General features: G+C 41.7%; 3 protein-coding genes and 1 non-coding gene across 21 annotated transcripts; 3 read left to right on the top strand and 1 right to left on the bottom strand.

Annotated features, from left to right (window-relative positions):
• Positions 1 to 16,942: 16,942 nt before the first annotated feature.
• On the bottom strand, positions 16,943 to 17,884 carry LOC120498373. The gene has a single exon (XM_039701021.1). The coding sequence runs from the start codon at positions 17,835 to 17,837 to the stop codon at positions 17,154 to 17,156; it is 684 nt and encodes a 227-aa protein (XP_039556955.1). The 5' UTR covers positions 17,838 to 17,884; the 3' UTR covers positions 16,943 to 17,153.
• A 3,186-nt stretch (positions 17,885 to 21,070) lies between these two features.
• Positions 21,071 to 115,936, top strand: IARS1 (isoleucyl-tRNA synthetase 1). Of its 3 annotated transcripts, XM_039700990.1 has the most exons (35): positions 21,071 to 21,138; positions 22,757 to 22,846; positions 25,454 to 25,573; positions 26,174 to 26,330; positions 26,763 to 26,882; positions 29,772 to 29,854; positions 37,526 to 37,643; positions 40,175 to 40,322; positions 41,499 to 41,586; positions 45,348 to 45,408; positions 46,969 to 47,064; positions 51,459 to 51,581; positions 53,042 to 53,133; positions 58,174 to 58,272; positions 68,924 to 69,050; positions 73,797 to 73,870; positions 74,739 to 74,933; positions 79,757 to 79,843; positions 80,518 to 80,601; positions 83,939 to 84,086; positions 86,788 to 86,908; positions 90,731 to 90,822; positions 91,159 to 91,236; positions 91,622 to 91,743; positions 94,336 to 94,438; positions 94,556 to 94,639; positions 98,450 to 98,624; positions 99,542 to 99,645; positions 99,923 to 100,018; positions 100,805 to 100,981; positions 104,502 to 104,613; positions 105,543 to 105,668; positions 110,145 to 110,288; positions 111,211 to 111,363; positions 115,341 to 115,936. In XM_039700990.1, the coding sequence occupies exons 3-35, from the start codon at positions 25,455 to 25,457 to the stop codon at positions 115,421 to 115,423; spliced, it is 3,789 nt and encodes a 1,262-aa protein (XP_039556924.1). In that variant the 5' UTR covers positions 21,071 to 21,138; positions 22,757 to 22,846; position 25,454; the 3' UTR covers positions 115,424 to 115,936. The 3 variants fall into 3 exon arrangements, with proteins under 3 accessions (XP_039556924.1, XP_039556922.1, XP_039556923.1); XM_039700988.1 differs by lacking the exon at positions 115,341 to 115,936 and having other exon boundaries at positions 111,211 to 115,294; XM_039700989.1 differs by lacking the exons at positions 21,071 to 21,138; positions 115,341 to 115,936 and having other exon boundaries at positions 25,438 to 25,573; positions 111,211 to 111,515.
• On the top strand, positions 23,392 to 23,524 carry LOC120498377. Its single transcript, XR_005626671.1, has one exon. It is a non-coding gene; the product is annotated as a small nucleolar RNA SNORA84 (small nucleolar RNA).
• A 17,929-nt stretch (positions 115,937 to 133,865) lies between the features above and the next one.
• ATP2B2 (ATPase plasma membrane Ca2+ transporting 2) lies at positions 133,866 to 530,203 on the top strand. Of its 16 annotated transcripts, none has more exons than XM_039700999.1 (25): positions 133,866 to 133,990; positions 235,557 to 235,608; positions 271,624 to 271,723; positions 362,496 to 362,980; positions 414,386 to 414,583; positions 436,616 to 436,873; positions 437,876 to 438,001; positions 439,292 to 439,417; positions 442,885 to 442,977; positions 448,743 to 448,784; positions 450,415 to 450,579; positions 452,722 to 452,936; positions 454,443 to 454,685; positions 476,383 to 476,624; positions 477,579 to 477,813; positions 483,524 to 483,703; positions 484,671 to 484,758; positions 491,138 to 491,244; positions 491,861 to 492,052; positions 500,928 to 501,141; positions 504,274 to 504,485; positions 506,025 to 506,132; positions 509,791 to 509,973; positions 516,151 to 516,237; positions 526,718 to 527,029. In XM_039700999.1, the coding sequence occupies exons 4-25, from the start codon at positions 362,782 to 362,784 to the stop codon at positions 527,027 to 527,029; spliced, it is 3,825 nt and encodes a 1,274-aa protein (XP_039556933.1). In that variant the 5' UTR covers positions 133,866 to 133,990; positions 235,557 to 235,608; positions 271,624 to 271,723; positions 362,496 to 362,781. The 16 variants fall into 16 exon arrangements, with proteins under 16 accessions (XP_039556933.1, XP_039556925.1, XP_039556936.1 ...); XM_039700991.1 differs by having other exon boundaries at positions 442,882 to 442,977; XM_039701002.1 differs by lacking the exon at positions 442,885 to 442,977 and having other exon boundaries at positions 133,867 to 133,990.
• Positions 530,204 to 576,716: the final 46,513 nt, after the last annotated feature.

Genomic DNA, 576,716 nt, shown 5'->3' with positions numbered 1-576,716 from the left:
ATTGAACATTTTATGCTTCTTTCCTTTAATAAATACAAATCCAACGCTGAAAATTGGGCTGATTGAGTCAGTGGTTGCTATGGAAATGTTCATTTGATACATAAAGCTGGAATTGGATGTTTGTTTCCCCCTGACTTGCAGCTTCTCCTAATCCTCTGCCCATCGGTAACAGCTGCCTTTTGCAAGGCATCCAGAGGGGTGATGTGTGCCCTGCTCTGGGCAAAGTGAGCCAGAGCAGCTTTGTGACTCCAGTTGGTGATCTGAGCTGACCTGGGTGGGTCTTTGAGTGATGAGATAGGGCTCTTCTGCTGCCTCTGAGGTGAGGGTGGCAGGGCCTGGCTGAGAGGCAGGGGGCAAGTTCAAGTGGTTGATGTTGTTTTCTAATTCAGCTTCACTTTGTACAAGATTTAGATCTACTTGTCCCAGTGTTTTTAGGACAAGGGCTATTCTTACATTTTGTGTTACAGCAGATTTATCAGCAGACCATGCTAAAGCTTGTTTTATAGCAGTGCTACTACATTCTTACCCATGCTTGTTTAACCACTGATTGTCCTCTGTTCTTTAGAGGAGATGGGGTAGGACAGGACATATTTTGGGGTTGGAGAAGAACTGCACTTCTGGGAACATGCATGTTTTCATTTTGATGACTGGGACAGCAGGAGCTCCAATTCAGGATATATCGGAATGTTTTCTACTTGTTTTATCCCAGCACAAATTGCTGGTCTCTTTCCTCGTCATCAGATGAATGATTTTTCTTCCTTTTCCTTTAAGGAAGAAGAACTGTACCTGAATTGCAGTTTTCAGGTTGAGGTTTTACAGCACAAGGAAATATCCTTGCCTCTTCTCCCTCAGTAGTGAATGAAGCAAGAGCCCAGGTGCTTATTTATTCACTGACTACATGTCCAGTGCATGTACTGGGGAGACAGCATTTTCTAAAAATAGAGATATGTCTTTAGAAAAAGAAAATCAGCTGATATAATTAGAAAAACACACCAATGTCTGCTCAGATCCACCTCCCTCACCCCTTCCACTCTTAAACAAAATCAATGTACTTCAGCCTGGAGAACAGAAGCTTCAGGGTGACTGAACTGTGGCCTTCCAGCACCTGAAAGGAGCCCACAAGGAAGATGGAGAGAGACTTTTTACGAGAGCCTGGAGTTACAGGACAGGGGGAAATTACTTAAGACTGAGAGAGAACCCAGTCTGGTTTTACATTATAATTATATATAATTATATAATTATATAATTATATAATTATATAAAATATATAATATATAATATATAATATATAATATATAATATATAATATATAATATATAATATATAATATATAATATATAATATATAATATATAATATATAATAATAAAAAATGGTTTTACATTATATATTAGAAAAAAAATCTTCCCTCTGAGGGTGGTGAGGCCCTGGCACACCACCCAGAGAAGCTGGGAGTGGGAACACTCCATGCCTGGGAATGTTCAAGGCCAGGTTGGACAGGGCTTGGAGCAACCTGGGATAGTGGAAGGTGTCCCTGACCCTGGCAGGGGGTGGCACTGGGGGTGGCACTGGGGGTGGCACTGGATGGTATTTAAGGTCCTTCCCAACCCAGCCCCTTCTATGATTCTGTGTTACTTAAAAGTTAAGTAATAGTTGAGATCAAATCCAAGTTGAGCTCATTTTATTTAGATGTACACCAGTCAGACTATCTCAGGCAGGTAGATGAGGCTGGCAAGAAAGGTGCATATTTTAATACAGTGTAGAGGTGTTTGCCATAAACCTCCTAATTTAAAATTTCCAGCTGAGTTTGAGTTTCATCATTCCTGCTGAAATGTGTTTGGAGGATTATGTGCTGATCTGGGTGAAGGGGAGGGGTTCAAGAGGGGGTTTGTGTTCTTGGGGGAAGGGTGAAGTTGGCATGTAGGGCACCTGGTCTGTGCCCTGCACTGCACTGGAAACCTGCTGTGTTCCAAACACGAGGAACTGGAAGGAAACATGTGGTTGCACAAGTTAAAAGGTGTGGAAAGGAACTCTGCAGAGAAGTTCTCTTGGTGTCCTGAATACCAGGGATTAGATTAGGTGTGGGGGGAAGCAGTGTCTTCACCTGGATTTAGGAACCAAGGTTGCATCTCTGTGGTGAAGACAGACCAAAGGACATTCTGGACCATCTGAACCACCACCATATTTTCAGTGCCATCTGGTTTTAAGGATCCTGATCCTTCTCCTATCAAAGTTTTCTCCTGCTTCATAACTATTGAGATAAAAATCCAAGGCTTTATTTTTGTTGATTGTGAGTAAAATCTGCTGCATCCCTATTCAATATTTAACATATATTATTTACTAATGTCAAATTCATGCCAAACCTGCTGTGGAGTAGTTCTCTTTGTACAAGTCCAAATAAGCAGGAATGCTAAGTCATAGGAGGCACTTCATTGCTGAAAAAATAAACAGGAGTTTTGTATTAACTGGGATGTGTCTTTTGGAAAGAAGTTAGTGTCATCGTTATCTTATAGGCTCTTTGGCTAATTGGCATGATTTTTTATTAATTGCTGTCTTAACTGACACAGCTGGAAGTTCTTGCATTAAATAGAATTTATAACTTTGATAATGTTTGAAAAACCTAAAGCTAATCCACACTGAAATAATTTTACAGTCCCAGAGAATGAAAAGTCTAATTCTATTTTGTAACACTCAATAATCCTGTTTATAGTCTGAAGAAGTAATGTGTGTCATGTAGCCTTGAAGGCTGGTACTTACCAGCTGTTACTCCTTCTGAGTATTAAAATTGGGTTCCAAGTCAGCAGCTCATTAAAATACCCCTCTCTCCAAGCTGATGGCTTCCAACTGGAAACTTAAATAAGTCTGTGATAAGGGAGAGCCAATGCAGACATTGTGAGCAGCCTGTCATGTGCCCTGAGGTGTTTGTTTTAGAAGTGCAGTAATCATGAGAACTGTCAAAATCCACTGGAGTTAAAACACTTGTTCTACTTTACCTTGCTGAAATGGCAGACTTTCCTGATAAGAACATTTAGATACCAAATCCATGATATAACTGAATTGCAGCCACCAGCTGGCCTCCTGAGACACTCTGTGTAACTCTGGCTGTCCTAAATACGTCCCTAAATTTGAGATTGTCATTTCCTAAAAGCTAATTCTGCCTGTAATGCTAAGTGTTTACCTGCTGGCATGTCCTTCGTGCCCTGAAAGGCAATTTTCAATGTAAATCACTAGTCATAAACCACAGCAAACAGGCTGTGGTGCACACATTGGAAAGCACAGAAACCACTGACGTGGAGTTACTGAGGAGGTTCTTCTACATTATTTGTAATTGTTTAAAAAGGTGCAAGTCTGAAGTAGCTTGGAGTTGGAGGAGGGAAAGGTTGTCTGGGTAGGAAAACTTGGCATGGGAAATGGCCTGTCAGCACAGGAGCTGGAACAGTCAGGAACACTGACATGGACACGTGGGCACTTGTAGAGAGTTTGCCCTTTTGCACAATTAAATTATTTTTTTCTGCTGGGAAAATTCCATTTTTCTGTGGGTCTCATATTAGTGGATTTTGGCCCCGTTTGCTGAGGCAGGACTGACACTGGCTCTTCCAAAGAATTGGGTAAATGAGTTCTGTCTGTCCCCACTGGAATGGAAGCCAGGAAGACAAAATACACCAGAACTCTTGTTGTCATCCTCAGCTCTGTGTGTGGGTGCTGGATAATGTAGCAGAGTGCTGAACTCTTATTCCTTAAGCCTTTAAAGATTTAAGTGGTATCATTTGCTGTAGTAAAGTTGTGGTAAAGCCCTTTGCCATGTAGCTCTCCAAAGAAATGTTATTCTTTTACTCACTGGTAGTCTAATACATTTTACCAGCTCTGAAGAATGGAAGAAAATATTTGGAATATACTTTTGAAAATTATGAGAAACTACAGGAGGAAAAAAATAAGAGGTCTAAGAAACTTTGAGAGGTTTTTCCTTTAGAGAGCTCCAGGATTTTCTGTACTGGGTGGAGGTTATGCAGCTGTTTTATCCTAATGTTAATATATTAGGTTACAGGAATCTTTCCACTTAATTGAACAAACACAGGAGAGTATTTACATAACTGAAGATCTGCAACTGCCAGCAGAATTAATTAGGAGAGGAATAATTAGACAAATAGTAGTGTCCAAATGGTCCCAATAGAAAAATGTACTGCAATCCCAATAGAAATCTCATTAATGTTGTTGTTTCTGATGAGCTGTGCCTTTTGCAGTATCATAAAGGGAGGCAAATGTGGAAGGATCTCAGTGGGGTGTCAGCTTGGGTATAAGGCAGAAACAATATCAAGGTTTTAAACTGTCTGGTCTCATTATTGTCACTTAGTCATGGCTGCAGCTCCACTATCTGCTTAAAGGCCTCCTGTGACTGAATGAGCCGCTTGAAGGTGAAATAGGTACAGAAGAGAACGTTTCAGGTTAGTATTTGCTATTGAACTGTTGCTTCATGCATGGGAAACTTATGCTGAGCAGATAACCCAGGAAAAAATGAGACAAGTGGAGCTTGTTTCAAGTACTTCTGCTTGAATGATTCAGTTTACTGCTTCAAAGAATGGAAAAGTTAATGAGCACATTATCTTAGACTTTCCACTGTAATGTCACTCAGGCAGAGGAATTAAAAAAAAAAAGGTTAATTAATGTGATGTCATATTTATAGTGGCTGTTCTAGGAAGCAGGTTGCTGGTCTGCAGTAAAAAGGTCTGTCCTGTGATCAGTGAGGGAAAATGCCTTAGAAATAGTCCTCCAGCAGGGAAGTTCTGTTTTCCCTATTTCCCCCTTCTTTTGTCACCTGAGAATCTCCTTTAGCTCTGTTACAAATTACTGTATAGTAATCATGAGTGCATTTTTCAAACTTGTTTCATAGGTGCATTGGAATGGACTAAAAAGTATTGTACTGTGAGAATAGCTTTAATCAAAACCTATTAAAAAAAAAAAAAAAAAGGCTTGCACAAATAATCATTTAGAGATCCCAGCTTGGAACAAATGTTGCTTCCTCAGAAATAACCCCCTCCATGCCTTCCAGCTGGGGCCTGGGGAGGTTAAGGGAGATGTTTAAGGGTCACAAATACCATCTGAGGCAACACTGGTAATATAAATTGTCTCTACAAAACTGCAGTTTCTAACCAAGCTGGAATTCTGGCTTTTGTTATGCTACCAGGGAGCTACAGAGCCCTCCTGAATTGATCTGTTAACAGGGTTTTGTTAACAGTTTGATTAAACTACTAACAGCTGAGTAAATTAATTTGATTTTTAGTGATGGTAAATTCATGCACATTGAAATGTTCTAGGCTGCCAATGTGGGCTGGATAAGTAGTGCTTGTCTTTGTCACAGTGAATGTTTGCAACAATAGTTGTGTACATTTTGTATTTATCTGTTCTCCTTCCCCTGTTAGCTGAAGTTGCTGATGTTTTTCATTAACTTGGTTTCCTATTATGGCAGCAGCTCTAAATAAATATCCATTAGTCTGGCCTCTGATTTAAAATGTGACTATAATATATTCATTAATTCTAGATTCCAGGGGCCATGTTCAGACATGTACATCTCCTCCTTCATGAAGAGAGAGAGACACTCAAGGGAGATTTTTATGACCTTTACTGTAGACCCAACATTTGAACACAGGATGCAGAGATGGAAACAACTGACTGCCAGTCTCTGAATACTTCATCCTTTGCTGCCCCGTCCAGAACACCTGGAAATATGGGATTCTGACTTCTTACAATGCACTGAATTTGATGCCACCTGTTACCTAATCAGTTGTGGGGTTAATGACAAAATCTTTCTTCTGCTGCTTTCTGAACACAGCCCTTTTGTCCTGCAGCCCTGAATTTCCAGGAGGGTGAGCAGAGGAGCTGTGTGAGGCAGGAGCAGCAGGCTGGTGCCTCCAGAAGAGCTGGCTGTGCTGCCCATCCCGGAGCAGGAATGCCACAAGTGCAGCCATGCCCTCCAGGAACACCCAGCACCTGCGTCAGGGACACCGCAGAGGTGACAGATGTGCAGCAGCCCTGGTGCCTGTAAAAATACTATAAAAATACCAGCTGCTGTGCAAACACTGTGCGGCCAAAGAAGGGCTGCTTCTCTCTGTAAGTGTTCTTGAACAAAACCCTTCCCTTGGGTGTGCTCCCTGTGGGAGCGTGGCCGAGGCCAGGACTTCCAGAACTGGAGAGATTCCCTGGCATGAAGGATCTCTTCACAGCCAGCACAGAAATGGAAAATCCTAGAATGGCCTGGGTTGGAAGGGACCTTAAAGTCCATCTCATTCCCACCCTCCTGCCATGGGCAGGAACACCTTCCACTATCCCAGGTTGTTCCAAGCCCCATCCAGCCTGGCCTTGGGCACTTCCCAGGATCCAGAGGCAGCCACAGCCTCTCTGTGCCAGGGCCTGACCACCCTCACAGGGAGTATTTCTTCCCAATATCTAATCTAAACCTACCTTCTGTCACTCTGAAACCATTGCCCCTTGTTCTGTCTCTCCAGGACCCTGTAAAAAGTTTCTTTCCATCTTTCTTGTGGGCTCCTTGCAGGTACTGGAAGGTCAAAATGGACTTTCTGTGCACCTAAGACAGATTTGGACAGAGCTGTACTACTGAGCCCTCTAGGGCTATTGGAATCCTGGGAAAATGGGAGAAGTAGAAAATAAACTTTAAACCAGAGAAACAAGCAGAAAGCTCATTTCTTTGTGTGCTTTTTTTTCCCACTAGAAATAAAATACTTCCTGAAGCTTTTAAACATTTGCTCTGCCTAAATTTTAACCCTTTTTTCCATGCCATTTTTTTTTCTGATATCCGAAAGTATTTTTTCAAAGTAGAATCCAGTCTAATGCAAGGAGCAGAACTGTAGATTATTGAATAATGGGGAAGTCAAAATAATCTCCACAAGGTGAGAAATAAACAGGCAATAGAAATGTGCTGGAGACCACATCTCTGTACCTCAGGAAGGTTAAACAACTCAGGTCTCCGTAAGTGTAACTTTCTTCTGTTGTGTGGCAGCTGATAGCATCCTCCTTCTGGCCCTACTCAGTCTATGTCCTGCCTTGCCTTTTTCAACAGAAATGCCTAAGTCATTTCTGTTGTAAACCTCTCATGCACTGGCTTTCATGTCCTCACGAAACCACAGAAGGAAAAAATAAGAAAAAGAAACCAAAACCAGAAGAACAACCCAGTGCAGAGGCTAATGACTTAAAAATCAAAAAAGGGAAAATGGAATGAAGATGTGAGAGTGAGAAACACAGAGTTACTTAGGGAGGAGAGGGTGAAGGCAGGTGTTGAAAGGGTAACACTGCTCAGCAGCAACAGGAGTTATTTCTAGAGAAAATACCCTCCAAACATTAACAGATCTGGTCACACTGGTGTGAGGGCAGAGGCAGCGAGTCAGGAGGTGAAATGGTGTACAGCACCGAGCTCTGTTGCATTCCGTGTGTGAGACAGGGACTCCTGGCAGGAATCCCTGTGGTAGGATTTCAACTCCACTGGAGCAGCAGGAGCAGCCTTTCCCAAGCCCTGGTGCTGCTCTGCCCAGTGCCAAGGGTCCCGACCCTGTATCTGCAGCTGAACTGCACTGGGGTCATGTCTGCAGGGCTTAAATGGCTGCACTTGACCTCAGAGGTCCCTCCCAACCTCAGTGGTTCTGCCAATCCGCAATGCAGAGCCCTTTGGGACCTGTCAACGTGTGGTCTTTATGTTCTCACAAAATGCCATCCCGGGAGCTTTGGCAAAGTCGAGGGCTCTCTACAGGCTCCCCAGGCCCCCTCTTACAGCACAGCCAATCCCTTCACAATTGCACAAGTCAAATAAATTAGTGATTAAAGCCGTAACGGCTTGAAAATGTGCCTCTGCCTGTGGCAGTGAGGATTGCTGGGGGCACTGCCAGCTCGCCGTGTCCCCCAGCCATGGAAATAAAGGTGCTGGCTGCTAAAGAGGGGTGCTGGGAGCCACCCTGGGGCTGCTGAGGGCACCCCTGAGGCAGCCAGGCTGGGGCAGAAAGCTTCCCCATAGCCTGGATTTACTTCTCATTCAAAATCACTGAAAGCCAAGCTCCTCCTCCTGATCAGAAGCCAATTTTTTTTTTTTTCCCAATGTGAACTTAACTGTTTCTTGCTTGTGCTTAACTAGGTTTTAAAGCTCTATTTTAACGTACGTTAAAGCACTGTGGATATTTCCCCCCTTTTTCCCAGCTGGAGGATGTGGGTCAGCATGGAGGGCAGAGATGCAGCTCTTGGGGGAGCAGATCGCCCCTTCCCGCTCTCAGCTCTGCCGGGTCCTGCTGCCATCTGTGCCATCTCACTTCAGTGTCCCTAAAAACTCCTCAAAACAAACATCCAGCACCTCAGGAAGCACTGGCCCAGCTCATAAAAAGCAGGTCACCTCCCCGGAGCGCGTGCAGGCCCCGTGCAAGCCACCTTCCAAAATTAGAGGCCGTGTTGTTCTTTTGTTTGTGTTACAGACGGGCTGTTTCCAGAAGAAGGAGCGGATTCTGACCCGAGACCGAGCTCGTAGCACATGCGGTGCCCGCTGAGCGGGGACGGGATTTGCTTTGTGTGCAAGTGGACAAACCCGGCGCCCGGTGAGGGCTGCTGGCGGTGTCACGGCCTCAGCCCCCGGCGCTGTCACGGCCTCGGCCACCGCCGGTGTCACGGCCTCAGCCCCCGGCACTGTCACGGCCTCAGCCCCCGGCGCTGTCACGGCCCTGGCCCCCGGCACTGTCACGGCCTCGGCCACCGGCGCTGTCACGGCCTCAGCCCCCGGCGGTGTCACGGCCTCGCCCGCCGGCAGCACCCGGCAGACCTGGAAGGGGAAATGGCGGTGCAGCCTCCGCTCCGCTCTGCCCTCGGTGTCCCGGGGCACGCACGCTGCTCTGCGTCCCAGGTGCAGTCTGCCGAGGTTCTGTTGTGACGCGCGAAACATTTAGCTTGGCCACTTTGTTTATGGAGGAAAAGCAGAGCAGTAGTTCAGAGATAAACAGAATTCGAGGTGGCTCCAGAAATTGACTTGCCTAGATCTCTTCTGTAATTCTAATATTACTAGATAGGCCACCATCAGCTGTCTAGAATACACTCATCTGTTACCAAGGAAGAAAGTCGTTTGTGCAAGGAGTTTGGTTTAAAGAAGTTTTTCAGAGAAGCTGAAATTGCTTAAATGTAGACTTCTAACTTTTTTCCTTTCCTCCTATACTACTGCACAATTAAGCTCTTACTTTTGTTAGTTTTTCTATTTCTTGACAATACAAAATATGTTGAAGTAGAACCCAAGGTATTGGGAATGTAATGCAAGTATGGATTTATTTCTAAAAAGAGGGAAAAAAAAGTCTAGCAGAAGTTAGTTGAGTAGAGCTCTGCAGTGGTGTTTGTTTCACAGGCTGTGGCTGACAGATGCAGGGACAAGGTCCCAGCTCCTGGTCAAAACCAGCCCAAACCCCAGGGAATTTCAGAGAACTCTGCAGAGGCTGGAGAGCTGTAGGAATGCAGGGCCAGGCTCTGTCCTGACAAGTGCAGACACAGCTCCTGCTGCCTCTGCCTCGCTGGGGCCGAGCTGAATGAGGTCCAAAGGGTTGGTGTGAGGCTGCCGTGGCACCAGTGCAGACCTGCCTTGAACAGCGCTATGCTGCAAGACTGCTAAAGCTTTTCTGGCCTAAGGAACTGAGCGAAAATGGGTGATACTTAAGCAGCTTTAGAATAGTTCCATGTTTTTGATAGTTGTTGAATGTTTCTAGTGTTTCCTCTATGAAATATCAGGTGTGTTAAATCACAAAACAGCAGAACACAGTAGGGGCTTAAATTTAGACTAGTTCTGAGAAAGTAATGTACACAAAGAGCCCAGGAAGAGAGGTGGGGACAGATTGCATCAGTTGGCCTAATCAAGGATGAGCCACATTTGTGATGACAGATCCATAAACTAATGGGAACCTTTAGCATAACAATGTGCGTGTTGGGGGATATGAGGAAGCAGAAGTGTGCTTTCCTCCTGGAGTCAGACACCAGCTGGAAGGAGCCCTGCTCTCACCAGTAATGTGCATCTAGCTTAAACTTGGCTGGCTTGTGATTATTTTTGATCCTCACATCCAAACAGTGGGAAGGGGAAGCTGTTTCTTGTTCTGATGATCACCCTCTCTTACAGTCCCACTGAGAGAAGGGTTTAGTGTGTAGGAGCTGTATGGAGGACAAGACAATGAGAGATGTGGAGGAAAGAGGAGAAATGGGGCCTTTAGGAACAGAAGGGAAGGGAGAAGGCTGGAGCAGGAGGATGCTAAAGCAAATGGAGTAATGTGAACACAAGAAATGATTTCCAGAAAACAGAGATGTGAGGAATCCCTTCTGATCACTAGTGAAAAGGCTTGCTTCAGCTTTTGAAGGCTGGATTTGTACCCCTACAGTGGCACACGTTTAGGCAGTTATTCCTCAAGAGAACCCTGGAAGGGGGGGAATTTACTTATAAGCTTCCTCTTCAAGTGCACCCCAAAACAGTCAATGAGTGTAAAATCAGCACTAAAAGGAAGTATTTTGATTTTGTTAGTGCCCAGCTCTGGTTTTATTGTAATAATAGAATTTTTATTGACGTGCTGAATCCTGGCCTACAAAGGGATTGGAACACAGCAACACTTGCATTGTGTGAATGGCAAAGGTAGAGTAAATCTCTGGCTTTACTTTCCCAAGCCCTTTAGGACCAACTTTCCTCGTGTAAGTGTTAGCAAAGAAATAATCCATGCATGCTTATGGATTCTTTCATGCTTGCATGATTTTCATGATAATTAAGTAGTGCATGTCTGAGATCCAAAGGCAAACCAGAGTCAAGTGTGCCTGAGTCATTTCTCCTCTCTGAGCAAAAATGGGAAACATCAAACCTCTGTGTGAAGCTGTCTGGTGTTCTGGTAGCTTTACCCTGCTCTCTCATGTAGATATCTGATACTTGATGAATTTTGTAGTAATTGGTTACAGGAGGGGAAAAAAAATGTGTTCTCTTGTGCAGAGAGAGAATTTCTTGACGGTCTGAAATGTGCAACTGGGCTTTTCTTATCTCCAAAATTGATTGAAGCAGGTCTGGAAATATAATTTGTCTTTTCTCATGTGTCAATGAAATAGGGGTGCAGGAAAACTGATGTAAACAGCATAAAAGCATCTCTTTTAATCCAGCATTTCCTTGGTATTTGTGACACCCACTCTGAATGTTTCTTTACTCCTGCATGTGGTGTCCCTGTGCGCATGCAGCTGCTCTGGTACTGAGTGCTGAACACTGGAAGTACTTTAACACAAGCTACAGGATAATAACACTTGTGCAGATGTTTTGAAATACGTATTATTGATTATTTTTCTTTCCTAGCTTTGTCTCTTAGGGATCATGCTGCTTCATGTGTCCTTTCATCTGTCCCTTATAATAATTTATGGAGCCAAGTGTGGAGATCTCAAAGGTAGGACACATCAGTCATTTTTCTGTCCAGGGAAATGCACAGACTGGTGCTGCATTAAAGAATGCAGTATGAGCTCAACTTGTGCATCAAAGAGCCCACAAAAGAAAGCCCCAGATTTAGCTTTCAGTTAAAGTTTCTCCTCTCTGTCAGTTTCCAGACAGTCATCAGAGAGGGATGAACTTGTGATGCAGAATTGTGATAAAAACATTGAAAATAATTCAGTCAACAACCAGGCATGAGCCTGCTAGAAAGCAGGCTTCAATGGTTGCTGTTTCCAGGGGTGGATTGTAGCTGGAACTCTGGTCAGCACTGCACTTCTTCCAGCAGCTGAGGCTGGGGTGATGTGACTGGGACTGTAGTGTGACAGGGAAGTGTTGCCCTCCTTTCCCCATTCCCCCTCTGGCTTCTCAAATCAGATAAATGGGGTTTCTGTTTGTATTGGGTATTGATGAGAGTTGGGTATATATATATTGGGTACCTGAGAGTTGTGATCTTATTTTTCTTCCTGGTTTTTTTTTTTCCTATTTGGAAGCAAGTCCTTTTTGCTTGTTAACAAACTGCTGGATCCAGTTTTATGCTGTAACATAGAAGATGGTAAATCCAACTGAGCACCTACATTCGGTTAACCACAAGAAGTTTTTCACCTGGCAAGCATGCAACATTTGAAATAGTCCTTCCTTCCCAATACTGAACTAAAATTCTCTCTATTTAGAATTGCACTTAGTTGCATTTTCTTGGAGGCAGTTAAAAAAAGGGAAACATTTATTCATTGGAATTGATCTATGGTAAAACTAATTTACCAACCACGTAACTTTTGGTTGTAATAAAGTGATCTCAATTATGAAAGATGACCTTCCTAGGAGCAAGACATTTTCAGGTGCAAGTCACTGTAATTTTACAAGCCAAAACACAAAGATTGCATTTGTAGATAATGAGTGTTTAGATGGCATCGGTGACTCAGAGAGAAACTGATTAGAGAGTCTGCAGGAGGAGATGCAACCCTTGCAACAATTCTCTGTGGATCCCAGGGCTGATCAGTGTGAGAAAGAGATGATTATTCCAGAAGCCTTCAGTTCAGAGAAGAGACAACTTGGAATGCAGGAGAGGTTGTAAAACCATTGGAGAGATGAGATAAAGACTAGGTGCTCAGCAGCTCCTCTAACACAAGAGCTCTGGAGGCATTGCACAAGCCTGATGGAGCAGTGTGTGGGGAAATCCAGGGTGAACTTGGGGAGCTTATTCCCAAAGGATATCAAAGTCTCCTTGCTTTGAGGGAGTGAGGTGTTAGAGGGAACAGAAACGTGCTGATTTGGAGCATGGTTTTGTTGGTTTTGCTGTGCAGAAAGACTGCTGGGCATTTGAACTGCAGTAAACACAGTGAGACTTCAAGTAGGTGCCACATAGCTGGGGAGTGCTCATCCATCTTCCTGCTCCACTGACAGATTCCATGAGCAAGGGTGGGCACTGCGGACAGGCCCAGGGTGACAAGGATGGTTTCACTGTGCCTGGCAGGGGAACAGCAGAATCTTTCACTGCTCTGGTAAATGAGCTCAACTGACAGCCCTGCTCCATTCAAAGCTGTGCTGAGGATCCTGTGGCAGCAAGCTGTGCAAACACAGGAGGCAGAGGATGTTCTCTGTGATCCCCAGGTGGGCAGCAGGCACACCTCGATGCAGATGGCCCAAGGGGCACTCCGGGAGCAGGCCTGGGGCTGGGAGCGGCACACACTGCCTGCAGGATTCCTGCTTTGGGGCTGATAAGGACAGGAACTGCATGACAGAGTTCATTGGTAGAGGGAAAAGGGGTGGAGCAGGGCAATTGGGAAATGCTGGCCTGGACAAGTGTCTGTGGTAGCAGCCAGGAGGAAACTATACTGTGCCCTGCTCCTGACAGCAGCACTGCTGCCCTTGTGAGGATCTGGCACATTTTTTACCCCTGGCTTAACTCCTGCAAGAACCCCGGAAACAGCACAATTAGCACATTTCCTTGATATTCTGGGGCCTTGGACACTTACTGAAGCAAAGATCAGTGACTCAGTTTCCAGCTGGGCCGGGCTCTCGAGGGATGTTGGTGGGACAGAGATCCTGTAGCACTTCCCTCTTTGAGCCTCCTCACCCTGCCTGAAGTGCTCAGGCATGCCAGAAGGAAGCTCGTCTTTTTCTTGGCAGAAGTTGCTGGTTATATTGAAAGGAACTATTCTGGAGCTTGGAATTTTAATTATTTTGAATCAATTTTTGATTAAATTGTTGCTACTAAATAAAGGATTAATCATCTGGAAAAGACCTTTAACTGGCTGGGAATAACTGCTAGACAGTGTGTTTATTTATTTCAGTTTCAATCTGCTGCTGTTAGACTTTGGGTTTCTTTTCCTGAAGAAACACGAGGAGGAGTGGCACATAAATCAAATTTTTATTCTGAACTCATTGCCTTGTTCTGAATTGCATAAAACATTTGATCTTTTTTCACTGTAAAATTTCAGGATAGAAGGATGATTAACATTAAAGAAAATATGAAATGCCAGTGTTTGTTGACAGGAGATGGAAGCTTCTCTTTATATGATACTTTATTTTTCTTGTTTCCCAGCTAAAACTGGCTTGTTGTGGCTGGCTGTGATGTAGCAGCACTACAGCCAGAGTGGGGGTGAGCTGCACCCAGTTCGATTGAAGGGGTTTTTTTTCTGTATGGTGAAAAAGGGTATCCTCACCCAGCAAAAATAAATTACACCTCCTGTGAATTTTATTAGTCATCAGTTTTTGCCTGGAAGAGAATACAAGAGATAAGAAAAATTAACCAGAGACATTTGAATATAATTCAAACATATGACAGCAAAATGGTTACTGCTTTTACAGCAGACAGTTAATTTTTTTTTTTTTATCACCCCATGTTGAATTGAACATCCTCAGATCCATGACAAATGCACAGTTGGAAATGAGGGGTGGCAGTCTGACCATTTTCTTCCACTCATGGTTACTTTTCTTGTAGGAATGTGGCTGAAGACATTTCAGGAACTGTGCAGCATCACTGTTCCTCAGCAAAAATCAGCATTTCTGCCATGCTGGGGACTTCCAACAGCCCCACAAACTGGTAATGCACCTGCTCAGCGAGTGCTGAAATGGCAATAATGAATAATAAATGCTGCTCCCTCCTTCAGAACATTACCAAACCCTTCTTTTCTCCAGGAAAGTTTACAAAATCCTAAATCATCCTGTGCCCAGACTGGCCATAAAAATACCTTACACAGGTTACAACAGAACCCTTTGTGTTGTAACAAAGGCCTTAACTTTTCTTCCTGTTTGCCTTAGACTTCCAGTCATTTGTATTTATTTATAAGTGATTTCCAGCTGGACCCCTAACAAAAATGTAAAGGCTTGATATATAAGGTTCTGGTCACCACATTTGCTTACATTTGTAAAGCTCATCTGTATGAGAAGTGTGTCTATACAGGAAAAATCCTAGGAACATATAAAACTTGTTTTTGTAAAGTTTGAGTTGAGCAGGTTTGTTGGCCACTGGGTTGATAGGTGATCTTCTGGAGCAACAGCTTTTGGTTTCTTTTCCCAGTCTTGATGTTGAAGAACTTGGTTAGATTTGGAATTTCAGCTTTGTTAAGTACTTTCAAACTTAATAGTAAGGTGTTATTTGTGTCTGCAGCCATTACAAGGCCATTACTTTCTAAACACTCAGGAAATTCCTAATTCAAGTGAGAAAGGAAGGAAACAGTGACAAAAAATTACACTTAAGCCAGAGCTGAGCAACACAAGTAACACACCAAGGAAAGGTTTGTAAGAGAATTCCCTCTGGGAGGGGAGCAAGGAGGAACTTCCAGGGCTTGAACACAAATGGATCATTCGTGGCAAGTCTCTGTCTGGTGAGAGAACACAGAGCTCCCTTCCCCAGTGGAAAATCTCTGTAATTCTGTCAGGCTCTGTGTGACCTGTAATTATGGCCCTGTGCTCTTTTGTTAATTTACACTCCTGCTTTACTTTGCTTGTTGTGTCCAAGCGCATCCACATTATGATGCAAATTCACCAGCAGCATGAAGGCCAAGTTCCAAGTAAGTGCTCCTGAGGGGATTTTTGTCGTACTTGTTCAAATCACAAGTCAGGGGGAAAAAAAAGAAAACATGCATCCAAGCCATTAATTTAACATGCTAGTGCAGATCTGGGTTCATTAATAAAATATAAACTTGCTGATGACCAAACTGGTGCAAACTTAGGTTTCATTTACCCATGTGAGAGGTTTATTTCTCCCTGTGCCTCTCCTGGAAGTTCCCATGGAGTGAAATTCCCAGAATAAGCATGTATAGACCACTTGGCTAATTCCAAAGAAAATAAACATGATGTTGGTCTTAATGTGTTCAGCAGTGTTGTTTCTTAAGGGTGAAGAAAATGGTGTCTTTGGACATTTCTTTTCATAGGATTGCAACTGAGGTACTACAAATTTCGAGTATTTTGTCTTAAAATAGTTTCCTTTGTAAGGGTAACAGTTAACTCCTGTTTCCGTCTCTGTAATTGCAAGAAACATCCCACAGAACCCCAGAATGTTTTGGGTTGGAAGGGTCCCTAAAGATCATCCAGTTCCAGCCCCCTGCCATGGGCAGGGACACCTTTAGCTGCAAATTTTTCTTCAATTTGTCCTTCTGGCACGCTCTGATCTCACCGTGTCTGCACACGGGGGAAAGCACAAGGTCCGTGACAGGGAGCCGAGCGAGCAGGAGGCACCTCGAGAAATGATGGCCCCGCATCTCCTGTTTCAGACAATATAAAACAATGTCCCTCTCTTCTCCCCTGGCAACAAGTGCCAGGAATGTGCTACCTGCTCTAATTTTTAACCATTTCTAGCTGGAATTGATGCCTCCTCGCTCCCTTCTCAGGAGGTTGGTGAGTTTAATGTGGATCAGATCTGCTCCCTGCACGGTACTTAAACATAATTCTAACTGGCTCTGGAGAAGTTGTTTCAGCTGGTGGCCCTTTAAACCTCGTTCTAGACATTTCTCCCTCTGCTGTAGTTGGTAAAATAGAAATAAACCTGCTCTCAGGAGCACGGGGCAGCCATGGAAGCTCCGGCCAAAGCGCCCCCAACATTTCCCAGCGAGGGAGGGTCAATAAAAACCTGCAGGGCCGATCAATGGCTTTGGTGTTTCCCTTCCCCGCTGTGCCCGCACCGAGCCGAGCCGAGCGGAGCCGGGAGGGCCGGGCAGGCTCCCTCCCGGAGCTGCAGAGTGCCGAGCTGCTGCGGCTCTCCGCTCCTGCCGCTCCCCGTGCCCGCGTGTCAAGGGCCGCTGCCTCGGCCGCCCTCCGCGATCGTTAAACGACTTCGCCGTCGTAAACCAGAATCGGGGCGAGCGCCAGAGAGGCGTGAAACTTTTCCGCCGCGACTTTGGCCGTCACCGCCCCCCTGCCCGGTCACTGCCCGTCCCCTCCCTCCCTCCCTCCTGGTCTCTTCACTGCCCCCGACGGCGGCTCTGCCTGTCCCTGCGGCCCCCCCGCTCCCCCCCAAAACCCAAAAAGCGCGATCCGCTTTGATGTCTCCTTCAGAAAAGTTCACTTTATTTACAAGGGGAGCTCCGGGGGCTCCCCCCTGTTTACACACGCACATTTGTAAAATTAGCCAGCCCCCCTGACAAAAACGCAAAGGAATGGCTGAGAAATAAATAAACTTCTCCCCCCGCCCCCCTCCGAAGCGGAAAGGCTCCAAGTCAGCGGGGTTCCGCTCCTCCGCGGCCCGGGGCTCAGGCGATCCTGCTGCAGAACTCGTCGAAGTCCCTCTCCATGAAGAGCTCGCTCTCGATCACATCGTCCTCCGAGGGGAAGTACTGCTGGCTCTCCTCCTGCGGGGAACCCGCGGCTGCCTCGGCCCCGGCCCGGGCGGGCGGGGAGCGGGCGGCGGGTCCGGGCTCCCCCGCGCACTCCATCAGCGCTCCGCGGGCGTTCTCCAGCACCCCCAGGTACGAGTCCATGTCCAGCGGGTCCATCTCGCAGTCCGACCCACCGCTCTCGGTGCCCACCGAGTCCGAGCGCAGGTGCATGAGCTGGTACTTCTCCCGCATCAGGAACTGGTTGGTGTTGCGGGGCGCCCGCATGCCCGGCGCCCGCCGGCCCAGCACATTGACGGGCCGCAGGGAGAGCAGCACCCGCGGCCGCGCCGGGCGGTGGCAGCGGCGGAAGGCGCGGCAGTGCTGCTGCTGCAGCTGCTGGTGCTGGTAGTGCTGGAAGTGGCTGTGCGTGCGGCTGCCCAGCAGCTTCCGCGCCCCGCCGGGGACCCTCCCGCGCCGCCCGGGCGGCCAACGGGAGCGGCTGCCGCCCCGCCGGGGCTCGCCGCCCTTCAGCGGCGTCGGGGAGGCGCCCCCCGGCACCCCCTCGCCGCGGGCGGGCTCCCAGGGCGGGCACACGATGAACTCCGCGCGTCGCAGCATCGCGGCCCCCCGGCCTCTCACATGCTCCGAGCCGCCGGGACGCCCCCGCCGCGCTGCTCCTGCGCCGTCGCCTCTCCGGCGCGTCCTCCGCTTCTCTCCGGGCTGAGCGGCCGCTTCCCAAGAGCCCTGCGGGGGCCTCTGCGGGCGCCTCTACCTTTTCACGATCCGCTCTGTTTTTTTCTTGAGCGGAGCCCGTTGGCAGCGCATAGCCTGGCTGAACGGCTGCGGGCTGCGGGGCAGCTTGACGGGTTCCAAGCCGCCTCTTCGGAGATGGTCTCGCCTACTCCCCGGCCGGGCGCTGCCGGGCTGTCAGCGCTGCGCCGGGCACGGCGGGCCGGGGCAGGGCCCGGGAGCGAAGCGAGCGAGGGGAGGGGAGGGGAAGGCGCCGAGGCTCAGGGACCGCACAGGGAGCGCGCGCACCGCCCGCCGCCCCGCGCCCACTGCCGACGCGCTCCGGCGCAACCCCTACTTATGACCTCCGGCGCAGTCCAAGTGCCGCCGCGCCGCGGGGGAGGGTCGGGGCAGCACAGCCGCTCCTCAGCCGGCCTGTCCCCGCCAAACTTGGCCCTCCGCGCCCGAGGAGCGCGGAGTCGTCGCGTCACCGCAGCCCGCGCCTTCGAATCTCCCGTGTTATCCCGGGTTATTCCGGGATCTCTACCCCCTTGGGCGCGCTTTGGCTTGGCTCAGAGCTGCGAGCGCATTTTGTTCATGCCCTATTCACGAAGGGCCTTTACGCTCAGCTCCCCGCGCAAGCACCGTTGCCCGCCCGCCCCTTGCAGCGGCGCCACGCAAACCTCGTACGGACCCCATTCCTTGCAGCGGCGCAACGCAAACCGCGTAGGACGCCCGTTCATTGCAGCGGCGCAACGCAAACCGCGTAGGACGCCCGTTCATTGCAGCGGCTGTACGCAAACCGCTACGCAAGCCGCGCACGCCGCCCGTGAGGGGCGCTGGTTGGGAATGGGGGGGGGGGGTGGTGGTGAAATGGCCGCGGGGCCAGCGGGAAGGGAGAAGAGGCGGCCTGAGGCCGGCACCGGGCGCTGGAGAAGCCGCGGCGCTCAGTGCCAGTGCCCGCGGCCGCCCTTCCTCTGCAGCTCCATGCTGCGGCCGGCGCCACCGGGCAGCGGTGACCTTCCCGCGGGTCCCACAAAATGGTGCCCGTGCCTTCCCGCTCAGACGCTTCATGGCAGGGGAGTCCCCTCCTGAGGCTTCACGGTGGCTTTGGTGGTTTTCCCCCTTTAACCTCTCCAGCTGAATCGGTGCTTTTTCATCAGTCTAGAGTGAAAAATGAGAGCAGAGGCATTCATTCTTGTAGTTTGGGGAATGTCCCAGTTACTTGTGCTGGGCCTTGGTCCCTCTGCTACAAATTTCCCCTGATTTTCCAATCTGTTTTGGGTGGCGTTTTTCTGCCTCTGTGTAACTAATGTGACAGTGACTTCCGTGTTCACCCCCTCCCCACTGCCTCCCAACTTGTTAATGGAAAACAAGTTCAGTGTTGCCCAAATGCTCCCAAGTAAAGGCTGTTCATGAACAAGAGTAGCAACTCCCATGCAGGTAACATTTTATTTACAATATAACAGTGAAGGGCAAAGAAGTACAAAATATACACGGGGAGACAAGGTAAAGGTCTGGATTTCGGCCGAGTACGGAGTCTACGTTGCCAAAAACAAACTGCCCACATTTGTCTGTTTCACTGCTTTAGAGTGTGTATTTCTAAGCAGTGTTTGTTTCAAATTCCATTCTGGAATTATATGGAATTCCATTTAAACTCAGCTGGCGTTGTCACCTGTGTGTTTTACAAACCAAAGGCCAAAATGGAAGGGGTTGGCACTGGAGCCAGCAGCAGCTGTCTAAAATCTGAGATCTGAGGGCATGTGAGAGCAGGGGGAGGCTGCAGCGCTTTCAGAGTTCATGAGGATGTTTGTAAAGAAATGCCACATCATGTGGCAGAATCCACATCCCGAGCTGTCACAGGCTTTTTCACAGATGTATTAGGCAGCAGCGTGGCTTGAATAAACTTCTGGCGCTCCAAACTTCCCTCCTGGATACAGAACATCCCAGAACTCTGTGTTTGTATGAGGGACTCTCCCCTGGCAACCACACGCACGCAGTCTCTCCTGCCTGGCTGGTCAGCCCAGCTCAGGCTGGCCTCAGTTCTCATTTTCTCTTCTGTTTCTGTGAGTTTGGTGCAGATTGAGTCTGCATTCCTTTTAGCTGTTCTAGAAGGATGTAGGAAATTTTGTGTAGAAAGGAGTCTTGTGCTACTTTGTGCAGGAAAGAATTCCAGTTAATGTGCCTCCCTTCACATCTGGATTGTCTCTAATCCACCCACTGACACTGTCCTGCACAGAGCAGTGAATTCATCCTCTACCCAGTCCTGCAAATTAACAACCAAAGCTTTTATTGAAACCTTCATTGGTACCTACATCTCTATGAGTAAAAAGGTTTTAGAGCAGTTTGAAATCATTACTTGGAGGCAGCTGAGCTGTTTGTGCATTGTTGACCTGGACTTCATTCCCCACACTCTGTTCTGGGCAGGGTTCAGGTGTGCAGGCTGGGAAATCTCCTTCCCTCACCTTTCTGCCTCACTTCTATTTTTCCCTGTCGAGAGCCTTTTCACAGCTGTTTTCTGCACTAGAAAAGTGAAGGAAATGCTTTTTAATGTATCATGAAATGTTTTGTAATTTCTCAGTGGCTGCCAGCCAGCAATAATATTTTTTCAAACCCTTAAGTTTCTTTTGACATGGAAGAACCCATCTACAAGTTTGGTTTTAAAAAATGTTTTAAATATTTTTTTAGCAGCAGAGGAGGGGTTTCTGTTGTAGTTACAGCCTTAAGAATTGGTATATATATTTTTATTTTTAAATTTATTTTTAAAAATTTTAAAATATGCCCTTTAAGGGAGGTAAGGTAGGGCTCCGGAGAGGAGCTCGGCAGAGGCCCTTGGCATGCAGTTACTGGGAGAAACCCAGCGTGCCGGTCCCGCAGGGTTCGAGCCGGCTGGGGCTGTGCAGGGCACGCAGCACAGCTGCTGCCCGGCCTTGTGCCGGGGCCCGCGGCTGAAGGGTCCCGGGGCCATGGCTCGGGTTCGCTTCACCGAGCCCGTGAGGGGAACGCCCGCTTTCCCGAGCTGCCCCGCGCCGCCGTGACGCCCCGCACCGGGGGAGCTCGCGCCCAATGGGCGGCCGCCTTGCAAAGCTCCTCCGCGCGGCCGCTGAGAGCCGCGCGCCGATTGGCCGCGGCGGCGGCGGCGCTTCCGGCCATGCTGCGCCGGGCGCGATTGCATCATGGCGGGACGGAGGTGAGCGGGGGCCCGGCGCGGGCGGACCCTGGCGCCTCACGGCCCGCCCGGGCTCCGCTCGTGCGGCTCCGAGGCGCGAGGGCGGGCCGGCTGCAGCAGCGGAGCCGGTGCTGGGCGCGGCACCTTCAGGGTGTGGCGGGAGAGCGGCGGCTCGTGGCCCGGCAGCGGCGGTGCTGTCCCCGCGGGAGCGGGTCCGGCCGGGCTGGCCGCTCCCCCGCCGCCTTGGGCGTTGCTAGCTCGTTTTCTGTGTGTACAGCGGCACGCTCGTGTGCGTGTTTTGCTGCCTGGGTGCTGTGGGGATTCTTTGCTTTTACGGCAGTTTAGGGATTACCTGTAGGAGGTACTCATTAAAGGTTAGCCAGATGCCTTATTGCAGGGATTGATACTTAGCAGCTCTTGGTTTTATTACTTATTTGTATTTCAGTTCTTAATGCTTTGCAATTCTTGGTTTCATTAGTTATTTGTACAAAGAAGGTCCCTTAAAACGTGTAGTATGTCTTAAGCATTCCCTTCAGCATCTTTTTAGTAGGGGGCTTTGATGAATGCACCCTTTTTGTTGCTGCAGCTGCGGTGACTTTGATATCTGCAGCAGTCCTTGGCTTCCACACCCCGGGAGCCTTTTGGAAGCTTTAATTCGGTTTGGTGGTGACATGCTTAGAAAGCAGCTGTCAGGTAATAGAATTCAGTTGTCACATAAAAGCAGTGTTCAGTAACTCAGCTGACAGTGGTTTCTGAGTTGTTATTAAAAAGACTTAGTTCAAAGTTATTTCAAGATAACCTAGATTTCTTTTTTTGTAGCATGATGGTGACAAACATTTCTTAAGCCATCGCAAGATACAGTGTAAAACTGGGCTCTTGCATAGCATGAAGCTTTTGTATCTAAAGACAGCATTAACTGATGAGTGTGCTTCTTGCTTTAGCAATGTTTTAATTGGCCTTTCAGTGTTAAAGGAAATCCTTGCGGGGGACAGCTGGGCCAGTGTTGCAGTTTTATTCCCTTTATAAGACACTTGCACAGGATTTTCAGAAGCAGCATTTGTTCTGTAGCTCAGCACTCTGTTCCCATCCTCCCTTCCTTTTGTTTTAAACTTGGTTGTTTTCACCCCTTCTAGAAATGGAGAATTTTGACTATCAGGTGAATGGTTTAGAGTGGTGTTACACCAGAACTGTACCTAAAAAGGCAGAAATGTGGGGCCAGGTGTGTATGGAAAATAGAGCATTGTTTAATTCTGGAGAAAGCAGCTGTAGGTGGAGAAAGGAAGCTACTTGTCTTTGGAGGGAGCTTTGGTCTCTCTTACAAAATAGTTTGTGAGAGAAGGTGACTGGAACAAGAGACTGATCATAGACCCCTGAAAATCAGAAACCTTTTGTACCCCTTTAGTTCATCCTGTGTTTTTATACTTACTATTTCTCAGTCAACAAAATGATTAATGTCATGAAGTCCACTTTGTTTTAATCTTATATCTGCTTATGGAAAGTACAACAATATTTCTCAAATGTGGGTTCACTTCATAATTGGTGTTTTAATTGAATTTTTATTGTTTTTTAAAAATTAATATTTAAAAAAAAGTACATGGGAACTTCCTTTTATGGTTTTAATGCTTTTTTTTTCTTGTAGATAAGAAGCCCAGGTTAAGTCTCAGACTGCTGTAGTACAATCTCCAAACTTTGACACCTCTGCTAGTGAATGTTGTTATCCTCTAGAAAAGTGAGTGTACTTAATAAAAACTTGCTTAATGGTGCATTGTCTTAAACTTTGACACTTCTTAGCAGCAGAAAATGCACAGAGAACCCTTCCTGTGTTTATTGAGCTCTGTAGATGTGAAGTGTCATCTGAAAATTGGATTTTATTAGATGTGTTTGTATAATTTCTGTAATATGGTTTGTGATGTTTTTGCTCAGTCTGTGTTCAAAGTAATGAAGTTGTCCTTCATTATTTTGTGATTGAAAATACCCAGATTGTTTATAAAGAGCTTTCTTTCTGTGCTGTAGAGATATGCATACCTCTGTCTACAAAATTATTGTTAGCTCTTGGCTTTTTTTCTCAGCTGAGGTTGAGCCATGGCAAGATTTTCAAAGTGCTTTTACCTTTTAAGTCAGTCTGTTTAAAATTCTAAATTTCCATAAAATTCAGGTTTGTAACTTGGAGAAAATACCCAGTAGCGGTGGTTGCACGTTAATTCCCCACAGTATTTATTCCCCCCTGCTTCTGATGCAATAAGCCCGTGCTGTTGCTGAGGGTGGGTGCTTTGTGCCCTGTGGTTGCTGGACACTGCTGTGCCCGTGCAGTGCTTCAGTTGGGAGATGGGCCCACAGTGACTCTGTGACCTACGCAGGGAGGCTGTGAGCCGTGAGCAGCCTCCTCAGCCCTGCCACAGGCACACCCAGCCCAGCCTGCCTCTGCTGTCCTCAGGCCTGGCAGCTGCCCAGGCTCCAAGCCCCGTGCAGTGACACTGAGGGGGAGGGCTGAGCTGGAGCTGAGCCTTGAACCTCAGTGTCCATGTGTTCGGGGTCCCAGGATGAGGGAAGAGATGAACCTGACTCCATATTTCTTAGTAGGCTGATTTATTATATTATTATATGTTAAAAAAGTGCTATACTAAAGGATAGAAAGAAAATAATACATGAGAAGGCTAGGAAATGATTGAATAATAAAAACCCGTGGCAGACTCAGAGTTTGATACAGCTGGCTGTGATTGGTCATTAAGTAAAAGCAATTCACATGAGACTAATCAAAGATGCAGCTGTTGGTAAACAACCTCCAGACCACATTCCAAAGCAATCAGGTAGTTGTTGTTTACATTTCTTTGCTGAGGCTTCTCAGGAGAAAAATCCTGGCGAAGGGATTTTTTCATAAAAATATGGTGACACCTCAGGTCAGCTGGCTTGTGGGAGATAAAAGCTCTAAGGCTGAATTCTTTTATCATTTCCACTGTCTCTGTGATCAAGTCACTGAGAAAGCACTGATTGGAGGCAGAATGATGAAAACTCTCTTACAGGTTCTGTGTAGAGTAACTCACTGCTCAGGCTGGTTATTACCTTTTAAAATACATCCAGGCCATGTCCATGTGTTCCTTGTCAGCCCCTGATTTCTCCTCCAAATGCTGTGCTGCCTGTGCACCAGGTTGTGGGATTCTCAATTATAATAATATGATAAAGCATAAGTTGGGTTTATTAGTGGAGAGAATGATTTGTCATGAATACAAAAGTGGTGGAGTTGATCTGGAGCATCGCATCACAGGGGTTCAAGCCTTGAGCTGGCAATTTTTGTGGTGTTCTGGGTTTTATTTAAGCAAATGTTTTGGAGCTTCAGCTGTAACTGAAAGAATTGTCTTCATGCATTTGCCTTCGTTGCTGCTTTATGGTTAAATCCCAAGACTCAGCCTTGTGCTGTTACTTGTAATTCTCTAATGCTGAGTGAAGCTCAAAGCTGTAGTAGCTCCTTCTGCTGTAAGTGTGCTCAGGAGCAGCAGCGCTGAATTGAGAGGTGGAAGAAAGCTTTTATTCTCTAGCATCATCTGTTACAACCTTCATAACCAATTTTCTCCTGTTAGGGAGCTGCTGTCTCAGAACACCCTTATTTCTCAGAGCTTTGTTTAGTTTTGCCATGGCATTTTATTGAAATCTGACCCCTTTCCATCTCATAGCAGGTCTGGAACCAGGCAACTGCTGTGTGTTCCTAATTATGTTGAGAATTCCTCTTCCCTGTGTTGCTCACACAGCATGGAAGTGGCCTGTTGAGGCTCAGTTTTAATATACTTATAAAACTCATGTTCATCTTTGCAGTTTTTCAACTGTGCTCTGTGCAGTCTGGCTGCTTTTAGGGGCATCTGAGATTGCTGGCACAGCCTGATGGAAAATGCTCTTTTAAACATGTAAACAGTTTGTGAATAGATGTAGAGTGAAAAGGAGCCCCTTCTTCAGTAGTTTAAAGTGAAACTCTCTGATACAAACTGGTGCTGAAGGTTCAGTTTGAACTTGGAAGCTTTTCCTGAAGAAAAAAATCCAAACCTGTAACCAAAACATAATTTGCCCTTTGACTGTTTTCTCTGGGAAACAGAAATAAAAACATGATAAAAAAGGGACCAATCATAGTTGAATGAATGGAGAATCCTTTTCCTGTTCCAAAACTTTGGTGTGAGTCAGTCGAAATTAGGCTTTTTTTAGAAGGGTTTTTTTGCTTCCATGCCTGCAATGAATCAAGCTCTTTGGATTGATGATATGGATTTGAAAGATATAAGTTATATATGTGGAGTTATTTTTTCTCACTTCTGTTCAAAATGTATTTTTCTCTTATTGATCCTTGTTGGGAAAGAATGGTTCAACAAGTTCCAGAAAACATAAATTTTCCAAATGAGGAAGAGAAAATATTGACGCTCTGGAAAAATCTTAATTGTTTCAAGGAATGCCTGAAGCAATCAAAGAACAGACCTAGGTAAGAATCTGTTTAAAGCTGTAGCAATTGTGTGTGGCAGTGCAGGGTTGGCTTGGCTGTAATTACTCTTTGTTTTTCCTTAGTTCTGTAAACAGCAGCTGCAGCCTTTGCCAGCAACAGGCCTGGCTCATGCTGCTGTCCCTTTATATTTCACTTGATGAAGAATCAGCAGTGTTCAAACAGTTGTAATAAACCTGTAATTTCCTGCCTGGTGGGTTTGTAAGAGAAATGGGGAGGTAAGCAAAGAGTTCTTCCCACTGTGGAGCAGCGTGCTGGCATGGGAATCCTGGTAGGAGCTGAACAGGCTGGAATGTTCCCTTCAGTCCCACTGCCAGCGTGGCACCTGTGCTGCCTGATGATGGAAGAGGAAGGAATGGACATTTTCCAAGTGAAACACAAGTAGTATAAGCATGGAGTCACCCTGTCTGAAGCTTGCTGCTCAGTTCTTGCTTTAATGAGGAACGTTTTGTGTTGTTGATGATGGAAGAGGAAGGAATGGACATTTTCCAAGTGAAACACAAGTAGTATAAGCATGGAGTCACCCTGTCTGAAGGCTTGCTGCTCAGTTCTTGCTTTAGTGAGGAATGTTTTGTGTTGCAGGTTTAACTTCTACGATGGCCCCCCGTTTGCCACAGGGCTGCCCCACTACGGCCACATTCTTGCAGGGACCATCAAAGACATCGTGACCAGATTTGCTCATCAGAGTGGTTTTCATGTTGACAGAAGGTTTGGCTGGGATTGCCACGGCTTGCCTGTGGTATGTGTCATGAGTTTATCTGCACATATTTCTGTAGGTTCCTCTTTCCCTGTTGTTCCCTGCTTATCACTCATGTTTCTGTTGCTTTCCTACCTGACATTGTTGCTAAAAGAGAAATGGAAGTTCCTTGTCCAGTGTGTTTCTCTGGCTTTTGAGTCTGGTGAGTTCAGGAGCTGGTCATTGCTATGAACCTGTATTTATTTGGTTCACAGTTCTGAAACTGGTGTTTTGTTTATTTTTCTGAAGAGACTAAAGAAACAGTCACGCCAGGGTGAGCCTTTGAAATCCCTGCCTAGTTCAGCTCCCATGAAATCCCAAAAGGTTAAAGGAGGCCCCTGAGCCTCATTAGAATGTATAGGACACATAAAGTATCCAGGGGAATCCTGAAAGCTTTTGATAACAGCTTGTTTTGTTTGTTTTCCATGCTCCCAGGAATATGAGATTGACAAGACTTTAGGCATTAAAGGGCCAGAAGATGTGGCAAAGATGGGGATTGAAGCTTACAACAAAGAGTGCAGAGGGATTGTGATGAGATATGCCAAGGAGTGGGAGGTGAGTGGAGGCTCAGTCCACGTTCTGCTGAGCATTTCTAAATGTTTTTGTGCAGCAGTGTTTCAGGTGGGGGAACTTCATCCTTTTGTCTGATTTTGTGCATAAATCCCATGTCTTTAAGCTCCTGTTTCTCCCCTGTGATCCTGAAAGGGGAACAAAAAGAGCACCTTTGTGGCTTGGAGCACACTGCTGTGCTGTCAAGAGAAGGTTTCCTGGAGCTCAAAGTGTCTAATGAACTACACTGAACAAATAACAGATACATTGAATAGTGTCTCTTTTTGTGTCTTCTCTTATATAGGAAATTGAAAGATCTGACTTTGGTTTTCTAATGGAGCCATTAAAGAAAATTAACATTAACCTCACTGCTTTTCTGCTCCTCCTTCCCCACAGTCTTTTCATTGGACAGTGCAGGGCAGCAGCTTGTATTTTTGGAAGAACAGAAATTCTCACAGAAATACCCACAAGAGGTGTGGGTAAACTCTCAGTCTTCCCAGAGAATATTTATGTCAGCTTTTCATCCCAGGAATACAGGGAGAGTGTTGCTGTCTGCAAGTTTGAAGAATGGTAGTTCTCTAAAGTTATTTCCAATAAAGCTTTATCTTAACCATAATTTATTTTTCCTAGGCAGAACAGTCCTAATTATTTTAATTTTTTCCTCCTGCAAAGGCTCTTCTACTTCATCACACTCCTCTACATGTTTCTAGTCCCGCTGTATTTCTTTTCATGGAAATAGGAGTTTCTTACTTGAGTATCACTTGCCTCTTGCCCTTGGGACCATTTTGAATTTATGGCCAGTGTCTGAAGAAACCAGAGGTGCCTTGGGCAGAGAAACTGTGGCCTAAACCTCAGTGAGTGGCTGGACGAAAAGCAGACAGTTTATTTTTTTTCAAATTACACTCTGAAATGTTGTATTTCAAACCCATTATTGATTATTATTTGTTGCTTATAGAAATAAAAAAAGCAAGATTCATTCTGGTTTGTTGTGGTGGTTTAACCCCAGCTGGCAGCCAAGTACCAATGAGTGGACATACAAACAGTTTAATTGAAGCAAAATAAAATATTATAATGATGCTAATGATAATAAAAATAGTAAAAAGAGGACAGAGGGAGGAATAAAAGCCAGAAAAAACAAGTGATGCCCTGTCTGGCTGCTGAGTGATGCCCAGCCTGTCTTTGCCCAGTGATTCACAGCTCCTGGCCCAGTCCCCCCAGTTGTCTGCTGGGCACAATGTCCTGTCCTATGGAGTGTCCCTTTGGCCACGTGGGATCAGCTGTCCTGGCTCTTCTCCCACCCAGCTCCTTGTGCAGCTCCTGGCTGGCACAGCCTGGGAAACTTGAGAACTCCTTGCTTAGGGCAAGCACGACTCAGCAGCACCTAAGCCAGCAATGGGTTAACAACATTATTCCCATCCTAAATCCAGAACCCAGCACTGTACCTGCTGTGAAGAAGAAAGTTAACTCTATCCCAGCCACACCTGGAACATTTGTGGTTCATTTTCCATACCTTTCAACTTGCTATGCTTCAGCAGCTGGTGTTTTTACAGTGCTGGTTAGTCCACTTGATTTTTTTGGGTGGTGAATGGATTTTGTGTTTTGTTTTGTACATAAACTTGTGCATGTATGTGTGTATTTTAGATGATAAATAAAAATAATGAACTTTTTAAAAATATCTTTTGACTTGTAATAAATTCAAATATTTTGGATTAGTGCTGGGAGAGGAATTACCAGCATTCCTATTAGATAGTGTTTATTTTCTGCCTGGAGTGGTTAGCAAATATTTGAACCTTATGAAAAAATAGAAAAGGTTCCTTGGCTGTCTGAGATCTTACAATTCTGAGACCAAATATAATGCTCCAACTTTGTGGATCCTTGTGCTAATCAGTCCTAGCCTATGGATCTTATTAGTGGAGTGTCAAGAGGCTTAAAGGTCAGGATGGAAACTGATCCATGTCAGGAGCTCAGGTGTTGTAAGAAAGTGTGGAGATGAGGGAATGAGTGTGTTTTGTGTTCACTTTGCTGGTTTGACATTCCCTGTGGGCTCTGTGTAAGTGTCAGGACAGGTGTCCTTGTTGTAAGAAAGTGTGGAGATGAGGGAATGAGTGTGTTTTGTGTTCACTTTGCTGGTTTCACATTCCGTGTGGGCTCTGTGTAACAGTGTCAGGACAGGTGTCCCTGCCTTGGCTCTGCAGAGCTGGGGGGTTTGGATGGCTGTGAAATCCCACTTGTCCCAGTGAATCCTACAGCTGGCTCATTCCTCATTGGTGGCTGAATGTGACCATGACCTGTCCTGTGCCAGGGGCTGGCACCTGTCACTGCTGTGGCTTTGGCAGCCCTCTCGTGGCTCTGGGAAGTCCTAAAAGGCAGCTGGCCCTGGAAGAGTTTGATAACTTGTCATGTATCAATTTCTTTCAGCATTGCTTTGTCTTCAAGTTACATCATGTTTTCATGGAACTGAAAGCTGATAGACTTCTGGGTTTTCACTGTCACTGCAACAAGTAGTCTTAAAAATAGAAGTGAGACCACTGTAATGAAAAGCAATTTTCAGGCATTTGAACCTTGGCTGAACCTTGAGTGATGCACCATTTCTATCTGATGAATGATCCAAGTGATCTACTGTTTTTGCTGTGTTGAACACATTTGCCTGTTTTGTGACCTTGGTTCTAAATAACTCTGCTCATGGTTTCATTCCTTCCTTATTTCTGCCTGTATGAATACACTGTTTGGAGCTATTGTCAGGCTAAAATACTTTATAGATGTATTTCATTGAGATGGGACAAACACTGCACTTCAAACCCAGCTAATTTTTATTTTACAGAATAAATATTGGTAATGCATTGTGACAATGCATTGTTAAGATGCCTTTCAATCTCTGTTTTTGTGTTTTAACAGTTCAGTGTTACCAGATTAGGACGCTGGATTGACTTTGAAAATGACTATAAAACTCTTTACCCTGAGTTCATGGAGTCTGTGTGGTAAGTGAACACACATTGCTTTGGGGATTTGAAATGTGAGAAAGGCTTCACTGCAAACATGTGTTGGTCCATGTATCACTAGAACTGTTCAGAAAATGCCAAGTGCAGATAAAACATCAGGCAGAGGAATTGAAGTGATGTGAAATCTCTTGATGTTCAAGTGATGGAATGAATTGTCCCATTTTTTCCTTCTCCAGGATAGCAGGGCTTTGCAAAATAAGGTGCACCAACACTGCCTTTAATAGGCCCTGAAATCTCACTGCTCCATGCCAACTTACAAGCAGTTCTGAAGATCTATTAATATGGTCCTTGGTTGGTTTAGGAAATTACATTCTAGCTCTGCATTCTTGATGTTCTTCATACTGTCAGCTGTAAATGGCAAACTGTCCAAGCTCAGTTTAGCTCCAAACCTCTTCTTCAAGGCTGATTTTAGAGGCTGTGAATCTGCTGTTATCTTTTTCTTGGCAGCACAGTTTGACAACTGTCTTGGACTCCTGGTGCAGAGCTTAATAAAGTTGGGGTATTTTGGCAATGTATTCAGGGTGCCTGTTGGGATTTCAAAAGACAAGACAACCTTACAGGTTAAGGATGATCAGGTTGGTTTAACACAGTGAAGAAATGGCAGCTGTGAGTCCTTTGGGTGATAGAATGACAAGGTGAACTGCAGGGAGAGGTTTAGCAGAATATATGCTGACAAAAAGCTATTGAAAAGCAAATTATGTGCATAATAAAGTATTATGGAATATTTGGTAATATTAGCATTACTAATCAGCTTTAATTGTATGGTTAATTTCATAAAGTTATGATACTGGAGTGACAGACCTTTTAGGTGTCCCTGAAGCCACTGCAGAGGGCTGAAGTGCCAGTGAGATTTCAGTGAGCTTTGGAAGGATGGTGGGAAGGCAGCAGATGTTTAACTCGCTCAGCTGAAGAAACCCTGCATAATAATAAAGCCCAAACTGACAAGAAACCTTCATTTTGTAAATTACAAAAATACTTAGTGCCACCTCAAATGCCGTTTAACTGGCATCTTAAAAACCAAACCTGCCTTGAGCTAGTTGCAGGGTCTCTCTCAGCAGCCCAAGCCTTTTTTTGGTGGTTTGTTTCTCCCACCACCTCTTTAAAAGGCAGTTTCTGGTCTTTGACCTGTGTTACAGAGATCACCTCCTCTAATGCCTGCTTTGATGCAAACTCTAAATTGGATCTGAAAACTCAGTGAGATTTCAGGAAGTATGTAGGCAGACAGCCTCTTAATTTTGTACTTTTTTTGCTTCCTGATACTGTTAAGTTTCTGTTAAATCTTGTAATGAAACATATTTTCTGTTTTTAAAAATTGGGGTTATTTTGGAAAGTCTCCTAGGACTGTCTCGGGCCTGAAGGAGATAAAGTGAGCTCTGTTACTGCACTTAGAGTGCTGCTTTTGTCAGGGTAATGTACAGTTCCCTAAAAATTAAATAACTTGGATGGTTACCCAAGCAATCATCAGACCCACAAGGTGTTACTGAAGTTACTTTGCCTGTCCATCAGGAGTGTTAATTTGAGCTCTAGGTTCTAGCATGCTTCTCTCACAGTTGATTCAATTTTTCCTGAGCTCCTTTTGAAATTCTTTAAAAAAGTTTTAAAATTTAGTGTCCAGCTATGTACAAAAGAGAAACTGCAGCTTAATTTCTGCATTGACTGCCCTGGAGACCATATTGCCTGCCCAATGGTTTTACCTTGTTGTTTTTCTGTCTGTGGGAGTACAATGCTGATTTTAGGCCCAGGAAAAAACAACTTATTATGAAAATGGTAGTGGGCATGGCAGCTGTAGGTTTTGTGGTTAAAATATGGTGAGCAGTTTGTCTTTAGTCATATAATCAGCTAAACCAGTCTGTTTAGGTTGTTTCTTTTCTGGTCTGTAGCTTTTCCTGCAGCTCTGGAGTGGCCTCAACTGGAATTTCTTTGTGACATGTGGTGTTTTCTTCCTTGTTTCTGTTGAGTTCAGTGAGATAATCTAATACTTGTGATAAGTGTTGTTTTCAGTGGGGGCTGATTTGATCCAAATAATTTAGATTTGAAGTATTTAGGACTCAGACACCAAATACATCTGTTGTACAGTACCTCTACAAAACAATATTAATAAGCTCAGAATGCTAGAGAGCATTTCTTTTTCATCTTTATAATTGGTCTGATGGAAATGACTACTTTGTTGGCATTTTGATGCTGTGTCATATGATGACTGACTAAACTGAATTTTTAACCTGCTAAATTTTGACTTGCAACAAAACATTTGTTGGTAGAATTGTGGTATCCTGGCAGAATTTTTCAGGGGAGGATTGAAAGTTGGTGTCAGTGAGAGGTGAAACTGGTTTTGTATGTTAAGATCCAGTCAACAGTGCACATATTGAATAACTTAAATAGAACTTTTAAGTTCTAATTCTGTACAGTTTGTCCTGCAGCCAGGACAATTTGAATTAAGAAGTGCCCTTCACTGGAACAGTGCAGTGAGTGATGTTCTTGAGCTGGCGTGGCACAAACATGAAATTTGTTCTTGCCTTTTTTTTGTACAGTCACAAAACACATCCAGTGAAATGGAGAGGAGTTTGATGGGACCTTAAACTTCTTACTGAGGTGGTCTGAAAGAAACCCTGGGGAGTTGGGATAACTATAACTGATTGTCCTCAGTGCTGGGCTGTTGCACAGGTGTGTGCTGGCTGTGAGTTCTCCCTGGGAACCAGCCGGTGGGATGAGGGGATGCTCTGCTGTTCCCAGGGTGATGCCAGGGCTTGGCCTCTCCTCCTGCTCCTCTGAAGGGTGGCTTGAGCAGATTCCTGTCACCATCTAGTGCCCAAATGAGCAACTGCGGGCTGAGCCTGTTAGAGATGGTGACAGAGCTCTGGAGGAGGTGCCAGGGAGAGCTGGGCTCACACCCAGCCTGCCCTGAGACAGGCCCAGCACTCACCACCAAACCAGAATGCCTCAGAACAACAGATCTCTGAACAGAAATTTTCCCAATAGATTTCTAGAAAAAGATTTCTCCTAATAGAAATCACTGTTGTATTCTGTGTGTTCCATGAGTAATGATTCTCTAGAGAGATACTGGTGATAAGAAATGTGGTTTGTCCGTTTTCTATGAGCTACCTGTGTTTTTTTCCTCATTCTTGTATTTCTTTTGTGCATTCAGTTCTCTAGTCCCCTTGTTGTTACCTTCTCACCGTTCCAGTGTTACTGTATCTCCTTACCTGAATTTTGGAGAAGGAAAACACTGCAGTCCTATGGCTGATCTTTGGGATAAGTCTAGCATCAGTTTTAGATATTCAAATTTACTGTTATGCAGGTATTTTGCATTTCTGGCTTGATCCAGAATCTCTCAACAAACACACAGTTCTGAAGATTGGAGGGGAGACCTGGAACAGGATGATCTCTCTATGCCAGGATTTTAAAGCTTTCAGTGGTAGTTTCACACAGTATATGACAGCTTCTGTACTCAACAATTCCTAGGCCCTGGAACAAAGAAATACTTTTCCTCACTTTATTCAGGAACTGTTTTTCCAAGATGCTATTCTAAAGATAGGTTGTGTTTGTTATTGGAATTCATGTTCCACTTAGGCTTATGATTTTTGATTCACATCCAGTATTTTTTGAGTACTTTTTTTTTGTCCCTAAGCATCTGTTTCTGCATGTTGCTTTCATTTTAATTTTCTCTTGTTTTTCAAGTGTTGTCCATGAGTTACAGGAAAACCTTTCCCTCAGGAGCTCTGCTTCCCATGGTGCTGTTAGGAGGCAGTGTTTGCTTTAAAATGACAGGGCTTCTTACACAGCATGGTGTTTGTGCCTGGATTTGTTTGGTAGGTCTACAGAGGCTATAAAATTGTCCTTTTATCTTGATGTGAACTGATGGGAGGTCACACAGCAATAATTTTGTCCGTTTACCTAAGTACCATGGATATGTTGAAATCATAGACCTCTAGATCCTGCTGTCCTAATGGCCACAGAACTGTTTACAGTTCCTGCTGTTTTTTCTTTAAAGACAAAAAAGGAAGAAAAGCACTTTATATGTGTTTGAAAATAAATCTCAGTGTTAGTTATGAGGTAGTTCTCTGGAAAGATTGACTCAAACCCTTAGAAAACTTTAGATACTGATCATTGCAAAGAGAGCCCCTTGATCCCTCAAAGGAATGGCATTAAGGACTTGGGAAGCTCCAAGATGAAATCCTTCTCTTTGATGTGAGCTGGATGTAGGTGTTTGAGAAGTGCAGCTTGCTTTAGGGTAGGGAGAGATGTGGATGCTGTGTGGGATGCCAGGGGTGCTTGCAGTGCTGCATTGACTGATTTAGTATCTTTTGGAAGCAAAAGCTCCCTTTGCAGGAGTTTGGTTATATCTGTGTGGTGTTTGTGTGCTGTGTGTGTGACTTGGATGAACAAATTCTGCAGGAAGGTTCTGGTTTTGTGGGAATTCTGGGGAGAGCAAGGCTTTGTTACTGACTGGGCTCAAACCTCATGACACTTCAGGAACAACAAACTCTTACCACTTTCAAAGTTAAGCATTCCTTGCACCTTTAGGGACTGGATTCTCACTTAACAAGAAGCTGAAATATGCATTGAATTTCACCTTTTCCCAAACTGCATTTTTCTTCAGTAAAGGTCTGAGTGCTGCTCCCACAGCCAAGAGGATGCAACTAAATTTATTTGTGTGAGGAGAAATGTAGCAGAATTAGAGGAACAGGATTTGATTTCTCACTTCTTTGAGTAAATTTTTTTTTTTTTTCCTCATTAGAAAGGAGCTCTGTGGTTTCCTTAGTTTGGTTGTGTGGGTTTTTTTTTTTTTTTTTTTTTTTTTTTTTTTTTTTTTTTTTTTTTTTTTTTTTAAGGTTTTTTTTTTTTTTTTTTTTTTTCTCATTAGAAAGGAGCTCTGTGGTTTCCTTAGTTTGGTTGTTTTTTTTTTTTTTTTCCTAGAAGGCACTGCATTTTCAATTTTGGCTTACAAACCTGGGGCCCCTTTCTTGCAAAGTATCAACATTTTTCAAACATAAGGTTTAAACCATGTTTTGTGAGGTTATTGTCTGAAATATTGGGATGACTTTTTAATCAAAATGTGATCCCCACCTGTAAGTGACTCTTAGTGTTAGAACCATCTCATCTTTGGCAGGTGTTGTGTTTCAGGTGGGCTCTGCTGCAGGGAGCTCTTTGGGAATCATCTCTGCAGCTCTTTTGGTCACAAACAGTCAGCTTTTTTTGTTCAGGAAACCATTTTAGGTGCTTCTTAAGATAACAAAAGAGCTTGTGTAGTGGTAATGAGGGCTATGGCATCCAACAGCAGTCTTGACTAAACTATAATTCTGTTTATTCTGCTGGAATGGCTGTGTGAGGGGATAGGCTGTGACAAACTCCAAAGAGTGAGCAGCTCAGGGCAGGGCTGGTGGTGCTCAGGGCAGGGATGGTGTGCTCAGGGCAGGGAATGGTGGTACTGAGGGCAGGGCTGTGCTCTGAAGCCCATCCCTGCTCTGAGTGCACAGCTGGAGCCCGGGCTGTGCAGTGGGGTGGGATTACCACAGGAGGGAGATGCTGGCCTGCATTGGGAGCTTGGCAGCTCCACTAGTGCTCACCTTTCCTGAGCAGCTCCCTGAGTTTACAGTTATATTTACAGCTGAATTAAATATTCAGTGTTTCTCTGAGTAGTTTTTGTGTGCTGTTAGTAGGCAGTGTTCTATAGAAAGTAAAGTGGAGCCTTTTTCTATAGGTGTTTCAGTTACTGTTTTTGAAAGGCAAATAGAACACCTTCAGCAGGAATGCTGTCACTTGTCACAGGCTGCATTAATTATGCTCTGAGGGGGTAAGCATACATTTAAAGTTACTTTAACTCCCACAAAAACTTGTGCAGTTAGCCAGCTTAAATTTATATGCTGAAAGCTGGTGAAACTATATTCAGGGATCATTTTTATAAAAGACTGATCTAGATTTATACAAGTCTAAGTTGATAAACTTAAATTCTCCACTGTAAAGTAGTCACTCACTGCTATGTTTCAGATTTGGGTTGGGGATCAGGCAGCCACATCTTGCCTGTTGGTGACATTTTTGGTTGAACAAGGTTTCTTTGGAGTTGTGTGTAAGGTAAGGCACCTTTGTAGAAGTGCTCAGCTCTGAGACTCCTGGGTTTGGCTCCTCTCTGGCAGAACTTGATGCTGCTGACGGTCTCAGAAGCTTTTTCCACCTCAGACTTTGGATCATATAATTTTTCTGAGGTTAGTGACCACTCATAGGAGAGTTTAGAACTTCTGCTGGAGGCCCGTGGATGAATCTGATTGGACTGCACATCTGTGTGACATTCTGTATTTTCTCTAGCTGCCTAATCTGCAGTGTAATAATTATTCTGATTAAGGCTTTACAGGACTTCCATGTCAGCAAGCCAGGGCATGTCTCTTGATTTTCTTATTTTGGGCCACATATAAAATCAGTGCAATGGTCTACTTGTGTCTTTTGTTGAAAATGAGAATTTCAAGCACAGAAGACAAGACACTGACTGAAATGCAGGTCCAGATTCTCTAGCACAAAATGACAGCCTGCAGAAAGAAGTGCTGCTTGCCAGGATTGGGTTGGTTGCTTAGCAATGAGCTATTTATCTGCAAAGGGACCCAGAAAAGGGATCAGGATGGTTTGAAAACATAGTTTGAATAAAGGAGCTTTTAAAGTCAGCAGAGTTTAACAGTTTTGCTGTGAAATTCAAAATGAGGAGGCTGTGCAGCAGCTCTGATTTGTGAGTTGAAGTTGGCAGGATTATTTAAGGCTTGGCCTCTCCTGCCTTACAGCCTGCAGGCTGTGGCACTGAGTGTGCAAGTCAGCGAGACGTGAGAAGCTGATGAATGTTGATGATCCTTGAGGAAACCCTGGAGCATTCAGGGTTTGTCCATCACATGGACACCTTGAGTTGTGTGAAGAGTTTCTCTTCCAGATTCCATTCACCTTGAGCATTGACTCAATTTGTCACTTGCAATATTAGGTGCTGACTTGATTGTTTCAAGAAAAGATAAGGATCCAGCTATGCTCCAGGCTGAACTGATGATTTCCTAAGCAGAGTTAGACCTTAGTGTGAGACTATGTCTTGGTGAGGATCTGAGTTCAAAGTAGAACATTAAATTGCAGCACCAGAAAACTGAGTTCATGGTTACCTGTGGCCTCCTGTGGAAAATGCTCTGAGATGATCAGGATTTACTTGGGGTGGGTTGCGGGTGACCGATTTGTATCTGTATCTCTGCTGTGGCACTGGTTGCTGCAGCAGAAACTTAAGATCATGTGAGAGATGAGCAGCCATGTCACTACTACTAAGAGCTCTTCTCTAAGTTATTACTAATTAGCCTTGCTAATTGTTCAAATTTCAGGTGATCTTTGTATTCAGGAAATCTGAGAAGTGATTTAGATGCAGCACAAATCCATATTGCTGGTTAATCTCTATGCAGCCAGTGCATGGAATACCAAGCTGCTGGTATCAGCCAAAGCTAAAAATCTGCCAGAAATGCAGTTGCAATCAATTATCTCTGCCTTTTGATTTGAAAATATTGTCTTTAGTTTATAGTGGATTATATTAAAAAAGGTGTCATTTAGAAAGAACTTCCAGCTAGAGCAGAAACCCCATTTTGCAGTTTATTTACTAAATGTGAAACACCAAGTCATTCTGTGTTCCTTGTGTACTTCCAGGTGGGTTTTCAAGCAGCTCTATGACAAAGGCCTGGTGTATAGAGGGGTTAAGGTCATGCCTTTTTCAACTGCATGTAACACCCCCCTGTCCAACTTTGAGTCCCATCAGAACTACAAGGTAAGTTGCAATCAGATTTCTCTTCTGTTTGAACTTGAAAAGCTTTAGCACTTTTTGCTTGGTGGTACCTAAACATGTCATTATACTCCAAATTGATGGTAAAAATCTAGATAAAGGGGTTAATTTTGATAATATTTCTCTGTATTTGTTTGAATCACTTGATCTTAGAGTTCTTTCTTGGTTACTACTTAAACTACACACTTTTTTTGTTGTGGTAAACTCTTCCCTCTCTGTGCTCTCAAGGCTTTATTGCAGTGGTAAATTTTCGTGCTGAATTTTCAGAGAAGAGCTGCAGCTGTCCCTGTCTGAAAAGAATGGAGTCTTTGGCAGGGTTTGAGTTTTCTGAGAGGAGATTTGTAAGGATTGTCAAAGACTCTGTAGCTGTAGGATAATGATTCTTCTAAGAATCATCAATTTACATTGGGAAACACCAGGAAATGTTCTACCTAATATAATGCAGGGTTTACAAAATGTTCCTTTAAAAATGAGTGACAAGATGAAGCAAGTGCAGCTTCTCACTTGCAACAAACTCATTTTCATGTATGTGAAGGCAGAACTTGTGTCCCAATTTTCCAAATTCCACATCAGTTTGTAGATAGAGGTTTTGTATCCCTTCCAATCCTGACCCAGGCCTCCATATCCTTCTATTGTAAATCTTCCACTTGCATTGTGAGAGCAGAGAGCTAGCACAGATTGTACATCTGGTCTCTATATCTTGCCTAAAAAAGGCCAGTTTTCTGGCCAAAAATAGTGTTTTTAAAACAAATGTTTAAATAGACTTGGAGTACAATGCAGCCCACAGATACCAGAGAGATACCAGAGCTTTCAGTGTTCCTGAGGGGTATTTATACTGCAGAAAAAAATGGTTTGTGATGTATGAAAGAGAGATTTGCAAAGATATCTTGATATTTGTGCCTGTCTGACAACTGAAATAATTACATTTCTTGCCCTTATTGGCTGGCATTTCGCACAGGCTCAGATAAAAGAGCTTTCTTTACAACAAAGACTTTTTTGGAGGGTTTGTGTGTATGTATATCTATCTTCTCTTTTTCCATAAAGCTTGAAGCTCTTTTCTTGAATCTTAATGAAATATTTAGATGCTGTTTCTTACTCTAGAGCCAGAGGTGTGTGTGGGTGGGGTGCTGCTCTGCCACTCCATGCAAAAATTACCTTTCTCATCTGCCAGAAATGGTGTTTGGAAGTTGTGGGTCTGTGAGCTGACAGGATTTATTGTTGGTGAGCACAGTAATTTCTGGGCGTGAGGCAGCTGTTGCCTGTCTCACAGTGGAAAGCAGCCTTTGGCTACTGTTTATTGATCCTCTGAGAGCTGGGACACAGATCAGAAGCACAAGAAGCATGTTCAGAACCAGAGCTGGGTGTCCAAGGCATGCCTGAGTTATCAATGCCAGCAGCTGGTATTGCATTAAACTGAAGAAGCGTTGTCTGCAGGTGGAATTCTAACAGCTAAAACACTACACAACACCATTACCTGTCAACCTGGATGGTATTTTTTATGCTTTGCCAGTTGTTTTTGTCTCCTTGGTGAGCTCAGTGCTTCAGAAAGCAAAGTGAGGAGCCTGCAGTGCTGCCTCACGCTCGGTACCGCCAGAACCCAGAGCTCCATCTCTGCCTGGTATTGAGCCTGGGCCATGGGTTATGTAATATTTATGTTTTACTGTTGACTGCACCAGATGTTCACAGAAAATTCCCTCTGGAGCAGCCCTCAGCTCAGACATAAATAGCTGCCTGTCCCATGATGCCATTAACTGTTCCATGATGCTGGATGGAAACCAGAGCGCCTCGCACGAGACGTGCCGAGGCCACAGGACCTGTTTCTGGGCTTAGGGTCGGTGTGCATGGCACCCTCCGAGCTGGCATGTGGAATTTCATAGGGAAAATTTCACATTTGCAGGGCTAGACTTGCTTTTACAAGCAGCTTTTCATCATATGTGAAATGTGAAGTGACTGAATAGGGTTGTAGCTTGCTGAAAGAAAAACTTCTTTTTAGGGGATTTTTAGGATTCATTTGAAGGTGAAGTTTTATAGAGTAGCTGACAAAGGTCTCCTTCCCTGAGGTTTTTTAACTCTTAAACATTGACATATTTTTGTTTTTAAGTACCCCAAATGTTTTTTCCCCCTTGTTAACAACAGCTTCTTAATTAGAGATTAATTGCTTTATGTGATGGCTGTTCTTCCTAATCCCTGGCTGCAGAAGAAAATGTGGAAAAGGCTTTATTTAGCAGTATCTGAGAAACTGCTGATTTTCCTGACTCTTGAGATTGGTTCTAAACTTTGAAAATGGGGTTGTAAGAGGTGCCTATAGGATCTGCACTTGTCCTTCTTCAGTGTTTCGGCAGCAAATCCCCCAAATCTCCCTGCTAATGGGAGATTTTGACCCTGTGGCCTTGTTGGACTGGCAGACTGCACTGATGTAATGAGGAATTCAGTGACTGGTGCTCTATTCTGACTCTAATGCTGCCACTTCACCTTTTACATCACAGATGAACATGGCATGTTAAATTGTTTTGCAGGATGTTCAGGATCCTTCAGTGACCGTGAGCTTCCCACTGGAAGAAGATCCAAGTGTTTCTCTTGTTGCCTGGACCACGACTCCCTGGACCTTGCCCAGCAATCTGGCCCTTTGTGTTAACCCAGAGCTGCAATATGTAAAACTGAGAGGCAAGTGTTGAGCACCTCTTCCTTCAGTGCCTGTGGATATGTACTTATATTTTGTATTTTAGACTGCTTTATGTTAAATTTACAGAACTTTTCTGGGGCTGAACCAGTGATAGTTTGAAGGATAAGATCCATTTTGGATGTGGCTGATGATTTCCAGTTGCTCTGCTCTTATTATTTAACATGAATTGAGAGGACTATTCCTTACAAAATACTGATAGATGAAATAAAGAATAATAAAAAGTTGTGTGTGTTTGTAGTCTTTAATTATACCTTCACCTACAAACACCTCTCCCCCTTTTTTTTTATAAAGTAAAATAATGAGTAGGAATTTCCAGTTTCAGCATAACCACATGAATCTGTTGTGTGTTAAACATGAGGTTGTCCAGGTCTTTGCAGTGAACTCCATGTGTTTGGGTTTTCTTTCTTTGAAGAGAACTAAGTATGTTTCAGTTTTCAAAATTTTAACATAAATTTGGTCATCTTAAAAAGAAATACTAGGTATTTTCAGAAATAACCTCACTTTCCTGAGATGCTGAGTTGGGTTTGGATGTCTCTGGCTCAGTGCTGTGGGACAGTGGCCTTGAGTTGGCAGGGTAGCAACCTGAATAAAACTTGTCATTGAACTTAGCAAATCAGGGTGGTTTGGGATGGAAAATGAGTTTTCTTCATAACATTTCACTAATTTTTGATGTTAACTTCCTTTGTTGGTATATACTTCTTCTATAAAGAAATGCAAGCATGTAATTGAAATAGCAAATCTCAGGAAGGCTGCATGAAGTGCAATCATTATCTTACAACTTAATAATATTGATTTTATGCAGTCATTGTCCATCTTCCAATAATTTCCCTCTGTTTCGGTTACAATTTACTGAAACTTCTTAATTGCTTTTTTATTTGACTCAGCATTAATAGACAAGGATTTCTACCTCTGCAACAACAAAACACACTCAAAATCAGTGGCAGCCTGGGTTTTATCCTGTGGTTTCTGTTTAAACTTAGCCTTTGGAAAGTGCTCCTTAACTGGCTGTGTGGGGAAGAAGTAGCTGGGAAGTAGTAAAAAACTTCTGGGCAGTTTTATTGTTACAATATCCTGCATATATTGAAAAGTTTAATAATGGTGCAAATGAGGGGATTAAACTGAGATTTGTGAAACTCCTGTTTTATTTCATATTCTAGATAAAGCCACAGGGAAGATTTACATTTTGATGGAGTCCAGGCTGGTGGCACTGTACAAATCTGACACTGAATATCAGATACTTGACAGGCAAGTACATGAATTATTACACTTGCTAGCTTTCAGTGTTTTTCTAGATCAGAAGTTAAATGTTGTTAAGAAGATGGATTTCCCTGCATCTGTGTTTATATTGCAGAAATCTATAAAAGGAATTGAAATTTGCTGGAACAAATTGGTCTTGTATGTGAAGCTACAAAGAGAAAATGTTTCATTGGGTCCTTGTCTTGTGGTGGGGAAAAAAGGTTCCATAGTCCACCCATCTCCTTTGTGTTTACATTAAGGTGAAAGTTTGAGAAAATGCTGGAGGTGTGGTCCAGATGCCTTCTTCTACACATTATGTAAAGATTTAAAGGGAAATGGGAAAAACAATCCCATTGTTTTTAGCAAATAAATATTACTTCTCTAATTAGTGACAGTCATTGCTTTCTTCAGGGTGCTTATTCATCTTGATTAGGTGGAAAAAGAGGAATTATTTAAGAAGTCAGATTGGGCAGGGGGTGCAGGTATTGAATTCTGTAGCTCTTTCAGACAAAATGTCCGTCTTGACATCTCTTAAATTTTGTATAAACCAGCAGCCTGTTAAAGAGGTCAAATACAACAAATGTTTGATTGCTCACTTCATTCAAACAAACAAACCAGAAAACCCTACAAAACCCCACATAACCACAATAAAAAATAAAGACTAGAAATGCTTTTGAGAATAACCCCTTCTTCACTGGCATCAGTTATTTCTATTTTTGTCTTTTTATCAAGCAGTTGAAAGCTTTAAATTGAAAAAATAGAGGATATTTCAGCTAAGCACTTGCATGTAATCATTAAATTAGGGAAATACAGAGCTGGAATATTTAAGATGTTTCCTGTTGTGATGGCTCATACTGTGACAGTTGAATAATTTTATATTTCTGCATTGATTTCTGCCCTTCCCCCCTCTATGAGAATGCTCTTAATCTGTCACTTGGTCTGTACCAATTTAAGCTGGTGTTCAGTTTCTGAAGATGATGTTCAGTGCTCTCATTCTTCAGGCTTGGCTGAACTTCTGATCTCTGGAGTTTTTTCCTCCCCTCTGAGTCATCAGTGGAACCGCTGAACAGTGTCAGTGTCACTGCCAGGGCCCCACTGGGAATTTTCTTTTGGTCTGATACTGAATTAACAACAACTTTCTCTTGAAGTGGTGGTGTATCCTCCAGTTCCAGTATTTGTGTATATTGGAATGATAAAGTGTCAAAGCTCTCACTAACATTAAGCTGCTTGCTTGTTATCTAAGCTGGCAAGTCTGCCTCGAAAATTTTGGCTTTCTTTGGCTTGTTCTTGACAAATTCACATGGTATTAAAGACTTACTAAAGTCTCTCCATCACCTGAAGTTGAATCAGGTTGTTAGACCTGTCTCAGTGGTTTTTAGGTCCAGCAGTGCTTCAGTTCTCTTGGGAAATACAGATACTCTGTTCCTTTTTGGTCTTTTGAAACCTGTTCAGAGTGTCTAAAAACATCTATCAAAACCATTTTATGTTCTTAAGTATTTTTCAATACATTTGCTTTGGGCTTAAAAAAGAAGCAAGTTAGTTCATATATTAAATTTGTTGATCTGTTGTCTTTTGTTTCCAAATTCTTTTAATGCAATACTACAAATTTAACTTCAGTGTGACTGCAGTCATTCTATACCAGGAATGCACAGAAAATTTTGGCTTTCTTATGATGTGGTGCCTTCATCAGAAATTTGAAGAGTCTGCTCTTTAAGGCAGTCATACACATTTCAGGTGTTGTATTTATGTCCGTGACTAATGGTATTTCTAACACCACCACTCACCCCCTCCAATATCTGATTATTTTTTAAAATTTCCCTTTTTTTTAACCTCTGTCCATCTAAAAGGGTTCTAGCAAATCTCTTTGCAGAGCAGTATATTTTAATTCTTTTTGTATTAGTGCTGTGGTCTCTTTTCAAGCTGATTTCTGGTTTTGGTCATGCTCCAGTTTTTCTGTTATGTAATAATTAATTTTCTCAAATGTGAAATGTGAGACAATTAAAAGGTAGCTGGCAGTTGAATGGATCTGTGAAAGATTTAGATCTACGAGTATCTAAGCTCATGGAAATGAACTTCACCACTTCTGCTCTTAACCTTTTTCTTCCTTTAGCTCACTTTTAAATTCTCAAGCAGTCAGGCCCTTGAGGGAGAAATTGATGCAACTTAATCTGTAGCAGGCATCAGGCTGAGGTCAGGGAATGGTCTGAGGAAAATGTTCAGTGTCTGAAGTCCCCTGAACTGGCTGCTGGGCACTCATGAGTTGAGCTGGATGTATTACCCCAATTTTGGCCATTGAGTGGCTTCTTGTTTTATTTAGCAGAGGTAGGATGTGATTGTTGAGCATTTTCTTCCTCTTGTGTTAGATTTCAGTCCTTTGGCATGTTAAGTGTTTAATTTCTTCACACTGTTTTCCCTTGTCTTTTTTTGGATTCTAAAGAATCCAAACCAGAGATTTCTGATCTCTTGAGAGTGTAGGATTACTGAAGTGATTTTAAACCAATGTTTCTGCTATATCTTAGGTCACAAGAAGGCACCATTGTATACGTTTCCAACCTGAAGTTCAGGACTTTGACAAACAAAGTATTTCAGATCCCAAAATGAAAATCAGGAATGTGGTCCACAACCTTTACCTTTCTCTCACTTACGTTAAATAAGAATATAACTACTTTTTTTTTAAGCCAATTCTGGTGCTTCACATTCTGTATATGAGCATTCCCACATCTGTGTGGCTGAGCACTGGGATGCTTTTCTCTCATCTGATCCTGATTAAGCACTTCAAGCATTCCTAAGGCTGTTTGTAATATAAAAACATATAAACCATCTGTAAAGCTGAGGTTTAAAATAGAAATCTCCCCTATTCCTAGAGGATATTGTGTGTGCTGAGCTGAGGAGTTGTGCTCTTGAACTTGGCAGGAAATGCTTCTGCAGGTCCTTCCTGAGCAGTGAACAGCTTTGCAAAGTCCCCCACTTTGAAGGAGTCAAGTGTTTTATGGTTTGGCCGTTGTTTGGAAGTTGTAGGTCAAGGACAGAGTAGGGAGAGACCACAGCTGGGACAGAGTCAGAGAGCCAGTCCATCTATTACATTACATTATGTTTTAGTGGATTTTTCCCTGAAGTTGGATGATTTAAGCACTTTCAGGGGAGTTCTGAGCTGCAAATCCCAACCTAATCACTGCCTTTGTCAGCTGCTGTCAGGGCCTGAAGGGAGCCAGGCTCCATCTCTGCCTCCCATGCCTTGTCTGGCTCAGCTGGGTCTCAGCCAGTCCTGTCTGTGCTGGATCATCCCCTGAGATGCCTGTGGAGAGTTTGGATGCCCAGTTTAGAATAAGGAATGAGGCATCTCTGCTTCACAGGCTGCAATTCCCTGTGCCACTGTCTTCTGTACATAAAACTTCAGGTGTTTTGGATCATTGTTTAGTGCTCTTGGACATGAGCTTTAGGGCTTTCTTGTTATGATTACTGTGTTTTATCCAGAAGATTCTTGCCCAGCTTTACCATAAGGAGCTTGTCATTAATGCTTAATTCCTTTATTAATTTACATTGATTATTTGACTGAAGTCCATCAGGTACAAGTTTTGACTGGTAGCAGAGATGCATAAAAGACATTGTTTTTTCTTCAAGTCCAAGTTACTACAGAGGTGGGAAGTAAACTTAAGGAAATTATTTTCATCTTCTGAAATCAAATTCTGTCAGGGAGATGAAGAAGCAAATAGGAAAAAAAACAGTTTTTCAAGTTGTTAATTTATGTTCTTGTAAATCTTTCTCCTCAGGTTTCCTGGTATTGTTCTTAAAGGCAAGAAATACAAACCACTCTTTGAATATTTTATTCAGGTAAGATGAACCAGTTTGGTGTTTGATACAGGATAGAAAGACAAAAATAAAACCCATTCTGAGTATTCCTTATTTATATTATAAAAAGATCTTAGGTTCTAATAACAAACTCTAGATTGTCTTAAAGTACTTAAAATTCTAGTGAAAGTTTGAAAAACAGTGTTAACTTTTTTTCTTTAATTTTTTTCCTTTAAGTTTTAAATATACTCAGAGTAAACACTGGATGATAAATAGAAGTTTAATTTCAGATTGCAGAGAAACTTCAATACATCTTAACAAGTACATATTAACCAATATTCTCTTATTTTCTCATCTGGTGTGTGTTGTCTACTGCCTAAGTCCAGCTTTGTCTTCATAAGGGAATGACTTGGGTAACAGACAGTTTCCCACTGAAGAGTTAAAAGCCTTTGCTAAAAACCTACTGATGTATCAGATTTATCTGGGTGCAGCTTTTAAGCACTGCATTAGGTCTGGCTGAGATGATAAAAGAATATGTAGCAATAGGAGAGTGCCTAGAGAATTTTTCTAATTTTTAAAAAAATCTGATTAAAAGCTGATTACATTTTTCAAAGAGGAGAGGTGCAGCACTGCTGGCCAGGCAGCTGGGAACTCCTGTAAGGGATTTGGTCATTTGAGACACTTCCTGTTCTGAAAGATGTGCAGGAGTCAGCAAAGGTGGGGAAACCTCTGTAGGGAGTAAGCTCTGATATTTCTAGAGGAAAGTCAAACACAGCTGAATCTGGAATATTGGACTGTGGATCTGAGGGTTGGAATGGATAAATGTTGTGAGTCCTGCTGTACTTGTAAGGAGCAGATGGGGGCATCTACAATTTTTTCTTTAGAATGGAGATCTTATCTCAAAATAGCTCCCTTCAGAACAAGCCAAACCTAATATTTTGTAACATATTTGGTTCAGCTGTGACTCCAGAATTTTTATTTTTACTATTTTTATTTTAAGGAATAGTAAATAACCCTTTATTTTTCATTATCTGTATACTGAACACACTGAAAATTGTCATGTGTTTTCTTAGCAAATTTTTTTCTGGATTTTCTCTCTGTTCTTAGTTGGTATTTACCATGCCCTTATTCTCTGGAGGAAATAAGGAAAATGTGTGACTATAAAAGCAAACTTTTTATTTAATTCAGAGGTATAGGGGACATAAAAAAATGCAGGGAAACTTCTGTACCTTTCTGGTTGTGTCCTCACATTCAGGAGTGTATTGATTTGCAGTCTGTTAAGCACAGAACTGTGTGAAGATCTGTGGCTTGAAGAGTAATTGACTTGGAGGCCTTCTGGAGAAGTGTGAGATTTAATCACACTTGACACTCTTCAAATGAAGTACACAGGTGCCTGGGCTATGGGAAGTCATTAAGTCATGTTAGGGATGTCACATTTTACTGTGTCACTGATTTTTGATGCAGTTCTTTCCTCTTTTGTGTGGCTTGTGGCTCTGCCAGGTTCTGAGCTACTCTGTTTTGCTGTGTGTGTAAATATGTCTATAAAAATACAAATATCTATATAAATACATATCTATATAAAATGGTATTTTTGTGTTCCAGTGCAAAGAGAGAGGTGCCTTTACTGTGGTAGTGGATGGTTATGTGAAGGAGGAGGAAGGCACAGGAGTTGTCCATCAGGCTCCCTACTTTGGTGCTGTAAGTATCAACTACACTGTAGTATATCTGTAACGTTAATTTTGGCCAGCACACATTGCTTGGCTTTCCAGCTCCTGGGGACTCTCTCAGGGTGATTGTTCAACAATCTGCTTAAAAATGTAAGAATATCATGTAGCTTTGTATTCTCATGAGCTCTTCCACTTGGGGCCTGTGCTAGGCTGGAGATTTTCATGTTGAACTCTGGGGTTTGTGTTGTGTGTGAGCTGAACTCACCACTGGGTCTTTTGGGTGTCACTGAGCTCAGCTTTTCTCAGAGTCTGAAGTTGGAGCTTTGGGAAGGGTTGATCTGTAGCACTGGTAGTGAAAACTGGCTTTGCTAAGTGGTGATTTTGGTTGGGAACAGCAGTTCTGCTCAGCACACTGCCCCCCTTCAGTGTTTCATTTTCATTACTCACTGGGCTTTTGGAGAATGAGAAAATGCTTTCACTGCTTTTGTCCTGAGACTTCATCCCTTGGTGTGAAAGGATTTTGTTGCACTCGATTCTTTTTTTTCCTGTCATTATTGTCCCTTCCCTCAGTCTGTTCTTTTTTAAGGCTAAGAGGAATAATTTGTCATGGATTTAATTATTTCAGTTTTTAGACACTTGAATTAAATGCACTAGTTTAGGCTCATTGTCCTTTTTGGAGAGTGTCCTGTCTTCAGCCATTATCCAAAGATGCCCTCAAAAAACTTGCAGTGCCTAGCAATTAGCAATCCCTGGACCATGAGCTCTGTCATAATTTCCAGAGAAACTTGGCATTAGCAACAGGCCTCTTTGTATTCATGTGAAATAGCCCATCCTCTTCCATCCTTTTTCCCCTGCATTTTGCTGAAGGGAACATCCATTGTGGTGGTGTTTCCCTTGTCAGGATGATGGTTGATATGAAAAGATGTTCCAGCTTAATATAGCTCTGAATAAAGAAAATTAAAGTGGGTTGTGTTAGCAGTTAATAAAGAAAATGGTGGTGGCTGGTCAAGTGTCCTCAGGAGGGTAAATCCTGCCCCGCTTCTGCTCCTCAGACTCTCCCCTGGAGCTGAATCTTGGATGTTCCAGAGGGGTGAGAGTTGATTTAGAGTCAGGAGCTCTTGCTGTGGGAGATGGAGGGAAGGAGAGGAAAAGGCTGCCAGCAGGGAAGGAGCTCTGGAAGAAGCTTTCCCTGGGCTGCCCTAAGAGTGGTTTGTGTATTTGCACAGTCCAGTTAAACTTATTGGAAACAGCTTGTTGGAAAGCTTGACTGGCCTCTTAGAGCAAGGATTATCTGCCCTCTTTTATTTGATTTTTGTAATAAGCCCATTGAGTTTTGTAAACACAGAGGAAAAAATATTTTTCTCTCTCTCTCCCCTGGGAAATCAGCAATTACTTGTAAAACATTTTTTTTAGGAAAAAACCAGAGAGTAACAGTTAAATGCTTCAAGAAGCATTTAAATGCATAAAACATCATGTGAGGAAAAAGTGCACAGACATCACAAAGAAAACCTTGCAGTCAGCTAAGGAGAGGTTTGAGTAGATAACTTTTGGTGCAGAGGGCCTGAGTCAATGGCCTGTGCTGCCTTCACAAGGAAAGTGCACAGTGTATGTTGCACTTAAAGCTGCTGCCTTCTTTTTGGGGTGCATGTAATTCAGTTTCGACAGCCCCTGGATCATTTCTGTTCAGAAAAGCTCCCAGAGGTGCTGGTGTAAGCTCAGGATTTCATTATTACACAGGAGGCTCTGTGTAGAGTACTGCTGGTATTGCTTGTAGGCCTTCAGACAGGCTCAGCTGAAAGAAGGGAGATGGTTCATGGTAGCAGACAGGGTTGTGTTCCTGGTTAATTGGCTCCTCTGCACCTTCCTGTTGGGGTGAAGGTGAATAGAAAAGGAATAACTGCACCAGGGTGGTCAGAGGTGAAGAAATAAAGCACAGTCCTTCACAGCAAGCCTCAAGTCTTGTCTCTAGTCCTTCCCATCAATATAAGTAAGTCCCTTTGATAAATAAAGTTGGAAAGTCAGGGTTTTATTTACTTATTTATTTAAAATCCTACTTACTGATACATGTTCTGTATTGCTGATAGCTCAGCAATGTATCCTTCTCCAAAACAATTGAAAGTAAAAATTCACTTTATTTAGTTCCAGATGTAGTTTCATTGTCTTGTGTGATGCCTTTGCCAAATGCAAGCTGCCACACCATATCAGAGCACTCTATTATTTCAGTTCAAAAGACATCAAAATTAAAGCTCACAGAACAAGACAAACCTGTACTAAAAACACTGTAAACTCATTGTACCTCCAGATTAACATGACACTAAAATTCAGCTGCTCAGGCATTTCACCATATGTAGATGTACCTGCAGTCAACTTAAAAAGATTTAGTAACACTTGAATTTGCATAGAAATTTTTAATTTGCAATACTGCTAGTGCCTGCTCATGCTGTGACACAAGTTTCATAGATCTGTTACTGATGCACTTTTTTTTCAGTACCTGACACTTTTGGTGAAAGTGATACTGGTTTTTGCGAAGAAGTGCTGAAAGTGAACATTTGACTTTGTGTTTCTGTGGTTTTGTTAAAATTTCACATAAAAAAGCTTTTGATTTCTCACAAATGAGCTGTACTTATCAATTTTGTGTATTACAACTTCTGTGTGTAATCTTTTGAGGGATTTTGACATACAGGAGTGACTACTGTCACTCCTAGAAGAAACTGATGTTGATCTTAGCTTCTACTTCATCTTAGCACTTGTGGATTCCTTATATGTGCCTGAATATATTCTTTCCTGGTGGTTACTGAGGGAAATCTTCATGAAGTCAAATGGCAGCTCATTCTGGAGAGCTTCCATTGGAGTTCAGTTGTTCAGGAGCAGGGAGCTGGTGCAGACAGGCAGAGCAGCAGAGCCCTCTGTGTGCCCTTGGCTGCAGCAGGGCTGCACATGGAGCTGAAGCACCTCTTGAGCCAGGTGCTGCCCAGGGCAGGGTTTGCTGTGCTGCCTTGCCTAGCAGGGCTCTGGCTGTGCCAGGCCTTGTGGTCTGTGCTGGCTGCTGCTTCAAAGCCTTGAGCAGCTCACTGCCAAAGCAGGGCTGACATCAGCTCTGTCATCTGGCCTGTGTTTTAAACCCCTCAGCTCTCTGTGCCTCTGAGGGAAGGCCAGCAGATCTCAGCCATGTCCTGACTGCAGGAGCTGGGTGACAAGGACAGGGGGAATAATTGTGTGCTGCTTTCTGCAGCTGCTGGACAGGGCTGTGCTCTGGTGGGAGTGCTGGAGCTGCAGGGATTTGTTGTTTCTATGTGTAAAGCTTTGGTCCATGAAGCAGCCAACTTCGCCATCTGTGGATGAATTTCATCCTTGTAAAACACAGCAGGTCTGGCTTGGGGGAGCTGGGAGCCTCAGGGATAGTGGGGAGAGCTGGAGGGACAGGATGAGAACACCCAGGACATGGGAGCCCTGCCCTGGCACTCCAGAGCTGACTCACCTGTGTTGGAGAGGGCCAGGGGAGGAGAGCTCAGGGAGCTGTGGAGCACTGGCCTGTGAAATGTGTATTTACACCCTGTCCTTGGGCAGCCTCAGAGGGTGCTTTAGGTGCAGCTCCTGTGAAACAGCTGCTGTGAATCCTGTCAGCCATTGCTGTGACTGGGTAAGATACAGATTTACTGTCATTCAGACTGGCAGGTAAAATCTGAACTCTTTTATCCCCCTACTTATTTTAATCTTTTCTCTGATGCCATTTTTGTTCAGTCATGTTCAGGAAAGTCTGAAGCAACTTTTTTTTTTTTTTTTTTCCTTACTGCTACAGGAAATTAAAAATTTAAATGGAGACTGGCCAGGAAAAAAACTATGATGTTGTCCATGTGTGGTTCTTGGTCAGTAGCATTGCCTATGGGCCAAAAAAGATTGAGAAATACAGGTTTAGAGGCTTTGGATTGTTGAGACATTCAGAAAATGGGACTGCTTATGTGAAATGCCAGAATTAGATTGATTAAAACAACCTGCTTTCTGAAACAGCCCTGTTGGCTGGAGAGCTGGGCAGATCCAGGCTCTGGCTGGGACAGGAGCAGGATGGAGTGGCTCCAGTTCCTTTGCCATGCAATGGTTGCCTGAAGCTGTTCACTCTGTGTGTGTGTGTACTCAGACACATGAAGTACATGTGTGTGTATATGCACTGATGTGCATAGAAACACATGCACATATCCCCTGTACTAGGTGACAGTCTGAAGAAATCATAATTTTCTGCATGAATAAAACTACAATCCTATAAAAGAGGACTTCCTCATAAGTATTTGGGATTAGTGAAGGCTGAGTATTTTGCTATTCTTGTTCAGTCATCACATTTTCTGTTCAATATTTCATTTCAGTTTCAGGGCATGGATATCTTACCCAGTATTTTGTATTCTTACAGCTTGGTGCTTGTCTCTTTTGCAGGATGATTACAGAGTCTGCATGGATTTTAATATCATTCAGAAGGACTCTGTGCCTGTATGCCCTGTTGATGCATCAGGCTGCTTCACAGCAGAAGTGGCTGACTTTGCTGGGCAGTATGTGAAGGTCAGTGGGCCTGAGACAGTAAATTACTACTTTAATCAAGATACATTTTATATATGGCAGAAGCTTTCTTTACTTTCCCTGTGTGGGCTTGTTTTCAATGTGTGACTGGTATCTGGATAAATGAAAATGTGTTTTAACATTTGCAACAAGGTTGGAATTGTTTATTAAGCAGCTGAGAAAAAAGTTGAAGTGCAAATAATGTTGTCTATCTGTAGTGAGAGGGCAGAGGAGTATCCTGTTTGCAGCTGCTCCAGGGAGACTCTCACTCACTCTGAGCTTTTTCCTGACAGAAATGTCATGTCCAGAGTCTCCAGGCACATGTGCAGGGCCTCCCTCACCTCTGGATGACTCTGAATTTCCAGGTGCCATCATTAAGTTTCTCCCAGCCAGTTAATGTAACGTGACCCACTAGGAGGGAGAAATTCAGTCATTGCCCCACTTGTGGGCTGTGTTGCAGTGGGAATTTACTTGCCAGCAGATGCAGGAGAATCCCTGGGGAAAAAACAAAAAACACAGGAACTCCACATTGCTCCAGATGCAAATCCCTAGCAGGGAGTGCCTCTTAAATTCAGTGTCCTGAGAAAACAAATTGCTTTTAGCCCTGCTGCTCCAGTTTGATATAAAGCATGTCCCGTAAACAAATGCAATACAAGATTTTACAGTCTTTTCCAATTAAGCTGAGGATTCAATCAACTATCTTTCCTTCCTGCTTTATGCATTAACACAAATAAGAGGACACTGGAGGCTCCATGTTTAGCTTCTTGCTGGTAAAAATCTGAATTTAAGGCTCTTGGAAAATTTTCCTGTGATACTGAATTTTTCACTCATAGATACTTGTATATTTTTTTCCTTAATGTTCTATTGACACTTGTATGTTCAGTAGATTGTCTTAAATTATCAATATGCAGCTTTCCCTTCACTTCCACTTTACATTTTAGCATGTAAATCCCAGTTAGTGAGGTACTGTGAAATATGTTTCAAATTCTGAAATTCAGTCACTTCAGAGGAATGTGGTATCAGGAAGTTTAAATACTAGGTAAAAAGCACAATATGATTTCCTGCCACAAAATTAGAAGACTCAGTCATTAAGATATTAAATAATGTTTCTGACTTGTATTGGTGCTTCAGAAAATTTGAATTTTACACACAGTTGTATGTATGTGTAAAGAGAGTTAAGGGTATAAAAGGACTGATGCTTTAATGTATAAATTTTAATTTTTCCATATAGCAGAGACAAATTGAAAACACTGTAAGTAAACAGGGTTTGAAGAGCAAATGACTTTGCAAATTTAGTGTTTTACAGTGCCCCTGCAGGAAATGTATAAACTTGATAGCAATTTTATGTGTGTGTGTAAATGCTGGGTTATGCATAGCTTTTTAAAAAATTAATTTGAGTATCTGAGACAAATCCTGTAGTAGCTTAGTGAAATGTGTATTCCAAAGGAAATGTGTGTTTTTAGGATGCAGATAAGCACATCATCAAATGGCTGAAGGAGAAGGGCCGGCTGATCCACAGCACCACCTTCCAGCACAGCTACCCCTTCTGCTGGAGGTAAGCACACACCTGCACCTGCCTTGAGCTGCTTTCTAACTGAGAAATTCTTCAGCTTTCTCCCATATTTTTCCCCTCCCTTACTTAATTTTCCTGACAAAACTAAAAGTAACACAAACTGAGATTATTAATTCAGGAGAGCTCCAGCTTTGGTTTAGTCGTCAAGGAATTTTTCTCTTTTTTTGGTCATAAAACTGATGAATTTAGGTGTAGTGCTGAAATTTAGTTTCTATTTAATGATTTTAAATGTGTGTTTTTGTAGTTTGTGTTGCTCATTTCTCAGTGTAGAACTCCTAACTAACCACCTCTTGTAAAAAGGTTATTTTTTGAAGCAGCTGAGTGGTGGGAAAGGATTTTTTTGATGCCCTTTGACTTGTATACAAATAAGCATATCACAGAAGGTCTTTAGATGTTTGTGTTAAAGCTTTGTATGTTTTGAATAAAATGGCTAAAATATAGCTCTTTTGAACCTTGTAAGATGACTTGTTTCTTTGAAAGAATCCCAGTTGCTTAAAATGTGGAAGCATCTCCCTAGGTGGATGTCTCTGGGGGAAGTCTCCATGTGGAATTCTCCATGGGCCTTCAGTATCAGTGAACAAACAAGTTTTGGTTCTGAGGAATACAAGCTAGACAGATTTAATCATGAAATGAAGCTTGTTTTTATTAGTGTGCTCCCTGGTTTGAAATTTCCATGGTTGATGTTGTAAAAAATCACCAAACAATATCAAATTAAAGAATCTTCAGTAACCTTTTAGTAAAGTATTAAATTCTTGTTATGAGCAAAGACACACTTAAATTAAAATATCTAATTTAATGATATGAAATGGCTTGAAGATTTTAAGTCCTATCTGATGTATACAGCACCTGTATTGAAATAGCTGTGATAAAAGCTCATCTCTCTGTCTGGCTCTGACTCTGCCAGGTGAAGTGTTCTAGCAGGTACATTTATCTTTAATTTATAGCAAAAATAACCTCTGCTTGCTCTTGAACAGCAGGATTGGTTTGTTTCTAGCAGCTGCCTGGAGGAGGAAGGGAAATTGCCCTTCAAGTGTTACGTCCTTGGTGATTTGGGACAGTTTTTGAAAAATGGCAGGCCCAAAATCAAGCAATGCTTGTGTTTTCCTTGTGCAACAACTCAAATATCCAGTCATGGCCTTCTGAGACAAAAGCAGGGATGCAGAAATGCTGATTCTGTAGAAGATCCTTAATTCTGCCACTCTGTTGACATTTTTGTTGATGGATGATAAGTTGCAGGCAGCACCTAGCAGCAAATTATCCAGTGGGAAGAACTGAACAATGGATTCTACTTGCAAAGCTCATTTCACTGCCATCACAAATCAAACCATAATTGGAATATGCTAAAAGTAGAAGAGTAGTTCTTAACTTTGAACATAGTTATAAGTTACTTTGATTAATGGAAGAAAACTTTGCAATCAGACTCTTCTTAATGTACTGCTGCTCTTCCCTGAAACCAAGCAGTTGTTGAATCCTTGGGATGTTGAGAAATTTGGCTTCTTTTTTTACGTAACATTAAATCAGGGTCCTTCTCTGTGTAGTAACTTTCTGTCAACTAAACTTCAAAATATGAAAAACACAACAGCTAGGTAAGGACACAACAGTTTTCAGTTAAATTTGTTTTTATTGCTGGAAATGTAGGACTTGGTCAAAACTGCTCTCTGCACGTGTGAGATCTTGGGAGTCTTTGTCTGGGTCTGGGCAGCAGTCCAGCAGCTGTTGGACATGACAGCTGGGGTGTCCCTCACAGCTCCTGCCTGCCATTCCTTTAGAAACAGTGTTGGGAAGATGGCAGATGTGGAGCTTTGACTTTTCCAAGCCAGAGAAGGCAAAGCCAAGAAGCATCTTTCTAGCACAGGCTCAATTATTGATAATTTCATTGCTAAATTACAAGAAAACGGAATAGGATCACAATTAATGTGATTTGATTCTTCTCATGTGTTTCTAAATGATCTGTCTGTAAGGAGAACAAAACTTAGTTCAGCTGGGATAGAGAGGAATGGTTAGGGAGGAACTTTGTCAGCATCAGACTTTGACTTAAGGTCTGTCTGGGTGGTTTTCTCCTTGTGTTGATGGAAAACAAAACCCACCAATGAGTATTTCTCATTTAATTCTACAGTAAAATCCAGTTGAATCTGGATTCCTCCACCTTAGTTGTTGAATCCTTGGGATGTTGAGAAATTTGACTTCTTTTTTTACGTAACATTAAATCAGGGTCCTTCTCTGTGTAGTAACTTTCTGTCAACTAAACTTCAAAATATGAAAAACACAACAGCTAGGTAAGGACACAACAGTTTTCAGTTAAATTTGTTTTTATTGCTGGAAATGTAGGACTTGGTCAAAACTGCTCTCTGCACGTGTGAGATCTTGGGAGTCTTTGTCTGGGTCTGGGCAGCAGTCCAGCAGCTGTTGGACATAGCTGGGGTGTCCCTCACAGCCTCCTGCCTGCCATTCCTTTAGGAACAGTGTTGGGAAGGTGGCAGATGTGGAGCTTTGACTTTTCCAAGCCAGAGAAGGCAAAGCCAAGAAGCATCTTTCTAGCACAGGCTCAATTATTGATAATTTCATTGCTAAATTACAAGAAAACGGAATAGGATCACAATTAATGTGATTTGATTCTTCTCGTTTCTAAATGATCTGTCTGTAAGGAGAACAAAACTTAGTTCAGCTGGGATAGAGAGGAATGGTTAGGCAGGAACTTTGTGAGCATCAGACTTTGACTTAAGGTCTGTCTGGGTGGTTTTCTCCTTGTGTTGATGGAAAACAAAACCCACCAATGAGTATTTCTCATTTAATTCTACAGTAAAATCCAGTTGAATCTGGATTCCTCCACCTTCTCACCAGTTGTGAGGAGCAGAAACGTGGGAGGTGTCACTGCTTGGGCAGATTTTATTGTTTTGTTCTCTCCAGTCTCCTGCTGAGGCACTGCTTGGTAGTACAGCCAGAAAGAAAATATTCAGGGAAACTTTGCCCTCTCCCCTTTACTGTTACCTTCATGTAGGAGGAACAGAGCCCTGTGGGTGCTTGGAGTGGTTATCAGGTGTTATAACCTTGGTGTTGGGTGGAAAGCCTGGGGAATGGTTCCCCTGCTGGGCCTTTGTCATGGATCTCCCTGTCTGAAGCCACTCTGTTCCTGCACCAGCCAGCCCCACCTGCTGCTCTCCTCACAGAGCTGGGCTGCCACCATTGTCCCAACCTTCCTTTCCCAAAACGCTATGACCATGTGAGAATTTTTTTAATATCAATTTTTAATATCAATTTTTTTATTCTCCTTGTTTCCAGTTCCTCAAGATCTTGTGATGGCAATTTATCACTTTTCAGCACCTCTGAAACAAGATACTTGGTGAAATCAGAACACCTTGTAGCTTGGGGAATGCTTTCTTTTTTACTGGGATCTTGCTGCTGTGTGAGCAGTGAACTCAACTGTTCCCATTTTTTAGTTGTTAGGACTTAAATTTGTGTAGCAAACCATCAGTAGGTTTGCATTTAATAGCTAGGACACAACTACATTATTATTACTTTGAGCTTTCACCATTTCCTTTAAGGTTATAGGTACTTTAACACTTAAGCACATGGAAACATACAGGTTATAGTTAAAATGAAAAGTCTTTTGAAACGTAGTGTTAAAAGAAACAATGTACTTTTTCTTATTGGGCTTTGTGCACTGTGAGTTCAGCTTTTAAGGTCTGAACAACCTTTGCTGTGGGTTTTCTTTCTTTTGTGGGTCAGGCAGGTGCACCTTCAGCAAATGCTGGCACAGTAGCAATTTTAATTTACATCATAATCTGCAGTAGTTGGTGGATTTCAAATGTGTTGTTGCTGTGGATATAAGTAAAATGAATTAAGCTTTGGCTGTTTGTAGTGTGGACTGCACATGGGAGATAACAGGAGTCTCTCAGAGTCTTTGCAGGTGAATTTTTGTGTATTGCCAAGCTCTGAACCAAGGTGACTTAAACAAAAGTAATATTTTTCAGAAACGTTTTGTGGGGTGGATTGATGCTAGAGGAGAATGAGCTTATCTCAGTGGTGTTTGCTTCTCTGTACCCACAGACAGATCCTATCCCCTAGGGCTCTTCTTCCTCCTCATCATGGAATAATGGGATGGATGTGAAGGATTAGAAATGTCTGAGCTCCTGCTAGAGACCTGTGCCCACTGTTGGATCCAAGGATCCGTTTGAAGGATGTGTTGCCTGAACAATTATTCAAGATCTTAAGCAGTTATTATGGAACTGATAAATCAGAGATTTAGGTTGGGGTTGGGCACTGCAGTCAGATACTTGGAGATACTGATTTTCCCGAGTAATGAAGGAAATTGCTCTATCTGTGCTCTGGCCAATTGTGTCTCCATTTCTAAGCAATCCCAAGTTGTGAAACTACTCTCCTCCCATAAGGATGTTCTTGTATTGCTTATTGAAGTATGGAATATGTTAAGATATATTTAAAACTTCTTTTATATGCTTATTTCTTGCTTTCCCTCTCCTCCTGGAATGGAATTTCCTTCTGGTTAACCCTAGGTGCTGTTACTTCTTTATGATTTGTGATTATTATTTTAAATGCAAGTAGTAAATGCACAGCATAATGTTCCCTGGCTTTTCAGGCTCATGAACACATAAAAAGTGATGCAGAATGAGCTCATGTGGAAGACTGAAATATGACTCATTTTAATAGTTACTGAAGTTCATAATGTTGTACTATGTAGGAGCACAAATTTCAAATTCAAGTATCGTTTGCACAATCTCATGATTGCTCTTGCTATACAAATTCCTTGAATTACTGGGTTTGAAGGCCGTAAAGTTTTTTTTTCAGGACTGGATTTCAAAACAGTAGCTCACATAAGTGTAACAGTTTATGTAATTTAACAAACCAAACAAACCCCAACCTTTAACTGTGATAATATTTCAGCAGCAGTGAACTCAGTCTGTGAAAAGGAGACTGTCATGTGCAAAAATAAATATTAAAGAGCACTTTGTAAATAATGTAGCATTTAGAAGTGTTTTTGTTTGTTTTATTCCCTTCCCTGCGCAGGTCAGATACTCCGCTGATCTACAAGGCTGTGCCCAGCTGGTTTGTCAGGGTGGAGCACATGGTGGAGAAGCTGCTGGAGAATAATGCCCAGTGCTACTGGTAATGTGTCCTGCAGAAATCTGATTTATTCCTTTCCTTGGAGTTGGAGGGTAGGGGGGTGTGTGCTGGAGCTCTCCAAAGCTATTCCCCTGTTCCTATGCTCACTGCTTCATATTTCCCCTCTTGTTCAGACAGTGCTACTGGGACCGGTTCTAAACAGTGTTTTATCTCAGTTCTATCAAGGTTGAATATTTCCTAGTAATTTACAGGGAAATACACTACAGGGTCATTAAAAGTGTCCTCCAATCATGGTATGCAAACCTAAACAATTCAACATGAGAGAAACTGCAGAGGAGAATCATCCTGCAGGAGCAAGGATGTGCTTCCTGAAAGGTTCCACCTGAGACAGTAATAGAGGCAGCTTAGTTCTGTGTATACATTGTTCCAAATTAAACTAATTTTTAGACAAGTTGTGGGTTTTTTCATCTAGTTATTACAGATAAGGTTGACTACTTCATCATAGGTGCATTTGAAAAAAAAAATCCACGCCCACTCTCCCCCCAAAAAGTGACAAAAAGCTCAACCCAGCTGCCCTAATTGTTGTAGGTAAACTGTTACACAGATTTAAAGAAAAAAATTCTATTAGTGGCAAAAATGAAATCTTGACATGTATATAGGGAGTGTGAAAAATACTTGTGAGATGTGTGTAGAAAACAGTAGATGAGCTTTAGATAACAAATGCATTATTAAGTGCAGTACAAGGGAATGGTTGCTGCAGGTGGCCTTTTAGGGAGTCACAGCTGGGTTTGTGGTGTGTTAGTAACAAAAAGACTTTATCTTCTGCACTTTCATAAGCTGCATTTTTATTTCTTTTCCTGTCATCCATCACTTGTGCCTGGGAAGCTGAGACCTCCCAGTGCGTGAGGAAAACTTGGAGATTACAACCTTATTTAGTCTTTCCTTATGAGGGCTGCAGGGAGAGCTGGGATTCCACCCCTCTCCCACCTCATTTGCCTCTTGTAAAGAAGGTGACTCAACCTTCAGTCAGCAATTACAGCTTGTGCTGCCTTTTTTTCTTGGACAGTAGCTGGCAATTAAATTCTCTATGAGCAGCTTTTGCATAACTGCTGACGTGGTGCAGGCAGTGTAAATCCTGGGATCTGGGGAAAAGTCAGTGATCCAGAATGGAGCCTGCCCAGCAATGCTGCAGCCTGGCTTTGCCAAGCAGCACATGCCCAGTCTGCCTGTGTCAGGAGAGTTTAGAGATTAGCAAGTGCTGTTTTCTGTTTTCCACAGCAGAACATACTGTGATCCTCCTTTGGGGCAAAAATAAGCTGGAGAGGGGGTGAAAGTGTTTGTTCTTAGCTTTAATTAGCTTCCTCAAGATGCTTTCACTGTTGGGATGACAGTAGACCTGCATATCTAATTTTCACATGAACAGAAGAAAAAATATAATGATCCTGTTAAGAAGTGCTTGAATGGATGGGTTTTGCTTTTCCAGAAGCAGAGCTTCAGGAAGGAGCTGCTGAGTGACCTCCATTCATCCAAGAGACACTAATTAATAAGAATTACTGATCAGTTTGAGCCCTGCCTCGTGCACATATTTGGGGTTTCAGTGGTGCTTTTTGGAAGTGCTGAGTAGTAGGGATACAAGTGGAAGCAAATGTTGGAGCTGCTGTTGCAAAAGTTGAGTGAGAAGAGCAGGCAATGACATCATTTGGCAATTTTCAAAAGGCTTGGAATTACAGGAACCATTTGTCCCTTAGGCAGTTCCTGAGTCTGAACACAATTCCATAACTGAACATGAAACTGATTCCTCAGGACTCCTCTTAAAACCATGTGGTCTTAGGGATTTTGGGAAATGTTTGTGAGATGTATGATCACAGAATTATTAATAAATAATATGTATTTCCAGTATGTGATTTCATAGTAATTTGAATACTGGGTAATCTTGAAGTTGGCTTTTAAAATCCAGCTTTTATAAAAAATAAGGGAGTGTTTTTGAGGTTTTCTTCATGTGTTCTCCATTGATGCCAGTTTCGCTTGGGCATTGAAACTGCTGGCCTTCTGCAGCATTCATTTATTTAAATTTTGGGAACTCCTTCCTTCCCAAAACCTACTTTTTCTGCTTTTGAAGAGACTTGATCTCTGAAAGTGTCACAGCAATAATATGTAGCTTTTTAAAAAATTTATTTTTGGACTCTCTGGGGCTTCAGCATGTCCTGAAAATGAGAAAATTTGGGATAAATGCTTTTCAGAGTATATTAACCTTTACAAAATGGGTTTGACTGCATTGCTTTTTTTATTCCTGTAAATGACTGATAGGTGTATTGTCCCTTAAGAATAGCTGCCCTCTTGAAAGATATCCTTTCTGATGAAATAGATTAAACATACTTGGACAAACTTTGCAACCTGATTGCATTTCTAATTAGTTTTTTAGTGAATTACCCAACTTATAAGGCCACAGTCATTCAAAATTTATTAAAACCAGTAACTCTATTTTCATTTTTCAAAATGAATTTAACTATCACTTCCAATAATGGTTGCATGAATAATGTGTCAGCATTTTTGTAAAACCAGAAGCCAAGAAACACTCTCTGCTCTGTTGCATCCTTATTTCAGTCAGACTGGGAATTAGGTTGTGTTGGATGTTGATGAAAATGCACAATTGGAACAGTATTTAGGGGGCTGTGCTCAGCCTTTAATTGAAGTTTCCCTTACTGAATGTTCTTTGCTGTGTAACTGAGATCTTATTTAAAGAAAATTTAAATTAAAAAAGGTTATCTTCTGTTTGGCATTCAGGCACCCACTACTGCTGTATTTGAGATGAAGAGAGGCAAATTTGGCTGCTGTAAAATCCAGATTTTGTCAGATCTTGGCTCTCTATTCTCTTGATAAGGAGAGTTGGATGCAGCACCAAGGTGCTGTCTGGATTTCAGCCTTAATTGTTGTCACCATCATTTTCTCAAATGGTTTGTTGAAAGGGCATTTTTTATGTACCCACAGACTAAACCAGGCCACCTTCGATTATAATTACAATATAGGACTAATTCCTGTCATCAGTGTTCAAAGTTGGTGTAAATTGAAAATTTATAAGTTACTGTAAGCAATAAATCCGTGCAACTTCTAATGAGAATTCCAAACTGTTGTAGCTCATCCTTCTGGCAGTGGATGTTTTATTTCCATTATTGCAGACTGATAGAAAAGACTCTGTAGTTTGTATTTAAATAACAGCTTTGAACTCTTTTTTTTTCTCTCTTTTAAACCTCTCTCACTTAAAGTTCTCCTTCAGTAACTCCTGAAACATTGACCTGTAACTGTTGCCAAGTTTTTAATGTTAAAGACATTGTGCAGTTCTGACATTGTTTGCATAAGATGTGCAGCACTTGGAGGAGTGGAAAAATGAGCATCAGTGGAAGGAAAGCAGTGATGGGAGACAGGGACTTTAAAGAAGCCAAACCTTTTGTTCTGGCATCTTCTCACCACTGAAGAACTCGGGTGCTGTAATAAAGAGCTTGATGTATGGTTGAAGGTATTGTTTTCCTGACTTCCATCACTTAAGCTGTTAGTTCTTGCTGGAAGTGCCACCCAGAGCAGATTTCTGTGAGTGAAGTTGAAGTGAGAGTTTTGCACTCGCTCCCTGCACTCACTCCTGGGTGAGCCCAGGTGTCTTCTTATGTGTCCATCGAACACATCAAGCTTTGGAGAAGCTTTTGATCCTGGTCATTTTAATCTTTGACCACAAAACTGTCTCCCACCTGTGGAAAGGTGAGATGTGATCAGGAATGAAGCCTGTTTGTGCCAGAAACCCCAAGGCTTTGCAGTGTGGGCTAAGGAGCCCATCCACAATAGAAAGCAAATGTTTATCGTACTGAACGTGTCATTTTTAAAGAAGCCAAACCTTTTGTTCTGGCATCTTCTCACCACTGAAGAACTCGGGTGCTGTAATAAAGAGCTTGATGTATGGTTGAAGGTATTGTTTTCCTGACTTCCATCACTTAAGCTGTTAGTTCTTGCTGGAAGTGCCACCCACAGCAGATTTCTGTGAGTGAAGTTGAAGTGAGAGTTTTGCACTCACTCCCTGCACTCACTCCTGGGTGAGCCCAGGTGTCTTCTTATGTGTCCATCGAGCACATCAAGCTTAGGAGAAGCTTTTGATCCTGGTCATTTTAATCTTTGACCACAAAACTGTCTCCCACCTGTGGAAAGGTGAGATGTGATCAGGAATGAAGCCTGTTTGTGCCAGAAACCCCGAGGCTGTGCAGTGTGGGCTAAGGAGCCCATCCACAGTATAAAGCAAATGTTTATTGTACTGAACTTGTCATTTTTGCTCAGATGAGGAATCTGAGTCTGTAGCAGGGCAACAGAATTTTAAATAATGACAGGATTGTAGAGCAATGGAAGAAAATCAGTGAGTCCTTTTTCCTTCTTTTGCTGCTTATTTTTGTTTTAGAGGAAGTCTCAGGACATTTTCTTTCTTAGTTTGTTAATATTAATGCATTTCATCTGAACAGTTTTAAAGGTATGGTGCGTGTAGATTTTTTTAATTTTTTGTTTTTAGTATCACCATGCAGTTGTAACTCTTCTTTTTGAGTCATCAGTCACACTTTTCTTACTGGGGAATTGTGACTACAAATGAGATCCTCCCTCTAGTAGCAATTGTGATGTGTACAGCAACATGGAGTCACTAGATGGCAACATTTCCCGAGGAAAAATCCAGATTAGTGCCATTGCCTACAGCAAGAGGTGGAAAAAATTGCTGCAGGGTTAGCCTTGTGTTTGTCTAATTTAGAGAAGGTTTTATTACTGTCTGTTATCAGACGTGGCTGAGGATTAAAAGTCATTTGGAGGCTTGTTCACTGGATTTTGATGGTTTGTGTTCTGCTGTGCCTTAATTTTGCTGTTCCCTCTCTGAGCCTCTTGTGCAGAGAGGTTGCTGCTGATGATGCCGTGAATGCAGAGGTACCTCTCCAGTCCCACTGAAGGCTCACCAAAAGCTTGTTTTTTCCTTCAAGGAAAAGCATATGAAATAAAACCCCCAAATGCCAGTTCACTAAGCAACTCCAGCACGGTTTTCTTGGGCATCTGATAAATCTGTGACACCAGCAGTGTGTTGAATGTCTGCCACTGTCACAGGAATGCAAATGTATTGATATATGTGGATTGAAATGGATTCTGAGTGCTGATGCCCTACAAAAGTACTTTGTGCCAATAAGTGTTAGAATATTCCCAAGGAAACTGCAGAGAGAAGGAAAGTGGAAGCTTCCCTTCTCCCTGGCTTCGGGCTGCGGGGTTGTTGATAAGATAAGGAGTTTGAGCAGCAATTAGCAGGGTGCCTGGGAGGTGGGAGGGAGATGCAGCAGGGTTGTTGGTGGGGTGTGTGCCAGCGTTGGAGGTCAGGGCTGCGTCCAGGAGCGGCGGTGACGCTGCCGGGGCTGCGTCTGCAGCAGCATTGCAGTCACACCACAACGTGGGGGTTGCCATGGGAACCAGGAGAAAAGAGGCAAGAGAAACATTGGGAGATCAAAATGATTGAAAGCACAGCTTATCTAGCCCCTGTAAGCTGCACCAGAAGCAGAAAATGCAGCGGTGCAGGCAGCCCAGGCTCATCTGGGGTGTGTGGGGTTGCACCATTGCAGCAGCTCTCCCAGGCTGAGGAGCAAAGCTGCTGCAGTGGAAATTCTGCCTGGCACACACTGACCTTTCCTCCCTTCCCCTCTCCTCCCCCCATGTTTAATTAGGTCCATGATATAGATTGGCGCTAATTAAAGTGTCAAAAGGGCATGAATAGTTGCTTATTTTATCTCTTTGAATTAAAAACCATTAAAAATCAATTTGAGGGCATGTTGAAGGAGGCTTGTTATTAGAGTAAATTAACATAATGGAATTTAAGCCTTTGTCTTCTAAGAATTGGTTAATGTTTAAAAAGAAAGCCAAATTCTACACCTAAAATAAACCCCCCAGTTGGTATGCTAGGAATTTAAATAAATCTGTACATATTTAGTTAGATGGCATAGAATAACTACTTCATCCCCTTTGGTGTTGCTTATACAACTCAGCTATCTTCTGGAAGAGTAACTTTCTCTTTTCCAGTCTTAAAACTGATTCCTGACTTCAGGTGGCACTTAAAAAGTCACCAGCTTGCCAAAGGACAAGACAGATCTGGGACCATCCTCTCAGAACCAAAGCTGTATTAGAGTTCTTAATCTGGTATTAGGTCCCCTAATTCCCCCTGCTTAAGGTAGTATTTTGTTTATCAACTTTACAGTCTTAACTCCTTTAATTAGCAATTATGAAGTAAATCTTACCCAATACATAAAAGTGCTGTGGTTTTGCAGAGAATATCATGAATAAAATTAGCTGGTGAGAAGAACAATGAAGAGTGAGAAAGGATTAGCCTATTTTTATGTGATATCTGAAACAGCTTTTCATGTTGAGCTGATGATGAAACACGAGGCTTGTGCAGGGGCAGTGTTTTATTTTGGCAGTGCTGTTTGTGTTTACAGAAAAGAGGAATGGTGCTGCTTTGAGGCAGTTGCTGCATCCTGTGACTGGGGCACAGTGAGCCAGCTCAGAGTGGATCTGAGCTCTCAGATGGAATAAGGAGCTCAGTTCAGTACTTGCAATTGTGTTATGAGCACAAGAAATAATGCTTCAAAATATATCTACAGAAAAGGAGCAGATGTCGTCATCCTTTTAATAAGTTTCCTTCTGGATTATGTAATTTAGAATATTTTTTAATTTCCATCCTGTACATTTTTCCTCTGGAGACAAGAGTCAGAAAGCAAATTTCTTTCTTTTAATTGATGCTGTTCCCTGAGTGTTTATTAGTGCTGAGAACCCACTGGCTCAGCCTGTGGTAGTTCACTGTCAGCAGACTCAGTTCTCTGCTCTGGGATTGAAGGTGGTCAATATTTGCTCTTTTCAAATCCATGCCCACATTGCTTGTGTGACTTGGATGCTGAGTGATGTGTAGACTGAGAAGGCAAAGAAGATGGTTCCTTTTGTAATAAGTTAATAAATGTTGTTAAAAGACTGGGTTTTGCTTTGCTCTTCATGAGGTTTTTTGGCTTGTCAAATTGAATTTTTATTTTAGATGTGAAGAAAATGAGTATCTACCAAGAAAGGATGTGGGAGTTGACTGTGCAGAGGACTTAGCAATGCATGAATTAAGCAAAACCCCACATCTGCTTCAAAAATAGGAACAAACAGTCAAAAATGGACACAGAAATTTGCAGCAAACGAATAATTTTCATTATCTCTAACTTGTACAATAGAGTTTTGATGTTGGGAAAGTAAGACAGACATGAGCATTCAAACAGGTTGGAACTGATGTACTTTGACTCAGAATCTTTTTAGTTTATGATTTGGCAAAACAATATTTATTCCTTTGTGTTGTGGAGTTCAGTTCCCTGAACTTTCCAACTGCTGCAGTGTCTGCATGCTGAAGTTTATTTAGTGCCCTGTCCTGGGTGCCAAGAGGAGAAATTGCCATTGCTCCACACTGTTCCACACCCATGAATCAAGAGCTCCCTGACCTGCTGAGGCAGCAATCTCCTTAACCCTGCTAAATGTCAGAGAAAGAAGCATGAAATCCTATCTGTGTCATTTTGCAGAGAAATTTGAAGGTCAAACAAATTGTAGGCCAGTTGGGAAATAAAAAAACCCTGTTTGTCGCAGCTCAGTTTGAGGAGCTGCAGCACAATGGCTTGGGGAGAGATGGGGCTGCTTTGATTTTTCACTTGCAGCCTCATGGAGCTGTTGGGTGCTGGGGCTTGATCCTCTCTGAGGTGTGAAGGTGTCCAGTGCCAGTTCAGAGGATCTGAACAGGCACAACTTGGCACCCTCTGGTCACACCCAAACCCAGTGGTCACCAGCAGGAACCTGAGGTTTGTGCTGCCAGCCTGAAGGGGGTTTGTGATGGGTGTGGGGTTAAACATGAAAACTGTGTGCATTGGCACATGGGAGAGGGCTTTTCATTTATCTTCCAGCTCCTTTGTGTAGATGGAAGAGTAAAAAACATTCCCTCGACTAATACATGCCTGTGGCAGGATGGTGTCTTTATGAAAATTTAGCAGGAGAAATATACCAAGAAAATACCTAAGAGTAGGATGAAAGGAAACTGAAAAACTCTATAAGAACACTGACCTTCTTTAAATAAAAGATCAGGTGTTAATAACAACATCATTGAGAATACTTTTTTTTTTTCCCAGCCTAATCAAATATTTAAGTAGATGGTGCCTCTGATTTTATTTTTTCCCTTGTGATAGGTAGGTAAGTGTTAAGCTGAGCTATCTGGAGCTAAATCTATTGGGAATAAGTAAAATACATGGGCTCCAGACTGGAAGGGCTGTGCCTGGCATGGCTGTTCCTGCTGCAGATCCCTCTTCCAGCTTGATCCCAGCTGGAGGCTGTGTCTGCCCTTGGGCAGCACCCATGGGCAGCATCTCTGCAGAGGCAAAACCCAACTGCTTTAAGTAACACTTCTTTGAGTGATGGACTCAGAATGGGTGTGAGATGCAGGCTCTTTTTATTTGACTTGATGGCTGTGCCACTGTTATTCCTGCCTTGTACCTCTAAAGAGCCACAGATCATTGTTGCAAATGTGGTTCATAGGAGATGAAGTGGTTTGTGTTTTATGTTCCACTGAAAACTGGCAGCAGGGTCAGACAATTTTACCAGAAGAGGTAAATTATATGCTTTCATAGCTCAGAGAGAGAGATCACACCACATACATTTTTGTGGTTAATGTCCACTTTGGGGATAAAATTAATTTTTCAGGCGTGTTTTGAGGAGGCAGAGTTGAAACTCTTAGCATTTTAATGTCATTGGGGGATTGTCTCAGCCTCTAGCTATGTTAAATGGGACTAATAATTTCAGCTAATCAGTGTCTAACAACTTCTGAAAAATGGAAACTAGTTTAGGAGTGATGTAAAGAGAAGTTTTCCACATTAGTGGAACGTTGGGCAAATGCTAATGAACTTTGCACAGTTTCCACTTGTGTTTGGAGAGAGGGTCTCCTAAGGTCAGCACAGCAAGTTAATAGTAATGATCCCACGCTGAACCAAATTGGGAAAGCCTGTATACGTTCTACATTTCAAAGCAGGGCTACAGATGTCATGTGAAACATGAGTCACTGAGTTTGTTTAAAATTTTTTTATATTAGATTTTTGTTCGAGAAGTGTTACAGAAGACAACTCTGCAGCTGAAAGTAACTCCAGAAATAGCAAGGGAAGCTGTGGAACCTGAGGCTGATATTTAGTGAGGCTTTTAAGGGTACTTTTTATCCACTTGAGACAACACTGGCATCAAGAAGCCTTTAGATCTCCACATGGCATCATCATGGATAAAACTTTTAAAAGAGAATGGCTTTTTTTTTTTTGTTCACACTTACTTCGTAAATCTGCTACTGGGCCTAATCCTACCCCAGTGTGTCATATGAATCCATTCTTCTAATTTTTCCTCTAAAGGAGCCTTTCATCTTTGTTACTCTTGGGACTTATCTGTGATTAAAAATGGTCTTTAAAAAGAAATACTTGACAAGAGGACCAAGAGCTTCAGAAAGGAAAGGTGGAAGAGACCCTGTGTGCTTTGTCGCTTGGTTGCTCCCCCTTTGGAAACCATGGCTCTCCTAATCCAGCTCAGACTTTGGGAAGGGCCTTTCTAGTTAGACTGGAAAAACAAACCCAGCAAAACCTGCCATGGGTTGCTAAAAGCTCAGTTCCAGAGCTACTTTATTGTTGTGAGCTGCTCATTCACAGCTTCTGTCTGTCTGACACTGTCTTAACGTTGCTCTTTCTGTGAGATTCATTTGAATTTGGTATTTTGAAATGCACCTTTAGGCATGAGGGGAGCATATTGTTGACTATGAAACCCATTGCTTTCCTTCATCTGCATATAATCATTGGGTAAATAGTTATTTGTTTGTTTACATCCTGGGAAAAAGAGGTTTTAATGATTCTAATCAAGCCACCAGGCCACTTAGCACAACCAGGAACCTCGATGGTTTTGGTGTTAACCTTTGAGCTCCAAGACACTTTCATACAATGAAAATTTGTCTTTAACATCCCTCAATGCCCATTAATGCTCAAAATGAGGTTTTAGCAAGCATTGATAGGGTTCTGTGGTTGGGGGGTGTGTTTTGTTTCTTAATCAGGTAATTCAAAGTGAGATGATAAATAGCTTGGAAAGGATTTTTTGTGTGATCTATCAGCCTGATTAATGTGCTTGTACCTGGATACCCACACATAATCCAAGGTGCCTTTTGATGCTATTGCTCCAGGCTTTTTGATCATGGGAATTTCATTCAACCTCAAAATCTTTTTCTGCATGTAATTTAAGCAGTAGTGTTGTGATCACCCTTAGCCATAATCCTCCAGTGTTGGACTGTCCTGAGGACTTTGGCCATTGTTTCATTCCTAACGAATCTATTGTATGTTGCCATGTTTTCCTGAGTTACTTTTTGGTAAAATGAATCTGGTGTTTTTCACTTCTGCAGCTTACCTGAGATCAGAAGAAGGCAGTGTTGTGTTTTTTGGCAGCACCTCCACAGGCCTTGCGGCAGCCAGAGCTGTAACATGAACGTGCTCCAAGTCAATCAGTGCTGAAATGAACTTCTTTGGTGGATAAAATGAAATATAACCATCTCTTACCAGCTTTCTTTTCAGTGGAACCTAGTGATATATGAATACTGCTGTTTTTTTTGGCACAGGGTTCCAGATTTCGTGAGGGAGAAGCGCTTTGGGAACTGGCTGAAGGACGCTCGAGACTGGGCCATCTCTCGGAACCGCTACTGGGGCACCCCCATCCCTCTGTGGGTCAGCGAGGATTTGGAAGAGGTGAGGGAGGAACATGAAAGCTTCCAGCTGGCAAAAACCCTGCCTGTACTTGTTGTTTGCTTATTTTGGTGTCTCTTTGGCTGCTGCAGCCTGCAGTCCTGTTTACATGTTTTAACAGCATATCTGTATAACCTATCTGTATCTGTGTAATAGGTGATAGATCTGTGCATATTTATGGGTGCATTTGTGTGCCTGTACAGGTATTCTTTGTTTTTGCTTGAGAACTGCAAGCTATTTCTCTTGGTTTTTACATTAAAATTAATCTTGTCTTTCCCACAAGAATTTGCAGTGATGGCAAATCTAAAGGAAATAATAAATGCAGTGAGAAAATGGCAAGGAGGAGCTTTTTTTTTTTTTTTTGTAACTCCTTTAAGTCTGCTTTTGATATTCTGGTGGTTGGTTACTTCAAGCCAAATGAGTTGCTGAAAGCATAAAAGCAAGTCCACCACAGCAGAACAGTGAATTCATATTTGTAGTGCCACAAATGTGAATGTAGCAGACTGTAAAAACATGAATCTAGTGGAATGATGAAAATGTGTGATAGTAATGCTAGAAATGAGCTTTGTCAAGTTGTACCCTGCATCATTGGTAGCATAATGCAGAGGGCATGAGTGAACACTTAACACAATTTTGATGGGTTTAAAATTATTTCTAAAAGTAGAGTGGGTTTAGGTTTTTCGTGTGTTTTTTTGTTTTGTTTTGGTTTTTTTTTTTTTGGTTTTTTTTTTTTTATTTTTGCATTGGGTTAGTTCCATTAGACACATAAAAAGCCTCCCTCATGCTAGAAGTAAGAAATGGTAATCAGTGTCAGGGTGTGCAGGGAAGGGAAATACTGGTGGCAGCATCCCAAGCCTTTATTTTTCTCTCTCTTGATTTGAAAAGGTTTTACTCTTCATTTCAGACCTGAAAGACCTCGAGTAGGAAAACATCTGCTAGAGAAGTATTTTATGATCTTTAACTTGTCATTGCTTAGATGTGCACCATAAAGCATTTTTTATTTTCTCTTCACTGGGAATCTTGGTAGGCAGGGAGATACTGGGAGAGGGAGGGAGCTACTCCTGCAATTAGGATTTAAGTATCTAAGAATGCCTTAGCATTTGGATTCTACTTGTGCTGTGAGTGTTTGTAAATTACTGTCAAACCAAGTGCTTCTGTCTCTCATATAACAGTTCAAGTTTAGTTTGAGGACTGACAATTTATACACACTTTTTTTCACATTCATCCAACATTGCTAAGTCCCTTGTTTGATATAACAATTTCTTTCAGGTAATAAAAAGGCTTTCAGTGTTGTGGCTGAGTATTTCATTCTACAGCTGAAAAAGATTGTGTAAAGGTTTCATTACTTCCACTCCTTGCTTCTAATAATATTTCATTTTCCATCCAGTCTCCCCATATCTGTATTCCTGTGTGTACTGATTTTTTTGCTTTTCTAGGTTGATTTGTTAGTTTTTAATAACAAAATGATGTCTAACTTGGAAGATTGACCTTTCCTTTGAAACGAGCTGCAAATATTCCTCAGGGCTCGGTGTTCTGAATAATGATGGAAATACCAGCAGGTCTATTATTTCTATCCATAGTTGTTACACATTTCTCTTTGCTCCAGAGTCTGAATACTGTGCTTTAACAGCTGAGTACAACTTCTGAACGGAGCTAAATTTCAAGTTAAGGGGTTTTTTAAAAAATTTTGTGTGTGTGAGGTATGGCTTGAAAAACAAATAGGGCTGGAACTGATATGGAACTTAAAGCCTAGGTGACATCTGCTTTCTCAGTAATGATATTCCCTCAGAATTCCCTGACTCCAGTGTTGCTGCAGCCTGGTGTGGGATTGCACAGCAGCCTCTTCATGTCTTGCTCTCAGAAGAACACTTTGTTGCATGCAATTATGCTTTGCATATTAAATCCTGGAGAAGTAATAACAGTTCCTTATTTAATATACAGTAAGGTGAATTAATTGGTATTAAAGTGAATTTTATTACAGATCAATAACTGGTTTTGCACAGTTTTATTTTAGTTTTGTTTTAGCATAATTATCAGGTAGAGACACATAATGGAAGTCAAATTCTGAAGCTTGTGTTTATTGCCACATTTTTGCAGACAGTTTATCATTTTAAGCTTTCAAATCCCAACGATTTCCTCAGTGGAGGAGCACATCTCATTTGGATTAGATAATGAAATTTTTTAATATAACACCCAAGTTGGTAAAGCAGATATGGGCTCATTTGACAGGACTTGCATACAAATTACAGTTTACTATTCAGTGATGTTGTGGAAGTTCCCTGATTATTTCCTGGCTTGCCAGGTGACCCTGCCCTGGGCTGGGTGCCCTAAGGCTGGCGCAGCAGAAGGAGAGGGCTCTGGCTCTGCTCTCCTGAGGGTGAGGGAACCTCTCCAGGTGCATTTCTGGGCCACTTCTGGCTGACTGTAGCAATCATTTCTTCTCCTGTTCGGTATTCATGAGATGCTTTCTGGAGATCCCAGACATCTCTCTGACACACTGGGCGGGCTTCTTCCTTTCTGTGGGCACTCCTTCCTCCTCAGCTGTGGTCCAGAGCAGAGCTGAAATGGCAAACCCACAAAAACAAACATTTTTGTCTAGCAGGGACTGCAGGGCTGTGCCACAGGAACACTGAGATCCATGGCTGCTGCTGGATGGATTTGTGCTCCTATGGACATGGATAATCCTGGATGTAATATTCATTTTGTTGGCAGGGGTTAACCTTGACCTGTGGGATCACGGTAGGTCTTGGAGGTGCTGACAGCCCATCTGCTGCAGTCTGAGGTGCTGCTGATGTTGGTAGAGCTGCTTTTGTAGCTGATGTGAGCCATAACATGGAGGAGGAGCAAATGCCTGGTAGGTAGAGGAGAGGTCCAGGCTGTTGGGGCAGCCATGACTCCTAAGGGATGGATCCAGAGCAGGAGCTTTAATTGGGGAGTATCCAGCCTGTGTGTGCTCCGTGCAGAAACCAAGGGGTGCGGCCTAATGAAGGATGGAATTTGATTAGCATCTGTTTGCTGCTTTCTCCTCTTGCCTTTCAGTCTCTAATGAGCTCCCCTTGGGACAGAGGAGCTCCTTCCTTCTGCCTTGGACAGAGGCAGTCTTGCTCAGTGGGGGAGATCTGTGTTACTCTGGGGCTTGGTGAATTTTTCATGTGAACTTGGGTTTATTTCTTCCATGAGTGATTTCTGGCTGCAGTTCTGCATCAATATTCAAAATTTTGCTTTAGTATTGACATACTTGTTCAGAAAGCACCAAATAATGAGGAGCTTTTCTCCCAGAGCTTAGTGTGAAAGTATATTCAAATACAAAGGTTAGTGAAGTAATTGGTGTATCCAAGGGCATTTTTTTACCCATTTCTCTATTAATACCTTTTCTTCCTCCAGCAGTGCTGAACTAAGCACCTGCTGCTGCTCACTTGAGCCTGTGTGTTTACTTATGGGGCTACATGAATGAAGAACAGATCTGGGTTAAAAATAGTTAGTTGATGAAGATGTATTTTTACCTGGAATCAATCCCCTTGTGTAGTTTGTGTGCATTCTGCAGGCTGTTGTACCTGGCTAGTGGAATCATTGTCCTGCCTCATTTCCTACAGAATAAAAAAGACAGATAAGTAATGAAAACATCACATTTCCAAAGTACTTTAACAATAGCAAATGGTGATTAGTAATGCAGATCAGCACTTGAATCAGACTGAGAAAATCGTGTCTTAAAACCCAAATCAGGCTGAGTTTCTGCCTTCTCTGTAATTCATGACAATTTTTTGGAATTAAATACACCAAAACCTTTCAGTTAGTCACAATTTCCATGTGTATACATATGCATATGTTTAAGACTAGCTAAAGGAATTGAGCAGTGCTCTGATTTTTTGTACCTTAAGAGCAACTTCCAAAGTTATTTCATGTGAAAAACGTCTGGCCTATTTACAGCTTCTTTATGGTGCTACATTTAACTCCTTCCCTGTCAGATCTGTCAGACCCTGGGGTTTTTCTGTTACAATTCTAAAAGGCAAGGATGGCATGTGGGACAGCATGTCCAAAATCCAGGCCTGTACTGCAGCTTGTGGCTCGTGAGTCCTGCCAAATGAGAGAGGCCACAGGGCACTGGGACGGCTCCATTTCTGTAAAACCTAAAGTAAAACCTTTAAAAGTAAAATCTTGCTTTTCTGCTTTCTCATACAGTTTTTCAGAATCCTGGTTTCATGATGTCAGTGCAAGTCTGATGTGGAAATTGGCATTATTAATAGCATGTTGGTGCAACAAAACCAAGAAAAGTCTTCCTTAGCAATCCCTCTGGTAGCTGTGATGCTTTCTTCGCTTTAAATAAAAAGCTTTACCATGTACAGTTTAGTCTACCTGGGATGGAACCCTTAAGGATAATGAGCTGCTTACTTTAGGGGAGGAACCTGGGATCTCAAACTCCTGTTTGTGTAAAAGTCAGTCATTGAATTTTCAGAGGTTTTTGGTTGTGTCTGGTTTGGAGAAGCCCCCCATCAAATCCCACATTTTTTGATGACCTGCCAAGATGCTGCTGCTTCCAAGTCTCCAGTTCTTGTAACATGAATTGCATTAAATCAGGGCAGTGGTCTTTAACATCATTTGAGGAAGGAGACCCTTGTGAAAAATTTTGTATTGGTTTTTTTCAGCTCTATCGACTACTACAAGAGAGATTGCAAGTCTCCTGTCTGATATTAAAAAAAAATAGCTGCTATGTACAAATAACAGGCTAAATTTCTTGAATTTCTCCTACAGGTGGTTTGTGTTGGATCAATGGCAGAACTGGAGGAGCTGTCTGGAGTGAAAGTGACGGATCTACATCGAGAAAGGTGCGTCACAGAGACTCTCCACTGGGAATTAGATATAGATAAGTAGACATAAAACAAACCTTGGGGTTTTTTTTGCCCAAACCCTGGGAAACAGATTTAGGGAATAAAAAATTTGTAACAGGACTTATGACTAACACATATAAATTTTCTTTTTTTCTGTTGAAAAACACTTATGGAACACTGTTAATACAAAAAATTACAGAGATTATAAAAGGAAATGCTTTGAAGAACCTTTTTAAAGGGTCATTAAAATGAAAGCTACAACTGCTGTCATCCTAATATACCAGCATGACATGAACTTCTAACTTGGTTTTGTTGGGGGTCGCTGGGTGTTGTAGATGGACAGTGAGATGATTGGCTCTTGCAATTAAGGGGTGAATATTAAGAGAGGCTTTATTTATGTATAGTTATGTTATTGTAATTTAAGACGTTCTCTGTTCTCCCCATAGTTCCCTTTTCCCTCTCCTGTATTGCTGCCATCAGACAGCCTGGGTTGTCTGGGACAGGTAGAAAGAAGACATGCGCATGTGTCCCTTGCATGGGGCACTTGGGAATAGAAAAGCTTGTAGCTGGGGGGCTGTGACCACTGAATTGTCAAGAAAGCAATAATCTCCAGCAATAAATGGCACAGAAGAGCTGACTGGCAGACTTCGGGAGGGGCCAGGGTTGGCTGATACAACCCCCAAGGGTATAAAAGGAGAAGCATCCATCTTGCAGACGAGCCAGCCGTGTGGTAGGCAGCCACGAGGGCAGCACCCAAGCCTGCTTTTCCTTACTTAGTGCTTTTGTTGTATTTTTGTTAAGGTTTGATAAGCCTTACAGATTTGTAAAGCGGTGGTTTCTCCCCCCGGGGGTGTTTGTCATGCAGCATTGACCATCTGAGCATCCCGTCGCGCTGCGGGAAGGGTGCGCTGCGCCGCGTGCCCGAGGTGTTCGACTGCTGGTTCGAGAGCGGCAGCATGCCCTACGCCCAGGTGCACTACCCCTTCCAGAACAGGAGGGAGCTCGAGGACGCCTTCCCCGCCGACTTCATCGCCGAGGGCATCGACCAGACGCGAGGATGGTAATTTCCTGCCACTTGCTGTGTCAGGTGGCTTGGTTTGAAAAGACAGGTGGCTGTTAAGGAAGGCAGGAGACTCCCCTGAAATGGAAAACGTGAACCCCCTTCCTCTGAATTATTATAATTTTTAAATTAAGGGGCTCTCAGGCAAAGATATGGGAATAGAAATAACAGTTCTTTATAAGGAAAATTAAAATAAAATGTAGTAATACAAAAAAACACTGCCAGTGTCAGAGCAGGACGTGACGCCCTGTGGGTCAGGGTGGTGGCACAGTCCCATTCCATGGTGGCTCAGCCCTCCTTGCAGTGCCAGCTGTGGTTCTGTTGGAACAGGGATCCTGCAGAAGGGAGGAGTTTTCCTCTGAAGGTCCAGTGTTGAGTGCCAGCCGTGGTTCTGTTGGAGCAGGGATCCTGCAGAAGGGTGGAGTTTTCCTCTGAAGGTCCAGTGCTAGTATAGATGGCCCTGCCATTCCTCTGGGAATGCAGTGGAGAAGAAAGCTGCTCCTCTGGAAGTGTAGTGGGAAAAGGCTGCTGTGGTGTCCCAAAATCTCCAATTCTGTCCAGGTAGGAATGCTTGGCTCCTCCCCTGGGCAGAGCATCTCCCAGTGGGATGATGTAATTTGATCAGCCATGCAGTGACACTCACTGGCCCGTGAACAGAAGAGATCTCCTGGAGGGAGGATTGGTTGTGGAAGAGATAAAGAAAACTGTCCAATTAGCAGAGGGTAACTGCCCCATCTCTAACAGATGGTAATTGAATACACACTCAGCTAAACCTGAGACATGAGGTTGTCGCCCTGTGTGTAAGACTTCAGTGCTTTATTACCTACTTTAATAATGAATACATTTATTTAACAGCATTTTATAATGCATTTACTTCAGTACTTTCACATCTTTAATGCTGTACAGATAATTTGACTGTTTCTGTACAGGTAAGTGTATAATTTGTTTTTTAAACTAAAACACAAGGTAGTTTAAAGCTTGATGACAAAAAAATTGTTGTAGAAATACAATATTAGCAAGAAAACTTCCCAGCTTTTATGGAAGACATGATTAGGTAATAGGGCACATCTTTGGCCTGGTAAGGAAAAATCTCAGCAGCTGAATGATCAGAGAACTTGAGTTATCTGCTGGAGACAGAGCTGCAGTTGAGTCACTTGAAATGGAAGTCAGTGTGTTGAGGATTTCAAGCCAATGTATATAGCCTGGTAATTTTTACCCCAAGATTAAACTTGAATTTTTGAGTTTTGGGTGAGTGCAGAAAAAAATTAAATCAAACCTTATGTTGTTAAGTTTATATATTTTGCAAAAAAGTAAAAGTTTTTAGCTGTAAACAACATCTGCTTCTTTCACTCTAGATAAATCCTTTTCAATCATCAGTGAAAAATTTTGTCTGCTTTTCTGTGGTTAATGTTCTCATACATACTTGTATGCCTACATACAGCTTAAGTTCTAGCATTGCAAAGTGTTTAGTCCATGTCTGAAGTTTGAGGTTGACTGTGAAAATTGACAGATGAAGATGAATTTTTGTGTTTTCTGGATTAGTGAGTTTGACTGTGTCCAAGCAGAACTTTTCCATCCAGTAACTTGAGGTATTAGAGCTAAATAAATTCCTCTGGAATACAGTTGGCACTTCCCCATGCCCATTCCTCTATCCCCACAACAAATCAAAGCAACCAAAGCAGGCAGGATGCCAAATACAACTAAATTTCGTGACTGTAGGGAAATGTCTTCATTTTTCAGCCCCTTAATTGTGATGCAAAAGATTGTCTAATACCTCAGTATACAGTCAAATACTGTTGGGTAGCAAAAGGAGAATGAAAAACTTAATTTTTCCTCTTTATTCTTTTTATCTGGAAAAAATTAGAAAACAGTGGCTTTTTTTTTGGGTTTTTTTTTTTTTAATGGAGGAACTTCAGGATGAAGACCTTTGGTGTGAGCCCTCAGACTTGTGTGCCATAGTCAGGGTGCAAGAGGAGGCTTTGCCTTTTCAGTCTGGGGCAGATTGCTGTTTGTTCTTAGCATGAGTTTAAGAGTTCCTGGGAGTCTTACCCAGAGCCAGGTGTGTTTCACCTGTTTGTGGTGGGAAATAAAACACTGCCTCAATTCCTACTGCTCCCACCTCTCCCAGGTTTTCAATGAGCTGGGGCTTTGCTACCAGCAAGTGTTGGATGATTTATAGTAGAGCACTTCTGATTTGTGAGAGGCAAGAGGAATTATGATGTGAGGTCTAAGAGAACAAGGAGCAGGTGAGTTCTGAAGTGCTGGGAACACAGGATGGGATTTGTATTTGGCACATCCTGTACAGAGTGTGAAGCTTGAGAATGGAGATTGGTTTTGTGTCAGGTCAGAGACTGCAGCTGCTGTGAAGTAAGGACAGGGAGGTGGGGAAGGGCTCAGGAGGTGCAGGTCTGGTGCCTTCTGGTTCATTCCACAGAAGAGGAGAAAAAATCAAGGGAGACAAGGGGAAAATTAATGTGACAAAGGTGATTGTCCAGGAAAGTTATATTTTTGATGACTTTCTGCATGGATAGAGGTACAGCTGAATTACATTTGTTAAAGCCACAGGACAAAATCTTACAGTAGTTGGGTTGCAAGGCTGGCAGTTCAGGCAGAGTGGTAGGAAAGGCTCTGCCTCTGTATAGAGAAATGCAGCAAGATTTGTGCTCGTGATCTGAATGTGGTGGCCCACAGGGAGTTCATAGCTGGAAGGTCTGGCATGAACCACAGGATCATGAATTTACCCACAGCTGTTCAAGAATAAAAGGAGAAAAGATTCCCTCCCTGTTTTCTCCTTGCTGGAAAGTAGAGCAAAGGAGTGAAGTTCTGTCCCTGTTATGGCTTTTTCACTGTTCTTGAGTGACAGTTATTTATCTGCAGGGACATACCTAGGAACAGTCTGAGATTTGGTGAATGGAAGGGGAATGAGCAGAGAAATTGAGGAAGTTTTCAGGAAACAAATGTGTCTGTGGACAAGATACTTCAAAAATAAGGTGCGGAAAGACACTGCTTTAAAATATTCAGAGTGAATGAGGTGAATTCTAAAAGCACAACCTGAGGAAGAATCAGAAGAGTTCCATCAGAATATGTGGATCACAGGTTTTCAGAGACAGTCTTGTAGCTGTCATCAACTAAGCCACCTCATGCTGAGACTCTTTGGTTTTTTCAACTTGAACATAAAATTTGTGATGTATCCTTGGATGCATTTTTTCAGTGCCCACAGTCTGCCTGTACAACTTTCCTCATACAAGGAATTAGGAATTCCTAAAGAACATTGAAATCTCTCCTAGCTGGTTCTGCTTTATGCTTTTTACCTGCAAATTCAGGTGCTCTAATAGGAGAATTTGTGACCAGTTTGCAGAAAGTGCTGGGAGTTTGTCAGTGAGGAACTTTTTAGTAAGTACAGAGGAAAAACTGTTGTGTTTGTAATGAACTTTCATCTCTGTAGGCTTGAGGTGCCAGTCACCTGAGTGAATAGTCAGATATTTGTGTTTGGGGTTTTCTTAAGAAAGTTTAAAATCAAGACAGGGATTTTGAATGCAAATGTTTGTGTGCAGGTAGAGGAGTATTGGTTAAAATTAATGAAATTAAACTGCAGTTTAATAAAGAGATTTTTCATCCTGCAGTGTGGATTGAGGTGATTTTGAGAGTTAGGGACCTGTCTGAGATAGGCATCAGAGTTGTCATGGAAGTCATTAATAAATGCACACAGCAACCTCTGCAGAGGACCCTCAAGTGTCAGCATAATGCTTTTGCAATTATAGGCTGCTTTTTGATAAAAAACAACTTTGGAACATACAGATGGATTTTTTCTCCCCCATGAAGTGTTTCTCCCCTAAATCTTCATGCAAATACATAGTTCTGAGACATAACCTCCTGTGCCTTATTATAGCTTTTTTATAATCACCTTCTCTTTGAAGGTTGCTAAGCAGTTGTCAGTGTGATGCCTGTTTTGAACCAGGAAAGCTGTGGCCCACCCTCCAGTTACTTTCTTAAAAGTAATTACCAACAGTGCAGTTCCAGCAGCTCACACAGCCCTCCTTTGGTGAAGGCTCTGGATACTGAGTGTGAAATTATCACATCATCCTGCACTTCCACTTAATTTCCCAGATATAATCATATATCAGCCTGTGAACAATAGGTGCCTGTGCTTGCTCCAGCACTGATTTCCAGAGTGTCCAAGTTTACAGAGTGATTGTAAACACATCAAATAGAATGGGGAAGAACCACTGCTGCCCTTTATTGGGGAAACATTCTCTTATTTTGTGGTGGTGGCTGATTTACGCAGGCAACCACAACCTCCTTCCAGTCAAACCTTTGGCAGGGCTGGAAGGAGGCTTCTCCCTTGGTAACTTGCTTTTATACTTTTGTACTATATTCCATTGTCTGGTAAGCTGAAGAACACACAATGAACACACAAACACACAAAAGTGTGCTGGTCCTGATCAATGCTCTGTTTAGTCCTGACTGGTCACAGGTTTGCAGTAAGCAAATAGGAAACTTGTTCAGGGGCAGAATTCCTTTTTTTCTGCTAAAGAGGGAAAATGCTGCAGTTTTCTTCCTCATGATCTTCCTAATGCTTCCTATTAGAATTTTTCTGCCTTCCTGGACTAGTAGATCCCAGCAAACAGCATGATATGCTTCAAATAGGAAGATCTACTTTCCATAAGCTCCTCTTCTGACTCTGCCACATAAATGTTCCCCAACTTTAAATTTATCTTTGCCAGAGGAAAGCAGCATAATGAAGCATTTATTTTGTAATGAAGACATGCAGGCTTCAGCTTGGTGTATTTATAAAGTCACATTTGTTTTGTCTCTTGTTTCAGGTTCTACACTTTGCTGGTGCTGTCCACTGCTCTTTTTGGGAGGCCTCCTTTCAAGAATGTCATTGTGAACGGCCTTGTCCTTGCCAGGTTGGTGTCAATCAGCTCCTTCCTGAGCAGGTTTTTAGTCAAAGAATTTTTCAGATAAGACCCGCAAATTGTAAATGGAATGTGAAATGGACTTGGGAGCTGTTAAGACTTGCCAGGGTGATATCTGTGCTGCAGGAGATAAGAGGCATCTGAGAGTGAGAGGCTCACACATCCCAGCATCTGCTGCACTGGGTTCTTTCCAGCAGGGCTAGTCCTGCCTGGAGAGAGAAAATGGATGACAAGAATAGGAAAGAAATTGTACCTGTTAGGTGAAGTAAAAGGGATGATAAATGTAGTTTTAGATGTAATTTAAAGTTAATTATATTTATTTCCCTTTATTTTCAAACGAAATTTAAAAAAAAAATAAATCAGTGGGCTGGAGGGATTGCTTCAAAACAAGTGCATCTTTCCTCTGCTTGGGTAGGAAGGACAGATTTCCTGCCTAGATTTGTATCTTAGGAGCCTCCTGGGTTGGCTTTTGGTTTTTTCAGTTATTTTTGTAGGTTCAACAGTCCTACAGAAACGATGTGCTCATATATATATATATATAATTGTGCCACCAGGAGCATACCAGGACAGAAAAATTGAGCTTGATTTGAAGGGCCTTTCTTCTTTATCCATATAAATAAGTGTTAAAAGCTGGGAATTGATGTCTACATTCTCCTATTTTCTAGTGATGGCCAGAAAATGAGCAAAAGGAAGAAGAATTATCCCGATCCGATGCACATTGTGAACAGCTACGGAGCTGATGCACTCAGGTGGGATTTCTCTGGTGGATGTTCTGTGGGATGTGTGGGCTCCCTGCTCATGGCAGATCCACACCAAGAGGCTGCTTGGGGGAGTTTGACAATTACAGCAGGAAGAAAGTTAATTTTAGAAGCTTCTAGACCACTGGGACAGAAGTAGCTGCAAGAGTGGATGACTCCAAAGAACTGGCAATGGATGCAGTGCATGTTTCCCTCCCTAAAGCCCAGGGGATCTGCTTCTTCCAGCACTGATAATCTGAGCTGAGCCAGTGAAAATGGGAATAAAATATTTGATAACAACATTACAAGGTCACTGTTAAATCATTGGCTTAGAGGATGGTCTGTGCATTATCCACAAAACATTTATTTCCTGTTTGCACTGTACATTTTTTAGAGAGAAAGTGCTTTGTGTTTGTGGATGTAAGTGCATCATTTGCACCTAATAGTAGTGGCACCACAAGAGCAGAAGGGGAGCAGTCTGATGTGTGTAGATAAATTGTCCTGGTCAAACAGAGATTAAACCCAGTTCAAGTGGTTCATTAAAATTACAGGAACACATGGAGTAATTACGCAGTCACTTGGTACTCTGACTTGGTGCACTGACTGCATGCATCAGGTGGTACCTCTTTCTCTAGAGCCCTGTAATTCTTGTGCATGTAACAAACCCTTCAACTCACACATTGTGTGTTACAGCTACACACAGAACTGATGGGCTGAATGGAAGCTGTTTGTTTGGGGAAGATGGTTGTTGCTTCTAGATAATTTAACAGAATCAATGTGAAGTTCTAATTACTTCAGGCTTTAGCATTTAAAAGACTTAGTACATGTTTACAATGGAGAGTTGCTCTTTACAAATAAACAAGGTGTGGTAGCAGGGTAGCGCTGAGCTGGTAGCTGCAATAATAAGAGTGAGAAGGGTTGGAGTTACTCATACTGGAGATTTTTAAATCACAGGTGATGTTTCTGTTGAAAAAAAAACAAACCAACCCTGCCTTTTTTATAAACAAACGAAAAAAATATCAAACACCAGAAGTTACACTTCTATTATTCATGGGGTTTTTTTTGAAATTTCTAAGAAGCTAATTCATTTTTCTGCCAGTGTACTCATTCTTTAATGTCACATTTATTTATACCTACACCCACACAGAGAGTAAAAAAGCATTGCAGCCTGGGCTCATTTCTGGAAGGAGCTCTGCAATTCAGTTCTCTGCCTTTTCTGAGGTGCTTGATGTTCTCTGTTTATAGCAAAAGCTACAAGTGAGGTTTTTTCCTTGGCACTGTTTCCCTGCAGAGTTACTTTAGGTTTTGCAGTACACAAATATATATGTATATTTTATCTCCAGCTTTGAAGTATTCTCAGCAGTAGCTTAATAAATAGATCAGTGGAAAATATAGATATAAGTTGGTGAAATGAATATGGAATTGAGCAGAAAGGTCAAACAGCAGAAATAACACCACAGTAAATTTTACAATCCAACTTGAGGCTTCATGAAATTTGAATCCTGAGTGAAATATGTTACAAGGGCCAAAACAGTTACATTTCAATATTGCTGAGACCTGGGCTGGTGACCTGTCCAAGCTGAGCTACGTCAGAAAGAATTTGCTGGTCCTGGGATTTCCAGCCTTTGATTTCCTCTGTCCTGGGGTGAGGATTGCTGTTAGAAGGGAGGAGTTGCATCCTCCTCTCAACCTGGTCTTCAAATGCAGGAGAAATAATGCAACAAGCTGCTGGTTTAGAGAGATGAAGAGGAGATAATTCACTTTTTTCTCGTGCATTGTCAGCAAACTCAGTAACACTGGCTTGATCTGAGGAAGGTTTTCTTTTCTGCCCAGTGGGTAACTGAATGGCTGTAACTAAACTGATGGAACTCTGGTTTTCTTGTGGCCCTTATTTTTCTGTTCATACAATAAAAGTGTCTTTGAATTGGAGTATTTGAGGGAATTGCTCTTCTTGTAACATTTACATATTATAAGACAGAGTAGGGCTGCTTTATTAAAACAAACAAAACCCCCCCAAAAAACAATAATACCAGCAAACTATGGCACATAAATAATTGTGGTAGAAGGAAAGTGCGGTTTAAGGATAGACCTAAATTCTAGTTTCATTTAAGGACTTACTAGTTCATTGCCATTAATTGTTCTGTGCCAGTTTGTAATTTGAATTCAGGTATGAATTCACTTGGGTGATCTTTGGGGTCCATTCCCACCCAAGCCATTCTATGAATCTGTGCTTAAAATTTGTGGTTAGGGTTGGGTTTTTTTTTTTTGTTTTGTTTTTTGGTGGTTTTTTTTTTTAATCCAGTGCTGTAAAAGCCCATTTCTGTCTTGCATTACTGTCTGTTTATTCTGGCAGCTCTATTTTTATTTATTGGTTTTAATGCAAGAAGCCCTCCCTCCTGAAGAATTTATGCTCTCGTATTCTTGAATGTGCTGTGTCAAATATCATTAAGATTTTAAAGCCTCTTAAAGGAAGTGCCTGTAAAGTTATATTAGTTTAGAGTCATGATTTTAAAAGTTTAAAAATGTGAGAAAATGGATTAATAAATTTGGATTGAAAAATGCCATAATCTTTAAAATGAAAAAATGTTTGGTTTGGTTTTCATATTTGGAAAATTAAATGAAGTGTATCTAAATCAAGTTTGTATTCAAGTGTTTTTGACACCTGAGTAAGGCCTGGTTTCTCTTTGAGTTAACTTGATAAATTCCAGTTTATTTCTGAAGACAGAATGTTTATTTGGGGAAGAAGGTGGGATTTTTTTTTTAACACAGAGACAGCAAAGAAGCTGAGGGACATTTCTGTCCCTTGTATAAGTAGTTGGTGTCACCTGGATCCTCTGCTTTGGTCCCTCCAAGCTGCCTCTGGATGCAATACATTTTGTATTGTAGGAGGTACATCCTTTGTTCCCTTCTGGGGCTGTCTTTCTTGAAAATGCTGATTTCTGCTCTTTCCCTTGGATTTGCCTGGTTTGTTTTGCTCCTTAGTTTTGCCAAGGCTTTTTATAATTGAGGAGGTGAACAAGATTGAGTAGAAAGATACTGGGTAGTGGTTAAGGAATTAAAAATATTGCCAAAACAACAGGTACAATCCTAAAGATGAACCAAGCAACCTCTGCTTGTTTTACACCGTGATGGCATCTGAGCATGTGTTAGCACAGAGAGTGAAAAAGAAAATTTCAATCCAAATTCTGTGTGCAGCACCTTAGAAAAACTCCTGGAGCAGTTACTAGTGAATGGTTTTATGTTCAGTTTGTTACATGCCTACAGTACAGTTGTCTTTTCAGTTTTTCGTGTGAAACCCTATCAGTGTGTGCAGTTTTAACCTTTGAAGTATTGCGCTCTTATTTTGCAGGTTGTACCTGATCAATTCTCCCGTGGTAAGAGCAGAAAACCTGAGGTTTAAGGAGGAGGGGGTGAGGGATATCCTGAAGGATGTGTTCCTGCCCTGGTACAACGCCTATCGCTTCCTGGTGCAGAATGTTCAGATCCTGCAGCACAAGGTACAGCTCTGGGGGGCCCAGGGCAGGGGACTCTGCTCCTTCAGGGTTCCAGGGAATCACCTTGTAGGGAAATTCAGTTTGGAAGGGAGGTCTGGACTCTGGAGGTCATCTGGTCTTTGCTCCTTGGTCTAAGTTAGATAAGGCTGTATATTATACTTGCTCTTAATTTATTTGCTGCTTGTACTATGCTTTGTAAAGTTGTAATCATCTGCATCTTTCTCTTCTTGACCAAAATCAAATTGAAAGGGGGAGAGGAAGGTGAGGGACTGCCAAGACATGACAGCTTTCATTTCTCAGATTAGAGTGCAGTTGAGTCCCTTTTATTTCACATCTGTGGGATGCTGCTGCTGCTTTCAGACGTGTGAAATTGGAGTTCCAGACCTGGTGTTTGTGGGGTCAGGACACACAGAGCAATTACCTGCTGCTCCTCACCCCCTGGGAACACCAGTTAAAGCCACGTGTGCTGGTGGGGATCCTTCTGAGATGTCCCTGCTGAACCTGGCTGGGTTTTCCTGGTGGTGTTTCCAGAGCAGCTGGAGGCAGCAGTTCCCACTGATCCTGCTTTAGTGCTGCTGCTTCTTCCTTGCTGTTCCTCTGTGTGGTGTGGCCAGCACAGCCCCTCTCCAGGAGGATCTGTCATTTGGGCTGCAAGTTCCTCTGCACTGAGAGCAGTGCTCAGCACCACACACACAGCAGAACTGCAAATCAGTCAGCAAAGTTATTTGCAGTAGTGGCTGCTGTGACAGTTTCTTGAGCTAACTCATTTACAGGAACTTTAATTATGAATCTGCATTAAAATGCTTAACTTGGGAATACTCAGTCCTGAATACATTAGCCACAGCAAGGAGATTGTCTTCTGTAACATGACAGTAATTTTTAAAAAAGTTATATTTAAATGCAACTTAGAAAAAAGATTCAGAAATGGAATGGGAAGAAAGGCAAATCACAAAAGCAATAATACTTTAGACTTGTAGATTACATTTGAAGTCTGCTAAAAATGCTAGATGAGTGACAGGAGTTTCTACACTTTCAGTGTGAAAGCAATATTAAAATTTCTTTCTTATAGTAGTTTTTCATTAAAATTGAAGATTTGATGTGTATTTTGTATAATTTTTATTGAAACCAATTTTAATCTTTCAGCTGAAATTATTGACAGCAGGTTTAGTGCAGACTTTTATGGGAGAGTGGGAGCTAAATGAGAAGTTCAAACCTTGTGCTACAAGTGCAGTTGTAGTGGCAGCCTGGTCACTGTGGAGAGCTGTCATTTGACTCAATAATGGCAGCTGAATTCAGAAATCAGTACAGTAAACAGCTGACTTAAACAATTGACTTTATCTGTTTTAGCAACCTCTTTGGGGAAGAAAGTTTGCTGACTCCAGATCCTAATATCCAACAAATCTTATTTTTAGGACCCCTAGACAGCATTCATCAGACAAACTTAGGTGTTACCCCCCAAAATACACTTGTTTATCCTGGGTGACCTTTGAATTGTCTAAAGTGAACTTTATAGCTTTTTGCTGTGATCCCATTAAATCTTGCAGTGTCAGCTCAAGTGGGGATGGAAGACCCCAGTGGAAAATCCAGGTGGTTGAGGAGATAGGTTTGGTAATTCAGTAGATGAATTTTTTCTTTCTAAATAGTGAAATCCTTCCTGTGCACCATATTAGGCAAAAGAATGTGCTATTGGATGTGATAAAGCTTAAATCAGATTTCATGCCCAGGTTAAGCAACTTCTTCATTGTGTTCTGCTTCCTGCAAGAGTGCAAGTAAAATCCCAGTGTCCTGGATCAGGTATAATAATGATTTAATGCTTATTGTAATTCTCCCTTTAATTGTAGTTGGTTAATGACTGCTGACCTCACACAGGGATTGTTCCTCATCTGCATTTCTTTCCTATGAATCTTCTTCTTTGTACTGTGAAAGTGGATCTGTAGTGTCTGGGTTTAATAATCCAAACAGATTTTCATTTGGACTCTTAGGGAAGGGAAAATCTAAAGGCTTTTAAAACCAGCTATTAAATACTGTTTGTAAACTTAAAAAAACAAACAAACAAACAAAAAACCCAACAAAAACACCAAAACCTGTTACCAGCCTGTTGTAAGAATGTGGGAAAGAGTCAGACATGGTCTTGCAAGGCCCTGCAGAACCAGCAAAGTGTTGCCATTTCTCAGATGGCTGCAAACATCAGTGCTCTGGAAAGCAGCAGATATGCACTGTGTGCATGTTGGATGCTAAAAATTCCACCTGCTTTTTCAGGTTAATTCATCTTTGTTTCAATGTGTTGAGATTGTCCCATGTTCTTAAAGTAATGGTCTTGTTTCTAGGCCTGCTCTTCAGCTAGAATCCATCTGCACAGTGAATGCCTTAGAAATGCCTCAGACCCTCCTGGATGAAGGAGCTGTGTAAATTCCAGCTTGTGTCTGGAGGCTGGGGAAGGGATTGGTGCTGCTTTTTATCTGCTTTAACAGGCCCAAATCAGCAGCCTCCTTTGCAGTTAAAGGTGGTGGAGAGGCAGCAGTGAGACAGGTTTTCCACAGCTCCTTCTCTTACATACCTGTGTTTGGAATTTCATGTTTGCTGCTGGGAAACCAGTGCTGCTCAGGGAAGATGCCAAAATAGTGGTAGCTGACAGGTAATTGGATACAGAAGTTTGATTATATACCCTGATGACTTGGAAATCTGCTTTGTGTTTTGATGATAGGATGAGGGAAGAGAATTCCTTTACAATGAGAACACAGTTAAGGAGAGCAATAACATCATGGATAAATGGATTCTTTCTTTCACCCAGTCCCTCATCCAGTTCTTCAAAGCTGAAATGGCAGGTATGCATTTTTGCTCAGGGGGTCTGGGGGTGTTTCATGTTTGATTGCAGAACTTGCCTTTCCATACAGAGATTCCCAAATTCTGTGAGAGACTTTGATAAAAGGAAGGAAATCTTTAACCAGCTACCATAATCCATGGAATGCTTCTTTCATGGGTGTTAAGTCAGATTTTGCTATGCTTGTTCATGAGGTTTCAAAAAGTGATGAGGCTTTTTTTGTCACAGCTAATCCTGTGAGCTCAGTGATGGAGCTTGTTGCTGTAACAACGTCTGCAGTGCTTGGAGCAATTAATAATATTATAATAGTCACTGAAAGACAGCAGTGAAAAGGAAGCCAAATAGAATTTGGAGGAGCTGTAAAAAAGGGATAAAATGGGCAGTGCTCAAGTCAGCTAAATAAAATAATTTTGATGGATACATGAGCACTGGCAATAAATTTTTCCCTGGTTTAGTTCCATGGAGAGGGATTTTCTGGAATCATGCTATGGGAGTGTGTGCAGCAGAGTGGATGATATTAGGATAGCTGTAAGAAGATACTGTCCAGGTTTTTCTCCTGCATGATTCTTTTTCATCATTCCATAACCTCTTCATACTTAGATTACATTGGAGCACTTAATTGCAAAGAAGAGATGCTGCAAGAACCCCCTTAAGTAGTTGATAAACTTGCAGATGGGATTTGAAGAGGTTTTGGTGCATTTGAGGGCTCTAGAAGCCCAGATATTGGAAAGAAGGTGGCTTTGACCATTGTCACTCCTGTTCATGAATAAACAAATAACCCCCCTCCATGCCTGTGATCTTAAGTTGCCCCCAGAAGAATTTTCAGCAGCCTTGGGCTTGGGAAGGAAGGTGACAAGTGGGATAGCAGGTAATAAGGAAATAGCTGAATGGCAGATGTCGGTGCAGCAGAACACAGGACAATCCTGCACTGCATTCCTCTCTTGCTTTCCCCCCTGACTGGTGTGATGGTCACTCTCACCAAGAGCAGGGAGTTAGTTTGTCTGGCTCTGACAGGTGGACCAGGTCATTTGGCACCAGCAGAATTCACTGAGCTCGTCTAAGAACATTTCATTAAAGGAAGAAGGAATCCTCAAGCTACCCAACCTAGCAATATGATAAAAGCTGGCTCTCATTGATGAAAATGTGGCTTCTTCCTGCAAGTTGTTGTCCTTGAAATTTGATGGTGGTTTGTGTTGAGTTTCATGTGTTGCCAAGCAGAAATAAGCAGAGCCTAGGCAAGTTTATGTGCTGCTTGTGAAGAGGAAAATACTCTGAAGGACAGCAGAAAATTAATTTGCGAGTTTGTGAACCTGGGATCTTGGATTAGTGCATGGTTTAAACAGAAATATTTGTAGGAAGGTGAATATGGGAGTAGAAACTTGAATTATCTGCTCTGGACTTCTGAGAGGAAGATGAAGCTGACAAAAGGGGATGTGTCAGTGACCATCTTTACAAACTAAGAAGATCCTTCCAAGCAGGAGAAGAGAGTTCCTGTTGGAAAATGACAATGCAAAGACTTGCAAGGCAGTAGTGTTGGTGGGAAATACTGTTGTCTTGTGTTAGATGAAGATAACATCATGTGCTCATCGAATGAGTGGCAGTCTCATGTGGAAGGGATTAATAAACAGAATTTTTCAATTTATTTTTCTGCATAAACTCTGGATTCAGTCAGGCGGATCTTAATGAGATGAAGTGAATTTGTGTACTGTGACATGATACTCTAATCTCTTTTGCAAACTTATTTTGGGATTTTTTTTTTTGGAAAATATTTTCTACTTTGTTTCACTTCAAGTAGGAAAAATGTTAGGAAGAGACAAGGGAAGATTATAATGGTGACTGATACTATCAAATACTCAATAAAGGAGATAAATAAAATTATAAATTCCTGCAGCTGGAGGTCATGGGGTGTAAGAACACACGGGTTTGAAACTGGCAGTGCTGAGGAGACCCCAGTGACCAGGGAAATGCTGCAGCTGGCTCTGCTTCTTCCATTTCATCCAGTGTCTTTTAGAGTGGAGCTGAACTTTACACCCAGCTCCTGCCTCTGGAAAAATGTTTCCATTAAGCCCAAGTTATGGTAATTCTGCCCCAGTTTCTGCTGGCACTTGGAGAGGTGGCAGTGTCAGCCCAGGTGGGGTCAGTGTGGGATTGACCTCACTGCATGGGCTGAGGGGCAGGGAAGGGGTTCAGCTTCTGCCCCCTCCAACTCTGGGGTGCTTGGGGGAGCCTGGAAAAACTCCAGAGAGGGGGAAGAGCTCTCTGCTACTCCTGCATGGGGAGAGTTTTGCCTTCCAGGAGTGGGTGCAGCTGGAGAAGAGGAAGCCCAGCCCCATTCTAAATATTCCTGGAAAATGGCACAAGTTATATTGTGTTGAAACCTGATGTGTTTCAGGGATGTTAAAATTCTGTATTAAAAAGCTGGAGAAGAGGAGGCCCATCCCCATTCCCAGTATTCAAGGAAAATGCCACAGGTTACATTGTGTAGAAACCTGATGTTTCAGGGGTGTTAAAGTTCTGTATTAAAAATCAATAAGCCTTATTAGGCTTTTATTTTCTACTAAAGTTCCCAATACAAGCACTTATTTTGGTAAAACATCTTTTCTCCTAATGACTGAAATGAAAAGAAGTGTGTAGTGTCTCCATGTACGTCCATGGCCTTTTCCTGAGTCACAAAAAAGCAGATTTCACAATTTAGTCACAGCTGTTGAGAACAGAAATGCATTTTTCCAGGCTAATACTGTATTTGTTGTTAAAGATACACTGTCCCTGAAGGGTGGGTTTTTTGATTATTTAAAATTTTGTTTATAACAGGTCTCCCAACTAAATAATGCATAGCTAGAGGAAAGGTTAGGATTTTTTAGAAATACAAGTTCTCCTATAAATAATGTCTTCCCCACCATGGTGTGAATCTTCTGGGCATTTCCTTTTTAGGTTTAAATCCCCATTCTTTGCCTTTAAAAACACTTCTGCTCTACAAAACACAGTGAAAAGTGTGGTGGAGCTTTTAAAGCCAAGATCCATTCTACTCAGTAGCTGGTTGATTAATGAAACTTCTTCAGAATGGAGCTCAAGAAGCTCTTGGCTTTTAGGGAAGTTAAATACAAGTTTTTGTTTAGCAAATTGAGTCCTGTGTAAGGTCTGTCCCCCTTATCCCCCAGTTTTCTCAGGAACAGCTGAAATTTGTTTCTCTGTTGCATAGTGATGTTGGGAATGACCTTGGTACTGGCAGCTTTCCATGATTTCACTTACACAGAACTTGAAAATACTGTTTATCTCTTACTTCATCAGTCTTGCTGCTACTTCACATTTTAGCTTACCCTGTTGCTTAGAAAACTAGTGAATAACTGTAATTAATTCAGGGAGACTTGGTTGAAGTAGGTGTCTCATTTTAAATCTGCTGAGCAAAAGGAGGAAGCATTGGCAGTAATTAAGAAAATTTCTTTTTTTGGTTCTGCAATAATTTCTATTCAAGTTGCAGTGCCTTGGCTGTGTTTGCAGCATGTGCAAATGGAGGATTTGCCCAATCCCTTGCCATTAATAGTCTCTTATCCACTATCCTCTTTACCAGTCAGATAAAAGCATAAGGCTCCCATAATGTCTGTTTGTGTGGGATTAGGGAAGCAGTTTGGGAGGGGGAATGTGTTTGTCTTGAGCATGAGAGCGATGCTGTGCATATTCAAAATACAGCTGTAAAATGATCAATATTTAGTCACTTTTTGGAGCTTTCTGCTGTGTTTAACACCAGGGCTGTGAAGGATGATGTGGTTTCTAAGTGAGGAGCTTGCAGAGGGCAGATTTGACATGCAGGACCCATTTTCCCTTGCAGCTTACAGGCTGTACACGGTGGTGCCCCGGCTGGTGAAGTTTGTGGATGTTCTGACCAACTGGTACGTCAGAATGAACCGCAGGAGGCTCAAGGTAGGGATCAGCTGCTGCACTCCTGCCCTGGCAGCAAAGTCCTGGCAGTCCCTGGCAATGGCATTCATGGCAGCTCCACACAACATCTTGGCTTTAAATGCTGTCACTTTCTGCCTGAGAGTGGCACAAAAATTAAATGTTCTCTCCCCTCTCTGCTTGGTGGGGAAAACCAACCAAAATGCCCAATAATTCTTTTGCGCTTTGCTGAGTGGAATTGACCAAAGGTCATAAAGTTTGGAAAACAAGTGTCTTGTATTATGGTAAACTTTTGAAGCCTGTTGAAGAGCATTTCCTGATCCTAAACTGGCTCTTTTTCCTGGTGAATTCTTCATTTAGGGCGAGAATGGGACTGAGGACTGCATTATGGCCTTGGAAACTTTGTTTAGTGTCTTATTCTCCATGTGCAGACTCATGGTAAGGGAATTACGCCCCACCCTCAATAACACTAAAGCAGTTAATACAAAATCATCTTTGTGTAGCACAGTCCATTTTCCATCTTTCCCTTTGATTTGCTTATCTGGCCCATGGTAGTAAACAGAAGGCCTGTATCACTTTATTGATAAGGACACTTCATAATTTCTTCCCTGATGCCCAAAAATAACATTTAAATATCAGGCAGGAGGTGAATAAGTAGTCTGAATTCCATTATTTATTTCAGTCTGCATTTTGAATAACATCCCAGTTGCAGACACTGTGTAAGCATTGTTTTTGCTGAACTGCCCTTATGTAATTCATGGTATTACTGATTGATAATGTCCAAGCAATAAAGGAAAGCTGGTGATTGAATGCAACATTACAGGCACCATATACTCCATTTATCACTGAGCTGATGTACCAGAATCTGAAAACACTCATTGATCCAGCCTCGGTCCAGGAGAAGAACACTGAGAGCATTCACTACCTCATGCTCCCCCAAGTCAGGTAAGAGGCAGCTCTTAAGGGCAAAATTGGGGTTTGGTTGTTTATTGGGGGATTTTTGTTCATTTTTGGTTTTTGTTTTTGTTTTTTTTTTATTTTTAATTTCACTTGTGTTTAAAACTGCATAACAAGAAACCAGACTGCTTTAATAATGTAAATATTCCTTTGTCTCTGAAAATCTTTAGGATGCTAGTGAACGTGTTCTTTTCTATGAGCACAGAATGTTTATATTTTGATTAAGAACTGATCAATTTTAGTCTCTTTGCTGTAGAACATTTCCCTTGCAGTACACTTCACACTCCACCCTCAATTTTAGCTGAGAATTTTCCCTCCATATTTAGGCAGTAGATTTGTGTTAGCTTAAAGGACTGGAGATAGGAAGGAAAGCAATTAGGAGGAATGCATGTTCCCAATTCATAATATTTTCTTATGGTGGGCAGTAATATCCTTTTTTACTTCTCAGAGTGTTTGTTGGCTTAAAGCTGTAGTGCCTAACTGTGAAAGGCCCTGAAGGATCAGAGAGATCACTGGTATTGCAGTGGATTTAGTTCCTGCAGCGCTGTCTGCTCTGGGTATCCAAAAATAAGAGAAAAAACTTCCCTTCAGTGTTGCGGCTCAGTGTGAAAACCCTCAAGGACAGGAGACCTGACCTTGATACTTTACAGTTTAAAAATTTAAGCCTTCTCTAATGGTGTATCTTTTTATGGCTGCTGCATGCTTTGAGGAGGGTGTATGGTCTTTGTGAGAGCTTTAATAGTGAGAGTTATTGCAACAGGGAGCTGGAGATTGACATAATGATGGTGCTGATTTTCTGTTCCCTGGGCAAGTGCTGTGAAGAATATGTAATCAAGGAATGCCACCCTCATCACGGAGCTGCCAGGATTAGGTTTGGGCTCCCGTGGAAGGGAGTCAGGGAAGGATGGGGAGCTGTTTGCAAGGGCTCAGTTCAGGCATGGGCGTAGCACGAGCATTTAAAAGTGGCTTAGTCACTCTTCACTGCAGTTAATGCTGACTTGCTGCTGCATCATGCAAATGTGGGATGTATTTGAGGCTTGCACCACTTTTCTCTGTATTGCATTTTGTTTGGGTTTTGGTCTGTTACTAGTCTGTGGAATTTATTGGATCCCTGTATATCAGTTGTTCCTTTGTACCATAGAAAAAAGCCTTTTCAAATCCAGAGTATTGTTGGAGTTTCACCTGGAGTTGCAAAGCACTTCACTGCATTTACTTTGAAAGTTTTCTGACACAGCATAAGGACAATATTGTCAATTAATAGGAAGAGAGATTTTTGGATGCAGTTAGAGAAAATACCACTTTCCCAGTATGGGGAGTGCAGATAAGGCTGAAGGACTTGGCCACTTCCACAGCTGAGCTTGACTCAACACCTGTGTTAAGACCCCACTGAGGTCATGCTTGGTTGCTCAGTGTCTGAACACAGATGGGTTGCGTTAAATTTTGTGGATTTGCATTCAGTCTTTGAAAAATACTCTCTGTATTTTTAACAAAATGTTGTGGCTCTGCAATCTTGTTCAGTGATACTGAAACAGTGTCACATAATCCTGTAAGAAGCTTTCTGGGAACAAAATATTCCATCTTGTAATTTCCACGTTTCCAAGTTGTTGGAGGATCATCCTCAAGGACTGGCTTTTGGAAGAACAAAAGCTTCAAAAGAGGTAGAACCAACTCAAAGCCTTAATGTTGCAATGGGCATATTTCAGCTTTAAGTTTTGCTTCACCAGCTCTGTTTTTCTGGCCAGTCCTTACTGGAATTGTGCTTTTCATCCCAGTACTTCTGCTCCTTAGATTACAGCAAGTATCTGTGTTCATTTAATTTTATTCATATCTGTCTTTTTAACCAATACCTCTGTTCTTGCTTTGATACCTGAGTGGTTTTAAAGGAGCTGCCCAATTAGTGCATCTACTCAACAAATCAGGAGAAACACATTTTCAGAACATTTCACTGCTTGTACATTTGAATCAGGATGTAAATGTCAATTGCCACCCAAAAAAGGCCAAAAATTCAACCCCAATCCTCTTTCCACCCCACCCCCCAAAAAAACCCCTAAAAGGCAAAAAAAACCCCAACCCTGCCTAGCCTCAAAATGGAAGGATGTTAAAATTATTGAGCCCAGAAAGATATTAAAACTCTAAAACATGAATCTCAAATATCTGCAGTTTCTGGAAGAGGGGATAAATTGAGATCCAGTGGATTGTTGTTACAGGGAATTCATTGTTGCTATAAGTACCCTATTTATAATATCTTTCTGCATCTTCTTATGATATTATTAATGTAAATTGTATTTTTTATTGGCTATTACTAGAATAGGTTGTATGACTCAATCCTCTGCACCTTGTGAGAGGTGCTAACAAAAGAGGTAAAAATAGCTCTGCTATTTGTTTTCAGCAAGTTATTTCCTCCTCATCTTCTCCACAAATAGAGAGGAAAAGCCTGTTTGTTCATTTTTCAAATTGCCCCAACCAGGGCATAATTGAGCCTGTTGCAGGAAATGTCAGAAAAGGGGGTAAAATGTTTTCCATCTGCTCAAAGAGATGTGATGAAAATGCAGCAATTATAATGTTTCCTTTCTAATCTAGGGAGGATCTCATCGACAAAAAAATTGAAAGTGCCGTTTCTTGTTTGCAGTCTGTGATTGAGCTGGGGCGAGTGATCAGAGACAGAAAAACCATCCCAGTCAAGGTTAGAACTCCTCACATCTCCTGTCATGCCTTGGGAATGTGTAACAGCTTTGTAACTCTGGGATGAACCTGGGGAAACTGAATAGTTAAGTTTCTGTTTTTTTTTTTTTCCCCCCAGTACCCTTTGAAAGAAGTAGTAGTTATCCACCAGGATCCAGAGGCTCTGGAAAACATCAGGTCTTTAGAGAAGTATGTACTCGAGGTAAGAACATCATGTTTAAGGGGATTGTGTCTGTTGGTTCCCTGAACAACCTCCCCTGTTGACCATATTGACAACTCAAAGGTGAAATGAATTTCCAGGAGAGCTGCAATGAAAGGGGTGTCAGTGGGTCATGTTCCAAAGGCAGTTTAGTGTTGAGAAACACTTAATCCTACAAACTGACCACACTGGACTGAGAGGCTGTTAGAATCTGACCTGTTTGCATTCTCTAAAGCCATGAAATCCATCTTCAAGGATCAGTGGCACCAAATTAGTGTTCTGTTCCCACTGAGCACTGGCAGTACAGGATCTGAGGGGGTTTTCCCTTGTGCAGAAATGGTGTGTCCATTTCTGTGCCTGTTCATTATCCTGTGCCTGTTCTTGGCAGCTTAAGGATCCCTTCTTCCCTTCAGTGAAGCATCTGTAGCAGCACATTTGCTCATGTGCCTAAAATATGCCATCCTGTTATGGTTGAAGTTGCCATTGTCAAGGTCAGCTGCTTTACCTTGGCAAAGAGAAGAAAAATGTGCATCTTCCCGAAGAGGATCAGCTCATCTCACTTGTCTTGCTGAGGGCAGCCATGTCAGTCAGGGAATTCAGGAGATGAAGCACAGGAGGGACTCTGAAACTTGTGGTACATGTAATTCCAGCAATTTAACCTTTCCCAAGCCTAAATACACATCTGTGAAAATATCTAAAAATTCTGCTGGGGGAATGAGCACTGGCTCAGGAAGTCACAGCTCAGTGCACAGGACGTCTACATCAGTGCTGTATCTGCTTGCTTTTAGTTACTGTGGGAGTTAAATGCCTAAGAATTATTCACTAGAGGAATTTTAATTTAAAAAATAGTAATTGATTTGCAAGTGGGACTGTAAAGCTTTTCTGTCATGTTAACTAATTGATTATTGCTCTTAGACTTGGCAGTTATGATCCCTCGCTTCAGAATTGCTGTTATTATTAATTATAATAATTTCAATATCTGAGTCTCTTCAACAGCAGAATTCTGTGAAATTTAGGCTAATGTCTGTCCTATTTTTTGGATCTGAAAAATGGATTTTAAATTTTAGAGAATCCAGTTTTAAGGAAGATGAGGTTTGCTTCCTCAAATTACTTCCAAAAGAGTAGTTGCAAGAATTTGTTGTCAGTTTCTACAGCTAATGAAAGGTAACAAAAGAAGCTAACAATTTTTAAATTATTACATAATTGGATTGTACATTAGTATGTTTTGATTTGTATTCCTTTGCTACTGCAGACAAAAGTGTCTCTTCTGGAGAGATGAGTTAAAACAAACTCAGATGCCTTTGTGGAAGCACAGACACAAAGTACTGTCTATTGTCCTGGTTTTATTATGTGTCTTAAAATTCAACAAGCTGCTGCTGGAGCTTAGTGTGTGTTTTATTGTACTGCATGGCAATCAATCCTGTTGTTTACTGGATGGTGCAGAGCTAAAGAGGTCAGTGATTACAGCCAGGCTGGGCAGCATTGCTTGGGCTGCATTTGCAGCTTTGTTCATCAACCTCCTGCCTATTCAGAGCTTTAGAACCTTCAGTGATTGCCAGGAGTAAATTTGCAGATGCCAGAGGTAATGGGTAAGGAGAATTACACCATTTAATTTCGTGTAGTTGCTGACAAAAGAATGGGAAAAATATACTTGTCAATTCCTCAGAAATTTCATTCATCGCTTTTGCAGAAGGAGCTGTAGTCTTTGATCTGCAGTGCTCCTCTCTCATCTTCAGAACACAGCAAGTCATTTAAATAAATGGATTTTAATATTAGAACTTGCCAGATTATAGAGTTGTCATGCAAAAATAGCCAAGCTCACAAAATGAAATAAACCCAGAAGGCTTTTAGCAACTGGACACAGTTGCATTTTATTCATTTCTATTTGAGGCCTTTTGCAAGCCTGGGTCAGGACTTTTCTTCCCAGCTGCTTCCAGGGAAAGATTTTCTTTGTGTAAATTTGACTCTGTGCGCAGTCAGAATCTTGTTTCCATCCAACCTTTGTATTTCCTCCAACCCCCAGCCCTGTGCAGGGCTGCTGTAAAACAGAAAATTGACTTCTCCATCAAACCCAGGCACCGAGCCTGTGACAGGGCTGAATTATCTGACAGGAGCTGTGGCTGGGGGGCCCAGCAGTTTTTCATTTCTTATACTGTTACATAATGACTACTTATTTTTCTTTTTAGGCTGCCTGCTTAGAGAGCCCAGCCCAGCTGAAGCACAGCATTTCTGACATTTCTGTCTCTGTTCTGAGGACTGGGCATAGCTGGGGTACATGGCACCAGCTAAAGGCTCTTGTATGTTCAGGCATTCCATGTTCAGCTCTTCAGCTGGTCATGGGAAGGGCTGGTTGCCTCAGTCTGTCCCCACGAGACTTGAAAGATGTGTTAAGGAGCTAATTTTGAGTAATTAGGAAGATAAAATTAAGAATTATTTTAAGTCAGAGCTCGGAGACTGGTGTAAACAGACCTAAGATACAGATTTGCCTGTTTTTCTAAGACTCATTCTGGGTTTTTAAATGGATAATGTGTACGAAAGAATGATTTCCTAATCTAATTAGTACAGAAAACTTGTCCTGATGGGGTTGGCTTCTCTGATTTATCTAATCAGACCCAAAGTAATTTTTCAATTTGTGCTATTTTTTGGATTATTATTTCTTTTCCCCCACGAGGTTGTCATTTACAACACATGGGCTCATTTCCAGCAGCACCCCATTGAAACTGAATTTCTGAAGTGCGTAATTTTCATTAGATTTCCTAAAAGATGTATTAAATAAAATTAGATTCAGTTGTGTTCTTGGCTCCTCATGTCAGTAGGACTTCCTAGGGAATTAGGCTGCAGCTCAGAGGTTGTATTTAAGCATTATTTCTCAATCCAAATGTTTGGCTACTTGCTAGTCTGTCATGCTGATGCTGCCATTTACTTCTGCTTCCTAAATGCCTTGGAGCAGCTTGTTTGCCAAGTGCACCTGGTGATGCTGTAGGATGGTGATAGGAGCTCTCACCACCATCCAGTGGGCATTAAACACCAAATGCTCCAAGTATTGGACAGCCTGGCAGACAGAACCTGCAGTGAAATGTACGTGCAGGTCTGTGCCTCATGTTTTCCAACCCCAGCCATATTCCCCTTCAGCTCTCTTTTCTCCAAAGAGTTCCAGCCTTGTCTTCCCTCATATGAAAACAACGTGTCCTCTCAATCAGTTGTGTAAAACTTCCCACAGCATCACTATGTTCCCTTTAGATATGGGAACAAAATCCACATGTGCAACTCAGAAAAATGGGCACACACCTTCCTGCAGTGTCTGGGGCCCCTCCTAAGGTCCATGCAGGTTTTAGAAAGCTGTGTTGGCTGCAGGACACAGCCAGAAGCTGTGGTTTTCTGTGCAGTGAGGAGCTGGCATGAAAAGGTAAGAGGGACACAAAATGAGGCCATTTTGTACAACCTCAGCTGCAAAATGGTTGGTTATGATTTCCTGGCTCTGTGTGTTCTGAAAGGACTGTTCCAGTAGAATTTTCTTGCCTGAGCTCTGCCAGGCTGTTGGCTCCACCACTGCACACAGAGGGAAGGGGTTTAGGTCTTGGGCAGCTGTGAGGGGGAAATCAAAAGGGCTGATTTGAGGGGAGAGCTGCCTGCTAATAACAAAGAACACCCTGGAGGCTGAGGGTGGGCATGGGCTCTGCTGCTGAAGGTGGGCTCAGGGCTGGGTTTGTTTGCTCTCCCAGTGACTTGGTCCACAAACAAAGAGAGACAAACCTTGCACCTTGACGCGTGCCACGTCCTGCCGCTGAGCTGCTGTGCTGTGTGTCCCTGCAGGAGCTGAACGTGCGGGCGCTGACGCTGTCGGCAGACAAGGGCAGGTACGGCGTGCGGCTGCGGGCCGAGCCCGAGCACACCGTGCTGGGCCGCCGCCTCAAGGGCGCCTTCAAGCCCCTCATGGCTGCCATCAAGGAGCTCAGCAGCGAGCAGCTGGAGAGGTTCCAGGAGACAGGTCTGTAGTGGGACAGACCCCTCAAGGGTGGCAGGGTGTCCTTCTGTGGGCTCAGGGGAGCTTAAGGCCTGCTTGCCTCTTCTTATCCCTCTTCAGCTGTTACAGGAAGGAAATTTGAGTTTATTATTTCTGGGGTTTTTTGGCAAGAAAAGTTTAGAAATGGTCATGGACACTGAGTTTGAACTGTTCTGTTAAACTGTTCCTTCCTGTCAGAGGAGGTTTAGGGTTGATAATAGGAAAAAGTTCTTCCCCAGAGCACTGTCCGTACTACCTAGGTTCCTCAGGGAATGGTCACATCCCTGGGGCTGCCAGAGCTCCAGGAGAGTTTGGACAGCGCTGCCAGGGATGCACAGGGTGGGATTGTAGGAGTGTCTGTGAAGGATTTGGACCCATTGATCCCTGTGAGTTCCTTCCAGCTCAGGATGTTCTCTGATTTTAAGTGCTACTGTAAAGCCAAGATGAAGCAGAGAATAAGCTTTCTGTGAGACTGAATCAGATTGGAACTGAGTATTTGGGCAGTAGCTTTTATTCTAAAAGCATTCCTTTGATTCTGCACTTACAAGTGGGTGTGAATTTTGCAGCTATATATGTTTAGCAAACTGCTTAAATAGAAATTTGGAGTTGGTGGAGTATACAGGTTATTTTTAAGTTTTATTCCATTCAGATGGTTCCACACAAACAGTTGCTGAAGTGCCTGTGTTTTAGTGAGCTCTGCTGCCTGGAGAAGTTCTTGTGTGAAAAACAGAAATGTGGGATAATTCACTGCTGTATACCAGTGGTTAACTGCTGTTTGACTGCATTGCCAATATATGCATTGCACGTGTTTGAAGACTGATACTTGGTTAAAGCTTTCTGAATTTAAAATTGGGGGTTTCACTTGGATGGTAAGAGATGCTCTCAATCTGCCAACCCTGCAGGCAGCATTGTTGTGGAAGGACATGAACTCCATGGGGAAGATCTCCGTCTCATGTATCAGATGACAGAGGGATCTTCTCAGTTTGAGGCACACTCTGATGCTCAGGTATTTTATTGGTTGTTTCCTCTTTCTTTTTTTTGATTAAGGGGGTAGTTCCTCAGGAAGCAGTCAGAAAATGTTGAGGTAAAAGCTGTCTTGGGTTTGTTAGTTCAGGTAGTTCAGCACATTGCAGGAGCGTGTCAATCCTGGAGGTGTTCAATGCTCTCTCCATTGTATTTTGTATGTGAGGAGCTCTCTAAAGGCATCCTGAGCTCCTGACTGTGTTACTTCCACCTTGTTTCCAGTTTGTCACTGTTCATCATTGTTTTGTGCATTTGCTCAGGTTTTGGTGCTGCTGGATGTGACCCCAGACCAGTCCATGGTGGATGAAGGAGTGGCCCGGGAAGTGATCAATCGCATCCAGAAGCTTCGCAAGAAGGTGGGCAGTCAGTGGGGTGGGACAGGGCATTTCCATTCCCTTTCCAGTACTCTGGGCAATGTGCAGAGACTGCATTTTTAATTAAACAGGAAGCCCTGTGTCATTTACTCCTCATGTATGGCTTTCTGATTGGATTGCCTTGCAAGAGCTGTAAAGGACGTGTAGAGAAAATTTTCATGGGACGTGTTATTTTGGAAAAGATCAGTGCAGTTAAGGCTGCATAAATCACAGACTCATAGAAAAGTGTGGGTTGGAAAGGACCTTTCTTCAGCATAAGACTGAAAAACTGCAAATTTTTACCAAAACGGATATTTTTTACATATATGTATTAAAAAAAAAAATCTGTGTAGATTTTACACACATATATATATATCCACATACACACCTATGTAGTGTTTTTTAGAATATATATACATATCCACACCTATGTAGCTTTATATATTTTAATGGTTTTTACATATATAAAACTTTATTTCTGTATAAAATATAACCAGGAAGGATTGTGGCCATGAAAACTCTCCCATGTGTTACTGGATTTAAATTCAGTTCTGTAATGACATAAAGCCATGATTTATTTTCACTATAATGAATATCAATATACTTAGTCTTGACTGAACTCCCATGTTTTAAGGTTCTTGGTGTTTTTGTAGAAGGATTGTTTTCTTCTAAGTCTTTTGTGGAAGCTTTTAACAACTGCTTAATAATTACCTTTTTTTTTAAATTGGCAAGTATTGCTCTCTTGGTGTGTGGTTTTGCTGTCAGTAATGGTGTCTGTGTGTCCTGCAGAGGAACCTGGTGCCCACAGATGAGATCACAGTGTACTACAGGGCCCTGCCAGAGGGGGAATACCTGGACACTGTCATCCAGCAGCACGCTGAGTTCATTTTTGCCACAATAAAGGCAGACCTGAAGCCTTACCCGGTGCCTACCTCAAAGGAAGTTCTCATCCAGGAAACAACCCAAGTAAGGAGGAAAAGCATTGCTTGCGTAGTTCATATTATTTGCTTTTAACCCAACAAGCTGCTCCAATTAAAGAATAATGGTGTCAATATTTATTTGTGGCATAGATCAGATATTATTTTCTATTTATAACTTTCTGTATTAGTCTTTCTTGGTTTATAAAAGAAAGGAGTTGGGTTCTGTATGCATGGTGATTTTGAAAATCAAGCTGCTTGGATACCAAAGTAAATAACTGAGGCAGTTGTTTGTCTGAGCTTAATACACAGTTATTTGTACTTGGATTAGTGTGTTGTTTGAACAGCCAAAAAGTTGTTGCTCTGATTTTCTTAGATTAATAGACTTTTGTACTAGAACTACTCCTTCGAGGCTAAATTTGGCTTAAAACCAACTGTTTAATATTTAAGGATGTTTTTTCCTGTACCCTGTGTTGCTGAAGTTTTCTATTGTAAAAGTGTAGTTTCATATTTCAAATCAGCAGCAATTTCTGTTGTTTTCTTTGATTGCTGCTTCTGACATATTTGATGATAGTTTTACCATGGTTTTACTGAAACTTACTCTATTCAAAAGACATTCCTAGCAGAACTGTGAATGAACTGTTCTTCAATATAAATGTCCTGCTGGACCACAAAGATTAATTCACACAAGAGTGTAGGATCTATCAGACTTGAAATTTGATTTACAGAATGGCTGGAAAGGCAGGGAATAGCTGAAAGGAAAGGGCATATCTCATCCATCTTAATAGTGTGTGTAAAGGAAATGTTTTATAGTTATTAATGGCACTTCTGAAGTTGTACAGATTTGAAACAAAGCCCTGTTTGGCCTTTTTTCAAAACTATTAGTTTCATCTAGTGGCAGGGGGAAAACACTAAGTAAATACTGTGGTTGAGAAATCACTGAAAATCTTTAAGTTTCTTCTAAGTACTCATTTGATACTTCTGATGGACAACATCAATCTGAATTGGAATGTAAAAGCAGCTGGAAATACAGTGCTGGAAATCACCTGTCTGCCTGCCTGAAATCACCTGAACCTGAGCTTTAGTGCTGGTCACTGTTGCTTTCCATGAAAACTTAAATGCCTGTGCAGTTATGGTTACCCCCATATTATTTTATTTATTTTACTCTTACTTTACTTATTTTACTCTTACCTAAATCTAATTTAGTATAATTTAGTGAAGAAAGCCATTGTGGAAAGATGAGTGTATTGGTTTAGTCATAAATAATGCTCTGTGTGTAGAGATGAAATCCTGCCCTGACAGCAGGCACCTGACCTGGTTTTTATGGCTAGAACTGATGGCTGTCATCTGCATGTCAGCAAAAACCAGGCAGTCCTTTCAGTTGTGGAGATGATGAGCTAGTGTGTGACCCTGGAAGAGGTTTGTAGGTCAGGCCATGCATTTGCACAAATGTTGAATTTCAGACAGAGAAAATCTACAGAAATCTTCACTAAATAGCACTGTTCTGCCAGCCAGATCTGTGGGGTGTTGATAGCTCAGTTTAGAGAAATTCAGTTGTCTCATTGTGGGCGTCCAGCTGAGAGGGCCTCCTGCCACCTTGAAACTTTGGCAGGGAGAATGTTTCAGACAAACCCTGAGCAGGGAATTGGGCTTGTTCTTCTCTCTGGAGGAGAGAAGGCTCCAGGGAGAGCTCAGAGCCCCTTCCAGTGCCTAAAGGGGCTACAGGAGAGCTGGAGAGGGAGTGGGGACAAGGGATGGAGGGACAGGATACAGGGAAAGGCTTCCACTGCCAGAGGGCAGGGCTAGATGGGATATTGGGATGGAATTGTTCCCTGTGAGGGTGGGGAGGCCCTGGCACAGGGTGCCCAGAGCAGCTGTGGCTGCCCCTGGATCCCTGGAAGTGTCCAAGGCCAGGGTGGTCAGGGCTTGGAGCAGCCTGGGACAGTGGGAGGTGTCCCTGCCCATGGCAGGAAGAGTGGGATGAGATGGTCAACAAGGTAAAGCACTTTCCAACCCAGGCCACCCTAGAATTCTATAAAATGCTGCCAGTCCTGAGTGCTGAGGGGGTGCAGTTGGTGTGTGGGAAATGGAGGCACAGAACAACAGAAGTCATGCACTTATTCATCATTATTTTATTTTAATGAGTCTCAGTTACAGGATCACAGAATGGATTGGGTTTGAGAGGGAACCTTGAAGATCATGTAGTTCCACTCTCTACCATGGACAGGGACAGTCACCCCAGAGAAGCTCCTTGTGGAGGAGCTCTGTGCCTGTTGCAGCCTTTTCTGTGCCTATGGGCTGGCTGTGCACTGAACTGTTTGTCACACACTTAGCTTTCAAAATAGATGTTGCAGGGGGAAGCAGATGACTGAGATGCCAGTGCCATTGTCAAGTGCTCCTTGGGAGTTTCTGTTGCTGGGTCTGCAGAGATGGATTGCTTAGGGCAGGTGCTTGACTCTGTTCTGCTGCAGCTCCTTTGTCACATGGAGAGCAGTGACATGAGAAAGCCCTTCCTGAGAAATCCTTCATGTGAGTGTGTAAGTTAAGTCACCTGTGGCAGGATCATTGCAAATTTCTGGAAGTTATTCAGAGGAGTAACAGGAGTCTGCTTGATGTTGAATATATGTGAGGACTGGAACAAAAATGAAATGCACTCTGTTCTTTTTACATTTATTGTGATTACATTCAAATCATTACCTCTGGGAAATTTTCCTGGATCAATTTTTGATACAAGCTTTAATTCTGAGCTCTTTTCCCAAAGACTTGCTCCAAGCCACAAAAACAACAACAACAACAAAAAAAGGCAGGTTCTCAGAAACTATTGGGGCAGAAAAGCCGGCACTTGAAAAATGAATTTTGAGTTGTTGGTAGAATGGATAAACACAGAATGGCATGTGTTGCTGCATAAGTGTTTTTCCCTACTTTGTAATAGGACTTCAGTAAAGAATGACACTTCCAAATTTGTCTATGACCCTTTGGACTGTGTCTCTTGCTAAAGACCATCTCTAAATTTACAAAACAAAATGGCTTAAATGCTCTTTTAGTACCGGTTGTTCATATGGGTGATTTCTGGATCTCTTTTGGAAGATCCATGTTGGATTTCCTGGAGTGCCTCCAGGTCTGACAGGATCCCTGGTACCTCTTGGGGAGATACTCAAAGGCTGGTGGTACCAAGGCAGCTGTGACCCAGGGGGTTCTCAGTGGTCCCCCAGGGATAGTGGAGGTTTCTCCAGGCAGTGACTGAGAGCAGGGCCCTGGTCAGTACTCTGAATTTCTCTGCAAGAGTGTTCCTCTCAGGCAGGTTTGCTTTGGGATTGTATTTTGGGAGGGTGTCATCACTGCTTGTGATAACTTGTGAAAATCAGGCTGTTTATTCCCTCCTTTCCTGACATCTGGTACAGGCAGATTCATGTCTGAAGCAATGTCACTGTAGAACAATCCCTGTTTTATAGTAAATCACATTTAGTATAACAAAGCAAGATCTTAGTGTTGTTTATTGAAGGAAAATATTGTGCCGTGTTTGTTTAATAAGCAATATTGAAATAATGCTAATTTCTGTCTTTCCCCAGCTGAAGGGATCAGAGCTGGAAATCACACTGGTCAGAGGGGGGGTGTGCCAGCCTGTTGGCCCAGCCTGTGCCTACGTCAACCTCAAAGTTTGTGTCAATGGGACAGAGCAAGGTAGGAATGAACATCCCAGCTTGGCTTTTCAAGGCTGCTGGAAGGGAGAGTTTGGGAATGGTGTGGTGAATGCTGGAGCCTGAATTCATTTGAAAGATGGTACAGCCTCCCCTCCAATAGGAGCTTAAATAATCATTGAAAATAAGTTTATTCAAAGCAAAACCACACCTGTCCATGATTTCTTCTGAGGGAAAAGCTCCCATGTGCACAGAGTCATTACTCCTGCTCCAGGGAGAATTTGTGTGTTAGTATCTTTGTGAGGAGTGCACTCTCTGGATTTGAGGCTGTGCTTGAGAATTTGTAATCCCTGCTGTAGCACTGTGCAGGAGGTGAGGCCTGGATGTGGAGGAGATGGTTTGAAAAGCTCAGATATGAAGTACAGAGATGAAAATCGTACTTAAAACTAGGTAATGGCCTGACTGTATCTTGAGCAGTGGATGTGGATGCAGTGATGTTGTTACTAGGGTGAGTTATATATTAAGAAGGGAGAAAACTAAATGCACTTGGGGAGGTTTTTTCTTGCATGTACTGCCAGTTCATGTGTGGAAATAAGTGTTCCTTGTTGGACCTGGTCACAGAGCTGCTCCCAGGGAGAAGGAATCCAGCTGGAAAAGCTGGTGACCATCTCAGAGGGCACAGTCTCAGCTTTTAACCAATATAATACTGGGTTGGACCTTAGTAACACACAAATGGGACTGCCTTGTTAATAAAAGCAGATATAACTTATACACCATAAATCTGAAGTACACATCAGTCTGTTTCTCTGTTTTCTTTCCCCTTTCCTACTAAAAAAAAATCTGGAAAGATGCAGTGTTGCCAGTTTTAAATTGGCTTAGAAACTCACTGGAAGTAATTAGCATCATTAGAAAATCATTAGAACTTGAATATTGCTTCCAAACTGCATTTTAATTTCTTAATTTTTGTTTTAGATGGTGTGTTGCTCCTGGAAAATCCAAAAGGAGATAATACCTTGAACTTCACTGGACTTGTAGATGCTGTCTCCTGCATTTTTGGTCTTAAAAATTCCAAACTGACAGTTTTTAATGGAAACACAGGTAAATGGAGTATGACAAGGAAAATTGAAAGTCTTTCTAGCACCAGCTAGGAGTCATTTACTGTATAATTATTTACTGTGTAATTTATATCTATCTAGCTAGCTATATCAAATTGACAAGAAAATGGGTAAGGAAATATTCCATTTTATAGTACTTAGCTTATGAGACTGTGTTTATACTCACATCAACATGTTTCCAAAAGCTGCTGCTAAATGGTGCTCATCTGTTATCGTGCTTCCATTGCAGTTCTCATCAGGACAAAATGTGATTTATTTCAGTTTTTCCACTGGGCCCAGGCTATGTGATGGCGAGCTGCCATCAGCCTTTCCATGCTTTCCCTAATGGCTCAGTAGGCAGGGTGAGAACTTAAGCTGAATGCAAACTGTGATCTGTAGAAGAAAAATGTTGCCTTTCCACCCTGGAGAACCTTGAGGAGCTCTGCATTTCTTCTTTTCTTAGAAAAACCTATTGAATATTTTTGCAGACTGAACTTTGTTAAGGCAAAAGAATGTAAGAAAAACCCAGAACACTAGAAAAATGCTAATTGGATGGCTACAAAACCTTTTATTAGTAGCTTTTTCATGGAAATATTACTGAAGCACATCAGAGGGGGAGGTACTTGAGTTGGCTGATTTGGGCTGCCCTCAGGGCTGCTGAGGATCACCAGCTCATGTCCACCAGTGACATCCATAAAGAAATAGTGTTTGTGTCACTGTTGCCATCTCAGTCCTCAGTTTCCTTATTGTCCTGTCCTGAGAATATTTCTGTGAGGATTTTGGGGGTTTCCCATCTGGTGTCATCCATCAGCTTCCTGTGATAAATCTTTCAGGTCGTGCTCAGCTCAGCTGAACAGTCCTGTCATACAAAAGGATTAATCTTTGCTTTCAGTCAGAGGGGATTTAGAGAAAATCCTTCAGTATCTTCCTCAAGTTCCAGTTGTGTTTTGAAGAAGGAAATGGTTTTCCTTGAAATCCTTTTCCAAGTAGGAGGGATAGCAGTGTGGTCTCTGCTTGCAGAGGAGGGTCTGTACCTGTATTGATCATTGGCACCACAGGCAGTAAGAGATGACCTTCAAAAGGCCCAGAAAAATGGTTTTCCTTGAAATCCTTTTCCAAGTAGGAGGGATAGCATGTGGTCTCTGCCTGCAGAGGAGGGTCTGTACCTGTATTGCTCATTGGCACCACAGACAGTAAAAGATGACCTGCAAAAGGCCCAGAAGGCTCATTGGCACCACAGACAGTAAAAGATGACCTGCGAAAGGCCCAGAAGAGTTGGGAAACTCCCATCTCATTAAGTCTAGAATACTTTGACTCCAAATTCGGAGTTTTTCTGCCATTTATAGCACATAAAGATGCAGCACAAATCCATTAATGCTGAAGTTCTAAGGGGAAGTGGTGGAGAAAGTTGAGACCTTCCCTCTTCCTCTGCTGTAGTAACAAAAGCTTTATTCCTTTCCTTTCCATGCCACTTTTGCTCCTTAGGAATCATTTTGGGGTCTTCCATCTTGGCATGCTGATTTTCACCTTTCAGTATGTGTCAGTGGTCTGGGCAGAGCAGGGTATTTTCTCTGCCTACTTGTTAACCATATGGAAATTCCCTTGGAAAGATCAGATCATCAAATTGGTTTTTGTTGCAGTTTGACACAAAACTTGTTTGATCTCAAACAAGTATTGGTCAGAACATGTGGCTCCCTGAGGAGTCACAGCTCAAGGCATGTGCCAGGAAAACAGTCCTGAAAGGTGTCAGAGAACTGAACCAGAATTCAGTGTTTGCTTTGCATACAATCCATCTGCTTTGGTGTGGTAACCTCAGGGGAGGTCTCATGGTGACTCCAGGGCCTCTGTAGGTGAGCAGGGCTTGGAATCAGCTGCTGTGTCCAAAGCAATTGCAAAGAAAGGTTGTGCACTCCAGACAAGTAATTTCTGAATAGTTCCTACATTGTTTAATAAAATTGGGACCCAGTAAAACCATGTTTCTGGCTCCTCATTCCCTTCCTGTGGTTTCTAGGGCTGTCCACTGTACTTGCAGTAATTTATTATCTTCTTCTCTAATTGTAATGAAGGTTTCCTTAGGGCTGTGCTGTGGCACAGGATCAGGCAGTTCTTGTATTAAGGGAGCTCAAATGGGTCCTGTCCCTGCTTTTCAGTGCAGCATTGGAAGGATGGGATAAACATTTCCTCCCCAACAGTGTGTCAAGGTGTTTTGAGGAACTGCACCCCCTAAACAAGGCTCTGGGACTTGTACTGACCTTCACAACCTGAAAATAGAATTTGTCTCTTTCTACATAAAAAAAAATAAAATTCAAAGGGAAGAAGCTGGGCTCAAGTCAGATGGTAAAAATAAAAGTTGTTTCTGACTTTTTTTTTCCTCTAAACTGCTGAAAACTCTCTAAGCTTCTTGTTTGGGAAACTTGTAGACTTGCACTCAGCTTTCATTGAGGTAGCCCATAATGAAAAAGATTTAAAACACTTTCAGTATATTTATGGGAAGAAATGCATCTGTAGATCATGTAGGGCTTAAAAAAAAAAAAAAAGGGGGGGGCAAGGAAGGTGGGGCAAAAATCCCCCTACAAACTTTATGATCCATGCCTTATTTCATCTTTATGATTTTCAGATGGCTGATTTTTTTAATCTTCAGTTTTTAAAAGGCTGTGAGGCTGTAAGGTACCTTAGGGGCGAGCATTAGCACTTAAACCCCAGCTGCAGGGAGAACTGACTTTTAAAGTGATTTTGATGAACACTTGTAATACCTGCTTGCCTTTAAGTCTATTGACATCTAGGAAAAATGATCCATTTTTTCTTGCTCTTGTGAGAGGGCTCTGTGAACAGACTCCTCTGACAGCCCTGTGCCTGAGCTCTTCCTGGGAAATGTCAGTGCTCCTGGAATGCCAAATGCTCATTTGTTAATTGGGCAAACCCCCATTACTGCAGCTCGTGCCTCCTTGCCCTGCATCGATCCACAGGGATGCTGCCAGCTGTGGAATGGCAAACTGGGAGTTCCTGGGGCCAACTGTTCCCAGCTCTGTCACCCCCTGTGCTCTCTTCCTGTGGCCTGAAATGGTGCTGGTTCAGGAAAAACCTGCCCCTGGCTCCCTTCCACTGGATGGAATCTTGGTAATTCCTCTCCACTTGTTAATTCAGTTGTTTTCTTGCTTTCCTGAAAATAAAACCAAAAGCAAATCCCCTTCCTGTGCTTGAGACAGGCCAGAGCAGTGCTTGGCTTTTGGTTTCTTTTTTCTTTAAACTGTTAAAAATTTATATACAAATATATAAAAGTTGATATTTAAAAGACACATTTTAGAATCTTAGGTGCAGCCTGAGGGTTTTTTGCTTCCTTGAGCAATCTTGTAAATGCTCCCAGTGCTTCTTACTCTGTTCTGTGGCACTTGACAGAATTTTGAGAGCTTGTAGCTTGTGATTGCTGTTCATCTTTTTGTGGGGTTAGGTTTTTTGAGGGTTTGGGGCTTTTTTGGGGAGCTAGGTGGTCGGTTTAGGGTTTTTTAATTTATAAGTTTATAAACCTACAAAAAGTATACATGTATAAATTATTCCCCTTGAGATTTTCAGGTGAACTATAGAAAATGAGCTTTGTACAGCTTAGGCTCCCTGACATGTGAATAAGGCTGCTGTGGAATGAAAACCTGTTGGCTGGAGCTGACAGGTGTGCCTGTTCCATATGTACAGGAACACACGGTTCTGACAAGAAATTAAATGCATCAGCTCTCCCTGGATTTGATTTCTGGAGCTCTTTGCAGCACAGAGTGATGTTATTCCTGTGTATCTTTAATCTCATGCCCATCAGTGGCTCTGTTTGACCTCAAGGCTCAGGCAGTGTTGCAGGATTCATTTTTGTCACAGAAACCTCATCAGCTTCTCCTCCCAGCACTTCCAGGGATTGCTTCTGATGTCCTTGGAGGGCTGCTGGTTTGGGTCTGGCCTTGCCCCATTCTCTCCATCTGCCTGGCTGGAGGCATGAGCTGTGCTGGTATTGCACACAGATACTTGTGTACGGGGCTTTATTCATGAGCCATGGCTTGAATTTTTTTTGTTTGTTTTTTCTGGAGTTTAATATATTTAATATTAATAAATATCCTGATGTTGCATAGTAACACATTCCCAGTGCTGCCTTGGCCAGGGGAGTCTGGGTGCAAGCAAAGATCACAGCTTTTCATGTAATGAGATAGGAATGGTTGGCTTGGCTGAATAATTTCTTGCTTGTTTGAAGTTAGCTAACTATTTTTATTGCATAAGTCACTATGTGCATAAGAAATGTTATATAGGAGCTAATTTCCACAGCAAATGAGGCACCCCCTTTGTGTTATTATGAAAACCAAATATTTCTGCACAAATTCCATTTTCCAACAGAGAAGCTCTTTCTGGAGGACAGGATGGTGAAAGAGGAGACAGTGAGGCCGGGGTGAGACAGCCTCCTTGTCAGCTCCTGGGCTGGCCTGACTGGTGTCACTCTCTGTTGCAGAGCTGATAAAGCAGACAGACCTGCTGGGCCTCAGTGGGAAGACTCTGCACGTGACAGCAGGGCCAGCCCCTGCCCTGCCCAGCTCCCCCAGTGCCCTGCTCTGCCAGTACATCAACTTGCAGCTGATCAATGCAAAGCCACAAGGTACGTGGGCTGCTGGGCTGCTCCTTCACAGCCTGGCCTTGCTGTCATGCAGGTTCTGCTGCACAGGGGTAGGTTTTCATTGCTACATGCTGGTTTTGTTTCTTTTTTTTTCCCTAGTGTGTACTTTCTGATAAAAACAACGTTCATACTTAGCTTTTATCCCTCTTCTCCTAAGAGAAAAAGGAGAGCCAGTTTGAGATAAGGGGCAGCAGTTAAACATGAGCCCCTGGGCATTGTTTCCCTGTTTCTGACCATCAGCTCACTGTGCAGCTTATTGTAAAAGGCTGAGTCTAAAACAGACCAAGTTTGAATGAAGAGCCAGCTCTTTACCAGGACATTGGGAACAGCCTGTGAAACATTTCTTAGTGCTATTTAAAAGCCAAGTGAATTGTATTATTCATCTGGTCTGGGGTATAAATATATGTGTGTGTAATTCTGTTTCCCACCTGCTAATCTGGCACTCTGAAAGCTCATGTGGGAGCAGCTGAGTTGTTTCAGTAACTTGCTCTTACCCTGTGCCCTGGTATGTGCCCTTTCTGACACTACTGAGAGCTTGCAGGAGCCAAAAATGTGGATTTTTACAGGGGGTTTGATAATCAGGATGTGCTTGGTGAGCTTCTGCACGCAGTAGTTTCTATGTCCTGTTGAAATATTTCATGTTTCCCAGACTCTGGGTTGTCCTGTTGACCCATGTAAAGAAGTTTTCTTCTGTTGGTCAAGATGTCAGTCATCACTTACATTTCTGGCTCTATAATTCATGAACTTAGTGAATATCTTTAGGTTAGTATTGCTAATTTGTCTCTCAGTATCATGAAGAAATAGAGATGAAATGGAAGAAGAAATCCTAAGTTTCAATTTACCCAGATAAATGAAGAAATTTCATTTCCCACCAATAGTGACTCAGATGTTTTATCTTGTCCAGAATGCCAGAAAGGAACAGTGGGAACTCTCCTAATGGAAAACCCTGTTGGTCAGAATGGATTAACCTACCAAGCTCTTCTGCATGAGACAGCAAAAGTTTTTGGGCTGAGAAGCAGGAGGCTAAAGTTGTTCCTGGATGAAGCACTAACTCATGGTAAGCACAAACCTTTGGTTTGCTCATCTGAGGATCTTTGGAATTTGATGTTGAGGAGCAGCTCATGTAAGCTGAAATCCAGTTTAATTACTAAATCCACACTATTCACACACTGGTTTGTAATTTTGCCCAGTAATTCAATATTAGCATAACAAAATCCTTTAAGCAAACATACAGCTGTAGAAGTTCTAAGCTGTAATGCCTTCCCTTCATGAAGTGGCCAAGGCAGGTTGTTGTGAAAGCTTTTTCCTTCTGCAGTAAAGGTCAGTCAGCAGTGGGAATGGCAGTGCCCTGCTGAGTGGCTGGACAGGGAATCTCCTCCTGGAAGTGAGTCTACCCTAGGAATATTTTAAGAATCTGTTCAAACTTGTGACATTCATATTGTTGCATTGTCATGGAGGATTGGAGTGGGTGGAAAAGAGTGTTGGATCTCTGTTAGAGCAGTGTGGGTAGGTTAGACTCAGTAGGGCACAGCCATTTGGGGTACCTGGGAGCAGGAAGCTTCAGTACACGCTCACAGATCTGAAATGCTAAAGAACCCCCCAAAACCACTGACAGATGGGAAACAAAAATCTCTGATTCATGAGGAAGGTGTGACTGAAGCTTGAGCCACCTGTCGTGCTGAAAAATTGGACCAGAGTGATTTGGGACTTGACAGAGAGAATGGATTGCAAACTACATGGTAAAAACCCAACCAACTCCAAACAGGGATTCCTGTGTTCAGGACAATTCAGCTCTCTGAATGAAATGATGGGTTCTGTTAAGGGCTCTGTCTGCAGTGTCACAGTGATGTGGTTTACAGGCTGTTTGGGAGGGATCCATGACATTTATTGGCTTAGCACACATTACCTGTCCAGAAGTTGGACATCCTGCTCAAACTGCCCATCTCAGGGTGCCTGAGCTTCCTCAGAAGGTGCTGTCAGTGGGGAGGGCAGGCAGGGGCAGCTTTGGTGCAACTGGGGTCACTCAGCTGCCGTGAGGATTCAGGTGGGATATGCAAGCAAGAGGTGGTGGTGGTGGCTTTTTGTGGATTTTTGGCTATTTGTTTTTGGGGTTTTTTTTTAAATTTTTGCTTCTTATGACCTGGAATGTATTTATTCAAAAGCCATTTTTGTAATTCAAATGGCTCTCAGATGCCAATGAAACTTTCTAGTGGTAGTTTGAGCCAATGCCAAAAATAATGTGCTGAGTGGTGTTAGCAGAGAGCTGGAGCCTGGAGTGTTTCAGCACAAGGTGTGAAAACCAAGAAGATGAACCACGCTTGGTTTGCATAAACTGAAAGGTATTGTTGTGTGCAGCTTTGCCCACCTGGGGATTCAGGGATTCAGGCACTCAGGAACAAGGGATGTTAGGCACAGTTCCTCTTTGGTTCAGCACTGGATGATTCTGTTCAGACACTGAAATAACCACTATAGGAAAACTGAAATAACCACTGTAGGAAACTGCAGAGCTTTGAAAGAGGCAAGGAGCTGACAGGACAGGAAAATGTACAGACAGGCAAAACAGCTTTTAAGGCTCAGTTGAAGTGGGGATTTTTAAAATGCCTTCACCTGAAAGGGAAATGGGTTAAATCACTGCAACATTTGTAGCATGGATTCTCTAGAAGTGTTTAAACTTTAATTAAAGTGTATGAAGTGACAGTTCACAGTGATGTGAAAGATCAGATTTGATAACTCCTCCAAGGCCAGAACAACAGATTTGGTCTCTTTTAAACTCAGAACAGAGAGCTTGGTCCCCTAATGCCTTGTAGCCACTTCTGCTAGCTCAGATTTAATTCTCAGCATTCACCTCCTTGAATACCATTTTTTAAGTTTAAACACTGGCATAGCTGTATTTTATCTTCACATCTCTTTGTATGACAAAGGAGTGCTGCATACAAAACACTTTGATGCCTCTAGAAAACATCAGGTCAATTAATGTTTATCTATATTGTTGCAGCTTTTTAATCTCCCATTCATCTTCTGATCAATCTGTTCAAGGTCTTACCTTCGGAACAACAAAGTTCAGTCTCTTGAGCAGGTTTTCTGTGGTTTATTCTAAAAATGAAAATGTATTTGCTATTAACAGTTTGAAACATTTGATGAAAATAACCCACGAACTGGAAGGTTGGTGCCTGTTCAATAAAAAGGAAAAAAATCACTTGGTGGAAAATGAGTTATTGGTTTTGAAGAGATTATTTTTATAAATGTGGTCAGTCCAGGCAGTTGGGCATCTGCTGTCTATTGCACAGAAACTCACCAGCTTTTCAGAAACAAACGTGGTTTTCACTGCCCCTTTGTAATGTTGGAAAACATTCAAAAAATAAATGTCCAAGTGGTGAGTGTTGCTTATTCCTGAGCTGGAGAGACAGAAGTTCCAGGTACCTGATTGCTCCACACTGGGGATGGTGGGGACACTTCGTGTGCTCCCTGCAAAGCCCTTCCCTGGAGCCATTGGCACAGAAAGGAAGGTGTCCCTACAGTCTGTTGATAAATCAAATTTCCAGTTTTTAAAACTAATTGTTGTGAGAAATATTGTTAGAAATAGGTTCATGTAAGTTCCTCATTTTTCAGGATCTTATAAATAAATGTGTAATAAGAGACTTGGAGACCCAAGTTTACAATTGGTTTGGCTGCTTCTGCAGACCAGACTCTTTCACATCCTGATGAAACATGTTCCTGGGGAGGAAGGTTAGTGAGGGAATAAAGCCCTAATTGCTGAATTGGATTATAGCTCTGTGGATGGATATTCAACTGCTTGAAAGGTAGTATTACAATGGAAGAGAACTCCTGAAAACACAGTGATCCATCAGGACTTCTCAGTTCTCTAATTAACAGATGGTTTTAAAATCAGTGCAGATTCTGTGTGTTTAGTCTAAAAATGAAACATTTTTCAAAGCAGGATGGGGCAGGACACTGCAAAGGGTTCCTCCTGAAAACCCCCAGCCAGTCTGGGTGTTACTAATGTGTCCTTTGTGCTAACACTGGTGCCAGATCTTTACAATATCTTGTGTTTGCTGGGGTTGTCTCCAGGGGTTCCAGGGTGAGAGTGACCCCAGTCAGTCCTTGTTCATCTGGGTTTCACCAGTGTTCTGTGTTTGTACCTGCCAAGGTTCTTATCACTCTGAGCTTTTCTAGTGCAGCGGCCTCGGGGGTGTTTGATTTGGGGTGACTTTTGTTCCAATGCTGTAGCTCCCAGTATTCCAAACACTCTGCTCTCAGTAGGGCAGCTAATGGCTGAAGCAAAGTCAGCAAGCACCAGGCTTCTTGAGGAAAAAAAATTCACATTTCACAATGTAATAGTGAAAGATTTCCAGCTCCTGCAGGCTTTGCAGGTGACTTTCCCTAGACACAAGTGGGATTACTCTGTGTTTGTGTTTCTTGAGTAATTACAACCCCTGAGTCAGCCTGTTGGAAGCATGCTCTGTCCTTCAGAGGTTTGTTGGGACTTTATCCTGTTCCTGTCCCAAACTCTGGGCATGTAGCTGTGAGAAGACTTAGGGAGTTATCCTGTATGGTAAGAAAGTTGTCAGGCACACTCAACAAGATTCCAGCAGTAGTTCTTTAGCAGGTGCTGGTACAATCCTTGCTTTGCATATAAACTGTTTATGAGGGACTCTGGCTTTCTGTGCCTTGTGTTCTACTGTTCATATTGACTTCATATCATGCTGTTAGAGTTTTCTGAACTAGGTGCTGCTCTGTCAGGACGTGAAGGTGAGAGCTGTGGGCTGTTGTAACCTTTCAGAAAGTTCTACTTTGGAGCATAAAACAGGCTCTCCTGCTCTTGCAGAGACACTCCTGTCATGTGGTGACCCTTTCTTTCATGCCCTGGGCTTTAACAGGAAGGAATTTTCAGCTGAGCAGTTTCTGTCCCAGTCCCACTGTGGTGAAACCATCAAAAATGTCTGAATAAAGCAAATTAAAAAAAAAATAAATCATAGTTCTCCTGATAAGCAAGAGCACTAACTCTGTTGTTTCTCTCTTCTTTCCTTCATTCAGAGATCACAAAGGATGTTTCTATGAAGAACCTGAACATGAAGACCCTCTATGTTCATGTCATACCCACCACAGCTGAATGTTGAGAATTCCAGATTTTATGACCATGTAGACTTTTTTCCACAAAAAAATGAAGTCAAAGGAAATTATTATGCTTTTAGATGAACATCCAAGTTGTGTAGGGTACTTTTAACATCTCTGGTGGCACACAGGATGTTTTCTACCAGTGCATGTCTAATATGCTGCTCTTTGGTTTCAAATACAATGTATTTTCATTATGTTATCTTAATATGCTGTAAAAGCTGTTCAGAAACCTTAGATATCTATGCAGTAATTTGCCTGAGAGAAATGGGACTTGTACCTCAGTGATGCTGTTCTCTGCCTGTCCTTTGTGCAGAGGGCATCTTTTCTAAACCATGGCTTACCTACAAGGCTCTCTGATATATACCCACCCTCCCACAAACAGCTTTGTAACTTATTTAAGGGTTATCTGGATTTGTTCATTCGTACTCGCTGGGTTTTCATCATATGTGTGGCTGTTGATTTCAAATACTCCCTGATTTCAACACTTGGAACAATAAATTTGCTTCATCTCCTGACTCTTGCTTCCCTGAGTTCCGAGTACTTTGCTTCCTCAGGATTTCTGAAGGAGACACCTCTGAGAGCTCCATATGGATCAGGAGCAGCCAGAGACACCTGAGATGTGACAGTGCTGAGCACCAGTGGCTGTTTGCATTGTGGTGCTGACAGGTTTGGGGGGTTGGGGGAGAGCTGTTCTCAAGCAGAAGCAGTTTCAGACTGAAAACAGTTGGGGTTTTAGTTTCTGTGATACCCAGTACAGCTTGTCAGTGTTCACTTGTGTCCCTGCTGGCAGGGGAAGGAAGAGCCCACCTTTGGCAGTGCTGGGCTGTTTCTGCCTGCTTCAGCTGCAGGTTTGAGCACACCTGGGGGTTCTGCACCTCCCTGGGGGCAGGCAGGGTGAGCCTTGGCTGTCCTGGCCCTGTGCTGGGCAGGAGCTGCTGCCTGCAGTGCTGAGAGCAGCAGGACACACACTGCAAACTGGAGTAACAGCCTGCCAGGGCAGACACTCCTGAGCACGATTTTTTCCATTGCTCTGTGTGCTTCATCTTTGCCCCAGGAACAAAACCCAAAGCTGGTTCATGATAACTCCCTATTAGTTGGAATAACTATAAATAGCTGTTCTGTGTAACTCCTGTGCACTAGTGGACTGTACCAAAATGGTAAGGACTCCTTTGAAGTGAACCAACTTCCTGGCACTCAGATTACAGAAAATTATTTTATCAGTATTAAAAATGGCTGTGCCTCCTGAATCACTGGCCTGTTCAGGTTAATGAATACTGGATGTCGCCCTCTACTTTTACCTGGAAGTCAGCTGGTTTTTAGTGACATAGTGACATGGAAATCCTGTTTGTATTGGTTTGTGGGGTTTCTTTGTCACATCAAAAATGTCCAGGTTTCATCTTCTGTGAAAGCAAGATTGCTGTTCCTAAAGTAATTTTGCTTTATTATTGATGGAGAATAAAGGGAGATGGTAAATGATTGCAACCTAATCTCATTCTTAATGATCCAGTCTAAGGTCACAACACTGCTTGCATTTTTAAAGACTTATTTGGGATTTAGCATTTTGTCCTATTTCATCTGACTCTCCTTTCTTCACTGCACACACTTCACCACTTCACTCTTCCTTTTTCTCCTTTCTTTGCTTTTTTTTTTGTGTGTATGTGTGGTTGTTTTATTTGTTTTGTTTTGGTTTTAGGTTTTTTTTTTTTACGTGGTTGCTTTTCATCTCTCAGCTTTCTCTCCACATCAGCACAGTCCTCATGGGTTGTGATGACAGGAACAGAAACCCAGGTGTGCTCCAGCCTTCTCACATCACAAGGATGGAAATGCCCATAGATGCTCTTTCTGTCTGGTAGGATCAGTGGAAACTGGCAGAGAGGAAAATTCAATATACTTAGGACATGTAATGGAGGAACAAGACCGGAGTGGATCAGAGGACACTGCTGGAAATGCTTCTGGATCCATTAACTTTACATCAACATAAGTAGCATGTAATTTAAAAAAAATAATTTGGTGCAGAATTGGGGTTTAATTCTCCTTTCAGGTGCCACTGTTAGATGGCTGTGGTCTCTTACCTCCACAGCCATGAACATTAGGAACAGGCTGTGACCCATTTGGGTGAACTTGTGCTGTCTCTACCTTCCTTCTCCACATCCATTTTTAGGATTCCTTTTTTTATTATTCTGGATAATATCTAATCATTGCATGAGAGAATTTATCTCTTGGGATCTTTTGAAGTGGGGAATGTTTCCTAGTAATTTTTTTATTGAGGTTTCTTAATGCACTTCTATAACATTATCTAGGTTGGGCTAATAATAGTTTCTTGGCTTGATGTGATATTCTTCAGGATTTATGTACCTCAATTAGCTTTCCTCTTAAATGGCTTGTTACACAAATGAGGTCCCAGACCTGCTGCCTACAGAAGCCATGACCAGGGCACTCCCAGAGCTGTGTCACAGCATTTGCTGTACCTGGAGGAGTTTGGATCCTTGAATCCTGATGTTGCCTCTCACCTGCTGGCATTCCAGCTCTCCTCCTGCCTGGAACGTGAGCAGCCTCCAGGAGCTGGGCTGCTGAGCCAGCTTTGTGCTGCTGGGGAGCAGGAGCTACTGACACAATCCAGATCCACTGTTATATCCAAAAATCAGTGCTGGAGCTCAGCAAAATGTGGACATCCCCCACCACACGTGCAGAGAGTTGTGTCCCTCCCCACTGAATCTCTGGGAGCTGGTTTGAGCTCCAAGGGGTTTGCTCTGCCCCAATTCCACCAGGCTGGCATTCTGATCCCAGCTGGCACCTTGGCAAGGGGAGGGCACTGAGCAAGGCTGAGGACAGAGGAAATCCTCAGGCTTGGCTGAGCTGAGCCAGCAAAGTTCTGTGACAGGAGAGCAGCAGGAACTGCTCCCTGGCAGTGCAGTCCCTGTCGTTCCTCAGGACTCGTCACTGAGCAGGGGCCAGGCTGGCTCTAGCCCAGAGTCACCTCCTGCCTCCCCAGGGTGGGGTACAACAGGCAGAGCTGCATTTCTGCCCTGCCCAGGTGCAGGGAAAGGCAGTGACTGCAGGTGTCCTTCTGCAGGTAACTTCCAGAGAGAAGAATGGTTTTAAGGAGAGAAAAAATAAGCAGGTTTCTCCTCATCCTGCAATGAGTTGAGTGGCAGCTGATCAACCTTCCAGCCCTTTTGCAGCTCAGAATATTTCTGATTTCTGCCAGCAGCAGTGGAGTTCAGTGTCCTCATCATTACTGGTTAAGCACAAAGCAATTATTCAATCTGTTAAATAATTTCTTGCTCTTTATCTGATTTCTTACAAGCTGGACTCTTAACACTGATTAAACAGATTGAAAATACACGGTCTGCAGCTGCATTACAAAGGGTGGCCTGCAAAATAGCCTCAGATAATTTCCTTTCACATCTTTCTTCCCCAGCACGAGCAGCACAGCACCATCCACTCACAGGAACAGCTTTGCAGTGGGAACACAACTTTGCTGAGTTAATTTTACTCTTGCTGTGCTGTGAGTGGTGGGCAACTGGGGTTGAAGGGAGGGACTGTCATCAATTATCTAATGTTTTCCCCAGTTAAAATGTTTATGTAACAAATATAATTACAGCTTTTATGTAATTGACGGGGAAAAAAAGCTTCCTATTTCAGTATGTCTGGATATTTCAGTTAATTTCCAGTCTGTCTGCACAAAGTTCTAATTAGGGGGTCGCAAAGCTCCTCAGAAGACTTCTGAAGTTCCCTGTAGATGGAATTAAAATTGTTCCTAAAGATATTTAATTTTTAAGACTTTCTTGGGAGTTCTGTAAACACTGTCCTAATTCTGCAATTTGTTCTAGTTGTGTTTAGTGTTCAAAACAGTGAAAACAGCTGAAACCTCTCAGACGAGCAAAATGTACCCTGGCGCTTAATGTTTGCTGTGTTTGCTCACATGTGACAGCTGTGCAGAGGGTGCTGCCATCGGATATCACTTGTGGTCTGCCAGAAGGGGACAAATATCCTTTAGCTTCCAAGTCAGCAGGTTTGCAAAGGTGAAGACTACCAAAATGTAGACCTGGGACGTGTGTTCTGTGATTAATGTGCTGGCACCCCCCAAAATCATGGGATCTTTGGGACTGCATTGCTTATGGCTGTCGTGTGCCAGGCAGTGAAGTGGGAGGAGATGAGGCAATGTGGAAAAATTGACATCTTAGACTGCAAATCTTGCTGGTGATACAATCTAAACAAGGATGAAGGAGCCTGAATATTCCTGAAGACAGTGCTTGTAAGATGAAAAAGAGAAGTTGCTCACTGTGTCAGCTGAATGAGCCAAAAGCCAAGCTCAGGCTCTTGGAAACCAAGAGCTTTACAGCAGAGGGAGTTGCCACGGATTAGTAATTAAACAAGGACCAATAATTCCATATTCTTGCCAAAGAACATAAGTACCAAAAAAAGCAAGTGCTGTGCTGCATAAACAGGATTGTCTGGGAGATGGTGAAGTAATCTTTCCACTCAGTTACTGATAAGGCTCCTCCTGCAGCCCTGTGTCCAATTTTGGGAGCCCTGCCATGAGGAGGATGTTGACAATTTGGAGGGAGGCCCGTGAGGAGAATCAGGAATAAGGTCTGGCAAAGATGTCTTGGGAAAGACTGAAAGAGTTGGCATGTTTATTCTACAGCAGGGAAGTCTGAGGGTGAGATGTGAGGAGTCTTCCAATAAATAAATACTAATTGCAAAGAGAGTAGTAATGATCAAGTTTTCAAGAGGCTTGCAGTGAAATGGAATGGGAATTTAGGCCACACATGAAGGGAAGCTGCCTAAGAATTAATCTGTCCCTAGCATGGGTGATCTAGGAAAGTGACAGGGTTTTTCTGACTCACTTTTAAATTTTTTTTTCCTTAAAATGATGGATTTGCATTAAAAAATTCCTGACAAATTTCAGCCTGACATCAGCTCACCCATAAAAATTACTGGATACAAGGAAAGAAACTAGTTGTTAGTTCTAAAATGTGGTTTTGTTTGGATATCTACAATAATGTGTTAATCACACTGATCTGTGGCACCTTGTGGCATCCTCATCATCCTACTGGACGTGCAAGCCAGATGCAAAAATGGATTTTGCTGGCAATGTTTGGGTACCTTCAAGATTCTGTCATTCACTTGGTGTTAAACACCATGTAACTTAGAGCAGCTCTGTAAAAGGAATCAAAGTAACAGAAATAAAGAACAGAAAAGGGATTAAAACCCCAGAACAACACAGGTTATATTTATTTCTCTGTGTGATGATTGCTTGCCCCAAAGGGCAGTGGAGGGGACAAACCCAAACTGGAACATTTACCTTATGCTGCAAATCCCTGGATGATTAGTTTGTGGACTTGGCAGGAGCTTACTCCTGCTCTTAATTCTGCAAATTAATTAGAAAAGTGTCTCAGGTTCCCCCTTTTTAATGCTCTTTGTAAAATTGCCTTTCTCTGCTGCTTTGCCCTCGTCTCAGGGACATAAACTCACAGTTCAATACTAACGGAGGAGATGAGCTGGTAAACAGCCACAGGTGTTTCTATTTCCTCCACCTAAAATTAAATTAAGGAGTAATTGAGTATCTCTTTGAGGAAAAAAGTCCCAAAGCAGCTGTGTAGTGTGTCTGCCACAGCGGTGGTGGGGGCTGTAAGCACTGGTGCCATGGTACCAGCACATCTCCATTGACTTGTTCCAGCTCTATTGATGGGCTGCACTTGGATTCTTGTTTCACCTCTGTTTGCTGCTCCACTGCCTGAGTTTTACAATACAGAGCTCTGAATCTCAGTTCTACAGAATGCCTTGAACCTCTTCCCCTCCCTGGCTGAGCCACTGCCCTGTGCTTTTGCTTTGATGCTTTTTTGGGACTACCTAACACATTATTCCTCCAAATGCACCTCTTTGTATCATGCTCTCTATTTTTGTCATGTCTGAATTAAGGGAATAAAAGAGGCCAGACAGAATTAAGGGAATGAAAAGCAGTTCTATTTATTGAAGGGCCTTCAGGTACATTTAGGGCAGATGAAATCCCCCGGGACTACACCCAAAATGGACCACAGCTCACGGGTTTTCACACTTTTATAAGTTTGGTCCATTTGCACACTGGGGGTGAATCTGCCCATTCCAGCCCCAGGTAATGAAGTCATTGACCCCAGGTTTGCTCCCCCAAGTCCCTTTTGTTCCCATCTCTGGGGCCTGAGGCAGTGAGGTGTCCTTGATTGCCAGGCCTGGAGAGGAATTGTTGTGTCTGCCCAAAATGGGAAAGCTGCAGCTGACCCTGTGTGTGGGGTTTGGAGTTCTACACTAAAGAGCTGCAGGAGTACAAATGTATGAAAAATAGACAAGCTAAAATGCTAGGGCATCAGCTTTTAGCACTTGTGTATATTAGCCAAAAAACACTGGCTGTTTCAGGCTGTACATATTCCAAAGAGATGCCTTCCTCCCCCTGAGGAAAAGAGCAAAGAACCAGTAACATCCATCATTTTAAAATGGAAAAACCTACAAAAAGATACTGCAAATAGAGATTTAATGGTCTGTTTCCAAATCCCATTTTGCTGTTGGTACCATCACGTACGAGACAAGGACGGCTCGCTGGGAAGAGCAAGAGCAAGAGCAGTGTCAGCCAAACAGAGCTGCACAAGATTGTCAAATATTTAGTTTGACTTGGATTATTGTGTGAAACTCTACTTTCAGCTGCTCTCCTGGTGGATGCACAGGCCTGTCTTGGGTAGCTCTGATAGATGTGCTAACCTGGGGTTGCACAGCACAGCCCTGAGGGTCCCAAAGTGGTTTCCCTGCTCCCTGTTTCTCTGGCTGCACGTGGGAATGTTGTTCTTTGAGCTGCTTCTGGCACACTGGATTTTCATTCCTGCCTTTCCATTCCAATTTCTTGTGTGTGGACTCCAGGGATTCTCTCTCAAAGCTTCATTTGCCAAGCAGGACTTGTCTGTGCTGACACAGAGAGGCACAAACATTGTCACTGCTGCCAGAGGGTCCAGCCTTAACACCTTGTTTTTTCTTCTCCCCACCATCAGTGACACACCTGGAACTTCTTCAGGTTGGTACTTATTTTACTCTGCTGTTTGCCAGAAAGGCATGCTGGAGCTGACAGTTCAATAATGTGTGTTTAGATTTTTAAACATGTCTCCTTGAAGACCAGGCTCTTGGTCTGTCCCAAGGCAATTCCCACTTTCAGATTTCTTTTTTTGCAGAAAGAAAAGTTGATAAACTTATTAATTACATCCTGCATAAACAGTGAACTCATTGAGGGGGAAAAAAATCCAAACCCAGGATTTCTTTTAAGGCAAAGAAATATGCTGATTATTTTGTAGGTTTGCACTTTTAGAAGTGAGCACAGGAACTTGAAGCCTGTGAGACTTGTCCTGTTTTTCCTTAGCTCAGTGGCAGAGTGCAAGCTCTGGCTGCTGGATTCTCCCAGAGCTGCCATTCAGAGCCTGTACTCAAATTAATCTTTGTTAGATGATGTAAAAACAGCAACAGAGAAACTGACCCAGGAGTCAGTGGCAGCAGGTTAATTCTTGAATAATTTCCATCACAATGGGAGAGGGAAGGGAAAAGGAATGAAGTGGTGGCAAAGTGAAAGATTTTCATGCAAGTGTATGTAATAAAGAGAAAGGGAAGATAAGGGCACCAAACACTGAGTGCATGGAGTCTCTTTATTGCTCCTTTTTTAAAGTATTAAGAGTTGCAAGAGGCCAAAGTAATTTATAAGGGGCAATAATATCAAACAGGTTTTATACACCTTTGTAATAACATGCCTAAAGTATTGCCAGTTTAAAGCCTTTTCTTGCTGGAATAATCACTTTGAAAAAATGTATTATTCCCCAGCAGTAAAACCACGGAAAAGCTGCAATGTGTTATATTAATTCAGACATGACAAAAATAGAGCACATCATAAAAAGAGGTGCATTTGGAGGAATAATTTTTTATAACTGTTGGTCAGACCTACATGAATTAACCCGGAGTTTATGCTTTGGAAATCAGGAGCTCTGTAATAATGCAACACAACACAGTAATGTGTACAAAAAAAAAAAAAAAAGAATCTACAGGTGAGGAGACATTAAGTCAAGGAAAATTAAAAGTTCAGTAAGCTAAAAATATTTTAAAATTAGTGATTAAAGGTGAAGGACTTGAGAGCTGTGGTTTCTGGTACATGTGCACTTGTCTGAGTGTCATAGTTGGTTTTCTGTTCCATAGTCTGTTTTCCCCAATATAAGAATGGTATTAAAAATAATTTTTCCCACAGCTTACCTGAATTTACCGTTTTGGGAGACAGCCATCTTGCATCCCTCATCCTCTGGTTGTTTGCATCAATTTGTAAGGAAAACTTAAACCTGCTCTGCTTCTGTCAGCTGAGGGTGAAACATTGTCCAGGAGTTCTTAGCAGAGCACAGTTACTGAAACAACTTTTTAATATCAGAAACACAGCATTTTTTCAGGTATTACTAAAGAAGAATGTGATTTTTTTTTCAACTCCTTAAACTATTGCCTCTTTCAGAAATGGATAAACAGGAGCAGCTCTTACCTTGGTGTTCCTTGTGGGCATGGAGGGTTGGTCCATGGTATGTCAGATCTTGCACTGTCACATTCTCCATTGCTACACAAGGACAGGGAATGAAGAATGGAATAAAACATTCTCTTTGTGGTGCTGGGATGGGCATTTATTCTATCCTTGGTATCTCTATTCACTTACTTTTTGCTTTGCCCTGTTAAAATGAGATGTAACAAATGGTGGAAAGGCAAAGTGAGCTGGAGAACACTCAGGTTTGTGTGCAAGCCTTCAACCTGAAAAGGGTCAGAGGGTTGGGGTTTTCCTTCCCCTTTTTCCACCTCCTTCTCACCTGTCCCTCCCATTTTCTCAGCTATAAAATGCTGCAATATTTCACAATCATTATGACAAAAATTGGTATCTGGGAACCTTTGCAGAGATTTGCTCCTCCCAGTGCAGACCAGGATTTGTTGGAGGCTGCAGCCTGGCAAGGAGCATCTGAACACACGAGCCCCACTTTGCCACGAGGAAGGAGAGTTTACTTGTCTTTGCACACTTCAAAGTTGAGTCATGTCCTATAAATACACTGCACATAACGAGGATTTAGGCATGAAACACTCTGTACTAGTGTTTTAAGAAGCAATTCTGTGTTTTTCATACACTTGAAATCCATGCCAGGCTAATCTTAGAGCCTGTTCAAGCTTAGCAAGGTCATGTAAGTGCTTTGTGCAATCACACATGTGAGTTGTATGTAACTTTTTATTAACTTCTCAGTCTGCTAAAACCATGCATAATTCATTTCCCTGCTGTTTTTATCCAACCATATGATAAATGAAAAGGAGAGGGGGGGGGAAAGATGAGAGACTGGGGAAGCTTTGTCATGTATGCCTAGCACTGAGAAACCACCAGCCCTGCCAACTCACAGATCCCCGTAAGTTACATAATTAAAGGAATATTAATCTGTGCTAAGTACATCTACCTCAACACCCCCTCAGAACTGGGATAATGACTGCTTTAGCAGAGACTCTCTGATTAATATATGTCAGTGCAGCCCATTAAAAGTAAGTAACATGTATGGAGTCTAAGAGATGTTTTAGGGAGTAGATGAAGATCTCCTGTTGTGTTTTGGTTTTTTTTTTTTTATTTTTTTATTTTTGTTTTTTTTTGGTTTTTTGGGTTTTTTTTGCTTGTTTGTTTAATAGTTTTTTGGTTTTTTGTTTTTTTTTTTTCTTTTCCTGGACCATAGAAGGTGCTTGAACCATATGATAAATGAAAAGGAGAGGGGGGAAAGATGAGAGACTGGGGAAGCTTTGTCATGTATGCCTAGCACTGAGAAACCACCAGCCCTGCCAACTCACAGATCCCCGTAAGTTACATAATTAAAGGAATATTAATCTGTGCTAAGTACATCTACCTCAACACCCCCTCAGAACTGGGATAATGACTGCTTTAGCAGAGACTCTCTGATTAATATATGTCAGTGCAGCCCATTAAAAGTAAGTAACATGTATGGAGTCTAAGAGATGTTTTAGGGAGTAGATGAAGATCTCCTGTTGTGTTTTGTTTTTTTGGATTTTTTTTGTTTTGTTTTTCTTGTTTGTTTAATGGGTTTTTTTCTTTTTCTTTTTTTTTTTTTCTTTTCCTGGACCATAGAAGGTGTTTGTTTTCTAATATGGGTTTACTCCTGTATAATAAAACAACCTTTTAAAAAATGTATCTTCATACCTGGGTTTGCTTTCTTTGACCTGAAATAACTGAATTTGCCCTTAAGCCTGTCCTCTGTGCATATAGGGAGGTTGCAGGATTGTTGTAACCTCTGGGCAGGTGCTGCTCTGCACCCTGTGAGTTGATTTGCTGTCTCATGTAAACCTTGAACATTTGCCTTAGTGCAGAAATTCCTGGATTTTCCCTACTGAAGCTCCCCTAACGCTGAGTCAAATGTGTATTTTCAATTTTGCCAATTGCTGGAGACTAAATGCAGACACAACTAATGAGCATTGGTTTAACCAAGAAATAAACCAGAGACAGGAGAGAACTGAAAGAGGAAACAGAGATAACTTAATTTCCAGGACCAAGGCCTGGCTGCGTCCTTCCTCTGGGAACAGCACAGTCCATCTTTGGGACCTCCCTCTGTGCAAAGAGCTCACTCCCTTCTTCCTCACAAAGAAAAGGAAAAGTCTGGAGAAACCAGAGCTGCTGGGAAGAAAGGGATGGTGCTTATCCCAGCCTGTTCATTCCAGGCAAAACCAAATGATGGAGCTGCAAAGGGGAGGATTTCTGAAAGACCCAGGGACTTTTTAGCCTGAGCACACCCCAGATCTGTTCTGCTGAGTGGTCATGGGAGGACTGGCAGCCCACCCACCACGAGCTTCCCCAGTGTTGTTCCAGCTTTTGTTTTCCAGCAGATCCCAGCTCAGTGCTCTGCTCAGCTCCAGGCTTGCTGTGCCTAGCTGGGACAGCTGGCTGTGCACAGCAGCATTTGTGCTTCCCACCTTCAGGAAAGCCGGGACATTAGGTTCATTTCTTTGTTTTTAAATTCTCCTACTCAATCAAAAATTGTTTATTTTGGTGAGATAATATGATACATAAAAGTGATATTTTACTTGCCTCGTTAGGAAGTGTTTGTGAGTGAGGACAGAGTGTGCATCAGCCTGGGAGTGAGAGCAGCCCAGCAGGACAAGACCTGAACCATTCCCATATCTATCTATCTATCTATCTATCTATCTTTAAATTCTCCTACTCAATCAAAAATTGTTTATTTTGGTGAGATAATATGATACATAAAAGTGATATTTTACTTGCCTCGTTAGGAAGTGTTTGTGAGTGAGGACAGAGTGTGCATCAGCCTGGGAGTGAGAGCAGCCCAGCAGGACAAGACCATTCTCATATCTATCTATCTATCTATCTATCTATCTATCTATCTATCTATCTATCTATCTATCTATCTCTATTTCTCTATATCTATCGATATCTCTCTATCTATATATCTATCTATCTATCTATCTATCTATCTATCTATCTATCTATCTAATCTATCATCTATATCTATCTGTCTATCTATATCTATTTCTCTATATCTATCGATATCTATCTATTTATATATGTGTATAAATATGTATATATAGAATGTATATCTATTAAAATATATAGAAATGTATACATGCATATATGTATGTGTATATATGAGTAATGTGTGTGTGTATATACACACACACATATATATGTATATATTGATGTGTATATATATATACACACATATATATATACAATGGGATTATACATATATATATACATATATATGTGTGTATATATATGTGTGTGTATATATATATACATGTAATCCCATTGTAAGAGAATAGCACTTCTCCCAATAACTTGTTTGTCTGGGATTTCACTTACATATAACAAAAAGTTTAATCCATCTCTAAGAGGTAATTAAATCTTAAAACTTCAGGGCCTGGGGGAATGTATTTGTACAATCCATTGGCATTCCGTGTCAAACACTATTCCCGAGGTAATTTTGATCCAATTGTCACTGGGACACACTAAAAATAAGGGAGTATTTTCAAGATCAAGAAGTTTGCAGAAATTCAGACCACTCCAGAATAGTGTTTTAAAATAAAATTCATCCCAAAGTTTATCCATGGTTAATTAAAAGTTGCGTAGGAAGTTATACTGAGAGAAGTGCTGTGGTTGGGATGCACTTTGTCAGTATATTGCTGTTGAAAAGTTCAGGTTTAAAGCTGTAAATGACAATTTTAATATTTACAGGAATAAGAAAAAATCAGAATTTACTGGCTGAGAAAAAAAAGCAAGTAATTTTTAACTGGGAGTAGTTTTTTTGTCTAAAAATTCTACATCAATTTAAATCAGTATGTTGCTGAAATGCTATAATTCAGAAGGTGGAATGAAAAATAAGAGAAGGTTTGTAACTCATCCATGTGTAATCCACATGCACACTTTTGCCTTTCTGCTGTTTGCACTCATCACTATAATTTATGCCCAGGATCATTAGACAGATATATGGATTTAATTATAAAACAATATCAGAGGTTAATTCTTAATTAATCCTTAAGTGCATAATTTAAGTGTGTAGGCACCTTAAATTCTCTCTCCAGATAATGGAGAGCTGCAAGGGGGGTTACTGAAGGAGATCTGGAATTGCCATCTGGGTGTGCTTATTTCCCTTTTCCTTGTTTTATGTCTGTGAGTAAATATAAATAAATATAAATATAAATATAAATATAAATATAAATATAAATATAAATATAAATATATCCCACTCTTTTCAGAGCTGAAGGCTGCAGGTGAGGCCACACAAATGCCAGGTGTGCCCCTGCTGAGCCATGCAGGGTCTCTCTGCTGCGGTTTAACACGAGTTAAACCTCATCAAGCCCTGGCACAGCTCAGCCCATCAGGGTTTGGGTAATTCTGGGGTTAATTTGGGAGTGCTGGGTGACTGTGGGGTTAATTTGGGGATGTTTTGCAGGGTGGCACCTGAGTCTGATGTGTTCAGATCCCCTCAGGGCTGGCTTGCAGTGACTGTGAGGAGATCCAAGGCGATTTTTTATAAAATGCAGTGAGAAATAAGCACTGGGTTCATTAGCAGGAGTTTTGGCCAGAAGCTGGAGAAGTGAAAAAGCAGATTTCACTGCTGATAGATTGCAGAGCAGCCTAACAGCATTGTTAACTTCCTTTTGCAGTGGCATGGGTCTCCTGAGCGCATCCAAGGCTTCCTGATTGTTTTTCCTGGCATCTAGAACTTAAAGCAATCACCAAAAATTCATGCTGGCAGATTTGCCTTGCCCTGGTGCTGGTGTTAATTAAGACTTGAAGTGTAAAAGGGAAGGGGGCTTCCTAAAAAAGTAGCAGGATTGTAATTTTCAGCCTTCAGTCCAAAGGAGATACTGTGAAATGTTGTTATTCTCCAAGCAAGTGAATTATTCTTACCCAAACAGCAGCAAGTTAAATCTGGGATTTATGAAATGACCACTGGGACCACACCTAGGGTGGTTTGTCTTGCTGTTAATTTTATTTGTAACATCAATTTTATGTTATGGATAAATATTTTAGGTATTTTTGTGTAGTATTTTTCTGGGAACTTCTGCTGCAACCATTGATGACTAGTATTTAAATAAATTATTCTGCTTCCCATTGGGAAGCTGCTGTAGAAAGCAAGGACTGACTTTTAAATTTATAGGAATGTTGAGACAAATTTGCCAATTCTCAGCTGGTTTTCCAGTACTGACCTTTAGCTGCTGCTTTGTTTTCACTGCTTTCTTTTTTTTAAAATTTGATTTTACTCTTGTTTCTGAAATGCCCTACGTCCCATGTCCAAGGATTTAATGCTCTGCCACTTTCAGCATCTTTGGTACTTGCATTAATTTTGGAAATTGGTGCCTATTTCAATCCATCAGGATTTTTCTTGGAAAACAAAGTAAAAAAATTAGTTGAAAAATCAAAAGGAGAGGACCATGTTTGAGATTGTGATTATTATCAAAAACTTGATAACAAGACAACTTGAAGTGTTTTTTTCTGTTCTCAACTGTAAAATAACAGTGCTATGACTCAACTTTTGCTAATTCACCATCTTTTGGCTTTCTGTGTTTTCAGAGTTTTTAATCCAACGCTGGGTCCACTTGAGCATTTTCCTTCATGTACTTCCTTTTTAATAAATAAATAAAACAAAATATCTAAGTTGTTCTCAAAGCAATGTCATCATTACTAAAGCTTTTACTTTTGCCAACTGATTTCTCACAATAATCTGTGGGATGGGTGGTATATAAATGTTGGGATTTTTTTACAGCAGTCTTGCTGCATCACTGAAGAGGATTGTCCAGGTGTGTTGCAAAAAGGTTTGGATATTGCGAAAATCTCTTTTGCACAATTTACACTGTGTATATAAAAGAACTATGTGACTGCTAAGGAGTGCAGGGATCAAAAAAGTTATCCTGCCCCCTTTTATATACATATAATTAGCAGATTATGACAAACCAAGTCAGATTATGCATCTGGCAAAACTAACTTGTGACCCTTTCTGAAAATATATCATTTTAATATCATGTTGTCACCATATTGACTGGTCACGGTTTTAAACTTAATTTTTAATTTTTTTTTATTTTTTTTTTAATTAAGGTGCTGTGGACACCTCCATCCATTGAGTTCTGGACGTGGGAGAAAATGGCCTTTTATGCTGTTCCTGCTTTTGGTTGCAAGATCATCAACTTTATGTCATGTTTAACAAATTACAGCTTGAGAATTGCCTCTGCCAGGGAAGCACCAGATTTGTTTTGATATTTGTTACCATTGATAGAGAAATCAATTGGTAATTTTAGTCAATCTTATTTCTGGGCAGGGTCAGCAGTACCAGCAGCATGGGAACTCTGTGTCTCACCTGAAGAATTGCTGAAGCCCAGGTGGAAGTGCCTCTACTTTTGTGTGGCTGGAGCTGGGCCACAGCAAGGTCATTTCATATCAGTGCAAACAAAATGTGCCCTTTGCACTTGACTCTTTTTGCTTTAATACTGAATTGCAACAGAAAAATGATGATTCCAGAATATCCCAATACACCTAATAATCTTCTGGTCAACCTGTATTTTTTCCAAACAAAGCAAAGGGCAGGTCTTTGTTATCTTCTCCTGTAGTGCATGTGATGTTGAAACATTAAATGCAAAAATCAGTTTCCTCATGCTGGTTGCTGTAAGACATCATGGCAGTATCACAAAGTGTTTTACTGACACAGCCTTTGTCTGGCATTACTTTTGCTCTTAAACCAGCAGATATTTAGGGCTGCTTGGCTTTTCACTGGCAGGCAGGTGTGAGGGTGTGAAATTACTGCAGGAGATCTCACTGGCGATTCACAGGGATACATTTTCTACTCTATCAGATGCTGGACTTGTGCCATGCTTTGGGGGCATTTGATACCTTGGGAGTTTTTCCTCAACAGAAGCCACGGCTGAGCCTGAACATTCTGGTAATGAAATGTCCCAATTTGTTGGAAAATCCCCAGTTTGGTGGCTGGGAATCCAGCGTGGGCACCCCAAATATCCTCCCTGCTGCTTGTGTTTCCCACAGGGTTGGGTGACCCCTCCTGGTAGCACCTCTGTGCCTGAAGGATGAGAACAGCTTTTGGGACTGCACTTTGCTCTCCTGATGCACAAACTGCTGCGGTTTTGGCAGGTTCAGTGTCCTCCCCTTTCACTCTCAGTGTCGCCTCTTGGCACCAGCAGCAGCTCAAAGATAAACTCTGTGAGTGCAGGAGGGCTCAGGGGGTGGAAGATGTTCTGTTCATATGTGGTATCCAGACATTGTAGTTGTGTTTCTTTCACACACACATCTAGTTTTAGAAATTTCCTGAAGGAGGCTGAAATACCAATAGCTGCTCCATTCTAACGTAATACAGCCAAAATCCTGGCTGCTGAACTGGCATCCATTGTCACTTCCTTTCTGAAATTTCCTTGAAAATCCTCTCCTGTTTTGTTGGTGTGGAAATTAAGCTCCAGGCTGTGAAAATGATGTGAATCTAAAACCTGAGAAGAACAGTCTGAGAAGGACAAGTCACTGTTAGGTTATTCCAGCTTGAGGCAAGCATAGTGCCAGAGGTAGGGATGACATGATCTCTGCTCCTTTACATTCTTTTGGTGAAGGAGATGACCCCCACTCTGCACATATTCCCCCTCTAACCAGGAAAATGAGAAGAATTTAAAGGAATCTCTAAGTGTCACCTTAGGTGAGAGGAGGTGCAATGAATTTAGGAAAAAACATAACACAAACAGTCCTAATCTGTACAATATAATAAGAAGTGTTAAATGTAGTCATTAGTTGATGTTGTTACTGTTAACATCACACTTTAAGCGTTTTAAAAACCTGTATGCAAGAGGTTGAGTTCCTAGAAATGCTGTAGTAACAGAAAAGATGTGCTGAGACCCCTGTCATGTACTCTACAAAAACATGGGGACAGCTTCTAAAGTTGGCAAAAATGTACAAAATTCTACTTCACTGTCTGCATGGGGAGAGATTTTCATAGGCAGGAGATCTTAAACTGAAGAAATCTGCTCTGTCATTCATTGCTTATCACAAGTGATAAACAGCCAGACACTTCTGCTATTTCACCATGATTGACAAAATCAGCTGTAGGGGCTAAACATCTCAAGATGGAGAGGAAGCCAGGAAAGCAATCATTTGTTTGTGCTGCTCTGGTGTTATTAATTCCAGCTGCAGTGGCTGACCCTCTGAGGATGCTCTGATGTGAGAATCACATGATGGACACTGTCCTTCTGTGTGAGATTCAAACCCTGAGCTCTGCACTGTCAGCCTGGGTATTTAACAGGTGTGGAATTCTGTGTTTCTGTGAAAACAGTCTGGGGATGTAATGTTTTTTGTGCAGCACAGAATTACCAGTGAAATGCGTTTGCAGGCAGCTAGTAAGGATGCACATCTAATGCTCTTCAAATGGCACTCCAATCATCTGCTTTAAATGATTAATAAGCACGAGCTGAAAATAGCACCGCATTTACCTCATGTTTGCAGGATTATTTTTGTAAACTTTTCATTCAGGCTTTCTCTGCCATCTTTCTAAGCATTGTCAAAACAAAAAAATGCTGCTGTTCTTGATTAGTTTTCCTCAGTTGGTTTGATCTTCCTCATGACCCAGGGAAATGTAACAGGGGAAAGCACCCTTGTTCACTCTCACTTGACAGTAGACATGTGGTTTAAGATCAGATGAGAAAACCAATCCAGATATTTGCAGAAAACTTACAGGTTTCTGATTTTCTTCCAAATCTGGAAACTGAACTTGGTGAGACCTGCAAGTCTGGATTTTGTTAACAAGCTTGTCTGAAAGCTCTACAAATACACCGTAACATCTTCTCCTGGCTTTCAGTAAGTTAGAAAGAGTTTTAAAAGATGCAGAGGGATTTGTGCTTTCATGTTGCCTGTCCTACTTTTTCCTTTAGTCCTTGCTGAGATAAGGTTAAAACTGGAATTTAAATGGTGTTAAGGAAGAAGCCAAGATAGTAATCAGAATATAATTAACAGTGTATCGTCTGTCAAACAGCCAGGGCTGGGCAGTGCTGCTATTCACCAATAGAAAGTGGTGGAATACTTCCAGTTTTCCAAGTAAAACGCTGGTGTTGTTTGCTGTAGCAGTCTGCAGGTGCTGTGGGATGTGTGTGCATCCCTCACACACACGGCCCCCACCCCACATACCAAATACACTTTTCTGCTCTTCAAAATCCCCTCTGTGTCCGTTCAGCTTCGGGGACATTTGGTAACTGGTTTTAACTCCCAGGGTGAACAGATTAGGTGGCACAAGAGAACTGTTATGAAATCTAACTCAAGCCCATGTGTAAAACCAGAACGTGTTGGTTAAACACCCGGCATTACTACTCTGGCAACATTTCAAATATGCCATCCTCTTTGCGAACAAAAGTAGTATCTTCAAATCTAAGACACGGGGTGGGGTTTTATTACTAATTTTCTAAATCTGGAGTGCTGATGCTCAGTCTATGTAATGCACATCACCCGTACATCATAATTCCATTTTTTGTACTTCCCCAGGTGCTGTCCCCCAGGGTGGCGGGACTCTCCAGCTCTCAGAATCCGTGCCAGGAGACTCTGTAAAAATCTCAGGTCCCCTTGAGATTTCTGCGGAATTCTGTCAGAAAACCGCCGCGCGTTGAGGAAAAACAAAAGCACAAGGACGGTGGTGGTGTTAAACGCCCGGTGCCGAACAGGCGCGGCCGGTCCCCGTCTGGCCGAGGCGCCCGGAGCCCCCGCGCGGTGCCGGCCGCGCCCGGCATCCCGCGGGAGCCGCGCGGAGCCGAGCGGGGCGCGGCGCAGCCTCTCCCCGCTGAGGGGAGCCCCAGCCCCGCCGGGGGAGCCTGGGCTCGGCTCCGGCACCTCGCGGGGTGGGGAGAGGCGCTGCCCGCCCCCCCGGGGCTTCCCCGCTAAGTCTGACGGAGCCGCCGCCTCCCGGCGCAGCGCAGCGGCCCCGGCGCAGGAGGAGGCGCCGAGCGCGGCCCGAGGCCCCGGTGCGGGGACAGCGGCGGCTCCGCTCCGCTCGCCGGCTCAGGTAGGAGCGGCAGCGGCGACCCCCGGGGCCGCGGTGACCTTGAGGGGGGCGGGAGCGCTGCCGGGGCCGAGCCCGTCCCGGGGGCAGCGGGATGCGGCCGGAGGATGCGCTGGGGCGGGGGATGGAGGCGGCTCCGCGGGGCGGCTGCGGGAAGCCCCTGGTGTCAGTGCGGCTCCAGCCCGGAGGGCTCGCAGAGACGGGAACGGGTCGGGAGGCGGCGGCGGCCGCGCTCTGCCCCGGCATTTCTCGCTCCTCCGAGAAATGTTCATTTGAGACAGCCACAAGGAGGGAACGCCGCTCCTCCGAGAAATGTTCATTTGAGACAGCCACAAGGAGGTGGCTGCCCGCAGCCCCGCTCCCTCGGCGGGGCTGATGGAAGGAGAAGCCCTCCCGGGAGCGCCGCCGTGTCCCCGGCGCTCGCCCAGCTCCTGCGGTGCTGCTGCGGCCGGGCTGGGGCTTTTTGGGGTTTTTTTCCTTCTTTTCCACGGTGTTTTACAAGCGGTAGTTTGCAAAGCCTCGCAGTAGTCCGGTTTGGAGCGGCTGAAAGCCCGAGCAGAATGCGGCGGGAGGTAACTTTGCGGGTCACGCAGTGCACCAGCCCGGGATGCCCGCTGCGGTGCCGCTGTAGTGCCGGCCGCCACCACCTTGGCATGGATGCCGTCAAGATGTGCTTTCCTACCGTCACCGGACAGAACGGGTTCTTCTGCTGAAATCTTGGTTCGGAGACTGCACTAGAAACGTGAAAGGAGGGGCACTGTCTTCCCTTCTGCATCTTTGAAAGGCCTCCTGTATTGTAGGCGGAGGAAACCTCTCGTTTGCTGAATTAAACTGTCCAAAAGTTCATTTCTTTCTGTGTATTTCTTGCTGATTCTTTTGCTTGTGGTTTTTTTTTTCCATCTTATTGTGCAGTTTTATCGCATTACACCAACCCGATTCTGTGCTAATACTTTCTTTACTTTCTTTTTAATTAAAGCGTATTTTGTAGTAAAGTGCTATTTGAGAAGCATGGGTACCAAGATAAGGTGCTGGGAAGATAGGCAAGCTGAAAGCAATGTAGAGTAGGACTTAAACTGCTCCCAAAATAAGCTAAAATGTAAGTTTTTAAACAGTGTGAAAGTTGATAGTGCTGTAACTCAACTCCCAAAGAGTAAAAGGGAATCTTTTAAGGAATACTGTGTGTGGCTGGTAGACACTGCGAGCCCTGATTACGTAAGCAGTCCTTTGAGTGGCTCTGCACGCACACTGTCATGTTCTCAGCAGCACTTGGTGTCTGATCCTGTCCCCTCACCTACACGTGACCAATTTTCATATGCTGACTCAAACGGGATTCAGCATTTTCATTGTGGAGAAGTGGTTTGTCTGTGGTATCTCGCTAAGAAACCAGCTCAGTATTCTCTGCAATGACTTCATCTGACGTTAAGCTCCGTTTGCAAAGTGAACATTGCTGCAAGCTCTTCCCAAAGCGAAAGAATATGGATGAAATGTTCAGTTTAGTGCCAATATTAACATAGTCACTTTAACACTTAATGGAATGAATGCAGAGTATTCTGCTACCTTGAATTCCTATTTGATACCATTACCAGCCCTGTCCTTTGCTCACATGCTGTAAATCCAGGACCACAGCCTCTTGCTTACCCAGGCTATTGAGTGTCATATTGAGCCAAATGTCTGGCACATCCCTCTGTCCTGTAGGCACACAGTTTGGGGTGATTGGAGTGGGGCTGTGCCCAGTCTTGTCCCCAGTGGGCACAGCTGTGAGCAGCACTGACAGCAATGAGCCATGGAGTGCCCAGGGGCACTGACCAACCTCCAAAGGGAGCAGAGGGCACACAGGAGCAATGCATCAATGTGAGAGGTATGAAAGGTTGGGCTGAAGAACAAGAGGAGCAGATGCTTGCAGCCTTCTGAAGTGGTCTGGTGTTACTGTGCACGGCTTGAAGCTTTCTGAAATTGTCTGGGGCTACTCTGTTTATTGTGGCCATCTCTGCTGCAACAGTATCCCAACCATACCTTTTAACCATTCAGTTGTCTGTTTCCTGATCATGCTAAGTACATTTGTATTGTTTTTGACAAGCTCCATGGGATGATCACTGGGATATTTATATGGTGTCCTGTGCTGCTGTCACCTGATGGGTTTGGGTTTGGAGGGGAGAAGTGCAGGAGGAGGCTGAATGGAGCAGTGTCCTGGCCAGTGGGTTGGGCTGGGTTTGGTTTCCCCAAAGAGATGTTTGGTGTTATTGGAGATGCCTCAGGGTTCCTCTCCTGGCCTTTGTCACTGTTTCAGAGGGCTGTGAGTCTCCACTGTGTCCCATGTCACACACCAGGCACCATGGGGCACCTCTGACAGCGTTTGCTGCCTTTTGGGGCTGGCTGAGTCAAACCTGGTGCATTTGTGTGGCTCCTTTTCCTTGGTGAGCCAAGAATAAAGCACCTGAGGTCATTTCCCACAGAAACTTCAGTGATGTGACTGGGAAGCTGGACTGTTTGTCTGAGTATTGATAATCCTCTAAGTGCTTGGAGTTCATCTGCATCAACAAAACCTGCACATTCTGGTTATTGTAGGCAGTTTAAAGGGTAGCACATGAGGTTCAAAAGGAAATTCTGATACTCAAAACACTCTAAAATTTGGATTGTAACTTAAGGATAAGTTCAGGACTGCAGCTGGGGAAAAGTCATCTGCATTGACCAGAGGAAAAGGCAGAATAATTGTATGAGAGATAAGTGATTGTTTTAGTGGCAGCCTGATGGGAGATGACAGCAGAGGAGATAATTGGGAACAGAGCGAATGTTTAGAGTTAAATAAAATTGTGTGGCTGCTGAAATCTTTTAAAGCAAACATCTGAACAAAGTTCAAACTTCTGGTGACGCTTATCCTTGGAATGTGTGTGTCAGATGTAAGAATTCTGTTTCCAAACAGCTTTACATTTAATGTACATTGTGCAGTAAATGGTTGCAATTTGCAAAGTTCAGAGTGAAACTTTAGCTGTCCTTTGAAATAAGTTTGTAAAAAGTAAGTTAAATAAAAATTTTATGAAGAGAAGTGGCAAATGCAAAAGGATAAATCATTTTAATTATCTGAAAAGAAAAATATAAAATATTTGAGAAAGGAAAAGTGAGAATGAACAAGAAATATTTGTGTGTAATGAGATGACAGAGATGACAGCAATGAGTGTCACAGTCACTGAGATCCAGGCTGGTCTCAGTATATTCATGCTACAAAATTATCACTTAAATCAGAATGGCTTATTTATTGCCAAAGCCTACTTTGAAAAAAAGTTTCATCTTCATAAATGGAGTCATTTAGTAGTGAAATATTTCAGACTTCCATTTCATGGGTGTGACCAGTTTTTCACATCTACATGATCTAAGACAGCATTTCCCAAGGGATGTGTGACTCCCATATTGCTGATGACCCCAGATCCAGCAGCATGGGCTTGTATCTAAGGGTCATTATGTAAAAGGCTGTGTTTTCACCTATTTTGGAAGTTATGTTCAGAATTCTTGAATATTTTGTAACATCTAAATAAAACAACTGGCGTGCTGCAGGGGCGCCCTCCACACACTGGAATGTAAACCAAAAAAGCTTTAAATATTTCTAGGAGGCAGAGGTAGCTGCATCTTTAATTAGTGCTATAGGAAGCGTGTTTTGGAGAGTTTGGAACACCTTTAATTGTGCAGAAAAGGCATTTCTGAAGAGCCTGCTCAGGTCAGTGCCCTCAGTGCCCTCAGTGCCTCAAAAGCAATTCTTTTGTCAATGCTTATTTATCTGCTTCCAGCCTTTCTCTCCCCTGATCCAAAGGCTTGCACTGCTGGGTTTTACAGTCCCTCCATCACTCCCATTCCTATTCACATCCCAAGAACTGCTCAGCTTCTGAGGCTGCCACGTTTGGGGTGCCAAAGGCTTGGGAAGGCAAGGCTGTGGTGCCAGAGCTGAGAGCAGCAGCAGTGGGGCTGTGTGTTGGGTTTGTGTGTTGGGCTGCCCAGTTGCCATAATACAGGAACCTCTGTTTTCAGTGTGTTTATTCCCTGGGTGGTGGAATGCCTTTAAAAAGTCTCAGCAGTGGGGTTTTCAGAGCCAGACCTGCCTGATTTCATTGGTGCTCCGAGGTATTTCTGCCTTCTGTAGCTGTGGGATTGTGTATTCACTGTGTGTAAACACAGGAACTGTCACAGGGGCTTGCATGTTCATCAAGGATTGATGTTAATTGTTGAAGGGATGGGATTTGGAGATGCAAGACTGAATCACATTTCCCCCCTCACACTCCACAGCAGAGTGACCTTGGATGCACATTTCAAATTTTGAAAACGTTTTGTGTGTTGTGAAGCCAGAATAATGCAGCTGTCTCTGTTCAGTGTTTCTATTTCTCAGATTGATAAATCATTAATTCCACAGTGTTTGGGGAATTGCCTTTAGCCTGAGTTATTTATTAAAAAGGCTCAAATAGCTTGTATTGAACTTATGAAAATTATACGTACTTTAAAATCAGCCATCAGGGATGAAGATTGCTCCAAGGTAATGCAGCTGCTGTCCACTCCAGATGCATCTCTTCATGGAATGCTTTAGGATTCAGGAGTTTTCTGGTGAACGGGATTTCTCCTGATGGTTTATCAGTGAGCCTAATGCCCAGCACATTCCTTTTGTTATCTCATTATGAGCAGGAGATTCCAAGCCTCTGGATAGCTTTCCTGTGCAGAAAAAAGTCACCTTGAAAGTATTTGCTGATCCTATATATTCTGCCCTGCTTATTGAACAGCCATTCTTCATCAGGGGCAGTATTCCCACTGATGGGAAATCTTCCATCCTGGAAGGTGTGATTGCATTCAGCACAGAACAGACAAAATGGGGCCACATTTTAGATGATCCAGCATTCCATTTTTTGTGACTCAGGTAATTTGTTGGTATTTTAAACTTTTTTTGTACTGTTGTTATTATTTAAAGAGGTTGATACTGTTTAAGGGGATAGAAATAATAGGAATTGTGTTTTCAGGGAATCTTTTCTGTAACCCATACTGAAAACTTCCAATAGGTTGATGATGGGGTCCTAGAAAGTATCCCAATAGGCATTTCAGAATATTTTAAAGCAGAAGTATGAATGAGGAGATTTATGATAATCAAGACATGTCATCATCAGATTTCTTTGCAATTGCTGAAGCTTAAAGTAATTACTCTAGAACAATTAAGATTTACATTCCTTGCCATTGAGAAAATGGATATGTGCATTTTTAGGTGGCCTACAGTTACAGGAAAAGCACAATGGAAGTTTTGAGAAGAAATTGCATTATTTAAAATGAATTGGTGGCATTATTAGGTGTATTTACAACTGCTTTGCTGCATTCAACTTGTGGCCTTAGGTTCAAATGCAGTGTTAATGCATTGCTTTAGTCTACAAAGTCTGCATGTCCACCAGAATTTTTCTCATGTGTGAAGTATTTTACAAGCTTTAAATCAGTTTATGTGAAGTAAAAATAGAAGGCTGGCATGAGTTTTGGCCTATAGACAGTAGAAAGTAATTACATGAAGACAAAATGGTAAAATTTTACCTGGAAGAGATCTATTCCACATCACTGGGTTTTTCTTAATTACAGGAAGTGTCCAAAAGCCCTGACAAGAACTAGGCCCATTTTTTAGTTAAGCTTCAAAATGTCACGAGAATCAATCTGGAAGATGTAGAATGATTCTTCTGGAAAGGTTAAATACTCTGAAAAATTAATGTGTTATATACAGCAGCCCTGGTGGTTCTATGTCAAGTGCTGAAGGATTCGAGAGCAGTAGGAACACGAAAATGCCATTATGGCCTGTGAAGGTTGGTGTTAATGGGTGTGTTCCCTCCAAAGATACACTATTACACTGCTTTCTGTGCGACCCAGCACTGCTCCCCTCATATTTCCCCTTGGCACTGCTGACATTTATTGCTCCCCAGCTAAATAGGATGACAAGACAGAGTTGCATTTACTGTGAATTTTCTTGTGATTTTTTTTTCCCCCACTCATGTTCTGCAAGTTTCTGGACAGTGGAGAAAAATGGAAAGGTTACTGTCTGAGTGGCAGTCCTGTTAGACATCCTGGCATGAAATATGCCTTTTTAAAAATACCATTATACTATTTTTTATTTATAGTGGCTTTTAGAACCCTTCCAATGGAACCCAGCTGATCTCTATTTAGTGTTTTTCTTGATGTATAGATTTGCACTTGTTCTGCTTACACTTCACTTTTCAACAAGTTCTTCAATGCTTCAAGTTCTAGTTTGAATTTTGATCTTGTTTGCTTGTGAGCTGGAGGTGATATGAACCCTGCCTGTTTCCTTCACACACATTTTTCTCTCCTGGCATTTCCTAATGTGTGCAGCAAGTTGTGAGATTAATTCCATTGCCAGTGAGTTTTAGTAATCACTTTTAATTTGGGTGGTTTTTTTGGTTTTTGATTTTTTTTTTAAGAAACCACACCCTCTGCACTGCAATTTCCTATCAGCTCTTCCACCCCATGAAAATATCACATTGGCAGTCACAGAAAGCCTTACTGCAGCCAGTTTAACCTGCCTGGTACTGGGGTTTCCTTCTGAGTAGCCCTGTTCCCATATCAAAAAGGAAATTTCATTGCTTTGACATTCTGATTATTTTCAGGCACTTAATCCTTGAGGTACCCACATGGTGATTTATCTTGTTTCAGTGTCCTCTGTGGTGTAACAGGGAGGTGGTTGGGTTTGCAGTTTCTTCAGTTTAGCCTTGCTTCTCCTTTTGAAGCTGCACACTGTTTTTGCATCTCCACTGTCCTTTGGGAACTCTACCCTCCCTTTGTGCATTATTGAATATAATAGCTAATGTTTGGGGATGGCTTTAGGTAATTCCTTAAGTACTCTGTGGTGAACTTCATCATTCTCTAGCAGACTGAGAATGCCTGGCCTCTTTTGATACATTTTAGCCTATTCTTTCTTTTCTTCAGGCCTCTAGTCCTGTCTTCTCCGTGAAAATCACTTTAGAAACATTTTTGCTTTTCATTATCCTTTAGATGGAAACATAAAAGAATATGAAGGAAGTACTGAATGCTTCAGCTTTCTCTTTGCCATCTGTTATTTTCTCTCCTTTCCCATTAAATACAAGAACCTCTGCTTATCTCTTTCTCCCACTTACTTCTGTTGTATTTATAGATCCTTTTCCTATTGCCTTTTTATGTCCCTCATTAGTTGTTGATCCTTTTGTGTGTTGGCTCATCTGGATCAGAACTGAGCAGTTTGTGCCGTTCTAATTCTTGTTCTTTGTTAAATGTTCTTGTTTCACCTTTTGTACAATCTCTTCTGCTAGTCAAAGCCTTTGAAGATTCTGGGTGTAACAGTCTCTTCCAGTGCTTCCTATATTCCCCCTGCACTGAGATAATCTCTTGCACTATTTTATACACTTTTCATTGGTAATTGTCACTTTTCCTGAATTCCTTGATGCTCTCTTTAAGAGATAATACAAATCATTTGTCTGAGTTCGCTGAAGTTGCTGCCCTGAATTCCACTTCTTTCTTGTGCTTCCTTCACATCTTCCTTTCAATGTGTCACTGGTCAGTTCTCTTGGCTTGTGATAATGCTTACTTGAAATGTATTGCTGCCCTTAAGATCCCAGCCAATGCCTTCCTGTTAATCAGAATAAAATACAGCTGCAGCCTTGGCAATGCTGCCATGCCATGCTCATGCCTTTATCCTGTTAGCACAGCTCCAGCTCAATGATATCCCGTGTTTCCTCCTCAAGGAAAGACTGAAAAAATGCAGATGTGTGAGGGCTGTGGCATGGGATGGGAGAACAAATTGTGTGTGTCACCTGCTTAGTTAGGGGACATTTTGTGCCTCCATGCTCTTTGCTTGTCCTTGTGGGCTGTTGCTTCAGGTTTACAATTCCGCTGTTTCAGAGTGCACGTAACCTGCCTGCTTCAAGGGTTAATTAATCACTGCTGGCAAAGCTGCTGGGAATTTTGGGTAGAAAATGCTGCTGTAAGCACAAAGCTCTGTTTGTATGTGCAAGATATTTGTAATGTTATTCAATAAGAGCATTAAAGCCATTTACTCATGTAGAAGTGAAGTGTGAGATGTTGTACATATACGCAACCAACCAAGTCTATTCTATACATGAAAATATTGGGTGTTTTTGCTGCTGTTCTTGAGGACACCTTTCTGAGAACCTTTGCATTTCAAGTAGAGGAACCTGCCCAGAACTGAATGCCCTGCAGTTAAGATTTCATCCAGCCCTACAGAGAGAATTTGTAGACTTAGCACCAAGGGTTGTGTTCTTGTCAAGTAACATTTATGGCCTGATTGTCCAATAAGTTATAGATAATGTAGTCAGAGAGTTTAATGTATTAAGGACAGGATTTTTAAAAAGGGGAAGAATGGAAGCCAAATGGAATTTTAAGTCCTGTTGGCTTGTCAGTGGGATTTGTGCATCCCTAAGTTGGATGTTTTTGAAAATAACACTGTAAATTGGTGACTAATAGAGATCTTTCCATGATAATGGCTTACAAGTTGCCATTAATAATTCAGCTAGAGGTTATTGCAGTCCAATTCAGTACCTCCTGAAAAGCTTCTCTCTGTGATTTTAGTGGCTTTGGGTTATTGGGCACTCTGATGGAATAATGTGCTTTTGAGGGATGATTTTGCCCCTTTCAATACATCTTGGCAGTCAGAACTGAAAGTCATGAATTACAGGAGAAATGGATGCTGGAGCCTTCTTTAGTGCTGTTCACGTGCCAGTATTTTCAGGGATTTGCAAGATCCTTCCCCCTGAGCGCGGGAGGAATTGGGCAAAGTGAGTTCCTTGGTGGAAGAGTTCCACAGGCAGAGCTGGGCGGTGGATTTCCTTGGGAAGTGGGAAGTGGCTGTTCCTGCTGTGCAGCACGGGTTCTGCATTGCACGGCCCTGTAATTTCTGCCCTCCCTGCATCCCCTCCTCTTCCTGCATCCATCTCTTTCCATACCATCCTTGCATCCCCGTTCTGTCCCCGCAACCTCACCCCATCCCGCATCCCCCATCCCATCCCCACATCCTCCATCCCATCCCATTCCTGCATCCCCCATCCTATCCCATCCCCACCTCTCCCATCCCATCCCATCCCATCCCATCCCATCCCATCCCCGCAGCCCCTCCCCGGCGCTGCCGCAGCCACCGCTGCCTCGCACCGCTCCTTCTCCGTCCTTCCTCTCCTCTCTCCCTCCGTTCCCCACAAACATGGGCCCAGTCCTTTCCCTGTAAAGCATTCCCGCTCCCCAGCACCTGGCGTTCGCGGTCGCTCCGGCTGGGATCGCGCCGTTCCCGGCGGCTCTGCGGGAGCGCTGCCAGCCGGAGCGGCCGGGTCTCTCCAGCCGGGCTTTCGGGAATCCCCGGAGCACGGCGCTGTCTTTGGGCAATCTGTGCGCACAGACAGAAAACAGAAGACCCGTGTGCGTTTTTATGGGGAGCATAAAATCTGTGACACAACAACAACAGTATTTTTAAAAAAGCAGATGGAATATTGTGGGATTTCTGAGGAGATGTGGATTTTTTGTTGTTATACCAATATCTGTGAAAAGACATTAATTAATCAAAACGAGGATTGGTGAAAACATATTCATTAACACTGAAAGATGAGCTGATAGGTCCAGATGCCTCTGCAGTAGAGAGATTTATTTTTCTAAGTGAAAACACGGAGGTGCTAGTGTTGAACTGGATACAGAAATACTTCCAAATACATTTGGAAGTATTTCTGTATCCTCACAACAGCACTCAGTGCCTGCTAGCAGTCAGTGCCTCTGCAGCAGCAAGGGCTCTTCAGCACTGATGGCTTCTCAAGCTCAATAAAATCGTGCTTCAGATGTGACTGCCTGAATTTCTCTGTGGAACCCAGGATTGCACAGCAAAGGACACTTGGGGAAGCTGGAATGAACACTTGTGGGTGCACACATTAGTGTTTGGTTCCTCTGTGAGTGCTTCAGTGCTGGGGGTGGGGTGGGATGGGATTTTTCATCCTGTTATTACATACAACTTTTGGCTTCATGACTTTCCTACCATTCAGCCTAAGGTGGTGTTGTGGTTTTTTTTTTTAATTTCTGTGTAAATATGATGTAAAAAAATTATGTAATTGTGGAGGAGCTTATAATATCCATTCTGCTTTTAAACCTGTGACTTCTGGAAGGAGACTGCAGCCCTAGAAGGTTTGCTGTGTGAGGGGAGGGCATACAGCAGGAAAAGCCATAGGATGGCTTTAAGTGTTGAACAATAAAACCGGAACAAAAAGCTTGCTATAAATAGTAGCCTGGTCCCAGCTCAGTGAAGTACTTAAGCACATGCCTAAATCCCTCCTTGTTCAACAAAGCACTTACATGTGCACTTGAATTCTGCTGGAATAAAGCGTTACACAGCAGGCCTGAGTGCTGGGTGGGATTAGGGGCTGTGGGGACAGACAGACCCCAGAGAAGGGTGGCTTCCTCCACAGCCCCTGGAGTGCTGGGAGCCTTTTACAGGACATTTCTTACCCCAGAGAAGGGTGATTTCCCCCACACCCCCTGGTGTGCTGGGAGCCTTTGTGGGGCAGTGCTTTATAGGAAATTTCTGACACTGCACTGACCAATTAACTTGGGGAACTGCTGGGCATGGAGGTGCTGCAGAGCAACACCTGATATAAATGTTCTGATATTCCAGCAATTGTGTTCTTGTGCTGTTTGCCACTTGATCAGAGTTAATGATAACTGCTGCTTTGGTGATAGCAGGACCTGTATTATCCACTGAAGTGAATTTCCAGTTTCTTTGTGAAACTGATGCAGTGAGGATTTTCCTCCTGGCATCAGTGAGGGAGCTGCACTCAGGAGTTCAGAGCATGGGCTTCTCCATCCAGGTATCCCAGTTAACACTCCCAAGGAGTCTTCAGGTACATCTAAAAACCATTTGGATCTCAGTTTTAGAGTTACCTACATTAAATCTCTTACAAAGGGCTAATTTCTCAGAAAATACCATCTGTTTTCTTATAAGGAAATTTAGTTTACCATTTCAGTTTTTCAAAGTATTGCCCACTATTCTACAGGGATCCTGACTATTGGCAGCTATTTTTAGTCATCTTATCTCTGGAAAGGCTCCACATAAATTCCACAGTGGTTGTTGTGGCTGGCTGGATCCATCAGAAAGTGAGAATTAAAAACTCTATCTCAATCAGGTGAAAATAATGAAAATACAATATATGCTTTTTTTTTTTTTTACAGCATGGACATATACAGCAAAACAGATTTTTTTTTTTTCATTTGTAGGAATGTGAAGGTTGTAAAACTTACATTTCCACTGAGATGGAAACTTCAGTGTGTCAGTGCCTCATCAGGGATTCCGAGGTACAGATTGGCTTTTGAGGAACCTGCCCTGAGTCCCTGCTCTGACTGACAGTGCAGCTTTCACATCTCAGATCACTCAAAGTTAATCAGCCCAAGATTTCCCAAATGCATCTCAGAATATTGGTTATCTTTCATCTTCACAGCTGGGATAATTCTTAAAACTTTTCTTTCCAATGGAAATCTGGTTGAACTAATGAGTGGTTGGGCTTTCGATAAAGCAAAGGCTTGGCCAAAAAATGTTCTGATGTCTTGATGAAATAGAGTAACAATGATGATTTAGTGGATATATATTTTTATATATATATATATATACACACACACACACAAACACACACATACCTGTCAAATGGATCTAGAAGACCACTTTCAAAAATATTCTTTGAAGAATTGTGGCTGTTTAAAAAGTCTGTATAGCCCAAATCATGCCTGGTGCTAGTTGTCAGACACAGTGCTGGGGCTTTGTTTACTTCACTGTTTCTCTGTTGAGCAAATCTGTGTACCTGTTTTGTGGGGGTGCTCTAAATCTCTACCAGGAAAAGCACACTGTAAGAATGGTTAATTCAAATGTTATACATTTGAGCTGATTAAAGAAATTCTAATCTGGATCCTTATGTAGGAAGTCATAAAAGGCTTTCATAATTTAAACCAGATCAAGTCTATAAAGTCATAATAAGCTCATGTAAATCTCCCCAGTGTAATAGTTGAAATTTTTCAATTCTATAATTAAAAACACCCCTCTAAATATTTCAGTGAAAGTCCCTTGTTGCTTTGCATTCTGTTTGATTAGGGCAGACAGGGCATTGGGGAAGGGCCATTTCGGGATGACACAAATCCTGGCCAGTGTCAGGGTGGGCTCTGGCTCCATGGGCTGCACTTGGCACTTTGACTTACACAAAATGGGCTTCATCTCTGTGAGCTTCAAAGTGTGTGAGTGGCACTTTCTGTACCAAGGATCAAAATTTCTGTTAGAAACAGGATCAAAACACCAAAATCAGGCTGTAGAATGACACATAACTTCTGTTAAAATTGATGGAGTTTCACTGTGGGATGTAATTAAGCAGGCTGGTGGACAAGAAACTAATGAGCTGGTCTTTGTGAAATATGCAGAGAGAGTAACTTCCAGTGGGATATTGCCAGGGAAATGACAGATTAGAATGGAAATAAACTGATGAAGTATTTGATGGTCTGATGTTGAAATGTGCATGCAATGAAGCAAAGGAGTTCTGCAAAGCATAACTCTCTGTCAGGCTTCCTCTTTGCTGAAAAGAACTGCAGCATTTTTAATTAAATCTTCCGGAGCTGTTTTGTTAAAGCTGCATGGCAAATAAATTCTTTCATTATTTGGTCAATGGTGCTGTCAGAGGCCTTCAAGTCTTGCCTCCAGGAGAAGGGAAAATATTTTAAGCTACATATAAAGTACCATTACTAATTTTCAATACAAAAATGTTCATAATTTTTATCAAGAAAAATGATCCAAGAAATGGAATTGCCTTCTGTTCCTATTAGGAAAAAAAATTCACATTTTCAAAGACAGAATTTTGTATGTGTTAGGGGGTTTTGTTAACGAAGTTGAACAAAATGGTCATGCTTATTTAGTTAACAAAAATATTTAATACAGGAAAAAGCATCAGGGAAACATGATCAGTCATTACTTCCTTTGCAGTGCCTTCTGTGCATTTTTTTCTGCAGAAAGCTTTCAGCAGACTTTAACCTAAGCAGGGCTTCATCACCTGGATCCATTCTCCTCCCTCCCTTCCTCCAGCTCCTGGGGAAATTGAAATCAAATTGCATTGTGCAGCAGATTAGGGGTGGGTTCAGTAATCAGCTTGCAAGCAGTGGTGACCTGGGAGCTTGGTTGTGAGTGCTCCCTCGCCCAAATCCAGGGCCGTGGCTTCTCCCTCCATCCTTCCCTTCTGTCCCTGCAAGGGAATCTGGAAATGCACACACAGGGCTGAGCATGGGGGCAGCAGGCAAAGAGAGTTCTGAGGGAGGAAAAATGGATCTGTCAGCTCAGGGCAATTTATTAGCTCATCCCCAGTTCCTCCTGAATGTGGAAGGCAGGTTTGCTTTGGCCACACTCACGTTCCAGCTCCCGTGTGCCTGTGCTGGGCTCGTGCTTTTGGATTTAGATTGATGGCAGCTGTTTGTACTCACTTTTCTCATCCTCACCCAGCAGCTTTGTAGATGTTGAAAGTTCAGTGACAGTGATCGAAATAGCTTTGGTCTGAGAAACTCAGTGTATTTTCAAGTTGTTTTTTTTTTCTCTCTCTCTGTAATTGTTTTTTTTCCCCGTTTTGTTGTCCAAGATGCTCTTTTAGCACCACCAGGGTTGGTAGGAATTGAAGTTCTTCACAGATTAGTCCAGCTGTGGAAATCTTTGCTAGATTCATAGAAATAACACAGCACTGTTGTTGTTAAATAACTATTCATATAAATAACATTTGTTATTTATATGAATAGTTGTGCGAGATCACTATAAGGTCATGACTTATATTTAAATACATAATATATTAAATATATACTTCCTAAGACGCTTATTAATATGCATAATAATGTCTTGGCTTTCTGAGGGCAAATAAGTTTTTGTGTGTGTTGAAGCAGGAATTACAAGGAACTTCCTGATAGAAGTGAAGCACTTCCTATCTATAAATATTTGTGAAACCCTGTCCAGCTATAAATAGGAAGGCAGGCTGGAGATGTGATCTTAGAAGACACCAGATTCAGTGAGGATGGTGCTGGAGTTCTGGAGCCAATGAGGCACCAAAGAGGTGCTTTTTATAGATGCGCATTTGGCCCTGATGACACACACAGATTACTAAATTGATTAATTTTCTGTTTCTGGCACAAGATTTTCTCTGCATCATCTCCATCATATGTGATGTTTTCCTGTAAGTTGTAGTTCCTGGAATCAGATAATACTGCAAAAACACTTTTTTTTTTCTTTGACTTTCCTTTTAAAAAATCCTTTGTAATTGTGTAGAAAAATATTTTGAAATGCCTCAGATGTTGACTTAAAATGAAACAAACCATCAATTTTTCCTCCTTCCTTCTCATTTTTATAAGGAATGACCAGATTAGGATTTTTTTTCCAATTTCTTGGTAATAATGTCTTTACAAGATAATTCTGGGGCTGCTTTGGAAGCCAGTTCTCTGCTACAGTAGTCAGCATTAATACAGCTGCATGAAATTCCTAGAGTGTATCATTGCCCTTTTAACGTTCAATTGAGAGTGAAAAATAGCATTTAAACTCACTGGGGCAGGAAGTGCAGGAAGGTGGAGTATTCAGTTGCCAGCAGGTTTACAGACACAGAATCATTTAATGAACTTGAGAAAAGTAGCTGAAAATGAAGAAACTGCAAGGATTCAGTTGAATCCTCGGTGTGATCTTTGGTGCTGTTGTACTGGAGCAGATTACAGAAATCAAGTAGGGGCATTCAGTATTTTCCTGTATTTAAAAAGAAAAAAAGAGATTTCTATTTTCTATAGAAATTAAATCCCAAGTTCTGTTAGATAATCTCAAACTTGGTATTGAAACCCCATGAATAAACCATTCTTATCAGCTGTGTTACAGGGAATTTCAGTGTGAATATGACAAGCAGAAACTGGTGTTGGAATAAATCCTCCAAACAGTAACTCTAATTGCAGGCTTAAACTTTCAGAGGATTCACCTTTTAAAAATAACATTTTCTATATTCAAAATACTTTTTAAGGAGCAGTAAGGGTATAAATTAGATAGTCCCTATAGTGTCTGTCTTCTGAGCAGCCTCGAGGGTGGCAGGATCCCAGCTGAGCTGGTTTTGCAGCACAGCCTGGATGATTTCTGTCTGTGCTTGTGCTACAAGCACCACAAGGATCTCTGCAGACAGCAGAGCTCAGTGCATTGGGGGTCTTTGCACTGGGAGAAGTTTCAGCTCTGATGGCTGTGTGAAGTGGATGAAGGCACACAAAATGAGCTGTGCTCCCAGGGCTCTTCCAGAGGAGCGTGCAGGGAAATCCTTGGCTGAGCCTGCAGCTCCTCCCAGGTGTGGAAGAGTACATCCAGTGTCTGCATCCCTCAGCATCCAGCTTCACTGCCCCTGACTTGCAGCACTGGAAACTGGAAAAAAAATCACTATTTAGAAAGCTGGATTAGGGAATAGGCCACAGGAGCTGAGTATTTACCTGAAGCAACCAGCCAGGGCAAGTGGAGATGCACTGACCAGGAGAAAGTTGGTGGTGTAAGATGGGTGGAAAATGTTTTTAGTTGTTGTTGGATTTTTCAAATCTCAGCTCAATAGAAAATAGCCCAATTACTCCAAGAACTGGTTAAAAAGAAAATAAGGTCATAGATGTTGAGAACCTTTTGAAAATGTCTTTATTGAATTGTTGACATGCGTAAATTCTGAGGAGAATAGGAGGAAGAGGCAGCTGATGAGGCAAAGCCTTCATTGTCCATCATGCTTAAAACTCCACAAAAAACCCTCACAGAAGCAGAGGGGAGTGGCAGAGGTTTATCTGCAGCTATTTTTGTGCTGGGTTTTCTTTTTCCCATGTAACTGAAGATGGGCAACTGCTTAAGAGACTTTTGTGGGGAGAGTGACAAACAGAGCTGAAATGTGTGCATTGCAGCTGCTCTCCTCTCTGCGTGTCCAGACTCACTCCAGGTATGGTTTTTACATTTCTTCAGGGTTCTGGGGACTGCAGGCAAAATGCAGATAAAGGCATGTTCCTATGTGCCTTTCAATTGGGTGGGCATGCTTGATATCTCCTCAATGTTTATGTGCTCTGGTGTTTCTGATAAATCAGTGCTTTTCTTCAGCAGAAGTGTTTTCTAATCTGGTAGTTTATAAAGTCATCAGAAGGTCAGTATGGAGCATATATCTAACAATTAACATTACTGCCATGTTATTGCATTAGAGAAATTAAAAGTAATTTGAATAAATGTTATCTTTGACAAATAGTATATAAAGTATACAATATACAAAATACTTACCTGAAAAATAAACACTGTTACCAAGAACATTGATACTGTTAGGCAGAGACATTAGTAGTGTGTGTGAAAATCACATCTTAATTACAAATGGTTTTTAGGAAACTTCAGTATGTTGTTCTTCTTTTGCCCACCCTCCTGATGATGTGATCTTGTGTAGTTCTCACAAGGAAGCAGAGAAGAAAACAGTTGTTCAACAGCAGTAGGGTGGGAACTTGGCAATTAGGGCTGAATGCAATTCCAAGCTATTGAATACGTAAACAGGATTTTCTTTACATCTTATTTCTAATGGTGACCCAATCACTGAGTCTGTACAGATGGACAGCCTGTTTCTCCTTCCTTAACAGTTCTTGCAAAAAAAAAAACCAAAAAAAAAACCCAAAAACTTTCCTTTCAATTTCTGCTGTTTAGTGTGCATTAAGTACCTTTAATTTCCAGTATAGTTCCTCTTTATGTAGCTGTTTTGCAAGATGAGCTATAAACATTTATAAAATGTAATTATAGAGACGTTTAATTGCTGTATAAATAAATGGGTTTGAAGACAGACACAAGAATTCTCCATGGAGTCACTCGATGGTGTGTGTTGACTCTCAAATTGATTTTCTGGGTAGGAGTAACTGGCTCAGAAGTGCAACCAGTCCCAGCACAGCAAAGCTTTAGGGCTTGCTGTAAATCTGTCAGTGCCTTTTAGCAAAGTTTGTAACCTTAGTTTGGTTTAGTGCTGCTCCAGTCCCGTTGTTAACCCCACGTCAGTAATTCAAAATGTTTCACAGCATCGCAGGCAAATTTAGAAATGCCAAATTTTCAAGGAAATGATGTGAATGGGAAGAATTATGGCTTGTATGAGCAGAGGGGATAAACCTCTGTGGAAGTGTTCAAATGACTCAAAGGCCTTATGAATTACAGTTGCCAAGGCAGGGTTGTGCTGTTTGAAGAGTTACCAAGTATTAATTGCAAACTTTTCAACCATGACAGATTTAGGAAGGCCTAAAACCTGGTGCATTTGGTCTTGCTCTTAGCTGATTTTCCTGTCTGTTTGAGCTGGTTTTCAGGGCTCTTTGATTTGGCCAAGATAAGTGTGTGTGCACGGAAACACAAAATCATTTAATTACCATTTGGGGTAAATGGTGAATGTGAACATGCACATAAACACACACATGCTGTCCTCAGTACCATCTAATTACTACCCAGAGCAAATAATCTTCCTGTTTTCTGTGCCCTGGGGCACAAAAGGAATGTTTTCTTCTTTTGGTTTGTTTTGGGGGCAGTAGGCTAAGTGTTTTTCTGGAAGATGTCATTTCATGTCTGAGCATAGAAACATAGTGGAAGTGACTGTGAAAATTAGCAACACATTACATTTTCTTGGCATTTAAATATTTTGTTTTGTATGAGATTGATTTGTGTGTCTCCCTTGCATCTTGCTAAATGTTTGGCATTTATATATACAGCACCATGATTAAAAATGTTATCTTGCCTAGACACTATAGAAATATTGTGCATATTTATTGTTTGCACGGGGGCATAGACTTTTGTATATGTGTATCTAGATTTCTGTTTTGGGTTTTCACATTTTTGTTTCAAGGCTATTAACAGAAAGACTAAATATAATATACCTCTTACGAAATGCAAAGTTTGGCCCATTCCGTGGGTAAAGGGACCTTGGCCAGTTTACCTGTAAAGAGATGTTTAAAGCAGAGAACTAAAAATACGATAAGAAAGTGATCACTAATGGGCATCCTGTAGGCTGAGCAAGAGACTGCTGAGACAAAAATAATATTTATGTGGTGCATGAGTACCACTGCAATAAAAATGAATAATGACTGAGCTGCTTTCTCATCCTTGGAAGGGGCCCTTCCCCTCCTGGGCTGGAGGGCTCTTTGTGTAACTCCTGCCCTCCCTCTGGGGACTGCCCCTGCTCTAGGTAAGTAGGAGACTGCAGCCTGTACAACCTTTTAGCCTTGCTGAAATATTAATTCTCTTCAGCATTCCAGACTATGCACAAAGGAATCAAAATACAAATGCTAATTGTTGAGGAAGGAGGAGGCTGTGAGAGAAGAGCTCTGAACCCACTATACCAAACTATAGCAAACCTACAGCAATGTTGGCTATTTTCTTGTCCCTCCTTTAGCTGTTTCTTTGGCCCTTCCTTCCTCTGGACTCCTACTAAGAGCTTAGAGGCAGAAGCCTTTATATTTTGCCCTTTCAATACTATAACTAATTAGGAATGGCTGTTCTTAATAATGAAAGTCCTTGCCTTAGTTATCCCTGCTGAAGCTTTGGGTTTGAGAAGGTGAATGCTCATGAGTCCTGGAATATACTTTTACCTGTCTACCTGTTGATATTCTTGTTGATATGCCTGTTGATATTCCTATTGATATTGCTGTTGAGATTGCTGTTGATATTCCTGCCAGCCCAGGTACCAGCTACTGACCGTGCTCCTGTGCTAACTGAATGGGCCCTGCAGGATCTCAGTGGGTGATTTTACCCAGCTCTGAGGAGCAGGCTTGCATTCCACACTGGACTAAAATCCCTGTGAATTATCCCTCAGACAAAGTTGGTAAATTTTGTCTGCTTTCATATTCGTAGTGATTGAAACAAAAATTTTGAAAGAAACAAAACCAGAATTGAATTGAAACGACAATTACAGGACTGTTGGCAAAACACTGCAAAAGGATTTGCTTTTCAGCCTAAAATACTTACCAGCTCAATTAAGACTAAACGTTTTTCAGATTTCCTTGAATGTAGGTGAATTTTGTAATGGAAATTGAACAGTATAGAAGATTTTAGCATTAAATATTAAACTGTCAAAAAAGAAGCATTTTGCTCGGATTTCAAAATGAGATCTTTTACATTCTGCAACTTTTGCTCTCACATTTTTTCCAGTTTAGCCTCTTGGTCAAATACGACTTAAACTGGAATTAGTTTTAGTCATGACCTCTGTCTGTCTCCTGCTCCTGCTCTCCCAAGACAGCCCTAATTTTTCCTGCTGGCTGTATTATCACTGATCCCACTGACTTCTGCAAAATGTTCCTGTGCTAAGTGAATGCCATTTGGAGGAGCGGCATGCTCTTTACTCAGGTTCTCAGTCGGCTGCAGTTGGGCTTCTCAAGAAAACTCAGCCCATTTGCTTCCAGCATGCTGCTTGATAAGTGATATGGACAGCCCCTTCCAGAAGCAGTGAAAGGAGGAAAATCGAAGATGTCTGTATTTGTTTGTTCATATTCTAATTCTCTAAATGGATTTAAAGTCTAAAGTGTGTATTATTTTTAGGTTCATCAAGAAAAGCACACATCCATAATTCAGATTAGAGCAGACCTGTGCTCTGTGGCAGGGGCTTTCATCTGAAATAAATGCAGCTATTTCTTCATCCAGGACATATCCCACCAACTGGTTATTGCAGTAGCTGTATGTGCTATTTATGATGTGTATAGGAAAAGCAACATATGTGCTTTTATCTGATAAGTAGTCTAAAAGCTTTTTTTTTGTTTATTTGCTTTACAGTAGTTAGAAATTCTGCCGTTGCAGATTTGAATTAACATTGCTTAATTTTGGAAGAAATACTTTATGAAGTGTGGCTGGAATTCAATTTCTGGTGGCAGAGGATGAGAAGAGGTGCATGTACAGAGCTTCAGCCTCCTCTTGTGCACCAGTGACCAGGGTGCTCAGTGGCATTTCTGTCATTGGCTCTGGAGACTTCTGTGCATGTTAATGCTCATCTGTTAATGTTAATCACCATTCCTGGTTTTAAATGCAAAATTTTCCTGCTTTGATCTCCAGGCTCTCCCACAGCCCTGCCTAACATTGCTCTTAAGCAGGCTTTTCATGGGCCAGATACTATTTGTCAAAAAATCAAGAGAAAATGTCTGCCCACAAGTTTCTCATTTGCATATTCATCTGGGCATATTCCTGGCTCAGCCTGGGCTTCTCGTTCTTTTCCTTTCATTAAAATCTTCTGCTGTGCAATGAGCTCATCACAGCACTTTTCCTCTCCCCGTTCCTTCTGGAGAAGAATTGCCTGTGTAAATCACTGAAATGGCATCACTGATTGCCACAGTCTTGTAATGTAGCTGCAACTCTAAGAATGATTCATCCTTGGATCTGCTCAAGGTCTCCAAATATGAAAGAAAGGAGAAATAGTTTGAATTATATAGAGGAAGTTCTGCTGAGAATTCTCCACACCCCTTGAAGCCCACTGACTGACTCCTGCAGATGATCAATATTGTCTATCAGGGTTTTTTCACCCAGCCATCCAATTAACTTTGCCTCCCAGTGATACATGGGAGAAATGAGACCAGAGTTTTGCTGATGCCTTCAGACTCTGCAGGTATGTTTTATACCAAGATCCAAAAGAAAAAGGGTTTTTACTTTTTCATATTTGAACTATCACAGGAACAGCCAAGGATAAATGACTTATCTAGAAGATTGAATTAGAATTTACTTCAGGAAATATTTCCCAGACACCTCTAGGCCTAACAGAGAGCAGGAATGACTACCAGCTCTGTCAGATAACCCAGAAAATGCTATGGCAAAATGCTGCTGGCATTGCCTCTGTGTTGGAAGGTAATTACAAAGAACGGAACAACAGGATTGTAAGGGAAGTGTAGGGGAGTTGTACATTCTTCCCAAACCTCCCAAACAGTGGAAGTGGAAGCTGTCAGAAAAAATCCCTGGCACAAGTGTGTGGTGGGCAGTGAATGCTTGCTCTAGTAAATGCTGATACACTTCTTTTTCATGAGTATTGGAAATAACCCTCCTCTAATGTGCCACACTGCTGGAAGTGCCTCATCTCCAAAACACAACACCTACAGAGACAGATTTAAAAACCTAAAATTCTCATAAGAACTTTAACCAATGTCCTTTACTTATTCTCCAAAAGTTCTTGAAAAATGTAAATGCATTTCCCCATATTCCTCTGCCTGCAAACTGAAAAGAATCCAAAATTTCACTGCCAATAAAGGAGAGAGCGGAGAACTGGATTTGAGGGAAAAAAAAAAAAAAAAGTTTTGGTGAAATAGGATTAGTTCTTAAATCTCAAAAAAGCTTGTGGAATCATGCAAAACAGAAAAGAGAGGTTTAGCCTGCATAGAAACAGAATCACATGAGTGCAATATCATTCAGACTTTCACTCATGTGACGTTTGGTTGTTGTTGGAGACAAATCTTTGAGAAAAGAAGTACAGTAGTTTTTATAGATAAGGAGCTCAATTTCCTTAGGTTCTTGCAGTACGTGAAATACAATTATTGCAAGAGGGCTGGAGTGGGAATATGGAAAATACTCTCCTAATTTGGCTGCACGTGTGTTTTCTTTAAACAGTGAGTTGTTATTTTCTTATTTAGGGGAATGTGTGTTGATTTGTGGGCTCTAACACCAGGTGCAGCATGTGCCACTGCTGGAGCTTCATAAGGGAGTGACAAAGCACAGGGAAAATTAAGAGCTGCCACAGTGAAGATGAGTTTAAAAAGTCTGATCCTGGGGAGAGTGGCTGGAGAGAATGAGATTTATTTGTTTGTATATGGGAACTGCACAGCGCCTTCTGTCATTTTCTTGCAGACCTCTTTGAATAATTGTCCCCACGCACAGAATGTGCGGAGGGTTGGATCTCCATGGCCAGCAGCACCTGCAGAGTGCTCTGTGTCTGCTGGGCTGTGCACGAGGAGGAATGAAGGATACAGTGCATTTCCTGGGGCTCAGCTCCTCCATTCTCCAAACGAGTGCTCTGTGCCTTTGGACTGCAGGAGTGGTTTGTGTTAACAGGCTGCTCGTTAGTTTTTCTTGGTGTTTTTATAAACCTGGAGCTTGCCTGGAATAAAGTTTACTGCTTCAGCTTATTCAAAGGAGGCATAAACCCCCCACATTCTGTTTCCTGGGGTGATGCTGCGCCTCAGATTGCTCAGTGTGGATTGTCAGTCCTGTTGGAACTGGTCTGGATAATGCAGTCAGGTACAGCAGAACTCTGAGGGAGTTCAAGTGGCAAATTTCTCATGAAAAGGTTTTTTCAGAAAGCAAATTCTCCCAGTGCTGCCTACACTGCCTGAGTGCTGAGGCTTGTGGCAGCTGTTGAAGGCACTTGTTATGCACAGGGTCAGAGCTGGGGTGGAACATGGGGTCAGTGTTACAGGTGCCAGAACAGGCATTTTGTTCCCTTCTCTGCTCTTGGATTTTCTCCAGCGTAACCTGTGCTGCCTGTGTAGGGTTTGTGTGCTGACTCCTTCCCCTCCTCAGAACCCTTCTGAGAAGAAAGGAATCAATGGCAGCACTTCCAGATGCTGTGGTTGAAAAGGTTCTGCAGTGAGACTGATCCTCACTCTTGTCTCTGAAACTGAGAGACAGCTGAGCTGTTCTGCTGTGTTAGTGACCCTGGCTCACACTGTGAGTGACCAAAGAGCATTCTGGTCAAACTTGTCTCAGACTGGGTTCAGAAGAAACAGGAGAAAATGCAGGACTCACTGTCCCATAAGGCAAGTTCTGTTTTAACCCCTCGATGGAAAATGGTGATCCCAGCACTGAATTCCTCCCAGCTACTCTCCCCTCAGAGCCTGGAGTCCTCTGGCAAGCAGGAACACGAGTCGTAACCATTCCTCACAGCTTGTATTGGCCTTTTGGGCCACTTCCAATGTGACAAAAGTCCACGTTACAAAAAACACTCCCTGCATGCCTTTTCCTGCCCCCAAATTCAATTTTCACTTGCACTACTAAGGATTCAACTTGGAAGCTTTTTATCCACGCTCATTAATGTGAAAGAAAGAATATTCTGATGGAATGTGATTTTTTTCCTGGTGTATTGTACCATGCTCTCCTAAACTCTATGAAACTCCTGTGCACAGCTTCTTGCTGTTTTCTAGTTATTCATAATAATCTGAATAATCTGTTGTCTTGCCTTGTCTCTGGTGCTAAGGTAACACCACAGCAGATGGAAGATAATGTCTTCTGAAACCTACTCTCAGAGGCAGTGAAAGTTAATGTTCCTCTTGAGTTCTTCTCCTATCATTACCTGATCACTGGTATTTTGCTGAACAATATTTTTTCTATAGGAAAATTTCTATTTTTCTACAATTTTAGTCTATAGGAGATTTTTTTTTTCCCACCAGAAACAAAATACAAATAAAAAAAAGTGGATTGAGGCAGTATGGTTGAAGGGGGAAAAATGTTGTCTCTGGTTAGTAATTCTTACAGAAAAGTAAGTTCAGCTTGAAAGAATCACTGCTGGGATATTAAATGAGTGTTTTATTTAAATGAAGTAATGCCACCAGCTATAAATCACTTGGTGGCTCTGCCTTGAATATTTTTCTCTTTGGGTAGATATGACTGATTTCGAGAGGCAGGAAAGGTTTATTTGCATTGATCCCACAGTGCTGACCTCAGTGCCATCAGCTGTGAGTTTAATCACATTTATTCAGATGGATTTCACACGATCAATGTAAAACTTTTTCAAACCCTGCAAGTATTGAAGTTTTCCTTACTCTTCCTACAAAGAACAAATAGGACTGCAGTATTTTTATAAGGGTGACAGCTAGAAGTTCCAGTTAAATGCCTTTTATTTTGTAGTGGAGAAGTAATGCTGAACTTGTAATTCTTACAGAAAAGTAAGTTCAGCTTGAAAGAATCACTGCTGGGATATTAAATGAGTGTTTTATTTAAATGAAGTAATGCCACCAGCTATAAATCACTTGGTGGCTCTGCCTTGAATATTTTTCTCTTTGGGTAGATATGACTGATTTCGAGAGGCAGGAAAGGTTTATTTGCATTGATCCCACAGTGCTGACCTCAGTGCCATCAGCTGTGAGTTTAATCACATCTATTCAGATGGATTTCACACGATCAATGTAAAACTTTTTCAAACCCTACAAGTATTGAAGTTTTCCTTACTCTTCCTACAAAGAACAAATAGGACTTATAAAAATACAAATAGTATTTTTATAAGGGTGACAGCTAGAAGTTCCAGTTAAATGCCTTTTATTTTGTAGTGGAGAAGTAATGCTGAACTTGAGAGACACAGGTGGGGGTGTTTGAGAGTTCAGACCTGAGAGTCCTCACTGCTCTGCAGGGAAGGCAGAGTCAAATTAGGTTTAATTTGTCTCTCAGGCCAACAGCAGGGCCATGCTGTGCTCTCAACTGACCCTATTATTTGAAAACTGAGGATGCGAAAGAAAAAAAGGAACAGTAATTAAGATACTGTAAATTAACAGGTTTTCTGTGCAGCAGATTGAAAGTGAAGCCTGGCCAGCAATGTGGGCAGAGGGGAGAGAGCTGCAGGTAGAGCAGAAATGCAGTACTCGGTACTCAACTGAAAATGCTCCCTGGGATGTCCTGCCAGAGAGCAAACAGGGAGTGCTGAGAGAGCAGCAACATTTCCAGCCCCACACAGATGTCAGCCAGGGCACTAAAGCAGAGAGTATCTGTGTCTGGGGAGGTTTTGCCTTTAATTCCCTAGAACAGGAATTTTAGTCATCATGGTGAGCAGAAACCAGCCTGGTGAGCTTCTGGGGTCTGTGGGAGGAGTAATTACTCAGAACATGGAAAAATAACCTTTGAAAAACCAGGGCAAAGCCACGGAGACAGTATTTGGCAGGCCATGTGTTTAATGGTGAGAGCTCACTCCACTGACACACAAACAAGCACTTGCTACCAGTTGTTCATATCTGGCTTCTGAGGCAAGGAATTGTCATGAAAAATCAAAGCACTCCGAAGTTCTTGAAATCTAGATGGTAAAATATTTTATTTCATTGAGAGATCTAGAACAGGAAATCAGGCTTGTTGCTTTTGCTCGTTAGTGATTTAAATCAATCAGAGCTGAGTTGAATTGGCTCAGAATTTCACCCAGGCTGCTTTTCCCTCTCCCACTGGTTCCCTTTCTCCTGTTTCTGGTGGATCTCAGTGAGTGCTGGTAAAGGAAAGGCTTTTGGCACCCAGCAGGGGCAGAACCTGGGCAGCAGCCTTTGTGCTGAGCTCAAACAGAGACATTCACAGCCAGTAGAATCTGGAGGCAATAGTGGCCATTTCAAAACAGTTGGCAAAACTTGGAGGTGCTTGAGTGTGAAGAAGATGAAAGAAGGATGTGCAGAAGATGCCATGTTCCATTTCCCAAGGGATGGGAGGACCTTGGGAGGTGACCAAGAAGAGCTAAAATTCTTGAGACTCACCTTTTGTTCTCATTTTGGTCCAGTCCCTGCTGTTCCTGTCCAGCTCTCTGCTCACACAATGTTTTATGGGGCTGCCATTGTTTTCCTGGGCAGCTTAGGTTGTAATTTCAGACTGTTCCCACAGTATATTCAATATGTTTCCAGTCAGTGGATTTCAGTTAAGGAGATTAGTTGCTCTTATAGAATGCTACTGGACAACATTAATACTTGAGAATTATTGTGTAAAATAAGGTTTAGGCTCCCTGGGTTGAGGGTGGTAAGCTGTAAAGTTTTTTTTCTTAAGTGCTTAATTTTTCTTGTTTGCTCCAGATGGATGGTTTCAATTGATTTCAGGCAAAGGTGTTTCTACTGGCCACACATAATGCAGGAGCTTTGTCTGGAAAAAAGTAAACATTTTTTACTTTGCATGGTTATGGATGTCTCAAACCCCTCTAAGCTAGGACTGCTGCAGGTATTTTCAGGAACTTTTATTTATGTGAAATAATTTCAATGGGTACTGTAGATGACAAAAGTAGTGGGTTGTTATTTTATGCTGCCTTTTACTGCATCATTGTAAATCAGTTTAACCAAATATTTGCTTGAAAATCCTAAAATAGCACATTTTATTTCACTTTTGGTGTAAATGGGCATAATTTCATTTGACTTTATAGCATGTCCTCCGTCCTAAAGTTAGCCCACATTTCACATGCTCCAAATTGCCTGTTGGTGTAATTTTGGGAAAGCAGAATGGATACTCCAGGAGTCTTCCTTGGAACACAGAAATACAGAGTAAAGCTTTTTTCTATCTTGAGTCCTTTCTCCTCCTCTTTTGTCTCTTTTCCCCACATGTGGAATTTCAGGGTGTCTGTGCTGACCTCCAGGAAGGCTGTGGGAAAAGGCTGGCCTTGAACTGCTTTTACATCTAGATGTGAACATCACAAATATCTTACTTTAACACTTCAGCTTCCTGTACAATACCCTTAAAACTCTGTCAAGAGCACAGTGACTTTTCTGCCCAAACATCTGAGTCTGGGCAGCAGCTCCAGCAGCCTTTCCTGGGGCACACAGGTTTGTGGCTGCAGGAGCTGCTGGCTCTGAGGTGTCTCTGAAATCTGCTCGTGGGGCAGCAACCACACACGTGCGTGGGCAAAGCTTCCCCTGCCAGGCTTACAGCACCTCCTGGCTTTGTTCTGCTCCTGGAACACTCCAAATTACCTTTTCTGTGCTCTCTGTGGACTCCAGGGCGTGCCAGAAACCTGAGAGCATCAATCCCTGTATTGATGGGAACTGCAATGGCTGGAGGTTCAGGAGCAGCAAGATCTGTCAGGAGAAGGATTAAATTTTATGGAAGCAGTTGGTATCACTGGAACTTCTAAATTTTAAAGTGTTGTGTGTGAGTGGGAAGGCAAAACTAAATAGAGCATACAGTTTGCCTTAAAAAAAAACCCCAAAACCAACAAGAAACCAGAGCAAAATTTAACTCTCAGGAGTATAGTCTATGAAACACTTCATGCTTAGAATATTTTTTTCTCATAGAAGCAGACTAGAGCAAGAAAGAAGATTAAAAACCTCATTTCTGTAGCTTTGAAAGATCTTTAAATGCTTCTTCTTGACTTTTAGCTAAATGTCTTTCTTAAATTTCTGTTTTGGACCAAAAATTATTAGTTACAGTGCATTTTGTCTTCTCTTAGAATAAAACCCAAAAAAGTGGCAGTTAAAAAGGACCAAAGTATCATTTGTATGAGCTTCCAGTTCTTTGGTGCCAGCCTGATACACATGACTAGTCAGAATTTTGCTGGATTTTGCTCAGTAGTGATAGTGTACCAACTTTGCCAACTTTGTGTAATTTGAGCCTTCCCCCCTCAGTGTTCTTCCTAACATGGGAAATTCTAACACTTGTGCTGCCACATATCAAAGCACTGAATTTTCTACTTTTCCAGTGTTTTTATGATGCCTACAAAGGTACCAGGTGAGCAGGAGGCGTTGGACAGGCAAGTTTACACCAAACACTCCCTAGGATATAAATGACATTCAGCTCTTTCTGTGAAGAGTTAATGGGATTTTATTGTTATATTTGCACATCAGTACTTCTGTCAACCATCGTTGCCTGTCTCTCTGTGCACATAAACCAAAAGGTGTTTGAAGAGGTAAAATTTGTCTTGATCTCCAACCCCTCGGCACCAGTGACTGTTTATAAGTAATCAAACCCCCTCTTTGCTGAGCTGGGATGTTGATTTCTGTGCAGCTGTTAGTACAGAAAAGTCACCCGTGGTGGGAGAAAGCAGAACCAGCTGCTGTCATGGCATGCACCAAAGAAGTTTTTTACACTCACATGCACAGAGCTATGCCACCAAACTTGTTTTCGTATTTGAGAGTGACAGATCCCCTGGACATTGACCTTCTTAGGCAGAGACTGTGCCCAGCTGTGACCCTTGGAGCTGGCACTGCTGGCTGGAGTGCTGGGCTGGCTCTGCTCCATGGCTTTAGCCTGTCCTGCCCCAGCCAGCACCCAAAAATCCCTGGATGTGTGTCTGGACAAACATAAGCTCGCTCTGCTCGTGCTGACGTAAGATGCAAAGACTGAGGCACCAGGAGCCAGCTGAGATTATCAGATCTGTGCTGAACTGTGCAGCTCCAATTTGTGTTGCAGCACAGGCAGTTTCAACATTCGTTTGAATACAAATTGTTATTTAGAGATGCTCAAAGTTATTTGAAAATTTCTCCCTTTACAAGGAAAAAAACCCACCCCGAGTGAGAGACTGGTGCCACCCCACCCAGTGCTTACTTTGGCTCAGTCCATCAACACTGTCTGGTTTGTTTCCATGCTGGTGTTTTCTGAGAGACTGAAGACATCCTCTTTCTGCAGCGGGAAACTAATACAGAAACTTGGACTGCTTTTTTTTTTGGGTGGGGGGGGGTGGCTTCAAGAAATTGAATGTCTTGTCCAAACAGAGGCTCCAAATCCCTGTTAGTGATACTCCAGTCTTGGTGTTCCTGTGCTCACCATCACTGGTCAATGGCCAATGAGTACGTGTGCACTGGGTGATCACACTTTTAGTTGTCAGTGAGTGTTTGTCATTCCTTTGACCTGGGGTTAAAGAAACAGATTAGAAACAGGTTTGTCCCTGAGCTCGATGGCCAGGTTTTCTGAGATGTTGAACTCCATTCAGCCAAGTATGTATGTTATGTATATCTGTATGTGTGAGCGCTAATAAATGTCTCAGTCCCCTTTCTCCATTTAATGGCATTTTTCTCAAGCGAGTCCTTGTGTTGTGGTAGGGCACTCGCAGGGGAGGCACTGAACACTTCCCTCATCCTTTGCCTTATCTTTGGGTCTGAATTACCTTTTATTGAAAACTGTATTCAAACTTCAGCTATTGAGTTGACATCTATTTAAGAAAGGAGGAATATGTCTTTTGAGTTGTTATTGTTAAAAAGGGAGTTTTAAGATCCAGGACAAAAGACTGGATGTTAAACCTCCCTCTCTTGCAGAGAATTCATTCAGCAGATAATGCGATCTGCTCGGGATAAATGAAGATAAGACATCCAGGTTCTGTCAGCAGCCTCAGTTCCCTGTACTGTTTGCTGTGGAGATGTAGTTTTTCCGTTTTAAATGCTGCTGGGGCTCGCAGTGTCTATTGGATGTGGTTCCTCTGAGGGATGCAGCAGCTGTGGCCTCATTGCTCACTGCGCTGGAGCCGACAGTGCTTGAGATACTGACAGCGGAGCAAACCCCAGCTCTTCTGCTGATGGGTTCGGGGCAGTGCGGGGGGACCCCAGCAGCTCTCGGTGGTTGGATGGGGAGCTCCTTTCCCGTCTCCTCCCGGGGATGCTCCGGGAGCCCGGGCGGGGGCTGCGCCGGCCGCGGCCGCCAGGGGGCGGGGGCAGAGGAGACCCCGACCCCGACCTCGGTCCTGACCCCGGTCCTGACCCCGGCCCCGACCCCGATCCTGACCCCGGCCCCGCTCCCGGCCCCTTTGGCTGCTGCCCCATCCTCCGGGTACTGGCGTGGCGTGGCCGCTCCGTCCTCCCGGTGCTGCGGGGCCGTTCGCGTCCCGGCTTTGTCCCCCGTGCACAGCCGCATTCTCTGCTTTTCCCGCTCCCTTCTCTCTCTCTCAGTTTCCCGCTCTGTTCTCTGTGCGTTTCCCACTCCCAGTCTTTCCGTTTCCCTCTTGCCTCTCTCTCTCTGTTTCCCGCTGTTCTCCCTCTCTCTCCGTTTCCCACTCCCATTTTCCCACTCCCGTTTCCCCGTTCCCCGCTCCATTCTCTCTCTCTCTCTCCTTTTCCCACTCCTGTTTTCCCAATCCTCTTTTCCCTCTCCCGTTTCCTCTTTTCCCTCTCCTGTTTCCCTCTCCATTCTCTCTCTCTGTTTCCCACTCCGTTTTCCCTCTCCCATTTCCCACTCTGTTCTTTTTCTCTCTCTCCGTTTCACTCTCCCGTTTCCCACTCCATTTCCCGCTCCATTTTCCCGCTCCGTTTCCCACTCTGTTTTCCTCTTCCATTTCCTGCTCTGTTTCCTACTCCATTTCTCCCGTTTCCTGCTCTGTTTTCCCGCTCCGTTTCCCACTCCATTTCCCTCTCCCGTTTTCCCGCTACGCTTCCCTCTCCTGTTTCCCTCTCCCATTTCCCGCTCCGTTTTCCCACTCCATTTCCCTCTCCCATTTCCCTCTCCCATTTCCCTCTCGGTTTCCCGCTGACTGTGGTCTCTGCCCCTCTGCGGATTGGGGTCCCCCTGCAGCACAAGCGAACCCCGAGCTCGGGTGGCAGAGCTGTGACCCCAAGTCCAGGGGTTTGGGTGCCTGGAGGAAGGGAAGATTTCCGTGGAAGCAGAATGGAAGGAGGTGTTTCAAGGTCTCTCCTGCCCCGTTTATAAATCTTTCTGGTATCACTTCAATGGTGTTTTGTGTCAGTGACCTCCCAATTTCCCAGTCACCCGCTTTTCCTGGTGTGTAATAAAGCCCTCAGTGCCCAGCAAAGAGCTTCTGCCTCTTTTAGAATGCAAGCCCCAGAATTCTGTCCCAATGTTGTGTTGAAACCCCAAATTTGCACTGCCCAGCGTTGCCATTGATTTATTGCCATAGGGAAGAAAGAAATGGGATCTTTCTGATTGCTACATGGTCTCCTTGAAGTGATTAGGTGACTAAGTAAATACAGAACATTTCTGCTCTATAATCTGTTTTGTAGCCTAAAACTACAAGTGAAACCAGCTGATCATATTCAATCCAATTACAACTTAATAGCTTTATATGGAGTCTTCTTTGCATTTCTTAAAAAAGTTCCACATTCAGGACACATCCTTGATGGCAGTGTAACACCTGTGCTCTTTGTAATATTGTTCTTGTTGTCAAACTTAAAGCCAATCTTTGAAATGTATTTTTTCCCCAAATGTTATCAATCAGGGTCCATCACTGCATTATTAATTCCTAACTAAAATGGGTGAAAACCAACCAGAACTAATTTTAAATTTTTAAAATCTGAAATAACTATTATATGTCATAAAACTGTAGTTCTGAAATGAAGCATCCTGTTGGGATGAAACAGTGAGTGTGTTCCTTGTGGTGAGGGAGAGGAGAATGGATTTGCTCTCAGCTTGCTCTGTTTCTGTCCTCACTGCTGCTGGCCTGGCTGGAAACATCTCGAATGTGAAATGTGTAACAGAGGATGTGTAACATTCTGCTACCCAGAATTTCTGCCATCCACTGCAGGTGACCTGATTGTATATTGATGAACATAGACATTTTTTGATAAGTGAGGCACCTTCCTGCTGTATCCAGCATTATGGTGTAAACAAACAGGTGGGTGGCCAGAAAAAGGTGGAATTACCTTTATTTTTTTTTTTAAGTTGTAGCCAACTCTTTCTAAAGAGTTTTTAGCTTTTGGACAGATATTGTTTTCCAAGATTTGCAGAGTTTATATGAGGTTTTTGAGAGCTCTGCTCAGAGTACTTTTTAGAGGAGACTGTTCAAAATTTTCTCTGGCTCTGGGAAGCATCTGTGACTGGACATTCAAAACCCAGACAGGGATCCCAGCCTAGTTCAGAATTAGAATATGACTGTTCCTTCCAGTTTAGCTGTGATGCATCTGCTCAGCATGCTTAAATTGCTGCCTCATTATGTGACAATTAATAGTTTTGTTGATGTTTATATACATATGTTAATATTTTCCTCAAGACTGTCAACCCCCTATGCATATCGATGAAATGAGATTTCACCCCATTTAACATTTTTAATGTGGCATAAACAGAGCTGTTTGTTTAAGTTTAGGCACACTCTGCTTCCATCAGTACAGCTCCTGGTTTCACCAAAGCCTTTATCAGTAAAAATGAGATGGGAAGCTGCCTCCAATGTGAGTTACATAACAGGTAGAAACCCTCTTTGGCTATAAAATATTTATTCAGTATTATGTAAGAAAATGGAAAAGCTTGGAGGTGGAGAAAAAAGAGGAAAAAAATCTAATATAAGATTTGAGTGGGAAACTGAAGCAGATAAAATCTGAGAAAGTGAGCCTGGTGATGGTGGAAAACAGAGTCTATTTAAGGTTTCCTTCATGACTTCACCATTAATTCCCAAAGTTTCCAGGCTGAGGAGAGAAAAGGAGTGTACAGGTTCTGATCTTTCTGGTGCAGAGCTCTCATGTGTTCTCAGACACCAGGCAGAGGAAGAGATGCCTTTTATTTGCTCCATCAAGCTTTTGTCATGTGGTGTGAGGATCCAGTGGCAGCTTTTTCCAGGGAAGTGTGACAGAAAGCTCCCTGCACCCACTGCTGCCAGGGGCACAGGGATGCTAGAACACCTGCAGCGTTCCTTCTCCATGCCAAGGAACTCTGCCAGGAAAGCACAAGGTGTGATGTGAACACTTTCACAGCAAGTGAAAGTTGCTGTGCAGCCTTGTGCTGCTTTCTGCTTCCTGACACTGGGCAGAGGTTTCCCTGCTGGATGTTTCTGGGTGCCTTGGAGCAGGAAGCAGCTCCTGAGTTTGCTTTCTCTTGAGGCAGAGGATTTGTACCTAGGTCTGTCTCTCAGTGTATGTACATGGGTTTCTTTGTGTTCTGCAGATAGGTAAAGAATATTGGCTTCAGGATTTTAAGTTTTTTTTTTTTAAATTTTGTTTTAAAATGAGAGGTTCATCTTATTTATCCCCAATTTTAAAGCCTTGATGGTTTTATGCTCTCTTTTAATTTAAATCTATAGTGCAGAGGTAGTAAAAACCTTTAGTTGTTTTATTAATGTTTCTCCTCAATGGTTTCATTTCCTCCTGCAAAAATTACATTGGAAAGCATGGATAACATATGTACTGTTAACTTAGTAAATGATTGATTTCAAATATTTGGCCAGAAAAGTAGGGATGAATTCAAGTGGATGATATTCCCTGGTTCCAATTAATGTAGGAGCAAAGGATTCTCACTGGAGAAAGGCTTTGATTCCCTTATCTTGCTGTCAAAGCACATGATGAGGAAAATGAAATTAACTTGTCAGAAGCAAAGTTTGGTGAGAACTCATCTGCGTGCAGAATAATTCCTGTAAGCATGACATCTTAATTTCAAGATGTTTCTGACACTGCACAGAGAATTTGTCATGCAAATGAGATCCTCATTAGGAAGTAATATTTTTAGAATGCTTTAAGCAAGAAGTGTGTTCTTCTAAAGGCTTTTTGTACATACATAGAACAACCCTTCAGAAAGGAAGGTCAGACTGGACACGGCTGTGTTAACGAGACAAGCCTTGTCCCAGATGATCACCTTAGGAAATCTGAATCTGGGGTTCTTACATGATCTACTTTTCACAAAATGTTATGCTTTAAAGGCCTAGGCTTTAATGTCCAAAATTCAGCCTACCAGTGTAAGCTACCAGGGGTGGTTGCTTTGCTGCAGTGCACCACTGGATCTCCTTCCCATCCATTTCATTTAATTCAAGAAGGAATGGGTTTGTTTCTCCTGCTTTTGAGCCTGAAGGCTTGGCTAGACTGAGAGAAGCTTTGCATTCACCTCAGCTGTGTTTCTGCTAGCGTTGTTTTGTAACACAGGTACTTCTGCAGGTAATTTCCAGCCCATTCCAGAAGCTGGGGAAGTTTTCTGTGTGTCAGCAGGAGGAGGCTTGACTTTGCTGATGGCAGAAAATCCATGGGCTCTGTGCAGTCCCCTGAGTGTGAGCAGCAGAGAGCAGGAGATGATAAGAGGTTTTGCTCAGTGAACTGTCCTGAACCAGCTACAAGAACCAGAGGAATCCTCTGCCTGGTGCAGCATTCCAGCAGTGTGAAGGACAGAAATGATGAAGGTGTATGGGAAGAGTGGTGATAGAAATCAGGAGCTCAGCTCACTCCATGGTGGGAGTGACAAAGAGGAAATTAATTACTACTCACATCACAACATTTGCTACTCTGGCTCCCTTGTTGATATGACCAGATAGGTATTGTTAAGGAGGAGCAGTTTGTGTGAATTTCTTATGCTGTAAATAGGAGCAAGTGATGAAAATGAATGTTCAGTTTGGTGTCAGTCTCCTGTGGAACTGATAAAGTACCAGGAGCTGGGATGATCTCTGGTATCTGTCAGCCTGAATATTGAAATAATAAAGTGTGTGAGCTCTTCTTCTCTGTGTGCTTAGGAAATGTTTAATTGATTAATGTGGGCACTTCTCCTCAAGTGAAGTGATCAGAACTTTTGTCAGGTGGGTTTGGGTTCTCCTGTTCACCTGGAGAGCGTTACAGACAAAGTCTGGAGGGTGCTGGTCCTGGCCAGAATGCCAGTGAGCATGTAAAGTACCAACTCCACTGTGCATTCCTACCTCTGCTGAGATGCAGTGCTCTTATTTCCTTCTAATATAGATCCTGAAATTAATTAGTGGGTAGTTTTTTTTATGATAGTCATCTAAAAAAACCCAACTGTGAAACTTCTACCTTCAGTAACAAAATAGTTTCTGAATATTTTTTATATTCAGTTTTGTATGGTTTTGGGTTTGATATAATGTATCTTATAGAGGTTTGGGGATGAGTGTGTGCTTTCACTAAGTGAAGCAATGCTTCTTGCAGCCAGTGAAATGGCAGGGAAACAAATGCAGTTACTGCTCAAGAGTGTGATGTTGGCTTTGAAATATGCCCTGAGTCTGGGCTGCCTTCATGAATTGCACTCCCTCCTTGTCTGAGCAGGATGCTGATGTCAAAGCTGGGAGCTGGGCTTGGGTGAGGCTCTGTGTGCAGGGAGGGAAGCAGAAAGCACACTGGGAGATCTGGATGGGGAGAAAGGAGCAGAGAATGGCATGGAACAGACCCTGCTCTGTCCACAGAGGAGATTTCCCCTGGCGGGCTTTTGGTTTTGTTCAGGGAAATGGAGTTTATCTCTGTGCTTTAAATAACTTTTTTTTTTCTTCTGTGTTTTATTTTTTCTTTTGTTCTGTGCTTTTATTTTAAGGAAATCCATAATTAAAAATGAAACAAGAAAACAATTAAAACAAAGTCAATCCCCTCAACCCCAAATAACAACCCCCCAAAACTCTAAACCAAACAAAAAAATCCCAACCAACCAACCAACCAACCAAACAACCAACAAACCAAAAAAAAACCCCAAAAACCTCAAAACCAAAAAAGCCACAAAAAACCTCAACAACATCAACAGAAAACTCCAAACAATCAATTCAATGAAAAAACCCCAGCGCTCCCTGAATCTGGGTAACTGCAGGCGCAATAAAATAATGGTGATTTTATTTAGTGGCAAATAAAAATGGAAGTTTTGTCATTATGATAGCAGTTCCTAGAGAACATTGTTGAATTGAGTGTGCATATAATGTATCTGTATTTGAGAATCTACAGGTAAATAGCATATATATGAACACAGTTGTGATATGCACTCAGCCAAATCAAAGCATTATTATTTTATAATAAAAGGCATACTTTATTATAAAAGGTAAGGAGATATTTTCTATTTTCTATTTTCTATTTTCTATTTTCTATTTTCTATTTATTTTCTATTTTCTATTTTCTGTTTTCTATTTTCTATTTTCTATTTATGTATTTGATAGTCAATATTTTTATATTTTCATATATTTATATTTATATATTTATATATTTATATATTTATATTTTTATATTTTATTATAAAAGGTAAGGAAATGGGAACAGAAATGGGATAGAAAGGGTAGATAGAAACCCTAATAATGAAGGAAATAAGAGATGGAGGCAGGTATTTGTGTGTGTCTGTGAGAATCTGAGCCCACATATCCTTGAGTGCTGCTGCAGAGTCTCACGCTGCTCAATGAATGTACTTTACAAGAAGAGTTATTGACTTTTGGGGGCCAACCTGTGTCTCTGAGAATGTGATGGACGAGGTACAGAGCAGCTGGGACCATGGGTGCTGCATTCCAGGCTGCATTCCAGCTGGCAGGCACCTGGCACCCACACTTCACCTGCCTGCAGTGTTGACAAAGATAATTGCAGCATTTCTGGAGAGAAAAAAATCCATTCTTATGGCAGTCAGCTCCAGGGGGATTCCTTCCCGAGGCACTCAGGGCAGGTGGGGGCCTGGGACAGAGCTGTGTGACAGAGCTTGGCATTGTCACCAGGGGCTGCTCAGCTCCTGCAGCAGGGACAGAGTGGGTGATTGAAGGTGCAGCAGGGAACAGAAAGATTCTGCTTGACAGAAATGCAGAGGTTTCCTTACTGCCCTTCTCGTGGCGTGGGACATGAGGGCCAGCAGAGCAGGTGCTGATGTCACCTCTGCTCTTTTCAATGAATGGTTTTTGTCTGGAGCTCTGGTCAGTCTGGCAGGCTGTGCAAGGGCTGGCACAAAGCTGCCTCCAGAAGTGGTCAGCCTGTGGCTGGGGTGCCTTGGGGAACATGGCACTCTGTGGATTTACTGCTGAGATTTAGATCCTGATTGATTTCCTGAAAGGATCCACCCCAAAAGCAGACATTTATCACAGGGAAATTTAAGAACGAGCATGATTCTTCAGTAAGGTGCTGATTCTTCGAGGGTAATCCAGAGTTCTGAGGTGTAGATGGCTCAGGTCTGATGGCATTTCTGTGCACTCTGCTGGAGTCAGAAGCCCTGGCTGTGCAGCTGGAGCTGTGTTGAGGGCACAGAGCTTGTCCCTGCAGTGTGGTACCAGAGTGGCCAGAGCTGCCTCTGGCACGGGCAGAGCAGCAGGGTGAGTGCCTGGGCACACAGGAGCACAGCCTGAGCTGAGCCAGGATCATTTCCCCAGGGTCAGAGGCTGTCCTGGGCTCAGGCTTGGTGCTGTGGGGCTTTGTTTGTCCTGCTGTACTCTGCTGATGCAGTGCTCAGAACAAAGAGTGTTTTAAACTGTGGAGCACAAGTGACAGAAGATGAATTTTGTCATGCAAGCACCAAACAGAGCAATAAGTACGGGGAGAAGGCATCCTCTTGCCATCAGGGTTTTATTTTTTAGGGATAAGAAGTGCTGCTAGATACCATCAATTCACTAGTATGTACAGCAGACTTTGACATATGGGGTATTTAACAAAAGTTTAGTGATTAGTTTTATTAGTCTAATAAAGTAATTTTATAGATTTTTCCTTGTCAAATATAATCATTCAAATAATATCCTAATCATGCAGTAATTACCCATGATCACAGACTCCAGTCTATAAACACTAGAGATGCTTGTGCTTTTGTATACTCTGGGTTACCACAATAATTAGTCCTGGGTGTTCCAGCAATTACAATTGTCTTTGTGCTCTCTGCTTAATGACTGACAGAAAGTACAAACCATTTTGAACAGGGACACTCAGGTGTATTTGATGAGAATTTAAACTTTCCCATAGCTGTTCATTCTTTGAATTCCCATACCAAAACTAATCTGGGAAGCTGTATTTTTTTGTGTTTCAGGACAGATTTCCCACGACCCTGACTATAAATAAAACAAGATTATTATTTCTGGAGGCTGATTCTTTCTGCAGGAGGCCGAGCAGTTTTCAAGGATGCTTTTTTAAAATTAAGACAAACAAAAAAATAATGAAACCATTTTTTTTCCTGTTATCACCCATCCATTGTCTTTCTGTGAATTGAATCTTAACCCTCCAACTGAGGCTGTGCTGACACAGCAAAGTGGTTTGTTCTTGGCTGTTCACTCTTTGGAAAAGTTGATGGTAAATATGAGGAAGGTTAAGACTTGCAAAGTCAGAAATGAAGATGTATGCAACCATTTTGCATTCAAGTTCCAAGGTTGGCTCTGTGCTTTATATATGAGTTTTCAATTCCCATTTATCAGCAAAAAAGCTGAACTGTGGCCTGTGTGTTCATGGCTGGACACTCTGCTAAGCTGGCCACGTTAAATTTGGACAAGGTTAAAGGCAGATAAAATGTAGTCTTGATGACATATGCTTTATGTCATCCATCCTTGATGAATTTTCAGGGAAAAGGTTAGATTCTGATTTCCAGCAAGATACTGGAAAAAGAGCTTCCTGGACTTGCTCAGAAATGATTTATACTTATGGTGTTGGTCTGTAGATAAAAACCTACAAGACAGATCTGCAGGAGATGTATTTCTGTCCCTGCTGGCTGCTGGGAGAACGAAAAGATCTCGTGCTCTGAATTTACTGACTCCTTAATGGAAAAAGGTAATACAGCATGATTAGAATATTGCATAGGCTTATGAGTAATATGAATTCTTTAATGAAAATTTAAAATTGGAGAATGCTAACTGCAGCAATATTACTGATGCTGTGATCCCCTTGAGCAAAGGACTTGGCTATTCAAAGGTAAATAAGGCAACCAAGTGGGGAGATTTGACAGTTTGCAAAAGCTGGTGGCCTCGCTTTATGTCATCCATCCTTGATGAATTTTCAGGGAAAAGGTTAGATTCTGATTTCCAGCAAGATACTGGAAAAAGAGCTTCCTGGACTTGCTCAGAAATGATTTATACTTATGGTGTTGGTCTGTAGATAAAAACTTACAAGACAGATCTGCAGGAGATGTATTTCTGTCCCTGCTGGCTGCTGGGAGAACGAAAAGATCTCGTGCTCTGAATTTACTGACTCCTTAATGGAAAAAGGTAATACAGCATGATTAGAATATTGCATAGGCTTATGAGTAATATGAATTCTTTAATGAAAATTTAAAATTGGAGAATGCTAACTGCAGCAATATTACTGATGCTGTGATCCCCTTGAGCAAAGGACTTGGCTCTATTTTTTATTGCTATTCAAAGGTAAATAAGGCAACCAGTGGGGAGATTTGACAATTTGCAAAAGCTGGTGGCCTCACTTGAAAGCTGCTCTAGCTGGCCTTGCCTTGGCAGGAGGGTTGGACTAGATCATCACCTTCTAGATGGTGATCACCTGACTAGAGGTCCCTTCCAGCCCTGATTGCTCTGTGGTTCTCTGAAAGCATTGAACTGAAGGTTTTAAAGGAAAAAGTTTTAAATCCTCCAAATAAGAGTCATTGCTGTAGGTTAAGACAAACAAGACCTGAATCCTGCTGGAAGGGAACATGAGTGGCACATGCACGTGGGAGAAGAGTTCCAAACCATACAGAATTGTCTGTTGTGGTTTGAGAATGGGGTTTGTGATAGCTGAACAGTTATTTTTGTAAGCAAAGCAAATCACAGCTGGGCTTTATTCATGTCCTTGGTGCCTTCCAGGCTGGGACATGCCATTAAAATTCCACTCTGTTAATGATGGAGATGGTGGTACCATGGATAGGGCAGACAAAGTGACCACAGAGTCCTTGACATTCTGCCCTGATGTGATGGGTTGGCCCCAGCTAAGAGCACAGTAAAATGCTAAGAACAAAGCACTCGCACAGCTTTTTGCTCACACCTTCCCCACAGTGGGATGAGGCAGAAAACAGGAGGAACTGGAGTCAGAAATCTCATTGTTCAAAATGAAGACAGGGAAATCACTCACCAGGGACTGCTCTGGGCAGAATGGACTGAACTCAGGGAATCAAACTTGATTTTACACATTTGATTACTGATTGGAAAAGAGATGACAACCACTGAAACACTGTAGGAAGACACCTTTCATCCCCTTTGCGGGCTCAAGTTCAGCACAGAACACCCCTGTCCTCCCCTTGCTGTGGCTGGGATCAGTTCCGGCTGCTCCTTGTTCCTCACTCTGCCCCTGCTCCTCCCTGCTCAGTCATTTCCTGGGCTCTGCTGAGCACCCACAGGCTGCACCCCTCCAGGTGTGCCACCAGCTCTGTGCTGTCACTGCTCCATGCTCCAGTTACTGCCATTGCATAAATGTTCTCTCATGGGAGCAGCTCAGGCTCCTCTGAGTGTTCCAGGGCACCCCAGACTCCTCCTTGGGCTCATGGAGGGTCTGGGATGGCTGGCACAGGGCAACCCCAGCCCCCTCCCACTGAGCCCCTGCAGCCCCCTCGCTGCCAGGCCTGGGAATTGGTGCCAATTCACCTGGATAAAAACCCTTCCAGGCTCCAGGCTGGCTGCTGGGCTGGCCCCACGTCGGGAGGGGAGTGCTGAGCCTGGGTGCTCGGGTTTCCTGCTGTTGGGATGACCCAGAGAGTCCCTTTTTCCCAGCCCAATGGTCAAAGAAAGAGTTGGAATTCTTCGGCTCTGGTTCACAAGGTTGTTTGTTGTCTCTTATCTAAAACATTCTTTTTCAAACCCACAGAGGTCTGATCTGCAGGTCTGTCATGGGCACGCTGCCTGCCCCTGGGCTGGTGTCTACATTTTATACTATGAATTACATGTACTTTATTTATCATTATTTTCCAATACCTATCACCTCTGTTAGACTGTCTACTTCTAGTCTAAACCAATCCAAATGTGCCACCATCACCAAGAAGATGGAGGCTAGGAAGAAGAAGGAAGAAGGACAGGACAACACCCAGATCCCTCCATCTTGCCTCCTAGACCCCCTAGAGTAAAATCCCCAAAATTCCACTTTTCACCCTGTGATTAATTCATTATCACTCTACTTAAACTTCTGTGACTTGTGATTCTTCATACAACTTTGGTAATTTGGTCTATGGGTTAAGATCAAAATGCCAAGTGTCTCTGGCTTCCTGCCAGGACTCCCCAGCCCCCTGCCAGGGGCTTGGGCCATCCAGGGCACCCAGAGGTGTGTCCTGGGTTCCAACACTGGCTGATGGGCACAGCCTGGGCCCTTGGTTCTCAGCTGCCCCTGCAGGAAGCAATCCTCAAGGGATGGCAGCTCCTGGGGGTGCCTTTTGCGTGGCACGGGGTGCAGTGTTCAGATCCAGCAAGGTCAGTGGGTCCCAGCTGGCACTTGAGGACAGCCCCTCTCTGCCTGGTGTGGCTCTGCTGGAGCAGCTCTCTCTGGAACTGCTGGAACCCTCTGCAAACACAGCTGTGCCAAGGCGGGGTGGGGGAAGGACTGGAGTGAGAGTAACCAGAGCCTTGGTTCCTTCTTGGCAGCAGCCCCAAGAAGATGCTGCAGGAGGATGAGGAAGCAGCTTTGTGGCTGGGACCTGTTTATTTCCAGCTGCAGAGGGGCAGCCTGTCAGCTGAGAGCACACAGGGATGGGGCCAGGGCCTTTGAGCCTGCAGGAGCACCAGAACAAGCAGAGCAGCTTCTTCACCCCCTCACTGTCCTGCTGGTACCCAAGGGGCGGTGAAGGGGGAGAGCTGAAGGATTCCTTCCTCTCCCTCCTGCTGGCTGCAGGCAGGGCAGGAGAGCTCAGGATGGCTCCCGGGGCTGCAGGAGGGACCAGGGCAGCTGGGGCACAGCCTGCAGAGCCCTGCCTGCCTTCCAGAGCTGGGTGAGAGGATTTCAGGGGGAAAGCACAGGCTGTCTGCACAGCACGGGTTGGGTACTCTTGTCCTGCACTGAGGAGCTGTTGGAGGTTTGCTGGAAAAGCATTTTTCTGGTTGTTTCCCAGCCTGTCCCCTGCTCTGTCTGTGTTTGATGGCACTGGCTGCTTTCAGCTTGCAGATTTTGTCAGTGGTTTTCTGGCAGGTGCATTGACCTGGGGGTAAGAACAGGTAGGGAAGGGACATTCCTCTCCTGGGCTTTGCATTCCTTTTGAGCTCCACCTGTTGAAGTTGGAGGGAGGAAACTACTTTCAAATGTGATTCTCTCCATGGATTTTGTGTCTCTAGGTGGTCACCAGATATATTTTCAACTCCACATTTGAAGGAATAATAGTAAGAATTTTCTTTATTAAACATATTTCTCCCACCTCGAATAAGTCCAATAGTATTTCAAAAGCTTTTTTGTGTTGTTATGTTTTCCAGTAAAAAACCTGTGCTTGGACTTAGGCTAGAACTGCTCTGCTAATGAAAACTGTGTGGCAAACAAAACACTTTCTTCTCTCCTGTTTTCCTGAGCACCTTGAAGCTTGTGCCCAAGCCAGAGGGAAGGGGCATCCTCCCTTGTCCCATGGGTGCTGGAGGAGATGTGAAACTGTGGAATCCAGCTCGGCAGCTCAGTCTGAGGTCAGAGCTCATCCTGCTGAGAGGGGCAGTGGCTGGCAGTGCTCCTGGCACTGGGAGTCCCAACACAATAATGCAGGAGGAATCGTGAGAGATGAAAAGTTTTCCCTTTAAAAAGGCAGTAAGGGCTGTAAAAAGAGAAACAAGCAGAAAAGTGCAAACCTGGGAGTAGTCAGTGGGTATAAACCAGGGCAAAAGGAAAAGCTCAATTTGCTGGCATAGACACATTATGATTCCTATGTGCAGGTAAAGAACAAAAGGAAAGAATGTAGGAATTTCTATTTAATGTTGTTTCTATAATTCAGATACATTTCTATAATTTAATTCCATGGTTTCTGCTGCCCACTTTAATAAGGTTTTCTGTGTTTGATTGCAGATGTTTGTATTTCAAGGTCAGAAAGTTTGAGGTGCCTCAGCCTTGTAGGTTCTAGAGGAAAATAACTTGCAGCAAAACTGTACATGACCTCAGAGGCAAACACAAAATAAAATATTCCCTGGGATCTGCAGACTTAATTTAGAATTCAGAACATTTCCCAAGCAGCGTTTTACTGTTTTGCTGGAATGATGGAGCATATTGTTAATGTCTTAAAATTTTTAAGAGCATTTAAAGATTTATTTTTGTAACCATTATTTTACTTGGTTATTCTGAGATTGGGTTGAGTTTGTTTTATGGCTGTCATGTTGTTTGTTTTTTTTAAAATTGCTTATCAGGTCAGAGGTATTTGATACACATCTCATTAGGCTTGCTTTTAATTCATGGTTATTTTTAATAGTATTTTCTATGATACCCATTTGCAACAAAGGTAACAACTAATTATGGAAATAATGTTGTGTGTTTGTTATATCATCTCTTTCCTGCAACGTTTATGGTTTTGTTTTCTTTTTCCTTTCATTGTTACCTTTTCTCCAGAAGAAAAGTGTTCAAAGTTTAATTCTAAACCACAATTTTCACATAAAAATACACATCCTGTTAAATACGAAGTTATATAGGATTTATGCAAATTCTGTAAGCGGTGTTGTATCACAATTTTTTGATTTTTTTTTTTTCCTGAGGAGGTTTTTCCATTAATAAAATGTAATTGTTTTTTTCTCACTTTATTTTTCTGATTGTCAAGCTGGTTCTCATGTTTTACAAATATGTTCATTTGGAAAATACGAAGTTATATAGGATTTATGCAAACTCTGTAAGCGGTGTTGTGTCACAATTTTTTGATTTTTTTTTTCCTGAGGAGGTTTTTCCATTAATAAAATGTAATTGTTTTTTTCTCACTTTATTTTTCTGATTGTCAAGTTGGTTCTCATGTTTTACAAATATGTTCATTTGGAAAAGCTAGTAGTTATTAAAACCTTATAAGAGAAGCTGATTTTGGCAGTTAAGTTGCTTTTTTTAGCGATTTGTTTTCTAACATTTCGTTTTCCTTTGCCTTGGGCTAGAGAATTAATTTTGTTATGTTGGGGTGAGGAGTCATTTGCTTAGGCTGTTTTTCTATCAGAAGAGGTTATGAAGCCATGAAAGACAGTTAATTTGGAGAAGAAAATAAAAAACTGTGCTGTATTTGGGAGCACCTTCCTTGTAAAGTGTTGTAATGTGTTGTATCTATAAAATGGGATTAAACACTGGCAGTCTGAGGCAAGTTTAATGGAAAAAAGCACCCCCAGCCCGTTTTGCTGAAGGGAGTGTGGAGAGCTGTGATCTTGTGGCATTATTTAGTGACACTGAGAAGTGGTCAGGGCTGGGACACTGAGATGTGTCTGTGTGGGAGGCACTGGGGTGTCTGTCCCCAGCAGGATGAGCACAGCAACGCTGCTGCTGTCCAAGTGCTGGGGTCACAGCCCTTGTTCTGCTTGGCCTCAGTGCCACAGGCTGGCCTGGCTGGAAGGGACCTTAAACCCCATCCCAATCCACCCCTGCCCTGGGCAGAGACCCTTGCCACTGTCCCAGGCTGCTCCAGGCCCCAATGTCCAGCCTGGCCTTGGGCACTGCCAGGGGTCCAGGGGCAGCCACAGCTGCTCTGGGAATTCCAACCCAGCCAGGAATTCCTAATTCCCAATCTCCCATCCATCCCTGCCCTCTGGCAGTGGGAGCCTTTCCCTGTGTCCTGTCCCTCCATCCTTGTCCCCAGTCCCTCTCCAGCTCTCCTGGAGCCCCTTCAGGCCCTGGCAGGGCTCTGAGCTCTCCCTGGAGCCTTCTCCTCTCCAGGTGAGCACCCCCAGCTCTCCCAGCCTGTCAACATCCATCACAAAGTCCTTGATTTCATTTTTAGTGCCAAGAGTGGCTGAGACAAACAAATGTCTGTCAGGGAAGCCTGTCCCTGTGGACAGACAGAGCTCCTGCTGGTTCTGCAGCAGGAGCTGACGCCAGCAGTCCCTGCATGAGGAGTTCTGCTGCTGTGCTGCAGCATGGCAGTTCTGTTGTTGGAGTTGTAGGACACCAATGGACATTTCCAGCAGTTCTTTTGTAACACCCACTTTTGTAATACCCGCTTATTGAGGCTTTGGATTTTATCCACCCTTTTCTGAATGTGCCTTTTTTCCAAATTATTTAGGTTTTTTTTTCCATTTAATCTTGGTGTTTAAAAATAGATATTTTTCAGACATCATTAAAACTTCTGTCTCCATGAAATTTTAACAGATGTGACACTTGAGAGGCTCTGTAGTGGGCAGCGATCCTTTATCAGGCAATGCTTTTTAAGACCTGCATTATTATTCAGTGATTAAAAATTCACAGGAGTGAAAGGATACCTTTGTAAATATTTTATTCTTTCTTTATTTGTTGCTATTTTGTTTTTTTCCCTATTTAGTTTTTAAGATGCTAATACCTGCTATGAAAGTCTGCTAGCAACTGAGGGATGATTTTCTGTGGACAATTCTGGTGCTGAGGTAGGCAGTGGGAAATGAGAATTTAAGGGAAGGGCTCAGCATGTTGAATTGTTTCACAGACTGCACCTGGCCTTGTTCTTTTGAGAATGAGCAAAGAAATACTTGTAGTAATGTGCATATTTTTCTTGTGGTGTTTGGTTGAGATACTGGGAAAGCTGTGACATTGAGTGGAGTTAGGAACTTCTAGAAGAAAATGCATATTAACATAAAATATAATAGATGCTGCTAACTCATTTTGGAGAGGTAATTGGCTGAAGCCTGTGCATTGTTTAACTAATTTCTGCTTCTTTATTGCTTCTCTTTCCATCACGGAATCATGAATATTCTTGGGGTTTTGGACATTTGAATAGAAATGTTCACCTTTTCCTTATGTTCCCCTGCCAAGATTTAAGTTTTTTTGTGTGAATTGTTAAAAAGCTGTTTTGACAACGGCTCTTTTGGGAGGGCAAATCTTTGTGCCTCTCCTTTTGTGTTTGGTAACTGTTTAGGCACAGTGTTGTCAATGGGATGAAAATGCCAAAGTCAGCTGTGGTGGGAACTCCTCAGGTTCCAAACCACCAGGCAGTAAATTTCCAGCTGCTTTACACGTGAAGTGTTCTGTCACTGGAGAGGTTGGATCACCTTTCTTGTTTAGAGTTTTGCTATTTCTGGCTGTAACATCAGCATTTTGTTTTGACCAGCTCCGAGTAATCGCTATTGGAATAAAAAGCTCAAAATATTTTATTTTCTGACCTCATGTCTTAGAGTTCGACTGAGTCACCTGCTTTTACTATTTCATGTAGGATAAAACCCCATTTCTTCAAAATCCCTTGTAGAAAGGAATGCCATGTATAGAAAATCTCTAAAAGTGTGCATGAAGTATGACAAGGCAATTGTTTAAAATCTTTCTTTGTAAAGGTCACTTGTAAAAAAAACATTGAGAATAGAAAAGATTTCTTATGAATGGAGAAGACTAGAGAGGAGTGGACATGTGTGTTGGATCAATAGATGTGCCATCTCATCCCTTGTCAAAATCTACTTTTTTTATAAAGCACAGTGGAAGTTAAAAAATGAATGTGGGTGAATAATGCTCTGTCAAATGTCTCTAACAAATGGTATTTCCAACAGTGGAGTGCAGTCAGGACTAGTGACATGGGACAGAGCTCATAGTCATGGAACTAGATGCAGGAATTCCAGCAACATTTTAAGGATGAGCTTTGAGCTTATTTATTTCCTGTTCCCCTAGGAAAATAAAAAACCTCCTGCAGCAGTGGAGCAGTGAAAGATTGAATTGAACTGGCATCTTCCCAGAGCAGAGAACTTGTTTTATTGACAGTGTATATATTTCAGCTGAACAATTTTAGTTAAGCAGTTTCCTTCCTGGAAATGTCAAGTTTCAGTAGTAGTACATTTTGGGGATGGTAATTGATATTTAAGATAATTGTGCTGCATGGATGCTGCTTTTTTTTTTTTTTTCCTCAGTGAGCACAGATAAATCCTTGAAGGAGACTTAAAGACAGACACCTTGGATTAGTGCAGGCTTAGCTGGGTCCTGTGTTTTACTGAATATTGTATTTGAGCTCCTCTCTGGCCTGAAGTGTGAGAATGGCAGATGAACATGAGGAAGGTTTGTTATGCTGGGAGTTGTGTTTTAATTTTAGAAGCAATTTTCTGGTTGTAGAGCAGGAGAGAAGCACTGCTGGTGAATGGTTAGCAAAGCTCTGTCTGCCATTTCCACTTCCATGTGTTCCCTGAGCTCTGGCTCCATCTCTCACTGCACACAGTGCTCCAGGTGTCACAAAATTGTCACTGCCCATTTCTGGGATGAACATTAACACACCAAATATTGTTTAAAATGTGCTCACTTCAGTCGCCCAAAGATTCCGAGTGGCAAGAGATCGTCTGAATGCCTTTGATGCTGTTCAAAGCTCTCCCTGTTCCCTTGGATCAGAGCGATGCAAACCCAAGTGTTTGCTTTTCCCTTGCAGTTTAGGTCTGTGGAGATTGGATCTTTGATATTCTGGGTTTCCTGCTCAGATGGAATAGCAAGGCTCTATTTCAAGGGCACTGCGGGGAACGTGTGATACTCACAGAGCTCTTCTTGAGTAAGGAGGGGAATTATTTTAGCAGGTTGTTGAGGAAGACTGGTAGGATTAAACTGGCACACACCATATAAAGGAAAGCTGGTCAATCAAGGCAGAAAATACCTTTAAAAATGGAGGATTTTTTTTATTATTTAGATATAATGCCCTAGTCAAAGACTAGTTTTTCCCTCTTGCATTCTTGAATAAATGAGTGGCAGCAGAATGCAAAATACAATTGACATGTTTATAATGTTCTTGTGAATTTTGGCCTGGTACTTCCTTCCCTGTTAATCCCTCAAAGACTTCTAATAAACAAATTTAATGGTACCAGTTGTGCAGTATTTTTTAAATTGAGAAGTTCTTTTCCCTGCTTTTGTTGGATCCATCTCAGCCAGAAAAGCAAATGCCTGCTGTTTTATGGGATTGTTGTTTTAAACTGTGTGTGCTGACAGAATAAATATTCAGGAGACATCATCATTTTGTGTGTATATATATATATATAGGCAATTGTTTTTTTGGTATTTTCTTTTTTCTTTTCAGCTGATTTCTTGCTGGAGGAATAATTGTGGTTACTGGTGTGGGCTGGGGAGGTGTCTGCAGTGAGGGCTCCTCCTCGACCTCTGCTCTGGTGGATGTAGAAAGCAATGTTTGCTCTGACAATGCATTTGTGTCCCTATGAAAAAGGTGCTGAATCGTCCCCATTGTGCTGCTGTTCCTCTGAACCCATTCATGTTTCAAACAATAAAAAAAGGCATTGTGAGAGCCAAACACTTTTATGCCAACATAACAATATTTGAAGAAGATAATCAAAGCTGTTTGTTCTGCTTTGCTGCTTTTGCTTTGTCTGCAATTCAGGTCTTCATTATGAAGCAAGATGGTGTCTGAAACATTGTCTGTGAAAGAGGTTAAAAAAAACCCCAAACCAGAATAGATCTGGGGCGAAACCACCAAGAGAATGGGTATTGGCTTTCTGGAACATTCCTGGCTGTGTATTCTGTGTGTTTATGGCCTGGTGTGTGCCAGGCTCCTCCAGGTGTGGCTTTGGAAAGAAACATTCAGAAACCTTGTCATAGGAACGTGCCTTTATATATATGGACAGAAATAAATAGATAAAAATTTGTTTTATTTGGACTTACACTTAATAGAAAACCATAGCTGTTTTTGTCTTTCTTATGATAGGGCTTTCATATAAAATAATGATATTTCTGCTTTGTTGTAGAGGCAGAATTGTTATTTAAGCAGTGCTATAACAATGATTGGTGAAGGCTTCAGCAGAGCAGAACCCTGGAATTGTTTATATGTAGAATAGAAGAAACAGTGAAGTACCAAGAGAGAGCCTTTGCTAACAGCACAGGAGTAATTTTTTCCCCCCCTTTGTTTTGTGGGTTTGTTTTTTTTTGCTGTTGTTGGTCCTTCAGCCTTTTGCTTAGCTGTCAGAATAATAGGTCATATGGAAATTGGAAATATTAATAGAGAATAGCCAGAGCATTTGCATGCAGAAGGCAGCAAGGAAGCCCTGCATATAGCACAGGCTTCTGCATCCTGACTTGAAAGTTGTCTTGGTTTCTGATGGGCTATGGAGAGATGTATATATAGAGAGAGGTGGGCTGCTCTGCTGAGCTTTTCTCAGCCTTGAGATGGTAATTTTCCCAGGAAATTTAATGCAGTAGGAGAGCTTTCCAAATAAGTACCTGTAGCCACTGACACTTTGAATAAACTTGTACTGAAATAGATTTGGCTTTTTTTTTTAATTTGAGTTGAGAGATGCGTCTTACTGGCTGTGTGGAATTGGGAATTATTCTCAGGGGGGGAAAAATAACCACAAAAACCCCTAAATCAAACCACTTAATAGCCACTCAAAACCTGCCTGTGTATCACAAAGCTTTGCCATTCCTGAACCTGTGTTTGGAAGAAATAATTATGATAATAATATCAGATTTCTAAATGTTTTTCATTTTGAAATCAATTGCTTAATTATTCCTGGAAATTAAAAAGTAGGCACTAAAAATATATATTTATGGAAGTGCCCTGCACGATTCCAAATGCTCCACCCAGGAGCTGAAGTCATGCTTAGCAATAGATTGTCTCATACAATTAAATGCTTTGTTGGATTAGAGCCAAACTGTTTGCCTTTGGCCTGGCACAAATATATGAGTATTTTGTGCTCATTTGTATTTTGTGCATTTTTTGCCCCCAATCTGCTAATGCTCAAGTCTTTGGGGGTTTTGTGGTAGATCACAGAAACTCTCTGGCAAGCTGGACAAATAATTTGTGATGTGTTAGTAAATGGCAGTTAATATTTGTGCTGTTGACCCCTGTTCCATTAATGTCTGATCTCCAGTTCTCTTGGAAAGGTGTGGCTGAGTTTGGTTCTTCCCTTTGGATGAGGTTGATGTTCACATGTGAATGGCTGAAGGCCACAGAATGATTTCACTTAACAGGCTCAGAGTATTGGAAATGTAAGGGGGAAAAAAGACAACATTTTAAGACTTCCCACAGTAGTTTCTTTGATCCAAACCAGTAGTATTTTAGTGAAATAAAACTGGAGATTAGGGATGGGGAGGGATTTCTTTATTTGCTTTATTTTGTCAAACTTTCTGTAGAAAGAAAGATGAGACATGAGGCAGCAGAAAAGTATTGGAGATTCAAAGAGGGGGATTGATGGTACTGGAATATCTGCTGGACAGCAACCAAAGGCCATATACAGCTATTTCCAAATGTGGTAATAAATTCCAACACAGTAGTTTATTTCCAATAGCCAACAATTAATTATTTCAGTTTTCACAAAACTAAATGTCAGCCTAAGTATATTGTTTAAAATTTGACATGAAATGTCTGTTGAAAAGCCTGAGATGGCAGGAAGACAAGGAAAAAGAATAAAAATTAAAGGGGGGGTGGTAATGTTTTTGTTACTCTGAAAATGACTTTGCATTTTGCCACTAATTTTCCTGACTTCAGCTGCAATATTCTAACTGCGATATCAAATACTTAATTTGTTTGTGCTTTCATTACAACTGAAACGTGTAAAACAATTTTTAGTTTGATGCGGAATTTTGCCAGGGGAGACCTCCACACCACTTGTTTAGTCTGCTGAGAGAGTTTACTTTGTCATGGTGTATATATTAAATCTTTCCCCAAAAGCCCAGAGGACGTGCTGGGATGTGCCTGCTGCCCTCTCCAGTTCTCCTGCCCAGGGATCTCCTGCAGCCACTGAACTCCAGTGGTTTTGTGCCCTCTCCTGTTCTTGTTTTGGGTGTGTGCATTTTCTGGGACGTTATGCTGGGTATGGAAAATGAGGATGGAATCTGGGAGCTGCAGCTCCTGTTGGTGTTTCAGGGAGTGCAGCAAGTGGGACTTGAGCACAACTGGTCCAATGGAATATTTACCCAGCTTATGAGGAGATGAAGGGTTGTTTGAGCTGAACTTTGTCCCTGTGCTCCCAAGTTTCATAAAGCACTTAATGATGACTGAGCTGGCCATTAAATCCAGATGATTTCAGTCCTGGGAAGGGAATGCTTTCCAATAACTTTATTTAGGCTGATTTCAGCCCAGAAGGTAGAATGGTGCTGGGGGTGTAACAATATCCTTTTTCCAGATTTCATGCAATACACCTTCATGTTTATTCAGTGAGCAATGTCTGGTTGGTGCTCTGGAGCAGCAGCTGCTCTGAGGGACCTTGGTGGTTCCTTGGCTTTGGAGGGCAGGTGTGTCACCTGGCCAGGCTGCAGTGCCCAGGGAGTGCAGGTGTGTCACCTGGATTGCCCAGGGTGTGCAGTGTGTCACCTGGAGTGCCCAGGGAGTGCAGTGTGTCACCTGGAGTGCCCAGGGAGTGCAGGTGTCACCTGGAGTGCCCAGGGTGTGCAGTGTGTCACCTGCAGTGCCCAGGGTGTGCAGGTGTGTCACCTGGCCAGGCTGCAGTGCCCAGGGAGTGCAGGTGTGTCATCTGGAGTGCCCAGGGAGTGCAGTGTGTCACCTGGAGTGCCCAGGGAGTGCAGGTGTCACCTGGAGTGCCCAGGGAGTGCAGTGTGTCACCTGGAGTGCCCAGGGAGTGCAGGTGTCACCTGGAGTGCCCAGGGGGTGCAGTGTGTCACCTGGAGTGCCCAGGGAGTGCAGGTGTCACCTGGAGTGCCCAGGGCGTGCAGTGTGTGACCTGGAGTGCCCAGGGAGTGCAGGTGTCACCTGGAGTGCCCAGGGAGTGCAGTGTGTCACCTGGAGTGCCCAGGGAGTGCAGGTGTCACCTGGAGTGCCCAGGGTGTGCAGTGTGTCACCTGCAGTGCCCAGGGTGTGCAGGTGTGTCACCTGGCCAGGCTGCAGTGCCCAGGGAGTGCAGGTGTGTCACCTGGAGTGCCCAGGGTGTGCAGTGTGTCACCTGGAGTGCCCAGAGCGTGCAGGTGTGTCACCTGGAGTTCCCAGGGAGTGCAGGTGTCACCTCCTGGCCAGGCTGCAGTGCCCAGGGTGTTCCACACCTGTACAAGCCCAGCCAATTTATTTTAACCTTGACCCTGCAGGAAGCTGGAGTGCTCTGCAGCTGTGGCACAGCAGCTCTGCTGCAGGGCTGTAACTGAGACAATTCCATGTGGCAAAGGGGAAGAAGGACCAGAGATAGGACATTTGGGGAATAAAAATCATATTCACTGTTGCACACTGCTCGATGTAATCACGCTGCTGACAGGAGGAATTTTATGAGGATGGTTTGACACTCCTGTCCAGAACTCATCCTTATGTAGGTCAGAAATCAATTTTCTCTCTAGCCCCAAATGAACCAATTTATTCATGTCGAGATCTAGACTTGAAATTTTATTTTACTTAGGATATTTTCCTCTTGTTCTAATTACTTCTAAAAAGAAAGAAAAGTAGGTGTAATTTGGAATTTAATTGCTGAAACACTCACTGGAAGAACAGGGAGATTTGAGCAGGTAGTTATGATGTACTACAAGAATAAATGTTAAACTAAACTTTGATTTTTAGCTGCCTGGTGCTAAATAATTTATCTGCTCCTGAAAGAGTTGGAGACAATAGGTTTAATGAAATGATCAACTGCACCTTAAAAAAATGAAGAGATTTTCCCCACATGCTTCTGAAATAAGTCTGAAAAGCAAAATGTTTAGTATGGAATGGGGGTCAGAGATAAGCAAGATCACAAGGATAATTTTTGTATATTTGGATTGATTAAGAAGGTGTTGCTGAGCACTTCTGTTTGCTTTCTGCTTGTTTTCCTGCAGAATTTACCCTGTGATATAGGCTAAGCTCCAGAGAACAGCCCCTCTTCCCATTTTATTTTCTTTCCAAATTTTATGGTTCTTTCAGCCATTGCTGGTTCTCACAATTGTACGAGGTGAGGACTTGACCTTTCCAGAGTAAACACTTGTTTATATCAGTCAGATCATGTGTCTGTTTTCTTTTCCACATTAGTCTAAGTCACCATATTTCTGACAAACCAGTAGGACTAGATTTTTTTTAAAGCACTTTTCATTGTTTGTGCTGGTTTGAAATACTGAGTTAATCAGCACCATGTGATTGACAGTGGGAATACAGATTATTTCTGGTGATAGATGAAATACTGTCACACTTTACTCCCCCCCACCTCACAAAGGAAAACTAGATGGTAATTTGGAAAGTGTTTAACTTGCTGTGGAAATCTAGGCTCCTTCTGGTGGTGTTTGTTCAGCCACTTGTAGCTCCTCTGGTTGGGTTCTAGGCCACTTGTACAGTGATTTTAATAAGCTGAGTTCTGTCTTCCTCCCAGGAAGGAGGTCTCTACATTCCTGGAGAATCTGATTCCTTTCAAGGTATTTTAATTTTTCTTAAAATGACTTTGGAAAGCTGTGAGTTCCTGTGTGTTCTCAGAGGTTTTCAACTCATGCTATTTTGAGCAATGCCATGTGATTATCTAAGAATGTATTAAAAACCCCACCACCTTCTTTTATGTTCCTCTTTTTCTGCTGGATAATCACAAACACGAAGGGTGAGTTTTGAGCTCATTTTGGGCTGATGCAATTATTTTATTTATCCTAAATCATTAAGCTTTTTGGAAAAAAAAATAGTCATTGTTTGTTCCAGAAAATGAAGACAACGTTAATTTTAGGTGGAAACCTAAGGCAGAACTGTTGAGAATGAGGGTTCTGAAATGATCACTCCCAGAGGTGTTTGTGCAGATTTTGGGGCTCTAGAAGAGGTGGGAAGGTTGGAGGTCTCAGTCACACTGCTCCCTGCCTGCAGGGATGAATTAACTTGCATCTCTTGTGCACTGAAAAAGAGGATTGTGTTTCAAGAACTACTCAGCTGTGGAGTAGATAATGAACTGAGCTATTGTAAAATAAAGAACTAAAACCCAAACCCATTTAATTCTGATGAACCTGCAGTTTGTGTTGTCAGGCAATGATTGCACTCCTACTGTAACTGCACAGAATTGTGGAGTGGTTTGGTTTGGAAGGGACCAGAATAGATCACCTGGTTCCAACCCCCTGCCACGGGCAGGAACACCTTCCAGTAATACTTGAACAAAAAATAAAAAAGGTCCTTGCTTTCAAGAGCTGCATTGGCCAGAGAGGAACAAGGAGTCTGTTTAGTGCTTCTGGATTAATTCTGAGGTTTTGCTTGTTGTAATAACAATGGGGACAACCCCCTTTCATTCTGGTTCATAAAAGAAAGAATATTTTTGTTGGCAAGGTTTCAGCCTTTCAGATACCTGGAGCTGAGTTAGTTTGAGCAGCAAGAGCTGATAAGCAGCTCTGAAGGTGTGCCAGGAAAAGATCTCCAACACCTCTCCCCCCTCTTCCTTCTGCTGTTCCAGCACTATCTCTGTGCTAGATAAAGGCCTTCCCCCACAGACTGATTATCTTTGTCCCTGGAGAGAAGCAGCCAAATCCATTAATTATTCCCATTTCCTTTGCCACGGAAAGCAAGTGCAGTAGTCAGAAGAGCCATCTATTTTAAAATTTATTTCTAATAAATTCATCTATCTTATTATTTTAAGAGGTTATTTACTTAATGTTCTGTTTATTTCTGACTGACCTCTGCACTGTTTAGCTTCTTTAAAAACATTCATCAGAATGCACAGCACTATTAAATGGATTTAATTCTTCCTTACCCTGCACTTGTGCTCCCAGACCTGTGTCTGACATTAATGAACATTGCTGGGATCACGCTGCCACACTGGTAGGGATTTACAGAGACAATTATTAGGTGGTCAGGCAATCTTTTTACTTTTTTCTCCTGTTTATTTCTGAAATGGGAATTATTCATCAAGGTCAAGCATTACATAGAGAGGATTATGGTTGGTTGCTTTGTTTTGTTGTTTTAAATATGGATGAAATAAAAAAAGATTCATTTTTCTTTAAAGCTTTTAGATGTTTTATGATATTTTCCTTAGAAAAACCTGTTCCTTTACTCCTGCATTTTGACATCTTGAGTCTTCCTGATATGCCTGAGCCCTTGGTGGATGCAAGTAAAGAATGCAGAACATGATAAGTTGCCATAGCTGAATCTGAGATGTGAGGCAAGATTTGTGTTTATTTCTGTCGAGAGGGAGAAATGTGGCTGTAGCTGTTGTAATATGGTAATGCTGCCCTTTCACTGACCGTTGGATCCAACTTCTTTTCATGATCAAAATCAAAGCAAGCTTTGCAGCGACAGAATCTGCTGCTTTAGCTGAGAACCTTTAGCCTGCTGCCAACACTGCAGTTGAGGTGGAGGAGGTTGCAGGGCTGTGCAGTTGATATATCTATCCAGAGCTATTTTCTCAGCAGGAAAAAATAACTTTTTTATGATATATTTTTCCCCCTTTAACAGATATGCTTGATTTATTCTGTCATAATTAAACTTGTCTTTGGGTGGACCATGCTAGCCCAAAGATTGTACTCTGAGGCTTGACAGATGGCTGTGTGCAAGCAGTGCCTGTATACTGCAATAAGTTAGGAGGAGAAGAATTTGTGTTTCTTGTATTTCTTCTTGTTTTATTTACTTAATTTAATAGTGCTTTTAATACTTAGTTCAAAATAAGGCAAGAATTTGATTTGTTCAGCCTGGAAAAGAGAAGTTTAGGGGTGGCAGAATTGTGGCCTGAAGGAGCAAACAAGAAAGAAAGAGAGGGACTCTTTACAAGAGCCTGGAGTGGCAGGACAAGGGGAACAGCTTCACACTGGCAGGGAATAGGTTTGGACTGGATATTGGGAAGAAATCCTTCCCTGGGAGCGTGGGGGAACCCTGGCACAGGGTGCCCAGAGCAGCTGTGGCTGCCCCTGGATCCCTGGAATGTCCAAGCCCAGCTTGGACAGGGCTTGGAGCACCTTGGGATAGTGCAAGACATCCCTGCCCATGGCAGGAGCTGGAACAAGCTGATTTTTGAGGTCTTTTCCAACCCAAATCATTCCATGAGTCTATGATGAAATCAGTTTGACCAACAAAAGTTGCCCAATGAGATTCTCTGTTTCTTGCTCAGTATTTAGAGTTGCTTAACTTTCCCTCATGAGACACCATCCATTCCTGTCCCTTCTCCTGTGGTAGATGCTTCAAAGAGCCAGCAGCTGTAACCCTCCACAAAATCCAGAGAAAGCTGAATATTAAACCCTAAATGGCAATATGGAGCTCCCAGAAGCAGTGACCAGTGATGGCACTGCCACTTGCCAGCTCACCTGGGAGTGTTCTGACCCAGCCCCAGAGCTGCTGGCAAAGCTACCAAGAAGGTCTGGCTTGAGCAAAAGTACCTGTAGGCCATTGCCTTGGCCCTAGATGGTGTCCTGCAGCACTTCTCACTGACTTTGCATCACTGGGTTTTGGGGAGATGAAACTGTAGCTAAAATACCTGAGAAACAGGATGGGGTCAACCCAGCTTCCAAGGTGTGCTGGTGGTTCACCTCCTAACAGGTTGCATACTTATAAAAATTTGCATTAATTCTGCATCCTTAAAAAAATTATTCAAGTTATGTGGTGGCTTTCACACCTTGCCATGCAAAGTACAACTGGGAATTACTCAGGCCTGCTGTTACTGCCATTGCAGAGAGAATTGTCCTGGAATTAAGATTGATTCAGCCTCGCAGTGCTCATGTTTGGGGTGGCATTAGGTGGTGTTGGAGCTCCCTGCTAGTCTGGGAGCTATTTGTAGCAGTGATGCCAAGAGGGGAGTGTGTGTGCTGCCCGTGTTCTGTGTGTCACCCTCAGCAGTGTCACACTGAGGTCACACAGCCTGGCCGGGCTCAGCGGCTCCCAGCCTGCTGCTGGGTGGGATTTTGGTGTTTCCTGAAGGTTCAGTGTGACTGAACATTGCTTTTCTTGCAGTCCTTCCTCCCTTGAGGGGTATCCTGATGCTGTGTCCCTTTGTGGCAGTGGAGGGGACATTGTGCTGCCTCCTGTGCTCAGCTCTGCTCCCCTGCCCACGCAGCCATTCATTTTAATTAACAGGCAGCCACTCGCTGCCTGCTGCATGATTTGTATAAATGACTGACTTTAATTTGACCTCCTGGAGTGTGAAGGGATTTCAGCCTTCAGTTAAATGTTATAAGTTGCTGTCTCTGCTGGAGTGGGCAGGGAGTGGGGACTGATGAACCATTGCCACTGGAGAAACACCTGTTTGAGCTCGGGCACGGAGCTGGGTGTGACAGGGCTGAGCTCCTTCTCCATTACAGGCTAAAATGACAGTAATGGCAGATTTATTGTGGTTATAAGGAGCTATCTGGCATGAAGGCTGCCATTTATTACACCTATTTTAATTCTAAGCCTGAGCTTTCAATGTAATTTTAGCAGAATAGTCTCCTACTCAGATCCTCAGGATGTGCTCTTTGGAGACTTGGAGAGCGTCATTATTTAATGCTTTCTCAGCTCCTGCTTCCATTGTGCCAACCCCATGGAGATATTTTCCTGACTGATCCCATGGAAAGTGTCCTTAGGGGTAGGAGAGAAGGGCTGAAGTGCAGTGCCAGCTCTGCAAAGGCCACAGGAGGAACTTCAGTGTAACTGGGACATTGCAGACATTGACAATTCCTTCAGGCATTCCCGTCTGCTGCTCTCCCTGAGCTGGGATAGCCAGAGAACTTTGTTTGTTGAGGATCACAGAGGAATTCAGTGAGCCAGGTGAGCTGGACATTTTCTGGTGAAGGGGCAGAGGTCACAAGGAGTCCCACCTCCTGAGTTACACATGGACATGCTCAGGAACACATGGAAGTGTAGAAGAGATTTGTCACTGCTGGTTGCTAAAAGGAGAAGGACACCAAGATTTAAACCACAATTCCCTTTCTCTAGTAAAATATGGAATAGCTCATAAAGCTTGGAAAATGAGAGCTAAAGGTTCATCCCTGTGTGAACAGCCAGCATCTTGTATTTAATGATGATTCTGTTGGCATGTTGAGATGGTCCTGCCTGTGTCAGAAGGCAGGCTGAAATCCCAAGCTGATTTCCATTTTAAAAGGAGAGATCGAGGGCATGGAAACCAAGCTGAGCTCTTGGGAGCTCACTGAAGGCAAAGAATTGAAAACCTGATTCCAGAATGAATAAGAAGTTGTGACCTCAGTCACTTAGAAACCAACCTGGTAGAAAAACACCAGAAGGAATCCTTTTTCCTCATAGACAAGATACTTATAAGCCCAAAACCCCAAACCAGATACATTTTATTGTCTTACTAGCTATAAAGGTTTGGTAAAATTTTTTATTTATTTTCTTAAAAAAAATATTATTTCCTTTCCAAGTTTGGTTAGTGAGGGGGAAAAATTGAAATTTTTGGTAAATAGTGGGTCTTGTTGTTCTGGGGACTGTACAAACATGGGAACTTGTTCCCCTGCTGGGCATTAAACCCAGCCCTGTGCCATCCCTCCTGATTTCTCAGAGGCCAAAACACAAAGTTCACTAACATGAAGACATTGATGGTTTTTAATTGTCTTAATTGTTATTTAATGGTCTCCCCTGATGTCCTGTGGGATTGGAATTCTGGGGAGCTGGAAGGGAACCTGTGGTTTTACACAGTGCCTGTGGCACAGTGGGCAGTGTTTAGTTTCAGTGTTCACTGGGTGGGTGTACATGGAGAATATTGCTGACAAATTTCCCATCTGAAAATATTTTTCAAATATAATTTGAGTCTTTAATTTTAAAGCAGTAAGAAATAGATGCAGTATGTTCTTCCAAATCCCTCTAATACTCTTTGGTTTAATCAGGTAGCATTTTTTTGTCTTTTAGGGATATTCATATTCTGGGCTCTTTTTTTTTCTTTTCTTTTTTTTTTTTTTTCTTCTCTTGGAGTGCTCTAGATTCAATGAGAAATAATGTTTAGAACAGTACAGAGGAATGTGACTTTTGTGAACATTTGGGTTTTCCTCTGGGTTTGTGCCTTGCACCTGAAATCCGATTGGCCACCTTCAGTCTGAAGAATTTGCCTTGCTGAGAATTCTTCAATTTATCTTCCTTGACTGTTTAAGAACTAGTTGCATAAATATTTTTTTATTAATTAAGAGCATACAAACCAAATATCTGCAAAACATGCTCCGTCAGATAAACCTAATTTCACCAATCTTCTCTTAAAGGATTGTAAAATAGTATTTAAAAAAAAAAATTTTTTCCTGTCTGGTTTTGCCCCACATTCTTACATTGTAAGATATTTTAAAGACCTGGCATTTTTCCCAGGTATTTTATTTAAAACTCAATAAAGGAGGTTTAAATTCCTTTCCCCAGAACGTTTTAATTCTGTGTTACAATTCAGATGAGGGTTTTTTTAGATATGGAGGATGCTGCAACCTCCTCTTCAGCAATATGAAAGGAAGTTTTCCTCCCTTTGCAGATGAAAATGCATTTTGTGTGCTGGCTTTACTTAGGTATGAAGTGTTAATTGGAGGTTCTAATTTGATGTACATATTTCTGATAGGCATTTAGGCACCGTGGTGTGGTGAATACTAAACAGGAAACAGGGCATGATGTGAAGGCTCTTGATGCTGTTCTCTGTCCCATTTTTTCCCCATTGTCTTTTGGAAATGATTTCTCATTCCACAGAGCATCAGTGACTTGCCATTATTCCATAATTCTTGGAAGGAGCCTGGTGTTTCTGGAATGCTGGGGGAATATTCCCTTGGATTTGACAGAATGAGCAGTGACAGGGGTACAGGTGGTGCTGGTGATTTTCCTTCTGTGAACAATGGGGAATGATGCCTCTGACTAGAGAGGTGCTGACAAGCACATAATTGTATCTTTGCTTGTATTTCCAGTTACACTGAAGGAAAAAAGAGCCTTTTCACCCAGACTGTGCTTTAGGATCCATCTCTTTAATGTGTGTTAGTTCAATAATTCTGTAAAATTCAGCTTGTGACGTGAGAGTTTCCCACCATTTTAGTGGGACTGAAATGGGGATGGTGCTGAAGAGAAGGTGTCTGGAATTCTGTTTGGTTCATCAAAATCAGCTGTTTTGGGAGGTGTTTTTCCTGGGCTTCTGAAAAATCTCCTATCATTTAATGAACTCTAATGCTTGGCACTGTATTTTGCTAAGATTTCCATAGTGCTGTCTTACCTTTTGTGCATTAACAAATTCCCTTAAGAAATGGTGAGAAAAATGCCTGTAATCTTCCTTACCCTTCCCAAATGTGTGTTTAGTACTTAATCCATGTGGGAATTCATAACCCAACTCAAGCACTTGTGTCTTTGTCCGTGGATGTTATAGCTGGTCTTACCCCCACAATCAAGAGACAACAGGAAACTTCTCTACTTTGAGTTCTGCTTGGCTCAATTCTTTTCAAGCACTGAATTAATGTAAAGGCACCTCGTGCTCCTTCCCCCTCTTGCTTTGGCCAGAACCATCACAAGCTCAAGTTGCTGCATGCTGGGACAAACAGACTGTGGGCTTTGAAAATGTTTGGAATTAGGTGGTGCTGAGCTGAAATATTTCAGGGTAAAAGGCCAGAAATATTTTATCTGGGAAATCATGAATGTAGAATTTTTTGCCAGCCTCTGGCAAGGATTAGGGTTACAGGATGTAAATTGTGGCAACCATTTCTGCCTACAGTAATTGAAATAGTGCTTTTCCTTCCTTTATTATCAATGAAATTAGAGGGGCTTTGCTACATTTGGTTCAGATACTTTTCTGTTTCACAGGCTGTCATTTCAAATTGTCAAATATTTACTTGCCTCGTGTTTGACTGCAGTGCCAGGCTCTGTGTGTAATTTGTGTTTGTGTAGGTTTGCACCTGATGCTTTGAGGCTGTCAGGATGTGTGTAATGTGGTCCCTGGCTTCCCCTGCTCCTGCCTCACCCTTTAACTGCTCATCATCTGCTGCCACTCACTTGGCTTCGCTGGCAGCGGCGGGAGCACTGGGAATTCATCCCAAAGACTATGGGATGTCTGTGCTCTCTGTGTCCTCTACCTGAAGAAAACTAATCCAGCCTGAACTTGGCCGGTTCAGGAGAAAAAAAAACCATTTACTTTGTAGTAAAATAAGTGTTTAGCTTTTTCTTAATCAGATTTTAAGATTCTTTTTGCTAACAATATCCAAATTTATCTTCGAGTTTTACCACATTATGGTGAAGTGAAATGTGCTCTGTGAAGTCAGTTTGCTACTGAATGAACAACTTGAACTGCCTAGCTTGGTTTCTTCTGGATGTCTGTGACTGGATTTTTGGGAGCAGGGTTTGGTTTTCAAGTCCTTATATATGGCAAAATTAGATTTTGTGTGTTCCCTTTTTTTGGGAACTGTAGCTTCAAATCTCTCTCTGATGCTCAGCTATTAAATGACCGAGGGTGTGAATATTGGGATTCCTGTCCTTGGGTACCAAATCCTTTGTTCAGGCACTAAAAGGGGAACCCATTTTTCTCAAGTTTTCTGTATCAGATTTCACTGATCTCTTTATATGCTTAAAATGGGAAAAAGTTGTGGCTTGCAATGACTTTGTATTTGTATTTGAACATAGATGGAGGTGTTAAAGGACCTTCTGACCCAAGTCCTAAACAAATTTAATGATTCATAGTTTGACACAGCTCTGGCTCCCTAAAGTTGTGGCTTGCAATGACTTTGTATTTGTATTTGAACATAGATGGAGGTGTTAAAGGACCTTCTGACCCGAGTCCTAAACAAATCTAATGATTCACAGTTTGACACAGCACTGGCTCCCCTTGGAGATAGTTCCATACCTGCAAGTTTATTACTTTTTGTTGTCCATTTAAAATCACTTGCAATCATCATCAGAAGGTTTATTAATGAAAGGTTTATTTTTGGAGGAGCTGAGGGAGCTGAGTTTTCTGTGTCTGTGCTTGTTTCAATACAGCTCAGAAATATTAAGTGTTTTGGGTGTGTCAGGGTTAAACTGAAGTGAAGTTTACACCTGGCAGGGCTGTGTACAAACTGCTTACAGGATCAGGCCAGGATCCCTCCCCACCTCTCTCCTGTCTCTTTTTTTCCTGCTCCAGCTTAGATTTGGTAAGAGCAGTGTTTTCAGTGTTTTTCTATTCTTTGCAAGACATTAAAAGAATCAGCAGAATCACAGTCTGCAGATTTTCACCAAAGATGACCGTGAGGCTTTGCTGTCAGACTGGGTGTTCTCAATGATTTTCTTCATTGTTTTTGATCTTCTTCATTGATTTTGTCCCGTGTTTCTGTGTGTTGAACCACTTCTCTCATGTGCTTCCTCATTTCCAGAGGATTTCTGTTCAAAAGGAATGCCCATTTCTTGAGGCTCCCATTGAAACCATAAGATCTATTTTCTGTTTGCTCTGTGTTTTCCTTTTGCAGTTTATCTCAGGATTCAGGAGGCTTATCCTGTAAGTTATAAACTGCACACCAAACTGATAACCACACACACAGAATCTTGCAGACAACCTGGGGTTGTCGTGGCTGCTCAACCCTCAAGGCCAGAGGAAGAAATTCTGTCCCCACTGAGGGGTGGTTATTGAGTAATGAAATCCCTCGGAGCAGGGGTGGGAGGATGGCACAGCCTGGATTTGTGTTTCCAACCCTTGCAGCTGCATTCACTGTGAGGTTCCAACCCAGTGAAGTTCAAAAGGAAACAGCATTATCATAGCTCCTGCTGGGAAGCTGTAGGGGAAGATCATAAAGTATTATAGTTTGTAGTCAATCATGTATTTGATGGTTTTTATCCTGAAAATCTGTTTAGAGGCATTTCTCTTTCCTCCTCTTGTTTCTGACAGTCTGGAAGAGAGAGTCCTAAAATATTTTATGTGCTTCTGGGGATTTCATGCAGCTGGAAGTAAACATTGATGGAAAGGAGCAAAGCTGTGAGAAGCACAATTTCATTGTGCCTGCCCCATGTCCTCAGGCTCGCCGAGCTGATCCCTCTCCCTGGGTTTGCCTGTGGTGACAAAGGCTTGGGTTTCTATTTTCATCCTCTGTAGTGTCACAGGGTGGAATTGTGGATTTCCCCACTGGGTTTTCACTTCTGACCCTGGAGAGAATCCACTGCTAGCACAGGACACCCCTCTGTCCCCTGTGCAGAAGGGACCAGGGGCACGGGGAGCTCGAGCTCAGCAGCAGCTGCCGCAACACCTGCACATCACTGAGTGCTCTGTGTTGGTACAAATCTCTTGAGGAGGCAGAAACTAAAACTCCTGAGGGCTTCCATGGCAGCATCCCTACCAATATATGGCATTTTAAAATTCCATAGTCCGGAATATGAAACTTAAGCAAATGGATTTTTCTCTGTGAGGCTCCTGCCAGTTATTGGTTAAAACCAGCTCCTTTATCCACCCAGAAGGGACCAGAAAAGGCACATGGAACATGAATTAATCTATGGATTATTCCTTTATGTACTCTAGATAAATACTCTCTTTTAAAACCATTTTACATTGGGAGGAATTTAATGTAATTCAAATTATTATATTATAATCTAACTTGCTAATAAATAATGACTTTCTTTCTCCATAGAAATCCAGCTGCACAGACTAAAATGCTCTAAGAGATTTATAATGCTTTTGAAAAGAGATTTTCTTGTCTGACTAAATGCTAAGTGTGACTCTGATTCCAAATTTGAAGTTGTCCTCTTAAAAAGTCTGCTGAGGTTGGACATCACTTTTTGCTGTGCAGGGAATGCATTATTAGTGCACAGAAGTTGGAATGAATGCTGGAACAAATGAAAAAAATGCTGGCAAGGTTGGGTTTTTAAAAATGTTTTTTTTGATTGTACATTTTAAAAGACCCTGTTGTTACAGTGATGTGGTACATTCAGTGCAGACAAACTGAGGATAGTTACTGTAGCTCAGTTTCATTCCTTAGCAAAGAAGCCAGCAAAAAATAGCTGAGTGGATATTCAAACCACATTAAGACAGGGTACCAAACTTGGCATAAAGAATAAATACTATTTATTTTAATAAATTTCCCAAAACTGGGTGCACCCTGGTATTTTAAATATTTAGCAGCATGGAAGAGGCACTTGAGCTCCAATCCTTTGGAACTAAATTAATGTTGTAGTAGAGGATGAGGCCTGAGAGAGGAGCTGACACTGCACTGCCAGTGCTAGAGCAGTTTGCCTTAGATTGACTGATAATTTTAAAATAATGGTCTGAATTGTCTGCTTTTCATGAAAATAGATGAATTTCCAGCTCCATGCACAGCAACAGTTCTGCTGGTTCTGGTTTTGCTGAGAATGAGACTCCAGCCTTCCTCACACTGGGGAGGACCTGAGAGACTTGAGATAAAGTTAATTTGTCAGGATTTAAAACTATTCTGTAGTATTTAGGAAATGATTTGTAACTGAAGTACAAGTGATAGAGGGCTCCAGGCTGTAAATTCAGAAGTCAGATGCAACAGGCAGGCAGGAAACAGACATGATTTTTGTCTCTGATAAGAAATTGTTTGAAGTGCCAAACATTGCTTAAATTGCTGCAGCTCCATCCCACTGCTGGGAAAGTTCAGAGCTCCCTGATAGCTCCACTTAGAGATGCTTTTCTAAATGAATTAACTGTGTTGCAACGGTGCTCTTGCCTGGAATTTCTGTCTGTTGGGCAGTTTGTCTGAGCAAAGAATAGGTTCTATGGTATTAAAAGAATCTGCATTATTTTAAAGTTTTGTCTGTGTTTTTGTGTATTTTTTTTCAACAGAGTAGTTATATGAGCAGGTAAAAACAGATTATAAATTATTCTGACCTATCACTCTGAATAATTACACACCTTCCTGAACTTTGACAACATTAACTTTATTAATAATTTCAATACACAGGTCCTTGAATTTTCAGCTTGTAAGAATTTCAGGAAAAATAAATTCTCTGTTGCTGTTGGCCATTAATAACTTGTGTTAATCATGAAATTTCTGTCTTGGCTTTAGAAATTCCAGATACACCTGAGAAAGGAAATTTAAGAAATATTTAAGAAATAATAATATTTAAGAATATTAACATTATTAAAAATTAATAATATTTATAGTTAAGAAATATGTGAATAAGGATGTTTTTCACACAGGTTGCTGGAGACCATTTGCATTAGGACCTGATGGGAGATTACTTTAAGATCCTCAAGAAAATAAATCAGATATTTCCAGAAACTCTGTGTGTATTAGCTTGTCAGAAGGAGAAAGTGAAATCTCATTCAGTCAATGTAGTGTAAATAGCTGCAGACAATGTTTGCCAAAAGGCAAAATTAACATATTAGAGGCACTTAACTGACAGTGTGTTGTTCTGAGTTATAGTGATCTGCTTCAAAATTAGGTTCAACAGTTTTGGTTCCCTACAAGCTGTTAATTAACTTGAGAAAACTGTGCTCCAATTAAAAAGACTGGAGAGGCTAATTGGGATTTTTAACATGGGCACTGTCTGGTCAAACCAGAGTGATTGCTATCTTTAGGCCCACGGAGAAGGAGGTGTCTCTTTCTGCCAGTGAGTGTAAGAAAAGAGCAGATAATTTGGACAAAGCTGAAGCATGGAATATCTATTTCCTTAACCAATCTAGAAAAGATTATCTAGAATCAGATGCTTTATGCAATTTCAAAATAGTACTGCATGCCTGAAGGTAAGAAGATGCTGGAAAATATTTGGGTGATTTAGATGAATTCCACTTGGTCAGGCACAGTGAGAACACGTTCTGTGCTATTTAAGGAATTCTTTAAAGTAATGTATGATTTACTGCCATTTGACACAGAGAATTTGTTAGGAGGAAGCATTCCCAGAGAGCTGGATGCTGTGGGTGGGTGGCAAGCAATATTACTTTGCTTTGTAGGAGGGTAAAGAGGGCCTAACTGGGTATTTGGGAAGATTCAGAATAGGTTTTTAAAAAGTGAGTTTGCAGGACAGAGGACAGATTTCATTAGAGAGTGGTCAGGTTTTACTGAGAACCCACCTCGTGTATGGCTCTGCAAGGGATACCAAAAGAGGGGAAACACACAAATGTGGCTTCAGGAGAGCATTTGACATGGTCTGTTAGGACATTTTCAGAAGAAAAAAATCCTTTTAGGCAAAATGACTGCAAAACAATTAAGGCAGTTTAGAAGAATATTCAGAGTTCCCAGTTATTCATTCCCTCCTTGGAATGGGTCACTCAAGAATATCTTCAGGGCCTGATTCTTATGTGTAATTTTTTTATTAACAGGTTGGCACTAGAATAGAAAAACATGTGCAAAGTTTAGTGCTTTCAGATAAATGCATTTCAGAAGCATTTTGCAGGGCAGTAGTGGAATTAAAACTGATATTTACAAAAAGGTGTGGAATTAATCAAAACCATTGAAGAACAAATAAAAAGGGAAATGCATTATTTACTATTACAAGTAAAAACCTAAAATAAGAGATAATTTAGTAGGTGGAAGGAATTGGAGTTAGAGTAGGGTGTAGGATCATAGCAGACTTTGAACATGACAGGACTGTGTTGTACAGATTTTTAAATCTGGGATGCTTGGGGTTACCTTTGTAATGTGCACCAACTCTGAACTCACCCTCAGAGCTCATGGAGGTCCACTTAGCTTCTAATTTGAGCACTCAAAAAAATGTCAAAGAGAAGTTAAAGCAAAGGAGAAATTGTGGTGAGTAGGGTGGATAAGGGGAAAAAAAGAATTTTTTTTATTTTAAAAAAAATTAAATATTTTGAGAAAGTGCTCTGTGTGGAAGAAAACCCTGAGAGAATTGGAAAACCATCAGCTGGGAACATGATGCTTTAAATAAAGGATTCTGAAAAGAGGATGGGGATCAGTGGTTCCCTGTGCTCCCAGAAGCAGAACAGGAAAAGTCATCCCCAGTGAAGTTTGTAAGGGGGATTTCAGTGGGGTGGTGCTGGGGGGAGAGGTGAGAGTGGAGCTGCACTTGGAAATCTGGGCAGGGCAGGGCTGGGGCTGGGAGCAGGACACAGCTCCAGCCACTCCAAAGCCTGGGGAAGGACTCAGGGTCTCCCAGCCTGGTTTTCCAGGTGAGCAAACCTCACCTGGCACGTCCTGCATGGCCCCTTTAGCTGCCAGCATTCTGGGGGAGGGTTTGAGGAAAGGAAGGGAATGTTTCCTGGGAAGGGGAGCTTCTATTCCCTGTGCCCAAAGACAGATCTGGGCACCGTGTTCCTTCCTGTAAAGGCTCTGCATGGGCACAGTGGGCAACCCTCAGGCATGCTCTGGGTTTTACCCAGTTCTGGAACGTTCTTTGCAGATTTGAGAAGTGCTGCTGCATCCAACAGTTGTATTATTTCACTTTCAAAACTCAGGATGAGCCAACATGATGAGACAGCAAATCCACGTGAAGTTTCTCTGAGTCTGTTCACACTGCTGGGGCTCTGCTGCCGCACTGAAAGGTCAGAGGATGGAGTGCTGATATTGCCTTAGATTTAAGTGGATTGTCTCCAGATATTGGAGTAACCAAAGGTGGCTCTGACACTCTCCTCAGATCTTCAGAGCTTGGGAGTTAAGCACTAAATAACACTCAGACCCCTTCTGTCATCTGAAAGCTTAACAGCTTCACATGACTTCTAACCCATCTGCCTCACCTGCATATTTTGAAGCTGAATTGTTTGAAGCTGTCAGGAGATGGTGAATTTATGATCTCTGCTGGGGGAAGGGGAGGAATATAATTATGTACCACTTAACAGAAAGGAGCAGCATTACACAGCATCAAAGCAAACTGCAATGCCTTTCGGTGATGAAAATTAGTCTGAGTAAAAAAAAAAGGTTATGTACTTAAAAAAAGGAGCAAGCTGAGGAATTATTTTTAATGCAAGTCTTTTCAAATGAGGTCTGTTAACAGCTTATAGCAAATTCACAATCTTGGTTGGACTCACCACGTTCCATTTGCTGCTCTCCCTCATGCAAAGCAGCCAAGCCAGGTTTTTCTGCAGCATATTTCAGAAAGCCACACAGTTCTCGTGATCCGAGCATTTTTTTTTATTTAAATCATTCAGGAATGTTTAATCTAAATAAATATGCCATTCTTTCCATTAGCCTACACTCATATATTTGTATGATCTGTGTTTAAGCAGCTGCTTAAATGGCTGCTTGCTGCTATATACTAATAATGTCAAACAAAAATTAATTAGACAGCTTAACGACTCAAAGTAAACTATTTATTTCAAGTTACCCTTATGTTTACTACCTTCACATTTAAAATCTCTCATGTGACTGAGACTTGGCCTTTTGCCTTTGCATGTTGTGCTTTAGGACAAAGTGAAAAATCTGTTTTCAGAGACCTTGTTAAATTAAGCATAATCCTGCTCGCGTGCTGCATCTAAAGGAAAGGGACTCGTGGAGAAAGAGAGGCACAGGAAGGAGGAGAGAGCAACCAAGTGCCCGATATTTGGAGCTATTCCTGGGGATTTCAGTGTGGAGCGACTACAAAGGCGACGATTGGCAAAATGTTAACAAATAGAAAATTCTTATTTCGTGCTCAGCAAATTATTTTAAAGACAAACTTAGGAACGTGAAGAAAACACATCAGCTCGGTGGAAATGTGCCCTTGGTGTTAGGAGGGTGGACAGGTGGGACAGCCTGATTGTAGCTCTCAATATCTCTACATTCCTGAGAAGGAGCAGCACGGTGAGAGCTGCCTGGCGGCCTTTTGCTCCCGAGGCTTTTGTGAAACCCAAAATAGTTCCCAGCAGATTCTTGTACAAGTCCTGCAGACAATGGCTTCTCGAGTGCTGTGCTTGATCTTCACCCGTGGAGAATACTAACAGTGAGAAGACCAATGCTTGAAACGTGGAGGACTCAATTTCAGCTCTATTTGTGTTTTTTATTCAATGCTAAGAGTTGAGAGTTCAACCTACATTAAATAAAATGTGCAACTTTCCCTTTGCAGTAGTTAAAAATATATATGAAAAATGCTTTTCTCTGAGTGGATTGCCTTTGTCCTTTGGAATTCTCTGAGGCAGCAATCTTGAACTGGTTTATATTTATAGGGGTTTTATCCCATTTGGAATTTTCAGTGCTTTCCCTCCAATTTTCTGAGGGAGCTCAGGAAATATTCAGCATTTAGTGTCTGTCAAGGGCGGAGGGTAACAGTTTGAGGAAAAAAACACCAACCAATGAATCAAATGAAGAAAAATTAAAAATAAAATCAGTGTTCTGGGTTTGCTGTGGACACAAGTAGGAATTGCCAGCAATTTTGGAGCTATTTAAATGTACCTTATGCCAACATGTATCAGAAAGGAATAAATCCTTTCCATATATTTGATGTATATCAGTCCTGTGTATGGCAGAAATGTTTTAATGTGTCCATGTGTTCTGGGAGAAGGCATTTTCCCCAGTAATAATAAAGGTGTTATGTGATTTTTCAGGCTAAATTATATTTTGGGGTAGGTTCACCATATAAGTTACCACCTGTTTCTGTTAGTGTCACATTCCTCCTAAAGACGTTGTCAGAAATAAATTGCCAAGAGTGCTGATGGAAGAGGGAAAGAAAGATAATTGATAAACAGTGATAGATCACCAGTAAGCAGATTTATAGCTGGTTTTGAGTGTTTATCCATAATTTTATATAAATAATATCCATTGCTCCTTATCACCTGCATTCTCTGAGGGAACAAGGAAGCTTTTCCAAGGTGCTTCTGGAGCAAGGCAGACCCAGGCAGTGTCTCCTTGCTTTACACAACCTTTCATTTCTCTGTGAAGAAAGATCAGGGATCTGCTGCTCAGCTAAAGGGCATTGGAATTTTATGATTCCTTTGGTTTTCACCTCGCAGGGATGTCACTATAAGAACTGTAAAAATTATCTACTCTGTCAAAATATTTTATATGTGTATGTGAGCTGTATTTACTCTTAGTTAATTATGTTAATATTTCTTAACTATAATTGTTATTGAAAAAAATTAGTATTGAAAAAAGCCCAGGGCTTGTTGTGTGTGGTCAACATTATTCAAAATGAAGGTTCTCAAGCATTTTCTGTCCCATAACATTTCCCATTTGAACGTGTCCTAATTGGTCTACAAATCACATACAAAACTCCCTGTTTTGGTTAAAACTAATAATAGTGGAAGCAGCTATTCTGGGTATTTCTTTTCAAAATTTTCTGATCTTCTTGGGAATATTGAAAGACTTCACTGTTCTTCCTTGTTCTGAAAGCACTTGCAATGATTGTCTTAATGTTTAGAGTTTTCTTTCATCCAGCCCAGGACTAATTTCAGTGTGACTTTCCTAACTAGAATATAAAATTTTTAAAAAGGAATTTTTGGGAATGGTTTAACAAAATATGCAGTTGAATGGCTATTGCACTTTTATTTTTCAATTCATCCTTTCTGAGACAAAACTTTTACTTTCTTTCCTGAAGCTTTGGTTATCATTGTTCGTGGGTGCTTGTGTACACATGGTCTGAATATCTTGTATGTGTATATACATGTAGATTATTTTCCTTTACTCACAGCAAATTATTTATGGCTGTTCTTAAACTCTCTTTGTTTGGAGATGCTCCTCTGATCCCACAATTCCCAAAATCTCTTTTGCAAAGAAGTCAATATTGGCCCCAAAAACTTCCTGGTACTTCCTCTGTTCCAGTGTCTGAGACCTATAAACATCAGACACCAAAACTCATAAAAATGTAAAACTGCCCTCTTATCTGCAGATAAAATTTTGCCTAGAAATAAAATATAACATTAAAAAAAAAAACCATTTCCCAACAGGGCTATTTTAATAATGGTATTTCAGAGATTTTGCAATATATTTGTTGGTTATGTTAAGTAAAAATTCATCTCAACTTTCAGGTTAGACAAGTTTTGTTTAATCCAGACTCTGTACCATGCTATATTCAAAACCAAGATTTTGCAGTTGTCTGAATTAAAAACAAACAAACAAACAAAAACAAAACCAAAAAACAAAAAAATCCCCCAAAACCCCAAAATAAAACAAAACAAAAAACAACCCCAACCCCCCCCCCCCAAAAAAAAAAAAAATCCCCCAAAACCCCAAAATAAAACAAAACAAAAAACAACCCCAACCCCCCCCCCCCAAAAAAAAAACAACTCAAAACCAAACCAAACCAAAACCAAACCAAAAAAGCCAAAAAACCCCCCACAAAACAGCTTAGGCTGCAATATAAGTGATATTTCCTCAAGACTTACACCATCTTTTTATTGATTCCTTGTAATTTCCTACTTGGGCTTTTTTTTTTTTTTTCCCTTACTAGAACATAATGCACACAAATTTAGTAGTCTTATTTGTTGGATTTGGGGTGAAAATGTACTTTTAATTACAGGTGTGCTTGGAGGGTCCTGTTGGCTCAGACCTGCAAGTTTTAATGTGCATTACTGGCAGGAATGGGGCTGGTTTTCACTTGGGTAATTGAGAAGGGTTTGTGTCTGAGACCCTTTGAGGCAGGATTTGATCGTGGTGGTGTTCCCCAAACTGTGCATTTGGAGAATTGAACTCTTCTCAATTTGTAGAGTTCAATTAGAAATTGGTATTTAGACGTGGTTAATTTTGTTCTGGTCAATGTGTTGTATGAGCCACAGAGGCAGCAGAAATTGTTGCTTTTTCTGCATTGCCTGTTTTCCCCACACTCCCAGGTACATTTTGCACATTAGCCTCGTTCCTTGGCTCACTGCAGGGAGATGGAAACAGTCTGTCCCAACCTAAATAATTGTAAATCTACAGGGCACTTCTGTGCAGTCAGAGAAACCTGGTCTGACTGGGAGCATTCAGAAGTCATTAATAACATTTTTTCACTTCCAGTGAATGTGTGAAAGAGAATGGGAAGGGGAAAGGATCTTTAGAAAGGGGAAGGGTTTGTGGATAAAATGTGAACTTGTATCATCTTGCTTAACAAGCTAAGAGAATTGAGTCAAGACTGGAAGCTTGAGTGTTCCCTCATACTTTACTTTTTCTTGTGTCTTGGCCTGTGAGTTGAGATCAAGAATCCGAGGAAAAAACACCACAGACTGACCTAAAGGGACAGGCAGAGATTTGTGCCACCCTTGCTGTGAAAGCTGTGATATGAGTGTTGTACCTATGGATGAGGCCCTGCTGAACTATTTTACTATTTGCAGATTTTACAAATATAACAAATGCACTCCTCAAGCTTGGATAATGATAGGAAAGCAGCTCCACCTCTGCTCAACAGCATTAATTACTGGCTTTTCATAAAGTACTACCAGTGATGTTCATTCCTGAGCACGGATTTGCAGGTCTGGGGTAGAATCCTTGGGTCAGGAGGGGTTCCCTGCCTGCTGGGCTGCTGCTCTGCCTGCAGGATGGCAGCCCTGAAGGCCTTTCAGTGCTACCTGTATTTTCACTGCTTACTGCTTGCATGTTTTTGTTCTCTTTAGGGCAGAATTTTTTTCCTTATAAGCAACATTTTGAAGCACCAGTAAGGATTATGGTCTGATCTTCTCAAATGCTATTTTTGTGTGCAATGCCATTGATGAGTATTATGTTGAATATTGCTTAAAATTAGTCTTAATCAAGTACCCTTTCTGTTCTGCATTTACTATAGAGTCCCTCAAATTTAACCTGTAGGATTTGACAATGGTAAGCATAGTTGCTGCTACTTCTGATTTTTTCATTATTATCTTGCAAAACCATGATTGTGTAAAGATAATAAAGCTGATTTTTCAGTGATGGCAGTGGGACTATGATGTGAAATTACTGCTTTCTTGAGTAGCTCTGAAAGTCACTTTTGGTTTAAATTGATTTCTTCCTCACGATGGTGTTACCAAGTTCAACCCCCACTGTCCAGTGAAGGGTTTATTTGAAGGAATTGTGCTTGCCTGCCTTTGGTTGTGTCAGCATTTCCAGGGGAAGGTGATGCTGCACTGAAACCTTGAGACAGTTGGAGCTGTGCTGAGAGACAGCACTGAAGGATTTCCAGAAGGTGAAACTTTGCTTTATTTCATTAACACAGGGGACAAGAGCAGGAAATCACAAAGAGGTAAGGAGATCTAGAAGTCAAAGAGAGAGAAGTTAGTGTTGTTGTAATTCTAGTAATGTTAATGAATGCAGCTGAAATATTTTATAGGTAGAATTCAAATTTCATATTTAAAAAAAGATGGTGAACAACATCCTGTAATAGAGGGGAGGATGAATAATTATGTTGTTGTTATCCTTGGAAGGCAGAAAGCAAATATCGGTAGTAAATACTAATTCTCTCTATTCAGTGATGGAATAGCAAAACTGTCCCTGCCAAGTAAGAAGTGGAATTGCAGCAGCAATCATCCTGCAAGGAGGGACAGGGGTTTGTGCTGTGCTTGTGCCCTGTCTCAGCCACAGCTGCAGTCACAATTCTGTCTGATCTGATTCCTCCCGGGGTGGGAAAGTTATGGGGACAGTGAGGACAAAGGTTTTGCGTTCTTGATTTGAGAGTGTTGTTCTAAGGCCTAATCACAGATGGGTTCTCTGTTCCTGTGATGGAATATTCCTCAGAAGTTCTGCAGTGAGCATGGATTAATGAGTGCACCACAGCTTAGCAAAGTGTGTGCCCCCAGGAGGAAGGGGGGAAGTGGTACTTGCATATGTTGTGAAAAACATATGCAACTAAATTTAGCTCCTACTAGCAGATTCTACTTATTTTGAAGATTGTGGGATACTTCCAACCTTGGATGAAAAAGGGCATGGGAAGATATTTTTTTTAAAATTTCTATTTGGGCTCTTGCATCTTTTTCTCCTTTTTCCCTCCCCCAAGGAAAAAAAGGCTCTGAACAGAAGACAAATTATTTCTCTGCCTACACTTGTGTCTTAGTGGTCTGATTTTAGCACTATGTCGTCATGCTGCAAGATTAATTGGCATATGCTGGTTTTTGTTTTTAGCCTTCTCCAGTTTTGTACAGTAGCTAATGCTTCTCCCACAAATCTTAGATTTAACTGTGAAGGCTTAGCTTATTGTCCAAAACAATTTCTTCCCTGTTCGTTTAAAATGCAAGAACATTGGAAACTGCTGTTCATTGTGGGTAATATATATATTTTGTGTATTTGTTATTAATATTGCTAGATAAAACACTGGATGGCTTAACATTTGTCTGCTAGCACTTTAGAACTGTTATTAACCCTTTTTAGGAGGTGTGCTGGGCTGGGAGTGCTCTGAGTGCAGTACACAGAAGTATGGTGTCAAATTGATCTCTTCAGTTCTCTTTTCATAAATTCTGTTTCCCTCCCTGTCTCTTACTGGGGAAGTTAAACGCTAACATTGGAAATACCATGAACCTTGCTTTGGTCTGCTTGGAAAACCATTGATTGCTTTCCCCTCTGAGGGAAAAAAAAAATCCCCACTGATATTATAATTGCATGTCTCATCAGTAACTGATAGAAAAAAATACTTGTGCCCCTATATTCCAAAGTATATAATTTCTTCTCACTAAAGATTCTTCCTCTCCCTGCACATCCTGCTTTGCATGTGGTGTGCTGCTGCCTTTCTGTCTCAAGCTAAACAAATACTAGTTAGTTGGAATAGATTTTAAGGATTCTAATTGTTTATAATCTTCTTATGGAGTCAGTGACCATAATATATTCAAATTCAGGGACTGTACCTTGGATCTTCAAGCAGTGAAATAAGGTTGTTTACTCGCTGCTCTGAAGCTTTAGGAGATATTCAGAGAATTCCCTTTTAACACTGCACTTCATAAAGCTGTTGGTATTTCTTCCTTGACAGCAGGTACCCTTAGGTGTTGAATCCAAAGATTTTTGGCATCCAGAGGCAAAAGGATTTATCAGACAAGTCTAAGAAGGTCAGTTATGAATGCTGAGTTGCTGTTTTTAGAGGTGACTGTCTCAGCTGCTTTTAAAGCTTGTCCTTTGTCTTTGGAGGACCTCATTTTACAACAGAACTGCTGAAGGTTGAGTCAAGTTTGTTCAGTGCTGTTTCCCCTGGAAACATATTGGCAGGCATGATTTAGCAGTGCTTGTGTTAATCCTGTGCATTCCTGGCTGTGGCAGGGCTGAACATTCTCTAAGCTTTTCTGCCACGCCGTCCTTTGAGCGTTTAAAGTGTGCGATGCCAAAGGCATCAAAAAGATGATCCAAAAAATGAGCTTTTTTTCTTTTTCTGTATTGTAGGTATAAACATCAAAAGTCTCAAAAAGGGGCCATTACATAATATGGAACTATAGTTTTTGAAGTTACTTCAGAATCAGCCTGAAATGTGAAAAATGTGACACAACTCTTTTCGGCACCACTGGGTCCTAGAAGTGTTTGGGGCAGTTCATGCCAACAGTCCAAGTACATAAAATGGATGTGCAGATAATTTTGATAATTTGACTGCTTCATTTAGGTAAAAAGCCTCTTCATAACCATCATTTTTGCATAAAGGCAAGCTTCTGGAAAAATTAAAAAACTTCCAAAAGAATGGTTATTCAGTAGGTCTGGGGAGATGAAGAGAACACTTGTGTTTTAAAACCCACACAAAAAGCAATGTCCTCAGGCAGACTTGCTGGCAGGAGGCACTCAAATGGTTCTGACTTCTGGCAATGTGAAAATGAGTAGAATATGTTTGTTGAAGGTTTAATTGTTGCTTTTAAAACAAGAGCATTGTATCTGGCTTCTGACTGAGAAGAAGGCCTGGGTTTCATTGAGGTTAGGCCTGGTCCACAATGGATGTGAATTTGTCTCCAGCTCAATCCGTCCCTTTCAGGAAGCTGGACCATGTGTGTCAATAAATTAGAGAAAATTTCCTACAGTGGAGTTCTGCAGAAAACTGAAACGAATTCCTTAGGGAATTCTCCAGAACAGAGCTGGATCCTTTGGGACATCCTGGAGTGTGCTGGCACTCTGTTGTATTTTGTGCTATTTGCACCAGAATTTATGGGACTCCCATCGTATTGTGACATCTCGTCTCAATAGCTCTGAGAAATAGGGAATCACTCCTGTCTACAAAGACAAAATGAGTCACTCAATCACTGAAAAACTGGAAGATCTTGTGGAGCAGGGCAGAGTTGTTCCCTGGGCCATGGGTTTGTGGGCCAGGGGTGCTGCAGCACTGTGGGGGACACAGCAGCATGAGCATCACAACACAGCCTAGCTGCATTCACAGCCCTATTTCTGCTGTCTTTTAGTCCATAGTCTTGTTTTCTTTCTCATTAAAAAAAAAAAAAAAGGTTAAATAAAATTATTATTGTATTGTCTAAAATCTGAGTTGGTGAAAGGAAATATTCCAAACAGTGTACTCTTCCTGAGACAGAATCTGTAATTTCACCATTGGGATGAAGTGAGCAGAGGGAGAGTTGCTGTTTCTAACCCATCTAAAATGTCATTGAAGGTAGTGGGTTTTGATTATTTATTTCCCTTAATTACCAACATTTTATTAAATGAATAAAAGTAAAAATAGCTCTATTGTTACTCCCCTCATGGAAAAACATCCTGATTGAGTACCACCCCCTTCTTCATTTCTTCCTTATGGCAATGCTGGCTTTGGAAAGCAGGGCCAGAAAGGAAGCAGGGAGCCCAGCTTGCTGGGGAATGAGCAGTCACAATAGGATCTGTGTAAAATCCAGTTGCTAATGTTACCCAGCACTCCCCCCAGATACTGCAGTCCAGAATGAAACCCTCACATCTTCCCTGCTTGCTCAAAAGTGAAAACATTCTCCAAAGGATGTTTTGTTACAGAAAATGTGGGTTCCTGCTCATGAAAAATGGATTTCTTAGAGTTTCTGAGAGAAATTTTCATTTTTTAAAAACTGTTTTCCTTGGTGTTTCAGACCTCCTTAGTTTGGGAATAAGAAGAGGTTGAGAGGTCTTTTGAGGGTAGGAACCCCTTTGTTGCAAAAGTTGTGATAGAGCATCAGGGAGGAGCTGCTGGTTTGTGAGCAGAATCTTGAGCAGGAATTGGAGCAGGGATTGAGCCCTTCTGCACAATCCTCAGCCACTGGCTGTGGTCTTTTAGTCTCAGACCCTTCCAAAGAGCTGCAGTTACATCAAAATGCAATGACCTATTCCAAGGGAGGAGCCAAATGCTCTGTCCATGATCCCCAGCTGGATTTGGAACCTAGAGATCCCGGACACCACACTGATATATTTTTGATTATTACTGTTATAGGCAAGTTTGTCTATTATTATACCTGTATGTAAATTAGAGTGAAAGTAGACTCAATATCTGAAAATCTCTGTAAAATTCTATTTTCTATATGGGGACATTCTCCTGAAAGGAAGCATCATTATTAATTTAAAACCAAAGGAATACACTAAAAAATTACATTATGGAGTGTCAAGGATGGCAACATTAGTTTTGTTCTCTGTTAGTGCAGATAAGTAAAATGCAGTTATATTTCTGTTTTATTGTTGCTTTTAGTTTTCTTATTGGAATGCCAATATTATGTATAAGGTGAAAGCATAAATGCTACTCCAAATATTAAATGCTTTTATAAAATCATATTTGCTTCAAGTAGGAGATCCATTTAACCCCTGCAAAGAGAGAAAGGATCTTTGTTTTGAAATGTGTTGCAGTTTTGTGCATCAGCTGTAGTTTCCAGGTGAGGTTAGCACTCCTGGAACAGTTTGGATTGAAAGGGAACCTAAAGTTCATCTCCTTCCACCCCCTGCCATGGGCAGGGACACCTTCCACTGTCCCAGGCTGCTCCAAACCCCAATGTCCAGCCTGGCCTTGGGCACTGCCAGGGATCCAGAGGCAGCCACAGCTGCTCTGGGCACCCTGTGCCAGGACCTCACCACCTTCATACCAGGAATTCCTTCCCAATATCCCATCCATGGCAGTAGGAAGCCATTCCCTGTGTCCTGTTCCTCCATGCCTTTCCCCCGATCCCTCTCCAGCTCTCCTGGAGCCCCTTCAGGCCCTGGAAGGGCTCTGAGCTCTCCCTGGAGCCTTCACTCCAAGTGAGCACCCCCAGCTCTCCCAGCCTGGCTCCAGAGGGGCTCCAGCTCCTTGAGCATCTCTGGGGCCCTTCCATGGCCCCACTCCCAGAGCTCCATGCCCTGCTTTTGTTTGGAGCCCCAGTTCTGGACACAGTGCTCCAGGTGGGGTCTCACTGACACCAATTACCCTGATAATAACTAATTACTCCCATACTTCATGCTTGCCAGAATCAAGACTAATCTTTTCAAACCCTTGTTCTACCCAACTGTTCTGTGTCATAATGGTTTATATTCCACTTGATATCCCTTCCCTAATGGGAAAGCTGTTAGAGACTGAAGTAAATATTTTGGGATGGGGTGGATTAAGTTTGTCTCCCAATAATTACTCGGTGTGCTTCCCTGTGCTCCTGGCTGGGTGGTGAATGGGGGGAGGCTGGGGGGAGACCATGTTCAGTCTCAGTTTGGAGGACCTTTTGTGAAGCTTCATTAGTGCAAAATGCACAGTATGGAAACACTCTGCTGCCCTGAGCCTGGCAAATAATCATTCTTTGGAGAGCAAGTGAGTAGCTGAGCTATTTCTATGCCTGCAGCAGGTACAGCCATACCTGCATCGATTCCTCCTGCAAACACCCAGTCAATGGTGTTAATGAAAGGAATTCATTTGTTTCTGAAATTACTTCAGCAGCAAGGGATAATCATTGGAATTTGCAGTAACACTTTCTCTAGTAGGGTCTGGGGAGGGTATCTGAGTTTGTGGTTTTCATCTTAGATTAATTGTATTTTGATGTGGCTCTGTTGTGTGGCTGTTGTGCAACATCAGAGCCAGAGAACCAAAACAGAGAGCTTCTGTTTTGGGATGTCACTAGGTCAGTGACTGCACACTTCTCTTCATCTTTTAACCACGAGGTAGCCAAGAAAGAGAATTTAATATTTCTATGCACAACAGTGTCACCTTGTCAAGAGCATTAACTTGCAATGCTGTCAGCCCTTTGAGAAGTTTTTATGTCTTGACAGAACTTTCCTGGTCTGGGCTCCAACACCCACCTTGCTGGGAGGTTCATCTGGCAGCTTCAGGCTGGGTACACAAAATGCACAGCACATGATCCGTGAGCATCAGTAAAAAGTTTGTTGGCTCCAGGTCATGCAAGGATTCTGCAATAGCTGCAGAGGAAGAATCCAGCTGGCCAGAATTGCACAACAAATTCATTCTTTTAATGGTTTTAATTTGGTGGCAGGAATGGCGGAGGCTCGTGACAAAACATTTTTGGCTGAAAAATTCAAATTCATTGTAGTCCCAAGTGCTTGTGGAAATGTATCTTTTTGGAAGGGTAATAAAGGAGACCTTTGGGAACTGCTGCTTTCCTGCTGGCCCAGCATGGCAGTGGCACATGGAGCCTCCATGGCATTGCTGTGGTCCCAGCTGGGAGCTTGGCTTGGAGGGGTCAGGACAGGGCTCCCTGGTTCCCAACAGGACCTCCCAGAGCCTGAGCCTCCTCTGCTTTCACCCTGCCATTCTTGATTCTTTTGAAAAGCCTGGCGTGTCCACTGGTGACTCTTAGAAACCAAGCCCTGGTTATCATATATTTCAAAAACTATTTTGATTTCCTCTCCTTTGGGAAGTTTTGCAATATCAGTCTTTTGTTTTCCAGAATTTCTTGTAAAAAAATTTTTGTTCCTTCTTTTGCAAATCCTGTCAATAAATGAGTGGGGGAGTGACAACACTAGTCCTATCAGGGCTGACTTAGCTGAGTTATGTTAATTTTTTGTCTTTAACCATATTATCCAGTCACATGCACAGCTTTGTTTTGGGTGGCTGGAGCAGGAGTGACCTGTGAGGCCACTTGCAGTGACACAAGGCAGTGGGCAGGTGACAGCTCCATTCCTGGCCCTGAATCACAATAATTTCACATTATTACTTGCAGAGTGTGTGACTGAAGTGCATAAAAGTAGCATTATTCCCAGTTATTCAGAATTCATTATTTTGCAAGGCGTTTAAGTCCATGAAAAGGTTCAAAAGCCAGAATCATAGGGACTGGAGTTCTGTCCCTTGCCAATGACATTTTTCTGTACAGAAATTTTGTTCAGAGAACCCAAACCGATTGGTATTTGTGCAGAAACACCCTTTTATCCAGGAGTGATGTTCTTCTGGAAATTTTGGGTAAGTTTTCTAAACACTCACCTGCTCAGGGTGTCCAGCACCTTCTGCTATTTTACCTTGATTTTGCACCAGGCTCAATGTAACAAAGTAAGCATTACTGCTCTGAATATTTGATGTTGTCACTGGAAAAGTCCCAGCTGGAAGGTGCTCCTTTAGTGGCTTTTGTTTGGACTTCTTTTTTAAATAAGGAGATAGGCAAGGGTGAATGTGACCTGCTTTGAGTAAAGCAAGAAGCTGAGAGGTTTTGGGAAATCTTTTATGGTTATATGAACAATTTTTTCTAAAAGTTTCTATACTTTTCAGTGCTTTAGGCAATATAAGTTCCAAGGTTTTTTTAGCACTTAAAGTAATATTTTTACCAGGTCTAGAGGTTAATTTATGTGAAAATATTGTGCAGCCTTATTTCTTTCAGGTTTTTGCATATGGAAACAGGAACATGTCACAATGCAGGTACCAAATACAGGTGCCTGACTGTAGAACTCAGATAATAAACCTTTATCTTGAGTGTGGTTATTGTTGATATTGTTGAACAAAAATTCCAAAGCATCCCAAGATATGTAGACGTAAAGAGAGTTAATATTTAGGATTTAATTGCTTTTTCTAAATTCTGTCATGTTGTCAGCCTGTTACTTTCCTTCATTATTACGTGTTCCAGCAGTTATAATTGTTTGTGACTGTTTCTTTCAACGTTTTGCTAGATTTCTTTTCCAGTTTTATTTTGGCAAATTGGACTTTACCAGTTTTTCACAGTGATCATGGAAGTGCTTCAATATTAGACTTTGTTATGCATTTTGAAAAAGAGTGCAGTCTGATGGAGGAAAAAATAATGTGAGTGTCCTGAACATACACTTCAGTGGTGCTTGATTAGGAAATACCTTTCCTGGTGAATCAGCCTTTTTGTTGTTTTGTTTGGGTTAATTTTTTTTTTGTTGCTCTTGTTTAAAAGCCTTGGTGACTTCAGTTAAGTCAGCTTGAGAACAGTTTAAAATCGATTTCCATCAGTTTTCATTTCCACTTTTAAAACTCAAATGTGTTACACATCTGTACTAGAGATGTAACATTGAGGTTTTAACCCAGGGAGAAAACCAGCAGAGATGATAAATCTTTGAAAAGCTCTCATAAAACAGGTGTTTTCTCCAGGACCTCTCTTAGAACAGCTTTTACCTCTCTGGTGTAGAGCACCTCTCTATTAGCAGGCAGGTTTGAAACTTCATAGATACCTGTAGCTTCCAAACATCTTCTAAGAAAAGCAATAATTATTATTATTCTAATAAGAGGAAACATGAAGGGCTTTCCCTTTGAAGTGTGTAAGCCTTTCTATATGATCTGATACTCCACATCAGTGGAATGGTTGTACTCATTTAGAAAATGTCTTTGTTGAGGCAGCTCTTTGGAGTTTAATAATACTTCAAGGTGGATCTATCTGTCAGCCTCAGCCCTCGTGCCCTGTTATTTCACAGACAGCTCAAGGAACCTTGAGGTAAAGTCAGAGCCTTGAATGTTATTGGCTTTTTAATGAGCTTTCCTTTTCCTTTAGAACTATTTAATTTCTTTGCTGTACTGTTTGCAGCCCATATTGACTTAAACCCCAAACCAAACAAAAGCAAACCAAACAAGGCAAGCCCATTGCTTTTTCTGGCAAAATAACCCTCAGCAGAAATTCAAACTGGAATTTGTTGTTGGTGCTGAGGAGGATGGATGCAGCTCTGTTCTTCTGAGGAGCCTTCTGTCAGACACTTAAGGATGAAAGCAAAAAACCCCAATTTTGTTCCCACTGTACTTTTGTGCTGTCCCACACCACTTTTTCTGTGACATCACCAAACATTTACAGCCATGTGCAGAAATTTAAGGCAACCCCTGGGTAGTTCTCCAGGTTGTCCCAGGTCTGGCTCATGCTCCACCACCTCCCCTGCAGCTCCAGCCTTGGCTCCTGCTCGTGCAGACCCTTGCAGCTCTTTTGGAAGAAGGATGAGTTGTGTGTGAAAGGCACAGCCCAACTTTTTACCTTGCCTCACTGAAACCAAAAAATGAGTGGTGTCAGAAGGGCCTGTCTGTCATTTGTTGCTCTGTACATGGGTTGTTGTCATGGCAAAATTCAAACTGAAAAATTCTTGGCCAGCCCAATAGCTTGGTGCCTGTGCACAGCTGGGGTGGTTGTTGACAGGAGTTTAGTGGCTGATTTTTTGGCTACTGAGAGATTTGGCTTAGGTTACTGTGCTGTTCCATTCTGCTTTGGAAGTCAATTATCCAAAGTGTCACACAGCTGGAGAGGGGCCGGGTGTTGGAGCCAGAGCTGCCTGGAGTAATTTAGCTCAGGTGAACCTTAAACCCCGTGGCTTGGAGAAGACAGGGAACACCAGTTCTGTTCTGTGTGGGGATGCAATGATTTAGCAATCCATGTCAGAGACAAAGCAAAGGCTTTTCCCAGGCACTGGGAAAAATGATGCAAGGCTGCAAGTTCAGCTCCCCCTGCCCCTTTGCTGTGACTGTCCTGCTCAGGAGGTTCCTTTGCCAAAGGCATTTAGTACCTGGCATTCCTCCTCCCAGAAGCTGTCCTGATGGTCCATGTGAACGACAAAGGTCTCATATTTCATGGACACATTTGGAAGCCTAACTGATGTAAAAGCAAATCTGAACCAGAGTGAAATCCACACAAATACCTCCAATGTTGTCTCTTCACCCCTGCTGTTATATCAATGTACTATTGCCTCAGAACACATTTTTATTTAGCTTACAACTAAGTTTAATATTTTCCCTCAGAGAGTAGGGGATTGGTTGTTCCATGTGAGTAATCCCACAGCATTGCCATTTCATTTTCCTAGCAGTTGTGTAACAGCCAAGGTATTGTGACATTTATAATCAACAAGAATTCAGATCTGCTTTAAGGCACTGGGCTCTTTTTTCTCCCCCTGAGTAAAGTAAGGTGGTTTTTTTCTTCACTACATTTTCCCTGATTTTTGGAAGAGAGGAAACATTAATGTTTGAGAAAGAACTCTCTTTTTCAGCAGAAAGCACTGTTTGAAAAACATGAAACAGGTCACAGCAATGAGTTATCTTCTTATTCATGGATGAGAAACAATCCCACAGATTGTGATTTTTGATGGAGGAGATCATCTAAGGCTTTGTGATGTTCAGCACAGCACATCTTCATCCAACAAATGAGGTATCTCCTCCTGCTGTCAAATTATTTTGGCTGATCAAACGTCCCTGGGCCTTGGAGCTGTGTGACAGTTGCTGCACTGAGAGGGATGCTGCTCATGGAGAGGAAGCTGCTGTCAAACTTGGAAGAGAAAGAATTCTGGCAGGATAATTGGACCACGAAGTTCAGGAATGATGGTGCTGGAGGAACAGAAGGGGAATTTTCAAAAATTTCATTTTGGCCTTTATCACCAGAAGAGTGTGAAAGAAAAAAATTTGCTTTCCACCCACCAAGTGTGGCATCCTGGTAGCAGAGAGTTTGTCAGCAAGGCAAGGAAATGTTCATGCAATCCTGCTGAACAGTGAGCTTAGCATGGCAAGAAATGCCAAAAACGTGACACTTGTGGCACAGCTCTATAGAGCCATTCAGGGTGGTAGTAATGAAGTCATCCCAAGCAGATGTTTCCCTATGTATGCTTGCATTTTTTTGTTTTCTAATTAACCCATTCTTGGAAGTGAGAAAGGTAAATAAAAGGAGCTATCCCATTGGTAATTTAAAAACAAACTTTTAAACCAGACGTTTTTGCTGTTCCATTATGGTTTTTTTTTAATGGCAGTATGATGGGATAATCAATTTATGTGTTCCAGAAAGGGTTTCTAGTTTGAGTCACTAAAAGTAGTTTGTTTTGCTTTTAATTTTAAAATTCTTTCAGTGCCATTAAGGGGTTTAAGGCAAAAACATGAATTATTTCCTCAATCATATATTTATTGAGTTCAATTATGTTCTCTCATCATAGATTTTGTTCTGCCCAGGTCTGGTTAGAGACTGGAAAATACCAGTCATTGAATAATAAAGCCACTTCCAGTGCCTTTACCTGAATTCTCAATAGAATAAGGTGTTTATGATCTGAGTCTCCTATTTCTACCATAAAAAATGTTCAACTATTCAGTCCTTTCCTTTCTTCATTCTACCAGCCCCTTTCTTCCCCTTTCTTCCCTTTTTTTCTTCTTTCTTCCCCTTCTCAGTAGGATTTTGCCAGAGAACTATCAGAGATTCATCTTGGTGGGGTTTAAGTTGCAGGTCAAACATGTGAATCAGACACCCAAATCCAGGAATGTGCTCCAGGATGATGCCTAGAGAATATTTATATCTGTATTTTTCACAGCTACTTGTGCAAGTGCTGGTCAATAACACACAGATTTCAGCTTGTTTTATCTCGGGTTTAATGCCAAAGCAGCAAAGGAAAATGTTCTTGCTCCTCTCCGCTTTCTTTCTCTTTTCCCTTCATTGGAAATGTTGGCCACAATAATGAAGATGTCACCCCACAGGCTGTACCTGCAGCATGGTGCCCTGCAGCAACAGCAGCTCTCTATTATTAGACAATAATTCAAGTGAAGATATAACTGTGGGTCATTTCCATACATTAGATATATTTAAAAGCATATACTTATTTAATTTGCATAATTAATACTTATACAAAATTCCCCTTTCTGAGCTCAAGTGTGTTGAATGTTAATGGAGCTGCCTTTGGAGCTCCTGAGGGAGATGAGAACTGGGGCCTGCTTTGATTTGTTGTGGAGCAAAACCCTCCAGCAAAAGCCTTTGACTTCCTGTGTGTCACTGCTGAAACCCTGCAGGAAAATTGCACTTTTCTAAGGCAGCAACAGCTTTATTTCTAGAGCCTGTCCTGTTGGGATGTTTGTGAAGTCAGAGCAGGAGATGGTTCTGCGTATTTTTAAGTGTGGTAGAGAAAAGTTTAATTGATACTTCATTAAAATCTTAGCTGCTAAAACACTTCCCAAAAATGATGCTAGTCTAAAACATTTCTTGAATTATCTCCAGGCTTTGAGAAATACTTAAAGTTTCCTTGTAAGACCTAAGGTGGGAATCTGGCAGTTGGCTTTTTAATTGTTGTTGTATAACATACTCCTAATGAGACAGGGGTTTGTTTTATATTTTAAAAGCTGATTGTGGAGTTAAAAAAAAAAAAGTTTTTTCTTCATTAGATGACAGAAAGAAGTCTCCCAGCAAGATATTTTTGGTATAATCTCTTAAGTAATTGATGTGTCCTCAATTAGTGTGTAAGTAACACAGCCAACAAGTTACCATACCAGCAGAATTTTAAAATGATGTTAAATGGCATTAGACCAAAATATTTACCCTCTTTCCTTAGGAGTCTTTTATAAATAAATAATGAACAGTGTAAGTACTGAATGTCACTGGTGGGCAAAGCAGTAAATTTCACTTTGCCTATAAATGCTGCTTTGTGATCTGCAGAGATCTCTTTGGTAAAAAAGCTCCTTAGTGAGACATGGAAGAATGTAAAGTAGAGGGAAGCAGAAGAACCAGTTTTGGCTTTTATTTGTAAAATACAGGTATATTAGATTATACCCTCCATCAGGTGGATGGCACGAAAAACATCATTACAGGAGTTCTCTGCAGTGTCTTTCATGTATCAGCCTTGCTTCAGTAAGAACAATGCCATTTATCTTCCAGATAAATGGAAGTCAACAAAGCACCCAACAAAGCTGTGGGAGCTGCAATAGCAGGGGCTGAAGGCAACAGCTGAGGTCTTGCTCCTTTTATCTGGTAAATTAGTCTGAGGAACGTTCCCTGGGGTGTGGAAGGTTTTACAAACCCTTAGAAAAAGAAGTGCCCCTTCCTTGGAAGTTCTTAAGATCTGGGAAGGGACTCCAGATGCAGACACTTGTGTGTTTTACTGGTGGATCTTGTCTCTTGAAGTACCCTGATTTGTGTCCATAGGGAGTCTGTGTCCTTAAAACAGGACTTGGGGAGCAGAAATGAGGTAGTGAAGAAATGAGGTAAAACCTGGCTCAGGTTTTGTGTTTTGCCCAGTGGGATTTTAGTTCCCTTTTGTATCCAGCCTCCATCTCTTTCTTTTCACACTTTAGTGACTTTTCCCCTGAGACTGTGAGGGTTGGGAGGAGAAGGGTTAACTTTCTGAGGAGGTATTACAGACACACACCCTGATTGTAGGTGCTGTTATGAGAGTAAGGCTGAGCTGTGATGAATTAGGTAATTCCCTCTCACACGAGAAGAGGAATGAATTCTTAATAGCAGAGAACTGGAAGGCAACCTTATTTAACAGGCAGAGGGGAAAGAGGCTCCCAAAAAGGCCCTGTCAGAGTCCCTGGCTTGTCATGTTGTTTTCTGGAGGTGGGAAGCAGGTGAGAATCTGATTGAGAAGCTTTTCATGAACTTAACCACAGCAGAGAAACTTGAATCATGGCATTCCATCTTCCTCGTGGCTCTGGCTCTCTGACCTCAGCTTACTTTTAAAGACAAATCATTATTGATCCACCAGAATCCTTCTCAGGCATTATTTCATGTCCCCCTCATAAGGAACCCCTGACAGGGAGATTGTTCTGCATTGATTTATAAACCATTGCAGATCATGCAGATGTCTCCTGCTCCTTTAGCAGTGGAGAAGGTGGCTGGAGGTGGAGCTGGATGTGGGATAAATCCCTCACTGAGGTGTTTCTCCTCAGGAGAGTGGTCTGCAAGGAAAAGTTGCTTCCTTTGTAAATTCTGATGTTCTGTTATTGGAATGGGCCCTGGGGAGTAATACAGATGTGGTAGAAGTGCTGGAGGGGACAGGACAAAAAAAGCTTTTAAAAGCTGACTGGGAGCCTTGTTTTTGTATTATTTGGTGTGACAAGCAAACCTTTTCTTTGGCCATTTCTTAGGAAGAAATGAGTCTCAGAAGAACGGCAAGTAAGAGTCAGGAAAATCTTTTGCAGTTCCCTTTTTGCCCTCTATTTCAGCCCTTCAAAACTTCAAGTTTATTTTTGTCCCTACCTGGGACTCCCTGTGCAAAGCTGGTGACTTCTGCCTACTGGGTCCTTGCTCTTGTATTCCTTCTTTTGAAAGCTCTGTAACCTCTGTAGGAAATGCATCTTCTTTGTCTTCTGCTTGGTTTGTACATTTTTAGGTGCTGACACAGTATAATTAAAATTGAAGAAGGTAGGGAAGGCATTTAGAAACAGTAATTACTGGTATGTCAGTAACAAAATTAGTGGGAAGTGAGTGTGAAAAGATAAATCATCCTTCTGTGAGCAGCTTTGGTGGATGCCTGTGCCTATGGGCTTAAAATGTTATGTTTGAGTTGCAGGACCACAGATGTACCTGTAGCTGCCATTGGTGATAAAAAGTCTCTTAATCTCAGTGAGGGAGTTAGCTGCCCTTTCCTTAGCATATTAAATACTCAGAAATTAATTGATCACACATTGATATGCTGGTGCTTATCATGCAAGCCCAGTGTGGGTGGCTGCATCACAAGAGGTGTGGGCCATGAAAGCATCTGTGGAGGTTTGCTCTGGGCTCCCAGCACAAGAACCCTTCAGCTCTGCTGAATATGGATGAGCCTCCCTTGCTTGTTAGCCTTAAGCCTGCAGGGCTGTTTGAACAGTTTTGGCAGAACTTGGTTTTCCAGGATCAAAGAAACCTGAGCCAAAGCTTAGCTCTGCTCTGGCTGCTGGTTCTGCAGTGCTGCGAAGGAAAACAAATAATACTCAGTTTGCTTTCAGGCTCTGTAAACCTGCCTGTTGGAGCTGAGTTTCAAAATCAGTTTATGGTCAAGTAGTGTAGAAAATACGTGACGGGTTTTTTGCCGTTTGTTATTTTTTTAAAAGAAAGGTGTTGAACGTTATCTAATTGGTTTTCTGTCTTCCTTTTTTTTGTTTTGTTTAGATGTTTAGATGGAGCTGCTTGGATCTCTGTCAGTTGTGTTAAGATAAGCACACAGGTAGTTACTGATCATTCAGCTTTGGCAATCAAATCTTCAGAACTCAAAAATTACAATTTTTATTTCAAAAACCTTCCATCTAGTGTTAGTAAACTATGTGTTTAAATGTACATTTAGGTTTAAAAATCTTTATAAAGACATAAAATACCCTGCAAAAGCTATGTGCTTCGAATTTTGAAGTGAATACCAGCCTTGACTGCCACAATGTTCCCACTGCAGAGTGAGTCAAGCCCGTGTGCTTTGGGAGAAACTCTCCAGGCAGGTGGAGCAGCATTCTGAGAGACAAGAGCTGCAAACACATTCAGTCCAAATTCTGACGGTGTGAAATCTGACTGTACACCGAAGAGGCTTCAAACCCTGAGAAATATCTGACGAGCATAACAAAATCTTGGGAGCTGCAGCTCATTTTGCCTCTTTCTGCTGTTGGAACCAGAGCTGACATGAACTTTGTTTGCACTGAATGATCCAAAGGGAAATATTGGATTCTGACCCTGAATGAGTTTTGCATGGGCTCATTACCATTGAGACAGATGGGATGCATTAGCGTTTCCATTTCTTGTTTCACTGAAGTAATAAATGGTAGCTTTTTTAATAGTTTATGTTCATGAAGCACTATGATTTTTATTGCACTTCAGTGAGATTTGCAAGCTGCCATTGAAATGAAAACAACAACAACAAAAAAGATGAGCAAGTGATTGTAAAGCTGAAAGAAGATTTTAACAATATTCAGCCCAGATTATCTAAGATAATGTTTAATTTTGCCATTTCCCTTTCCCTGTTCAGCAACTTTCCCCAGGAGAACTTTGTCTTTGGGCTGTGTGCAAACCACCCAGGCTTTGTGTGCTCCTCTGTGTGGAGGGCAGTGATCCATGCAAATGCTGGTAATCCAAAAGGAATTCTGAGATTTCAGGTGCTCTCCTCTTTCCTTTGTCTTCTTCACTGCCTAACAAACTCCCTTGTGCAGCCCTTGCAGTGGGTGGCAAGGTGAGTCACCTGCTGCTGGTGGCAGTCTGTGCATTGCTGATTGCTCCATTGTGGCGCTCAGCACTCCTGAGCAGGGGGCTGCAGGCACTCAGCAGAGCCTGCATCTCATCCCGACCTCCCCACGGGCACATCAGCCCTCCTTTGTTCCCTGGGTTTGATTTAAACCTCTCTGCTGTGCACTAAAGGTGCAGCAGGAACAATAACTCGGGCCAATCAGCTCGTAAAGCTGAAGAGTATTGATCTGTGTCCTATAGAATTAGAAATTACTGGCTTGGAGAACAGTTTGCTGCTCTGAGAATCCCCGCTTTGTCTTCGTGTGCAGTGTTAAAGCCTTCCCATGACAAATGACAGTTTCCTTCCACAACTCCCTGCCAGGAGGCTGCAGCCAGGTGGGGGTCGGTCTCCTCCCAAATAACAAGCGATAGAACAAGAGGAAATAACCTCAGGTTGCACCAGGGGAGGTTTCTGTTGGATATTGGGAAAGATTTCTTCACTGAAAAAGCAGTCAGGCAGTGGAACAGGCTGCCAGGGCTGTGGTTGGATCATCCATCATGCCATCAAGCCGTGTGGATGTGGCACTCGGGGACACGGCTCGGTGGTGAATGTGGCGGTGCTGCATTAACAGGTGGATTCAATGACCTTGGAAGTGTTTTCCTACAATTCTGTGAGTCCTCTTGGTTTCTGGCCCCACATCTCCGTGTCTAGAAAAGTCAGACTATTCATGTCTACACTCTCACAGTGAACAGTTCCTGTCACAGATATCAGGTGTTGAGGAAGCTGTGCTGCCATCCAAGTGAGACTTCTGTCCTGGTCCCCTGTCACAGCTCCTGTGTTCCACTGATGTGAAAACCTGGGGGCTGGCTTTGGTTATATTATACTTACATAGGTTCTAAAACCGCAGCATATTGTAATGAATGACAAAAAGCATCTTCAGATGCTCCAGAACAGTTTATTTTGACTATAAACTTGCTCTCTGAGAAAGCAACATTTATTATTACATCACACAAATTAGGTATGTGGACTCTAAGGAAGCAGATTTCATTTAAAAAGAAGAAAAAAAAAAATCATTTTTCCACTTCCAAGGGAAAATGTGTGCTTCATACAGTATTCCTCTGCAACAGAATCCTGCTTCTAGGATACTACAATAAAATCCACATTTTCCATTTGGCAGCAATGAGTAAGGGTCACTCTGGAAATCCCTGAAAGCTTTTTATTTTGCTAGTTTAAGGGGAATGAAAGCAATTAAATGAAAAGATGAAGACCAAGCCTGCTCTAAAGCTTGTTACTGATTTGGTAATTTTGAGACAGTTGAAAATGGCCTTACTTAAAAACCCCAAACAATCACCTTCTCCCCTGCTCATCCAAAAATTGGCCATTTGTCCATTTAGGAGTGAAGCTCAATCTCAAGCAGTGAGAGTAAGAAGTGAGAGTGGAGTGCAGCAAGACAAAATGTCCACTCCTAGGCTAAACATGTAAGTACCTAAAATGGGAGTAGAGAATTTGTAAATTAAGTTAATGCATCCTTGCTTTGAAATGTGGGGCATTCTGTCATGTGTGAGTCTGGTGGGAAATTTGATATATTCCTTTAGCCTTTGGATGTAGGACTGATGAAGAAATATGCCTTTGTGTCAGAATCTGGGTCCTTGTTAACCCTTTTACGCCTTAAACTCATGTTGGAGATTTACCTGGAGACAAGGGCCATGTGTCCTCAGTGGGAAATAATCAAACTGTCTCACAGAAATGTTTTCAGTCCAATAGTTGAATGGGCTATGATTAGCTTGGTCCCCTATGGATGGAAAACTTTATGGCCTTTTATATGCTGGAAATAAATCCAGCCTGTTTCATAAGTGTATATTTAGTGTGCCACTATAAATGTATCAAATAGTAAATGTAATGTGCTATTCATATGAGAAATATTTGGGGGTATATGTTCTTTGGAGCCCTTGGCACTTAACACAATATAGGAGGTTCTGTTTGGGAGTGAGATTTACTGCTAAGGGAACAAGTAATTATGAAAGTCTGCTAAGATTGAAAATATTAAAAATTTTGTTGCTTTTTACCATGGCAATTTGTACTTACGGTTTTCCCTTAAACAACTTGAGCAGTTTTGTGCTTTTCTGTTTGTGGTTTGGTTTTTCTTTTAAAGCTGTACCCCAAAACCAAACAGAGAAGCTGCCAGGAGACCTAATTGGGCTCTTCCAGTACCTGAAGGAGCCCACAAGGAAGATGGAAAGAGACTTTTACAAGGGATGGAGGGACAGGACACAGGGAATGGCTTCCCAGTGCCAGAGGGCAGGGATGGATGGGGTATTGAGCAGGAAATGTTCCCTGTAGGGTGGACAGGCCCTGGCACAGGGTGCCCAGAGCAGCTGTGGCTGCCCCTGGATCCCTGGCAGTGCCCAAGGCCAGGCTGGACAGAGCTTGGAACCCCTGGGACAGTGGGAGGTATCCCTGCCATGGCAGGGGTGATTTTTAAGGTCCTTTCCAACCCAACCTCTCTGTGATTCCCTCCTGCTGCCTGTCTGAGCTGTCTGAGCACAGACCATGGCTGGGCAGTGCTGCTCTTGGGCTGCTCTGCCTCTGGGAGCAGAACCCACCAGCAGCATCCTGCTCTTGGGCAGCTTTTACTGTGTGAGACTGGTCCCAGCCAAGGGTGATGCACAGAGATATTTCCCAGTTCCCAGAAGGAAATGATAGCAGAGTTAGAGAGCAGTAAGTGACTTCTGGTGGAAGGGAAGAAAGGCTGTGCCTTGCTTTTCAGCTGTGGATTGCAGTGGTGTCACAGCTGCCTGCAAAAGCAGCTCTTTGGGGTCTCTTTGCAGCCCTATTAGAGGCTGCAGAAATGGCTTTTCTGGGAGTGCTGCAGGTGTCTGAGGAGTCATTTTCAGTTCAAGCAGTGAATCAAAACCAAACCTTGCTTGTGTTGCACATTCCAGGGGTTAGAGGTACCTGGCAGTGGGGCTTCTCCCAGGGCTCATTAACTGCAGGAATGGTGACAGCACTGGGGAAAGGCCTTGAATTGTTGTCTGGAGGGATCCATGTGGGAAAACCTGGGATAATAATGATGCCATTACTCATAAGTAATAGGTAATGCCCACTCATACCAACATAAGCAGCTTCTGCAGGGGTTCTAGGCTGAGTTTTGGTGGCAACTCTTTCTTTTTTTCCAGTTTATTCCACTTGCTGCAAGCCTGATGCATTTCTACCTTTGCCTGCAGTTGCTGAAAAATAGTTCTGATGGTTTGCCAGCTTGTATTTGTTGTCTCATTTCTCCATGTTGTGAAGACTAATAATGAAGTTTTATCTTGGTTTGCAGCTTCTTTAATTTGGCATGTGGGTGCTTGTTGTGTAAAGTTAAATATTTGTCATCAAGTGGGATTTGCAGTAATCTTAAAGCATTTTCATCATCTAATCATCACTGATAAATTTCTCTGAGCAAGCCTTTCTAAGACTCTGTGAATGCTGAAGGCTCTGAGGATCTGGATGTTGATGGTCTCAAATGAGGGCCAAAAATCCCTCAAAAATGCAATATGTCACTTAACAATACTTTATATCACATCTCACAATGTGATATATCTGCATTTATTCTGTGAACGACACATTTTACCAAAAAAGGTTATTGAAGGCCTCCAAATCACTTTATGAGGAGCATTTTTGCATTTATTTGCATTTAATATCTCTAATCTCTGGTACAAGAGAAATCATGTTACATTTTCTGTAGTTGATGGCAGGGGTTTTATTCCCTTGGATCTCTCTTCCATTTTTCTCTTGTCAACATGCATACTTATCAGAACAAGAAGACAAATATATTACAGAGTTAGAACATTCAAAACAGGATCATTTTATCCTGTATTTCCTCAAGCACTTGTTCATGTGGTTGGAAATTATCTTGAACAATGGCTTATGCTGCTATGTGCCCTAAACTAGAGTTTTCTCTGCACAGAAAGGCAGTCAGTAAAACCAAGAGTCTCTAATCCATAATAAGTGAACTTTTTTTAAAACCCAAGATGTTTTACAGAGGTAAAAAAGCTCTTGTCAGAGGAAGTTTAAGCTGAAATATCTTTTAACGGCTGTGAAAATAGTGGTGACTGATTATGAAATTCTGCTCAGATTGAAAATATTCCAAATTTTGTGGCTTTTTGCCATAGCAATTTGTATTTATGGTTTTCTCTTAACTTGAGCAGTTCTGAGCTTTTCTCTTTGCGGTTTTGGGGGCTTTTTTTGTGTGTGTGTGGGGTTTTTTTCCCTTCTATAATAAGGGAATTTTTCTTTTAAACTAAGATATTTTACAGAGGTAAAACCCCCTTGTCAGAGGAAATTTCAGCTGAAATATATCCTAATGGTTGTGAAAATAGTGGTGCCTGACGGGTATCTTGAGATAAGGTGATTTTTGGGAAACTCTAAAGTAGCATAATCATCTTTTGTGCTACTACCCTAAGGAATAAAGTTGTGTTTTTTCCCATTTTCCTCTCTTTTTCAGTAGAGCAAACCCCCACCAGAGGAGAAGCAGCACAGTTGTCCTACTTTTGGCTGCTGGGACACACTGGGAACACCTCCAGAGAGCAGGATGCGTTTGGGGGCAGCTCCAGGGAGGAGCTGGAGCGGGATGGAAGGAGCTGCAGCCACCCTGCTCCTGCATCCTGGGCTCAGGGGGCAGCTCCAGGGGCAGCTCGGCTGCCCAGAGGGGACCCTGCCAGTGCCACCACCATGGGCAGAGAAGAAATGTCACCTGGGCCTGGCCAGGGGAGCCCAGTTTATCCAGGCAGAGCTTTTCTGGAGCTGTGCGTGGGTGGCTTCCTGCTGGAGCCTGGAGAGCTGTCAGTGCTGCCTTTTTGTGACAATGGTGTGGGGGAAAGCTAAGGGATGGTTTAAAATACATCTTCACACTGTGCTGAAAGAGCCCTGCTCTGCCTTTAGACAGCTTCTAATCACCTGCTCTGTGAATTCCCTGGGGTGCTCCGGGGAATTCTTTTAGGACAATCTTGCAGGAAATAGTTTGACACAACTTAAAATCCCAGTAACAAATCAATATTTTTCCAAACAGCCCTTGTAAGAATTTTTTTCACAGGTCCATCCACTGAAGGTAAAAAGAATAGTTTAGGAATGGAGTCACCTGTCAACCACCAGGAAGTGTTTTCACTGGCATCTCGTTATGTTTGAATCGAAAAAATGTCCTGATCACATTTGGATCAAAAGAATTCACCCTGAACCACTTCTGGATGTGCCATGGAAATAATTTCAGTATGTTATTTAATCAGAGAAAATGCAAATTAACCTTTTCTTTTTAACTTGTGGAACTAACTGGACTATCCTGGCAAGATACCTTGCAATAGTTCAAGCTGTAACATGTGTAATTGATAACAATTTGAAATGAATAATTAATGTGTGTGCTTACTATAAGTGATGGGCAAACCAGCCATCACAACTACATTGAAGTTAGTTTGGGAAAATGCTGGAAAGCATCTTTGCATAAATCACCTTACCTGGCAGTGCTGTCACCGTATTTTGCTGATGCTTTGGAAGTCCTCAATAGAGAAAATGAATGAATTTGCAGATAAAACTTTGTCAGAAAAGCAGTTTAACCACAGCTATGAGGGGGTTAAGCCCTCTCTCATGTCCAGGATGTTTGGATGCACTTGTACCCACCCCTGAAGGAAGGGATATGGATGAAATAAAAAGCAGAAGAGTGAAAGCTTTGTGGGAAATGCTGGGGATGCTGCTCATTCTCTGAATTCCCAGTGAGGTGCTCAAGGTTGAGGTAGGGATCTGGCAAACTGCTGTAATCTGTGTTTTTATAGCTCTTTTCCTGTGAGAGGCTGTTTAGCTGAGCTGCAGGTCAGCCCTTGGCAGCCCTTGGCTGTGGATGTGCCCTTTCCACTGCAGGATGCACCCTCTGCTACCCAGCAAAATGAGATGGGAGCACAACCAGAGCCCTTTTTCTTCCTGGGCTTGACTCAAAGCAAACACACAGCTTTCTCTGGTGCTCCAGGGAGATTTTATCTTGAATGAAGTTATTTTCCTGTGTGCATCACCTGAGAATGAAGGAGCAGAAAGAAGCACAAAAAGGAAAATTCCTGTTGTTTTTTAATACCTGAAAAAGAACCAGCACAAGCCCAGGTGCCTGGTGGCACAGCATGTGAGCAGGGAAAGAGCTGAAACCTCTCTCTGCATTTCTGAGAAGGTTCACAGCCTCACTGCACACTCTGGGGTTAATGTAAGGCTGATTCATCTTTCTTACACGAAACCTTGCAGCTCTGCAAGCTTTTGAGCTGTGGCCAAGTTCAGCACCTAAGCTCACACTGAACTGTGGTGTTAAAGTCAGTGCATCCTTTTTACAGGAAAAATGTGGCAGGAATTTTCCTTCCAGTGCACATGGCAGCATTCCTTTATTGCAGTGTCATAAATGTATTTACAGTGAACTGTAGCTCACCCAAATTTTCAATACATAATTTGGTTTTTCCTTGGGAGGGGACATGAGTGATGTATTGCTCAGCAAATCTTTGAAGCTTCTGAAGAAATGTACTTTGATCAGCATCATTTAGGGAGGGTAACTTCTTTCCCCCTCATTAATTCTCTCTTAAACGTGGATTTTAATGAAAAACCTTGAAAAATGCTTTTGGCTTTTTTTTTTCTTTTGCCTTCAGTCGGTCATTTATATTCTGCACAGACTAGAATAGTGCTGTGGGGGGAGCACTTAAATAGGGAGAAGATATTTGTCATCTGTCACACTCTGAAATTAAACTTTTGATATCGAGTTATTGCCTTAGAAATAACTTCAAAAAAATTTACATGCAGAGAAAAGTACATGGTGGGGGAAGCTGTTGAACCAGTTATTGCATAACACTGTGTTAAATCCTCTGTCACCAGGCAGCCTTTAAAAATATTTCTTCATGAATAAATTAAAAAAATACATTCATACAATACACATTTCTATGACCACTTACATGGATTTTTTTTTTAAACAAAATCACAGAGAGGAGGCTGAGATTTCCAGAGCTGCTGCCGAGATTTCTAATTAGAAATTGATATCAAATTTTGTTCAGTGCTTTGAAAATTATTGTAGCACATTTGCATATATTAAGGGGAGAATGGGGCCATGTTCATTAGAAAGTTGAGGAATTAAAGCTCAGCAGTACCAGTGGCAAGTGGTACAGGAAGGAAGTTGAGAGAAATATTTGTTATTTCATAATGGCTACAGTGGAAAGAGTATTTGGACTCTGGTGTGATCTTTCTGCTTTTTGGGAAGATGTTGAAGGGTTATAAATGAGTTGAAACAGCTTCTCCACAGGGTTGGGATAATGGAACTGTTCCTGACTGCTGAGTTTAAGGCCACTGAGGGAGAATGATGGACTCCTCCTTCCCAGAGGCAGTTTCATTTCAAAATGCTGCCTAAGAGCAAATACCTGTTGGTACCTCCTAAACCTGTCACTTACTGGGACAAGTGAGCAACTTGTATTTTGGGCTAAATCAGGTTCTTTGCTTTGTGGGTTTGCTCACCCCCCGGGAGGAGCCTCTGCCTTGGAGGCTTGGAGGCACTGCTGCTCCCAAAGCAGGGCACACAAATCCCATCTCCTGGGACTCTGCAGGGACAGATCTCCTGCCTGCTGCAGGGACAGCAGAGAGGGAGCACTGCTGGGAATGCTGGAAAAGCAGAATTTTGTTAGCTCTTGACTCCTGCTTTCAGATATAGGAAAAGATGTGGTTTTCCCTAATAAGCCCCCTGTTTTTCAGACATGATTTATGTTTTCTCAGATTTTATAAGATGATTTGGTTTTGAATCAGTTTTTATGGGGTGTTTATTGCACAGCCTTAAACTGTCCAAAAGTGTTATTGGATCCCTGAACTGATCTCTGGGAGAAAACATTCACATTTATTGAATACAGCTGTAAAGCTCTGTAAGATCACAGAGTTATTGTGTGGGGATTCTGCTGGCCCAGATAATCTCCTAGAATCAGAAAGTCAAATTATTAAAGGAATTGGCAATAACTGTAATTTATGAAGAGCTGGTAAATACAAACTGTGAAGGGGTTTGCAGATAAGCTGGGTCATAATTGTATCATGTTCTTTGATAGTCAATTCTGCTACAAATCCAGCCTCATTTGTTAGAAATAAAGGAAATATTTAGAAAATATATGTCTAATATGACTGAGGGAAAGCCTTTACTGGGCCTTTTGAGCTACTGCATTTTCTTATAACAGAAACAATTTCAGAAGAACAAAAGTCCCATCCCCTGGGATATGAGCAGTGTGCAGGCAAATGAGGGCTGGACATCACCCAGAGTCCTTTGAAATACATGGCTTTGATTCCAGCACTTAAAATCTTAAATCCCTCTTTCATTATTTATTTTGAAGCTGAATACCTCTAGGGAACAAAATGTTTATTGTCTGAAAGACCCTTACATGGTTTTTTTCCCCTGTTCTAAATCTATAATAGATGGCCTTAGGATAAAATAGATGCACCAGCACATTTTAACCACTAACCACACTAAAGACAGGGCAGATCAACATCTAAATCACACTGTACCTAAAGAAATTTGAACCAAATTTGTCTGGATCTATTGCATGATTTTGGTAGAGTTGCTCATTCAAGTATTTTACGTTAATTTAAATTTAATTTTAAATTAAATTAACATACAGAGTAGTCATTGTATGAAATATTTGAGGATTGAAGTCACTGAAGTTTCTTAGGTGATGAGTACCTTTCTTTTCCATTCCAACTCTTCACCTCTAAAATAAAGACAAGGTAAAGAAATACAAAAAGAGGGGAAACCCCCACCCAACAGAAAACGCCAATCCAAAACCCAATCCCCAAATTTTTTTTTTCCCTTTCCTCCATCAGAGTAACACTTCCATTGACCAAATCTCCCCAGAGGAAGCCCCCAGCACGTTGTGATGTGTCAGTCAGGACTCCTGTGTGACAGAGCCCTGCTGGGACATTGCACAGGAGCACTTTTACCTCCAGCTCTGCTGTTCCCTCGTTCCCACCAGCTCAGGCCATCGGTGCAGGGAGAGCATCAGTCACCTCAGGTCTGCAAACAGAACACGTGGGATGGTTTAAATAACCATCCATAATTCCATCACCAAGCAGAAAAGCTGTGTTGTCTGTTGGGTGCCCACAACCCTTTTCTAGCTCCAAGGTGCCTGGGGTGTCACTTTTATTTTAATGTCAGTAAGTTTGATAAAAGGTCTGCATGTTCCAAAATCTGAGTGCTGTGGGGCAGTGTTACCAACTCCCATTTCCAGTGAGGACTTGGCTGAGAGTCAGGAGGACCCTCCAGAAGAACATCTTTGATTCATTTGGTAGAACAAGGGAAGCCATCCCTTGCTGATTTTCAGCTCTCCACCCGATGAGAGCTGACAGTGGATGTGGCACAGCCCCTGAGAGGCTTTGCTGCCTGTCTGTCTGTCTGACAAAAAGAGCTGCCACAGTGGCTGTCAGGTTTGTTTTGTAGTGCAGTAATTACAGATACTGAGATCCTGGGGAAATTTGGGGAGAATGAGATGCATTTCACACTGGGAGCTAAACTTGAATAATGCTGCCCTTATGAAAGGTGGGAGCAGTTGAAGATGTGGTGGAGGTGTGTGCCACTATTGGAGGGGGTTTGGGGGAAGACAAAGCCCTCAAAAGGACCATTTAATTTAAAAGCAGTGATTTCTCCTCCTTCCATGCATCGTTTGTGATGGATTTTCCAAGTATCACTGTGGTTTCTCTCCTGTTGTCCTGTCTCTGGCTTTCAACCCTTGTGATTTCATTTCTCCACCAGCCTGAATTGCAGCTGGACAGTTCATGATGGGCTTTTTGCTAATGCCACACTCATTTCATCCTCAAACAAACATGAGCAAGCTTTGTCCTGGGATGCCAGGGCCAAGGGGAGCAGGGTTTTGAGGTCTATTGTACTGCACAGGATGGAAGCATGGCCAGCAGGACACTTTTCCTCCTGGAGATGTCCTAACACAGCTGACTTTTATTTATCCCTGCTTCACCCAAAGCTCTGCCACCATTTACATTAACAAAAATGCTATGCTTGATTCAGAATCTCCATCCATGCTCATTTCAATAAATTCAATTTGTTTTGTTTGTCTTAAGAAATGGTATTGTACAGCAGCAGCATTTGAGGACATTTAGAAAATAGAAAGAAATTCAGCGGTGATGCAGTGAACATGTTTCTGGAATTTGTTGTAAATAGAAAAACACAACAAAACTGACTAAACTACAGTTTTAATTTTTGGCTTTGCTCAGTGTCATGCATGTCAAATACATTATTCTCATTAAAATTTAACAAAATCATACAGGTCTTATGGTGATCATTCTCAATATTTATGTAAATATGTGCAGATGAACAACATATTTTTCAGCTGTACTTTCATGAACTTGTGCATCAGGATAAGAATCTCTCATTCCAGCCTTTGCAAATCCCATCTTAGGTATGTTTTATGAGCAGAATAGTTTGGGTTGGAAGGAACCTTTAAGACCATCTAGTTCCAGCTCCCTTCACAGGCAGGGACACCTTTGTCCACTGGCTGAAAAGGTGCAAACCAAATAAAGGAAATAATGGAAAATCTTAACTATCCGACTGCAAGGGTGCACATACTGAGTAGTGGAAAATCCTGCAAGTGGAAAAGCTCTTTTTAGGTGTTGGAATAATTGCACGTTGCTTGAAACACGCCTAGAACAGTTGAAACAGTTATTAAAGAGTGTTGCCAGATTTTATCACTGCAGTCATGCATATAGATCAGTGATCCCTGAGCAGCACTGTGAAATGTGTGAATGAGGTGCACTTGCTAAAAATAACCCTACTGAGGGCTGCTCCTAATTGCCACAGAATCCTGGGGAAATGATCCCATTTCAGTGCACAAAATTAGCTTAAAATATTTGACTGCAACATTACACGTGGGTTCTCAAGGGATGATAAAATATTTGCTAGACCTTGGTCATCTGCATTTAAAAAATGAAGCAAACAGTCACTGTGAGATTCTGCTTGGAGCTGTTGTGGTTCTGTTCTTGTCTCACTTTGAGTTCTGGTTGTGAAAAGACCTGGCAGGGCTGAAGCTCTGGACTGGGAGAGGCTGGAGCTGCTCTGCCTTACCTTGTGAGCCACTCCAGCAGCCCCAGATATAAAGAGAAGTATCTGTGAATTTGTTTTAAAAGTAAATAAAAAGTTCTCAGGATGTTTGGCAGCAGCTGAGCATCCCAGAGCTGACTGACAGACAGAGAAATGATCCTTTTGTTCCCCTCCCCTTTTAGAAGTTTCTTTTAATACTTAATCAAGTTTCCCCCTTGGCCTTGTACCCCAAAGAGAATCTATTCTTCTTTTCATAGGAAATGGGTTTGTTGGTGAAGAGCCAGCTATTGCCACCTATGTGACTCTTCCAGATTTTTTGGATATTGGAGAAATGGGAATTCATCCATTTTGTTATAAGTTTGTTACATATTTTTGTTATAATTCCATCTTCACTTTGGGAAGCTGAAACCTTTCCCTCATCAAAACTAGTCTTAAAAATCACTAAGATTCTTTTCTTTCTAGCAAATTCTCTGATTATCAATTTCTTTATGGTTATTCATATTTTTAGGCAGCTGCAGCAAATGACTGATGTGCAGGCACACTGAATTTCTGCTTCAGCAAGGGTTTAAGCTATTTAGGGAAATGAATGAAGCACAAAGGTTTTTATTTAACTATAAATTTTGTATGACTTTAATTTTTTTCATGAGTGACTGGCTTTCTTACATCAAACTCCTTCTCAGGGAATTTTACAGCAATAGGTAGTACCTTTGACAATTATAATTTTCTAAAACTCGGGGAAAGCCAGATGAAAGAATAAATAAATATTGATCTGGCCAAGGTTTAAGTAATCCCTGATTAAAGTAAAAATGCAGTTTAAAAGTAGCATTGATTACTCCTGGAATCTGGTTTTGTTATCCTTCCCAGGCTGAAAATGTTGAGTCTTTAGAGTCAGAGAAATATATTGAGAATACTGATGAGACATTTATTTTAATTTATCACCCCAGTGTTTGAGCACTTTTATATTGTCCTCTGAATTTATACTCAAAATCAATCTCACAGAAGTGGGACAACTTTACTGCTGAGGCAAAGGGAGGCAGGAGGTTTAAGGACACACCTGTGCTGCTGGGCACAAACAGGTTTTACAGCTTTGTAATGTGTTGGAAGTAGGATTTAGTCAGAACAGGTCCAAGTGTTCCCATCCCTGCCTGCATGGATCCCTTCTCACTCATTTAATTGTCTTTGTACCATTTCCATCCCCCCTGGCAGAGATGTTCTGGCTTGCTGTACTCCACAGCCCTGGCTTTTGGGTATTTCCCCCTGCTGTGTCTCCTTGTTTGCTGTTTGATTCCTGGAGTTACCTGCTGATTTTTGGGACTGGTATCCAGTAGAGGAATTGCATTGTCAGCTCCTGGAGAAGATGGACTTGCTGTTTGCTCAGCTCCAGCATTGTGTGTGCAATTCAGAGTGTAAGAGCTCTGGTTTTTAGCTGTTTTCATGTGTTCCCACAATGGGGAATCTCTGGGATAAATGTGCTAAAGAGATGTTGGTAGCCCAGGTGGTGGAACAAGATGTTTGTCTTGGAACTCCTGCAAGCACTTCTGTCAGCTTAGGATGGGAGTGAGGTATTTTTATCACTTGTAGTGCTTACATGGCACTTCAATCAAGTGGGTTAGGCTTGGCTTTTTTTTTCTTTGGCCAGATTTCAATTTAATTCATGATGTATCACCTCCCTAAGTCAGCTTTGGCTCCCAAAGAAGTCGTGTTGTCCTTTTAATTTCTGGCCGAGCAGTTGCGCAGCGGAACCCAGAGACTCCGGGAATTCCTTTTTGGCTCTTAATAGCACAAGGTCCATTCTGTTTGTGCCTCCCTCTGCGATGCTCTGAAGTGCTTTGAGGAGTTGGGAGAGCAATTGCTGTTGAATCCCTGTGTCCTGAAGCTCTGGGAGGGCTGGCACTGCTGTGTTCCTGCTGGTTCAGGAGGGAGACGCTTCCCGAGCAGCGTGAGGGGCTCTGCTGAGCTGATTGCTTGGCAAGTTGTGTCTTGACGGATGTGCTGCACACAGGATTCTGTCTCTGCTGACGTGAAATCACCCCCAGAAGGGCTTGAAATAGATTCTTTGTTGAAAATTTCGTCCTGGCATTAGATTTGTGACACCTGCGTGTTCGTCCTGATGTAATTCTTGGAAGAGATGTTTGTTTTCATCTCCAACAGGAAGGGAGGAAAACTTTCATGTGCCCTGATTTATGCTTGTATTTATTTAGTAAACATTTTCCCCTCAAGATATTTGATTCTGAGAAAAATTGAGGTTATCAGTTTTGTCAAATATTTGTAGACCTGAATGTTACTACAAAATAATTATAACTGGCAAAAAACCATGACAGCTTTTGTGTGCATTGTTAGTTGTTTTTTTTCTGGAATTAGGCAATATTTAATGCTTCAGTTCTATTGGAAGGTGTGTAATATTTTATTTTTTGAAGGTGTGTTAGACTTCCTTTTTTAAGACTCACTTAAATTTTCTGTTATGGAATAACACAAATGAGACAAGCTTAATTTTATTAATTGTGCAATAAATGCATTTGGATTTAAATGAAACCAGCTGCTTTTCAATGATTGAACTGCCTTTCTCTTCAATTTACATTAATAATAACTATTATTATTTAAATTTCCAAAACATAAACTGGTTTTTTTCTTTGTTTTTATCAGGCCTTGCATGCTGTGACACAAAGATCTCATCGCCTGGCGTGCTATGTTCATGGTGAGCCTGATCTCCTGTTGTCCATGTTGTCATTCCAGGGATTATTGTATTAAAGGGGTAGCATGTTATTTTATTTTAGCAACCAATCATTTGAAATCACCATAAACACATGGAAATGAGTTTAGACTTTGTTTTTTTGCTGAATTAGTGACAAATCTCCAGTTTTCTACAACATCCGGTGCAAAAAGAGTTTTAAGAACCTTTGAAGGATCTGATAATGGCCTCAAAGTTCCAGTGGTCACGGTCAAAATTGCAGATAAGGCAGGATGGGGCCAATTTTGTAGTTTCAAGTAATCAGTGGCATCAGAATTCCTGACAGGTCCTCCCATGAGGAGATCTGCAAACAGCAACACAACAGGTCCAGCCTGGGTCCAGTGAATCCCATTTTGTCCTGGCTCCAAACCCTCAGGCTCTTTAGCTACGCTAAGGAATTCTCTGTGGCTGCCAACTTTTTGGCACTTCTTAAAATAACTCAGTTAAATATATTTCATAAACTCATTTTGTATAGGCAAAAAAAGCCCCTGTGCTGCTCCTCAGCAGCACATGTTCCTTCTCTTTCCCTTCTCCTCCAAATATTAGCAAATTGCCCCTTTTATAATGACATGAAAATAAACCAGCTTTTGGGATTAGGCCTCACATTTATCAAATGGTTTCCTACTGTGTTCTGCTTTCTTTTTCTTGTTTGTTTTTTTGAGGGTTTAAGTAGCAAACACCTTCCGAACTTCTGGGTTTACTGATACATATTTTTAAATTGATTATTTTCCCTCACACTTTTAACTGGAAGTAGGTAATCCTCATGTGGTTCCAGTGCTCTTTTTTTTTTTCTTCTCCATTTAATTTTTTTTTCTTCTAAGTTTTCTTCTAAGTTTTTCTTCTCCCTTACATGCCTCAGGATGTTTGAGCTGCTTGATGACCTCCACCTCTGAGAGCAGAAGTTAATGAACATCTTTCCCTCACTGATGGGATTAGGGATGTCAGAGGAGTGGCCAAGGCTTTAAGGGACACAGATTTTTGATCTTCTTCCCCAGCTCACCTCAGTTGAGTCAGCCATTGGGATCTGCCTTATTAAGCTGTTGGGATAATCAATGGCCACGTTCAGCTGAGCTTCCTGGTGTTCCTGAGAGCCATAAATGTGCTGTGGCTTCCTGGAGGAAGTGTTCCATCCTGGCACATCCACTGGGGTGTCAATAACCATCCCCACTTCCCAGGGGAATCCTTTCCTTGCAGGGTCTCCAGCAGCCCCTGGTGAGGGACTCTGGGCAGCTTTCGGATCGTGGCAAGGACAAGCCCTTGCTCAGTTGCACATCACTCTTGTGGGAAATTTAGAGCTTTTGAATAGCTGACTAATATGATTAAGTAGAAGTTGTTTATTTTTTACATTATACACATATTTATAGATTGCACAAAGTACTAAGTACACACTTTTTGATTGGCACTCTTGTCTTGTTTACTAATTTTCTACCTGCATTTCTCAGAGTATATGATTGGTTACAGTCTTCTACTGTACAGGTTTTTCTACTTCTACAGGTGTTTCACAGTCTCCTGTGATCTAGTTCTTGTGGTCTTGGTATTTGGTTTCTCAGCCTCTTCTTTCTTAATTTAGTACAATTTATGTTCTAATAGCCTTGAAGAATTCATGAGGCTTTGGTAACAAACTTAGAAGCAGGCTGGCTGGTGCACACTATGGCCTAACTCTTCTAAATACATTGCAACTCATCACATTTAATTAGTCAGTGCTCTGCTGCTCTGCAATGGGAGATGATGCAAGAACAAAAGCTTAACATCTGTCAGGGCTTTTAATGCCAGCATTTCTTTACCTTTTTTTTTTTTTTTCTTTTTTTGGTGTTGTTTTCCATACTTTTCTGACATTCTGGCAGCTTTTTCATGTAATGGAAAAATGACCTTTTTTTTCCCACAGTGTGCTGTCCATGGTGATATTTGGAGCAGTTCTGCAGGTGCTTGCTGGAGGTTTGGAAATGCTGTTGAGGATCTAGCACTGACTCTGAATTTAATTAACCTGGGAGCCCCAGAGACACAGTTAGTGACTCCATCAATAACTTTCTCATATTCTCAGGTTTAAAATATTGGACCAGGATTTTGAGGTAGGATAAGAGTGTCCTTCATGTTGGGGTCCATCTAGCAGGGATCCCCTGCACGCTCTGCAGATGTTCTCTGAAGCACAACTTCCTAATTTTTCTTGCCACAGTTACTGCAGAAGGCTCCAAGCTTGGCATTGCTTGGCTAAAATATTTTTTACAACAAATACAATAAGCCATTGGCATTTCAAGGGCTTACAGTTAAATTTACTAATACAGATTGCTTTTGAGTCAGGCAAATCGACAGTGTTATTGTTTGTCTTTAGAAATACATTTTATCAAGGCTAGCACAAAGCCCCAGATGAACTGAACTATAACTTTTTCTGATTTTGATGGAAAAAAAAAACATTTTATGACGTTCAATCTTTCTGTAATGATGTTGAGATGGAGAAAATTATGATTAAAACAGAGTATTAAAAATTCTGCCCACAAAATAATTTGTGAAAAGGAATTGCAAGTCCAGTGGCAAGAAATCTTTATAGCCAGATAAAACCGCCTGGGGCTCCCTTTTTTTTCTAATTTATATTCACAATAATTAATGAGGATAAAGTAGCAATCAGATATATAAATTAAAACTATCAATACAATTGGTTTTAAATCAGTTACCAGTCCATACTTTTGAAAATACTGCAGCCCAAGTTTTGTGATTGGCTTCTGTTGGCAGAGCTCTGTCCTGTGTGAAGAATGGTGCAAACAGAAAAGGCTTTTCAGGGAATCAGGGGTGAGCCACACATCTACACCATAAACACACTGTCAATCTTTTATTATCTAACACATATTCACTATAGGTGATGCTGAACTTACCAAAATAGTTTTATCAAGTTGCAGTTGGCACTTTCCTTGTGCAGTCCCTAGTTTCTTTGGGAATCCCTGAATTGGAGCTGGCATTACCATTCCCCTCCTGGTGTGTGGCTGATCTGGGCAATGTGGAGACTGTGATGACTTTGACTTGTTTGTCATCTTTTGTCTGCTGTAAATCGTTATTAGATTTTTCTTGTAGAATGCAGTTTATGTTGCTGAATGCAGAGGGAATAAAGCATTGCTGAGTGGTTCCTCTACTGCATATATTCCCCTTGCTGTGCCCCTTCCTTGGCTCCTTGTGGCAGGATTCAGAACTGACCTTTAAAGAAATACTGTGTATAAATAAGAGTTGTTGAACTTCTGCAGAGATGGGGCTTTGGATTGCAGGTGTTCATAATTAGATTAATTTACAGAGTAGATCAAGCCAATGAAGGAGGCATGGAAAACTGATGGAGGGCTTATCAAATTAGCTAAGTAGAGCAATTAATCAGACAGGCCTTAACTGTTTGGTTTCTATTTTTTGGTTATCAGCTGGAGCAGTTTGCTTTCAGCTTGCATTAAAGAAGACACTGAGTGCAAGGCTGTGCTTGGGGAGACACTTCCCTGGTTGTGTCCTTGTCACCCCTGAGTCAGTAACGTGGCCCCACTCAGGGATCCATTGGCATTCCCAAGGCACTGAGCAGCCTCCTGTCAACAAAATAATTTTTAAAAAATTGTTCAGTGTTCTCTGTGAAAATACTAACAAAAAAGCACCAACAGTGGGCATGAGATTTTATCTAAACAGTAACTTTTCCCTGAAAGGAATAAATAGGCAGCTCCTCAGGAACTTCTGGCTGCAGTATGGTAACAATTATCTTAAAGGTATTTAAAAGCACCTTAGAATGATGATTTTAACAAGTTGTTTTTATTCTAATTGAGTTAATCCAGTTTGGGGAGCGTTACATATATTGACTTTTTTTTTTTGTTTTTTTCTGACTCCATTTGTAAATTATTTAGTATTTATAGATGGACTTTTCCTGCCTTTCACTGCAGGAATAAAAAGAGGGTTCCATAAGATTATACCAAGAATACTTTTCCTCATTTCATTTCACAATAAACCTCCCTGGTAGCTGTCAGGTTTGGCTTGAGAAATTGCCCTGAGGCCCCAGAGTGTTGATATGGAATAGGGGGCAGAGATTTCTCTCCAGACATGACCCTCCCACTTCCCTTTTCCTTCTATTCAAGAGGTCAAATAATTTCTTTTCCCACATCCACAATGAGTCCTAAAGCATGTCAGAAAATGGGGAAGAATGGAAATTAGCACTTCTTCCTCCAAAGCTGAAGGAAGATGATCTGATGAGAACAAGACCTTCCTTCAGATCTCCCTAAATGCTGAAATGCCTCTTGTGTAGAGGTTAAATATAGGTTTAAGATCATTCCTTGTGCCTTCCTTTAAAAAATACCCAATGAACATTCTGGCACATCAGCTTTGGGCATTTATATTTAGGAATCTTATCACAACTTAAAATGCTTCTGTAAAACTGATTTCTTCTCTCTGTAACTCTTCAGCCATTTTATCTTAAATATCCAGAAATGAAAATCTTAACCAGGGTTATCAACTTGGGTCAAGCTTTGAAATCCCTTTTAAACATTCTGAGTGATATTTTTCATGCCCTTAACACTGAATACTTCAAACCCCAAAATGTCCTGTGCTTGAGTTCTTTTGAAAACTGCAGAATCCTTTAACAGCTGAAGATTAAGAGTTTTCATGCCCTTAACACTGAATACTTCAAACCCCAAAATGTCCTGTGCTTAAGAGTTCTTTTGAAAACTGCAGAATCCTTGAACAGCTGAAGATTAAGAGGAGGTTTTTTAGTGACTATTTCAGGATTTTTTTATAGATTGATAATCATGTTTGCCTTAGGAAGATAAAGGATAGATCTAAAAGCTGATGCCTGTAAGCTGCATTTTCTTTTATAGCTCTGGAAAAGTAGTCTCTGATTTTTCTGATGAATTTCTGTCTCTTGCCTTGATTTTTGAATCACTGAAAATAAGATACAACTTCTGTTTTAACCAACATGGGAAACTGCTAAAAATCCTGTAAATAGGAGTAATTAACACCCACCTACAACGTTTCCTTTTTCTGCTAATTTAAATACAGGATTTCTAGGTCTAAAAGCATGTGAAAATAGTTCAGACAACATATATGTGCTTTCAATGTGCTTGAATCCAATCAGTTCTCCCTTGTGAAGGCTGGAGGGCTGTGCTAAACGTGATCTAAGTTACTCTGGGAGTGATATAAACCCAGGAACGATCTCATGTGTTTATTTGAGCCTTTGAAGCAGCCAAGATACCTGGAAGTGACTGATAAATGGATCTGTAGAGAGGAAGGAAGGATGGATGGGTTGTAAAGCTAAGCATTGTTCCTGAAGAGCTTGTGCTTGTTCAAAACCCTGAAGTGCAAACTCGAGGAGGGTATTTTGCTTTGTGGAGGCTTGAATTGGTTGGTTCTTTTATCACTGCCAAACATTATCTGACTGTTTCTCTCCTAAAATACAGTCTTAATGGGAAAGTGTTTCTTGTGATGCTGGTATCAATGTTTAAACCCACTAATAAGACATGATCTTAGTTAATAAACCATAAATGGTGGTGTGTTGTAAGCTGTGCTTCTGCATTCACAGTCTGGGGGGCTGAGTTCACTGCAGCACTCTGTGAGAAGGCAGCAGCATTTCTCACTGTGAGGATGGAGCAGCTCCCACAGCTCTGGGGCTGCACACATCAGGAGCCCTGACAGCACAGCCAAACACCTGATGGGAAATGTCACTGAGGAATGAAGACACGAGCTCAGAAATACCTGTTCTGTGTTTGTGATGGTTTCACTCCTGCTGGCATCAGCACCTACAGCTCTGGTCCACGGGAGCACCAAACCCTGAGCTGTGCTGGGTGAGAGCAGAGCAGAAGCAGCTCCCAGGAGTTTTTGGGAAGGGGGAGGAGCTGTGCTGGGTGAGAGCAGAGCAGAAGCAGCTCCCAGGAGTTTTTTTTTGGGGGGGGGGAAGCAGAGCTCTCTGATGGAGCTGGACTGTGTTGGTGCAGGTCTGGCCACACGGGATGGTGCCTCTTGCAGGTGAGAGAGGCTCTGTCAGCTCAGAAAGCTCCAATTCTCTCCTCTTCAGAATTCCTCCCCTGTGGGGGAATCAGAGGGGTCTCCTGCCTGTGATCCAACACAAGGCTGGTTTGGACAACAGGCAGCTCTCAGCATGGCTGAGTGCTCTGGAACTATTGGATTTCTCCAATTTTTCCCCCTGGACATCTGAGGCTGCTCCCTGCCTGCTATTCCACAGGGTACTGTAACTTTCTCTTTGATGCAGAAGGAGCCTGGTCATGAATTTGAAACTACTTCTGCCCTTTGAATTTTTTTTCCCAATGATGTAATAAAAATGTTTAAAATATCAGCTTGAAGAAAAGACTTGAGAGCCAGAGGAATAGGAAGAGAAATCATATTGTGCAATAATAATTACATTTATGGTGTTCTTTTCATTTCATTGACCCTCTGTCTATGTTCCACTGGTGGCAATGTTCTTCTACATTCCAAGTAGTAAAGCTGGAATAGGGGTGATACATTAATGGCAGTCAGGAGTTATAATCCTTCTGTCTCATTTCCCACAGCACATAAGCCATTATTTGCAATTTTGTTTAATGCTTATAATGTAAGTTTGGTATAACTGTTTATTATCCCATGGTCTTGTACTTCTAAACTTGTTTTCACAATATTTGTGTATCATACAAAGGATGTTTTTTGCTCAGGATGCTTAATCAAGGTCATTTTTGTTTTTGGTTTGGTAGCTAGATTTTTTTATTTTCCATTGTTTTTCTTTGAGAATCTTGATGTGTACTAGTCAATAAAAAGAAGGTAGAATAAAGTCCCCCTTTTAACGGTCTAAGTGAGGTTCATGGTATGAATACATCTATTTTAAGGTTTTTTTTTAAACTTACTGTTTTCTATCAAGTAAGAATGCTTTTACATTTGCCTAAACACTGCATCAATATTTCCAGCAAAATAATTCTTTTCCTCAAATTTCCTATTTAATAAAATACAGCCTCTTTGAACTCCACAAACCTCGCCATCTGTTACTCAATTTTCACTCCATAAAATTTTGCTGACATCTGTTTAATCAAATATATTTTTATAGTCACGGAGAAATTTAGTTCAAACTTGGTATTATCCTGTTTCTATATGCCAAACAGAAAATATGAAAATAATGAACAGGAACTTATGGGAGAGGAGAGGGAAACATTAAAGTGGAGTCTGTAACTACGTAGGGCACCTTTCAGCACCTGGAAGCGATGTTCCTGATGGTCCTGAGGGTCTCCTCAGGCTGTGGAGCTCAGTGTTCCCTCAGCTCCTGCTCTCTTGAACATTCCCTCAGCTCCTTCTCTCTCCAACGTTCCCTCAGCTCCTGCTCTCTCCAACGTTCCCTCAGCTCCTGCTCTCTCCAATGTTCCCTCAGCTCCTGCTCTCTCCAACGTTCCCTCAGCTCCTGCTCTCTGGAACGTTCCCTCAGCTCCTGCTCTCTCCAATGTTCCCTCAGCTCCTGCTCTCTCCAACGTTCCCTCAGCTCCTGCTCTCTTGAACGTTCCCTCAGCTCCTGCTCTCTCCAACATTCCCCCAGCTCCTGCTTTCTCCAGCTTGGCCAAACCTGGCTGTTCCTCCTGCCTGGAGTTTTGGAGCAGCTGTTGGGCTTGGGTTTGGAAAGCCAGGACTAAGCTGATCAGTTTTACCAGCCTGCCTTCATTCCATGCCCTCGCTGTGCCCGTCCTTGTGCTCCTGTCCTTTTTCCCTCCATGCCAGGGAGGTCACTCCCCCTGGAGCTGTTGGGACTCCTCTCCAAGCAGGCAGGACACCCTGGAGGGGGTTGGGGGAGTCACACGGGGAGGGGAGGCAGATGCTCCTCTTGGATCCATCTCCATGGGTTCTCCAGGGGTTGTGCTCTCTGGATTCATTGTTTTCCCATCAAATCTTGTCGTGCTGGGGTTTGTGGGTGCTGCCACCACCTCTGGAGGGGATGTTGTGGTTGTTGTTAGTGAGCCCTTCCCTCCAGGCTGCTTTTCCAAAGGAAATGAGGCATCTGCAGTTCCTGGCTGTCGAGCTGTTGATTTGGTTTTCTGTCAGGTTTGATTAGGAGGTTTCCATCAGGATTGTGCTTTGACAGACCCATCCCATCTCCCATATGGCATTCAAAAGGAACATCTGTTTAAAACAATAATTTGTAACGTTTGATAACCAAATAGCAGTCTTTGTTCCTTTTGGTTATCACCACTTTCTGTCAGCTCTCTTGGTTTGTTAAGGTACAATATGTTGTACCAAGTATTCTGGATTTTGGAGAAGTTGCTGTTGTGCCTTTTCTCTTGTTTGTTTTCTCTGTTGCTGTTGGGGTTGGTGTTTAGACAACTTCCAGAATGATTGAGCTGTTTACTGCAGATTCATATTGTTTTGCTTGGAAACCGAATTGATATTTTCAACTGAGTAATAAATTTAGAATATTGGTTTTTAATTGAATCTGCAGCAGAATATGCTGATTAACTTGAATTTAATGATGAAGAGCAATGCTCTTTGAATTTTTCATGGAAATCCCATTATCTGCACATGTAGTATTTATTAAATTGAAATTATCTCATATTTTAAAATAGTATTTTGTTCCCTTTCACAAAGAGGAAAGTCAAATTGTTATTGTTGATTTTACTGATTAGGTGGACAAAATCAATTGAGATGAAACATGAGTATAATTTTGTAATACTTAGAGCCTTTCCCTAATTCATTGTCCTCCAAGACACTATTTATCTACCTTGAAGTTTTCTTTATTCAGGGTCATTTATTAAGGTATGCTTGAAAGAAAAACATCTGGAAGCATTCTTTGGTTTGTTTAAAACCTTCAGTTTATTTGGAAGGAAAACTTCTCAGCTGGTCTTTCCAAAGCCTTGAGAGCAAAGCGAAAGCAAAGCTGAGATGCCAATGTTTATTTCTTTGTGGTTTTCTGACGGCAGATTACAAGGGGGGAGTTTGTTTTCTGGCCATTTTGCAGATTGTTGATGGTAATAAACATGCTGTATAAGTTTAAACTCAAATTATAAGCAGAAGAGGTTTTTGCTGGATGTTAAAATTTAAACACGCTCTTTGTTTTGTGGCCAATAAAATTAGATTGCCCTCGTATTTGCTTATAATGAGATCAGCAGGCTAAAGAAAAGCAGCCTTTCTCTTAGCATGATCTGTGCATGCTGCTCATTCAGAAAGCATCAGCTTTGGAGGGAACTGGATTGATTTTGGGTGCTGGCGTTGCTGTGAGGGTTTGGGAGGACTGGAAATGCAAACCCTGCAGTGCAGCAGTGCTTTTCAGCCTCGGATGAGTATCTGATGAGTGTGGGGGGTCACCTGGCAGCCCCACCCAGGCTCTGCTGTGCATCAGGGACACAATTTGTTGATTTTTTTCCTGAAATCTATCTTTGCTGATATTTAGAAACAAACAAATGAAACTGAACCACGACAGGAAAATCTGCTGGGCATCAGGTATAAACTCAGTCTTCCCACTGACAAAGAACCAGAGGAATAGCATTCCCTGGGGTCTCACTCCTGTCCCCAGCACAGGCACTTGGGAGGGTGCTGAAATGTCTCCCCAGTGACAGAATTTGTGGGTGCAGGAGCGATTCCTGAGGTGCAGCTGATCTCTCTCCCCCTGAGCAGATTCCTGCTGCTGCTGGAGTCACCGAGGCAGAGCTCAGATGTGCTGCATTGCAGGTGCAGGAATTCGGGTCTGCTCTGCTCTAAGCCCAGCTCACCCCAGTTCTCCCCTTGCTCTGCTCTACTCCACTTGCCCTACCCTCATTCCAGGTCTTCTATTCTGCTTAAGATCACAAAGAAATCTTGGACTTAGATGTATCATGCTGATAACCTTACACTTAAGAATAAGGAATAAGAATCACAAGGAAAAGCAGCTGATTTGGGGATGGTTTTTGGTTTGTTGGGGGGTTTTTGGTAGTTTTTTTTCAGTTTGACAATAAAAGAAGCTGTCCTCTAGAAATTTTTACAGAGTCAAGTAGTGCATCAATCCATAGTTAGAAGTCCAAGCAGGACAAGGATCCCCTGGCACTATCCCTTGTCTGGGTGACATGCACTGAGACCAGATGTTTAATCAGTGTTCCATGATTAAACTCTTCAAGGTTATTTTAAGACAAGGCTGCTGGTACAGAGACTTTTTAATGTGGTTTGAGGTGGCAATACATGGAATGTCACCAATTCTTGCATTTCCAAAATGCCAGCTGAGCAGCATGAGCAGATAAGGGAAAACAGGATATTTCAATAATAAACACTCAGATTTATTTTAGGATAGTTTGAGGGAGATGGCAAACAAGCAGAAGGAACACCATGATCCAGCAATCCTGAATGTAAAAACTTTTAGCTTAGAAAGATAAATTCCCATTTCCTTAAAAATACAGGCTATCACAATGAGAGGATAAGATATATGATGAATTAAAGCCTAATTAGAAATTAGAAATAGAGTGGGGGAATTAAATGGCCTATTACTAATGCTGCAAAAGTGCTTTTAGGATGCCCTGGGGATCAAGGCTTTAATGATGATTTGTTAGTGAATTGCTGAATTTAAGAAAAAACTTCAAGTTGCACTGGGAATCTCTTTCTGCCACTGTAAAATTTTCCCTGGAAAAAGTGCATTTTCAAGGTTCTTGTTTTCAGATATTCAAAACAGACATTTTAATAGCTGTTTTTGTAATTAAACTCATTATTCCTCCTTTTGATCTTGGCCAATTTTTAAACATGGCCTCTGCATTTTGTATTCATGTAACCCATTTGTTTATTAAAGCCTATTTTCCCTGATTTTTCTTAATTAAGAGTCTGTTTTTAGACTTGGTGAGCTTGGGGTTAAAAATGTGTAACCAGCTGCTTCCCATGGCATCCAGGCAGTGAAGGGATGTAGTCAGTGCCACACAGTGAAGCAAGAAGTAAATTACTGAGAAAAATTGTTTCCTGGGCGCTGCTGCCACTACAATTTCATTTTATTTTGCTTGTTGCTTTGCCATGACATCAGCAATCTCGTTCTGGGCTTTGGTGGTGATTTGGCTTGAACTTCATTAGGCAGAGGGAGATGCCCCAGCACTGATGGAGAGATTCCACCTTGCTGAAATGGTGAAGTGCTGACCCTGCACTGCACAGATGTTTCTGTGACACAGCTGGGCCCAAAGGTGGCAGCCTGTGACTTCCTTAGGAGGCTCTTGGAACTGGCTTTTTTTGGAGGAAAACAATAGTAATAGAGTGCCAAAATTGTTAGCTAAGAGAAATCTGTTTTCTTTCTCCCTGAAAGTTTAAAAACAAAGCCAGGGTCTGGATTTCCACACTCCGTGGTTTGGAAGTGTCTTCAAATGGTGCCTCCAACACAGAAACTGTTGGAGCAAGTCCAGGGAAGGCCAGGATGTTGCTGAGGGTGTCCCTAAGGAGACAGGCTGGGAGAGCTGGGGCTGCTCAACCTGGAGAAGAGAAGCCTGTGTGGACAGCCCCCAGCACTTCCCAGTGTCCGAAGGAGCTACAGGGAACCGGAGAGGGGCTCTTTGTCAGAGCTGGAGTGACAGGACAGAGAGTAAATGGGTACAAATTGAAAGAGAGTAAATTTAGGTTGGCTTTTAGGATGAAACTCTTCCCTGTGAGGCCCTGGCACAGGGTGCCCAGAGCAGCTGTGGCTGTCCCTGGATCCCTGGCAGTGCCCAAGGCCAGGTTGGATGCTGGGGCTTGGAGCAGCCTGGCACAGTGGAAGGTCTCCCTGCCATGGCAGGGATGGCACTGGATGGCTTTAGGATCCCTTCCAACCCAAACCATTCAGTGATTCCCAACAGCAAGAGGAGCTCTGAGTGTGGTTATTTGCTCCTGATTCTCTGTTTGTTTTTAGATGTCCATACTCAGGTGTCAGTGGGGCAAACTCCATTGGGTGGTAATGCAGTCTCCCAACAGAATAAATCAGGCATGGCTCTCTTGTGATGCACTGACTTTGGAGTATTAGCATAGAATTTGGAAAAGAAAATGGTTTATCTGTAGGAAGAAAATAGCATTTAGTACTGGTTTTACTCAAGTTAGCAAATTTCACCTCCAAATGCAACATTGACCCTGTTGCATTTGCTTTGTTGGGCTGTTTGAAGAACCAAATGAAAATCTAGGTAGGAAAAACGTGGAGGGAGAATAAGGAAGATAAATGAAGAGAAAAAATTTAAAAAAATAACTGTCTTTGGACTTAATGTGGTCTATTTCTAAAATATAAAATTTGCAGAATGATCTCACTTTTTTTTTGTTTCATTTTCCACCCCAACTTTGGCCACAACTTTTTGTCAGATTTGACACAAATCACAGGATAGTTTAAAATACAATAATTATTTTCAGATGAGTTAAATTTTTTGGAAAGATATTTCCAATTTTTATGTTTCATGGCAGATTTTAAAACTTTGTGTTAAAAGTGTAGTTTAAAATACATGCAAAAATATTAAGTGTCCTTTTTCTTTCTAAAGTTAATCCAAGGTAAAATTAATGGAAAGTATTCACTTTACACTTAGGTGTGGAAGAGAATGGGAACAGTTTTATTTTTTTCTATAAGTAGTAACTTCATGGGATTATAATGTCATATTTCTTGATAATACATAAGTGCTTTTACTCCTACATGTACTTTCACACAATGTAAATTTAGTGAGTCACAGTCAAAGTACAAAGGCACTGGGAGTTTGAAAGATTATTTTGCTTTATGCAGCAGAAACCATTATTTGGTATCAAGCCTCCAAACTTTTAAATCATCAGAGTTACAAAAGTCTTGCAGTAATTATAGTAAATACTGTGAATAAGCTACTCAGTTGATACCTAAATTTAGTTTATGCGGAGAATTAATAGACATTTTTGTTTTACATTTGTAGAATAATTTTAATTAGAAGCAATTAAGTAAAATTACATCACTCCAAAGCAAATTGCTGCTTTCCAAATTTCTTTAAATCTCCTTATATTCCATTAGTATGTGAAAGCTTACAGTAATTAAAGTTTGACTTGTTTATATTCTATAAGAAGAGCTAGAGAAGAGTTGAGGGAACCTTTCCACAGAGAAGGGTTTTACCAGATTGCAGACTGCTCTGATTCCTCTTATTTGGAGCATTTTTGCTCCAGAGCATTTGGTACTGCCACTCTTGGAGCCAGGAGAGAGAATTAAATGGACAACTGATGAAGCTCCTCTTCCAAATCTCTAATTATGCTTCTGGTGGTGGCATTGTCTCGATGTTTTATGTGCCTGATATTTCAGTTGGAGCAAATATCTGAACCCAAAAGAGGCTCCTCGAAATGTCTGCACAGAAAAAGGTTCCTGCTGAAATTTTTACAGCGTGGTTATAGCACTGCCTAGGTTATGTCCCACATTAAATTCCTCCCTTTTCCATTACCATTTTAGCAGCTTGCTTTTGCCATAAATCCCCGTAGGAACAGCCCAGGGACAAAGCAGTCCCTCTAAAGCCTCTTCCTGTGCCTTGTGACTCAGCCACAGATCCTCAACGGGACGTTGGGATTTTGTTCCGGAACTGCGTCCGTGCGCGCGGACAATGAACATAAAACAGGAGGTGGGATACTTGGAATTCACTTTTATGGCCTGAACCGTTGGAAAGAAATGGATTGGTTCTCCAAAAGCTGTGGAGAGGAGGAGGCAGCTCCTGCTGCCAGCAGTAATTACAGCTCAACCAGGTTCTTGCCAGTCACCCAGGGAATGGAGCTGGACCAAATGTGTTGGCCACCCCTCTCAGGAGTGCAGGAAAATGTTGTTTTGGCACCTCTTGAACTGCATTTCCCTCTCCCTGAGGGAGGATTGGCAGATGAGCTTGTACATAGCAGGCATTGAGATGAGCAACAGCATTTAATGCGTGCTTCAACTTCTTTTTTACGTAAGTTTTCAAAATTTTAGAGACAAAAATTAGGTTTTCACACAAAGAAGTTTGGTGTTTCTAATGGAATTATCACCACATACATCCTGTCTTCTCCATCCTGAGGCAACAGACAGAATCAAATATATGTTATTTTCAAAATACTCTCTGCAGATGCCTTCATGGACCAGTAGTGGTGTTAAGATCCAAGTGCTGGGAGATCCAGCATGGAAAATGAATATTGCAAGTGTGATTTCAAATATCGTTTAGTTGGCTTTAAAATTATGTTTTCAAAATCATTATTATGGTTTTTTAAATTGTATTTTTATATATGGTTTAATATTTCTTCTTTTCATCTTTGTGCTTCTTGAATATCCAAAGCCAAGAAAGAAAAGGAGAAACAAAAGTAAGAAGAAAAAAAAAATTAAGAAGAAACAAGTTGGCAGCTTTTTTATTGTATAGAGAAGGGAACTTTGAGATATATTTTGAGAGAATTTTTTTTTTTCATGTCTCTTTTTGCATTTCTATAGTGGGTCATGGTACCCTTCTTGGAGCTGATCTATGTGATATTTTTAAAATTAGTGGCAGTAAATTGTCAACTGTCAAGTTGTCTTTAGTCTGTGACAGGTTTGGAAGTTAGTCCTGAGGCCACCTTACTTTTCAGACAGGATGAGCTGGCAGGAGAGTGTGTAAAATAATAGTAAATTAACACACACCTGGGCTTCCTTTTGCTTCTATGTCTTCTTGAATTTTCCTTGGCTACTCTATTCCAGACCTAACTCATATATATATACATACACACACACACATACATATATATATACACACACACACACATATATATACATACATACAAATTTATTTATTTATTTATTTATCTATTTATTTATTTATTTATACTTATCCCCCCTTGTTTTGCCATGTAATATGCTGCAACCAACACAAAGGAATTTTGAATTATGAAAGCTGAGGATGTCTTCTGGTATGATCATCATCCCTCTATTTAAAGAGAATTTTCTGACTGGCTGAAAACATGGCATTTAGTTCTTGCTACGTTGAGGCTGTGACAGGTCCAACAGCCCTTTTATTATAGTTTGGTTTTGAGGCTGGTGATTAAAATAACTCAAATCCAGGCATGATAGCTGGTAGTAAATCTAAGGGAGAATTTTAAGGCAGTAGGCTATAGACAAAGCAGGTATTTTTCCAGTGTAGAAATGGGTACAAAATGTCTGTTTATGCATCATGTCCTAAAGAACATCCATTTTTCCTTGACAAGATTTGACTTGAGAAGATCCAAGTGGGGATGGTGTTGCTACAGGAACAGCAGTGTGGAAGTTTGCTCTGGTTCCTCTTTAGTCTGTCCTGGCCAGATGAAATGGGCACCCTCCTCCCTGACAGAAAGGCAAATTCCCCAGTCCAGGAGCAGCAGCCAAATCTGCTGCAGATTTTTATGGTTTGTCCTACAGACATACAAGTTCAGTAGTGGAAAAAGTATTTTTATTGTATAGCAATATTGAATATTCTCATTTATTTAAGGAAACAGAGGTGTTAGGAATTTGCATGTGCCTCTGGAGATGTGGGGTCACTACATTAAAGACAAAAATGCTTCTCACCAGAACTCTAAACAGCACTTCCCCATATCCTGTTTTTTCTCCCTCTTGAGAATGGTTTGTGCCAAGCTGCAGAGGAGCAGCAGTTCCATAGATCTGCCCTCTCTATCAAGCACATGAAAAAGGAGGTTTATTATTGGGACTGTAAATTTAAAAATCTTTCTAATGTGATTGTGGATGTCCTTTGTGTCATGTATTTCATGTACCTGAGTGCACTTTGATATTGTAGTGAAATCTGTTATATTTCAGGCTGTTAGAGAATTGAATGCTTATTTTAGTCACTTGACAGCAGTATTTCTTCACCTACTAGCAGCTAAAACATCTATTGCTCAGGATTTATTATCTGAATATTATTTTTCTGTTTTTTAGTAATAGAACATATTCCATGGAGACTTAGACTTTCTTTCATAGCTTAAGGATTCCAACCAAAAAATACTATTTCAAATTGATGACTTTTATTCTTGTTACCTTTCTTCTTGTCAGGTTAAATGTGTTATGTATGAAATACAAGTGAAATTGAAAATAGATATGTTTTATTCCATATTGCTTTCTGTTGCATTTGGTGCATGTTACATAAGAGGACATTAGGCAGACTGTCTATATTCACTTTTAAAGTGTGAAGAAAATGATGGTTAAACATCTCTGCAAATGAAAATTTCAGCAGCTTTTATGTACTGGAATTTAATGCCAACCTAATTACCTCTGTTTTGCTAACATATAAACTAAGCGCTGGAACATAAGGTATGGCAGACTAGCTAACAAGAGGGTTTTTTTTTTGTTTTGTTTTTTCAATATTTAAATCTTCTTTTCATAGTTTTGATAAAATTTCCTCAAGCTTTATGTGAAATCATCTTAGGTTGGTGGTGCTGGTAACTCAGGTTAACTTTATCTTCCAACTCCCGCCTTAATACCATTCAATTTTCATTTAATCAGAAATGAAACAACATCTGCATATCGAGCATCCTTTTTTGTCCAAATAAAACAACTTCAGGCTTTTCTCACTTTTTAAAAAAATAAGAAAAAATTTAATAATTTTAATAAGAAATAATTTTGTAAACCTAATCATGATGCTGCTGGAGCTTGACCCTCAGTGTCTGTCACAGTCCTGCCATCCAGACAGCACTGAGTTGTCACGGGCTGGGGGTTGGTTTGAGAGAGGAAAAATCTGTGTGGTGCCCATTCCTGTGTTTAGCAAGTGAGAATGGAACACCCTCAGTTTTGGGCTTGTTTTGAATGCCCAACAGTAAGTGAACTTTAAATGGAGCAAAAAGGGAAGCCAGAGGATTTTGGTCATCTTTCACAAGGAAGGTTGGAGTGTGGAGGTCTCAGAGAGCAGAGCCTGGAGGTGCCAGCTCTGCTGTGCCCTGGCACCTGCCCGTGTGCCAGCCCTGGGTGCCCAGAGGGAGCAGACCCAGGGCTGAGGCAGCTCTGCTGCTTGCAGGGGTTTCTCTGATAGCTGAGCAGATGGACTCCCTGTTAATAATCACTTGTGTCAACAGCTCATTGTGCACCAGGGAAACTCGGCTGGGTCTGGAAACATTTCTGGGGAAGTTCCAGCCACTGGCAAAATCATTGTAATCAAAGGCTGTGATAGGGAGTTAGAAATCAGAGACTTTTGGGGCAACCAAAGGAAATCTGGGATAAGACCTGTCTTCATTATGAGGGTGTTAATCTTGAGTCTCATTTAGCATTTTCTTGATGACCTGTCCAGAATTCTTTCACTGTTTTCATCACTGTGCCACCTGTAGTAGTTTCTGAGCAAGGATCCTCTGAACTAAAGGCTCCCTGACTATTTCATAGTCAAGGTTATCCTTGAAAGTTCTCCTTGTATTACTTTCTCTTAGAAAATTTCAGCCAGGAAACGAACATTCAAGGAAAATTCATTTCAGAATGATGGAGGGCAAATCTGTAAATAACCATAGACTTTATAAATCAAGGCATGTATCAGGCTAGTCAGAAAGATTTAGGGAAATGAGAGAAACTGGTTTAAATTTTCTTTATGATGACACTACAGAACAGTTCATAGGAACAGTACAAAATTGAACTCCAGCTAAATAGAAGCTCACAAAACCACATTGTAGACTAGTCTGTATTATTTTATATCTGTAATTGATGGTAACTTAATCTGTTGCACTGCTTGTAGATAAATACCTCTCTTTGATTTGTTCACTCAGTGGTCTAATGAAATTCCAAGATAAAATGGTACTCGATACCCATAGCAGGGAACTTGCTGTGGTGCAGTTTATTCTATGGTCACACTGTGGACCCAAAAAAACCCCAAATAAGTCCCCTCCTATAATCACTCAGCATCTAAAAAGGCAGCCCAAGTTCCATTTTCTGTATTTATCCAAATCCACATAGATTTCTCAAGTCTAGAGAGGCTGCAGTTATCTTCCCAAAAGGGAGAAGATGCACTTAATTAGTTGATGACATTTTGATGTCTCTAATAAACCATTCTGGGTCACTTCTGGTTTTGTGTGTAACTGGGTGTGTGGGGCTCTATATTTGTATTCTGTTTTTCTGTTAAGCACCTGGGATCTATTCAGAAATAACAGAGGCATTGATACTTTCACTAAACCTTTATCTTTCATTATTTTAGGGTTTATATGTGTGTAGAGACCTCCTGTGAATTTCAGCCTTTTTAGAGCTTGATTATTATTTTCACACTCCTGTGTAAGAATCACTCATGCAATTCCATGCCTGCCCTGTGAAAGGCAAACCTCCTTGGAAACGTTCTCACCCTGATTCTGGTGACCTCTTTTCTCTTAGGGAAGACAGAAATGGAAGCTTTTCCCTTGAAGAACTATACACACAATAATTTTTTAAAATTCCTGCTTTCTCTCAGCTGGCTCTGGAAATTGGAACTAAAGAGAAATCACAGAACAGTTTGGGTTGGAAGGACCTTAAAGATCATATCATTCCACATCCTTCCATGGCAGGGACACCTTCCACCATCCCAGGTTGCTCCAAGCCCCAGTGTCCAACCTGGCCTTGGGCACTGCCAGGGATCCAGGGGCAGCCACAGCTGCTCTGGGCACCCTGTGCCAGGGTCTGCCCACCTTCAAAGGGGAGAAATCTACAAAAATCTAAAATCAGCATTATGCAAATGCTGTTCTTCTGCTCTGAGGTGCTGAGGGTTTGGGCAAGATTCGTGTTCCTCAATGAACTTTAGCACTGGAGCAAACCAACCCTCTACTGCTCAATTTACTTGGTAAATCACTGACAGGAAAATGAAATAATCACTCCCAAATTCCTTGGTTTGGGTTCCAATGTGAATTTAAAGTTGTGTGTAATAATGTGGTGTTAATGCTTCTGGTGCCACGGTCCCCAAAAACTGTGTGCATTTTTATGTAACCACACAAAAAAGGCACACATGCATGCAAAAACACATGCAAATGTCAGTGGAGTGTGTGCTGGCATCTAGAAAATTATGACAAATGATGCTAAAAATTGTTAGCACTTTGTCCTTTCCAGCACTGGTAAATTGCTGAATTAGTATAAGGTCTTTCCCTCCTTGAGTATTAAACTATCACAAGCTAAAGGTGTTTAGTTCAGCTTAATTTGTTGTGGGGATGGTGTTTGAGGTTTTTTTCCTTTTGAATACCACTACTGATAAATGTTCTCATATGTCCATAGTGATGGAAAGGAAGAAAACATTAAGTGACTTAAGACCAATGACATTTTTACTGTATCATCACAATTTCAGGAAATCTGTAGGTCTAAATGGCAAATTATAAACTCCAATCTGCATCAGAGAATCTATTTTAGTGTACATCCCAGCATTTCACTGCACAACATTTCCATGTATATCCCAAGATTTTCCCTGCTGCTGGATCATTACAGAGTGTTTTGTCATCTCTGAGTTAGGGAAATCCTGACTGCTTGGTGAAGGAACTAATCCAGATAGGAATTCAGGATTAAGGATGAGCTGAAATGTTCTGGGTTTTACAGAAAAAATGTATTTCCAATTTATAGAGAATGAGGAAGCCTTTTTGATCATAGAACTCTTTATGCTAGACTTCTGAAGGAGCTTTTTTTCTCCTACTGTTGTTATGTGAGCACTGACTAGGAAAAGGAGCAAGGAGAGCAGAAGAGGATGGAGGACCTGGGCTTGGCATTCCGAACATGGGCAGCACCAGGAAAAGTCTGTGATCCTTTGTCTTCAACACTTCCCCCTCCCCTGGTTTCTGAAGAGAAGGACAGTTGCTGATTTTATTTTTTTTTTTAATAGAATCTCCTGCTGAGATAATTCTTTCCCCTCCTCTTGGTGCTAGGCATAAACTATGCCTCTTTCTATCTTCAGCTTCCCATCTGTTAGCAGAAAGTGATGAGTCTGAGGAAAACTGCTCTGGAAAGTAGAGTAGCTTCCCCCACGAGGAGGTGCTGGGAAGGCTTGACAAGTTCATTGTGACCATTTGCCTTTTTTGTCCTCATTGCTAATAATCAGCAAATGGCTCGGTTTTAACTCCTGCAAAGTGTTTGTCTTTTAATTCCCTTTTCCTGGGCTTAAAATAAATCGACTTTGTTGGGTTTTCTGTTGCATATGTATGATTTCTTGCTGAGTTTCCAAAGAGGAAAGAGTCTCATGAAGAGAAGTGTTGAGAAGGTGATTCATTCCCAAAACCCAGATTCCTTCTCTGACTTGGTGCTTCTGAGTGGGGGTAGGAGACGGGAAAATGCAAACCTGAGGAGCTGAAGTGACTGAGGAGGATCTGCAAAGATTTGGCAGTAGCTCCCCTTGGAAACATTCAGACCAAATCTCTTGGTGTGTCTCTGCATTCATCCCTTTTTTTCTCCCCCCATGTCAATAATTCTTGAGTCCTTGGGCCATGTGAGTCTCTTTGGCAGGCAGGTGGAGACAGAAAGCAGGCAGCTCCTGCCAGCAGGAAAAACAGATGACCAGGCTGAGGCAAAGAAAGCCCTAAGAAAAAGGCTGATGATCCCTGCTGAATACCAAAGAGCTGCTGGGGAATAAGATCTCCTGAGACGTCACTAATTTGGGAAGAAAGCTCCATTTTAATCTTGCATACAATTAGAGAGCAGAGAAGCGAGTGAGGCTTCATTAGCTCAGCCAGTCACAGAGGGGGTTTCTTGATTTCTTCTCCTCTCTGTTGTGCAACCATTCTCCATTCATGGTCCCTTCTCAGTGGCTTCTCATTACTGTCATTCCTGTCTGGCTGAACTTTTAACTTAGCTTGACTTAATTTATTTGGACTCTCGCTGCTGTGGCAGCAGAGTGCAGAGCTGTGTGTCCTCAGGAGCAAGAGCCATACAAGGTCTGGAGCTTCCCTAATAATCAGAAAATCTTGGCAACATTGGAAATCAGAATTGTACTTGTTTTTGCATTGAAAGCTTGGACCTTGTCTTGTAGTCTCTTATATATTTTTCTTATTCCAGATCTTCTGTTATCTTATCCATGGGCTCTAAACTACACACTGGACTTTAATTGCAAAAGATTGTTTTCTGTACAGATCTGGATTCCTTTAATAATCCTAATAATTCTTTTGTCTCTCTGGGAGGAACTTTTTCTTCTTCTGTAGTTTCCACTTCATGTTTTCTGATAATAATGAAAAAATTAAGCCTTGTTATTTTTATTATTTAACACATATATCTTATAATTCTTTTGACAAACCTGATTTGATTTTGTTTTGTATTTAAAATTATTTAACCCCAAGACATGACTTAATTAAAAAAAACCAAACAAACAAACCCTCAGGTTTTTGTTTATGGATTAATTTTAATTAATTAAAGAAACAGAAAGCCATATTTTTATACTCACATTTCTGACACACTGGCAGCAGCCATGAATTATCCCTGTTTGGTGTGTGCTTTCCTTGTTCTTGTATTTAGACCATTATTTTCCTAGTGATGGGATGGCATTGCCTGCAATTCTCTTATATCCATTAAACAAGCACCCAATTTTCCACTTATTGGTATCTTTTGACATCCAGACGTTTTCCAAATTGCATCACATCACAAAGTTTGGATGTTTGTTCATGTGAGGGAAATGTCTGTTCTTGGACAAGTTGTTTTTCTTCATGTTGTTCCATCCTCAATTTCCTAAACTCTCCTGATGCTTTGCTTTCCATAGTCTGGTTTATTGTTTTGTCCTGGTGCTTAATGAACATGGAAACAGTTGCCTGAAATATTTCAGAGTTTTGTATTCAGCCTTTTTAGGGTACATAATCCTTCCTGGTATCTGATCTTGCTTGAATTTTAATTCTATTTAGCAATTCACTCACACCAACTGTTCAGACATTGCAAAGATTGTAAAGAAGCTTTAGACATTTTGCAAAGACCTCTCTCTTGATTAACTTTCATGTACATTTAGCATTTGTAAAATACATCAAGTTTAGGGGGGTTTTGCAGTGGGGACCCCACACTGTGACAAGTAATGGAGTTCAGCTACATCAGATGCTGGTGCCTGGTGTTCAGAATAAGAAATACAGGAATTTTTTAAAGTGGTAATCAGTGCTTATTTGGGCCTAAATACCTCCAGTACCCAGTATTGGGTTTCTAAGGACTACTGAAGACCACGGGTGTTTGAGTTCCTAAATGAAAACGTGACTGAGCTTCTCCTGGCTGCATTTACAGGAATATCCTCCAGCTCAGTTTCGCCTCTGCAGTAATCCTCTGGTCCTTGTTATCTGCTTTGATAATTTAAAACTCTGATGTGCTGGGTTTTTCAGCTCTGTAAATGCTGTTCCACCATCAGCCTGCTCACCAGGAGATCTCTTAGCAGGACATCAGCTGCTCTGGCAGGTGCTACCCAGGGCTTTAACGTTTTTATATGCCAGGCTGTGTTTGGGCTCCAGCAGGTTTGTGAGAACCCTGGCATTGTTTCCACTCAGGCCCCTAAATACAGTCCTGGGGAAAGCCTTGGGTTGTGCTGAGGGTGAGTTGGGCACTCTGGAGACAAATACCTGGGTCTGGCTGCCAGCTCTGCCCTGGGCTCCCTTCTGCCCTGGCACACACACACCTTGTGTCAGCCACAAACCTGATTTGCACCACTTCTGCACTTGACATTTTTTACTTTGTGGTTTATTTCTCATCTTATGCTAGAGAGTCTGATTTGCACCACTTCTGCACTTGACATTTTTTTACTTTGTGTTTTATTTCCCATCTTATGCCCAGTGCTAGAGAGAACAAAAGGTTTGGTTTTATCAGGCATCAGGACTTAAGACTTAATCCAGTTTCAGGTCCTTAAATACATTTTCATACATTGTTTAAAACAGTCTTCTGGAAGTGGAATATTCACCCACCATACAGGCTTGGGGTCGTGTGAGGTTCCTACTGGCTTTTGTCATGTGTTTCATCATTTTGCTGCAACTTTGTCACCTATGTCCCAAAGCCAACTCGCAGCAACCCTGCATTCCACTTACATAAACTTCATTTTTATATTTAATGAAACTTGACTTCGTGCCCAGAGATAAATCTTTGATGCACCCTGACCTGCCTGCATTTCTATTACCTGTGTCTGTAAAATCATTGTTTAATAGTAGGAAATAAAAAAGAAAATCCTTGTTGAGAATATTTGCTCAGTGAGCAGGGAAATCACTTTTGACAGCTAGAATATGCATTGGACCTTGAGGCAAACAAACAAAAAAAGATGAATCTATACAGAAGGGCTTTTCCTTTCTTCCCAGTTCTGTAAGGGAGGTCGATGGGGGAAAGTACAGATGAAAAATACAATTAGATGGCAAGATGCTTTATGTGGCCTAAAGCACATGTAAGATTTACTCATAAGAAATAGTCAATTTAATTATGTTTATAGAAAGCCAGGCATGGGAGAGATAATGAATCCATACAGCGGCCAAAAGAAATTTCTGTCTAATCCCGAGTGGTAATTGGTTTCCTTTTCCTAAATGGCTGCTATTTTATTTTGTAACTTTCTCTTTTTCACAAGCTCCAGAATTAGGTGGCCTGCGGGCTCCAAATCCCATTTTCAGTGCTTGTTTTTTTCCCTTTGTTCCTTTCCTTCTTCCTGTCCCCTTGTGCTTAGCTCACTGCAGCTCTGTGCTGGCCAGGTAGTCTGGCCAAAATAGCTGCAGCCATCTGGAGCAGCCACTGGGAACCTCTCAGTGACTTCCTCTCACCGCAAATGTCAGCTTGAATCTTCTCTCCTTTGCTTGCTGCTCCTTAATTTTCTCTTCATTTTGCTATTCATTATTCAGCAAGGTGACTGTGGTGTTTGATTGTGGGGATGTACAGCGTGCATGAAAAATGTTGTGCAGGGGAGAGCTCTGCTCTTCCCCCTTATCCTAATCCACATCAGGGTCTGCTTGCCACTGATATGTCATCTCTGCTGTGAGAACCATCATGATCTACTGCAATTATATTTGCATTCAATGTGAGTGCAGAGCTGTCTGAATTTTCTTTTAAAAGATGCAAAGAAAATAAAATTCAGACAAGTCATTATTTTTCAATTAAGATAATTTTTTTCGTATCATTCCCAACACATTTTTGTGTTTTCAGATGTTTGGTGAGTTGCTTTATTTCCTGATAAGCAAACCAAGCCTTGCTTTCTTTCCATGATGGTTATTCCTGCCACTTGCAATTAGATGGGAATGTTGTGTCAATTTTGTTCTGGTCTTAAATAAGCTATGCTTATATTTGTACAATTGTTGGAAATATTTCTCTAAGGCCTTGATAAGGGAAAATTAGGAGCACATTAAAAATAATTCTTGCATTAAGTGAGTTTAACAGTGATTTCAAGACAATCTTCTGAATAAAATGATGAATGTTTTAGGTTGCTCTCAGGTGAGTGTTAGGGTTAGACAGAGCCTGACTCGTGGTTCTGGATGGTCAGAGCTGCCAGCACGAGGCTGTTGGGCTGCACTTGGCTGAGCAGGGTTTAAGCAGTGAGGACTAAATCCACACAGCTCTGCCAGCAAAGCTGAGCCCAGGGTTCCCTGGGGGCAGCAGTGAAGGAGGACTCCAGGGTTTGGTTGCTTTAATGGTCTGAAGTGATTTTTATTACTAGGCCTGTTTTCCCGAGTATTTGCAGAGTCTTTAAGTTGAAAATTAATAATGCATCATATGTACTTAAGAAATTCTCATTTTGTTGAAAATTGAGGAGTGATGTGATTGCCTCCTTGTCTTCCTTCTAGGTCTTTGTCCTGACCTTTTGAGTTCTCTGCACTTTGGCAGCATTCACACAATCCATCCAATGCCGCAGACTGTAGCTGGAGCTGTCTGTCATTTTCCAAGAAGAATTTTCAGGGTGTAATGCAGATCCATCATTTACAAAGGGCTGTTTCCATTCCAGCTTTCACTCTTATGTGAAATCCATCTTCTCTGGGTCCAAACTTTGGGAGCAGAATGGAGTTAGGGACAATAAATGGTGATGAGAGAAGGTTTCTACTGAACAGAATTTTCCTTCCTAGGGCAAATCTTGGCATTGAGATGTTCCTGCTCAGGAGGGGAGTTTATAGAATGAATATAGAGAGTATATGGAATGCTAGAATGGGGCAGGGACACCTTCCACTGTCCCAGTCTGCTCCAAATCCCAATGTCCAACCTGGCCATGGACACTTTCAGGGATCCAAGGACAGCTACAGCTTCTCTGGACACCCTGTGCCAGGGCCTGCCCACCCTCACTGGGAGGAATTTCAATTTAATTTCAGTTTTCTCTGCTTCCCAAATGGCTGCTTGGTGCCTGGGTTCACCTTCACCAGAGAAGGATTTCTTCATGACCTTCCTGTTTTTCCTTCCCAGCTATAAATCCTTTGCAGAGAAATGTAGGCCTGACAACTCCAGTCAAAACTTCCTCTGTAAAAAAAATGGGTTTGCTTCAAGAATTAGCAGCGAGTCCTTGAACCGCTGTTGGAAGTGCCTGTGAGGGACTGGATATCCCCGTGCTGTGTGCCAGGGATGGACTCCCTGGGGAGGGCAGGGAGTCACAGTTTGTGCCACCTGGAGCTGCTGTCCCCTGCTCTCAGCCATGCTGAGACCTCAGGAGCCACGGTGCAGACAGAGCTGGCCAGGCATCTGCAGCTTCCCAGCAGGGAGAGGGCAACCACAGCCTGTTTCTGACTGGTTTTGCTGTACCAAGTGGATGTTCCGTGTGCCAGCTGGGGATAAACTTAACCTGAAGGTTTGGGGGTCCTCCTGCCTGCCCCCTGCCCCGAGCACAGCTCTGGGCTGTGTCCTGCCTGTTCTCCCTGTCCAGGGAGCTGACACACCTCTCACTGCTGCTCTCAGCGTGCCTTTTTGTACCTTGCATGTACCTTTTAGAAATATTTTCCTCCTGGAACAAGGTCAGGAGGGTTATTTTTTCATATGCCCCATTATTAGATTTTTTCACCTCATTTACAGCAAACCCTTGAGGAGTTAAGTAGATAAGGAAATCCTGCAGGATATGGAAGATGGTTTTTTAATTTTAGGTGCTAATTTTAAAGGAATAGACACTTGGGCAAGTATTATTACTTGTACAGAGACCGTTTCAAGTACTAGAAATCTGGAACTGCCACTGTTTCAGAGGCAAATAAAATTTGGGGTTTTTTTCCTAAGCCAAGTTGAATTAATTGGAAAGAAATGAACCCATTATTTCTGACTGATTCAGATGGGCTTAGGAAGGAGATTTTGAAGGCTGGTAATTCTGAGAGAGGAATAGGATGGCATTTTGTATGAAATATCTAAATTATTATTGGTGATTGCAATATCCAAGTCAGGCTGATGAGCTTTGTGCAAGGCCATCATTTAGCAATCTGCAGCAGCTCACTGAGCAGTTTGTGCTTTATTGGTGACTTTGGGAAATTGTGTGAGGGAAAAAAGGGTTGCAGAGCACACAGAAATGGCTGCAAAGAGGGAGGAGACAATGAAAACTGCCTTGGTCTCAAGGAAGCTTTGCAGAGAACCTTTAAAACTCATCTATCACATTTATTCACACACTGCTGGTGCTGCAGTGTCCAGGATGTGCTGCTTTAGACACCCATGGTGACAAAGTCTGGAAAAGCACCACAACCTGGGTGACTCTGGGCTCACTCTGTGAGCTCTTGGCACTTTGGGAGGATGCTGCTACTCAGAGCTGAGAGAGTGTCCTGCTTTTCCAGGGAAATGGTGTCAAACCCTTCCTGCAATGCAATCAGCTCGTGTGGGACTCCCTCCTCCAAGTGGCCTTTTCAGTTTCCTTGACTGGAGTTGGAGGGAGATGAGGAGTTTTGAACTCTGTGCTGGCTTCTTCTTATACATATGGAGAGTCTGTCCCCTTTCTTTATCAGCTCGGGTACTGTTAAGGGATTTATCTTATCTATTTTTATTCTTATGTATTTGCTAGATAAGAAGCAGCAAGCGTTGCATCTGATATTTTCAAATCAGAGAGCAAAGAGTAAATATTGAATGTCATAAACAAGTATAAATACTGAATATAATGGTTTGGATTTTTCCTTGTGATTTTTTGACTGCAGTTACTCAGACGCCCTCCTGCAAGGCTTCAATATGGATGGTGCTGCAGGATGGTGCTGCTCCTTCCCAGCATAATAATCCATATTTAATGTGTCACTTCTGAAATGATAATGTACACGTATAGCTGCTGACAGATGTACCCCTTTTGTTTCCCAGAGTAGCAAGTTGTTACACTGGTTTCATATTTATCCCCTCGATCTCTGAAAATAATTAAAAATACTCTTGCAATCTCATTTACCCGTGGTAGAAGACAATGCTGAGAGCACCTGCCTTTCTCCCACCACTGAACACCCGCTGGGAGGGTTCGTGCATCAGCTTTCCCTCCTGAAGAGTTTTCTCTCTTTTGCTTTTCTTTCAGCATCCCTGCCTCCCCAAAGATGAGTGTCACTCTGCCCTGAGCAGTGTGGGTGTGCCATTGTGCTTCCTCCAATCCACAGCTCCAAGAGCATTCCTGCTACCGAGCCATTGTCTCATTTTCCCACCTGCTCTTTCCTTAATTGCCACAAACTTCAGAATTACACTGCTACAAAGCTGGCTTAGCTCCTCAGGGCAGGTGCTGAACACCAGGATGTGCACGTGGTTCTGGAGTTTACCTGTCCTAGCAGCGAGGTGCCTTTTAAAACCTCTGAGCTTCCTGGAGCTCCTGGCTTGGGAGGACATTAAATCTCATCCATCCCACCCCATCATGGTCAGGGACACCTTCCACCATGCCCAGGGTCCTCCAAGCCCTGTCCAGCCTGGCCTTGGGCACTGCCAGGGATCCAGGGGCAGCCACAGCTGCTCTGGGCACCCTGTGCCAGGGCTCCCCACCCAGCCAGCCCAGCTGTGTCCTGCCTGCTGTGGGAGTTTTGTTCCTCCATCAGAAGTAACTCCCAACTTTCACAGGATGGGGAGACTCGTACCAGCCTGTGTTGGTCTCTCCTTTGGTGCAGTGAGAAGTGTTAAACTCACAGATTTTGGGTCATTTCCCTGGGTGAGTCTTGCCTGTTGATGCTCACTCACAGAAATTCCTGCATTATTACGCTTTTAGCATTATCACGTATCAGTTCCACTTCAGTCCTGCCGAGCATGAAAGCTAATCCAGATCCCAAAAGCAAGTAAATGCCAAGAAAAAAATTGACATTTACAACAGAATCTTCTCTACAAATTGTTTATTTCATCCAAGCATGGAGCTGGATTAAAAATTGCTTAAAACTCCTGTTGCAGCTGGCTACTCAAATAATGTTTTGGTAAGGTTGACAAGGACTTGGGTGCTCAAACAATGCCTGGGGACAGGTGGGCCCTGCTGCTTGATAGGCTTCTTAAAATCACTTAAAACTGAAAGTTTGCAGAAAGAATTTAAGATTAACTGCACTGGCAGCAATTAATGGAACTGTTTTAAACATCTTTGTGTGAGGTAGAGGCCGAATCCCAATCTCCCCCCTCTTTCCTTGGACTTTTGGCATCTGTTAGGAGCTCAGAAACAACACTTTGTTTTTTTGTCTTTAATATTTTTCTCTCAAATAGTTTTCCGCCATGACTTTACTTCCATTATTTCCATATACATTTGAAACTTTTGCCTTCCAGCTGAAATTTTTACAGTGCCTAAATCAAAATGGCCCCATTATAAACTTACAGCCCGTTTGGTAATGTAACAACTTAATATTGTTATATAAACATGTTTCTTGCAAGAAAATTTGTTTTGAGTGAAACCATATGCACATCTTAATGGGAAATATTTTTCACACTTCTGCTTTTTTGCCATTCTTTGTATTTGTCTCAATACTTATTAATAGCATCCTTCTGAAACTTCTCTGATGAGACCATACAGCAGATTTTTTTAAGCTGTAATTGGAGTACAATTTTAAATGTCTTGGATGTGATTCCAAACAGAACTGTACAAGAGTAAAATAACATGCAGTCCCTGATTGATTATATAGCTGTAATTATACTTAGGGACTGATATTATATAAACCACTGGAGCAAAGCTCCCTCCATAGATAAACCATCATTTGCTGTTTTATGGGTAAATCAATCCAGAAGGACTTCTCACTGTGGAGCTTCTGCTGGGGAGCTTGATGGAATGATCTTTATTTGAGTTCACATTGTGTTCTTTGGAGAGGTTGCAGTACTCATTTGGACTCTTTCCCACCTTTTTCGTATGGTAAAGCAGTTGCAATACTTTAGGGGAGGTTGAAGTTGTGAATTTTGACAGGTTTGAGGTAACCTCCATTACTTTCCAACACGACACTGCATTTTGTTTATCCTGTAAATCATGTCTCTGAGGAAGATCTGCTTGGCAAGCAATGCTTCCTGGAGCTTGGTGTCTCACACCTCAGTTCCCTGGGAAATTTAGTGCAGATGATTGTTTAGCTGTCAGCATTGGCTGTCCACTTGATTTAAAAAATACTGCTTCATCATCAAGAGATTTCTGGCCAACCTACGGTCAGTGGATTGTGGATTAGGAATAGTTGGGGTTGGGAGGGATCTTAAAGATCATCTCACTCCACTATCCACCATCCCAGGCTGCTCCAAGCCCCATCCAGCCTGGCCTTGGGCACTTCCAGGGATCCAGGGGCAGCCACAGCTGCTCTGGGCACCCTGTGCCAGGGCCTGCCCACCCTCATACCAGGAATTCCTTCCCAAAATCCAACTTAACTCTGCCCTCTGTCAGTTTGCAGCCATTCGCTCTTGTCCCCAGTCCCTCTCCAGCTCTCCTGGAGCACCTTTAGGCACTGGAAGTGGCTCTGAGGTCTCCTTGGAGCCTTCTCCAGGCTGTTCCCATAGAGAGGTGACAAATATTTGACTGTTTTTTGCTCTGTGTGGTTGTGTGAAGATGGGAGGGATGTTGTCCCGTATAAGGCCATGGTTTGTGTCACTATTTTATCCCAGTCTCACTTCTCTGGAGAAGGGATCAGCTCAGAGCTCCCCTATCTGAGCAGTAAATGTATTTGTTTTTTCAAGTGTTTATTGTATTGTGGGGACTTGTGCTGAAATTCATCTCCTGCCCTAATGCCCAGCTGCAGATGAAAAGGTCTTTTCACTCCTCCCCATGGCTGCCCCTCCTCACTTTTCAGGAAGAACTTTGCCCCTTCTCTTGGCTCTGCTGCTGTTCCCTTTTCCATGTCACATTCCCTGGAGAGCTCTGCAGGGAGAGCTGAACTCTGCTTCACCAGATATTTTCACCAGATTTTTCTGGAATGCAAAGGCCCTCTCTGTTTTCTCACAGTGGCTTGGTTTTCATGTGGCTCCCTTTGTGGGAGGCAGTTTGAAAGCCTGCAAATATCTATTGGATTTTAATAGATGCAAATATATGGATTTTCCCTCATCACATGTAGCAGGTTGTGAGCCATGACTTCTCTTTACCAAAAAGGAAAACTTTTCTCCTTTTTCATTAATAAAATATATTTATCTATAATGCCTAAATATTTTCTATTTGTTTATATTTATATAAATATAATTAAATAAAATAATAAAAACTATAAAATAATATGTAACATATATTTATAGACATATTATATTACATATTTATATTTTAATAATTATTTTATATAATAAATATATTTATGTGTTTATCACTAGATGCAATAATTTATTTTTATTTTCCTTGTATAGGTGCTGGGACTGCTCATCTGTATGAGCAATATATAGAATATATTACTACATAATATAGTATATAATACTTCTCTATCTGTTATAACTTAAAAAAAGAGAAAATAATGACCCTCCCACCTCTCTCTGCTGCTCCAGTTGTCTGCACTGAATAAACATTCCCTGTCTCCTGTTCAGTGGCAGCTGCTGCCTCTGTACAGCAGCTTCCTCTAGACCAAGTTTGCTCTTTGCATGTTGCACACAAACTTATTCTCATAAAGTTATTACTGAAACCCAAAATGTGGCCTCAAGCTTTAAAACATCTTCAGTTTTCCTGGGTTTAATGTTTTCGATTTTATACTTTTGATACCTAACATATTTATTTTTCTCAAGTCCTCCTCCTCCTCCTGTATTTCTTTTTAATCCTGCTTTTCCATGCAACACTCCTTTGCATTTTTCCCTCAAGTTTCTGCCCAGATGGAGAGTTTTTTATGTTCTTAGCTGTCAGGTTTTGTTGTGCAGGGTTGTTAGCAGCAAGGTCAGTCCACAGGAAGTTCTGTTATTCCTAATGAAGGATAGGTGGCACTCTTGTTATTTTTGTTTGGCTCCTGAAATAAATCAGGTGTATGTACTCTCTCAGATTTCTTTTTATAGAGTAAGTGCTTTAGAGAGTGTTCTTGAACATGAAGAGGATTTGATTTTATTATTTTTTTAAAATGTGAACACGTACTTCAGTTGCCTGAGTCTGTGGCTGGATCACAGTACTCTCTAGGAAGAGAAAATGTTATTTTCATGAAGACCTTAAGGAAGAGTGCTCACCTATATGGCACTGCCTCATTTTACTTATAAAATTTTGGATTGGTTTTTCTATTTTCTTACTGTTTAATAAGGCAAAGAAGAAAGCCAACAAAGCCTTCAATGTAATTTAAACTCCAGTTATTAATACCTTTATACTTTGTATTTTCTTGTTAGTTTGGGATTTGAAGCAGAGGCTTAAGCTGGCATGGTAATCCTAGCAGTGCACGTTAGCAAGTCCTAAACGGTGCAGAGAGCCTTGATTCCTTAAAGCAGGGCAGTAAATCTGTCTTGCCCTAATTCTATCAGTTCATTGTAAAATTGGATGAGTTTGTGAGTTTGAGTGTTTTCTTTCAGGCTCCAGGAATCTGAAGCACAGCACATGCTGGTGAGCTATGACGTGTGAGGGGTGTTCTAGGCCTTTACAGGAAGGTTGGAGTTTTAAAGCTCAGCTCCCTGGGATGTTCTCCCTCCTCAGATTCTGGGGAGGTGTTTGAACCCTGATGCTCTCTTGCTGCAAATCAGATCCACGTTGTTGCTCCCCTGGGCTGATTCCTCTGGCTGAGGCCAAGTGCTCTGCTGACCTCAGCCCTGCTCCTCTTGATCCCCTTCTCAGCCCATTGATTCTGCTCCAGCCCTTCCCAGCAAGAGAAAAGCTCTTGCCCCAAGGTTGAAAGGATGAGAAGAGTTTCTTTCCATCCTGCCTCTGTCCAAGAGTGCCAATCCCTCCCATGTGAACATCTAAATACTCAGTATTCTGTGGCATGTTCTGGCCATGCGAACATCTCTGTGATGGATCATGGCTCCTCCATGGGCTTCTCCAGGGCCACAGACTTTTTCCAGGAAATATCCCATCAGAAGCCCTCAAAGCAAAGCCATTCCCAAGCTCTGAATGTCCTGTAAAGCTGCTTTGGTCGTGTGGCTCAAATAGAAATTTAAATAGGTAATGTGGAAAGAAAAGGAGATGTGGATTCCAGACAAAATACCCGAAAACGCTTGTGTGGGTTTTGTTGTACATTTCACAACAGGTGCTATTCTCTAAGCATGGCATAATGTGTTTTGTGGGTTTTAATATATTTTTTCAAGCTTAAATTTTAGTTAACTACAGTTTAGATTTCTGGACTTGACTCTATGCTGGGATGGTATGAATTTAGATGAAAGCAAATCTCTCTTGAAGGAATTTCCAATCTAATTTAGTTTTTAGGTATCTTCACTTTAAAATATTTAGTTAGTATATATTCACTAGGGAAAGAGTGCTTGATTTTAATTTTCATGATGATTGGATTATGGAATTAAAAGTTGATTGAACAAGTTATTTTGCTTTATTGGTTGAAGGAACATAACTCGGCAGTTTATTTTGCAGTTTATATTTTTGGTGCCATCTCATGTAACACAGGCTCATGTATTACTCATCCCTCCCTTCTCCTGAAAAGTCTTGGATTTTTTATTTCTCTCTTTAATTTCAATACCCTGGAGTGTTTGAATTGAAGAGTCTCAAATAAAAATCTATTTTGGGGCAGGAAGTTTTCTTGATGTTTTGGACAACACTTACTTCTACTTTCTAATGCCAAATCATCTTTCAAGCTGATGCCATTAAGCCAGAGAATTTTGTGGTTTGTATAATAATACAAGTCCCAAATGGTGGCAGCTATTGAAGTTAACACTTTTTGCCCAACTGTGGGAGTACCAGCATCTTTGAGAGATTCCAATTTTGGTTCTTATTTATGCTTGACATTTAATGTGCTTGACATTCTGATTATTTTACACCTACCTAATTTCTTCTAGCTCCAGGGATAATGACAATATTTTAAGCATCTGTGAAGTGTATCTGTGTGTTACAGAGCAGGTGCAATGCTACAAATGGAAGGAAAAAGTCCCCAAACTATTTCTGGAATCATTGTTTCTTTTGTGTTGCATATCTCAGGGTCAGGTAGAGTTTCTCACCAGCTTGGTCTGGTCACCAGTATTAGCTTTGCTAATATTTTATATCCTGTTATTTAGCCATATGCCTATCTGTGTGTGTATAGATAGAAAAAAATCACATAAAGTGGACTGGGTGCTCACATGGTGTCCTTTGTGATCTAGGGGCAAGGCTGTAGAGAGAGAGTTTCCCAAGTTGTTACTGCAGATTTATATTTTCCCTAAATTCTGAATTAAAATAACATATAAAATTCAGCCCTTTAAACTGAGCCCATGTGTCCATGGCACATTTAGTGTAGAACTTAGAACTGTGTGTTGGTTTATAGATAATTGGGATATAACCCAAGAAACGAAAATAATGGGAAAAAAATTACCCAAATGATTGTAAGTACACTCTGTGTAAAGTCCTTACTCTCTCTTTGCAAAGTAATTTTATTAATCTTTTTGAGTTGTATTCCCTTTATTATGTGGCTCCCTGCAGTCATGTCAGGTTTTAGGCTCTTTTGAAAAGGTTAAAATGGCTATCAGGGAAAGAGGGAGCAGGATGAAAACAGTGGGAAAACCAAGTTCTTCACAGAAGTGCAACTGGTGGCCACAATTTCCTTTTTCATGTACTGGAAATCTCATGTTCCATTTGACTATTGACTGAATGAGGAGTGACAGAGAAAAGTTAAAATGCTTTATTTTACAGACCCATGTGGGTACATGTTAAATACTCGCCCAAGTCCTCCCAAAACAATCACCATGGCCTAGCCAGGGGTCCTTGAAGCAGCCCTGACAGAATGGGTTTTAAGAACAATTAGAAAAATTCCATTATTTTGCAATCTTGCCACCTGGTGGTACAGCCTGATAATAAATATTTGGTTAGAAACCTGTTCCCAAAGTCACATTTTCTTTGGTAGACAGGGTCTTGAGACTAGGTTTTCAGACTGGATCCTACAAAGGCTCCTGTTTGTAGCAGGCAGGTTCAGTGTGTTCCTCCTTCACTGTCAGTGCCCTGTGTGGGGCAGTGCAAGGCTGTGCATCCCTTGGCATTAAACACCACAGAGTCAGATCAGAGGCTGCCTTGGGTTGGAAGGGACCTTAAAGCTCATCCCATTCCACCCCTGCCATGGCAGGGACACCTTCCACCATCCCAGGCTGCTCCAAGCCCCATCCAGCCTGGCCTTGGGCACTGCCAGGGATCCAGGGGCAGCCACAGCTGCTCTGGGCACCCTGTGCCAGGGCCTGCCCACCCTCACAGGGAAGGATTTTTTCCTAAAGTCCCATCTAACCCTGCCCTCTGGCAGTGTGAAGCCATTCCCCCCTGTCCTATCACTTGTAAATCACCTCTCTCCATGTTTCCTGAAACTTCAGGCGCTGCAAGGCCACACTGAGCTCACCCCAAAGCTTCTAGCCTCTCCAGGTGAGCAATGCCAGCTGTGCCAGCCTTTCCTGCCATCCTCATCCTGGAGCCTCCTCTGGGCTCTGCAGCAGCTCCAGCTCCCTCCTGTGCTGCCCAGGGCTGGGGCAGCTCTGCAGGAGGGGCACGTCAGCCACCAGCACCTCCGAGTGCTTCTCCCCTGGGCTGCTCCATCTTTCCATCCCCCCAAATCAGCTCCCACTGATTTCCACACACATGAGGGGAGGGGAAGTCTGGGTATACTGTGTGGTCCTGGAACACTGGGTTAGGCATTAACCTTCAAAATACATTTGAAATGTGATTTACAAAGGAATGGTGTCCATGTCCTGCAAGTCCCAGGTAAATTACACAAACTGAACTGACCTGAGTTAGAGCAAGAATATTTAAGGGATGTTGCTATGCCTCAAACAAGTCCTACAAAAGCCAGCAATATGGAACTGAAATGTGTTTGGATAGTTTGAATGTTCATTTGGGCACAAGGTGGAGACTGAATAAAGCCCATGACGTGCCAAACCTGGCAGAGCTGACACTCAGTGGCAGAAGCATGGGGAAAGTCACTCCTTTTTGCTAATCCAAGATGAAGCAGATGTGATCCTACTGGTGTCTGCAGGGAAATCCTCATTTATAATGAAAGATGTTTTCACATGGTGTTCAAAGGGCCTTAAACAATCCAGCTTTGCAAGCTGAATCCAAACATGATTTACTGAGGGGTGTGATGAATTGATCATTAGCTGGAGCTCACAAGCCAGAAGTGGATGTTTGCTCTCCCAGGAGCGTCCCCTCTGGCTCTGCCAGATGCTGTGGTGTGACACCAGAGGAGCCCAGTGTAATTCTGTGCTTGGGTCAGACATGGCATCGTGCTGGAGCACAACAATCCCTTTCAGTACCAAACATGAAAAACACATTTCTTTCTGTCTGTCCTTATGGTGTGTAGTGGGGATGTGTTCCCACATCCCATCCAAGGGGGGCCTCTCCTTGCCTGTCATTCCATGCACCCTCCTGAGCATCTCTTATGACACCAACCAGAATGTTACTTACCATGACATCGTTGTGCTGACCCTAAGACCTCTCAATTATTCCCTTCCAAGTTCTTATGTCATGCAAGGAATGTCTCTCCTCTGCTCCTGCTCTCTCTGCTGGCTTTTCCCTCTCACACAGACACAACACACACGGAGTTTTCAGTCTCCAAAAACATAAAAAATCACATTTATTTACAAATATGAGAGGCCAGAGGGCTACAGTTCTGATAAATGGGTAAGAAGAGATGTCACTGGACTGTGTTTTCAAGCTTTTAATTCACATCTTTGGTCACAGAGTTGGAACTTTTTAATCCCTTGATTTTACTGCAAAATGTCCCTAACTATTTATGACACTGGATGTTTGCTCTTGGATCTATTTCTCCTGTGGGGCATCCTTTAGATCAATCCTTGTTTGTTCTATTAATTTGCTTAATTCTCTGGGGTTTGTCAAGTCTAATTATCTTCTTTCTTTCTTCCAGTTTTGAAATCAAGATTGATTAGCCAACACGAGAAGACCCAGCTGGTTATGTGACTCAGAACCCTGTTCATGAGGCACTTGCTTGTTTTTACGAGACAACTGTAAGTTGCTTCTTTTTCTTTTCCTCCCTCAAATTAAAAATCTACTGTTGTAACTTCATAGAAATTCTGGAAAATTCTTGAGGAATTCACTTTGATTGGTAAAGACAATCTTGAAATTTGGCTTGGTGATGCCAGCCAAGGACCAGACGTGCTCCATTCACTTTACCAGAGATTTTTTCCACAGAGTGATGGTTTTCCATTGTTTAAGGAGAGATTCCCTCGGCTAGGAAGATCAATCTGCTGTCTCTGTACGTTGCGCTATGTGACATGTGGGATCAGGGAATGTGACAAACCTGTTTGCAGGGCACTGCTGGTGGTTTGTGTGAGGAGATGCTGAATCCCAGCACAAAGTGGTGCAGGAGGAGCTGACTCCTCTGCAGACAGGTACCTCTGGCAGAATTCTGCATTCTCCCACAGCCCCCAGATCCTGAGGTTTTGGACTAAATAATGATTCCTCTGTACTTGATGTAGACAGGGGTTTTTTTTCCTCACAACTATAAATTTGTTCTTCATAAGGCAAACCCTCAATTTTACTCACAAATTAGAATTTCTCAGGTAAAATATCAGTTATAGTGTGGAATGCAAGTGTGGGGATGCAGAAATGGAAGTTCCAGCAGTAACAGTGCATTGCTTAATTATTTTTTTATCTATATAATGAGCTAGGTTTTATAAGCTCAACTTAACGAAATTATTAGATCCAGGTGGAGTGCTGATACATTTGTCACCATGTTTGGTGCAGTGTGAATCTAATTTATCATTTTTCTCTTGCGTGAAAATGCTCTGCCTTAGCAGTGATGAGACTTTAATTTCTGCAAGCAGGTGGTGGGGGGTTTAATTATTAAATTTTGGGAGCCATAGATTTACAGGATGTTCCACCCAGATGAGCAGGAATCCAGCCAGTGCTATTAGGTATGGGGCAGCACCACATTATCTCCAGCTTTTCTTTAGTTATAACTGCACTGAAAGCCAGGCAGGCTGGGTTGGCTGAACTTCATAATCTTGTTAAAATGGCATTGCCCAACTGCCACTGATTGTATAAAAATTCTCTGTTTTGTACAAGCTGATATTTATTCTGAATTTTCTCTTGAATAGCAAGTGATTCTAGTAACTTGCAAGTGGTGATACAATGCATGTACAATCTGTATTTTCATTTGTTACCTCTCTTGTTGCTGAAGGTTCATTAACCAAGGAGGGAAAATGAGGTATAATATTCAAACTATTAGAGAAAAAAGGGAAAATAGCACTCACCAGCAAAAAGCTTTTGGGCTTCTGAAATAGTAGAACCAATAAAGAAAAATTAGTAAGTATTAACTGTAAAATAAAATTTTGTAGAGTGAAGTATAAGCTTAGTATTAATTTTTCTGATTGCACGGAGATGTCTGAGCAAACTTGCTTTATGACAACAATAAATATATTCCAAAAATATTGAGATTATTAGCAAGTTATTAGGGAAGAGTGGGAATCACATTCTTTTCAGCAGGTAAACATAGGAAGGACAGCAAGAGCACCCTGTTACTATGGGTGTCTGCTCACAGAACTCTCCCTCTCCTATGATGTGTGTGGAGCAGACTTAAAGTTTGATAGCAGAAGCACAAAGAAATTAATAACTCAGATTAAAAGGCTTTGCTGGTTTTCTGTGGGTAATGAAGGAAGCTCTCCATAGATTAGAGCTCTGAATTCTGGGTGGCTGAACACTGGTTTGCAGAACACTGCACAAAATTGTTTTAGATTAATTTTTCTATACTGTACATGGAAAAACCTGAAACAACTGTTGTGTTAGGAAGTTGATAAAAATAATTATATTGTACGAAGTGGCGCTTGCACAGATTTAATGCGTTCAAAATATTATGTAATCTAAATGTGGGGAGAAATTACTCAAAGGTTTCTCTCCTTTTCCATTACTGATTTTCAGAGAGATTTCCACGCAGGTGATTTCCACTCACCTACAGTTCTCACCTCCATGTAAATGTTTGATGGGCTCTTTTAGCTAAAACTAACCCAACTTCTGTCAAAATGTTCTAGTGGATGCCTATATTTTTTCAGTATAGAGCAGAATGAAAACATGGTCATAATGACTGTGTGGGCAACTGTACCATCAAATATTGCAGAGTGCTCAGCATCACTTCTCCCTGACAGCAGCAGTTTGTCACTGGTGCTTTAATGAAGGTTTTAATAGGTGCCACAAGCTGTGCAGACCAAATATTGTGCTTGTCTTTCAAAGTAATACAGACTCAAGCTTCATTTTTCCCAAAACTCTTAAAACAAGTAGTCTATAATCTATTTGTCAGACATTTAAATGTCTGTAAGAGACTGAAAAGTGAAGACAGACTTACTAGAGAGGGAACTTTCTTAGTCATTCAGCTATTAAAAAAAAGAAAAGCCTCCCGAGGTTTTGTCCTTTTTTATTTAATCTTTTTTTCTTTTTCCCCCAGAGAAATAAGCAGAATTTGAAATGCTGTAATTTTCTCTATTTCTCAGTATAATAGTTTCAATTCCTGTTGTGGAAGGCAAGCTGCCAGGCACAACCACACAATTCAGTGAGCTTGTAGAGATAAAAAAATTGCGACCCCCAAAACAAACCTTCCTAGAGCCTTCAGACTCTCCCATCCCATTCCAGGATAAAATGGGCTGAATCCCTGGATTCCTCAGTTTAACTTCCCTCTCAGCCAGAGCTGAGTCTGCACACATGGAAGGTGTTGCTGCCTGCACTGATGAACACGAAGCACCTGCTGTGGTCAAACCTTGGCAGGAGCTTTAGACAAGAGCCAGGAGGTCCCAGTGCTCTGGGAATGTGTCTGCTGAGCTCAGGAACTCACAAGGATATGCTCTTCTCAAAGGCAGCTGCAAGTGTTGTCCTCTCCTAAAGATGTTCCCGTGTGAAATCCTTCCTGGTTTTGTTTTGTTGTCCCTGTGATTTATTGGAGTTATTAAGGAGATACTTTGGGCTGTGCTGTTGTTTCTGTGCTGCTCAGCCCTGAAATGCCAGCTGGAACTGGGCATGGAAAGCTGAAGGAATGGTTTTATCTTGTGTGGCTGCACCTGCTTTCCCCTCCTGGCCTGTAAATGCAAGGCACTAGTAAGCCACTGAAACTTTCCAGCAGTGAGACAACCTTTGGCAGACAGCTTTTGTCACTTCTGCCACCTCCCCTGGGGGCAAACAGCAAAGCATGGGGCTCCCTTCACTGCAATCCCCAGCACAAATTATCCAGCAGCTCATCCCAGACAATGAGAGATGTCAGCAATGCCTGGTTTGCAGGTGTGATGTCAGAGACAGCCCCATCCATTCCTCCATGGATCCATCCATCCATCATCCATCCATCCATCATCCATCCATCCATCCATCCATCCATCCATCCATCCATCCATCCGTCCATCCATCCCATCCTTCCATCCATTTCTGTGCTACTTCTCTCCCTGCATTTGAAGGGGAAGAAGACCCTGTTCCTTTTTCTGGCACTTGTGAATGTGATGATGCTCCTTCAGAGGGGTTGTGCAGAATCAGAGCAGGCCTGCACCTACAAAAATCTGCACATTCATCTTCTCTTTGCACAAATAAATTAAATATATAAATATCTGTGAATGAATCTGAGCTCTTCCCTAGAGCTACCTGTACATTCAATTTCTCTTTGCACAACTAAATTAAATATATAAATATCTGTGACTGAATCTGAACTCTTCCTCTGAAGAGCAAACTTTGTTTAATTAGTCTTTCCCTACTGTCTGATGTTAGTGACATTTATAATCATACAATTACTGCTTCATTTCAATTTTATGTTATTTTCAGAGGTCAGGAAGGGTAATATTCCAACATATCCGTACTCAGTAAGAGGGTAACAGCTGACAGGAGTTCTTGCACGGGGTTTTCATCAGTAGATCTTGAAGTGCATTAGAAAAATATGGATTTTTATCCCTGTTTTAAAGGTGATGGGAACTGTGGCCCTGTGAGGCTGCCCAGCATGGCTGTGCAAACCTCTGCATGTGTTCTATTGCCTAAACATCCCACCAGACTCCTGAGCAACAGATTAAAATACAGTGTGGAAACACAAGAGCAGAAAAATTTAATGGAATCTTAATGGAATAAAATTAGGATTTTTAAAAAACCAACCCCCCAAAAATTTAGCATATTCCTGCTGAATTCTGTATTGTGTGTTTGGTTCAAATAATCTCTTGGATGGATTAACATGAAGTTATTACATAATATCAGTTAATTTTCTAATTAATGAGTGCTACCCTGGGATTTAAGCAATTCTCACCTGTCTTGGTGTGACCTGACTGTTAAAAATGGCAAAGAGCCTCAGTGTCAGGGGCTGCTCTGGCAGAGAGAACAGTGTTTGTGCTCCCCAGGGTCCCAAGGAACTGAGCAGTTTTGGGGGGGAAAAGTCAGGTGAGACTTCAGTGCCTGCTCAAGGGACAGGAGGAAATGTATTGGATTTATATCAGGAGCTCCTTGCAGGTGCTGTTGGACACATTTCCCTCTCTGAAGAAAGACAAAGTGCTCCAGGGAGCAGCTGCAAACAAGAAATTCCTCCTGACTTTGGAGCAATCCTTGTTGATATCAATAAATTGTTTGTGATCAATAAAGAGCTGCTGCCCATGAAGGGAAATTCATGTGTGTGTTTGTGCTTTAGGGTTTTCCCTGGCAGGCTCTTTGATGGAACAGGGTTTGTAGGTGTGCTCCCAGATTTTTACTGGCTTCTGGCTCTTCCTGGAGCCCACATTTCTGCAGGTTTCTCTAACGCAGAGCACAGAAATGGGAATTTTCTTAATGTGACATGCACAGAGGGCTGGGTACAATTCAAATGCTAATATGTAGAAATCAAATCTCACAAAGGAGTGTGTTAACATTTGTCTTTATTCACACTCTATTTCAAAGGATATGTGCCAAGCCTTTCTTGACACTCAGGGTATTCTACATTGAACAAGTTCACCCCTGAAAGGCAGAGAGAAGCATTTCCTTTGTGCAAAGTTTAAGTCTTTTGATCCCATGGAAAAGTGAATTTTTCCTTACATGACCCCACCTGAGCCTGCTTTGCTGATTCCTCCACTTTCTCCAGCGTTTCCGTGTTAAATTTCCCTTTTTAAGGGAGAAACTGAACTGCATATATCCAGCAGATTCTGGATAGGGGATTTTTTCCCCTCCTAGCTGATTTTATTGCTTTCCTGGGTGCTGGGAAGTCTCTCCTTGACTTTGGTGTTCTTTCCTTTCTTTTCCAATTTACCCTGCCTGTAAATCAGCCTGAACTCCTTTAGGACAAAGCACAAGTTCCTTTTTCACCTGGTCCTTATTGGAATGTGCATTAAGCTCACAGATGCTGCTCAGCAGCTTTGAGCTCTGTGTTTTGCCTGCTCTTGGTCGTGTTGTTGGAATTCCCTTGAATTCAGGAGTTGTGTTCTCTCACAGCAGCACAGTGGGTGAATTCCCTGTTTGCTGAGCCAATCATTTCCCATTGCAATCCATTTTTCCCCTGAAGAATTCATCTAAGCCAGGGATATGAATACCTGACCTGAATGGGTATTTGCTACTGCCCAGCTTTTGCGGGGTTCTGTGATCCACTGCCCTTTCTGTGTGGCTTTCCCTGAGCTGGGAATTTCTTCAAATGCAGCTGGAGAGGAGTTTGTGACTGCTCCAGGATGGGACCACCTTGGCCAGGTTCAGGCTTGGCCCTGACTTCAGGCTCCTGCTTCATCCTTTACTTGTCCCTGTCATAGTCCAAGGCACAGGTGTAGATTAAAATACAATGTGGAATGTGGCATTCATATTTTCTGAAAAATCTCTTTGCCCAGGATTTTTCTCCTGGGAAGCTGAGAAGCCTCAGAGAAAAAGGAAAAACAATAATTATCTCATTGCTTCTCCTGTGTTTTGCTGCTTTGGAATGTGTTTGGAGATTGTTTACCCACAGGTGATTGTTTCATTGGACTCTGCTGTGAGTTGTTTTCACTCTTTGGCCAATCAGGGCCAAGCTGTGGCGAGACTCTGGAAAGAGTCAGGAGTTTCCATTATTATCTTTTTAGCATTCTGTAAGTATCCTTTCTGTATACTTTAGTATAGTTCAGTTTAGTATTATTTAATATAATATAGTATCACAAAATAATAAATTAGCCTTCTGAGAACATGGAGTCAGATTCATCATTCCTTCCTACCATGAGGGACCCTGTAAATACAACAGTGGAAACACAAGAGCAAAAAGATTAGTGGAATCTTAATGGAATAAAATTAGGATTAAAAAAAACAAAAAAACCAAACCTTGAATTCTTTGGTTTCTCCATCCTTTGCACCATTTGGATGGATTGAGCAGCTTTTTCCTGAATCTCATTTGAGATTTCCCCATAATCTCTCCCTGCAGATGTTGATGCTTCAGTGCTCAGTGAAGTGATGCTTTGCTTTTTATGTTCTCAAGCAACACATGGTCTGCAGCCAGCTCCTGAAGCTCACAAAGTATTTAAGAATGTGTTTAAATGCAAGGTCTTATAGAAAATGCAAATTTATTACTTGTCACTTGATTCTCACCATAGATTTCTGGAGAGTGCTCTGAGGCTTTTTTTTTATTGGTGCTATCACTACTTTGCCTTCATGCTTATGCTGATTGTCTTTCTTTGCCAGAGCCCCATAGCACTTGTTATCAGTAGCTACAATTTCCTGCCACCTGTGGTGGAATATATTTCTTCATTATAAGCTTTTTGCTGCTTCCTCAAGTTTTGTCTTTGATTAGCTGCTATGGAACTTTTACACATCATCATCACTTGTCCTGCAAAACTTGATTATCTGATAAATATGAAAATTTCTGCTTCCAGCTTCTCTTGGCCCAGATCATTTAGTGCCAGTTCTGGTAGCAGCACTGACCTGAGCTGATGCTAAATGCAGTCTGAGAGTGTGGTGAAAGGCTGGTTTTGTAGGGTTTATTTGGGATTTGTGGTCGTGTTTTTTCCCCCCTTTCCTTAAAGTGAAAGAGCACTGGAAATGCCAAGGTTGGGATCAGTGACTTACCTGAGTTGGGCTGGAATATAGCAGAGATAAAAACTTTATGGTTTGAATTTGGTGAACATTTTCTTAATCTTATTTGCAGCAACTTTACACCTCTGTTTTAGAATCTGTTATAATTTCAAGAATCTCTTTATAAATGACAACATTTAGCAGAGGTTTGCCACTTACTGTAAAATCTTCAGGGAATGATGTGCTGTGAATCCTTCTGCCCAGACCCAAAAAGAAGAGAGCATAAATCACACAAGCTCCTGGCTTTGTAAATGCAAACATGGATCTTGTTTTTATCCATTAAATGGGTCTTTAAGTTTAAAAACCCCACATTTTTTATTGCAGGAGCAGCTGTCCAGCTTCTCCTCTGTAGCAGGTACCAACATCATCTGGGATGAGAATAAAAACTGAGCTTATCAGAGTGTGATAAAAGGAGCATGTGTGTATACGAAGGCAAATGTAAATTTCCAGCATCAAAAAGAGAACTTGGCAACTGCAGATGTGTGGCTTAAACACTGTAGGAGGGGAGGGAAGGAAGGGTTTTGTTTCTTTGTGCTGAGCCGTGCTGGAGCAGCTGCTGCGAGCTCTGCACAGAGCTGAAGCGGCGCCGTAGGTGAAGCTGCTGCTCTGTCTGGGATGCAATGATCCAGCAGATTCTGCTGGGAAAGCACTGCCCTGGGGGAGTGCTGAGGGAAAAAGAGAAGAATCATCTCCTATAATCTTTATTGGCGTTTTTATCTTTACACTTTCTAACCTTACCAAGCTGCTGGATATAAATTCCAGCTTTGGGGGGAGATGAGTCTGTGTTAGTCTGTAGAAATTGGTGTTAGACAGGAGAACCTTAAAAGCCTGGCCATCAAATGATCCCTGACACTGCTGGAAAAGCCGTGAGGATGACCCCAATGGGTGTCATCCTTCTCCCAGGTACTCCTGTCACCTTTTGGGTTGCTCTAGCTGATGGCCTTTGGGTTTGTTTGGTTGTTTCCTTTTGGGTTTTGTTTTGGGATTGTTGTTGTTTGGTTGGGTTGGTTTTTTTTCCCCCAAACCTCACTGCTGAGGAATCCTTCCTTTCTCCATTATCCCACAGATCCCCAGAGTGCCCAGTCCTGCTGGAGCAGGTGGTTCTCCCCTGTGAACCTCTCTGTCAGTGGTACTGGACAAACAGCACTGAAATGGGAATTTAATCAGTGCCCATCCCAACTGAACTCTTCTTTTTGGCCTGCAGGCTTTGTCCCCTCAGTGTGATTCCTGGGGGAATGACATGGCCATGGAGCATGGAAGACTTAGGGAGCTGCTGAATCCTCATTTCCTCACAGCCTTTTAAAATTTGTCCTAAATCCCATCAAGTAGCATTCTTGAAAATTAGCAATGTATAGTTTGAGGAGAACTAGCAGCAGGTTCTTTCTCTATGGTGAGAATTTAACAAGGAAACTTCTTTTTCCATATCCAATTCCAGACTTTCTGGATCAGAAACGGCATCTAAAGCAGAGCTTGGAACCACTAGGAGTGGGTCCCTTGTAGAGATGATTCAGGGAATTGGGGAGAGAGGTTGGTTGGTGGATTTTGCAGGGCAGTGGGGTTGCTTTGTGTCAACAGATCAGACCAGGTTGTGATTTTTGGGAAATCTAGTGCATGGGCAGCCAATTAGGCCTTGTCAGAATAAAGGGTGAGTTTTGCAGCTCAACAGCCCAAGGCAGGGTCCTCTGATGGAAAGCAAGAAAGAAAGCAAGAAAAGCAAGCAAGCAAGCAAGCAAGCAAGAAAGAAAGAGAAAGAAAAGAAAGAACCTGAGGCAACCAAATTACAGCCCCAGCCTAACTGTTGTGGTGTTTCAGACTAAAGGATAGCAAATTTGGATTGCAAAGGCTAAAGGACGAGACTGCAGGAGTTCAAAAATGGGGTCATTAAGGATCAGAGAATTTTCTACCTTGTCTTCATGGAGTTTAAATTAATTTTGGTAAGATATGGATGGGTAAAGAGTAAAATTTAAAAAAGGAGAACTTTAACAATTTTTTATTTTAATCTGTATCTGAAAGAAAAATGGCAGAAACAGAAACCCCTCCAAATCATCATTACACTCTGAATATTTAGGATACAAAAAGGGCTGTAATGCACTGGGTTTTTTTGCAGCTGTGTGTGTATGAATACACAGGGGGGTTGGTGTGCCTGCTCATACATGCACTGCTGGAGTTCAGCAGCAGCCCCAAGGTACAGCAAGATTTAAACCTGTGAAAAGCTTCAGTTGTTTCCCATCTGGAGGCTCATTTGAATCTTTGGATTTTGCTGCAGAAGCCTTGACCCCTGTGATGGTGTTATTTATTTTTCCATCAATTTTGTACATGACGAGACTTTTGTTATTTCTGTGGTCAACTTTGAGTAAAACAGATAATTTTCATACTACAAATTTAAAAAGCATATAATTTAGATTTTTATTTTTCACTTTGCTTACAAAATGCTTGTTGTGCTCACAAAACACTCTCATTATACAACATTTTAAGTTTTGGTGATGGTGGCTCAGTCCTTGTCTGTTAGGAGCTGGAAACTGGCTTGAATGATTCATTTTGAGCAGCTATTTTGGGGGCACTCACATCATCTTGGATGCAGCTCCACACAAAATGGATGGGAAAATGGGAGTTGATATCCCTCCTCCACCTAGCAATTTAAATGAAAATCCATAACACTTGAGCAGGAGACTGTCACTGGGATCTTTTTGGGAAGAACAGACTTTAAAAATACAGCAGGGAAAAAACAAGGCAGGATCCCAGGAATGAGGAATGGTGGGAAATGGAGGAAATCCTGTGGGCAGTATCCAAAGTCACACTTGGCTTTAAGTCACAGATGTTTGCAGGGAAAATCAGCCAAACCAGCTCCAGTGAAATGAAAACTGCAGCCAGGCAGGAGAGAGACTCTGCTCGTGTTCTCACACACTGAGGCAGAAGGATCTGCTCCCAAAAGAGGTTTGGGGTTGTTTGCCACTGGTTGGGAAGGATGGAGGAGGAAGGGAGAGCACAGATCTGCCATAAGAGCTCTGAAAGAAAGTCACTTTCCAAAGAGAGGAGTCAAGTGTTTTATAAAGTGGGATTTTAAAAGAAGAGATCAAACTTTTGCACTGAGTAACAGTCGTGTCATTTTCGTGGCAGTGGCTTCTGGCTTAAAGTTGCTGCCAGTCTGTTCTGTAGTCTGTGAAATTCAGTGTTATGAGCAAATGAAATTCTGTGACAGTATTTATATGAATATTTCTGAGGTACAGAAACAAAATGCACTTTTGCTCATATACAATCAAAGTGCAGTAGTGTATTGAAAAAGGTTTATTGCAGTTTTGAATGAGCAGTGAATTTAATGAAACTTGGTTACACTGGGCTTGGCTCCTTGTTGATTAATGAGAAATAATCCATATTTCTCAATGCAGGAAGAAATAATGTATAAAAATACAATTTTAATCATATTTTTCATGCAAGCTGTGAATAATACAGTTTAAGTGTTTTGTTTCATCTCTGTGCAGTGTTTTTGGTGGGGTTTTTTGGACTTTTTTTGGGTTTCTTTTTTAATAGGCTGGAAATGGTTTTTTTTCTTTGTTTATAGGCTGGAACTGTAATTTAACCCAGGCAAAAGTCCTGCAATGTTACAGGTGCCCATTTTGACCAGTCAGTGATGAATATTCACTTGTTTTGTGAGCAGATGGGATTCCAAGTCTGTGCAGAAATCCTGTCAGAAGTATTTCCTTTTGTACTTGTGTTCCAGTTCTTTTCACAGCTCTCCTTCCACTTGGGACATGTTTGGTGTGGGAAATCTGTGTTCTGACAAAATATTGAGAGGTGAACAAAGAGGGAGTGGAGAAGTTTGTCTTGTGCCCACTGTGAGAATGCCTGACACGTTCTTGGTGCGCTGCTGTGCTCTGGGTGGGGATTTCTACCTGGACAAAAGGAAGTTTGAACTCCTCACAATTTGGGTGGGCAGGGATTAAGGTTTGCTGGGTGGAAGGCAGGGACTGGTCAATGAGGAGCAACTTTGTGCACAGCTTTACCACCAAGAAATGAGTTATTCCCACATAAATCCTGCACTGCTGTAAAAGAAAGGTTTTATCCTAATAAAGCTTTAATAAAGCCAAGGAATTCTTGCCAGTAATTTTACAATGCCAGTCCCACGGAGCTCTAAAGCAATGCAATCCACAGTATTTATAGAACTTCATTAAACATCACACCTGTTAATTTTCCTTCAAATTGAGGACAGGGAACCAAAACAATTCAGAATGAAGAAAAAACCACTGCCATGAGACCTTAATGATTCTTTCCATGTCTTAGGTACATTCCCTGGGATTATTCTGCTAATTTTCTACCTCTGATTGTTTTGTAAATGAATTTATAAGGTGGTGATGTACATTAGACTGGAAATTGTTTGGTGATGGAGTTGTCTGGTTGTGTGAATTTTGATGGACAAGACATTATTCACCATAATATAATTTATATATCTTGTGTAACTCTGCCATCCAGGATTTAACAGCTCCTTCTAACAGATCACTAAAATTTCATCTTTGTGATTTTTACCTTTTTCTAAAGTAGTCCTTTCACTCATATTCTGAAATAGAAGGAAATTTTCCTAGAAGCAACTCTTTATGGAACTCACTTTGGGAAGAGCTCCTATTGCAAAATGCCCGATATCTTTACTGCAACTGATTTGAAAGTGCAAAAGGTCAAAAATGTCCTAATGTGTTTTGGCAATCCACCTGTCAGCACAGCACATTTCAGAAAGGCTTTTGGGGCTTTGTAGAAATTGCATTTTTCATTTTGATTTTAATTTTATACCTGGAAAGGATTAGGGGAAGGATTCAGCTGACGGCCGAGTGGTGAAACAGAAAATATTTTTAGAATGGAAGATGCATATTGGAAAAGATTTGGACTCAGAGGGATGTGGTATGAGGAAATATTTATAAACTTTAATAATGAGTAATAATTAGTGAGTGATGTAGGAAAAACATTTTTTAGTGAATTTTTCCATCTACAATGCCAGATCCTCATGTTTATTTGCTCCTGGTTAGTGCAATATTTTTCCTGACCTTGTTCCCTACTGCAGAGATATCTCACAGCAGAGTATCCTCCAACCCAAAATATCATTTCCTAGAGAGCAATATTGAGTCATTGATTTAGTTACTCACTCTGCCTTTCCATCACCCATCATTTTGCCAGAGCTGCTCCCTGGTGATGGTGACCTTGCAAGATGACAGATTAATTTCAGTCTGGGAATTTGTGCAGGCTGCTCTTTTACAATATGTGTATACAAAACAAAATATTCTTTAATTCATTAAAACAGTTTAACTCTGTCCAACCCAAACTCAAACACAGAAGAAGCTTCAAAAACTCATCCTTTTTTTTTTTCCTTCTCTCTGCTCTTAAGTCCCTCCTGTCACCTGAAAATCCTTTGCCTCCTCTCTGTTCAGTGGCACAATGAAGCAGTACTCACAGAATTCCTACAGTGCCTGGATGCAAAATCCACACAAAATGTGTCACAAATCTCACAGTGAACGAGTCTGTGGGGTCCAAATGTCAAATTGTTGATGTCACCTGTGGGGAGGAGCTGCCCAGAGCAACAAGCCTCATTTCAGGGCAGTGGGACTGGGCTCTCCAGGTACCTCTGGGAGATGTACTTCTACCTTGCTCTATATATATTACTATATTCCAAAACCTTAAACCTAAGTTTTCCACCCTGTGACATCACACACTTAAACTTCACACCCACAATCCCAGTTCTATCATTCAATTTTGGAAGCCTTTTCCACGGCCTCAGGTCAAATGCAGTGTTCTCCTGGGAGTCCGAGTCTGTCAGCACAGAAAGTCTAAAATTCTCAGCATCCAGAACTCCAACAAGTACCTTCAGCAGCTGCTCTTAGGAAAGCAGCCACATCTTCAGTCCTCCTGGCTCCTCCCCAAAATCTCTGTGACAGCTCAACTGCTTTGCTTTTAATCAAAATGGCTTCTGGGAAACTGCTTCACTGCCACTGATTAATGTGGCGATTTTAAAATGGGATTTTTAGAATGGAATTCAGGGAAATTTGTAAACATTTTTACAGCCCTCATGAAAACCACTCTGGAGTTTGCAGCCAACCTGTTTTCGTTTGGGTTTGTTTGTTTTTAACGGATCCATATGGTTGTTATGAATACATGGTCCATAAGATGCTGAGAAGAACATATTAATAACTGGGAGCACATGAAGGACTAACTTTGCAGTTGTGACTACGCCCATGCATATTCTATTTGCTATTGTGGGAAATATTAATGAAAAGCTGTGAGAAGGAACCTCAAAAAGAAGCTGTAACTTCTGAGGGATACAGAGAATTCTCTTTTTGTGCACACTGTGGAGTTTCCTGGGCAGAAGGGATTTATGTTTGATTTTGCACAGAGAATATGGACACTACATAGAGATTTTCTCCACTGGGACACTTCAGCTGAGTTTAACAGCTTGAAATCAGAGCCACTTTGTGGTCAGTGAGGAATCCTCATCCATGGCACAGCTGCCTTCTTGTGGAAGGGGTTATTGACCTTTGTGAGGTTTGCTGGGGTTGGGACACGTGGTTGTTTCAGCACAGCTTCAGCTGGTGCAAAATTGGGGTTTGGCCCTTTTGGTTTCACCTCCATGGGCCCAGTCCTGCCCTGCTCTGGGTCCTGCACTCACCCTGGAGCAGATCCCAGTCCTGCTGGAGCTTCAAGGAGCCCATGGTGGGAACAGCCTATCCAACACCTAAAGCTCTGGAGTTGAAGGAAAAGCACCTAGAGAAGAGGTTCATTCTTTAAAAACTAGGATGGAGCTGATTCTCTTAAAAGTCCTCAATGTAGCAGTTGTGCCCCATCCTTCCCAGGAATGGGAATGTCTATTCCATAAGATCACAGGTCATTTTAGCATTGGGATAATACCCAATGAATGTTCTGTGGTTAATGCACTTTCAGCTACATTTTAATTAAAAGGAAAAGCTCTAGCTCTTCATAATTTCTCTTATCCTGTTTTAATTATTTTTTTTTAAGAAAAGTCATTATTGCAGAAAGCAAAATCAAAACTTGTGTGTCTTTGTGAACTTAAATTTGCATTTGAGTTGTTGCACCAGTTGGCTTCCAGTTAGGATTTTCTTATTCCTGGAGCTGATGGAATACCAGCACACTTTGCTTGGGCAGTGACAATGGCCCAATGGAGGGAATAGTAATTGAAATTAAGATCCATGAAGGAACATTTGTTGACAAAAGCAGAAAAAGAATCCCATTCCCGTCTCCCTGAGCATCACTTTCCTGCAGTTAACCCTGCACAGAGCTAGCTTGGGAAGGAAAAAAAAAGCAGAAACGAAGCAAAAACCGAGTTTCAGGAAGACAAATGAAATTTCTGCAAACCCAGCTCTCTGAAATGAATGTGTCTGAGGTGAAAACAAGCTCCAGTGGTCCCACAAGGGGAGCAGGGAGAGGCTGCTCTGAGGAGGAGGAGGAGGATGCGCCATGGATCCTGGATCTGCTTGGGTGTGCTCCATTCTGACTCCAAGAGATGCTGACCTGCCAAACTCAAATGTTGTGTGGTTTATATTGTCAGAGAGTGCTCAAAAGAACCTGCAGAATCTGTGTCCAAGCAGAAAGACTAAATGAAACAAAAATGAACAGTTGTTCTATCATGGGATTGTTCTTAGATAAGGGAGCAGCCTGGCTTTCACAGAGACATTAATTTGGATCACGAGGTTTATTTGTCACCTCTGGGTGAGAAATCTGTGTGGTCACAGACTCCAGAGAAGGAGCAACCTCTCATCTCCACAGGGCAGAGCTGTGCAGAGGTTAACTTTGTGATTCTGGCCGGGCCTCATCTAATGTGATAATTACCTTCGGCACCTTTGTGTCTAGGCCTAATTCATCTCACAAAGATAATTTACCACTCAACCTCATTCTCCACGTTCCAAATGACACAATTGTACAATAAAAACTTCCATGTTGGGAGTAGGGAATGGAGGCCAGTGTCTGGGGCAAAAGCAGTATCTGGACAGGAAAATATGCAGGAGTAGGTGGAAAATTTTTGACTCAAAACAAGTCTTGCATGGGGATTTTTAGTGGTAAACTGAGATTTGCTGTGGCGAGACGTCTCCAATTCTCCAGCAAACATTTGTGGATTTCCAAAGAGGCCATGGTTCAGGCAGTATCTCCGGGCCTTTGGTGGCATTTTATGGCAGGCTCTATAAAGTTACATGTGCCGGGTTAATTTTTAGTTTTGTACTGTGGCTCAGACACACTTTGTGCAAATATGTTTTGATAGAGGCTAATACCCCCAAACTCCAACCTGAAACAGTTTTTAGTGTATTTGAAATAGGAGTGGCACAGGTTAGTCCAGATAAAGAGGGGAATATTTAAGAATTCCCGAGGTGGAGGAGTCTGTAATTGCTACTGGCACCTGAAGAGGAGATCTAAGTGTAGTCGATAGCTGTGTTGATGATTTCTCCATTAACTCCTGTGTGTGTGAGTTCTCTTTACAGCTGAATAATTGTTTATATGTAAATAAAGCTATTGCATCTTTCTTTCCCTCTGTAAGGACAGTTGTAGCTTAATTACCAGAGAGAGACGTGTGGGGAGCTGGGGAATGTTCACCTTGTGATTAATTTTAAATTTGCTTCCTATTTATTTGCTACTTGCTACACTTAATTGAGTTGTTTTTTTTATTTTTTTTAATTTTTTTTTTCTTTCTGCGTGGAAAAGTGTGCATTCTTTCCTTCTGGTTTTAATCTTAATAGGTGATATTTTCATTCTTTCTGGATAATTAATTAAGGTGAATTGTAGCTTTTTTTCCAGGCTTCCCCGAGAGGGCTGAGGTTCTACTGTCACTTCTTGTTGTGCATGTTTGAACAACTGTAGAATCACTTTACAGTTAATCGTATTGGGGCTTTTTTTACGGTGTGAGAGAAGAGAAATCATGAATTAATCTCTTCAGCGGACCTTGGCTTCTCTCACAGCAAAGTTTCCCTCCTGTAAACGCTCGGTATTATGTCAGCTCCCTAGAAGTGCTCATTATCACCTACACACTGGGTGTCAAGTGCTGCTTTCTAAAGAGATTAGTACCTTTTCCTCCTCCTCCTCCTCCTCTTCCTCCTCCCTCATGCTTGCTCAGCTAAGGAGAAGAAAATCCAAATTACAGCAGCCATCCAGGATGGGAGCTGGAAAATAATGCCCTGATTTGGTTGCTGCTTCAAGGAGAGAAAGGAGATACAGGATGTGATTCCTCCTCAGCAGCGCCTTTGTGCTGACCTAATTTCACCTGACGTCAGGAGCTCTGGGTAGGGCTGAGATTTGGTTAGGCTGAGCTTTGGGTAGAGCTGAGCTTTGGTTAGAGATGAAATTTGGGTAAGGCTGAGCTTTGGATAGGGCTGAGCTTTCATTAGGGCTGAGCTTTGGTTAGAGCTGAAATTTGAGTAAGACTGAGCTTTGGGTAGGGCTGAGCTTTGGTTACGGCTGAGATTTGGTTAGGTCTGAGATTTGAGTAGGGCTGAGTTTTGGTTAGAGCTGAGATTTGAATAGAGATGAGCTTTGGTTAGAGATGAAATTTGGGTAAGGCTGAGCTTTGGGTAGGGCTGAGTTTTGGTTAGGGCTGAGATTTGGATAGAGATGAACTTTGGTTAGGTCTGAGCTTTGAGTAGGGTTGAGCTTTGGGTATGGCTGATCTTTGGAGAGGTCTGAGCTTTTGTTAGGACTGAAATTTGGGTAGGGCTGAGCTTTGGGTAGGGCTGAAATTTGGGTAAGCTAGGCCTTTGGATAGAGCTGAGCTTTGGGTAGGGCTCAGCAGAGAGGGGCTTTGAGGCTTCCAAACCCTCTTTGCATGCCCGGGATGCATCATCAGGGAAACAGGTTCTGTAAGCAAGGCAGGCAAGCAAACCCAGGTATTTTCTCCCTCTGGGATAGGAAAGATAAGCAAAACTGCAATCAAAGTAACAATAAAACCAAATCCTAATCAAAGGGGATCTTGAACCACTAAACTTTTTTTTCCTGTTTTTCTTTGTGGCTTCTGTAATGCACCTACACCTGTGAGAAGGCTTGGCTCATTGACCCCTTATCCATTTTTTGCCAACCACCTGCAAAGAGCCACTCCCACCTCTCTAGAAGGGCAGGAATTTGGTGTCAGGACTTACAAAAGCAGACAAGTGCAGATTAAGCAGGAGAAAAAAAAAAAAGGAAAAATTCCATTTTCTTATTCCACAGTTGATATTCCCTTGGACATTACCTGTGCATGGAGTGAGGGTACCCAGAATGAGAAAGGAAGTGGAAAAAAGTGAATAAAAACATTCCAAGCAGAACACACCTGTAACAGTGATGCCTGCTTTTTGTAGAACAGGAAGAATAGCAGCATTCTTTGATTTCAACTCTGTTTACAGAGGTGAAAGGGAGAAAATAGAATGAGCTTTGGGAAATAGGACATGCTGCCACATTGGGAAAGTGCAGGGAGCAGGAGGAGGAGGAGGAGCATGAGCATTTTCTTTCCCATCTCTTATTTTTTTTTAATTTCCAGCCGTGCTAGCTAAGCACTCAGCCTGGATCTTCCTGCTGGAGTCTGCACTGACATAGCCTGAAAGCTTTTTTGTCATTTCTGCTTCCTGTTTAGAATCACAGGATCATTAAGGTTGGAAAATACCTCCAAAATCAGAATCCAAATATTGAGCACCACCTTGTGAGCCAGACCATGGCTCTGAGTACCACATCCAGCTGTTTCTTGAACACTTCAGCATTCCTTTGAAGCAAATGACTGGGATTAAGATTCTCTGCTTCTGTCTATTTCTGCTTTGAGCAGGCTCCTGCAGCCAGGACTGTGAGATGTTATGTTTGGATAATTCATCCTAACAAGTTAAAGGCTGTGTTCCTTAGGCTGCAAATTCAAATTCTGTGGAGAAATACAGTGACACCAGCAGTCTGGGCAGTGGCATTTCAGCCTTTTCCATGGAGCTTCCATGTCAGAATGCTTAACAGATTTGTCCCACTCACTTTTTCTGGATGATTTCACGTTTTTGGAGCAGAGTTTTTCCAGCTGTGGCAGTGCTGGTGCGAGCTGGTGTCTGTGTGCAGGCTGTGCCCCTGCCTGGTGGCTTGGCCTGCTTTGGTGCTTCCCTGCAGCAGGATTCCTGATTTCCCCCTTTATCCTGCTGGACCTGCTGGTAGGGAGGCCACCACTTCTTGGTCATGGGCAGCTCCTGCAGAGAGCCCTTGGGCAGAGATGTAGATGTTGCTCTGGGATTTGGGATTTGTGGAGCAAATGGGGAAGAGTTCTGGAGGTGCAGAGGGAGAGGTCCCTCTGCCAGTGTTCATGGATAAAGAAAGGAAGTTTGGGAGTTCTTCCTGCAGAAAGCAGGGCTGGCAGCAGTGCTGCTGTTTTTCAGATTTCAAACATATTTCAAACAGATTTCAAACATTTCAATGAGGATAAAACAAACTCTTCAGAGAGTGCTTGTTACTAGGAGCTCCTAGAAGACAGAAAGAGGCACTATTAGCAAAAATCCCTAATACTGGAGGGGTTTATGGCATTCAGGAAGCCCTGCTCCTAAAGGTCTTTTCCAGCCTAAATCATTCTGTGTGTGGGGCTTTGAGGAGCTGCTCCAGGTGTTGTTCATTGCATACAGAAGCTTTACATACAAGTCACACAAAAATATTGTGCGTGTGTGTGTGTGTGTGTGTGTGTGTGTTCTGAAGAATGTCAAGCTGCTCCAGGTGTTGTTCATTGCATACAGAAGCTTTACATACACGTCACACAAAAATAGTGTGCGTGCATGTGTGTGTGTGTGTTCTGAAGAATGTCGGGTTTTTGTTGTCCGGTTTGGGTTTTTATAAAATATCCCAGTTGAAGGCTGAGGAAGCAGGAATTCAGTCTTATATGTGAAAAGATCTTGAAGTACAATTAAATTAACAGGTATAACTTTAATGCAAGGGGCAAAGAATATGGGGTGTGGAAGGAAAGCCAGAAAAAGAGGAGCTGATTCCTGAGATGTGCCAGAAGAGCTGGGGCTGGGATTCCTTCAGAGCTCAGTCTTGTGTTGACTTTTATGCTTGATAAGTCAATGTTCTGAGATTTGACCAGAATGTATGTAGGTTAAAAACTGGGAGAACAGTCCCCTGAAGAGTTTTGAGGATCTTCTAATCCACAAAAATAATATTTTGAAGAACTCACTCAGGAAAAAGTCTGTAGTCCCCTCAGCTCTGTGTTATGTTCAGCAAAACATGGGATATTGGATTTACTCCTCTGTATTTCTGCAATGTAATAGAGTGCAATAAATTCCCCAGCAATTTGGCTATTTAATATTTATTTTGTATTTACCCAGTAGATTTTATCTGCCTGTGGAAGGCCCTGAATACTGAGAGTTTATCAGAGTATTTAGCAATCTTCTGTTTGTCCTCGCTGCACATTTGGGAGATGATCTATCGTGGATATATTTAGGAAGCGGACACGGTGAAATTAAATCACTTGGTCAAGGTTACGGGGAGAATTTGAGATGGATGTTGAAATTAAGCCTGGATCTTCCTAGCCCTGAGCTAATCCTGTTGCAGCATGGTCACCCTCTATTTGAAATCTCTTCTGTCATCACGGGCTTGTTTGTGGTTTTGGCTGAGTTTGCTGCAGCCACAAGGTGTCTGTGGAGCCCAAGTGGGGACACTGCAGGACAAGCAGCCCCTGTCCCCCACCCCAGCTGCTGGGCAGAGTGAACCCCTCCTCCTGGAGGAATTCCCAGCTGTTCTGCAAGTTGGGAGCTCAGAAGAGACTCAGTTAATGGCTCGGGTGGAAGCACTATATTCCAGGTGGCATTCCCAGAAAGTACCTTGGAGCAGGGGGAGGTGGAGCTGGGCTGGGAATTGGAGGTGCTGGCCCAGACCTCGGTGCCAGGCAGTGCCACCAGAGGGGTCAGTGCAGAGGGGAGCAGAAGCCTGCAGAGGTCTCAAAGTTGGTTTTTGAGTGTCTGCCTTGAGAACTGATCACAGAACTGGGGCAGCGTGGAGCTCAGCACAGACAAATTGCTCAGCTCTTCACTCCAGGATTTTCCAGGATGATATAACTGAGCATAAGCTGTGCTAACTCTCATTCTTTTCCAGCTAAATATACATCTCTGGAGTCTTGTGCAGCTTGAGCTGATTGTGTGGTGATGGAGAGGCAAGGCTTTATGTAAGGCGTGTGTAGGAGATCTGAGAGAGATCTCCACAGGGATCACATTAGAGCCTGTAAATGTGGGATCAGTTATTTACAGCTGAAGCTTGGGGTGAGACAGGAAGGGATGAAGGATCTGGATGTCACTGTTGCATTATCTCCAGAGAAGTGCTCAATGTCACAATATTTGCTTCCTGATTTCCTATTTGATGCCTGATTTCATTGGGTGCCATATTTATAAAAGATGGGCTATTGGTTTGAAAATTAAATTTCTGAGTTCACTTTCAATCTTGAGGTTTCCAGCTCTTAAAAAAAATAAATCCAGAGCTCCCTAAGGTTATCACTAAATCTTTGTAAAACTGTATTCCTTTAACTTAACTGGATGCTGGTTTTGCTGTCCAACAGCACATTTTTAGTTCCTCTTGCACAAGTCAGAAATGGTGTTTTAAAATAATTACTTGGATTGGTTCTGTGAGGGATAGAAAAATGTACCAGAAAAATGTTTATTGCCTTGTACTGGTTAAACATTCCCTTCCTAGAGATTGAAATCCTTGCTGCCTTGCTGCTCTCGTGCTGATTCTGCAAACACACCCAGAGTCTTTCACTGCTGGAACACCAGTGCAATCACTTTCCCTATTCATGGTGCCCAAATAAACCATGTGTTTAGGTTTTCTCATAAACCAGGAGAAAAGAAGCCAGATTTTCTTACAAGTGAGGTAATCTTCCTCTTTACAGACAGTGATTTCAGCATTTATTATTATTTTTGCCTTCCAGGAAACACAGGATCCAAAACTTGTATAAATTAAATATCCTGGTGTAGACTTTTGAATGCTGTCATATTTAATTTGTATAATTCATGCTTTTCCAATCCTTCCATATTGAAGGAATTTAGGTGGTCCTTCATAAAACCTGGACATCCTTCCTTCCAGGGCATTCATTGAGTTTCTCTCCTCAGCTGGTTTAGAAGTACCTCCTTTTACACCCACCAAAATTATATCCTCTAAGAGAAATTAACTTCTTATTTTCTTAATAATGTGATCAATTTAATTTCTGTATAATTATATTTAACTTAGTTTAGGCTGGGAGAAAGCAAATGATGTAGAATAAAGTTCTGTTTCATCAGATTATTTTGTAATCCTGCAGAGAGGAAGAAGAGGCATCCCAAAGATGCTTTCCCAACTATTTTAGAGGATACACAAAGGAAATGGTTCTTTTTAATTCCCCTGCTAACAAATTACAATTTTTTTTGTTGGGATGAAACTCTCCTGGACTCTGGGGAGGGCTCTGCTGGTGTCAGTGGCAGGACTTGAGGTGACATCAGTGAGGGGCTGGCAACAGATGTGCTGTGGGATCGCTGTTTTGGGGTTTTGTAGATGAACAGGACACTTGTTTGGCTATGAAAGGGTCTTTGTGACAACAGAGGGACACCTTTTCTTTTGGGACCAATTTCTTTGGACACCTGGAGGGCTCTGTACCTCTGCTAATTAACATACTAATTAAGAGTTGAGCTGTGGCTGTGTCCAGTCCCTGTGAGTGTTTTCCCAGCCACGCCAGGGGATGCACACTCAGTTTCCTTCCCAGTGGGTGACATTGGCTCTGGGAGCTGAGGGTGCTGTCCCGGCCCTGCTGAGGGCCCTGGCTGGGACCAGGTGCCTGGGGAGGAGCATCCTGGGCAGCTGGGACACGGCTCCACCGTCCCCAGGCAGCACCAGCAGGGGACACTTCAGGTGGCACCTGGGCTCATTCCTTAAGGGGGAGCCCAGGATTTCTGTAAAATGGGGAACTGAGGGCTGACAGCTTCTCTGAAATGTTTCCTTGAGAAACCACTGCCTTTTTAAAGGATAGTTGAGCTTGGCATTCAGATGTTCCTTTGGAGAATTAATTACTTGAAGACCAGGGCTAGCAGACATCATCTCAGCACCTTCGGGAAGCTTCTCTGTGAGTCTTCTCTCCCAGTCACAGAAATTACCAAAAATTCCATTATTTTAAAAGCAGGAAACATAGAATTCCAAATGATGTTTCATTATATATTTTATTATTTTATCTCTTACCCATATTATGATCTTCCATTGTTGCTCCTGAGCTGGAATTAATGAAATGGCAAGAGGGGAAAAAAAACCTCAGTGGGATTTAATTTTGCGAATAATGTGCTGAGGGCTCTCATCACTACTTTATCTAAATATAACAGTGTGAGCATCTCTGGTGCTGGTGAATTAGAGGATGTTTGGAAGCTGCAGCAGCTCCTGGGAAACCCAATTTTCCTCTCCACAAATCGAAGTTAGGAGTATTAAATATAATTAATATGGAATATCAGTGTTTAACTGTTTTATGGTATGTAAGCACAGAACATTTAGATGTCTTTAGTGAACTAAGCCGAGGACACGATGCAGGGCTGCACAATTTATTTTTATCCTCAAGGTCAAGAAACATCTTTGAGCACTGACATCAGTGTTCAAGAAATATGGTTCCCTTCAAGGTTAGGAATTTCCCTGTATATATTACATATGTACAGAAGTATATGCATTACTGATTATCTTTTCCTTGGGCTTTTGATAATAAAAGCTGTATATTTTTAGAGACTGGAATGTCTGACTTAGAGAGCAAAACTCCAAGATATGTAACAGAGGTATGAAGTTGATCTTTGTAGGACAGTGCTGTGTTAGAGAAAAAAAAAGCTATTTGTATAAAGAAATTAAGGAATCCTTCTAAATATAGGAATTCCAAGAAGAAGTGTGGATTAAAGAATTTGTGCTTATCTGATGGTGCTGGATGCTTTCAAAATTGCTGAGCTGAAATGGCAGATGAATTCTTAATGGTATTACTTTATCAGCCCATACATAAACCACCTTGCAACACTTTAAAGAGGAGAGAGAAAAAAAAATATGCTCTCCTGGCTTTTACTGGTTTACAAGTGCTTCAAACACTCCCTCTTATCTTCCCTTTTTTGGAGTGATTTAAGCAAGCTTCGCAGATTTATTTTCTCAACCTCCCGGCGAGGCTTTTATATTTATTCTTATTTTTTATTTATTTATATTTATTCTTATTTATTATTATATTATTTATAAATTACTTTTTTTCCCCTCTCTTAATTACTTTCACCCATTATTTCTGTTTATGGAGATCAGGATGGATGTGGTTGGTCAGGTGAGGGCAAGGAGGAGGGGTGGTTTCTGCCAGCCTCCAACAGGAGGAGGCTGTTGGGATTTTATCACTGTAATCTGCTGGTTTATTACTGGACATTAAGACATCCAAAAGATTTATTTGGAGCAAAAACCTTGCTAAGAGATCATGTCTGTGAGTTGGCCCTGGAGAAGGGGGATGGTGGTGTTGGTCATCCAGATGGAGTTCTGGATGGGGCCTTGAGCTCTGGGATTTGCCTGCTGGTCCTGGAGCACTTCCTGGTGGTCCCTGTGGAGGGGAATTTGGCTGGGTTTGGGATGGGAGCTGACAAATGACCCCAGTGAAATAAATAACCAGACTTTTATTTCCCCTGCACAATGCTGCATCCTGTTCTCAGCGCCTAAAACAAATTGTTGCTGGTGCAGAAAAGAACAATTCTGGCTCTGAAGAAAGGGAGGTAAAATGCAGTCAATAAATCTCTCGGGATGTAATTAGGACATCATTCAAACCTCCCAGGCTGTGCTCTCTGGTAGGTTAAACCTGGCTGTGACCCAGCCACGGCCAGGAGTTGGGTTTAGTGCTCCTTGAGAGTCCCTCCCAGGATCTTCTGTGATTGTACAAAGTAATGACTGGTTCTGGTTCCCTCTGCTTGGTCTTTTGGTTCTTGTATTTTCTGTCTCCTTCACGGGGGATAGGAGAGGTATTGCTGTGCAGTGTTTGTCCCTAAATCCTTTCTTGACACATTTCTCACCAAACTAAATGAGTTTTGTAGGGTTTTTTTTGTTTTGTTTTGTTTTGTTTGTTTGAGTTTTTTCCCCTCTTTTTTTTAAAAAAAAAAAAAAACTCTTCCTGAAGGAATGGAATCTTTCCTCTTAGTGAGGAAGCTGCAGCACATCAGTATTGTTGGAGAAGGGCAATTTTAAAATATTGGACAGTTTGAAGGGTTATTTAGCTAAGGGAAATACTATAAAATTAGCCAATTTTTTTGGATGTTTGATTATTCTAGGCTAGATATTGGTGGGGTTTTTTTTCTCCAATAGCATTTTTGTTCACATGTTCACTATTCTGTGCTGGACAGACTCTTTTACTCTACAATAATGTTTTGGCAAGACCTCAGGTCAGTTACTTCAAAAAGTTCTGATATTTTGGCAAAATTTTCATAACTATTGCTTCATAGTGCTGCATCTGGGGTTAAGGAACAGCTCATGGATCTTCAGGACATGGCTCAGTCTGGAAGCCAAGCCTGACACCCACCTAATTTTCATTTAGAGTGTATTTTTATTTCCTATACTGACTATATTTATTGCAATAACATTTAGGTCTTGTATTTAGTTTAATATTTAATAATGTGAATAGGTATTTTTGTGCAAATTATACGTTACAGCTCTAAGCAAATTTTATATAGCAATAATTCTTGAAGTTTTCTTATTGTAAAGCTCATTCTTTGCTGAAGAATTTGAACATTTATTTCAAATCTAGATGCAATTGTGAATACAAATTCTGAGTCCTTACAGGAGAATATTTATATCTAAAAGCTACAAACAGCCATTGTGATAATTTCAGATCAGGTTTGACTCTATAGTTGCTTGGCTTGCATTGGCTTTTGTGAGAGTTTTTCCCAGATGTTCCAGTGGGATGGAAAGAACTGACTTATTGAAGTTCACACATTTTTTGTTTGTTTTGGCTGAAGTGGAGCCATTCTGTCAAATGCTGCCATGCAGGGAAGGGAAGGACTGGTGTGAAACATTTTGGGCTGTACCAGTACGTTCCAGCCAGCGCCAGTGAACCCTTCCAAGGCCCTGGGACCAGTCTGGGTTCCCACAGCCAGTGGGGTGACACTGCCAGCACGGCTGACATCAGCAGCACAAAGTGGAAACAAAGGTTTGATAAGCTGGAGGCTGTGGCACAGGGAAGGACACCCGAGGTTCTCAGTGATTTGTGTGATGGGTGGGTGAGTTCCAGTTCCTCCCTCACCCAGAGGAGCACAAGATCTGCGTGGCTTTGGGGCCCTGCAGGGAGGAGAGCCCCTGGTGCTGGGCTGGGGGGACATCCTCTGGAGGAGGTGGCTCTGGGATAGCCCCAAGATTCCCAGGATGGGGCTCTGGGCTGTGGGAACACCCTCTGGAAGAGATGGCTCTGGGATAGCCCCGAGATTCCCAGGATGAGGTGTCGCATTCATATTTTCTGAAAAATCCCTTTACCCAGGATTTTTCTCCTGGAAAGCTGAGAAGCCTCAGAGAAAAAGAAAATATTATCTCATTTGCTTCTCCTGTCTTTTGGTCCTTTGAAATGTGGTTAGAGATTGTTTACCAACAGGTGGTTGTTTCATTAGTTTCTACTGTGAATTATTTTAACTGATTAGCTAATCAGGGCCAAGCTGTGTCGGGACTCTGGAAAGAGTCACGAGTTTTCATTATTATCTTTTTAACCTTCTGGAAGTATCCTTTCTGTATTCTTTTGTATAGTTTAGTATAGTATTATTTAATAAAATATAGTATAATAAAATAATAATTTAATCTTCTGAGAACATGGAGTGAAATTCCTCATTCCTCTCTTCATCTGGGGATCCCTGTAAATTCAGTAATGGGGCTCTGGTCCACCCTGGGGCTGCCCATGTGTGCACGTTCCTCAGGCAGGGTGATCAGCAGGGCACAGATACCCACGGCTTAGCAAAGCTTAACGGGTCAGATTGCTTTGCCCACTAAGCTAAACATAGCCTTTTATCTCATTAGGTTGGGAAAACCCTCTCCTCAACAGGAGGCAATCCCTGCAGGTGATTAATGACTCGGAAACATGTATGGGAGTTGGATTGTTTGCTGAGATATCAAAAGTCATTTTTTCATAGTTTGTTAAAATTCTGTTCTCCTGCTCGAATTGTTGAGAGTGATTGAACCTTGTCCCACTGTTGTTTCACTTTGTGTTAATAATTTGCCTTTATTAGAGTCATAAATAAGGTTGATCCAGGCTTGCATTCAGAGCCATTTGACAAAAATGCTACAATGGGAGCTACTGTGTCAATTAATGAGATTTACAGTCAGGAGATCCAGGTATGTAGGAAAAGTCCATATATTGAAGAATGAAAGCTTTAAGTTCTCAAAGGAGCATGCATTTCCTTAATAATATTAATAACAGTCCATATTTGTACTGTAATTCTCTGCTATTATTTCTTACTGTCTAATCTGAAATATGACTGGAAGGGTTGAGCAGTTTCAGTGGAACAATGGTAGGTTTCTTCTTTAAGGGGCAGTCCAAGGTCGTGGTGTGACCTGGCTGTGTGAGGGGGTACTTGAGGTTCACATCTACACACAGCCATACACAATTTCATGGCAAAGGATGCTCCTTCAAACCCATCCTGCTGGGATATCTTTTCCAAATGGAAGAGAAGTGGTTTTCTGTACAGCAGTTTAGCAAAATAGCAAATAAGAAAGAAAAACAACTCTTAGAACATTGTGGTAGTATTTGGCATCAGTGATATCAGAAGAAGGTACTGAACCAAAATTCTGATTCCAAACTCTTTTTTTTTTTTTAATGGGAGAATAGTTTTGATGCAATAGAGGGATGAGTCCATGTAACCCATCTACTTGTGCAAAGTTTCACCGCTATTTCCAAACGTCCTTCAAAGTCAGGTTGTCTGAAATCTGCAGTTTGATATGAGCTGATGTGACCCCTATAAATTGTACAATCCTATAATTTGAGTTTAATTGACTTTGGCATACATTTCTAATCTCCATCAGGACCAGTGATATGAGACTGCAGGGGGAGAGTAACATTCCCTTCCTGAACACAGGGAAGGGAATTCCTGTGGTGGAAACCACAAAGGGCTGGAATCTCCCTGCCAGTATCACTGAATTACGTTAAGTAAACAGATTAATGCTGGGAGGCAGTTGGCACAAATTCTGTTTTGAGAACTGGCAGTTTATGGGGTTTAAATGCCCACAGAATGAAGGGGGGATTCCTTTGCTGCCTATCCAGAGTTCCCAGAAGTTGAGGCACCCTCACAAGGTTGCTCTTCCAAGCTCTTGTCAGGCCACTCTATTGGTTGGTCTGAGATTTGTTCTGAGTGTCGACAAATATTTCCTCTCACCTGCATGTGAGATGGCAGATTTTGTCTGTAAGCCAGAAGGAGGGCTGAATGCTGGTATAAGACAGGTTTTGTATTCTTAGGCCTGCCTTAGGGTGTTGAGAACCTGACTTCAGCAGTGGATTCAGGTTTAGCTGGGTCAGATATTGCAGGTCCTCACCCTGGCCAGGGCAGATCCCTTTGGAGGAGGCTGCTAAGATGCTTCTCTGTCATTGCTGTGCTTAGGCTGTGGCAGTGAGCCAGGTTTACTTAAGCTCTACTGGGAAGCTCAGGCAAATTAATGCTTCTTCCTCAGTTTTTTGTTTTTGTTTTTGTTTTTGTTTGTTTGTTTGTGTGTTTGTGGGTTTTTTTGTTGCTGTTGCAAGATCCTAAAGATTTCTCTTCCTTCTTGGGTGATCCTGGGAGCCTGGTGTTGTTTTCTGAGCTTTAAACCTGTAGCAAGGAGGGGACAGCATGGCAGCCCGGCCTTGCAAGCACTTCCTCCTTGTGGGCATGGCTTTTAGATGGTGAAAGAAGAAAATCTGGGATATTTGTAGATATCAGATGGTGGAGATTCAAGGAGAGGGGGAATTGCAGTTCTAGCTGGCTGGTAGTTTTCCTTTCAGATATTGAGAAAGTTGGGATGCTGGTCAAGGAAGTGAGCTGACTGGAGCTGCAATAATTTATCAGTCAGACCAAGTGGCAATTTGTACAGGAAAATAAATGTGGCAGATAAAATAAAGAGTTCAAGGCAACTGCAAGCTTCTGAGGTTTAAATCATGCAGCGAATGGTTGGGCTTGGGCAGGAGCTCTGGGGCTCTCCCAACCCAAGCTCTGCGCCTGGATTAGCTCCAGAAATTCCCCCAGCACAGCCAGGTGTGCCCAACACCTTCCCCAAGGGCAGGGAAGGGTTAACCCAGCAACCAGCTCCGAAGAGCTGTAATTTAAACTCGGGAATACACTGACTTTATAGTTAGGGAAATTGAAGCACAGTGGGATCAAGTGACCTACTAACATCTCCCAGTCAGGAAACAGCAGGGCAAGTCCTTGAATGTGACTGTTCTGAGGTCCCTCTCCTCCACTCCTTTTATTAGGTCATGTTGCTTCCCAGGATAACAACATGTTTGCACAGTTTGGGAGCACAAGCTGTTTCCTTGCAGAAATATTACTGCTCTGTGTTCCCAAACTGGAGAGACACCGAATCTGAAAACAGATTTAATTCTTGTTTTGAAAAAATGTAGCAAATGAGGTTTAAAAATATGAGAGGCTGCCAGTCTGCTGTTCTAGTTTAAGTATCTGGGTTGTGATTAGGAAAATATTAGAAATCTGCTGCTGCTGTGCCTCCTCTGATTGGACAACCTCACTGGAAAGGAGGTCTTGGTCCAGAAGATCCTGAAAGGGGAATTAAAATTATGTTCCTGTGTTTCCTGTCATTAATTATCTCATAAAGACCTTGAAATGTGCTTGTGATGCCTATCAGATACCAGCACGTACGGAATTAAAATTTTCTCCAAAGAGGTTAGGTAGGCTCTTTTGCCTCTGAATATAAATTGTCAGTTGAAGTTTTACTGGGGACGCAATTTTTTCAAGTTGCAGTTCAAGCTCAGTAGCAAAAGTCTCATTCCTTCTATATCCCGTAAGCATTGTTGTGTTTTTTAAACTTACTCCCAAAGAGCATATTTCTATTTTCCATTACGTTTTTCTGCTCCATTTCCGCTCCTTGCCCCCAAGTTAAGGTGTTAAATTGTTTTTCTGTCAGAGCTAAATAACATGCTGCTGGATGCTTTAATAGGCATGAAGATGTGCTGACAAACCCTCATTTCGGATGGTGTCTTGCTTTGCAGGGCTTTGCTATTAAATTTGATGATGAAATATCTCAAAAAAGCAACAGCCAAAGTTGCAGCCATTTTGAGCTGCACGTGCTGGAAGCCAGGCTGGAAAATGTTAATATTTTCACAGTTGTGTCCAAAAGTAATAATAATAAACCCTCCAACTCTTTAAAATCTGAGCTCAGAGTGTTCCTAAAGGTGCTGTTTACTGGCTGGCCCATTTCTGAGGGGGGAATTGCTGTTTTTAGCTCTGGTTGGAGGGTACCTGCTGTGGGTAGCAGGTATTCCCTGGGATTGTGGTTTGTAACTTTGAGGGCAGTGAGCAGGTGTCAGCCTGGAACCAGAGAACTCCTGGCCTTGTCTCAGCAGTGGTGGGGCTCAGGTTTGGGCCGTTTCTGAAGAGTTTTCACTTGGGAGCTTTAAATGAGGGCAAACACGAGGTTGTCTCTTTATTCTGAGCTCCTTGATGCACACCCAGGGCAGGCTCCAGTGTGTGCACGAATCCAAGGCTTGGGAGCCCAGCTCCCCTCCAGGATTTGCATCCTCTGGGGTGGAGATCAGCATTAATGCTTGGCCTTGGCTGCAGGATGGCAGCCTTGTGCTAGAGGCAGAACCAACACAACCCTGTGAGCAGGCTCCAAACAAACCTCCCAAAATCTTCCTGGCTTGTCCATGTCCCCACGTGCTCTGGGGCTTCAGAGGCCTGTGGTGAGTGAGCACTGGGAATATCCATGTGCAAAGTTGCTTGGATTTGGTATATAATGAAGTGTTCAAACTAAGGTTTTCTTCCCCTTTTGAACACCTCGTTTTGGTAATTTTTCTCCTCTTCTTATTCCCTTGCCTATTCTGTTAATTAAAAATAAGAATTAGAGTTTTTTTTTTTTCTGATATAGACCTTATGGTTCTGTGTCTGGCCTGAAGTTCCTGTTGTATGACACAAAGTTTTTGAGAGCAGCACTCCTCAAACTGGCAACAGCCAAATGTGTGGAACAAGTTTTTTATGCTGTGCTGAATTTCTTTAAGCCAGTCCTCTCTTCCTTCAGGAAAGACAGAGTAGGAAAAAAGTCTTCTTTAATATATTTTGGTACTGTGTCAATCAGCCTTCTATTGCTTTTCAAATTATCTTCAAGATTTCTATCAAAAAAATGAATGTCAGCAGCCAGATAATTGCAGATGTCTCAGTATCTTCCTGCTTTTCTGACAGAGCAGTAGAGGTCACCAACATTTATGGGTCTGGGACCTCAGCACAAGACATTTAACTGGAGCACTGCTTTGTTCAGTGCTAGGATTCAGTTTGAGCTGCACTGCAAACTCCTCACAGCTGCAGTTTGTACTGAAAACTTGTTCTGAAAAGGGGACACGTCTCTCTGCTTAATATAACCCAAAGTCACTGCATCTGGTGTCCTGGCATGCATGTAATTGCCTGTAGCTTCCTAATGACAAAGGCAGTCTCACATGAGAAAATTCTGCATTGATCCTAGTCCTGATTTACATTTTACTTCGTTAAGAAAAAATTGATCAGCATAGATAAAACTCCTGATCAATGATCCCAGCACTTTTTTTTTTTTTTAAATAGCTTCCATTTTGGTGCAGTGCAGACTTTTGGTTTAACTGGCTGAATTGATATTCTGAGCAGCAAGTAAGGCAGGATGACAGAGCATCAGCACAGCTACTCCTATTATTGCTCAGGGAGGTGCTCCTGCCCACCCTGGCCAAGGCACAGGCAAGCCATGAGCCACTGCTGTCCTAGGATGCTACAGAACACATCCCAACTTTTATCTGTGCTTTTTTACACATTCTTCACCAAAAAAAAAAAAAAAAAGGTATTTTCTTGTGTTCAGTCACTCTCAGGATTGAATGGTTTGAGGTAGGGAATTTGTAGTTAGGACATGGTACATGTACTGATCACAGATTCCTTTAAAAAAAATAAATGATTACTCAGAAAATGTTCTGCTTTTCAAAGGACTGATGTCTCTGTCTTATTTTTGGTGTTTGGGTTTGTTTTGCCATAACACGGTATTCCATTGGAAAAGCCTTTTACATTTCTGAATCCTCTATGTGCTAATAATTCAAAATAGCAGACACATAATAACAACTCAGAATGGATGGTGAGAAGCTGTAGATAAAACGCAGTTATTCCCCAAAGTGCAGGGCTGTGAGGAAGAGAAGGGCAGAGAGCTGCTCTGGCATGTGTGTGTGCTTCTACAGCACATGCTGATGTGACCAGATCAGATTAAACGGGGATATTTCACTGTTCCTCCTGTACGGGTTCGGATTTCTGGCAGGCATGACAGGGACACAAACACAACACAAACCCCACAGCGCTGCAAGGCTGCTTCTTTTTTTTTTTTTTTTTTTTTTTTTTTTTTTTTTTTTTTTTTTCCTTTCCTATTTTCCTTAGAATCCCCATTGTTCTTACATAAACAGAAAGAGCAGGGGAGGGCGAGCGAGCCGGATCTTTGCAGAGGGTGATTATGAAGTAATTTGCAGCAGGGACACGCCGCCGTGCCGGGCTGTCATCGGCGGGCACAGCCCGAGCATCGCCGGGCACTGCGGGCTCCGGCCCCGCCGCATCCTGCGCCTGCTCGGGGGTGCCGGGGATGCGCCGCTCCCCGCGCCCCCTTTCCTCCACAGCCTTCCATCCCCCCTCTCCTCCTCCTCCAGCGACAGTGATAGGACTTGACAGCCCTTGTCCTTGAAGGTTTCTCCCGTTTCTGAGTAAGTGGCATATTCCTGGTCGCTTGCCATCTTCCGTTTTTGTCATTATCCCAGGGGAAGCGTTAAAAAAAAAAAAAATCGCAAACAACAAACATGGTGGTTCAGTCCATATTTTTTTTTTCTATATATATATATTTTTTTTAAATTTTCTCTTGGTTCCGTGCCCCCGTGCCCGCGGCTGTGCGGTGTCCCCGCGGTGCGGGGCGGTGCGGTGCGGTGCGGGGATGCCGCGGCGGCGGCGCGGGGATGCTGCGCGCTCGCTCGCTCCCTCCCCGGCCGGCGCTGCCGCGGTGGTACGGTCTGCAGAGCGGCTCCGCGGCCGCTGCGCGCCTGCCCGCGCCCATGCCGAGCCCTGAGCCCTCCGCCCGCTAGCCGGGAGCAGGCTGCGCTGGGGAGGATGTCTTAGCCAAGTAAGTAGCGACATCCACAGCATGAGAGCAATAGTGGTGGTGGTGGCGGTGCTGATGGTGATAATAATAAAAAAAAAAGAAAGAAAAAAAAAATCTCTCCCCTTTCCGTTCCTGAGCTCGTTTATTTGGCATTTTGCTGCCGGGGAAGGCGCGAGCTGATGGGAAGATGGTGTGGGGAGCGGGGCTGAGTGATGCATTAGGTTTTGGTTCGTGCCCTGGGAATCTCTGCAAAGGTAATGCTGCGACTCGTGTAGATTATTCTGTAAGGTCAAAGAGAAACTGCATAGCTAAAAGGCTCTCTTGCATCAGAAAGCGTTTGCTGGGCTTCGGTAGGTTGAGAATTCAGCATGATCTTGTTGTTTTTGAAACGTATGGGCTTGATTTTGATTAAATCAGTTCTTTGGTGATGAGGAAAACACGTGGATGGGATTTTGCTTTTATCATTGCTGGTAAGAATCGGATGTGCCTTTTTTTTTTTTTTTCTTTCAGAAGCTCACATTTCACTAAAATGTGAGCAGTACACTTTGACTGTTGTATTTTTCTAACTTTAATCTTCTCTTAACGATAGGCAAAGCTATTTCGTGTTAGAAAAATCTGTAATCTTCAGCTGGGCTCCTTTATAGAGCTGTTTATAGCTTTTCAGTGCGTTTGTTTGAAAGTAAAGGGCATGCAGGTTAAAACCCCCAAGCATTGCCTTTGTATCGAGATGGACTAGAAAATAATGTGGAAGAAACCGGGAATTTTCTGTAATTCCTTCTTACCATGCATGGTGTTTCCTGTGGGAAGATGGGGAAAGGCTTTCCTGAGGTGTATGGTATATTAATTAAGACTTCTGACAGATAGACTTTCATTTTTATTTATTTATTTATTTATTTACTTAATCAAAAGAAGAACCAGCTCCAAATCCGCCGAACGCTGCATGGAAAAAAAAAAAAAAAAAAAAAAAGCTTTTGGCTGTTCATGAGGCACCCAACGCTTTAAGAGAAACCCTGAGATTACGGGAGTCATTTCCGATTATGTAAAGAGAGATTCTGTGCGTTTGATCCGCGCCTGCGGCGCTGGCAGCTCCTGCGCCCCGCGCTCCGCCAGCAGCCCAGCTCTGCCCCAGCCTCCCCAGTCCCGACTTTAGGCTTGTCCTATCCCAGCCGGGGCGCTCCCGGGGCTCCGAGGCCATGGCTCTGGGCACTCCTGGGGCTCCCAGGCAGCCACCGGCAGATGCTTAGCCCGGTGCTCCCCGTTCCTTCTGCAAGGTGAGTGTTGAAGGGGCTCCAAGGGAATGGCTCTGCTGTCAGGAGAAACCTTTTGCGTCCGTCTTTGACCCCCTGATTGCTTTCTGTTGTGGGGCTGCGGAAGGATTGCGGGGGTATTGCACAAGTTGGGATGTCTGGAGGAGAGCTGGCACGTTCAACGTGGGAAAATTGCACTTTAATTGCTGGGATTTGAGGTTGATGCTAGATATTTGTGGTATGAAATTGATAAGGGGGGGGCGGTTTGCTAGTATATGCTTAGAGAAGAGATTACAGATCGACTTCATAGTCCACATGTTTTTTTTACTGCTGAGATGCATTCCTGATTAGCATTTAATTTGTGAGAGGTCATCCATATGCATGACTGGCTCTTGTACCTTGCTCTGGAATAACTGTTTGACTCAGGTATCCAGCAGGTCTTTGATCACAGACAGCTTTTACTTTGTTCATGCTCCTCTCATTTTAATCCAAATTGCTACCTGTGAAGAGGTGGTTCACATTTTCCCCGTAGTGCTGGTAAAATGAGTAAGTTTGTGAATAAGGCAATAAAATAAGGCTTGTAGATAAGTTCTGTAGAGCAATGCAGCATGAAGGTTTTTCCCTTTTATTTATTTATTTTTCTCCATCTGCCCCCTTTTCATCCTTTTTGTGCGTCTGTCTTCATTTCTATAGAGAATTGATTTTGGCCCGCATCAATGCTAAATATACATTCATTTTCACGGGAAAGGTCAATTTTCTTCTCTGCTGCAAACCAAACTGGCATGATATTCCTCATGCTTTCTGCATATATAAAAAGGTTGCATGCATGCATATTGAAACAGCTTGGAAGAGTTTCACGCTTCCCAGCAGGATTCCAGGTTGCAGAAGACATGGTAATGATGAACTAGGTATCATACTGTTCTTCTGAGAGCTGCCGTGAAGTCACTTTTGTGAGTGCTTTTTTCCTTTTAAATTTCATACCATGTATCCAGGAAACAGCTTGGAAAGATTTTCTTTTCCCCTTTCGTCTTCCCCCAGCATTTAAAATGTACAGCTTATCTTTCTCAGTGCTGTTGGATTAGGGATGCAACATTTTTTGAATCCTACTAAATATATATGTATGTATCTTCCTGTCTGAATGCTGCATCTGCGAGCATATATCCTGCTAACATATGAAAATGTTAAAAGTGTTCTTGCTTTTTTAAATTTTTTTTTTTCATTTTCATCCCGGAGTTCACATTCTCAAATGCCAGTTGTACACATAGTAATTCCTTGTTACATTTTGGAATAAATGTGCAAGTCTTGACCTTGTAACTCCCTCTCCCACTCACTGAGAGCCCATTGCACTGCAGTAGGACTCCAGCAGTGGGGGTTCTCTAAATGGACCCCACCTCCCTTAAGAAATGGAAATACTTTTACAGCTTGCACCTAAAATCATGTTCTGAAGGAAAGAAAGTGGTTCATTTCATTAACCTGACTGGGAAACCTTGTGGAGAATAAGCTGCCTTTTGCCAGGTTTTTTCATTCTGTTTTCAAGGAGACACAATGAAGGATGTGGAATTTAGCAAGTACTGCTCTGATTAATGACGTTCAGATTATACATTATCTGATCAAATGTCAACCTCTCCCCCCACCATGATTAAAACCACACATTCCTGATTAATTTTAACGCGCCAGTTGAAAAAGTGGTTAAAAAAACCCCAACAAACAAACAGCTAAGGATTCGCGAGGTATTTTTGCTGAATTTAGCTATTAAAATATGATGCTAAAGCTTCATTAAAGGATCTCTGTGGGATCCTTCTCGTGCCGAGGCAGGCAGGGAGCGATGACTCCGCTGTGAACGGAGCCTCCCTGGCGCTGCCGGCGGAGCTCCCTCCGTGTGTGCCGGGCTGGCTCCGGAGCCTCTGCAGCCCCTGCAGTCCGGGCTGGCAGCCTCAGCCCCGCCGCCCTGCACCCTGCCCAGCAGGGATGCTCCCCGGGATCCAGCCTCGCCCAGCTCCCCAGCCCTGCTCCAAGGTAAGGCATCCTTAGTGGAGCAGTTGCATAAGAGAACAGCCTTTCTCTCTAGGTAGGTTATGCTCCGCGTGCTGGATGGTTTTTTTGTGTGCCAATAGAGAGAAATAAAGGGCATTGTGGAGGTTATATAAATGTATAGGCTGGAATTTCATCCCTAAAACAACGGAGAGGGTCAGTAGTGTTTTATTGTGATCTTTATTTGAAAGTTTGGTGCCCTTTTGTAGGAAATGTAAGCATACGGTATGATTTTAAGAGCTCTAGGGTTTTTGGTTCAAGTTTTACTCATGTTTAGGTTAAGAAGCATGGTTTTACTGTTGTATTTTTGATAAATAACCTTGGCTTTTGCATTAAACCCAGAGATTTGCAGTTGATGAAACAATGTATAAGAGAAGGGTTGGGAATGAGGAGTATTTTAATAAAATTAAGAGGCTGTCAGCTCTGTAAAAGGCAGGACGTGTTCCCTCTGAACACTGCAGATGGGTGAAACATGGACCTTCAGAAGGGATGTGGAATTCCTGCTTAGGTACCAGAGTTGGCAGAGTTGGGAAGTGGTAACCAAGTTACGAAATACTTCCCTTCTACCACACCGTGTATGGACAAGCTCATCCCGCTGGTAACATGTTTTTCCTCATTTTTAAAGTATTCATTGCACAGTTTAAGCATCTGAGGGCTGTGCACCAGGCTCTCAGAGAATCCTAGAAATAGTGAATGGGAAAAGCCAGAAGAGGACCAGCAGTAAAACTGGGATTCCTGTAGAAGAGTTTGTGCATTTTTTACCTTTTGTCTCCTTTGCCCACACGGTGAAGGTGAAATGGCTGGAGAAAGCTGATTTCGGAGGCACAGAATAGTTGAGGTTGGCAAGTACCTCTGGAGATGGTCCAGCCCAACCTCTCCTGCCCCAGCTGGAGTCCCCTATAGCAGGGCCTGTCCAGTCAGGTTTTCAGTATCCCCAAGGATGGAGAATTCCTAACCTCTCCGGGCCACCTGTGCCAGTGTTTGACCACCCTCGCAGCTTTTGACCTTTACATGGAATGTTCTACCTTTGTTCTCCTGGCCTTTTTGCCTCTCACCAGACACCATTGAGAAGAGCCTGGCTCCATCTTGCTCACTTTCTCCCATCAGCTGTTCATTGATAAGGTCCCCCTGAGCCTTCTGCTCTCCGGGCTGAGCAGTCCCAGTTTGCTGAACCTCCTTCCTGCATGTCAGGTGCTCCAGTCCTTTCCTCCCCTCTGAGGCCTTTGGAGGACCCTCTCCAGGAAGCCCAGGTCCCCTTTGTCCTGGGGTGTCCCAGCAGTGCTGGTGGGAAGGCAGGCAGCCCTGTGCTGTGAGGACACTCTGCTGGCTCCTGCCCAGCTCCAGGTCCAACAGGAACCCCAAGGCCTTTTCTGCAGAGCTGCTTCCCAGCCAGCTGGCCCCCAGCCTGTCCTGCCTCAGGGGCACAAGCTTGCCTTTCCCTTTGTTGGCCATCCCGGGATTCCTCTTGGCCCTGGCTCCCTCTGAGAGGCAGCTCATCCATCTGGTGGCACAACCACACCTCCCCATTTGCCCACTCTGTGCCCTTGCACAGGGTGCTCTGTTCCTTCATCCAGGCCATTAATAAAACACTTGGCTGTTGCATCGAAAGAAATCCCTTGGAAGGAGAGGATTAGAGCTGGAACTGCAATTTCAAGATTTAGCCCAAAATTGAAGTGCTGTGTTATTAAAAGATGCCAAAAATTGGTCAATATCCTGAATACGTTTATGGTTGAGAGCGTGGAATTTGCAATATTGAATGCCCAATGCATTGCATCAGCATCCCAGGGTTTGAGGATGAAACAGGAAAATCAGTGATTCAGATTTACTAAGAGCTTATTTTATATATTAAAGAATGAAGACTCACAGCTGATGAAGTAATTTCAATTGATAATTTCATTCGCTGCATTTCAATTAAAGTGAGTTAAAAATAAAACCATATGAAATGAATTAAAAATAAAATGAGATTTAGTCCAATCTGATTTGGATCTTGCTGAAAAATCTGTCGCACAGAATGAGGAAACAGGATAGGGAAGATGCTTATCTGTGGGATGTTGGGCAAAGAGCTATTTCTGCACTCCTCGCCTGTCCAGTTCACTGACCTTTCAGCCCCTGACCTCTGGAAATTAGCTGGGCATTTGGAGAAAATGACACTCCTCATACACACACTCCATCTGAGGAGATTTTTACTTAGACAAGAGATGTCTTAGTCTGATAAGTTATCTCCTGTGCTTTGGTTTGGATTGTGTTCTACAGTGTAGATCTGTGCAGACTTTGGACCGCAGTTTAGGATGAGACGCAGCATTTTAAACAGGATTTGGGATTTGGAATTCCTCCTTCTGCATCCCCCAGCTAAAGTCTCATATGACAATTCCCACCAGTGTCCCAGGTGAGGCAGGGAATGACAGCCCACGCTGGGATTGGGTGATGGAGTTTATTCAAGATCCAACAAGTTTCGGGCTTTTACCCTGCTTGATCTCACACACAGGCTGCCCCAGGCATCCCCCTGCCTTTTGTCTCCACACATCTCAGAATTCCAGGATCTCCCCTTACTTGTCTTTCCAAACTCCCCTTAGTCTTCTGTCCAATCTCCACTTTTTAAAATCCTGGATACCCTTGTTTTCTCAGAGATCACCTTGTTCAGCCTCATCTTCCTTCTGGAACTCAAGGGGCCTCAGTTTCCCAAGTCTCAGAACCCCTGCCATGATCAGTCCCTTTGGTGGTGCTGTCTCATCCCTCTGCACTAATTCCATGCTCCACTGTTTTTAGTCCAGGTATCCTCAAAACCTGCAGCCAGCACAGTGAGGCTGGAACCAGCAAGGAGCAGGCTCATGCAGGAGAGTGGAACACTCTTTACAGCCTCACACACATCCTGGGATCTGCTGCACTCTGCTCGGAAGCCATCTGTCACCTGTGACTGCAATGGGGGGACCTCCATCCCCACTCCCTTGGCTGCCTCAGCCTTCCAAGCGCAGCTCCTGCCATCCACACTCTTTGTTCAGCAGCCTTCTGTGCCTCAGTGGGCCTTGAGGGAACAGGGGCACTTCCCAGAGTGCTGGTGGCTCTGTGGCACGTGCACTGTTTGCCTTGGGGCTGGATGAATTCATTGCAATGGTTGTGCTCAGCAGCTCACTAACCTTGGCACCCTCTGGGTGCTGATGAAGCACAATAAAATAATGCTCTGCCGCCGATCTGACTTGTCTTTCACAGTGGTACACCTCGTGTCACACAGGTAATTAGAAGGGAACAGCGTTCCCAATAAACCCTTCCAGTCTCCTTGGGAAATGTGCAATCCCAGATGTCAGGAGGCAGCATTGATCTGTGTCCTCTGGAAGTCAGTTTGGGAAGAAGCTGTTGTCCTGGCTGAGGACAGCTGTTCAATTTGCACTGCAGGCTTCCCATGTCCCTCTCCTCTGCTTGCATTGTAATGAACATTCTGCACGTTGTTCTAAAAATACCTCCAAATGATGTTTGATATTAAGGGACCAGCAAAATGCAATCACAATGAAATGATGATTTCATGGTGTTTTTCACAATGAGATTGTCATACTCCCTCCCCCGGTGCTTGTAGCAATACCTATTTATGAGTAGTTGAGCTAACCTGGGAAATTCCAAGAAGAATTGCAGACGGCTCCTGAGATGCAATGCAAATTGTTGCAGTACCCATGGAGGACATTTGCATTATGGTAGGACTGGTTGTCTCTGTGATGCTGTCGTGGTGATTGTTATGCAGAGAACTGCAGGATAAAATGGTAGTGCTAAATCAGCAGTGCTGAATAAGATGGCTGAAAATGCCAGGAAAACAAACTGTTGGAGCAGGAGGATTACAGGAGGAATGAGATGCCCAAAGCCCAATGCAAGACACCTCCCAGCTTTCTTGGGAACAAGCTTTTGGATTTGCAGGTGATGTCCATGGCTCTTACTGAGCGTTTGGTGCCTCCCTCATGCCCACACTGCATCACCCTGCACCAGGCAGGACAGAGCTCCTGCCATGGAGGGGACAGGGTGCCCTGTGAGGCTTGGGCTGACCCAAAAGGATGTGAAAGGACTGCCCTGATATTTGCACTGCAGCATCAAGAACGCCCCTTCAGGCCATCGAGGTTCTGAGGTGATGTTTTATACTGAGTGTTTGTGGGCAACTCTTATCCCCAGGGCACTGTGTTGGTGAGTTTGCACCACTGTTTGCAGAATTTTTGGTTTATTTGATTTTAAATCTTGTTTTGGTTCATCTAAAATAGGACTGGGTATTTCTGTCTGTCCTGTGTGATGCCTAAATATTACAGAATGTGGAGGGGTTGGATTTATTTACATGCTTGGGCTGAAGTGGGAAGAAAGAAGGGGAATATGATTTTTCCCAGGAATATGTGACACAACAAGAGGTGACGTGGATAGGGACCACTGGAGCCTGTCTCAGATGAAGTGCTTTGGATATGCAGGTGGGACCTGGCTCATCCCCAAGCTGGGGAAAGCCTGGGTGGGCCAGCTGCTGCCTGTGGCTGGCAACAGACTTGACCTTGGAGAAGGGAGAATGTGTTGAGAGAGACAAACTGTGCTCAGACTGTTAAAAAAAAGAAAAAAAAGGACTCTCTGCTGCAAAGCTTGAATTGCTGCCTATTGCTTTGGTTATCTCCTTATAAATCTTAATATGGCTGTTCAATTGAAGCAAGTACAGTTAGGATGCCATTCCCTACCTTGGGATGGATCCTCCCCTCCAGCAATGTTTTCAAAATAATGAAAAAAAGAAGCAGCAATCTGAGGAAGGCACATATAAAATCTGCAATGCAGAAATAGGATTATATATTTATCTGAGTTCTCATGTAGACAGATGATTAATACAGTACCCGCTACAGGGTTTATAGCTTGGTATATCATTAAGGTTCCCTGTAACTCTAATGTGAAAAGATAATAAATTAAGCGTCCTCGTCCCTGCCCTTGTCCTCCTTTTTCTAGTTTAGAAATACACTTGGAAGTTTTAATCTGAAAACATAATTCTGGTACCAGAACTGAGGATGGAAAGGAATGAAAGGGAAAATGGAAGACATCTGAAGTGGTTGTTTTTTTTTTCTTGAACCTTTTTAAGACTTAAAATTGAGTGCATGAGGTCTTAACATACAAGCCTCATTTACATATCTGCTTTAGGATTAGGAGGGGACCTTGAAAAATACTGCTAGGAAAGTATTTTTGGGGATTTTTTTTCCACTTGTTAGAGAAAACTAACATACAATTTCTTAATTGGGTCCAGCTTCCTTCTAAGGAAATCTTGTTCCCCTCCTTTGCCTTATCTGGAGCAGATGGAAGCTGCAGATACAGGACATGCTAAAGTTTTTAGTTATCAATCAGGTAAGCAGCAGTGCTTTCTGAGCTTTAACTGCCAAACCCTGAGAGAAGAATAATTGCAATATTTAAAGTAAACCTGAATGAGGATGCTATGGAAAAACAAATATTAAAGCAAGTAGAAACATCCAAACATATTCCTTTTAAAGAAGGCACGTTATAGTGGGAGACAGTCCTGGTGAGCTCAGTGCTGGTGTGGGCATTGGGAATCAAAGAGGATTAGGGTCTGGGATCCTCTGGAAAGCCTCTGTGCTGGATTTATCCATCACAGAACTAACCCTGCTGCCTCTAGGCGGAGCATGACCCGGGGTTGTGGCAGTGGCAGCAAATCAGAGTGGGCTGGCAGTGCTGCAAGGGCTCACGCTGACCCTGCAAAGTGCAAGGGCTCCTGAAGGAGGGCACATTTCACAGGGAAGCTTGGGAAGAGCTCTGCCCACTGCTGGATTAGGGAAGGGATAAATCCTTGCACATGGAGAAGAAAATCAGTATCTGTGTGTATGTACACATGTGCACGTATGCATCTCTAAAAGCACCCAGACAGAGAGCAGTTGCTCTAAAATCCTTCTTGCTCTTTGGTTTACTGTGGAGTTCAATTCCATTCAAAGTTAATCTTGCAGTGGTTCACTTGAAAACAATACCAATTTTGTACTGCCTCCCACACACCAGATCCACTCCCTTCCTCAGTAATTCTTGTTTGACCTCACAGCTGGTTCTCCAGAAACTTTCCTCCCAGCTGCCAGATATTTCTATTCAGGAGTTACCCTCAGGAGCAGCAGCACATTTCCATGTTGGTCTGGCTTTTGTGTTTGTTCTGTAGTGAACACAGAGCCTCAAAGCTTGAGGCCTTACTTAATTCAAAATTTTGTATGGATTTGACTTTCTCTCCCATGACTCTGCTTTTTTACAGCCCCCAAGTTCCACCACAGCAGTCAGAAAACAAACACAGGAATGCTTGTGATTACTTGAGATAAAAATTTCTTCTTGGGAGCTGTGGAGTTCATTCCTGCAGAGGACTGAACAGACCAGGGAATGAACCACATGCTCCATTAAATCACAGAGCACCAAACATCTCTGGTGCTGGCCATAAGGGCTCCATGAAGCTGCTTCTAGTTCAGGAAGAGGAAGGACATCCTACTCTTCATCACCTCTTTGTGGGAAGAGCAAAGCAAATACCAGCACAGAAATAGGGATTCCCCTCAGACCTGTTATTATTATTTATTATCCCCTCAAACCATATTATTACATGGCTTAAATTGAAGATCCATGAGCTTCCATGGGAAAGACATGGGAAAAGTGGGATATTCCATGTGTGCCCATAAGAAATAGCCATGTAAGGAAAAGGTATGTACACCAGCAACAGTGCTTTGGAGGGTTTTTAATCTGCATGGAGGATGGAAAAAATCTTGTTGTAATTAAGGTATTTCCGAGGATCTCTCTTATCAGTGGCAGATTTTTCTGTCTGCAGACAGGTCTTGGCCCTGGCAAAACCCAGGGGTGCTTCTGTGGGAGTTTCTGGGCGCAGCTGTAGGAGCAGTGGTGGAAGAAGGGTTTGTGGCCCATGCAGATACCCCAGCAATGCCAGGCTCTTGCCCAAGGAGTGGAGGAAGCACCTCCACAGCTGGTGACAGGAAAATTCACAGAATCACAGAATGACCAGGTTGGAAGAGACCTTCAAAATCATCGAGTCCAACCCATGTCCCAACACCTCAACTAAACCCTGGCCCCCAGTGCCACATCCAGGCTTTGTTAAACACACCCAGGGGTGATGACTGCACCTCCCCAGGCAGCCATTCCAGAACTTTATCACTATTTCTGTGAAAAACCACTCCAAACCTGATGCCTGATGGGAAAATATCTTTGGTGCCTTCTCAGAACATGTGGCGGAGCTGCTGCCCATCTGTCCTTCATCCTCCCATGCAATCCCCAAGTCCCCAGAGCTCTGGGCAGCTTTTCCTCCCTGAGGCCTCCCCATCACAGCCCAGCAAAGCTGATTTTTAGCATTCATCTCTCTTCCATATCTACCCAGAGGAGGGAGGGAATTTGCTGTGTGCCTTTGCAGGACGTTTTGAGATGAGTTTTGAGAATTTAGGTGGTGCTGGCTCAGCCTGTGCTTGGGCTCTCCACAGCCAGTGTCTCCCTGGAAATCTTTTGTCTGGGATTTCTTGCCTGACTGTGTGGAGCAGCCTCTCCCTGTTTTGCAGACTGATGGATGTATTGGTTGTTGCTTGTGGATCTTCTTCGGCATCATCTGCTTTCATTAGCATTTTTGAACAAAGGAATGAATCAGAATAAATCACAACTAATAGAAATATAGGAACAGATTATCATTTTGCAAAGCTGAACTCTCTCAGAGGAGATTACGTATTTAAATTGAACAAATACAACTTCATAAATAAACTAAATTAAACATCATCTAATTTTACTTTTGAAGCCAAGCAATTTTAATCCATACTCAGCTTCTTGTATAAATATTTCCCAACTCCGTTTTATTCTTTGAAGCATTCTTATTCATATTTAAAACCAAAAATGTGCCAAATTGAACCACAGTTGTGTATACTGAATAAATGTAAAAGCCTGGGTATATTACATAATAATCTGGGAGTTGGCAGGAGGGAATGATTGCGTTTGTGAGTGTCCAAGTAGTGTAAAAATGCTTTTGCAGAACCTCATATTTGTCTCTAAAGCTCTCTGACTGATGGCGTGCCTGAAAAAATCCTTTCCATAAATCCCTTATGCATCATTCAAAGGGAAGCAATAGATGATTAGAAATCTATATATTTCCCCAGGGATAATTGATGCAGAAACTGTGGTGCTTCAAGAGTTGCCCAGCTGGTCTGGATTGTGAGCAAATTCCAGTTGGAATTCCTGATGGAAGGGCTGTTTTACTGCAGAACTAATTCTTAGAACTGGGAGCATTTCAACCTCTCAAATATGTCACTGTAAGATTGGAAATGCACTTCATCAATTATCTTATTAGACAAAAAGAGCCTTATTTAAAAAAAAAAAAGTGGTAATAAGGTTGAAGAATTCTTGTTAAATGTTTCATAGGATGCTCACAAAGCTGAAATATAATTTCATTCCACCATGTGTTCAGTCTACAAACCACAATCAAAACCATTTTCCAGAAATAGGCTCAAAGGCAGTTCTTTCTGCATGTTCATTCAATCACTACGTGCAGTTTGCACTGACCTGTCCAATGACTTCAGGGCCTGAAAATGGTTAACAGTGCTTTTCAAAACTACTTCATTTCTAAGTAAATCAGATGTAAAGTTACCAAGAACTTGGTTTTCATCTAATATTTTGAAGATAGGATGAAACAAGAGAAGTGAAATAAATCTGCATCTTTTTTTCTGGTTTTAATATTGAGCAATTTATTTATGATGTTTTTTATATAACAGACAAAAAAACCCCTTACAGGTAAGATTTATTTTCTTAATAAAATCATTAAAATTGATAGTTTTGGTAAAAATTCTCTTTTTCCTACCACAGATTTTTCTGGGAATGGTTGAGCACAGCTTTTCCCTGTGGCTGATGTGAGCATTTGCTGTGTGTAGCAGCAATGGAGTAGAGCTTTGGGATTGTAGATTAATGGGAGGACTGGAATGGCTGGATTTGTTCTTCAGAATGCAAAGTAGCCAGGAAGAAGGTGAGGAAATTTAGGTTGCTGCTGTTTGTTCCATCTTCCATCACAAACTAAAGCTCCTGGCTGGGAATTTTGTCACGTAGCAAATGACAAAAGTTCTCCTGTTGGTTCTAAGTGCAGGCAGGTCCTGCTGAAATCCAAGTAAATTCCACTTCCCTGGTGAAAGGTGCAGGTTCCTGAGGAGGGGGTGGGCACTGCTGCATCACTGCTGCTCCATGTTCTCAGGATGTCCAGTAGGTTTGCAGGGATGGTGAGATGAGAGAAGGGATAATTTCATTAGGAAAATTCAGCAAGGAGTGGTTCAAGGGCTGTACCAAGGCATTTTGCAATAAAGGTTCCAACAGTCCTGCATCTTGAAATACCACAAATAATCAAGTACTTGTCCCCAGGTCATGTGCTGGTGACAAATTATGTGCTCCTCAGGCTGGGGCCAGTGGGAGAGGTCAGCTGCCATGGGAAATGTGTAAAGAACATTAAATGAAAAGGATTTTCTGCAAATAGCACTTACTAGATTTTGATTTTTCTTACAAAGCAAAAATTTGCCATAAAAAGTTTGGTATTTTTTGATAGTGCTTCTCCGTCCACTGAAAGAAATGTGAGAGCATAATTTAATGTAAATTGTCAAAACAATATTTTGACTCTTCTCCTGTGGACTGCAATTATTCCCTTGCCACCAAACTCCTGGATACATTCCAGTCTTTATCAACTTACCTGTTGTTCTGGACATGATTAGATCCTATCCATCAACTGTCTGGTAGCTGCAAGAACAGATTTTTTGCATATTCAGACCTTCTAAACATTGCTTACAAATAAAAAAGGCTGATAAACCCCTATATTTTTTGATAGACAAAATATAGTCTGACCTTTAGTGATTTAGTCACCATTCCACATACAAAATGTATTTATCATTTAAAAATTATTCTTCTCAAACAGCTGTTTTCTACAGCATGACAAGGATTTGATATTTGAATAATCGAGGCATGGAAAGTGTGGTGCTGCCTAGGATTCAGACTGACATCTTGGTCTAGAACATTAAATACTACCTTATGCACAAAATGTTAATTATTTTATTAAAATCTGTATGCATGAATCATTCCCTGACACAAGGTAATGTACTTGCAACTCAAAATAACCTCATTTGAGCAAATGTTTCTAATCAAGGGGAAGTGGCCTGGCATGATGCTGCAGAATGGTAGGCCAGAGTTGTGCTGCAGAATGGTAGGCCAGAGTTGTGCAAATATTTCTGTGTTTTGGGGGCTGGGTGAGGTTCCTGCAGGAATTCTGACGCAGCCACTGGTGAGGGTGGTGCTGCCTGGTGCCTTTACTGGGAGCAGGTGGGTAAAAGCCAGCAGGAGGGAATGTCAGGATCAGTGTCAGACTGGGATGGTGCTGTGGCCATGCTGGGAGCTCTGTGCCTGTGACTCTGCGCTGTCACTGAGAGCTGGCACCAGCAGGCTGCTCTGGAGGGAAATATTCATTATAGACCTCGCCACTGTGTAATTTTCCTTGCTTACTGTCCAGGGGGATGCAGATCTGCTGAGGGCAGGGAATTTAAAACAGCCAAAATAATTCTGAGTGATAGATTTGCAGGTTATCCATAAAACAAACAAACAAACAAACAAAAACATGTTAAATAAACTGGATGATGGAGAGAGAGGGAAATAACTCTGTATTTTAGGTTTATCTGGAAACTAAAGAACACCAGCACAGCTGGAGTTCATTGCATGCGCTTCCTAAAAAGCTCTTGTCTTGTCTTCCACTATTCATGGACTTTCTTTGCAGCTTTTCCATGGTAATGATTAAAATTTGTGCAGTGCCTTGGTGTGGAGTGGCTGGGCCTGTTTGAATATTGTTATTGAATATTGTTACTGAATATCATTATTGAATATTGTTATTGAGTATTGTTATTGAATATTGTTATTGAACATCGTTCCCAGCCCCTGGTACTCTGCTGGTTTGGAGGAGTTTGTGTGTGTGACATGCACAGCCTGTACATGAAATAAATCCTGCCTGGAAATAGGTATCAGGGAATAGGAAGGGGCTGGGTCTGTGGGGCCAAGCACCCAGCAAAGATGGGAGCAAACACAGAGCCACTGAACTCATTCCCAGAGGGAATGAAGTGTTGCTGCCTGGGGGATAAATGGAGATGCACTGGGAATTCTTAGGAATTTCTGTTCTATTGGGCACTTTTTTCAGGTGCTGAAGGATTCCTTATGCTCACTTTTCCCTTTAAAGCAGTGTATTGAAACTTTATTTTTTGGGTTAAGTTTAACTGTGAGAAATAATTTGGATATGATCTTAGAGGTATCACTTCTCTGCATGTGAAGATCTTCCAAAGCTCCACACAGAATTTGAAATCCATCCAAGTATTTTCACGTGTTTGCTCTTGGCTTTAACCCTTTTCTGAATGTTTGGATACATATAATATATTTCTACTGAAGACAAAAATAAAAATCTAATTACTTTTAAAACATACATGAGCTGGCTATCAGATACCTATTTAAAGTTATTTCTTTTCAACAGTATTTTCTGGACAAAAAAATATCACTACCACATCCATTTCAGCTATGAAAAAACCTGTGGAAAAGCAACTAGGCAAATACTAATGAACTTTTGGACTGTTCTCCAGATGAGACATTTAATTTCATGCAAATTCAGACTACAGGCTTTAAGGACATAGTTTATTACAAAAGTAGAAGCATTTCTTTTCTTTGACATTGATTTTATTTATGTTCTGCTTCAGGTAACTCAGTACTTAGGAGCTCAAGCAAAGTGGTAATACACATTCTTCCAGTGTCACATTTCATCTGATGTTTTACTTTTCTCTTCATTTTCCTTTCAAAAAAAGTCTCTTTCTTGTGCTTATGAAGATTTAACTAGAAATTGAATTTTAAAATATGGGACAGTTGTCAAATTCCAAGTTAATCCAAGTTTTGTATGGTCAGTAGATGACAAAGAAAAGGGAAATCCAGAATGCATGTTGGACATAGAACTAGGAATCCTATAAAGCTAGTTTTAATATATTTTTTAAAAACTGTATATTTATGTAAGCAGATTTTTTTGAAAATGAGAAGCATGGACAAGTGTAGGCAATACCTTATGATGGTTTGAGCACAGGTAATTTATAACAGAATATTGAATATCTGTGCTTGGCCAACTTTGAGCACTGAGTTTTGCACTCTTAACATTCCCAAAACATTTATTGACAGTGTGTGTACTCATACGTTTATTTATAAATATGTCTAAAGGCTTTGGATTTTTTAAGGAATACTTTCTGAATTTCCTGACCAACCTTGAGGTGTATTTTATTGGAAGTTGATTTAAACATTAACCAGCTGAAACAGAATGAATTATTAGGCAAAAGCTTGTTTAGCAAAGTGCTGTGAACCCACCAGGCACCACTGTTGTGCCATTTTTTTTTTAAATAGACAGGAATGAGGTTGTAAACAGCAGAATTTGTCCCAAATTGGCCACCTGAAGTTGTTTTAGGGCCTGGGGAGGAGAAGTCCAGCCCCAGGTGCTGTGCTCAGTCCTGCAGTGGTTTCGTGTCTCCCTTTGGGTGCTGCTCTGCTTGGGCAGAGGGGGCTTTCAGGGCAGCTTGCAAAGATTTTTGTGATGCAAACCCTTGACAGACCCCCCCCAGGCAAGGACTTGTAGATGAAAATATAGTGATAAATTGTCAGGCAGTTATTTGGAGTTTAAAAGGCTGAAAAAACAGCTTTGGGAGAAGAGAGGGATTTTCTTAAAGGAGGAGACTTTAAAATGTCTTGGTGGTTTCTTCTCTCAGCTCCTTGAGAAGCTCACTTGGTGACAGCTGCTGCTCAGCAATTTTCTTCCTTTGTTTAGTATTGATGAGCAGTGATGGGGGCTTTGGGATTGTGTTGTTGGTTTTTTGGTTTTTTGGGTTTTTTTTCCTAATAATTTTATTTATTCCTGTTGAGCATGAGCTGAAAACCCTTCATGCTTCTGAATACCATGAAAGGTGGTGGGGGAAGGAGCAGGTGATGCAGAGGGTTTGGTTGGGGTTCTGATATTGTATATATTTTTTTATTATATTATTTTTTATTACCTTATATCAGGTATATTCTCAGTGAAGGGTTAAAGGCTAATTAGACAAATATATCTTTTATTGGGGATGGGTAATCCAGTCTAGAAAATCTAAACAAGATAACAGAGTGCTCCAAATTGCAGCTAAGCAGAGTCTTGTCCATTGAAACCAAAGTTAAGGAGCTGTTTGGTTTAAATTAACTTGCTGAAGCTCCATCCAGAGTTTTTCTGTTGCCAATCACATTATTGTCTTTCAGCTCTTGAGAGGAGCATTCAGAACATTTCAATAGCAGTTCTGTTTCTTTTGTATTTTTATCTGTGGTTGATTCTCAGTGTGCTGGTTTGACAGAGCTGTTATTTCACATAAACATGTGGCTAAACAAGATGTTTTACAAGCAAAGCAGCTTCTGAAATTGCTTGGAAGAACCTCTGAGATACTTTTCCATCAGTATCCCTGCTAATGGCTTGTGTTCCTTCTCATCAGACCCAGAGAAGGATTCAAATATTCAGGACAGTTGTCAGTCCTTGTGAGCTCTCTCCACTCCATGAACTTGGTTGTAACATGAAAACAAATTTGGGATTTGTCAGGGGAGGTGGGGATGGGCACAGTTAGCAAATCCTCCTGTCCTGGGCAGAGCAGGCTGGACTGCGAGGGAAAGGCTTCGGATCAAGGGATGCAGAAGGAAACTTGCTTTGTGGGAATTTTGCCAGTGTATTGGTAATAAACACAAGCATCTTCTCCAGTGAAATGTCAGCCCTGTGACACAGAAAATCTCCTGGAGTTCTTACAGAAAGCCTGTGCTTGGCGGTGTTAAATGCAGAAGTGCTTTCAGATCCATCTTCATACCATGGATATCAGAGTTTACTGGTTAACAATGGGAAACATCCCAAATGATGCTACTTATGCTGGGCCCCAAATAATTTAATTTAACTGTGCATTACTTCAGTTGTTATAGTATCAGCAAATAAAATAATCACTTCTGAGACATTTTTGCAGCAGATGACCAAAATGTTTTATTGCTCAATACCAATCACTGGATTAGGAAAATGGCTTACAACTGTGAGTAATGAGTTCCTAAAGCCCCTGAATGATATAATTTCTGTAAATATCTGCTTGATTTGATTAACCTTGAGCATTCAGAGAAATAACTGACTGCAGCATTCGCCTGTAACCTGCAGTTTTATACTGAATTTACTCTGTATTTATTGATATACAGGGGAGATCTAACTGAAAGTCACTCCAGTGAATAACTGGCAGGAGCTAAAGAGCTGCTGCACTTGAGCATGGTGCAGCACTGCTCAGCCCTGTGCTCACAGCAAGTGAAGAGTGAGCTTATAAAACAATAGCATGGAAAATCAAAAGAGTTTCTGTTTAGAGAGCCTTACTTGATATTTAATACAATCCTTAAATGATGTTTTCTGCCAACAATAGCCTTTTTAAGGTTTTCCTGTAGGGATCTCTCACTCAGTGGAAGTTGAGCTATGAAATCTGGGTGCAGCTGCCATAGTGAAATGTTTGAATTAAGTCTCAGTGTAGTCACAGGAGTATTTTATCCTTTTCCTGTGCACCTGTAGAGAGTTCACTGCTGGACTAGAGCAGAAACATGTACTCAGTTTTCTCTGCCTAAAATAGCAAATACACCAGCAATAAAGTGTGAGTGAGGTGTAGTCCTCTTCTCCTCTGCCTGACCTAAAGGTTTGAAATGTTTTCCTCAGATTTGAGTGATAAATTATAACTTCAGTATTGGTCCAACTGGAAGACCAGTCCTGTAGGCATAAACTCTGTGTGTTAAATCACATGATGAAAAATATCCTGTTTGCAAGTGGGAAAGAAAAGCCTTAAGAATAATAAGGTTGGTAATTAAGCTTGTTAACAGTGACAGTTTGGGGGGATTGTTTTGAGGCGTAAATGATCTGCAGGACCCTCTGCATTGGTATAGAACTGCAATACTCTTCACACACCTTTCTGCTGTGAGGTATTTGCCTTTCAAAATACCTTTGCTGAATACATGGACTTGCATCACTGAAAACAGGCCTTTAGGGGCTGGTAACTGTGTGATCAACTCCCAAAACTGCTCAGGGGAAAACCTGCCATGAGTACCCTGCCTTTGGACTAGCCTGGAGCGGCTGTGCTCATTGGAAGGGCAGCTGTGGGCAGCGTGGTTTGAACTGGAGACTCTGATTTTCTGTGAATTTAGCATCTTCCCATACTCTGTAAATGGGAGGCTGCAGCTCTGTTTAGCAGGAAAATGCCCCATCCTTGTGCCAGCACATCCCTCCCTGCTGGAACTTGCTGCCTCCACCAGGTGTGTCCCACCTGCAGGTGCAGCAATTCCAGGGAAAATGGACACCACGAGGGATCGGGCAAACCCTGTCAGCCGAGCTCCTGCAGCCTCTTCTGAGCAGTGGTGCTGTACAGAAAACTGCTCCTCAGGCTGTTCAGAGCAGGAATGGGTGCTGGACAGCACCATAAGGGGTGCAGAAGATGGATGGGCTTGAGGGACCTAAATTCCACTCCCAACATATGGAAATAAGGGATTCCTGTGGAGATCAGCACTGCAGACACAGCTGCTCCCTCCTCACCTTGCTGTCTCATCCCTTGGTTGCTGCCTCTTGCAGCAGCTGTGCTGAAGCCATCAAATGATACCACTTTTGCTTCAGGGTTTACTAAACTTTTCTCTTTAGAGACCTTGTCCTAAGAAAAAAAATCCCTGACTCCTGAGGTTTGCTTTTGGTCTGATTGATCCTGAATTTTTGTGGTCCTGTCAGTCAGGTCTTTGTACAGCTGAGGGGGAAAGACAGGGAAGGAATCTTTGAAACCTTCCCAGCTTTGTGTGAAAAATAATGTTGGAGTTCTGGATGCTGAGATTTTTATAATTTCCATGCTGACAGACTCTGACTCCCAAGAGAACACTGCATTTAGCCTGAGACCATAGCAAAAACTTCCAAAATTGATTGATAACACTGAGATTGTGGGCATGTAGTTGATTAGAAGTGTGTAATATCACAAAATAGAAAAGAGTTAGAGTTAGGTGTTTTAGAAAAACCAACAAAACCTGACTGGGGGAAAACAGGCTCTTTCTGATGCCTTGTTTTGTGCAACAGCAGTTCTAAAGTCAGCACAGGATGGGGAATGGACGCCCTGCACCTGCCTGTTGGTTTCCTTGGGAATGTTCTTCCATTTGTGCCCTTTCTCCATAGTTCCATTTTGAAAGGTTGCAGCTAACTCCTGACAGGACCATGTATTATTTTTCTGTCTAGCTCACTAAATTCTCTTTCTAATTTCTTTTCTGAGCTTCTCCCTCAAGTCAGACATTGCTACTTCCAATTTTCAGCCCAGATTGCCTGGTAGTAATGGCATTAATAATAACATCTAAAAACTTTTAGGATCTGTTGTCTAATATTTTATTAAAGAGACTGAAAATACAGAGTGAACTCCATGCAGATTTTATGTAGAGAGGGGAGCTAAAGAGATCAGATTTTATTGTGCTGCCACCAGACTGGGTTTAAATTCTGTCCTTTTCTGATTGCAAACAAAGGTCAAAGTGGCAGCAGGAGAGATAGTGAAAAAAATAAAGCTGTGACCTGTCTGCCCATCCAAAGCTGTTGGATTTCAGCTGTTTAGAGACCAATATTTTTAAAGCATTCAGCAACAGAATTGTTCACCAGATCGCCGTGATTGGATTTGGAATTACTGACCTTTCCCTCCTAAACACTCTCTGTTGCCTTTGCAGGCTTATTGGTGGAATATTTCTGCAAAGACTGGTGCAATATATGAGGCTTGATGCAGGTTTCAGTCTTCAGATCTGTTTTCTCCTGAGGGATTTCTGTTCTCTTAAACGATTTCTCAAGATTGCCCAAGTGAGGATTTCCTGCTGGAGGAGCAGCAGCCATGGTGTTATTTTGTTCTGTGGTTACTTTTCTGCACCTGTGGATGTATAATGCCAGGTTTAAGGAGGTGGTTTAACACTTGGGCTTTACTTCTTTTGGTTTCTGGCTGTAACAGTCTGGGTTTAGCTGTGATTTCTACTTCAATTTTTTCAAAATATGTTTTAATTTTATTTGGTTGCTTTGTTCAGCTTTTCCTTTTTTTTTTTTTTTCCCCTCTTCTCTCTGTGAAAATGTCATCACAGAGTTCATACAGGAGATGGAATTATAGAATGGTTTGGGCTAAGGGACACCTTCCACTATCCCAGGGTGCTCCAAACCCCATCCACCCTGGCCTTGGGAACTGCCAGGGATGCAGGGGCAGCCACATCTGCTCTGTCCACCCTCACAGGGAACAATTCCTTCCCAATATTCAATAAAACATTCATTCTTTCAGTTTGAAAACACTGCCCCTTGTGCTGTTACTACAGGACTTGGTACAAAGTCCCTCTCTTTTAAACCAAATTTTTATATTGAAAGGCCCCAGCTGGGCCCTCCTGGACTCAGAGCAAGCTGCTGTTGTGATGTGTAGCAGTATTACTCACAGGAAAAATCCCCAAACACCTCAAATTTAAGAAATGGAGCAGAGTAGGGGAGTGCAGAGGTCAGGGTGGGTTTTCACCCACCAGTGAGCCCCATGTGGATATTGCAAATACCCAACGACTGTGTGAGAGAGGAGTGTAGTAAATCTATTTGCTTGTTCTTTCAGTAAATCCACCTCTCTGAGCAGTGGCTACAATTCCTTGAAGTGTCTGTGGCTACAATTTCCCTGGAATAATAAACAAGGGTGCCTGAATGGCTTTTCCAGCCAGAGACACTATCTATTATTGTCACTTCATTTTCATATTAGCAAGGCCCTTTCAAGGGAGGACCAAAGCTCAATGCTATGCTGAAGTTACAGAAATAGATATAAATTGCATGTTTTATATTTCTTCCACAAGGACTCTCTCAATGGTGAACACCTGGAAGGTGAGTCCCTACATTTAGGAAGTTCTAAATCAATTTCTTGAAACGAAGCTGCAGAGGGATGTGGAGAAGCAGCTCTGGGGCTGGCGAGAGCTGCTGCCCCAGCCCTATGGCATGAAGCAGGTCTAAGCTGCTGGGGATGCTTAGTACAGCCTAAACGGGATCAGCAGGATGCAGTAAACAGATTACAGCGGTGTTTATTGGGAATTCCTTCTGATGTGGGCACTGGAGGGACCATTAACGGTGTGTACGGAGGGGAAAATGAAGAGGTGCTGTGCTGTTGAGCAGTTCTCGAGTTAACCGAGCAATAACTGCAGAGATTCCTCTGAGGAGAAGGCAAAGCCAGCCGGCTCGGCTGAGGGAGGATGGGGATAAACACGCCGCGGCTTTGGAAGGTGTGTTTTGAGCACTGGGGATTAGGAGGACTTGGCGGTTCCTTTGAGCTTGCCATTGATATTGTAATGAGCTTTAAATAGCTGATTCCAGCTCCTGGGTGCCCCCGGGGTCACTGCCCGGCAGGGACACCTGGAAATCTGTCAGCTCATCCTGACTCACTGCCACCGAGGAGGAGGAGGAGGAGCAGGAGGGATTCAGCATCTCCATCCTCCAGAAGCCCCCTGCTCCCCGTGGCTCTGGGGATGTGGGTCGGAAGGTGCCCCAGATGGCAGAGGTGTGAGGGGCAGGTGAGCAGGACAGCCCTGCTGCCCCTGCAGGGACATCCCCCGTGTCACCCTGCGTGTCACAGCGGAGCTCCCGACAGCGGGGACAGCTTCTGCTTCAGCGTTTCCTTCCCCGGCAGGCAGGGAAATGGCAATTCCTGCAGCCAGGATGCCGTGTGAGAAAGGCTGGAACAGACACAAGGAGACCTGGGCTGGCACCCAGGGTGTTCAAAAAGAGGTAAAACCCATCATGTTTGTCCTGCTCCAGCGACACCCCAGACCCTGGCGTCTCTGCAGTGAGATCCTCGTGCCTGGTGTGTTTGCAGATCTCCATCAGAGGATGGGCAGAAGCAATCAGGAAAGAGAAATAGGAGAGGAATATTTTAAACCAGATCAAATAAATGCAAAATGATTTCAGTTAATGCCGAGAACAAAGTTCTGTGAAAATAACTGTTCTCAAAAAACTTGGAGCTTAGTGTGAACCAGGCATTTTCATTCTCGAGCAAATTCAGATCAGGAATATTAATTCTGGAATTATTCAGGAGTAGTAATTCTGGAAAAGTAAATTTGGATCATCCCAGTGTGGTGAGAAGAGGAGCTCTGAAGGTGTGTGCTCTCAAGGTAAGCACCAACAGTAACTTATATGGAAATGCAGGATTATTCCAAGAGAGTGACACTTCCTGGGGTGTCTGTTTATCAAATAAATATTGTCACCTTGTTTCTCATTGGTTTTCAGGGAATAAATTGATTTTGTAACCTGAATTATGATCTTATTTCTGAAAGATAAATGGCCATGTGGTGACAGTGCTGTAACCTGTTCATAATACAGGTGAGGGATGCAATAAGGACTATAGGAATATTTTTCCTACTGTGAGTAACTCTGGAGTAGCTGGATGTCAACATTTCAACATTTTAAATAGACCGCTGGAATTTTTTTACATCTGTTTTGTTGTTTAAGGAGAATCTTTTGCCAGTTCTGAAAAAAACCCCAGACCAAGCAGGCCCATACTCCCCCACAGCCTTGGAATCAAAGTGGTCTGGAAAAGTGAATCCACTCTTTTCCCAAAAAGGATGACTTGGGGATCTGAATTTCTAATGTTTAGACCCACATTAAAAAGTGACTTTTAAAACTGGAACAAAAGAACTTGAAGTCAGTTGTTGGAACAACTCTCTGCAACTGCCCTTGCCAAAAATTCCAGTCAGCATCTTCACTGGTTTTAAGTTTGCAATGGAAACAATTTGTGAAGTTCAGGATGTTATTCAATTTACCCCCAGCAAAATGTAGTGTTTCTGCCCACAAAGGCAGTGTTTTTACAGTTCCTGACAGAGACTAACAAAAAACTAAATGGGAGTAAATAGTTACTTGAGCCCAAAATTTCTGTGCTTCCCATGGGTGCAATTGAAGGGGTACAAATGGGGACTTTTCTATTTAATGTTTCCTTGGATAATTTGTCACACTAAAATTTTTCAAAGAAAAAAATTATTTTTTGAAATATATTTTTAGAAACAAAAATAAAAATTAGAAAAAATAAAAATTATCCTGAGAAATACAGCTTTGATATAACATGGCCTTCCAAGAGCACCCAAAGTTTTTTTCAGCCAGAACTTTGGGATGGTCAAATCTATGATTTTTCATGCTCCATTGGGAAGTGACAGTTTCACCTTTGCTGTCTCTTTTCTTCCTGGCAGTATAGAATAAGAAGGGTCAAATATGACAATTTTCTGGGTGTTTTTTAAAGCAGTGTAGGCACAAGTTTGGTGTTGGAAAAAACTCCTGTGACATTGGCACATGTCAGTGAGGAGTGAACTGGATTTCAGCTCTGCCAAAAAGCTGAGGTGTGAACGTTCCCCCTCTGCTGAGGCTGCAACAGAGAACACTTGGGGTTTGCTTTTCTTCTAAATCAGGAGCAAATTGCTGGTCCAGAGCCCAGGTAAGAAACTGAGAATCCTATGGCCAGACCCAGAAATTTGTCCCAGGACCAATGAAACCAAATCTCAAATAATGTCTTGGGATATTTTCTTGCATTGTTTTAGTGAAGATTATTTAAAAACCAAGAGTTTGAAAAGTCATTTTTTTGTGTCCTGGGCTAACCATAGGAGATTTCAACACATTTTAAATCTGTTTCTCTGTTCTAAAATTTTCTTTCAATGGAGCAAAATCCATCCTAATCCTTGGAATTGTGCAGAGGGTTCTTTGGGGCCATAAGAGAACTTTGAACTTCCTCTGTGGAAGTGACACAGACCTGGATGAATTGGCCTGAACTTCTCATGCTGAGCTTCTGATTCTAACAGAAAAATGTATTTAGAAATAGATTTTATTGTTCTGCACCATTCTCCTTATTTATGTCCCTTTTTGTGCATAAGATTAAATAGAAAAAAAATTAATACATTTCACTGATGCTTGCAGAAGTTTTCCTTATCAAAGTCACCCATAATACTTTATTTATAAAGTTTAAGATATTTACAGATGTTTTATGTTTAAGCATTCTTGGTAGTATTGAATCTTCTACTTTTCAGTATGTCCAAGCTAAATGTAGCACTTCAATTTTGTGACGTCTTAAGCTGTTCTGAAAATAATTTTCTCCAAAGTATAACGTGCTGCATGAAAAGTGAAGGCAATTTTTGATGATTGCTAGCTTTTATTTTTGTAATGTTTTAATGCTTTGTAAGTATCAACATTTTTCTTGTTCTACTGGAAACAGATTATTTTGAGATTTTCTAGATTATTTTAAAATCACAGTGGTCAGCATTTTATTTCCTAATTCTAGATATTTTTTTTTGCTCAGATGCTCAGGCAACCAATACAAACATGGATTAAATTTAATCTGGGGGGATAAAGAGAAGCAAAATAAACTGCATTATTATTATTAACATATTGAATTTTTAATATTGAATGATTGGTTTCATATTAATCTCAAATCTCAACAACAAATGGTTGTCTTGAGAGTTTCTGAATTCCACCTGGTGAAGTGAAAATGAACTCATTTGTTCAGAATGCAACTACTGGAAGCTTATTACATGCCCTGCTTGTTCCTGAGCCCCAGCTGGGTGGGAATTGCTGCCAGCAGGGATTGGGGGGGTTTACAGTGTTTTGTTTTTTTTTTCAGACAGAGTCAGTCTGAAATGGGCAGTGACTTTTCTTTGCACTGTTCCATCCTTAGGGGAGGTAATGCTTTAATTCTGTGTTTATATATATTTATATTTACATTTTCTGTTCTTCTGGACTAATAAAATTCCAATTTTCAAGCTGCTCAGTGGCTCCCATCTTCCAGCTGAATGGTTGGATGCAGGATAAGACCCTGGCAGAGAATGAGAAATCCATCTCTCCTCCCCCTGATTTGCATTAATGTGTCACTGGGGCAGAATTTCATCCCCAATCCATCCCCTTGCTCTCAGCTCGCTTCTTGTTTACAAGGAATGGCTGGCTCTGGAGAAATGTTCTGGGATTTCAGCAGCTGTGTCAGAGGGATGAAGCAGTGCCTGGATGCCTGTCTGTCTGTGTGAAACATTCCTCAGTTTAGGAAGCAACGCCTGTGTGCTTTGATAACCCGAGAGCTTTGGTCACTGGGGTGAGGGCAAATTGTCTGTGTCTCTGTGCTCCTGCATCATCTTCTGAAAAATCTTTGCATGTGTGTGTGTGTTTCAGTGGTCTGAAAGGTGGATTCTGCAGGTTCCATTTCATTTTAGGAAGGGCTTTGCCCTGATGGGGGTCATGCTTTCATTCCTTCTCCAGGAATTCAGGGAAGCATTCTGTGAAGGGATGTCTGCAGCTCTTGGTGCTCTGAGGAACAAAAAGAGAGACATTTTTATTGTGATGACTTTAATTTATTTATTTCAGTGGCTTTCAGAGAAGCACAATGATTTATTAACCAGCAGTCACCCTCGATCTGTAAAATATAAAGGTCCATAACCTTTGCATGTGTGTGTGTGTTTCAGTGGTCTGAAAGGTGGATTCTGCAGGTTCCGTTTCATTTTAGGAAGGGCTTTGCCCTGATGGGGGTCATGCTTTCATTCCTTCTCCAGGAATTCAGGGAAGCATTCTGTGAAGGGATGTCTGCAGCTCTTGGTGCTCTGAGGAACAAAAAGAGAGACATTTTTATTGTGATGACTTTAATTTATTTATTTCAGTGGCTTTCAGAGAAGCACAATGATTTATTAACCAGCAGTCACCCTCGATCTGTAAAATATAAAATATAAAATAATAGGGACACTCAGGTGTTGGTTTTACCTGATCTGGTAACTGAGAGCAAAATTTCCCTGCATAGACTGGGGAGAGCTGGGGCTGTGCTCCCCTTGCTAAAGGCTGAGCAGAATTAGGCTCCATGAGCAATTAAATATAAATATTTTAAACCACTGCATCATTCAGATAACTGGGAAACACACTTTCCTAAAAATGACCTGTGGGGAGGGCTGTGATCACCAGTGCTAGAACCAGCTGAAAATTCTCCTTTGCTGAACAGTTCATTAAAAATTTGCTTTAGTTTCTTAATTCCATGTGTGTGGGCAACAAGGCTGGAGAGGGGCTGGGAACACAAACCCTGTGAGGAACCACTGAGGGAGCTCGGGGTATTTACTCTGGAGAAAAGGAGGCTCAGGGGTGACCTTATCACTCCACAGCTCCTGAAAGGTGCCTGTGCTCAGCCGGGGCTGGGATCTTTCTCCAGCAGCACTGACAGAACCAGAGGACACAGCCTCAAGCTGTGCCAAGGGAAATTTAGGTTGGACATCAGGAAAAAGTTTTTCACAGAAATAATGATAAAGATCTGGAATGGCTTCCCGGGGAGGGATGGAGTCACCATCCCTGGGTGTATTTAACAAAGCCTGGATGTGGCACTGGGTGCCAGGTTTTAGTTGAGGTGTTGGGGCTGGGTTGGACTTGATGATCTTGAAGGTCTCTTCCAACCTGGTCATTCTGGAGTCACCATCCCTGGGTGTGTTTAACAAAGCCTGGATGTGGCACTGGGTGCCAGGTTTTAGTTGAGGTGTTGGGACTGGGTTGGACTTGATGATCTTGAAGGTCTCTTCCAACCTGGTCGTTCTGTGATTCTGTGGATTTTTTTCAAAATTTTATTAAAAAGAGCAGGATTTCTGTCTTATAATAGAACTGGCCCTCATTCCCAAAGCAAAGCAGATGCCAAAGGATGCAGGATCTTTTCCACATTGATTTAGCTGGATAATTGGACAAGTCAGTAGCTGGTGTTGAGATTTCTTAGGAGATGATTTTTGCCAGTCCATGCTCCAGGGCTTATGAGCTTTGGGAGCTGCGTGGCTGCTGTGCCTGTGAGAGCTCCAAGAGGAGCCTGAGGGCTCCAGGAGCTGCAGCTGCTCTGGAAATGCAGGATGGGTACTGCCAGGTGTGTGCTGTGCCTCTGAGCATTCTGATTATTCTGATTATTCTGTGCTCATCCCTCACCCCAGCCCTGCTTGTGTTTGGATTATGGGAATGGAGCCTCACTCTGCATTTCCTGCTGTACTAATCCTTATGGATATATGGAATATATATATATATATATCCTTATGGATATATGGAATGTCCTGAGCTGGAAGGGATCCACAGGGATCACTGAATCCAGGACATCCCAGTAATCCCAAACTGTGTCTCAGAGCCTTGTCCAACGTGTCCATGTGGTGCTGGATCTACAGCTGGGATCAGAGTATGGCAACTCTAACATGAAAATTATGGGAAATAACCACTTAATTCTATCTGGACAAGGTTTGTTATCTGGGATTAGTCAGTGAAATGGGACGAGGATATTTTTAAAGTGGTGTTTATGTTTGGGTCAAACATTTAGGACATACTTATTATAGTTTGTATATTTTCATTGTCATAATTATGGAAAAAGCAGGGTGGGGGATGGATTGGGACTGTGAGAACAGTCCCAAAACTGCACAAATGCAATCTTTAAATCCTGTTCTCTTGCTGCAGGAGATGTAACGCAGCATGGGATTAAATGATAGTTTTACTGAGGTTGAAAGGGGTTTTGCAGCTTGGGCTTCTGCTGTTCTTTAAAAAGCAGATTAATTGCTTTAAAAGACTGGTTCTTCTGAAAAAAACCAATAATTTTTCCAGAGCCTTAGAAAGTAGAAAACATCTACTTTTAAAACTTTCTTATCAATCAAGAATTCTGTTCTTACATTGCAGAAAGGTTGGTCATGACAGATGCATTTGGATGAATTTAGATTAATATTATTCCTTGAGGAAATGTTGGAAGGGACACAAACCAAACAGCGGTATGGACATTGGACAAGAGTGCTGATAAAAGGAATGTGTGCAGATTGATAAATTGTTACAAGAGAGTGTTGGGTCAAATTTTGGGTTCTCATTAACAAATCTTTAGAAGTCAGTGGAGCAAAATTGCTTTGTTTTGCTTATTCACTGCAGTTTATAGCAAAAACCCCTTTCTCTCCCTGCCCTGTGTTCCTGTAACACATCCCAGAATGGTTTGGGCTGGAGGGGACCTTAAAGCTCACCCAGTGCCACACCCTGCTGTGGGGACTTAGAGTCACCATGCATGATGTGAAATATACCCAACCTGCATAAAAAAGCACAGCTCTAACATCTGCATTTGTACATGAGCTGTACTGCAGTGAGGGTCAGCACTTTGTGACAGGTTTGTGCAATTATCTCTAAAATCTGGAGACGCCAGGGCTGCCTTGCATGCCTCACTTCCCTTTGGGGGGAGTAACGTGACACCTTCATGAAATATTTGTGCTCAGCTGCTCTCTGTGTGTCTGAAAAATGTGCTGTGTGGGGCAGCTGGGGACTGCTGCAGCAGCACAAAAATCTGTGCACTTGGGGCTGGTTTTGCCTTGCTGGGGGTGAGGCTGAGTGTCCTGTGCACACGTGGGTGTTGGAGCTCATTGAGCTGCTGGAATGCTGGGGTGCAGCAGACTCTGGGTTATTGGGGGATGAGGGTTCAGAGCTATGGGGTCCCCACCTCAGAGCTTTGGTCAGAATTCAGAGTTCTTACTCCTTTGGTCAGAATTCATAATTTTTACACCTGTGGTGTAAAAGGACTACAACACCTTTTGTCAGAATTCATATCTCTTACACCTCTGTCAGCTGTGCTTACACAGAATTGGTGCAGTCAGAACTGATGCAAAGATCTGGTGTAAAGGTCACCCCTGAAACTGTAATGGATAGGATTGCATTGACTGGATCAAGCCCACCTTTTTTTTTTTTTTTTTTTTTTAAATTTCAGGCTTTTGGTAGACAACTTTTGTTTAAAAATAGTAGTTTCTTTTAAACGAGCTGTTGTATTCTTGAATTTGAAATGACATTGCTAAATTTATGGAAAAAGAGTTAAAGTTTAAAATAAATTACTTTGGGGGGTAAAACCCCCCTTTTTTTTTTTTTTTTTTTTTTTTTTTTCTTTTAAATTTCAGGCTTTTGGTAGAAAACTTTTGTTTAAAAATAGTAGTTTCTTTTAAACGAGCTGTTGTATTCTTGAATTTGAAATGACATTGCTAAATTTATGGAAAAAGAGTTAAAGTTTAAAATAAATTACTTAAATTATCTAGGTTTTCTATTACCCTTTTCCATTTCATTGTTTCCCAATATTGTTATTTAATTTGTTCTTCATCCCCACACATAAGTTCCATCTTCTCCAGTCCTCCTTATTCATTCCTTGAAATTCCACTCTCTCCTTTCACCATGTGCCTGTGCCTTGATAAAATGATTTGATACAGATTTATTGTCTCTTATCCTACATATAACTCTTAAAAAATTAAAATCTGATTTTACTGTTAAATATTTCCTAAAAACTACCTAGTTAAGAAGCAATATTTTATCTGTTTGCAGATTTATCTAGGCCAGAAAGTTACAATTATGTACAGGAAAATGTGTATATGTCTGACTAAAAAAGATAATTATATAATATAATGTGAAGATAACATTCAGTTACCCTGAGCTTCAAGCAAATTTTAGAGCAGTGGCAGATGTGACTTTCCCAAAATAATATCTTGGACTAGTCTTGAATGTCCTTTTCCTATGCTGTGAACAAAACTTCTCCCTTTTACTTTCTGTAATTTTTAAACACTCCACACCCCAATCACCTTTTTAAAAATTTTTTTTTGGTTCTGTAAATTTAGATAAAACAACTTCAGAGTTATTCAGAATGGAAAATATCACAAAGGTAAGGGAAATAAATTCCTTTAATTCTTAAATTTAATACTTACATTCTTAATTCTTAAATTCTTTAAATTCTTAAATTTAGCCTGCTGTGCTCAGGTTGGCAATGGCCGCTCGTGAACATTTATCTTGTGAAAAATGGGAAAAAAAACCAAAAAGTGTTTATTTGTATATAGAAAGATACAGAGGCTGCTTTGAAGTGACTTTTACCGTGTGCCCCTGTTGTGAGCTGTGCCCTTCCCTGGCAGCTGCAGGCCCTGGTTATTCCCAGGCAGGGCCAGGCTGGCATTTCTGTGTGCCAGGAGCTCTCTGTGCTCCTGCAGGTCACGGTGCCACCGGCTCTGCAGAGCTGTGAGAGCTGTGCCAGCCCTTCCTCGGGCTCTCCTCGCCCTCTGCACAAAGCGTGCAGAGCCCTCGTAAATCACAGCTGCTCCTGGGTGGAGCTGGGCAGCTCTGGGCATCCATGGGGGATGTCAGAGCCTGGGCTGGGCTGCAGGGAGCCCTGGATGGAAGTGTGGGTTTATTTCAGGAGAAACCAGTGTCAAATACCTGCAGGACACCTGCAGGGAGAGGTGAGCTGAAGGTGTTTAACTGTGCCAGAGCAAAGGCAGAGTGGCTTCAACCTTTGGGGTTTACAACAATCTGAGACCCAGCAGCTCAGCACAGTTTCAGGGCTTGCTTTCTCAGACTCTTGTTTGGACCTGGAATATGAATAACAATTATTTAAAAATGTATAACAAATAGATCTTCATCTTCTTTATCACTTCCACTCAAGACATGAGACCTCTCACCAACAGCAGTGCTTAAGAATAATATTTCGTGGAGGTTGTACATGCTGCTTTCCTGTTCAGGTGCAATTTGGTTTTATCTTGAGACATTTGTGTGCCACAAATGTGCTTTTCTAACAGCTTGGTGCCATATTTTGTGCCTGCATATTTTTAAATTTCTTAATTACCTAGGTTTTAGCCACTTATTTTAATAGTTGCGTGAAACCATCTTGAGTATTTTTGGAGTCTCTTTTTATAATCTCAAAATTTAAAGACCTGGGACTGTTGGTTTCTTTCACCTGTACATGTGAAGTACTCTTAAAAATCTGTCCAGTCAAGCATGCATTAACTCACAGGATTTGATTTTCTCAGGTAAGTCTGACCCTGTTTATTTTTAAATATCACAGTATAATTCTTCTACACTCTATTAAAAGTCCTTATACTTTTATAGGAGAAAATGTTACTTTTTACAGATACAAAGTTCTGTAATTTAGAGGAATCAAAAGTTAATTTCCATAGTGTGACAGTGATAAACATAATTTGCACCATTAAAATATAATAATGTTTCCCGAGAAAATGAGACAATAGTTAAAAAAGCTGCACCAAACTTCCTTACTTTTGGATATTTTGTCATTATTTTATTTTTCTAATGACAATTCTGTCTTTTATTGATGGGAGAAAATGTTTACCTGCGAGAAAGTGCCTGAGGTTAATAATAATAAAAAAAAAAAATAATAATAATAGTAATAATAATAGGAACTTGACGTGTGCATACATCTCTCCCATAAAGATATTGGTTTGTTTTTTAACGTTAATAATAATAATAATAATAATAATAATAACAATAATAATAATAATAATAATAATAATAATAATACGAACTTGATGTGTGTATATATCTCTTCCATAAAAATATTGGTTTGTTTTTTAATATGGATTGTCCCACTCATCCCACTTATTTTTTGTGGACATTTTAAAGAGCTAAGCTAGTAGGAACTTTCTTTTCCTTTCATTGGTTTGTTTTTTAACATGGATTGTCCCACTCATCCCACTTATTTTTGTGTGGACATTTTGAAGATCTGAGCTAGTAGGAACTTTATTTCCCTTTTCTCTACTCCTTTATTTCCTGTGAAATTTAGAACAGCACTTCAATATATTCATGTTGATTACAGAAAAAACGTGTTACAGTTCAAGCTGTACAGAACCAGAGGCCCAGGCTTACACCTGGTGTCCAACCCTGGGCAGAGAAGCTGAAAATTGCAGCACTGGCTTTGCTGCCTCCCCTCTTTTGGGATCTTTTAGTGCCTGAGGGCTCAGGGAGGGAGGCTGGGATTCAGTTTCATCCTCTGCTTTAATCCCCTGCCTGTCCTTTCCCTAAATATTCCCGACCACATAACGAGCCAGGCGCTCTGGGCTGGTGTGAAGCCGTTCCTTGCTGCTGGCCTCATCTTTCAGCACCTCAATAAATAACCAGAAAGGTAAAAGGTGGTGGCTGCACCTGGTGGCTCCCTGCCTTTGCAGCAGCATTTGCTGAGTGGTGTTGAAAGTCCTCATTGAGGTTTGGAGGCTCCAGGGCCCCGTGTTTAGCCCGTTCCCGATGGTTCGGTGTGCGAGGAGCGGGCTCGGCTCAGCCCGGGGTGCGCGCCCAGCCCCGGCTGGCTGTGCCGGGGTGGGCACACAGCGCCCAGGAATCACCTTCCTGCGGGCTCATGAATGCTGCCAGGGCCGCCCGGGAAGCCTCAGGGATGTCATCCTGCTGGCCGGGATCTGGCAGGGAAGGAAAGCATCGCCCCGCAGGCGGTGCCTCCTCCCCGCAGCGCTCCCTTCCCCAGGCAGCCTGTGCCGGGGAAGAGACGGCGATGCAGGGATGCGAGGGGGTGGAGAGAAGCAGGAAAGGTGTGTCCCTGCTGCCACACCCCGGGCTGCGCCGGGCAGCCCTCAGTCGTCCCTCGCATGGCCAGCGGGGCTCACCTGCACGGCGCGTCCGCTGCCCGGCACCCGCGGGGCTGCAGCCATCCAGGTACGGCACCCAGGGATGCTTCGCTGCCCAGCAGGGTTAGCCTGGGCTGGCTGGACGGTTCTGGGGTCTGGTTTGGGGTTCCAGGCTGTGCGTGTCCTGAGTGGGAAGCCGTGAGGCACGAAATGTGGGTTGGTGACAGAGGGAGAATGTCCATTATTAGTTTGCACAGCCAGAAGGCAAATGGTAATTGCTTCGAAAATGTCCCCTGCATTTGACTTTTGGGAAGGATGGGAGTAGAAATGATTCATTAGAGTGGAGCCATGTGAAAGAAAAATGTAACTATGCTGGATTTATTACCTAGAGATGATGCTGTACCTGAGATATTAATCAGATGTTTATTTTCTCTTTAACAATTGTCACTGTAGCCCATTACAAATGCAGTATTTTGGGATGACTTTCATAGATAGCAGTAAATGGCTGATATTGCAAGGAAATGTTGGGCAAGAAAATAAACAGCTTAATAATGAACTTTAAATAATAACAATGCTTATATCTCATAAAGATTTCTGTGCTGAAAAATGTACATGCTTTCTTTTTAAACTTGATCTTTTAAAAAATTCAGCACCAGCTTGCCTTGTCAGAATTTCACATGCACTCCTGTTTCATTCTTTTCTTGCTTTTAGACTTTATAATAGCTGTGAATTTTATTTAACTTGAGCTCACGCACCAGTAAGAACAATATTCAGGTATTTATTCTGGAGGTTAGAACATTTCTGAACTAACTAAAGCTGTTAAATGAGTAAAATGAGATGAAATATTTTAGTAAAACATAGAATGCATTGCTATTTCTGCTTGTTATTGGACGCAGGGATAGAGGAAAACAGATTACAATATTAATTTTGACAAAATGCAGCAAGATTTTTCAAGTTGTCATGCTTAATGTAGTCTAATTTTGCTTATCCTTGATTTTTGCATGGATTCACAGTGAATTTTTAGCTGAAATTCAAATGGTACTGAATGTCTGGATAGGGTGATATATTTGGAGCTGCAAATGCTTCTATGAATTTTATCACTTCTCTGGGAGGAATTAGCTGAAAAGGGATTCTTAAAAAGACTTTTTTTTTTTTTAAGGGTTCAAGTTGGATGTGAAATATTGGCAGCCAATCTGCCATTCATCAGTTTACCTGAGCTTTTTTCATCCCCTCCAGAGAGACAATTCATACTTCAAAAACCTTTCTGTGTGGGCAATTCTGTGAAACTGAATTCTGCCTGAAAATACCCCGAGTTGGTAAAGCATGGTTATGTAACCAGTATTGCATAATAATGCATTTAATGATATTCTAATAGGAGTTTACTTTTATCACTGTTTCTTTGGGAGAAAAGGTTGCAGGGCTGTGACTAATTACCCTCCTTCTTTAAGGTCATCAGCTGTCCTCGTTTTCAAGGACATCCCTTGCTAACAGGGACAACCCTGGGATCTTGGAGGCTTTATTGAAAATGGGGCAATGTTCTAATTTCAGAGCAATCCCATGTCAGGCAGACATCTGAGCATCTCCAGAGCTCACGTGGCTCCGAGGGCAGCGCATCCGGCCCCAGCAGCACCAGCTCCAGCACCAGCTCCTTCCCTGGCACACAAAGATGTGCCAGACAGAGGTGCAGCAGCAGCTGTCCCACTGCTGCACACACACACCAACCCTAGAAGTAAAAACAAAATTAAAATCGGGTTTTCTCTTCAGTTTTTCCCTTCTGTAATCCCACGGCCATGGGAATGGGTCAGCAAAATCGGGTTCATTGCCCCGTTCCACTTGAAAGACCAGGCAGCAAATGCTGGAGCATTGGGAGGGATTTTCACAGAGGCTGAAGCTAAATTTAAAGGAGGAACAGCTCTCTGCACTCTCTGTTCTCAGACAGTTGTCAAAAGAGAAAAGTAGGTTTTGGAAGCGTTCAGATTTGTTTGACGACTTTGTTATCTCCGTGCTTGAACTCAGACTATTTTATATGTGCTTTAAAAGAAGGAAGTCCTGGGATTATGTAAGGGGTTAGCCAAGTACAACACAGAGAAGGATGCAGGAGGGATTGGAGTCTGGTTTTAAATGTGTGTGAGGACATCAGTGGCTGCACGGATCTCCGAGGGTTTCTGCTGTGGAGGAGATCATTGACAGCTCCGTTCTGCCCCTCTGGAACAGGAATGTCTGTGAGGGCCTTCCTGCATTCCACTGAGCTTTCCTGTGCTCGAGGAGACCTTGTGCAATGGTGTCTTTTATTGGAATGAAAGCTTTCGAATATTTTTAGCACAGAGACCTTAATAAACTTGAGGGTTTTAAGGGGAAACTGTTAAAAAATACACTTCTTCAGTTTTCTCCAAATTTTAGGGATTGATGACTCCATAGCCTTCATGGCATCTGGGATTTGTGCATGTTGGGTTCCAGGGCAGTTGTCCCAGAGAAGGAAAAGGCCCAGTGGGGTATTTAAATTCCCAGTCCTCCCATGTGGCTGTAACCCAATGTGTGAGCTCAGTAGGAAAGTGCATGCATTTTTCATGTATGATGCTGTGTCAGGACACACATGGGAGGCTTTCCTTTCTGGGATTTGGGGCTTTAAATGTACACAGACACACACACACTGCTTGTCTTTGTGCTATAGTGACAACAGGTTTTGTAAATAAGCAATTTGAGTTACTGCAGCTGCATTTGGTAACAATATCCATACTTGGTGTCAATTTATCAAGAGCTGAATGAGCTTAAAAGAATGTAGTTTTTTATTTACAGCACTTACCTGGGTAAGTGACAGGTCTAGTGTCCCATTACTTCCCCTTCTGTCATTTTGCAGGATAGAATTTCATGCATCTGCCAGCTCAGATTCTCCTTTGCTGGAAAGATTTCATGTACTCCCACTTCTCATAATTAGAATAACGGTGCCAAATTTTCTCAAGGTTAAGAAAACTGCTGGAACCATAAAATAGAACATGAAGGGGCTGTAACTGAGTGGTTTTTAAAGTGAAGATGTGAAACTCCTAAAGAATGACCACAGTTTTTGTGGGGATCAAGGGCAGTGTCCCTTCTTAGCTGGTGCTGACCACTGAGGGCCCAGGTTTCAGCTGAAGTGAAGGAATGACTTTGCTCCATTTTTGGACCTGATGCATGCCAGGAAAAGCATCTATGCAACAATTTGTAAGCTATTTAACACTGTAAAACTCAACTGAAAAGTGTTTGCATTTACTTCAGTAATTAAATAGGGGTCACTTCAGTGATAATGCATCGTGTGCACTGAGTCCTACAGCTCTCCTTGCTGCTAATGGGATTTGCAAGTGTTGCAAAATCCATATTCATCCAGCAGAAAATGTGCTTCAGAGTGCCTCAGAAAGCTGTTTAGCCTTTATTTATGAAACTTAGGGTGATTTCAAGTTGCCCAAATTGGCTTTGCCTCTGGAAGAGCCCTGCTCTGAGCTTCCCTGCCTCATGTCCTGTGAGCACCCAGGTTGTGTTTGGCCAGCAGGGTGTCAGTGCTGGCCAGCACAGGCAGAGTGCTCTGTTCCTGGGCAGAATGGCAATAAAATAGAATATAATATATCTGGGGAGCAGAAATGAGGATGTTTGTTTCTAACCCATGAGGACCTGAGAAATCTGTGCTGCAGAGCAGTGCTGGCAGCTTTCCTTCCACCTGAATGCCAGGGTGAAGGCCTGTAGCCATCCCACTCCTTCCCTGCCTTCTCCAGTGGTTGCAGATATTTGGCAAAGGCTCAAATGCATGTCTTGCTCTTTAGCCACTTTGCTGCCTCCTCCTTTCCCCAGTTTTCCTGCTTGCCTGCCTCTCCTGACACAGCAGCCCTGGGGCCATGGACAGAGCCTCCCCCTCTCCACAGAGCAGATCTCCCAGGCTGCTGGAACTGCTCCACCCCTGCTGCCCGGGAGCTGAGCACCAGGGGATGCTGGAAGATGTTTCAGAGCTGAATTCAAACCCTCTCCCACGCCAAGAGGTGCCACCACTTGTTACCTGTGCTGCCACCTGCCTCCCTGTTGCTTTTTCTGGATGTGTGCTGGTTTGATTTTGGTTAAAGACCACAGGGACAGCCTTCATGCACAAGTTCTCTCTTTATTGACACTGTGGCCCCACTGAAATGAAGATTGTTTAAGTCCTTTGTTTTCCCACCACTGTATTTGATCCCTGCCCACCCCTCAGTGCACCTTTCCCCCAGCAGAGCCCCTCTGGATACATTTTGGCCTTTAGGAATTTGGTTGAGTTGTTAATCTCTGAATTCTGCTCTGATTTGCTTTTGTTTCTCAGTACATGCCTTTACCAAAGCCTCATTTTCCAATTGTTTCTGAAACAAATGCAGAGGTGATTAATAATCTGCCACTGCCTTGCTCTGATCCTAAATGGTCGTGTTCAGTTTTGGGTATTGCATTATCTTGTATAATGTAAAACTTCCAATATAGCAGAATTTAATATTGCTCTAAGTATTTTTGGGAATTATGTAACCTGCTAAAGCAGGCAAACAATTTTTTCCCCTGATAATCAGAATTAATTCTTTTTAGCAAGGCTATCTTGATAATGCTGTGAACAGAGATTTTTAAATGTATCAAACTCCTTTGCTGATTTTTGAAGTCCCTTAATTCCAATACTTTGTGGATTTTGGAAGGAAAACAAGTTTTAAAACAATCTCTTTTGTGTGGCTAATCCTATATATAAGAAATGTATTTAATCTGTATTTGCAACTTTTGACCTTGAGGTTCAAATGTGTTCAGAAAATTCACTCTAGGATTAATGTTTTGATTAAATGGTGGCCTCCATTGTATGGAAACTTTTTTTTACTTCTCCAGTGCGGGATTCTGAAAATAAAATTCTTTTCCCGGGGACTTTGGCAAAGTTCATCCCAACTCTTCCTTTGCTCTCAGCAGCTCTGGGTGAATGGTGGCATTGTGAGCTCAGGGAAAGCCCTCTGGAATGGCAGGTGCCATTTATCTCTGATAAATCGGGATAAACTGATTTATCAGAGATACCTGAGCCAAGGGATGGGCATTGAACTCTTCAATAATTGCCCTCCCCACTCTTTTTAATCTCCTTGCTCTGTTTCCAACTTGTGATCTTGCTTCTGGAGAGTTGTGACCAGTCTGCCCAGTACAGGAGAGGTACTGGTGACTGGGGGGAGTCCAGAGAAGGGCCAACAAGGTGGGAGCACGTGGCACACAGGGGGAGGCTTGGGAGTGCCAGCATCCCTTGCTCAGGAGAAGAGCTGGATGTGGTTTTATTCCTTTCTTCACTTACCCAGTGCAGGTCATAAAAGAAGGAAAATCCAGACTCGTCCCTGAGGTGCACAGCAAAAGGATTTGAGGTAAAAGCTGTAATTGCAGTAGGGGGAATTCTGGTCAAATATAAATAGCTTTCTCACCAGGAGGATGTTCCAACATGGGAACAGTGGCCCAGACAGGGGTGGGAATCTCCATCCTTGGGGACGCTCAAAGCTCAGCTGGGCATGACCCTGAGCAAGCTGTTCCACATTTGAAGCTGGCACTAAGTTGTGCTAGATGACCTTCAAAGCTCTTTTCCAATCTAAATCATCCTATGGTTTTCTTAGGAACACTGGGAAAAAAACAACCCCCAAACTGAAAGAGGGCTGTTTGATTTGAAGTTGGTTTTCCAAGCAGGAATGCAGGGAAGCCTGAGCCTGTGTTTTTGTGAGTCATGGACAACTTTTAGTCTGATGGGATCTCTGTGGGTGTTGTCCTGTGGAGTCACTGAGTCCTCTGGCAGTCCTGGAGCACTGATTTGCAATGGCAGCTCTGGCTTAGCTGTTACTCTGTGTTGTTACTGGCCACTCTTTATGTGACTTTTACATCTTTCCATGACAGATTTGTGGTCTTTTGCTGCTTTCATTGATTCCAGCAAGTAGATTTCATACAGGTGAGACCAAAGTGCAGAAACAGGAGGAGTGAAAGCAGCACAGTCTTGTCCTGTGTTGGGAATTCAGAAAACATTACCGAAATTCTTCCATCTCAGACATTTCTGTGCAGTTGCTTTCAACAGTGATAAATGACCTGCCCCAAATTTCTGGATGACTTTTCCATTTACAGTGTGAAATTATATAAAAGTCAGGGTAATAAGGAAAAAAATGTTAACTTAATCTTGACTGCTTGAGTCCATGTAGGGAGCTTTGACGCTTGTTGCTGTGGTGTTATTACAGGGGTTGCTAATTAATGTCTCTTGTTAAAGCACCCTTCCTGCGAGTATCACCTGCCTTTGGGTGAGTGCTTTCTGCACCATAAAATAGTAAATAATACATCTGATAATCATCTTGATAAAGGCCTGTGTCTGAGGGGGAAATGTGAGTAAAGAGGAAAATGAGTTATGATGAAACATGCTCAGTTAATGTAAGGTGTCACTTCTGAAATGTAGGGTGGGCTCAGTAGGATTACAAGGATGAAAACTGGCTGGAAACTACTACCCCCTCTCTGGTTAAAAGGAAAATTGCTGGTGGAGGTGTCACCATCATTCTATGGCCTTAGAGATGTCCCTTTATCCCTGAGAGGCCTTGGGGGACAGGATGGGCAGGGAGGGCAGAGGCAGATCAGAGAGAGCACAAGATGATCAGGGAGAGCAGAAGATGATTAGGGAGGGCAGAAGCAGATCAGGGAGGGCAGAAACAGATCAGGGAGAGCAGAAGATGATCAGGGAGAGAGAGGCAGATCAGGGAGACCACAAGATGAGCAGGGAGGGCAGATAGATGATCAGGGAGAGAGAGGCAGATCAGGGAGAAAGAGGCAGATTAGGAAGGACAGAGGCAGATCAGGGACAGCAGAAGCAGATCAGGAAGAGAGAGGCAGATAAGTCAGCCCAGGTTGGGGTGGCCACAGTGTACCTTGGTTTTGGGGCAAAAGATCTGACAGTCGTGAGGGTTCTGTCCCCATCTTGGGGTATAGGGGGGAAAGAATTAAAGTAAATCATTGTGTATAAAGGCAGAGTGAGATACTCCTGCAGACAGAGGGTTTCCAGAAATTCTAGGATATAATTGTTAAAGGGGATTCTAGCTGGATAAAGGCTGAAATATTTGAATTGCATTTACAACAGTATCTGGCTTCCCTTCCTGCTAAATATCTGTGATGAACTGTGCTGGGGTTGCTCTTCCTCTGATAAGATGTTTTCTAATAAGGCACAGAATCACAAGATCATTTAGGTTGGAAATGTTCTCTGAGAGCATCAGGTCCAAGCTGCCACTGATCACCACCCTATCAACCAAACCATTGCACCAAGTGCCACATCCAGGCTTTCTTTAAACATCTCCAGGGATGTGACTACACCACCTCCCTGGGCAGCCCCTTCCAATATCTAATCACCCTTTCTGTGAAGAAATTCCTCCTGAAATCCTTCAGTGCAGCTCCTTTCCCTGCCATTGTGGTGTTTGCAGAGATACCTTTTGCAGCAGTCCTTCCCTCTGTAAAAGCTGAAAAGCCTGAACCACTGCTGTTCCTGCTAGACAAGTGCTCTGATTTTGAGTTTTGAGCCTTATTTGAAAGGTTGTTTTTGTAGTGTTCCTTTTCAATATTTTATCCTGATAGTGGATTTGCTGGTACCTAAGTTGGACTAAAGTTCCTATGCCTAATGTGTCAGATAATTTGCTACAGAATCCTATTTACAAGGGAAATTTTCTTGATAAGAAGTTGCTGGTTAATGCAATGTTAAACAAAATGTCTTGGAAGGTTCATTCTGGGAGGGAATTTTTAACAATTGGAGTCAGGTTCCTGTAAGAGGCAGGCATAGCTCCAGGGCTATAATCCAAAAAGTCTAAATCCAAATTTATGCAATTGAAGTAGGAATATGGGGATAAGACACAGAAGGTTGTGAAGACCAGTTATGCTGAGTGAATCATTTAGGAAGGGATGGGAAATGCAAAGATGCTAGAGATAAGAGGTAGAAGTGGAGTTTGCAATGTGTGTCCATCAGCAAGGCATTTGGTGCATTAGAGGCAGATCAATAGTGGGGAGCAGCCCTGGGTCTGTGCAGGTCTCGTGTCTGACTGGATTTAGTCTGAGCCTTTGGCCTCAAAGTGCTCCTGCCGAGGCTGGAAGCTTTCCAGCCCTGTGTGTGCTGAGTGTGAACCTGCACTGGGGCTTCTGCTCTGTTTTCTCCCAGAGAAATCTCCTGCCTGGGCTCCAGAGCTGAGACACAGCCAGAGCTGAGCTGCTGTGAGCTGCAGTGCTGCTCCAACCCAAAATGTGAATGTAGGACACAGCAAAGTCATCTGGCTCTGAAGCCTGGTGTAAAAATACATCATCTTATCCTCTGCTGGAGAAGCAGAGGTCCTTCTCTCTTAAAGGAGAATTTATCAAAATGAACTATATTGGGTTAAATCCATTTTCTTTGAAGTTGATGGTGAAGCTTCGACTGATGTAAATGGGAGTAGAATTAGGCCAACACTGATCACTTAGGGGAAATCAAAATCTAGGCTAGAGAAAAGGCAAAGATCAGCTGTGCACAAATACAGAAATAGTTCCTGTGTGCTGTGCCACTGGTGGCTCCTGTGTGCTTCAGCTGGAGTTGGAGGGCTCATTTCTAGGGCAAATGTCACTGAAATGACTGAAATCACTGCACCGAGTCAGTGGTGACACCGAGTCAGTGGTTCCAGCTGTGGGATGCTGGTGTGGTGCAGCTCCAGCTGCAGCACAGCACTTCTCCCTGGGGACATTCTGCTCCCAGACACAGCCACAGCTGTGGTGCCAGGCCTTGAGGAGCCCTCTGCCACCATAAGAGCCTCACTCTCTGTGTTACTTTCCTTACAACTTGTGAGTCAGGATAAGTCCTTGCAACTTTGGGATCTGTAGTGCTGAGGTACTAAAGAGTCTGAGTGCAAAGGGTCATAAAGACTTCAGCAAATGGATTTACCACCAGCATCACTCCCCTTTTTCCTGTGCCATCTGTGCCAGCAATGTTGGTCCCTGCAGGAGGATGCCACCTGCAAGCTGCCTGTCTGTTTTCCCCTGTGCTGGAAATAACACTGCCAGCACAAAAAACTCTGTGGTTTTTAGTTAGTCTGATGGTGCTGAAGACTTGAGCTCCTTTTCAGCCACTGATTTTTGTGTTTGGACAGGGTCTTCCTGCTCTGTTGTGGAAGAGCAGAGAGACATCTATCCCTGGAGTCAACAAAAACAGGCTGTTTACGAGGCTCTCTGGATCTGTGTGCTGGGCTGTCACCCTGGTGCATGAAATGTCTAACACAATAGCAACAGAGCTGTGCTCAGGATGTGACTCTGGGGAGAAAACTCTGTCACAAGGAATGACAAATCCACCAGTGCTCCTTATGCAATTAAAATGGCAACTTATCTCCCCGTGATCCATGTTCTTTCCTCTCAAGCTGGTGAGCTGTTCCCAAAAGGAAAGGCTCCCATCCCTGGCTCCCCTGTGCATCCCTGGTTTGGTGTCTTTACACTGATACAACCCTGGGGAGGTTTTAATCAGAAGGGAATAAGCGCTTTGCCATTCCAGCTCGGCTCCCTGGCTGCTCCGAGCTGCAGCTCAATTATATTAATCTGACTGTTCCCTGTTTAAGCATCATCCTACATCTTGACTGACAGTGGGGTAAATAGATTCAGCAAATAAACTCTGCTGCCTGTGCTCGCCAGTGGCAGATCAGGTCAAGCAGAGCAGCAGCTGAACGGGAGCAAACGCACACACAGAGCTTTGCCTGTGTCCTGACTGGGATGGAAATGCACAGCCTGAGCATACACAGGGTCACAAGAGTGCTTCCACGATGCCTTAGCATCTTAGCTTTTGTAATTTTTGTATATTTTCCATTTATTTGTACTCCTGCAGCTCTTTAGTGCAGAACTCCAAACCCCACACACAGGGGCAGCTGCAGCTTTCCCAGTTTGGGCAGACACAACAATTCCTCTCCAGGCCTGGCGGTCAAGGACACCTCACTGCCTCAGGCCCCAGAGATGGGAACAAAAGGGACTTGGGGGAGCAAACCTGGGGTCAATGACTTCATTACCTGGGGCTGGAATGGGCAGATTCACCCCGAATGTGCAAATGGACCAAACTTATAAAAGAGTGACCTGTCATCCATTTTGGGCATAGCCCAAAATGTACCTGATGGCCCTTCAATAAATATAACTCCTTTTTATGCTGTTATTTTTGTCTGGCCTCTGGTTTTTGGTAGTCCCATGAAGGCATCAGCCCCTCCAAATGAGGTGTACATGCTCTTGGCAGTCTCAGGGTGACACCCAGCAACTGCAGCTTCCAGGAGAAGTTAAAGGGGTTTATATGACACCTGTGAGCTTTTCCTATTTGTCTATTTTCCTCAAGGTCACTGGAGCTGCTTTTACAGGGATGGGAAGGGTCTGTTCCACTTGTTCTATTTCCACAAATCATTTTTGACAGTGGGCATCTAAGTCCTTTTTAAAATGGCTGTGCTAGAACTTGGGAAGTTTTGTTCTTGCAAGAAGGGACAAAAAGAAAGATAAACATAAGGTTATTAAGGAACACATCTGAGGAAGTGTTTTCTGTTCATTTTCAAAGAAGGCAAAACAATAATCACAGGAGCATCTGTGAACAAAACTTGTCTTGATTTAAAATGCTAAAAAACCTGCATTGATTTACATGGGGAGCACCAGATTGAGACAGGCTGAAGCAAGAGATGGGATCTTGTTTTTTAATCCCCAACCTGGCAGAGTTGCTCACTGCCATCAGGAGTGGGCTGGATCTGCATTTTGTGATAGCATGTGGGTTAGGTGCATGCAAATCAGAGACGTGGGCTATGCTTTGATCAGTTTTGCTTAATTTTCTGAGATAAGCTTGTTTTTTATTTTTTGGGGGTTGCAGTTCAGCATGCAAAGATTTGACAATGCCCTTTTATTCTGGAGATGTTGTGGGGGTGCTTTCTCTATAAGATTTCTGATTATAACAGATTGGGAGATTGCTGAAAGTTATTAGAAGCATGGTAATTTCAATTCTCTGACGTCTGAATTATTTCAGATGGGCTCACAAAACATAACAAAAAACCAAAGCTGTTGCAGGAGGTGTGAGTTTGCTTCTCTAGGAAATATGTAGGAGTTGATGGGTGTGAAAACCTTGGAAACAACTGGATTTTGTCTTTTGTTTACTTGCACATTTCAGGTGTTATGTCAATGCAGGGGGTTTGATTCAAACAGAATAATAATGGAAATCCCAGTGTTTAAAACTTGTTTTAAAACTTGGCACACCTTGAACACTCCAAGGCACAGATATGACAAACAATAGTTCAGGTTAATAATATTATGGTTCGTAACTTTGGCTATTTTAGGCATGTTCAGCACTCTCCTGGATCTTTGGAGAATTTGGTAATTCCTCATTATCACTTCTGCCTGTAGAGGGAGAGATTTAATTTTATTGGTCCATTGGATGCCTCCACATCTCTAATGCCAGAATTAATTTATTTGGGAATCCTTTAGTGTGAAATATTTGTGGGCCTGGTATCAGAGGGAAGGATGTGGCTTTCCAGCACATCTGGGATGGCCATTGGTGATGTGTGACATGAATTCAAATGATCCAAACCATTTGGGTTTAGAAGTGGGAAGCCCAACAAGTCAATAAAGCAATCTTTGTAGGTATTTATGTGTTGTCCTTGAAAGGGTTTTGAGCCCAACAAGTCAATAAAGCAATGTCTCCTGGTACCAGATGGATCCTAATAAATGGGAGAAGTTAGCTTATCTTGGTGTTTTGGGGGGTATTTCTCCCAAGAATCTCAAGATGAAATTTCATCTCAAGAAATTTCTACCTCTGCCAGAAATTCTCTTTTAGGCATTTATTGATACTCTGATAGGAAAAGGACACAGGATAGGATTTCATCTTCAAATAATCAATCACCTTATAGTCAAAAGCCAGAACATTCTGTGTTGGATCACTTTTTGAGAAGTAAAACCAACAGATAGAAATTTCTTTTTCAGAAACTTTATTTAGATTAAAAAAGGGTGAAAAACTCATGCTAAAATATGCTAAATTACTTCTGATCTCAGAATCCCTAGAGTAGCTCTTCTTACAAGAACACTTGTTGCTTTTAGTCTTTTAATTTTCAGATCTGCTTGGAATTTGAAGTCACAGGTGTCATTCCTGGTGAATGCATAATTAACAGCACTTAAACTAATTGAAACAGAATGTTCTAATCTCAAATTGTTAATGCTGCCTGTTGGCTGAGGTGTTTGGGTGGAAGTCACTACACATTCACTCCATCCCCACTTCCAGACCCAAGCCTGGTCTCCTGAAAAGTAAATGTGAAGTTTGCTGGAGGTTTTAGAATTTGGATGTTTCTGACATGGAAAAAATCAGTGGGAACATGGGGAATTTGGATTTGATCCCCTATTGGTTCTATTTAATTTGAGAATTCACAGAAACCTCAGCAGTCTAAGCAATATTATAATAATTAATCTGCAGAATTATTTTCACAGTTTCTTTTGCTCACCATTAATTTTTTGGTGGTTTTGAGTAGTTTCTTACTTTACCTTCCCAAATAAACTCATTATTTATCTTGCAGGATACATACAGGATCAACAAATGATCTATTGCAGCTTAATTGCAACATGGTTATCCAGTACTCAGAACACTTAACCATTGAAATATGTGCATGAAGAAATGCAGAATGTCCCCGTGCCACCATCATTCAAATGGGACCAATTAATTACCAATTTTTTGCAACAAATCTCTGTAAAGAAAAAAAAAATCAACAAACAAACCCAACAACAATACAAAGAAACCAAACCCTTGAACAAAAACAAAAAAGAAAAGAAAATTCCAGATTTTAATTTGAGCTGGCACCTTGTATGTAGTTTGTGAGTAAATGGTGGTCGTGTTCCAAAATGGAAGATTTCACTGGGAGCACTCACTGTCAGCCCCTCACAAAAATACCTTTTCCACTCAATGGTCTCTGCTTATCCCCATCACCGTGCTGAAGAGATGAGGAGGGAGCTGTTCCCAAAACAGACAAGTAATTTGCTGGAAACAGATTTTAGATCAACACATTTGATTACAAGGAGAAATCAAGCTGAGCTCGTGCACTTTGTGCAACACAGGTCTATGTTCTCTGCAAGAGCCATGGTTAAAATCAGCAAACAATCATGCTCTGTAGCAGCTGAGACATCCAGATGGTCTCAGTTTATCCCTCATTAAAACACACTTCAGTGTTCCAATCTTTAGATAAAGATAGGCCTCGATAGCTGTGGCAAGGCCCATATCCTAAAAGAGAGGTCACAAGCATCGAGGCACTGACAGAAAATACATCCCAAAGCAGCCCAGGGCCTCGGTTGTGTCCCAAGGTCACGGAAGCAGCAAATCCAGAACGATTTGGGTGGAAAGGGACATTAAAGACCCTCTCATTCCACCCCTGCCATGGGCAGGGACACCTCCCACTGTCCCAGGCTGCTCCAAGCCCTGTCCAGTCTGGCTTTGGGCACTGCCAGGGATCCAGGGGCAGCCACAGCTGCTCTGGGCACCCTGTGCCAGGGCCTCACCTCCCTATTTAGGGGAGAATTCCTTCCTAAATCCAACCTAAGTCTGCTCTCCTCCAGCTTAAGGCCTTTCCCCCTTGTCCTGTCCCTCCATCCCTCGTCCCCAGTCCCTCTCCAGCTCTCCTGGAGCCCCTTTAGACACTGGAAGGGGCTCTGAGCTCTCCCCAGAGTCTTCTCTGGGCTTTTCTGCAGCTGCTGGGGCTCTGTGGTTCTGACCTTCCTTGTGTCATTCCTTGGAAGAGCAAGCAGCACTGCAGCAGGATGCTGAAAGGGAATGTACAACACTCTGCATTAATTTTGTTCCTACGGACCCAGAGAGGGCTTGGAACAGCTTTGTACCTTCCCTTCTGCCCTTGCTGGGAGGAGGCAGCTGAGGAAGAGCAGCTGGAAGCATCTGATCCGTGTGTCAGATGGTCACAGAGGGCCATGAGCCTCATCTCCAGCTTCCCATCTTTCTTCATTTGCTGGGCAATTAATGAGGACCCCAGTCGCGCTGAAATTTGAGAACCTGCTGAAGGGCTTTGCTGGACAGGACTCTGTGCATCTTGCAGCTAATTATGTCATTCATTAATCTGTTATCTCTTAGTGATGGGCACAAGGGTCACTGAGAAGGATTCAGAACCTACCTGGTGATTATTTATTCCTTGTATATTGGTAATTCTTAATTTCTGTGCTGCAACCATGTCAAATTCTTACAGGGAGTTATATTAAGGGATTCTTAGAGAAAATTCCTGTTTCTTCCTTGTTCTCCTGGGTTTTTTCCCATATATGCAGATAACTAATGTAGCTTAAGAGATGCAGAGTAGGAAGATTAATCTCTCTTCCCCCTTGCAGCTCCTAAAGAAAGTTACAGCTTTACAGCTTCAAAAGAGAACATTTTATTTTTAAGTTGCTATTAATAGCACAGAAAATTAAAAGCTCATCATGGTTAGGATGAGATCCCGATTGAACTTGACAGGGAAGAAGATATTTAATAAAAGTACCAGGCATGATGATGGCTTTAAAATAAATCTGTGTGTTAATAGCTAAATTATGAGGCGATAATCTGCTGGTCTGCCTAAAAATGTGTTTGTAGGAGGATTTTTGGGATGACCCCGTAGCTAATGCATGGTTGTTGGTATGTCCTGTCCTACAGCTTGTATTTTTTGGCTAATTGTATGATTTTAAGGTTGGGCAGCAACATTCTACATAGCTGTGATCGCTTTTTATCCATCAATTGATGTCTGCTGCTGTTTTATCAGCTTATTTTTCTGAGCCACCAGCTAGGATAATGTGCTTGAGGGAAAATTATACCCTACATCAGTGGTTTTGTTACAGCATGTTGTACATTATTGGTAATTTGAATGCACCCAGATAAAAATAGAAAGGTTAAGTCGTTTTCCAAATGTTGCTTCTGTGAAGCAGAAAGAGAGTAATGTCTGTACTCATGTACATTTTTGAGGGAAGAATGGGTTTTTTATTTTATTTTCCCTCTGCTAAAATTGATGCTTTCCCTCAAGCTGAATGCAGAGAACACTTGGCTTTGGAAATTTCTCTTCCCAAACTCTTTTATTGTTATTTTTTTTATTCTTCCTGTTGGATGTTTAGGTTTAATGAGCCAGTTTTTAGCATTAATGTGCCAGTTCTGCCTGCATATGCCTGTCCCCAAAGTGCCTTCCCGAGGGCCAGGTGGTGTGAGCTGGTGCCAGGGAGAGGAGCTGAAGTCCCACGGTGCCCAGTGCCCTCTGCAAGTGTCACTGGCAGCTCCTGGGCAGGGCCCTCTCCCCTCCTTCCTTCTGCTTGGGGGCTCTCAAATGTTCCTCATCCACCTCAGATGGTGCTGGCAAGGCCATTTTGGTCAGGTATTTATGCAGGGCCTGGCTGTGATTTCTGTCAGATTGTATTTATTCATTTCTGCTCCAAAATGATTTCGTGATGCTCCATGGATGACAATAACCTAGGCAAAAAAAATTGGTGTTTTGATAGGACTGCCTGATAGCCATCTCCTTGGAATCCTTTGTGCATGTCCTATTTAAAAGCTCTGCAGAACATGGCTGTGTGTCTTTCAGCTAATGCCCACTGAGATTTAAAACCTCCTTTTTGGCTGCTCTCTTTCTCAGGAGTGACCTTGGCTGCCAGTTCCCATTGTACACCCAGGTCCTGCAGGGATGGATTTTTTCCCTCTCCTCCTTTCACACGGCTTTTCATGGTACAGACTCACCTCTCTAGCCACTCTGCTCTTCTTGCCTTACAGGGCAGATCTTCTGAATCACTGGGGAGAAAATATGTTTATATTTTATGTTTATATTGGATTTTCTTAGCAATTAAAAATGCAAAGGGGGCTGTTGGGTTCCATCCTATCTGAAGGCTTCCCCTTCTTCTCCCCTGATCAAAGGGAATCAGAATCACCCGTGGTTTTCCTGGCAGGTGAGAGAAATCAGCCAGCTGGGGAGGGCTGGAGCTTCTTATTTCATTTCAGCTGGGGACAGAGAAGCTGGATGTTGTCCCTCTTCCACTCTCTGCAAAACTGCAAAGAAATTCTGCCCAAATCATCACTTCAGTTGCAATTTATTGTTCTAGATTTCTGTTACCTGCAGGCTCATGGCTGAGGACGTGGAGTTGCAGTTCAAAGCTGGCCAGGTTTGGATCTCTCCTTAGTAGCAAAGATGGGTTGGTTTATAAGAAAAACTTATAAAACTGTGATAGTAAAAAATATTTAGATGAATTTTTTTAAGCAAAAAAGATTTAACAGAATATGCTTGAAACAAATTTATCTTTTGAGGGGAAAAAAGCTTTTTTCTTCTACCATATAACTTATTTTCCATAAGATGGAGCAGAGCTAAAAAGTGATTTTTCTTTACCTCTGGCCCTTGCATAATGATGGTCTGAGAGTTCAGTGGCATAAAGGAGATTTGAAGAGATGCCAAGTTTTATAGGAGCTGAACTCTACTCTGAGTACTGCTGGTGGCAAACTACTGGTAGTTTATTTTAGGAGTTTATAACCTATTAAAGCTTGATTTTAAACTGGTTATACTTTCACCTGCTTCTGAATCCTGATAAATAGGTGAGGTGGGGCAGGAATGCTCTGTAGTGTGCAGGCACACAGCAGGATAGGCTTGGGATTATGCCCTTGCTTAACTAAAATGATCTCCTGCCATCAAATGTGCAGGTGGCAACAAAAATCTTTCTGAGATGGTCCCTGTTAGTTATAATTTGGTCTCTCTATTCTCATTTTAGAGAACTGCATCCCATCCCAAAAATAAAATAGCCCAGCCTTATGTAAGGATTTTTTTAAGAAAAAGGTGCAGAAGTTCTTTTCACTGTTAACAAAAAGAAAATGTAGATATGTGTTCAGAAAAGCAGATGATAGCCTGCAGTTTGATTTTCAACCTTTATGGGAATGGTGCAAGTGAAAAATGTGTCTCTTCCAATTTCACTTGTATATATGTCTAGTCAGCCATTAAGTAACTATATATTGTTTGGGGTTTTTTTAACAACCGAATTATTTACTTCTATATTTTGTTTTTTTCCTCTTTTATTTTCCTGCCTGCACTTATTTTGCATGGAAGCTCCATTTTCTGGATCTCATTAACAACCAATGGTGCTGCACTAAAAGCTTCAGTATTTGGCTTCATGTCTTTATATCTTTAATTAATATTATAATAAAATACCTCAGACAGTGAAACCAAGGTGGCAGAAGAGAGGTCTGCAAATTTAGACTGGAGGGGAAGTTGGTTTAGTTTGTTTAGGGGGCTGTTTTTTTCCTTCTTCTTTTTTCTTCTTTTTTTAGTTTTTTTCTCCTGGACCAGCTGTTTCTCATGATCTGTTTGATGCTCAGCATTTCACCTGCTGAGCAATCACACACCTGGAAAATTGGATTTTTCTGCAATCGGTCTTGAAGCCTCCCGTAGACAAAAGACTTTGCATTTATAACACTGAAATGATGGCATTTTTGGCTAAACACAGCAATCTGATTCCATTTCTGTGGGGCTCTGCTGCGGTCTCCTGTCTTTTGGCTCAAGGTCTGTTAGAGCTGCTTAGATTTTCTTGACTTTTATAGACAGCAGTAGTCAGTCAGTTCTTTTCCCTGCTAATGGCTGCTGATTTATGTGATGGATGCTGACAGAAGGACAGAGAGAACACCAGAACAAGGCCAGGGTTTGTTTTTTCTCTTTTTTCCTTGCTTTTTTTTTTTTTTTCCTTTTCCCTTAATGGTCTCCCTTGGGTTGTTATGTAGAAATTGGAGTTTCTTTCTCAGGGATATGAGTGTCAACACTGATCATGCTACAATAGCATGGATGTTAAAAGTGGAAAGGTGCTTTAACCTCCAGAGCTCAGATCATGTCACAACAAAATGAATTTCTCTACAGCTAGCCAGTTATGGATTTCCCTAGGTTTTTATTCTCTCTGTTATCCCATAGATCCATATTTATGGCAAACATGATACCTGTCAACTTTTTAGTAAAATCAATCCATCAAAATTCTATTTCACATTAATAAGTGCACATCCTCATGCTCCTAAGAAAGCAGAAAAATGCTTCCATTTATCTCTAGTTTATTTTAGAAGTAATCAAGTCCAGGCCTCTTTAAGTCTGTGAGTTTGCTCTCATGACAAAGTCCTGTCCAGGACTGGAAATATTTCAAGTCCAATTTCCCAACTCTCAAACCAGGTGTGGGTTGATGCAGTCCCCAAGGTAGAGCTGGGAGCACAGAGGAGTCATGAAATGAAATTGCAGTTTATTGATTAAAAGCCTGAGGGATGGTTCAAATATAGGTGAGATTATCTTCATTAATCTCAATTTTTAGGATTGAAAGTCCTTGTAAAGTATTGTTAGAAAATATGAGAAAGAAATGTGAAAAGAGGTCAAGATGGATGTGACCAATCAGGTGAAATGGCAATTTCTACCAAAGTATTAAATATTTGGATTAGTCTCAAGGTATGAAGATTAGAGAGGCCATTTAATTTTTTCATAATAAAATAATTAGTAATAGACTAACCAAAGTAATAATTAGGACCCAAACTCTGAGGCTGAACAAAAGCCAAAAAATTTTAGGTAGGATGGAGCAGGAAAAGGTTAGGTTGGAATTTTAGGTTGGAAGGAACTGGAAAAATATATTTATTTTAAGAAGTTCTGGAGAATTTTCTGATAAAATGAGATATAATTAGGTATTTTAGGCACACAGACTCCTGGAACTCCCTGAAATTGTGTGCACCAAGCTGATAATCAGCTAAGGGTCACATGGCAACTCAAATTCTAGATTTAAGAAATCTGGTGGTCTGTGAAAAACACAGATGAAGGACAGATGTAGAATGCCTCATCTTTTTAGTGTTCATGTGCCAATAATTTGCTTTTAGTGAAACAAAGATCTGAATTATAGCCTGGTGAGTTTGGGTTCTTCTTTTATAGGATTTTTTTATCCTTGTCTCCTGGGTCAAAACTGTAATGACTGGACAGAACTATAATTTTGGGGGAGAAAAGAAAGGCATCTCAGCCGAAGGAAGAAATTTTCAATATTTTCCCTGGAGATGATGGTGAGGGGCTGCTCTCTAACATCTCTCTGAGATATAGCATCACATCTTTTGGGTGTTTTCTGCTACAAAAAATTCTTCCCCCCACTCTGGAAGTGGTGCAGGAATCTGCTGGGAAATGGTCCTTCCTTGACCACCTACTGCTTTTAGAGCATTTAATTTAGATTTTTTTTCCCCCACATCTGCTTTATTTAATGCTATCTGAGTGTCTGAAGGCTGAATATCCTTATTTTTTTTTTCCCAGCTGTGTTTTTGATTAAATTGATAACACAGTTTGGAAATTGTCACTCCTTGCAACAACTGTTGTATAAACTCAATTCTACATAAAAACATGAATTTTCTAAAGTTTATTTAACTTTTTAAAGTTTAAAGTGGTGTAGAATGGGTCTTTTCAGTGCCAGAAACACAACCCCAAAGAGTGGGACTATGTGGTGTGTAGGAAGGCAGTGAATGAAAGAAACCCCAAACCTGCTTTGCAGTGGGCAATTGGAGCCTCAAGAGAATAAATGGCTGATGGAAAATAATCTTTCATTTGAGCACTGGAAGCAAAACACCATAAATTGATGTTAACACCAGCAGGGCAGAGAGAGAGTTCTGAAAACTGATGGCTAGGACTGCCTTTAGTGAAAAAAATCTCATTTTCAGGGCAGATCCCACCTCTGCAGGCAGAGGGGAAGGCTCCCACAGAGGTTCTGGCACCAGGGGAGGAAGGATTTCATCTGCAGGAGCTGCTGCAGTCCCCCAGAAGTCACTGATGGAGTCATTTTGTTCTTTAATGGGCCTGAATTGATTCCCTTAGAGCAGTTGTGTTGCTGTCAGGAGTTCATTTGGCTTTCTGAAGCCATTTCCACGAGGAGCAGAGGAAAGGCTTGGGATCAAATGTAGGCTGAATAACTGTGCACTGCAGCAGGGGCTGCAGGTACTTTAATTCACAACCCTCATTTCAGTTCCCCTCATTACACTAGAACAACATGGAAAAGAGAAGAGTCAGCCCATTTGTGCCAGATTCTGTTTGGTAGAAGTCCTAAGTAAATATTCTTATTGTAGAACCAAAATTAATGATATTTTATGTCTTTTTAATATTTTGTATCTCTCTTTTGCGACAAGGTTTTTGTTGCCTTCCAATATTCAACAGTGTCTACAGCAGACATTAAATATTTTTTATTTATCCTACCTGATAAAGAAATTGGTACTGACTGGAGGCTCAGTTTCATGCTGAAAGACTGGAACAGTTGTTAAGGGATTGTAACAGGCAGTTGCCTGCGATTTTTCTTTTTTTTTTTAAATGTTTTCATTTTGCAATATTTTTAAAATAATACTTTAACTTAATTGTCTTAATGTCATGCTATTATCAGGGGAAATATATTTCTGTCTGAAAAGAACAACTGAATGAATGTCTCATCTGTGTGTGCTCATCATGAATGAATGATCACAGAATCACAGACTGTTTTGGGCTGGAAATGACCCTAATGACCATTTTATTCCAGCTCCTTCCATGGGCAGGGACATCTTCCACTATCCCAGGTTGCTCCAAGCCCTGTCCAACATGGCCTTGGACACTTCCAAGGATTAGGCAGCTACAGCTTCTTTATAGATGGACAAATTAATTTAAATCAACTTGATATTTGTGAGGAAATGTAGGAATGAAGTCAGGAATATTTTCAGAGAACACTTCAGCGACAAAGTTCAAATTCTCTGTCTGCTCTTGGCTTTCTGGTATTAAACAAAATGTCACGCTTTGTGAGGTGCCAACCAGCTTTTATTCAGATGGTGTTTTTCCTTAGCTCCTTCTGCATCTTGTGCATTTCTGATAATTGAGCTTCAAAGTCAGCATGGTGGTTGTTTTTTTTTAAGACAACGTGAGTTTAGGCATTGCTGGGTGCATTTAATCAGCTTTTTTAGCTGCTGGATAGAGAATCCTTTCCTCATTCTGCTCCATGAAGATTGTGTTCACAAAGGGATGGACATTTTGGCTTTGCCATGCAGAGATGCCACAGCTGGGCCACACCTGATTTATTTCACATATCTGCAGGCCTCTACAGAGCAGGTTATGGCTTTCCTTCTCGACTCTTTTCCCCTTGCAGAGGTCTGCTGTGAGGTTTTCATCCTCTGCAATCAGTTGTTGCCCTGCTGCTCCCAGGAACTGTAGTCTCAAAACATCTCAGATGATTTTGCTCAGACTCCAGGGAAAATTCCCTTCAATTTGCTTCCAGTCCTGCTTTGTTAAGGAATGGTATCAGTGAATACAGAAGAATCTGGTTATGCACCTTGTACTCACTGAAATGTGACATTTCACTGCTTTCCCCCGCTTACTTGGGGGTTGTCTGTAGGGCTCAGCTGGAATTTTATTTCTAGCCAAGCAAAGTCCAAGTGGGGCAGAGAGGCTCCCTATGGAGGGGTGGGAACTGCTGATTCCCTGAGTTTAATTCCTGGAGCACCAGCTGTGTGTGCCACCTTCCAGCTGCACGAGGAGTGAGCAGAGCCTGGGCTGTGCTGAGAGGGGATCATCCTTTAACCTGTAATTCAAACAGCAAATTTTGAATTTGCTGCAAACTCAAACAGGAGCAGCACAGCAAGCTCTGAAATCAGGGTTACCAAAATCTCAGGTGACAGTTTAGAGAGTACAGTAAAATTAAGACTATATCCTCATTTTATTTATTTTCTTTTGACTCATGGTGAACCCATTATTTGTCCAGACTTTAAGGACAGTGAAATGCAAGTCTTGGGATTCTGCTCTGGTGAAATCTGGTTCATGACGTTGATGTTAACTTTCCTGCCAGGAGAAGCCTGAATGAAATCAGATGTCAGAATACTTGGGGATGATATCTACATTCTAACACACTGTGAAAATATTTACAAGCTTCCAAGATGAGACTTTTCCTGATTAGGGAAATCAAAGAATAGTTTTCCCAGCAGGCCTGCAGTTAGCTCATCCAAATTGCTTCTGTTTTAATTGGCATGCATTTCCTCTAAGCAGCTAGGAGATTAAAAATATTTGACTTGGGCTCTACAGGACTGGAAGCCTCTTCCCCCAGACACAGCAACTCTAGAAAAAAAAATCCAACCAAACAGCCAGCTCAAGTTTATATTGCATTTGTACAACAAAAATCCATCTTTGAAAGATTCCAGACCAAGGAACAGACTGATATTCTGACTTTTTAATGAGGAAAATAAGGATGGTGAGTTTTTTTCCTCAGGTGTTCTGAGTGTGAAGTCTTTTGTTACATGGGTTGTATCTAAGTGGGCTGGGATTTTATCTCTGCTCCACAGCAGTCTGTTGTTTTCAAACTGCACTTTGGGACTTCTTTTACTCAGTTTTCTAGTATCAGGAGTTTTGGGAAGAATAAGCAAAACCAAATAACCTTCATTAAAAGTGACTGCTTTTGTCTGGGAAAACGAACTACTGTTGTGTGTGAAATTAATTTACTGGAGTTTTTATTTCTCTTTTGTTGAATGTGTCTGAGGAGGGAGGTTTTCCCTAGAAGTTGTTCTCACAGGGAATGATGAGACCAGATCTGGAGGACTGGGAGGAGGAGGAGGTGACCCTGTTCTGGGATGGTGTGGAAAGCAAACCCTGGTCTCTCAGGGATTGGGACTGGTGCCTCTTTATGTTCCAGGAAGATTTTTGTTGTGAATTAAAACCACTGAAGCCCACCATGGATAGAGCAGTGAAAGCAGCACCCAGAAATCCATCTCACTTTATTTATTGGCTCATTAGGATATTAGATAATTTTGATTAAAAAATGTGCTGGTATCACCTCCTTTAATCAGCCTTTCTTGGTAGTTCACTTAGGACATCTTGAAAACATCAATATGTAGAACATCTTGAAAATATCAGTATTGTGAGGTTTTTTGTAAAATAGTCCCTTCCCTCACCTCCACCCAAAAAAACCAGCAGACAAAAACAACACCACCCAGAAAACCAGCAAACAAAAAAACCCTGCCCAAACCCAGTGTAATAATTGGATTTCTTGTGGATGAGACTCTTAATTCTCCCATTTGTGGTAACTGGATGTATTTTGGAGATGCAAAGCCCCATGATGGGAATATTGCTATGTGCCAGCCACAACTTTTCTATTCTTTGGTGCAGAAATATTCAATATTCAGCACTTAGGAGGGATGAGGTGGTTGCATGTCAGTTCTGCCAGCCTGGCCAGGGGCCTGGGCTTTGTCTAGGAGAGATTTTGGGATGGGATGGAGCCCGAGGATCCTGTTCCAGGGGATTGGGGAGCTGCATTAGCAGGGAATAATGTCAGTCACGCTCTGTGCCTGCTGCGTTTCTCCATCTGCCTCTCAGAAGCATGAGGTGGTGTTTCCCTGGTGGCACAGCATTAGGTGAGTCATGAGCAGCACAGTCTGCCAGTGATTTGGTTTTGAAGCTCTGAAGGAAGTGTAAACTTCATATTTGTTGTTTATTGGTTAATATTTAATTGGAGGTGAAATTAAAAATTAAGCAGGCAAATGACTCATGCTGAAAAGCAACAGCACTGTCTTGTCAGCACTGTGGCTGACAAATGACAATGAATTTCTAAGAATGGAAGAAAATATATTAATTTATAGCACAGGGAGCCTAAAGAAATGCTTTGATTGAGAGGAGAAGACACATCCTGCAGAAAGATCATGGAGAAAATGTTTTTGATGCTCTGTTTAGTACCCTTTGCATTAGAAATTAAATTGGTAGATGGTTCTCTTCAAAAAGCACTCAAAATTGTCTTTTCTCTGTGGTATTATGGAATAGTTTAAGAGCAATTTTATTATTTTGAAGCAACATTTAAAGAGATTTTTTTTATTAGAGCAATGTTTTTTCCATCTTCTTTTCTCTTAAAATCATGGCTGTTTGAGATAGCCAGCTTTCAAAACCCTAACTGCACTTAGGAACAGACTTTATTGCTTTTTTTTTTAACCACTGGAAGTAAAGAGCAGCCTGTTATTTCAGCTATTCCTTATCATCACTGTAGCCTTTCTGACAATCAGATCTCAATCTGGATTTTGCTGTGGTTGGCAGCAGGCAGAGCCTGGGATGCTGCTGGTAGGAAGGAGGAGCCCTGTGCTGCCTCCTGGGATGAAACCTGTTTCACTGGGCATCTGTGACATTTCTGGCCTGCAATTTTTTTCCCCAAATAATGCTGCAGGCTGATGCTATTTCTGTTTGGAATACTGATCCATCGTGTTTACAAAAAGGCAAAGCAATAGTGTGAGTAAGGCCTTTTCTTCCTGCTGTACATAGGCATTATGGGGATGGATTGAGGCTGAGCAGTGCCCAGGATGCAGCCGTGGAGAGCAGAGTGTGGTTCACCATCTCCTGATTGGCAAATAAAACCCCTTTTTAATTGTTACTTCGAGTTTCTCTTCGTTGTTTCCTGTAGAAACATTTTGTGCTGAAATTCTCATCTCGTGAATGTGAGAAGCAATATGTGAAATTGAGGGTGGCAGAAGTTCTTAGCACTAGAAGATACATCAGTAAATAGGATGGGTGGAAGAAATGTGTAGCAGTTGGCTGGTATTTGAATTTTGGGCTGTAATATCATAGTGAAACTTGAATTTCCTTTTTTTTTTCTTTTTTTTTCCTTTAACTTTTTCCTCCACATGAATCAAAGGAATGTTGAGGTTTGAAGCTGTAAAGGAGAGGGCTGGTAGAGGTTCAGTTTTGTTAATTGAGCAAGGTAAATCCAAATTAGTGCTCACACAGGGCTGATCTTTGTCGCTGCATAGCAATGGCAATGTCCTTAGAGAGTGGAAATAGCAAACCCTACGTGTTACATCAGCTGTAGCTGGGTGGGAGATTAAAATTGTTGCACAAATATAAAACTGAGACTTGAAAGGCACTGGGCTCCTCTTGATGTGCTTTATCTGGGCATTTATATATAATTTCCACTGGGAATTGCTGTGCCTAGAAAGTTCAATGTGTGACCTTTGCCTGTGACAGGTTGGTCAGTTATTAGGCTGCTGGGGTGCCCTTTGGAAGATCTTTTTTATTATGAAAACGATTCTGAGACCTCTAGATTAGACAGTGCACTCACACTAACCCGCTTGAGGCAAAAAAGAAACCTTTAATCTCTGTTAAAACTCTGCGTGCCAAATATAATAGCTGGTTTCAGCAGTATTTAAACCAACTTCATTAGAATATCGGAAGGGGAAACAGGTTTTAAAGGCTGGCTTTAGCAAGTAATCAACTGTCTCCCAGATGGTCCAAATGGGACTCGTTCAACGCTGCACATAAAAAAGAAAATAAAAAAGGGAAAAAGGAAGAAAAAAGAGAGAGCCCAGCAGCATCCTGTGTGTGTGTGCCTGGTGGTGGCTGGGCTCAGGGGAAAGGGCTCTGCCTCTTCCAACACAGACATCCCGTTGCATCCATGCTACGCTGGCTTGCAAGGCTGCAAGATGTAACGTATTTAAATATATTCTGCATTTGTGACGGTGGCTCTATAGTTTTCCCCCAAGTTTCACCGCCCTTGTGCTAAAAACCAGTTTTGCTTTAACCCACTATGAAAACTGGTGGTGTTTAACCCGTTGTTACCTCCGGAGCCTCATCAGGGAGCCTTTTTTCTGGGCAGAGGACAGCCCGGGGTGGTTGTATGGAGCAGAGCACGTACTGAGGGTGCATCCTGCACGCCGGCCTAATCGCTCGCTAATTAATATTCATGACTCATCTCATTTAGCGGCTGCTCTTTGGACTCAGCGCTGCTATTGGTGCTCGAGCCGTGGAGAGCTTTATCTAAGGCAGAGCAGTGTTGTCCTGGGGTGGATGCTGCCGACCTGCAGCACCTCCAGGACACCCCACCGTGGTGCTGCGCTGCTCCTCTGAGATGCCACAGCTTGTTTGACACCATCAAGGTGTCCCACCTTGTAATGAGTCCTTTCTGCTTGCTCCCAAAGGTCCAGAGGAAGAAATGACCATGTAGATTCTACAGCTTGGGTGCAACATAATGGGAAATGGTGAATGGAGTGGAGCTGGTCTGCAGCCTTGAGAGCAGCCGTTCTGTGACCTCCAGCCTGTCAGGGACACCCTCCACGCCAGGGGCATCCTCCACGTCGCTCGCCGGACACACGCGGGATTCTTTTTAATTTCTCCGATTTGGAATTCGAGATTCCTCTCCTCCAATTTTTAAACAGTTTTAAGATTGTATCGACTACAACGAGTGGAGCAATATAACCAGCCACGATGGGTGACATGACAAATAGCGATTTTTATTCCAAGAACCAAAGAAATGAGGCCAACCATGCAGGAGAGTTTGGGTGCACACTGCAGGAACTGCGCTCCCTCATGGAACTCCGAGGGACAGAAGCAGTAGTAAAAATTAAAGAGACTTATGGGGAAACAGAGGGGCTCTGCAGACATCTGAAGACATCACCAACAGAAGGTAAGCACTTCTCACTTCACTTAGGGGAACTAGGGGACTTTGTAGAAATGCTCTCCAGAGCAGTGAAAAAAGAGGTTTTGATTCTTACCTGAACGGAATTCTCATGGTGCTACCATTATTATAAAACAAGAGTCTTCTAAGAAAGAAGACAAACCAGTCCAGCTATGGCTAAAGCTGGCATGAGGGTGAAAGGAGTGCTTCTTGTTTTAACAGCTAAATGCAGTAATTCTTCCTTAAAATAACACACAAAAACAGCATGTGTTTTGAGCATTGCAAAGAGACTTGAATCTCTGTGCTCTTGGGGGTAAGAAGGTGCAAAATAGTGGCTTTGAAGCAGCTTCTAGGTATTTGGACATCTTGAGAGTATGAAATGACCTTCTGAGATGCACACTATGTTACTGTGCAGATCAATGTTTTTTATATTTATAGATAAGTAACTAATCTTCACTTATTATATTACCACAGATAATTTTGCTTAAATCATCAGTCTGTGATTGTATCGATGTTTTTAGTGATTGCACTTCTGTTGTGTGTAAAACTAAGCTCCATACTTTCTTATGTTTAATACTACCAATGATAACTTTCCAGTATCTCTCTTTCTAAGTCTTTTTAGAGACTTCTACTTGATCATTTATTAGTCTGGTTTTCAATGCTCAAACCAAATAGCACCCCATAAAGCATTGACAATGGTGCAATGTTTCTCCTTCCTCATACAATTTTCTTTCTCTTTAAGTGCAAGTAAAATTCTGCTTAATTCTAAGAATTCTATTTTTGTCTCTGTATTTTCATCTCCAAGGAGTATTAACACTTTTGGAAATTACACAGTCTTTCAGTCTATAATGTTTCTGCAGTCTTGTAAAGTAGCCAAGATGTTCATTTCAAGTTCTTTTCTTTTCCATGAAGATAGAAGTCTTGGCTTCATTCCATTCTCTTCTTTCCAAAATTAATCATTTAGTTACCTCCAGTGTTTAAATGCCTCAAAGTCTGGAATTACTGGTGTGATCATAAACATGTCAACTGTAGTGTGATGCCATAAATTACCCCAGCTGAGGGGTCCCAAAGGAGCAGCTATCAATGTCTCAGCCTCAAGAATTCCACATTTGCAGAGAGTCAGAGCTGAAGTCTCTGTCTGAGCCGAGCTCATGGCGGTGACTTCAGTCAAGTTCTGCCAAATCATTCTAGTGGTTACCTGGTCAATGTGAACTTCAAAGGAGATGTTAATTGCATTATGTGTTCAATTTATGACATCAGGGAAACTCAATTCCTCATGTTGGAACAGAGTGTATGGATCCAGCAGCGTGGCACACTGACTCCAGCAGTAATCTATATCTGATACTGCAGATAAGGTAACTTTCCTCCAAGCATTACGTGTACTTCATCACTTGTGCATTAGGGAAAAACCTTTCCAGCTTCAAATGGCAATCAGCATAGCCTTGGAATTGTGAAGGCTCTGCTGGGTTTTAATTTTCAAGTAGATCACATAATAGGAATTCCCAGTCACACAAAGCTTACATCTTATTTTTAATTGTTTTGCTTGGAAAAATTCTCTGAAATATGTCTTGTTGAACTCTGGAAAGTTTCACTGGAGAGAAAGTATCCATCACAGAGAAACTTTTAAGGCTTATGGCAAACATAAACTTATATTTAGCTCTACATCTCAAGCCATTGTTTTTCTTGATTCCAAGCTCAGTGAAGAGGATATTCTTGGAGACATGATTATTCTTAGAGGAAAAAAACCATAATAATTTCTTATGTGGAAATGGATTCTAACATCAAGCAGACATGATTTGAAAATTAATTATTGACATACTTAGCTTTATCCTTTAGTACCTGCAGCAAACTGTGGATTCCTCATTGAATACCTTTGTGAAAACACTCAATTTGCTATAGTGCCTGAAAATCACTTTTCCAACCAGGCATCATTTTTGGTGAAGCACAGTTCACTGAACTTCTTTTGTTTTTCATACTTTGGTGTGCTGCACATCTTACATGGCTTTATAGGAGATATGAAATAAGAATTAGTGCAGGGTACTTTGAAGAAACCAAATGGCTGTGCAGGAGTCTTGAGTGACTGTGAAACACTAAAAAGGACCTGACTGTAGAACTTGGTTCTTCCTTGCCTTGTAAGATCTTCCAGAATTTATCTGCATCAAGTCCTTGTAATTTTGTGGAATAAGGGCTGAAACAGGTACCTGAACAGAGGGAAAAAAAAGTGTTTTCTGGCAGCAGGGACATGATAATTTTGTAAAATGTGGCCTAAACTGAATTTAATGGTTTATTTAGAAAGCAAGAAGTCATGAGCTCAGAGCTGACTCAGTTCATTTCCCATGTTAATATTTGATGTCTCACCTATGGATTGGTAGGATCAATCACACTTAGAAGTGCTTTTTGAGACTGTTTTAAAGGCCCTGAACTTCTCAAGTTAAGACATCATATTTGTAACTCGGATGTCATTGACGCTGCTGTGAGGATCGTTTCCCAGTGAACCCCTGTCTCAATTCAGCATGGAGCTGGGGAAGTCTGCTGAATGTTGAGTAGAATAATATTTGCATGCTGAATGAATTAATAATATTATTATGGGTTACAAGACTTCAGTCTCTCCTTTAAATTTTCTTTGATTGCTCCTTTAGCTATAGATGCAGTGGAGATCCCAGCTCTCAGTTATGCCTGAGGGATTTCCTGCCCTAAAGTGATTATATTATAATGAAAAGCTCCCATTTAAGTGCTCATGAAAAGAAACTCCCAAAAATCTATGGAAATCATTTACAGGATAAACAGACATATGTGTCGACTTGAATTTGCTTTAAAAATATTTATGTTCAGATTGGTTTCACTTTCATTATCCCAGAAATATAGGCAGGGTCTAGCCCTGCCACTTTGCAAAACAATGCTGAATCCCCCCTTGGGCAGAGCTGTGCTGACAGTTGTAAAATTTTCCATGCAATTGGAGTCTCCAAGGCCCACTGGAGCATCAGTGATACCTTGTAAAGGACAGCTGGTAAAATGGGATGAATTAGTTGGATGAATACCAAATGAGACTGGAATCCACTCTCTTCAATACTTAACTATATTTACCCACAATTTTATATAGTGCCCTCCAATTTACAGCAACTTTTTCATCTACTTTCCCTTCTAAAAATGTTTATTTCTTATAGGACTATGTCAGTGAATTAAATTCCCTGATTTCTTGCTTAAAATACTTGGATGCTGCAATTTCCAGTGGATGTAAAAAGTGAGGAATTCACTGTGTGTAAGATGATGAATACCCTGAGTGGGAAGGGATCCACAAGGATCATTGATCCAACCCCTGGCCCTGCACAGGCACCCCAACAATCCCACTCTGTGGATCCCTGATATCATTGTCCAAAGTTTCCTGGAGCTCTGGCAGCCTTGGGGCCATTCCCCAGCACAGTATAGTGAAACTTCTTAAATTTTTATATGAAGGAAGAACCTTTCCATGGTGGTATCTGTGCAACCACACCCCAAATATGCACTCCAGAAGGTGTTACATGTTGGTGACGATGGTACAGCACAACAGAAGTGTTTCTGTTGATATTTACTGGATACAGAACTGGTTAATGTTCTAGTAATGGCTGGTAGAGTGCACTGAGGGAGAACATTTCAGCTGCATTTTGTGATTTTTTTTCTGTAGGTTTCAGGATACCATGAAAAGGTTTTTGGAAAGACACAATATCAATTCACAGTTAACTGATAATGTTTCTACTGTAGAAGTTGACTTTTAATCATCACAACTGCCCTTAGCTGAGCTACCAGAGAAGTTCTCTCTTTTCAAGTTGTGTTTGTTGTGTGGGGGATATGCTGAGAATCAATTGGGCCAGCTGGGAGGTGTGTTTATTTTTCATTATTGCAATCTAAAAAGCCTTTCACAATTTTAACGATGAGGTAGAAGATGAAGAAAGATTGAATGCAACAAAATTAACCAGCTGCTTTTAATACTTGTTAGTTTTGGTTCCCCACACTTGCTTCTATAAAAATGCACCTTTAATAACTTAATAGTCTGTTTGGAAGCTGCTCTTGCTGGTTCACACTGAATTGCAGTCAGGTGCACCACTGTGTTCAATCAGCTAAAGAGATGCAAAGAAATTGGAAAGGAAATTGGGAAAGTAATGAAAAATACTTGATTCAGACAAATAGAAGTTTAAAATAGAAATATAAAGTAATTGATTCTATGACTGTCAGAGACTGAGCTTTATTTTAACACACTGTCAAAACAAACCACAAATGTAAAGAAATTGGTGATAGCATCATTTTCATTGTTAAAAATATACACTTGGTCATGTATAAATCATTAAATATTATCCATAAGTTCAAGATCTTCTTACATTACATTTAAGTTAGGATGGATAATATTTGAATGATTTTTAAAATCTCTTTAAAAGGAACGTTGCCAGCTGTCTGAAAGTAAATTTGAAGAGTTTCTTTGTGATGTTGATCTGAAGTACTTTGGAAGCCTTCAAAGCAGCACCTTAAAAGCCTTGTAGGAGCAGACCTGCTCATCTTCTCTCCGGGTCACCACACTGCCTAATTCCTCATCTTTATTTGTGGTGTCAAAACATCTCTTGCAGTTCAGGCCCATTTGCCACCTCCCTAGGCAGCAGCCAAGCTCCAAGCCCACATCCAGCCCTTATCTGTACATGTTCTCCCCACATGGAAGGTTTGCTTTGAACAATGAAAACAGCCCTGGCCATGAAAAATCCCCTCAGCACGGGCAGGGCTGAGGCCTCACAGGGCTTTTTCCTACCTCACATGGAAAAACCCCATGGAGGAACTTTAAACTCATATTTCATCTGGCTGTTCATGCAGTGCCAGGTGTGGCTAAGCTGGTGAGAACTTTGATAGCTTGGCATTTTCCTGTGGTGCCATCAGTGGGCCCTGGCTGTCCCCAAGTGCCCCAACAGGCTCCCAGGGACCTGTGCTTGGCAAAGGGACTGGCTCTGTCCGTGAGGGATTGGCTAGGAAGGAAAGGGGGTCCTGGATGCTCCTTCATTTGGAAGTTGCAGTTGCAGGACCCCTCATGTGTGTCCCAGCTGGGTTTGTTCTCCCTGGGGAAGAGAAGACCCCAGGGAGAGGCCATTGCAGTCTCCCAGTATTTGCAGGAGGCCTGTATGAAAGTTAGGGAAAAATGTTTTAGCAGGACCTGTTGTGCTAGGAGAAGGGGTAATGGATTTAAACTGAAGGAGGGTTGATATAGATTAGGTATTAAGAGGGAATTTCATACAATGAGGGTGGTGAAACGCTGGATCAGGCTGCCCACAGGGGTAGGGGATGTCCTACCCCTGGAAATGTTTAACTCCAGGTTGGATGGGGCTCTGAGCAACCTGGTCTAGCTGAAGGTGTCCTTGCTTTCTGCAGGGGCTGGACTGGACAAGGTTTAAAGGTCCTTTCCCACCCAAATAATTACATAATTCTCTGCCTTTATCTCTGGGGGAGCTGGAGGAGTCCCTGACTGTGGGAAGAGCGGGCAGCACAGAGTGTGCACACCCTTCTGCAGCTTCTCCAGTGGCACCCAGGGACTCCTCCTGTCCCTTCCCTGCACAGGGACAAGCCCTGGGTCCTGTTGGTGGCCCTTTGCAGCTCTGCTCTGGCAGTGGGGCCTGTCCCCAGTCCCAGGGAGCGCCATTGCCACGGGGCGCCTGGCAGGCTGGGAAAGGCTGGAACAGATGGAGGAGGGATGGCCGTGTGTGAATAACTCGTGGCAGGTTTGCTTTGGCACGGGGGGCTGTCTCAGTCCTGCTCAACAGGCCTGGCCCAGCTGGAAGCTTGGCCTTAGGGAGGTTGAATTTGGCTCCTGTGTGCCGATGTGTCCGTGGGCCAGTGCCAGGCAGATGTGCTGCCCCAGGGGCTCCTGAACTGCACTCCCTGGGCCCACTGGGGTTGGCAGGAATGGCTCTGTACCTTTGACACTCCTGCTGCAGGCAGCATGTTATATTTCCATAAAATCACATCTCCGTGTTTCGTGATTTGGAAGGGGTTCGTGGAGCTTTCTTGGCAATAGTGCTTCTTTTCCTTATCTAATATTTCCATTGTTTGTATAATGGAACAGCAAACATTCTTCCAAAGGTTACCCAAACATAAGCATCTCAAATGAATGGCTCAGATTTTTCTCTGTGATAAGTCCAATTTCATTGCTCATTTTGTTTCTGGGTTCTTGCATGTCGTGCCACTTGCTGATTTACTTTGGCTTTGTTCAGTTACTTGTGGAGAACTAGAGAGATATTGCATGATGCATTTTCCCCATAAAGCTTCAAAAAAAAGAGAGATACCTGGCCCTTTGAGAATTCTAAATGGCTTGCAAAAAGATTCTCTCTGGGTTACAGGCAGTGCTTTAAAGTAAGGCCAGGAAAGGCAGAAAGTGAGTGAGTGTCTTCTGCTTTTTCTATTAGGCAGCATCAGAGATTTTCTGGAGTCAGTGCTGATTTATTTATGTGATTACCCAGGACATCATCTTCCTCTCAACAATTTTCTTACCTCAGCAGGTGCATTGCTTAGAAAGGAGGCTATTTTCATGCAAGCTGAAATCCCTTTTCCCTGTAAGACATTAAATACATGCAGGCAGGGTGTACTGACCACAGACATACATTCTGCTCTTGTACCTCAGATTTAAATAACAGAGTAATAAATGGGTGTGAAATTATTTTGTACCTATTCTGCACAGGACTAGTGTTTGTTCATTGTAGTTACCTCAATTACAACTACAATGTGTCAAAGGAAAACCTGGCCCAGCATCTTTCTGTTATTCTTTCCCTCTTTGCAAAGAGGTTATCACAGGCCAACTTTCTCCATAACGTGTTGTGCCCCAAGTTTTTCCTTGATCTGAATGCAGTGATGCAATACAGTGAGTCAACCCCTCTCTGTGAATTAATAAGTGATGGAAAGTGTTGCCATTTTATGGGGCAGTTGATAAACCTGTAATCTCATTCATAGTAGTTTGAGTTTGTTGGCATAATCAGCTCATTCATTGTGTGAGAAAAAGATGAGGCCAGGCCTGCAACGTAATGGGCAGAGTGTAACGATGGGGGAAGTGATCTTTGTGATCCATGGAAGCTACGTCAGCTGTCCCAGTGGCAAACTGGAATTACGCTGGTGGTGCTCCCTCGGAAAGTGGCAATTAGGCCTTTGCTTGGAGGATCAAACAGGGATTGTTCTGGGCTCTGGTGTCAAAGTGGCTCCTGTGCTGGGGAAGGCAAAGCTGGAGACTGGGTCAGTGATGGAGCTGAAGGGGAGGGGTGGCTGCAGCCTTTCCTTGGTGTGTCCCTGTGCTGGGCAGCTGCTGGGAAGGTAACAGGACTGCAGAGGAAAACATCCTTGGGGAATGCCTCCCTCCTGTTTTACTGCAGGGCTCAGAAATCCATAAATATCTATAGACTGCCAGCCTTGAGTGAGGGCTGATTTGTCTTCATTTTGTTCTTGTTTTGAGAAGGCTGCAGGAAGAAAGCAAAGTCCATTACACCAAATGAATAATCCAATCGATGGAGCCAGTGTGCCCTTGATGGAATTAAGCTTTGCCTTTGCAGTGTATCAGAGACAGAGAAGGGTTTTTGCCTGATTTTGTCGGTGCCCTGGGAAAGCAAAGAGTTTCTGTGCAGTGGTTTTGTCCTGGTGGGCCTGGCCCTGCTGCAAGAGCACAGCTCTTAATTAATTGTCTCAGCTGGTGTTTATTGGGGTTCAAAAACTTGCTTCCTTTAAAGTGTCACCTTAAAATGTAGGGATAAGACAATTACTTGAATCTCTGTTAGGTGTTCTCAGACATTTTGCCAAGTGTCACTGCTAGCAGTGATGCTGCTCCCAGCTGAACAATGGAAATGGGGAAATTTTGCTGCTAAGGTCTTTGTAAGGATCATCTGTGGATTGGACAGGTGATGAAAATGCCATTCCTCACAATAATGAAATGTTGAATTTTGGTTTTCTTTTATTTAGCATTACATTTTCAGTAATGTAAGTCAGTGTTTTCACAAAAATGGATTGTACTATTTTTTTTTGATAAAATGAGGCAGTGGCTTCACTGAGTGTAAGCTCAGAAGCCCTGTAAGAAGAATTATTATGATTAAGTGGTCATTTTTCTTTTGAAGATATATCAACAGACTGAGGATTAGAACAGTGTTAGGTTCAGTAATGATTTCCTGCCTCCTGTCCCTTTTGCAATTACTACTCACCCTTCAAATGTAGACTGTTCAAATTTACTGTTTCCACTTGTTTTCCAAGGAGTCAGAGGTTGGTGTTAGACATGCCTGTTATTTATAAAGGTGAGTGGAAAATAAAGCCAAATATGTATTTTTGGCAGTCAGCTCAATGTGCTTCCAAGACAAACATATCTGCATTCCCTCAGTGTTGACTTCCTTGAATGTGGTACACTCATAGTTTCTGACTTGCCTTCGAAGTATCTCTAGAAATTATTTCTCCTCTATCACCAGGAGTTGAGGTTTTTTTTTTTTTTTCACATCTGTGTAGGTGTTCTGGAAACTGTGCTTGAGATCCTGCAAGGTGTAAGGAGAAAGCAGCCTCCCCACCATCCTGAAAAGCTGATGGTTACCTCAGACATAAAGAACCTGTTTTCACAGATAATAGATTACATTCTCTGGCACAGCTTTCAGCAGGGTATACTAACTTCCTTTTTAACTTTTAAAGAAGGAAAAAAACCCTTTCTGAATGCTCATTATGAATCCCATTCCTTGTCCTTGCCATGGAGCTGGTAAAACAATGCATTTCAATGTCCCATCCTAATTGCCAGTCCAGAACTTGGCAAAGCAGGCACGGATTCTATTAAATGCAGAGCATTTCAGTTGTGTAATAGAAATAGCTGGGTCTATGGAGCTGCTATTTCTGTAACAATAGCATTTACTAGCCCTTGTTTCCTCTTTGCTTTCAAATGAAATTCTTCAGGGACTGCAGACACTTTTCCTGCGTGGATTGTGAGCTGAGTCAGTTCTGCTAAGACTCACAAACCTGAGCTTCCACAGGCTGTGCTGCTCCTTTGATTTTTCCTTTTGCATTTTGTGTCAATCTCTCCTCCCCAGCACTTTCCACAGTCTATTTAAGTGTGAGGGCAGCTTAGGTAGGTACAGTCCTCTGAGGTAAAAGAAGTCTGAAAAAATGAGCATTGGGAAGGAAAACAGATCAAATTTATGGAGTAGTTCAAAAGCTGTCATGATTCTTTTCCTCCGATCAGCATTTGAGATGAGGGAAAGAGGGAATAGCCCTCTTGTAAAAGGTGAGCTTACCCAAAAAGGTAGTACAGAATAAAATAGGAGAATTTTCTTGGAGCATCCAGTGAACTGCAGCAAGATTTCACTTTGCCTCTGTGAGTGAGGCCACAGCTCCTTGGATGCTACAAGCTGAGCGCTGTTTGTTCAGGACTGTGGCAGCATTAAGGTGGAAAAAAATATATGGGAATGCTGTAGAACTGCAGGGCAGCTGTGCTGTTATAATCTTAGCATTAGTCTGGGCACCTCAGTTGATTCTTTCCCTAAACAGTACAGCAAATCCACTTGGAGTTTTTGCAGTTTCCCTGGCAGTCTCAAGTGTTTGCCTCAGTTTGGAAGCTTGGGTGGCACCGGGGCTTTCCTTGGGTTTGCATCACTCCAGTCATGTGCTGCCCCCCTCCCCTTCTCTGGCACAGGAACTCAGTTTGAGAGGAGTGGTCATTCTTTTCTGAGCCATTCTGTTTCCTCTTCTCTAGTTTGCTTTTCTTGCTTTTTAGTGACATCTTGAAGTTGTTTTACTTTCATTAAAAAAATCCTTCAGTAATATGAATTGCTGCATTGTATCAGCATTCTGCTTTCCCAGTGGGGTCATGGCTGTTGCATGGTATTCCATGGATAGCAGAGCTCATCCAGCTTGGCATCTGCAGCCAAAATCTCTGCCTGTCCTTGAACTGTAGCATTACAGGTGACTTTTAGTCCACAGAAACCCTGGAGAAAATCCCTCCTTGTTTGTGATAATGAAGGCAAAGGGTGAAGATGCTGGCCAGGTCAGAACCTGTGATTTTCACTCCTCAAATTGTTGGGTTTTACTGAGAGGAAAACCTCAGGATACTTTAAAGCCCCCTGTTGTTTCCTGCAGAAATATGGTGTAAACTTGGAAAATGCTGGAAGTGCCCAGGTGTGCTCCCCTGCTGGCTTTGTGCAGCTCTCCCGTGGGGGTGCTGAGTGCCCAGGCTGCTCCTTTGTTCCATTGTTTTCTCAAGCCAGTGAGTTTTTGGGTGTGTGGGGCACTGCAGGGACAGTGTGACAGAGCTCACCCTGCCTCCCTGGCGTGTGGAACTGGTGCCCATTGAAGTGTTCAGAACAATTTGCTTTCCAGACTTCAGACAAAATCATCTGAGAGGATCACGGTGGTAAATTGGAGGTGGTTATCAGTGGCACAGGTGCATCCAGCAGGAGTGATGATGGTACCAAAATCCTCCCAAAATGGGCAAAAATAACCCTCTCTAACACTGTCTTTTTAGTGTTAGTAAGGCATTACTTCAATGTTGGATCAGAGGTGAGGGGCTGACAATGTTCCAGCCTCCACACCAATCCTGATACAAAACCTTTTCACTTATTTATGCATATTTAGCAAAGAAATTTATATTCATTGGTTCTAAGTGACATGATTCTCTCCATTAATTAATATTCTGTACTCTATTGGTTATTGATATTTTCCTCTTCATGCTAATTTGGTCCTATTCTTTAGTCCTTTTATCACCTTTTTCTCCAGATTTCCAGGCCTTAATCTCCTCTGTATCTTTGTTTACTCCAACAAGCGTCTGTGAAGAAATTCAACTAATGCTAGCTAAAAGTGGGCACTACTTGCAATTAATTAAAACAACTAATTAAAAATTAGTTAGAGTCACATAATTTCTAACAATTCAGTGCTAGATGAGGCTGTTACATGAGAGTTGTAGTTGGCCCCAGGATGATAAATCTGCTTATTTTTGCTGCCTTGTCCATTGGATGACTCCAAGCTCTGGGTGTGGAAGGACTCTACAAATGAATTTTTAAAATTTACGGATAGCTAAGGAAAATGTGTTGCTGGGTTTTTTCCCAGGGAAATCTCACTGGTTGTGTTACACCTCCTGCTGCTTTACTTGCTTATGAACATGAAACCTCAAGTGCTGCAACCCCCAAGGTAAATCCCAGAACCTGAACCCTCAGAAGTGAGTTTTAAAGGAATGATCGTTCTTTTCTGAGCCTCTGGTATTTTCTCTTTTCTCTCTTTTCCACCCAAGCCCACGGTGCACACTGAGGGATGTGCACAACTGGTTGTGTTAGCAGAGAAATGGAGCAGTTTTAGCTGAGGAAGTGCCACAGGTCAGTCGTGTTTCCTTCAATGAGCTGGCCCTGCTGGTTTAGTTGTGTTCAATGCCACAGCACAGCTAAGCTCACTTGCTTCAATAAGAAATATCAGATGGCAGAAGCCATGAAGCTCAAATTGTCTTACTCTTTTGAAGTGACTCCTCAGAGGACAAATACACCCAGCTTGATAACGTGTGTATGCAACACTGCTCCAAAATACCATGTGCAAGCTGAGAGTAAGCTGGGTTCATGTTTGGGTTGGATGTTCAATAAATGGCTTTGAAGAAACAGATTTTGTGCCTTCAGCCCTGAAGAGTGGATATGGTAAGAGATCTACAGAGTCTGAAAAGATTTAAAAACAGCTGTTTCAGTGTTTGCAATAGATGGGGACTCTTAAGGTAAAATCAGTAGTTTTTTTTAATCTTTACTGAACCTAGATGTTATTTTAAATTCCTGATGTTAATCCTATTTAACAAGGCTATCAGTGTGGCATGTTTTGCCATGAAATTCTGGCAGTTCTTTTTGCTGCCCCACTTTTCCCAAAGTATTGATGCTGACACAAATGTCTCTGCAGCTCACAGCTTAAAATTACAGAGAAAAATCGGGTGGGACTGGCTGTAGGGTGGCAGTCCACGCTGTTCCCTGGGTGGGGAGAGCTCTGTGTCCACTCTTCTGCTCTCTCCTGCCAATGTCCCCACGCTCAGCAGCTGCTGAGGGACACCTCGCCTCCTGTGTGGGTGGGAGATGTCCCTGTGGGGACATCCAGCCCTGCTCTGGAGTCACTCCCAGCTGCTGTTCTGGGCGCAGGGGCACTGCTGGCATCCTTCCCTCCAGGATCCACCGGCTGCTCCTGCGAGCCTCGGGCATCTCTTCAGTCCAGCCATGGTCATGTTGGAACAGCAAACTCCATTTTACATGAGGGATTTGGGATTAATGCGCCAAACCTGGGACCCAGTTTGGAATCCCCTGGATTTCTCATTATTTATCACCATTTCGTGGTGGCTTAGGGACATTTTTCTCCTCTCTTACCTTTATTGTCAGCCTCTTGAACTGTTGCTTGAAAGTCCTGAATTTTATTTGGGGGACTTCTTCAATCTTGCTTAAATCTTCCTTAAAAAAAATCTTCCTTAAAAGATTCAGTTACACGGGGCTGCCATGGGATCTTTATGAGAAATTTTTGCCAGCTTCATTTAAATTTGGGGGTTGGAAGCAGGGGAATAGGCTTAAGCCTGCTTTAATTTAGAAATATTTTGCAAAAGTTCATTTTATTAGTAAAAATTGATAACATATCTTCGTTGCCTGGGATTGCCCAGGAGTGTTGTAACTTTGGTGGATTGCAAGGAGTGGTGGTGGCTGACAGGGACAACAAAAAAATCTTAAGCTATGTAATGCCTGGGAGGTATTTATTCTTGCAAATTATTTATTTTTATTTATATTTATTCTGGCAAATTATTCACGTTTTCTTGTGGTATTGAACAGTTGCAGATTCTGGTGTGAGTGGTCAGCAATGATAGAAATGCTTCCCTGATAAATTTAAGTAATTGATGTGAATTTTCCTGAATTATTTCTGAAATATTCTGAGTATCTGCATTTTCCACATTTAAAATTCAGTATAATGTTCCCTTCTATGGACTCTTCCATGTCTGAATTTATCCTTGTAGAAAACCTGAAAAAACAAATATCAAAATTCTGTTCTGTTGTGATTTCAGAGCAAACCATTCTTGCTTCAATTTTCTTTACTTTCTTCCATTGTCCATTGATTACAATTTCTTTGCAGATACACTTTTCCTTTATTGCTCATTTGATTTTTGGTCTATATTTGTGTGGTGGTTTGGTGTTTTATTTATTTTTTTTTTAATTTTTCTCCTTCCTGATGGTCTTAAATATCTCTGATTTTGAAATGGTAGTGAAATCAGCCTTGTGGCCTCAGGTAGCTCCACTTTATCTAACAATCCCAAGATTTTGGAGGTGATCCTGTGCTTTCAAGTACTGATCAGGTCATGCTGAGCATCTGTCCTCTTTGAACTGGCCCTTTTGGCAGAATTCATCTCCTTTATTTGCTCTGGCCTGTTTTTCCTGTCTGAACTTGGCCCTTTTGGGAGGGCTGTCTCTCCCTTATCTGCTGAGGTTGTTCTGCAGCATGGTGGCATCAGTTCAAAGCTGGGTGATTGTGGCTACATTAATTCTTGGCAGCAGATTCAGTGTTGACTGTTAAAGACAAATAGTTTAGGATGACTTTAAATGAATTTACTTGAACTATTAAATACAGTTGATAATTACAAGCTAGGTGCCTTAAACAAGGAACTAGATGGTCTTCTGTAAATGTTTCCATATCAGTTTCTAGTTGAAACTATTTTAAGGCCAGCAGTGATCTTCAAACTGGGCTTGTGGCGCTTTAAAAAGAAAAAAAACCCAATCAAATCTACCCCAAACTCACCCCAAACCCAAATTACACAGTGATTTTCATACCGTTTAAAATGAGATCAGATTTTGTTTCTGAATCTTTGAAAAAAATTTAGGTTGCTCTTTGCTGGAAAAGCTGTCAAGAGAAGTATTTATATAAGAAATTAATTTTGAAAACTCCTGCCCCTTTTCACTGGGTGAAATAATTAAATGTAAAAGTTACAGGCTGAAACTCAGTATTTTAAATGACAGGGAAGATTGGCTACTTGTGTTTGTGTTTCCAGACATGCAAGAATTGGGTTTTGTTTCATTCTGTCCCATGAATTAACCCTTATTTTATTCACATCAAATATGAAATTTCTATTTCTTCCTTAAGCAAGATAGTTTGAATTTTTTGCCTTTGGGCATATCACAAGGGTTTTCAATGTTTTCTAGAAAAGATATTATTAATTTAATATTTAGGGTTTATGACAGAGCCTTTTAAAGTGATAAACTTGTATAATATTGTTAAAATTAATGGATTTTGGTGCTTTGACTCTTTGGTCAACTGCAATAATCTATCCAGTCTAAGAAATCAAGATGTAATTATTTAAAAAAAAAAAGTTGTTAAAATGCTTTCATATCATGGAAATTGGTTTTCATAGGAAAAGATTGGAAGTGATAAGGTATAATATTAGCAGATACTCTTTTGTTTAAATTATCTTTATTTAAATTCAACCGTTCCTTACTTAAGACTTGTTGAAAAGTGCTCAAGGTAATTTTGGTTTGAGAACTGGGAGGAACTCTGGAATGGCAATTTATAGAACCTTAATTAATTATGCTGAGTTGAGTGTGTAAAGCCAAGAAAGCCTTTGCTGCTGGTGAACAGGGACATTTTCCTGGGACTTACTTTGCAAATCCAAGTTTACAGCAATGCTCCTGCTTTTCCCACACCACCAAAGACTGATTGCACCTAATCCTCAAAAACAGATAAAACAGAAGGAAAAAATAATAATTTAAAAATAGCCAAAAGTGTTTAAAAATCCCACAGCCTGGAAGTGTTGTAAAGGCTGGGGAAGCAGGAAAGGACGTGTTGGGAAGTGAAAGTGAAATGTGAGGATAATCCACGGGTTCAGGCACGTTTCTAATCAGCAGGAGCTGCGGGAGCGTTGGCAGTGGTGCTGCCAGAGTCAGCAGCAGATAACGGGGTGGCAGGGCAGTGTGAGGCTCAGGACAGAGTTTCCTCATGGAGAGCCAAGCCCTGGTTTACTCAGTAACCGACAACTCATTAACGGGAGCTGGCAAGCCACGCTAATTAACGAGCAAGGCCGCGTCTCTTCAGAGGCAAGCACCTGACGTTGTGCTCAGTCTTGAGGCAGAGTGTGAGAGTAAGGTGAGCTGGCAAAATTAATTAATCCATCCCCATTTGCAAAGGTGTTGCTCAGCTCGTGCTGCGCTGGGAGATTTTAGGAAATGGAAGGGTAAAATTCACCTGACGCCAGTTTTGGTCCCTGTTTGGCAGTGGTTTATGGGGTAAAAGCAGCCCAGGTTGTGCAGATGGAGCCCAGCACTGGCATGGCCTTCTCTGCTGCAGGTGCAATTCCTAGAGGAGAAGTTGTTTGGGCTTGGGTTGGTTTGGGGTTTTTTGTGTTTATTTTGGTTTTTTTAGTGTAGCATTTAAGGCATAATTGTATTCCCAGGTATAGCCAGCTAAATATCCAGGTCTGCCTGTGGGTTTGTAACCATGGCTAACTTTGGGACAGCAGGGTCCTGAGGAGTGTGCAGACCTCAACCCAGTAATCACCACTGCTCTAATCTGGCTGCACATTGCCCAGTTTTTATTCAAATTAACTCTGTAGGGCCCAAGGTGGCAGTGGCTCACTATGGATGAGACTTTGTTTTTCCAGGAGGGCTAATTGTTAAATAAAAGAACCAAGGAGGCCTGGTCCTTTATGAACAACTCTGTTTATATTTCTTGAAGTTACCACAGAATTCATTAACTTGAATCTACTTGGAAATCTGTTGCAATTTCCAGCTGGAGTCTGGTGCTCATATTCCTTTTTTTGGGAGGTGTGCTTGGAGTTTCCCTCTAAACATTTTGAAATATAGAAGTTTCAGTCTGCAGGAATGCTCAAAGATTTGACCGTTCCCTAAATCTGAAGCAGCAACTGATAAACATCTTCTCATCACCTGAAGAGCTGACAATTTCATGTCTTCTAATAAAACAATTCTAAACAAATATTTATTTGCCTAAGTAAAGCCTTAGGGGGAGTGGTAAGGCAGCAGGCTTTCAGGAAAATTTGTAGGTGTGAGTTAATTGTATCAGAAATTATGTCTGGCAGGGGTAAAAAGCGAAAAAAAAAAGAAAAGAAAAGCTGAAGGGAATTGGAGCAAGAGTTAGAGATTTTATAACAGACCACAAAACAAATCCTGGACCAGCTGTAAAGTGTAAGAGAGTTAAACTGACATCTGGGGTTTAAAATATGTAAACCTGCATCAGCCACCAGGTGCAAACATGGATTTCCATGGAAAGGAAGGGTTCTGGATGTGGGCTGTGAATCAGATCACATCTGAGGGGCCTTTAGGATTCTGAGCCGTGGGTTTCTGCAGCTGAATGTCAAAGCTGGGGTAGTGCATGGCAATAACTCAGCAACCTCCTGTTCCGAGCAGGACCAAGCACAGGGAGTGTTTGAATACCTGTGAGGGGTATTCAGTACCCTGCATCACTGAATGACCAAATTCTGGCTTTCTGGGGCTGTTTTCACTTCCATGTGCACTTTATTGACCTGTAAATGAAAGCCAGACTCATTTACAAAATCCACAGCAGCCCATGTGCAAGCGATCTGCTTTCAGCTGCAGAGCTGCACGGATCTTTGGGTGATCCCAGTTCTCAAACTGGTGTGAGCCCAGCTTAGGCAGCTCTGACCTGGCTGGGGAGGAGCAGAATGGATCAGTGAGTGGCTGTTTCTGCTTGTCCCAGACAGAAAAGCGACTTTTCTGCCATTTAGAGATATTTTCCTCACATGCGGTCAACAGGGATGGGGCAGTTGTGGTGCTGAGGTCTGGAAAAATCCACTGCACATCCAGGCCTTTGGGAATAGGGTTTTAGAGTCACCCCAGCTGGGTAGGACTGGTCTTTGATGATTTATATCTGAAAAGACTTCAAAGGAAAAATGGTCAAATTACACATGTGCATGACCAGAAGACGTGTATGGCATTGCTTTCCAAGATGTTGTCATTTTTACTTTGTGGTTTTGTAGGGAATAAGAAAAGTGCTGGAAAACGTTGAGGTTTTCCAGCTTTCATAGATGCTAGTTGTTACAACAGACAAACTCAGCAGTATGATGATTGGGAATTAGTCCCAAGAGACTTTCCTGGAAGAAGAATCTTGTATTTTGACTGTTTTGTTCAGATCATATTTGAAATGATGTTTTTCATCTGTTCTTTCAAAACTCCAAGCAGCTTTGCTTCCTTCTTTATTCCAAGTAACTGATTAGTTGCTGGAATTGTAAATTACATTTTTATGAAGAGGTGGACTGAGTTTCAGGTCTTCATGTTTAAATGTCCTGCTTTTCTCTGTACCAGCTTCCTCTGCTCAGCCAAAATTACCCGTGATGTAGTGCCCTCTGCTTCTGTCTGTTTTCTAGCACAAAGACTGTGCCAAGTTGTGGTTTTCCCTGTAAATGTTCTGTGAGCTGGAACCTGGGATGGTGAATTATAGATAAGAGTACCTGAGAGGGCTGAGGTGTCTGTTCCCAGAATTTTCTGATGAAAAAGTTGCTCGAAGAAAATGGTGCCTTTAATAATTTAGGAGGCTGGGCTGGGCATGAGGTGTCCTTGGCATGCAGAACATCAATATTACTGCTGCACGGCAGGGTATGTCCTGGACAACTTCCCCCTGAACCCACTTGAGGAAGCTGCAGGACTCTCCTGCAAGGCAGAACTGATTTTTAGTGAAGTCTTTTCAGAATATCCACTGATTGCAGCTGGTTACTTCTTGAAACTGGGAATCCAGTGTGTGGTACCACAGGGATTGCTCTGCAGTCAGGGGTCTCATGTGGGAACAGCAAAGTGTTTTTAGTCCCTCTCAAGGTTGTCTACAGCTGCTTTGTTTGAGCTTTTTGCTGGTTTTCAGTCAGGTTATATTCCTCCATTAATATTTGATTTGGGGACATTTGCATTATTTGATTTGGGGGCATTTGCAGTAATTTATGTGAAAAAGTTTATGTTCCTGTCTTAGACTATGGGTGGTTTTGGAGGGAAAGTAGAAATGCCACATTTTCCCTTGAACTAATGAAGCCATTTATCTGTTAGGACATGAGACATAAATGTTGCCTTCTTTCACACAAACATTTCTGTTGCTCATTAAAAAAGAGAACTACAGGTTTACATCTTACTACAAAATATGGAATTACTTTCAAGAAGCCCCCTTGACAGCATTGGAAATGAGTGGGGAATAGAATCCTCATGTATTATTATTAATTATTATTAGTCATGGTATGTACAGGAAAAGTGAATTTTTCTATCACGTATTCAGCGTCATCACAGTTACCAACAAATTAAGACAGGATCAGATAGCAGTTCCTGTTCTGGCACTTGATTTTGCTTTAAAGCTTTAATTCTGTACACATGTGTAAGATGCAATTCTGATGAACCCTGTACTAATATTCTGCTTTTCTTCTGTGATGTATTCCCCAAATCCTCATTGTTTATAGACAAGAAGCAAAGCAAAATCCAACAATGTGATACAAAGGTGAATAAAGTTAAAGACTGTTTCAGTACATGGGTATTTAGCTTTTGTAGGCTTCATAATAAAAAAGATTATTTGTTCAATTAATTTCCAAGAACAACTTACTATTATTCTAGTAATTCTTAGCTTCACACTGCGTGCAAAATTCTTGATGAGAGCTTTTTATGTAGAAAAACAATTGCTCTTTGTGTATTAGAATCCATGTTGCATTTGACATAACAATGTTATCTTTATTAAATTTCCTTGTTATACCTTTTGATTTATAGCCCTCCTTAAATCCTCACTTTAAAGCAACATCTGATGTGGTACTTTTAGTGCCCCCATGCTGATACTAAAATGTGGGCTAAAATAATAGAGAATTCCAGTTGTAATCCTGAATCATAGAACTGGAAATTCTGAGAGATCAGTACTGAGCAGGCAGCACAACATTTCCTGAGGGGATTCTTGTTGTGGAATTTGAATATTCTAGGGCATGGTAATTTTTATTCCTTTCAGTGTTTTTGCTCAGGTGTTTAAGGACACTTTTCAGGACAAATACTGAGTGTCTGGGGCCAGGCTCTGTTGGGGCCAGGTCCTGCTCTTCACAGTGCAGGGTATTTGGGACACTGAGGGATCTGTGCCTGATCCAGCACAAACCTGGGGCTCCTTCCCAGCCTGGGAGAATCCTCAAGGAAAGTGAAATAGCTGCACATTCACCTTGGAGAGCCTTGCCCAGCCAAGCTATAAATAAATACCTGAACTAGGCCAGGGAAGGCAGCTCAGGTGTCCTGTGCTGGAGCAAAATATTGATAAATAAGTAAATAGTGCTCCAAGACGTTTGACAGGGGAAAGGAAGACTCCAGCTGAGCCTCTGCATGGAGGAAACTGGGAATTAGCTGTTGCTACTGAAGCTTTCATCCAACTTTATATCCAGGCCTAAGCATAACAGGAGAGTTTAGATTTGAGTGCTGAATGAACAAAACAAAAGCAGAGTTCTCAAAAGGAAGCTGAAGTGCAGGTGAGTATGGAAAAGTCCTGCCCATGACAGAAAAAAGCAGTGGGAGAGGCTCCAGCAGGTTGGGCATTGCTTGAGGAGGTGTTTCCTAACAGAGCTTTGATGGATACTCATGAGGGAAAATGTGGTAGAACTGGGCCTCTTGAAAAGACCTCATTGTTGAGGACAATTAAATGTTGCAAAATGGTGAAGGAGATGGATTTTCTGCCCACGGAGTTCATAGTTACACAGGGAATGAGCAGTTATGTCCATGGCTGGCCACTATTTTAAACTGGACTCTTCCAGTGCTCACAGCATTCCAAGTGTGTTCTGCAACAGCTGAGGGATGAAGAGAAAAGAATTTTATTTCAATGTCTCTAAACCTTTCTAACAGAGGAGGAAATATTAGAAATTTCTTAAAGCAGAGCTGAGGTTCCTTCTAAATCTACGGAGAGGCTGAGAAAGGGGTAATGATTGTATTTGTCTCCTTTCAGCAGTGGTTTGGGTAAATACTGTGCTGAAATATGGGATTGAAAATGTGCAAAGATCCTCCTGGAGGCTTCTCTGCAGGGCTCTGCTAAGGAGAGTTCCTCAGCTCCTCCTTCTCCCTCCTTCCATCTCTCTCCGTTAGGATTTTTTGGGCAGGAGACCCAACCTATTCTGCAGGTCTTTCCACAGAAACATCCATACATTTGAGTTGAAATAGCCCAACACCACCTCTGTGGTGAGTTACAAAATCAAAGCAAAGGCCCAGGGAATGATAAATAAGATGTGACTTACAAAATCCAAGCTGCTGGTGCATCACTTGTCCCGGGTGCATTTTGCCTTTCCCCCCTGAAGTCATCAAGCAGCTGCCTGGAGAAACAACCTGAATGTCATCTTGACTCTTTACCAGTTTTATTCTAACCTGGAACAAGAGGACAACAAAGGAAAAACGTGTGCCTCGGGACAAAACTTGCCTGTTGTCATGAGTTAACAGTTAACTGGTGAAAGAACATTGGAATACTTAGAAATCAAGCTATATTTAGAGTTTATTCAGTGCAGTGGCAAGGTCAGTGCCTGGTTCCCTGTTGCAAGTGCAGGATGCAGAAGGATGAGGGTGCTCCAGCCATAATTCACAGCTGAACATGTCCAAGGAGCTCCAGAGCAGATGTGCCTGACTGCCAGCAAGGGAAGGTTGGCCTTGGAAATCCAGCTGCTTTTAGGAATAGAAAGGAGGTGCTGTGTGCAGGAGTCTGGAGTTATCTCCAAGGTCTCTAGGGAAACACTTGTGTGTTGGTTCTAAACAATCTAACTCCAGAGATCCTGCTTGAAACACAAAAGGAACCCCCCCAAAAAACAACCAAGCCAAACCCAGAAAAATGCTGCTAGGAAGCAGTGTAAGAAGGATACTGTGCCTGAAAGTGTTGGGGCTGATCACAGGCCTGCTTTGCTCTGGGTTTCTAATTAATTCTAGCTTGGGATTTGATTCTTGCAGGGCACAAATAAAGATAATGTGTTAGGGGTTAATCAGAGTAACTGGCAATTGGAAAAACAACCAATTTGTAGGTGTGTGTGTCTGTTATAGATGGACTGGTCTGAAAAGCAGTGCAGGACATTGTGCATCCATATGGAAATTGCTCTGGAGAGTTTGGGGTGATGTCTACAACTTAACCTCAAGCCTGGTGCTTTTATTCTGCTTTTTAGAACAGCAGCTCCACAATTTGAAGTGCAATTAAAAAATTCATGCCAGAGTGAAATGTGGTCATTCACACTTGCATTTGGATATTCTTTAGCACTTATTGTATTTGTGTGGATGAATAATCAATGTGGAAGAGAATGCTCTGGCTCTTAACTGATTCACAACCTTCTCTCAGGGAATAAAGTGCTGGTTGCACCACAGAGCAGGTGTGGAGCAGGTTTTTTGGGATAACCTGTAGGTATGAGGGGGTTGCTGTGCAAATGAACCCTCTGAATAGTTCCTATTTCACAGTTTCAAAGATTTTTCTGGAACTTCTGCACATTTCCTAGTGATAAAAAGAAGTGAATAACTCTTGTGCCCTGTCGGGTGACGCTTTGCTCTATTTCCTTATCCCTTCCATCCTGTTGTATGCTAAAACTGCTTCTTGAGTCACTTGCTCCTTTGGCCATCTCAAATGAAAGCAAAAGATTTTTAAATTTATTTATCTTTATATCATTTCTAACAGGCTGCTAAAAGTGATGTAGTGAATAAAAGAATTTCTTTAATAAAATTTCATCTTTGGAACATGTTGGGGAATACAGACATAAAACTCTGAGTGAGTTGACCCACTATTTCCTATAATGTAATGCTGCTGCTAAGAATATTCTTACACATCTCAGATGTAATTTGTGCATCTGTGACAAATAACTTTCTACTTGGTTAGATGAGAGAACTTTTAAGGTAACAAGTTAAAAAAGGAAATAACCTAGTTATTACTTCTCAGCCCAGCAGCTGCTTTAACAAAATAATGATTTTTATATTCCTGGGGAGCTGTGCCTGGGGAATGGCACTGCTTTGTCAAAACAGAGTACCTTGAGGGGAAAAGACGCATCCATTTTCTCCAGACTGGTTTTTTAATGGAAGGAAAGAATAGGCAGCTGCTATGGGCAGGAATGGCCTGAGAATGTCTTTTTCAGGGAGCCACACACAGAGGTACTGCTGGGATATTGAAAAGCATCTGATTATATAATCATCAAGTTGAATGAAAAAGAACGTTGCATAATTTTTAGCCTGCTTTGACTTCTGCTGTGGTAAAATATGCTGAAGTTCTGGCACCAGTGTTGAGGCTGGAGCTCAAGTACCTGTCTGGTTTTGGAAATGTCAATATGATCTGGTAGGTATTGGTAGTCCTGAGTTTATAAAAGTGGGCTTCATCTCATACTGCATGACAGGATGATCTTTTCACTGAAAATCTTTTTTTTCCTGAGATTTCATAAGTCTTATACTCTGGAGGTTACACAGTTTTGGTGAAAATGGATTTAAAATCTCCTTTTAAAAGAGTTGACACAAGTAAAACAGTCAAAAGCACTATTTTCACCTGGTGAAAGGCAGGGGGACACTGGATTTTTCACACACTCCCACATCTCTTTGTGCTGTAGGCAGTGTGGCCTTTGTGGGACAGAACCATGACAGGTTTTCAAAACCGTGAGGTTGTCCTTGGGAATGTTTCCCCGACCTCTGGAATCTCTGAGGTGTAGCCCATCCCTCTGCAGTGCCTTGGACACACTGGGTGTGGCTCACCTTAGGCACCTTGGGAGACCCTCAGGAAGCTTTTGAGCATTTTTGTCATTTAGAGCATTTCCAGGAGATCTGTGTGTGCTCATATAGTTCAACTGGAGTTGGATCATCCACAGGGAGAGTTAAACAGGCTGTTAAGTAAAAAGAAGGCTGTGTGTTAACTGGCCCTGTTCTGGAAAAGAATTAATTAGTGCCTGAGCAGTGGTTCATCTGTGGAGGTTTTGTTTGAGCCTCCTGTGCTCTGTGCTGTGAACAGGGACACAAAATCAAGTCTCTATTCATCCTCCTTTGTTCTGTGCTGATGTGCTCTGTGCACAGGGAGTTTGGCTTTTATACTGTGACTCCAACAAATGAAGACTCCAAAAGCTTCCTGTCAGGTTGTTGCAAGTGTGTGCACATGTAAAGCTGGGAATGGGAGCAGTTAAGGAAAAAAAGTCTGCATTTATTGCCTGAGAGCTGAAACGATGGAAATGAAGCTGCACATTCCAGTTTTTTAAAGGTGGTGGAAAGGGATTCAGAATTTGACAGGTCCCAGTAGTCTTTGCTGAGCATTCTGTTCTTAATCCACTGGGATTATTCTCCTTCCATCTTCTACAAAGCTGTACACAAAATGTGGTGCCCAAAAACATCCTTAAGAAAATGTAAATTCGTAATCACTTGGTAAATAGTTTGTTCTTTGGTAATATGCAGTTTGTCAGAAATTTGACATTGCATTGAAAGCTCCTGATTTAATTCTGTCAGCCTGACTTAATTTTCTGTTCTATATTTGCAATTAGTGGTAAAGGTTACACCTTAGGAGATGCTCTGGATTCCTGAAATCACATTAGTGACGAGTTATTTAATCAGCAGCACTATTTAAAGGTGCTTGAAAATAACATTGTGCCACTATGGCTGTGAGAGAGTTTGTATGAGGTGTTGAAGACACGTGCAATGACATAAAGAAAAGCTGTAAGGGGATAAAGAAAAGCTGTAAGGCTAAAACAGGCAGTGGGATGCTAAAAATGTAGGGTGGTGGAAATCAAATAAAATCACTTGATGGTTGCTGCCTTTTCTTGTGGCAGAAACAGAGGACTTTTAGTCAGCAAAAGGAAAACTGAGAAGTTTCTTTTTGGTAGCTCGGAGCTCCATCGTCTTTCCTAGCAGTCTGTAGCCACGAGACAATAGAAATATCTTTATTATTCATTAGTGCTGTTCTCTGCCTGCAGAGCAGAGGAAGATAAGGAATTCTGATAGTGTTTATAAAGCTGCCTGGTGGTTGTGAGGAATCCTAATGGCTCCTCTGCAAGGTCAAACAAGGAGGCAGCCTTCTCAACCACCTTCCAGGAGCAATCAAAACCCTGGCCCACATGCTTTAAAGAGCAGTTGATAACTTATTATGTATTCAACTTCCATGTGGTTCTTCCCATCTTTGTTGTCTGTCTCCTGACCTTATTTGTGGATAAAGGTGGCAGTGAACATGGAAATTATCGTAAATACTGTGTGTGCTTGAATGGGGTGAGCAAAATGAATGGCACTAGATAGCAATGTTTATTGTGTCAAGTCTTTGGGATGTCATTTATGTGTAACTACTCCTAATTAGTGCCATTCAAACCAACTCAAACGACTCCAGAGCAGATGCCAGTTGTTGCAAGGGATGAGCCTGGATAGCTGTCATTTTGTACAGTCAACTGGCACTTAGAGCTCTGACAGATCAGAGATGGGGAAAGGTTTCGGTCCTGGTGCTCACAGCCACTTCTAATTTGGGAGCATTTCCCTCAGTAAACCCTGACTGGGACACTGCTGCTTCTTGGGTGAGAGCTGCCCTTCCCTTAGGCCTCAGTTCCTCCTCGTGAGCAGCAGCAGCTTCCAGTTCCTCCTCCATGTTATCCCTGGAAAATGGGTACCATCTTCCAGTACTTCCTTCATGTCATCCTTGGAAAATGGACACCATCTTCCGGTTCCTCCTCCATGTTATCCCTGGAAAATGGGCACCATCTTCCAGTTCTTCCTCTGTCAATCCTGAAAAATGGCACCATCTTCCAGTTCCTCCTCCATGTTATCACTGGAAAATGGGCACTGTGCTTCATCCTGGTTGGGAACAGCGCTAGGGATACATCCAATACATCAGATACTCACCCAAGGAAAAAGGATCCCATGCTTGAAGTTTGGAGATTTACTCTTTCCTGGAGGAAATGTGCTGAAAAAGAACCTAAATTAGTGACCACCTCAGCCTAAACTCTGGTGATAAATAATTTAACTGGAATCATTCAGCGATAATTTTGCTTTTGATTTGAATGCCATTTATAAACATAATCAAAGAGCAAATATAGCTTTGTGTCAATTGACATCCAAATAGCAGTGATGCTCCCCCCACACTCTAAAATTGCCTTTTATTTAATTAAGGCCCTCCAGGAGGCTGCCACTCTTCAGTGGCTGAAGCAGCAGCTGTAGTGCAGAGATGAACCTCAGGAAAACTGAACATCTCTGGCACTGCTGCGAGTCTTGGCAGAACAATGGCAAAGATCCTCTTGGTATTGCTAAGAAAACAACCTCCTGGCTTTTATAGCAATTTTCTTAGTCATTACCATAATACCCTGCACTGGGGGTTTTGATTTTAAAACCAGTAATTTTGGATGTTTCCCTAATGTAATTTAACGTGGTTTTTTTCAGAGGTATTTAAAGCCATGCTCAGGCTGCCTTTGCCAAGATAACGGTGAGAAAGTCTAAATAAGATTGAAACTTGGTGTTTGCAGTGCTGCTGAGTGGAGCTCAAAAGTGTGGGGCCAGAGGAGGTGCAGGTGGCAGGCTGTGATCCCAAGGCCAGTGGGATTAACCTCCCTGCCCGAGCTCTCCTCTCTCCTGCTTGCTCTGGGAGGTGCAGGGTGGTAATTGCTGTGTGCCCTCATGACCCAGGTCAGGCTGAGTTCTGATTAGTTTTTCTGTCTCACGTTGTGGGAAGGACTCTTGAAAAGCAAGTCGAGGTGACAGCACTAATAGCACTTAGTACAGATGTCTCCAGGAGAAGAGGTGAACTATCACCACTTCAGAAAATATTCAGGGTACTTTGAGGCCTCTGCCGTGTGTCGAGGGAGTTCCATTGGTTCCGTGGAGCTGTGCCAGTTCTCACAAATGTTTCTCAATAGTTCAGCCTGATCCAAAGCCTGCTTCACTCCACCCTCAGGCACTTCTTGAGTTTCTCTTGGCCATGCTGAAAATAGATTTCTCTTTGGGATGCTTGTGTGAACCAGAGGTTGGTGGAAAGAGAAGAGCATAAATTAAACAAGAATCGTGCTTTACCTTTAGCATGCAGTGTTGAGTCTTATCTCTGAATTGTGGAGATGGAAATCTCCAATAAAACCATTAATTGGAGAAGAGGTCTGGAAGGAAGGGTGATGCTAAGGGACACTAAGGATGGTACAGAGTCCCCCAGGATGCTGGGAATGCTGTCCTGCCACTTGTGATGGCATTTGTCCCACTAGCACAGGGAAGGACTCTGGGGTCACCTTGGGTGAACTTTGAGAACTGAAGGAGTTTGGGGACCATCTCCTGAGCAGGTGGGGCATGCACTGCTCATCTCGAGACAAGACCTTCGTGCCAGTTTGGGTCCTTCCTATACCTATTTCTTAATTAGTGTTAGTAATTACTTTCTTGGGTTCTGCTCCGCTGGACGAAATAATTTAAATATTAATATGTGACATTCTATAGCCCCTGAGTGGGGCACAGTAATTACAAAATTTAGGTGAATGATTATTTTTTAAATAGGGAAAATTGCAGTGGATGAAAATTTCTCTGAGTTGTTCATTCAAAAATATGTCACTTAGGTTAAGTGTAGACAACAACGACATTTTGTGGTAACTAAATGAACTTTGTGTTAAATTTAGGTATGAGGGTTGTGTCTCCTGCTTGTACAAGCACTTTGAATGCTGCTGGGAAGCTTCAGGAATAATTATTTCCACAGCTTAGCAGAACACTTTGCATCCTCATTGCTCAGGTCAGGGCTCACGTGAGAGGGGTCCCATGTGACAGCCCAGCTCTGAGGTGGTTAAACAGAATTCTGTGCATTTGGAAGCAAAACTCTGTGCAGGAGTTCATCACTTATAAAACTCAAGTGCAGTATTATTTTCCCAAGAGGCTCTAAATCCTCACACTTCTGACAATAGGCCTATTTCTCCTTAATGAGGAAAAATTCACTCTTGGCTTAACTCCCCTGAAGTTAATTTCTCTGACAATAAATTTGGCCCAATATGTCAATACAAACTTAACTCACTTGTGTTCATAGAGATTAACTCAACAGCATCTTATGTATGCCCAGAATAATTAGTTTACTGTCTCTTGAGGTTTGTTTAATTAATTTAGAATGCTTTCCATTTAGAAGATACTTGCTGCAGAAACAGGTCTGTTGTAGATAAGAGAAACTGTAACTACTCCCTCAATCTTGTGCTTTACTTGTTGGACAGAAAGTACTTGGGAGCAGGGAAATTAATTTCCTTTTTTTTTCAAGCAGCTCTCCCTGAGCCTTTTTGGTAGCATTCCAGCAACCTGGAATGGCTGTCTTAAAATTATATTCAAATACATGGGCTTTTTTACATTTTAATAGTCCTGTGCCTCCTCTGATCAGCTAAGAACCATTGCAATACTTTTTGAAATTTGTTACAGCTTCAGAGAAGATAACTTATTTATAGGAAAGTCTTTCAGATCTGCAGTCAGACGCTGAATTTTTAAAGGCAGGGTATGTGTCAGAAACTAAATAATTAAGATACATGCCTTCTCAGCATTTTATTTCAAATATTAAATATTACATAAGAGATTTTTTTCCCCTGTGGAAATCAAGCCTTTAAAGAGGAGCAGTCTCAGCCAGAAAATCACTGTATTGTACAGTTAAATTGACACATCCTGAATCCTCCAAATATTTCAAAAAAGTTCTTAAAATATTTCAGCATTCTGAGCAGTTGTCTCTTGCAGTTGTCTCTGTTTAGGAATGTCATGCTCAGTTGTGATTTTGACATCAGCTCATTCCTGCACGGATCACTTGGAAGCTCCAGGGGAATTTTAAAGCAAAATTTGGTGTTGGAAGCAACACAGGTAGAGGCCAGGCTGGGGCTTTCCATCCTTAGCTCACATAAAACCTGGGCAAGGTGTATTCCCTGCACTGCCACCATGGGAAACGCAATTCCAGATGAAACGCAGCCAGCCAATTCCTTCTGTTGTAAACCACTGTCCTCCGCTGGAAGGAATTAAAACTGCACGAATTCTCCTCAAGATCTCTTCTGCAAAGTGTGAAACCTTCGCTGGGATTGTTGATGGCAGGAGCAGTCCTCTCTATCCTTGCATCTTCCATAAATTCCTTAACATGGAATCACGTTTAGAAACCACCTGAACTTTGAATACTCAGATTTTGCTGGAATTTGAATGGATGCAGCAAACACCTATGAAATGGTGGCCCAGGAAATGGCTGTGCTGAAGTTTTCTTCTCCAGCAAAACTTGGGCAATTCAAGGCACCAGCAGAAATTTCCAGAGCTCAGGTTCCAGCCATGTCTCCGTTTACCATCCCTGTGGTGCAGGGTAACGTTATCCGGCCCCGAGGGCTCCTGGAGGCACTGGCAGCACTCACTGCTCCTGTCTGCTGCCTCCCACCACCAGAACTCAGAGTTTGTCACCTGCCTGCCTCTTTTCCTGCAGGAAAAGTCTTGGAGATCTCTGGTTTTCATGAGACAAATCTTGAGGATGCTGGTTATTGAGGTGGGAGCTGGTAATGCTCTCCTCCAGCAGTGACCTGCTTTAACTTCCACAGGCTTTGCTATCTCCAGAGGGTGGAAAACCAAGGCATCAGGTTCAGCTGAGGAATTACTTTCACCCTAAGTTGTTCCTATCCTTTTGCACCCTTTCCAAGTGGATGTGGGGGTGTTTGAAGGGGGCTGGTGCTTGGCTCCCACTTGGAGCCACTTCCCTGCTTCCCCATCTCAGCTCAAGGTGTGGAATCAAACAGCATGGAGCTCTCAGACTTGCCCACGTTTTGGCATTCTTCACATTTCCCATCAGCTGCACCTCTAACCTGGAAATCCAGTCTGGTTTTCAGTATAAAAGTATTTTATACACACATAAAAATGAATGTTATTTCCAGTTGAGCAAACACTGCCCTGTCAGTGCTGTATGTGATACCCCCCAATGGTTTGGGGTTTTCTCCCCAATTTATGTTTGTAGGAATATAAACAGATGTGTGCAGAAAGGTCACATTTGCATCACTTGAGAACTTCTATCTGGTTTTGGGAGGGTTTTGGGTTTGGAAGTCTATGTTTATGTGCATATGTGCTGTGTGATTTACCTCTCCTGGCAGTCCTGAGAGCAGGGAGTGCTGGTGACGAGCTCTCTCTCATCATTTGTGAGTTATTTGTCACTAATTATAAGCAGTGCAGTTGAAATAATTGGGGTTGGGAGTGTACCAAGATCAGTGCTGAGCAGTCCCAGAGGGAGGACCGCAGTGACCCAGAGCATGGACACTGGTGTCCTTGGCTCTGGCCATCCCTCCTGCCACCCTTTAAAAGCCATCCATCATTGCCTTCTCTTGGGGATCAATTTTCTGTGCAGAGGAGGTGCCTGGTGGATGAGACAGATCTGTAGGAGGAGGAATGTGTTTTTCACTGAGTTTTCAGCACCCTTGGGATTATGAAACATCAAAGGGAACTTGCATGAGCCAAGACAAAGTGTCAATAACAGCCTCTGCCTGCTCTGCTGGGGCTGCAGCAGCTCGGGAGAGTATTCCTGTCACTCTGGGAAGCAGGTGTAACTTACCTGCTTCTGAATTCAAGGATCATCTTCCACCCTTCCATCAGCTGCTGAGGGTTGAATGAAGGGGATGAATATACAGGAATATACTTAATAATGATAAAAGCCTTTAAAGTGCTAGTGCTGGAGGGTGTTCTGGAAATGAGGAGGGAGCCCAGGCACCTCCCAGGATGCTGGTTCAGCCCCAGCAGCTCTGCCAGGCTTTCCCTCCCCTTTTTTGGGTGCTGTGAAGGGCACCTACCTCTGCTCCAACACAGTCCCCTCTTCCCTGTGTACAATGAGCACCCTTGGGGGAATCTTTGGCTTTGCACCTCCACTGGCTCCTCTTCACATGCACTGCTTCCTACCAAAATCAGCTTTTCATCCTTAGCTTGGAAATCAAAGTGTCTAAATCAGCTGCTTATATCTTGTGATTTTAATGGAAAAGTTGAACTTAACTGGCTGATAAAACACCTTGTAAAAATAACATCTATATGGGAACTTAAACCTGTTAGAGGGCATGTCTTTTCCTTTATAAATAAGGTGGGTTTATTCCTTCATTTGTATTTCCTTTCTTTTTCCTTTCACCACACCTGTCTGCCCCAAACAACCCAAATGATTCCATGCAGGAGTCTTTCATTTTTGCATTTTGATACATCCTGGATTTCTAGGAGATTTTGTGGCAGTGACACCTGGTGTAACATATTCTGAGAAATCTGACCCCCAGTTTCCAGGGCTCTCTGACATTTATCAGAGTTCAGAGAATTTGGCCTTCTTTTCTTCCAGGTTTGATTGCCCCAGTTAGTGCTGGGAAAGCAAAGAAAAGTCAATATCAGTCAGAGCTTTGACAGAAATATCTCAAATCCTTCTCATTGGCTGGAAAAAATGAGCTGGAACAAATGAACCACCCCAAACATTACCTGGTCCTCATTGTCATTTTTGGTTTGTTGTGTCCTTAAGGCCCCTTGGCCGTGGATTTCAGTGACAGGAGTAAGCCAGTTGCTCTCTGTACTCCAGGATTGCAGTGTTGGTGTGTTGGTTCTGCCTCTGTGCAGACTCACAGCTGCAGAACTCAGCATCCTCCTCTCTAGGCTCTACACGATTTTGCTGTTATATTCAACTTGTAACATCTTAGGAAATCACATTTTTTCCCTGGCACTACAACTTTTACAACCCTATGTGAGAGAAGTTACAACATCTTACAAATCTTCTCAGGCATTGGCACCAACACTGAGTGGCAAGAAAGATTAGAAGAGAACTTTACACCACAACTCTTTTAACTTTTAAGTACTTCTCTGGGGTTTTTGTTAGAAACCATTTTATTATTTTAATTTTTGAGCCAATTTTTGCAGGCAGTGCAATTAGAATAGATGAATAATTTACTTGTCAGTTGCAGCTTTTTGCCTTGCCTATATAAACATTTTTATACAACCCTGTAATTACCTTTATTTAAAAAAGAGTGAATGGTCATTATTTAGAAATTAGCTTAGTCATGCAGGACAGTTTGGTGACTTATAAGTGCAACTTGTGTTTTCCAAAGTTGTTTTTATTGGAATCTGTAAGGTTATAATTGAAGTAGCACTGAAAATTCCTGGCTACAGAGCAGATCATACTTGAAGCTCAAATGAAGTTAACTTCAAGATCACATTTGAAGTTAAATTGCTCTGCTAGAAATTGGGAATTTAAAGACCAGCATATAACAGTTAACTGAAAATAAAGATAATTATGGAATTCCAGAATGGATTGGGTTGGGAGGGACCTCAAAGTCTGTCCAGTGCCACCCCTGCCATGGCAGGGACACCTCCCACTGTCCCAGGCTGCTCCAAGCCCTGTCCAGCCTGGCCTTGGGCACTGCCAGGGATCCAGGGGCAGCCACAGCCAGGGCCTCACCTCCCTCACAGGGAAGAATTTCTTCCCAATTTCCCATCCAAACCCACTCTCAGTAGGAATCCATTCCCCTTTTTCCTGTCACTCCAGGCTCTTGTAAAAAGTCCCTCTCCATCTTTGCTGTGGGCTCCCTTCAGGCAGGACACAGAACATGTGAAAATAGCTAAAGGGGTAAAACCCAAACAACTGGGGAGCATCAATGAGAGGAGCCTGTTTGCTTTCCCGTGCCTGAGATCAGATTGTGACTTCTGTGTGTGAGAGTATGAAATGTAAATATAAGCATCCTCACAGTATTTTCTGGTGATTTTTTCCTATATTGCAAACTGCCAAGAATGCTTGAGATTCCTGCATTTTGTTAGTTTGTTGATAATAAAAGAAAATTATTGTCAGACCAGGTTATTTGTGGTTTTTTCAAGGAAAAAATACTGTTGCTTTTGCAACATTTTGTTTCTTGCCATAAAAGTGAGTGTGAGCTGTGTCCAAGAGCAATCAGTGAAACATTGGAGTCATTAGAAATCTTCATTATCACTGCAATAAGATTTACAACAAGGCTGAAATTAATACAAGCCCCCTACAACATTTAATATCCTCCCAAAATTGCTTAAATCCCTGTCTCCATGTCTGTTGTTTTTTCAGCTTCAGATGCACAAGTCAGTGGTTATTTATTTTCTGGTGGTATTTAGAGATAATGCTTTTGCACTTATTCCTGGAGGTCTGATGTTTTTTCTAGATCTGGAGATTTATGTCATGAGGAGATCTAAAATACACTTATTCCTGGAGGTCTGATGTTTTTTCCAGATCTGGAGATTTAAGGACCTTTAATGTGATCTTTCAAGTGTGTGTAATTTTAGAAGTGACTGGAAGTTAGAATACATTTAATTTTCTGAAATCATTCCCATCCACAACAGAAGTGACAAACTGGATCCAGCATGGCCTTGAAAACAGTGCCTTTACCCATCCCTAATTTTGTGTTGCATGTTGGAAAGGAGAGTTTTCAAAACCCTGCTGCTGTGCCCTCCTTGTGCATGCCTGTTAATTTGGAAGAGCCTGCTTTGGATTTCTCCATGAAATTCCTGTGCTGACAGGGAGCCACAGAACCTCAGGGCTCAGGAAAAACTGATTTAAACCAGTGTAAGCCCCACAGGGCAGCTCCACTCTCTGCAGATGAGTTTCCATCAGTCCTAGTTCCTTTGCTGCAAAGAGATCATATTTTTTTTTTGTGCAAGTATAATTGAAAAAAAGAAGTTGAATGCACTCGTGAGGGTTTTACCTTTGGAGCGTGCACCAGAGCCTTGTGTTCCACGTTTCTCACCAGTGTTCCCATTCCCAGCTTGCCCCTTCCCTTGCATCATCCCTGTGGTATTCCTGACACGGTTCCTACATTTGTGGATGGTCTTTGTGTACATTCTCTCTGTCTCTGTTTACATAAGGGCACAATTATGTGACAGAAACGTGTGAGCTGAGCAAGAGCAAACACTTCTGATCTATAGCGTGACATTTATTGCACAAACCATGTGTAATCCATGTTGGATCAGCTCCTTCTCTTTCCTCCAGGAATAAAACTTCCTGGGATTAATGAGAAGCCAAACACTGGCAATACCTGGGCATGTAAGGGTCAAGAAGGATTCTGCTGTTAATGGCTTGAGCATTATGTTATGCAAACATTGGAGCTGTAAAAGCCCAGAGTGTGCTGTGAGGATAAACAATCCTTGCTACGAGGATAAACACAACCTTTTGACCGTCACTGGCTTTTGTACAGACCATTAACATGTGAAGCTCTGCCTGCCACTGCACTGCTGTGGAAAAATCCTTTGGATTTCAGGGATTTTCACAGCCCTGCTCCTTCATTAGGTGGGTGCTTGTGCACTATTTGGGGCAGCACTGGTGGCTTTTTTTTTAAATTTATTTTTTTAAAATATTTTTAACACTTTGGATGCTCTAAATTGGGGCTGTTGTCACCCTCTCCAGTTCCCAGTGTCAGCACAGCTGGTTGTGTGACTGTGCTGGGAAATACATCTGGAATCCTGCCCGGCTGGCTTGGGACTGGCCATAGGGTATTTCACACTTGGCTCCAGTGCCACCACTGCATGGGAATTCCAGGGAAAATTAATGAGCTCCGGGATCCATAATTAGATGTATAGAGCATGGGATATGCCAAATTGAGATGTAAATGGCTTTATTTTTCCATATGTTTGTGTTTTGCTGGTCTTCAATCAGAATTCAAATCCCCACTGTGCCAGAGAGTGCAGTAATGCCTCATCACAATTCGTAAGCACTGAGTGGGCATAGGAGAGGGGGAGAATATGGAAAGCTCAGCTGATATCCCACAGATCACGGATTATTCCTATTTATTGGGAAACAAGCAGACTAATGACCACACATGGTTTTCAGGTAAATAAATATATTCCAGAAAGCATCCTGTGTTATCCTTCCTGGAATTGCAGCTTTTTGGGCAGCTTGTTCCATCCATCCAAAGGCAATTTCCAGACAGAATTCTACTGTTAACAAAAATCCTCATGGTCTGTTGCAGCACCAGAACACTTGGGGCTCTATTTTATGCCATTAGGAAAATTATACTGGAAGTTTCCAGCAACACATGTAGTATGAAAGGAGTTTTGTTCTGAAGGGCAAATATCCACTGATGTGGGCTTTGAAAATCAAAGCTGGCTGCAAACAGCTTCATTACCTGCCCATTTGCTATTTCTTGTTTTCTTCCAATACTTCTATGATTCAAATCCTTCCTGCTGGGCACTTTTACCCCCTTTAAGTGGTTGTTTGCAAGGCCCAAGCTTGGCTGTGCCATTTTATTTCCTGCAGCTGAATGAAACTGCGAATCCAGAGAGCGCCTTTGAAGGCAGGAAAATTGAACAGTAGATTCCTCTTTTCTTGTTTTTAAACAGCCAGAGCACTGATCTGGGTGCTCAGTGTTCCCTCCTCCTGCCCCAGGAAGGTCCCTGTTGTCCCTCTCTCATGGAAATGTCCCTCCCTGCTGAGCTCCCTGGCGCTGGGCTGGGTTCTGTGCTGTAGCAGTGAGTCATGGCTGCAGAAAGCCTTTTCAAGGGCAAGCCAAGGGTGTTGGAGGCAGCAGCTTGATAAAGCCAGGATCCAGTGCTTTCCAGCCTCAAGGAACATGGCCTGAAGGAGCTGAGGCCTTGGGAGGGGAGCTACTCACTCAAAATCCACAGAAGCGAAATCTTTGGGTGCAATTCCCTGTGGAAATGTTGTATTTGGGTCCTGTGACGTTGCAGCAAACAGGGTTACATAAAGCACAGCAGCTGCAGTCTGCGTTCAGGGGCAGGGGGACAGCGTGTGGCCAAGCCAAAGCAGAGTGCCAGAGCCCAGAGAGATGTTTTAAAGGGATATTGTAAGGAATTTCCAAGGGGGGAGCTGAAATGGAGCTTAATGACTGCCTCAGCCTGGCATTGCTTCTTTTGACTGTGTAAGGAGATTTTTCAGTAGGATTTTCAAATGGGTAATTGCATCTGGTTGCTGTGGTGTGTCAGATCTGGGAAGTGCAGAATGTGGCTCTTTTGGGGAGGAAGGGCAGCTCTGCTGGGAAAGGGTCACCTCTGGAGCCAGAGCTGCTGCTGGACAGCATCCCTGGGCTCTGAACCCTCTGCTTTCCCTGCAGCAAACCTGCTACTGCCCTCAGGCATGGGATCAGGCTCTGTATTCGGTGTAAATAAAACAATCTAGTCCTGGAGGCATCTGCATGTTCACTGCAGCTGGAAATCCCTGCTGGCAGCAGGTGTTCTTGCGTTCCTGGATGCTGCAGCAGGGTGCCAGCTCTGGGTCCCAGCCTGTGGGGCATGGACAGGGCCCTGCTGGGGCTTGGGGGGCTGGGGCTGCACCCCAGGGTCCTGTGGCACTGCCATCCTTCCTCCCATGGTTGGGCTGGGGAGGTTTGGTGAGCGCTGTGCACTGGGAAACCAGAGACATCAAATGCCCAAGGCTGTAACAGGCAGAGCAAAGCCCTTTCTGGTGAGGGAACCAAGGCAGCCAGCAACTTTCCAAGCAGCACTTGTGGAGGAGTTTGCTCTGTGTTGGTTCTGGCTGGATGCTGACTGCATTAGTGGCTGTATTTAGTCATAGAACATTAATTAATTAATTAATTTTGTGTTCAGGAGGGAACAGTCTATTTGGTGGACTGGACTGATGGTTAATGAATCACCTGTCGCCCTCAACCAGTGGCAGAGGATGCCATGTTTTGTAGGTTTAATGCTCTGACACAGCAGAGCACCATGTGAAACATTCCCTGGTTTTATTTTTCCCATCATTTTGCACACGATGGTCTCGTGTGCATCATCCCCACTGTGTGTAAATAAATTAGAGAGTGGTGGATATTTATCTCCAGGCAAAGAACCTCTGCTTTCATAGCATCAGCCTATAACAGCTGAACAAACTGGATCAATTTGAGATCATTTTCAAGATCCAGCACTTTTCATCTCAGGTCACTGTGATCAAATTCCCCCTGACTCAGGATTACCTTCTCCTGGCAAATCAGTCCAGTCCAGAAGCAGGGGGAAAGGTGAGGGGATCAGACATAATTGCTCCCCTTGTTGAATGAATTGCTCAGATATCACGATCTGAATGAAATTGTAATCCCTTCTCACTTTTACCAGCCAGGTCCAACAGGTCAGAGTTTGGTAGGTCAGTGAAAAGGAGCTTGAATTACCCACCAAGGCTGGACCAGGCAGTGAACTTCATATGCACTAAGCTTAATTGCAAATAAAGGCTGTGGTACAAACAAAGCTCAGGAAGCTAAAAGATTAATGCTGTTAGAGTCTTTTTATGTTCTGCAAGCCTGTTTCCACAATTCCAGAAATTGTTCATTTTTCTAATGAGGGGCACAGAAATGGAAACTTATTGGCACTTGCTATGAATAGGCTCACATAATTACTTCTGAATTTTTCTGTTGTCTGCTGGTTTTCGTAATCATTAAATGAATAGAAGTTTTTTTTTAAGATTCGCAAAGTCTTGCAATGTGAGGATTATTTTGTTTCCTTGAGAGGGCTTTTCTTCATTGAAGAAGAAATGAGCCTGCAGAGTGTGTGGTACTCATGGTTATCTTTGAAGACACCCCTGACAGGGTATGGATATTGCTCCATGCTGATCTCCCCAAATTTTGCTTACTTTGTGCTCCTGCTTCTTGATTCAAAGGGTTAAACAAGCAAAAAACCCTTCCAAAGAGGTTAAATCAGAGCTGTGCCTCAGAGGACAGAGTGCAGGGATTAAAAAGAAGATGAGCAGTAGGAGCTCAGAGGGAAGGAGGAAGAGCTGTCTGGTATTTATCAGATTCTCTGAGATAAAAGGAAGGGGAAATTGAGGAACATGGAAAGAGAAGGGAGGGAAGATCCCTTCAGGTGCTCTTTGGGAAGAGCAGTAGGCACTGAAGGTGCATGGGGAGGCAGAGAAAAATGTAAATTTGTTTAACAAAAGGGATATTGTAATTAGGCAAGACACACACATACAAAGTCTGCCTTTGCTGAGTATTTCAGCATTGAGCTCCTCTCTGCTCATCATTTACATAACCTGCAGAAAACAGATGCATGTTCAAGATGTCTGCTGAAAGCAATGACCTCATCCTCAGCCCTGTTGGTTCTGTGCACTTCCTGCATTCTTGAGGATGATTTCAGAGCAGAGCAGCATTATCAGTGCCGTTTGAGCTGCTCTGAATGCTGCTGAAGCATCCACGGAAATCGTGTCTGATTTTCTTGCCTCGTGGTTGGTGTTGGTGTGTGTGGTGCTGAAGGGATGTGTTAATGAAGCTTCCTTCTCTCCTGCAATGCCAATCCTCCAGGCCCAGGCTCTTCATTAATGAGTGATGATGGAACAGAGGAGGCACTTGGGTCATTTTATCCTCCAAGAGCAGTGAGCAGTCCTGAAGAGAATGCTGCAATGCAGCTATAAGCAAAACCGTACAGATGACAAAGTGCCTTTGAATCACAGGCTGTGTTTCTGGAACATTTTGGGTTTTAGGAAGATTGCCAGTTTCCCAAAGCATTTTTTCTTAGGCACAGAGTCTTTTTTTTTTTTTTTTTTTTTTTTTTGCTATTTCAGAAAGACTTATTCCAATGCCTTTTATTCTACAAACTTGGAAACCTGAGCTTCAATAAAAATAGAAAGTGTCTGATCCTGCTGTGTTCAGCAGCCATTGAAAAGGACTTGGGGAGACTTCTGTTTCATAATATTTGTACAGCAGTTGGCTCGTAGTAATTTGCATAAGATTTTGGACTGTGAATTTGGACTGACTTTCCCCAAAACATTTTGTGAGAGGCAGGAACTGCACAAGAAAAAATAACCTGACAAGTCAAGGAACAGAGCAGAGCAAAACCTACTCTCCTACTGAAAATCAAAAATAGAATTTCTAATTAAGTAACTAATGAGACAAGCGAACAATTCTATGCTAAGTTTGGAAAATGTTTAAGTGTTCCTTTCCTTGGGGTGAACATAACTGGGATAACTTCATTTTTCCATCTCTTTTGGTGTTAAGAATGTAATTAATTCCTTAAGTGGTTGTTATCTAAATCTATGCCTCTGTGTTACATGATAAAAGTACTTAAGTGCTTAGAATTCTGCTCCCTTTTGGTATAATAAGAATGTTGGATTTAGTTGCATTTTTTAAAAAATCACTTTTTGCTTCTTGGCATTTTTATTTCTTTTTACTTGCAAGAATTTATTTATAATTCAGCAACGTAAATGATTGTGTTATTTCAACACAATAAATTATATTGCATTAAAACATCAATTATTGTGTGGATCTGCCCCCAGATTCCATCCTGTGGGTGAGGAGGGGCCTGGCTCCAGCAGCACCTTGGACATGCTCAGGTCAAAGTGGCCTCAGCAAACTCAGTCTGGGGATTCACCTGCTCTCAGCTCTGCACTTATTCTGGGACAGCTGCTCCACAACACCCAGCATGGTTTAACTCCTTCTGGGCAGCTCTTCCTCTGGATTCAGAGGCTCCTCCCAGGATGAAGCAAAGCAATGAGTGAACGGGCTGGGAGTCAAATGAAATGGGTGGCACAGCACAAACAGAGGGAATTGAGAATTGCTGTGCAAGGAAAAGCTTTCAAGCCATGCATGGATTAAATGACATCTCACTGGAGACCTCCTTTTCACTAAAAACCTAAACTTCCCAATGTATAATGAAGGTTAATTAATTAATAACTGTTGGGGTTATTTGGCCTGCATTAAGAAAATGCAATATTTGGTTTTTTCAGTGAAGCTGTCAAAGGATATCTCTTAAGAGGAATTTGATGCTTCTACTATGACACAAAACAATTTGTTTTCTGCTGATGTGTCTCACACAAATTTGTAAACATTTGCAATGTGAGCACACTTCTGCCAGAGCTTTGATCAGAACTCCATCCTCAAATTCTCAATGTGCACTGGCCAAAGGGCACACAGAATTCTCAACTTCTCAAACCAGAGAGCAGAAAATTAAAATGGAGGAAAAAGTCATTCATAATGGAAAGAACACAAACACATAGATATTGTGACCAAAATAATAAAAGTGAAGAGATTTGAGCAGAGACACTTCCCCCCTTTTGTCACCCTGAATGGAATTCCATGGGAGCTGAATGATTCTCAGGGGCTTTTTGAATTGCTGGAACTTTTGTACCCCAAAAGTGTTTCCACTTTTCCTTTTGTTGTGGCTGTGAACTGAGAGGACTTGAATTTGGCCCAGTTTAGTGGCCATAAAAAGCCCATGGAGCCCTTGGCTGACTTTGTAATTTAATTTAATCTTTGATTTGCCCTGGAACACAACCTGGAGAAGTTCAGTAGTGATTAGTGCATTCAGATTCTGTTAATTGTGTGGAGGGCTAATCAAGGTGATTGACAATTTGTGCTTCATGGAAGAGACAATCTATTCTTCTGGGCTTTTTGTGTGCTAAATTGGGAGATGTCTGTGGGTGTTGTGCTCCTGGTGGAGTTCTGCTGCATGGGGGTATAGGAATAAAATAATGCTCTATCCCTCAGGACATCTTGGGATTGCTTTGGTCACAGCTCGTATTTTATCATCACTCAAAAATAAAGCAGGAGTGGAGAAAACATTGTCACTTTTCCTGGTATTTGTATTAGCTTTAAATGAGGCTGAGAGCTCTTTGGAATAATATAATTCCATTGTTTCCAGTGGGGCCATCTTCCCGACTAGAACACTGCTGCTCATGGTGAATCCCCTGCTCTGGGACACCTGAACACCTTTTGTGTCTGAATGAACTCATTACCACAGGACATGAAAGTCCTGAGGCTCTGCTTGCATCTTTTCTCCATTTAATCTGGAAAATGGGGCAAGAGGGAGCTTGTTTGCCTTGCTGAAATATCAGTGCCCAGCTTGGAGTGTACATCTGTGTTCAGTTTCGGGCTGGTCACTGGAGTAGAGCCCATGTTGGCATTTTTGGGTGGAATTTTGCAGCCTCTTCTTCCTCTAAGTCTGTATTTAAGTCTGCAGGAAAGGCAGAGGATGAGCTGAAGGGTGTGCAAATATTTACAAATTTGTGTGAGACACATCAGCAGAAAACAAATTGTTTTGTGTCATAGTAGAAGCACCAAGTTCTCATCAACAGCCATCCTTTGGCAGCTTCACTGAATAAACAAATATTGCATTTTCTTAATGTCCTTCAATTAACCCCAACAGTTATTAATTAACCTTCATTATACATTGGGAAGTTTAGGTTTTTAGTGAAAAGGAGGTCTCCAGTGAGAAGTCATTTAATCCATGCATGGCTTGAAAGCTTTTCCTTGCACAGCAATTCTCAATTCCCTCTGTTTGTGCTGTGCCACCCATTTCATTTGACTCCCAGCCCGTTCACTCATTGCTTTGCTTCATCCTGGGAGGAGCCTCTGAATCCAGAGGAAGAGCTGCCCAGAAGGAGTTAAACCATGCTGGGTGTTGTGGAGCAGCTGTCCCAGAATAAGTGCAGAGCTGAGAGCAGGTGAATCCCCAGACTGAGTTTGCTGAGGCCACTTTGACCTGAGCATGTCCAAGGTGCTGCTGGAGCCAGGCCCCTCCTCACCCACAGGATGGAATTTGGGAGCAGATCCACACAATAATTGATGTGTTTGTGCTGTGCCACCCATTTCATTTGACTCCCAGCCCGTTCACTCATTGCTTTGCTTCATCCTGGGAGGAGCCTCTGAATCCAGAGGAAGAGCTGCCCAGAAGGAGTTAAACCATGCTGGGTGTTGGGGAGCAGCTGTCCCAGAATAAGTGCAGAGCTGAGAGCAGGTGAATCCCCAGAGTTTGCTGAGGCCACTTTGACCTGAGCATGTCCAAGGTGCTGCTGGAGCCAGGCCCCTCCTCACCCACAGGACGGAATTTGGGAGCAGATCCTCCCATGGTGCCTGGAGAGAACGGGCTGGGTGGGAAATGATGAGTGCAGAGTCACAGAGGGAGCGTTGGCAGAGTTGTGGGGGCTGCCAGAGCTCATCTCATTGTTGTGGTGCTCCTGGGTTGTGGGATTTCACCCTTTGGATGCTCCAAAAGCCCCTCCCAGGCTGGGCAGCGTGGTCAGAGGGACATCACTGTCACTGCAGGAGTCAGAGCAGTGCTGAGCCTTGCTTGCAGGTGACACCATGGTCACAGCACTGTGTTTCCCTCAGCCTTCTCACTCTTGTTTAGCTGCCCTGCCCTGGATGCACAGCAGGGATGCTCAGCCCTGCAGAGCTGGAGAGGCCAGCACTGTGTGGGTGACACGGTGACATTGCTCACAGGAGCACTGGGTGACACTGACAGAGACATAGGAGCTGCCAAGTACCAGCACATGGAGGTAACACCTCAGGAAAATGCACTTTGGTTTATTTGTTGTTTTATCTAAGCGGGGAAAGAATCATGCTAAGGAAGCAGCCTGGGCAAAGTGGATTTTGAGATTTCGTTTCAACTTCCTTTCAGACCTCACAAAGATGTGTCCCATCAGAATATAAATTTATTTTTCTGTTTTGTGTTTTTATGTTAAAGATGAAAGCACCCTGTGAGGAATTAACTACCTACCCTACACATGCCTGGCCTCATCAGAAGCCTCCTGTTTTCCATGCTGTTGTTGTTGTCAGAGCATCTGTTGTTATGCTGTGTCACTTTTAACCTTTTCAATAGGCTTCATCAAATAAATTGAGCTCCCGACCCTCAGAACTGCTGATGCCACAGAAACTGTGGTGATTGCAGTGACAGATAATAATAGGAAAGATTTTCATGGAAGAGGAGAGATTCTTTCCCCTCCCTGGAAAAGAGACTCTCAGAATACTGCATTAGAGCCTCATGCTGGATTTAAAAGTCTGTCTGATGTGCCTTGCAGAATGTCTCCCTCACTCAGGCCATGCTTTCCCAGGGTCATGTCTGTGATTCCTTTATTCCTTTGCTGTTTTCTGACTGCTAGGAGTGTCACCCTGAGCGGGCACATAACATCATGAGAAATCTTTAGCAATTTAGGCCACATCACCCTGAAAGCACCTTCTGGTGTGAGAGGCCAGCCAAGGCTCTCCATGGAAACTCTCAGCTGTATAGAACTGGTCATCTGGCCACAGATGCTGGGACATTTCAGTGACACCACCCCCCTTTGAACTGTGCTGTTCATGCAAAACTCTGAGTGGCACGAAGCCACTCCAAAAGCTGTGATGAGACAGGAGAAAGACCAGAGGTGAAGGATGGTGTCACCTGAGAGCAGCTGCCAGTGCAGCAGTGATGTGGGGGTGTGGGGTCCCCAGCAGCCGCAGTCCCCAGGCTCAGTGCCCTGCTCACACAGGGGACATGTGGCCCCATCCTTTTCCTCTCTCTCTGCTGCCAGGATCCCTGCACAGCCCCGTGGTGTTCCCTGCTCTCCCCTGGGTGCTGTGGGTGGGACCCATTGGCTGAACCTCTCCAGGGCTTGGAGACAAGGAGCTGCTCCTGCCAAGGGAAGGCAGGACCTTCATGGGACATGACATGTTTAGATTCTCATCTGTGCAGGTTGCCAGCCTCAAAGAGTTGTTCTAAATAAAGTTTAACTATATATTAATGACATTTTTCATTCCCTGGGTATTTGTTTTTAATCCCAGTTTCTTTTGGAAAGTAGGAAATGCTCTTGGGCAAAGTTTGCCTGGAGTCAAATATTTTGAATTTCTAGAGGGAATCTCATCTCTAAAATTAAGAAAGAGATTTGTTTCTGTAATGGTAGGTACTTTCCACTCAGGATTAAATGTACACCCCGATATTTTACAAAACCCTTGCAATTTGCCCAGGGAATGGAGGCCCTTTTGGTGTCCTCCTGGGTGAGGAGGATCTGCTCCAGATCTTGAAGAAGGCGGGATAGGAGGCCTGGCCCTGTCTCTGGGCTCAGACCTTTCCCTCCCATGCACCTCTGTGGTTTAACTTCACATCTCTGGGGCTGCCATCCCGGTCTGTGAGGCCTCAGGGAGCTCCCAGCTGGCAGAGCCTCCCTGCAGGCACTGCTGCCACACACCCTGATGGAAATGCTTCCCCTGGGAGCCTGCCCTGCCCAGGCTGGGCTGGGTGCACGCAGGCAGGCTCAGGCTGCCTCTGCCAGCAGCACTTCTCACTTGTGGAAGTGACCCACAGTGGACTTGAGGGTCTTTTTTTTCCTGAAATTGCCACTGGCAATTTTTGTGAAGGGGTGATTTTTTTTTTTTTTTGGTAGTGTCCAGTGAGAACAGTAATAAGAGCTTATGAAGATGTGTTAGTTAAGGAAGGCTTTCCATGCTGACATTTTGATGTCATTCATTTTGTGATTGTTTTCTTGACAATCACCTTGGATCTCCTCTGTTAAACTTCCATGGGTGCTCCTTGCCATGACCTGATTTATGTGTTAGTGCTTTCCAAGCCTGACCTACAGAATAGCCCCTTAATATGTCTTAACTGGCTCTTAAAATGGACCCAGGGATGCTGATTTAACTTAAATATCAAGAGCAAGAAAAATATTTCACATTATCTGGAAAAATTATATTATTATAATTCAGCACTGTAGCCCCACATTTTTAATACTATTTCCTGTAAACTCTGAATCAACATCATTTTACTGGTGCCACATCTGTGTTTGAGTAGGAAGTCAGGGCTTTGTGGGTGATACAAAATGTGCAGAGGGCACTTGTATGGTCCACTTTAAATCCTAATGTTACCTTCTGTGGGAGGGAAATCCTGGCTTGGTTTTAATAACCAAAAAATCTGTTTGAAGAATCATTCTCAAGGCTTTGAGTCCCTGGAAAATGGGACTGGGGATGGAAGCCTTACATTCCCTCATTTTCTCTCTATCCCCTCCTAAAAGCCCCAACACCATGCAGAAGCTGAGGATCTGTGATGCTGAACAAACCTGGAGGATCCAGTGTCTGTGGGGTGTCCCACTGCCTTGGGATTCTTTGGCTTGGCTGCCAAACCCTCCCACAACGTTCAGTTTCATTGTCTCTTAGTGCTGGGTGAAGATCTGTGCTGTTACTGCTCTGATATTTACATATCTAACACAAAAAGGAATTTTTATTGGCATTTTGTTATCTAGTTGGTGATGGTTGGGATGATGGGTATTAATTCCAGACTATTAGTATTTTTTCTAGATTATTAGTATTAATTACAATCCTTGCCCAGAATCTAATGGCTTTATTGTACTTGATGTTATATCAAGATAAAGCAAAAGAAAAAGGTTTCCAGGAGCCTGGGGTACGGAGGTGAGACAAGTGTGGATGGTTTCATGATTTCCAGGTGGGGTAAGAGCTGAAGGAATGATTTCTGGTGGGATAATTCTCTTCCCTCTCAGCAGCCACACTCCCACTGACAGCAGAACGTCAGAAAAAAATGAATCCTCATTCCCCTTTCTTCATGCTGGACCTTGAGCTCTCACTGAATGCTTTATCAGCCTTTGCAGAAAGCTTCTTGCTCTCTGTTTGGGCCAGAAAAGCATTAGTCATCTGCTACAGTGCATGTCTTGCCTTTAATATTTGATGTCTCATCTGTTGCCCCAGTCCTGGCTCATGTTCATGTGCTGCACATAAGTCCAGTCATTAGATTATTATGAAATCATGGCACATCTTTCACATGAGTGGCTTTTTTTGGGGCTGTTTTCAGCCACTATCAAGAACCATTTCTGGTGCTGCTGTTATTACTCATCTTATGTAAACTGTTTGTTCCTGCTCAATGGCTTCATTTCAGGGCAATTCGACTTTAGAAAGGAATTAAAAGATGATGGAAGAAATAAAGCCCCAAATGGCTGATGGGGAATTAGAGATGTCACGGAGCATTCAGTGCTTCTGGGCAGTAACAAACCCTGCCTGGTGTAAATGTAAATCAGCAATCCCTGATGATGTGGATTCACTGCCCTGAACTGCCCCCAACCTGTCTGGGGCAGGAACCTCAGCCTTTCCCTGCCTCATCAAATTGAGATAAAGTTTTCTAGAATTTCTACAGATTGAGAGATGGGAATTCATGTGCAAGCTGTTCTGTACCTGTTCCTGACAGCTGTACCTAACATTTGCACTAGACAATCAGTCTGTAAGAACAATTGTTAAGCTCTTCAATCCTTTATTTTTTGAAAGGTCATGGAATTACAGAGGTATTTGCATAATTTGTGTGACTCAGGTGGTAGCTGGGGTTGCACCCTGTCAGAGGGAAGGTTTCTAGGAGGGTTTTTGTGGCCAGGTCGTTGGATTTGGGTGCTGAGGGGTGGCAGAGCTCAGAGGGCAGGACAGGGTGGCTGAGCCACTCGTTGCTGTCAGATGTGAAGAGGGAGGATGATTAATGAGGAAGTGGAGAGGGAGGTAATTAATTTCCTGTTTCTGTGTCCTCTTTTCTCTATGCTGGCTGCCTGGATGTGGCTGTAAAGTGTTTGAGTCCAGGAGGGTCTGGGTCCAGCAAAGTTCTGCCCACAGGAAGAGTCCCAGCAGCAGCATAAAGCTTACAGGACACGTGCTTAGATGACTGCAATGCCAAAGGCTTTTAATTTTTGGATGTATTTCTTAACCTTTATAAAAAAAAAGTATTCAAGTGATATTAATGAAAAAGGGTAATGAGATTCATTACACTTAGAGACAGCTTTGTAGTCCTGAGATTAGAAGGAAATTATTATTTGTTGAGGTTCATTCAGTAGTGAAATTCCAATTCACCTTGCTGGAATTAGATGATGCTCTCATTAAGCTCTCTCCTTCTGATGGACAGCATTCTCTCAACTGACTTTATTTTAATATCACTTGGACAGAATTTCAATGTCCTGCATGGAAAATCTTGGTAAAACTGGAAGGCCCCAGAGGCACCCATTGCAGGGGTGAATATTTCCACTTTGTGTTTCCCATCTTTGGGGTATGTTTTACCTGGAAACCAATCCTCTTGTGCCAGTTTAATGCAAGCTGTGGTTTTGTGGTATTCCAGGTGTTTGTTTTCCTTGGATAAACAAAGGTCATGAAGAGTTCCTCACCTGTTTTCCTTGGATAAACAAGGGTCATGAAGAATTTCTGAATGGTATTGGGACTTTTAGGAAGGGATAGAGAGAAAATAAGGGAATATAATGTTTTCTTTCCCCCAGTCCCACTTTCCAATGGGAAATAAGGGAGGCTGGTGCTGGATTACATCACAGTGATGACATCTTTATACCTTAGGGACAAACCAGACCTTCCTGAGCATTTAATCCAAACCAGAACAGTTTACTGGGAGTGTCCCCCTGCCTTCCCAGTTAGGTTGGGGCAGTTTCCAAGGCACACCTCAGGAACTGAATCTGTTGGCTCCAAGCTCTTCATTTGAATTGAAAATGTGACATTTCCAGCTCCTTCAGTCACTGTTACAGAGATGAAGCTGCTTAGATTGCTGCTGAGGAGATGGAAGGATAAAAGCCAAGCTATTTCTTGGTTGTTGGACAGGGAAAAGCAGAGCAAAACTCTGACTGCAAAGGCAGAGAGTCAAACCCCACTAAAAATGTTTAGTGAGGAACTTGAATTGTCCTTGTTACCCCAGCAGCAACTGGGCTGATTTTTGTAATTAATGTTCATCAGGAAGACGTGAGAGCTCCGTGGGCCTGGGGAAGGGTTTCCTGAATTCTCGTGGAGCAGCAGGAATGGCAGGGAGCTCCACGGGAAATACATGCACTTGGTGAAAGCAGGCAAGGAATATGAAATAACTGTCCAGGGGATTCTTTGGGTGTTATATTCTTTAATTTCTGTGATGGTGGGAGTTTGGCTTCAGAGATAAAAGGGGATTTTGGCTTCAGAGATAAAACCATGGGTTCTCACAGGAAGAACTCAGGTGTGTCACACCTAATTTTTAATTATCTCTAATCAAAATAGTTGCTTTCCCTCTCTCCCTTCATTTCCACAACATCCTTGGAAACCTTTCGCTTCCAAGCTGAATAAATCTCACATTTGATTTTTAAAATACCATTATTTACAGGTTTTGCTATTTGAAATTTTTATTTTATTTTTTTGGCTGCATCAGAAAAAGCACAGAAGGAATTTAATAAGCAATGTATGCTTTATTTGTGCAATTAATGCAAATGTAAATTCTTCATTCTTCAGCTCCTAATTTGAGCCAATTTCAAACATTCTCTTAAAAGTTTTATGGTGTTTTTTTTTTCATTCTTGTGTTAGATGTGCTGTGCTTTTGCTATTTTTGCAGCATCAGAATCATTCTGTGTTTGTCATGCTCCATTTGGTTGCAGCAGAGATGACTGTCAGAAAAATACAATTTTCCAGGCATTAATTGAAAAAATTGCTTTATATTCAATGTGCAGGAACTGGCAGATGTAGATAAGGAACAGAGAAAATTCATTAAGTGGCATTTCTCCAGTTCTGCGTTCTTTTTCTCCCTCCAAAAAGGCAACAATGCCAGATTAAATCCTAAATGAATTTAATATACTGCACCACATTGTAGGAAAAGTTTTCTATGCAATCACTTTCATTCTCCCACAAATTTTGGTGAAAACTTCTGAAAAATGAAACCTTAAGAAATGACTCAAGTGCTGGAAGCCTCAGTGAATTTTCACAGTATTTCCTGAACCTGTGTGCAATATTTGTATGTAAATTTAACCCGAATCTGCACATCTGCTCTAAACACCCGGGTCAAGCAAAGTTGTACTGCACAGCTTTGACCTAGAAAAGCACTTAAATAAAATATTCATGCTTGTGTGGAGAAATGAACCTAAACCCAGCCAGTCTGTGACTTTTATTGCCACACTGAACAGAAATGGGATGCTGCTGCTTGTGCTGGGAATATGTGAAATCTCAAGTCCTGCTGAGCTTCTATTTCCATTCATGTTTTTTAGTCCCCATTGGTTCTTCTCCACGTCCTTGGATGTTTTCTATCCTCGCACAGAAATGATGTTTTAAATTGCCTTCATCTGCAATGCTCTTTCATTGTTGTCACAGGGCTCCAGGGAGGAATGAAACAATAATATTCAGGAGATGAAGTGGGTGTGTTTAACATGATAAAAACCCAACGTGCCTGGAGCAGCAGGAAAGGCATCTCCAGGCTCAGGTGCTGCTGGGGGCAGATGTCCCGTGCTGCCCTCGCTGTGCTCGTGGCTGCCTGTGCCATCTGGGCACCACCAGCCACCTCCAGCCTGGCCAAGCCCAGCCTCGCTCAGAACCCCCCAGGAATAATTAAAATAACCTCTCTGAGTAGAGCACTGACTTGGAAGAGACCAGGAGGACCCCTCTTGTAGCTTCCTATGCATTCTGAGGATTTCTGGGAGTTTTGCAGAGAAAAGCTCTTGCCTTGCCCCAGAGGCTCAGCCCCTTTCCCCACATCTTTGTAAATTCCATGCATTTTGCTGGCCCTTATCTCTACACAACTCTTAAAATCCAATTTCATCACATTTCCCCATTGTCCCCTTTCCTTTCTCTTTCTCTCCCTCATTAGAAGAGTTTGTCCATTTCTGGTATTCAGTGGGAATTTAAAAAAAAAGCAGCCCCAAAACTTTGCTGGGCAGGATTCTGAGTGATGGCTGGGTCACAGGAGAAGGGAAACCTTTTAGTTTGAGCTGAACACTGGATGTAATTTTCCAGGATTTCTAAATGATTTACAAGGAAATAAATTTCATTATTAAAGATGAATATACTCTGGTTTTCAGATGAGACTGAGAGGGTGAGTAATTTCACCAAGGCTTAGAGAAAAGAATAAAATCATCTGTATAATTTACTCTTGTTTGCGGTTGTTAAGGAAAATAATATTAACAGAAATGGAAGAGTCTGAATGACTGATGTCTGGATTCCAGCATTATGTGGACTATAGTCAGGAAAATAAGGATGACCATGGAGGCTTTAGACAGTCTGTTCCTCAGCCTTATGGTGTCTAAATGGCCAAATTTTATCTTAGAGAAAAAGCAGCTCTTGGAGTTGCAGTCTCTCCTTGGCTTTGGAGGCTCCTCAGGTGTATTTTACACAAATCAGAAGCCCAGGACAGGAGCTGTCCTTTGTGTGCCCTTCTGGCAGCGAGCTACAGGCCATCAATTCAAACTCAGGAATTCAGCACACCCTGGTAACTGTGACTGGGATTATTGAGAATCCCTGCAGCTTTTCCCTGTGCTGTCCCAGCCATCCCTGCCGTGCTGGAGAGCTCCAGAGCCGTGCTGAGCTGCTGGAGCTGCCCCACCACTGAGCACCAATGTTCTGTGGTGGAAAACAGGCATTGCTCAGATGTCTGCTCCTTCCAGTCTTTGAGTTTTTCCTTCCAGACTTTGAGTTTTTCCTTCCCAGAGTTTTGTATTGCTGCCTGAAGCTGCAGCAGATTAAAATTTCTGCCCCAAATCCCTGTCAGTGGTGCCCATGGAATTTTCCCTTCACGTGTGAGGTTGAGTAGGTTGACTTTTGGGGGTGTGATGCAAATTGTGGGTGCCTTTGGTACAAGTCCCACGAGGAGGAGCTGAGAAAGGGGCTCGGCCTGGAGAAAAGGAGGCTCATGGGGAATTTCTGGCTCTGCAGAACTCCCTGACAGGAGGGGACAGCCAGGGGCTGTCAGGCTCTGCCCCCAGAGAACAAGGTCCACAAGAGGAAATGTTCTCAAGGTGTTCCAGGGGAGGTTTAGATTGAATGTTAGGAATAAATTCTCCATGGAAGGGTTGTCAAGCACTGGAAGAGGCTCCCCAGGGGAGTGGTGGAATCACCATCTCTGGGAGCATTCAGAAACATGCAGGTGCCTGGGGACTTGGCAGTGTTGGCTTAAAAATTGGGTTCAATGATCTTAGAGGTCTTTTCCAACCTTAATGATCCCATAAGTCTCTGATTTTTAGTATAAATCCTTCCTTTTGGCAGCCTCTGGTGCTGCTCAGGGTGTCCTGCTTTGGTGTGTGCTGGACCTGGTCCCTGGGAGTGGCTGCCTCATCCCTCACCTGCATTGCCCAAACTTCTGTGACCTCCGTGGGCTCACAAAAAAGGCAGCAACTCCTGTTTTTCCCAGTCTTGGAAGCTGCCTGGGAGCTCTGAGCGGAGTTTGGATGCTGGAGGGTGATGCAGACGCTGGAACCTGTCCCAGTGTCACTGAGCACGAGGCCCTGCAAATTAAACGGGGTGAGGTAATAATAACCCCTGATCCACGGGAGGGGCTCGTGTTTCTCAGCAGCTGAGGGGGAAATGAAACTTTGATGAGTTAACCAAGAGCCAGAAGCCTCCCAGCAGCTGTAAGGAGACACCTGAAGGGAAAGGTGAGTCAGGATGTGCCTGCAGTGAGGCAGGACTGATCCAGCCAGGGGAGCATCGCTTTCGTCCCGAGGAAATGAAGGAAGCACCTGGGAGGGACTGGGGGCCACGGGGCTGCTGGGGACCCTTGGCATTCCCTCACTGCTTGGAGGGGATATTTGCAGGGCTTCCCATTCCTGAGCTATCCCATGTGCTTTGGGGGAGGCAGGGAATTGCCCCAAATCCAGGAATCCCCATGGCGTGGGGTTGGTGGTTTCCTCCCTCACAGGCACCTTCTACTCCTCCAAATTTCCTCTCTCACAGACACCTTCTGCTCCTTCTGTTCCTCAGCTCTGGTGTTTTCCTGGTGTCATGTAATGATGGATAGCCATACATAGCCATCAATAATCCTAAATAACCAGAAATATGTTGCTGATCACGTTCAAAACCTAAAGTTCTGTAAATGTTCCAGCTGGGTTGGTCTCCTCACTAAATAAGACAAGAGGAAACAGCGCCAAGGTACAAATTGAGTATTAGCAAACATTTCTCCATAGGAAGGGGTGACCAGCATTGGAACAGGTTGTGGTGGAGTCACCACTCCTGGAGGGATTTAAGGGATGTGTGGATGTGGGATTGCTGGGGGAACAGCTGGACTTGATGATCCCAAAGGACTTTTCCAATCTAACCAATGATATCAGGAATTGTTTGTCAGAAATATGGAAGGTTTCTTGCAGTTTTTTATGCTGCTCAAAGGGATATTTGGGCTCAGTTACTTTGATGCTTGCAAGTTTTGGGGGTTTTTATTTGTTTGTTTTTGGTGGTTTTGTTTTGCTTTTCTGGAAAGGCACCAGAAGTGCATCCTTTAATATATTTAAAAAAGGAGGGGGAAAAATTACCCCAGTGGATTGTTCAGCACAATCACCCATTGTTATCCTGTGTCCTTAAATTGAAATGCTCTTAAATTGAAGCATCATGTAACACACATGGAGCCATGTTGTCTCCTTTTGCCCTTCTGTGCATATTTAACTTGTCACTTTGCCTTTTTCCTGTGACAAAAATGTGATGCAGCTCATTCCAGGGATGTGCTGAAGTCCATTTGCAGCCAGAGGTTGCTTTGAAGTAGCACAAGAGAGTCTTTATTGATTTATCCTCTGCATTCAGAGCAAAGGTTTGTGTGATATGCTACAGGTATTACCAAAAGCTTCCATCAGCTATTCCAGCTTCATCCCAAAAATAATTTCTTTGTGCTTTAGGATCTATTTTCAGAAATCATTGTTTGTATATATGTATATTCATAGGTCTTATTAATACAAACCTCTGAATTCAAAGACTTTTTAATGATTAAACATGGCAGGAATTAGTGCTAAATGGAGCTCGTGAGAATTCTGTTCAGAATATCAGGACAAATCCTCTCATGAAAGCACAATTGAAATGTAATATTTACATTTGTCAATATGCCATAGATGCTACAGCTTGGAATTTTTCTTGGTGAAGCAATTTATAGGGATGCATTTTCTATTTCATGGCAAGTTGACCTGATTTTATTTTATTTTATTTTTTTACAGGATTAGCTGGCACTGCTGCAGACCTAGAAAAAAGAAAGCTTATTTTTGGAAAAAATTTTATACCTCCAAAGAAGCCAAAAACATTCATACAGCTAGTTTGGGAAGCGTTGCAGGACGTGACTCTTATCATCTTGGAAATTGCAGCCATCATATCTTTGGGGCTTTCGTTTTATCAGCCACCTGGAGAAGGGAATGAAGGTAAAAACTTTTCAAAGAAGTCATCTCAGTTTAAGCAAAGCATGTCCTAAATCTCAAATCAGTTCCATCACCACCCTCCAGAAGGTCACCAACAGGAAATTTCCACGTGGTTTGTTCCTGATCCCATTACATCTGCTCCTGACATATTTTTCTTTTCATCTTGACGTTTCTTTATGCAAATCCTGAACCTCATGACGTGAGTTAAAGGAAAATCATAACTTTCTTGTGAAACTGGAGTGGTTTTGATACAGTTTGCACCTCTGAGCCTGCATTTGGAGGGTGTTTGATTCATCCTTTGTGGTTGTTTATCACATATTATGGATGAGAAATATGTAATTGCTTATGTAACTGCTGGATCCCATTGCAGGAGCACAGATCTCCAGTTTACACCAGATGAAGGCTTGAACTCAGTGAGATTCACACATTTCAGTATTTTTAGTGGTGCAGCTCAGGCTCGTGAGCCTGGCTCCAAAGGGAATATTGGAGCAAAGTCCTGTTCCTGGTAAATATTATCCATGTTCTGCAGAGCCTTTCTGGCTGCAGGAAGTTTTACCCCCCTGCCTGCCCCCCTCCTCTTTCCCCATTTCCCCCCCACCCTCTTTGGAAAGCACTCTTAAATTCACATGCTTAAAATATTTGTTCCTCTCCATAAATTCAAGATTTCCATTTCTGGCAGCTGATCCAGATTTTTTCCTCCCCCCCTCTCCTGCTCCCTCCCAGACTTCTAAAGCTGGATCAAACATGCTGTGTGAAATGACGTGAGCAGCTTGGCAAATGTAGGAAGAATGTCTTCCTCTAAATATAGCCCTGAAATGCTTTTTACATTTGCTGCAGTTTCCTTTGGCTGCTTTCCTTGCAGCCCCTTCCTCCTTCCCTTCCCATTCAGCAGCACAATCAGCACGTAGCCATGCACAGCTCCTGGCTCCTGCTCGGGGTTCTTTAATCCTTTATACATAATTGGGACTCTTTCATTGCTTCCTCACTGCATTTTGAATGCTGGGCTATTGATCCAGCAGGTGCTCGATTTAGGCATGAAGAGATAAAGGAGTCATTGCTTTTTTTTTAACTGAAGAAAATGTTATTTATTGGAATTACCTCATCTCACTGGTGGGATACCTTGGGGACATTATAAACCATAAGAGATTCTTTACAAAATTAGGATTTAACTTAGACTAAATGTGCAGATTGCCCTATCTTATTTTATTTTGTTTTGATTTGGGGCAAAGGAATTTTGAAAGCATGATTTCTGGTGGGATACCTTGGGGACATTATAAACCATGAGAGATTCTTTACAAAATTAAAATTTACCTTAGACTAAACGTGCATATTGCCTTATTTGATTTGATTTTGGGAGAAAGGAATTTTGAAAGCATGATTTCTCCAGGTTTTAGGAAGAGGGGAACTGTGTCATCAGGCAGTGGAGGCTTGTTCCTTTCTTTTTCAAATTGTTATTCTTATTATTTTGATCGTGCATTTAAAATGTTTCTTTTCCCATGGGAAGACAGGAGCCAGCTGAGATTTTGAGGGAGTCTGGAAAGCTCAGCAGCACAGCCTGGGAAAATGTGTTTGTGTTTTCCCACAGCACAGCATTCTATTCAATAGTCACTGCTCTCCCTGCTTTAAGAATTGTTTTCCTGAAAGGTTTTGCCCTGGTTTACACAAGAAAATAAATCAAATTAATTAATATCTTGCAATCCAATTTGTGGAACACATTGTAAAGGTCTTCCACACTTTTTTTGGAAGTCTTCTTTGAGCAGCTGTATAAATAATTCCATTTAATTTTAAAATTAGTATATCATAAATTGCTGCCAAGGGTATCTTTAATTTATTGTTGGATGACCTTTTTGAAGAGTCCCAAACACTGGAAAATGGACATATTAATCTTGATTTAGCCTTGGTGAAGTGGGGATTAATCCTACTTGAAAATTATTTTAATGGGTTTGTCTTCAGTATTCTCCTTTCCTGACTCTCCCCAGAATGAAAATTTAATTGAAATATGCACTTATTGGCAACTTTTATGTTGGGTTTTTTTCCCTTGAAAAAAATATATTTACTGCTGAACGTACAGCCAGGTGTTAGAAAGGAGAGATGACACATGTTGTTCTCTATTCTTGATCTTGCCTCCTCTTTAAAATTCTATTTTTTTCTTTTGTTTTTCCAAATGAAATGCATTTTTATTTTGAAAATGAGCTAAGAGGAGTTTTCTTTCCACACTGATTTATTCAACCACCACTGCCAATATTCTGAGCTCATCAACTTCTTACTTGGAGTAACTTGAAAAGTTGTCACCCCCCAGAAGTGACAGTCCTGCTTTGGAGGATTAAAGGATAATATGGAAACAAGAGACTTTAGAACACAGTGTCAGGGGAACACCACTTGTAAATTGAGCATTTATCTGCCTTTATTTAATATATCTATATCTGCCTCTCACACATCCTAAACTTATATCTAGCATTGGCATTGCTGGTTAGTATAATAAATTGAACTCATCTCTATTTAAAAAAATTAGTATAACTCTTTCTTTTCTTGACTCTTGAAACTCACTCATTACTTTTGATGCTGTAACAGGATTAACATTTAGCTGCTGTCTGCAGTTGAAGTGAAAAATATATTTCTCCTGAGGCTTTTGAAGGAGAAAAGCAGGATAAAATCCACACTTCCAACAAATATTAGAGTGCTCAGGAGCCTTGTGTAAGGGTGGAGCATCATGGATGTGAGCGTTCATATCTTCATTTCAGATCTGGATGAGTCTTTGAGAACAAGATTTCCATGTCTGGTGCAATCAGGGAATCTGATCTAGAGGAATCTCTGGATAAAAGTGCACTTTTATTGCTTCTCCAGAAGCCACCCCAGTTCTTCCTTTTCATATTCCTTAGCAGCAGTGCAGGTTTCAAGAATGTTGTTCTCAGGAGTGGTTTTGATGATCTGCTTTGCATTCCCTTTCACCATCTGACAGGCCATCAGAAGCAACTGAGAACTTCTGCATAAATTATTGTCAGCCCCGTGGCAATTACTGCTCTCATTACTGAGCCACAGGAAATCAGTTTTCTGCCCTTTCAAAAGAGTGCAAAACTGAGGCTGGATTTTAGCAAACGCGTCTTGAGAGAAAATTCCCAGTGCAGGTGAGGATCACACAGGGTTGTGGCTGGGGCAGGGTAAGAATATTTTGTGCCTCAGGAAAATCCCTTCTGTGCCCTGGGTTTGTGGATTTCAGAGTGTTCCCTGGCCATGCAGAGCAGGGGGTCTGTGATAGCTCAGAGGATCTATGAAAGTGTAAAATAATTTAATTCACATTATTTTTTTGTAATATAGATTAGAGGTAGTCCAAGACTAAAATTGAAATGGTTGCCTTTGTATATCAGTACATGGTGAAATGAATTTTATGAAGAGTTTGTAAAGAAATGCCCTGTCCTGTTTTTAAAGACAGTATGAGTAGATAGAGAGCAAGCAATGGACTCAAACCATCACGTTGCTAGAGGAATCAGGACATCTTTTAGGAAAAAGAGTTTGGACTCAGAAGTCCAGGAAGGAAACGGGAAATGGCTTCTCTTGGCCATTCCCAAATATCTGCCTTATTGTGCTTGTAGAAATGCAAGGATCTCCCCTTCTACCTAGTTGTTTGTTATTTTTGGTGGGTTTTTGTTGTTTTGTTTTGTTATTGTTTGTTTGTGGGGGTTTTTTAAGGTGGTTTTTTTTTCCCTTTGTTTGGCTGGTTTGCTTTGGTATTTTCCTCACTGTTTTCCCTCAGAGTTCTGCTGGAGCAGTCCCTTCTGGCAGAAATGCCTGGTGGCACTTTGCAGCTCTGTCCCTTTCTGGGGCTGCTTTCCCCCAGTCCCCCAGCAGGATTCTGCTGCTTTGGTGCCTCCCCGATCTCTAACCATGTGAACTGGTCAAAAATTCCCAGAGCCTTCTGCAAACACCTTCAGCAGCACTTTCTGAGCCCTCTCCAGTCCTCCTCCTTGCTTTTATCTTCAGCCCCTGTATCACATGTGGATCTTATTGCAAAAACTGCTGATGTCAAGCCCTGCCAATCATCTGCTGTTTACAGGAGTGTAACAAACCTTTTAACTTGAATTCTCTTTCCTTCTGTGGATTGCAAAGGGGGAGAAAGCAGCCTGGGGTAAGATGTTTTAACATCCCAGTGTTTACCAGGAAGCCCCAGGCAGGATATCTATTTTCCAGTGTACAGCTTTTAGCAGCTTAAAGGTGGAATAAAAAGGAAAAGCCTTTTTGGTTCAGACAGCTTCTGTTAAAATTCCCAAGGCAAAGGTCTGGGTTGAAAACAAAGTGAAATGATCACTTACATTGCTCAGTGCTGCTCAGCAGGGCTTTGGCTGGGTTATCCTTCCCTTGCAACAAGTTGGAAAAACACAGGAACAGGACATGGTCCCCTGAAATTTGGGCCTCCCAAGGCACTTGCATTGTGTTGGTAGGTGCAGATGTTGCAACACTTGCAGATGTTGGTGGTTTGATGCTGCTGCTGCTGCTGCCCAGGGCTGGAGCTAAGGTTCCTGCTGGCCTTTCATGACCTAAAAGAGACTTTATTTCACATTTTATAAATAAAAGATACTTTATTTCATGGGGTTCACCACTCAGGTGTTTTCTTATCATTTTTATAATGTGCCACATTGCTCAGTGGGGACTCAAGCTGGAGATTTGAACCAGAAAGGACATCCAGAGACTGGAGGGACGGTGCAGCTGCTCCACAGCTCCTGTGAGGGTGCTGCCTTACCCTGTTTGTGTGCTGAGCCTCCCCGTGGAGGCAGCACTTGCTCAGACTCGTGGCACAACTGTTGTGGGAATGTCAAATCCCTGCTTGGATGGGATGGACAGCAGGGCTCAAACAGCCAGGGAGAGGCAGGAGCCAACCTGTCAGCAGTGCCTGAGTCACCAGGCAGCAGGAAAGGCTCTCCCTGCAGAAGCCAAGGCAGCCAGGGGGTGCTCAGATTAAAAAACCCTGTAAAAATCAGTCAGAGAGGGAGAAAAAACCCAAAGCCAAACAAACAGCTTCCCCACCTCCTTGTCCAGGTCTCTTTTGTGGGGTTGGAAGTGCTGTGCTGTTCCCATCTTCTCCCAGGTTCCTGCCTGTGGAGTAGAGCCCAAGATGTGTCTTTTGGCATTTCATCTCTTTAGCAGCTCTGGAAATAAGTCACAGTGAGGAAGATTTGACTGGCTGTTAGTTTGAGTATCTCTGGGAGAAAGTGAAAAAAAGTAAAAAAAGTATTGATATTAGAAAGAGTACCTACAAAAAAGAATATCTAGATATGAAAAAATACAGAGCAGTTGGCAGCAAGTTTCTTTTTCTTAGTTAGGAGTGAAAATGTTGAATGTAACATTAGGTAGCTTGAATTTCTGAGCAGTTCGTGCTGATGTACATTAAAAAAAGGATATTCCCATCAATTTGGACAGTCCAATTCTCCTCCGTGCAAATTCCTTACCTTGGAGTTCTGCTGGAGCAGAACAGCTGCAATAGTGTGTCTGCTGGGCTCAGGTACAAGGTTCTAAAGATGGGATGTCTGTCCCAATCCCCTAGCACTCAGTGTGGGTATTCCTAAAAAAATTAAAACCCATTGGAAAAGATGAAATGGAGAATTGCTCCCTCAAAACACTTCAAAATGTTGTTATTGTGCCGTGTCATTTGTGGTTGCAGCTCTCACCTTTCTTTGGGTCACTTTGTGGTTTTCCTGCTTTAAGCTGCTAAAGAGAATTTCAGGGTTTCAGGGAAGGTGAAATAGGCAGAAGAAACCCCTTTCTATGTTGCCATACGTGTCAGGACTGCTTGACCAGAGATAGGATAGAATTCTTCTTTTTTCTCCCCAGTTTTTAAACTGTGATTTTCTTCCCTTCACTTTCTTTTCCAATAGTTGTGGCAGAACTGCACTCATTTTAGTAATTTCAGGTAGGTGATATTTGGAATTTCTCACTCCTTCCATATCCGATTCCCAACAATTTTCTTCCCACTCTCCCAGCAACATTTTCCTTTCTCACACTTACTGCCCCAGATCAAAAAACTCCTTCTATTCCCTTTCCAAGAAGCCTCGTGTCTCAGGAAATGGGTCTAGTGGATATTTATACTTTTTTTTTTTTCCTGGGGATTCTAGAAACCTTCCATCTCTGTGATGAAATCATCTTGTTCTTAGATTGTATAAACACAGCAGATGCCTGGTGGGGGAACCTGGAAATAGAACCTCACGTGAGCAACCGCGGCTTGGCTCGGGAGCCGCGCGCAGGTGTCGGCGGGGCAGGAGGCGACCCTTGGATCCACCAGGCATGGCAGGATTGGCCCTGCAGGAGCTCTGCCACCTCATCTGCTCTGGGAAATGGCACCGGGAGCTGTGAAACCCTCTGGGGAGAGCGTTCAGCTCCTGCCAAGGGCGGACACGTCGGGGTTGTTGGGTTTGGCTTTGCCGCTGTTGAGTGTTTGTGTTGTTTTAGGCGTAGAAATGAGCACGGCTCAAGAGATCGTTGGAACAAGGAATTCTCCTGTGCCCCTCGGATTAAACAGCCCGGGGGAATAAACAGTTGGTTTGAAAAAGGGAAAACACTGTTTGCTGAGGAACTCGAAGCAAATTTAATTAAACTGAATTAAAAGTAACCTGAGATAAATAGCCACATGAAGGTCTGGTGCCATCCTCTGAGGAATTTGGTTCATTTGCTTCCTAGAGAGGCACAATTGAATAGAAACTCAATGTTTTAATGCAGAATTTATCAACTTTTTTACCTTGTCTTCACCTTTTCAGGCCAGCCTCCATTTCCCTTAGCATATCAATTCAGGAGGGCTATTGAATGTGTAATGAAGCAATCCCATTTCTTAAATCCTTTGCCAGACCTTTCCTTCCTGAGGGTATTGCAGGGCCCATCCAAGATTGCAGGACATTTTCCACAGGAAAACGTTGCATGCATCTCCCTGTCTCTAAAAATCTGCCACCCTGAGGTACATTAATATGCAGTTAATCAATTTGATTAATGAGTGAAAAACTAAGAAATGTCAGAAATGAGTCAGCTGAACTAAAGTTAATTCTCTAGTCTTTTGTGGCAGCTTTACATCTTAATATTTTTTTAAAGAGCATTTTACATGTGATAACGTAGATTGCATTAAAAATGCACAGACGTGGGCAGCACAAAAATCTATTTTGTAAGACCAATGTTAATGGTATTTTGCAACCCTCCTAAAATCATAGCAGCACACAAAAATAAACAACTGTAAGTCTTTTGCCAGCCTTCTCAGTTATGAAGCCAAGATCAAGATGAAAAACTGACTCCACAATTTATGTGTGTGCACTTTAACCAATGTTTCCCAGTAACATTTTTTCGGACACTGAAAATCTGTCCTCTCTTCAAGTCCTCTCCATTAAACATGGAGAAAATATGAAGCCTTTTCAGAAGAAAGTGAGCCAAAATTAATTTGTTTTAATACTTTGGAGTGCTTTGAAGCCTAAATGTCACCCCATTTCACAGCCTGTGTTGGTACAAAGCCCCAACAAGAACAGAAAATATTCCCAGAACTTTGATGCAGATGCTGAAAACAACAAGTAGTGAACATCTTCCAGTTTCTGATTTGTCTCATTCTGTAAGTCTGCACAGAGAATGTTACATAATATTCTCCAGGCACTGAACAATAAGAGATCAATGGGAAATCATGGATATCAGGGGGAATAAGAGCCACACAGCCTTAAAAGCTGATGTGTCCTAATAGGAATCCTTCATCATCTTTGCTGCTAAACAGATCACACTGATCCAGCTGCCACTGCACCAGAGAGTTTTACTGTGCTGCCCAGGGAGGAGCATTCTCAAGAGAAGCTGAGCTATTAGAAAATAGCAATTTTTTTTTCATATAAAATAGATTAATCTCAAAAGCAGAGATTGTTGTCAGAGTTAGCAAAACAGTTTTTAGGGAGCATTGCTGCACACACTCAAATTCTTTTCTCCTTCCATAAAAATGAAACCATGAGATTCCCCCAGGATTTTTTAAAGCAGTCTAAGCAGTCTGTCAGCACAAAGGGGACGAAGCAGTTGGCAGCCCGGAAAATAGAAGAAACAGAAGTATTTGCCCTCTTGAAAACAGCTTGTTCTGCCAAAACCCCCATTTAACCTCCTTCCTCCCAAAGCGGGGATGAGGTGAAGCAGCATATGGCTTCTAGAGACATTACCCCAATCTGTTTGGCTAAAGAAATCTAGTTCTTGTAAGAATTTACTTTTTCAATTCCTGCTCTAAATATTACTTCAATGCCAGGTCTAAGTATCCAGGAGCAGAGAGCAGGACAGGTCAGAGTGTGTGTGCTGTGTGTCCCAACCCTCATTGTCACCAGTACTTGTACCAGGCTGAGCTCATGGGGAGGAGATTGTGCCCCTTTGGGTCATCCTTCCCTGGAGACACTGCTGAATTTCTGAAACATCTTTGCTTTGGTGTTACTCTCAAAAGAAGAGACAGATTCAGGTTGGGGGGTCGTCCACGGCATGAATGGGTGAGAGTCCTTTGTGCTGTGGGGCCATGGGGAGCCTCCTGTGGGGTTATGGGCAGTGGAGCCAGGCAGGGCTCAGACTGAGCCTGCAGAGCCTTTCCTGGGGCTTTGCACCCCTGGGCTTGGGACGATGCTCCTGGAGAGAGCCCCAAGGCCAGGCAGGGCTCAGACTGAGCCTGCAGAGCCTTTCCTGGGGCTTTGCACCCCTGGGCTTGGGATGATGCTCCTGGAGAGAGCCCAAGGCCAGGCAGGGCCACGGCAGCCACTCCAGTCCCTCCCAGCTGGGGGGTGCTGGGAGAGGGGTAAATGTGGTGTTCTGTCTGGATCTGTGGGTTTGGGGAGCTCCAGCTCTGTGGGTTTGGGGGTGCTGACAGCCAGGGATGAGGGGCAAGGGGGTACAGGGCTCACCTGGCCATGGCCCTGACCCCAGGGCTGGCCAGGGAGGCAGGGCAGTCCTGCAGGGCAGCCAGGCTGGGCTTGCCCAGAGCTCCCCAGTGTTCCCTAAATTAAGAATGATGCCAGGAGGAATGCTGGGTGGGTAAATCAGAGAGCACTCCAGCCTGGCCTGGCTAATCCCAGCCTGGCAACACCAGCCCAAGGCAGGAGATGATGAGCAAACCCACCTGAGGGGATGCTGCAGGGGATTTAGTCCCTCCCACACTCACAAGCACCATCAGTACTTCAACCCTCCCTGACTGACATTTATCAGAGTTATCTCTAAAAGATTCCAGTGATGGAAAGTCTCTGAATTCCCTGGATAATCTGAGTGTCCCTGTGCAGGAACATTAATGCCTGGTGTGTAACCAGGATGTCTCTCGTAAGAATTTAAACTCAACGCTGTGTTTTGTGTTTTACAAGGATGTAAAGACCAATTTGTGGTGTTTTATTTCCAGCCATATTTTGTGTACTTGAAGACAGCCTGGTTATAAATACCAGGGAATAGCTGTTTGTGGAGACTTCCCCCTCTTTTTCTTTGGGGATTTGAAATTTGAGCAGCATGGCAGTAGTACAGAAAATGCAAATATTGCACTGAAGCTGACAAAGGGAGCTAAAATATTACCTTAAAAATATTTACCTGCTTGTTGAAAAAAATAAATCAAAATTCCCTCAAATCAATGGGAACTCAAAAGCTCTGAAAACATCTTTATTGCCAAAAGTTAATAGCTTATGAAATAAAATTAAATAATATAAAATACAGGAATATGGAATGTTTTCTTATCTCATCGTGATTTAAAAATAATTTTTAATTTGGCAGCTCTAAGATACCAATTAGTATTCAAATTTGAAGAATCTTCATGATGTGACTTTTTAAAGATGAAGTATTTCTGGATCAGGTTCTAGGATTATTTTATACTTGGAGTTGAGAAAAACCGTGCTACATCCTAAAGTCTGCCTGTGCAACAGTTCCTCACTGTTGGTAGGCTTGAATTAGAATGAAAAATTATTACCTGGAAAAAATATGTTTAAGCACAGAAACAAACCAGAAATACCTTTTTGAACAGGAAGGCACTTTGCATATATGCATATTTTCGTGTACATATATAAATACACACATATATCTCTCCTATTAGAAGAGTAGCATTTAAGCAAGTAATTTTGATTTATTTCTGTTCTGCACAAGTTCTGCCTTTTCTCTCCAGGAGATGCTGCTCCTCTTGTTTCAGTTCAGTGTGGATAATTAATATGTAGAAAATACAGAATGCACATTCTAAATGGAGAATATCCTGATTTCCTGCAGCTATGGACAGAGCCATGTGAACATTTTAGTTTAGAATTTGTCTCAGAAATCCTATCTCCTCTCTGTCCCCAGTGGGGTTCACACTGAAGGTGGTTTTGGATGTGAAATCAGAGGGGATTTCATCCCATCCTTTGGGGTGAAAAGAAACTGAAACCCACAGCTCAGGGTTTCCTTAGCACAGAGATGTGCACTGTAAAACTGCTTTTATAGGGGCATGCTAATATTGGGAGAACTTCTTGATGCCTGCTGCTGTAAGACATTTTGACAAAATTTTAATCTCTTACTGAGCTCATTCTTCACCCCTTAAAGCTTCCAGCACAAAGGAATGGAGATGAGAAATGGAATGAAAGCAATAAAAACTGCAGGTTATGAGGGGGTTTTGTGGCTGAGCTCTACAAATCTTCCCTATCTCCTTTGGCCAGGTTTTCTCCTTGGCCTGAGCGAGGCAGGGACAGCATCAGGAGAGGCTCAGGTGCTCCAGGACTGGCTCCAAGGGCAATATTGAATTTTCTGGGATTGCAGGGTTTTTTTTTTGTTTAAGCTCCTCAATTGCAAATTTCCTTTATCAGTGCCTTTCCAGCTCTGAACCTCTGAAAACTCTGAATTACTCTTTGGGGACCTGGTAAATCAGTCACTTAAATCAGTCACCTTTCCTCAGTAACCTCTCTCTGCAGGGTGGAAGAAGTTGGCAATTTCTCTCTAAATTGTCTGGGTGTGTGAAGTGTTTCAGACCTTGGAAGAGGTTTCTGCTAGCACAGAACACAACCAAAGTAACTGCAATCATCTACAGAAATGTTTATATGCTTGCTAGCTTTCACTAAATTGAAATTATTAATAACAAACACCAGATTATTACCTCATGCTGCCTCTTGCTCACTGTTCCTGCAGTGCTTTAACCTCTTCTTGTGCCTCCTCCTCTCCTTCTTCCCCTTTTCACCACAAGCACACCCAAGTTTTTTCTGACTTTCCCTTTAATAACTTATGTCTTTCTTCCATTTTTTTTCCCTTCTAAACTCATCCATATAATTAAATTCTGCTCATGCAGAGGAGGTTTCTCAGGTCAGTTTTGAATTTCTTGATTCGAAGGGCAGCCCAGGTGGGTGCCTGGGTGTTTACTCAGCTCTCCAGGCTCCTGGGCAGGTTGTGTGAGTGTGGTCAGGTACCTCCACTCCATCCCCTGCTCCCCTTGGGGTTTTAGAAACTCCAGTGAAACATCTGTCAAGATTTCCAGGCAAAGTCAACCTTTTTTCAGTTTAGTTTTTGCAGGTTTTTTGGTAGTATTTCGGTTAAATCCTCTCCTTTAGAACGCCTTGTTTCAAAGCATCAAAAACCAAAAAAGGAGAATATTTTTGGAAGCAAGCACATTTCATTTCTATCAGAACACAGTCAGAGAGGGATGGAATAGCACAAGCATCCATTACTGAGGCAGATGCCACCCCAAAAACCCTTTTTCAGTGATTTGCTCTTTTCATCCCCGTGCTTCAGACAGAAAGGGAAGAGGCTCTGTGGATAGGCACAAGACAGACAGCTCTCATCTGATCGTGCTTTTATCAGTTATTTGTTGCTCTCTGTCAATGTGAAACGTTCTGCAGGGCTCTATTTAAAGCTGAGTGCCCCGATGAGCGCTGCTTTTAGGGAAACATTTCTTTATTTGCCCGTGTTTCTGTGTTTCCTGGGGCTCTCAGTGGTCCGAGTGGGAGCTGAGGAAGTGCTCAGAGCCTCCTCTGCTTCCAGCTGCACTTCACAAGTGCTGGAAGTGATGCCTTTTTGGGCTACCTAAAACCAGAGGCCAGACAGAATTAAGGGAATAAAAACCAGTTTTATTTTTTGAAGGGCCTTCAGGTACATTTTGGGCAGATGAATCCCCCAGAGTCTTCACCCAAAAATGGAACACAGCTCACAGGTTTTCACACTTTTATAAGTTTGGTCCATTTGCACATTGGGGGTTCATCTGCCCATTCTAGCTCCAGGTAATGAAGTCATTGACCCCAGGTTTGCTCCCCCAAGTCCCTTTTGTTCCCATCTCTGGGGCCTGAGGCAGTGAGGTGTCCTTGATTGCCAGGCCTGGAGAGGAATTGTTGTGTCTGCCCAAAATGGGAAAGCTGCAGCTGCCCCTGTGTGTGGGGTTTGGAGTTCTGCACTAAAGAGCTGCAGGGGTGTGTGGGGGTTGGAGTTCTACACTAAAGAACTGCTGGGTTACAAATAAATGAAAAATACAAAAGCTAAGATCCTAAGGGATCAGAAGTCATCAGGGATTGCTCCATGAGAAATGGGACCATTCTTCCTGTTTTTAGAACCCAGCTGCACCTTTATCTCTGACATGGCTGCTTAGCTGCAGCTCCAAACTTAGCAGATTTTCCTGATATTATATATATTTTTTCCTTCATCCATTCATGTTCAAAAAGACAACTATATCCCAGGGGCTGCAGCGTGTTCCCTCTGCCATTTTTTTTTTTCCTAATAGCAAGGTTAGAATTCTAAATCAAACTTAATTAAACTTTTCCAAGTGAGTAAATGTCAACATATGGACAGCCACTTCCCTGCTAATATCAAGCTAACAGAAATTCTAATTTCTAATTGGTTTTATTCCTAATGATTTGTTTGCATTGGCACAATAGCCTATTCTAAATGTGGTCTTGCAACATGTGATCATGAAAAAAAAAGGATTTATTTCCCTCCTTTTTTACTCTGAATTAACCAATGACATTTATTAGTGCTCCATCCAGAGCTCGGGGATCACACTTCCCCATGTTGCTAATTCAATTTAGTCCATACATCTTTCAAACAGAATTTGTGTTTTGCATTGATTTTTTTCATAGTTATGACATTTAAACAACCTCATCTGAAGGGGATCCCTTGTTTGTGCTGCGTGCTCTTCATTGCTGTAAATTGGTTTTTGATGAAGTCTGAATTTAAAACACTTTCCTGGTAGAGTTTCTGGGGCTTTCAAGGCTGGTTGCTGAACCGGATTTCTCAATGTATTTTTATTCCGCATGGAACTAAGCTGAAGTTGTCCAGCTTTTTTCCATGAAAAACCCTGAGAAAAAGAGTCTAAAACTATTTAAGGTTAAGACCATGTGCACCTGTTCTGCATTCTTGGAACAGTGACTTAAATGTGGAGAATTTTGTAGCTCTATTTTTATATATCCTGCATGAATACAAAGAAAGCTTCAACTTGCACCAGAATTTTCCTTGTGGACATTAATATTCGTGCTGAAATCAAGAGAAATGTCAGAATTGTCAGAATCACTTGTTACTGACAAATTCATTTTTATATTTGATTTTTTTTTCACTGTTTCTACAGAGATAGTTAAATAATATTAAATATAGTTCTTTATGGAATAATTGTAGGTCATACTAAGAGCTCTTTGTTTTTTGAGAGAAGGTCAATGTGACAAATATCCCAGCACAGCCTTCCTTGCACTGTGGAATATATTGTCCTGTAATTTTGACTCACAGCCTCTCAACCCCTCAAATAATAATTACTTACAGAATTTTAAAGAAGAATGATTTTCTAATTTAATTATTTTTTCTTTTTTTAGTATAAAGTATTTTTCTTATGTTTGTTTAGCAGTGCCTGTGAGGCTGTTTATAGTTGTTTATTATTGCATTCTTTTGTAAAACCACTTTTTCTGCAAATTCCTACTGGGCTGCAGAAATTTAAGTGACTGCAATTGGTCTTTTCTAGGTGCTTTGATGAAGATATATTCCACTGGTCATTTTAGAATACACCTATCTTGATTTTTACCAAATTCTAAAATGCTTACAAAGAGCTGCTTCTAGACTGAGATTGCATGAAATTTTATTAGTAGAAATTGTCTTTTCTGAAGCCTCCCATTATAAAATCCTTGATTCTTAATTTCCTGCTTTCCTGGCTGGATATCCAGCCAGTCTGTCTGTCTTTATGACTTTCTCTTTCCTCTGTTTCGAACCCATCACCTGTGGAATGAGAGAACAAAGGAGGTCCTGCTCATCCAGCACTGCTTGTGGTTTTTTGAGTCAATCGATATTTTTATTGTGATGTGGAGTTTTTTATTTTAAATTTATTTTATATCGGTTTTTATTTATTTTCATTTTTTATTTATTTTTCATTTTAAAATTTATTTATATTGTTTTTTTATTACAATCTGGTGTTGCCCAATGCATCAAACTCTCCATTCTGTGGGGTTCCCACACCAGGTCAGCTGATTCCTGACAGAAGTTTAGTCCCCAGTTGATGTCAGTAGCAACACATTGAGAACTTGTAGAGTGCAAAATGTGCACTTTTTTAATCTGTGGGACCTGCAGATTAAAGAATTATTTCCTAGTGCAAAGTGACCTACATCTGCTTTCCATAAATCTCTGTTGGGCTGCAAAATCTGAGGACCCCCAGGTGCCTGCTCTTCAGGAGAGATGTGCAGATCTCTGACAAAACTTTTGGATATTCTCATCACACATTGCCAGGGTGCCAGGCTCAGCTCAGCTCTTCGCTGGGGACAGCAGGGAATGAGATTTAGAACTTTGGGAGGCCATAAAAAAATCTTATCACATATTTTCCAGGAAGAGATCCTCCAGAAATATTAATTCTGCAAGTAGGACTTGGCTAGGACGTGTCCTTACAAGTCAAGTGGTTGAATAACTGCACTTGAATCCTTGTTAATAAACACAGAACAACTTTTTAAGGTATGATTCCTGCATTTGGAGCCCATGTTTTACTTTTAGAATATGAGGTTTTATTTACCTGACATCTCTAGCTTGGAGCAATATAAGTGAAGCTACAACAACCCAGCATCAAGGTTTTTCTCTTGCACTCCCTTAGACCAGGACTCGTGATGAATATTCCTTTTATTTTTTTTTTCCTTTCTCTATTTTCCCTCTGGCAAAAAAAGGAAAATAAAAATTGAATATAAACATTGTAGAAGTAGTTGCTTGGTCCTTTGGTAGAGTGATGACCCATCCCTTTGCCTGATCTCTCCAAAATGAATTTCCTTGGAGATGCCAGGCAGAAGAATCCTGCTTGACACACCCCATCTCCTGAAGTGGAGGGAATATTTCAATTATCATTCCTGTGCTCGTGAATTTTTGTGGTCAGGCTGAAGAATGTGTGAATCAATCAATCAATCAATCAATCAATCAATCTATCTACCTACCTACCTACCTACCTACCTACCTACCTACCTACCTACCTATATATATATCTATATATAGATATATGTGTATATTTCTATCTGTCTATCTATCTATCTCTCATCTATCTCATCTATCTCATCTATCTATATATTTATCTATCCTGTGCTCGTGAATTTTTGTGGTCAGGCTGAAGAATGTGTGAATCAATCAATCAATCTACCTACCTAGCTACCTATATATATATCTATGTATAGATATATGTGTATATTTCTATCTATCTGTCTATCTATCTATCTATCTATCTCATCTATCTATATCTTTATCTACATCTATATCTATCCATATCTATATCTATATATCTATATAATCTATAGCTATATCTATATCTATCTGTATAATCTATCTGTGTCTATCTATCTAATCTATCTATATCTATATAATCTATATCTATCTCTCTATCTCTATCTCTATCTCTATATCTCTCTATCTATCTCTATATCTCTATATCTATATCATCTATATCTATATGTGTATATCTATCTATATCTATGCTTACAGGGCTCCCAGATTTGTTGCCTTGCATATAGATGCCAAAAAAAGTGTAAATATTTAATAGGAAGCTCTGGAGCTGGCAGTTACATAACAAACCCACAGGGACAGCAGCTCTTTGCTTCCCCCTCCCTGCCCCCCTGGAGCCCTTACATAACAAACTGATGGATCACAAAGCCAGGAATTCTCATATTGGCTTCAAAGACATGTCCAAAAGTGGCTTTCAGTGAGTGAACAAACTGCCTGACTCGATATTTGTGGGGTAATTCTGTCACCCTCATAAATCCCCTCTGTGGGTTTGGAGAGCACTGGTCCTGCAGGTGACCTGGCAATGTTTGTCAGGGCTGAGAAACCCCTTGGAGGGAGCGAGGGAAAGGCAGGAATGGTTGAAGGGGCAGTGATTTCTGCCCCTGTGCTGAGCTGTGACTCGGAGCCAGCCCTGTGCTGCTCTGCCCTCGTGGGAAGTGATTCAACATCTGCTGATGCATCGTCACACAGAGCAGGATTTGGTGGTGGCAATCACTCCTGGGACTCCTTGTGTAGCAAAAGACACGACACAAGGAGGAATCTGCAGAAATCAACGCTGCAGTGTTTGTTACAGCTTGAAAAGCCTTGTTAAGGAGGGGAATTTATAGGTTTTATCACATAATTTTTGGGTTATTGTTCCTTCTCTTACACAGCTAAATACGTTTGTAAAGTAAGAATCATCAGTGGTGCTGTTGGGAAGCAGAATTGATGACAAAGCTGTAACTTCGAGCTGCTCAATTTGCTTTAATAACATCAGTGCTGGAGCTGCAGCGAGGGAAAAAAATCTCTTTAGAGAAAGAGATTCAATAAAAAGTTTTTATCGGGGAGCTGGTGTCTTTCTGGTGACAAAACCAGTTTGACTGACTAAAAAAAATTACCTCTGGGGGTGTGAGGAGATTTTCCTAGGGCATTTAAATGCCACAAGGTATTCTCAGCTTAAAAATAGCAGTGTGTAGGTTGAAATGAGTAGCTGAGAGGTATGTGCTGTAGGTTGGGATTTAGGAATACAGATGTTCCCAGATTTTTAAAAATGTACTTTTTCTGATTTAAAAATTACTGTGCTGCAGCTCAGGACCGTATAGTTTGTAATTATAATCATTATGTTATTCAAAGCAGCTTAAAGAATCTCCTGATAGCTGTTTGAAATTTTAAACAGATATTCTTTTTAGCTGCACTGAGCCCTTGTGCTTCCTCCTGTATCTGCCCAGGTTTGGTTGATATCAGGAGAAATGTGCATTGAAATGGTGTAAAACATTCCAGATCCAACAGGACATGAGCCTGGCAAGCTGTCAGGTGATGCTGTCTGGCTTTTTGTGGACTTCTATTAATTCCCTTTCTTGCTTGCTAGCTTTCACTAAATTGAAATGATTAATAGCAGCCACCAGATTATTACCTTATGCTGCCTCTTGCTCACTGTTCCTGAAGTGCTTTAACCTCTTCTTGTGCCTCCTCCTCTCCTTCTTTTCACCACAAGCACACCCAAGTTTTTTCTAACTTTCCCTTTAATAGCCTAAGCCTTTCTTCCCTTTTTAATTTTTTTCCTTCTAAATTCTTCCATATAATTAAATTTTGCTCATGCAGAGGAGGTTTCTCAGTGTGGTTTTGAATTTTCTTGATTCGAAGGGCAGCCCAGGTGAGTGCCTGGGTGTTTGCTCAGCCCTCCAGGCTCCTGGGCAGGTTTGGAGCCCCGCAGTCCCTGCAGAGATGGAAATCCAGATGCTGGGCTCCCTGCCTGTGATGGCTGGCAGAACTTTCCTATTTTTTCCTTCCTGAACCCTCCTTTCCATTGGTTTTTTCCTTCCTTTCATCTCCCCCCTGTAGAAAACTTCTCCGTCAGATTTGCTGATCTATTTCTGGCCCAGTTTTAAGCTTTTTAAAGTTCTGTTCTCCTTCCACAAGGTTCTGGAAATGTCCTTTCAGACATTTTATGGGCACAAAAGTCCCCTTGGTTCCCTTTTGTGTTTCTGAGCCTCCTTTGAGGCTGTGCTGCCAGGTTCTCCCTCTCCTGGGGAGCTCCAGCTCCTTTTGGATGAGTTGATCCACTTTAGGGCTCCATCTGCTTTTTCTGTGCCAAAGGAGTCCCAGCCCTTTGCATCCTTGACTTGCAGGTTTTCAGCGTCTCAGTTTCCAGCCCTGCACATTTTGTGTCCTGTGAGGGTCAGACTTTGGCCAGGGCACACCTCAGAAGTGTGGGAGAAGAGAGCTCCATGTTTTAAACTTGTTTACCTCTGCATTTGGGCTTTCTGACAGATAGGGCCTCTGTTAAAGGTAATTTAAGATGAGAACATCACACTTTGCTGTCTTGGAATAAAACCCTGCCACAAATCACATCTGCATGTTAGCAACTCTTTTGTGCTGCTTTTCACTCTGTGCATTTCAGTAAAAGCTCAGGCAGATTTTTTAACATTGAAGGCCACGTGCTCTCTGTGAAAGCAGAACAGCAATCTTATAACTCAACATGAATTTTTCAAGCTTATTTGAACTTTTAAAATAAATATTAGTTTCTTTAAACTCAATTTTCCTACTTAGGTATATTAATATAATGTATTTTATTAATAATTCTTATTTTCTCTTATCTGCAAGGTCAATACTGGGTCACTTTACACTGCAATAAGGACAGATAATCCAAATATAGACTTAAGAAGTTTGTGTCTTTTTCCCCTATAAATACATAAAGTTTCTTTCTGTAAATCCATGTGAGTCTTTCTGTAATTTCTAGAAAACCATAACAGCAGAAAAAAAAATAAAAAACCCCATTGTTTTTTGTAAGTATATAAGAAAATATTAGACGGACTCAAACCAATGGAGATGCAGGTTTCCTTTATTTATTTTTTTTTCCTATCAAAAGGAACACATCTAAAACAGTTTGGAAGCAAGAACACCACATAATTCAAGAAAATGTTTCCTGACAGCTGGGTCATGTTGTAAAGGGCAGAGGTTGCATTTTAAAATCCTGTTTTTCATATTTTTTAAAAAAAAAATCTGCTCAGAAATCTTGCTCTTGTAAGAAGCAGGCAGGTGTTTTTTTGCTAGCATTTATTCCTAGAAAAAGAATATGTGCATTTATTTATGTAGCACTTTTATCCCATATCCTTTCTGTGGAGTGTAAAACGCAAAGGCAAAATTTTGGGAAATTCTGATGGTCTGATTGACTTCTCACCTGGGCTAGAGGGTCCCCTGGGGCTTTAGAGAGGCTATGTTGAATCTCAACAATTAACAACTCAAAAATCAATTCAGAATTTCCTCCATCCTCTCAAAGACTTTAGGTTTTGATGAGGTCTGGCAATTAATTCCTCTACTCCTAAAATTCCCTCCTCCCTTCAAACACCTCTGCTCCACCTGAATTTATCATTGTCAGATGAAAGGAACAGAAAACAAAATTAAAAGCATTTAAATTTTGTTGTTCTCATTTGGTTGTGGAGGATTGTCTCAGGGTTTTAAGTCATAAACATGATTTTTTATTCAGTGTGGAAGCTTGTCAGATTTAGGGACACTTTCCAAGAGCTTCATCTAAGTTCAATCTGTTTCCTTCAGATTTTCTTTCATTGTTACAAGCAATTTTCTTAGCTGGAATAAAACAAATCTTTCAGCTAAAAAAATGAATTCTTTTATTTGATTGTACTTAATCTACCTGGTAGCTACAGGTAATTCCTTTTATGTTGATGATAATATCTTGCATTATTTGCATGCTCCGTGGTGCCTCTTATGTGAATGTGGAGATCAAACACAAAATCAACCTCACTGCTCAAGTCAAGGAATGATTTTGCTTAATCAAGATTTTTAAAGCAATTTTCTTAGCTGGAATAAAACAAATCTTTCAGCTAAAAAAATGAATTCTTTTATTTGATTGTACTTAATCTACCTGGTAGCTACAGGTAATTCCTTTTATGTTGATGATAATATCTTGCATTATTTGCATGCTCCGTGGTGCCTCTTATGTGAATGTGGAGATCAAACACAAAATCAACCTCACTGCTCAAGTCAAGGAATGTATTTATTTTTTTTTACCTGATTTTGCTTAATCAAGATTTTTTTTTTTTTACTAAAGGGTTTTCGAAATATTACTCTGCAGCAGCTCTTTTAAATTTTGTACAAGCTGGACTGAATTTCAGTCATCTGAAAATAAAATAAAATCAGTGTTTCACTGTGGCAAGGCAGGCCATGTTTCTTTTGTGAGAAATAGAAGAGGAGGTTTGCTGTTAAAAAACCAGAATATTAATCATATTTAATTCTAAGTCATATCTAATGAAAAAAAAAAGAAAGTGAGTTCTGGTGCTACACCTGCTGAAACAGAATTACTTCCACTAGGAAACCATTTAAAACAATCAAAAGTGAACCTGCTGATTTGGAAAAGGAATCTGAAAATCCAACACAGCCCAATTGAGATTATTAAGGTTAAGCAGAGCCAAATTCATTAGTCCTTCCCAAAGCCCCATGGTGCTGCAGGAGGAAGTTGCAGGGTTGGTTTCTGAGTTGCATTTGGGGCTGGTGATGAGCAGCTGAAACTTTAAAAAGTTTCCAGATTTCCTCCTTGAGTGCTGTAAAAGTGGGTTTAGAGAGGTTCTTGTGCTGAAGGTTCAGGTGAGCCAGCAGTGGAGGGACAGCCCTGCCAGGGCAGCCCCTGCCCTTGGGAGCAGCCTTGCCCTGCCCTTAGAAACGAGGTTCTTGTGCTGAAGGTTCAGGTGAGCCAGCAGTGGAGGAGCCCCTGCCCTTGGGAGCAGCCTTTGCCCTGCCCTTAGAAACTCAGTGTAAACTGCAGAGAACTTGGCTAAAAACTCCCTTTATTTTCATTTTCTTCCTCTCCTAGCAGCTCTTCAGGCTCATCTTTATTCCTCTGACTTTTGGTAGTTTTGTTATTGTTCACATGCAGGTGTAATTACTCAGCTGGTTAATGGATTATGATGCTCCAGTTTGTAATTTAAAAACAGAAATCAACCTGGCTGTTAATTCTCTCTAGCGAGAGGTGATGAATAAACCAAATTAAACTTCAGTCAGAGGTGGAAGCAAAGTTGCTGAACACCCTGGTACCTGGGTGAGGTGGAGAAGTGGTGTCAAATTCCTGCCTGGTCCCATCCTTCATGGAAAATGGGAGCAATTCTTCCCAGGTCCCCCGGGAGAGGAGGCTCTGCAGGCCAGGCTGAGTTCTCCTCTCTCCCACCAGTTGGGATTTCTCTGGAATGTGCCCTTGGCTGTCCAGGATTCCTCCCAGGTGCTTTTTCAGTAAGGAGAGCTATGGCACTTTCCTTTGGCGATTATTATCTATTTAAATTTAATTGCATCCAACTTTGAAATAAATAATTAGCAGATGTATATAAAGTAATTCAGAATTAACAGTTCAGAACAGAGTGGTTCTCTTAATGCTGTTTTGCTTTTGGCAGCAATAATGTACTTGCAGTTCTAGAAGCATCCCACTGCATTTCTCTGCAGGAAAGACTGATGAATTAATATCAGGGAATTGTTTTTACTCAGTGTTCCTTAATACATTAATTATCAAATTGAAATGCTGATAAACTCAGTTGACCCCAGTGTTTTTTCAACAAGTGCTCCCTGTAAGTGTGTTTAGTTCAGAACAGTTAGAAATTGTGTCGAAAATTGTTTAAAAAAATGGTGTTAAAATTGTTTAATTTAATCTGGCCGTGTGTTAATGTGAATTTAATGCCATTGCTTTGCATTATTTAATGTCATTCATTGTTTTAGCCCTTCCTGTCACCTTCAGTATTATTCTTATTCTTCAGTAGTATTCTTATTCTTCAGTATTATTCTTATTCTTATTCTTCAGTATTATTCTTATTCTTTTATTCTTATTCTTATCCTGCAGGTTTTGGTGGCTCAGGTGAAGCTCTGAGTCCTCTATCACATAACAGAATTGGTGCTTTCTCCTTCCATCTGTTTAGTCTGGGTTCACCAAGGATGGGTTGCTCAGTAGAAAAATTAAAAGGACTAAGATTTCTGTCGATTTATTTCCTTCCTCTTTTTCACAGAAAAAAAATAAAATATTATTTGCTCTTTTCCTTCACTCTGCCATGTTTCATTAGCAGGCAGTGCTTGGAAAAGCAGCTCCATCCCCTCACCTTGTCACGTCACAGCAAATTTCAATTCTTGTGGTATGCCCGACCTTCCCTAAACCGATCCTTAACATCTCTGCAGGGTGCGGGACTGCAACAGGAGGAGCTGAGGATGAGGGGGAGGCCGAAGCTGGCTGGATTGAAGGTGCTGCCATCCTCCTGTCTGTCATCTGCGTTGTCCTGGTCACTGCCTTCAACGACTGGAGCAAGGAGAAGCAGTTCCGCGGCCTCCAGAGCCGCATCGAGCAGGAGCAGAAGTTCACCGTGGTGCGAGGGGGACAGGTCATCCAGATCCCCGTGGCAGAGATCGTGGTTGGGGACATTGCACAGGTCAAATATGGTGAGTGCACGGCCTTTGGAGCCTTGGTGTGCTCTGCTGCCCTTCCCAGCAGCATGGGCAGGCTTGCCTGGCAGGGTTAGGGCAGGTTTATATGGCAGAAAATCAGTATTGGCCATGCTGAGGTGACACCTGAGCTGTCAGGGCAAAAGGAGAATGTGAAGATCTGCTGTAAAGCTGCACAAAAAAATCAATTGAATTGGTGTAAACTGCTTTCACTGACCAGGACAAGGACTGGTCAGTTTTCCAGTTCCTTCCAGCTTTCTGTGTTTGTCCTTCCAGTTTTCTGTATTTGTTCATACAAAGGTAATTCTCTGTCATGGAGGATTACATTATTCAGATTAATTTATTTTTATTTCTGTCCAGTTAGGGGCAAGAGAACATGCTTTTAAATGTTGTGTAGAAGGGAATTGGACCTCTATGATCCTTAAAGGTTGAGTTGCTTCAAATTCAGACTGATCCCTCGGGTCAGGTGCCTGCTAATTCCATGCCATAGGGAAAGCCCTGTGCTCCAGTGGAGTGAAAGGCTCCTGCAGGAACTCTGTGTGCCCTGGAGGGAGTTGTTAATTCCAGCAATATCCCCCTTCCATCAGCCATCACATTTCTCCTGGACTTACCTAAGGGCTCCCTGAAGGGGGGAAGGGGAAAGGGCAGCTCAGCTGTTAATTAGCTGGAGTTAATTCCTATGAAGTCTGATGGAGAAACCTCCAGGTGATGTGAGGAGCACTTCCCTGCCAAAGCCCCATGATGGAGATATTCATTGTGAGTTAAATGTGATACATTTGGATTCTGGGACAGCATGAAGCAGAACATGTTTACAATAAAAGGCATTTCCTGGCTGGATTGCAGTGCTGTGGCTCGTGTGGACAGAATCAGGAGTAATTCCTTCCCTTCTCCTTTCATTTCACCTTTTCATGCAATTAATTGTGATTTTATAACAAAAATCATTGTGCAATTATAAAAGCAGTCTCATGGAGGTTTTCCATTGCCCTGTTCTGACCACAGGTGACCTTCTACCTGCTGATGGGATATTTATTCAAGGAAATGATCTCAAAATCGACGAGAGCTCCTTGACTGGAGAGTCCGACCAGGTCCGCAAATCCGTGGACAAAGACCCAATGCTGCTGTCAGGTAAGATCTGTCCCATTGTGGAAGCCCAGGGCACTGGGAATATTTCTCTGTCTGCTCTGGGGTGCCCTGACCCCCGGGGCAGCACTGACTTTGAACCTCATTCAGGGAGAACGTTTCCTAGACTTCAGGATAGACTGGAATCCACAAAAGTGTGAAATGGATTATAGATAGTGGTGTGGGTGTATCACTTGGTGAGAAATTGAGATTTTGGGATTTTTAGTATGTTGTGGATGGGAGCTGGATGGAGGGCACAGGGTGTTGTCCTGGGTTTCTTCTTCATGCTTCTTCTTCCTTCTTCTCCATGGGTTTGGGTGGCATTTTGTAATTGGGCAGAAAAGTCACATTGCAGCTCTTTGGGATCAGTTATTGGGTTAAAAGGGAAAATAATCCAGGTGTCAGCTCTTAATTGGATAGTTTAGTCTTAAAAGACCTTGTACCAAGGGATTGTTGACCATTTTGTGCCTTCTAATGAAAAGCTGCTGAACTCACAGCAGTGAGACTGTTCTACTGATAAGAAATAATAAATACCTCATCCCAACATGAACTACTGTCTGGAGTGCCTTCAATCCAGACCCAGAGAAACCAACAAATGATACCCCCACACCCCATCCCATCCCCTCTGCCTGCTGCTCTGCCATCTCCAGGGGTGCAGAGCTCAGGCTGGGCTCTGCTGGGTGCCTGTTTTCCTGCCAAAGCTGCTCTGGGAGCCTAGGAGCCAATGGCTCTTTTTGGAGGATATTTTTATCCACCTTTGTCATCCAGTTCAGGAGAAGATTCCCTCAGAACAAAACACAGGGATACAAATAGCAAGTTCTTAATTAAACGGTATTTGGAAATAGTGACACATCTTAATGGAGGCTCTGATACATTTCCGAGGAAGGTTGCAGCGTTTTTCCTTTCCAACTGAACCAACCAAGTCTCTGCTGGCTTTTAAAGATGTTTTCTGGTCTTTAGGTTTGAATGGAATTTATTTTGGTTTATTTTTTTTTACCTAATTTGTGTATTTGTGATGTCCTGCTGAAACTGTTTTCTTGCAGAGGATAAACTTCATTAGTGATAGCATTTCTTTTAAAAAGAGAATCTGATGGTGATGGATGTGCAGCCTGAGGTTTGTGCTTAAGCATTAATTCTTGGTTCAGAAGAACAAGGTTTATTTTGGTTATGTGGGAATATCCCCCTAAATATAGGTTTATAAAGTGTGACAAATCTCTCTCTGTACCTTCAGAAAGGCCTTGCATAATTTTCTTACACTTAGTTTAGCTCTCTGTAAGCTGTCTTGCCTCTTTTCAGGCACCCATGTCATGGAAGGCTCTGGGCGGATGCTGGTGACTGCTGTGGGGGTGAATTCTCAGACTGGCATCATCTTCACTCTGCTGGGAGCTGGGGGAGAAGAGGAGGAGAAGAAAGACAAGAAAGGTAAATCTCCCAACACCAGGATGCTCCAGAGAAAGCTCCTGGGCTTTGTGCAGCCAGAGCTCTCCTCGCTCTTGACAAATAAATGTGATTTTTCAAACTGCCTTTTTTTTTTTATGACACATTTTTATCATCACATGTCACACAGAAAAACAGCAGAAGCTGTTAACCAATAAATCCATTGGATAACAAGATGTTTTTCCAGTGTGAAGCTGCAGGCTCCCAGTCCATACTGAAATGCAAGGGAATACCTGGGCATGCTCCAGTTGCTGTGGCTTCTCTACATGAATCCATGCTCACCTACAGTTTGCTAAGATTTTGTGCTTTTCTATCAATTCAATATTTTTCCGCAGGGAAAAAACCCTTTGGCCATGGAAATGGCATCTGTCTTGGAGCTTCAGGACTAATATAAAGATAAGCTGTGGCTCTTTGCTAGCCTGGATTGTTTAATGTCAGTGGCTGACTTGAGAGGCATTTTAATGTCTTCAGGTGTAAAGGTCGAGCTAAGAATAGTAAAAGCCAAGAATGTAGCAGTAAATGTTAGCAGACAGTTTTACTTTCATGTCCTGCATCAGTTAATGAAATCAAGAAGCCTCTTTGGGCTTTTCACCTTATTACAGTGTGATGTCATAAGCATTTGCTAATTTATGGGCTGCACACTAAGCAGAAACATGATTTAATGTCTGTCCTTGCCAGTTTTTCTTCACACGGTCTTGTAAATTGTTCTGCTTCCACAATTTCGTTCCAAGTCTGTCCTAAGAATAGTTGTCTTTCAGACATGATTAAGGGCCAATTAATACAGGTTCTTCAGACATTTCTGCTCTTTCTAGTGGTGTTCACTATTAATTTAAAAAAGCAGTTAAAATTTTACCGAACATTTTATTTGCTATCTTTCAGGCAATATGCTTCCACCTTTTTTTTTGGTTTCCATCATTTTATATGAAGCTGCATACAGGTTCTTCAGACATTTCTGCTCTTTCTAGTGGTGTTCACTATTAATTTTAAAAAGGCAGTTAAAATTTTACTGAACATTTTATTTGCTATCTTTGAGGCAATATGCTTCCACCTTTTTTTTTTTATTTCCATCATTTTATATGAAGCTGGAGATAGGAAGGGCCAAATTCAAATGGTTTTCAGGACCTACAATTTCCATTTCTGAGTATGTTCAACAAGTGTCTGCCTTTGACTCTCTGCTGCTTTGAGGAAATCCTTTTTTACTAAATGAAATATTTACCATTTCATTTCTGCACAGAAATGCACATCAGGCATGGGGGGCTCCAGGAGAATTAAAAGGAGAAAAGACTGAAATGTCACAAAGCAAAACTCTTTTATGCCAGACCAGTTTTGAGCAGCACCTTGGAGTTTGTTCTTGCTGTTGTTCAGAGCCTTTGTGTGGTCTGGAGGAGAGGAGGAGCAGCTTCACCTCTGTGTGATGGGAGAGCTCCCTGCGCTGGGTTTAACTGGGCTGGCCTCCCTAGGCTCGGCTCAGGACCCTCAGGTTTCACAGGGAAGAGCCTGGAAAGGCAGGAAAAAAGAAATCAGGGAGTTTTATCTACATCGTGGCTGTAACTTACCCAGAGACAGAGATTCTTACAGAGGTGTGTTGGAATTTGGGTGCACACACAGAATTTAATTGAACATGGCTCTGTAGAAACAGCTATAATATAAAGAATCCATAACACAGAGAATTCCTCCACATTCTCTGATGCAGCATTGTGCTCATGCCTGGGCAGAGCTGGTGGCAGATGGAAGCACCAGCTCGAACTAAAACCTCTGGAACATAAACCTGCAGTTCTCAGAAATCCTGCCCCTTTCAGTCCCTGTGGGTGTGTGCTTTTATTGTTCATTAACACTTTAAAAATCACCATGCAGGTGTGAAACAGGAGGAGGAACAGCAGCTTCCAGGTAGAGTAAGAACTGTACCCCATCCAAAGATGCAAATCAGGGGGGAACTGCTGATTGAAATAATCATCTTTGAATCAGTCAAGTTGAAATTATAAAGTGATTTCGAATCAACAAGATTGCTGGTGCCAAATCTTTTGGTGTGCAGGCATTGTTGGTGTTGCAAATCTTCCCGTTCAGCTGGAATAATCAGCTGTTCTCCAGAAGTAAATTGCAAAGTATTTAATGTGGAATACTTGATTTGCTGTTAGCAGCTCACGCTGTGCTGGTTGGGGTGGGGATCCAAACGGAATAAAGAGCAAACACGAGTCACCAAAACAGTTTAAGTCGTTGCCACCACAGTAATCAAATTTGCAATTGAAATTTTCCTGAATGCAGTTGCACAGGGGTGTGTTTTTAAATCCCGGGAGCTGTTTATTTGCTTCTCCCAATTTGCCATTTGTAAATAAAATCAGCCCATTCTTCTGCAGTACCAGCCCAGTACAGCACAAAATAATCCCTGTGGGGCAAGGACTGGAGCAGTTTGAGAGCCTCAGTCAGGATCCATGGGAGGACTTCGTTCTGTTGTGGGCAGTTAACCACCAGAAACAAAACAAAATAAATTCTATCTATTGTTTGCAGAGACTAATTTTATTGAACTTCACTATAAAAAACACAGTAAAATGATAAAACCTTCTTTAAGCTTTTCACCTTCCTGTTAGGAAAGATTTTTTTGTCCAATTTTCTCTAATATGTGGATAATAACTGAAAAGAATAAGAGGTTTTCTTTTCTGATTCTTCATTCATGTCATCACAAACCAGGAAATGTCTCATGTCCATTATCTGGATTTAAAATAATCCATTATTCTCCTCAAGACTCTATTTGCCTTTTCCACATAAAATATAAGAAAATTCCATGTTTCTACTCAGATAAATAAGCATTTTACCTGGGTGATGGCAGACATGGGTTGAGCCCTGTTAGACTGTGCTGCATCAGTGATGATAAATCATAATGTGCAAAATTATTTAAAACATAAAATATGTACCATTGCCCCATGCAGAAGTATGTTCAGATATAGATATAATACATTTTAAAATGCAAATTTTAAAGCTACACAAGCACTGTGTAAATTAACTCCAAAGGAAACATTTCAACCACTTTAAAAATGCATAAATTACATAAAAGTACAAAAAATAAGACATAAAAGGACTAAAGCAATGCACACAAGACTGTGTACATTCTGTTCTCACTGACTCCTTTAACTTTGCTAAATGTGTTTCATATTTACTTATCTTTTGTTATTATTATTGTTGCTGTTATTATTATTTGAATTTTCAGCTGACTTTGTGACACCTTCCCAATGCCACATTGCTTTGGAAATTTGTGTTAATTAATTTCAAACTCTTTGATTTTGGGAGCAAACAAAGCCACGAAGGCTTTTCACTCTGTCACATGTATTCGTTCACATTGCTGTTATTTTTATTTATTATTTATTTATTATCTATTTATTATTTATTTATTATTTGCTGTTTTGTTTTTGTGGCTTTTTGTTTATTTTATTTTTTTTTTATCCATTATTGCTCAGTAGATTCTTCCCATCCCTCCTCCCACCCTCCTCCAGCCACAGATGGTGCAGCAGGTGCAAATGCCACTGATAATGCAAATGCCAGCTTAGTCAATGGTACGTCACAACCCCCGGCTTGTCTGATTTGATGGATTTCTCTCCTGACTGTGTCAAATTCCCTCTCCCCTCGCTGACCTGCACAGATGTTGTGTTTGTGTGACTGCACTCTGAGAGATCCTGCTCCACACGCTCTGCAGGAGCTTGGCAGAGGGGCCGCAGGGATGCTGCAGCCTCGTTCCCCCAGAATTCAGCCTGGCAGAGGCAGAGCTTGGAATCATGATTTATTTGCCATTCAAAATGCAGTTAAAAGAAGCAATTATGTCAGGCCAGTTCCAAAACTTTCGGGCAGATTCACCTGATGTTTTATTATAAAGTTTCATTATTCAGCATAGATCTGGAGAAGAGCACCATGAGAAAGGGATTCTCTCTGCTTCTCCTCTTTTTCACTCCTAATTCCTCACACAGTTCTGAGAGAGGGATGGGGTCAGGGATCTGCTTCCATTTCAACCAACACTGTGTTAGGAACAACTTTTACTGTTTTCAGCAGAGGGACTGAGAAGTTTTGTGGATATTTGTGTGAGCCCTCAGTGACTTTCTCCTGAGCCTCCCGTGTAAACTAAACCCAAACCAAACCATTCCTGCAGTTTTGACTGTGCCCCAGCACAGGTTCCTGACCCCACTTGTTAGCATGCAGATATTTCAGTGGCTCTCCTCACAGTCGGATTCCAGTGTTAAATTGGATTGATTGGGTCAATATTAGTGTAGGCATCAGCTGTATTTTGCTGCTAATCAGATACATGAGCCTTTATTTACCAAGCAACCTTTCCTTCTTGTGCGGAGCCAAAAATACTGAGTAAAGTAATTCTACTTTTCATCATCTTAGTGAAAGAATTTTTTTTCCATGCAGGTTGCATTTCACATATGAATGAAGGTTTCTGACTGCAATATCAAGTGCTTAAAAAGGAACAGGATTTACTGCTGTAGGATCTTATTTAAACCAGTGACACAGGAAATCTTTAAGCCTATTTTCAAATCATTTAAAAGAAACATATAACCAGATTTAAAACCCATTCTGGAAAACTAGGATTTACAATCCCTACATCTCCTTGCATGGCAGGGACCTCCATCATCCTGGTTCCAGATTCCTTAGAGACCAAGAACAAGAGAGTGAATTGTGTTTTATTCTGCATTGCTGTGAGTGTGCTGAGGTCCTGACACAGAGCAGCTGCCCCTGGATACGTCCCAGGCCAGGCTGGGGCTTGGAGCACCCTGGGACAGTGGAAGGTGTCCCTGCCATGGCATGGGTGGCACTGAATGCGTTTTAAGGCTCCAACCCAAACCATCCTGTGATGGTTCTGCGGTAATTCCACTTTGGTGAGTGTAGAATAAACTCCCCTGCAGTCCCCCTGGCTGCTCAGCACTCCTGCCAGCTGCAGAGGAGGGATGGGAGCAGAGCTCAGCCCCTCTTTGCTGGTGCAGAGCGAGCCCTGGGCTCTGCTCAGAGCTGGGGCTTCCTGGTAAATCCCTGTTGTGTTTGGGCTTAATGCTGAGCTTAATGAGGAAATTGAGTTCCAAGGGATATTAGATCAGTGTCAGAATTAGGGATGTGATTTTCCATCATCCTCTCTCCAGTCAGGAACAACAGTTACTGCCCGTGTTTATCCTGGAGCTGAGAGATACAAGCTCAGGGCTTTGCAGTGGAGAGTTAATTTTTTTGTGCAGTTAAGGATGTTTTGGATTTTAGTTCCTCTGAGATGAGGCAGTTCAATAATTCTGCTGATCTTTGATCAACAAGGGCAGGAGAGGCTTTCCACAATTCAACTGCTCAGAGAGTTCAGACAGGCAAACATAGGTCTGGGTGCTTTGGAATTATCTGGGAAATGGGCAATGCCAGATTTCTGGTAATTTCTCAGTTAACACTGCTGATTATGATGAGTTAAATGCTGAAAATGTAGATATGGTTTGGAGGGGAGAAAGGAAGGAGAGATAAGTTAAAAGCAAGGACCCCAAATTCATCTGCATATTCCTCTGGTCTGGATGAAATGAATATTTTTTGAAACTGAAAATTCTTCCTGAGGTATGACTGGAAACAAGAATTTTACCTAAAGTAATGCCTTTGTGTAGAAAATACCTTAAAATAAGAATTAATAATTATGTACTTGAATAAGTAGCAAACTCAGAAAATGTTGCTTGAAAAATCAACTAATTAAATTTCAGATAAAATATTTTGATTCTTAATTGTCAATAAACAATTGACACAAAAGAATGAGTTTGTTGTCAGCCTGTGAGCCTGTAGTGATACATTAATTTTCTTTGTGACCCAGCCTGTGTATTATGCACTGTAGCAAAGGAACTCTTATAAATTCTAATAAATGTTGAGTATTAGGAGTTGAGATCAAAATAGAGAATTGTTGCTGATCTGGTTGTCAGAACTATGGACAATACATTCAGTTTTTGAAAGGTTGCAAGTTAAGGCCATAAACAGAGCAGAAAATTTTGCAGAAATGTAGTAGTTCAGAAAAATTAATCTTGTTCCAAAGTATTGTATTTAGTAAAGGTAACTTGAAAAAATGAAAATCAGGGAAGCAGCAATCACTGTTTACAGCTTGTTTACCCCAAATTTGATTTCCTTCTAGTAGCTCAAATTACCCCAAATTTGATTTCCTTCCAGTAGAGCACTGCCACCTTCCTAAATCAGGATTTTCAGGGTGGGTTGTTGGGATTTTTTTGCCATTTGTAAGCTCAAGAATTTGCTACTAAAATGTGTGTTAAGAAAATATAGAAAAGGTATAGAAATGGCTTACCAGAGTCAGAGAAATCTCTGCTGGAATATTTTATATCTGTAGCTAATCCCAGTGTAGGTACTGAGCTACTTCTGCTCCTGCAAAGAAATTTGCAGTTTGAACTCTTAAAAAAAATACTATTTTTCTATTAAAAATTATTTATATTTTATGATTTATAATTTATATTTCTGAATTGTAAGTGAAGTTATTTATTGAATGCATAGAAGGATTATCTAAAACTTCCTGTTTCATCCAGTGGTTCCCTCTCAGCACTTGAAACACAATTCCATTCTTTTCTTTGGTTGATTCCAAGCACTTCTTCCAATTTAGAAATAATTTCCAAAATAGTGATAGGACTTTATTATTCTGTGTCATTGATTCTTTCTCAAGAGCAGCAGCAGGTAAAGGGGAGGCTTTTCTTGGGACTTTTGTTTGGTGAAGTCCTTTACTTTTATAGTAAGAATTTAGTCAGTAAAGGTGCCACGAGTCCTTTCCAAAATACAGGAATTGTAGTGAGGCAAAGGCATGTGAAAAATATTTATATTTAAATTCAGAACTTTCAAATCAGCTGCAGAGTGCAGATGTTAGAAATGCTATTCTAAACTTTCTGATTTTTCATCCTTGCTTAGAAAAGTGATAAAAAACTCAGATGGATTTCTCCAGCCCAAACAAAATTTATTTTATCCATTATTCCAAACAGAAAAGAAGAAAATATTTGCAGAATGATGTAAAAAAAAAATAGTGCATTTTTAAAGAATTATTTAACATGATGCTATCAAAATATTAATAAATACTCCTCCTTTTGAGAATTCTAAATAATGCACCAAGGAGAGAAGGATGGGGGAGTATTTGTACCTGAAAGGAGGAAGGATCTCTCAGCAGTGGTGATTCTGTCACCTTTCTTTCTGCCTTAATTTCCTTGCTCATATTTTATACCAAAGTGCAGCGAGGATATAAATAGTTTACAGCTTCCTTTTCTTTATCTTGATTACCCAAATTACCTTCTCTTTGTTATTCTGTCTAAATAACTGAACTGTTAACTACTTCTGACGACTTCCCCCACTCAATAACCTGAATGCAGTAGATTAAGAATATTAAGAAAGTATTTTTTAAATACCTGAGTTTAAAATGTTGTTAATTATTGTTTATTTTATGTACTGCTATTTTCAGGCAGCCAGTCAATTGTTGGTGTAATTTATTATGATAATTATGCAATTAAATAGCAAATATATGTCCTAAAAGTACATTTTTAATTTACAAAAAAAAAGAAAATCTCTGTGATGTGTCTGCAAGTTGGGACAGCCCCATTTGGGTTTTGTTGGTGATTTTTATCTTTTTGAAAGTTGGATATTGTTCAGTTTTTTTGCCACTCCGAGGTTTGGAATTGCATTCTGCAAAAGGATCTCCAGAGCAGGAAATGGAGCAGACTGCCTGCTCTAAATTAATGCCTTCCAGTTCTTAGGGAAGGCTTTATGCTCCAGCCAGGAATCCAAATCTCCAGAGATATTTTGTGTCTTCCAGTAACTTTATTAAAAGCCCTTCTAAGAAAAACAGCCACCAGGCAGGTACTGAGTCCAACTGTGCCCCACGGGCCAAGGTTTTACAGGGAATTTCACTGTGCAAAGGAGCTTGGTTTTGCTCAGGTTCATGGATTCTTCTCTTGTGTAAAGCTCTGGAAGGTGGATTCTGAATTTTTTTAAGTCCTGTTATTGCCAGGGTAGGAATAGAATTAGAAATACAAATATGCAGCTGATGGTCAGTGGTTTATTGCCGTAATTCACCTGAGCTCTGAGATGACTTTAGGCCCTGCTTATGGGCTTTGGAATTTCCCAGTGTGGCACTGGGGCCTATTTTTGACAAATATAACATTGACTTGGTCGCTTTTGCTCTCCCACTTGGTGCAAAGACCGACATGCAAGAGAGGCATCTTAGATTTTCCATTTTGTTATGATTTAGTCACAGCAGAGTGAAAAAATTAATCCACATAGCAGTCAGAAGAACAAGATGTACCTGCTGGCACATTTTTTAATAAATCCTGATGGTACATTTCTTATTAGAATGTGTCAACAATCCTGTAATGGAGTTTTAACTTAATTTTCCTTAGCATCATTTTTTATTGTGCATTTTACATAGCTACCAAAAGACACTGTCAATCCATTCTGAGATAATATTTGTTGTAGCCTTTTCCATAAATTCATATAATTACTGTGAAAGTTTCGTAAGGGATCCCACCACGAAATTTTGAATCCATTTGAAAATATTTAGCTCTTATTCTGAATACCAAAGTTTTGTATGTGATTTGTGCATTTTGCCATTTTTATCTCATGCACATTTTCAAATGACATTTCCACTTGAAAAAGGCACAAAGGAATAAGGACTTTTTGTGGTAAAATTGTTTGTGGATAAAATATCAAGCTGGAAATTAAAGAGGCACATGGTAAATCTGTGTTCAGGATAAATCTGAATTTAGGTCACCTGGCACTTGTATTTCCAGGAGAAATTTGTTAATTAGTACAACCAAGTGAGGAAGATGTAATTTAAAAATCCTGTCTTATTTGCATTTTTTATTTATTCATTTAGATTGATTAACACTATTGTTTCTATTTCTTTTTCAATTTAGTAACATGATTAATTTAATTCTGGAATACATTAAGAAACCCTTACTCTATACTGGTGCGTGCCGGAGTTTTGAAGTCCCAGCCCTCTGAAACATCAGCTCAGGAATATTATTCCAATTCATTTTCCCACCGGATCCACTTTATTAGTTTCCCCTTCTGAATTTATGCAGATTCCTCAAAAATACGTGCTGATATTCAGCATTTAATGTGTTCCAACCCTGAGCTTGGCTGGAATTCCTTGGACGTGCCACGCTGGGTTGGCCCCTCTGTGAGTGCAGGTGTGAGGGCAGGGATGGTGCCCAGGTGCCCGTGGTGTGCTCATGGCTTTTGTCTCCCATTGATATGAATCCCCATTTTCGTGTTCTGTCTCAGCTGAAGGTTGTTTACTGTCTGTTGTCTGTTGGAATTTTTCATCATTTAGGCAAGATGCAGGATGGGAATATGGAGAACAACCAGAACAAAGGTAATCTTCTTTGCTATTCAGGAGGTTGTGGATTGTATTGTTAGCATGTAGCTCAACCCTGTCCCAAAGTACAGTGAGAACCTGTGGTCTGTGCCTGTGTGTGAAACTGGCCCTAATTGTTCATGCAGAATGTCTGAAAAAACCCCAAACAGCCAACCCCAACCAAAGAGATTGTAACCTCCACAAGCTGCAGAGGTTTAGGAGAGGAGTATTTTAAAGGGACCGTTTCTAGATGTTGCTTTCATCTCACAAAGCTCATTTGAGTTAATTTTTCCTGTGCAAGTTGTGCAAGTTGTGCAATTTTTCCTGTCCTATGTATTGTTAGTGATTTTCCAGCCCAGTTTTTTTATGTCTCATCATCTCTGGTGTCTGATGGCATTGTCTGGACATCTCTTCATTTGCAGGGGAAAAGCAAAGCAATAAAAAAAAGGAAACCTTAAAGCCAAGGTGTTATCTAGCAGTGCAAAAGCCTTTTATGAGGATAAACAACACGAAGATTGAGAGTCCTAGATGTTTCTTATTTAATATACAATGTCAGGAAGAAATTGGAATCAATATTTTGCTTTCTCTGAAGCAAAGTCATGGTTCCCATTTTATTATAAGACACAGCTATCAAAAACTCTTTGGGTTATACCAAATTAAACGACAATTTTCTCTTCTCAGATAATATTGAACATTGCAAAGGTGATGGCTCAGAAACTGGATAGAGGAACTCAGGGGTTCATGGTACAGAAGTACCAAATAAAATGCTATTAAATAATAAGCATTCAGGCTAGATAGATAAATTAGATTTCCAGGTCAAACAAGCACAGTCTTGTACAATCTCTTCATGAAAGCAAAGCTGTTTCATCTCATCCTATTTTATTTATTGTGCTCAGTACAAACCAGACACATGCACATATATCCACTGCAATGTCATTGCCTTTCAGAAACACGTAAAAATAAAGTTTCCTTCTGCTGGCATTCTGTCAGGAAAGGAGGGTTCAGCCCTGAAACTGTGTGTAGGTTTTGTGGGGCAATGGTGATGCCACCACCATCAGACCCGAGGGCTGAGTACCTTGATCATGGAATGCTGAGGAAACTTTCTAACTGAGGGATTTTCTGGAATGGTGGATGGCAGAGTGTGGTCCCCTGGTCACTGAGGTGCCCCTGCAGCCCAGAGAAGTGACACATGGGCCACCTGTGCAACCACATTGCCTTCAAAATATTTGCATTGGAAATATGCATTGCACTCTAAGAGGCATCCCAAAATCCAGAGGAATGTGGATCTGTCAAAGCGCCTGAGCTCTGCTGTTCCAGGCAATCCTGCAGTGCTGGTGCTGTCACCTGCCAAGTCACCTGCAAGGCATTCAGTGGCATATATGTGTATGGCCCAGAGCATCACAAGTGGGGGTAAAAATGAGGGAAAAATACCCATCAGGGTTTTCCAGCCCAAATCCCCACGTGTCCTGAGGGGTGTGCTGGCACAGCTGTGTCCTGCAGAGCCCTGCTGGCTCTCCAGGGAGCCAAGGGTGTCCCTGGCAGGAATTGTCCCAGGCAGCCCCTGCGATGCTGGCTGGGTTCAGAGAGGATGAGCACGGAGAAGGAAGGGATAAAGCTCTGGAGTAACAGTTGTGTTCTGCATTATCAGCCAAGCAGCAGGACGGGGCTGCTGCCATGGAGATGCAGCCGCTGAAGAGCGCAGAAGGGGGAGAGGGAGACGACAAGGACAAGAAGAAATCCAACATGCACAAGAAAGAAAAATCTGTCCTGCAGGGAAAGCTGACCAAGCTGGCAGTGCAGATTGGCAAAGCAGGTATGGCTGGGTCACCAAAGCCCGCTGGGTCACTGGGGGCAAAGAGCTGCAAAGCAAATGGTTCTGAAAAGGGACAGGCCCTTTTTTACTGCAACATTTGGAAATGGGTAATCACCAAGCTGTTCTAAGGAGAGTATGTGGTGCTGAAGATCTTTTATTCTCCTAAAAATCAGCTTTGACTGCCAAGGAGCTTTGGGCAACTTGGATTGTAATGAATATTTGAATCAAAATGAAATGCAGTTTTTCTCAAGAGTTAATATTCCCAAGTGCAGTAATTACGTATTTAATTTCCTCTCCCCTCAGAACTTGGGAGTACACAGTTTCAGAATCTCTAATACCATCTCAAAATATCACTCACACAGTATTTCCCTCTCATGGATTCTGAAATCATTCTGTTCTCCCCAAATATCCACATTCCTGCCTTCTCCCCAAGCATGACACATCTTTGGACTCGTGTATCCAGAACCATCTGGCCCCTGGTGTTGGAAGCAGCACTTCTCCAACATGTGGGCAGAGAGTGGAAATCTTCCATAAGGGCCTAAAGTTCTTTAGGTTTGCTTTTATCATGGTAATAAAGAGATTTTGATCTCAGCTCCTTGGTGGAGGCCCTACAAGATCCCTTTACTTCTGTTCCATGTCCCTCAGCCTTCTCCCCCAGACTGGTTTTTCCCTTCCCATCCCTCTGTGAGTTCATCACAGGAGTTCATCACATAACCCCACGATGCCATTTCCCTTTGCCTGAGCAGAGTGTGACCAAATCCAGGATTATCATCCCTGATATCTAATTTCATGCCTTGCCCCCATTCATATTCCTCCAGCCTCTCTCCTTTGTTCCCCCTGATGATTAATTCCTTGGATTAAATATCTTTCAGCACTGCCTTGACTTCTGCTCTGGCACGTGAACCTCACTCTTGAAGTAATTCTGACCAGAATGTGGCAAGGAACGGGAATTAAATTAATTAATCATTTTGACTTCTGCTCTGGCACGTGAACCTCACTCTTGAAGTAATTGTGTAGGGATTTCTGACCAGAATGTGGCAAAGAACAGGAATTAAATTAATTAATCATCGTCTCATTTGGTTTTTCTTTGGTGTTGAGCAACTTATGGGGATGCCTTGCCTTGTCAGGAGTATTTGCCTGTACAATATTTTAACGGTTTTTCCTTTATCCTCTGGCACAGAGTGATCTCCCTGACTCATCTGTTTCCTGTCAACCTTAGCATCCTTCAGCTTTACCAAATTTTTAAGAACTGCAGTCAAGACATGAATTTCACAGCATTCTCCTTCTACTCTATGATCTCATTAGGGAGAAATTAATTTATTCCAAAATGCAGGCTTAACTCCTTCACACAAACCCAACAGACAGGACTGTCAGAGCAAGGCCAAGCTCAGGCTATAATGGAAATTTTATTTGTGTACTCAAACCCAGGGACAAAACTGTGGAGCAGGAGTGCTATCCCAGCAGTCTGTGCCATTGGGAGAGTAGATGGAATGTTTGGGACATATTGTCAATTCTGTGAAATATTTATTGGAGGCTCTGTCTTTTTGGAACCTCTGCTCATGAAAATACACACTCTGCAGATGTTCCCTTGAAAAGGGACAGGTTGGGGGACACCAGTATTAGCCACATTTTAAAGAAACCCAGTGAAAAACTGTCCTGTGGATAATTCTGCATTATTTCCTCTTTATATTCACTCAGAATCACCCGTAGGACTTTTCTACACTATTTTATTCAGCAACATGGGAGGCTCCTTTCCTTAAGCCTCTAAAGATATACTTACTTAGAAGAAAGGTGTTTAAATATAGATAGACAAGTAATTTGTAAAAGGTGGGGGTTAAAAGGACAGATAAATGTTGTACCAGGCAAAGTAATGTGCTAAATTGAATAAGCTTAGCTTAAGTGACAGCAGAACTCCTGCACTGCCTGGGAAGTTGTAAAGGCTTAAAAATGAATTCCCTAGAATTCCTTGTGCACTGTAAATATATTTCGGCAATGTTTTTTCTTCAGTGTACAGTTTATCCTTGTTATTGGTACTGGTGAAAAACATCACAAAGAAAGAATTTCCTATCAAATCCCAATTTCTAATTGCTTGTGTTCTCAGCGCTGTTTGGGTTTATGGTAACTGGTGATTTCTCCTCCCAGGTCTGGTGATGTCTGCCATCACTGTCATCATCTTGGTACTGTATTTTGCCATTGACACCTTTGTGGTCAACAAGAAGCAGTGGTTGCCTGAGTGCACTCCTGTCTACGTTCAGTATTTTGTTAAATTCTTCATTATTGGTGTTACTGTGCTCGTGGTTGCTGTTCCTGAGGGACTCCCACTTGCTGTCACTATTTCTCTGGCTTATTCTGTAAAGGTAAGAGACATTCAAAATAATCCAGGGAGAAAAGTGCTGTTTGCTTGAGTTCACCACTGAGTTGGTCCTCAAGTTTTATCAGATGGGATGAAAAATGGTCTGAAAATTATGTGCTCAAAATATTCATGAAATTGCTTTAAAGAACACTTATATTGAAAGTATTTCTAACAAAAATGCAAATACATCTTCCAGCACACTCCTTAAAACTGTACAGTGCAGGAATATCAAGCAGTAGAAATACCTACTTAATTTGCAAGGAACCAGGAATTTATTGAGCAGAATGTACTCTGAAAATAGTCCAGTCTTTTGATATAGAATAATTTTGTATTCAAATTTTCTTGTGCAACTATACAAAGTTTTGACAAGGATTTGAAGTTTTCAGGAACACTTCTCAGAGAAATTGGAGCTTCTCAAAGAAATTAAGAGTTTCACTGAAGCTTTCATGTACTTTTCTTAAATGCAGTTGCAGTTCTTTGAAGTCAATGTAAATGGTTCTATTAGGAAATTAAAGAGGATTAACATCCTGGACTTCAGGATTATTTGAGCAATTTAATTAGATGATTTAAACATTCTGGGAATCTTAGATGAAGATGGTGTAAAGTTGATTTCCATTTAGCATGTAAACAAATTAACTTGGGAAGTTTAGGAAGGACTCTTTTGGCTTCTGTGTAGTCAAATATCACAATTATGAGGAAAAAGGAGGAAGTTGGAAAGATAGGGCTTTGCTAATGAAGAATGTAGCTGCTTTGAAAATGTTTTTCTCATTTTCCTGATGTCCTTCCTCTGATACCCTTTCTCTTTTGCTTTTCCTCCAAAACGTGTGGTCCATCTGTGTGCTGCCAGATAATGTCCTGGCGTTCCAAGCAGTGTTAAGAAAAAAATCCCAAATGTTTGCTATAACAATAATTAAAAATCTCTAGTTCCTTTAGTTCATCTTTGCTGTTCTAGCTATTCCTTAAAATGCAAACCTACTGCAGGAAAATGATGCAACTCTTTTAAAAGTTTATCAAAGGCAAAACTACCTCAGGGATAGGCACAGCTTTGCTGTCTGTAACTGGGGTTTGAGGTTATTGGCCCCCACCAAAGCTCTGCTTTAGGGAATTTCAAGTTCTCACCAGCAGGACTAACCTTGGGCTGCTTTCCTTTTTGTGACTAAAAACCTCAAAAGCCAGCATTGAAGGGCTTCTTACTTGGGTTTTGGTGGGTTTTCCCCTCAGAAAATGATGAGGGACAACAACCTGTTCTAGCTATTCCTTAAAATGCAAACCTACTGCAGGGAAGTGATGCAACTCTTTTAGTTTATCAAAGGCAAAATTACCTCAGGGATAGGCACAGCTTTGTTGATAACTGGGAATTTGGGTTATTGGACCAAAGCTCTGCTCTAGAGAACATCACATTCTCACCAGCAGGACTAACCATGGGCTGCTTTCCTTTTTATTACTAAAACCCTGTCAAAGCTGACATCAAAGGATTTCTTACTTGGGTTTTGGTGGGTTTTCCCCTCAGAAAATGATGAGGGACAACAACCTGGTGCGGCACCTGGACGCCTGCGAGACCATGGGCAACGCCACGGCCATCTGCTCGGACAAGACGGGCACGCTGACCACCAACCGCATGACCGTGGTGCAGGCCTACGTGGGCGACGTCCACTACAAGGAGATCCCCGACCCCGACTCCATCCCTGCCAAAACCATGGAGCTGCTGGTCAATGCGATTGCCATCAACAGTGCTTACACGACAAAAATTCTGGTGAGTAGGTGCCTTTTTTGGGGGGGCTGTTAAGTGTGGCCTAGCAGTGATGCCTTGGGAAGGTTGAGCTAGAACAGAGACTAGGTGGAGTTAAAGAATAAAGTAGGGATTTATTAAAAGGATCTCCTCCATGGATGCACCTTGGGCAGCGGGGTTTGTGCTCTTGGGGCTGAGATTTGGATCATTTGTCCTTGGTGCCCAGCTGGAGCAGGAATTGTTTTGTCTCCCTGCTCTGTGCACAGAGCTCACCATCCCCTGATGTGAAGCTCAGACCCCCACACTAAAGCAGCACAGATTGTGAAAAATATAAAAGCCAAAACCTGAGGCATCAACAGAAGGAGGTGTAATTGTTTGGTGGGTTTTTTTTTTTTTTTTTTTTTTTGAGAAATGTTAATTCTTTAAAATCTTGTTGTTGATTATGAAGAATTAAGTACTGTTGAAGTCCTCAAAATGAGAACAGGTGCTTTAAAAACTGTATATTTTATTGGTTTTTTTCAACGACATGGATTTATTTAAGAGTGCATGGCCACGAGACATTTAAAAAACTTCGGCTGTCATTAGATTGGGGTAGTCCAATTTTGATGCAGATAAATTTGGGAAGATAAATGTGTTGGTAACACATCTGGTTTCCACTGAGTCTTCATATGTGTAAAATGTTTTTTTTTGTGTCTAAGAAATTTCAAGTAATGCTCAAAGATGACAAATTGAGTTGGTTAAATCAGTGAGGTTAATGACTTTTATTCATAATGGTTTCAGGTGAGTTACCTCCTGAAGTATTTTATTCACTCTGTACAGGAGGCCAGAATGGAAAATATCCTGTTTGCTTGTGGCATTTGATTTCATCTGATTCTTTTGTACAGACCTAATTAAGAGACTGAAAATTTTTGCAATTCCAATAGATTTGTTCTTTGAAAGGTCAAGCTGAATGTTAATGTTGCTGAACAAATAGATTTTTTTTCTTTCGAGTTTATGAATACATGTATTGTCCTTTTTATAGGTATGCTGAGCTGCAGAATAAAGGCAGACATGCACTTGATGTTTGTTTTAAAAGTGGTTTCTTAAAATGCAATCAGAGAAAACAAATCATATGTGATAACTCAGAGTGGATATTTTATGGCAGCAGCTCCTTAAATTTCATTTGTGCATTTCCAAACCAGCAAGAACAGTTTGCTTTTGCTGGGTAATTCCTGCTCTCACAAATGTAATATTTGATTGCTGGGGAGTGGAAAATACACCTTGGTTATTTAAATATTGTTACAGCCTAAGTCAGCTCAGGTGCTCCTCCTGGAGAAAGAGAATAAAACACCCTGAACAGCCAGGATCAGGACAAGGCACAGAGTTTGACTTTGGGAAGGCTTTGGGAGAACATTCCCAGTGCCAGAAGAATTTTCCTCCTTCCCAGGGAGCAGCAGGGCAGGCAGGGGGTTGGTTCTTCAGTCAGGTGTGACTGGCAAAGGCTTATACAGAGTTTTATATTTTGCTGTTCATTTTGAGATCAAAGTGTTTCTGCTCAGCTTCCACGGCAGTTGACCCCTCTGAATCCCAGAGTAAATGGGAAATCATGAGACTTTCCACATTTCAATATTAAGTTCAATAATCTGTCTTTTTCATGTGGTTTACTGAAATATTTCTGGTCAATACTAGTTCTAAAATGGTCTCAATATAAATTTTTTTTTTCTCTGACTTGGCTTCATTGCTTCTTATTTTAATTAGTTCTATGTGCCTATTAAAAAGAGTCAATATTTCAGCATTTCAGTGATTTTTTAGCTTTGCACAGAGACAGATTCTAAACTGATAAAGGGGTGAAATCCTCTGGATGCAGATCAGTGACTGCCTGAACTTATCTGTTTAAAATTAATGGAGATCTTTTAGATCTTATGAGCTAAAGCTTTGCAATATGGACTCCATAAGAACCACAGCTTCAATCTCAGGGGATTTCATTTTATTCACAGTTTATAACAAGCTGACCTTTAAGATACAAGATATTGTTCCATAGCCCATTTTGCATCCCAAATAAATACAGTAAAAAACACCTGAGGGAGTTGTTTCCAGGATAAATAGACAGAATTCTTTTCCTTCCTGCTAATGTAGAATGCATGCTCGTGCACTCGCTCTTGGAGCATGTTTAATCAAATTGTGAATATCAGCTGAAACCCAAAGGGCATTGGAAGAGTTCTGTTGCCAAGACTGAGTTTTGCATATTCTATTTTTAGCTCTCCAGCTACGTGTGTGCTGTAAATTGCTCTTTGTGTGAACTTCTGTTCAGAGGGATCACATATGGGACCATAAAATTAGTCAAGATGCTCTGCTGAATGAGAAATATTCCCTCTTGCATTGTCTTTTGATTAAGGGGCAACTGAACCATTGATAAAAATATAAAAAGGGAATAATATCAGTGCTTGGCATAAAAGATTTGAATTTCCCTGAGAAATTAAACACAAATTATTCCAACTGAACAATAGCATCATTAAATATAGCTCTTTTTACTGCTTTCCAAGATTAAGTTGCTGGGTGAACTGATTTTGCATCCCTTCAGCTTCAGAACAACTTTTCTGCTATTTGTGTGAAGCTGTTCTCCAGCAAACCTTTGTGTTCAATATTCCTGTTTCCATATGGAAATAAATTCAGGCTTTGTGCATTTCTTCCTGTGAGCTCTGGTGGGGACTGCAAAGACTCTGAGAGCAAAATCTGCATTTTGGGAATGCTTTGATTGCACTTGGGGCAGGATTGATTTTGGATGCCAAGGAGCAGTGATGAAACAGAGACTCCAAAACCACTGTTTTCAACTTTCCTGTGCAGCTCCCGCTTTCATAATTCCAGTTTTAATTAGAAAGGAATTTCTTCTTTTAATTTCCTGGCTGGGTGTGATGTGCCTGATTAAGAAGACACCACAATTAGGGTTTAGCTGAGGGATTTTCAGCACCAGTGGAAAAGTCCCAGCTGGAGCTGTTAGTCTGAGGATCTAACACCGACTTTCCATTTGCTGCTTGATGGGTGTGAGGGATAAAAGGCTCCTTTTGCCTGTGCTGGTTGATTATCTGAATTTTTAGGGCTGTTCTGGCTGTGATTTGGTGCATTTGCACAGAGTGTGGCAGGATGTGGTGGCAAAACTTGAACCAAAGGAAGACAGGTCACAGGAAAGTGAAAAACATTCACTCCCTTCCTCTTCTCTCCCTTTCCCCAGAGGAAATATAATAAAAATATGTTGATCAATATGTTAGTAAATATTAATCAAGTAGTGAATGTGAGCTGGGAAAGCTTTGGGGACAAAAAGGGTCATTGTTGGATAAAACCTAAAGGGGAAAATAAAATAAAACACAAAGAGTAGAGACAATTTTATTGCAGCTGAAAGGCAGAGCAGGTAGATGATAATATATCAGACACTCATAATATATAAAAGCAATAAGAAGCAATGACTTTCTACAAAAGTTAAATGGTGAAAGGAGGAAAAATAAGGTTTTAGCACAATCTTGCTGCTTTGAAAGGACTGATGCAAATCTATTGCTGGTATTGGGAACGTGGATGTGGTAGCCAGGTGAAAGTTCTTTTTATTTGGGAGAATATATTTGCATGCCAAGCAAGAACAGCTCTCTGATTGCTGGGAGACACAATGTTCCTGTCAGGAACAGCCTTTGAGAAGGTGTGCAAAGTGCAAAATATGCTTCTTTCTTTGAGATTTATTTAGTTTTTTATTCAAAGACTGAATTTTACTCATCAAATACTTGAATTATCTTGACTTTTTAAAATTTGTTTAATGAGATAAAAAATTGTCCTAATAATTACATATTTATATTATTTAGCCAACAGAAAATTCCTGGCATTTCCTTTTACCATTCATAATTCCAACAATTTCAATATAGTAAGGTCTTCTGGAAAAAAAAACCAAAACCAACTTTAAACTTTTTTGGAGAATATGGATATTTGGAAGTTTCCTACCAAACAATTTGAAAACTTGAGGTGCAACAAGTATATTTATGGATTTTTCCATACATTTCCCCCACATTAATGTGTAAAGTTGTTAGTGATGGGAAGGAGAATTGAAATATCACTTTTTAGACAGTGGTTGCTTGTGGCTCCCTAATCTTATCTGACTTTCCTTTATCTACGTACATATATATATATATATATGTTTATATTTATATTGATATTTATATGTATATTTATATTTATATTTATATTTACACACACATATAAATATATTTCTGCATTTATTTTAAGTTTTGCTTTGCAAATAGAAAGGAAGACGGAGACCCTGAGTGCTTAGGAAAGGGATTTTTAAATTTCATTTTTAAAAAAGATCAAACACATCAGATCAGATTAGGCCACACCTATCAGCAGAAAATCAGGGAATTTCTGTGGCCTGAGGCTACAGCAGCAGAGCTGTCTGCCAGGGGCTCTCTGCTAAATGAAATTGCCATTATGTGTCACTAGAATTCCCCTTTTTATTCCAAGGAGAACCATAAGAAAACAGCTTTTGACCTCCAAACTGCCTTTTTGAGTTATTTTGGCATATGGAATTGCAAGGATATTTTTACTCACAGGTAGGGTTTGCTTAAAACCTATTCTCAAGCCCTTTGTTTCTTGTGTTAAAGTACAGATGATTTTCCTATTTATTTTTTGCTGCACATAAAGGTTCAAGCCATCTCTTATTTCATCCAGTTCAGTTCCCCCATTGCTTCTAAAAATGATAAATACTTAAAGTAAAATGAATACCTAAAAATAAATAAAATAAACAAATACTTTAAAAATAAATCAAAATAAATACTTTTAAAAATAAATCAAAATAAATACTTTAAAAACCCCTCCAGACAAAATATATGAGGACAGAAATGGGCACAAAAGTGGTAAAAAAAAAAATTAGTAAGGATAGATTGAGCAAAGCTTTCATTTATGATCATTTAAATGACAATAGAGTCTCTGGCATGGCCTAAATTCTGTTTTTTCCTTCTGCCACTGACATCAAGGCACAAGTGGCAGCTCCAGCTGTTGATTGGAAGTGTTTGGAAAAAAACAGTTATTTATTTATCAGGGGGTCAAGTGGCCAGTCCAGGCTGACCTGCCTGGCCAGAGCTGTGGGAGCAGAAGAGTTGATGGGAAAAGGAAAAACAGAATTGCAGGGAGGGTGAATTGAGGGGGGAAAGGGAGAACTGGTAAGGAAAGGGGAGGGAAGGGAAAAGTGAAGGAAAAAGGGAAGGAAAAAGGAAGGGAAGAGGGAAGGGAAGGAAAAAGGAAAGGGAAAAAAGGAAGGGAAGGAAAAAATGAAGGAAAAAAGGAATGGAGAGGAAGGGAAGGAAAAAGGAAAGGGGAGGAAAGGAAAAGGGGAGGAAAGGAAAGGAAAGGAAATTCTGAATTGGCAGCAGAAGAGTTTGCAGCAGTTCTCCTCATTGTGCTCCTCTGTTTACAGTGTGCTTTTCTCTGCTTTTCTGCACCATGTGCTCCACAAATCCAAGCTCTGTCCACAGGGAGCTTTGCAGTGCCAGTGTTGGTACAGAAAGGCTTGGGGGAATTGTGGTGACAATTCAGCAGTGACCATCCTTCAGAATGTTTGTTTATCTCTGCTTGCTTTCCTCAGGCAATGCTCAAAAGTAAATTCTCCCTTCAGACACCCTGTCACAATTTCATAATTTGTGTTTTAAGGCTGGTGAGGAGGAGAAGTGCTGTTTGACAGGTATTTTATGGAAGGATACGTCTGTCCAAGGTTTTATCCTCACATAATAATACAGGAAATCAGTAAACAGTAAGAAATATTAGTTTTTTCATCTTGGCCCTTCTAATGGCACTGGACCAGCTCGTTGGTACCCTTGGTTTTGGGTGAGGGAGGAGAAACAGGCTGCAGTCACCTTCCTGCAACGTGGAACACACTTGGAGTCCTAAAATCCGCTCCTTGTGTAAACAAACCATCCAGAAAATGGCTCAGAAAAATGTACTGGGAGGAACTGGTGGAGAAATTCAAGGATCCTCATTTCATTCCCTGTCTGAAAAAAAACACCAAGGGAATCTGGGGCAACTCATGGAACTGCTCCAAGTTTTACAGTTTGGATCCTGCAGCCCTAGGGGTACAATAAATTACTAAACATGGGATACCAGGAGAAACGCAGAGGAAAATCTGCTTAGCAGAAAATCAGGTTCACTTATGGGGCTTTAAAAATCACTTTTAAAAACTTGCAGGAAACAGTGATTTTGAAATCACTTAAATTTAAATTTAAGTGATTAAAAAAATCACTGTTTCCTGCAAGATGCTCCATAGTGTTTTCATCTGGATTTATAAATATTGCTTCTTGTTGTCCGAGCATTAATTTATTTATTTTTTTTTAAAACAAAATATATTGGGACAATGAATGATTTTAATGTTTTGGACTTCTTTTTCTGCCTCTGATACCCTGTGTGATTTTCAGGGTGGCTTTAGATCAGGAAAGGCATCCCAGGAATCAAACAGCTTCTGGATAGCGCTGCAAGTCATTTATTGGCTGCTTTCAGCACATTCGTTTGGACTGGAAATTTGTGAAAATCTTCTTTTTGAAGAGCTCAGGTGACAGGGTTAAAATGTTGTCTGTATCTCCAGCTAAATGGTGCATTTAAGCCATTTAAAATGAAAAAAATTAGTTGATATGGTTGCAAATTGATTGAACTGATTATCAAAAATCTGTATATTTTGTAAGAGGTTTTATTTCCTTGGGAAAACAATTCCTACTTTAGGTAAATTTATATTTAATCAGATTTTTTTTTTTTTTGTATTTTGTTCCCAGTGTTACACAACTGTGTAAGCAGCTATAAATTATGGATGGGAACAGACAATGCAGGCCAGAGAATCTTTCTAAATATAAGCAAGACATCACCCAAAAAATCCCCCCCAACATATTTCAAACTTTCTCTAAAGCCCTTGGTAAGCATTTTCTCAGGATAAATTAGGCAGGGAAAAAACCCCAACCTATAGTGTCCATCTTATTTACTGTGTAAATAATAATTATTAGGGATAATGGATGATGCAGTTAATTGTCTGTGCTTCTAGGGGTGGTAATTAGCAGAAAGTAATGATCTTCACACATCACTTGCCATTGGAGTTGTGTAGAATGAGAGGTACAAAAACAGCTTTTCTCCCTAAATTAGCAGCTGACTTCATAATTGAAATAACTGTGATTAGGCAAGGCTGGGCTGTGCAAAGCCTGGGACAGCCCCTCATCCCACCCTGCTCCTCCTGCCAGCGGCACCAGGGGCTTGGCTTGCCAAAAAAAGCTGGGTTTGAATGAAATCTCCTTTTTTTGGGAGTTGTGAGGGGTGGAATGGAGTCAGCTGCCAAGAAAGAGGGGATTTGGGGCAGAAGAGGGGATTTTGGAGCAGAAGACGGGATTTGAATGCAGGAATGGGGATTTGGGAGCAGAAGAGGGGATTTGGAAGAAGAAGGAATTTGGAAGAAGAAGAGGGGATTTGGGAGAAGAAGAGAAGCATCTGGGAGCAGAAGAGGGGACTTTGGGAGTAGATGAGGGGAATTTGGGAGCAGGGATGGGGATTTGGGAGCTGGAGAGGGGATCTGGAAGAAGAAGAGGGGATTTGGGAGAAGATGAGGAGGATCTGGGAGCAGAAGAGGGGATTTGGGGGCAGGGATGGGAACAGGGCCATCTTCTCCCTCCGCCATGTACCCAAGTCTGTGGGACTTGGTGGGATTTGGTGCCCTGATTGCCAGAGGAAAGGTGGATTCCCTGCAGAGGGACACAGGTGTTGGAGGCAGAGAATAAATGTGGGATAAATGTGCTGGGACAGATCTCGTCCCCTCCCAGTGAGCTGGAACTGTGGCTGCACTGGGCACCAGCAGCTGCCTCCCTTCTTCCTTGTTTCCTGCCAAGGAAAGGGGTTTCTGTGCTGCCCCAGCAACAAATGGCCAGAGGAAAAGGAGGTGGATAAATAAAGGGTCCTGCTTGACAAGTTATTCCCATGCCAGCTAAAAGTTTAAATTCTATTTCTTTATTTTCATGGCATTTCACCTCTTTGATTTGTCCCATTTCCTCAAGTGACAGAGCCCATGGTAATAAACACCTCCTTCATCCTGGCCTCCTTCTCCTTCAGTTTGGTAATTGCAGATTCCACCAATTGCTGTAGGAATCAATATTCACTGCAAGCTTTTAATCAGTCTGAAATCACTTGGAAGCTCTTTGTTATTATAATATAATTTTGTACATTTTGGGTTTTTTTTCCTTCTTGCTGGTATGCAAATCAGTAAATTAGATTTAGAACTTGCTGTGATGCAACAAATATTTTTCCTATTGCCTTGCATAGAATTTTCCTTTATGTTATTTATCTTATGTTCATGTTCTTATTCTGCACAAATCTTGTCCTGGCTTGAGAAAATTCACTTGTGGGGATAACTCCAGCTCCTCCCAAAAGTGCAGGCTTTAAAAATCAGTGTTTCCTGCAAGGTGCTCCATTGTGTTTTCATCAGGGTTTATAAATACTGCTTCTTGGCTGAGAATTTTAGGACTCTTTTTTTTTTTTGTTTAATATGTTGGCACAATGAATGATTGGAGAGTGTTGGGCTCCTTTTCCTCCTCTGTCACCCTGCTGAGGTGAAGCCATCACACCTTGGAGCTGATTGATGTGCTGGTGGGGCTGTGCTGTTAGCACTTTTCAGGGAATATTCTCAGGGAGCATGTTTTCCTGATGGGAGCTTTTGTTTTCACATGAGTTGGTGTAAACCAATTACTTCAGGCACATTTTGTTTTAATGTGAGTTTTCTTTGTGCTCTCAGTCATAGGATTAGGAAGATAATGCCTTCCAATGTGATGATTTAATACCAATTTCACAGAAAATGGTGGTGATTTTATAAGGTACACAAACAGGATGATTAGAAATCAATGTGGTGGGTGAATCACCTTGTAATGAAATAGGAAATTAATTTCCTTTCACATTTATATTGTGTAAATATATGTTTTCTATACAACGCAGTTTTAGTATGGGGTTGTTTTTTTTTACTCTCAGAGCTTCAATGTGGTTTATTCCTCTGGGGAAAAAACCAGTCAACAATCACCAAGAAACTGCAAATGGTACAAGATCTGAAGTACAGTTGATCAGGAATAAAGTCTGACAGGAAGTGTGTTGGTTTCAGAGCAATAAGTGGCAGGAGTTATTTGCAGACTTGAACAAGACTAAATTGACTTTCATTGCTATTCTTTGTGACTGACCTTGCACTTCACAAGATCTATTAATTTGCTTTTAATGTAAGCAAAATTATATTTTTGAGTCACAGATTATTTAGAGAATCAGTATTAAATGTATGATAAGTAAAGTCTGTGCTTCAATTTTCAGTTCCTGCTCTCTCCTGCAGGTAGATCCCATTTTTCTGTCAAGTTTCCAGTTTTCTCTTCTTGTTTGTTAAGCTCTTGGCTCCTTTGGGATACAACCAATTTTATGTCTGGGTTATTTGTGGGTGTGGGAAGGTGTCCAACAATCCTGGGCCTTTCTGCTCTTAGAGGCACTTTTGGGGCAGCAAAACCTCTCGGATGTGTGGAAACCTGAAGAATTGTCACCAGGAATCCAGGAAGGGCTCTGGCTTCCCAAAGGCATGTGGTTGTGATGGATCCGGATTCCCAGGGGCATGGGACTGACAGGGAACCGGCAGGACACGTGTCCCACAGAATCCTTTTCCCAAGGCTGGAACCTTGCAGATGAAACAGGAAACTTTCAAATTTTATAACGATTCTTTTAACTGAGTCAAAGCCATCTAGTCCTTAGCATCACTGACAAAAATGACAGAGCTGCTGTGCAGACACCTGGCATGGAAAAGAACCTTCTAGAAATTATAAAAAAATAAGATAAATGGAATAAGCAATGTGAGCCTGCCTTAAATAAATGGAATGGGGTAAATGGAATAATCTGTGAGCCTGCCTTAAATAAATGGAATGGGGTAAATGGAATAAATCTGTGAGCCTGCCTTACCTGTGCAGGTGCAAACACAGAGCAGTAGAGAGTGCCTGGCTCCTGGTGAGTCCTTGTGGGGACATTGGGACACCTTGTCCTTGTGAAATTCTGGATGAGAGTTGGGCAGAAGATGTGGCTCATTTGCCATAGCACCAGAGCAAAGCCTTGAGCATGTTAAACAGCTCCACTGCAGGTTTTTAATGCCATTTTCATTTTTCTGTCGTTTCCATTTTTTCCATCCCCTTCCATTTCCCCTCACTCCAAAGGCTGGCAGTGCTCCGTGCTGGTGTGATAGGGGCTGTGCATTTGGAAGAGGTGAGAAACAAGATTTTTCTGGGAGAATTTTTTCTCTAAAGAAGAACAGGATGTTCCAGCTCTCCATCACTGCTGTCCCGTTTCCTCCTGAATGAATAATCAGGCACAAATTGGCTGCAGCCTCCGTCTGCAGCTCTGCCCAGCCAAGGCATCATTCCTGGTGTCCTGACAAGGAGAGGGCCTGGCCAGAGGACTGAATTTAGAATGCATCCCAAACATTATCCCACCAATCATGCAAAAAAATCCCTCTGAGAAAATAGGTTAGCTAAGCATTGCTCTGACAGATTATATCCACTTGAGCTCATCCATTTGCCTCCCAAACCCCAAATGGAACAGACCCAAACCAATTTAAAAATAGTTGCAGCTGATACGTGCTGGTAAAGAGGAGCACATTTTGTATCAGCAGTGAAATATCTGCTCTTGGTGCTTTTAGACTCCTTTGGAGATGGGTGCTTGAAGAACCCTTCTCCTTACTCTGGAAATGAGTCCTATTAACAGAGATCTGTAATTATGATGGGCTATAATCAGGAGCTTCAATCAAGTGAAAAAACTTCCTTTTTCATGTGGCTAGATTTGCTTTGCACTCACTAAATTTAGCTCCTTCAACTGTACGAGTTGTTGGTAGCTGTGGTGCCACCAGAAAGGCAGCAAGTATTAAGATTAATCTTTGCTTTGGTTTGGTCCTTCTAGAAATTTATTTCCCCATCTGGTTCTATTAATAGAAAAACAGACAATCCCCAGAGTATTGATAAGTTTTCTGCATGTGAAAACTGGATGGACAGATCAGCCACTTGTAAATTCTCTTTCTTTTATGAAAATTCAGGTTTTTGATACACATCTGTAAAGGTCATGCATTTTCTGTCATTTAATGCATGATTAAATTCTTGTACATTATGATTATTACCACAGTTCATATTTTTCAGATGGTGGGATTGGGTTTTGGTGGATTTTTGTGCAAGGGGATGTCAGGTTGATTGGTTTTTCCACTTCTAATTAGCTGAAAGAAACATAGAGGAGACAATACAAATAGAAATGAGAATGGATATATGTAGATGGAATTCCATCACCATGGACTAGGTGGTGGCTTTCACATTTTGTGGCTAAAATTCATGCAGGATGGCCAGGCAAAAACAGGCATGAGAGGCAACTCAGTCTACCAGTGGAGGTGTTTTTAAAAAATGTGATTAATTTTGATTAAAAGAGTTAAATAGTTAATAAAAGGTGATGAGATATGAGGATCATGTGGTCAGAATCATTGAATATTACTATTGGCTAGATGGAAGAAAGGATTGAGATGTCAGGGAAAAATCTGCTGATAAATGATTTAAGCATGTAGCAGAGTGGCTCCAAGGACATTTTCCAAATGTACAGGTGCTGCTTAGACTGAAGAAAATGTATCTGTGCTTCCTTAAACCTGAGAGGTGAGGTTTCAGCACTAAGGCAGTTGCTTGAAGGCTTTTAATGTTGGCCTTAAATAAATCCCAGTGTTGGGTCTAATTTGGAAATATGCTTTTTGAACTAGGGGCATTGCCTTGAAACTGGAGTTTTCCTACGTGATGGGCTCCACCCCAGGCAGTTTCTGTCCTGTTTGCTCTGTCTGCAGCTCTCACAGAGCCAGTCTAGGACCAAAAGGCAGTAAAACCCGAGTTTAACAGATCTAACCCAAGATAGCAGCTCTTGGGTGCCATGAATTGCAGTCCTGCCATTAAGTGCAATTTCTCTTTTGAAATGAAAGATGCTCAGCTTGGTTGTTGCTCATGACAGTTTGGGGAGTGTTTGCCAAAGGTATTGAAGAATTCATTAGAAATTTATAAAATCTCTTAATCTGCTCCTAACTTTTAGTAGTTTGGTTCAGAAATTGTCCTTTTTGTCACTCTTGTATGGGTTCTGCTGATATTGGTAACAGGAGAAGTGCTGAGGCTTTCTTTATAGCAAACTCAAACAGAATCCTTGTACTTAGACTATATTTAAAGTAAATTAGTTGTTGATTAAAGTAAGTTTATAACAATTGCTGTGTCTAATTACTTTGATTATACAGGTTTCTTGTCAACAGTTCTTATTGCACTTAAAGCTGGGATGGTGCCAGAATAAATCCAACCATTGCCAGTTCCCTGGGGCTGCACAAAAGGACAAGAGTGCAGGTTTTTAGTGGCCATGTCTGGAAAGGGAATAGGCAATATTCCAAATTCAGGGCTAAATTGTCATGAAATGGCACCTTTTAAAGGAGTGTAGGAATGGATTTCATCAATAACAATAGGAAGGTCCCTAAATAATACAGATGAATAATATCCTAGAGTGCAATAAATATGCCAAGACTCCTGTGAGGGAAATGTGGAGAAAAATCTGTGTCAGTAAAATTCAGTTTAATCTCATCTGGAAACCAAGGCTGGAGGATCCTAATCATAACTAAGAATTGATCAGTAGTGTCATAACAAGGCAGAGTTCATTCTTTGCACTGTGGTGTGGTGCATTAATGTACCCCTGCTTAAACCCAGCCACGAATTATTGTCATTTGGAATGAAGAGATTTTTCATAATTAGTTTTGGGGTTTAAATTAAAAGACTTCCAGCCTTCTGTTTTAAGTCTTGAAATGTAGACAATTTATTGCAAAAGGAAAAAGTTCAAATGGAGAACGAGAAAGGGTTAGGAGATGGAGAGGAATAATTAATATCTTCAGGTTATGGAGTCACTGCTGAACTGTGATGTATAAGTGGAACATCTCTGTCAGTGTTTGGTTCCTTAGCATAGGTGTTGTTAAATTACATGTGCAGGACCTTATGAATAGATATTCTTAATTTTTAAAAGTTATCTGTTGTTTTATTTATAGTTTGAAATCAGAAAACCTTGCTCTGCTCCAAATTAAATTAGTTGCATCCATAAATATGGTTAAATTTAGCTTTGTTAACTACTTATGCTAGAGCTATCCCTCTGTTTATCTGGTTGTGAGGTTGAAAGAAATAGTAATTTTCATCTGAGTTAGAGGTGAGGGTGGTCAAACATTGGCACAAGTTGCACATGGAAGTTGTGGAGTCTCATTCTCTGCAGATATTTAGAATCCCACTGGACACAGCCCTGAGCAAATCTCCATTTTTTCAAAAATTGTGTACAAACCTGACATATCCATCTTAAATCAGTAAGAAGAATAAACAACTTTCATGTTTGTAGAAGTATTTTTTTGCCTTTTTTTAAGTGAATCAAAGGCAGATACATCCTTCAAATTAAAAGGACAACTAAATTATTTGCTATTAAAATTGAGGGATTTTTATTAAAAAACTCTTTGTGAATGCAAAAATAGGTGAGATTCAAAGCGAGGGGGAGCATGGACTGTCACACCAGCCTCTCATTCTGCTCTTCATGCCTGATTGCCCCTTCTTCCAGAGCCACTCGTGGGGGAATTCATGGGCTGTATGCTTTTTTTCCCTGTCCCTGTTCTGTGAGCTGAAAGGAGCACGAGTCCATATTCACTGAGCCACATCAGCGCTGCTCCTCAGCTTTGCTGCTGGGAAATGTCACCCTGATCCATTGCGTAATTCCAGCTGGCCCTCTCTCAGGGGAGCATTGCCTTGCTGGAGTTGCAGGCAAGATGCTGAAATGCACCATTTTTATATCAATTTATAGCTGACCAGACTTGTCCCCACCTCGAGCAGCAGCAGGAGAATGATGTGGTGCAAAATGTTGCCTTGGTTTGGGCATCGTTTTCAGATAATAGGGAAAACCATTCAATAATTATCCTCCCCAAAATGAAATAATTTCCCTGCATCCCAGCTAATCTGAGGCAGGAAGCCTTTGAATAGCCTCCAGCTGTCGTGGGAGAGCTGGTGGTGCCAGTTAGACCTGGATAATTCCATCACACATGAACCCGTTCTAAAAATGATACAGGAACCAGACAAAAATTCCTGCTACCCTTTTTCTAGGCAGTTTTGGCAGACCTGATATTTAAATAGTTTTGATAACCATGAGGGATATTAAACTTGGGGTAATTCAGGAGCCTCACCAGCCACTAGTGTTGGTTTTCCTAGAGATGGAGTAACTGAGAGGCATTTAAAAAGATTTTATTCCGTTATCAGTCTCGATGAAGAGTGAGACACAAGAGATATAAAACTCAATGCTCTTCCACCAGAACCAACCCATTTCCTGGTTACAATCCTTTATAAATGTTTTTCAGCCTATTAGCTTTTGCCACACATTGTTGTTTTTTTTTTCTAATACCAATCACCTATATTTTTTCCCCCCGTGGTCCTGCTACAATACATCTTTCACAGTTGATGCATGCCACTGTAGTTCCCATCAAAAACTCACTTCTGTTTTTATTCCCCACTAAAACAATATATCTCTCCCCCATACTATAAATCTTTACACCACAAAAAAACAAAACAATCACTATCTTCCCTTCATAAATATAACAGTAATCATAAATTCACTTTGCAAACACAATATAGCTCCTCCAATTCCTATTAAAACACCTATAAGTACTACTAAATTCCAATCACTCAACCAAACCACATAAAAATTATAACAACATCTACACCAATATCCAACATACCTGTAATACTAATATTATAATTATACCTATATATAATTATGCCTATATATATTAATACCTACAATATTAACTATTTTGCTACAATATATTTGACTACAAATCAATTATAACCATTCAGTACTAATACATTCTACCCAAAAAACATCAAATACTGAACCAAAACTCTGACACTAGTGCAACCTCTTAATGTAGAACTTTGTTATTATGAAATAATCTTGTTTACATTTTTGATTCTAGTCTTCAGATTTTAGGTCCCCTGTGGGTGTCTCATTGTGCTTTCATTTTTGGTTGTCTAGATGTGGGATGAGCTGGCAATTCCTTACCTGCCAGCCAGGGTTTGGAATAAATGGCCTTGGTTTTGAGAGGCCTTTGGTGGTGGCTGCTGGTGCCTAAAGGAAATAGTGAAAACTTGAGGTGATTTGTTTGTGCCATTTTCTCCAAGAGATGGAACTGCTGTGGATCTTGGGGTTTTGTGGGTGATGGAAAGCAGAAGGAATTAGCTTCTATATCCCACTTTATTGTGGTTTTGACTAGAAATATGGGGGACACATCAATAAAGGGCAGCCCTGGGGAAATTTTAGCTATTTATTTCTTTAGGTGATTATTTATGATTTACCTCTCTGCATTCTCCTTTGCTTCAGTCCTGCTTGATGCCTGGGAATGCTGCTGATGTGCTGGATTACTGATACCATCAGTAAAACCCAATTTTTTCTCTTGATCCTGTTCTTCCCTCCAATTTTTAGTTTAAACTTCCTCATGTTACAACAGCTCCATGTCCTCCTGTGTGCTCATGCAGGAGATACCTCAGGAAAAAAAGGAGAGAACTGGCAATAGAGTGGGAATTAGCAGAAACCACTTTTCCTTCTCCCATCACCTTCTGTTTATTCTTTCTCTCTGAAAATTTGTGGCACTGTTAGAGATGAAAGTTGTCTCTTTTTTTTGCCTCTTGGTCAGAAGCTCTTCACAATCAAAGTTGCTGGTTAAGCCTATAATGATTTTATTTTAGAGAAGCTGTATTATCACTTCTAAAAACATTTAATATTTTTCTCTCTTCTGTGCAAGCATTGTGTAACACCATTATGTACCACATGTAACAAATCCAATAATATTTGGAAAATATATCCAATCTCAGGTAGAAGGGCATGTAAAGCATCTGCTAAAGGGTTTCCAAGCATTTTTTGTTGTCTGGTTTCAAGTTAATTTCCAAATGTATCAGCCATAGGTCTTTGAATTCTGGATGTGCAATCATTGGACCCAAAAAATGGTGCAAACTTGTCAAAGTCAGGGATTCAGAAGCTCACTTTCCTTAAGGGTTGTTGACCTCTAGTTCTTGGGAATTGTGAAGGGAGAGATCTGTATCAGCTCAGTGTAAAAATATTTTTGATCTTTTGAAGGTTAAAAGGAGATCAATTTACTTTGTGACGAACAGGTGAATGTAAGTGAATATGAATATAAGTGAACATAAATATAAGTGAATGGGAACACTGATGTGAAGCTACTCAGCACTGAGCAAAAGAGTAGGAAAAAAACACCAAAGCTTCAAAGACTGAAGTGTTGGGCTTTAAATGCAGTGAGGGAGCTCAGGACAGTGTGGAAGTCCTGCAGTCTGGGTCTCCTGGTGCCAGGGAGGTTACACAACCAGCCCCAAGTTCCTAACTGCTCTTCTCCAATCCCTTCTGCTGACCCCAATTCAAGCTGACTTTTGACTTTATTTTAACTGAATTTCAGCAGCCCTGCACCTTGCAGTGCTGGTTCTGAGCTGGGAAGCAGCTGTGTGGTACCACAAATCATCCTGCTCTGTGTAAAACACAGGCAACTTGTTCACCATTACCACAGAAACCTCACAGAAACTTCCAAACTGTGCAAGGACAAATTGTCAATAAATGCTATTATTCCAGGTCTGCCCTCGAGGTTGCAAGGATCCCAGTATACACAGACAGAAAAGCTGATTTTATTCCTACATAGAGACCTTGTGGAAATAAATTCACAGGATTTTAAGGGTGCACAGCTGCTGCCAGGTGTTTGTAGGGAATCTGCTCTTATCTCAGTCCAGGGATTGATGTATTTCTGATTTTTCTCCCCATGCCATCTCAGGGGGAAGGGGTAGTGAGCAAAGAGGCTCCGTTTTTGGTTTCTAGCTGGGGTTAAACCATTGCTCTGGCTCCACAATCCCAGAGAAATTCTAAACACAGATTCTAAACCAGCTGAGGGCTGGTATTTCACTGCCATCCTCTTGCCAGCAGAGCTTCTGGAACCATTTCCCATTTTGTAATGGGAAACTTTATTTAGTCAAGCAAATCCTTGGCTAAAAAAGACTCACCCCTTTCATTTTGCAGCTTTTCTCTAAGATAAACAGGCAAAATCTCTGTTGTTTTAGCTTGAAGTCAGTTGAAGGAAGCTGTAACCGCAAAAAGCTGGAACATTTGGTTATAAATTGTGATGTTTTATTCTTGCTTTAGTTGTCTTACCTTAAAGTATTGATTAAAATTATGTAGCAAGGGATAGGACCACAGTTCTTTAGTACTACTTTTGGCAGTATCAGGAATTCAAAAATAAAAATATCACGTGGTTTGAACAGCATTCATCCTTGTTGGTTATTTTAAATTTTATATACAACATGTTTAATTATACTGAGAAAAATTCCTGTGCATCCTGATCCATTTTCTTTTGTTTGAGTAATTAGAGTATGAAATGGAAATCTTTTGCAATTTCATTTTAAAATGTTTTTGTTTTCCTCTGTTTTCCTGTTGAGATGCTGGGTTGAAGTAGAACACTCAATAGTGATATGGTATTCTAGCAAAGCTCATTTTTCATGTTAATAAATTAGAATATTTAATGTCATTGTTATTCTAAAGGAGTAGTTCAATCCGTAGAACACAGAAGAGTTACATACAACAAATTAGGACTTCAGATAATATGGAAAATCCTCACATTTTAATGTAGAAGGACTTCTTGGTCTTCCTGCAGAGAAGGGGCAGTGAGAAAAAGGAGGTTTAGTAAAGAGTTAGGACAAAAACGGAAATTATTTTCTAATCTAATTTTACAAGTTGGAGCACATCTTTAAATTATGCACAGAATGTTATCTTTCTTCTTAAAACCTTTTATTAGTCAATTATTTTCCAGTGCAACAATTCTGAAAATTCCCTTTGTAATCCAAACTCAGTATCAGGTCAATACTGGCTTTGCATTGGTATTTTTAAGCCCTGGTAATGCAGCTGTAGTTTGACCTAGAAACCTATTTTGATCTGCTGGGTGTAACCAGGGCTGTTTAAACATCTGTCTGGGGGTTCTTCTGCATGTGAGTAGCTGTTTGCAATTGAAATGTTGTGGGTAAATAATCCAAATGCTCGGGAGAGATGTTTGAAAAAATTTTGCAAGGGTCATGACTGGGGGAAGATCCTGGCTCAGTCCCTTCCAAGCAGGTGATGGAACAGATTGCAGGTGTCCTGTGGGGAGCAGAAGGTCTTTGCTGGAGCTCCCTGTGGTAAGTCTCAGCTCAAAGCCTTTCCCTCTGCCCTCTTCCAAGGGTTATGATGCCTTTTTGGGACTACCTAAAAACAGAAGCCAGACAAAACTAAGGGAAGAAAAAGCAGTTATATTTATTGAGGGGCCTTCAGGTACATTTCAGGCAGATGAAATCCCCCAGGGCCTACACCCAAAAATCAACCATGGATCAGGGGTTTTACGCAGGTGACCTGTGGGGAGCAGAAGGTCCTTGCTGGAGCTCCCTGTGGTAAATCTCAGCTCAAAGCCTTTCCCTCTGCCCTCTTCCAAGGGTTATGATGCCTTTTTGGGACTACCTAAAAACAGAGGCCAGACAAAACTAAGGGAAGAAAAAGCAGTTCTGTTTATTGAAGGGCCTTCAGGTACATTTCAGGCAGATGAAATCCCCCAGGGCCTACACCCAAAAATCAACCACGGATGAGGGGTTTTTACATTTTTATAAGTTTGGTCCGTTTGCACATTGGGGGTTCATCTGCCCATTCCAGCTCCAGGTAATGAAGTCATTGACCCCAGGTTTGCTCCCCCAAGTCCCTTTTGTTCCCATCGTGAGGTGTCCTTGATTGCCAGGCCTGGAGAGGAATTGTTGTGTCTGCCCAAACTGGGAAAGCTGCAGCTGCCCCTGTGTGTGGGGTTTGGAGTTCTACACTAAAGAACTGCAGGGGTACAAAGAGATGGAAAACACACAAGCTAAAATCCTAAGGCATGAGTTCCATCCTCTGAGGGGTCACTGAAGCTGCTCCCAACGAATCCTTCCAGAGTAACCCCATCGGGCTGTCCTTGTTTTCCAGGTGCCATGAACCGCAGAATTCAGTGAGAAATAAATTTAGCTCCAGCCCAGCAGGAAGTTTCAGAGGCAGCAGCTTCTCCAAGGGATTGTCAAGAACAATCTGCAAGGAGGCTGCTCCTGGCATATAGATTTTGAGCTGGAACAGTGCAGGGAAGGAAGTGCTCCGTGCCAGCTCTCAGCACCATATGCTTGCCCCTAATGTAATGCACAAAGAATATGGAGACAGCAGCTGCTCTGCAGGGAGGTGGCCACTTGTTAGATTCTGAAACCTTTCCGAAGTGTCTGTTCCTTTTCTTTTCATGAGGATTTTTTTCCCCCCCTTGCTTACGTATTTGCATTCAAAAGATGTTCCCTGAAAGAAATCTATTTTTAGGCTGCAGTAAGAACAGGGGAGTGTGATCTACTTTTTGTTGAAATAAAGGTGATTTTGGAAGGACTCTGATGGTTGGGTTTTTATGTTGAGAGTGTGGGCAGGTTTTTGTTTTCTTCATTTCCATTGGCATCACGGCATGATGAAATCATATCTATAAATTAATTATTTTCTAGAACTGGCTGACTTTGATGGAAAACTTTGGCTTTCTTTGGGGTCCAGGAGAGTTCCAGTGGCCTGGCCACATTCACATTTAATTCAATGACAATTTTCATTGCGTTCAGTGGCAAAGAGAAGAATAAATGAGGATTTAGATCTAAAATGAGAGGAGTTGGATTTAATATGCCCAGAGGAATGGATCTTCCCTGGCACCCATCACTACCCAGGCACTGAAGTTGGCTTTCCTCTGTTGCTTTGAGAAACCTGAAGTTTCTGGCGGATTTCAGGAACCCTGTGCCTGCAATGCCAGGAAAACAAAGCTTATTTAAGTAAACAAAACTGGATTTTAAAAGGTATTTTTTTACTCCACTGGATTCCAGATACACCTGACTATGAGCACTTCCATTTTGAATTAGGGATTCTTAAATGAATTTGAGAATCCAGAGGGAAGTTACATCACAGTGTAATGAGGTTACAGAAGGACAAGTTGTTATAACAGGTAATAAAATTAATGTATCTCACTGGCATTTTTGCTGAATGTCAGTGTTTTACAGTGACCCTGGAGTGATGTTAAAATGTCACAGCAACACCAGAGTGACCCATATTAGTCAGTAAAAATGATGGTTCACATAAAAGAAAGATGTTACTATCCTTTTTGGACAGATAAATCTCTTTCAGACAGAGATTTCTGGGTTATTCTGTGTTGTTTTTTGTAGCTGCTTCTCAAAAAAGACATTAATCTACCTGTCACCAGGTATCAGTCTTCCTGCTGGTAGGGAAATGATTCTTTTGGAAAAATTAATATTGTGTGCTTCAGTTCTAGACCAGTCTGTTATCTATCTGACCTTCATTTTTTAAACCAGCTGCAATTGGTTGTTTACTGGGATAATTAATTACTAATGCTCACTTAAAAGGCTCCCTTTCCCCTTTTTGTGGCCATACTTCTTGGAAGAATTCAAATGCAGTAGGATGGCTGATTTGCAGCTTTAAGCATTCTCTTTGTGTGCCCTCATCCCAGTGAGGGACAGTGTAGGAAATTCCGTCTATTAGGAATCCCATTGCTGAAGTAAACTGGATTTGAAAGTGGAATTAAACAAGGATTCTGAATACAGTCCTGCAGTCCTATTTCTGCAAAATGTGAGGTAAACATTTAACTCACATTGAAAATGGTGACTTACAGTCATGGCTTGAGCCAAAACAAAATCTGTTTTCAGTGCAAACTAAAGCTGTGAAATGATTTCCTGTTTTTATTCCCATAAGGGAAGTTTAGCCCTGGCTTAAGGAACACTTTTTAATTCTACTGAGCATAAAAAAAAATATAAGTTACCAATGGTTTATAGTTCACACATTGGCCACTTGAAGTCTGGGGTCTGGCACAGGAATATTTTGTTAGGGGTTTACAACACTCCCAAGAAAGTTTGTAAAAAAGTGTTTATTTCTGTTTTGAAAGGGAATTTAAAGTCTTCCTTGTCCTTCCTTCTCTCCTTCAGAAGGACTAAGAATTGGTAGAAGTTGCACAGTGTTCAGCCTACTCCATTTTCTCTAACATACATAGAATTTATTTGTCTGAAGTGGCAGACTAAAGTAATTCTAGAAACGGGTACATTTAGATACAGGACTATTATTTTATAGATTTTTTTTCACTGAGATTTGTTGTTATAGTTGGATAGAGATTTATTTTTATACTAAAAATGCCTCACAGGAAAAAAAAAAAAGATAGAGCTTTCTTTAACTCACTTTTTAAGCTGTGAAAACCAATGGAATGCTAAGCAAGAGATATCCTCTGTTTGTGACAAGTGAAAATTGCTTGGTTTTCAGCCTAAGGAAAGTTACTTCCTTTTTCATGGATTGCCCAACCACCACAAGCTGCCAATGGCTATATTAAGAAAAAAAGAAATGCAAGAGACCAAATGTGGCAAATATTGTCTAGAGAAATGTTTCTCCTTGTGAGGAGATACTTCAGGTCTGTTGGAGCTCCATGGAATTTTTACCTCACTTTTAAAAACTGAAAAACTCGTGGCTGCACAGCTCAGATATTAAATTAGGAATTGTGAAGTCAGAGAAATTAGAGAAATTAATCCCCAGTTTTTTTTTTCACTTCTGTCTCCAGCCACCAGAAAAAGAGGGCGGGCTGCCTCGCCAGGTGGGCAACAAGACGGAGTGTGGGCTCTTGGGGTTTGTCCTGGATCTGAAGCAGGATTACGAGCCCGTCCGCAGCCTCATCCCTGAGGAGAAGCTCTACAAGGTTTACACCTTCAACTCCGTGAGGAAGTCCATGAGCACGGTCATTAAAATGCCAGACGGCAGCTTCCGCATGTACAGCAAAGGAGCCTCCGAGATTGTTCTCAAGAAGTGAGTGCATTGCATCCCTGGCCTCATTTTTCCAAAATTCAAAGCATGCTGACACTAAAACATGGGAATTGTGGTGTTTGGACTTTGCTGCCTGCACTAGGAATGTGACATACCTTAGCAGCATGAGCTGCTATTATTTTATTTTAATTTTTTTAAGTGCTTCTGGGAAATTGGCTTGTTTCCCTTACCAAAGAATTGGGTCTGCTTTAGGTAATTTACAAATGGATTCTTTACGTTCAACCCATTTGGAAAATAAGCACTTTTCAGCTTCACTGTAAGCTGCCAGCTCATTGATTATTGAGAAAGTAATGCATGAAGGGCTCTTGGTGTCTGTGCAATAAGTTACAAATTCTCTCTGATATTTCAGTAGAGAATCTTCTAGAAATTTACATTAGAAACTTAAAACCTGACATCAGAAGAGGAAATAATTGACTGAAATGAGCTTATACAGGAAATACTTTGACAGACATGCAGATGCACACTTGATGCGTTTTTAGGGCTACCTAAAAACAGAAGCCAGTCAGAATTAAGGGAATGAAAAGCAGTTCTATTTATTGAAGGGTCTTCAGGTGCATTTTGGACAGATGAATCCCCCTAGGGCCTACACCCAAAATGAATGATGGGTCATGGGTTTTTATACTTTTATAAGTTTGGTCCATTTGCACATTGGGGATGAATCTGCCAATTCCAGCCCCAGGTAATGAAGTCATTTACCCCAAGTTTGCTCCCCCAAGTCCCTTTTGTTCCCATCTCTGGGGCCTGAGGCAGTGAGGTGTCCTTGACTGCCAGGCCTGGAGAGGAATTGTTGTGTCTGCCCAAAATGGGAAAGCTGCAAATGGGAGTTTGAAGTTCTACACTAAAGAACTGCAGGAGTACAAATACATGGAAAACACACAAGCTAAAATGCTAAGGCATTGCACTCAGTTTTTACTCTCTTTTCCCTGCCCAAACCAGGTGTTCCAGGATCCTCAACGCGGCTGGGGAACCGCGCATCTTCAGGCCCCGCGACAGGGACGAGATGGTGAAGAAAGTGATTGAGCCCATGGCCTGTGATGGGCTGAGAACCATCTGTGTGGCCTTCAGAGACTTCCCCAGCAGCCCCGAGCCTGACTGGGACAACGAGAACGACATCTTATCCGACCTGACTTGCATCTGTGTCGTTGGCATTGAAGACCCAGTAAGGCCAGAGGTACGTCCAATTTTTATCTTATGTAAAGCTGGACATGATCTGAATGGCAGGTTTCTTAAAGGTTTTATCCCTTTTTTTTTAATTAGCTCTTTAAAAGAAGCTGAAAATCAGCTTTAGAAATGGGTTTTATCAATAAAAAAGCCAAATAACATGATAAAATTCAACTATATTTAAATAAAGTAATATAGGGCTTTTTGCACTGCAGAACTGAGATGATCAGCAGAGGTTTTGTAATGCTCCCACACATTAAAGAATTTTCCTTTAAGCAATGCAGTGATGTACAACTCTGAAAGAAGGGAAGACAAGTGCAGTGATTAAAATTGCCATGATTATAATGACAGTTTCCAGAGAAACTGGAGGTTTTTTCCATTTATTGTAATAGTTGTCACTTTACTTAATATTGTACCTGGTGACTACTCAGGAAAACTTGTTTTTAATGTTGTATTTGAAGAAGGAAAGTCTGCAGTTGTCATGGATATCACATTCACTTGGCTTGTACAAATTTCAGATCAACTCACTCGAATAAATCAGTAGTAGGTGTGCACATGGGAAGCACACCCCTGCTTCTACACTTCTAAATTATATTCCTGCAGAAATACAATGGGTCGAGTTGGAGAATTCTGATCTCTCTCTTTGGTGCTTGATAATTAATGGAGAATTATTAATTCCATGTTAGGGTTTGAAAATGATGACAGTAACTTTGGAACTAGCACGACACAAACCCAGGTACCAACTGCACAACGGTGCCTTGCCTCAGAATGGATTTTACTGGGTTTTTCCCTCAATATGAAGGTTAAAATAAAAAGTAAATCTTGTGTAGGTGACAACTGGATGATAAACTCCTTATCTCCACAAAGAGCAGATAAACAGCATCCACTTTATCTGTCATCAGATGGTCTCCTGCTGCTAATCCATCTGTCCCCACGCCTGACATTGCAAGGCTTTCAAAATGTTGGAAAATGTCCTTTAGAAGTTCTGTCTGCAGTGCTCCTTTAATGCTCCATCTCAAATATACAGATATTTTGCAGAAAATATTTTGCAGAAAATATAGATATTTTCAGAAATATTTTGTCAGTGGCCACTGGAACTGTGAATCAATCCTCTCCCCTCCTAAATTAAATCATGATCCACATTAGAAAACAGCTTTAAGTCAGGTTCCGTGTGGTGTGACAGACTGAGGGATTGGGGAGCAGTGGGATTTGCAGTTATTATGGAAAATAGCTGCAAACTCTCCTTTCATGTGATTGTTAAGAGGGAGGAGGGTGTTTTGTAAGAGAGCTGCTCTTATCTTGCAGGGAATAATTTTTTGGAGCTTGAGGTAAAAGCGAATAATTCTGCTAAAAATAGAGGGCAGATCTGACTTCTATGTAAAGAATCAAAGAGATGAAGGCAGGAAAACATCTTATTTCTAAATAAACACTTGAATATTGTATTGAATTTCTCATAGGTTAACACCAGAATACACAGGCAGATTTCTACTTTAGTGCAAGACACATGATAAAATGTTTGTAATTTCAGAATTTTAGCAAATTTTGGACATTTGGGATTTGAGACTTGGGTTTTGTTTTTTTCTACCTTGTCCCTTTTGACTGTTTTGAAGTGGCAATAACATCATGAAAATATTTAAACCAATATTTAAATTATTACTACTTTGCACATTATAAGAAGCAATACCTTAGGGGAAATAAATGAACCAATAAACCCTGAGCCAGGAGACAAACATAAAGTTCAGAAAACTCTGTAAGTTTGGAATATCTGGCTTGGTTGGAATATCATAATGTGCATGTGTGAAATCCCCATTGCTGATGCAAATAGCAAGATATTGTGCAGTTATAGGGAATATTTTGCCAAAATGAAATCTGCTCATTAAGTTGACCCCCCACAGGAGCTTATGCATTTTCAAAGTGCTTTCTGTAGGGGGAAAAAAAAAAGAACACAAAAATTAGAATTCTTACTAAAAGTGCTATTTTATCAATATTCTCAATATTAGCGGGTGTCTGGATTTATTTGGATGGAAGTGATAAATCAGGGAATTCCAAAAGTAATATCCCAGCCCTGACAGCCTTTACCTTCCCTTCATTTACATTCCTGTGTTTTCTGGGGAAGAATCAGGATTCTCCTTTTCCCTGAGAGGGTGTCGGGCTGTGCCATGGATCCTGTGGGACACAGCTCCTGTGCACCCAGGAGTGATCCCACATGGGAACACCAGCTGTTTTGGAGGACTCCTTCCTCCCTCCTGCTTCCACGGATATTCTTGGAATACTGAGGGAGCTCTCTGGCACTCACACCTCCCCCACACACTAAAAAAAAACAATTTAAATTAGTTATTTAACACTGATGTCCAGCAACTATTGAGTTTTTCCCTGGAATGCCCACCATGGCCACCCATGGCTTTTCCATATTCCCAGGTTAATTCAGACACCAGCTTAATCAGCAGCTGCTGGATTTAGCAAGCACTGAAGTACTTGCTTGATATTTATATTTTGTGGGCGTGTTTTTTATTTTTCTTTGATAAATACACAGGAAGATAACAAACAGAGTGATGCCCTTCTCCTGCAGAGATTCTCTGTTGATCCTGACACTCTTTCTGGCTTGATTTTAATGAGCCTGAACTGGCTCACACTGATCTGCCAGAAAACGCCTCCAGTCTGTTATTTCTGGGAGATGAACGTAAATCCCTTCCAAATATCTCCTATTTATTTGTCACCTGATTGGGAAAGATATTCCTGTGTTGGATACTTGGTGCATGCGTGCTTGCATTGGAAATTTTGCTTTGCAGAGGGAAAATAAACCAAAAAAATTGTGAAATGTGTACTTAAGCTCTGCAAAACTGATGGAAAATATCTGCTTCCTCTGCCCACTCAGTCTGCCAACACTCTTTCTCCCTTGCAGCAATAAAAAAAATATGAACAATATTTTAACTGTAATTACTGTACACACTATTAAATCAGATACCACCCACCAGCTGTCCAGAAAATGACAGAAGAGGAAAACAGGATGATTTCTCCAGTTAGATGTGAGTTTGAGGCATGTTTGCAACTGGGGCTGTCCTCCCCTGACCTTGTTCAATGGGACTGACCCTTCATGGGAATAACCCTTTTTTGCTGCTTGCACTGTAATTTATTTTTCTCCTTCACGGTCCATCCATTGGGCTGGTTTTCCAGATTTCCATCTAAATCTGTCCTGTCCTGTGCATGAGGGTCACCACAGCTCCAAGTGGGTACCAAAAGCATTTCCAATTGACAAATGGGATTTAGGCAGGATTATGAATGGGGAAACTGGGGAGATCAGGGGTCATTTGCTTAAGGAACAGACTGGACCTGATCATATATTCCCCTGTAGAAACCTATTTCACATCACTAAAAGGCTTCAGGTGGAAATAATTTTTCCAGAGTTTACAATTTGTGGGGAAAATATTCCCAGTTAGTGGTGAGGAAATGGGAAGATAAAGCTCTGTCCCTGAATTCTGCCCTTGATTTTGTGATCTGTGTTGACAGATTCCTGCAAGCAGCACGTCCTGTGGACACACTCAGGGTGGAGGGGTTTTCCTGAAAATCCTGGGAAAAGTGCCGCTCTGGTCCTCACAAGGTGCTGGGTTAGGGAGGCATTTTGGAAAACAAGAACTCCACAAAATGCCTTTAATAAATATTCACAAACATGGTGTGAAATTATTTCCAGCTTGGGAGAACCATTATCTATGGTATGGTGGAGTGGTTTAGGGTTTTCAGTGCCTTCCTGGCCCCAGGAAATCCCTTATAGCCCAAGGTTTGCCACACAGGCTCAGGGCAAGGGTTGTCATAAAAACCCTCATCTGTGTCCCCCTACTTGTGGCTGCAGAGGAAATGAAAATATCTAGAAATGCATAAAATTATCAGTGTAATGTTTGAGGTGCTGTTTCCTTTTCTCAGCATTTTCTGCACTAATGGATGAGATGAATCCTCTCAAACTGGCATTGAGCTGCACAACACATTTATATCTGTGCTGGAGGGTGTGATCAGCAAGGTGCACTGAACACAGACAGTAACATCCATTTTGATACCCTTTCTTAAATAGTTGTGGGGTTCTAAAATGTTTTTTAATAATTGTACATTTCCATCTTCTGAGTAGGGCAGTTCACTTCCCTGTAGCTCTGTGAAGGGCTTCAGCCTTCATGATGAATCCTGGGGTGCTCTAGACTCTTGTAGGTAAAAATGAAATTTAGACAAGTGGTGCTGTGCTGAAGAATGACATCCAGGCTGTTCTGTATATGTTAAACACATTCCTTATTCTCTCACTTTAAATAATATTGCTGTTTTCTCTTGAAGAAATAATGCTTTCATAACAATAATGCAAAATAATGCAAAAATGTGATGAGACTGAATTAATTGGTTAGTGATATTTACTTAGAAATTATAATTAATTTCGATGTAGTTTAAGGGAACAGAATTTTTTTTCCCCATCTGAAACTGAGCTGTAGACATGGAACCTTTCTATAGCCTTAATTTACCAAAGTAACTGCATTAAACCAGCTTTATTTAATTATTAGGAATCAATCTTTTATTTTAATTCCTGATTTTTTTAAAATAATATGTATATGATGCCAAGTCAGAATGGAGCCCCTACATTAATCTCACAGTCCCTGTCATATCGTGAATATATCTCTCTCCCTGATACATTTCCTGTGCAGCAGAAGTTTAGCTCATGCAGGAAAAGGCATAAGTAAAATCAGGCTTCATTTTAATGATTTTGAAATGTGTAATATATTAATTTTAAACACCTGTATTTAGAAATTGATATATTTTAAACACCTGTATTTAGAAATATCAATACCTGTTGATAAGTAAGAATTAATCACAATAACTTTTCAAAACTTGTTGAAAGGAAGGCTTGGATCAGAAGTAAAGCCATTTTCTGTACAGAATGTTTGTATTGTCCATTCATCACCTGCTGAGTAGTTATGTTCAGTTTGCTAAAAGTCAAAAAAGCTGCAGAGCACTCATTTTTATTCAAGCCAGGAGAAAGTTGAAGGAACTGATCTAAAAGATTTTTTTTTTACTTCTTGTACAAGATTTGCCTTGCTGGTGGAGGGACCCCAACTCCACAACAGTCAAGCAACGATAAAACACTTCTGATTCCTCTTCCTGCTTCAGGCCTTTCTTAGCCTGAAATTTTTCTGGATGGGAACACCTGCCTTGTGTTTTACCTCTGATCCAGGAGTTTTCTTTGCCCTTGCCTTGCTTTTGTGATGCCTTGGAAGGGCCCCCAGAGCAGAGGCCAGGCAAGGTCAGGAGAATAAAGTGGGGATTTATGAAAGCCTTCAGCAGGCACAGCTTGGGCAGCCACAGCCTCCAGAGGCTGCACCCAAGGTGGGCGATGGGCACGAGTTTTTCACACAATTATCAGTTTGGGACATTCGCATATCAGGGGTTAATGCTCCAATTCCAGCTGCAGGTAATGAAGTCATTTACCCCAGTTTGCTCTCCCAATTCACTTTAGTTTATACTTTTTGGGGCCTGAGGCAGTGAGGTGTCCTTGAGTTCCAGACACAGAGAGGAATTGTTGTATATCTTAAAATGTGCACAATTTCTTTGTATGGCAGTACCTATGTGTAATCAATAATTTCATCTGACCAAAATATGAAGACAGTTAACTAGCACTCAATATGGAGTTTAGAGTTACAGTACAGGAATTGAAAAATACAAAAGCTAAAATGTTAAGGCATCTTCTGCAGGTGCCAGAAGCCATCCGGAAGTGCCAGCGAGCCGGGATCACCGTGCGCATGGTCACCGGGGACAACATCAACACTGCGCGTGCCATCGCCATCAAATGTGGCATCATCCACCCCGGAGAGGACTTCCTCTGTCTCGAGGGGAAGGAGTTCAACAGGAGGATCCGAAATGAGAAAGGAGAGGTAAATAAAACCCGGTGAAAACACCAAAATATTCTCCTGCACTGCTGTGCGCCTCATAACAGTAAAGACCTCTTGGAAAAATTCCTACTTTTTCTCCCACTAATTATTTGTAATTCAAAGCAGTGGTGAAATTCCAGTCTTTGCTCTTCCAAGATCAGTTTAGTGCAGGCCTAATTCTGCAGTTTTTAGAACCACTGCACTACTCCACAAGAAATCAAAACGAAGACCATTAAAGCAGGTTTATGGCAAGAAGGAGAAGGAACTCAACAGCAATTTTTCTCCTAAAATACAATCTGTACTGAGAACCAGCTCCTCTCATTTCTTTAATTTATTTCACTTTCTCTAATGTACTCACAGCAATGATTTGCATAAAAAGAATCTATCCTTTGGAAGAAATTTAACTCCTCATCAAAGATGGAGCTCACACACTGTTCTAAAACAGAAAAATCTGTGCTGGCTCTTAAGTCCATCATAAATGAATGGACACAGTCATTTTCTCCCTTCATGGATGGGTGGAATCTTGGGAATGTTAGTAACTGAAACAAGTTTGGCTTTGTTCCTGTTGCTGCACAGGAAAATCTTGCCATTATTGGTACTAAATGAAGGATTTGGGTTCTCCTGTGGAGTAGAACAACAAACTTGTGAACAGATTTGATCAGCTTTGAGAAACTCCAGTATTCTTTATCTAGAGTGGTGATTCTGAGTGGAATTATCCATAGAGATGATAAGAAAGGCTGGTTAGGTATTGTGGAAAAATTTACCTGTGTTAGCCAGCAGCTGAGCCCTGTTAGTACTGGCCTTGTCTTCACTTGAAACATGGATCACTGCTGGAATTTTTCTATGCTTTGGAGAAAAGCTGCAGGTTTGAGCAATGAGGGGAATTTTCTGACACAGTAACATAAACTCTGCTCATCACAGGCTGGGGGTTTTACTGTTTGGGCTCTTTTTTTGTGTTCCCTCCCTGCAGATTGAGCAGGAGCGGATTGACAAAATCTGGCCAAAGCTCCGGGTGCTTGCTCGCTCTTCCCCCACGGACAAACACACTTTGGTGAAAGGTGGGTGCAAACTGCTTGTGGGGGGGTGGAAATCAATGATAAAGGTGTTGAAGCACATCATCTGCTTTGATTTCACTGTTACAAATCCACCTGGGTTGTCATCTTTAACACAAGGAAGTTTTCTTGCACTCTTTTGTTTGTGTTCTACCTCAGCCTTGACATGGAAAATAATAGGAAACTCCTTGGCAGGAATAAAAGAAATAGCAATAAGATGCCTGGCAAGTGGATTTAGGCAATCTCATATTTGCCTTGTGACTTTTAATTGGAATGAGGCTCGAGCTGGGAAGGGAAAATGTGCATTTGGTGGGCAGACAGAAAATATTGCTGGGAAACAAGATATAAATAAGAGAGGACATAGATTATTTGTCTTTGCCTGCACTGCTTTATGAGGAAAGCAAGAGCAATCTCATTCAGAGTGAATCCAGTCAGTCCAGTGCATCTCTTCTCCCACAGTTATCTTAAAGAGTATTCCAAGAGGGAAAAACCTTTTCCTGTCACAGCAGCAGTTATTGGGATGGTGGAGCTGGGAGCTGCCCAGTGGATATGGAGATTTTCAGCCAATTCCATGTTTCCTATAGGTTAATCTAACTGGGTGATTTGCATTGGCTTCCTTTAGATTCCTGTACTTTTACAATCTGCCCTGTAGGAAGTGCACCATACAAACTCCATTCTTTCCCCACACTGTCTGCAGATGGAATGCTCCCTTTAAAGATGGTTTGGTTTGCAATTTCCTTCATTCTCTTGATGACTTGACATCTTATTCCATTGACTTGGAGGCTCACGCTTCACGGCTGGTGAAATCAGGCAGTTTCTGAGCAGGAATAACATCGTTTTTGGCCATGATCAGGTAGAAGCCCTGACAGCAGGTTGCTGTTTCCTGATGAAGAAAGAGCTGGGATGCTTTGCTAAGACCCTGGAAAGTCTGGAGAGCCCCTTTTAGCAATTCTTGGAGAGGCTAAAATTCAGGCTAAGATCCAGCTGATCACATACCTGTTTTCAGCTGTTGACTACTCCAATAGCAATCCACATTTAGGTAGGAAATCCTTTAGGTTTTGTTTCTACGATTCCATACATGACTGATTGCAAAGGCTTTTAAGCATCATGCAATTTTTAAAAATGCCTAAATGACTCTAGAGCAGAAGTTTCATTTTGAATTTGAAGACTGGATCAGGTGGGTCCTTCGGGCTTGAGACCAGGTGGAAATGGATCATTTCAGGGAACTCTGACATGGTGCTGGATGGGGCAGCTGGAGTCAAAATATATCATCTCCATCCCACCCTTTTATATGTATATCTTATAATGTACACGATTTATTAGTATGACGGTATCTATATTAACAACGTAACAATTAATTAATAAATAATACACATTTCTGGGGGAGGTGTGCTCCAAAACAGTTTCCCAGCAGGGGTTTCTTCAGGATTGGAAAGGTTTGGAGAGCATTTTTTTCTCCACAGGTCATTGTTAGACCTGCCCAAGGTCAACTGAAGTCTCCTCACCAGTGCATCTCAAACCCTGTGTTCCAGGATCCTGCTCTCAGAGAACAGCCCTTGTTCAGCCCAACAGCTGATTTGTTTCAGAAACACAATAATTTGTGTTTCATTAAGTGGATTAACCAAGTCCCTCAGGAGTGCTCGTCTGAATCATTCAGGATTTTCCCTCAAGAGGAGCAGGAAACCTTTGCCAGGGAAATTGAAATCAATAGAGAGCTGGAGAAAAAAGGAACAGCAAATTGTTGATGGTTTGTAGCATAAGCACTTTGAGAGCCCAAAAGATATTTACTCCTACTGAATGTCACATGCAAGTACCACAATTAATGTTTTAAAGATGTGACAAGGTCGAGAGAGCAATTAAGTGTCTTAACAAAGTTCAAGAACAAGTCTGTGGAAACCATGATGGAATTTTTTGGCTGGTAATACTCCAAGGGCCATTAAAAGTTACAAGAAACTATTTAAATGTTCACTAGTTTTGGGCCTCTTATTAAAATGTTATGTTTTTCTCAGACACTTGAGGGATTGAGAGGATTTTCTCCCCTTTGATGTATTCTATCTGCTCTAGGCTAAAAACACACATCAGAAAATAAACTTTTTTTATATTTAATTTTTAATGACATACAGCTGCTGGAGGGAATCTTTTTTCCCCTTAACATAGCACAATCCCACCCCGCAAAAGGATCATTTTTATTTTTCACTTTTGTTTTCAGTACTGCTCAGGGACCAGAGAAAGACATGGTTCAGCATTTCAGCTTGGGCAGACACTTGCAGTCAAATATTTATGGCTTTGAAGTAGAGGTAGATTGGAAAAACACCCATCAGAATGGTTTATCATCACAAACTGCTTCAGTGAAACCAAAATCTCAGTCTCACTGAAATGCAGTTTGGGATGGGTTTTAAGACACCTTTTCATATTTTAAAAATTTCATATTTCATATTGTTATTTATAAAAATTAAAATTTCATATTTTAAACTCCATTTCAAAATATAACAAATAAAATCAGATATAATTTGTACTGATGTGAAGTTACAGTGTTATGGCTGAAATAATTCAAAATTGTCAGTTTATCTTTTAAAAATACTGTGGGAAACAACTGTTTAACACTGATGAGAAATATCATCAGAAGGAAGAGAAAAGATAAAAAAATACTCAGATAACCAATTAAAGAAGTGGCACCTTCCAATATATTTAAATTAGACTGGAATTATTTTTTATGATATTAAAAATAGCTATTCTCAAGTAGGGCTAATTTGTTATCAAACAGAAGAGGAACTTTAGGAAGAAAAGATTTTTAGCAATTACCATTAATTACTCAAATATTTCAACTATTCTTTCATGGCATGGTGGTATGTGTATAACCTCATTAATGTGGAAAGCTGTGAGATGGGTAGAATAATCAAAATACAGAAAATGGTATTAATTGATATTGTGAACTTTGGGGAGGAATTTTCACTTAATTTCCAATGCTGTCTGTAATGCCATATAGAACATTTTTATATAAAAAACCTTTAAACTTCTATCCAGGCAGGTACCCAAGCATGTAACTGAAATAAATTTGACCTTTATCCTTCAGACAGACTTCGCAAATTGTTGTTACGTTAACAGGGAGCTTCCAGAAGTTTGGAAGCATTAAAAACTAACCTGAAGAGGATGTGTTTACGAAAATACGTGGCTGTACCTATGTTTAGCTTGTCAAAGAAACACAAATCTGTGTGATCCTGAGGGAGGATCAGCTTTGCTGCCTCTCTAACCCTGAACTGGGCTTCAGCTCTGAAATCCTCAACTGGAGATGAATTTTTCTGTCTGTTTTAAGCAGTAGAGGCAGAAAGAAATCTCTAAACCAGGATTTTTTTTTTCTCCCAGGAGTTTCTAACTGATGCAACTCTAAGGGTGATGAGCAAGGGTTGTTTAAGTAGAGCAACACTTGTCCTGTGACAAAGGGAGAAGCTGGGGCTGGCTGTGATGGGTTTGAGCTGAGCCACAGCTGCAGAGGAGACATTGTTGGCTGATATTCCCTGAGTTATTATCCTGAATGGATTTGATTTAATGCTTGCTTAGTGTTAGATGGGAGGAAGGTGGGAGATGTAGGATATATTTCAGTTTTGTATCTTGTGTTTTGTACTTTTTGTGGCAGGCTTATGCATTCAGAGTCCTTCTTGACAGCTCTGCGTGGTTGTTTTAAATCTGATCTTTGCCCTCATCTGACACAAGCTGCTTGCTCTGACAAACTTGTGTCTTATGCAAGCCACAGGACAAATTCCTGCCCAAATTTCCTGCCCAAATTCCTGCCACATCAGTGGGATCCATGTGTGGAGCACACTGTCATGTTCTGCTCGAGGTGTGCTCCTGGGGCTGTTGAATGAAATTCCTTCTGACAGAAGAAAGTCATGGCCAAACAGCTCAACATGAGGGAAGAGGCCAGTGAAAGAGCAAAGGCTGTTTTGGCAGGAAGCTTTGCTGAGAGCAGAAGAATTCCCCATGAAAACCTGTTTTTATTAAAATTCTGTATGTAAGCATTTAACTGGAGTAAAGCTGTATAGTTGGAAGAAAATTCCTGGTTGTTAGACATGATTGATTATTACTGGAGCTTCTTTTCAGCCACTTGGACTGAGTGCAAAGGCCAGGGAATGTTCTCTTTACTGGCAGCCTGTCAGCTCATGCCCTCAGTCACATTTTTCCCTGATCACATCAGAGATTAATCCCCACAGCTCAGAGGGAGAGCCCTTCCTGGGCATCCTTCTTCTCTTTGGTCTCCTCACACTGTGAGTTTTATCTGTGCACATTTCTCAGTACTGAAGAGAATTCTTGAGGTGAAACCTTATCACAGTCGTTAACAGAATATTAAAAACAAACTTTAATGTGTTTGCAAAGAGGCACGTGCTGGGAAGAAGGCAAACATGCAGCAATGGGAGGAAGCAGGGAGGAGGAACAGATTAAAGAGAGTAGGCAGGAATCAGGGAGTGTTGGCAGAGCTGTGATAAATCCTCTGAATCCCAAATAATGCTCCATTTTAGAAATTTGTCTGACATACAGATGGGAGCTTTGCAAAGTCTTTCTCTCTTCCATGGGTAGCACTGAAATCCATCCCCAGAATTCCACATATTTCCTGTGGCACTGCAGGAAGGTCTGGGGCTCAGGTGCTGATGATACCTGAGACCTTTTCATGTCTGGTTTTCCATGGCTGCATTCAGCTCTGTGCTCTGGGCTCATCCTGGCTGCATAGTTTGGATTTTGGGATAAAAATGTCTCCTAAACCTTGTGAATGACTTGGCAGCACCCAGGAGCTGGCTGAGGGAGGGCAGTTGGTGGCACAGTCATCAGCACAGTCACTATTTATATCCATTTATCTCTATTAGGAGATCATTTGTTTGAGCCTCTTCAACTTGATTTGGGTTGTGCTCCCACTTGGAGCCCAGTTGTGAGCAGATAGTATCGACCTCTTTGGAGCAGTTAATACCTTAATGAGCCAGAGATTTTAATGGCTTTTTTTTTCAGAAGCTTAAACTATTAATTTAACATCAAAGGATGTGTTAATAACAAGACAAAGTAAATGCTTTTAACAGTAGTGACAGATGATGTTCCTGTTTGTTTAGTAATACCAAAGGCAAATCACCCCAACAAACTGAAAACTCTAATTGTGAGATCTTATCAGAGTAATTGCTATTTTTCTGAGATCATACTACCAGCAGAAAGTGAATAGGGCTTTTTTTTCTCATTTTCATAACTCTGAAAAATACTGGGCACTAACTGCTTGCACAGGGCACTGCAATCTTCTGGTGCCTGATAAGCCTGAACCTTGCCAAGAGGCAGCTATTGCTCTGTAATCTGCAATTTCCTATTTCTCCTTGGTTATCTGATATGGGAAGGATATTTTTTTTTTCAGAGCAGAGTGAAGGCTTTTCACACTGGGTAGGTTTGGATAATTGTTTTTGGAGGTAACGACTTTGTGCAAAATGTGTTATCAAAAGGAATTCTGTCATTTTCCTCCCGTAAGTTATCAATATGGAAAGGTGTTCTTGTATCCTACACAACAATCCTGTGTTCCGGACTCGTACTCAAATGAACCCTGACATGGAAATGGAAACATGAGTGGTAAATGATCTTCATCCTATAAAGAACTGGGCTGCTTCTGTAGCCTCTGAAAAATTCTTCATTATTTTCCTGACTTTCTGCATAAGTGGAAAATAATTCCCTGCAGCCTTGTTGTGTGAAAAACTTGATTCACCAAGTGAAAAGTGGTTTTTATTTCTCTCAAATGATCTCAAAATGAAAGTAGAAATTATTTTATTCTATCTATTTATTAAAATGTTTGGTTCCAGAATTTAAAGAATTAGTTTGTATCTCCTTAATCATTGTTTTGCAAAATTGAACATGGCTGCTAAAATTCTCCAGCTGAATAAAATTCATCAATGGCTTTTGTTATCTCTAGGTTAAGAAGGCCTCTTAGTTAAGGTGATATTACAGCTAGGTCCCAGTTCAGGAGAGCCCTAAACATGAACTTAAGTTTTTGGCAAATCCTTTCCATCAATGTTTGATCAGTGCTGGGCTGTGACACAAAACTTTAAATAGCAGGAATCTGCCAGAAGGACATAATGAGCTGCTCTCATTGCCTTTGAAGCCTGAGCAGGTTTTATTGATGTGTTGATGATGCAGGATCAGAACTTTCCATGTAAATCCTAATGGTGATGTTTAGTAGTGGATGGTGGTGATGCCACAGCTTTCATCGTTATTTTCCTTAAAGATCTGCCTTTTAATCTCTGTAAAACTGTGTGGCGTTATCCAATCTGTATTACAGAGACCCTGCTTTTTTACAGGGATGTTTTATCTTGCTAATTATTGCCCATAAATGTCTGTAAACACACACCCATACATACATTTTTTGCAGGTATTATTGACAGCACACAGGTGGAACAGAGGCAGGTGGTAGCTGTGACTGGGGATGGAACCAACGATGGACCAGCACTTAAAAAAGCTGATGTTGGCTTTGCAATGGTATAATCTTGATGTTTGTGCCATTATGAATTTGCTGTAAGGGCTTTTCCATTCATTGAATGTGAAGTTGCTTAGTTAATACTTGTCAGTGAAGGAATATATTGGTGGGAATGAGTTATGTTGACTCAGAATCCTTTAATTCACTTGGATTCACTGGCATTGCTTGTTTTGATACTTCTTCAGGATTTTGTCTAATTAATTATTGGCTTTATGCAGAATCCTGTGCCCATACAGAAAAATGAACTTTTTCTTCACAACACTGGAGTTCTCTTTTGCTGTGGTAAAACCCACCACTAATTGGAAAGGTGTCTTCCATGCGTACTCTGACTATATAAAGACATATAATTCTTATTTTTGTTACCAGTTCTGTTCATGGATAATAAAAAACCATCATCAATGACAAAAATAGTTCAGATGATCAGCAGTCTTTAAGCTGATAAAACACTCAGACCCATTACCACATGAACTCCTCTGCTCTCTGTCAATTCCCTTTTCTGCAGCCTAATTCACATCAAAACCTGGCCGAATTAGTGAAATTCCAGGAAACATAAAAAGCTTTGACTATGGAGATTTGTGCTGTCCAGCAGGGAATCTCATTCCCAACCCCTTTCCCCAGGGCATTGCGGGCACAGATGTGGCCAAGGAGGCCTCGGACATCATCCTGACAGATGACAACTTCACCAGCATCGTCAAGGCCGTCATGTGGGGCCGCAACGTCTACGACAGCATCTCCAAGTTCCTGCAGTTCCAGCTCACCGTCAACATCGTGGCCGTCATCGTGGCCTTCACTGGCGCCTGCATCACCCAGGTGAGCAATCCCTGCTGGGATTCTGCTGAAATCTTGATGGGATCCTGCTGAAATCCTCCTGGGATCCTGTCACGATCCCGCCGCGATCCACGCTCCCAGTAGATGGGGCCTTGCATTTGATTCCTGCTTGGCACACAGCAAATAAACTGATGCCTTATCCTTGGTCCTAAAATGAAGAGCTAGGCATGGTTAAGGGTTAAAGGGTTTTTGTCTTGGTATTTAGTAAGGATTTTTGTGGTGTAACACTTCACCAAGGTGGAGCATGCTGAAATGCCTACACACGATAGATCATGTATGCCATTTTATAGACCTTGCAAATTAGCATATCTAACAAAGATGCCTCAATGAGATGCTTGAATTAATAGTGTGGTATGTGGCATTCACATTCTCTGGAAAAATCCCTTTGCCCAGGATTTTTCTCCTGGGAAACTGAGGGGCCTCAGAGGAAAAGGAAAACAATTCTTATCTCATTTGCTTTTTCTGTGCTGTGCGCATGTGGAATGAGTTTGGAGATTGTTTACCCACAGGTGATTGTCTGATTGGACTCTGCTGTGAGTTGTTTTCACTCTTTGGCCAATCAGGGCCAAGCTGTGTCAGGACTCTGGAAAGAGTTAGGAGTTTTCATTATTATCTTTTTAGCATTCTGTAAGTATCCTTTCTGTATTCTTTAGTATAGTGTAGTATAGTATTCTTTAATATAATATAGTATTACAAAGTAATAAATTAGCCTTCTGAAAACATGGAGTCAGATACATCATTCCTCCCTACCATGAGAGTCCCTACAAATACAATAGTGGCATCTTTTTATCTTGACGTATTTATTCCTGGCTGGACTTAATCTTAGTTTACAGTATATATTTAAGAGGAGACCTTGTTTTTTCAGGATAATGTTGGGCTTTCTGGCCTCTAACTGTGAGGCCTTTAGGACGTTTGGTTTTCTGGCTTAATGGGATACCAGGACTATGTTAAGTTTTCAGACTTAAGGAATTACAAGTATGCATGCTAAGGGCACTGAGGATACATAAAAGGTATAAAAAGAAAAGACAAAAAATTGTCATTGCATCAAAACCTTTGTAAATTCTCCTGAGAATTCCCAGGATCAGGCTGCTGAGGGGTAAAGAGCTGCTGATGTCAAGCTGGATTAATAATTTTTTTTTTCCCAAAGAAACCCACTTTTAGGAGCATTTTTGCTTCCCTCAGTGTTGTCATCCCTGAGCCTGTGATGGTCAAACAGTAAACACCATGGGTTGGGAAAGGAGCAGGTTATGTGAATTTGCCTTTTCCTCTCAGAATACTTCACTAATAAATACATATTTTTTTATGCATTGTGGAATGAGGTTATTTTCAAGACAGCAGTGCTGACCCACGGAAGTAACCCCAATCTTTTTGACTGATAAAATTATTTTGTTGCTTTCAGGCAGTTATTTTTAATTCCAGATGCAGATGACAAACCAATTAAATGACACATAGAGTTGGACTTAGACCTCTCTTTCTTGCAATCCATTAATCCTTCATTGCAATCCTGGTGCAGATGCAACACATCCAGGTCATTTACAAGAAGCATATCTCAAAGCAAACATTTTTTTTTTCTCAAATTATAATTATTTTGGCAATAAAATTGCATTTTTTTCCCTCTAGAGATTAAACAGGATATATGCAGTACAGTGTAAGGTTTTTGTTTTAATGAGGAAATAACAAAATGTTGTTTTTCATACTGTCAGTCCCTAAAATAAAGTATATTTTAGATGCTGCAGACAAGTGCTGTCACAAAATGTCCCCCTGGACTGGGATGCACTGCGGGAAAGCTGATGCTTCCCTCATGGTGCATCACCCAGATGCCCATACCTGTTTCAGCAGGTCCATTTCAGCCCAGGCACACCTGAGCAAAGCAATGAATAAATCATCAGCTCTGCTCCAGGCTAAACTTACATTGGAATCATGGAACTGATCCTTGCAACCAGAAACCCAGGTACCTTAACAAACCCATGAGGTCAAACTTCTCCTGTGCCCTGGCTGACATCCAGGGGCCTTGGAGGTCCCTTCTGGTCACCACTGAGCCTGTGCTGAGGGACAAAATTTGTGGTGTTGCAGCAAAGTTGGATGAATTTTCCTTTGGAAACATTTGCCAGCATATTGAGGAAATGCCCGGCTGTGAAATGATTGTTGCTGGTGACCCAGAAATGAGGACTGAAACTCTGGGAGGTTTTTACAATTGGTACAAAAGCAGCCAGAACAAGGTGCTGATAGCAGCACCATCACTGGAACTGATTTTATTGACAATCAGTATCTGACTAGAAACATTTAAGGTAAAATTTCTTGGTCAATGCCCAGTATGTCTTCATTTTTTTGTGTGGAAGCACAAAGGGAAACTCATTCTATTTGGTAACCAAATAATTTTTTATCCCTGAGGAGGTTAAACATTGCTGGATCAGTGCAAGAACTATTTTAAATCAAGTCTAAGTGGATGTGAAGTGCATTATCATTACAAGCATAATCCCCTTTTTAATTCTGGAGCTTTTTTCATCCTCTGAATCATTCCTTTGGCTTCTAGAAGGATTTGGATCCGGTCCAGTGCATTTCTCTTGCCCCCAGGTCTGTGAGACCAACCCTGGGCCTGTTGTCCCTGCTCAAAGGTTTCAGGGGACACCTCCTGGAACTCCTGGGTTGCTTTGCAGATTTGTGTGCAATTCCTTAATTTGGCAGTAAAGGTGCAAACCCAAAGGAAAGGTGTGGGGGAAGCTGAAGTGGAAATGGAAGCAGAAAGGCAGCAGTTCTGTCCTTTGCCACAGTTTACACTCAGTGTGAATAATCTCGAGCTGCTCCCGGTTCTGTCTCATTCAAGAAGGATTTTGCCTCACAAATGCACATTATTGTGTTAGGCTTTGACTCCAGCCAGCCAAAGGACATTCTGTTTGGCTTGAAAGCTTTGCTAAAAATTGCACTTGGGAACATACTGTACCCTCTGGTTGCTATGAAAATAGCTCCAGCACAAAGTGCAGGACTCTCCCAAAAAAATCCTGCCTGCAACAGTCTAGGTGCACACATGTACATCCAAATCTGCAGAACTCTGCACAGGTCTGACTGAAAGATTTTGACTGAAATGTTTTAGTCCTTAACAAGCAAACAAACAAACAGAGCTCAAATCTATAGTTTCCAAAAGGCAGCACAGCCCCTGTGACCTTCAAAATGAACACAAAGAAAGTCTTCACTGGACTGAGTTTTCCTTTGATTTAGGGGATCAGTTTGGCTTTCTCTGACACACAGACTATCATTTCAGTCCATCATTAAGATTGAGATTCATGAACATTACACAGGCTGTTCTTTTGGTGACATTTCATATCTAGAATGAGAAAAATTCTCTGTAGGTAATAACATTTGTTCTATTCTTCCTCCTGCCACCTCTCAAGTAATCTGTTCTGCAGTTTGGAACCAGCACACTCACCTAGTCTTTTTGGCTTGTGCTTAAAGGAAGTACAAAGATAATAAAATCTTTGCTTGGACTAATCTTTTTTTAATACTTGGCTTGTGCTTTGCAACATAATGGGCTTAATTTTATTCAGTCTTGATCTGCACTTGCTCTGGTGTACATGTAAATATGAGGATGTGGTCATCTCCCTGCAGGACTGCAAGTGAAAGCACAGCAATTCTGTATTAATGAATTAATTAATGACTGTGTGAGTGTGGTGGGAGGGAAGCCAGCCCTCCAAGGGGCATCCAGAGAGTGCATTGCCCACGCAGGAGATGATTTCTTTGGTCCAGGGCACCTTGGGAAGCCCATGGAGAGGCTTAAGAAAAACATTAGGCAGAACCTGGGACCATTAGTGTCCATTTTAATAATCTGCTGCTTTTTTCCTCAAGTAGATTAATGAAGTGAAGGTCCTTGCCAATTCCACTTCAGGGAACTGCTGTTTAGTTTAATTCTGTTAATTTTAAGCAAATATAATTTTATTTTTCATCTACCCAATGCCTGCTTCAGGAAGATGCTGCTGTTAGAGAATATCTGCTATATTTACAGTTTTTGTTTTGTCCTGGTTTGCTGTTTCAGTAGATAGTGATGTGTACAAAATGTCTCTGTACTGCTCCAGTGGCAGATAAAGCTTATGCAGGACAAACAGTGGGCTGTCAAAGAACTTGTTATGCACAGGACCACTGCAAATGGTTGTTTCTCTTGTCTCCCCTGGTTCCCAGCATGAAGTCATGTTAAGGTGACAGCAACCATATTCTAAGCAGCATAAGAATTACAGATCCAGTGTCACCTGCTGACAAGCTTAGCACAGCTGCTGCCACAACCATCCCTCCAAGGGATCTCACTTACACGGGCCCTGTTTCAGTTTACAGCTGCTCAATCTATAAGCCCCAAGATCTGAATTTTCAGCTAATAATGAACTTGTGTGTTGTGAGTCTGTAATTACGTAAGGCGCTCCGAGATCTGGGTCATCCAGGAAAGCAGAGCTTGGAGAAGTCTCTGGTGGGAAGCTGGCTCAGGAGCCCTCAGCCTGGGCTGCAGGGGTGGTTTTAGCTCAGTGTCTGTGTGTGCACGGACCCCAGAGGAGTTCACACCTCTGGTTACTCCCAGAGAGGTTTGTGTGGCTCAGTGCCACTGAGCTGGGCTCATTCACCTTATTTTTAATTAATCTAACTCAGTTCCCTCTTGCTGCCTTCCCTGTGGTGCCCACTGCACACCTTTAGTGTGGTCAGGGTGTGGTGGTCTTGACAATTTGCGTAGAATTGTCCTTTCTCTCCTGCAGCCACTGCCTCAGCTGAAACCCATTGTTTGTTTTTCCCAGTGGATTTATGAGCTACAAACTTTTATATTCTGACTTCATTCTCTGAAAAACAGTTTTGCAGAGCCCCTGATTGATGCAGTGAGGGTGGTTCTTGGAGCTCTGCCTACGATTCTTGTGAGTTTTGTGCTTGCAGTGAGTCACTGCTCCACATCTCTGGGTGTCCTATAGAGCCCTGTATGGGCTCACCCCGCTCCCTGTCCCCAAAAACCACACAGCACCCAGAGGATACCAGCTCATTACGCTTGGAGCTGTCCACAGTGATCTGGCTATGAACAAAATGAAGATTTTAAAATGCAGCTCAGTCAAATGGAAACAGTTTTTTACTGGAGCCATGAAGCAAGAGGGTTTCTCTCCGTGCCAGGTTCAGTCTGTGGCTCCAACTGTTGAGGCAATTGTAACTCTTCAAAAGGACTGCACTGAAAAAAGGGAAGACAAAGGCTGTGTTTTAACATTTTACATTCAAATTATTATTCTTGCACTTTGAGAGAGACTTAGTGTTTTAGCAGACATTAGGAGCTGAAAACAGTGACTCCATAGGACATTATGTTTGGAAAATTAAATGTTAATTAAAAGGCACTGTAGCAATGAACTGCTGCATGAATCACTGATTGTTTTTACAGATCTTGTTCAAAAAAATGAGGATGATCTATACTTACATGTAAAAGGGAGTAATTTACGTGGTTATAATGTTTTACTGCAGAACTGTACTTGGCAAATTCTAAAATAATAGCACTGGCAAACTTGAAAAAGCTGTAATATAAAATCAAAGTCTGTGCTGTTTAGCTTTGTTTTGGCAAGGCATGGGAATGGAATTGAGGATGCCACTTCCATACAATTAGCAGACAGTGTGATCTAGCAGCACAGGGACTTTTATTGCATTAATGTATAGAAAGGTAACTCCCAGAAATGCTCATTTTAACGAATCCCTGCATGTGTTCTGTGGCAAACAGGAGTAAAGAGGTAAGGGTGAAAATACCTTTTTGTTCCCTTGCAGCTTGTCATCTAAATCAAAAGTAACAAGCTCTAAAATTTGTGAGGCTCTGCATGTCACAAAAGATTTGTAGTTTATTTCCAGCCTTTGGCAATTTGTACTTTTAAGTGTTTCCAAGATGAAGTGTAACATCACTTGATTTAAGGGACATTTTCCTTTTACCTCTAGGCCAAGGCTAACCTATTCCAAGGTCAAGTGAAAGGAATTTGATGAATAAGTGGTGATTTTGGGTGGTTCACATCCCCAAAGTTTTCAGAGAAGGAATTAAGAATTATTGGCCGGTCAGTTAGTGGCTAAAACACAAAGAAAAGAAGGTTGATTTGCATCCCACTTCCATAAGTGACTAAAATCAGCAGTGGAAGCCTAAGCTCCTTAGCTGATATGTATTTCCCTCAGTTTCCACCAACTAATCAGAAATCAGATAGAGTTACAGTGGAAATTTCATTCCACTGCCTGCCCAGACTAATGTGTATTTAATGTTTTGGCTTCAGCCTGGAATGAGCTCTCACACTCCACTGAGCAGTGTAGCACTGCCAATAATAGATAATTATTAGGGGCACCACAGCCACCCAAGGTGATTGGCAGTGTGAAATGGTGAGAACATGTTGTTGCCAAAACTGATGACTGCCAATTACAGTTGTGTGATTTAGAGACTGAAATACCCTGCCTTTCCTGTTCTGCTGGGAATATGGCAGGCTCTGATAGACACCTGAATCTCTGACTCCATCTATTAAATCTAACAGGGAAATTTGGTTTTATTGACAGAGAATTCAGCGTGTGAAGTGGAAATTGAGTTTTTGTAACAGATCAAACCAGAGAAGGTTGCTCAAACTTATTAAGGAGACAGGCAAGAACATGATAAGGAAAATTCTTCAGCAGAAAAGATGCTTTCCTTTTTACCTGTGTCCCATCGAGGGTCTTTGAGCTCCAGCCACAAACTGCTTTTTACTGCAAGTGCTCTTTGTTAGGGCCTCATCAGTGTTAATAAAAATGAATGAAGTCTTGATTTGGGATGAAGTTTGTCCTGATCACCTTTAGTTTTTTAGCCATCTCTAAAGACAGACCTTGCCTTCCCCATTCTGCTGGGAATATGGCAGGTTCTGATTGACACCTCAATATATGAATTCATCTATTAAATCTAACAGGGAAATTTGGTTTTATTGACAGAGAATTCAGCGTGTGAAGTGGAAATTGAGTTTTTGTAACAGATCAAAGCAGAGAAGGTTGCTCAAACTTATTAAGGAGACAGGCAAGAACATGATAAGGAAAATTCTTCAGCAGAAAAGATGCTTTCCTTTTTACCTGTGTCCCATCGAGGGTCTTTGAGCTCCAGCCACAAACTGCTTTTTACTGCAAGTGCTCTCTTTGTTGGAGCCATCAGTGTTAATAAAAATGAATGAAGTCTTGATTTGGGATGAAGTTTGTCCTGATCACCTTTAGTTTTTTAGCCATCTCTAAAGACAAAGACATTTCCTGTTTCTGCAGCTGCATTTCAAATGAGTGAGCTGAGCTCTCCAGATAAACCCAGTTAATGCAACTCATAACCAAGAGGTCAAGAATCTATAAATGCTAATTGTCCTCCTTGCTGTGATGAACCAACCTGTAAGATTGAGAAACAGGAGGTTGCTTTTCTCCATCCCTTTGAATAAGTCAAAAGTTTTGGGTTTTTTTGTAATAAATCAAATGCCACAAATTCAGTGTAAATGTGTTAAAAATGTGTTTTTAGGGGAAATAATATTTTATCTCAAGGGAGAGAAACAAATCTAAACCAGATGTTCAAGAGACCAAAGCACTTACCCTTGTTTTCTATCAGTCCTTGGGATACTGAATGCGTGTTCTTTTATGGTATTTCATTAAAAATTAACATTTAACCCTTTGAAGAAACAGGCAGAATTCTCAGGGAGTTTTGTTGGCTTTGCTTTGGTTTGTATGCTGTCCTCTACATTGTTTTGGCTTCGTTGCTGCAGCACCATGGTAATGAAATACATAAAAATAGTGCTCCCTCTCCCAGCTTTCACCGAGCAGAGTAACTCAATTTCGTGATGAAATTTGTCATGTTGATGCCTTATTACTTTGGTGATTCTTTTTTCCCTCATAAAAATGATCTGTTTGGAACAGGAAGCAGACCTTGCTAATGCTGCCTGTTTTATACAGCCTAAAGGCACAGGAGTTTGGGTTTTTTTGGTTTTCCTCCCCTTGCTCCTTGAAACATATCTCTCTCTTCACAGCTGCCCCAGTGAGTTACACATCAAAACTTCGTTAAGGGTTGTCCAGCATCCTCCTTAGATCTGTGTAACTTTGCTTTATTTTAGTTAATTTGGGGGTTTTTAAACATGAACTAAAGTCATGTGTATTATGACCACAGACGTTATGGGATAGTGTGAGGAAAGAGCTCCTTCTAGTGACTGGAGAGCTGCTTCCAAAGCCACAGCCTGCATTAAATACCAGGATTTGGGGTTTTTCATTCCATTTCTATAGTGACAAATATACTTTTCTTTTAGTAATAAAAGAATAGGTTGTCTTGATTTTGCACATTTGATATCATTTAATAAGTTTCAGATGATTTTTATCAAAATATCAGGCTTTTGTTATTATTATGTCACTACTGTTAATGATCTTATTTAAGTGTAATGTATCACGATGTCACCATAATTGTTCCATAAATTTTTAATAATTTCAAGCTGTCTCAGAAAAAAAAAGACAGTATAAAGGAAATGTTACTTTTTAATCTGTTTCAATATAATTTTTCCTCCACAAGAGAAACTTGGATTCTCTAGTTGTATTATCTAAATTCAGCTGAAAATTCAAGCAATGATGCATGAAGGAACGGAGAGCATTGTAATAGGAGTTAGAAGGAGTTACTGTCATGCTTGGTATGAGTTTTGTGGTTGCAAATGGTGTTGATTAAATGCCTGCAGGTAGATAATTTCTCTCTGCTCAGACCATTGTGCTCCTGGTCCTGCAGAAGGAATGGAAGAAGGGTCCCAGAAGCGCAAGAAGGGTCCTCAGTGTGGGAACTTCTGAATCCCTTGAGAAAAATGAACCCCCAGCCAGGCTTTTCCTGGGAAATACAAACCTTCCTGATTTTTCCCCTCAGGACTCTCCCCTGAAGGCCGTGCAGATGCTGTGGGTGAACCTGATCATGGACACGTTCGCCTCGCTGGCGCTGGCCACGGAGCCGCCGACCGAGGCGCTGCTGCTGCGCAAACCCTACGGCCGCAACAAGCCGCTCATCTCCCGCACCATGATGAAAAACATCCTGGGCCACGCCGTCTACCAGCTCACCCTCATCTTCACCCTGCTCTTTGTCGGTGAGAAGCTGCCCAGACTCGGTGCTCAGCACACGAGCAGCTGGGTTGTATGGCTGAAGTGTCAAAATGCTTTAAATGTAACGAGTTAATGCGCGCTTATTGCCTGCCTTTGTTATCTTGAAACTTTTTTTTGGATATTAGGAAAAAGTTTTTTACAGAAAGAGTGATACAGTTCTGGAATGATCTGTCCCGGGAGGTGGTGGAGTCACCATCCCCAGATGTGTTTAAAAAGAGACTGGTGCCAGGATTTAGTTGAGGTGTTAGGACTGCACTGGACTCAATGATCTTGAAGGTCTCTTCCAACCCAGTCACTCTGTGATCCTATGAATCCTTGTTGATGGGATGGGAAGCACAGAAGGTGCATGTTGTGGTCACTTTCCATATATTGTTACCTTGGGAATGGCCTCATTGAGCTTTTTTCCCCTCGTAAAATACAGGTTTGGGCTTTGGTAAAAGTTTGTATCCAAACACAGCACAGAAGGTTATGCTGTAATAGGAGAGTCCATCCTGCTGCTTCTATACTGAGATTTCATTGTGAGGCTTGTTGTGGTGAGTAGGGACATAAAAACAAATTTTAGAAACCCCACAAAACAAACCACAATAAAAATCAAGATCCATTTTACCAAGAGCAAAGTGTTGTGCACAGTCCAGAAATAATGTTGATCTTAAGTGGTATGGAAAATAAGTAATCAGTGTTAAGTGATACAAATAACACTCTGCTTTGACATTTAATTTCTGGAATGGATATTAAAAGGGGGCGAAAAGTCTAATTTATTGCATTACTGGATTCTTCTTCAGGCCTTGCTGGCAATGGATGCTTTTTATAGGTTGTATTTTGGAGAGGGGAGGGAAGGAGGAGAAATGTTTCTTGCTGCAGGGAATAGTAGGAGCTAATAATAGATTCTGTTCCTCCACAATAATAACTGAACCCTCTCAAAGGACAGATGATTTTTTTTCAGCTGGGTATTGTCTTCTTGTCACTTTGTAGTCGCTGTTAAATCACATGTGTTGTCTTTCAGGTTTTTTTTTTTCCTTATACACAGACTTCCAGAGAAGCTGCAAATGTAAATTTATTATTTTAGGAGGTTTTTGAGCTCCATTCTGAAAGCCTTGCCCACTTTATGGCCATCTGGCAGCTTATCTGGGATGCTCAGAGGAGGCAATGATCTGTTCATAATGGAGTTAAACCAAAAATATTGCCAGGTTTCTGAAGAGAGGTGGTCTCTAACGTTGTTAGATTTACAGGGAATTTTGAGAATGCCTGCATTAGGAAATTGGAATTTCAGTTTCTCTAAAACGGGTGAAGAAACTCTTGGTAATTCATGTGATATGCATCTTGGAACAAGAACTTCTGTGAACTTAATGGGGGGTTGGATGGGCTTTTTATTAAGTGGTATGGAAAATAAGTAATCAGTGTTAAGTGATACAAATAACACTCTGCTTTGACATTTAATTTCTGGAATGGATATTAAAAGGGGGCGAAAAGTCTAATTTATTGCATTACTGGATTCTTCTTCAGGCCTTGCTGGCAATGGATGCTTTTTATAGGTTGTATTTTGGAGAGGGGAGGGAAGGAGGAGAAATGTTTCTTGCTGCAGGGAATAGTAGGAGCTAATAATAGATTCTGTTCCTCCACAATAATAACTGAACCCTCTCAAAGGACAGATGATTTTTTTTCAGCTGGGTATTGTCTTCTTGTCACTTCGTAGTCACTGTTAAATCACATGTGTTGTCTTTTCTTTTTTTTTTTCCTTATACACAGACTTCCAGAGAAGCTGCAAATGTAAATTTATTATTTTAGGAGGTTTTTGAGCTCCATTCTGAAAGCCTTGCCCACTTTATGGCCATCTGGCAGCTTATCTGGGATGCTCAGAGGAGGCAATGATCTGTTCATAATGGAGTTAAACCAAAAATATTGCCAGGTTTCTGAAGAGAGGTGGTCTCTAACGTTGTTAGATTTACAGGGAATTTTGAGAATGCCTGCATTAGGAAATTGGAATTTCAGTTTCTCTAAAACGGGTGAAGAAACTCTTGGTAATTCATGTGATATGCATCTTGGAACAAGAACTTCTGTGAACTTTATGGGGAGTTAGAATGGCTTTTTGATGAATTTTATGGTTTAAAATACTTTATACTGAACCAGATGAAAAGCAAACCAGGCTTTCCCCCCCTATTCTAATTGCTCCTGTGTGTCTTTGGAAAACTCCTGCATACTTTGAAGGACACATCCCAGACAATTTTCTGATAAGCCTTGGAAATAATCTTTTCCTTTCTAAACTCCACAAGGCTCAGCTTTGCAGTGACATGATGTGCAAAACTCAGTACCTCCATAATTAAATTTTGAATTAATGAGAATTATTTCTATTTTGGTCAAATAATACTTCCTTTCTTTTGTAGGAGGTTTCTTCAGAGACCAGCACATCAATTTTTTCTATTTTTTATTTTTAGAAATACATTGTGTTTGAACATACAAAACGTAAATGTCTTTGAGACATCAGAAATCCAGAATTCACTGTCTGGTCCTGTCAGGCTGTGTTATAAAAAAAAAAATAAATCTTAACTTTATTTTTTCAAAGCTTACCACATTTTTAGTTACTCATTATGAGTTGTATCTTGCTTTAAAATTGGTCAGATCTATGAGTGAAATCCAAATTATCAAACTAAACAGGAGTGCCTGCTGCTGCTCAGCCCCAAATCTCTTTAAAACCAGGAATGTCTGTGTCTTTTTTGACTGATATCCTTCAATGCCTGGCAGAAGTTACTGGATTAGTAAACGGGTAAAACCTGATGAAGAGGAGTGTCTTCTAACCACTGTAGAAGATTCAAACACTCTTGCAATGACCTTAAGATTTTTTTGCACCTGAAAGAATTGAGTGCTTAGAGTAATTCCTACTTGGGTAGGTAAGAAGGACTGACAACATTGTGTAGGTGTTGTCAGATAGGAGTTAGGTATTGTTAGATAAAAGTCAGCATTTGAACAGCTTCTTCCTCAGTGGAGATATGTTTTGCTCATTGGTCCAAGAAAGGTTTTATCTAGAAAAAGCAGAGCAAGCGAAGGCTGAAGAATACGAGTGGAATATAAATTGGTTTGATTCATTCTGGAGAAAACTTTTATTTTTGTCTTATGCCTAGGTGAGAAAATGTTTAAGATTGACAGTGGGAGGAACGCCCCTCTTCACTCTCCTCCTTCCGAGCACTACACCATCATCTTCAACACCTTTGTCATGATGCAGCTTTTCAACGAGATCAACGCCCGCAAGATCCACGGCGAGAGGAACGTCTTTGACGGCATCTTCAGAAACCCCATTTTTTGCACTATTGTCCTGGGCACCTTCGCTATTCAGGTAAAGCTCTGGCCAAGAATCACTTACTGTTCATCACAAATCATCACTCAAATTGTCACAAACCTACTCAAAAAAAATCAAACACAAAGTTGTTTGGGGTTTTCTTCTCTGTGTTTTCTTTTTTTTTTCTTTAATTTTAATCTAAGTGCTGCAGGAAGCCCATTTAAGAGTAAATCACCTGGTTGGTTGTATTTTCTCAATCAGCACAAGTGTTAATAATGGAAAACGTTATGTAGCCATGCTAATAAAACAGAAATTTTGATCCTTATAACTGGGTTAATTCTTAAATTAATCTTAGCATGTACAATAATAACAGCCATCATTGATATTGTAACTGGTTTTTACAGAAGAAATTGTTTAATAGCATACCAGCAAAGCATTTTACAATTATTTATTACTCCTTGAAAAGACAAATATACCTTCAAACAGCTGATGCTGAGCTGTTCTTCTGTTCAATGCCACTGTCCAATGCTGCTCAGTATTCCCAGCAACGATGCCCCTGGATTGTGATTCCTCATGTTCCTCTCCTGAGTTTGCTGTCCCATCACAAGTGAACATGATCACAATAATACACATTTTCCCCAAATTTTTCTTCTATAGGAATTCATCCTTCTGCCCCTGCATCCATTCTTTTGCTGGCATCCATCCTGTACTTGATAGTGTTTGATATTATCACTTAGAAATCTATTTTTATCTTGTCGTTATTGCTCAGCTCTGCAGTGGCAGCTCAGCATTGGCACCTTTTCCTGGGAGGAGGAAGGAGGAGGAAAGAGCAGTTTGAGCTTGGGCTACAGAGATTTGAAAAGGGAAACTCCTCAATAAACTGAATATTGGAGGAAGGGCAGCAGTGATGGGAGCAGAACTTCACAGTGATGCTTTTTAACATCTAATTCAAAATCATGAGTTTAAAACTTGGACAATTTAAACCTCTGGATGCCATTTCAGGTCCCTGATTTTGCAGCAGCAATATTAAAAAGAAATATCAATAATACCAGATTTGCAGTTAGCAAAACCTTCTCAGTCTGCTCACTCTGTGTGTTGTTATCCTGCTGAAAGTGTGGGGTTCTCCCACCCCCTTCCTCCAACAGATCTAGAGTTTTCTGTCCCCTCTGTCCCTCCATGAAGCACATCTGTAAATACACAATAAAATGTTACTCAGAGGGAGGAGCCTCTCTTGCAATGGACATTCCAAAATGAACTGGATCAGGGTCCATAAACCAGGAGCTGGGAGAGCACACAGGGACTGTCCTGTTCCCTTTTTTCCTGACTATTCATATCTGACCACTGTTAAATATGAGGCTGAGGAACTCCAGTCTGAACTGCTATTTCTTCTGTTTGTTTTCCACACTTTTAATTTGGGATGCAGAAGTTTGTGGGGTTTGATGGGTTTTTTTGGGATCAAAATTATGCAGGTTGTTTTTTTTTTAATTATTATTTTTATTTCTTTTATTTTTTTGTCTGGCTGTGTTTGTTTTTGTTTTGTTGCCTTTTCCCCCTGAAAAAAAATTGACCCCTTTTCCCTCATGCTTCTCTTTATAGATAGTAATTGTCCAGTTTGGAGGAAAACCATTCAGCTGTTCTCCCCTGCAGCTGGACCAGTGGATGTGGTGTGTATTTATTGGCTTAGGAGAGCTGGTGTGGGGTCAGGTAAGCATTCAGGAGCTGCACATTCAGAGGTGTGATATTGTGGATATTCCTGTGATTTCCTTTCTCAGTGCCCAGTGCAGCCCTCACTGAAACCCAAGGAGCTCTCTGAGAGCTTCAAGGAGAGATTTATTAGTAAGGATAATTTATCCCTCTGTTCCTTTGGGGTTTTTTATTAATTTTCAAATCTTTCCTTTCTAGGAGGGTGTGCAGTCACCAGGGGCATCTTCAGTTAGGCTTTTTTGTGAAGGGTGTTGAGTCACAACTTGTCTTTTAGTCACAAAAAAATGCAGCAAAGGCAAATGCATTGTGACCTTTCCTGGAATAGAATTCCTCCTGTAGGATGTGGCAAAGTTTTGGAGCTGAAATGAAGTTCCAGTTCTAGGTCAACCAACTCATTCCCCTACTGGAATTGTCATTCTGGCTACTGTCATAGGAAAAATTCCAGTGCCTTTAAAATATTTCTGCTGTGATTCTCCATCCATCTAATTCTGTGTGTGAAGGAAAAAGAGAATTTTTTTGCATTTAATAGTTGTAGAAAATAGCAGTTAAATTAACATCTCCTTTTCAATTTCTGCCATATCCTCTGTCATCATTGGCTAATATAGAATTATACGTTGATGAAGAAAAAATGTCAATGAGATCACATTAAATAAATTTGGAATAACTCTCTGGAAGTGATATACACACACACAATCAGTATTGTTAACATTCTACATTGCTCTTTTATGTGCAAACACAGGTTGCCAAGTTCATAATAATAATAATAATAATAATAATTTTTCACCTCTGAATGCACTAAAAAGGTATTTAAATTGTTGCCACCTTGTGCAGTAAAGAAAATATGAAGTTACATTTTTTTCTCTCAGATGTAAAGAGATTTGTAGATCTACAGTTTGCCTCTATGAAGAGTCAAGAAATTGCCCTCTGCAATTTAATTCTTCTGTGGTTCTACTGGAATTGAAGTGAATAAATGCTTGCTTTCAATTCTGATTATTTGTTCTCTTCTGGGGGCAAAAACCCAACTTTTTTTGAAAGTTTGGCCTCAGTTTTCCTTAGAAAAAGCTCAGAATCAGAACAGCTTTTAATGCATATCTGCATTTTAATGCATATCATCACTATTAAATGATTCTGCTGTAATTATTACTTGAGGTTGGGATTTGACTTAAGGCCTTGCAGGAGGAAGACCTAAAATCAGTTTGATAATCTCAGAAAGGAAAGATTTATTGGGGTTTTTTTCCTACTGTTTGGAAAGTATACTAACCTTTGGAGAAAGGGGAAGTCAAACAGGGAGAGAGAGAAGAATCCAAACTGCTTCATTCAGCTGTGAAAATTTCCCACAGCCTTTGATTTTTGGCCTCTAAATTTTGTTATCCATGGTTATTACATAACCACCAAGAACGAATACTAATATCAGCTTTTTTTTTCCACTTTACTTGCCCCAGGTTTATTGTGAGACCTTAGACATTAAATTAAAACTGGTATTGGAACACCTCCACAGTTTTAGCACTGGGAAGAAAGCAAATACTGAGGGAAGAAAATATCTCTCCTGTGGTCAATATTTAGTGACAAGAAGAGAAAATAGGATGCTAAAACCAATCAATTATGTCCATATTTACATGATTTACAGTCTGTGGCAAGGTCTTTCTTCAGGGAGCTCTTCAGTGAGGGAGAATTCTTTTCCTTTAGCAGTGATGCTTCTCTTCTGTCTCAGCCTTTTCTCTGCTGCTCTGACTCATTCTAATTCAGCACAAACCAAATCTGTTATTCTTATTTTTCTTTTAATCCACGTGCTGAACCTGCTGTTCTGGTGAGCCACGAAAGGCAGTCAAGATTTCCAAGTTTGGGTGTCAGAGCAGGCACTTCTGAAAGGAATTTAAGAAGTTCCCAGCAAGTCAATTTGGTGTGCTTGGAGGGACAGTTTTCTAACAGCTCCCATCCCTTCAGAAAAACAAGACTTTCTAAAGAATTTCCTATCCCATTCCCAGAATTATTGATAACTTATTAAAACTGTGATAATTTTTCTGGGAATAATATTTTGTTCTTTAATCTGCATCTATCGAGTCTGTGTCCTGAACTGGGTGGGTGTTAGCAGATACAGAAAATAAATGAATAATAAAAAAAGCCATTAAGGAAACTTTAAGGAAAGAATTAGAGCAGAGTCTCATCAGCTTGGCTGAGGTGCTGCAAGAGAGGAACGTTCTGTCACACACAGTTCTGACCCAGTAGAGTTATTTTTATGAATATTTTCATTTAAAAATCCTTTATCACCATCACTTTCATCAGATCCCAGAGTTTCCAGTAGTTTCTCTCTGTAGAGTGCTGGCATTGTAGTTTGAAAGCTGGGAGGCTGAAGGACTTTCAGTAAGTATTTAATTGATGAGCATTTCCCCTTTCTTTTTCTCTCCTGTTCTGTCTTTGCTTGTGCCACACCATTAATTTTCCAGGTTTGCATCTTGTTTTTCAACCCCCTTTAAAAAGGTTTTATAGTAGTGTAGAAACTGGGTTTGATTATTTTGTTGGTTTTTTTGGGTTTTTTTCAATCTGTCTTTAAAACATTATGATAAAACTGACCTTGTGGATTGTGAAGCTCAAGGAGACCCTCAGCAAACTCAAAGATTTGCTTCCACCCTGAAAATATCCAGAACATTTCCATGTGTCTCCACTGCATCCATTCCAGTTTTCCAAAGCTCTCCTCACCAATTTTCTGGCAGCTCTCTTGGTTCTCTCTTCATTTTCATCCATCTGAGCTTCACAGTTGTGGTTGCTCGCTGCTGAAATGAAGACAAAAAAGAAAATTGCAGCAGTTTTTGCTAAGTGGGTTTAAAAATTTGCTTTGCAGGAGATTTGCTTTAAGCATTCAGTGTGCTCCAGGTAATGTCTTGTTCAAATTGCCATGATTTGCTCCTGGTTTTATGCAAGGAATCAGAACAAAGAGAAAATGACTGCCCAACAGGGTAACCCTGAAATGGATTTAAGATAATTGTCCAGCTACAGTATCTGCAATTTTTAAAGATTATTCTCCTGCATTAGTTATTTCCAAGGACCACTTGGGTGGGCAAGCAGAATGAGAAGAGGGGTTAAGTTAATCAGAATTTATTTGTGGCAAGGACACAGAGTGAGAGACAGTCCTATGAGAAATCCAACAACCAGATCCACACCTTTCAGAAAACTCAATTTTGATAAATGCCAGAAAAGCATTCCAGCTGCTGGAACAAGGGGAAGCTGAATCCATGAACCGAGGGAGTGTGAGAAGATTTATCAGCATGAGATACAATGAATTTTCACCTCCCATTGCCATACAAATACCCAAACTTGAATTGCAGAGCTATCTATCTGCTTAAGTTTTCTTTACATAATTACATTGAAATATTTCCATCTTGTTTTATTTTCAATTTCTTTTATTGATAAGACTTTTCCCAGCCTTAAATCTGCTCCACACTGAGGTTTAGTGGCGCAAGTCATGCTAATTGTTTACACAATAAATTAAATATTTTTGAGACTAAAATGGAGTTGTCCAGGTGCAAAGTGCTGTTAGGAACAGGCTTGGCTCACCTTTATAGACCTTACTAAAATATGATTGCTTTTCTGTAATTAGCAGATTGTTATACTGTTGCTCCTGAATGAGGCTTATGTTTTCAGTACTTTTTTATAATTTTAGGTCATTGCAACCATCCCAACAAGTAGGCTAAAGTTTTTAAAGGAGGCAGGGAGGCTCACTGAGAAGGAGGAGGTCCCTGAGGAGGAGCTCAATGAAGATGTTGAAGAAATAGATCATGCAGAGAGAGAACTCCGACGTGGACAAATCCTCTGGTTCCGAGGCCTCAACAGAATCCAGACACAGGTATGCTAAAAATAAATGCCCACAAGGTCTAGAAACACCCAAAGAACTGATTAATGTGAGATCAAGGCAAGATAACGTTAACAGGAAAGCCATGGAGTGTTTGTGTGTGTGGAGGATGGCACTGGTTAATTGCTCTGAAGGAAAAACATGAAAAACAAAGTAGGGAAACTGAGCAAAGGGGGTGTGTACAGCAGAAGAGATAAACTGAAAAGATATAAAATGATCAAATGCCAAACCAGGGATCTGTGATTTGGGAATACCGTGACTGGATGTTCTTTTTCTCCTAGAGTGATGACAGCTCATAAAATTGTGCTGCTTGGCCAACGTCAGCTCGCAGAATGTTATGAAAGCTTTCTAAAATGTATTGCTTGATTTGCTCAAAAAAAAAAAATACATTGTTGCTGCCATTGCTGCACTAACAGAATAATTGAAATTGAGTCTGAAGTATGATGTAAATTTGATTTTTAAAAAAATCAGTTCTGGCACTGCCACGCATTGATCACGATTAAAAGGGATTGATTTTATTTCCCATTAGGTAATGAAAAATGTGGTTCTGGATTTTAGTAGGAATTAAGCAGCCATTAAATATTGAGGTGTAAGAGTTGGCTATTAGGAATGATTCCTAAGAAATATCTCTCCCCAACTTTTGCTAAACACAAAAATCCACGGCATTTTTTAATATACCAGACCTTTGCACTGAATCATGGTGCTAAATATAGTGCAGGTTAAGGAGCTGTGAAATTTGTCCTGGAGTGCTGAAGAAAATCATGTGAAGTATTTTGCCTTTTCCATTGCAGTGAAGTGTTTCATTGCACTCAGGTGTGCTCTGCTTGATCTTTCTAAGATCAAGTATTTCTGCCAGCTTGCAGCAGAGAACAGATATCACCACATCAGATGTGCGTGTTTTACATGAGCCTGACAAGAAAAAGAGGTGAATTATTAAGAAAATGATCTTTTTTTTTTTTTTCTTAAAAGAATCTTCTAAAGAAGATTTTTCTCTCAGAAGATTTGGGGTTTTCATCTCCATCCAAGATAAACAGCATAGTCTGCTCTTTCACATCTACAAACTGAACCTTTTTTTTTGGGAGGGGGGAAGATGCAGCCATGAATTTAGAAAAAAAATTATGGAAAGAAGTCACATTAGGGCAGTGAGGTCTCTTGGCTGCATCTGCAGAGCATACAATGTATAGAGATTAAGAGCTGGGGAATTCCCAGGGTTCTGTGGTAAGTGATTAAATACGGATCTTCAGCTCTGAGCTTGTGTGTCTTGACTCCATTGAGTCAAGAGCACTCATCACTAGAGAAAATTCAAATTTCAGTTGTGATAAAAAGTGCCCAGGTACTGGTGATCTTCGGGGAAAGATGACCTCTAAATGTGCATTCTTTTCTCCCTGGTGGCTGTAGGAGGAGTGTTGCCTGTTGGCACTTCTGTCAGGATGTCTTTCTGGTTGGGGTGAGTGTAAACAACTTCAAGCAACACAAAGCAAATGACATCCTTCCAGTTCTCTTTCTAGTCTGAGAGGTAGCTTTTAGTTCTGCATCTCTTTGTCCACTTAATTCACAGATAAATGATTCTTTTCCACTACTTAAACCCAAATGAACATGAATTATGTCTCTTTGCTAACATCCATCTTGTTTTCCTTTCTGCTCTTAGTTGTAGAAGCACCTCTAGTAGGATGTCTCCCTCCTCTCTGCCAAGAGACCTCCGTGATTTTTCTTGTCATTTTATTTACTCAATGACTTTGATTTTTTTTTTTTTTTGCATCCATTTCACATCTGTGGAATGAGAAAAAAAAAAGACAAAAAGAAAGAAAATGGGCCAACAGATTCCAAAGCAGTGCCCAGGTGTGCAGTGGAGAGGGATGGACTTAGGTCAAATTTGATCCCTGCTGGAGGGGGCCCATCCAGGTGGATTTATTCCCTTATAACACATTTCTCAGGAGGTCAGCAAAAGGAGAGCTCCTGGAAATTACTGGAATATCTTCAGCAACCCTGGCAGGATTTGCAGGAATCCTCTGTTGTTTAATGCACTCCTGGAGATGTGGAGGAAGAAGGTAGAGCATCCCCTCATTTTATATCTCTGGGGATGGCAGACCAGGATGAAACTCTGGGCTCAGGACCAGATTGGTCATTCAATTCTAACAACACCAGGTTCCACACTTGTTCTGTAAATTGGGTTATTTGCCCTTATTTTCTCTTCAGTCTCTCTTGGACAGGCGGCCCCAACTCCCAGCAAAGCCTTCACTGCTGAAATAAAGAACTACAACAGGCTGGGTGCTGTTTTCAGACAATCAACTCTTCTTGGAGTGCTCCCTTTTAAACTCATCCAAGCTGACAACACAGTCAAAGGGATTTTGCAGTGTTAAAGAGATTTTTTTCATCTACATCCTCTCTCAAACAGAGAGTTCAACCCAAGACACCAGAGGAGGGATTTCCACTGGGAATTTTCTGTTTCTATAAAAAACACACATAAATTTAAATTAATTTTTTGGAATTAATTTTTTTTCATTTCATACAATGAGAAGATGTATGAAAAATGCACATAACTGAGCCAGAGACTGGCTATCGACTTATGATGCTCTTTCTGGCTTCCTTTTGTTCATTTGGAACAAAATACACAATAGGGAATCTCTGGATGGATGTGTGCTCCCCTTCTCTGAATGGAAGGGTTTCCTTCCTGGAAGGCTCTCTCAGATGAACACTAAGGGGTGAAGCTTCACAAATGGCTTATCATAGATATGCAAGTTTGAGGAGGATCTAAAAGGGGTCTGAAATTGCATAGAGACAGGACTTTCCAACAGTTTTCTCCATGCTTTTCCAAGTTTTTGTTGCCGTTCTGAGAAATTCTTCATTCAGAAGGAAGACAAGACTGATCACACCCTCTTGGCAGGTCTAACAGCCTTTGGGAAGTTCACCAAGTTCACCTTCAGGCCAGACTTCATAATCTGAGTAAAAAAACAGAGAAAAAATACGCATCTCACCTCTTTTAATTGTCTATTGAAAGATTCTCCAGTTCCTTCATATCTGAGAATGGAAACGTTCTGAAGTGAGGAGATTCAAAAACTTCTTATGTTTATCAGAATTTTACACACCCAGCCTGACTCTTTCCTCTTCTGCTTCATTCATCCTGAAATTCAGTTTGTTTTATCTGCCCCAGGTGGGAAACAACTGCCTGGAATGTGCTGAAAATAAAAGAAAAAGCTGAAAAAAATACAGGTGACAGGGTAACTGCTACTTAAAGATTGTTTCTCTTCAGATGATAAAAAAGACACAGAGAGGTGCTGCACTGCATTTTTCATCCTTTATTTGTCATGTAGAAAATATGAAAACTTTTCTTTTGAACCAATTCAAACCTTCCAGCAGTGAAAGTCACTCCTGGAAGAGGTTCTGAAGTTGGATGAAAAACCAGGACCTCATTTTATGGTTTCCACGTAGCTTTCAATATAGAAAACATTGTGGTAGCCCCATGTAAGTGGAATGGAAACTGTTTTATTTCTTACAGAAAGGTGGGGTTTTTTTTTTAGTTTTGGGGTTTTGTTTGTTTTTTTTTCTTTTTTTTTCTTTAAATTAATATCCTGCTTAGAGATTAGAGGAATGAGACCTGGGTTCTACTTACATAAATGACAACAGAAATGCTTCTGAAAATCTGTTCCATGTTAAAAATCAGGAAGAAGTACCTGTTCTGCCTACTATTCTAAGGACTATTCTGCTACTATCAGATTTTAAATTTTTTTTTTAATTGCTAATCACTGATATTTTTATTTGCTCTGCACACAAAAAAATTGGATCTTCTAGAGTATAGAACATAGAGAAAAACGAGACAGGTGTGAAAAATATCAACCTTATGGATAAGCTTCAAAAATATCAACCTTATGGATAAGCTTCAAAAATACTGTAGGACAGTATTTTTCCTCTACCTGAAGGCCTATAATCAAAACATGATTGAATCCTATATTGTGTTGGAATTTTTTTAACTTATGAGCTTTTGTTTCCTTTTTCCTCTTTAGCAGCTTGAATTGTTCTAAATAAATGCATTCCTTTGTCATGGAAAGGTTCCATCTTAATTCAAAATGCACTATTTATTTCCATGAGGACTTTTCTTCTTTGTTATTTTCTGCTTGGAGAAGACAAACTTTTGGGCCAAGTTTATCTCTTCTTTCTTGGCTTCAGGCAGAGCACAGCCCTGTATGTTCAGCTTTTAGGATTCTGGGGAGGTTGTCATCCTCCCACCAGGAATTATATCCATGAACAGCTGGAGTTCATTTCTTCAGGAGAAAAGCAAATTACATGGCTGTAATTCTTCTTCTCTGAAGAAACCATTAAATACAGATCTTCCCTCATCTTTTCATTCTTGTACCAAAGGCTCTCAGTTTGTTAGGAAGGCTTTTGCACATCTCAGGATTTATCACAGAAATACTCATTTCATGCCTCAGTGAGAGTCTTTAGAGTCTTTTTTGAATGGTCTCTCTTGAAGAGTGCTCTGTCCCCTGGGTTAGACCCTGAGAACCCAAGATCTGTATTTAATTCTACTTTTGTAGAGCATTCCAGGTGAGTATTTAATGTGCCACGTCACCAGTGCTTTGAGCCATGTGGTGTTTCCATGAGCCTGAGCTGACGATCCCCTCGTGCCCTGCCCCATGTGCAAACTCACCTCACATTTTATTTACTGTGATTTACCTTTGATTCACTGTGAGATTTGCACTGGACATGTAATTCTGCTGCCAAAAACAAAGCTCTCCAACGTTGTGGGGACTGCTGAACACTGCCCAGTCCTGGGAGTGCACAGAGAAATGGTACCAGGGCTCAGACAGAACAAACCTGGGCTTTGTGGAGGAAAATTCACTGAGATAATTGCACAACAGTAACCTGGGATCCCTTTTCCAGCTGTCTGTGGTTGATTATTCCCATAAAAACAAGCAGGAAAATAAACAATGATGGCCAAAGACAAGATTAATTGAGGGAAAATATCCATATTATTAATGATGCAGCCCTACACATTCATTTAGTCCTAAATCTGACCACAGCAGAAAATCATAAATTCATTCTAGTGCTTCCCACTTGGAAAATTCAGGAGGGTTTGCACCAAGATTTGTGCTGTTTAAATTGATAAAAATGCCACCAATTTACCACTTTCTAGGCTGGGAATCTCCAGAGATGTGGGTTGTGTGGTCTGGTAACAGTGGGTTGCTTCACACAAGTATTTGTTTGAATTCCTCCCGTGGATGTTCTGCAGTTGTGGTTGCACCCATGCAGCGCAGAGGACATTTTGGGGTGTAGGGATTTGTGGGATTTACTCCTGGCTTTCTCTCTGTACCCAGAGCCTGCTTTTAATGGGTTTATACTGGTGCCAAAGGATGCCTTCAAATACTCAGCTCTGTTTTTAACTCATCCTCTGTGGTGGGGAGTAAAAGGAAGGTGCTCAGTCTGGGTCTGTCAAACAGGGAATACAGCAGGCATATGAAAATAAGTGGAAAATTGTGATGTTTTTGCTGCAGTAGTCAATCCAGTTCCACATCATTTTCTGTGTGCTTTTAAGCGCTCTGTATAAAGATAAAATATTAACACTTTTAAATCTCCAGTTACAAAACCCCAACATTCTTTATCACTATGCTAAATTCTTACAAATTTTCATTACAGAAAAAGTCAGATAAAATAGTGGAATAATTATTTTATCAAACTAGTGTACTGACAGCCCTGGGTTTGTAGAAAAATAGAGTCTTATATTGAATTTTAAAATTTTTCTGTTTTGGTTGAGTGTCATCCCTGACCCCATCCCCCAAATTCCAATTGAGTGACTGAATTTTTCTCCCCCTGGAGATACATAACAGCATAATTTGAATCTCAGTAGGAAAAAAAGAGTGGAGATTAGTTACATCAGGTATTCCAGCTGATTTTATTTACCTCTAAATAAAATGGTTTAAACTTTAAAAAACCTGTTATTTCAAATCTTCTACTTGTTTAAAGTGATGCAGCTCCCCCGCCTCCTACGGAGCTGCCTCATTTTATCCAGCCAGAAAATTTGAATAATTTCTAAAAACCCTGGAAAGGGGCACCTCGTTTCCAACGGGAGTAGAAGCGCGTGCACGGTTGATTTGTTGTTTTTCATGATTATTCCTGTCAGTTATGCAACTGTATCCATACTTTAAGCAACTTGTCTCGTTCTTTCCTCCGTTACAGATCGAAGTAGTCAATACTTTCAAGAGTGGCACTTCCTTTCAGGGGGCTCTCAGGAGACAGTCCTCCGTCACAAGCCAGACCCAGGATGTAACCAATATTTCTAGCCCTAGTCACGTATCGTTATCCAATGCTCTTTCCTCTCCTACCAGCACCTCTGCTGCTGCGGCTGGGCGTGAGTGTGAATTCTTACTGCACCCGACCCTCAGAGATGCCAACTTAGCCAGAGTCGCCTCAGACTCAGCTCCTCTGCCCCTCCCCAGGCTCTGCTCCCACCTGAGCCAGCTCCAAACCCCGTGACATGATTACTTTGTGTACAGTAGATGCTCCCCAGGAGTTGTTCTCTCTTTGGCTCTTTGCTAACTCACAGTGAGGGCAGGAATTTAGGGTCATTTTTTACCCAGTGTGAGGAGATTTTAATTTTATTTGAGGGCTCTCTGTCAGGTTTTCTTTTTTTCAGGTTTTATTTTCTACTGCTTCTAAAATACAGACTTTTAATGATTCTAGAGCTTTTCAGATACCAGATCATTCTACCAGGAAGACTCTGTAACTAGCCCAGGAAACACAAGGAACAAGAAACAGGAAATCTAGTTTATGATGCCAGGCTTAAACTTTACATGAAAGATGAAAGATTTCTTTAAGTTTATTCTCTCTATTTTTTTTTTTTTTTTTAGTTTCAGATATATCTGTCTTATTTAGCTTTATATTTCTTATCTCTATCCTATTTAGATTTATTATCTCTGTCTTTTTTAGATGTAGATTTATTACCTCTAAATACACTGGCAGGAAAGCATTGAAGCAGGAGGGACCTAGACAAGTTAAAGGACAGCATTGAAACAGCAAAATCAGTGTAACAAATTTTTTAGAAGGAACAGATTTCTGAATCCTAATATCCTGACACAGTTTGGTTTAAGATGCAACATATCTGCTGAAGAAATACTGCAAAATTTCTACTGAATAAGTACTGAAGTGGATGAAAAGTCTTTGAGGCAGCTGATAAGGAAGGGCTGCTTCAGTAACAGAAAAATTCCAGTTGCTCAGAAAGATCTAACTCTGTTTCTAGATTTTTATTTATTCAGGACTGTGAGCAGCTATTTTTTATTACAGCATTTAAAGAATATTTAAATGTGTAGAACTCAGTTTACAAGCCTGTCACACACTTCAGAAGATAATTGGGTATATTCCTTATGCAAGTTTTAGTAGTTGGCCAAACAGAGAAGAAGCTGCTCTTATCTGTCTGGCCAACAGAGAAGGGGAAGGCAGACAGAGAAAAGGCAGACAAGAGAAGGGGATAAAATTCCAAAACTCCTGCAAGAAAAAGGAAGCTTGACCTTTCCATTCTGTTTGAGTGCAAACCCCATCAGTATTTGCACACCAAACATTGAAACATGACTTTTATACCAGCAATTAAAATCTTATCAAGCAACCACAAATAGTCTCAGAAGTATTTGTCCATCAGACAGATCTCTGAAGGGTATTTTTGCTTTTTTCATGTCTGGTTGATTGGTTGGTTGGTTTTTAAAGCATTTTCAAGCAAGAGCAGAGGACAGCACCAGAAGGTTTGTTGGATTTAAAGAGAAACTTCATTTTTGCTAAAGCTATTTAGGTTCCAACTTTGGCAGTTGCTTCTTGGAGATTTTTCTGTATTTTCCTATTTTTGTCTTGGGAAGTTTGGCCTGAGAACTTTCACCCCAACAGCCCCAACTATTCCAGGGCAGGAGCAGGATCAGGGGAAGTGAAGCCATGGAGGTTCCTGAGCCCGGGTTCTCTCATTTCCACACTGAGCAGGACACAAAACCCCCAAATCCCAAAGCAGCTTTTCATCCAGGGAATGATTGCCTGGGATAGAATTTCTCCATTTAAGCAGGAAAATGGGAGCAGCTCATTGTGCTGTGGGAAATGTTTCCTTAACATGCTGCAGCCAGCACTCTGGGAGGAAAGATCTAATAAAATTTAAATAGACAATTTATCTTCGCTCTCTACTCTCCACTGCAGCAAAGCAAAAATTAGATTTTATTGTGCCTTAACAAGGGCCTCACTCGTTTATGGGCTGAAGTTAATTAATAGGAGAAAGCAAAATCTGCTCCAGCCTTTGTCACCTTTCATTTGGAGAAATAAAACAGGTGTCCAGAGCTCCTCGTGGTTATAGCCAAGTTTCTTCACTAAAATAAAAGCCAGGTGATTGATTTAAACTTCCCAGAGATAAGGATCTCCACGGCAGAGGGCAATTAGAGATTGGGATTTTAAAATGCTTATTCTGGACTGTTGGTGTTTTATTACCACAGCAGAATGTCTGCTGGTATTAAATCAGAAATTATAACACTTAAGGAAAGTTTTGATTTATTCATACAAAGACACAAATTTATGAATGGCAGTGAAAAAAACCCATCAAGTAAAACCCCCATGGTTTTTATTTTTAAATGGGGTATTTACAGTGGGTTGCTCATATTCAAGAACTTGGAAAACCCTTCCTAATCCAAATTTCATAGAAATGGGGGATGGTTTTGTGAATTGGCATTTTTAAAGAAAATCCCAGTTGCAAAATTCTCACCTAGGGCTGCTCCCCAGCTCTGTGCTTAAAATGTGTGTGGGCACACAGGACTGGCTGCTTTCCTCTGAGCTGCTCAGAACAGCTCAAACCCCATTTTCTTCTTCCTATGGGTGGAAGAGAATAATGGGATGATTGTACTTCTGATTTTGAAGCTTTTCCCAGTCTTCAGGACTGCTAAAAATATATGTAAATGTATTATGGGGACTATCAAAGGAAAACCTTGAGTGTATAAGAAGGAAACAGGGTTTAGTTCTTGAAACTTGCTCAGGATGTTGCAACAACTGGGATATTTCAGGGTGCCCAAAGTGGAGAGGGTCTGGTATCAATAAATACTTAATTAAAAAATAGGAATCACATGGTGCTCTATTGATATGTCAGTATAATTTAACAGAGCATTTATGAAGCTCTTACTGTGTTACTAATTTTTAATATAAAGATCATTTTGACATCTTACCAATCTGTGAGATATCTCCTGCAGGTTTATAGTAAAATTTTGGATTTTTTTTTAAATGGAATGTTTTTCTAGTATTTTTAGGCAAATTCTTTTTTGATTCAAATCAAAACTTAGTGCTTGCTTAAAGAGAAATCTGCCCATGGAATGCATCCACCCCTAAGAGTGGTCTGTGAAACAGGTCATCAAGTTATTACCTGTAATTAGCAGCTATTTACAAATATGGCCCATTCAGAGTTGTGGAATCCCTTAATTAAAAGCAGTTTGTAAAAGGGAATATTTAATACAATACTAAAGTCTCCCTAGTGAGCCACCAGGGTGTTATTTGTAATAGCAAATGACAAATTTCTTGATGTCACCATTAATGGATAACAGGGAAGTCTGTGAGTCTCTTTTCTCTTTTGAAAGACATTGCAGCTTTAAATAGAACAAAAATTTCTGCAAATTAAAACTTGGCATTTTCAATATTTGGATCAAATTATTAAATCCATTTAAATGCACACTAAATATGTGCACCTGTTTAATATGCAAACCTTTAAGCTACTGAAAATGAAAATATGGGGAAGTTAAGCAAAGTGGTCTCAGATCTTCTCAAGCACAGATTAACACCCACAAACTTCCATCATTTGATAGCTCTCCCACTACAGAGTTAAGGGTGGTTTCAGCTACAGCCTTTGGTGGATTTCTGTTTTATATGCATTTCTTTCTATGTTTTATTTGCCTTTTTTTCCTTTTGAAGCTCAGAATTAATAACACCCAAAATTATCTTGTGCTAAAAATTGAGTATGTAATTAAAGCTTTCACCACTAGATTTTTTAGTTAGGTAGAGGGTGAGAATATCTAACTGTACACAAAGTAAACAAGTCTTTATCCCACTCAGTATATTCCTCAGATGTTTGTGTTAGCAATAGGTAACCCCTGCAAAAGAGCACAGTTGCAGATTTTCCAAGAAAGACGCACAATTAATATTCCTATGTACTTGCTCTTCCTCTCATTGTCATATGGAGTTCATACTCTTCCCAAGTGGAATCAGTCAGGAACTGCAGGTCCCTGCAAAAAAAAAAAACAAAAAACCAACAAAACCTCTCTCTTTTCTTTCAAAAAACCTTCTAATTTTTAAGTTTAGGGAGCATTGGGGGAACAACAAACAAACCAAACCAAACCCCAGCAAAAGAGACCTCCCAGAGTTCCTTTTTCTTGCTTCTGATGAGGACTGTCTTATCAGAGGTTTCTAGAAGTGAATATTTAAAGCAATCACTTGAAACTTTTTACTACCTGAACCCCAGCAACAGCAGCCTGAAATGACCCACTTGTATGGTGGGACAGGAGAAAACAGAGTCACAACTCCAGATTTTATAGCAGCAGTTAAAGCCTCACCAATCAACCACAAAATGCTCTCAGAGGTATTTGTCCATCGTACAAATCTCAGAAGGGTTTTTTGGCCTTTTTTTCTGTCTGGTTGATTGGTTGGTTGGTTTTTAAGAAGTGTCTTCCTGCAAGAGCAGAGCACAGCACCCTTAAGGCTGGATTTGTGCTCTGCCTCCCTTGGAGGGGCCACAGCCTCCAGAACTGCGGCTTCACTTGCTGGGCAAGAGAACCTTTCCCATTCCCCTTTTAATTAAAGAATGGTTGCAGTTTCTGAGACGTGCCAAGAACGTGTCCTGTGTAGAACATTCAGCATTTGCTGGGGATGGCACGAGGGCAGGAACTGCCATGGACAGGTGGAGGTGTCACCCAGGGCTTTGCTGTGGACTGGCACGAGGCCACGAGCATCTGCAAATTGTGTGAGGCACTCAGCAAGCTCAGCTCCAGGGGCTCTCACAGCCCATTTCCCAAGAGATCATCTTAAAGGGTCCATTTAACTGTTTGCAAGCTGTTGTGTATGAAGAGCTTTTATATTTCTTACATATTTAATTTTCTATGAAGGAAATAATTCAGAATTCAGAGTTAAAACTTGAGGTAAGGTCTTGTTTGGATGAAATTTTTCATGAAGAAAAATGGAAACTAATTTCTTTTAAAGAAATCATCTATTTTAATAAATGTTGAGGCAAAGATTGCTGCTCAGTATTGATCTACATCCAGATCAAAGACCAAGAGCAGTGGGTAATTTCTGTACAAGAAGGTTTAACCATCACAGGAGGAAATGGAACAAGCAGAACATAAATCAAACCCACAGCTAAAATTATGTTTCTAAAGTTGCACCATTGAACCAGAGACTGGGGTTCCGTACTAAAGCCTAGGACTTCCCACTGCTGTGACCAAGGTCGACAAAATCCTCCGGAATATGCAAAAAATCAAAATCAACTCCCAGATCTCCTCCCTGAAGGATAATTAAGCAGATTTAGAGCCTAAATATAAACCCAAGCCCTCAAGTGGAGATGTGCCATGGCAGGAAGGGTTAGATCCTAAAGCACAAACAGGTTCTTTTAAAGGCTTGTGGGATTTATTTAAAACTGATACAAAAATGTCCAACTCCATAATTTTGCAGCAATCAATCCTGCTGTGGAAAAGTGGAAGTCCTGCACAGGGCTCTGCTCGTTTGCTCTAAAATACAGTGAAATTCAGCCCTTTTGTGGAATGAGATCCAGGTCTGTGTGGGTGCTTTGCTTTCCTTGCTGCCTGTGGTTTGAATTTTGAGCAGCACTTGCAGGATTTGCTGCATCTTTATGTGGGAAGAGAGCAGCACAGATAACGTTATGCATCTGTTTCACTTGTTAAAGCAGAAAACTAGAATTTCTAATTTTTATACATGTTTTTTTATGTTTGAATTTGCTCAACTTCTGCATCCTAGTCCCCAGAATATATGAGGCACAACATTTACAGGTGACCCCAATTCAAGAAGCATCTCTTGTGGAGACCTAATCTGATTTTACTCACCTAAAACTGGGAGGATTCAAAAAGAAATCCCATTATACTGAAGATATTTTCTATTTCAAAGCTTTCCATATGCAATAGTCCTTGACCAAACTCCTTTACCTTTGTACAGTTTAGTCTTGACCTAGAATAGTCTCAGTTACACCTAAGAGTTGGCATCTCTTTGCAAAATTGACCTCTTGTTTACAATTTTATACTAATCACCTTACTGACCTTTCAGTATTGAATTTATTTGCTGTTGCAGTGCCCTACTCTCTACTGTCTGAATATTAAATGTGTTTGTTTTCCCAGAGGGCTAGAGAACATTGGACAAAAGGGTTCAGCAGGAGAGAGTGAAATAAAAAGAGGTTGTGAGTCTTTAACCTTGAGCCTGAAATGAATGTGAACCAAACTCCAGATACTTGGCTTAGATGAAGCCAGGTAAACATTCGAGTATAAGCCCACACACTACCAACCAGAACACAGCTCTTGGTGCTTACCAGGCTTTGGAGATTTTGCCTAGATGGTTGTACTTAGGACTGACATTCTGAATATCACCTTTTTGTTCTGATGGGAAAAAAAAAATTGTAGTATCTAAAATTAAATTTCTTTTTTTTTGTTGTTGTTTTTGTTTTTTTCTTGCCTGATGCAGTATAATAAATCTGACTTCCAAGGTGGGATGAAGCTGAAGAGTTTTTTTCTGTTACAGCTCCAGAGAAGAAAGAAGTGGAAACTTATAGCAATGTCAAAAATGTCCTGAAGTGTTGTCCCCGCAGTCTTTTGTTAAAAGCAGTTCATTTTTTTCTGTTGTCTCCATTACTGTGAGAAAAGGGAGCTGTATCTCACTGTTTGTCTTCCCTTGGCATTGTCAGTCTCATAAAGAAACACCATTACATGAACTTACATAGTTCATACTAAACCAACACTTCCCAGGTTCTATCCATCATGGATGTCCCTGCTTTTCCATGCTTTTACAGCCATAACAACATCCCAAGTTCATCTGCTTGATTTTATCTTCAAAAAAAACCTGGCTGGGCTTGGTTTCAGCAGAGCCCCAGAATGTTTTTACACAGATATTACCTCAAACCTTGAATTTAAGCATGTATTAAAAGGATTTGTTGCTGTTGGGCCACGTAACTCTGGGTAAATAATCTTTTTAAATCTGGGAGTTGTACCAGCTATAATAGGTAGATTAAATATTGTAGTATTACAGTAGGGAAACAAAAATGCCACCTTTACATGCAACAAGCCTCTGCCTTTGTTTCCACTAAGTTTTGTCCCTGCAAGCAATAATTTGATCCATTGGGGGACAGGCCTTGAAGGAGATTTTGAATTTTATTGCAGTGCAGAAATTCTGTCACTGAATGATATGTGACATTAAAAAAATAAGTGTTTTCTTCTGGATGCCAATTTCAGTATGCAAAATTTTAAGTTGAGGAGGGAGTTTCTTCTAAAGTGAAAAATCAATGGAAAACTAATATACATCTCTGTAGAGAGATTTTAAGTGAAGTTATGGGTTCCTACAGCTCCCTTGTGAAGAAAACTCTTTAGAAATCTAATTTGATTTATTGTCAGCTTGAGGGACTTGCCCAGTTTGGCCCTTCCATTACCATTGCTTTCAGAGGGTGACCTACCTTAGGTGTCAGCAGAGCTGAAGCAGTTTTAAGCCAATATTTCCAGTACAAACCAGTGTGAACAAGGAGAAGCCATTCCAGAAACATCTCAATGTTCTTTCAAGACCCAAACAGTCCAGGCCAAAGATTTTGCCACACACCTTCACCCAAAGTGAGAGGCTGCAGTTCTACCTTCAGTCCATGCAGCTAAAAGTCATTATTGCTCTCCTGCAATGGCTCATTAATGAATTAATTCCAGAGCCACTGCAGAGCCCCAAATCCAGGTCATGGCAGGCACGTTTGAAGAGCTGCCTGTCAAACACAGCTGGAATTTGCATTTTTCCCTGTATTGACGAGGAGCTTGGAATGAAATCCAAATGAGATGCCAAATGCTGGTATTAAAGCAATACAGATTCTTTCCCTACTGTGGGATATGGAACTTACAAATTGACATCAGTTCCTCCCTTGCTAAATCATGGAGAGTTAAATACAGTTTGTGTGATGAAGAAAAGCTTTCCTTTCTTTGGATTCTGCTGGATCTGTTCAGGATAATATCAAACTCTTTTATTTAAGTAAAAATTTACCTTCACTATAAAAAATCCAGCTGGCAAATAGAACCTAAGTCTATGTCATAGAAATTGGCTATGTTTCCAAGAAAATAGAATTATCTTGTTAATTGATAAGCTCCAGCATGCAGCTGCAGCTGAAGAGGTGACTGGTATTTGTGTTTAGAAAGCAGAAATAATGGGGAGGTTTGCAGAAATGTCACCTCATCAGCCCATACTATAAAGTACCCAAGGTACAAAAAGTTTCTTCATTTAAATAGGCCAATATGGGAATGTGGTTTTAAGGCTGTCTCAACAGTCATACAATTGTTTTCATCATTTAGACTAATTACTCTGCACTTGAAAAGACAAGCTAGGAGGGCATAGATAGTGAAGGGATTTGCCACCTTTTCTGTTTTTAGCAATGCAGATGAATTCCTTACCCCACTCTGCTGACTCTACAGAGCCCCCACAGAGCTCAGATTCAGCTCTCACAAACCCCTGGTTTTTAATTCCAGGAGCTCTCTTAGGTACACTGTGTGATTGCAGTGGGTGAAACTGATTTAAAATTTATTTGTTGATATTTTTTCGTGCAAGACAATCTTCCCTCTTGCACGTCTGCCAACCTAAAACATTCTCACACCCCAAGGTCTGGCTGAGCCGTTCTGTGCCACTCCAATCCTCTTACCTGGAGCATAAACTGTCACATGAACTACTTTTTGTACTGTGCCCTGCTGTTACCAAATGTACCTGTGAAGGGAAGGGAGAGTATTTGGGCTGACCCAATGATCTGAACGTGGCAGGACTTCAGCTATTAAGATTTTTAAAAGACAATGAATATCCAAATTTAGAGATCATAAACAAGGACCAAGATCAAAGAGAAAAAAACCCAAACCAAGTCAGCCTCCTCCTCAAATGTGCTGAAATTCTGTACAGCTTGTACATGGGATCAGCTGGACCCCACAGCTGGAACCCCATGGCCCTGTGCCGTTACTGAAGTGCAGTCTGCCAAGGAAAAGAGGAATTAAAGCTTTCCAAAGCAGTGCTGTATCAGGCCAACCAACAATGTGCAGCATATTTACATGTAAAAAGATCCACATGCCAACCACCAAACCATTTCAAATGTGTGTGGAGAAGCTTTCACAGTACCTGCTTGCACCTTTTCTGCCTCTGCCTGTGTTTTATTCTCCCCCCTGAGAAATGCTCAAGGTTTGCTCATGGACTACATGGAAGTAGAGGGATAGAACTCATACTTAGTCATGAAACATTTGCCAACAGATCACGTTTTGCCATTCTGTTTTTTCCTCTCTGCCCCTCCACCCCCTTCCAAAAAGTTCTGTTTTTTTCAACAGTAACCCAGCACAACCCTTCACTTCTTTTGAGAACTGGTAGGTCCCTGGGACTAGAGAGCATCCCTCCCTTTGCCCACCCATAGAGGATGTAGTGTCCCCGCTCCTCAATCTGCTCCTCCCCTTTCCTACTGGGAAAATGGTGGGCACCATCCCTGAGAATCGCTGGGCTGAGTCTTAAGTTGATTTTCACCTCTCTTCTTACTGCCAGGTGGTTTCTGGCACTAGGTGGCCCCTGGCACAGGTCACTGACCTGCTTTAAAGACTGCATAAATGGCATAAATTGTGTGGCTTTCAGCATTTAACTGCACGACTGAGACACCAAATCCAAACAGCTCGCTGTTAACAATGGGACTCAATTCAACCCAACAACCAATCCATTATTTTACTTCATGTTCTTCTATTTATTAACAAGCTGAATGGCTAGAACAGTGGGTCTATACTCGAGTGTTTACCTCACATCTGCATGAAGGACAAATAAAAGTTGGTTCAACGATACTATGTTCACATTATCCAGGCTTCCAAGTGTAGTTGTTGTGTGCAAGTTATCTCTGTTCATGTGGTAACTGTGATTTTTATTTTTTTTTCCCCTGTGGTAGCATGATTGCGCTTAGTACTTTGTCTGCTTGGCTTTTTGTGCTCTTGGCTGCATCCATTTAGATTTTGCTTTAAAACATTGATATTCTAGTTTTCACACTTGGCTCCTGTGTGTGTCTCATACGTACCCATCCAACCGTGTCCGTGTTCCGTGCTTTTCTGTTTGTGAAGTGTGATATGTTATGTGTAATGGTTTTTTTAACAATAATATAAAAGAGACTTTTTAATTTAAAAAAGCCTTTCTACTTACTCACTGCAAAAATACCCCAAAAAACTATCAACATGCATGGTTTGACATTTGCATTACAATTAACATGGCTTGTCTTTTACTAGGGATGTACCACACGAGTGGACCTTGGCTTTCTTTAACCACTCCTCCCCATCAGTTCTTTGATGGCTTTAAACCTTGGTTTATTTTAATATTGCAGTTGGTACAGACATTCAAAATGCACATAACTGAGCCACTCGTTTATGCATATAACATCCAGAGACTTTGGACTCCAGCTGCCTGCACTGCCCTAACCATGTGCTACATTTTTCACCAAGTGTTCTCTGCCCCGCTGTGCCCCGGGGCGCTGCCCTCTGACAGCCCTTTCCTTTTCTCCCCCCAGATCCGCGTCGTGAAGGCATTCCGTAGCTCTCTCTATGAAGGTTTAGAAAAACCAGAATCTAGAACCTCTATTCACAACTTTATGACTCATCCTGAATTTAGGATAGAAGATTCCCAGCCCCACATCCCACTCATTGATGACACAGACCTAGAAGAAGACCCTGCTCTCAAGAAAAACTCGAGTCCACCGTCCTCGCTGAACAAGAACAACAGTGCTATCGACAGTGGAATCAATCTTACAACTGATACAAGTAAATCAGCTACCTCTTCTAGTCCAGGAAGCCCAATACATAGCCTGGAGACATCACTTTAGCTGAAAAGGTCACTGCAAAAAGAAAAAAAAAAGAAATATAAAAAGTTAAAGTAAAATAAAATAAGAAACCCCACAGCAACCGAGATATATAAATATATATATTAAAAACATTGCTGGCTGAAAAGCTGTTTGAACTCTTATTCACTCTGAGACAAGTGAATGAATTGTTGATCACAATGGTTTTGGGGAAAGAATGAATGGCTGATTTACATACCCCCCGTTCCCTTTCAGAAAAACAAAAACAAAAAAAAATCCTCCTGCATGAATGTACTGTACACTGCTGGCCCTTCTTTCTCTCTTTTTGTTTGTTTTTATTTCCTTTTTGGTTTTTTGTTTTTCTTTTTTTTGGTTTTTTTTTTCCTCCTTAAGCAGGAACTGCAGAGGACTTCTTTCTGAGGCTATTTATCCAATTCACTGGTCTGTGAGTTTTTGAAATGCTTGTGTGGCATGGACTCAATTGTATAGATTAATTTAAATAACTTTTTTGAAGTTGCAAAGCTTAACTTGCACAGTAGATTTGCACCAGTTGGACAGAGGAACTTAAACATTTATGAGACTATATATAGAGATATATACATATAAGTATATAGATAATTAATTATATATATGTATATATCTATCTATATATATATAGTTATATATATATAAAGTTTCTTTGTTGGCATGTTGCCTTGTTTCTGCTCAAATTGCTCTGACTATTTTAACTTATTTATGTCCTAAAAAAGAATGTAATTTGTTTACAAACCTGTAGATAATATCCTTAACTATTTGTAGGGTTAAGAAAGCACTTCCTGCCGAAGTAGTATAAAAATGGCTCAGCTCAGCTCATTGAAAATGTCTGTACTCTCGCACCCTGGATATTTTATTACAACCGTGCTCTGATTTCTGCCTGATTTCCTTTTTGGGTTTTTTTTTGTCTTTTTCTTTTTTTTTTTTGTTAATAATGTAGATACTGCTAGTAAATAACAAAAGAAGCCAAAATATAACACATTGGATGTAGCATTGTGATCCTATATACAGGGAGGTAAACCAGGCTTCCTTTGTTTCAAATAAAAATCAAAATGATCAGGTTCTCTCCTTTTTTTTCCTTCCTTCCCTCTGATGATCTGCTTGAACTCGTTTTGGTGCAACATACAATAATGGAGGCTATTTCATTCTTCAGACATACAGCAATGGCTTCAGAAACTATTTTTAGAGAGACATTAAATGAGTTTATAATTTAAAATAAGTTATATTTGGTTTGTCTATATGGAGATAAAAGAGATGTGAAAATCTTGTGATATACTGTGTTAATCCTTTTCAATTAGTACTTTAGGCATTTATTTCCTTATTATTTGCAAGGTATGGGCTGTTGGCATTTTGGATGAAATCACTGTAGGTTGTTGCTTTGATTTTTTTTTTTAAAGAAAAATATAATTTCTGCACTATTAGGACTGAACGAATCTTTATTAATTGTGTATTGAGATGTGATTTGTGTGGTTTTTTTTAAATCAAGCTTGCGTTCCTGCAGTAACACAGTAATACATTATTTTACCTTCAGCTTTCTCCCAAGAAAGCTGCTTTGAAAACCTGCAGTATGGAAGGCGAAAAACATTTTTCAAGATGGTAACAGCCCTAGAAACATAAAAATTATGAGCTTATACAATTGCTATGTCAACCACTTGAATGCTAAGCACTTTGTGGATCACAGATTTTTCATAAATAATTTTTGTATTTAATATAAAGTTTGCTTGGAGACTTTTCAGCATATGATTTTTTCCATAACTGTACAGTGCAAAAGACATTTGGAATCACACAATCGATAATGCCAGGCGTGTTGGAACAAAACACCCTCCAACCATCTCGATCCGTTGAGTTGTTAAGGTGTTTTTCTGGTTGTCCTAAAGTTGGCTCCATACAGTGGTGCATCTCTGCAGTCACAGCAGCTTAACCAAGCCAGAACTCTCCAAACCAAGCTTAGACTCATGGCCAAACTGCAGACTGACCCCGGTGTGTTCAGGGTGCATCAGGACTCTCAGCCAGGTAAAGCTCTGAGCAGCTCCCGGTGCCGGCTGCCGGACTCGGGGCTGGGAGCTCTGCTGGCTGTGGCTCATCCTCAGCCCCAGGGCCAGGCAGGGTGCCCGGGGCAGCTGCTCCAGCAGCCAGGGATGGGCGCCAGGCAGGAAGGTGCTCTGTGACTGGGGACTGCCCTGTTCACCACGGATTGGCTCCCTGGGCCTCTGGGCATCTCTGGCCAGAAGACAAAAGTGGTATCTCTTTACAGGGAAGCCTCTAGCTTTGGACTTGAACATCTACAGAAGCTATTAATACTGGAACAGTTTCTTTTCAGCATCTTAACACACTGACTGTTTGCCTTTTTGTTTTCCAACACTCTTCATGTTTTTTCTCGGTTCCATTTTTTTTTTTTAATTTTTGAATTTCTTCCTGTAGGAGTACCCCTCCCTAAGGTACCATTTGCAGACTTGAAAACTGTTAAGAAAACGAACACTGCATTCTGTGTATATATAGTAAAACATATATAAACTGAGATGCATAGAAAACTTGGGCTTTTGTGAGCAGAGACTGTGCTTTATGTATATGATAAATGATAGACTTTTTTTTTTTTTAAAGCAGAATAGCTATGACCTTTCAACTACAAGTCGTGCATCACAATTCCTTTCTTTTATTGCTTGACCTCTCTGTGATGGGAACAATGGATCAAAAACCAAAATGATCAGTTTGTTAAAATTCCCTGCAATATATAAATGCTCGCTCTCTACGTACTGTACTTAGCAGCATGAGATTTGTGGACAACAATACAGTGGTACATTGGCAATCCATCCCACTAGGGGTTATTAATATATGTTCATTCATCTGTTTTTATGAATTTTTTTATCTAGACAATAATTGTAAATAAAGAACTTACTCTGTCTGTTCATTTAATACTATGCAAAAGGTTATGCTTTCTATTGTTATTCTTATTCCTACAGTGTGATGCTGGAATGTTTGTGGTTTCAAAAAAAAAACAAACAAAAAAGACAAAAGTAAGTAAAATATGTGATGTAAATTATTTTATAGTTTGAAACAAAATGATAAAGATTTACTCTTGCTGCTTTCTGTCTAATAGATCTCTCTTGGCAGGAGCACAAGTGGAAAATTTAAAGAAATAAATTCACAAAGCAGCATGAACAATAATGGTCTGAATGTAACAGCTTTCTTTATTCTCACCTGAAATCCCGAGATGCAGCTCTGGATTCCCGCTGGGATGTTTGGATGTAAATCTGGACTGGCAGTGAGGACCCAGCTCCCCAGGCAGAGTTTGCTTCCCTTGCCCCTGGGGCTGAGCAGCCCCCAGGGCTCTCATTCCTGCCTGCCTGGCCGGGAAGGCTGGAGGTGGGAATGCTCCTGGGAGTGCTGCAGGGAAATGGCTGCAGGAGCGCTCAGGAAAGTCAAACCATGAAGTGAATTTGCTTAGGGAACAAGGAGCTTAATCTTGGCCCTAAGAACAACAGCTCTCTAAGGCTTTTCCTGTCATTGATGACAGCTCTGCACTTACACTGATTTTTTCAGCTCTTTCTCCCTTTGTCAGAGTGAGAAAAATTAACTTTGAATTTTTAGAACTGGGGAGTGCATCAGGATTGTCAGCCAGGAGAATGAGAATTGGGGAGTCCAGTCCAGGACTCTTCCTGCCACTGAAGACCTGGGGAAAAAGGAGGGAATTCTCACTCCAGTGCTCAGGCCCTGAGCCCAGATGTTCCTTCCCTTTTTGGGGAAAAAGGAGGGAATTCTCACTCCAGTGCTCAGGCCCTGAGCTCAGAAGTTTCTTCCCTTTTTTCCCAGCTTAGATTGATTCAGTTGTGCTTATACAATATTGTTGCTTTAGGAGTTAGCCAAGCAGGCCAGGTATGAGGTGAGTGGCTGTCAGATAATCTCATTTGTGAAGGTAAAATGCTTCTGATTACAGATTTTCCTGTCTTCTCACCTAATTTCAAACTTTAATTCACCAATTTTCTATCAGAAGTTATACTTGATAGAGGCCAAAATGAAATAGTGCTACACTGTGAGGAAAGTTACCAACAAATAAAACTGTACTCAGCACAGTGAATTCAACAAAACCCCTAGAGAAAACAATTATTTAAACAGCAGATTTCTTGGACTAATGCAGCTTTACAGCTACTTTGGAATGAAACTCTTTTCTGCTTTGATTTTGGGAGCTCAGGGTAGGTAATAATCAGAAAATATTTTTACTTGAATTCCCTGTCACTCATTTCCCCCCTCCTCACACACATGAGTTGATTTGCAGCGTTAGTCCCAGTGCTTTGGGCAGAGCTCTCCATCTCTGCAGAGAAGCACCTGTGAGGAGGTGTTGGTGAGAAACAGCTCTGCCTCGTTCAGTGTGATTTGGGCACTCTGGGAGTGCTGCAGCCCCGGGGATGGGCTTTAGCAGCTTCACCTTTGCAGGAGAGTTTGTGAAATATGGGATGGATGTGCACTGCAGGTGCAAATTGGGAAGGAAAGCAGGAATGAAATTCCCCACAATGCTGAATTCCTGCTCTGTGCAGCAAACTGAGGTTTCAGAAAGGCACATATTTGAGGCTATTCATCCCTGAGGGAGAACCAGGGCTGATGCTCTGATTCAAAATAGCAATGCTGGAAGTTTTTAGCTGTTTTATGTCAAAATCACGAGGGTAAACATTGTGAACTCTGTAAGAAAACCAGGTGGTGACTTGCTGAGGTGCTGTACTGATAAGGAAGAGGGAAATGGTGCATAAATAGCAGATAAAGAACAGGCCAAAAGGGGAAATGAGGGAGAAGGAGGAAGAAAATACAGGTGATAGTTTGCTATCTAATGAAATGAAATGGAGTCGTAATTGCTTGTTACTGGCTTGATCTGGCACTGAGCTCCAACCCAAAATATTCCCTGTCTGAAGCCCTTTCCAGTGAAGTCCATGAGGTTCCCAAAGCAGCTGGGAGTAAGTGCCCCTGAGTGTCTGCTGCTGTCCCATGTCCCCAGCAGGGCTGGAACCACTGGGGCAGCCAATGTGGGCACGGGGAGAGCACCAGGGCTCAACTCTTCCCACTTCCTCTTGGTATTCCAGCACTTTTAAAGTGACTTTTGAGGAACCACTAAAGGTAAGCACTGGATATTTGCCATTTGTGTTTGCATTCCTGCAGCTGTGTGAGACATTGGCAGAATGGAACAGTAATAATAATAATAGTAATAATATTGTATTCCTGGCTCAGATCTGGACAAGTGTCCATGTGTGCATCACCCTGGGCTATGAACTACAAATCCATATTTCTGATTTTATGAATCCATGTAGGGAATGCTTGGGTTTGATCACCAGCACACTGCTACAGGAGGTACTTGGAAAAACAGGGAAGTGTTTGATTCTGTTTTTCTTTTTACAAGCAGGTTTTAACAGGCACATTATGGTCTAACTAGATGGGAACTAAAGAGAAGTATGATCAAACAACTCATTTATTAAACAGGGCACACTGTTGAAAAACACAAACCCAAGGAAATATTTACAACAACATTTTCTCCCACGTGTTCAAACAAACTGATTTTCTGTCTATCTGGGAGCCCATGTTTCCCTGGTGATAAGTGAAGTGTTAAACTCCAAGTAAGGGAATGCGCTTCACTCCTTCCTCTGATGGATTTGGTTCATTTTCCAGCAAATTACAAAGCACCTGCCTCTACCCCTTGTGTGTGGGCATTTGAGAATCTCTGGGAGTTGCGCTGGTATAAAATCAGCACTGTTGGTGCACAGCAAACAGCTTTTACAAGATTATGAAAATCAGAAAAATGAGTTATGCTTCTTTGTTTGAGCTTTCTTGGAAAGTTTCACAGAGCATTTTGGCACGTGCTAAAGGTGGCCCTTTATCCCAGAATCCCAGAGCAGCCAAGATTGGAAGGGACCTCTGGAGATCACCCAGTCCAACCCCCAGCAAGGCAGGGTCACCTGGAGCAGGTGACACAGGAACACACCCAGGTGGGTCTGGAATGTCTCCAGAGAGGGTGACACATGGATTTATAAAGCTCCTAGTGCTTTCATCAGGGAGTTATTTAAAATTATTCCAGCTTCAAGTTTCAAAAGAGGCATTTAAAATAATTATCTAAAATTATTGAAGAAAATTTAATAAGAATGATGGGATGATGAGTCACAGGAATGAGTTACTAATACTTTCTCACCATCACACATCAAATGGGAAAGGTCTCTCATGCTTCTTTGCATATGGAGAGTTAATTACAGTTTTTAATTTGATACATGTTTGGAATTATTTTCTAGAAGACAAAGATTCCAGGAGTTCTAGGAGGTGTCACTGTGCACATAAATAGAGCTCTGTGGGAAGGAAGGGAAGCACACAGAAACCTTCCTGTCCCAGCTGGAGCTGCTGAATGGCCAGCCCTGCTGCAGGCCCTGGGACAGCCCTGCTGCTCCCCCAGAATCACTGCCTGGGAGGAGCATTGGGGTTCCTGGCCTGGGACAGACTGCTTTTCCACTTGTTTGTTTGTTTGGGATGTTTCTGGGGATTTCAGTGGCGTTCTCTCCAGTTCCAGGCCTGGTCTCACTGCATGGTTTGGTGGGCAGTGGTGCCTGCTCAAGGAATGAAGCCATAATTCATTCAGAATAAAATATCTGTTCTACCAAGCCTACCTACCAAAAAAAAAAGGGAATTAAAGAGCTCCCCAGCAGAGCATTCAGTGCTCTGGACTGTCAAAAAAAAAAAAAAAAAAAAAAAAAAAAAAAAAAAAAAAAAGGAATTAAAGAGCTCCCCAGCAAGCAGAGCATTCAGTGCTCTGGACTGTTTTTGTGTGCTGCCACCTATCACAGAGCACTTTGGCTTCAGAGGCAAAGCTGCAGTGTCACAAACATCTGCAGAGGAGGGATTCCTGCCAGGCAGGGGCTCCCCTGTGCCAAACCCATCACACTTCCTGGGAAGGGAGAAGGAGCTCTAAAAAAAAAAAAAAAAAAAAAAAAAAAAGGAATTAAAGAGCTCCCCAGCAAGCAGAGCATTCAGTGCTCTGGACTGTTTTTGTGTGCTGCCACCTATCACAGAGCACTTTGGCTTCAGAGGCAAAGCTGCAGTGTCACAAACATCTGCAGAGGAGGGATTCCTGACAGGAGAGGCTCCCCTGTACCAAACCCATCACACTTCCTGGGAAAGGAGAAGGAGCTCCGCCTGCTCCTTGGGAAGTGCTTCTGCTGCCATAGGGACCTTTTTGGAGGTTTGATTCTACTAGCAAGAAATAAAGTCCCTTCCAGCTGGTTTTATTATCCTGCTGTCTGTGTTGGAAGGGATTTGGACGGTTTCAGTACTTCTCTATTACATTTGCTGTGCTATTTTCTGAAAGCCTGAGGTGATAAAAGTGGATGTAGTGAAATATTCCTTCTGACTTCTTCCCTTGTATTAAACTCCACAGTCTCCTGTAGCCCACAACTCCTAGATATAAATTGTATTTTCACTGGATGAGAAAACCCACTTTGGCTGAGCACACTGCAGGGATGATTCAATTGCCTTTCTTTTCATTTTCATGTATCAGGACAGAAGCACTCCCCAATAATGCCAAAGCATTTTGTCTCCTCAGTGTTCCTGCCAGGACATTTTGTTCCTGAAAATTTGGAGGCTGATCTATGATCTGCCACTGGCAGAGCATCCTTATGCTAATGGTGAGCCTGGTGGAAATTTGCCATCCCTCCAAACAGCAGACATTGAAAATAATGGCTGGGACAGCCCTGAATCACCTCACACCAGAGGAAATTTTGCTACCTATACTTAAGAATTAATTGAATTTCTTTATCAATGCAGAACCTCTGCAATCTCACGACATTGAAGTGCTTGGTTGTATTATTGAATCTTGAAATGGGACAGAGCTGTGGTCACAATTTGAATTTGCTTTCTTCTGTAGTTCATGCACTTGTCACATGTTACAAAAAATGGATTTATTTAAAAAACAACCAACATTCTTTAGGTTTCCCAGCAATCTGAGATTTAGTAGGGAAAACAGGCAGGTACGTAAAAATCCTGAATGATCTCTCCTTGTAAATTAGTTCCACAAAATATCATTGCATAAATGCTGTCAAAGTAGAAAAAATATGGCTGGCTTTAAGAAAATAACTACTGGTCATTGAATTCTCCTGGTCTCAGAAAGTGCCTACTTTTGATGTCAAGACTTTACAGGTAATGTTGGAAAGGAAAAGAGAAATCCTGCCTTTTGTAATGGTAGCAGCTTTAAAAAATACTGCTTTTGCTCCTGAGGCTGCAACTAAATGGTGTCAGAAGGGCAGAAAAGTCCAAATACTGAAACACTGATCAAGTAATTTCAACACAGGAAAAAAGTCCATTCTTTAAAGAAGGTGACGCATTTAAAAAGTTGTCAAAATTTGAGTAGCTAAAGCTCAATTCAGACTAACCCAAAAAGCAGAACAAGTGTTTAAAATCTTGTGCTAAGGGGACTGCTGGGCAGACAGAGGAAACAGCAGGTGCCAAAAGGGAATCCTCTAAAGGCACCCAGAAATTCTAATGTACGTAAGCAATTGAACCCAAACCTCGGAGCTACAGACTTCTGCTGCTCACTGTAACAGGTTTATCTCATTTGCATCTCTAAGGGCATCAAGCACAAATTAAAGACATTAAAGGTCAGCCTGAGAGGTGAGGGAAGCTCTGCTCTGGGACAAACTGCAGCAGCTCAGCCTGCGTGCTGACAGGCAAAGGGAAGGAACTGAGCAGGGGGGAAGGGAGGGAACATTTTAATTCTTGGGGAGCTCAGGGGAGTGACTCCCTTCTCTTCAGCTCTTGTGTCCTGCAGGGTGTTGCTAATGGAGTTTGGGGGGGAATAGTGAGGGTTGTGTGCTGAACTCCCCAGCCACCCTGCTGGGATTTATAATCTGGTACATCCTTGTTCTTTTTTTTTTTTTTTCTCTCTCTTTATTCTGCTATTTGCTATTAGAGACTTTGAGAAACTTCCTGGTAAAATTTTGGCTTTTATGGGGCAGAAGAGTACAGCAAAGCCCAATTGAGGAAGTCCTGTTTTTCTTCTCTCATCCCAAAATCATAATTACCTTTGATGGTAATGAGAGATGTTTGCAACCTGGCAGTCTGGATCCTCAAACATTATTTCAGTTCTTTGGAATATTAGCCCAGTTGTTTGGGTTGGTTTTTGATTCTAATCTGCTGGTTTGAAATAGCACTAGAGACCTATAATTGGAATAATTTCCATAAACCCTGAAAAATTCCAGTGTTCCAAAGTTAATGCATCATTCTGTGGCTTTTGGTATCTCAGTTAATCTTTGCTTCACGTTTCAGCTGACAGAGCACAGGTTCTTTGATTTCAGGAGTTCCCCCAAGTTTCTCTATTTATCATCCTTAACTTCCCATCATTGTCCATGGGTGCTTTGTAACAGAAAGCAAGGCCAGGAAAGGGTGCACAGGAACTGTGGGCTTGCACTTTAATTCTGTAGTTTTTTGCTGTTTTAGTTTCTCTCCACTGCTGGGAAGCCATGGTCAGTGATTAAAACCATCCTGTAGTATAAGCAAGGCACAAATTAACATTAATGATTTATTTCTGACTAAACAGGGAGGCAGAATTCATATAGGAAATACCTACAGTGGAAATCAATATCAGATTTTAAAGATCCTGCTGCTACATCTTAAAATTCACTGAAAAAAAACTATGTCATCAGGCTCTTGTTACTCATTCTTGTGCTTAATCTGCCACTGACAATGCAAGCAGTATTTTTTTTAGAATTGATGTTAAATATTTTCAAATCTGTACATGTAGGGAATGGACATGAATGTGTTGGTTTAGATTTAAGGGCAGTTTGGGGTTTTTGGTTTGTTTTTTTTTAAATCTCCTCGTAGTGGATTTCTCATTGCAGTGATACTTTTTTGACTATAGTCCCTTGTCTTATTATATCTTGGAGTAATTTATGTGTTAGGTTTTTCAATGTGTTCCTCAGATTATAATACTGAAAGAAAACAAGAATTCAACTCATTGTTATGTGCTTCTTGTGGCATTAAAGACTGAGATGATGCCATAGAAATGCAACAAATTGTGGGCACCAGGTTTGTATGTTTTGGATTCAGACACAGGGAAATGCCAGGACCAGGTTTCTGAATGAAAACCAGCTGATTTCCAGCCAGGGTACACAGATGTGCTGTTTGATATGGAAAACTGAATAAAAAATAAACATCAATGCCACATTTCAGAAACGATGGTGATCTGTTCTTGTCCTGCCAATCTCTGAGGAACCCTCAGGGGCTGTGGATTGGAAAAGCTGATCTGGTACAGGAGCAGTGTGCCACAGAGGCTTGTAAAGCTGTCAGCTCTGTGCCAGGGCCATTAACCTGGTGGCACATCTTAGCAGAGAAACATTTGCTGCAGAGGGATGACAGGAGGGGCAAAATTTGGATCACAGCAGCATCCTTCAGACACAACATTTGGATTGCTCTGGTTCCTGACGTCCCAGAGAGGCTGGGTTTGGGTCTGAGACTCACAGGAGGGAAACACTCTGCAGCAGTGCAGGAGCAGTGCCACAGTGAGGGGATTTTAGCCATCAGAAGCTGCTTTGGTTGGAATCCTGCCCAGCCCAGGCTGAGTGCTGCAGGGTCTGTGCGTGATGGGCGCTGTGGTGATTCCCCACATGCTGCAGGTGCAGCCCCTGACAGTGGCATCACTGAGGGGACAGGGTGTTTGTCACTGTGCCAGGCATCCAGGCTGGGAGAAATTCTCCTTCAAATGGAGCTGAGACATCCCAGGTTGGAAGAATGTGTTAGTAATAACAACAGAGGGCAAAAGTGTGAAATCAGTGGGGTTCCTGATGCCTTCTTGGGCTACCTAAACCAGAGGCCAGTCAGAATAAAGGGCTGCCCCTGTGTGTGGGGTTTGGAGTTCTACACTAAAGAACTGCAGGAGTGCAAATATATGGAAAATAGACAAGCTAAAATGCTAAGGCATCATTCAATTCCCCAGCACCCCTACCCATATTACAAAGCTCTGTCACCAAAGTGCCACCACTGTGTGTCCCTCTGAGGGGTTAATGAAGACCCTGACATCCCATTCCTGCTCCTTCCCCCACAGCAGCTCTTCTGTGTGGAGGAGAAAGGCACAAATTATGTCAGCTCACCTTCAAATGGAATTTTTATTTCTGTAGAATAGAAATGCTGTTCATTCAGCCATCCTGGGTGCCCTCAGCAGAGATTAAAATGCAGCTATGAAAGACCTGTGACATTAGAACTGAATCTCATTAGGGCCATTTTGTGCAGTCCACACCACCAAAAGAGCAGATTATCACTTGAAACACTCTCCTCAAGCTTCAATAATTCCCAGAAAACTGCTGAGCTTTGAAGCAGTCTCTTCCATGTGAAGTTATTCTGATCAAAAGGAAGAGCTGTTTCTAAGACTTGCTTTTGCTTTCTGATCAGTTTTCCTTCTTTCCTTTTCATTTTACCTCTTTTATTGGGGTGGTTTTTGTTTTAATTTTTTTTAACTGCTGTGGGTGGAATTTTGATTTTGGTTTATCAAAGTAGAACAACCAAAAATCATATCAGTATATTACGGTCTTATTCAGGAGGATTTTTGAAAAAAACCACAAACCATGCTCAATAGCAATGCATGTGGTGATCCAAATTCTTTGATTTTGTTTCTGTTTTGGGGTTCTTGTTTTCCACTTGGCTTCAGTGCGGCTGCAGAAAAGGCTGATGATAGTCTAATGACTGAGTAATATAATTTTAAGTCTATAAGAAATAATGCTTAAAACTTTTCCTCACAAAGATGAATTAAACCATTCAGATTAAGGATAGCAAAGATGAAAAAAGTGCATCCAATCGTTTTTCTTTTTCCACTGAGCTGAAAGAAGAGGCTTTTCCAGATCCAGCAGCTCCTGTGTGGAATTCCCAGCATTGTGCAGGATCTGCTGGAAGCACAGATGAACATCCCACACATCACAAACCCCACTCCAGAGGGGGAATTCTGCCACTCCCCTGCTGAATTCACAGGGCAAAGGACACAAGAACACTCAGAGCTTAACAGGGAGGGTGGACCCAGGAGTTTGGGGAGCTGCAGTGGAGAATTCTTTATGGCATTGCAGAGTGTGCAGGAATTCAAACTGGAAATTGGGTTTTATAACCAGAGCTCTGTGCCCCAGGTGCAATAACTCAATTCTTCACATATTTGATAAATGCAGGGCTAAACTCAGACTGGGAGCTCTTCTGAGCCCTTTTCAAGCAGGGGAGCAGCACCTCCCAGCAGGTCTGAATTAATTTCTAATCATTTAAACAGATTAAATCCCTTCTGATCTTTTAATTGTATTTTCTTATCATAGTTTTAAATGCAGACTTTCAAATATACCCACAATTTATGCAGATCATAACAGCTTTGCTGTGATTTCACACCTTTGAAGAGGCAATCAGGCTGCTCTGTTTGCTGAAACCATTGTGGCAAGGAAACAGAGGGACACTGCAGCATCCTGCCAGTGGAAAACCCACTGGGATACTCATGTCTCAACAGTGATATAGTCCACAAAGGAATTTAGGAAAATTAACAGGTTAGTGTTAAAATTCAAATGAGGGAAAACCAAATTTGTCATGTTGGTTTTCCCTATGTAATAAATGCAAGGAAAAGTGTCTAGCAAAGTAACCAGAAATTCTCTTTGAACAAAGAAATTGTTTGGAAAAGGACAGTTGTGCTGTCAAAATGATCTCCTGGGATAGAAATTCCAAGAGCAGCAGTGGTAGCTCAGCAAGGGGCTGAAGTCCGACATGGCTCAGGGGGGCCTTACCCAGCAGAACTTCATGGCTCTGCAGGAGGGATGGATGGATTTAAGAACTGTGGCCCCAAACTGCACCAGTGGATGTGGCCAAGGCTGGAATACAGAACAGCTGTGAAGGGACACCAAAGGAGGACCTCTCCCAGAAGCACAAGGAGATTTGTTCCTGCTCTAGGTTTCAGTATAAGCAGAGCAGCCAAGCGGCCCCAAACTGCACCAGTGGATGTGGCCAAGGCTGGAATACAGAACAGCTGTGAAGGGACACCAAAGGAGGACCTCTCCCAGAAGCACAAGGAGTTGTTCCTGCTCTGGGCTTCAGTATAAGCAGAGCAGCCAAGGAGAAAATCTGCTTTAGGTTGGTCTCTGAAACCAGCCAGACTCACTTCAGCTCTGAAGGAAACCCTGCAGCAAACTGGGATGAGAAATTTCAATGTAAACACTGCTAAAACAACCTCACTCACAGTTTAAGTCAAGAGAAAGGCAGCATGTAATTATGTAGAGATGATACAAAAATGCTTGAACTAATTATGAAAGCCCTTACTCATTGCTGCAATGATGAGGCCTGCACATTGCAACAGCCTCAAACTCTTTTCTACCCTAAGTCTTACAGGTGGGTACCTGCAAATGGAGCTGCAGCTGAAGGACAACAAAAGATGCTCTCAAAGCAAGTAGTGCAACTCAGAGTGGTGGTTTCTGCCAGATTGGGCTCCTCACCTGCACAAAGTGTCAGAGTGGGACTGTTTTTCCCAGCTGGGTTCATGCTGGAAAATCTCAACAGGAACTGGTGTGTTTGCAGTATTAAAAGTTATGGCTGCACCCACCACTGACTTCTGTGAAGGGATTTTTCCTTGGATAAGTTCTTAGGTTGATGACTTTGGATTGCTAAGGGTAGAACAGGTGAAGTTGTGCTGAAATCTGTGGAATTCTGAGCCACATTTCCTTTAAGAGGTACGAGCTGAAATCAGCTGTCCCAAAGCTGTGTGAGGCCAGCCATGAGCTGTAGGGGGGCAAGAGGAGGGTGTGAAGGATGGACAGCATCCAGGAAACCAAACTGAGCTCCAGGCCAGCAGCAGAGAGGTCAAGGGGAGGGACTGAGTGTTGCTGTTTGCTCCCTAGCACCCCAGGAAAACCCAGCTGAGGTCAGATCAAGAGTGATGCCCTCAGGACCTCTGGAGCTCAGCTGGACCTCTCTAGGAGTGCCAGGTCCAAGGGTTCTCCAGATGCCTCACTGTCCCATCTGGGTCACCCAAGTGATGCCTCGAGGAGATGGAACAGAGGCTAGATGGAGTTAAGGGGAATAAAGAGGGTATTTATTGAGGTGCCTCCAAAGGCCACACCCTGGCAGCACCAGAGCCACAGCCATGGCTCTGCCTGGATGGGCTCCAAGATGGAAGCAAAGAGGGCTTGGACACAAGATCTCACATTTTTATAAGTTCTGCTCCATGTGCACATTGCAGTTCATTGTCCAATCCCAGCTGCAGCCCTGCAGTCCCATCCTGCTTGTTTTTCTCTCTCCAGCCCACGGGGTTTGTGCTCTTGGGGCTGAGATTTGGATCATTTGTCCTTGGTGCTCAGCTGAAGAAGGAATTGCTCTGTCTCTCTGGTCTTTGGACATAGCTGACCAACCCCCTATATGAGGCTCAGAATTATACACTAAAGCAGCACAGAATCTGAAAAATAGAAAAGCTAAAACCTGAGGCATCAAGAGGACACTGACAAAGAAACTCCATCCGTTGTTTTTCCCTTTCTATCCCATAACCAAGATCATCTGTTCTTGTTAAAGGCCCTTCCAGTGTGATCATTCCCTTGTTTCAGGGATTTATGTCAGGCTTAAGCTGAGAACAGCAGTTCAGACATGCTCACCACTCCCCATGACACGCTCCAAAAACCCGAGAAGCTCCACACGTGTCTGCTCAGGATTTTAATCAGCAGCAAGATCAGTTTCTTCCCCAATTATCCCAAGAGCTGACTCGCAATTGACATTTCAGTGCACGGATTAGCCACAAAGTGTCACCCTAGACCATCACACAGTCTAATGAGAGGCACTCAACCGAATCCCCAGCCTGGGAATAGGCTGGGAAAAGGATTCTGCTTCTAAATAAATTAGCAAGCTTCCCAGGTGAATCTGTTTCACCCTGTAACACCTCTGAAGCCAGTCGTGCTGCCCAGGTGTTGCTGGAATTTTGGGCAGCAGCCACCTCGTTATTTGTGCTAATTGCCATCAGCACAGGGCTCTGTGCTCTCCCTTCTGCCTGAGAGCTTGGCCTCTGCACTCCTCAGATGGCAAGAGAACATTCTAAGTCTGCTCTTTGTGATTCCTGGGGATTTCCTGTCAAAAGCAGAGTTTTCCAAACTTTAAAAATATCAATTAGGGTTTGAAGACACACATAGGGCTCAGAAAAAGCACAGCCCTTCAGCTTGACGCCAATAAATTACTCCAGTGATGCTTCAGAAATGGTCCCAAAGGAAAACCTCCTGTCTGACTTCCTTCTACTTGGTTTCTGAAATTCTTTGGAATACAAATTGATTTATAGTTCTGGGCTTTCCCCATAGAGCTTTCATTTCAAATGAAGCTGGTGATGTCCAGATTTAGATTTATATCTTAAATTAAATTAAATTTAGATTTAGATGATACAAAAATCTTGAAACAGCGATAATATTCAAGTCTGAAGACTAATTTTCAAGAAAACTATGGGTTTGGCTTTTTGAGATTTGAAAGGCACAAATAGAATAGAAAATACATTTTAAAAAGTTTAAAATGTTTACAAAGAGGAAAATGTTGTAAAAGAAAGACAAAAAGTAAATTATTTTCTAATGCATTAATGTTCAAGAAAATAGCATTGAACACACAGAGAAAATGGATTAGCAGCTTTCAGGCAAGACCAATGCCCAAAAAATGTGAATTTTCAAAGGGAAAATTGCTTTGCAGCACTGTTTTCTTGCTAGTTTTGTCCATGATCTGTGCTTTAAAATTAACCCAGGTTCAGTTCTTCTATTCTATAGATCAAGGCCACTCAGGATAACACTCAACAGGAGAATATTTTTGACATAGCTTTTAAAACGAAAATAAAATTAATTTTCTAACAATGATATTGTAAACCTGGACTAATTGTTGTCTTCAGTACTGAGAAAGATAAAATTCAGTATTTAATAAGTTAAATCACAGCTTCTAAGATCACATGCTCTGTTTTAAAATGTTGATTTTTGCAACAGTTTTTTGCTTGTTGGTTAATAAGGGACATCTTTGATTGCAATACTCAGGATAGTGTTTTATTCCTTCTAAATTTAACTACAGTTGGATATCAGAAAGTGGAAGCCAAAACAAAATATATGTCCCAGGAGGAAGAGAGTTTTAATTTCTCAAGTTTTCTTTTTACTGTGTTACATCCGTGCATGAGACCTTCTAAAGAAAATAATTTTTTTATTATTATTACACTGTGCATGGATAGATAAAGAAATGTTTCAATTTCCCCTCCAAAATAAATTTTGAGCAGAAAGACTTTATGCTAAACCCCCTGAAGTCTCCTGTCAAGGTTTTAACTTGCAAGTATCAATTCTTGAATTTGTAAGCAGAACAAAAAGCTGGAAAAGGGTTTCAAATTTTGAAGAGAATCCTGCTTCTCAAGCTGCTGCTCTCAATTAAATTTTCATTTGTGTAATATAAATGTAAATAGTAATTCTGGTCCCTTTTTATTCTATTTTAATGGAGAACTACATAGGAAAAAATTCAGAGTAAAAACTCATCAACTCTACCCTTTCTAACAGGGTCATCAATGAAGAGTGTGGAACTCACCATGAGCCTGGGTTTGTCCTTCAAATGTCCTCAATTTCTGTAAGAAACAACAGAAATTCTACCTGTTTGCTCTTGAATCTGGAGTCTGACCAAACAATCTGTTGACAACTTCAACTTGAAAAAAATGCTCTTAATTTTAATTTCCATTCATGTGGAATTTTTCAAGTATTTTGCAGCTAAATTGAATTCAGGGAGTCCCCACTGATAAGGCTCTTCTTTTTGAGGCTCACTTGCAGCCTCCAGTAAAACCAGTTGATTAAAACTGGAGTCATATTTTTGTCTGGAAACCTCCACAGAGATATTTTCCAAAAGGAATACAAAGAATATCTATTACTTTTGAGGAATATGTGAATATTTCAGCGCTTTTGAACAGAATGTTTTTCTGGAGAAGGTTTTATAACTCAGCACAAAGGCAGTAAATGGGCAATGGCCTTGTTGAAGGGTTCTTGTCTCAGGACAGAAAGATTTAAGTAAATTGCCTTTTTCAGTGCTGATTCTCTTTACTCAGCACAAATTAAGTGTGTTTAGATTAAATTACCTGCTGAAGGCCCTTTTTTTGCTAAGGCTCTTCTTTTTGAGGCTCACTTCCAACCTCCAGTAAAACCAGTTGATTGAAGCTGGAGTCATATTTTTGTCTGGAAACCTCCACGGAGATATTTTCCAAAAGGAATACAAAGGATATCTATTGCTTTTGAGGAATATGTGAATATTTCAGTGCTTTTGAACAGAATGTTTTTATGGAGAAGGTTTTATATCTCAGCACAAAGGCACTAAAGAGGCAGTGGCCTTGCTGAAGGATTCTTTTCTCAGGACAGAAAGATTTAAGTAAATTGCCTTTTTCAGTGCTGATTCTCTTTACTCAGCACAAATTAAGTGTGTTTAGATTAAATTACCTGCTGAATGACTTTTTTTTTGCTAAGGCTCTGATTTTTGAGGCTCACTCCTGACCTCCAGTAAAACCAGATGATTTCATATTAAGCTGGAGTCATATTTTTGTCTGAAAACCTCCACAGAGCTGTTTCCCTTCTGTGAATGTTTCTGTGCTTTTGAATAGAACATTATAAAGGCAGAGATTTTTTTCTGGGCAATATTTTGTTACTTATCACAAGGGCTATAAAACAGGCAATGGCCTTGTACGGGGATTCTTTGCTCAGGATTGAAGGATTTAAGTAAGTTACCTTTTTCAATGCTGATTCTCTTTACTCAGCATGACAAATTAAGTGTGTTTAGATTAAATTACCTGCTTAAAGCCTGTCACTTAAATGTCCTTTCCTAAAGCACAGACCCAATTCCCTTTTTCCCTGCTGTTGACAGGGGACATTTCATATTGGCCACATTATCAGCTTTCCCACTGGAAACAAGGCAGAAAGCACTTGCAGCCCAATGTGGTCTCCAAAAACCTGGAAATTCTCTCCAAGGCTGGCAGATACCAACAGAGCCCTGCAAACTCTGCAGTGTCTTGCTTGATTTTTAACATGGCAGAGGAAATGATGTTCTTTTCGTTAAGAGTCCAAACAGAACCAGCTCAGCCTCTTAAAATCCCTGGAGTTTCTGCCTGCCTTGGCATGGAAAAATTCCTTGGCTCCTTTCTTGGCGCTTTGGTGATCTCCTGAGTATTTGTTTTCATTAAAAAGAAATAATGTCTGCATACCTCTTACAAACACTCCTAATAATAGACTTTAGAAATTACCTGAATTTGTATCACTTCAGATTAATAGATTTAATAAGGGTTATTTGCACTTCCTATTTCTGTTTCAGTGGATTTCTTCACTTTAATTAGAATTTAATTTTATACTCTGTGGGGGATTTAATAATGTCATTTTTTTGTACTGGTGTTGTTCACACAAAGAAACAAAGAAATGAAAACTTGTAGTCCATAACTTAGAATGTGGATTCAAGTTGGAAACCTAACTTCTGCAACTCTTCAGTCATATTTAACAAGTTTTGATGCCATAAAAACTGTCCTGGATGGCAAAGTCCAGGCCTCTAACAAGAAGGGGAAGAGCATCCTTCAGGAATCCCTTATCATTGTACTGATGGGTTTCCTGCAGCTCCTGTAAATCTGTAAATCCATTTTTTCTTTATTTTACCAATCCACTGATAGGCAGAAGCTGCACTTCTCTCAGGTGTGCCACCCTTTCAGATTTGTTGCCATTTTTCCCCATTTCCCCCTTGTTTTCCTCAGTATTTTCCAGGTGCTCCAGACATGATCACTGGAAGCAGCTGCTCTGTCAATCTCTTTTTATTTTTTTTAAATGACAAGTCAGCCATAATGCAAATTATGCCTCCAAAGAATCAAAGTAAAAGCCCCAACTAGGGATCACAATTGTGTGACATCTTCATTCCCTTGTCAACTATGGCAATCCCATCCCAAAGAGAATTAAATTAATTTGCCCATGCCATGTATTTCCTGCAGTTCATTTCAGTGTAGATTTAGATAATCTCCTCTGCTCATGGGAAGAATTACATATTTGTAAATAGAAATCAATGCCAATCAAGTGCAGCAAATTATTTCAGATTGATGTCTTAAAAAATTCTCAGAGGGGGAAGAAAAGAAAACCACCCCAAACCTTCCATGATAGGAGAGGATGTGCTCAGCATCACAGTTGTTTCCTTGGAAACAAGGAACCACATGATGCCCAGAGCTGGAGGAGCATGCTCAGTGCAGAAATAAATCAGATTTTGCTTCTTTTGTTCTGAAACCCAGCCCAGGTTTGCTGCTGGGAAAGGGCCTCGCTCTGCCTCGTGTGTGAGTGAGTCCAGGTGATGGGCAGAGGGGGGGTGGTGCCTCAGGTTTTGGCTTTTCTATTTTTCACATTCTGTGCTGCTTTAGTGTGCAGGTCTGGGCTCCATGTGAGGGGATGGTGAGCTCTGTGCACAGAGCAGGGAGACAAAACAATTCCTGCTCCAGCTGGGCACCAAGGACAAATGATCCAAATCTCAGCCCCAAGAGCACAAACCCCGTGGGCTGCAGAGAGAAAAACAAGCAGGATGGGACTGCAGGGGCTGCAGCTGGAACTGGACACTGAACTGCAATGTGCACATGGAGCAGAGCTGAGCCCAGGGAGAGACCCCGGCAGCGCTCGTGCATTTTGGGACCATTTGGGTTCATCCTGGGTGCAGCCCTGGCTGGGCTCTTGTGCTGCCCAAGGGGCATCCATGGAGGAGATCCTTTGAATAAATCCCTACTTTATTATTTAACTCCACCTAGTCTCTGTTTTAGGTCAGCCTTCCCAAGGCATCAGGGGACCATGGGTGCTGAAATCTTGATTAACGTGGGGTGAAATAACTCTCACTTTGTCCTGTGGGAAAATTCTGCCCCGCTGCACACAGAGTTTCAAAGGAAATCTCAGCAAAATGAATTTCAGTTCCCACTTTGAAGGGGGAAATTACCCAAATGACAGATCACAGCAGCAAGCTCTTATCTGCCAAAACAGATAAACTCAAATTTTCTCTCCCATTTCAGTTCTGCCCATGAGCTGCTGCTTTTCCTTGTTTACAACCTCACACTGGGACAATATTTGAGTTGAAATCAGAAAAAAATCCAACACTGATGAGGAAAAATTCCTGAAATAAAGCACTCTGTCCTCAGAGGATTTTTAAGTGTGTTTTCAGAAAGGAAGTGGTTGCTTTAAGATGGAGAAAGCGCCTGATCTGTGTAGTGCAGCTCTGGTGGTTGGCATTTGTAGCTCACAGTGTGTCTGGAATACAAAATGAGCCATTCACAGACACCCACAGGCTGCTGGAGCTGCAGCCTGAATTTATTCAAGCCCATACTCAATCTGATTTCCCTAAAGAATAAGACCTCTGTTGGAGCTCTCTTGAATCACACTTGTTTTTCATTGCTCACTAGAGGTAGATGGGCTTGTAAAAATAGCCCAAAGAGGGACTATAAATAAAATAAAAATAAAGATATGTCTTTATGTAAACAACACACAGGTAAAAAAATACATTAAAAAATAAAAAACAACATAAGATTGAGGTCAGGGTTTCTTTGCCCATAGTTCATGGTGGTGTTGCTGTTGTTGCTACTCTTTTATAACTCTTAAAATTGCCATTTCATCTGCTTGGACCATAATAAAGAAATTGAGAAGGAACTCCTGAAAAAGCTTCATTTTACTTGACAGATAATTCCTGTTGTTCTTGATTTTTTTTTTTTTTTACTTGTTCAGCTCTTCCTTGGGTCTTAAAATATTTGCTCTCCAGCTGGATGCAAAGAGAGGAGTTTTATAGATAAAATATATACCAAAATTAAAGTAATTGAGGGAAATTCTGAGTGTTTTTCTTTCTATCCCCAGTAACTAATAGAGGCAGTGGGAATATTTGCGAGAAAATAAGATTGATTCTAATACTTTTTCCAGACTTAAAATTCCTAATAAATTTCAGCTAAAACAGCAGGCTGCACAAATCCACCCCCAAACAAAATCCTAGAATTCCTGACAGAGAGGAGTAAGGATAATAACCATAAATGTGGCTGCTGCAGCTCCAGCACCAAGGGATCCTAGTGCTGGAATTCACACTTTTTTTTTCCCTGGGTGCTGGAATTCCCAGTTTTTCTGCTCATAGAGAAGCTCTAAACTCTCTGCTGGAGTGCTCTCTCATTGTATAAACATTTATCTCTGTCTTGGACACAGTTAATGCAGAAAGCTCTTGCAGCATTTCTGGCTGGACTTTCTCCTGGGAGGTGAAATTTGTGATTTCTGGCCCTAAATGCAGCAGTGTCTGTTTGTACAAAGTGCAGTTCTGTGAATTGTTGGTACAAAGTGCAGTTCTGTGAATTTGTGATTTCTTGCACGATTTTATCTCCCTAGCTTGGGGGTCTGCAACTATCTTTGGCAAATTCTGTATACACTGAGAAATGAGCCCATAATTCCTTTTGTGCCCTTATTTCCCATCCTTCAAAAGCATTTTATTGACATGAACTATCTATGGTCAAACCCAATATTTTTAATTTTTCCCTTTTTTTTCCAATGAGGAACCAAATGGTTTTGTTTTGTTTGGTTTCTGTCCATTTCCAGAAGTTAAAAAATAATAATTATTGCTCTAGCATTACAAACCCATAACTTTAGAAGCAATTATAGATTCTGGTTCAAAAATTTCTGCCTGAGGTGGCTCAAAACACTTCCCTACCATATTTATGGATTTGTTCCATGCAGTTTGTAGTGGCCTTCTGTGAATTTATGCAGTGATCCCACAAAACTGATTGTCAGAAGGGCACAGCTGCTGTGTTTAAACAGAAATCCTGATCTATAGAACCCTGTTTCAATTAAGCAAAAAGAAAAGGTGCATTTTTAGTTGTTTCCTGAGTTTCTCAAACTCCCAAAGCTCCATTTCTAAACTTAAAGGTCGCCAAATATTTCAGAGGGCTGATAACAACAATGCTGATAATGAATTAGCAATTTGTGGTGCCAAGAGTTCAGAGTCTGCCTTTGCAGCTGATTTGCAGCTTCATTTCTTCTCTCTCTTTAATGACTTGCTCTGCAGTTAATTACATTGTTCTGTTCTGTCTGCACTGACACTCGTAATTGTACAAAACTGCTTTCAGTTTGAACTTGTCATCAGCACTGAAAACTTAAATTGCACATGTTGGAGGGCTGTGATCTCCACTACATCAAACAGAGAGGAAAGGAAAATGAAAGGGATTCTTGAGAATAAGTAGCACAACAATTCAGCTAATGGAATGGTCACTGCCTGCTCTCAGGGAGTTTTAGAAATATCTGCACTTAATTCCAGCCTTGTCTCAGTCTAAGATAATTTATCCAGTTGAATAATCAAATGTTTTCAGTTTTCAAATAACAATTTGGTCTTTGGGGCTTTTAAAGTCCAGTGTTCAAGCAGAATATTCAGCAATTTGAGTGACTTGTTTTTTCCTAGTCCTACACAAAGCACCTGGTTTTGCACTAAATAACACTGGAATTAGTACTTGCATTTATAAAGGCAATTTAATATACTTTAAAGTAAATGATGCTTTGTGCAAGTCATTCTTGCAATATAATTTTTTTCTCTAAATTATTCCAACCTCCTGATGCTGTGAAGAAAACCTTTCCTAATTTCTGATGGGGTTTTACACCTGTGCACAATGAATATCCAAAGAAGCTTTATTGCCTACTCAGAGTGAAGGAGAGAGCAGCTTTTCCTTGTAAATCATCTTGGAATAGAGGAAGAAAAATGAAGAAAAAGCCTGATTATTCTGTGATCTTGTGAAAAGCAGACACAAGAGACAGAATCAATGTTGCTGTGACAAAAATTAACTTTGTGGCTGTACTAGAGGAACAGAGCCCCCAAAAATTTGTATTATCCAGCTCAAAACCTCATGTGCACAATGACATAACAGAGATTTCTTTAAGGATGACATTTTATTTTGTGGAAGTATTATCCCAACCAAAAATCACAAGTCCTTCTGTGGTGTAGGGACGCTTGGAAGCCTCTCTTTTACACCTCTGTGTGTCCACTTTAAAACCACAATTATTTTAAAATAATTTACATTTTTTTTTCATTTATTGGGCTGCTCAGTCACCTCAAAGTCCTGCAGAGTGCCACTGTGTGAAATACAGGGCCCACACCTGGGACTTTCTCTGAAAATGTACAAATGTGCCTCAATTTATGAATATCTTTGGTCCACAAAACTTTCCTTTTCCTCATCATATATCTTACAAAAACATTGAGAAAACATTTTTCTGTTTTACTCAATGATTATTCTACTGAACTCTCAGACTAGAGTTAATAGCTTAGGATCAGGATTAGCAAAAAATAAGCTTGACAAGTCAGGACATCAAATATTGTTTAAAAAAATTATGTATGAAGTTGAAAAAATATTAGCCCTCCCCCAAAATATGGTTTAAAATATTGTTAAAACTTATTTCCTATCTAATTCACACAGAGGTTTAATCTTTCCCTCCTCCTTGGTTTTTAGTGGGGGTCAGGTTTTCTCTGCATTCAGAAGCATTATACTGGAACTTACTCCTGAAGAAAAGAAATGTATTAACTTATTAATCAAAATCTAAATTTGGGGCTGCAAAACCCCCGCAGTCAAATCAAAGCACAACTTGCCAGTGACATATTACCTCACCTGGGACAAATTCCTGAAGTTTTACCTCTCTTGCACCTGCATTTCTTAACTGGAACAGGATTTTTTTTTCTGAAAGCTGGTCTAGAACTCAAATAATTACCAGGAAAAAAATGTATGGCTGTGCTACCTACTAAGGTTGTCAAAAAAGATTATCACAGTCTGGCCAAAAAATTTAATTATTTTAACACTCCACTATATAAATAGAGCACTCAAATAACAAACTTGAGGGAGGAATGTTTCCACTCTTGGAAAACTTCCAGGAATATTTTTGGGAGGAATTATCATTTTGTCTGGGTGGATGCCTTGCTGCTCCTGACGTGGTTGACTGAGGTACTGTGCAGATGATGGAGGCCACAGCCATCCCTCAGAGCAGGGAATTTCCCTGCCATGACCTTCTTGTGCCTTCAGTTAATGTGCAGCTACAGTTTTCAAGTATAGTAAAAGAATTTGTAAATCTGAGTTATCACCAGTGCCTCCAAATGGCTAAAATTGCATTTTGTGTGCCGTTCTCATTGCTAGCACTGCTCCCATTGCAACACAAATTGAAATAATGGAGATTCAGGCCCGTGCCATGAATTGTGCCTGGTATTTGGCAGGGTGGTGCTGCTGAGCAGGTGCTGCCACACAATCCCAGCTGGGGAATGCCAGGCTCTGCTGCCCTGATTTCACAGCACACAGGGCTAGCTGCATCACCTAGCCATGCAAACCAAGAAATGTTTTCTAATTCTCTTTGGAAATGAGCTCATGAGCACAGAATGCTCATTTATAAATGTTACGGGGGTTTTTATCTGATTATCACACCTTTAAGTGCAAGTAAGTGTATACTATGCTCTTGATGCCTTAGCATCTGCCTGAACTGTACCCGAAGGCCCTTCAATAAATAGAACTGGTTTTTATTCCCTTTATTCTGGCTGGCCTCTGGTTTAGGTAGCCCTGACACGGCATCACTCTAATATTCCTCAATTTAATATTGATTTTAGCAGAATGGGAACTCTCCCAGAACAACACTGCCACCATTATTTACACTGCAACACTCCTGACAGTGCTCCCGAAGGCCCTTCAATAAATAGAACTGGTTTTTATTCCCTTTATTCTGGCTGGCCTCTGGTTTAGGTAGCCCTGACACGGCATCACTCTAATATTCCTCAATTTAATATTGATTTTAGCAGAATGGGAACTCTCCCAGAACAACCACTGCCACCATTATTTACACTGCTACACCTGACAGTGCAACTCCCCCATTTATTAACAGGTGCAGCTGGTTTCACACCAAATATCTCTACAGCCTGACAAATATTCATCTTTTGAGTTTAATTAGAGACAGAGTAATGGCCTAGCTGGAAATTCAGGGATGGCATGGCAAAACCCCAAGCAGAAGTCTCAGCTCTGGGTGGCATCATGCGTCAGTTCCCAAAATCTGTGACCTCTACTTCCACTTGCTGCAGCTTTCCCTGGGTGCTGTGTAGGGCAGGGGCATCCTGGAGCAGGAAATCTTGGCCTTCCTGCCATTCCCAATCCCATTCAACTGCAAAACTGATTTTCCCAGTGGTCACCTCGTCTGTGCTTCTGCTCCAACCCATTTTTTTCAGACAGGTAGGACTTATTAATGATAAAATACAAAGTTTCAGCTGCAAGATCTCCTCTTTGGCTCTAAACACTGAAGTAGAAAAAGTAAAATCCCAGTAGTCCTGGGAGCCAACTGCAGCCCTTTCTGCATGATGTCCTTGGGGTTTTGATTTGGCAGGGTCCCTGCCTTCTGGGTGGTCTGAAGATCTCCAAGTCCTCTGGCAAGTGAATGGCTTTTTTTCCAAAGCAACTGGCCATATCCCCTTTTTTAATTAAAAAAAGTTATTCAGCCACTTAGTCCTTTCAGTTTCACTCAGGAACTCCATTCTAGAGAGACTTTTGGTGGTTCTTAATTCAGCTAGACAGAAAGTTTCTAGTGACACTGCATTATGCAAAATCCCCAACAAACACAGAGGGGAGGACCAAGTTAAATATGTTGTTAGAGGAAGAAGGATGTTTTTAAAAGTCTCTGGAAGGAGCTCAACGGAAGTTTCATGTCTTACACGCTCTGCCTCTTAACTGCCCCCCTGAAATATTTATTTTATATTTTGCTTGCATAGCTCCATCTCCTAAACAAGAGAGATGTTGAGCTATTAATGCATTTATCCTGGCACTGTGGTGTGGTTATAATGAGAGAGCATCCCACAAGTGAGACATTTTAGCAAGGAGGAATTTAGCAACTTGTCCTGTGATGAACCTGCCAGGGGAATTCAGGAGAGGGATTGGGAGCAGAGGGAACCAAACCTTGGCAGGTGCTGGGGGTCACAACAGCCCAAGGGAAGGGTTGAACAAACTGCTCAGTGTGCAGATTTGATCCCTGCTGGAAGTGGACAGGATGTGCAACCCACATGGAGCAGGGACTGAGGTGACAGCTTGATGGCATTTGCATTTTGCAGCCCTCTTGTTTCAGGGGGAAAAGGACAGAAAACTCCTGTTTGGCCACAAAATAAAAAAAAGAAACTTTCCATCCCTGAAGAAGAAACCCCTGAAAACACTTCAGTGTTACAGGACTTGTTTGGACCATTGCAAAGTTCTAATACCAACTTATAAAGAGAATAAAAATGGAATTAATTCCTGATGGAAACACGAAACACTGAGACCAGTTTAGTATTAATACTTCCCCTGTTCCTACAGATGTTATAGAAATACATTTATTTCTATAGTTAAGCTGTATTTAATAATTTAGCTGTGTTCTGGGGAATGGGAAGGTATCAGCTTAGTAGGAATTCCAGAGTTGTCTCTGTCAGAGAATTCTATGTTTTTTTAAATTATGCTGTAAATTATAAAATCCCAGCAGGAATTCCCCCTTTCCCCATCACTCTTGACCGTGAGCACATGACTGGAAAAAGCAAAAAATATTTTAGCAGCATCTCTTAAAAAAATTCAGCCAATAAAACCTGAATTTCAGCCATCAAAACCTTTAAAAATATCACCAAGGAGTTGTTTTGCATCCCATTTGATTAATGCACAAAAATCCTTTATAGTGCAGAGTTGTGGGATCACTGCCCCATATTTTGAAGTGGTTGAATGCATTATTTCTGCACAGGTTGTACAAAGTACCAGCTGCTCAGAGAATCCCAAGTTTTACATTTTAAGTTGAAGTGTGAACCACCAGACTTTCAACACCCTGCAAATGCCTTTCCTGTGGGAGGATGTACTCACATTATTCACCTGTCAGAGTTTTCTCACCAAGGGTTTACAACTCTTGGGTTGTGCTTGGGAAGTTAAGCGAGGCTCAATACCTGTGCTGCACATTTTTGGGAAGTAAAAGGCAATTCTAAAAGGCTATTTAGGTGCAAATTAGTGAAATTTGTCATTTTGTATTAAACTGAAATGTGGATTAAGACAACGGTGCAGCATGGAAATCAAGGGTAGCACAGAGAATAATCAATGGGAATGATTACCCCTCTGGAGATGTGGGACTGCAGCCTGCCTCCCTCAGGGATCAGTGCCCTCTCTAATTACCCTGCAGAAGATTTAAAGGGTGATTAAAAACTGGAGGAATTTCAACAGGAAAAAAAACCAAAACAAAACAAAACCAGCAATCACCGAGTTATGCTTCCTGTTAGGTTCCTAATTTTCTCATTTACACTGAAATCCAAAGTGCAGCATCCTCCCAGAGCTTGATGCACACAAGACACTGTTGAATTTCACTGTAATATCAGGAATTCAGTGCTGGAGAAGAGATTCACATTATAAATGCTGCTGCTTTTTTTTTTTTTCCCTAAAAGTTTATCTATGGGTATGGCTACTATATTTTCACATTTTTTCTTCACTACAGCAGGTTCCTATATGCTTGAATAAAAGCAAAATCAAGTTCATTAATTCAAGTTCAATTAATTCAAGTTCATCTTTCAATCTTTTTGAGTGAACAAGAGAGACACCAGTCATTTGAATCTTAAGATTCTTAAACAGAAATAGATATTCTGAAGGAGTACTCCAGCTCCTTAGGAAATAATTTGAAATTCCTAGAGGCTTAATCAAGTACTATGATGGCTTGAATTATTAATATTATTCTAAAAAAAAAAAAAGTCTGGCATATTAAAAGTTTATTTATCCTGTAAAAATATATATATCATATTTAATGTCCTCTCAAAAGCATGGCCAATGGAATGAGGATCATCACACAAAAATATTAAACAAAGTATTCCAGGAACCAGCATCTTGCACCATATGAGCCCCCTTTAAAATTAAAAAAAAAATTTAAAAAGAGGGCATTTTATGGATTTTAGAATAGAAAAATTCAGTAGGTTTTGCTTTATATTCAATGGTTTCTAAATTGCCTTCATATTTTTCCTAAGATTGAGTTCCTGAGAAAGGTGACCCTGGGGAAGGGGCAGGGTGTAAATCCTGTGGGGAGCTGAGGGAGCTGGGAAGGGGCTCAGCCTGGAGCAAAGGAGGCTCAGGAGCGACCCCTGTGGCTCTGCACAACTCCTGACAGGAGGGGACAGCAGGGGGGATTTGGGACTCAATCCCAGGGAACAGGGACAGGAGAAGAGGGAACGGCCTCAGGCTGGCCCAGGTGGGACAGCAGCAGGAATTTCCCCATGGAAAGGGAGCTCAGGAATGGGAACTGCCCAGGGGGTTTTGGAGTGCCCATCCCTGGAGTGCCCAAGGAATTCCTGGATGTGGCACTCCAAGCTCTGGGCTGGGGACAAGGTGGGCATGGGGCACAGCTGGGACTCGCTGAGCTTGGAGCTCTTTTCCAACCTCTGTGATTTGGGATCTTTGAGTCTAGGATTCCATGGCTTATTCTGGGATCTTTCAGTCTAGGATTTCATGGTTTGTCTGCAGCTTGTCTGGGTTTCTGGCTGAGCCTGGGACTATCTCTGGGGCTCTCCTTGTCTCCTGTGGCTGCTGATGCTCTTTGTTTCCCATTCCTTAGGGAGCAGTGAGCCCATGGAATGTCCTGGCTCTGCTCTTCTGGAGTTCTTTTAAAATGACCTCTTAGACCTCAGTAATTCTTAATTCCTACAGCTCATTTTCCTTTGTAAATCTTGAGCTTTGTACTATGACAGCCTCTGCATTTTTAATTCAGTAAGCACTGCAGAAACAAACAGTATTACATTTTTTGCCTTTTTTTTTAAAGGAGATTTACATGTCCTGATTTGGCAAGTTTGTAATTATCCAAATGTGTTTCCATTCCAATTTGCTGTTTTCTCTATGCAGCTGCATTCGGATTCTTCCCAATTTGCCATCTCAGATTGTCACTACTCCAGTTCCATTTATCCATGCAAAGATTATACTTCTCTTGTTTTTAATTTAAGAAAAAAACAACAAAACAACTAAAAAAACCCCCAAACCTGCAAGCTCAGTCTTGTGACTCACATCAGGGTGAGAGGAAGAAGAGGAAAAAAATTCCATGGTTTAAAAGGGTCAAAGAGAAAAATAAGAAAATACGTCAAGGGAAGGCCCCTGGTACACATTTTTCTTGTCTGAAATATTATGTATTGCCTCAGCTGGAGAAAGGAAATAGTCAAGCCAGAGCAATAGCATGATCTCCAACTCCTCCTGTAAGAAAGGAAGGCCCAACCTTCCATCTGTGACTTCTGTGGCATCAGGAGGGGTGCAGAACAAATCCTTGCTGGCATCAGCCATCGGAATGGCAGAGCCATGGGAACTGATTGTGAAACTGGCAGCGTTCTTCCTCCCTGGAAGTTTTAAAGTTCTCCCTGGCTGTCCAGGGAAAGGGAATTCTGACACCTTCTGCCAAGGTGAAGAGGCAGAGGTGCCTTTCATTGCTGAGCATCTGCAGAGCAGACAGCTGGCAGGACTGCCCTGCCTCAATCCTGCACCCAGGCCAGCCAGCCCTCCCATCTGGGACTGAGCAAGGAGCAAATCCTGCTCCATTTTCATCAACAATGTTGGTTTGTTCAAGCCCAACACCGCTCTGCCTTGTGATTCCTCTTAATAATGTCGTGTAGAATCTCTCTGGACCGAAACACCAAACATGCCCCAGCTGTGGAGCGTTCCTGAAGATCTCCCGTGCACACAGGGGTTTTGTTCAGGCATTATTTGGACAAAAAGGGAAGAAGAAAGAGCCATCAATGCAGATGTGCTTGCTGGCCTACAAATCACAGCTGCATCCGAATTCTGGAGGGGCCAGAGCAATGATGGCTTCATCCTTTGCCTGGATCTGATCAAAACCTGCTCAGCTCAGTGGAATAGAGAGCCCTGAAAATGACGTGCATTGATAATCCCAGCAGCTCTCCATGAGTGCTGGCTCTGCCTCAGAGTTCATGCAGGGGATTGGAGCTCTCTGCTGCAGTGGATTTGAATATGTAAAATGAGATTTCCTTGAAATAAGCAGAAATTTTACTACACTTAAGATGAAGGAAAATATGCAAGGGTTGACTTCTTGTCAGTGTTTCAATCAGTGGTGCATATTTTAGTGAAGGGAAAGAATTTCCATCTTTTCTTTTCTTGTGGATTTTTTTTGCTGCCAAAGCTATAAATGAAGAAACGTTCAGTAGAACTGAAGTGATATAAAACAAGAACTCCACAGCTCTGTTCAAAAGTAAGTCTTTGATTGAAGTCTTACATACCTGGTTTTAGGGACTCAGCTTTGTTCAGCTGAGTTCAGTGTGTTATGGAATATCTAAAATTCTGAGGTTCCACTTCCAAACATGGATAGAAATAGAAATATATATAAATGTATAAATAATTATAAAATTTTCTGCCAACAGCAGGAGAAACTTACCATAGAGTCTGTCATATCTTAACCTTAATGCAGTGAGGCAATGCTTTAAAATCCCATATGCCTGTGAAATTGGGGCTCTGTGACATTCTGCATTGCTTTGTCTCAAAAAGAAGGACCATGAAATTTTGGCAGTGGCTGGAACTGGGTGTTTAACTCAAAAGGTTAGAGATTTTTCATCCTTTTGTTTTATTTCTAGTGCAGCTAATTTGCCTTTTTGCAAGTATCCTAGCAACCTTTTTTTCCCCTCCCCTTTCTCCAGCACTGTAAAGGTTAGGTAAGGATTCTGGAGAGATTGGCCTAAAATATAAAACAAACTGACAGAAGAACATTTCTTAAAGGCACAATTTTCTTTAGTACCATTCCGACAATTCCAACAAGTTTTAAGGGCAAGGGGACAAGAAGCAGAGGAACAATCCTGGAATAACTTCCAACAGTTTGTAACTCTATGAAATATTAAACTGAAGAAGGGTTTATGCTACACAAAGGGCTACCTCAGAACTAGGGATCATTCCCTGCAGAGACTCAGAGACAAATCCCTTAGAATAATATTTGGGGAGGTGAAAACTTGAAACAACCAAAAATTGTTGAAGCCTGTTCAAACCCAGAGCTTGTTCTGCTGCAGCCAAAATATTTACAGCCAGAATTAGGAACTATCAAAGTTCTCCTGGATGAGATTTAGATCAATAACACAACATGGAGATGGCGTGAACAGAAACCATTTCCTGCTCTCTGCAGAGGCAGCCCCAGGAGCTGTCAGACACTACCAGAGTTAACTCCAGTCTGGTGTAAAATGTTTTGGATGCGCTTGGGTTACCTAGTCCAGCTCCATGCCTGCTCCTGCCCTGCTGGAAGGTTCCATCCATGCAGCATTTCCTGACTGGCAGGTTATATTTAGCCACGCATGAAATTTTAACTACTTCAGTCAAAATCTGGTAGATCTTGGGTAGGACCACATGGGATCAAGGCTGAATAGCAGAGTGCAAGTGCTGGAAGCTGTGCAGTGATGTTGATTATACAATCACAGGGCCTTTGGGTTTTCATTTTTAAGGTGGGATGTGGTTTTCTTTCTTTCTTTCTTTTTCTTTCTTTCTTTCTTTCTTTCTTTCTTTCTTTCTTTCTTTCTTTCTTTCTTTCTTTCTTTCTTTCTTTCTCTTTCTTTCTTTCTTTCTTTCTTTCTTTCTTTCTTTCTTTCTTTCTTTCTTTCTTTCTTTCTTTCTTTTTCTTTTTCTTTCAACTTGTTGAGCTAAAAGACATGTACATGTCCAATATCAGCTCTTCCAAGTGTGCTTTTGGTTTGTTTCTTCTAAAGTCTTTCAGACTTCTATTCTAAGCCTCATTCTATTTCTGTACCTCCAAAAAGTAGCAAATATCGACTTTGAAGTAATGGCAAGGATATAATTTTTCAAATAAAGCAGGTGTGGAATTAATAATCAGAAATTTTAAGCATTATTAAATAAAATTACACTGTTTCACAGTTAATGTACTTGTTTTAAAAGGCTTTTATTTTTTATAAATGAAGACTTCTCTATGCTTTCACAGCCTGCATAGCAACAACAAAGAGCCTGTACAATCCCCAAGTCTTTAGTCATAATAAAAGAATTAATTGTTCAGTGCTTTACAAAAAACCTTCGAGCTTCCTGAACCTACGTGCTCCCAAACAGGTTCCACCTCACCCAGCCAACTCCAATTGGTTGGACTGCACGGAACGACTTTTTTGGGAAAAAAAGTCATTTATGGAAATGAGCCACCAGAGGGAGCCTGTTCCTGTGCTGGAACAGATGCGCTCCTCTAGGAGCTTCAAACCCAAACCAACCAAGAAAACCCCAACCAAACAAACCCTAACCAAACAGAAAAAAAACCAAGCCAAACCAGCTTTGCTTTCAGCTCAATGGATTTGTGTTAAATACACTTCCCCTGGTGACTGCACACCCCTGCTACAGACTGACAACTTCAGCAGCAAACAGGTTTGGGTTTTGGTGATAAAAATTTGGATAACTGTCCCTTTTCTATTCCCAGTTTAGACTTCTGCCTTTCTCAGCTGGTGAAACAAGTGCCACCATCAGGAATGAGCCCCACTGCCCTGTTCCTGCCCAGTTCTCTATCCCATGTTTCCTGGATGCTCTGGACTTTCTGCTTTCCTGGAACAGGGCTGCTCATGGTCTGTTCCTCAACCAACAGGCTGGAAATGGCATGGAAAACTAGCTAGGAACAGCAGCCAGGACCAGAAGGGGTTTGGGAAACCTCCCCTCCACATGTTCTTCAAGGCATCTTTTGGATAAAAGGAGAGTGTTGGAGGAACAGCCAGGGCATGAGTTACATTTATATATCTAATGGGTTTATATTTAATGGCAATGGGTTACATTTATGTATTTAATACACAGGTTATATTTACCAAAGACTACAGCAAAAAAAAAAAAAAAAAAAGGTTGCAATGAGAAGCTTTTTTTTAAAAGGTTTTTTCCATCCATGATCCATCATTTACGTGTCCTAGAGCTCAAAACTCCTTTGCTACAAAGCTGGTAAATTCTGAGAACATAGAGGGATGCATCAAATATAAGAGACTGCCAAAGTCACACCTTTACACTGGGGCTTCAGAAAAATATTCCACCAAGGCCAGCAAGCCTTCATCTTTTCCTGAGGTTAATTGGTGTAATTGCAATCAGACACCTGAAAATGGAGCACCAGAGGGGACCATCGGGTGGGAGCACAGGGACAGCTCCTTGTTTCCTTAATCCACAACACTTGTGCTTAAAACCTAAATGTGAGGAGGGCATAAAAGCTGAGGTTGGGGGTTGTGTCTCTCTTTTCTCAGGCTCACACAGCCCTAGGGAGCAGTTCCTGCCCAGCTGTGCCCAGGGAAGTGTCTGAGGTGAGAAGAACTCAAGGAGCCAAGAGAAAACTTTGCCACAAATAAATACCTGTACCTGCAGAGTGGGCACAAGGAAAACCTTTCCTTCCCAAGCCCACTCCCAGCAAATGGAGCAGGGATTTGGGACTGAGGAAGCATTGCCTCAATAGGAGAAGTCTCCTCTCATTCCCAGAGACCCGAGATGAGGATTTTCCAGGCAAACTTTCAGCATAATGCAACTTTCCCTTTCTGCTCTTTAAACCAAATACCTGAACAATGTTTTCCAAAAGCCCCTGTCAGTTCACATTTGTCAAGCAGCTCCTCAGACACCTTTATTTTCATCAGCAAAAACTTTTATGAGTTGTGTAAGGAAACTCCTTCCTAACCCTGCTACAATGAGACAAATGTGAACACCTGGCATGAGTTTGGATTTCATACATGTTCCTGTGTGAACAGATATCCTGCCCCATTTGCTGGATAGATTTGGTTGCACTGTGGAGATTAAAGTAAAACTGAGAAGAGTCAAATTAGGTCACCTTGGTTGAAGGGGGAGGGCTGAATTCCATGGTGGTAACTTTGGGAATTTTAATTGATATTCTGTGTGTAGTTCCACCAAATAAAGGGAAGAATGGGTGATACTTAATTACCAGCACTTACTGCTGCACAAAAGCTTTTGCCTGTGTTTTCTTGTCTATGAACCATCCCCAGATTCTGATTATAGTCATTATGTAATTCATCCAAACCAAACAGGGATCCTGGTCTGACTAGATAAAAATGGGCCTCCCCTCCCCAGCCCAAGAACTGAAAATGCTGAATCTCCTAAGCTGGTACCCCATGAAAAACATCAGAGGGAGGGTGGAGATTACTTTGAGTGTTTTATGTTTCTAAAGTTCAGGTAAAATCAGCCTTTTCTAGGGAGACGCACTGTGGTTCCACTGCATGTGCGAATGAGGCGGATGAACCCTTCCATTTTCATAGTAGTTTGAAATAATGCTGGAACTTCTCACTAAATTCAGCACGTGGTTTTCTAAGCATGGTTGCTGGGATTCTACTGCTGCCATAAATGATGGTGAGGACTGCCAAGGGCTGCCTATCTTTCTGTGAGCGAGAAATCTTTTGTTCTCCACAACATTTTTAGAATTTGAGATACTCTGATCACTCAGTCATGCACAGGACCTCTGACAAGTGGTTTGGCCTTCATTTCTGAGTTATAAATTGGGAGATAACCCTGTCCAGCAAGGCTTCCTGATCAATAGGTCATTAACTGAGATTTAAATATCCACTTAACAAAAACCACAGGGATTTGGAAATGCAGTGGTTTGGTTGTTCTCTTTAATTTTGGTTTATTTTTAATGCTGTGCTGGGTGAGCAAGTGACCTGGAGCCAGAGGTGAGCAGAGGAAGTGTTTCTGTAGCACACACCACCCTAATTTGGAGCACAGTCAGAAAAGGATTTTTGGTTGAACATCTTGCCTGTTACTCTTTGGTAGCTCTAGGGATGGAATGGCACTGCCCTTGTGTGTAGCTTGGCTTCTTAAATGGGTCTGCAATTTACCTTCCTGCTTTTACTGCCTCGTTAACACCTCATTAGTTACTCTGCTTTGCTTCCAAGGGCAAATATTTCATCTGTTTCAGGGGGTTTGCAATGCTAAAATCGGGGAAACAGCAGAAAACCCTTCAGTCTGCTAATCCTGACCATCTCAGCTCCTGCCCTCTGGAGATTGGCTCCTCTCTCATCCTGCAGTGCTGCCTGTGCTCGTGTGATTGACAGGAGTCAATCACCACCACAGTGGTTTTAAACCAATTTACTGCATTCAAACAAACTCTGGGGTATAAAAGCTAAACCAGTGTGTTTTTATAAATTTCTTGAAAACAAATGGAAGAGCAAATGCTAGAAAGTAATAGAGCTACAGCCTATTTTTGAGTTTGGAAAGCTCTGCTGCCCAGTTCATTAAGAGGAAAAGTACTTTTTAGTACTTGTTGCCTGAAAAAATTTAAAATATATCATCCACAATGAAATTCACTATATAAACAAAACTTTAATTCTTGTTAATTGTGAGTATGTGGCCAAAAATTGTTAGTGTGGTTTTGTGTAATGGAGGATACAAAGGTAACCTGTAATTTTGTTCTTTATTCACATATTTGTACTGAAGATACTTGAATTTCAAGGATCAAGCTGTGATCTGGAATGGTATTGTGCCTCTACCCCTGTACTAATCCTGTTTATGTGGTTACAGCAATTAATATAATGTTTGGTGTGAATCATTTCTTCACAAATTCACACCACCTGTTCTATCAGGATCCTTTCCATAAAGAGGCAATTCCACAGCATCTCATCGAAGACTACCAGTGTTGTGGACAGAACTGACAGTCAAACAATTTATCTTCACATTCATTAGTGCTGAGATTAATTAACTATTGTCAAATAGCAACATTTTATACTAAATTAGACTTCCTTTCATCTTGCCATGAATGATTCTGCTTTGATACCCTTCCAGTTTGCCTTTTGAAGAGAGTGACACTGGATGGATGCTTGTAGGGTCTCCCACCCTCTGGGACAGGCTGACCTTGTGCTGGAGAGAGAAGATTCCTCCCCAAAACCCAGTGTGTGTCTGGAGCAAAGCCTTCATCCTGGGAGCTTCCAATGGAAGGAAAAGGCTTTGCTCGTGACAGGACTGACACCTGAACCAAGGATGAGGGAGAGAGGTGACTCAGCAAAGGTCCCCGATGAGAACTGTGAGTACAAGTCAGTGCTTTGGATGGGGGTTGAGGTGCAAATATTTCTCTTGAGGCTCTAGCACCATGTCCTGGAAGCCAGGGGGACATCAGTGTCCTGAGGGCACCAGGCCCAGCACAGCCGGCTGGGCCAGGGAGGGCATTGTACTGCTCTCCTCTAAGTTAATTTTCTGACCCCTACATGTCTCATTGGGGCAGCCTCACCTTGAGTACTCTGTGAAGTTTAGGGTGCCAAAATATAAAAAAAGAATATTAAACTATTAGAGACTATCCAAAGGAGGGACACAAAGATGGCGGAGGGCCGTGAGGGGAAGCTGTGTGAGCAGCGCCTGAGGGCACTCGGGCAGTTCATCTGGAGGGGACGAGGGATCTACAGCTTCCTCCTGAGTGGAAGAGGAGGAGCAGCCACTGATCGCTCTGTGGTGACCAGGGATTTGGAATGACCTGAAATTGGGTCAGGAGAGGTTCAGGTTGGATATCAGCAAAAGGTTCTTCCCCAGAGGGTGCTGGGGCTGGCATTCCCCAGGGAATGGGCACGGCCCCCAGGATGCCAGAGCTGCAGGAGCCTTTGGACAGCGCTTGGGTGGGATTGTTGGGGGTCTGTGCAGGGCCAGGGCTTGGACTGGATGACCCTTGTGCATCCCTCCCCACTCAGGACACTGTGGCACAGCTGGTGTCCTGGGGGCAGCACTTGAAGGCGTTTCTGTTGTCCTTGATGTTGTTCTCAGGAATCAACACTTGCTGGTGTCCTGGGGGCAGCACTTGAAGGCGTTTCTGTTGTCCTTGATGTTGTTTTCTTCTCAGGAATCAACACTTGTTCTCTGGGCACTATTGTGAGTGCCTGAACTGTAACATGAGCGCAAGGCCCCACAAGTTCATTTTTAAAATTATTTTAATGCTTTTCAGTGATGCTGGCTGCCCTCAGGATGAGCACCACTCATCCTGCTCAGAGGACAAAGTGTGTGTGAGCTTCTGTTCCTCTAATCAACCCCATGGAGCTTCTCTGCTCTTATCCCAGAGGTTAAACTCCTAGTAATGTGTTCCCATTCCTCCTTTCTCGCTAAGAAGTACAGGGATGAACACAAAGGAAGCCATTCCAACCTTCTCCTTTCTCTGGCATGTTTTCTGGCTGCCTGGAGCAATTTTTCAGTGAGCACTGCAGCCCTCCTGCTCCGTGTCAGCCTGATCTGCACCGTCACCGTTGGATCCCTGCCCACAGGCTTCAGGAATGCATCCAGTCTCCGTGTGACACCTGGGCCCGGCTCTGGGAATGCAGAACAGACTTTGGTGATGTATTCAGCTCCTAAAAATAACCCCATCAGGTAGCTAGCAGTCCTTTTCCAAGACCTAACTCAAGAACACAGTAGCAGACTGCACTAGATCACTGTAAAGCTACTCCATTGCTCCTTTTGAAAAAGGAGAATGACATGGGAAGAAAAAAATATAAAGAATAGTTCTCTAACTTCTCGACAAGGAATAACTTTTTTTTAACTCTCGGCCATTTCCTTCAAGGTATTTCTGTTTGTAACAGGTATTTTTGAACTCTGTGACTCAATTGGTTTTTGAGTGCATGTAATATAGATTACTTCATGAGTCTCATGTCTGTAAAAAAAACTGTTGACCAGACTTGAAACAAAAAATTATGGACGTTATGAACAATGCTACTACTTTTTTTTTTAACATTTAAGTAATTTTGTGTGTGCTTTCCAGACACTCTCTTTGGATTGTGGTAATACAAGTTTCCACACACATATTTTTTAAATTATGGAGAAGTAACAAAGCTTAATTGATTCACTGGGATTGAATGTTTCTACAGTCTGGTCATGTGTACCAAGGCTAAGCAATAATTCACTTCTCATAGTGAATGTATCCTCTCACAAACTTTTGTGTTTCTCTGTTGAGTCCTAATTTTTAAATTTTTGGTAAGGCTGCAGCTCTTGATTTCCATGTTTTCCACATTCAAAGATCAGATTATTCCACACAGAACATTGGAAGATATCTCTTTTGTGCTACATACGTGTATCTTTCCCATAAGGCCACCAAGTGTGGGTTTTTCCATAATGTGGGTAACTTTTGTTGTGACTTTTCTCCTGTCCAATTTTCTCCTGTCCAATTAAACTGTTTTTCAAATTGCTTCACACTGCTTTGCTCTTCCAGAGAAGATTCATATGAAATGTAGCATTTCCTTCACAGTCTATATTTAAAAAGTGTTAATTTCTAGTTCCACAATGATCTTTACCCTTTATTTTTACTTTTGGAGAATCCCTTTTGTTTGGGGTGCTGGTGCACAAAGACACAACTGAACCACAAGGAAAAGATGAATATATCTCTGTAATGACATAACTAATTTCCAAATATTTCTGCAGAAGAAAACTGAAAAAGAAATATCAGATAAATTCTGAGAACCTTGGTCTGCACACTGACTATGACCACAGAGTAATTTCCACAAACCAGCCCTGCTCTTCCCTGGGCACAAGGAAAACAACTTTTAGAATAATTAAACAAAATGCTCACATCCAGACTAAAACCCTGTTAATGAAATCTGAAAAAGATTGTATGTTGTTATTGTAACAGTGGACTCTTAAATGAGCACCAGCAGCTTCAGAGAAAAAGCAAAGGAGGAAGAAGCTCTTTTTAGTCAGGAAAACTAAAACAAATTTTCATTTTTTTAGAGGCAATTAAAATACAGAACATGAAAGCTGCTCGCTCAAACCCAGATTGAGGTCAGGATTGTTTGAGATTCACAGCAAAAGCTGCAGGTGAAATCATAATGTGCTGAATATTTTAGAGCAACATATAGATGCTCAAAAGAGGTGAAATGAGGCTCCTCCATTGTGCAAACATTTGGCCAGGCTTTGGTTTCTAATCTCCTGTGATTTTTGTGGTGGCTATTCTCTTTTATCACAGTTGATATTGCACCTCCACCCACAGATTTTCTGCTGCTACTGCAGTGGAATATGATGGATTTCCAAAGCAATCAATAGTGGAGTGTTTTAACTCGTTGAAGCTCAGCACTGACACCACATTTAGTGTTGTTTTTTTTTTTTAATTGAACATGATTTCCTACATCCTTTCTCCCCAAAATGTTTATCTGTGATATGGTGCTGCCTTACCAAGTTATCCTTTCCTAATTTGCTCTAACCATTGTCTAAATTATGCTATAAATAAATGCAAATAAAACTCTCTTTGCCTTCCCATCACCTACTGCTTATTACAGGCATTATTTATTGGCTGCAAGGAAAATTATAACCTGCAAAGAACATTATGAGGGTGGTGATAACATTTTTCTTTGTGGACAGCAACAGCATTTAGAAATATTTCTGCAGGGGTGTGAAATTACAGATGAATTATTAAAAATCTCTCCTGCAGTTTGTGTGCACATCTAGACTGAAATCTGTTCTAGAAAACCAAGGGTCTTTATCTTTCATGAGGTATTTATCAGCAAAACTTAACTGCCTTTAATAGACCTCAGCTAAACTTTTCTAAGCAGTTTATTTTGCTGTAATTTCTCCACCAAGTGTGTAGAAAATCTATGTTCTAGTAGCCACAAAGCCCAGTGAATCCTCACTGAACAACTGTTGCATTCAATCATGTTTAAAAAAGGCAAAAGAAGGAAATTCCATTTGTTCTTTAAGCTGTTTTATCCACACATTGATATTTTTGGTATATATTAAAAATATATTACATATTTTAAAAATCTGCATGTATTCTTAGATTCCTGTGGATATCAAATAGTTGTGCTGCAGAAGACTATCACCAAAATAATTAAACCAATTGCAACAGTCCCGAATCATCTCGACTTTGATGTAAGGAGATAAATGGGCAATGCAATGAAATTATGAACAGACCAAATTATTTTTATGTACCAAAAATAGTCCCTTATTGTCCTATGGAGAACTGAGCTTGATAGAGTTTGAGCCAGGGAATAATTACTTATAAACCCCAGCAAGCTACTCAAATATACAATAAAAAGGCTGAGGGTATAACAGCAAATGTGTGGATTTAGAGAGAAATATCCCCCAAGTCCTGCTCAGCATGGCAGGATTAGCACTCAACATGTTCCAAAGATTATAGAAAACAAAATCCTTTTTTTCTCCTTGAATTGGCCAGGCAAAGCTGCCATTTTCTGAAGGATCAAGCTAACTGATTCTGTCACATTGTAATTGTCTATATATTTCTTTATTTTTATTGAGAGTTACTGCTGGGTTTGCCCCTTTAGTGGGCAAACCCCCCATGACAGAGCAGGAATATCCTTTTTCAATGTAGAAAAAGGGGCTCCAAAGCACTGACTGCTCAGTCTGCTGTGTGGGGCAATAAAAACATTCACTTGCTCTGGCTGTGACTGCTTTTATTCTAATATACTTTATTCTTATATTAATTCTACATAAGAATTAACATATTTTTAATATAACAACTTCAACCTTTTTGTTTTCCAGAGCAAATGAAAACAAGATGCTTCTGCTGAAAGATAAATAGGCAAAATTAGTAGAGGATATGAATCCCTATCCTTCCATCAGGTGATATTTATGAGCAATGCTTGATATACATATCATGTTTGGAGTGTTGGCTTTGCTTGGCATTTTTTATCTAGCAATTTTCTGCTTGAGAAGTAACTTTGTTCTGCCTGTTTCCTCTTCTGATGGAAAGAATATATTTCAGTCTTCTAGAGGTAGAATAGCTGTATTTTTTTACCCACAAACCACAATATCATGAAGTCAGTTTGAATCTGTTCATAAAAATACATTTTCTGGGAGTAGAGGAAAATTTGTGAAGAAACAGATGATTTCTTTGGCATGCAAATGGAGTTTATCATGGTAATACAGCAATATATATCTGCCAGCTGGGGTCAGGCCATCACACCTGATTTAAACCACTGAATTAATTCAGGGGAACCAGTTTGATCACCTGCTCTGACCCCTCCCTTTGCAATGAAACCCAGGGATGCCACCAAGACTCACAGGTTTGACAGTGCTGCCTAATTCCTGGCTGTTCTTCCTTTGAATTTAGTTTAAATTTGGTTTTGGAATTTTTATATACCAAATCCAGGAGTGGAGTTAGGATCTCTCTAATTATTTTTAAGTGCAGGCGGAATCTCATGATTTTGTTGGCTGATATTGTATTGATCATTTATTGTATTGATAATTTATTGTATTGGTATTGTAGCACCCCACAGTTGGTGTTCTGTGCTGCAGAACTCCCCTTGCATTAGAGATGAAAGTGCTTTAGGAGACTCCTGCTTTAGCCACATGGCCTCTTCTCAAATTCATTTCACAAGGTAAAGTCCAGACCCCAGTTCCTAACTCCTCTCTGTATAATAGCATTTGAAATCAATAACATTGTGGATTTTAAAAAAAAAATCCTTTTTTTTCTTAATGGTATTTTTACAACACAAATTTGTCATAGGTAGATCAATGACTTTAGGCTACAAGAGTCTGGTAGATCAGCATCTATTACAATCCTAATATTTGTATCCAAACAATTTTTAACTCCAGGAACCTTTCAATTGTCATTTTTAACCCCAGGATCCTCTCAATTGTCATTTGAATTGACACTTGGTTTTGCTGGAAGGAGTTATTCTGAAGTCTTTCTGGAACTGTGTAAATGTTTAATCATTCAGGCTTTATACAAGATGAAAATAATCTCTTCCTCAACTTGAAATGAGATCAAAATGACACAGATTTGCCAAAATGAGTAAAAACTCATTTTCTGTTTGTTTTAGCAGAGTGGTTCCAGAGGCTAAAGGAGGATTTCTTGTCTGTGGGTGGCCAGGACTGGTCATGTCTGTGCGTAATCATCATGTAAAAACAGAATTTTGCATTTTGGTTGTTAAGAGATGTTGCTATTTGGAATTCTTAAATGCTTAAAGCTAAGCATGGCCTAGACCTTGGAGGCCTGAGGCTGCAGTTGCTGATGTTTTAGGGAATTCTGCTAATGAGCAGGCAGAGGAAAGATGGGATTTGTAGAGAACAAGGCCACACAGTCATCTGGTTGCTCAAGTCTTTGACAAATTCATGATGGTCTGCATGAAAAACCCTTGGAAAATAATCCAAGAAAGCATTCAAGGTGAAAAGAATTTTTTGTACTTTTTTGTTCATATATGAGTGATGTCATTGGATGTGAAAATGCTCTGAATTATTTTGTTATGAACATAATTATTGACATAATTGCACTGTAGTTAATGACACCACAGATTTGCAGTTGCTTAGTTTAGTTTTAGTTAAACTAAGCAGCAGCAATGAAATGTGCATTATTGGAGCACGAGCAGAATTCTTGCTGCTTTCCAGTCATTTTGTTCACTTGTAGAAGTGATAAGCCCAGGGGCAGCCTGGCAGCTGGGCACTCCAGCACGGGGGATGTCTGGGCGCAGGGACTGCCTGTGCCCTGGCTCAGCAGCCAGGGCATTTCCGAGGCACTGAGGCTCCCAGCACAGTCCTGGAGAATGTTAATGACTTTTAGCAGTTTCACTGGAGCCCTGCCCTCCCTGGGCAGCCCGGGCTCTGCTCTCACCCACGTCCCTGCTTATAAACCATGTCACAGCGTCCTAGGTGGTCCGGGGCTGTGCTTTGGCTTTGCATTGATACTTTTATCTTCCTAGGAAGTAGAAAAGGTCAAACAGTTAATGAACTGATTTTAAGGAATATCAAGTCCTGTTCCAGGCAGATATTCAGCTCTGACAACATCGGGTGGCTGAGCCAAGGGCCCATTTTGTTGTCGAGCAGCTCCTGCTGAGAAACCCATTTTGTAATAATAAAGAGCCCACTGGAGGGTGGGAGGGGGTGGAGGAAAGCTGCTCCTTGGAAAGGTTTCTCCTTCAATAGCTGCAAGTTCAGGGCAATCTGTGCATCTCCAGCATCTGGGATACCTGTCAGAGCTGCAGCAAGCAGGTTTCAGAGAGACAAGAGCAGCTTTTACAGCTGAGAGCTCAAATTCACTGCTGCAGATCACACACTTAAAAAACCCCAGTACCTTTCTGTTCTGCCAACACAGGGCAAGGTGACAACAGCAGGCTTTTCTTTCAAAAAGAACTCATGCCATGAAGATTCAGCCATAAATCATAGATCTCAAGCCTTTGGGGGAGTAGTCATACAAAGATTTTTCTAAGCTGTTCCTAGAGTCAGTGGGAGATTGAACCAAGCTTAATAAAACAGGGATGTAACACCGGGGCACTCATGGTTCACACTGATAAAACATCAGGGAGGAATCAAGCAGGAGATTTTTCTCTCCTCCTTGATATAACGTTGGGCCACTCGTGGTTCATCCAGATGAAAAATTCCTGGGGCATTTTTCTCTCCTCCTTGATGTAATGTTGGGCCACTCATGGTTCACCCAGATGAAAAATTCCTGGGGCATTTTTCTCTCCTCCTTGATGTAATGTTGGGGCACTCATAGTTCACCTAGATTAAAAATTCCTGGGTGATTTTTCTCTCCTCCTTGATGTAATGTTGGGGCACTCATGGCTCACCTAGATAAGAAATTCCTATGGGAATTCTTTCCTCCTTGATTTAGTGTTGGACTCTCATGGTTCACCCAAATGAAAAATTCCTGTGGGAATTCTTTCCTCCTTGATGTAATATTGGGGTACTCATGGTTCACCCGGATAAAAAATTCTTGTGGGAATTCTCTCTCCTCCTTGCTGCTGCCTCTCTCACAAACCTATTGTTGTACGTCTTCCCTGATGAATTAAGAATTCTGCATCTACATTTCTATCACCTATTTCTACCTAGGTGAGGTTTTTAAATCAGTCTATCTGCCAGCATCCAGGCAGTGCTGTGAGAACAGCTCCAGCCCCTGCAGTGGGTGAGCTGCTGGTGACCCAGAATGTTCTGTTTGCAGGGATCTCCTCAGGAGATGATTGGGTCACAGCACATCTGGGCAGAGTTCAGAGCTGCTCAGGAAAACAGGCAAGCCTGGCTCCGTTTCTTTTTGAAGTGCCAAGATTGTGTTCAGCTCTGTGAATCCCTCCTTGCAGCAATTAGGCACGGTGCTCCCAAGTTAATGACAGAAATAAATGGAGGTAGTCCATTTCTTAGCAAGGAATTTTTGCTGTTTATGCCATTTTTACAGTCTTTAGAAAGCACCTGTAGAAACAGCATGAGGCAATATAGAAAATCAGAAATATTCTATATTAATAGTTACCTGTTTCATCCACAGATGGAGCAAACACAGTCTGATTTGGAAGATGATTTAGAAAATCAGTCCATACTACTTAAATGGACAGTGGGAATGGGAGGCACCTTTTCAGAGAATTCCAGAATGGTTTGACTTGGTAAGGACCTTAGAAATCACCTTGTTCTCACCCGCTGCCATGGGCAGGAAACTTTAGGTCATTAATCATGTCTAAATGGAGGATTTTTTAATATTTTTTTATATTAGTGATTACATTTTAAGGTAATCTAGAGTGAAGGAACTAATGCAAGATGCAACTTGAACAATAATTTAAAAATTTTAATGCTAGATTAAAATGGCCTATAAAATAGGTATGGTTTATATTTATAAGCAAAGTTATTATCATGCTAAGTAATATGCTTAATAAAATTAATTAATATATCAAAATATTAAATTATGCATTAAATAATACAATACATAACATTAAATATCTTAAATAATAAAATAATGTTGTAAAACCACAGAGAGCTCTTTATGGCCCAGAGACATGTTTCAGTTAATGGAAATGCTGTATCTGATTACATTCTGGTAATTCTGCCTTGCAAACCAATAATAAAAATTGTTTTAGTGGGGCATGATCAAGCATTAAGAGAAATAAAGATAAAAAGCTGACAGGGCAATCCACCTGGACTATTCCATTGAAACCCTTTAGTTCAAAACAGTGAATTGAGAAATCTTGGAAATTATCACTTTAAAAAAAATCAAAAGCTTTGAGAAAAAATTAATTTGAAGCAGAAGAAAAATAAGCCTTAATTTGTCAGGACAGTTTTAGGTGTGCAAGTGTTTTGATGTCCTGCTGTAGAAAATCCCAGGAAAATAAGGCTTGACTTCAATAACAGGGATGGAAATACTCTACAAAATTTTAGGAATATTTTAAAATGTCCAACTTTTGCTATTTAGTTTTCAGTGTCATATTCAGGACTGGGCTGGAGTTTGCAAGAACTCATTTTTCCATACTTTAGGGATGCACCAATGAGAAAGAAAAGCCCATTATTGTTATTCAAAGGGAATTTTACCAGGAGCTGCTTTTAAAACACTCCACCCCCAAGTCCTTAAAGAAAGCAAGAACATTAACTTGCTCTAATTGTGTGGAAATCCTTCCACTGGGGTAAGGCCCTGCTGTAAAGGGTTTGCAGGGTGGTATCACAGGGTAAGGAGCAACTGATGAGGAATCATTTGGGAAAAGGCATTTTAAAATAACCTTAAAGCCTGCAAACATAGGAAGAAGATGTGAAGAAACGAACTGTAAGCAACATACACTATAATACAACCCTTTTTAAAACAAACATAGGTGAAAGATGCATTTACTTCTTCTAAAAAATCTAAATTAGGAATTGTAACATGGAAAACTTAAATACTTTTTTCCCAGATTTTGCAATATATGTTTTGTACTATGAATTATTTTAGATTCTTCACAGTTGTAGATGCAGAGTGAGAATTTATTTTCAGCCTAGAATTGGAATAGGATGATGTTTGTAGAGTTGAAATGGTAATTTGGGCAGATTTTCAGATATTTTAGTGCACCTGACAAAGGGTAATAACAACATCTATGTTAGAACAATATCTTGTAAAGCAACAATCTTCATTAAGATTAAACTACTTATGGGAAAATAAGATTTATTACAGAACTCAAATGTGTCTTAAGTTTATTGTATTTAACTACTCCAGTTTCCTCAGAGAAGTTTTCTTGAATATCTCATTTGTTTTAATAGGAGACCATAACTTACATCTGCTTCAGCTAAGAATAGAGTGCTGAATGTTGAAGGTGGCAAAAAGAGTTGCTGAAAGCTGTTCCACACATTAGGTGTCATTCACTCTAGTATTTTGACCTTTAACACTGGATTTTGAATGCAGCTCAGGAACTTGCTTTGGCCTCTTCATTTTAATGCAACCCAAATGCTTCCTGAGCAAGCCATTAGGCAGCAGCCAAATTTTGTTTTAATCAAATGGACTCATAGATGGGTTGTTTTCTGTGTCTGGCCAGGATTCTGATTTGCAAATAGAAAAGGAGACTCAGGACTTCAGGATGCTGTTAGCAAAGGGACACTGAAACCATTCAAGAAATCATGGAGAGCCCCTGTGCTTAAAAAATTCTGTATGCACAAGGGTATAAAGTGTGAACAAAGGGTTTTAGGGGTTGGAGCTGTGCCAGGGCAGGTTTAGGGTGGAGATCAGGGAAGGAAAGGTGCTGGACTCTCCCCAGGGAGTGGTGACATTCCCAAAGCTGCCAGAGCTCCAGGAGAGTTTGGACAGCACTGCCAGGGATGCCAAGGTGGGATTGTTGGGGGGGTCTGTGCAGGGGTTGGACCCAGTGGTCCCTGTTGGCCCCTTCCAGCTCAGGATGTTCTCTGATCCCTGTTGGTCCCTTCCGACTCAGGATGTTCTCTGATCCCTGGGGGTCCCTTCCAGCTCAGGATATTCCATGGTTCCATGATTGCCCCTCATGAATGAACACAAAATTCACTGTGTGTCCTCCTGCTGAGGGATGGCACTGCCTTCCATGGGTCAGGGTGCTGTGACACAGCCACAGCCCTGCCGAAAGCTCAGTGCACAAACCCCAGCATGCAGAAACATTGCAGAGTATAGAAATATTTGGTAGCTAAGGATTTGTGTTACAGCTCACAAAACCCACGTTTAACAAGCGCAATCTGTTGCAGATTTATTTGCCGTGCAGCAAATGAACATGAATTGTTATTTCTCTGAGTGTACAACAGCACAGGAGAAAGTTTCCAGAGCAGCTGCTGTCTCTGTATGAACTCAGGTCTCTCACCTGTAAGCTCTGCCTTTTAGAAGCAGCTGAACCATCCTTGTGTGTCCAAAGGCAGGAGAGGGACACTTTGCTCTGCTCCTTGCTCAAGGCTCTTGTAAAACCCAGGGCTGAACTAGGGAACTCTTAATAAGCTTAAAGAGATTTAAATAAGAATCAAGTTAGAATCAAAAATCCATGTAACACAAGCAGCTGCAATGTAATGCTTTCTTATCATCTGAAATGTAATACTTTCTTATCATGACTAACAAGGACCTGAAATTAATTGCACTAAGGGCTGGTTGCTCCACACCCTCCCTGGTTGGTTTAAAAACAAACCTCAGAAGAAAACCTTGCCTGACTTAAAACCTTTATTTCTGTGTGGATTACAGCTTTTTATTCTGTCTGTAAATTCAGTAATGAACTGAGGAATCTCACTTTCTGGAAAGATAAAAGCACTTACAGATATAAAGCCATATCTCCTCAGTCTCAGCTACTTTAATCATCAAAACAATCAATGTCCATGGTGCACAAACCCCTTTTGAACTGCAAACAATGAACCAAGAACCCCTCGTCAGCAAAGGCCACCTCAGTAATTCAACCCCTGAAAATTTGACCTTTAAGCTCCAAATCTGCAAGGTATCTTTAGAAATTAATTTCAGGCTGAATATGCTAAGAGTTTTGTAAATGATGCAGTGGTGGAAAAGTTTATTGTGTTTATTTGCAGAATGTTCTGTAGCCTGTAAAAAGCTAAAAGGCTGTGATTATGGAGACCTTTGCAGAGGAAGTTTTCCTCTTCTGGGTGCAATTTTTCTATTCTCAAATGATATTTAATCTCAGGAGCAGGTGGAGAAGTTGACTGTAAAACACAGAATGATGCTCCCAAAAATTGTATAGTTGTGACACCAGGGCTGGTAAAGAAGTGATATTTGGGGATGTGTCACTGTCACTCATGCTCTGACGTTTTAGGGGAGACTTGTTTGCCTTGACTCCATCAGCCAAGTCTTCATTTCCCAGTGGGACAAGTAAAAGTTACATTGAATAAAGAGATCTTTGTGTTCTTCCTGTTTTAGTTAACCACACACTTCTAGAAATGAAGAAATGATGGCTAGAACAATGCTCAGAGAAAGTTAAACTTCTAAAAAAATTGATTTTTTAGAAAAAATTTGATGCCTAACTTTTCTCAGCATAGGAAATTTTTCCTATAAAGAGAAAATTGCAAGTTAATTTTAGAGAAAGTTTAAGAAATAGGTGCTGCTTTGGGAATTCCATTCACCAGATATTGTGCTTAAATTAAAACATGGTGGGAGCACAGAATCTCAACTGATTATTTCTACTACTGCCTTCCTTATTACAGAATACAAAAAGAAACAAGCCCAACTTCTTTTTCCTGCTGTTGTGAAGCCAGAACTCCATGTCTCAGGTAACATGGAATGTCTCCTGATTTATTACCTATAACTCACCCTACAAACATCAGGGTGCTGAGGGAATCAAAAATAGGCAGAAGTTATGCATAAAATGACCTCCAGTAAAATTCCTTCTCCTCTCCTGAATTCGGTTTTACATGGATTAGGCTCTGTGTTTCTGGGAGAGTGATGATTCTCCTCAGTGCCAGACATTTGGAAAAAAAATGGAGACAAGTGTATTTTAAGCTTTTCTTTACAACATAGTCAAACCCTGTAGGATCAGTTTCAGTTTTCTTGTGGGTAGGAAAGGAGCTGAGATGAGAGGGAGTAGGAATGGTCAGAAATACCCTGAAACATAAAAATAGCCATAGAATATCCCAAGTTGGAAGGGACCCACAAGGATCATCCCGTCCAGCTCCTGGCCCTGCACAGACACCCCAACAATCCCACCCTGGGCATCCCTGGGACTGCTGTCCAAACACTCCTTGGGCTCTGGCAGCCTTGGGAATGTGCCCATTCGCTGGGGAGCCTGGGCAGTGACCAGCACCCTCTGGGGGAAGAACCTAAATCTGAAATTTCCAGGAAGGCTTTTCCCACTGATGGAAATTTCCCTGTTTTTCCTCTGTGCCTGAATTGTTCATCCATTTCCAGAGGAGTGCAACAGCAATTCCCACATCTCCTGCTGCCCTCCCTCCACAGCCTTTGTCAGGCTCCTGGAATCTGTGCCAGCAAAGTCAGGATCTCCCTGCTGCTCTTTGTTCCTCCAGGTCCAGCTTTGTGCACCTAAATGTGAGGTTTGCTTCTTGCTGGAGGATTCTTCTCTCACTGAGTTTTTGTTCACCTTTAATGAGTCATTGGGAATAATTATTGTCCAGCAGAGATGAAATTCTGGATAATCTTTATGTCTTCTCCATTTGCCTTCCCAGTGGATTAGCCTACAAGAAAATATTCCTCTTTTAGCTGGGGGAAGACAAAGAAGTCCATGCATTTTTAGTAAGTGGATGTAATAAAATTTAACTGTATTTTCTCTTTTGGCTCTTGAAGCAGAGATGTTGTTTTTGCTGGACATAATTGGGTGGGGTTTCACAATAATCAATTTTCCTGATCTGCCAGCTAAGTTCTATTTTGACCCAATTTTCAGGTTATAAACCTACAGGTGTCAACAAACAACTGATGATTCACAGCTGTAAAGAAAGTATTTTGGTAACAGGAATTTCAATAAAATACTGCAACATATTTTTAAAAAAAAACAACAAAAGGAATATATGTATTTGATTAAAAATACCATTACAAAAAGCAAATCATTTAAAGAAATCTTTGGGCACTTTGCAGAGACACACAAGTTGGCTGAAACACCTGCAGTATCACATCATCTGCTCTGCAGGAGTCTTGTGGCAGGCAATTAA

This window comes from Passer montanus, unplaced genomic scaffold (genome assembly GCF_014805655.1).
Source record: "Passer montanus isolate IOZ18808 unplaced genomic scaffold, ASM1480565v1 scaffold147, whole genome shotgun sequence".
In the NCBI taxonomy this organism is placed as follows: Eukaryota; Metazoa; Chordata; class Aves; order Passeriformes; family Passeridae; genus Passer; species Passer montanus.
This window is presented reverse-complemented; position numbering and strand designations above follow the sequence as displayed.

Coding starts and splice junctions, on each gene's coding strand:
- LOC120498373 (XM_039701021.1), bottom strand. CDS start 17,837: ATGCTGCGACGCGCGGAGTTCATCGTGTGCCCGCCCTGGGAGCCCGCC.
- ATP2B2 (XM_039700998.1), top strand. CDS start 362,782: ATGGGTGACATGACAAATAGCGATTTTTATTCCAAGAACCAAAGAAAT. Junction 362,981..414,385: donor GAAGACATCACCAACAGAAG/GTAAGCACTTCT, acceptor ATTTTTTTACAG/GATTAGCTGGCACTGCTGCA. Junction 454,686..476,382: donor CTTACACGACAAAAATTCTG/GTGAGTAGGTGC, acceptor TTCTGTCTCCAG/CCACCAGAAAAAGAGGGCGG.
- IARS1 (XM_039700988.1), top strand. CDS start 25,455: ATGGTTCAACAAGTTCCAGAAAACATAAATTTTCCAAATGAGGAAGAG. Junction 26,883..29,771: donor GATATGCCAAGGAGTGGGAG/GTGAGTGGAGGC, acceptor GTGTTTTAACAG/TTCAGTGTTACCAGATTAGG. Junction 94,439..94,555: donor GAAAAACCATCCCAGTCAAG/GTTAGAACTCCT, acceptor TTTTCCCCCCAG/TACCCTTTGAAAGAAGTAGT.